General features: G+C 43.1%; 7 protein-coding genes and 1 long non-coding RNA gene across 22 annotated transcripts; 5 read left to right on the top strand and 3 right to left on the bottom strand.

Moving 5' to 3' along the window:
- The first annotated feature begins 19,945 nt into the window (after window positions 1-19,945).
- Window positions 19,946-98,660, top strand: DHX33 (DEAH-box helicase 33). 5 transcript variants are annotated; one of them, XM_056556383.1, is made up of 13 exons: window positions 19,946-20,313; window positions 22,805-22,945; window positions 68,621-68,781; window positions 78,486-78,713; window positions 81,231-81,401; window positions 81,525-81,710; window positions 82,357-82,468; window positions 85,607-85,766; window positions 90,383-90,471; window positions 91,189-91,316; window positions 93,010-93,213; window positions 94,030-94,116; window positions 96,920-98,660. In XM_056556383.1, the coding sequence occupies exons 4-13, from the start codon at window positions 78,555-78,557 to the stop codon at window positions 97,226-97,228; spliced, it is 1,605 nt and encodes a 534-aa protein (XP_056412358.1). In that variant the 5' UTR covers window positions 19,946-20,313; window positions 22,805-22,945; window positions 68,621-68,781; window positions 78,486-78,554; the 3' UTR covers window positions 97,229-98,660. The 5 variants fall into 5 exon arrangements, with proteins under 5 accessions (XP_056412358.1, XP_056412361.1, XP_056412360.1 ...); XM_056556386.1 differs by having other exon boundaries at window positions 78,464-78,713; XM_056556385.1 differs by having other exon boundaries at window positions 22,789-22,945.
- Window positions 98,661-112,852: 14,192 nt separating this feature from the next.
- C1QBP (complement C1q binding protein) lies at window positions 112,853-123,555 on the top strand. The gene is made up of 6 exons (XM_056560538.1): window positions 112,853-113,155; window positions 113,748-113,898; window positions 117,610-117,697; window positions 122,019-122,114; window positions 122,411-122,536; window positions 123,186-123,555. Exons 1-6 carry the CDS (start codon window positions 112,936-112,938, stop codon window positions 123,330-123,332), a joined length of 828 nt encoding a protein of 275 aa, XP_056416513.1. The 5' UTR covers window positions 112,853-112,935; the 3' UTR covers window positions 123,333-123,555.
- Window positions 123,556-148,263: 24,708 nt separating this feature from the next.
- On the bottom strand, window positions 148,264-159,438 carry RPAIN (RPA interacting protein). 2 transcript variants are annotated; one of them, XM_056556379.1, is made up of 7 exons: window positions 159,280-159,438; window positions 159,020-159,208; window positions 156,400-156,472; window positions 153,517-153,628; window positions 153,379-153,442; window positions 149,773-149,913; window positions 148,264-148,400 (listed from the first exon to the last, which is right to left on the bottom strand). In XM_056556379.1, the coding sequence occupies exons 1-7, from the start codon at window positions 159,349-159,351 to the stop codon at window positions 148,371-148,373; spliced, it is 681 nt and encodes a 226-aa protein (XP_056412354.1). In that variant the 5' UTR covers window positions 159,352-159,438; the 3' UTR covers window positions 148,264-148,370. The 2 variants fall into 2 exon arrangements, with proteins under 2 accessions (XP_056412354.1, XP_056412355.1); XM_056556380.1 differs by having other exon boundaries at window positions 156,400-156,454.
- On the top strand, window positions 159,303-231,426 carry NUP88 (nucleoporin 88). 4 transcript variants are annotated; one of them, XM_056556378.1, is made up of 17 exons: window positions 159,303-159,439; window positions 176,584-176,753; window positions 178,799-178,924; window positions 180,514-180,603; window positions 181,224-181,394; window positions 181,494-181,680; window positions 195,635-195,785; window positions 201,203-201,301; window positions 212,313-212,403; window positions 214,026-214,130; window positions 214,250-214,408; window positions 216,419-216,544; window positions 216,628-216,693; window positions 220,325-220,405; window positions 220,855-220,981; window positions 227,388-227,506; window positions 230,126-231,426. In XM_056556378.1, the coding sequence occupies exons 2-17, from the start codon at window positions 176,680-176,682 to the stop codon at window positions 230,187-230,189; spliced, it is 1,836 nt and encodes a 611-aa protein (XP_056412353.1). In that variant the 5' UTR covers window positions 159,303-159,439; window positions 176,584-176,679; the 3' UTR covers window positions 230,190-231,426. The 4 variants fall into 4 exon arrangements, with proteins under 4 accessions (XP_056412353.1, XP_056412352.1, XP_056412351.1 ...); XM_056556377.1 differs by having other exon boundaries at window positions 159,325-159,460; XM_056556376.1 differs by lacking the exon at window positions 159,303-159,439 and adding an exon at window positions 174,203-174,788 and having other exon boundaries at window positions 181,497-181,680.
- A 19,553-nt stretch (window positions 231,427-250,979) lies between these two features.
- RABEP1 (rabaptin, RAB GTPase binding effector protein 1) lies at window positions 250,980-353,751 on the bottom strand. The gene is made up of 18 exons (XM_056556366.1): window positions 353,580-353,751; window positions 318,911-319,039; window positions 315,439-315,621; window positions 311,382-311,542; window positions 307,385-307,504; window positions 306,344-306,479; window positions 300,121-300,299; window positions 298,307-298,423; window positions 296,921-297,385; window positions 291,036-291,140; window positions 290,270-290,386; window positions 284,861-284,959; window positions 282,962-283,102; window positions 278,559-278,748; window positions 267,474-267,529; window positions 266,968-267,066; window positions 260,516-260,632; window positions 250,980-256,022 (listed from the first exon to the last, which is right to left on the bottom strand). Exons 1-18 carry the CDS (start codon window positions 353,611-353,613, stop codon window positions 255,921-255,923), a joined length of 2,550 nt encoding a protein of 849 aa, XP_056412341.1. The 5' UTR covers window positions 353,614-353,751; the 3' UTR covers window positions 250,980-255,920.
- LOC130355759 (uncharacterized) lies at window positions 308,988-311,525 on the top strand. Its single transcript, XR_008888651.1, has 3 exons — window positions 308,988-309,103; window positions 310,554-310,707; window positions 311,403-311,525. It is a non-coding gene; the product is annotated as an uncharacterized LOC130355759 (long non-coding RNA).
- Window positions 353,752-353,834: 83 nt separating the features above from the next.
- Window positions 353,835-500,484, top strand: LOC130355757 (uncharacterized). 7 transcript variants are annotated; one of them, XM_056556369.1, is made up of 10 exons: window positions 353,835-353,959; window positions 406,177-406,256; window positions 423,038-423,070; window positions 477,228-477,357; window positions 482,227-482,305; window positions 489,876-489,943; window positions 491,144-491,206; window positions 496,807-496,926; window positions 498,831-498,956; window positions 500,023-500,484. In XM_056556369.1, the coding sequence occupies exons 4-10, from the start codon at window positions 477,240-477,242 to the stop codon at window positions 500,094-500,096; spliced, it is 648 nt and encodes a 215-aa protein (XP_056412344.1). In that variant the 5' UTR covers window positions 353,835-353,959; window positions 406,177-406,256; window positions 423,038-423,070; window positions 477,228-477,239; the 3' UTR covers window positions 500,097-500,484. The 7 variants fall into 7 exon arrangements, with proteins under 7 accessions (XP_056412344.1, XP_056412346.1, XP_056412345.1 ...); XM_056556371.1 differs by lacking the exon at window positions 423,038-423,070; XM_056556368.1 differs by lacking the exons at window positions 353,835-353,959; window positions 406,177-406,256; window positions 423,038-423,070 and adding exons at window positions 453,753-453,813; window positions 453,857-453,908.
- On the bottom strand, window positions 379,230-401,420 carry LOC130357424 (tigger transposable element-derived protein 1-like). The gene is made up of 6 exons (XM_056560116.1): window positions 401,165-401,420; window positions 381,276-381,440; window positions 380,772-381,015; window positions 379,550-380,635; window positions 379,400-379,472; window positions 379,230-379,315 (listed from the first exon to the last, which is right to left on the bottom strand). Exons 1-5 carry the CDS (start codon window positions 401,418-401,420, stop codon window positions 379,403-379,405), a joined length of 1,821 nt encoding a protein of 606 aa, XP_056416091.1. The 3' UTR covers window positions 379,230-379,315; window positions 379,400-379,402.
- Window positions 500,485-516,431: the final 15,947 nt, after the last annotated feature.

Genomic DNA, 516,431 nt, shown 5'->3' with positions numbered 1-516,431 from the left:
GACCAACAAACTACAGCTGCCCGCAGGACCTTCCTGGTGATGGCATCAAAAGTCTTGCATTTAGCTTTAGTTAGTGCCCGACTAGGGAGGAGGGTATGACGACCAGGTTGTGTAAGGTGGGGAGGCATGAGCATCAGTCTCTATAAAAGAAGGCGTATGGAAAGCAGTCTCTGTGAGAGATGGAGCCATGAACGACAGTCTATGTGAAACTGGGCACGGTGAGTAGTCTGACAGAGATGGTTATGAGTATTAGGAGATGAACATGAGGCGCAATACCTGTAAGGCTGGGTTCACACTACGATTTGTAGTGGTCGACCACGTTTTTGCCTGCGGTCGGGAAACCGCATACGGACGAAAAAGCAGCTGACCGTAGGCTGCGGTTCACTCCGGTCGGCTCATAGACATGCATTAAATACGGTTCTTCTATACAGCTGAGTGCAGGCGCTGCGATTAAGCACCGCCCCCCCTCCTCCCAGCCGTATACGGGGACCGTAGTTACAAATTGTAGTGTGAACCCAGCCTAAGAGAGGGGGCTGTATTCTCAGTATACTAATTTTGGACAGTAACTGTATTATGGTGATATGTATGGTGATAATATAATCCTTGTATACTGGTATTATTGGTAATACTGGTCTCAGTATATTGGATTTGGTCAGTAATAATATGATGGAAATATCCTTATTATTTGATAACTGTAAGACTATATTTTTGAGGTCTTGACATAGAAAATTGTCTTAGCTATGTTAACATTACATATACATTTTTCAGGGTTTTTTTTTGGACTTTGCATTAAAAAAAAGTTTTACTTTCTACCTGTGAGATCTTTGCATGTATAGGTTCTGTGAGGGTGATAGGAGTGTGGTTGCAGCAATCACTCCCCTATCACTTTCAAATCTCAAAATATATATATATATATATATATATATATATATATATATATATATATATATAGGCTACAATAGTATGTACAGGTTGTGTGAGGGTGATAAGAGTGTGGTAGTAGCAATCGCGCTCCTTTTTTTTTTTTTTTTGCAGAGAAGCGTGCACAAAGATATGGTCTGTTCTAAGACCTTCTCCAAAAGGAGAGAGGCTCCCCAACACACCTAACTCTTTTCTCTGGTCCAGAAGGCACCTGCAATGGTCTGGGTTCAATGTCCCTTTTCGCCAAAGCTACTAAGGGACCACAAGTGCTTCTGGCTTCATCCTAGGCGTTAACCTCTGTATCAGCAATCACACTCTTATCGCTCTCAGGCATCCTGTACATGCTGAGCCATAAGGATGATAGGAGTATGATTGCTGCAACCACACGGTACAGTTGCCTGCTAGTATTAGTGAGAATATGAAAGGAGGAAGCTGAGTGCGTGAATAAGGCCATGGTTTGGGGGTGTAGCTGGAGTGATGGGGATTAGACCCAGGTGTTTAGGAGACCTAGCAATGCTCTTGACAATAACTAATACAGATGAAGCCAGCCCTTAAATGTTAAAGCCAGGAAGAGCTGCTAGAAGCAATAAATCACCTTACACATAGTGGGCAGAAGCTTCTACACAGTCCTGTACAGTACACACATTGGCCCAAATTTATCAAACTGTGTGAGAAAAAGTGGAGTGATTTCCCCACAACAACCAATCACAGCTCAGTTTTCACTTTACCAGAGCTTGTTAGCTGAGCTGTGATTGGTTGATGTGGAAAAATCTCTCCGCTTTTTCTCTCACACATTTTGATAAATCTGAGTCAATGGGGGAGATTTATCAAAGGACTGTTTTTTTCTGTCTAAATTTGTCGCACAGAAAGTCACAGTCTAAATATGTGCGACTTTTCTGCGACTTTTGCTCTAGAGGATTTTTAGAACATGATGTATGCTAGTCTATTTTAGACTGAAATGCATTGAAAAATGCATTGGTGCTGAATTTATCAAAAGCGACTTTTCAGCGACAAGTCGCATCGGCTGAAAGTACGCCGAAATGTCAGACCATGTTGGAGCAGGTTTAAATACAGTCTAAAACATAGATCATGAAGTCTGTGCACAGAATTTATCAAGAGCTGTGCGCCATTTGATAAATTAGGCACACAATAGCATAGCCTAACCCTCTGTAGTTTGGTCTATATTGATGCGGGACATAGACAGCTTTGATAAATATCCCCCATTGTGTCAGAGATACAATATGGAGCCACTCTCACCTGGAGTCCAAAAGAGCAGCTAGTCCTGGCACAGGTAAAGAGCAGTACAGTACCGCACAATCCTGGAGAGGGGCCATACTAGACAGCCAATCAGTGGACGAGCTTCAATAATTACCTGTGAAATACCCACTCATATTGGTCTGATCTTTCTGCCATTCACACTAGCCACCAATCCAGCCTCTTTCTGGCCATGTATGTTGAGGAAAAGACAATACAAGTTGCAGTGGTTCAGAAAAGACTTGTATGTTGAATATATTGTAACCTGAGGCCATTGTAATTTGTGGGATAACTGTATAACTTTCAACTGACAGAGGCAGCTCGAGGGGTCCTCTCAGCCACCTAATTCACTCCGCTAAGTGAGTGGTAATGCCTACAATGTACACCACTCAATCACTCTTGTGACCACCTGTATTATGCAGGCAGCCAGAAGAGGTTAAGCGTCCTTCCTTTGCGCTCTGGGACTTTAGTGACAGTATCGTTCCCGTAACAAAGACCGGAGGGCAAGACAGAAGAAAGGTCACACTGGTGACAAGGCGGGAGCCAGGTGCATTTATTTATTTTTTTAACTCTACCTCTAATACCACTACCTAAAGGGGTCTGCTATTACTACCAATACCATCTAATGTGGGCTGCTATTACTACCTAAAGGGAGCTGCTACCAGTGTTGAGCAGCATAGGCCATATTCCAATTTGCGATATTTCGCGAATATATGGACGAATATTCGTCATATATTCGCATATTCGTAATATTCGCATTTTATTTTCGCATATGCGTAAATTCGCATATGCAAAAATTTGCATAAACGAAAATTCGTATATGCGAAAATTATCATATGCAAATTTTCACATATGTGAAAATTCGTACGCCAGTCTCACACAGTAGTATTAGAGCCTTCTTTACATGACACAAGCTGGAAGCAGAGAGGGATGATCACTGTGATGTGTACTGTAAAAAAAACAAAACAAATATTCGTCATTGAAAATATATAGTGCTATATTCGCGAATATGCGATATTCGTGAATAAAATTTGCATTGCGAATATTCGCGAGCAACACTAGCTGCTACTACTATTACCTAAAAGGGACTACTACCAAGAGAGGACTGCTACTACCAAATAAAGGGGGCTGCTGCTATTACTACCTAATGGATGCTGCCACTACTATTACCTAAAGGGAGCTGCTGCTGTTACTACCTAAAGGATGCTGCTACTATTATTACCTAAAGGGAGCTGATGCTTTTACTACCTAAAAGAAGCTGCTGCTACTACTACCTTAAAGGAGCTGGTTCTAGGGGGTAGGGGTCCAACTTCTGGGACTCTCCTAGAACTCCGGAACTGCAGATGGCACGCGCTTCATTACGTTTTTTTATGGGTGCGCCGATAAGACCTAAGTACAGCACTCGAGTATAATCGGTACTTCAATAAAAATGAATCCTGCACGTGCAATCTACCGGTATACCACACACGATCCTCACTGACAGCGGTCGGACCCCCGCAAGCTACTTATCCTGTGGATAGGGGATAAGTTAGTTTTGGCTGAAGTTCTCCTTTAAGTGTGCAGATCTGTATGAGTGCTCACCTAGAGGAAGAAGGTTGTAAGTTACATCAAAGTAATGTGCTGGGTTTGGGGTCTGGTGTTGCAGGGGTTAAAAGGCTGTACTAGTGTGAGATAAGGGGAGGGGAAACAAAGATGGTTCTGGCACAGTGAAGAGTTCATATGCTGCAAGTGGGGTTCTGAATTTAAAGGAAGTCTACCAACAGTTTGAGCAAAATTGCCTAGTATTGCTGATTAGAGGATATTATAGGACATTACCTTTATCTTGATGTGCTACATCGCTGTCCAGGAAAACCTTTTATGTTATTCAATATGCAAATTAGTTTTTAGTACACTGACTGTATCTCTAGGAGCACCATTATACCTGTCCAGACCCTACTGGATTGGTATAGGGGTGTTTCAACAGATACATGCCACCTGTGCACCAAAGCGGAATGCAGCATGTCAAGATACTAAAGGTATCCGCATTTATTAACTGTAAAAGCCGGCGGCACATGCGCCTATACTGCCCTCTCAGCCGACTCTTGTATACATCGCTCATACCGCCGGGAGACGAGAGCTCTAATTGGTGAAAATCTGTTCCCCAATCAGAGCTTCAGTGTCCCGGTGGCGGCGATTATGAATTATGAGAGATGTTTACAGGAGCCAGCAGCTAGCGCAGTGTAGCCGCATGTGCCGCCGACGGCTTCTTAACTTGAAAAATGCGGAACGCAGCGGGTCTCTGGAGAATCACCTACTGCGATCTGCATCTCAGCCCCTGGACTATAACTCCCATCATGGATGGAGTCTGTCCATGATGGGAGTAGCAGTCTTGTGCAAGTGCCACAACTACTCCCATTATGGGACAGACTTTTTACCATAGAGCACTTTCTACTGTAGAATCAAATGTATTAACTGCGTGTTTTTTTTATGCAAAAAAAATGCGCAAATGCACTTTTCTTGCTCAAATATACACCACCTCGGAGGACACGTACCAAAGTGTTCTAAAGCATCTGAGAATTATATTATCTATTTTGGGACAGTTAGGACTACTACTCCCATCATGGACAGACTCTTCCCAAGGGGGGAGTTGTATTCCAGGGGCTGAGGTGCAGATCGCAGCGGGTCATTCTCCAGAGACCCGCTGAGATCTGCATTTATTAACTGCAAAAGCCGGCAGAACATGCGGCTCCACTGCGCTGGCCGCCGTCTCCTGTATACACCGCTCATAATTCATAATCCCCGCCACCGGGAGACAGGAGCTCTGATTGGTGAATAGCTTTTCACCAATCAGAGCTCCTGTCTCCTGGGCGGGGATCATGAAATGTGATACAGTATACAGGAGCCAGTGGGCAGCACAGTGTAGTCGCATGTTCTGCCGGCTTTTACAGTTAATAAATTCAGATTGCAGCGGGTCTCTGGAGAATGACCCGATGCGATCTGCACCTCAGCCCCTGGACTACAACTCCCATCATGGGCAGAGTCTGTCCATGATGGGAGTAGTAGTCCTAACTGTCCCAATATAGTTAATATAATTCTCAGATGCTTTAGAACACTTTAGTATGTGTCCTCCGAGGTGGTGTCTATTTGTGCAAGAAAAGTGCATTTGCGCATTTTTTTTGCGTTGAAAGAAAAACACGCAGTTAGTAAATTCAATTCTACAGTAGAAAGTGCTTTGTGGTAAACTTAACTGTAGACATGGCTATGAAGAATTCTATCAGATTTTGCGCAAAAAAATTGCAAAAAAACTCTTGCGCAAATTTTTGCGTAAAAAAAATTGACAAAAAAAAAAAGCTCTATATACAATGATAAATTCCCCCAATGTGTGTATGTGTATGGGTATGTTCCAGCATCACTTCCAAATGGCTAAAGATTAACATGAAACTTGGCACACATGTTACTTATATGTCAATAACAAACATAGGATAGGTAATTTAACCCTTACTCACCCCCATTTGCCAGCATCTGAGTTTTTGTTTAGGGGTACTCCGGCGCTTAGACATCTTATCCCCTATCCAAAGGATAGGGGATAAGATGCCTGATCGCGGGGGTCCCACCGCGGTGACCCCACGTCATATCGGGTCGGTCCCGGCATGTATCTGATGCCGGGACCTGGGGCTAATAGCGCGCGGCAGTGATCGCGGTGCCGCGCGCTATTAACCCTTTAGACGCGGCGTTCAAAGTTGAATGCCGCATCTAAACCGAAAGTGAAAGCTGCCCGGCTGCTCAGCGGGGCTGATCGGGACTACTGCAGTGAAAATGCGGTGTCCCGATCAGCTGGGACAGGAGCGGAGGTCCTCTTACTTGCCTCCGGTGTGTCCCCTCGGCGATTGATTTCTCCAAGCCTGAGATGCAGGCTTGAGCAATCGACCACCGATAACTCTGATCATTGCAAAGCTATGGCTTTGCAGTGAACAGTGCTGGCAATCAGTGTGTGTGCAGTGTTATAGGTCCCTATGGGAGCTATAGCACTGCAAAAAAAAAGTTAATAAATGTGATTTAACCCTTTCCTTAATAAAAGTTCAAATCACCCCCCTTTTCCCATAAAAAAAAACACCATGTAAATAAAAATAAATATAAACATATGTGGTATCGCCGCGTGCGTAAATGTCCAAACTATAAAAACATATCATTAATTATACCGCACGGTCAATGGCGTACGCGCAAAAAAATTCCAAAGTCCAAAATAACGTATTTTTGGTTGCTTTTTATATCATGAAAAAATGAATAAAAGGCGATCAAAAAGTCTGATCAATACAAAAATGGTACCTCTAAAAACTTCAGATCACGGCGCTAAAAATTAGCCCTCATACCGCCCCATATGCAGAAAAATAAAAAAGTTATAGGGGTCAGAAGATGACAATTTTAAACATACATTTTTCTGCATGTAGTTATGATTTTTTACAGAAGTACGACAAAATCAGACCTATATAAGTAGGGTATCGTTTTAATCGTATGGACCTACAGAATAAAGATAATGTGTAATTTTTACCGAAAAATGTACTGTGTAGAAACGGAAGCCCCCAAAATTTACAAAAGGGCTTTTTTCTTCAATTTTGTCGCACAATGATTTTTTTTTCCGTTTTGCCATAGATTTTTGGGTAAAATGACTGATGTCACTGCAAAGTAGAATTGGTGGCGCAAAAAATAAGCCATCATATGGATTTTTAGGTGCAAAATTGAAAGGGTTATGATTTTTAAAAGGTGAGGAGGAAAAAACGAAAGTGCAAAAACGAAAAAACCTGTGGTCCTTAAGGGGTTAAAATCAGTCCCCGGAGCATGTTTGCTCCGGTTCTGATTACCGGCGACCACAGGGCCGGCGGCGTGTGATGTCACACCCCCTCCAATAGGTTTGCATTGAGGGGCAGAGTGTGACATCACACGATGCCGGCCCTGTGGTCGCCGGTAATCAGACCAGGAGCGATCATGCTCCGGGGACTGATTTTAACTGGGGTGCTGCGTGCAAGATCACGGGGGTCCCCAGCGGCGGGACCCCCGCGATCAGGCATCTTATCCCCTATCCTTTGGATAGGGGATAAGATGTCTAAGTGCAGAAGTACCCCTTTAACCCCTTAAGGACCGAGCCCTTTTTCACCTTAAGGACCGGAGCGTTTTTTGCAATTCTGACCACTGTCACTTTGAACATTAATAACTCTGGAATGCTTTTAGTTATCATTCTGATTCCGAGATTGTTTTTTCGTGACATATTCTACTTTAACTTAGTGGTAAAATTTTATGGTAACTTGCATCCTTTCTTGGTGAAAAATCACCAAATTTGATGAAAAAAAATGAAAATTTAGCATTTTTCTAACTTTGAAGCTCTCTGCTTGTAAGGAAAATGGATATTCAAAATATTTTTTTTTTGGGTTCACATATACAATATGTCTACTTTATGTTTGCATCATAAAATTTATGAGTTTTTACTTTTGGAAGACACCAGAGGGCTTCAAAGTTCAGCAGCAATTTTGAAATTTTTCACAAAATTTTCAAACTCGCTATTTTTCATGGACCAGTTCACGTTTGAAGTGGATTTGAAGGGTCTTCATATTAGAAATGCCCCAATAACCCTTTAGGTGTTTCACAGGAATAGCAGCAAAGTGAAGGAGAAAATTCAAAATCTTCATTTTTTACACTCGCATGTTCTTGTAGACCCAATTTTTGAATTTTTGCAAGGGGTAAAAAGGAGAAAATTTTTACTTGTATTTGAAACCCAATTTCTCTCGAGAAAGCACATACCTCATATGTCTATGTTAATTGTTCAGCGGGCGCAGTAGAGGGCTCAGAAGGGAAGGAGCGTCAAATGGTTTTTGGGGGGCATGTCACCTTTAGGAAGCCCCTATGGTGCCAGGACAGCAAAAAAACACACATGGCATACCATTTTGGAAACTAGACTCCTCAGGGATCGTAACAAGGGGTAAAGTGAGCCTTAATACCCCACAGGTGTTTCACGACTTTTGCATATGTAAAAAAAATTATTTTTTTTTACCTAAAATGCTTGGTTTTCCAAAAATTTTACATTTTTAAAAAGTGTAATAGCAGAAAATACCCCCCAAAATTTGAAACCCAATTTCTCCCGATTCAGAAAACACCCCATATGGGGGTGAAAATTGCTCTGCTGGCGCACTACAGGTCTCAGAAGAGAAGGAGTCACATTTGGCTTTTTGAAAGCAAATTTTGCTCTGGGGGCATGCCGCATTTAGGAAGCCCCTATGGTGCCAGAACAGCAAAAAAAAAACACATGGCATACCATTTTGGAAACTAGACCCCTCGGGGAAAGTAACAAGGGGTAATGTAAACCTTAATACCCTACAGGTGATTCACGACTTTTGCATATGTAAAAACATTTTTTTTTTTTTTACCTAATATGCTTGGTTTCCCAAAATTTTTACATTTTTAAAAAGGGTAATAGCAGGAAATACCCCCAAAATTTGAAGCCCAATTTCTCCCGATTCAGAAAACACCCCATATGGGGGTGAAAAGTGCTATGCTGGCGCACTACAGGTCTCAGAAGAGAAGGAGTCACATTTGGCTTTTTGAAAGCAAATTTTGCTCTGGGGGCATGCCGCATTTAGGAAGCCCCTATGGTGCCAGAACAGCAAAAAAAAAACACATGGCATACCATTTTGGAAACTAGACCCCTCGGGGAACGTAACAAGGGGTAATGTGAACCTTAATACCCTACAGGTGTTTCACGACTTTTGCATATGTGAACATTTTTTATTTTTTTTTACCTAAAATGCTTGGTTTCCCAAAATTTTTACATTTTTAAAAAGGGTAATAGCAGAAAACACCCCCCAAAATTTGAAGCCCAATTTCTCCCGATTCAGAAAACACTCCATATGGGGGTGAAAAGTGCTCTGCTGGCGCACTACAGGTCTCAGAAGAGAAGGAGTCACGTTTGACTTTTTGAAAGCAAATTTTGCTCTGGGGGCATGCCGCATTTAGGAAGCCCCTATGGTGCCAGGACAGCAAAAAAAAAAAAACATGGCATACCATTTTGGAAACTAGACCCCTCGGGGAATGTAACAAGGGGTTAAGTGAACCTTAATACCCCACAGGTGTTTCATGACTTTTGTATATGTAAAAAAAAATTATTATTTTTTACCTAAAATGCTTGTTTTCCCAAAAATTTTACATTTTTAAAAAGGGTAATAGCAGAAAATACCCCACAAAATTTGAAGCCCAATTTCTCCCGAGTACGGCGATACCCCATATGTGGCCCTAAACTGTTGCCTTGAAATACGACAGGGCTCCAAAGTGAGAGCGCCATGCGCATTTGAGGCCTAAATTAGGGATTGCATAGGGGTGGACATAGGGGTATTCTACGCCAGTGATTCCCAAACAGGGTGCCTCCAGCTGTTGTAAAACTCCCAGCATGCCTGGACAGTCAACGGCTGTCCGACAATACTGGGAGTTGTTGTTTTGCAACAGCTGGAGGCTCCGTTTTGGAAACCGTGGAGTACCAGACGTTTTTCATTTTTATTGGGGAGGGGGGCTGTGTAGGGGTATGTGTATATGTAGTGTTTTTTACTTTTTATTTTATTTTTTTGTGGTAGTGTAGTGTAGTGTTTTTAGGGTACAGTCGCACGGGCGGGGGTTCACAGTAGTTTCTCGCTGGCAGTTTGAGCTGTTGCAGAAAATTTGCTGCAGGTCAAACTTGCAGCCCGATACTTACTGTAAGCCTCTGCCCATGTGAGTGTACCCTGTACATTCACATTGGGGGGGAACATCCAGCTGTTGCAAAACTACAACTCCCAGCATGTACGGTCTATCAGTGCATGCTGGGAGTTGTAGTTTTGCAACCGATGGAGGCTCCGTTTTGGAAACAGTGACGTACCAGACATTTTTCATTTTTATTGGGGAGGGGGGCTGTGTAGGGGTATGTGTATATGTAGTGTTTTTTACTTTTTATTTTATTGTGTGTTAGTGTAGTGTAGTGTTTTTAGGGTACAGTCACACGGGCGGGGGGTTCACAGTAGTTTCTCGCTGGCAGTTTGAGCTGCGACAGAAAATTTGCCGCAGCTCAAACTTGCAGCCGGATACTTACTGTAATCCTCCGCCCATGTGAGTGTACCCTGTACGTTCACATTGGGGGGGGGGGGAGAAACATCCAGCTGTTGCAAAACTACAACTCCAAGCATGTACGGTCTATCAGTGCATGCTGGGAGTTGTAGTTTTGCAACAGCTGGAGACACACAGGTTGTGAAACACCGAGTTTGGTAACAAACTCAGTGTTTTGCAACCAGTGTGCCTTCAGCTGTTGCAAAAGCTACAACCCCCAGCATGTACGGACAGCGGAAGGGCATGCTGGGTCTTGTAGTTATGCAACAGCCGGAGGCATACTACATTGGCTGGGGATGCTGGGGATTGTAGTTATGCAACAGCTGGAGACACACTGGTTTACTACTTAACTCAGTGTGCCTTCAGCTGTTGCAAAACTACAACTCTCAGCAGTCACCGACAGCCAACGGGCATGCTGGGAGTTGTAGTTATGCAACCACCAGATGCACCACTACAACTCCCAGCATGCACTTTAGCTGATTGTGCAAGCTGGGAGTTGTAGTTACACAACAGCTGAAGGTACACTTTTACATAGAAAGAATGTGCCTTCAGCTGTTGCAAAACTACAAGTCCCAGCATGCCCATAAGGGCATGCTGGGAGTTGTGGTGGCCTGCCTCCTGCTGTTGCATAACTACAGCTCCCAGCATGCCCTTGTTGCATGCTGGGAGCTGTTGCTAAGCAACAGCAGGAGGCTGTCACTCACCTCCAACGATCCAGCCGCACAGGTCAGTCCCTCGTCGTCTCCGCCGCCGCCGCTGCTCCTGGGGCCCCGATCCCAACAGGGATGCCGGGGATCGGGGTCCCCAGCACCGGGGGTCGTCTTCCCGCACCCGCTCACGTCCTCCGGAAGAGGGGCGGAGCGGGTTGCGGGAGTGACACCCGCAGCAGGCGCCCTGATTGGTCGGCCGGTAATCCGGCCGACGAATCAGGGCGATCGTGAGGTGGCACCAGTGCCACCTCACCCCTGCTGGCTGTTCGGGGCCATCTCTGACGGCCCCGATCAGCCAGTAATTCCGGGTCATCGGGTCACTGGAGACCCGATTGACCCGGAATCTGCCGCAGATCGCTGGACTGAATTGTCCAGCGATCTGCGGCAATCGCCGACATGGGGGGGACATAATGACCCCCCTGGGCGATATGCCGGGATGCCTGCTGAACGATTTCAGCAGGCATCCGGCTCCGGCTCCCCTCCGGCTAGCGGTGGGGGCCGGAAATGCTCAGGGCGTATCCATACGCCCTCGGTCCTTAAGGACTTGGAAACGGGGGCGTATGGATACGCCCTATGTCCTTAAGGGGTTAAAGGGGTACTCCCGTGGAAACCTTTTTTTTTTTTTTTTTAAATCAACTGGTGCCAGAAAGTTAAACAGATTTGTAAACGACTTCTATTAAAAAATCTTAATCCTTCCAGTACTTTTTAGGAGCTGTATACTACAGAAGAAATGCTTTTCTTTTTGGATTTCTCTGATGTCATGACCACAGTGCTCTCTGCTGACCATTTTTGGAACTGTCCAGAACAGGAGAAAATCCCCATAGCAAACATCCTGCTCTGGACAGTTCCTAAAATGGACAGCAGAGGTCAGCAGAGAGCACTGTGGTCGTGACATAAGAGAAATCCAAATAGAAAAGCATTTCCTCTGTAGTATACAGCCCATAAAATGTATTGGAAGGATTAAGATTTTTTAATAGAAGTAATTTACAAATCTGTTTAACTTTCTGGCATCAGTTGATAAAAAAAAAAAAAAACAGTTTTCCACAGGAGTACCCCTTTAAAGTCCCATACAAGTCCACGGGAAATATATGTTACTCCATAACTACCAAACAGCTGGAGATATCTCAATAATACTTGGTCACGTTACTTAGATGTCCACTTAAAATATATAATAGTTAATTTAACCCTTAACTACTCCCATTTGTAAGGGTCAGGGTTTTTGTTTAACCCCTTAAGGACCCAGACAATTTTCACTGTAGGACACGGCCATTTTTTGCACATCTGACCACTTTCACTTTAAGCATTAATAACTCTAGGATGCTTTTACCTTTCATTCTGATTTCGAGAGAGTTTTTTCGTGACATATTCTACTTTATGTTAGTGGTAAAATTTTGTCGATACTTGCATAATTTCTTGGTGAAAAATTCCCAAATTTGATGAAGAAATTGAAAATTTAGCATTTTGAAGCTCTCTGCTTACAAGGAAAATGAATATTCCAAATAAATTATATATTGATTCACATTATTATTGGTCCTGCCCAGCCTAAAATATGTCAGTCTGTTATCGCCTAGGCACAGGAGTGCCATATTTGATGCTCTGGGCCTTTTGATACCAGCTCTTCTCAGCACCCCTGGGGCGATGGGTACCAGGGTAATATTTGGAGGTCAGCACTAGCTGTTTTTGGGGCTAACCCAGGGCTAAGCCTTGGGTTAGTAATGGATTCCATCTACAAGACAGCTTCCACTACTAAGCCTGAAAATTTAATTGTAAAAAACACATAAAAAAAAATCCTATTCATCGTCGTATTCCTCCGCAATAACGTATCTGAAATGAGAAGAAAAGAAAAACATGAAAAATGGGTTAGTACATTTTGGCACTCTCCCTTGGGAAGAGCACCCTTAATGCAGTGTGTTCCTAAACAGTAAGCAAAACGCATAATGAGAACAGAGCCAAACTTACCACCCTGGCTTCCCGCCTGGTCCATGTAGCTCTGACCCTTAATTACATCATAATTAGGGGATAAGTACACTGACCGGGCCAGAGAAGAAGCCGAGGGTGGTAAGTGGACATCTGCCTACTTTATCCTGTATATACAGTCATCTATATATGACTTAAAAGGGGTTATCCAGGAAAAACTTTTTTTTTATATATCAACTGGCTCCAGAAAGTTAAACAGATTTGTAAATTACTTCTATTAAAAAATCTTAATGCTTTCAGTACTTATGAGCTGCTGAAGTTGAGTTGTCCTTTTCGGTCTAAGTGCTCTCTGATGACACGTGTCTCGGGAGCAGTCCAGAGTAGAAGCAAATTCCCATAGCAAACCTATTCTGCTCTGTGCAGTTCCTGAGACAAGCAGAGATGTCAGCATAGAGCACTGTTTCCAGACATATAAGAACAACTCAACTTCAGTAGCTGATAATTATTGGATGGATTAAGATTTTTTAATAGAAGTAAATTACAAATCTGTTTAACTTTCTGGAGCCAGTTGATCTTAAAAAAAAAGTTTTTTTCTGGAATACCCCTTTAATATTCAGGATAGTGCACAAAGAATTAACCCTGCACTGCTCAGCAGAAGCAGGTGTTAACTCTTTCCTTGTAGGGTGCCTGTATAGTATACATGGGTACCCTATGCACCCCTGTACTACTATACAGCCAGTGGAGATATGTAGTGATGCTATACACACTGTATATGTATATGCTATACATCATTCCTTGCCTCCTTATACTTTGCAGGCCTGGCCCCCTGCATCTGACCCTTTGTACCCTAAGGCTTAGTTTCTACTTGGTTTTTTGTCCTGCCTTTTTTTGGTTTGCAATTTCCTACGTCTGGCGTTTTTTCTAGCGTTTTTGTTTTTTTACCCCCCCCCCCCCCCCAAAAATAAAAAATAAGAAAAAGATGCAGTAGGATGGGAAAAAAAAATATTTAATGACATTTCTATTTTTTATAACTAAATTTTAGTTAATTTTTAATAAAGTGTGTGTGTTTCACTTTTTTTTTTCTCTTTTTTGAAATTTAGGTAATACTACTACTCCCAGCAAGGAACAGACAGTTCCATGATGGGAGTAGTAGTACCTGTACTAATAGACATATCTCCCAATTCGATCGTCCATAATATAGCAGAGATGCGGAGCGGCTCTATACAGCGCTTGCATCTCTGCTCTGGCCGGCCAGTGATGTGAATTGAACATCACTCATTCATATTTTCCGCCCAGAGTGGGGATTGGCCGCATGGTTGCAGCCAATCACAGTTCTCAGAGGGAAATATGAATGAGTGATGTTCTATGCACATCACTGGCCGTAGTATAGTGCAGAGATTTGAGCACTGTATAGAGCCGCTCCACATCTCTGCAATAGATAGGACTATCCAGGGGCGTACCTAGAGCATTTGGCATCCGGGGTGGACCCTTTGTTTGGCACCCCCCCCCCCCACACACACACACACACACACACACATGCACCCCCCCTTAATTACACCCCCTCCCTCCCCTCCCCCCAGGAGCGGACTGACAACACTCGGGGCCCCCAGACCAAAAAAAGGCAAGGGCCCCTGCTAGGCTCTGCAGCTCGTCAATCTTCTGCCATGCTCCTATTCCACCCAAATCCCACACACAATAAACTAAAATTTATATATATAAGAGACACTTTAATGTAGGTAAATTTCCATGACCAATAATACTGGTATACACGGAGTAAATATATACCACCACTCAATAACTGGATAATACCGCCATACTGTACTGAATAAAACCACTATATACAGACCAGTATACTATAAAGGATCTGTATACAATATAAGTGATTATATACAGGAACATATGGCAGTAGATATCAGCTGTACACAGGATGTATATACCATATAAGTGATTACAGTTACATTTTGGGACTCACAATTACGTCTTTTCTGATCAGCGGCGTCCTCTTTCCTTTTCTGTCCGGATAAGACCGCCATGTAGATCTCTTAACATCTGCAGGAAAAACATGTCAGACTCTGCATATATTCAGTGCCCTCCTCTACACAATCTTCCCATCTATGGGCCCACAAACTGTAATAATGCCCTCCTTGGTGTCCTGCATAGTAAAAGGGCAGGTAGGTAGGTAGCCAGGTAACCCCCTCTTTTCCATAGGTATATGCAGAGTTACACCCCCCCTCTTTCCCATAGGCATATGCAGAGCTAAACCCCCCACCCCCTCTTCCCCATAGGTATATGCAGAGCTAAACCCCCAACCACCTCTTCTCCATAGGTATATGCAGAGCTACACCCCCCCTCTTTCCCATAGGTATATCTAGGGCTGGGCGGTATACCGGTTCATAACGAATACCAAATTTTTTGGGCTGCACGATATGAATTTTCCCCCATACCGCAATACCGGTTGGGCCCCTCCCCCTCGGGAATGTATTATCAGCCTAGCACAGCGCTGTCCCCACATCGGGGAACTAATCCTATGTTACCCGCCAGCACTGTTCTGCTCTCCCCAATTAATGATCAGCCCAGCTGGGTACTACTCACATATGTCAAGCACTGCCCTCCTCCTCTTTGTTGGGGGCCACTGGGCGCTGGAACTCTATACTGTACGCCAGTTGTACTCCAACCTGCAGACCTCCAGATGTTGCAAAACTACAACTCCCAGCATTCCCGGACAGCCGGCGATGGAACTCTCTGTACACCAGTGGTCTCCAACCTGCGGACCTCCAGTTGTTGCAAAACTACAACTCCCAGCATGCCCGGACAGCCGTTGGCTGTCCGGGCATGCTGGGAGTTGTAGTTTTGCAACAGCTGGAGGTCCGCAGGTTTGAGACCACTGCTGTACGCTGTATACCTATGCCCGGGCTGCAAAAGATACAGAAAATGAACTTAACTCACCCACGTCGGCCGCACGCTGGGGATGGGAACGCCGGACAGCCGTCAGCCTATCACCTACCAGAGCGATGCCCCGCCCTGGCCAGTGATAGGCTGAGCCCACTGTCATATATGAAGCCGGCTTCTTACATGACAGTGGGCTCAGCCTATCACTGGCAGGGGCGGGGCATTGCTCTGGCCGGTGATAGGCTGACGGCTGTCCGGTGTTCCCGTCCCCAGCGTGCGGCCGACGTGGGTGAGTTAAGTTTATTTTCTGTATCTTTTGCAGGGCGGGCATAGGTATACAGCGTACAGCAGTGGTCTCAAACCTGCGGACCTCCAGCTGTTGCAAAACTACAACTCCCAGCATTCCCGGACAGCCAACAGCTGTCCGGGCATGCTGGGAGTTGTAGTTTTGCAACAACTGGAGGTCCGCAGGTTGGAGACCACTGGTGTACAGAGACTTCCATTGCCGGCTGTCCGGGAATGCTGGGAGTTGTAGTTTTGCAACAACTGGAGGTTCGCAGGTTGGAGACCACTGGCGTACAGTGAGTTCCATCGCCGGCAGCCCCCAACAAAGAGGAGGAGGGCAGTGCTTGACATATGTGAGTAGTACCCCGCTGGGCTGATCATTAATTGGGGGGAGCAGAACAGCGCTGGCGGGTGACATGATTTTGGGGGGGGAATACCGTTATATACCGTGGAACCGCCATAAGTTAAAAAATACCGTGATACACATATATGGTCATACGGCCAAGCCCTAGGTATATGCAGAGCACCCCCCTCTCCCCCCCTTCCCTATAGGTATATGCAGAGCACCCCCCTTCCCTGTAGGTAAATGCAGAGCACCCCCCTCTCCCCCCTTCCCTATAGGTATATGCAGAGAACCCCCCTTCCCTATAGGTATATGCAGAGCACCCCTCCTTCCCTATAGGTAAATGCAGAGCACCCCCCTCTCCCCTATAGGTAAATGCAGAGCACCCCCCCTCCCCCTTCCCTTTAAGTAAATGCAGAGCACCCCCCCTTCCCTATAGGTAAATGCAGAGCACCCCCTCTCCCCCCTTCCCTATAGGTAAATGCAGAGCACCCCCCTCTCCCCCCCTTCCCTATAGGTAAATGCAGAGCACCCCCCTCTCCCCCCCTTCCATATAGGTAAATGCAGAGCACCCCCCCCCCTTCCCTGTAGGTATATGCAGAGAAAAAAAATGGATGCTCACCTGATATCCCACGCAGCAATCTCCTCAGCTGCAGGGCCCGCGTCTTCTCCCCTCCACAGTACAGGCGCTGATGAGTGACGTCACCGGCGCCTGTACTGCATGCTGCGTGGTGGCGGAGGTCACGTCTTCTCTGTGTAGCTTCAGATGCGGCTCGACCTCCTATCCCATTCTCATATCCCGTCCTCATAGCCCGACCACATATCCCATCCCCATATCCCGACCTCATATTCGGTCCCCATATCCTGCCCTCATTTCATGACCTCATATCCCGTCCTCACATCCCGTCCTCATCTCTCGTCCTCATATCCCGCCCACATAAATTGATCCCTGTTTAAAAATTTATAAACATTTTGGTATAAAAAAGATACATTTTGTTAAATACAATTTTTCCATCACTACTGTATCTTTTTTTATTATTATTTTTAATGGTACCCTACGAAATTTTATTAAAAAAGGTATCTCCATCACTTTTTTTGGATCGCTAAAGACCAAAAGAGAATAAAAACCGTCTGAAAAACGGCAAAGTTAAAACCCACATGGCATTTTTCTTGGTGTTTTTTTTTTACTCCCATAGACTTCAATGGGAGAAAACGCCAGTGACTCAACATGCTGTGATTTAGCAAAACTGCCAAGGAGCTGAAAAATGCCAAAAAAGAGTGAAAGAACGCCAAAAGGATTAAAAAAAACGCCAAACTGAAAAATGCCAAGTGGAAAAAGAATTTAGCAATTTCTCATTGATTTACAGCTAGCATCTGGCCACATCGATTTTTGGATGAAAAAACGCCATGCGGCAGAATTAGCGTTTTTCTTGGCGTTTTTTTTTTAAAAAGTTGAAACTTAGCCTGAAGGCAGTGAAAAAACTGCCATAGGGTCCAAAAAGGACTGTTTCCACACACTAGCAAAATCTTCTAAAAAAAAAAAAAATGAAGAAAAACTGCCAAAACCCAGTAAAATGCTGTGGCAGTTTTTTGGGCGTTTTTGCTGGTGGGAAAAAAAAACTACCAAACGGCTGGAGATATTTCGATAATACTTGGTCACATGTTACTTATATGTCCACTTAACATATAGGATAGTTAATTTAACCCCTAACTACCCCCATTGGTGAGGGTCGAGGTTTTTGTTTAAAGGGTTAAATTACCTATCCTATGTTTGTTGTTGACATATAAGTAACATGTGTGCCAAGTTTCATGTTAATATCTTTAGCGGTTTGGACGTGATGCTGGAACATACACACATACACACACACACACTATATATATATACTAGCTGAGTACCCGGCGTTGCCTGGCTTTTCCTTCCTAATCCTTGTTGGGGAGGAAAATAAACAAAGGAGGAAGCTTTTGACCTCCTATCCCGTCCTCATTTCCCGACCTCCTAACCCAACCTCCTATCCCGTCCTCCTATCCCGTCCTCCTATCCCGTCCTACTTTCCCGTCCTCATATCTCAACCTCCTTTCCCGTCCTCTAATCTCGACCTCCTTTCCCGTCCTCCTTTCCCGTCCCCCTATCCTGTCCTCCTATCCCGTCCTCCTAACCCGTCCATCTATCCCGTCCTCCTATCCCGTCCTCCTTTCCTGTCCTCCTATCCCGTTCTCCTATCCCGTCCTCCTTTCCCATCCTCATATCTTGACCTACTTTCTCGTCCTCCTTTCCCGTCCTCATATCTTGACCTACTTTCCCGTCCTCCTTTCCCGTTCTCCTTTCCCATCCTCCTTTCCCGTCCTCCTTTCCCGTCCTCTTATCCCGTCCTCCTATCCCTTCCATCTATCCCGTCCTCCTATCCCGACCTCCTATCCTGTCCTCCTATCCCGACCTCCTATCACGACCTCCTATGCCGTCCTCCTATCCAGACCTCCTATCCCGTCCTCCTATCACGACCTCCTATTCCGTCCTCCTATCTCGAACTCCTATCCCATCCTCCTATCTTGACCTCCTATCCTGACCTCCTATCCCGACCTCCTATCCCGTCCTCCTATCCCGTCCCCCTATCCCGTCCTCCTATCCCGTCCTCCTATCCCAACCTCATATCCCGACCTCTTATCCCTACCTCCTATCCCTTCCTCCTATCGCATCCTCCTATCCCGACCTCCTATCCCGTCCTCCTATCGCGTCCTCCTATCCCGTCCTCCTATGTCGACCTCCTATCCAGACCCATAATATGTGTACCAGTTATTGAAATATCTCCAAGTGTACGGAAGTTATGTGGGAACATACATTTCCCATTGATTTGCATGGGACTTTAAACAAAAACCCCGACCCTCACAAATGGGGGTAGTTAAGGGTTAAATTAACTATTACTATATTTTAAGTGGACATATAAGTAACATGTGACCAAATATTATCAAAATATCTCCAGACGTTTGGAAGTTATGCTGTTACATGTATTTCCCATTGACTTGTATGGGACTTTAAACATAAACCACATAAACCCCGCCCCTGGCAAATGGGGGTGAGTAAGGATTAAATTACCTTTCCTAAGTTTGTTGTTGACATATAAGTAACATGTGTGCCAAGTTTCATGTTAATATCTTTAGCCGTTTGGACGTGATGCTGGAACATACACACATACATACACACACACGTTGAGTTTTATATATATATATAGATTTTATGTATATAGATTAAGGCAGGCAGAATAGAAGTGTTGTGTAGAAGAAAATAGGGGAAAAATGCAAAAATCACCCTTTATCTTAGAAATAGTGAAATATATGTATATATATATATATATATATATGTGTGTGTGTGTGTGTGTGTGTGTGTGTGTGTGTGTGTGTGTGTGTGTTTACATTTCCTCCTTTGCTTATAGAACTGTGAGACAAGGTTGGTGACATCACACATGTGACATCACAGGGGATCATCTATATCTTTGCCTTTCTTATAATCAGGCAGCAAAGAAGACAAGACATTTCAAGGATCAGAGGGAGGATGGCCAGGAGCAGCCAAATACAACCAACAAACCAAAAAGATTGGTTCTTAGCATACCTTCAAAATGCCTAGGACGGGATAAAGAAAACATTAAGCAAAGAGAAGTTGAAAGGGGTAATCCAGGATGAGAAAATCAGAGCTGATTTTTTCTGAAAACTGCACCACCTCTGTCCTAATGTTGTGTGTGATATAGCTGCTCAGTTCTTCAAAAGTGAAAGGAGAAAACTTGTAATACTACATACAACACGAGGACAGGTATGGTGCTGGTTTTGGAAACAAATAGCTCTGTTTTCTATTCCCTTTTAACAAACTCCTAGGATCCAGCAACATTCATCTGATGGACGGCAAAGGTAGGACACTACATGTTTTTCTATACATTTCTCACTATTAACACCAGATTCATGTAACTAACACAATCATTTCAATGGCCTCAGTGCTGAACTTCTAGACACACAGGGGATATTTATCAAAACCTATGTACAGGAAGAGTATCATCTTTCATCCTTTAGAGATTTTTGGGGAGATTTATCAAAATCTGTGCAAAGGAAATGTTGACCAGTTGCCAATAGCAACCAATCAGATTGCTTTTTTTTTTTCTCATTTTGCAGAGGCCTTGTTGAAAATGAAATAAGCTGAATGGTTGCTATGGGCAACTGGGCAACTTTTCCTCTGCACAGGTTTTGATAAATCTCCCTCGTTATCTTTTAGAGGCCTTTTGAAAAATGAAAGACGCTATTTGATTGGTTGCTATGGGCAACTCCACCACTCAGGCTGCACAGATTTTGATAAATCTCCCCCTCTGAGTCTCTAGGCCCCTCCAGCTGACCTCTATATATTGGTTTAATCAAAGAGAACATTTCATTTAAATTCCATGTTAGGAGAGCCAACTATTGCCACGATGTCCTTATCAGTAAAGGATTCCTATCACCTCTCCCCCTAACGTTATATCAGTTATTTTACCTCACATTACAATAAAAGCATTACCATAGAATTCAGGTGCTTAGGAATAGGCGTGCGCAGCCTATTGCATTAGGGTGTGCACCCTAAAGCACAAACTCCTGCCACATGCGTATATATATATATATATATATATATATATATATATATATATATATATACACACACACACACACACACAAATACACTCTTGCTTGCATGCACACATACATAAACAGACCTGCACAATTTGCTCATGATCTCTATGGGGAAGATTTATCAAAACCTGTCCAAGGGAAAAGTTGACCAGTTGCCCATAGCAACCAATCAGCTTGCTTCTTTCATTTTTAACAAGGCCTCTGCAAAATGAAAGAAGTGATCTGATTGGTTGCTATGGGCAACTGGGCAACTTTGCCTTTGCACAGGTTTTGATAAATCTCCCCCTATGTGAATTGCACACCACGTTTTCACTCTACGGGTGCGGATCCAGCGGGGGGAGGGGAAAACCATGCGCTCCCGTACCCCAGCCGGACCGACGCCCTAATCCATTGACTTTAATGAGCCGTTTTGAGGTCCGGTCAGAAAACCGGATACGGGTAAAAAATGAGCCGACTGGAGTAAAACGGTGACTCTGGTCGGCTCATTAAAGTCAATGGATTAGGGCGTCGGTCCGGCTGGGGTACGGGAGCGCACGATTTTCCCCTCCTCCTGCCGGATCCGGTACCCGTAGAGTGAAAATGTGGTGTGCATGCACCCTCAGTAAACCAGCCCAGCTCAGGTGCTCTGTGTGAACAATATGTAGTATCATGCAAGTTTAAAACAATAAATCAGAACAATCTGTATTTGAATCTAAACTATCACTAGGTAGCCCCTTTATGTGACACAGATGGGTCTGACTGAGGCTGCAGGAATGAGTAAAAGAAATAAAAATGCAGCATGAGGGAAGAAGAAATAAACTCTTAGTGTACATGGCTGAAGAAAAAAAATCTGAAAAATATATATAAAATAAATAAACAATGGCTGTTATTAAAGCTGTTAAACTAAAACATTAGGGTGACTAACTAACTAGAGAATCCATAGAAAGATGGTAGTGCTAGCGTACACTATCATAATAATAATAATAATTATATAACCAATAAATAACACAATTTATTACAAATTGATGATTTAAAAATGAAAAAAATCACCTCTAGTAGATATTGGGTGTCGTAAGCCTTTCTGGGAGAGTGGGATACCTAGAGTAATGCCAGGATCATCCCAGGCCAACACTTTCCAGGTGAGGTCCCCCACAGTGGAAAGAAGGGGCGATCCCAGAAAAGATGCAGAGTGTGTTTCAGGAAGGGGATTCGGATAATCCGGGCCTCTGCATAGGCTGCTTCAGGGAGTATCACACTTCCATGGAGCCCTAAATTTTCCCTTTTCAGTATAATTTTCCATAATTTGACCAATGTACGAAGTCCAGAGTACATTCCAAAATTTAACCCCCATAAATCACTAAATTGCCAAAAAAAAAACCTGGAAAAAAAAAAAACTGAAAAGACCTCTGGGGGTGTTTTTTCAAAAATGGGTCATAGGTCACTGAGTCACTATCATCGGGGACTTTTTTTATGTTGCCTCAAATGCGCAGCGCTCTCTCTCCACCTGAGCGGGTGTGCATTTGAGGCAACAGGTTAGGGACGGCCACACACATCACATTCCCAGAATGATGATTCAGAGCATAGGGTTTGGGGTGGGCATATTTTTTTTAGTTTTGGCTATGCTCTGGGTCATCATTCTGGGAACATATCCTATTTTATTATGTTTTATAATTTTCTGGCCCACTGTACCCCATATTACGGGCCTCTGTACCCCACCTGTCTACCCCAGTTACGGCCCATTGTCCCCCATAGTGTTCCCCTATTTTAGGGCTCAGTGCTCACCCCATTAACGCTCCTTGAGGGGGGGTCCCACATCCTGGCTCCATATCAAGCTCAAGGTCCCTGACTGCGCTCCCACTCAAGCAAGATCTGCTGTGCACCCGCCAAGCCAAAATCATCAAAAAATAAGGTATGTCCTTACTCCAAAGAAATGTATTTACAAATTGTGGGGGGTCTTTTCTGCTATTAACCCTTGTAAAAATGTGAAATTTGGGGGGAAACACACATTTTAGTGAAATTATTTTTTTTTTTTACATATGCAAAAGTCGTGAAACCCCTGTGGGGTATTAAGGCTCACTTTATTCCTTGTTACGTTCCTCAAGGGGTCTAGTTTCCAAAATGGTATGCCATGTGTTTTTTTTTTTGCTGTCCTGGCACCATAGGGGCTTCCTATATGCGACATGCCCCCGAGCAAAATTTGCTCTCAAAAAGCCAAATATGACTCCTTCTCTACTGAGCATTGTAGTTTGCCCACAGTGCGCTTTAGGTCAACTTATGGGGTACCTCCATACTCAGAAGAGATGGGGTTACAAATTTTGGGGGGTCTTTTCTGCTATTAACCCTTGCAAAAATGTGAAATTTGGGGGGAAAACACACATTTTAGTGAAAAATAAATACATTTTTTTTTTACATATGCAAAAGTCGTGAAACCCCTGTGGGGTATTAAGGCTCACTTTATTCCTTGTTACGTTCCTCAAGGGGTCTAGTTTCCAAAATGGTATGCCATGTGTATTTTTTTTTTTTTTTTTTTTTGCTGTCCTGGCACCAAAGGAGCTTACTAAATGCGACATGCCCCCCGAGCAAAATTTGCTCTCAAAAAGCCAAATATGACTCCTTCTCTTCTGAGCATTGTAGTTCGCCCTCAGTGCGCTTCAGGTCAACTAATGGGGTACCTCCATACTCAGAAGAGATGGGGTTACAAATTTTGGGGAGTCTTTTCTGCTATTAACCCTTGCAAATATGTGAAATTTGGGGGGGAAACAAATTTTAGTGAAAAATGTTTTTTTTACATATGCAAAAGTTGTGAAACACCTGTGGGGTATTAAGGCTCACTTAATTCCTTGTTACGTTCCTCAAGGGGTCTAGTTTCCAAAATGGTATGGCATGTGTTTTTTTTTGCTGTTCTGGCACCATAGGGGCTTCCTAAATGCAACATGCCCCCCAAAACATACTCTCCAAAATCCCCTTGTCTCTCCTTCGCTTCTGAGCCCTCTACTGCGCCCGCCGAACACTTTACATAGACATATGAGGTATGTGCTTACTCGAGAGAAATTGGTCTACAAATATAAGTATACATTTCTCCTTTTACCCCTTGTAAAAATTCAAAAATTGGGTTTACAAGAACATGCGAGTGTAAATAATGAAGATTGTGAATTTTCTCCTTCACTTTGCTGCTATTCCTGTGAAATACCTAAAGGGTTAAAATGCTGACTGAATGTCATTTTGAATACTTTTTTGGGGGGGGGGGGGTGCAGTTTTTATAATGGGGTCATTTGTGGGATATTTCTAATATGAAGACCCTTCAAATCCACTTCAAACCTGAACTGGTCCCTGAAAAATAGTGAGTTTGAAAATTTTGTGAAAAATTGGAAAATTGCTGCTGAACTTTGAAGCCCTCTGGTGTCTTCCAAAAGTAAAAACACGTCAATTTGATGATGCAAACATAAAGTAGACATATTGGAAATATGAATTTTAAAAAATTATTGGGAATATCCATTTTCCTTACAAGCAATGGACGTACTCCTACGCCCCCGTTTCCGAGTCCTTAAGGACCGAGGACGTAGGAGTACGTCCTGTCCATTCCCAGCCCCCCGCCGCTAGCCCCGCCGAAATCGTTCAGCAGGCATCGCGGCATATCGCCCAGGGGGGTCATTATGCCCCCCCATGTCGGCGATGGCCGCAGATCGCTGGACAATTCAGTCCAGCGATCTGCGGCGATTCCGGGTCAATCGGGTCTCCAGTTACCCGGTGACCCGGAATTACTGGCTGATCAGGGCCATCAGAGACGGCCCCGAACAGCCATAGCCAGCAGGGGTGAGGTGGCACTGGTGCCACCTCACGATCGCCCTGATTCGTCGGCCGATTTACCCTCCTTTTTACCCCTTGCAAAAATTGGGTCTACAAGAACATGCGAGTGTAAAAAATGAAGATTTTGAATTTTCTCCTTCACTTTGCTGCTATTCCTGTGAAACACCTATAGGGCTAATACACTTACTGAATGTCATTTTGAATACTTTGGGGGGTGTAGTTTTTATAATGGGGTCTTTTATGGGGTATTTCTAATATGAAGACCCTTCAAAGCCACTTCAAAACTTAACTGGTCCCTGAAAAATAGTGAGTTTGAAAATTTTTGAAAATTGCTGCTGAACTTTGAAGCCCTCTGGTGTCTTCAAAAAGTAAAAACTCATACATTTTATGATGCAAACATAAAGTAAACATATTGTATATGTGAACCAAAATTTTTTTTATTTTGAATATCCATTTTCCTTACAAGCAGAGAGCTTCAAAGTTAGAAAAATGCAAAATTTTCATTTTTTTCATCAAATTTGGCAATTTTTCACCAAGAAAGGATGCAAGTTACCATAAAATTTTACCACTAAGTTAAAGTAGAATATGTCACGAAAAAACAATCTCGGAATCAGAATGATAACTAAAAGCATTCCAGAGTTATTAATGTTTAAAGTGACAGTGGTCAGATTTGCAAAAAACGCTGGTCCTTAAGTTGTAAAATGGCCTGGTCCTTAACCTCGATGGATATGCCCTGCATTCCGAGTCCTTAACCTCTTCAGGACCCATGACGTATGCATATGTCTTCACACCCTGGGTCTTAAGGACCCATGACGTATGCATACGTCATGTCTTTTCCTGGTCTCCGCCGCTCACCCGGCAGAGATCGGAAGCGGATCCCTGCTGAAATCCTTCAGCAGGGATCCAGGGCAAACGCCGAGGGGGGCCATGTATGCCCCCCATGTCGGCGATCGCCACAAATCGCAAGGGAAATCGCCCTTGCGATCTGTGGCGATACCAGGCTGATCGGGTCTCTGGGACCCGACCGCCCGGTAATTTCGCATGATCCCGGCTGTCACAGACAACCAGGACCATGCTGAAGACTAGGAGCGAGGTGGCAAACCTGCAACCTCCTCCTATTCCCTGCGATCTGTCGGTTAGTTAACCGACCAATCGCAGGAGGGGGGGCGGTTACTTCCTCCCGTCCTGCCCGGCCCCTTGAAGTCCGGAGAGGACGGGAGGAAGACCGGAGAATGCGGCGGGGGAGTGCTGGGGACCGGCCCCGGTACTTACCTCATCCCTGAAGACCCGGATCCCGGCGTGGAAGATGGCGGTGGCGGCGACAGGTGAGTAGATCTTCAGCCGCGGTCGGGCCCTTTACAGCAATGCATGTCGCCGTAAAGCGACATGCATTGCTGTATTGGGACCCTATATACTACAACTCCCAGCATGCCCAGACAGCCCTTGGCATCTGGGCATGCTGGGAGTTGCAGTTTTGCAACATCTGGAGGTCCACAGTTTGGAGACCACTGTGCCCTTCCAGATGTTGCAAAACTACACATCCTCAGCATGCCCTTACTGTCCAGGCATGCTGGGAGTTGTAGTTCTGTAACATCTGGCCCTTCAGATGTTGCAGAACTACAACTCCCAGCATGCCTGGACAGTTTTGGCATACTGGGAGTTGTAGTTTTGCAACATCTGGAAGGGCACAGATTGGGAACCACTGTATTAGTGGTCTGCAAACTGTAGTCCTCCAGATGTTGCAAACTACAACTCCAAGCATGCTGGGAGTTGTAGTTTGGCAACATCTGTCTCTAAAGATGTTGCCGAACTACTACTCCCAGCATGCCTGAGAATGTTTGGGAGTTGTGGTTTTGCAACAACAGGAGGCACACTGGTTGGGAAACATTGTCTGTTTCCTAACTCAGTGTTTCCCAACCCGTGTGCCTCCAGCTGTTGCAAAACTATAACTACCAGCATGCACTGATAGACTGTGCATGCTGGGAGTTGTAGTTTTGCAACAGCTGGAGGTCCCCCCCTTGTGAATGTACAGGGTACATTCACATGGGCAGGGGGCTTACAGTGAGTATCAGGCTGCAGTTTGCGATGAAGCTAATTTTGCGCGGCAGCTCAAACTCGCAGCGGGAAAATCGCTGTAACCCCCAATGCAAATCCCTAATTCAGGCCTCAAATGCGCATGGCGCTCTCACTTTGGAGCCCTGTCGTATTTCAAAGCAACAGTTTAGGGTCACATATGGGGTATCGCCGTACTCGGGAGAAATTGCCTTACAAATTTTGGGGGGCTTTTTCTCCTTTCACCCCTTATGAAAAGGTGAAATTGTGGTCTACACCAGCATGTTAGTGTAAAAAAATGAATTTTTTACACTAACATGCTGGTGTTGTCCTATACTTTTCATTTTGACAAGAGGTAAAAGGGAAAAAAGCCCCCCACAATTAGTAATGCAATTTCTCCCGACTACGGAGATACCCCATATGTGGGCGCAAAGTGCTCTGGGGGCACACAACAAGGTTCAGAAGGGAGAGTGCACCATGTACATTTGAGGTGATTTGCACAGGGGTGGCTGATTGTTACAGCGGTTTTGACAAACGCAAAAAAAAAAAAAAAACACGTGACCCCATTTCGGAAACTACACCCCTCATGGAATGTAATGAGGGGTGCAGTGAGAATTTACACCCCACTGGTGTCTGACAGATCTTTGGAACAGTGGGCTGCGCAAATAAAAAATTTTGTACACCCCACTGTTCCAAATATCTGACAGACACCAGTGGGGGGTAAATGCTCACTGTACCCCTTGTTACGTTTCTCAAGGGGTCTAGTTTCCAAAATGGTATGCCATGTGGGTGTTATTTTGCTGTCCTGGCACCATAGGGGCTTCCTAAATGCGACATGCCCCCCGAGCAAAATTTGCTCTCAAAAAGCCAAATATGACTCCTTCTCTTCTGAGCATTGTAGTTCGCCCGTAGTGCGCTTCAGGTCAACTTATGGGGTACCTCCATACTCGGAAGAGATGGGGTTACAAATTTGGGGGGTATTTTCTGCTATTAACCCTTGCAAAAATGTGAAATTTGGGGGGGAAACACACATTTTAGTGAAAATTTTTAATTTTTTTTTACGTATGCAAAAGTTGTGAAACCCCTGTGGGGTATTAAGGCTCACTTTAATCCTTGTTACGTTCCTCAAGGGGTCTAGTTTCCAAAATGGTATGGCATGTGGGTATTTTTTGTTGTCCTGGCACCATAGGGGCTTCCTAAATGCGACATGCCCACGACCAAAATTTGCTCTCAAAAAGCCAAATATGACTCCTTCTCTTCTGAGCATTGTAGTTCGCCCATAGTGCATTTCATGTCAACTTATGGGGTACCTCCATACTCAGAAGAGATGGGGTTACAAATTTTGGGGGCTATTTTCTGCTATTAACCCTTGCAAAAATTTGAAATTTGGGGGGAAGCACACATTTTATAGAAATTTTTTTAAATTTTTTTTACATATGCAAAAGTCGTGAAACACTTGTGGGGAATTAAGGGCTCACTTTATTCCTTGTTACGTTCCTCAAGGGGTCTAGTTTCCAAAATGGTGTGCCATGTGTTTTTTTTTTGCTTTTCTGGCACCATAGGGGCTTCCTAAATGCAACATGCCCCCCAAAAACCATTTCAGAAAAATGTACGCTCCAAAATCACCTTGTCGCTCCTTCCCTTCTGAGCCCTCTACTGCGCCCGCCGAACACTTTACATAGACATATGAGGTATGTGCTTAGTCGAGAGAAATTGGGCTACAAATAGAAGTATACATTTTCTCCTTTTACCCCTTGTAAAAATTCAAAAATTGGGTCTACTTTGCTGCTATTCCTGTGAAACACGTAAAGGGTTAAAATGCTGTCTGAATGTCATTTTGAATATTTTGGGGGGTGCAGTTTTTATAATGGGGTCATTTGTGGGGTATTTCTAAGATGAAGACCCTTCAAATCCACTTCAAACCTGAACTGGTCCCTGAAAAATTGTGATTTTGGAAATTTTGTGAAAAATTGGAAAATTGCTGCTGAACTTTGAAGCCCTCTGGTGTCTTCCAAAAGTAAAAACTCGTCAATTTTATGATGCAAACATAAAGTAGACATATTGTATATGTGAATAAAATAAAATAATATTTGGAATATCCATTTTCATTACAAGCAGAGAGCTTCAAAGTTAGAAAAATGCAAAATTTTCAAATTTTTCATCAAATTTTGGGATTTTTCACCAAGAAAGGATGCAAGTTACCAAAAATTTTTACCACTAAGTTAAAGTAGAATATGTCACGAAAAAACAATCTTGGAATCAGAATGATAACTAAAAGCATTCCAAAGTTATTAATGTTTAAAGTGACAGTGGTCAGATGTGCAAAAAATGGCTGGGTCCTAAGGTGTAAAATGGCTGGGTCCTTAAGGGGTTAAGGACGCAGGGCGTATCCATACGCCCGTGGGAATTCCGGTCCCCACCGCTAGCCGGTTGGGGACCAGAGCCGGATGCCTGCTGAAATCGTTCAGCAGGCATCCCGGCATATCGCCCAGGGGGGTCATTATGCCCCCCCATGTCGGCGATGGCCGCAGATCGCTGGACAATTCAATCCAGCGATCTGCGGCGATTCCGGGTCAATCGGGTCTCCAGTGACCCGGTGACCCGGAATTACTGGCTGTTCGGGGCCGTCTCTGACGGCCCTGAACAGCCGGAGCCTGCAGGGGTGAGGTGGCACTGGTGCCACCTCACGATCGCCCTGATTCGTCGGCCGGATTACCGGCCGACCAATCAGGGCGCCTGCTGCGGGTGTCACTCCCACACCCGCTTCGCCCCTCTTCCGGAGGGCGTGAGCGGGTAGACGACCCCGGGTGCTGGGGACCCCGATCCCCGGCGTCCATGTTGGGATCGGGGCCCCAGGAGCGACGGCGGCGAGGGACTTTCCTGCGATGGAGCAGCAGCAGGAGGTGAGTTACAGCCTCCTGCTGTTGCTTAGCAACAGCTCCCAGCATGCAAAAAGGGCATGCTGGGAGCTGTAGTTATGCAACAGCAGGAGGCAGACCACCACAACTCCCAGCATTCCCTTATGGGCATGCTGGGACTTATGGTTTTGCAACAGCTGGAGGCACATTTTTTCTATGGAAAAGTGTACCTTCAGCTGTTGTATAACTACAACTCCCAGCTTGCACAAACAGCTAAAGTGCATGCTGGGAGTTGTAGTGGTGCATCTGCTGGTTGCATAACTACAACTCCCAGCATGCCCGTTGGCTGTCGGTGACTGCTGAGAGTTGTAGTTTTGCAACAGCTGAAGGCACACTGGTTGTGAAACTTAGAGTTTTTTTTTTTTACCTAACTCAGTGTTTCACGACCGGTGTGCCTCCAGCTGTTGCAAACTACAACTCCCAGCAGTCACCTTACACCATGCACCGTACATGCTGGGAGTTGTAGTTTTGCAACAGCTGGAGGCATACTGGTTTTGAAACACTGAGTAAGGTCACAAACTCAGTGATACATAACCAGTGTGCCTACAGCTGTTGCAAAACTAAAACTCTCAGCATGTACAGTCTATCAGCGCATGCTGGGAGTTGTAGTTTTGCAACAGCTGGATGTCCCCCCCAATGTGAATGTACAGGGTACACTCACATGGGCAGAGGCTTACAGTAAGTATCGGGCTGCAAGTTTGACCTGCAGCAAATTTTCTGCAACAGCTCAAACTGCCAGCGAGAAACTACTGTGAACCCCCGCCCGTGCGACTGTACCCTAAAAACACTACACTACACTACCACAAAAAATAAAATAAAAAGTAAAAAACACTACATATACACATACCCTTACACAGCCCCCCTCCCCTCCCCAATAAAAATGAAAAACGTCTGGTACGCCACGGTTTCCAAAACGGAGCCTCCAGCTGTTGCAAAACAACAACTCCCAGTATTGTCGGACAGCCGTTGACTGTCCAGGCATGCTGGGAGTTTTACAACAGCTGGAGGCACCCTGTTTGGGAATCACTGGCGTAGAATACCCCTATGTCCACCCCTATGCAATCCCTAATTTAGGCCTCAAATGCGCATGGCGCTCTCACTTTGGAGCCCTGTCACTTTGGAGCCCTGTCTCCTCCTCGGGAGAAATTGTGTTACAAATTTTGGGGGGTATTTTCTGCTTTTACCCTTTTTAAAAATGTAAAGTTTTTGGGAAAAGAAGCATTTTAGGTAAAAATTTTTTTTTTTTTTTACATATGCAATAGTCGTGAAACGCCTGTGGGGTATTAAGGTTCACTTAACCCCTTGTTACATTCCCCGAGGGCTCTAGTTTCCAAAATGGTATGCCATGTGGTTTTTTTTTGCGGTCCTGGCACCATAGTGGCTTCCTAAATGCGGCATGCCCCCAGAGCAAAATTTGCTTTCAAAAAGCCAAATGTGACTCCTTCTCTTCTGAGACCTGTAGTGCGCCAACAGAGCACTTTTCACCACCATATGGGGTGTTTTCTGAATCGAGAGAAATTGGGCTTCAAATTTTGGGGGGTATTTTCTGCTTTTACCCTTTTTAAAAATTTAAAGTTTTTGGGAAAAGAAGCATTTTAGGTAAAATTTTTGATTTTTTTTTACATATGCAATAGTCGTGAAACGCCTGTGGGGTATTAAGGTTCACTTAACCCCTTGTTACATTGCCCGAGGGCTCTAGTTTCCAAAATGGTATGCCATGTGGGTTTTTTTTGCGGTCCTGGCACCATAGGGGCTTCCTAAATGCGGCATGCCCCCAGAGCAAAATTTGCTTTCAAAAAGCCAAATGTGACTCCTTCTCTTCTGAGACCTGTAGTGAGCCAACAGAGCACTTTTCACCACCATATGGGGTGTTTTCTGAATCGGGAGAAATTGGGCTTCAAATTTTGGGGGGTATTTTCTGCTTTAACCCTTTGTATAAATGTAAATTTTTTGGGAAACCAAGCATTTTAGGTACATTTTTTATTTTTTTTTTACATATGCAAAAGTCGTGAAACACCTGTAGGGTATTAAGGTTCACTTTACCCCTTGTTACGTTCCCCGAGGGGTCTAGTTTCCAAAATGGTATGCCATGTGTTTTTTCTTTTGCTGTCCTGGCACCATAGGGGCTTCCTAAATGCGGCATGCCCCCAGAGCAAAATTTCCTTCAAAAAAGCCAAATGTGACTCCTTCTCTTCTGAGACCTGTAGTGCGCCAGCAGAGCACTTTTCACCCCCATATGGGGTGTTTTCTGAATCGGGAGAAATTGGGCTTCAAATTTTGGGGGGTATTTTCTGCTATTACCCTTTTTAAAAATGTAAAACTTTAGGGAAACCAAGCATTTTAGGTAAATTTTTTTTTTTTTTTTACATATGCAAAAGTCGTGAATCACCTGTGGGGTATTAAGGTTCACATTACCCCTTGTTACGTTCCCCGAGGGGTCTAGTTTCCAAAATGGTATGCCATGTGTTTTTTTTTGCTGTTCTGGCACCATAGGGGCTTCCTAAAGGTGACATGCCCCCCAAAAACCATTTGACGCTCCTTCCCTTCTGAGCCCTCTACTGCGCCCGCCGAACAATTAACATAGACATATGAGGTATGTGCTTACTCGAGAGAAATTGGGTTTCAAATACAAGTAAAAATCCTTTTTACCCCTTGCAAAAATTCAAAAATTGGGTCTACAAGAACATGCGAGTGTAAAAAATAAAGATTGTGAATTTTCTCCTTCACTTTGCTGCTATTCCTGTGAAACCCGTAAAGGGTTAAAACACTTACTAAATGTCATTTTGAATACTTTCGGGGGTGCAGTTTTTATAATGGTGTCTTTAAGGGGTATTTCTAATATTAAGACCCTTCAAATCCACTTCAAACCTGAACTGGTCCCTGAAAAAAAGAGAGTTTCAAAATTTTGTGAAAAATTGGAAAATTGCTGCGGAACTTTGAAGCCCTCTGGTGTCTTCCAAAAGTAAAAACTCATCAATTTTATGATGCAAACATAAAGTAGACATATTGTATATGTGAATAAAAAAAAAATTATTTGGAATATCCATTTTCCTTACAAGCAGAGAGCTTCAAAGTTAGAAAAATGCAAAATTTTCAAATTTTTCATCAAATTTTGGGATTTTTCACCAAGAAAGGATGCACGTTACCAAAATTTTTTACCACTAAGTTAAAGTAGAATATGTCACGAAAAAAAAGTCTCGGAATCAGAATGATAACTAAAAGCATTCCAGAGTTATTAATGTTTAAAGTGACAGTGGTCAGATTTGCAAAAAATGGCCGAGTCCTTAAGGTGAAAAAGGGCTCAGTCGTTAAGGGGTTAAAGGGGTACTCCGGTGAAAAACTTTTTTTTTTTCCAATCAACTGGTGTCAGAAAGTTAAACAGATTTGTAAATTACTTCTATTAAAAAATATTAATCCTTCCTGTACTTATTAGCTGCTGAATACTACAGTGGAAATTCTTTTTCGTTTGAAACACAGAGCTGTCTGCTGACATCACGAGCACAGTGCTCTCTGCCGACATCTCTGTCCATTTTAGGAATTGTCCAGAGTAAAAGGAAATCCCCATAGCAAACATATGCTGTTCTGGACAGTTCCTAAAATAGACAGAGATGTCAGCAGAGAGCACTGTGCTCATGATGTCAGCAGACAGCTCTGTGTTTCAAAAAGAAAAGAATTTCCGCTGTAGTATTCAGCAGCTAATAACTACTGGAAGGATTAAGATTTTTTAATAGAAGTAATTTACAAATCTGTTTAACTTTCTGGCACCAGTTGATTTAAATAAAAAAAAGTTTTTCACCGGAGTACCCCTTTAAGGACCAGGCCAATTTTATTTTTGCATTTTAGTTTTTTCCTTTTCGCCTTCTAAAATCCATAACTCTTTTATATTTCCATCTACAGACCCATAAAAGGGCTTGTTTTTTGCGTGACCAATTGTACTTTGTAAAGAAACCTCTCATTTTACCATAAAATGTACGGCAAACCCCAAAAAATATTTTTTTAGGGAGGAAATTTAAGTCAAAACCACAGTTTTGCACATTTTGAAGATTTCGTTTACACACTGTACCGTGTAATTTACAGTAAAAATGACATGTGTTTTGTATTCTTTGGGTCTATACGATTAAAATGATACCCATGGCTATATACTATATTTTTGTACCAGTAAAATTGCTCTATTTTGACCAACTATAACTTTTTCATTTTTCCGTATATATGGTGGTATGAGGGCTAATTTTTTGCACTATCATCTGTACTTTTTATCGATACCCCATTTGCATATATAAAACTTTTAGATAATTTTTTTGAGAATAAAATGTGACAAAAAAGCTGCATTTTTGGACTTTTTTTTTTTTTTACGTTCACACTGTTCACCGTACGGGATCATTACCATTATATTTTGGTTATTTGGACTTTTACGCACGCGGTGATACAAAATATGTTTATGAAAAAAAACATTTTATATGCTTTTTGGGGGTAAAATGGGAAACACTGACAATTTTCATTTTAATTGGGGGAAGAGATTCTTTTTACACTTTTCATGTCCCCATAGGAAACTATCTATAGCAATCATTTAATTGCTAATGCTGTTCAGTGCTATGCATAGGACATAACACTGATCAGTATTATCGGCTATCTTCTGCTCTGGTCTGCTCAATCTCAGATCAGAGCAGGAGGCGCTGGGACACAGACTTAGGCAGGTGAGGGGACCTCTGTCAACCATTACAGATGACCGGATCACCGTGGCAGCGCTGCTTGCGATCTGATCATCTATCTTAAAATGTGCATTGCCGCAGATGCATATAAGGGGTTAATGGTGGACATCTGTGCGATCATGGATGTCGGCCATTACCGGCGGGTCCCCTGAGGCAGGTGAAGGGACCTTGCCGGAACCTGCCATGTATGGCGCGAGCACCGCTCCGATGCTCGCAGTCATAAACAGGACATAAATGTATGTCCTGGTGCGCGAACGTCCATGGTCGTTAAGGGGTTAAGAGTAAATAAAGGTTGAATGTCTTCCATGTCTATTTATTAAGAAGTGCCTTTACATAAAGGCATCCTCTGGGATACTCTACTGACAATTCAACCTCCATTGTTCTCTTAAGGTAGTTTAAATATTTAGCCACATCAGACATGCATGCATGTAGGATGGTTTGAATTGGGAAAATAGGTGAAGGACGACAAATATGTGAAAGGATGGCAGCATATGGCAACTTCACTTTTTTTCAAAGCATAAGAGGAGCTTATAATTATTAAATTATTATTGGAGATGAACAGGCAGGATGAGGAGAATGTAGGCCTGTATTTTGAAATTAAAAACTCAAATTAGTTTTTGGGTTCAAAATGTGTAATTTTACATTATGCTGCTACCCTTTTATAATCCATAATTTTTGGGCCAGGTAGTCCGATAATTTGATGACATGAGAACAGTATAAGTGTAAGATGGTTTGGGAAAATAGGTGTAGAAGGACAAATGGATAAAAGAATGGCAGCATATGGCAACTCTACTGTTTGCTTTTTTCAAAGCAAGTGAGGAGCGTATAATTGTTAAAAAAGGCTTTTTTTGGAGATAGACTAGCAGGGTGAAGGGGAGAAGGTAGGCCTGTATTTTGAACTTAAAAACTCAATTGGGTTTTTGGGTTTAAAATGAGAAAGTTTCCCTTATGCTGCTACTCTTTTATAATCCCTAATTTTTGGTCCAGGCAGTCTTATAACTTGGCAACATGAGAACAGTATGAGTGTACCATGGTTTTGGAAAATACGTGTAGATGGACGAATGGATGAAAGGATTGCAGCATATAGCAACTTTACTGTTTTCTTTTTTCAAAGCAAGAAAGGCTATTTTTGGAGATAAACAGGCAGGCTGAAGGGAAGGAGGTAGGCCTATATTTTGAACTTAAAAACTCAAATGGGTTTTTGGGTTCAAGATGTGTAATTTTCCATTATTCTGCTACCCTTTTATAATCCATAATTTTAGGGCCAATTAGTCTGATAACTTGGTGACATGAGAACAGTATGATTGCAGGATGTTTGGGGACATAAGTGTAGCAGGATGAATGGATGAAAGGATGGCAGCATTAGAAAACTGTACTGTTTGCATTTTTCAAAGCAAAGGAGGAGTAGAAAATTGGTTAAAAGGCCAATTTTGGAGATGACAGGAAGGCTTCAGGAGAGGAAGAGGCCTGCATTTTGAACCTCAAAACCTTCATCGGTTTTTGGGTTCAAAATGTGTAATTTTTTTCTTATGCTGCTACCATTTTATGATACATAATCTTTGGTCCGGGTAGTCCAATAACTTGGCGACATGAAAACAGTATGTGTGCAGGATGTTTGGGAAAATAGGTGTGGAAGGACAAATGGATGAAAGGATGGCAGCATATGGCAACCTTACTGTATGCTTTTTTACAAAGCAAAAGAGGAACGTATAGTTGTTAAAAAAAAAGGCTTTTTTTGGAGATGGACAGGCAGGCTTCAGGAGAGGAAGAGGCCTGCATTTTGAACCCGAAAACCCTCATGGGTTTTTGGGTTCAAAATGTGTAACAGTATGAGTCCATGATGGTTTGGGAAAATAGGTGTAGAAGGACAAATCGATGAAAGGATGGTAGCATATGGCAACTTTATTTTTTGCAGGAGGAAGGCCTGTATTTTGAACTCATAAACTCAAATGGGACATTGGGTTCAAAACGTGTTATTTTCCCTTATGCTGCTACCTTTTTATAAACCATATTTTTGGGGCCAGGTAGTCTGATAATTTGGCAAAATGAGGACAGTATGAGTGCATGATGGTTTGGGAAAATTGGTGTACAAGGACAAATGGATGAAATGATGGTAGCATATGGCAACTTTGCTGTTTGATTTTTTCACTGCAAGGGAGGAGCGTATAATTATTAAAAAGGTTATTTTTGGAGATGGACAGGCAGGCTGAAGGGGAGGAGGTAGGCCTTATTTTGAACTTAAAATCTGAAAAGGGGTTTTGAGGAGGTAGGCCTGAATTTTGAATTAAAAAACTCAATTGGGTTATTGGGTTCAAAATGTATAATTTTCCCTTATTCTGCTACCCTTTTATAAACCATATTTCTTGGGCCAGGTAATATGATATTTTGGCCATGTGAGAACAGTATGAGTGTTTGATGGTTTGGGAAGATATGTGCAGAAGAAAAAATGAATGAAAGCATGGCAGCATATGGCAACTTTACTGTTTTCTTTTTATCAATACAAAAGAGGAGCGTATAATTGTTAAAAAGTATATTTTTGGAGATGGACAGGCAGGCTGAAGGGGAGGAGGTAGGCCTATATTTTGAACTTAAAAACTAAAATGGGTTTTTGGGTTTAAAATGTGTTATTTTCCCTTATGCTGCTACCCTTTTATGATCCATAATTTTTGGGCCAGGCAGTCCGATAACTTGGCGACATTAGAAAAGTAAAAGTGTATGATGGATTGGGAAAATAGATGTGGAAGGACAAATGGATGAAAGGATAGCAGCATACGGCAACCTTACAGGTTTGCTTTTTTAAACGCAAATGAGGAGCATATAATTGTTAAAAAGGCTATTTTTGGAGATGGACAGGCAGGCTGAAGGGGAGGAGGTAGGCCTGCATTTTGAACTTAAAAACTCAAATGGGTTTTTGTGTTCAAAAGGTGTAATTTTCCCTTATGCTGCTACCCTTTTATAATCCATAATTTGTATGCCAGGTAGTCTGTTAATTTGGCGATGTTATAACAGTAGGAGTGTATGATGGGTTTGGGAAAATAGGTGTAGAAGGACAAATGGATGAAAAGATGGCAGAATATGGCAACTTTACTGTTTGTTTTTTTCAATGCAAAAGAGGAGTGTATAATTGTTAAAAAGGCTCTTTTTGGAGATGGACAGGCAGGCTGAAGGGGAGGAGGTAGGCCTGTATTTTGAAATTAAAAAATCAAATGGGTTTTTGGGTTCAAAATGTGTAATTTTCCCTTATGCTGCCACCCTTTTATAATCCATAATTTTTGGGCCAGGTAGTCCGATAACTTGGCGATATTAGAAAAGTAACAGTGTATGATGGATTGGGAAAATAGATGTGGAAGGACAAATGGATGAAAGGATAGCAACATATGAAAATCATACAGGTTTTAAACGCAAATGAGGATCGTATAATTGTTAAAAAGCTATTTTTGGAGATGGACAGGCAGGCTGAAGGGGAGGAGGTAGGCCTTAATTTTGAACTTAAAAACTCAAATGGGTTTTTGGGTTCAAAATTCGTAATTTTCCCTTATGCTGCTATCCTTTTATAATCCATAATTTTTGGGCCAAGTAGTCCCATAACTTGGCGACGTGAGAACAGAATGGGTGTATGATGGTTTGGGAACATAGGTATAGAGGGACTAATGGATTAAAGCAGGGCAGCATATGGCAACTTTACTGTTTTCTTTTTTTTATGTAATGGAGGAGCTTATAATTGTTAAAAAGTATATTTTTGGAGATGGACAGGCAGGCTGAAGGGGAGGAGGTAGGCCTGAATTTTTAACTTAAAAACTCAATGGGTTTTTGGGTTCAAAATGTGTAATTGTCCCTTATGCTGCTACCCTTTTATAATCCATAATTTTTGGGCCAGGTAGTCCGATAGCTTGACGACATTAGAACAGTAAGTGTGTAAGATTGATTGGGAAAGTAGGTGTGGAAGGACAAATGGATGAAAGGATAGCAGCATATGGCAGCCTTACTGTTTGTTTATTTCAATGCAAAAGAGGAGCGTATAATTGTTAAAAAGGCTATTTTTGGAGATGGACAGGCAGGCTGAAGGGGAGGAGGTAGGCCTGAATTTTGAACTTAAAAACTCAAATGGGTTTTTGGGTTCAAAATGTGTAATTTTCCCTTATGCTACTACCCTTTTATAATCCATAATTTTAATGCCAGGTAGTCTGATAACTTGGCGATGTTAGAACAATTTGAGTGTATGATGGTTTGGGAAAATAGGTGTAGAAGGACAAATGGATAAAAGGATCGCAGAATATGGCAACTTTACTGTTTGCTTTTTTCAATGCAAAAGAGGAGCGTATAATTGTTAAAATGGCCCTTTTTGGAGATGGACAGGCAGGCTGAAGGGGAGGAGGTAGGCCTGAATTTTGAACTTAAAAACTCAAATGGGTTTTGGGTTCAAAATGTGTAATTTTCCCTTATGCTGCTACCCTTTTATAATCCATACTTTTTGGGCCAGGTAGTCCGATAGCTTGCCGACATTAGAACATTAAGAGTATAAGATAAATTGGGAAAATAGGTTTTGAAGGACAAATGGATGAAAGGATAGCAGCATATGGCAGCCTTACTGTTTGCTTTTTTCAACACAAAAGAGGAGCGTATAATTGTTAAAAAGGCTATTTTTGGAGATGGACAGGCAGGCTGAAGGGGAGGAGGTAGGCCTTAATTTTGAACTTAAAATCTGAAAAGGGGTTTTGGGTTCAAAATGTGTAATTTTCCCTTATGCTGCTACCCTTTTATAATCCATAATTTTTGGGCCAAGTAGTCCCATAACTTGGCGACGTGAGAACAGTATGGGTGTATGATGGTTTGGGAACATAGTTATAGAGGAACAAATGGATTAAAGCAGGACAGCATATGGCAACTTTACTGCTTTCTTTTTTTCAATGCAAAGGAGGAGCGTATAATTGTTAAAAAGTATATTTTTGGAGATGGACAGGCAGGCTGAAGGGGAGGAAGTAGGCCTCAATTTTTAACTTAAAAGCTCAATGGGTTTTTGGGTTCAAAATGTGTAATTGTCCCTTATGCTGCTACCCTTTTATAATCCATAATTTTTGGGCCAGGAAGTCCGATAGCTTGACGACATTAGAACAGTAAGTGTGTAAGATTGATTGGGAAAATAGGTGTGGAAGGGCAAATGGATGAAAGGATAGCAGCATATGGCAGCCTTACTGTTTGCTTTTTTCAATGCAAAAGAGGAGCGTATAAATGTTAAAAAGGCTATTTTTGGAGATGGACAGGCAGGCTGAAGGGGAGGAGGTAGGCCTAATTTTGAACTTAACAACTCAAATGGGTTTTTGGGTTCAAAATGTGTAATTTTCCCTTATGCTGCTACCCTTTTATAATCCATTATTTTTATCACAGGTAGTCTGACAACTTGGCCATGTTAGAACAGTATGAGTGTATGATGGTTTGGGAAAATAGATGTGGAAGGACAAATGGATGAAAGGATAGCAACATATGAAAATCATACAGGTTTTAAACGCAAATGAGGATCGTATAATTGTTAAAAAGCTATTTTTGGAGATGGACAGGCAGGCTGAAGGGGAGGAGGTAGGCCTTAATTTTGAACTTAAAAACTCAAATGGGTTTTTGGGTTTAAAATTCGTAATTTTCCCTTATGCTGCTATCCTTTTATAATCCATAATTTTTGGGCCAAGTAGTCCCATAACTTGGCGACGTGAGAACAGTATGGGTGTATGATGGTTTGGGAACATAGGTATAGAGGGACTAATGGATTAAAGCAGGGCAGCATATGGCAACTTTACTGTTTTCTTTTTTTTATGTAATGGAGGAGCTTATAATTGTTAAAAAGTATATTTTTGGAGATGGACAGGCAGGCTGAAGGGGAGGAGGTAGGCCTGAATTTTTAACTTAAAAACTCAATGGGTTTTTGGGTTCAAAATGTGTAATTGTCCCTTATGCTGCTACCTTTTTATAATCCATAATTTTTGGGCCAGGAAGTCCGATAGCTTGACGACATTAGAACAGTAAGTGTGTAAGATTGATTGGGAAAATAGGTGTGGAAGGGCAAATGGATGAAAGGATAGCAGCATATGGCAGCCTTACTGTTTGCTTTTGTCAATGCAAAAGAGGAGCGTATAATTGTTAAAAAGGCTATTTTTGGAGATGGACAGGCAGGCTGAAGGGGAGGAGGTAGGCCTAATTTTGAACTTAACAACTCAAATGGGTTTTTGGGTTCAAAATGTGTAATTTTCCCTTATGCTGCTACCCTTTTATAATCCATTATTTTTATCACAGGTAGTCTGACAACTTGGCCATGTTAGAACAGTATGAGTGTTTGATGGTTTGGGAAAATAGGTGTAGAAGGACAAATGGATGAAAGGATGGCAGCATGTGGCAACTTTACAGGTTTTTTTTTCAATGCAAAGGAGGAGTGTATAATTGTAAAAAGTAATTTTTTTGGAGAAGGACAGGCAGGCTGAAGGGAAGAAGGTAGGCCTATATTTTGAACTTAACTACTCAAATGGGTTTTTGTGTTCAAAATGTGCAATTTTCCCTTATGCTGCTACCCTTTTATAATCCATAATTTTTGGGCCAGGCAGTCCGATAACTTGGCCATGTTAGAACAGTATGAGTGCATGATGGATTGAGAAAAAAGATGTGGAAGGACAAATGGATGAAAGGATAGCAGCATATGGCAATCTTACAGGAGGAGCATATAATTGTTAAAAAGGCTCATTTTGGAGATGGACAGGCAGGCTGAAGGGGAGGAGGTAGGCCTGAATTTTGAATTAAAAAACTCAATTGGGTTTTTGGGTTCAAAATGTATAATTTTCCCTTATTCTGCTACCCTTTTATAAACCATATTTCTTGGGCCAGGTAGTCTGATATCTTGGCGATGTGAGAACAGTATGAGTGTTTGATGGTTTGGGAAGATATGTGCAGAAGAAAAAATAGATGAAAGCATGGCAGCATATGGCAACTTTACTGTTTTCTTTTTTGCAATGCAAAAGAGGAGCGTATAATTGTTAAAAAGTATATTTTTGGAGATGGACAGGCAGGCTGAAGGGGAGAAGGTAGGCCTGTATTTTGAACTTAAAAACTAAAATGGGTTTTTTAGTTCAAAATGTGTTATTTTCCCTTATGTTGCTACCCTTTTATGATCCATAATTTTTGGGCCAGACAGTCCGATAACTTGGCGACATTAGAAAAGTAAAAGTGTATGATGGATTGGGAAAATAGATGTGGAAGGACAAATGGATGAAAGGATAGCAGCATACGGCAACCTTACAGGTTTGCTTTTTTTAAATGCGAATGAGGAGCGTATAATTGCTAAAAAGGCTATTTTGGAGATGGACAGGCAGGCTGAAGGGGAGGAGGTAGGCCTATATTTTGAACTTAAAAACTCAAATGGGTTTTTGGGTTCAAAATGTGTAATTTTCCCTTATGCTGCTACCCTTTTATAATCCATAATGTTTATGCGAGGTAGTCTGATAACTTGGCCATGTTAGAACAGTATGAGTGTATGATGGTTTGGGAAAATAGGTGTAGAAGGACAAATGGATGAAAGGATGGCAGTATGTGGCAACTTTACAGTTTTTTTTCAATGCAAAGGAGTAGTGTATAATTGTTCAAAAGTAAATTTTTGGAGATGGACAGGCAGGCTGAAGGGGAGGAGGTAGGCCTGTATATTCAACTTAAAAACTCAAATGGGTTTTTGTGCTCAAAAGGTGTAATTTTCCCTTATGCTGCTACCCTTTTATAATCCATAATTTTTATGCCAGGTAGTCTGTTAATTTGGCGATGTTATAACAGTATGAGTGTATGATGGTTTGGGAAAATAGGTGTAGAAGGACAAATGGATGAAAGGATGGCAGAATATTGCAACTTTACTGTATGTTTTTGTCAATGCAAAAGAGGAGCATATAATTGTTACAAGGGCTCATTTTGGAGATAGGCAGGCTGAAGGGGAGGAGGTAGGCCTGAATTTTGAATTAAAAAACTCAATTGGGTTTTTGGGTTCAAAATGTATAATTTTCCCTTATTCTGCTACCCTTTTATAAACCATATTTCTTGGGCCAGGTAGTCTGATATCTTGGCGATGTGAGAACAGTATGAGTGTTTGATGGTTTGGGAAGATATGTGCAGAAGAAAAAATGGATGAAAGCATGGCAGCATATGGCAACTTTACTGTTTTCTTTTTTTCAATGCAAAAGAGGAGCGTATAATTGATAAAAAGTATATTTTTGGAGATGGACAGGCAGGCTGAAGGGGAGGAGGTAGGCCTATATTTTGAACTTAAAAACTCAAATGGGTTTTTCGGTTCAAAATGTGTAATTTTCCCTTATGCTGCTACCCTTTTATAATCCATAATTTTTATGCCAGGTAGTCTGATAACTTGGCCATGCTAGAACAGTCTGAGTGTATGATGGTTTGGGAAAATAGGTGTAGAAGGACAAATGGATGAAAGGATGGCAGCATGTGGCAACTTTACAGTTTTTTTTTCAATGCAAAGGAGTAGTGTATAATTGTTCAAAAGTAAATTTTTGGAGATGGACAGGCAGGCTGAACGGGAGGAGGTAGGCCTAAATTTTGAATTAAAAAACTCAATTGGGTTTTTGGGTTCAAAATGTATAATTTTCCCTTATTCTGCTACCCTTTTATAAACCATATTTCTTGGGCCAGGTAGTCTGATATCTTGGCGATGTGAGAACAGTATGAGTGTTTGATGGTTTGGGAAGATATGTGCAGAAGAAAAAATGGATGAAAGCATGGCAGCATACGGCAACCCTACAGGTTTGCTTTTTTTTAAACGCAAATGAGGAGCGTATAATTGTTAAAAAGGCTATTTTTGGAGATGGACAGGCAGGCTGAAGGGGAGGAGGTAGGCCTATATTTTGAACTTAAAAACTCAAATGGGTTTTTCGGTTCAAAATGTGTAATTTTCCCTTATGCTGCTACCCTTTTATAATCCATAATTTTTATGCCAGGTAGTCTGATAACATGGTCATGTTAGAACAGTATGAGTGTATGATGGTTTGGGAAAATAGGTGTAGAAGGACAAATGGATGAAAGGATGGCAGTATGTGGCAACTTTACAGTTTTTTTTCAATGCAAAGGAGTAGCGTATAATTGTTCAAAAGTAATTTTTTGGAGATGGACAGGCAGGCTGAAGGGGAGGAGGTAGGCCTGTATATTCAACTTAAAAACTCAAATGGGTTTTTGTGCTCAAAAGGTGTAATTTTCCCTTATGCTGCTACCCTTTTATAATCGATAATTTTTATGCCAGGTAGTCTGTTAATTTGGCGATGTTATAACAGTATGAGTGTATGATGGTTTGGGAAAATAGGTGTAGAAGGACAAATGGATGAAAGGATGGCAGAATATTGCAACTTTACTGTATGTTTTTGTCAATGCAAAAGAGGAGCATATAATTGTTACAAAGGCTCATTTTGGAGATGGACAGGCAGGCTGAAGGGGAGGAGGTAGGCCTGAATTTTGAATTAAAAAACTCAATTGGGTTTTTGGGTTCAAAATGTATAATTTTCCCTTATTCTGCTACCCTTTTATAAACCATATTTCTTGGGCCAGGTAGTCTGATATCTTGGCGATGTGAGAACAGTATGAGTGTTTGATGGTTTGGGAAGATATGTGCAGAAGAAAAAATGAATGAAAGCATGGCAGCATATGGCAACTTTACTGTTTTCTTTTTTTCAATGCAAAAGAGGAGCGTATAATTGTTAAAAAGTATATTTTTGGAGATGGACAGGCAGGCTGAAGGGGAGGAGGTAGACCTATATTTTGAACTTAAAAACTAAAATGGGTTTTTGGGTTCAAAATGTGTTATTTTCCCTTATGCTGCTACCCTTTTATGATACATAATTTTTGGGCCAGGCAGTCCGATAACTTGGCGACATTAGAAAAGTAAAAGTGTATGATGGATTGGGAAAATAGATGTGGAAGGACAAATGGATGAAAGGATAGCAGCATACGGCAACCCTACAGGTTTGCTTTTTTTAAACGCAAATGAGGAGCATAAAATTGTTAAAAAGGCTATTTTTGGAGATGGACAGGCAGGCTGAAGGGGAGGAGGTAGGCCTGAATTTTGAACTTAAAAACTCAAATGGGTTTTTGGGTTCAAAATGTGTAATTTTCCCTTATGCTACTACCCTTTTATAATCCATAATTTTAATGCCAGGTAGTTTGATAACTTGGCGATGTTAGAACAATTTGAGTGTATGATGATTTGGGAAAATAGGTGTAGAAGAACAAATGGATAAAAGGATCGCAGAATATGGCAACTTTACTGTTTGCTTTTTTCAATGCAAAAGAGGAGTGTATAATTGTTAAAATGGCTATTTTTGGAGATGGACAGGCAGGCTGAAGGGGAGGAGGTAGGCCTGAATTTTGAACTTAAAAACTCAAATGGGTTTTGGGTTCAAAATGTGTAATTTTCCCATATGCTGCTACCCTTTTATAATCCATAATTTTTATGCCAGGTAGTCTGATAACTTGGTCATGTTAGAACAATTTGAGTGTATGATGGTTTGGGAAAATAGGTGTAGAACGACAAATGGATGAAAGGATGGCAGAACATGGCAACTTTACTGTATGTTTTTTTCAATGCAATAGAGGAGCATATAATTGTTAAAAAGTCTCATTTTGGAGATGGACAGGCAGGCTGAAGGGGAGGAGGTAGGCCTGAATTTTGAATTAAAAAACTCAATTGGGTTTTTGGGTTCAAAATGTATAATTTTCCCTTATTCTGCTACCCTTTTATAAACCATATTTCTTGGGCCAGGTAGTCTGATATCTTGGCGATGTGAGAACAGTATGAGTGTTTGATGGTTTGGGAAGATATGTGCAGAAGAAAAAATGGATGAAAGCATGGCAGCATATGGCAACTTTACTGTTTTCTTTTTTTCAATGCAAAAGAGGAGCGTATAATTGATAAAAAGGCTATTTTTGGAGATGGACAGGCAGGCTGAAGGGGAGGAGGTAGGCCTATATTTTGAACTTAAAAACTCAAATGGGTTTTTCGGTTCAAAATGTGTAATTTTCCCTTATGCTGCTACCCTTTTATAATCCATAATTTTTATGCCAGGTAGTCTGATAACTTGATCATGTTAGAACAGTAAGAGTGCATGATGGTTTGGGAAAATAGGTGTAGAAGGACAAATGGATGAAAGGATGGCAGTATGTGGCAACTTTACAGTTTTTTTTCAATGCAAAGGAGTAGTGTATAATTGTTCAAAAGTAAATTTTTGGAGATGGACAGGCAGGCTGAAGGGAAGGAGGTAGGCCTGTATATTCAACTTAAAAACTCAAATGGGTTTTTGTGCTCAAAAGGTGTAATTTTCCCTTATGCTGCTACCCTTTTATAATCCATAATTTTTATGCCAGGTAGTCTGTTAATTTGGCGATGTTATAACAGTATGAGTGTATGATGGTTTGGGAAAATAGGTGTAGAAGGACAAATGGATGAAAGGATGGCAGAATATGGCAACTTTACTGTATGTTTTTGTCAATGCAAAAGAGGAGCATATAATTGTTACAAAGGCTCATTTTGGAGATGGACAGGCAGGCTGAAGGGGAGGAGGTAGGCCTGAATTTTGAATTAAAAAAACTCAATTGGGTTTTTGGGTTCAAAATGTATAATTTTCCCTTATTCTGCTACCCTTTTATAAACCATATTTCTTGGGCCAGGTAGTATGATATCTTGGCCATGTGAGAACAGTATGAGTGTTTGATGGTTTGGGAAGATATGTGCAGAAGAAAAAATGAATGAAAGCATGGCAGCATATGGCAACTTTACTGTTTTCTTTTTTTCAATACAAAAGAGGAGCGTATAATTGTTAAAAAGTATATTTTTGGAGATGGACAGGCAGGCTGAAGGGGAGGAGGTAGGCCTGTATTTTGAACTTAAAAACTAAAATGGGTTTTTGGGTTCAAAATGTGTTATTTTCCCTTATGCTGCTACCCTTTTATGATCCATAATTTTTGGGCCAGGCAGTCCGATAACTTGGCGACATTAGAAAAGTAAAAGTGTATGATGGATTGGGAAAATAGATGTGGAAGGACAAATGGATGAAAGGATAGCAGCATACGGCAACCTTACAGGTTTGCTTTTTTAAACGCAAATGAGGAGCGTATAATTGTTAAAAAGGCTATTTTTGGAGATGGACAGGCAGGCTAAAGGGGAGGAGGTAGGCCTGCATTTTGAACTTAAAAACTCAAATGGGTTTTTGTGTTCAAAAGGTGTAATTTTCCCTTATGCTGCTACCCTTTTATAATCCATAATTTGTATGCCAGGTAGTCTGTTAATTTGGCGATGTTATAACAGTAGGAGTGTATGATGGGTTTGGGAAAATAGGTGTAGAAGGACAAATGGATGAAAAGATGGCAGAATATGGCAACTTTACTGTTTGTTTTTTTCAATGCAAAAGAGGAGTATATAATTGTTAAAAAGGCTCTTTTTGGATATGGACAGGCAGGCTGAAGGGGAGGAGGTAGGCCTATATTTTGAACTTAAAAACTCAAATGGGTTCTTGGGTTCAAAATGTGTAATTTTCCCTTATGCTGCCACCCTTTTATAATTCATAATTTTTGGGCCAGGTAGTCCGATAACTTGGCGACATTACAAAAGTAAGAGTGTATGATGGATTGGGAAAATAGATGTGGAAGGACAAATGGATGAAAGGATAGCAACATATGGCAACCATACAGGTTTTAAACGCAAATGAGGATCGTATAATTGTTAAAAAGGCTATTTTTGGAGATGGACAGGCAGGCTGAAGGGGAGGAGGTAGGCCTGAATTTTGAACTTAAAAACTCAAATGGGTTTTTGGGTTCAAAATGTGTAATTTTCCCTTATGCGACTACCCTTTTATAATCCATAATTTTAATGCCAGGTAGTCTGATAACTTGGCGATGTTAGAACAATTTGAGTGTATGATGGTTTGGGAAAATAGTTGTAGAAGGACAAATGGATAAAAGGATCGCAGAATATGGCAACTTTACTGTATGCTTTTTTCAATGCAAAAGAGGAGTGTATAATTGTTAAAATGGCCCTTTTTGGAGATGGACAGGCAGGCTGAAGGGGAGGAGGTAGGCCTGAATTTTGAACTTAAAAACTCAAATGGGTTTTGGGTTCAAAATGTGTAATTTTCCCATATGCTGCTACCCTTTTATAATCCATAATTTTTATGCCAGGTAGTCTGATAACTTGGTCATGTTAGAACAATTTGAGTGTATCATGGTTTGGGAAAATAAGTGTAGAACGACAAATGGATGAAAGGATGGCAGAACATGGCAACTTTACTGTATGTTTTTTTCAATGCAATAGAGGAGCATATAATTGTTAAAAAGGCTCATTTTGGAGATGGACAGGCAGGCTGAAGTGGAGGAGGTAGGCCTGAATTTTGAATTATAAAACTCAATTGGGTTTTTAGGTTCAAAATGTATAATTTTCCCTTATTCTGCTACCCTTTTATAAACCATATTTCTTGGGCCAGGTAGTCTGATATCTTGGCGATGTGAGAACAGTATGAGTGTTTGATGGTTTGGGAAGATATGTGCAGAAGAAAAAATGGATGAAAGCATGGCAGCATATGGCAACTTTACTGTTTTCTTTTTTTCAATGCAAAAAAGGAGTGTATAATTGTTAAAAAGTATATTTTTGGAGATGGACAGGCAGGCTGAAGGGGAGGAGGTAGGCCTATATTTTGAACTTAAAAACTCAAATGGGTTTTTCGGTTCAAAATGTGTAATTTTCCCTTATGCTGCTACCCTTTTATAATCCATAATTTTTATGCCAGGTAGTCTGATAACTTGGCCATGTTAGAACAGTATGAGTGTATGATGGTTTGGGAAAATAGGTGTAGAAGGACAAATGGATGAAAGGATGGCAGTATGTGGCAACTTTACAGTTTTTTTTCAATGCAAAGGAGTAGTGTATAATTATTCAAAAGTAAATTTTTGGAGATGGACAGGCAGGCTGAAGGGGAGGAGGTAGGCCTGTATTTTGAACTTAAAAACTCAAATGGGTTTTTGTGTTCAAAATGTGTCATTTTCCCTTATGCTGCTACCTTTTTATAATCCATAATTGTTATGCCAGGTAGTCTGTTAATTTGGCGATGTTATAACAGTATGAGTGTATGATGGTTTGGGAAAATAGGTGTAGAAGGACAAATTGATGAAAGGATGGCAGAATATGGCAACTTTACTGTATGTTTTTTACAATGCAAAAGAGGAGCATATAATTGTTACAAAGGCTCATTTTGGAGATGGACAGGCAGGCTGAAGGGGAGGAGGTAGGCCTGAATTTTGAATTAAAAAACTCAATTGGGTTTTTGGGTTCAAAATGTATAATTTTCCCTTATTCTGCTACCCTTTTATAAACCATATTTCTTGGGCCAGGTAGTCTGATATCTTGGCGATGTGAGAACAGTATGAGTGTTTGATGGTTTGGGAAGATATGTGCAGAAGAAAAAATGGATGAAAGCATGGCAGCATATGGCAACTTTACTGTTTTCTTTTTTTCAATGCAAAAGAGGAGCGTATAATTGATAAAAAGTATATTTTTGGAGATGGACAGGCAGGCTGAAGGGGAGGAGGTAGGCCTATATTTTGAACTTAAAAACTCAAATGGGTTTTTTGGTTCAAAATGTGTAATTTTCCCTTATGCTGCTACCCTTTTATAATCCATAATTTTTATGCCAGGTAGTCTGATAACTTGGCCATGCTAGAACAGTCTGAGTGTATGATGGTTTGGGAAAATAGGTGTAGAAGGACAAATGGATGAAAGGATGGCAGCATGTGGCAACTTTACAGTTTTTTTTTCAATGCAAAGGAGTAGTGTATAATTGTTCAAAAGTAAATTTTTGGAGATGGACAGGCAGGCTGAACGGGAGGAGGTAGGCCTGAATTTTGAATTAAAAAACTCAATTGGGTTTTTGGGTTCAAAATGTATAATTTTCCCTTATTCTGCTACCCTTTTATAAACCATATTTCTTGGGCCAGGTAGTCTGATATCTTGGCGATGTGAGAACAGTATGAGTGTTTGATGGTTTGGGAAGATATGTGCAGAAGAAAAAATGGATGAAAGCATGGCAGCATACGGCAACCCTACAGGTTTGCTTTTTTTTAAACGCAAATGAGGAGCGTATAATTGTTAAAAAGGCTATTTTTGGAGATGGACAGGCAGGCTGAAGGGGAGGAGGTAGGCCTATATTTTGAACTTAAAAACTCAAATGGGTTTTTCGGTTCAAAATGTGTAATTTTCCCTTATGCTGCTACCCTTTTATAATCCATAATTTTTATGCCAGGTAGTCTGATAACATGGTCATGTTAGAACAGTATGAGTGTATGATGGTTTGGGAAAATAGGTGTAGAAGGACAAATGGATGAAAGGATGGCAGTATGTGGCAACTTTACAGTTTTTTTTCAATGCAAAGGAGTAGCGTATAATTGTTCAAAAGTAATTTTTTGGAGATGGACAGGCAGGCTGAAGGGGAGGAGGTAGGCCTGTATATTCAACTTAAAAACTCAAATGGGTTTTTGTGCTCAAAAGGTGTAATTTTCCCTTATGCTGCTACCCTTTTATAATCCATAATTTTTATGCCAGGTAGTCTGTTAATTTGGCGATGTTATAACAGTATGAGTGTATGATGGTTTGGGAAAATAGGTGTAGAAGGACAAATGGATGAAAGGATGGAAGAATATTGCAACTTTACTGTATGTTTTTGTCAATGCAAAAGAGGAGCATATAATTGTTACAAAGGCTCATTTTGGAGATGGACAGGCAGGCTGAAGGGGAGGAGGTAGGCCTGAATTTTGAATTAAAAAACTCAATTGGGTTTTTGGGTTCAAAATGTATAATTTTCCCTTATTCTGCTACCCTTTTATAAACCATATTTCTTGGGCCAGGTAGTCTGATATCTTGGCGATGTGAGAACAGTATGAGTGTTTGATGGTTTGGGAAGATATGTGCAGAAGAAAAAATGAATGAAAGCATGGCAGCATATGGCAACTTTACTGTTTTCTTTTTTTCAATACAAAAGAGGAGCGTATAATTGTTAAAAAGTATATTTTTGGAGATGGACAGGCAGGCTGAAGGGGAGGAGGTAGGCCTGTATTTTGAACTTAAAAACTAAAATGGGTTTTTGGGTTCAAAATGTGTTATTTTCCCTTATGCTGCTACCCTTTTATGATCCATAATTTTTGGGCCAGGCAGTCCGATAACTTGGCGACATTAGAAAAGTAAAAGTGTATGATGGATTGGGAAAATAGATGTGGAAGGACAAATGGATGAAAGGATAGCAGCATACGGCAACCTTACAGGTTTGCTTTTTTAAACGCAAATGAGGAGCGTATAATTGTTAAAAAGGCTATTTTTGGAGATGGACAGGCAGGCTGAAGGGGAGGAGGTAGGCCTGCATTTTGAACTTAAAAACTCAAATGGGTTTTTGTGTTCAAAAGGTGTAATTTTCCCTTATGCTGCTACCCTTTTATAATCCATAATTTGTATGCCAGGTAGTCTGTTAATTTGGCGATGTTATAACAGTAGGAGTGTATGATGGGTTTGGGAAAATAGGTGTAGAAGGACAAATGGATGAAAAGATGGCAGAATATGGCAACTTTACTGTTTGTTTTTTTCAATGCAAAAGAGGAGCATATAATTGTTAAAAAGGCTCTTTTTGGATATGGACAGGCAGGCTGAAGGGGAGGAGGTAGGCCTATATTTTGAACTTAAAAACTCAAATGGGTTTTTGGGTTCAAAATGTGTAATTTTCCCTTATGCTGCCACCCTTTTATAATCCATAATTTTTGGGCCAGGTAGTCCGATAACTTGGCGACATTACAAAAGTAAGAGTGTATGATGGATTGGGAAAATAGATGTGGAAGGACAAATGGATGAAAGGATAGCAACATATGGCAACCATACAGGTTTTAAACGCAAATGAGGATCGTATAATTGTTAAAAAGGCTATTTTTGGAGATGGACAGGCAGGCTGAAGGGGAGGAGGTAGGCCTGAATTTTGAACTTAAAAACTCAAATGGGTTTTTGGGTTCAAAATGTGTAATTTTCCCTTATGCTACTACCCTTTTATAATCCATAATTTTAATGCCAGGTAGTCTGATAACTTGGCGATGTTAGAACAATTTGAGTGTATGATGGTTTGGGAAAATAGTTGTAGAAGGACAAATGGATAAAAGGATCGCAGAATATGGCAACTTTACTGTATGCTTTTTTCAATGCAAAAGAGGAGTGTATAATTGTTAAAATGGCCCTTTTTGGAGATGGACAGGCAGGCTGAAGGGGAGGAGGTAGGCCTGAATTTTGAACTTAAAAACTCAAATGGGTTTTGGGTTCAAAATGTGTAATTTTCCCATATGCTGCTACCCTTTTATAATCCATAATTTTTATGCCAGGTAGTCTGATAACTTGGTCATGTTAGAACAATTTGAGTGTATCATGGTTTGGGAAAATAAGTGTAGAACGACAAATGGATGAAAGGATGGCAGAACATGGCAACTTTACTGTATGTTTTTTTCAATGCAATAGAGGAGCATATAATTGTTAAAAAGGCTCATTTTGGAGATGGACAGGCAGGCTGAAGTGGAGGAGGTAGGCCTGAATTTTGAATTATAAAACTCAATTGGGTTTTTAGGTTCAAAATGTATAATTTTCCCTTATTCTGCTACCCTTTTATAAACCATATTTCTTGGGCCAGGTAGTCTGATATCTTGGCGATGTGAGAACAGTATGAGTGTTTGATGGTTTGGGAAGATATGTGCAGAAGAAAAAATGGATGAAAGCATGGCAGCATATGGCAACTTTACTGTTTTCTTTTTTTCAATGCAAAAGAGGAGCAGCGTATAATTGTTAAAAAGTATATTTTTGGAGATGGACAGCCAGGCTGAAGGGGAGGAGGTAGGCCTATATTTTGAACTTAAAAACTCAAATGGGTTTTTCGGTTCAAAATGTGTAATTTTCCCTTATGCTGCTACCCTTTTATAATCCATAATTTTTATGCCAGGTAGTCTGATAACTTGGCCATGTTAGAACAGTATGAGTGTATGATGGTTTGGGGAAATAGGTGTAGAAGGACAAATGGATGAAAGGATGGCAGTATGTGGCAACTTTACAGTTTTTTTTCAATGCAAAGGAGTAGTGTATAATTGTTCAAAAGTAAATTTTTGGAGATGGACAGGCAGGCTGAAGGGGAGGAGGTAGGCCTGTATTTTGAACTTAAAAACTCAAATGGGTTTTTGTGTTCAAAATGTGTCATTTTCCCTTATGCTGCTACCTTTTTATAATCCATAATTGTTATCCCAGGTAGTCTGTTAATTTGGCGATGTTATAACAGTATGAGTGTATGATGGTTTGGGAAAATAGGTGTAGAAGGACAAATTGATGAAAGGATGGCAGAATATGGCAACTTTACTGTATGTTTTTTACAATGTAAAAGAGGAGCATATAATTGTTACAAAGGCTCATTTTGGAGATGGACAGGCAGGCTGAAGGGGAGGAGGTAGGCCTGAATTTTGAATTAAAAAACTCAATTGGGTTTTTGGGTTCAAAATGTATAATTTTCCCTTATTCTGCTACCCTTTTATAAACCATATTTCTTGGGCCAGGTAGTCTGATATCTTGGCGATGTGAGAACAGTATGAGTGTTTGATGGTTTGGGAAGATATGTGCAGAAGAAAAAATGGATGAAAGCATGGCAGCATATGGCAACTTTACTGTTTTCTTTTTTTCATTGCAAAAGAGGAGCGTATAATTGTTAAAAATTATATTTTTGGAGATTGACAGGCAGGCTGAAGGGGAGGAGGTAGGCCTATATTTTGAACTTAAAAACTCAAATGGGTTTTTCGGTTCAAAATATGTAATTTTCCCTTATGCTGCTACCCTTTTATAATCCATAATTTTTATGCCAGATAGTCTGATAACTTGGTCATGTTAGAACAGTATGAGTGTATGATGGTTTGGGAAAATAGGTGTAGAAGGACAAATGGATGAAAAGATGGCAGAATATGGCAACTTTACTGTTTGTTTTTTTCAATGCAAAAGAGGAGTGAATAATTGTTAAAAAGGCTCTTTTTGGAGATGGACAGGCAGGCTGAAGGGGAGGAGGTAGGCCTGTATTTTGAAATTAAAAAATCAAATGGGTTTTTGGGTTCAAAATGTGTAATTTTCCCTTATGCTGCCACCCTTTTATAATCCATAATTTTTGGGCCAGGTAGTCCGATAACTTGGCGACATTAGAAAAATAAGAGTGTATGATGGATTGGGAAAATAGATGTGGAAGGACAAATGGATGAAACGATAGCAACATATGAAAATCATACAGGTTTTTAACGCAAATGAGGATCGTATAATTGTTAAAAAGCTATTTTTGGAGATGGACAGGCAGGCTGAAGGGGAGGAGGTAGGCCTTAATTTTGAACTTAAAAACTCAAATGGGTTTTTGGGTTCAAAATTCGTAATTTTCCCTTATGCTGCTATCCTTTTATAATCCATAATTTTTGGGCCAAGTAGTCCCATAACTTGGCGACGTGAGAACAGTATGGGTGTATGATGGTTTGGGAACATAGGTATAGAGGGACAAATGGATTAAAGCAGGGCAGCATATGGCAACTTTACTGTTTTCTTTTTTTTATGTAATGGAGGAGCTTATAATTGTTAAAAAGTATATTTTTGGAGATGGACAGGCAGGCTGAAGGGGAGGAGGTAGGCCTGAATTTTTAACTTAATAACTCAATGGGTTTTTGGGTTCAAAATGTGTAATTGTCCCTTATGCTGCTACCCTTTTATAATCCATAATTTTTGGGCCAGGTAGTCCGATAGCTTGACGACATTAGAACAGTAAGTGTGTAAGATTGATTGGGAAAGTAGGTGTGGAAGGACAAATGGATGAAAGGATAGCAGCATATGGCAGCCTTACTGTTTGTTTTTTTCAATGCAAAAGAGGAGCGTATAATTGTTAAAAAGGCTATTTTTGGAGATGGACAGGCAGGCTGAAGGGGAGGAGGTAGGCCTGAATTTTGAACTTAAAAACTCAAATGGGTTTTTGGGTTCAAAATGTGTAATTTTCCCTTATGCTGCTACCCTTTTATAATCCATAATTTTTGGGCCAGGCAGTCCGATAAATTGGCGACATTAGAAAAGTAAAAGTGTATGATGGATTGGAAAAATAGGTGTAGAAGGACAAATGGATGAAAGGATGGCAGAATATTGCAACTTTACTGTATGTTTTTTTCAATGCAAAAGAGGAGCATATAATTGTTAAAAAGGCTCATTTTGGAGATGGACAGGCAGGCTGAAGGGGAGGAGGTAGGCCTGAATTTTGAATTAAAAAACTCAATTGGGTTTTTGGGTTCAAAATGTATAATTTTCCCTTATTCTGCTACCCTTTTATAAACCATATTTCTTGGGCCAGGTAGTCTGATATCTTGGCGATGTGAGAACAGTATGAATGTTTGATGGTTTGGGAAGATATGTACAGAAGAAAAAATGGATGAAAGCATGGCAGCATATGGCAACTTTACTGTTTTCTTTTTTTCAATGCAAAAGAGGAGCAGCGTATAATTGTTAAAAAGTATATTTTTGGAGATGGACAGGCAGGCTGAAGGGGAGGAGGTAGGCCTGTATTTTGAACTTAAAAACTAAAATGTGTTTTTGGGTTCAAAATGTGTAATTTTCCCTTATGCTGCTACCCTTTTATAATCCATAATTTTTGGGCCAGGCAGTCCGATAACTTGGCGACATTAGAAAAGTAAAAGTGTATGATGGATTGGGAAAATAGATGTGGAAGGACAAATGGATGAAAGGAAAGCAGCATACGGCAACCTTACAGGTTTGCTTTTTTTAAACGCAAATGAGGAGCGTATAATTGTTAAAAAGGTTATTTTTGGAGATGGACAGGCAGGCTGAAGGGGAGGAAGTAGGCCTCAATTTTTAACTTAAAAGCTCAATGGGTTTTTGGGTTCAAAATGTGTAATTGTCCCTTATGCTGCTACCCTTTCATAATCCATAATTTTTGGGCCAGGTAGTCCGATAGCTTGACGACATTAGAACAGTAAGTGTGTAAGATTGATTGGGAAAATAGGTGTGGAAGGACAAATGGATGAAAGGATAGCAGCATATGGCAGCCTTACTGTTTGCTTTTTTCAATGCAAAAGAGGAGCGTATAAATGTTTAAAAGGCTATTTTTGGAGATGGACAGGCAGGCTGAAGGGGAGGAGGTAGGCCTGAATTTTGAACTTAAAAACTCAAATGGGTTTTTGGGTTCAAAATGTGTAATTTTCCCTTATGCTGCTACCCTTTTATAATCCATAATTTTTGGGCCAGGCAGTCCGATAAATTGGCGACATTAGAAAAGTAAAAGTGTATGATGGATTGGAAAAATAGGTGTAGAAGGACAAATGGATGAAAGGATGGCAGAATATGGCAACTTTACTGTATGTTTTTTTCAATGCAAAAGAGGAGCATATAATTGTTACAAAGGCTCATTTTGGAGATGGACAGGCAGGCTGAAGGGGAGGAGGTAGGCCTGAATTTTGAATTAAAAAACTCAATTGGGTTTTTGGGTTCAAAATTTATAATTTTCCCTTATTCTGCTACCCTTTTATAAACCATATTTCTTGGGCCAGGTAGTCTGATATCTTGGCAATGTGAGAACAGTATGAGTGTTTGATGGTTTGGGAAAAAATGGATGAAAGCATGGCAGCATATGGCAACTTTACTGTTTTCTTTTTTTCAATGCAAAAGAGGAGCGTATAATTGTTAAAAAGTATATTTTTGGAGATGGACAGGCAGGCTGAAGGGGAGGAGGTAGACCTATATTTTGAACTTAAAAATTAAAATGTTTTTTTGGGTTCAAAATGTGTTATTTTCCCTTATGCTGCTACCCTTTTATGATCCATAATTTTTGGGCCAGGCAGTCCGATAACTTGGCGACATTAGAAAAGTAAAAGTGTATGATGGATTGGGAAAATAGATGTGGAAGGACAAATGGATGAAAGGATAGCAGCATACGGCAACCCTACAGGTTTGCTTTTTTTAAACGCAAATGAGGAGCGTATAATTGTTAAAAAGTATATTTTTGGAGATGGACAGGCAGGCTGAAGGGGAGGAGGTAGGCCTGAATTTTTAACTTAAAAGCTCAATGAATTTTTGGGTTCAAAATTTGTAATTGTCCCTTATGCTGCTACCCTTCTATAATCCATTATTTTTGGGCCAGGTAGTCCGATAGCTTGACGACATTAGAACAGTAAGTGTGTAAGATTGATTGGGAAAATAGGTGTGGAACGACAAATGGATGAAAGGATAGCAGCATATGGCAGCCTTACTGTTTGCTTTTTTCAATGCAAAACAGGAGCGTATAATTGTTAAAAAGGCTATTTTTGGAGATGGACAGGCAGGCTGAAGGGGAGGAGGTAGGCCTGAATTTTGAACTTAAAAATTCAAATGGGTTTTTGGGTTCAAAATGTGTAATTTTCCCTTATGCTGCTACCCTTTTATAATCCATAATTTTTATCCCAGGTAGTCTGACAACTTGGCCATGTTAGAACAGTATGAGTGTATGATGGTTTGGGAAAATAGGTGTAGAAGGACAAATGGATGAAAGGATGGCAGCATGTGGCAACTTTACATTTTTTTTTTCAATGCAAAGGAGGAGTGTATAATTGTTAAAAAGTAAATTTTTGGAGATGGACAGGCAGGCTGAAGGGGAGGAGGTAGGCCTATATTTTGAACTTAAAAACTCAAATGGGTTTTTGTGTTCAAAATGTGCAATTTTCCCTTATGCTACTACCCTTTTATAATCCATAATTTTTGGGCCAGGCAGTCCGATAACTTGGCGACATTAGAAAAGTAAAAGTGTATGATGGATTGGGAAAATAAATGTGGAAGAACAAATGGATGAAAGGATAGCAGCATATGGCAACCTTACAGGTTTGCTTTTTTTAAACGCAAATTAGGAGCGTATAATTGTTAAAAAGGCTATTTTTGGAGACGGACAGGCAGGCTGAAGGGGAGGAGGTAGGCCTGTATTTTGAACTTAAAAACTCAAATGGGTTTTTGGGTTCAAAATGTGTAATTTTCCCTTATGCTGCTACCCTTTTATAATCCATAATTTTTATGCCAGGTAGTCTGATAACTTGGCCATGTTAGAACAGTATGAGTGTATGATGGTTTGGGAAAATAGGTGTAGAAGGACAAATGGATGGAAGGATGGCAGAATATGGCAACTTTACTGTATGTTTTTTTCAATGCAAAAGAGGAGCATCTAATTGTTAAAAAGGCTCATTTTGGAGATAGACAGGCAGGATGAAGGGGAGGAGGTAGGCCTGAATTTTGAATTAAAAAACTCAATTGGGTTTTTGGGTTCAAAATGTATAATTTTCCCTTATTCCGCTACCCTTTTATAAACCATATTTCTTGGGCCAGGTAGTCTGATATCTTGGCGATGTGAAAACAGTATGAGTGTTTGATGGTTTGGAAAGATATGTGCAGAAGAAAAAATGGATGAAAGCATGGCAGCATATGGCAACTTTACTGTTTTCTTTTTTTCAATGCAAAAGAGGAGCGTATAATTGTTAAAAAGTATATTTTTGGAGATTGACAGGCAGGCTGAAGGGGAGGAGGTAGGTCTGTATTTTGAACTTAAAAACGAAAATGGGTTTTTGGGTTCAAAATGTGTTATTTTCCCTTATGCTGTTACCCTTTTATGATCCATAATTTTTGGGCCAGGTAGTCCAATAACTTGGCGACACTAGAAAAGTAAGAGTGTATGATGGATTGGGAAAATAGATGTGGAAGGACAAATGGATGAAAGGATAGCAACATATGGCAACCATACAGGTTTTAAACGCAAATGCGCGGATCGTATAATTGTTAAAAAGGCTATTTTTGGAGATGGACAGGCAGGCTGAAGGGGAGGAGGTAGGCCTGTATTTTGAAATTAAAAACTCAAATGAGTTTTTGGGTTCAAAATGTGTAATTTATCCTAATGCTGCTATCCTTTTATAATCCATAATTTTTGGGCCAGGTAGTTCGATAGCTTGACGACATTAGAACAGTAAGTGTGTAAGATTGATTGGGAAAATAGGTGTGGAAGGACAAATGGATGAAAGGACAAATGGATGAAAGGATAGCAGCATATGGCAGCCTTACAGGTAGTCAGATAGCTTGGCGACATTAGAACATTAAGAGTATAAGATAAATTGGGAAAATAGGTTTTGAAGGACAAATGGATGAAAGGATAGCAGCATATGGCAGCCTTACTGTTTTCTTTTTTCAACACAAAAGAGGAGCGTGTAATTGTTAAAAAGGCTATTTTTGGAGATGGACAGGCAGGCTGAAGGGGAGGAGGCAGGCCTGTATTTTGAACTTAAAAACTCAAATGGGTTTTTGGGTTCAAAATGTGTCATTTTCCCTTATGCTGCCACCCTTTTATAATCCATAATTTTTGGGCCAGGTAGTTCGATAACTTGGTGACATAAAAAAAGTATGGGTGTATGATGGTTTGGGAACATAGGTATAGAGGGACAAACTGATTAAAGCAGGGCAGCATATGGCAACTTTACTGTTTTCTTTTTTTCAATGCAAAGGAGGAGCGTATGATTGTTAAAAAGTATATTTTTGGAAGAGGACAGGCAGGCTGAAGGGGTGGAGGCAGGCCTGTATTTTGAACTTAAAAACTAAAATGGGTTTTTGGGTACAAAATGTGTTATTTTCCCTTATGCTGATTCCCTTTTAAGATCCATAATTTTTGGGCCAGGCAGTCCGATAACTTGGCGACATTAGAAAAGTAAAAGTGTATGATGGATTGGGAAAATAGATGTGGAAGGACAAATGGATGAAAGAATAGCAGCATATGGCAACCTTACAGGTTTGCTTTTTTTAAACGCAAATGAGGAGCGTATAATTGTTAAAAAGGCTCTTTTTGGAGATGGACAGGCAGGCTGAAGGGGAGGAGGTAGGCCTGCATTTTGAACTTAAAAACTAAAATGGGTTTTTGGGTTCAAAATGTGTAATTTTTCCCTTTTGCTGCTATCCTTTTATAATCCATAATTTTTATGCCAGGTAGTCTGATAACTTGGCCATGTTAGAACAGTATGAGTGTATGATGGTTTGGGAAAATAGGTGTAGAAGGACAAATGGATGAAAGGATGGCAGCATGTGGCAACTTTACAGGTATTTTTTTTTAATGCAAAGGAGTAGTGTATAATTGTTCAAAAGTAAATTTTTGGAGATGGACAGGCAGGCTGAAGGGGAGGAGGTAGGCCTGTACATTCAACTTAACTACTCAAATGGGTTTTTGTGTTCAAAATGTGCAATTTTCCCTTATGCTGCTACCCTTTTATAATCCATAATTTTTATGCCAGGTAGTCTGTTAATTTGGCGATGTTATAACAGTATGAGTGTATGATGGTTTGGGAAAATAGGTGTAGAAGGACAAATGGAGGAAAAGATGGCAGAATATGGCAACTTTACTGTTTGTTTTTTTCAATGCAAAAGAGGAGCATATAATTGTTAAAAAGGCTCTTTTTGGAGATGGACAGGCAGGCTGAAGGGGTGGAGGTAGGCCTGTATTTTGAACTTAAAAACTAAAATGGGTTTTTGGGTACAAAATGTGTTATTTTCCCTTATGCTGCTACCCTTTTAAGATCCATAATTTTTGGGCCAGGCAGTCCGATAACTTGGCGACATTAGAAAAGTAAAAGTGTATGATGGATTGGGAAAATAGATGTGTAAGGACAAATGGATGAAAGAATAGCAGCATATGGCAACCTTACAGGTTTGCTTTTTTTAAACGCAAATGAGGAGCGTATAATTGTTAAAATGGCTATTTTTGGAGATGGACAGGCAGGCTGAAGGGGAGGAGGTAGGCCTGTATTTTGAACTTAAAAACTCAAATGGGTTTTTGGGTTCAAAATGTGTAATTTTTCCCTTATGCTGCTACCCTTTTATAATCCATAATTTTTATGCCAGGTAGTCTGATAACTTGGCCATGTTAGAACAGTATGAGTGTATGATGGTTTGGGAAAATAGGTGTAGAAGGACAAATGGATGAAAGGATGGCAGCATGTGGCAATTTTACAGGTTTTTTTTTTCAATGCAAAGGAGTAGTGTATAATTGTTCAAAAGTAAATTTTTGGAGATGGACAGGCAGGCTGAAGGGGAGGAGGTAGGCCTGTATATTCAACTTAACTACTCAAATGGGTTTTTGTGTTAAATGTGCAATTTTCCCTTATGCTGCTACCCTTTTATAATCCATAATTTTTATGCCAGGTAGTCTGTTAATTTGGCGATGTTATAACAGTATGAGTGTATGATGGTTTGGGAAAATAGGTGTAGAAGGACAAATGGAGGAAAAGATGGCAGAATATGGCAACTTTACTGTTTGTTTTTTTCAATGCAAAAGAGGAGCATATAATTGTTAAAAAGGCTCTTTTTGGAGATGGACAGGCAGGCTGAAGGGGTGGAGGTAGGCCTGTATTTTGAAATTAAAAACTCAAATGAGTTTTTGGGTTCAAAATGTGTAATTTACCCTTATGCTGCTATCCTTGTATGTTCCATAATATTTGGGCCAGGTAGTCCGATAACTTGGCGACATTAGAACAGTAAGCGTTTATGATGGAGTGGGAAAATAGATGTGGAAGGACAAATGGATGAAAGGATAGCAGCATATGGCAACCATACGAGTTTTAAACGCAAATGAGGATCGTATAATTGTTAAAAAGGCTATTTTTGGAGATGGACGGGCAGGATGAAGGGGAGGAGGTAGGCCTGCATTTTGAACTTAAAAACTCAAATGGGTTTTTGGGTTCAAAATGTGTAATTTTCCCTTATGCTGCTACCCTTTTATAATCCATAATTTTTGGGCCAAGTAGTCCCATAACTTGGCGACGTGAGAACAATATGAGTGTATGATGGTTTGGGAACATAGGTATAGAGGGACAAATGGTTGAAAGCATGGCAGCATATGGCAATTATACTATTTTCTTTTTTTCAATGCAAAGGAGGAGCGTATAACTGTTAAAAAGTATATTTTTGGAGATGGACAGGCAGGCTGAAGGGGAGGAGGTAGGCCTGTATTTTGAACTTAAAAACTCAAATGGGTTTTTGGGTTCAAAATGTGTCATTTTCCCTTATGCTGCCACCCTTTTATAATCCATAATTTTTGCGCCAGGTAGTCTGATAACTTGGCGACATTAGAAAAGTAAGAGTGTATGATGGATTGGGAAAATAGATGTGGAAGGACAAATGGATGAAAGGATAGCAACATATGGCAACCATACAGGTTTTAAACGCAAATGAGGATCGTATAATTGTTAAAAAGGCTATTTTTGGAGATGGACAGGCAGGCTGAAGGGAAGGAGGTAGGCCTGCATTTTGAACTCCCAGCATGCTCAGATGGCAAGGGCTGTCTGGGCATGCTGGGAGTTGTAGTATACAGGGTCCCAATACAGCAATGCATGTCGCTTTACAGCGACGTGCATTGCTGTAAAGGGCCCGACCGCGGCTGAAGAGGAACTCACCTGTCGCCGCCGCCGTCTTCATCGCCGGGATCCGGGTCTTCAGGGATGAGGTAAGTACCGGGGCCGGGCCCCAGCACTCCCCCGTCCCCCGCCGTGTCCTCCGGTCTTCCAGGCGCTGGGCAGGGCAGGAGGAAGTAACCGCCGGATCGCAGGGGATAGGAGGAGGTGGCAGGCTTGCCACCTCGCTCCTTGCCTCCAGCATGGTCCTGGCTGTATGTGACAACCAGGATCATGCAAAATTACCGGGAGGTCGGGTCCCAGAGACCCGATCAGCCTGTTATCACCGCAGATCCCAGGGGCCCCCCTCGGCGTTTGCCCTGAATGCCTGCTGAAGCATTTCAGCAGGCATCCGCTTCCGATCTTTGCCCGGCGAGCGGCAGGGACCGGAATATGCCAGGACGTCACAGGACGTCTGGGTCCTTAAGGGGTTAGGGTGAAAAAGGGCTGCGTCCTTAAGGGGTTAAGGTGCTCTATGTAAGTTTAAGGGGAAAAAGAATGTATTTTTTACATCCGTGACATGTCACTTTTTTACACAGTTATAGAAAATATGCCCTTTTTTTTTACATACTATGTGCACACACACTACTTTCCCATAGACATAAAGCACATTTATGTTAAAAATACAGACACAATCTTTGTGCAGTTTTGCGAATGCATTATTCCCAATGAAATATGCCTAAAATACACTCTAGCCTAATGTTTATATAGTATAGATTTTCTGTTACGCACCCAGTTATGATTAACATTAGGCCCCTCGGCAAGTCATACCGCAGCAAAGTCCTGACTCGTCTGGCGATAGGCTGAGCGGCACTGTAAGAACGCTTCAAGACACACAATTCTTCACTACACCGGCAGCCAAGGCCGAAAACGTTGCACTGCCGCTCAGCCTATCGCCGGCCAAGTCGGGACTTCGCTGCTGCCAGTGATTGGCTGAGCTGCTGCCAGTGATTGGCTGAGTGCAGTATGACTCGCCGACCACCGGCAACCAAGAAAAGGATCGCGGCGGAGGCCGGAGAAGGTTACCAGAGGCACCGGGGAAGCGAAGGAAGGTATGTACCTGTTTATTTTTTTTTACTGCCGGCAGTATGGACGATAATTTTCCTATTTCGGAGTTCTCCTTTAACCCCTTAAGGACCCATGACGTATGCATACATCATCACACCCTGGTTCTTAAGGACCCATGACGTATGCATACGTCATGGTCTTTTCCTGGTCTCCGCCGCTCACCCGGCGGAGATCGGAAGCGGATCCCTGCTGAAATCCTTCAGCAGGGATCCAGGGCAAACGCCGAGGGGGACCATGTAGGCCCCCCATGTCGGCGATCGCCGCAAATCGCAAGGGAAATCGCCCTTGCGATCTGCGGCGATACCGGGCTGATCGAGGAACAGGTTCATCTAAACAAGAAATGAAAAAGAGACAAAAGACATAAAAAATGATGGCAAATAATTTATATTTTTGCAACTTGACAAATGCAGCTCATTAGTTGTTTAACACATCCTGCTGACTATCAGTGACGTTACAAACACAGGTTATAAGTACGACCAACATCGCATCCCCGCTCAGTTGCCCGCTACCTCTTGATAACGCTGCGTCGTAGCGAAACATGTTGAGGGGGGCAGAGTGGATATTTTAATTATGACAGCGCTGCTGCTCCTATGCATTAACCCTGTATGACCTGCAGGCATACAGGATAGTCCATTCACAAACAAGAAGCATAAAACTAGCAGAGAAGTCTGCATTGAGAATCTAATATTTAAAAGAGAAAATGGAGCAAACAGCGCTGTTTGATTTTAATATAAAAGTGTGTAGTAACTAATAAAGCTTATGGGATTTTTAACTCACAATTAAGTAGTATATGGGAAATTAGGGTTCTTTTGGATTCCCAAAAGGGAATCTATTGGAAATAAGCAAACAAAATTAACCCTCCATATACTTGTCTATACCAGGTATGGTGACCGGGCTGATCAGGTCTCTGGGACCCGACCGCCGAGAATTTTGCATGATCCCGGTTGTCACAGACAGCCAGGACCATGCTAAAGTATAGGAGCAAGGTGGCAAGCCTGCCACCTCCTCCTATGCCCTGCGACCAATCGCGGGGGGGGGGGGGGGGGGGGGCGGTTACTTCCTCTGGAAATCCGGAGAGGACGGGAGGAAGACCGGGGGACGCAGCGGGGGACGGGGGATTTCCCGAAGACCCGGATCCCGGCGATGAAGACGGCGGCGGCGACATGTGAGTGGATCTTCAGCCGCGGTCGGGCCCTTTACAGCAATGCACGTCGCCGTAAAGCGACATGCATTGCTGTATTGGGACCCTGTATACTACAACTCCCAGCATGCCCAGACAGCCCTTGGCATCTGAGCATGCTGGGAGTTGCAGTTTTGCAACATCTGGAGGTCCTCAGTTTGGAGACCACTGTGCCCTTCCAGATGTTGCAAAACTACACATCCTCAGCATGCCCTTACTGTCCAGGCATGCTGGGAGTTGTAGTTCTGTAACATCTGGCCCTTCAGATGTTGCAGAACTACAACTCCCAGCATGCCTGGACAGTTTTGGCATACTGGGAGTTGCAGTTTTGCAACATCTGGAAGGGCACAGATTGGGAACCACTGTATTAGTGGTCTCCAAACTGTAGTCCTCCAGATGTTGTAAACTACAACTCCAAGCATGCTGGGAGTTGTAGTTTGGCAACATCTGGCTCTAAAGATGTTGCCGAACTACTACTTCCAGCATGCCTGAGAATGCTTGGGAGTAGTGGTTTTGCAACAACTGGAGGCACACTGGTTGGGAAACATTGTCTGTTTCCTAACCCATTGTTTCTCAACCCGTGTGCCTCCAGCTGTTGCAAAACTATAACTACCAGTATGCACTGATAGACTGTGCATGCTGGGAGTTGTAGTTTTGCAACAGCTAGAGGTTCCCCCCCTGTGAATGTACAGGGTACAATCACATGGGCAGGGGGCTTACAGTAAGTATCAGGCTGCAAGTTTGCGATGCAGCAAATTTTGCGCGGCAGCTCAAACTCGCAGCGGGAAACTCGCTGTAATCCCCCGCCTGTGTGACTGTACCCTAAAAACACTACACTACACTAAACTAACACAAAATGAAATAAAAAGTAAAAAACACTACATATACACATACCCCTACACAGCCCCCCTCCCCAATAAAAATGAAAAACGTCTGGTACGCCACTGTTTTCAAAATGGAGCCTCCAGCTGTTGCAAAGCAACAACTCCCAGTATTGCCGGACAGCCGTTGACTGTCCTAGCATGCTGGGAGTTTTGCAACAGCTGGAGGCACCCTGTTTGGGAATCACTGGCGTAGAATACCCCTATGTCCACCCCTATGCAAATCCCTAATTCAGGCCTCAAATGCGCATGGCGCTCTCTCACTTTGGAGCCCTGTCGTATTTCAGGGCAACAGTTTTGGGACACATATGGGGTATCGCTGTACTCGGGAGAAATTGCCTTACAAATTTTGGGGGGCTTTTTCTCCTTTCACCCCTTATGAAAAGGTGAAGTTGGGGTCTACACCAGCATGTTAGTGTAAAAAAAATAATTTTTTTACACTAACATGCTGGTGTTGCCCTATACTTTTCATTTTGACAAGAGGTAAAAGGGAAAAAAGCCCCCCAAAATTTGTAATTTCTCCCGACTACGGAGATACCCCATATGTGGGCGCAAAGTGCTGTGGGTGCGCACAATAATGCTCAGAAGGGAGAGTGCGCCATGTACATTTGAGGTGATTTGCACAGGGGTGGCTGATTGTTACAGCGGTTTTGACAAACGCAAAAAAAAAAAAAACCATGTGACCCCATTTCGGAAACTACACCCCTCACGGAATGTAATGAGGGGAGCAGTGAGAATTTACACCCCACTGGTGTCTGACAGATCTTTGGAACAGTGGGCTGTGCAAATTAAAAATTTTGTACAGCCCACTGTTCCAAAGATCTGACAGACACCAGTGTGGGGTAAATGCTCACTGTACCCCTTGTTACGTTCCTCAAGGGGTCTAGTTTCCAAAATGGTATGCCACATGGGGGTTATTTTGCTTTTCTGGCACCATAGGGGCTTCCTAAATGCGACATGCCCCCCGAGCAAAATTTTGGGGGGTATTTTCTGCTATTAACCCTTGCAAAAATGTGAAATTTGGGGGGGGAAACACAAATTTTAGTGAATTTTTTTTTTTTTTTTACGTATGCAAAAGTCGTGAAACCCCTGTGGGTTATTAAGGCTCACTTTATTCCTTGTTACGTTCCTCAAGGGGTCTAGTTTCCAAAATGGTATGGCATGTGGGTATTTTTTGCTGTCCTGGCACCATAGGGGCTTCCTAAATGCGACATGCCCCAGAGCAAAATCTGCTCTCAAAAAGCCAAATATGACTCCTTCTCTTCTGAGCATTGTAGTTTGCCCGTAGTGCACTTCAGGTCAACTTATGGGGTACCTCCATACTCAGAAGAGATGGGGTTACCAATTTTGGGGGGTATTTTCTGCTATTAACCCTTGCAAAAATTTGAAATTTAGGGGGAAACACACATTTGATTGAAATTTTTTTACATATGCAAAAGTCGTGAAACACCTGTGGGGTATTAAGGCTCACTTTATTCCTTGTTACGTTCCTCAAGGGGTCTAGTTTCCAAAATGGTATGCCATGTGTTTTTTTTTCCTGTTCTGGCACCATAGGGGCTTCCTAAATGCAACATGCCCCCCAAAAACCAGTTCAGAAAAACGTACTCTCCAAAATCCCCTTGTCGCTCCTTCCATTCTGAGCCCTCTACTGCGCCCGCCGAACAATTTACATAGACATATGAGGTATGTGCTTACTCGAGAGAAATTGGTCTACAAATATAAGTATACATTTTCTCCTTTTACCCCTTGAAAAATTCAAAAATTGGGTCTACAAGAACATGCGAGTGTAAAAAATGAAGATTGTTAATTTTCTCCTTCACTTTGCTGCTATTCCTGTGAAACACCTAAAGGGTTAAAATGCTTACTGAATGTCATTTTGAATACTTTGTGGGGTGCAGTTTTTATAATGGGGTCACTTGTGGGGTATTTCTAAGATGAAGACCCTTCAAATCCACTTCAAACCTGAACTGGTCCCTGAAAAATTGTGATTTTGGAAATTTTGTGAAAAATTGGAAAATTGCTGCTGAACTTTGAAGCCCTCTGGTGTCTTCCAAAAGTAAAAACATGTCAACTTTATGATGCAAACATAAAGTAGACATATTGTCTATGTGAATAAAAAATTTTGGGGGGGAATTTCCATTTTCCTCACAGAGAGAGCTTCAAAGTTAGAAAAATGCTAAATTTTAAAATTTTTCATCAAATTTTGGGATTTTTCACCAAGAAAGGATGCAAGTTACCACAAAATTTAACCACTAAGTTAAAGTAGAATATGTCACGAAAAAACAATCTCGGAATCATAATGATAACTAAAAGCATTCCAGAGTTATTAATGTTTAAAGTGACAGTGGTCAGATGTGCAAAAAAATGGCCGGGTCCTAAGGTGTAAAATGGCTGGGTCCTTAAGGGGTTAATCTAAAATGCCCAGGCCTATTTTTGGTCCCAGTCCGGCCCTGACTCCAGATATGCCCTTATCCATGGCATCTTGGTAACAGTGAAGACTATTTTCCGTACAGACTGTATGTCGCAGTGATACATTCCTCTCCAGTACAGTGGCCGGGCACTCTCTTTAGCGCTCTAGCTTCCCTTGCCCTCTGAAGTTATGCAGTGAGCCTGATAGCGTGAGGAGCAGTGCGCCCTCTATGGCCCTCCTCTGGGACTGCAGGTTTAGTCGGCGGAAACACGTGTGGAGGTGATCGGCAGCTCGGTATGATCTCCCCCGGCTGTCTTTGCACTTCCCGGTGGCACAGAGTAGGCAGCGGCTGTACCCGCATATGATACTATGTCTCAGGACTCCTATCACCCGCCGGCCAAGAAGTTCAAGCCGGGCTCCCATCATTCCAACCATAAGTGGAGAGGAGCCATGCAACCCGGGCCCAGGAAACAGCCGGTGCCCATGGAGCAGCAGCGACGTAGTCTGCCCATCTACCAAGCCCGGGCACAGCTGATAGGGCAGCTCCGGCAGCTGGATAGCGCTGTCATCATCGGTGAGTGGGCCGGGGCCTTGTTTACAGGCCTGTACTGCAGTGTGCTCCTGGGTGTCCTCATGTATGATAGTGGGCTACAGCACTGATCTGTATATCACCTACAAACTGCATGAACAGCCTGCCTGCAGTTGGCTCTGCATTGGATGTGCTATGGCTGTGTATGAGCAATGCTTATAGGACTGTAGACCTCCAGCTGTTGTGAAACTACAACTCCCAGCATGCCCGGACAGCCTTTGGCTGTCCGGGCATGCTAGGAGTTGTAGTTTTGCAACAGCTGCAGGTCCACAGTTTGCGGAGCACTGTTATACACTCCTGCACCAGCCTGCTCCCTATGTCTGTTTAGCTTTATTACAATTGGACATCCCGTATACATCCGTATATGCTTGTGTATATGCCATGCATCTGTATAATGTATAGTAAATGTTCTGCATCTTTATTTTTGTTACAGGTGAAACTGGTTCCGGCAAGACAACCCAGATTCCACAGTACCTGTATGAATCCAGCATAGGGCGCCAGGGCATCATTGGCGTGACCCAGCCACGCAGAGTAGCTGCTATATCTCTGGCAACAAGAGTATCGGAAGAGAGAAAGACGGAGCTCAGTAAACTGGTAGGCAACGTTGCTTGTAGAGATGAGCGAACTTACAGTAAATTCGATTCGTCACAAACTTCTCGGCTCGGCAGTTGATGACTTTATCCTGCATAAATTAGTTCAGCTTTCAGGTGCTCCGGTGGGCTGGAAAAGGTGGATACAGTTCTAGGAGAATCTTTCCTAGGACTGTATCCACCTTTTCCAGCCCACCGGAGCACCCGAAAGCTTAACTAATTTATGCAGGATAAGTCATCAACTGCCGAGCCGAGAAGTTCGTGACGAATCAAATTTACTGTAAGTTTGCTCATCTCTAGTTGCTTGCATTACATATGGCAGGTAATTGGGACTGGAGTGCCAGGTATTTTATGTGAGAGTGCTGTCTTTAAAGGGGTACTCCGGTGGGAAATATATTTTTTTAAATCAACTGGTGCAAAAAAGTTTAAACAGATTTGTAAATGGCTTCTATTAAAAAATCTTTACCCTTCCAGTACTTTTTAGCGGCTGTACAGTGCTTTACCCTTCCAGTACTTTTTTGTCTTGTCCACAGTGCTCTCTGCTGACACCTCTGTCCGTGTCAGGAACTGTCCAGAGCAGCATAGGTTTGCTATGGGGATTTTCTCCTGCTCTGAACAGTTCCTGATACGGGCATCAGGTGTCAGCAGAGAGCACTGTGGACAAGACAAAAAAGAAGTTTAAAAAGAAAAGAATTTCCTCTGTAGCATACAGCTGCTAAAAAGTACTGGAAGGATAAAGATGTTTTAATAGAAGTAATTTACAAATCTGTTCAACTTGCTGGCACCAGTTGATTAAAAAAAAAAAAAATTTTCCACTGGAGTACCCCATTAACCCCTTAACGACGAGCGCCGTAAATTTACGTCCTGGTGACATGGTACTTAACGACGCAGGACGTATATTTACGTCCTGCGCCGGCTCCCGCGATATGAAGCGGGATCGCGCCGCGATCCCGCATCATATCGCGTCGGTCCCGGCGCCCATCAACGGCCGGGACCCGAGGCTAATACCACACATCGCCGATCGCGGCTAGGTGCGGTATTAACCCTTTAGAAGCGGCGGTCAAAGCTGACCGCCGCTTCTAAAGTGAAAGTGACCCGGCTGTTCGGGACCGCCGCGGCGTCCCAAACAGCTTGCAGGACATTGGGAGGGCCCTTACATGCCTCCTCGGTGTCCGATCGGCGAATGACTGCTCCGTGCCTGAGATCCAGGCAGGAGCAGTCAAGCGCCGATAATGCTGATCACAGGCGTGTTAATACACGCCTGTGATCAGGATGAGAGATCAGTGTGTGCAGTGTTATAGGTCCCTATGGGACCTATAGCACTGCAAAAAAAAAGTTTAAAAAAAAGTGTTGATAAAGGTCATTTAACCCCTTCCCTAATAAAAGTTTGAATCACCCCCCTTTTCCCATAAAAAAAATAAGTGTAAAAAAAATAAATAAATAAACATATGTGGTATCGCCGCATGCGTAAATTTCCGAACTATAAAAATATATCATTAATTAAACCATATGGTCAATGGCGTACGCGCAAAAAAATTCCAAAGTCAAAAAAAGCACATTTTTGGTCACTTTTTATACCATTAAAAAATGAATAAAAAGTGATCAAAAAGTCCAATCAAAACAAAAATCATACCGATAAAAACTTCAGATCACGGCGCAAAAAATGAGTCCTCATGCCGCCCTGTACGTGGAAAAATATAAAAGTTATAGGGGTCAGAAGATGACATTTTTAAACGTATAAATTTTCCTGCATGTAGTTATGATTTTTTCCAGAAGTGCGACAAAATCAAACCTATATAAGTAGGGTATCATTTTAACCGTATGGACCTACAGAATAATGATAAGGTGTAATTTTTACCAAAATATGCACTGCGTAGAAACGGAAGCCCCCAAAAGTTACAAAATGGCGTTTTTTCTTCGATTTTGTCGCACAATGATTTTTTTTTTCCGTTTCGCCGTGCATTTTTGGGTAAAATGACTGTCACTGCAAAGTAGAATTGGCGTCGCAAAAAATAAGCCATAATATGGATTTTTAGGTGGAAAATTGAAAGGGTTATGATTTTTAAAAGGTATGGAGGAAATAACAAAAGTGCAAAAACTGAAAAACCCTGAGTCCTTAAGGGGTTAACGCACCAGGACGTACATTTATGTCTTAAGCATAACCGTGGGCATCGGAGCGATGCCCGGATCATGCGCGACAGGTCCCGGCTGTTGATCGCAGCCAGGGACCCGCCGATGTCCGCCATTAACCCCTCAGATGCTTTGATCATTACAGATCACGGCATCTGCAGCATCGCGGTCACTTAATTGGATGATCGGATCACCCGCAGCGCTGCCGCAGCGATCCGATCATCCAGCACGGCAGCCGGAGGTCCCCTCACCTGGCTCCGCTGTCTTCTGGGAGTCTTCTGCTCTGATCTGCCTTCCCGCAGACCAGAGCAGAAGATGACCGATAACCCTGATCAGTGCTATGTCCTATACATAGCACTGAACAGGATTAGCAATCAAATGATTGCTATAAATAGTCCCCTATGGGGACTATTAAAGTGTAAAAATAAAAGTAAAAATAAAAAGGGAAAAAACCCCTCCCCCAATAAAAACGTAAATTGCCCCATTTTCCCTATTTAACCCCCAAAAAGTGTTAAAAAATATTTTATATACATATTTGGTATCGCCGCGTGCGTGAATTTCTGAACTATTAAAATAAAATGTTAATGATACTGTACGGTGAACGTAAAAAAAAAGTCCAAAAGAGCTGCTTTTTTATAACATTTTCTTCCAAAAATATTTTATAAAAAATGTATTAAAAGTTTTTTATAAGCAAATATGGTATCAATAAAAAGTACACATCACGGCGCAAAAAATTAGCCCTCATACCGCCGCTTATACGGAAAAATTAAAAAGTTATAGGTCTTCAAAATAGGGGGATCTTAAACGTACTAATTTGGTTAAAAAGTTTGTGATTTTTTTTAAGCGCAACAGTAATAGAAAAGTATGTTATCACGGGTATCATTTTAATCATATTGACCCAAAGAATAAAGAACACATGTCACTTTTACCGTAAATTGTACGGCGTGAAAACGAAACCTTCCAAAATTAGCAAAATTGCGGTTTTCTTTTTAATTTCCCCACACAAATAGTATTTTTTTGGTTGCGCCATACATTTTATGGTAAAGTGAGTGATGGCATTACAACGGACAACTGGTCCTGCAAAAAACAAGCCCTCATACTAGTCTGTGGATGAAAATATAAAATAGTTATGATTTTTTGAAGGCGAGGAGGAAAAAATGAAAACGTAAAAATCAAATTTTCTGCGTCCTTAAGGCCCAAATGGGCTGCGTCCTTAAGGGGTTAAGGTACTACATATGGCAGTTTATTGTCAGAAAGGGAAGTCTGATCATAACTTTGTAAGGCTAGGTTCACACCACGTTTTGGCAATACAGTTCCCGTATACTTTTTCAATTTAAAAACAGTATGCATTGACTCTTCATTGAAAACCGTATATCAAAAGATGCATTCAGTTGTGTCTGTTTTGCATCCTGTATGGTTTTGTCAACCAAAACCATAGCCTACCACGATTCTTTTGTTCTGGGTAAAAAAAGTATTGAAACATGTGGTTTTTTAAAACATGGGAGTCAATGGGAACCGTACAGAACCGTATGAAGGAGGGGGGGGGGGGGATGATGTATTTCCCACCCTAGGCTTATACTCGAGTCAATAGGTTTTCCTGTTTTTTTGGGGTGAAATTAAGGTGCCTCGGCTTATATTCGGAACGGCTAATACTCAAGTATATACGGTATGTTTAAAAATGTCCTCTTCTGACCCTTACTAACTTTTTTATTTTTCCGTATATGTGGGATGTGTGAGGGATAATTTTTTTTTTTTGCACCATGGCCTGTAGTTTTTATCGGTACCATTTATGTTTTGGTGGGACTTTTTGATAGCTTTTTATAATTTATTTTTTAAGGTATACAAAGTGACCAAAAATATGCAATTTTGGACTTTGATATATATATTTTTTTGTATACACCATTGACTGTGCGGTATAATTAACAGGCTCAATCAAATGAAGACCATGGCAGCAATGGAAACAGAGGTAAACCATCCGGCTACCTCCGTAGTGGATCGCCCCCCTCGCAATCGCACTGCGGGGGGGGGGGGGGGCGATCCACCCCACTGGACCACCATGGAGTCTTTTAAGGTCCCTAGGCGATCTAAAGGGTTAGTAGTCGGCCGCGGCGATCGCCACATGTCGGCTATTAACCCCGGCCCCCCAGCTACAGAAAACAGCTGGGGGTAGGTCGGTATGGAACAGGCTCGAGTCAGGAGCGCGCGCCATACAGTGGTTGCCTTCTCCTTAGACGAAAACTGGTTAAATGGCTATCCGGCGGATGCTGAAGCTGTTAGCGCTGCCGGATAGCCGTTTTAGCAATGGCCCCAACACACAGTCGCATCGTATGTTGATGCTGCCTCCAACATACGATGGCCTCTGAGAGGCGGCCATCGTATGTTGAAAATATCGTATGTCGGGTTCCACTGTACAATATCCTAAGAATATTTGATGCGCAGGATTTGATGATGCAGATTTTATTCTGCAGAGGTCAATTTAAACTAAATGCCAAAACACAGCTTCACATCATGCACGTCAAATTTGCACTGTGTGAATAGACCCTAAGGGTAGGGTCACACGTAGTGCATTCACATCATATATCACATTGTGGGAAATCCTTTGTAAATTTTTAAGCTGTTAATTCTGCCATGAGCAGACACACAGAGTTATACATAAATATGTCTATTTGTCTCAGCAACCAATGGTACTTCATTTTGAGAAGCGAAAGTTAAGCCGTATTTGGTTGCTATGTGTCTGAGACGAAAAAACAAACAAACCATTTTTGGCTAGACAGATTGTCAAACCTAGGCCATTATACATAGTATGCATGTTCTTCAACAAGACCAGCCCCATAGAAGGACACTTTTTGCTACAATTTTGGGTGGTCTTCTCAAAAAGGTTTCACTGTAGTTAACTTTTTTTGTCAAACTTTTGCTTCTTCTTAGTGCAACAAGAGTAGAAATGGCTTTAAAATAGTAGACTATAGTTCCCATCATGCATTGGAACATCTACTAGTTGCCCTATGTTATTACTGTTCTCCTCCCCCGTATTCACTATTGGTAAACCGTAAATCTCCACACTGTTGTGCAGGTGATATTGTGGTCCCTCATATGCGTTCCTAATCCCACCATCTGCTGTTTTATAGACAAACATCTCGTACTCCTGTCATGAGACGCCAAGGTTTGTGGTGACGCCAAATTTGTATATACGGTGGGGCAAAAAAGTATTTAGTCAGCCACCAATTGTGCAAGTTCTCCCACTTAAAAAGATGAGGCCTGTAATTTTTATCATAGGTCTACCTCAACTATGAGAGACATAATAATAAATAAAAAAAATCCATAAAATCACAGTCTGATTTTTTTTTTTTTTTTTTTTTATTTGCAAATTATGGTGGAATAATAACCAAGAAAATTACACAGAGACATAAAATAGTGAAAAGTATATATAGTCTTTATTATTAGTGACTGGATTTAAAAACTGAATTTTAAAAGGAACAACAGTGGACAGACTACTAAGGCGTCTGGATGAGGGACTGAAGCAAAACTGGGCTACAGAACATCAATAAGAAATGGGAGATACTGAAGTGACCCCCATCCGGGTGTATATACACATAAAAAGGTATAGGCTGTACAAAAACATACTAGCAATTATATACCAACATATGTAAACATATACACTCAGAACAAATATATAGATGTTAATCCCGTATTGCACAATGCCCTGAGAGAAAAAGAATGACCGCAAAACAAAACAAGATAAAGCATGCAATTATGAGAGTGGTAAATGGGTGAAGGAGTAAAGAGTCCCAGGAACCGGGATTGTACCATACACAAATGTTCAGCAATCACCAAGGTCCTGGAAAATGTGACTCAAATGTCCATCACCCATCTCACATCATAGGGGCATACAACGGACATCTTACCCTAATGCAGAACGCCACCCCAACAATGTTGTTTCGCAACAAGCTTCCTCAGGGAATGTATGCTGTATGTCCCTATGATGTGAGATGGGTGATTGACATTTGAGTCACATTTTCCAGGACCATGGTGATTGCTGAACATTTGAGTATGGTACAATCCCGGTTCCTGGGACTCTTTACTCCTTCACCCATTTACCGCTCTCATAATTGCATACTTTATCTTGTTTTGTTTTGCGGTCATTCTTTTTCTCTCAGGGCATTGTGAAATACGGGATTACCATCTATATATTTGTTCTGAGTGTATATGTTTACATATGTTGGTATATAATTGCTAGTATGTTTTTGTACAGCCTATACCTTTTTACGTGTATATGCAACCGGATGAGGGTCACTTCAGTATCTTCCATTTCTTATTGATGTTCTGTAGCCCAGTTTTGCTTCAGTCCCTCATCCAGACGCCTTAGTAGTCTGTCCACTGTCGTTCCTTTTAAAATTCTGTTTTTAAATCCAGTCACTAATAATAAAGACTATATATACTTTTTCACTATTTTATGTCTCTGTCTAATTTTCTTGGTTATTATTTGTATTCCTCTGTGTACCAGAGACAAGGTTGGACCATAGGTCAGTATTTTGTGCCCCTCTCTTTTGGTTATTATAAATTATGGTGGAAGTATAAAAAGTATTTGGTCGACAACAAAAGTTCATCTCAATACTTTGTTATATACCCTTTGTTGGCAATGACAGAGGTCAAACGTTTTCTGTAAGTCTTCACAAGGTTTTCACACACTGTTGCCAGAATTTTGGCCTATTCCTCCATGCAGATCTCCTCTAAAGCAGTGATGTTTTGGGGATGTCGCCAGGCAGCACGGGTTTTCAACTCCCTCCAAAGGTTTTCTATGGGGTTAAGATTTGGAAACTGGCTAGGCCACTCCAGAAGCTTGAAATGCTTCTTACGAAGCCACTCCTTCATTGCCTTGGAGGTGTGTGTTTGGGATCATTGTCATGCTGAAAGGCCCAGCCATGTTTCATCTTCAATGTCCTTGCAGACGGAAGGAGGTTTTCACTCAAAATCTCACGATACATTGCCCTATTCATTCTTTTACACAGATCAGTCGTCCTGGTCCCTTAGCAGAAAAATGGCCCCAAAGAATATTTCCACCCCATACTTCACAGTAGGTATGGTGTTCTTTGGATGCAACTCAGCATTCTTTCTCCTCCAAACACGACACGTTGAGTTTTTACCAAAAAGTTCTACTTTGGTTTCATCTGACCATATGACATTCTCCCAATAATCTTCTGGTTCATCCAAATGCTCTCTATCAAACTTCAGACAGGCCCGTACATGTGCTGGTTTAAGCACGGGGACACGTCTGGCACTGCATGATTTGAGTCCCTGGCAGCGTAGTGTGTTACTAATGTAGCCTTTGTTACTTTGGTCCCAGCTCTCTGCAGGTCATTCACTAGGTCCCCCGGTGTGGTGTTGGATTTTTGCTCACTGTTATTGTGACCATTTTGACACCACGAGGTGACATCTTGGGGGGGGGGGGAGATTATCAGTGGTTTGTATGTCTTCCATTTTCCAATAAATGCCCCCACAGTTGATTTCTTCACACCAAGCTGCTTGCCTATTGCAGATTCAGTCTTCCCAGCCTGGTGCAGGTCTACAATTTTGTTTCTGGTGTCCTTCGACAGCTCTTTGGTCTTGGCCATAGTGGAGTTTGGCGTGTGACTGTTTGAGGTTGTGGACAGGTGTCTTTTTTTTTTACTCATAACAAGTTCAAACAGGTGGCAATAATACAGGTAACGGGTGGAGGACAGAGGAGACTCCTAAAGAAGAAGTTACAGGTCTGTGAGGGCCAGAAATCTTGCTTGTTTGTAGGTGACCAAATACTTATTTTCCACCATAATTAGCAAATAAATTCCTTAAAAATCAGACAATGGGATTGATTTTTATGGATTATTTTTCTCATTATGTCTCTCATAGTTGAGGTATACCTATGATGAAAATTACAGGCCCCTCTCTTCTTTTTAAGTGGGAGAACTTGCTCAATTGGTGGCTGACTAAATACTTTTTTGCCCCACTGTAAGCTAAGGTTGAATATTGAACAGTCACTATGTGGGGGATACTGGGCTGGTAGTGATTTTGTTCATGATGGCAGGAGGGTGGTGGTGGTGTGAATCTGTGGTGATGATGATGGTTGTAGTACTGTGTGAACTTCACTTACCAATGAAGCAGTCATCTGTATCAGGTACTCGGAAATAAATCCTCAAATGCCAAGACTTTGGATACCTGTTTAAACTTTACTAAACTGGTTTTAGATCCGTAACATATAGTAGACAATTCACTTGGGACAAGCTTTAAATAAAAATTGCAGCGAGGCAGATGAACTTGATGGATAGCCACTGTTGCTGACCATTTTGGGACTTTTAGTACGCTTGTTACTTTACTTTAGATTTGATTTATACTGAAGCTGACTGAAGATTTAGGGTAGGGACACACACATTGCATCTGCAGTGTTTTTGATGCTGTGGATGCGCAGCAGGTGGTCACAGACCGACGGCAGAGCGTTCTCCCTGTAGCTCTGTGTGTCCGCTCATAGAGTTAAATTTCCCACCAGCAGTCATGAGCTGACACACGGCTACCAGGCCACATCAGGAAGCTCACCCTGCAGTCACTCTGTAACTGCCGTCAGCGCATCCGCAGCGTCAAATACGCTGCAGATGCGCTGTGTGTGACCCTACACTCATTTTGACTTGACTGACTAATGGTTACTGGGAACTTCAGACTCTAGACTTGGCTCTATCTGGCGGGGTTTAAATTTAAGTGTGCCCTTGAGTCGTGATACTATCTTGGCTGCAGGATCAGACAGAGAGGACTTAAACTTGGTCTGGATCAGCAATGGAGTTTTTTGGGGCCTATCCTCATTTAAGGTATGAGAACAGGGGTGGAGTTTTTATCAAATCTCGTTGTGGACTGCTTTTGAGATTTATAAAAACCTTATGCAGAGGGAAATTTGCCCAGTTGCAAAGGCAATTAATCAGATTGCTTCTTTTATTTGCTGAGGCAAGAAGATTGGTTGCTATGAGCAAATTTTTCCTATGCACAGGTTTTTCCCCCATGGTGTTTTTTGGCGTCTTAGCACCAAAGTTATCATTTTGGCACACGTCCATTGATAACTTTTTTACGTACAATACATATTTTTATTTTAATCATAACTACATTAGGACTCCGATCTATAATAGAAACAGGCACCTAAACAGAGTTCAAGTAACGAAGGTGTTACTGCTCTGCAAAACAACACTCCTATAACTCCTAGTTCTGACACTAAGCATGCTCGACCAGAATTTTAAAGCTGAACTACAGGTTGTAATAATTGAGAAATTATGTGGGAAAGTACAGAAAATACTTACTTGCTATATATTTAGGATTTTTACTTTGTATTGTTTACTTTTAAATTGTCAAGTTTTGTATACCAGAATTCCCCTTTTTAAAGTAGCTGTACAATTGGAGTCTTATTTTAAAGCTGGGGCTGTAGACAGACTCCTGCCGGATCTGTCAGATTTTGTGCCCCCTTGCCACTTTGGTATTTTGTTGAATGACAGCCATATCAGTCAGATATATTCTACAGTTTTTTTTTTCTTTTGCTCTCTGTTTAGATCCTTGTGCTTGTATTGGCAGGTGGGCTACACTGTACGTTTTGAAGATGTCACATCAGAAGAGACTAAAATAAAGTTTCTCACTGATGGTATGCTGCTTCGTGAAGCAATTGGAGACCCGCTTCTGCGCAGGTACAGTGTGGTCATTCTGGATGAGGCTCATGAGAGGACAGTTCACACTGATGTACTTTTTGGAGTTGTTAAAACGGCACAAAAGAAGAGAAAGGAGCTTGGAAAGCTTCCATTAAAGGTAATAACACTTTCTTATTTTTAAGTTAAAGAGGTACTCTGCTGCTCAGCATTTGGAGCAAGTTGTTCCAAACGCTGGAGCAGGTGCCGGGAGCTCATGACATCATAGCCCCACCCCCTCTTGACATCATGCCCCCGCCCCTCATTGCAAGTCTATGGAAGGGGGTGTGATGGCTCCCATAGACTTGCATTGAGGGGGCAGGGCTATGATATCACGAGCTCCCAACTCCAGTGTTCGGAACAGTTTGTTCCAAACCCTGAGCAGTGGAGTACCCTTTTAATAAGTTAATTCTTCTATATTATGGTTATTTTGTTTTTTTTTACTTGTAATATATATCACACTTCTGACATTAAAGGGGTACTCCAGGTGGAAATCTTCATATTTTTTATTTTTATTTTTTTATGAACTGGTGCCAGAAAGTTAAGCAGATTTGTAAATTACTTCTATTTAAAAATCTTAATCCTTCCACTACTTATTAGCAACTGCATGCTACAGAGGAAATTCTTTTCTTTTTGAATTTCTTTTTTGTCTTGTCCACAGTGCTCTCTGCTGACACCTCTGTCAGGGACTGTCCAGAGCCAGATAGGTTTGCTATGGGGATTTTCTCCTGCTCTGAATAGTTCCTGATACAGGCATCAGTTGTCAGCAGAGAGCACTGTGGACAAGACAAAAAAGATATTCAAAAAGAATAGAATTTCCTCTGTAGCATACAGCTGCTAATAAGTACTGGAAGGACATAGGACGTATGCATATGTCCCAGCACCCGACACGTTTGCGCGCTGGGACGTATGCATATGTCCTAGCAATCTCCGGCACTGCCGTGAGCTGCGCAGGAGATCGACGGCAGGAACTGGCTGTCAATCACAGTCCCAGCAGCATTAACCCTATAGATGCCTTGATCAATCCTGATCACGCATCTATGGTGTTGACAGGGGGAGCGCGCTGCCCCTGTTCACCAATGGCGGCGCCGCGGTACGATCCCGGGTTGCCGTTGGTTGCTATGGCAGCAGGAGGTCAGATCATGACCTCCTGTCTGCCTGCTACAGAAGCCTGTGAGATCCAGCCACAGGCTGGATCACACAGGCTGTACAGTATGCAGCTGATCGGGTCATACTGTGCTGCAGTACAAATGTATTGCAGCATAGTATAAACTGTAAAAAAATAAAATAAAAAGTTCTTCAATAAAAGTATGAAGTGTAAAATAGAAAAAAAAAAGCCCCTTTCCCAATAAAAACCCTGTATTGTCACCAACAAAGTTCAAAAACACAAATCATATACATAATAGGTATTGCCAAGTCCGGAATGATGTGTACTATAAAACTATAATGTAAATTATCCCGCAGGGTGAACGCCGTAAAAAAAAAAAAAAACACTAAATTTGCCAATTTTGGTAATAGCAGAATTAAAAAGATCAAAAAGTAGCACATATCGCAAAAATTATACCAATAAAAAGTACAGCTCATCCCACAAAAAGTAAGCCCTTAGTCAATGGCGTCGGACGAAAAATATAAGAGTTATGGCTGTTGGAAAATGAATGGCAAAAAATGAGTTTTGCTCAGAAAAAGAACATAGTCGTACTGACCCATAATCGTACTGACCCACAGAATAAATAGAACATCACTTTTACTGCAAAGTGTACACCTTAAAAAAAAAAAAAGTAAAACGCCAGAAATTTTTGCTTTTCACAATATTTTTGAGTTTTTCACAAAAGTTGCTGCATGTGTCAAAAAAAGGCATCACTTATATAAAGTACAATATGTAAAAAAAAAGAGCCTGGTCAGTAAGCTAAAAAATGGGTCCGTCCTTAAGGGGTTAAGGACCAATTGGATAACACATTACCAAACATTGAAAGTTCTCAATAGAAAACTGAAGCTGACTGCATCCCTAGGCTTAAAAAACAAATGCTGGCCACAGCCTTAACAAAGCAATCTCCTAAGACTCTCAAGAGTCCATAGAATGATTAGCTGCAGAGTTATCCACCTCCCCTGACTCACACTTCCTGTCTATCTGCTGTGAGCAGATTGTGTAATGTGTTGTATGGGAAGCATATTAGAGCTGACAGGGAGAAAATGAGACAGACTGAAAATGCATCTTGTATGATACTCTATTGTGTGAGTTAATGGGACAGCAGATCTATGATACTGATCTATCACTTTCTGCACCTAGATAGGACTCATAGCAAGTGCAATGATAAGACTTAGTCCCCTCTGTCACTATAAAGGCACCATAGAAAATGTAGGCTGCATTAGGGGAGCCATATCATAGGAGAAATAAGGCTGGGTCCACACGAACGGATCTCCGGCTGGAATTCAGGCTAAAGATGCCGCAGGCATCCAGTGCAGCAGAAAAAATAATTAAGAAATGCATTGACATGTATGAGGACTCCTGTCAGGACTGGCTGCCCTCGGGATCTCCAGCCAGAATTTCGTCTGGCGAGCCGTTCGTGTGAACCTGGCCATAGAATTAATATGGCAGACAACTCATCTAAACCTTATGAATTCCCCTCTCTCCTGACAGGTCATTATCATGTCAGCTACAATGGATGTGGACTTGTTCTCTCAATATTTTAATGGAGCTCCTGTCCTGTACTTGGAAGGCAGACAGCATCCTATCCAGGTTTTCTATACAAAACAACCTCAAAGTGATTATCTTCAAGCTGCACTGGTTACAGTTTTCCAGATCCATCAGGTATTGTGCGGAAGCAAAGTCCGTTTAATTCTCTATCTGCAAAAATCCTCTTATGATGCTAGAATTTTATATACGGTATATATATATAAATTATATATATATTTTATTTTATTTTTTATGAAGGAGGCCCCAGTGTCTCACGATATATTAGTGTTCCTGACTGGTCAGGAAGAAATTGAAGCAATGACAAAAACATGCAGAGACATAGCAAAGCACCTCCCAGATGGTTGTCCCCAGATGACGGTGATGCCACTTTATGCCTCTCTACCACATTCACAACAGCTCCGTGTATTCCAAAATGCCCCAAAGGTAAGTTTAAAAAAAAAAAATAATAATTTACACCAATGTCACCAGTGCTTGAGTTAAAAGCAGATCTTTGGCAGCACAGCTGGAGCATGACATTCTTACGTTTAGCACATACATGTGCAAATAATGCACATGTTTTGCTGATGACATCACAATAATGGCATCTGTTTGTTGTTTATGGGAAAAATTGAGTCCCATAATGTAGGTGTACAGTAAGATATGTCACCCGTAAGGTCCTTTGAAAAAAAATATCCATATACCAGATGGTATGTGTTTTGTTACTGTTTACCGTTCTATGCAATAGCTTAATCTAGTACACTACACAATACCTTTTTTTGCAGTGCACTGAAGAATACCAGCCCCGCAGAGGTCCGTGGACACTTTGTGGCCCTAATTAGGTTAACCTAATAGACATCAGGCTTTGAATGGATGTCTGTAAAAGTTCCCAATGTCCTTGTGCTAAGCAGAAGCCATTATTTTGATTTGAGAAGGGGCCGAGTCTGTAATAAGAAAACTCTGTACAACCTAATTTAAGTAACCAGGTTGTTACAGATCTGCTTCAAAGTGTGATCAGCTATATTACTTTTTTCATTTAACTTTATCTAGATTGTCCTGAGAACAGCAGAAGAATAATTTGTTTATTTTTCAGGATCATCGCAAGGTTATTCTGTCAACCAATATTGCTGAGACTTCTATTACCATAACAGGCATCAAATATGTAATAGATACCGGCATGGTGAAAGCAAAGAAGTACAACCCTGGTATGTTTGCTTGTAAAAGTAGAATGCTGACGTGTGTGCTTTAGAACCTTTGTTTTTTTATTTTTAGTGTTTCTGACAAATATCTGCAGCTTTTTCTACTCTCAGTTTTATAGCAGACTTAATGTGCATTTATATAATCTACCGTATATACTCGAGTATAAGCCGACCCGAATATAAACCGAGGCCCCTAATTTCACCCCAAAAACCCAGGAAAAGTTATTGACTCGACTATAAGCCTAGGGTGGGAAATACATCATCACCCCCCCCCCCCCCCCTTCATCATCACCGCCTGTCAATTCCTTCAGCCATCGCCTGTCCGGGCATGCTGGGAGTTGTAATTTCGAAACCTCTGGAGGTCCTCAGGTTGAAGACCACTGCAGCCTTCGTCATCATCCAGACCCCCCCCCTTTTAGTTTTCTACTCACCTCCCCTCAGTGGGAAGGAAGGGTGAGCTGGTCCAGGCCATCTATGCTGCAGGGACTGTCCAGTGGGGAGGGTTAGTCGTTCGGGGGGGGGGGGGGGGGGCCCTCTTCTCCGGGCCTGCCCTAGACTAGTGACGTTGCCTTGACGACGACGCACAGGGACGTTCATGCTCAGGGAGGCTACGCATGAATGTCCCTGTGCGTCAACGTCAAGGCAACGTCACTAGTCCGGGGCAGGCGGGAGCGCGGAGAAGAGGGCCCCCCCCCCCCGGTGAAAATGGACAGCCCGGAACGACTAACCCTCCCCACCAGACAGTCCCTGCAGCATAGATGGCCCGGACCAGCTCACCCTTCCTTCCCATCGAGGGGAGGTGAGTCGAAAACTAAAGGGGGGGTCTGAATGATGATGAAGGCCGGAGTGGTCTTCAACCTGCGGACTTCCAGAGGTTTCAAAACTACAACTCCCAGCATGCCCGGACAGCCTATGTCCGGGCATGCTGGGAGTTGTAGTTTTGCAACATCTGGAGGTCCGCAGATGGAAGACCACTGAGAAGGGATTGACAGGCGGAGTGTTGATTTGAGTATAAGCCGAGGGGGGCGTTTTCAGCACGAAAAATCGTGCTGAAAAACTCGGCTTATACTTGAGTATATACGGTAAATGTTCTCCTGTGGTACATGTACTGACTACATTGGGGCACTTTTTATGTAATTTCTTTACATTTACAGTACTTAGCTTAATAGTATTGTGAAACAATGGTTTAGATTACTTAGTTTTCACTTTACTTTTTTTTTCCCCTCAATATTTAAACTTTTTGTATTGTAATTGTGAAGATAAAAGGCAGAAATGCCAAGCATAAATTGTCCATGATCACACAGATCAGTTGTTAATGGAAACAGTTATATTCATTAAAAAGTATAAATTTTTGTATATACTTTAACCACTTAGGGACTCAGGGCGTACCTGTATGCCCTGAGTCCACTGCCGTTCTATAACGCAGGGCCACGGCGTTAACCCGGCCTCTAACAACGTCCGTGTACCGTAGCTAATAGCGCGTGGCACTGATCTCGGTGCTGCGCGTTTTTAACCCTTTAGACACGGCATTCAAAGTTGATCGCCGCGTCTAAAGTGAAAGTAAATCCCGGCTAGTTCAGTCGTGACCACCGCGGCGAGATCGCAGCATCCCGAACAGCTGGAACACACAAGAAGGGTCCTTACCTTCCTCCTGCGTGCCCAATCGCCGAATGACTGCTTGAGAGATCCTGAGATCCAGCCATGAGCAGTCAAGCAGCAGAATCATTGATCAGTGTTATCCTATGACATAACAAAGATCGATGTAAAAGATCAGTGTGTGTAGTGTTATAGCCACTAGAGGGGGCTATAACATTGCAAAAAAAAAAGTGAAAAAAAAAAGTTAATAAATATCATTTAACCTGTTCCCTAATAAAAGTTTGTAAGCCCCTTCCCTTTTTCCATAAAAAAAAAACTGTGTAAATAAAAATAAATGTGGTATCGCCACTTGAGGAAATGTCCGAATTATAAAAATATATTGTTAATTAAACCGCACGGTCAATGGCGTACGTGCAAAAAATTTCCAAACTCCAACATAGCGTATTTTTGGTCACTTTTTATTTCGTGAGAAAATGAATAAAAAGCAATCAAAAAGTCCGATCAATACAAAAATGGTACCACTAAAAATTTCAGATCAGGGCGCAAAAAATAGCTCTCATACTGCCCTGTACGCGGAAAAATAAAAAGTTATAGGGGTCAGAATATGACAATTTTAAACGTATTAATTTTCGTGAATGTGGTTATGATTTTTTTCCAGAAGTACGACAAAATCAAACCTATATAAGTAGGGTATCATTTTAATCGTATGGTCCTACAGAATAAAGAGGTTTCATTTTTACCGAAAAATGTACTGCGTAAAAACAGAAGCCCCCAAAAATTACAAAATTGCCTTTTTTGTTCAATTTTGTCGCACAATGATTTTTATTTTTTCGTTTCAACATAGATTTTTGGGTAAAATGACTGATGTCATTACAAAGTAGAATTGGTGGCGCAAAAAATAAGCCATCATATGGATTTTCAGGTGCAAAATTGAAAGAGTTATGATTTTTTTTAAGTTAAGGAGGAATAAAAGAGTGTAAAAATGGAGAAACCCTGAGTCCTTAAAGGAGTACTCCAGAATAGGAAAATTGTACTCCATATTGCCAGCAGTAAAAATAATAGAGGTACATACCTTCCTTCGTGCCTCCGGTAACCCATTCCGGTCTCCGAAGTCCCGACTCGGCCGGCGATAGGCTGAGCGGCAGTGTGACGTTTTCCTCCCTGGCACCTGCTGCCAGGGCCGAAAATGTCACGCTGCCGTTCAGCCTATCGCCGGCCGAGTCGGGACTTTGCTGCGGCCGGTGATTGGCTGAGCGCAGTATGACTCGCCGACAACCAGGAAGAGGATCGCGGCGGAGACCGTAGCGGGTTACCGGAGGCACCTGGGAAGCGAAGGAAGGTATGTACCTCTTTATTTTTTTCCTGCTGGCAGTATGGAATACTATTTTCCTGTTCTGGAGTACTCCTTTTAAGGGGTTAATATCTATTTTTTTTTTTTTATATAAAAGCAGTACATGCCAAAACCTCTCCTCCTTATCCTGTATATTGGAGATGAGTGTTCTTTAGCTGTTATTTTCTAACCTCAGTGCACTGTGTTCATTCCCATAGACAGTGGACTTGAGGTCCTAGCAGTGCAGCGTGTATCCAAGGCCCAGGCCTGGCAAAGAACTGGAAGAGCAGGTAGAGAAGATAGCGGCATATGCTACAGGCTTTACACAGAGGATGAGTTTGAGAAGCTTGAGAAAATGACTGTACCAGAGATTCAGAGGTAAGCTGTAGAAGCCTCAAAACTGTGTGTGAAAATACTGGTGTAAATATTTATTTATTGTAGAGCTGATAATGATATATAGTGATTAAAATGAACACTTCTAGAACATTTTCTCATGGTTGTAATGTTAAGTGGCATAATTAATATTCATACTATGAAACTGTGAGGCTCGCTGATGTAGAATTGTAACCTTAAAGGAGTACTCTATTGCTGACTATTCCTCCTCCGTTGTGCCTGGGCTGAAAAAAAAAAGATGAAAATAAACTTTCACTCACCTTCCTGCATTACCCCGGAGCGCTGCTTCAGCTGATCGGTCCTCCGGTCCAGTCTTCTACCTTCTTCCTGTGCACAGATCGTCACACGGCGCTCAGCCTATCACCAGGCGAGGCGGGACATGCTGAGGCCGGTGATAGCCTGAGAGCCATGTGATGATCTGTGCACAGGCAGAAGACTGGACCGGAGGACCGATCAGCTGTAGCAGCGTTCCAGGGGAACGCAGGAAGGTGAGTAAAAGTTTTTTTTTTTTTTTTTTTTTCAGCCCGGGCACAACGGAGTAGGAATAGTCTGCACTAGAGTACTCCTTTAAAGGAGATCTGCAGCGGTATGTAACTTGTCCCCTTATCCTCCAGATAGGGGATAAGTGTTTGATTGCGGGGGGTCCGATCACTGGGACCCCCCGCGATCTCAGTACGGGACCCTGGATCTGCCACATCTCTCCCAGTGCAGCAGGCGTTTCGGCTGCAGCATGACGCCGCAGCCGACACACCCCCCTCCATGTATCTCTATGGGAGTGGCGGAGATGCTGTGTTCGTGCTTCCCCCCCCCCCTCTCCCATAGAGCTGAATGGAGGGAGCGTGTCAGTGAGGTCGGTGACACAAGCACTAACCATGCAGAGCCACGGCACTCCCAGTATATGAGATTACAGGGGGTCCTAGTGATTGGACGCCCCGTGGTCAAACACTGCCAAAATAAGCAGCCGTATATAACTTATCCCCTATCCGCAGGATAAGGGATAAGTTATAGAACTGCTGCGTGTTTTGGTGCAGATTATCTCCTTGAAGTTAATGGGTGGGAAAAGCAACTTTTAATTTTATACCCAAAAAATGGCCATATCCCCTTTTCATAAGTAATTTTTTTTTTTTTTTTTAAGAACTACAACTTTTAACCCCTTCCCGACCTATGACATACCTGTACGTCATGGGTGGCAAGGTGTTCCCGACCCATGACATACAGGTACGTCATGGACATTACTGCCGCTACTCGCGGCATCCCGCAGCGCCCGGAAAGATGGTGGCTATCACTGATAGCCAGCCATCTTACCGTGCGACCACGGGGGGTTTCGTCCCCCACCCCCCCCAGCGATCGCTGCTATCAGCTGGTCAAATCTGACTAGCTGATAGCAGCGTTTCGCTATGAAAATACTTAGCAGCGCGGTGTGTAAGTCCCGATCACGGGGATCGGGACACACACCGCTCTGCTAAGTGTCCCTGTCCCGTCCCCCGGCGTCACTTACCCGTCGGAGCGGTGTCCCGAGCGGTCCCGGCGTCCTCCGTGCGGTCCCGACGTCCTCGGTGCGGTCCTGGCTGCGCTGCGTCCCGGAGGTGAGTTTCCGGCAGCAGTGCGGCATCTTCATTGGCAGCAGTGAGATCGCCGTAAAGCGATCTCACTGCTGCCTCTGAGAGTTTCAAAACTGCAACTCCCAGCATGCCCAGACAGCCTTTGGCTTTCTGGGCATGCTGGGAGTTGTAGTTTTGCAACATCTGGAGGTCCACAGTTTGGAGACCACTGTATAATGGTCTCCAATCTGTGCTCTTCCAGATGTTGCAAAACTACAAATCTCAGCATGCTCAGTCTGTCCAGGCATGCTGGGAGTTGTAGTTCTCTAACATCTGGAAGAGCACAGATTGGAGACCATTATACAGTGGTCTCCAAACTGTGGACCTCCAGATGTTGCAAAACTACAACTCCCAGCATGCCCAGACTGCCCAGGCATGCTGGAAGTTGTAGTTCAGCAACATCTGATCCTTCAGATATTGCCGAACTACAACTTCCAGCATGCCTTGGCAGTCTGGGCATGCTGGGAGTTGTAGTTTTGCAACATCTGGAGGCACACTAGTTGGGAAACATTGTCCGTTTCCTACCTCAGTGCCTCCAGCTGTTGCAATTGTTGCAAAACTATAACTCCCAGCATGCACTGACAGACCATGCATGCTGGGAGTTGTAGTTTTGCAACAGCTGGAGGCACACTGGTTTGGAAACACTAAGTTTGGTTGCAAAACACTTGAAAGTTTATTACATAACTTAGTGTTTCCAAACCAGTGTTCCTCCAGCTGTTGCAAAACTACAACTCCCAGCATGCACGGACAGCCAAAGGGCATGCTCGGAGTTTGCAACAGCTGGATGTTTGCCCCCTCCCCCCAATGTGAATGTACAGGGTACACTCACATGGGCGGAGGTTTACAGTGAGTGCTGCAAGTTTGAGATGGCGCAAATTTTGCGCTGCAGCTCAAACTTCCAGCGGCAAACTTGCTGTGAACCTCTGCCCATGTGACTGTACCCTAAAAACACTACACTACACTAACACTAACCTAAAATAAAAAGTAAAAAACACTACATATACACATACCCCTACACAGCCCCCCTCCCCCCAAAAAATGAAAAATGTCTGGTACGCTACTGTTTCCAAAACGGAGCCTCCAGCTGTTGCAAAATAATAACTCCCAGTATTGCCGGACAGCCATTGACTGTCCAGGCATGCTGGGAGTTTTGTAACAGCTGGAGGCACCCTGTTTGGGAATCACTGGCGTAGAATACCCCTATGTCCACCCCTATGCAAATCCCTAATTCAGGCCTCAAATGCGCATGGCGCTCTCTCACTTTGGAGCCCTGTCGTATTTCAGGGCAACAGTTTTGGGACACATATGGGGTATCGCCGTACTCGGGAGAAATTGCCTTACAAATTTTGGGGGGCTTTTTCTTCTTTAACCCCTTATGAAAAGGTGAAGTTGGGGTCTACACCAGCATGTTAGTGTAAAAAAATAAATTTTTTACACTGACATGCTGGTGTTGCCCTATACTTTTCATTTTCACAAGAGGTAAAAGGGAAAAAAGACCCTCTAAATTTGTAACGCAATTTCTCCTGAGTACGGAGATACCCCATATGTGGGCGCAAAGTGCTCTGGGGGCGCACAACAAGGCCCAGAAGGGAGAGTGCACCATGTACATTTGAGGCGATTTGCACAGGGGTGGCTGATTGTTACAGCAGTTCTGACAAACGCAAAACAATAAATATCCATATGTGACCCCATTTTGGAAACTACACCCCTCACGGAATGTAATAAGGGGTGCAGTGAGCATTTACACCCCACTGGTGTATGACAGATTTTTGGAACAGTGGTCTGTGAAAATGAAAAATAAAATTTTTGATTTGCACAGTCCACCGTTTCAAATATCTGTCAAACGCCAGTGGGGTGTAAATGCTCACTGCACCCCTTATTACATTCCATGAGGGGTATAGTTTCCAAAATGGGGTCCACTGTTCTGGCACCATAGGGGCTTCCTAAATGGGACATGCCCCCCAAAAACCCTTTCAGAAAAACTCACTCTCCAAAATCCCATTGTCGCTCCTTCCCTTCTGAGCCCTCTACTGCGCCCACCGAACATTTTACATACGCATATGAGGTATTTCCTTACTCGAGAGAAATTGAGTTACAAATTTTAGGGTGATTTCTCTCCTTTTACCCCTTGTAAAAATTAAAAAATTGGGTCTACAAGAAAATGCGAGTGTAAAAAATGAAGATTTAGAATTTTCTCCTTCACTTTGCTGCTATTCCTGTGAAACACCTAAAGGGTTAAAACACTTACTGAATGTCATTTTGAATACTTTGGGGGGTGCAGTTTTTATAATGGGGTCATTTATGGGGTATTTCTAATATGAAGATCCTTAAAATCCACTTCCAACCTGAACTGGGCCCTGAAAAATTAAGATTTTGAAAATCTTGAGAAAAATTGGAAAATTGCTGCGGAACTTTGAAGCCCTCTGATGTCTTCCAAAAGTAAAAACTTGTCAATTTTTTTATGCAAACACAAAGTAGACATATTGTATATGTGAATCAATATGTAATTTATTTGGAATATCCATTTTCCTTTCAAGCAGAGACTTTCAAAGTTAGAAAAATGCTAAATTTTCAAAATTTTCATGAAATTTTTAGATTTTTTACCAAGAAAGGATACAAATATCAGTGAAATTTTACCGATAAAATAAAGTAGAATATGTCACGAAAAAACAATCTCGGAATAAGAATGATAAGTAAAAGCATTCCAAAGTTATTAATGTTTAAAGTGACAGTGGTCAGATTTTCAAAAAATGCCCAGGTCATGAAGGTGAAAATGGGCTGGGTCATGAAGGGGTTAAAGGAAGCCTTTCCTGCCACAGGAACTGTTCATTAATAATAAAGCCATTAACAATTTTTGGGGGGGTTTTAGCCAAATTGGTATGAAAAGATGAGGTTATGTTATCACTGCTCAATATTCATCTGATATGTTATCTAGCAATTTAAAACCTGTTTTAAAATGAAAATGATAGAAAAAAACATGTTTTTGAATCTTTTATGCAGATGCAATTTGGCCAGTGTGGTGTTGCAGCTTCTTGTCTTGAGAGTTCCTAACATCCTCACCTTTGATTTTGTATCGAAACCTTCACCAGGTATGTTCATATACTTTTCTTTAAGTGTTAATCTGATAAGAACAAGTATATTCTAAATTTGCAGCATATTTGCACCTGTCACTGCATCACTCTATAATAATACATCACTGTAACAGTTACCGCACCAAGCCATACGATTGCAGGCTTAGGAGCTGTGGCTGCGGCATCTGCAGGGGGTGTCAGCTCTAATGACAAGGTTCTGAGTTAAAGGGGTTTTCCTATCTTGTAAAGTTATCCCCTATCCTATGAATAGCTGTCTAACCACAGGGGTCCGATCACAGGGGCTCTGCTGAGTTGCTGGGACTGTCTTACTTTCGTTTTAGATGCCACTATCAGCTTTGATCACGGCACCTAAGGGGTTAATGCTGGGCATCACCACAATCGGTGATGTCCGGCATCAGTCACAGGTCCTGGCAGCTGATAGCTGCCGAGACCACCCTAAAATTTTTCCACACTAGGCCACATTTGTAAGGGGTTTTCCTGAATTTTAGTATTGCCACGTGATTAGGCTATGAACATTTTTTCAGTGGGTCATCTGACTCCCAGAACTCCTGCCAGTCCTTAGAGGTGCATGGGTCATATCTGTTTTAGTATTCTATATAACATGCTCCATTGCATGCCATATTCCAAAATAAATATGTTAAGGGGTTTTGCCTATACAAATACATATACATGTATTAGAAGTCAAATATTTATGATGCAACCTTATTTTCTCAGATTCCATACAGTCTGCCACTGAGCAGTTGGATCTTCTTGGTGCAGTGGAAAGAAAGGAGGATCAAATCATTCTCACACCATTAGGAAAGAAAATGGCTGCTTTTCCTTTAGAGCCTAAGTTTTCCAAGGTAACTATTCTTTTCTGCAGCCACTACTAGTGGGACTTAAGCACTAACTACATACTGAGCTAGATTATAGTACAGTATGCACTTAGCTGCCATTAGAGATGAGCGAACTTACAGTAAATTCGATTCGTCACAAACTTCTCGGCTCGACAGTTGATGACTTTTCTTGCATAAATTAGTTCAGCTTTCAGGTGCTCCCGTGGGCTGGAAAAGGTGGATACAGTCCTAGGAGACTCTTTCCTAGGACTGTATCCACCTTTTCCAGCCCACCGGAGCACCTGAAGGCTGAACTAATTTATGCAGGATAAGTCATCAACTGCCGAGCCGAGAAGTTTGTGACGAATCGAATTTACTGTAAGTTCGCTCATCTCTAACTGCCATGTTTCTTCCAGTCAGAACTGCAGTTTCTGGACTCTATACAGTAAGTAAGCACAGAATTTTGAATGTAAAAGTATAATAAACACAAAGATTCACTTTAACCAAGCATTATAGGACATATTTTTTCAGCCTATATGATCTATTGCACTTAAGACCCACATGCATCTGGTCTGAACACAACTTGGTGTCACTAATGCCAGACAAATGTTTTGATGCAGGAATAAGTGTCCTGTCAGAATGAACTTTGCTCCTTCTGTCAGAAACAGTTTGTTGTTAATACCATAGGTATAAGCAGAAAAACATATACAGATAGTTAACCTAGAAGACTTGCTTGTGGGAGTCTTGCTTCCGCGCTGCTGGTATAACTGAATTCTGCTACCCACTGTCTGACACTTTCAGGTTTGGTGAGGTGATATCACACGCCCACTCATCCAATCAGATTTTAAAGGGAACCAATCATCAGATTTTACCCTATATAACGCTTGGCAAAATGTTATATAGGGTAAAATCTTTATTTTCACCATTCCCGGGGGATGCTCCTACCCCCAGGGATGGTGAAGATATGAAGTTATAAACTAGTCGCCGCCGCCGCCGTAAGTAGTCACCTGGGCGGGGAGCTCTTCTCCCATACTCCCGTTCTTCTGCCGGGAGCGACGCCCCCCTCCGCTTGATTGATGGGCCGCGTCATCGCTCTGCTCCGTCTGTTCAGTGAACGATGACGCGTCCCATCAATCAAGCGGAGGGGGCGTCGCTCCCGGCCGAAGAACGGGAGTAGATGAGAAGAGCTCCCCGCCCAGGTGACTACTTACGGCGGCGGCGGTGACTAGTTTATAACTTCATATCTTCACCATCCCTGGGGGCAGGAGCGTCCCCCGGGAATGGTGAAAATAAAGATTTTACCCTATATAACGCTTTACCAAGCGTTATATAGGGTAAAAAACTGATGATTGGTTCCCTTTTTTAGCTGGACTACCCATTAACGATTATGGTTACATTTGTGGTCTGTATTTTGAAGATCTTTGTATAATTTTCTTACACATATTGGGGGAGATTTATCAAAACCTGTGCAGAGGAAGAGTTGGGCAGTTGCTCATAGCAACCAATCAGATTGCTTCTTTCATTTTCCACAGGCCTCTTTAGAGGCCTGTGGAAAATGAAAGAAGCAATCTGATTGGTTGCTATGGGCAACTGCACCACTCTTCCTCTGCACAGGTTTTGATAAATCTCCCCCATTGAGCATATGCATTTCATACATATTTGTCTACTTGCTAAAAGCAAAAAAAGAAAACCCTTTTTACACTTTTCTTTTTCCTTGCAGACTATCCTTATTTCCCCCAAATTTCACTGTACAGAGGAGATCCTGACTATTGTGGCACTGTTGTCTGTAGACAGTGTTCTTCACAATCCACCTGCCAAACGTGATGAAGTGCAAGCAGCACGCAAGAAGTTCATTTCTAGTGAGGGAGATCAGATCACCTTACTCAACATCTACCGAGCATTTAAAAACCTGGGTAAAAATAAGGCAAGTTCCACTTCTCCTCCTCCAATATTACATCTGTCAAAACATTTTAAATGTCTTTTATTCTCTTAGGGCAGAGAATATAGTATTTGTTTGTCAGATAAGGTCACGAAAAAATCACTCTGTGAATACACCAATCTAATGTTTAGAAATGTAAAACTTTGTTCACACAACACATTTATGGATATAACATTTAAAACATCCTTTTACTAATTGAAGGGGTATCATCTTAAATGTTTGATATATTCAGAACATTTCAGACCCTCCCCTATGGGAAGAAGAAGCTCGCATGATCCCTGTTGGCTCATTTCAGTGGACACTTTCCCCTTAGAAATGAATGACCATAGCACTCATTGCTGGGGTTTACAGGAACTGAATCACAGAAATTCTGCATTTACTGAAGAACCGAAACTGTGACCGACCGTATCTTATTCCATAGATCAGTGAGACTGTGTGAGAGTAGGGCCTGCCAGAACACAATTTTGCCTGCTGAGCATATCCTTTTTTTAGTACACTCTATATTATTTAATTGCTTATTTGAGAGCAGTACTGCTTAGTCTTATGTAATATGTCATAAACACTGTGCTGCAGTCAGTTCTCAGGTCTTCCAGATTTATGTCAGTTTACACTGGCAAAACTGAAACAAAAACGAAGACTGGAACAGACCTAAAAATGTGGTCAGGAGTACAGTTATTGCACACATATAAATGGTTGTGCTGAAATGTGACCTGGAGTGATAGATAAACATTAAAAAATAAATATATATATATATATATATATATATATATATATATATATAATTGCCTTGTTCTTTTGCAGGAGTGGTGCAGAGAAAATTTTATTAATGGTAGAAATATGATGCTGGTTTCAGAGGTTCGTGCTCAGCTCAGAGACATTTGTATAAAGGTATGGTTTTGCTCTTATTTCTTTTGCAACATTTCTTACAGCACCTCTCTTACCAGACAAATACTGTATACAGGTGTGACCCATAAATGGTTTAACGAGTGGATGTTAAGGTCTCGCCTTATACAAAATTTGAAACTAGAGTTGGGGGGGGGGGGGGGGGTCTGTATTGTACTTCAAACTGGATGCCAGGCACATTCAGGAGGAGCATTGTCTGGAGAGCTACTATCAGCAAATCTGCAATATTGATGAAAGTCCTGATGATTCTGGTTGGCTAAGAGGAACAAGAACTATTCAGTATACCTCACCCTGGTACTTCTGGAACCTGTACAGTGGGAGCTCTAGTCACCCACAAGTTTAATCCTTGATGACCTTCTTAAAAAAAATCCTGTTCTGTAACCCTTAAAGGGGTACTCCGCCCAAAGGATAGGGGATAAGATGTCAGATCGCCAGGGACCCCGGGGATCGCCGCTGCGGCACCCCGCCATCATTACTGAACAGAGCAAGTTCACTCTGTGCGTAATGACGGGCGATACAGGGGCTGGAGCAGCATGACGTCATGGCTCCGCTCCTCATGACATGACTGCCACGCCCCCTCCCATAGACTTGTATTGATGGGGGCGGGCCGTGACGCCAAGAGGGGCGGAGCCGTGACGTAACGATGCTCCGGCCTCTGTATTGCCCGTCATTACGTGCAGAGCGATCTCGCTCTGCGCAGTAATGATAGCGGGGTGCTGCAGCAGCGATCCCCGGGGTCCCCAGCAGTGAGACCCCGGCGATCTGACATCTTATCCCCCATCTTATCCCCCATCTTATTTTATTTATTTATATACTATTTCTTTCACCTAATTCTCTAGGTTTTAATTTTACTTAATTTTATTTTATTTGATTCACCTTTTTTCACTTATTCTTCCTATACTTGGGTACCGGATATTTTGCCATACCAACATGGGTAATGTGAATATTGATATAGCATCCTTCATTTATATGTGAAAATGTGCGCCATTTTTAGTAAATATATTTCTTACTTTAAAGATTTAAAGATTGCTTACATGTGCGGTAAATAATAAAATGATTTGTCTTAGATATGGAGTGTTAGTTAGATGACATTACTGGCCCTGGGTGTACACATGCGCAGAGAGACATTATTATTCTTCTAAGTATAAGCAAGGCTTATCCATAGAATGTTGGATAGATCTGGTGCGCAAGCGCAGTTGATTTGGACAACTTTGGCATTATTGTGCATTGAAACAACATGGTCGACGCCACTGCGCATGCGCTTAAACATAACATAGCCGACTGGTGTGTGGCATGAGCCACGTGCTGGTTTGATGTTAGATCTAGTAATCGGCGTGGAACATGAGTAGCTCATCTCCATGACGACACATTTTTTACACACTTGTGCGTCCGCGCAAAATGGTGGGCACACGGTGTCCCGGAACTAGATGCCGGCGTTGTATTCAGGCTTACAGGTAGATAACAATGCATGATACCGGAAGCACATGAGTGATACTGGAGAACGAATGATGGGTCCACAACGTGTCTGTCACATCTGCTGGCACTGAGGTAATTAGGAATAATTACAGTGTATGTATTATAAGAGGCATGAGACTAGCTATAAGCCATGTGCCCCTGAGGAAGTCACCCTTCATGACAGAACACGTGGGGACCTATTTCTGGGGGGGACACCCGCTCCTGTACCTACTATCTGATGTATCACTAATGGTTTTTCTCCCTTGTGATCAGATTGGTTAACACCATTACTACATTGTGATTCTATATTATTTAGTGATGATTATTATTATCATCAGCTTTTTTTGCACAGATACGATTATATGAATTGAAATTGTTTGCAATTTTATATTATTCTGTTTACTACTCTGTTTACCAACTATTGCTGCTAGGACTTGTGCATTATATATATTGTTACTTGTTTACCTGCATTGTGGTACACTGTAATTAGGGAGTGCTTGTGTTATCATTACTTAGGGATTGCGGGTGTCCCTTGGGGGGGATTCTCCAGGTGACTGGGGGTCCTCCTCCTTGGCGTTGGGAGACCATGTACTTACTGGCTCCCACATTTTAATTTTTTAAATCTTGATACATACACGCTTTTAGTTTTTTCATGTGATTTAATGAAAGTATATATTTTATCATTGTTGTGCGCCTTCTTTTGCTCTTGCTTTTTCTCTTTTGGTATCCGCCCCCCTCATGATGTCTCGCCCAGCCCCCTAAATGCAAGTCGTGTCACAACCCCTCCCAGACTTGCATTGAGGTGGCGGGGTGTGAGGGGCGGGCTATGACTTCACTAGCTGCCGGCTCCAGCGTTCGGAATATTTTTTTTTTTTTTTTTTTTTAACACAAGCTGTGTTGAGGCTTTTTGCAATGCTGCAACTTCATCACAGTCCTTTTTTTCCCCCTGTGATATACATAAAATGTTAGGCCCCCATTATTCACTTCATGTTTATGGCTACCACCATCAGTACACCTAAGACTACTGTAAGAAGAAAAAAATGTTACTTTGTTTTATGCATTGATCCGATTATTTTGATACCTATTTTTTTTATTTTGTTCTAAAAAATTTGCTTAATAAAAAATTTATGTACAAAGATATTTTTCTGTTTCAGCATTCTGTTATCCAGAATTGTTTTATTATTATTATTATTTTTTACTGTGGGATAGGTTAAAAACACAGCAAATTTTACATAATGGTATGATAAGGAGGCACTTTAACCCCTTCCTGCAGATGAAGGTGTTCTGCCTTGTTGCACAGTTTCAATCTAATATCTATTTGTTTTTATTACAGATGTCAATGCCAATAGAGTCATCAAGGACAGATACACGGAATATCCGCCAGTGCTTAGCTCATGGCTTGTTCATGAATGCAGCAGAGCTGCAACCCGATGGAACATACACCACTGTTGAGACGCACCAACCTGTGTCTATACACCCCTCATCCATTCTTTTTCACTGCAAGCCAGCCTGTGTTATTTACAATGAACTTCTTCATACTTCTAAGTGCTATATGAGAGACTTGTGTGTTGTGGATGCTGACTGGCTGTTTGAGGCAGCGCCAGAATATTTCAGGAGGAAATTAAAATCTGCAAAGAACTGAGAGGCAACTAAAGTGTTTTATTGAATGCTAAATAGGATTTTGCTACTATGGTCTATCACTATTTAAAGTAATAGCCAAATAGTTAATTCTAACTGATGGGAATCCTCTGTTAGGAATCCTTATATCTTTGCCAGAGTGAAGAACAGCTACAAAGAGTAGGGGGACCAGTCCTGCATTACACAGACAGCCTATTGATTTCTCACAGATAACTGATTGGTGTGGGTCCCAGCAAGGGTTTCTGGGTGATCAGCGCACTGTGTAGGGACCCTTAAAACAAGGATTGCCCAAAGCAGAGAACTCCTTTCATTCTGTACCTAGTTTTATAGGACCTGAACACCTTTTAAGTTGGGCAATTGTGCTATAAAAATGTTTTATATTGTAATTTTAAAAGATTATCTGTTATTTTAGTGTTCTGTTTATGCTTGCCGGACAAACCTTCCATAGATTATAAAAATACTCCTTCCATGTTTCAGAGCTATACAGCTAAGGCCCCTTTCACACTATAAAATTAACCTGTTTTAAAGATCCGTTCAATGTTCTGTTATAAAAACCCTTAAAAACGGCCCTTAAACTGCCGTTACAAAATCCCATTATAGTGTATGGAATTTTTACATTATCCGTTTTAACCCGTTGTAGCCCGTTAGTAATAACGGACGTTATTTTGTGATGGGAGGCACTATTTCTTCCGTTCTTTCTCCCGTCACAAAATAACATTCGTTATTAATAACGGGTTAAAATGGATAATGTAAAAATCCCATACACTATAATGGGATTTTGTAACGGCCGATTTTAAGGGTTTTTATAACGGAACATTAAACGTATTTTTAAAATGGATTAATTTTAAATTGTGAAAGGGGCCTAAGCCTAATATTTGGACATTTTACTTTAAACCTAAATCTAATCTAATGAGGAATAACTCTGAAATATTTCACCCAATTTTTTTTAGCCCATTTACGGCCCTTAAAGGGGTACTCGATTTGCAAAAAATTGTTTTCCACAGAACTAGCTCCAGAATGTTACAGATTTTTAAAGGACTTCTATTAAAAATATTAACCATTCCAGTACTTATCAGCTGCTGTATGCTTCACAGGAAGTTTAGTTGTTCTTTTCTGTCTGACCACAGTGCTCTCTGCTGACACCTCTGTCTGTGTAAGGAACTGTCCAGAGTAGGAGCACTGTGGTCAGACTGAAAAGAACTACTCAACTTCCTGCGGAGCATACAGCAGCTGATAAGTACTGGAAGGGTTAAGATTTTTTAGTAGAAGTAATTTACAAATATGTTTAACTTTCTGGAGCCAGTTAATATGAAAAAAAATAGTTTTCCACCGGAGTAACCCTTTAAATCTAAAGTTCTGCCAGTCCTTATTTTCAATCTTCATTGCTGGATGACTAGCGATAAATCCAGTAACAGATTATCTATAAATATACACAATAATAAACTCTGCTGCACTGGAGCCTGGGGAGATGCATTTTTCTCCCACAATGCAAACAGAAGTGTGTTTGATCTTTAGACACTAAACAACCAGGGGGTAGAATTCTATATGGGGCAGGATGTATCTAGAAGTCAATATGTAAAGTAGATCATTTATTAATTATTGTACTGGGAGATGCTCTGAAATATCATTTATAGGTGAAGCTGCACTTTAAACTGGTTGTCCCCTGAATCAACATTGGTGGTATTTACTTGGGAATGACACAAACATCTGATCAGTGGAGTCTGAGTGATGTAACCACTATTGTAAAATATCTGCTACTTCATCTCCCAGGCAGCCACATTTTGTCTGTTTATATGAAACCTTTATTCATTAATCTTTATCTAATGTGATTTATGATAAAGGGGTTGTCCAGTGAAAAATATGGCCTATCCACAGCATAGGGGAAACATATCTGATCCAGGGGTGGTGGGGTGTCTGACCGCTGGGATCCCTCATGAACAGGGCCGGTAGACAGCATGCATTCTGTTCACTTGTATGCAAGTGCTGAAGATACCAAAGTACAGCACTCTGGCATCTCCGGTGCTCACATACAAATTAACGGAGTTGAGTGCTTTCTCTGAAAGCCAGGGTGTCATTTTGGAGATCATAGTGGGTGCCTGGATTGGGGGTAAGATATATTTCACTGAACAACCTTTTTAATAACACATTAGGAGACATTACTTTTTCTAATTTGTTAATATTTAGCAGTTTTTAGCCAGTAGCTATGCCATCTACCCATGTGACGTAACTCGACGGCAATATAAACTTTTTTTAGATTGTATACTGTAAATATTTTGATGTTGGATATGTTTATTATAAAAATGTCTTATATATAAAGAAACTGTCCATGAAAACAGATACTTTGCTATGTCTAGTGTGGGGCCTGTTGTGGATGATGCATGACTTTTCAGTCTTCTTGCAGTCTCTAAATCGCCCCTCAAGCCATGGCATAGAGTAGATTTTTCAAGCATTCCTTTAAAGATCTCCAGTGTAGAAGCTGAAGCCACATGTTAGGCAGAATTAGAGGACTTAAAATTGCCTGAATCTCCACTTAACCTCCTTTTCCTATAGGCTTTTGACCTATATTATACTATTTACCTATGATACTGCTAGAAAAGCTAGATTAGAATACTGCATGTTAGCAGGTATTGCTGTTACTTCATGCCAATAGCCTATACAAACTGCAGATTAATGTGAAGTCAGTGCTGCATGGTATGCTGCAGTAGAAAATATTTATTGAAAAATAGTGATTAGGCAATACTTCATAGCATGTGTTTCATGTAATCCACATAGAGATAGTATAACTTCTTATCACTTCATTGTCTACCAGGTTTAAAGTCCCAACGTGTAAGACTCTAAAGCCGACATAGCAGAAGCAGGTATACTGCCATTCTTTTAAATTTAAACACACTTTTACTACTGGGGCAACACAAAAGATTATTTATAAGAAGTGTTTGTAAAGTGAGAATGTGTGCCTTTTAATGACTAAGCTGATCATTTTAACAAATGCGCTCAGGGATGTGTACCACAAACCTCTCTGGGGTCTAATCTACATAGGAGTCTTATTCGTAGGTTTCCATTCTTGTCGGTAGAGAGGTAGACGTTTGTGCCAGGTGCTGGAACAAGTTGCTTCTTAATATCAGCTGTTGAACTCTCACTGACTTGACTTATGATGTGTGATAGACATTATTAGCTGGAAAACCCCTTTAACATTATGTGGTATTTTAATGGTTTGTATTAAAAGGGTTTTCTGGGCAGGGTGTTTTTTTTTTTTTTAGATGCTTCCAGAAACAGTGAAAATAAAAAAGAAAGCTTACTTACCTGCCCCTATCCTCTGCAGTTGTGACAATGCCCAGTCTCCACTTCTTCCTTGCTTCTCCTAAAAGAAAATCCTGCTTTACTGGTCACTAAAACTTCACAGTAACTAAGTTGAAGCAACGGGGACCAGGCTCTGTCTATTTGGTGGCAGCAGGGTATCATGGCAGGTGAGCATGTCACCTTTACTATTTTCACTGTACTAGGGGCATTTAAAAAAAAAAATAATCTCCTGCTAAGAAAACCCCTTTAAAGGGGAACTCCACTGGAAAACTTTTTGGTGCCAGAAAGTTGAACAGATTTGTAAATTACTTATATTAAAAAAATCTTAATCCTTCCAGTACTTATCAGCTGCTATTATGATCCACAGGAAGTTCTTTTCTTTTTGAATTCTGCCTGACCAGAGTGCTCTCTGCTGACACCTCTGCCCATTTTAGGAACTGTCCAGAGCAGGATAGGTTTTCTATGGGGATTTGCTCCTACTCTGGACAGTTCCTAAAATGGACAGAGGTGTCAGCAGAGAGCACTGTGGTCAGACAGAAAGGAAATTCAAAAAGAAAAGAACTTCCTCTGTAGTATACAGCCGCTAATAATTACTGGAAGGATTAAGATTTTTTAATTGAAGTAATTTACAAATCTGTTTAAATGGGCACTGTCAGATACAAAAACTTTTGATATGTTGTAAAGCATGAAATACCAATAGATTTTGCAATTGCTTTCATACTGAAAAAGCCAGTTAAACAAGTCAAAATAAATAAAGGTGCTAGACACAAATTAGATGTCCATGGTCAGGATTAGGTTCTGAGTGATATATTAAGAATTTTTTTTTTCCAGTGGAGTACCCCTTTAAGGATTATGTGAAGTTTATTAAAGTTAGGTATTGATGATTTTGTAGTATTAATGAATGCATTTTTAGTAGATTGATGCTGCAAAAGAACTGTTTCTGTTGTTTTCATTGTGTTTTATTGGAATTAGGGCCCGTCCACACTGCTGAATTTCCACCGGAAAATTCTGCTGATTAATTCCATTAGCAGAAAAGTCCCTTTGTTTTTAGTGGGATTCTGCTGCACCGTTCACACTGTGGACTTTCAAGATTCCAGGCCTGCCAAAAGAATGAATATGTACATTCCCTTGGCAAAATTCCCATTGATGGTGATAGTGCAGGTCTGCGCAATCCTACTGCTGATGGATTTTGGCAGCACCCACTGCAGGCAGAATCTCAGTTCCCAATATCTTAGGGCAGAAAATCAGCAGTGTGGATGGGCTCTAACTGCATTATAGATTTTTGTATAACATTAATTTAATTTGTACAATTTTGTATACAAATACAGTTGCAAGAATATGAACCGTTCAGAATAACATACATTTCACATTTTATTAGTAATCAATTTAAGTTAAATAATATCACAAGGCCTTTGAGTGCACTGAGAAAAAACCATCCACAGTGTAAGGAGAATTTAAAGGGGTACTCTGACCCTAGACATCTTATCCTCTATTCAGAGGATAAGATATCTGATCACAGGGGTCAGGCCTCTGGGACCCCCGTGCAGGCACTTGGCATTCTGAACATGATGTGGTTCTCAGGTTGTGTGTGGTATTGCAGCTTAGTTCCATTGAGGTGAATGAAGCCAAGTTATATTACCACACACGTGAGGACAAGGTAGTCTCAGACATACCAGAGAGAGGCCGCAATGGCGTTTGGACAACAGAGGTTTCCTCTATGATGTTCTTCAAAGAACACAATACTTGCTTGGTGTTTTTTCTAAAAGTGGACACATGAACAAAGGTTTTAGTGTGTATTTTCCTATTACCGTTTGGTTCTTTCTTCAGGATTGCCTGTAGTTCTCTTGGAGTGAAATGTATAGGTTTTTGGATACTAAGGTCTTTAGTAATGCTTTTGTAACCTTTTTCAGCTTTGAGGCATGGTTCACACTAACCAATCATTTTAGAGTACATCTGCTGAGAAGACTCCAGGAGTATGAGGAATATCCGCGGCAGCTAAACCTGCAGTGGAAGCGCACACCTTCAATTTTTTTCTTTCTAATGCTGGGTTTAAATGGCACATTACTGGCCAAAGTGTGCACTGACCAATGGTTGCAATGTGTGCCCTGTTTTTTATGGAAACGTGTGCAGCAGTTCATACTGTGGTGGCACTTTATTTTTATTTTTTTTTTAATAGCATATTTCAAATGAACCAGAATAAGTAATGTTACTTATTCCAAATGTAATCATCTGGAAAGCATGTTGGAAATTCATTGAATGGACACTTAATCTGTAACCATCAGCAGTGATTTCAAATGTTGATGTAATGCTTAGAATTTAAGCACCGCATTTCACATTTTTTTTGTTATATGAAAAACTACCATGTGAACATACCATAACTAAAGTCTACTTACTCTCTAACTGTACTGAAGGTATGTTAAAAGAAAATGCCCTGTGCAACTGTTTGTTTTATTAGTTTAGTTTGTCACAATTATAGACAAATACAATTAGACCATATTTTATTAGTAATCAATATAGATATCCAAGTACTTTCAAAGGGTTCATTTACTTTTCTTGCAACTATATAGGTTGACGCTTGTTATGGCACACTGCAAATGTACTAGATGCTACGTACCAAACATGAATTCTGTACAGTTCTAATATATAGTTCTAATATAATTGGACTACAACAGACTAAAAGCACAATTTAATTGATTTTGATTGTAATTTGTTTAAAAAAAAAAAACAAACAGCATATTTGTGTAGGTACATTGTTTTGTGCTTAACCTAGGGAGTATTTCACCTAAATAAACTGGTAAACAATTTTCTTTCCTTGTTACATTGTTTTCAGCACCACCTTTAACAGTAATGTATACGACAGAAAGTATATGACAGAAAATAAAGCAAGCTATAGAGGAGAAACTAAGCAAACTTTTTACTTTGTACCACAACAAGTTGAAAATGAATGCTTTTTAAGTGTCTGTAAAGGGGTACTCTGGTGAAAAACAAGTTTTCACATCAACTGGTGCCAGAAAGTTAAACAGATTTGTAAATTACTTTTAACAAATCTTAATCCTTTCAGTACTTATCAGCTACTGTATGCTCCAGAAGAAGTTGGATTGTTCTTTTCTGTCTGAACACAAGTGCTCTCTGCTGACACCTCTGATCGTGTCAGGAACTATCCAGAGTATAAGCAAATCCCCATAGCAAACCTCTCCTGTTCTGGACAGTTCCTGACATAGACTGATGTGTCAGCAGAGAGCACTGTGGTCAGACAGAAAAGAACAATCCAACTTCCTCTGTAGTATATGGCAACTGATAATTATTGGAAGTAATTTACAAATCTGTTTAACTTTCTGGAACCAATTGATTTGCAAAAACTTGTTTTCCACCGGAGTACCCCTTTAAAAAGATTCTGTCATGCTCATACTACAGAATATAAAATAAATAGCCTGTACTTACCTCCAGTGCTCTCGCAGTGCTTCTGGTATCCTCCTCCTTAGATAAAGTGTGACAGTTGGGCCCAGAGTGATGTTGGGGCTAAGTGTGTCATAGTGCCGCTCTGCCAATCACTGCCCATAGTGATGTCCCATCTCACACCAGGCATCATGCTTTCTCTCAGAAGGAGGTCCGCAGCAGGACACAAGAGTACTGGTTTATTTTTTATATACACACTGTAGAATGGGCATTGTTTTGAGGAGGAACACAAAAAAAAAAATCCTCCTACCAGATAACCCATTTAATGACTGCACTATGTTTAACCGATACCTTAACTTTATTTTGTGATTATTACAGTGCTATCCAATTTTTATATAGTTTTTGTTTTACTTTTACACCATGTTTTTTTTATTTTACCCTATAACAGTTCAACTGTGCTATCTACAGGACTGTGGGAGGGCTTTTTGTCCATTGATCTGTATTTTTTTTATTTGTGCACTTTTTTTTGATCACTTTATATTTTATGTTTTTTTAGGGATGAGAGCTGATTTTTGGTAACCAGCAAAATATGATAAAGCAACAAGATTTATGGCCTATCCTAACCTGATACTAGCCTGATGACCCCTCAATCACCAACCTTCAGTAAATAGTTGGGTGTTAAACCTTACCCAGCTCTGGTGCAGGCAGTACCAGGGTAATAAAAGGTGGATAAGTGGTGGCTAACACCAAGCTCTGCCCTAGTAATGAATGCTGTCAATCATCAAGGAATTCGTAATAATGTTAAAAAAAAAAAAAAACACCAAGCACTTAAATATATATATTTTTTATTTTAAATGAAATCATCCCACATCCCTCATTGACCAATTTTATTAAAAAGAAAAAAAATCTGCCAATCATCAAGGTAGTCCACCAAATCTGATGCAATGTTCCCACAATCATGCATTTTCTTAATGTGAAAACAGCTCAACACTCACTCCCCTTTTCAGCCTTTTTTGACCCTCAGGTGACCGAACGGGATCCTCACGTACATGGACACTTAGTTGAAAGGAATTATTCCTCAGTAATATGGTTCCCAAATTGTTTATTTGTTCTTAAACCCTTTTATAAGTTGGTGACACTGTTATATATCATCTTTGATCATAAATGCGTTGAGCACAGACTCTGCTTTTATACAGTTCATGGATGCTAAATGATTTATTCTAAAAGTGTTCATTTCATGATGTACTTTAAAACCACTGTATTTACTGTCAAAGAATCTAATATAATGGAAAGTTAAGTGTAGATGATGATACACATATTGATCAGTTTTCAATTCATGAGACTACTGCTAGGTGTGTGCTACTCTACCTATCAGCTGTTGCTAGGTGGCTGTCTGCCGAGGAGAAAAACAGAGTTTGCAAGAATCTGACCTGCAAAGTACTTTTCTCTCGGTAAAGGACAGCCACCGAGCAACAGCGCCCATCCCGTCATCTCAATGTTTTATCCATTTATGTAAGGTAGGTATAACCAGCAGAAATTTATGTAGGTGGTATTACATTACTTACCGCAGACACAGGTCTACAAACCTTAAATCCTGGAACTACAAGTGTTAAAAAAATAAATATTTTTTCTAAATGCATTTTTGGTATTTTCCTATAGCTAATTCTAAGGATACAAAATCTGTATGCTATGATGTTACAATGGCTACACTAGTTTTGTCCTTTTTCATCACACAACTCTAACATCTCTAGTAAATGGAAAAGTCTGACTTCCAAAAAATGGGAATTTTGTCTTTTGTGAGGCAGCTTGGAAACAGCATTTCATTTAATACTCCTTCTGGCTTGTTATTCAGCAAAAAGTCACCTACCCTAAAACAGAAATTTACATTGTATGTTCACACTGCGGATTCCGTCAGGCGGCCGCCACCGAAAATACTTAGTCACCATTGACAGCTTTGCAGTACTCACAGAATTCTGTGCAAAGAATATACATTTTCTTTGCGCAGAACAATTTCAGCGGCAGAATTGTGCATTCACACTGATGGTAATGTTCACGGCGTGGAATTCTACTTGGGGAATTTTGCAGTGTGAACGTACCCATATAATGTCAGGTTACTACGGAGTATTAGGTGGTGAGCACAGCCAGTCTTCCTATGGGTAGGTGATGGGTTATCTGTTTTTTATGAACTGCAATAGGGAACTAGTAGGTCTTTTCATATGGGTGTATACAATATGCATGTATTTAAAAAAAAAAATTTTTAAAAATACATATAAATGTGCTATGTTCATCCATTTTTCATCCATATTAAGTTTTTTTTATGTGATATATATTTTAGCTACAGTATATTGCATCAGTTTTTCAAAATGTAGTTCTACTTCCTGGCTAGAAGACAGCCCAGAAATGTTTATGAAATACACTTATTCACCACTTTGTTTTTATTTACAGTGTGTATGTGTGTGTGTGTATATATATATATATATATATATATATATATATATATCTCTCCTCACCCCCCCAGGAAGAGACCGTATTTTCTGAGGTAAATGCTGTTGAAGTCAGCCTTAAAATACACAGTTGGCACCGAAATTAATATCCAAGTGGACACTCAAAATTGTTACACTTAAAATGACGCTTTTTTTTCTGTGGGTCAATACGATTACAACAATTCCTAATTTATATAGGTTTTGTTTTACTGCTTTAACCCCTTAAGGACTGAGCCCTTTTTTGCAATTCTGACCACTAGAGATGAGCGAAGTTACAGTGATTTGATTTGTCACCAACCTCACGGCTCAGCAGTTGCTGACTTTAGCCTGCATAAATGAGTTCAGCTTTCTGGTGGGCTGGAGACTCTCTCCTAGGACAGTATCCACCTTTTCCAACCCACCGGAGCACCTGAAAGCTGAACTAATTTATGCAGGCTAAAGTCAGCAAACGCTGAGCCGAGAAGTTCCAGACGAATCGAATTACTGTAACTTGGCTCATCTCTACTGACCACTGTCACTTTATGCGTTAATAACGCATTTGCTTTTACCGTTTATTCTGATTCCGAGAGTTTTTTCGTGACATATTCTACTTTAACATAGTGGTAAATTTTCGTCGTTACTTGCGTCCTTTTTTGGTGAAAAATCCCAAATAGTCATGAAAATGAATGCATTTTTCTAACGTTAAAGCTCCCTGCTTGTAAGGAAAAAGGAAATTCCAAATAAATGATATATTGATTCACAAATACAATATGTCTACTTTATGTTTGCATCATAAAGTTGCCATGTTTTTACTTTTGGAAGACACCAGAGGGCTTCAAAGTTCAGCAGCAATTTTCCAATTTTTCACAAAAATGTCAAAATCGGAAATATTCAGGGACCAGTTCAGTTTTGAAGTGGATTTGAGGGTCTTTCATGTTATAGAAATATCCCATAAATTACCCCATTATAAAAACTGCACCGCTCAAAGTATTCAAAATGACATTCAGAAAGTTTGTTAACCCTAAAAGGAGAGAAATCCCCCCCCCCCCCCAAAAAAAAAAATTTGTGACCCCATTTCTCTCAAGCAAGGAAATACCTCATATGTGGATGTAAAGTGCTACGTGGGTGCACTGGAATGTTCAGAAGTGAAGGAGCGACAATGGAATTTTGGAGAGTGAATTTTGCTGAATTGGTTTTTGGGGGGCATGTCACATTTAGGAAGCCCCTATGGTGCCAGAACAGAAAAAAAAAAAAAGCCACATGGAACACTATTTTGGAAACTGCACCCCTCAAGGAACATAACAAGGGGTACAGTGAGCCCACCCCACAGGTGTTTGACGACTTTTCGTTAGTCGGATGTGTAAATGGAAGAATAAAAACAATTCACTAAAATGCTGTTTTTTTCCCCCAAATTTTACATTTTTACAAGGGGTAATAGGAGAAAATGCCCCCCCCCCCCAAAAAAAAAAATGTGTAACCCCATTTCTTCTCAGTATGGAAATACCCCATGTGTGGACGCCAAGTGCTCTGCTGCCACACTACAATGCTCAGAAGAGTAGGCGCACCATTGGGCTTTTGGAGAGAGAATTTGTTTGGAATGGAAGTCGGGGGCCATGAGAATTTACAAAGCCCCCCGTGGTGCCAGAACAGTGGACCCCCCCACATGTGACCCCATTTTGGAACCTACACCCCTCACAGAATTTAATAAGGGGTGTAGTGAGCATGTACACCCCACTGGCGTTTGACAGATCTTTGGAACAGTGGGCTGTACAAATGAAATATTTTTCATTTTCACGGGCCACTGTTCCAAAAATCTGTCAGACACCTGTGTGGCGTAAATGCTCACTGTACCCCTTATTACATTACATGAGGGGTGTAGTTTCCAAAATGAGTTCAAAAGTGTGTGTGGGGGGGTCCATTGTTCTGGCACTATGGGGGCTTTGTAAACACACATGGCCTTCAATTCCGGACAAATTTTCTATCCAAAAGCATTGTAGTTCGCCCGCAGAGCACTTTACATCCACATATGTGCTATGTTCTTAACCAGATTAAATGGGCTTTTTTTTTCCCTATTTTCCCTTGAAAATGAAATATTTAGGGTATACCTGCATTTTAGTAAAAAAAAAAAAATTCTAATTTTCCCATCCAACTTTAATGAAAATTCCTCAAACACCTGTGGGGTGTTAAGGCTCACTATACCCCTTGTTACGTTCGGTGAGGGGTGTAGTTTCCAAAATGGGGTCACAAGTGGGTATTTTTTTTGCGTTTGTCAGAACCGCTGTAAAATCACCAATTCAGGCCCCAAATGTACATAGTGCGCTCTCACTTCTGAGCCTTGTTGCAAACCTCCAGCTATTGCAAAAGTACAACTCCCAGCATGTACCATGGCGAGGCGAGACAGCCGTTTGCTGTTCGTGCATGCTGGGAGTTGTAGTTTTGCAAGATTTAGAGGGCCATGGTTTAGAAACCACCGCACAGTGATCCCCAAACTGTGGCCCTCCAGATGTTGCAAAACTACAAATCCCAGCATGCCCAGACAGCAAACTGCTGTGTGGGCATACTGGGAGTTGTAGTTTTGCAAGATCTAGAGGGCTACAGTTTAGAGTCCACTGTATAGTGGTCTCAAACCGTAGCCCTCCAGATGTTGCTAGGCAACTCACCGGCTTCCGTAGTCTGCAGCAGGGAGCCAGCCGCAGGTCATTGCCGCCCGCTGCCGCCACCGATGGTAAGTACCTCCGGCGCCGGTCACAGTCACTTCCCCCATTCTGCCCAGACTACTGTGGGTGGGCAGAACGGAGGAACCGAACTTTAACCCCCCCCCCCCCCATTTGCTATTGGTCGGTTCGCTTCTGACCGACCAAGATCAGGGACATAAGGGCTGCCACCTCAATCCTATCCCTTCAGGGGGATCGGGGGTGTCTTGGACAGCCCCGATCCCCCTTATTTTCCGGGTCACCAGAGACCCGTTTGACCCGGAATCGCCGCAGCTTTGCCGAGATCACCGACATGAGGGGGTCTCATGACCCTGCTCGGCGATGTGCTGGGATGCCTGGTCCGGTCCCTACCGGCTAGCGACGGGGACCGAAATTCCCACAGGAGTACCCATACGCCCTCAGTCCTTAAGGACTCTAAAACGGGGGCGTATGGATACGCCCTCAGTCCTTAAAGGAGATCTGTAGTGCTCTAAACTTTATCCCCTATACGAAGGATAGGGGATAAGTTATAGATCGCGGGGGGTCCGACTACTGGGGCCCCCCACGATCTCCTGTACGGGGCTGCGGGAATGTACAGGAAAGGGGGTGTTCCGTCCCTGCATGACGCGGCAGCCGACACGCTCCTCCTAGAATCCCATAGCGATACATGGAGGGGCGTGCCATGTGGGGACGGGACACCCCCTTTTCTGTACATTGCTGCGGCCCCGTACAAGAGATCGCGGGGGATCCCAGCGCTCGGACTCCCCGCGATCTATAACTTATCCCCTATCCTTTGGATAGGGGATAAAGTTTAGAGCACTACAGATCTCAATTAAGGGGTTAAATAAAGTAAACATTAGCTTTTTTGTAACAAAATGAGTAGACTTGACTAGAATAGCATTGATCAGTGTTATCAGCGCTTTGCTTCTTCAGCCTGTTTCTGCAGAGAGAGGATAGGACGTGCAGTCTGATCAGGACCCTGCAATCGAGGTCTTTAACTTTGATTGCGGCATCAATTTTGCCGATGTCCGATAGTAGTGGTAAGTCCCAGCAAACACGCTTAAGGGTCCATTCACATGGCAGAATTTCCTCATGCGGAATTCCGCACAGATTCTGCCTCAAATTAAAGCCCAATAGACTTCAATGGTATTGCGCACTCCCATTCACACTTAAAAATTTCAGCATGCGGATTCTGCACCAATTCCGTACAAAATCCACACAAGCCAGAAACTACTCAAATGAACGCAGAAGCAGAATTAGTGCAGATGTGAGGAAATTCTGCCGTGTGAATAGACCCTTACACCCGGACTGCAACTAGGTTGTACATAAACGACTTGTGTCATCTAAGCAGTTAAGCAGTGTCTGCAGGTGCACATGTTTGGGGGGGGGGGGGGGGGGGGGGGGTTTGACCGGAGTCCTTGATTTGTACTTCCAGCATAAACCTAGGACGGACGTCACATACACGGGGTCTTGTGGTAAAAAGATATATACCACACAGTATATGTTTTTTTTTGCTCAATGGAATAGCATGGATGTCCACTGAACACAGTGTAAAACTAGCCTTGGAGGCCAACTCTAGCATTGTTGATGTAATATGTCAGTATTTCAGGAGGTTACCAACACCCTTGTATGAAACCTAAGTGGTACACTGCCCAGAAAGCAGCCAAATCCCATCATTTACATAAAAGGAGTCAGATTGTTCATGACTGACTTATCTATAATACTGAGAAGGCGCCTACTGAATGGTAACAAGCAGAGCTTTAAAGGGATATTCCAGGAATTCTTTTTATATGTAATTCTGCAGATCCTGCACTTGTGATCCGTTGCTAAGGGCGATCCCCAGCATAAAAATGCATACAATGGGGGATGCCTGCAGCAGACCACAAGTGCTACAATGGCATCCTACACCCGATGACAAGTGTGGATGTGTAACATATAGAATAATGCATAAATTTAGTTGCACTACTGTGGTAGATGTAGACAGTAACATATGACTAACCCTCAAAATGATGTCAGGCCAAGGTTTCTCAAGTGGCACGTGACCTAACACTAAACCTACCTGTGCCGTATGGGCAATACCAGGGGCCTGTGGGCAATTACAGCAGCATTAGCTCCGACTCACAGCCTCCTCCCAGTTAACTCCAGTGTGACCAAGCACACATACAGTGTGCTCCCCCAGCATAAAGACACAACTGCATTTGGGGTTGAGCCTTTCCTGCCATTTGAAACCACGTTTTTTTTTTCTTGTTGTTCAAATCTTATATTTGGAGGTGTATAAACTCCAAATCTAATGCACCTTAATCACTATTATAGGCAGCATTTTGGTGCACTTGTGAGAACGGCAACATATCAGCCAATTTGGGTTGAGCTCATCTCCTTTAAGCACACATACAGTGGGAGGAAGGCTAACTCCAGAAAAAAAAAATTGTCCCCCATACTGCCGGCAGTAAAAAAAAAATAAGATATACATACCTTCCTCTGCTCCTCCGGTAACCGTCTCCGATCTCCGCTGTGATCCTCTTCCTGGTTGCCAGTGGACGGAGAATCATACTGCGCTCAGCCCATCACCGGCCACAGTGAAGTCCAGACTTGGCCAGCGATAGGCTGAGCAGCAATGTGAGAACGCTTCAGGACACAAAATTCTTCACTACACTGGCACCTGCTGCCAGGGCCAAAAACATCACACTGCCGCTCAGCCTATCGCCAGCCGAGTCGGGACTTCACTGCAGATGGTGATTGGCTGAGTGCAGTATGACTCGCCGACCACCAGCAACCAGGAAGAGGATCGCGGTGGAGACCGGAGACGGTTACTGAAGGCAGGTATGTACATCTTTATTTTTTTACTGCCGGCAGTATGGGGGACAATTTTTATATTCTGGATTTCTCCTTTAATCACACTGGAGTGAACTGGGAGCAGGCTGTGAATCGCTCCTAATGCTGCTGTAATTGCCCACACGGCACAGGTAGGTTTAGTGTTAGGTCCCGTGTCACTTGAGGAACTTTGGCATTGGTGTGCGGGCTTATGTCCTTCATATAAGGCTAATGTCTCAATTCTAACATCATTTTGAGGGTTACTCATATGTCACTGTCTACATCTACCACAGTAGTGCACCTAAATTTATATATTATTCTACATGGCAGGAAAGTTTTGGTTTTTTTTTGTCTGGGGGATGACGGAGTTTCGGTTGAGGGAGTTTCAGCTGATGCTTGAAGGTGATTGGTCTGAGGGCGGAGGCGGAAGGCGTCTCACCTGACGGAGTTACAGCTGATGACTGACTGTGTCCTAAGATGGACACCGTAAGATGAATCATGAAGGTTACTATAAATGTAATCTTCATGACAGAATGGTATGTTGCTCTTTGTAGAGATGAAAATGACAGCAGCTCCGAAAGCCATTGTTTCCCAACCAGGATGCCTCCAGCTGATGCAAAACTACAACTCCCAGCATGGCTTGCTAAAAGTTTCCCAGTTTCTCCAGCTGTTTCAAAACTTCAACTCCCAGCATGGCTGGAGAGCCAAAGGCTGTCCAGGCATGCTGGGAGTTGTAGTTTTGCATCAGTTGGAGGGACCCTGGTTAGGAAACACTGCCCTAGGATCTCAGACAGAACTTGCTGGGTGTTGCTCTACACTCAGGGCTCTTGGCAATACTCACACGGATAACATTCCGCCCTCTATTCCAGTATGCCGCTAAACTAGGACCCTCCCATTTATGAAGCTAGTCACGTGACTAGAGCTGGGCTCTGTCTCCCATAGGCTAAGACAGTGTTTCTCGTCATTTCCGGTGATGCGCTTCCTTCTACAGAGGTGAAAGGTCGGGGGTGTCACAGTGTCCTCTTCTTCCACACGTGGGTCGTAGTTGCACCATGTTCTCCTCTCTATCCCGCTCCTTGCTTACAGCCGCGGCCAGGGTGGTGGTCGTTCGGCCGTTGCCACTACTCAGCGCCCAGGGGGGTCCTGGCAGAGCCCTCACCCGGTCACTATGGTTGCACGGCGGGGCCAGCAATACTCTCAGGCCGACCTTTCTGAACCCTCACAGGGGTTTCCCGGCTGTGTCCTGTGGATGCGGGGGGCTTCACACTGAAGGTAAACTGACAGTCACATGTAGATCTGTCTTGGTGGAGCTGATTCTGCTGTAATACAGAATCCTTTATGGTACATTGAGCTTGAGTCAGATCGTGTAGTTGTTACTAGATCTAAATAGATGCCCAATATACTAAAATAGATTTTTTTTATTATTATTCTTGTTTCCCAATAATATTGGTTATATGTTATCTGAGCTCTGATCGCCCAGATCCTTCTTATTCTATAGAAACAGCATCATATTGTGTCAGTTCATTAGGTAGGAATCATGATGACTTGCTGAAGTTTCTCAACCAGTGTGTCTCCAGCTGTTAAAAAATAAAATAAAAATAGAATATATATACAAATACAATTCCCAGCATGCCCAGACAGTTTTTTGCTGTCCAGGCATGCTGGGAGTTGTAGTCTTGCAAAAGCTGGAGGCACCCTGGTTGGAAACTCTGCTCTAGGTCCATGTATGATGTAAGCTTGTGAAATGCTGCATTTAACTTGTAGAGTCCTATAGCGCTACAACACTGCAGTCAAGTAAGACTTCTTGAAATCTGAATGCTTCCATCTTGACTGCACATGTTCACACTGTACGTTTGCTTACCAGGTGACAAAGCATTTGCAGAGTTCCTGAAAGATGAAATCAAAGAAGAGAAGAAAATCCAGAAACATAAGAGCCTCCCCAAAATGTCTGGTGGATGGGAATTAGAAGTGAACGGCACAGAAGCTAAACTGACCCGAAAAGTTTCTGGAGAAAAGTGAGTGGTCACTAACCCAGATTTATCAATCTGCTAGAACAACCAATCACAACTCGGCATTCATATCGTAAGGAGCTTCGGTAAAATGAAAGCGGAGCTGTTATTGGTTGTTTTGGGCAAAACCAGACAGTTTAGGTATGAGGCAGATTTGCCCGGATGTATCAGTGTTATTACAGTACAGTACCGTTATATTCATGAAGAAATAGTCAAAGCTTAAAAAATTTGTAAGGGATTTAAATGTTTGTGGGTAACCTGACTGCCCCCTGGTGTATGATTCCAGTTATTTTTGATCTGATATTGGGTTTATGTCTAATTAATTATCTGTTTTACTTAGTTTACAAAATATGGTTTGACGACAGGTACTCTAACTCAGATTATATTTCTTAACACCCCTTCTGCTCTTAATGTTTTCCGAGCTTTAAAAAGCTCTGTATCTTGCCTTTCCCCTTGCTCACATTGTATGAGCTTCCGGCAAGAGAAAGTGGGCGTTCCCCAGCAGGCACGATGTTATGGATACCTGGGAGAGCTGTGCCTCGCCATGCCCTGCACCCACTTCCTGAGTTTGGACTTCTGCAAGTCCGGGAAGCGACCATACTAACTGTTTGACTTGTGCAGGGAACAGAACAGAGCCACCTAGTGGACATTTTTCAATCACCATAAAAACCTAAAAAGGTTGAGAATTTCAACAGAAAGTAAATGGCAAAGTGCCTTATAATTACATAAAGAGCAATATGTTAAAAGTTTAGTTTGGCGACAGGTACACTTTTTTTTTTTTTTTTTTTTTTTTATTTATTTTTTTTTTTTTTTAAGCCCAAGTACTCTTGTTCCTCAGTTGATTGAGTTTCCTATGTGTGAAAAGATTAAATGTGCTACCACTTAAAAGGGCATTTCAACCCCAGAATTTTTTTTAAGTGAGACTGGGTGCTATAAAAATGCTTAGCATTCTTACCTGACTGATCTCGTTGCTGCTATTCCAGCGGCTTCTGATCCCCACTGTTCACAACTTCTTCTTGGGGCTTTTGGCTTTACAACTTCTTCTTGGGGCTTTTGTTTCATTCATATGGGAACTACTTGTTCAGCCAGCCAACCAGTCAGTGGCTCAGGCAGATCACCACTCCAGTTTCTGCAGGGATGACATGTCACAGGAACCAGTAAGTAGTGGGGACAGTTAATAAAGGCCGTTTTGCAAAGCCTAAATATGGATGTGACTACATCACCTGGACCTATCACAGGTCCTATAAACTAAAAAGATCAGTATAGGGCTTAGTACAGTGGTCTCCAAACTGTGGACCTGTCTGCATGCTGGGAGTTGTAGTTATGCAACATCTGAAGGTCCACAGTTTGAAGACCACTGGCTTAGTAGAACTGCTGGATATCAGTGTTGGAAGGCTCTGTTTTCAGGTAGATGTAATTGGCTGCTTGCAAGTTATGTTTGAAAGAGGACTGACCTTGCATGAAGGTCTTTAAAAAAAAAAAAAAAAAAAAAAAAAAGCAGGGCTGTTATGTTTTTTAAATAGACCCCATTTATTTCTTATTAATAATGTAAACAGGTACACAGAAAAGTCTTAACCTGTTAAGGACCAAGGATGTACCTGTACGTCCTGGGTCCTTTCCCTTTCTTTAACGTGGGGCCACACGTCATAGTGGGTCGGGGCTGGCCTCTAACAACGGCCGGGACCCATGGCTAATAGCACACGGCACTGGTCGAAGTGCTGCATGCTATTAACCCTTTAGATGCGGCTTTCAAAGTTGATTGCCACGTCTAAAGTGAAAATAAACTACTGGCGGTTAGCTCAGGGGGCTGTTCGGGACCGCTGAACAGCTGTAGGACACGAGGAGGGTCCCCTTACCTGCCTCCTGGTGTCCGATCGCGGAATGACTGCTCAGTGCCTGAGATCCAGGCATGAGCAGTCAAGCGGCAGAATCATCGATCAATGGTTTTCTATCAGAAACCACTGATCAATGTAAAAGATCAGTGTGTGCAGTGTTATAGCCCCCTTATGGGAGCTATAACACTGCAAAAAAAAAGTGTGAAAAAAGTTAATAAAGATCATTTAACCCCTTCCCTAATAATAAGTTTGAATCACCCCCTTTTCCCATTTAAAAAAAAAAGTGTAAATAAACATGTCCGAATTATAAAAAATATATCGTTAATTAAACCGCACAGCAAAAAAAATTCCAAAGTCCAAAATAGCTTATTTTTGGTCACTTTTTATATCATGAAAAAATGAATAAAAAGCAATCAAAAAGAATGATCAATACAAAAATGGTACTGCTAAAAACTTCAGATCACGGCGCAAAAAATTAGCCCTCATACTGCTCCATATGCGAAAAAATAGTTATAGGGATCAGAATATGACCATTTTAAACTTATAAATTTTCTTGCATGTAGTTATTTTTCCAGAAATACGACAAAATCAAACCTATGGAAGGGGGTATCATTTTTAATCGTATGGACCTACAGAATAAAGATAAGGTGTCATTTTTCACCCAAAAATTTACTGCGTAGAAACGGAAGCCCCCAAAATGTACAAAACTAGTTTTTTTTCTTCAATTTTGTCACACAATGAGTTTTTTGTTTTTTTTTTCGTTGTAGATTTTTGGGTAAAATGACTGATGTGACTGCAAAGTAGAATTGGTGGTGCAAAAAATAAGCCTGGATTTAGGTGCAAAATTGAAAGTTATGATTTTTTTTTTTTTAAAGGTAAGGAGGGAAAAAAGTGCAAAAAAACGGAAAAACCCCTGGTCCTTAAAGAGATACTCCGCCCCCCTAGACATCTTATCCCCTATCCAAAGGATAGGGATAAGATGTCAGATCGCCGGGGTCCCACTGCTGTGGGCCCCCGGGATCTAGGCTTCTACACCCACCTGTTCGGCTTCCACCTCACACCGGCAACGCTGGAGGCTTCGGATCCCGACCACAATGGCGGATGAGCATGATGTCACGACTCCGCCCCGTGTGACATCATGCCCCGCCCCCTCAATGCAAGTCTATGGGAGGGGGAATGACGGACCTCCCATAGACTTGCATTGAGGGGGGTGGGGCGTGATATCACACGGGCCGGAGTCGTGACGTCACGCTCGTCTGCCATTGTGGTCGGGATCCGAAGCCTCCAGCATTGCCAGTGTGAGGTGGAAGCTGGTGGGTGCTGCTGCCGAGATACCGGGGGTCCCCAGAAGCGATCTGACAACTATCCTTTGGATAGGGGATAAGATGTCTAGGGGTGCGGAGTACCCCTTTAAGGGGTTAAGTAAGCTCTGAGTTGATAACTCTGGTTATTTGAAAAGTTTAAGTTTGACTTACACGAACACTCAACAACTTTACACGCAGGTGTAGCGCGTGCCCAAAGATTGCTATTTCTGCTACTGAAACCACAGTAATAGTGACCGAGTAATGTGTGGAAAGTGCAACATGAAGATGCATTTAACCAAATGTAAATGTAACACATCAGTCGGTACTAGGTGAGAACAAGTCTGCAGGCTGTGTCATTTTAGCTGAAATTAGATTATGGCTGTATACGTGTTATACATTACTGTAGACTCTACATAGTTATTTTGTGTATATAACCTGCTGAATTTTCATTATGCATGTTAAGCCATTAAAGACAGAATAAAGAAAAAATTATAATTTTTTAATACCCCTTTCAACAGGTTGTGTCTTTCTTAAATAATTTGAAGGCATCAATACTTTATTTTTTATTTTTTTTTAAGGATCACAGTTACGTTCAATACAAACAACAGCATTCCACCAACCTTTGATGAGGAACCACAAGAGGGACAGAAAGGGGGTGAAGAGGAGGTATAGTGCTATGACTGATTGCAGTCTCTCCTGTTAAAGTTTTGTATACTTCTCCCATTAACAGATTGTGTGTTTTTTTTACTTTAAAAATATGAATATGCTCTGCATTTGCCACCTACATATCTTGGTTTGTCCACATTGCTTTATCATTCCTTTCGTTAACTTCAGTAAATTTAGGACCACTGATTCTATCTGTAGACCTGGATGATTCCTTGTTTTTAACCTTCATGGTTTACTTTGAATCACAGCAGTTAAAGAGGTTATCCAGGAAAAAACTTTTTTTCATATATGAACTGGCTCCAGAGAGTTAAACAGATTTGTAAATTACTTCTATAAAAAAAATCTTAATCCTTTCAGTACTTATGAGCTTCTGAAGTTAAGGTTGTTCTTTTCTAAGTGCTCTCTGACACCTGTCTCGGGAACCAACCAGTTTAGAAGCAAATCCACGTAGCAAACCTCTTCTAAACTGGGCGGTTCCCGAGACGTGTCATCAGGGAGCACTTAGACAGAAAAGAACAACCTTAACTTCAGAAGCTCATAAGTACTAAAAGGATTAAGATTTTTTAATAGAAGTAATTTACAAATCTGTTTAACTTTCTAGAGCTAGTTGATATATATAAAAAAAAATTTTTCCTGGATAACCCCTTTAAAAACCAAGCTGTGGTATCTTGGTCCTTCTTAGAGAAGAATAATGTGAAGAGTTACTGGAAACAACTAGCCCAAAGATAGTCCGAGCTTTCTTATTTATAGTATCTTAAAAAACAAACCTTAGGCTATAAAAGATTGGATTAAAAAATGATTCAAACTGTCCAAGTTAGGGGATGCTTATCTGACAGGCCCTTCCCTGCATCCCAGTCACCTCCTCCCCTTTAGGATACATTTTTAATGATATGCATTTGGTACCTTATTTAGATTTTTTTTGTTGGTCTTCACAGACCTATTTTGATGTGCCCAAACCTTTAGGTGGTGTTTCTATTTTAGTAAATTTTTTTTAAGAGGTTTAATGTTAGATTTTAGTCAGTCATTTTGTAAAGGTCCAAGGCACAGGATGGATGAAGCACAAGTACTTCACATAATGTAGGAGTACATTCTTTTGGAGCCTAGTGTCCTAGATAAAACCGAACTGTGATACTAATTGTCAGGGAGGTGGTCTTCCTGGCTGCTTCCTGCTCTCTATTTGTGCATAGGGAGGCATCTATTTGTTAATCCCAGTGGAGAAGCAGTCTGGACCCAACCTAGCTGTTATGTAAACTTCTTTGAAACCATTTTATCTTGCTATTTTCTTTAGGACTTAAAGGGGGTGGAAAACGTATTTTTTTTTTTTTTTTTTTTCAACTGATGCCAGAAAGTTAAACATAGTTACATAGTTAGTATGGTCGAAAAAAGACATACGTCCATCAAGTCCAACCAGGGAATTGAAGGGAAGGGTGTAAGGGGATAAGGGAAAGGGATGTAGTTTTATAATTCTGCATAAGCATTAATGTTATTTTGTTCCAGAAATGTATCTAATCCTGTTTTAAAGCTGTTAATTGTTCCTGCTGTGACCAGTTCCTGAGGTAGACTGTTTGATAAATTCACAGTTCTTATGGTAAAGAAGGTGTGTCGCCCCTTTAGACTAAACCTTTTCTTCTCCAGACGGAGGGAGTGCCCCCTCGTCCTTTGGGGGGGGGTTTAACCTGGAACAGTTTTTCTCTCCATATTTTTTGTATGGGCCATTTATATACTTATATACGTTTATCATATCCCCCCTTAAACGTCTCTTCTCAAGACTAAACAATTGTAACTCCTTTAATCGCTCCTCATAGCTAAGATGTTCCATTCCCCATATTAGTTTAGTCGCGTGTCTCTGCACCCTTTCCAGCTCCACAGTGTCCCTTTTATGGACTGGTGACCAAAACTGAACAGCATATTCCAGGTGAGGCCGTACCAATGCTTTATAAAGGGGGAGTATTATGTCCCTGTCCCTTGAGTCCATGCCTCTTTTGATACATGACAATATCCTGCCGGCTTTGGAAGCAGTAGCCTGACATTGCATGCTATTCTGTAGTCTGTGATCTACAAGTACACCCAGATCCTTCTCTACCAGTGACTCTGCCAGTTTAATCCCCCCTAAGACATACGACGCATGCAGGTTATTAGTACCCAGATGCATAACTTTACATTTATCCACATTGAACCTCATTTGCCAAGTGGATGCCCAGACACTTAGTCTATCCAAGTCATCTTGTAACCTATACACATCCTCTATAGACTGTACCGTGCTACAAAGCTTGGTGTCATCTGCAAAGATAGAAACTGAGCTGTTAATGCCATCCTCTATATCATTGATAAATAAATTAAACAGCGGTCCCAGTACAGAACCTTGGGGTACACCACTAATAACCGGGGACCAATCAGAGTACGAATCATTGACGAAAGCGATCTGTAAATTACTTCTATTAAAACATCTTAATCCTTCCACTACTTATTAGCGGCTGTATACTTCAGAGGAAGTTCTTTTCTTTTTGGCTTTCTTTTGTCTGTCCACAGTGCTCTATGCTGACACCTCTGTCCATGTCAGGAACTGTCCAGAACAGGAGAAAATCTCCATAGCAAACATGTGCTGCTCTGGACAGTTCCTAAAATGGACAGTGGTGTCAGCAGAGAGCTTTGTGGTTGTGACAGAAAAGAAATCCAAAAAGAATAGAATAGAATATCTATCTAATGTAATATACACTGCTCAAAAAAAAAAATAAAGGGAACATTTAAACACAATGTAACTCAAAGTCACACTTCTGTGAAATCACACTGTCCACTCAGGAAATAACACTGATTAACAATCAATTTCACATGCTGTTGTGCAAATGGAACAGACAACAGGTAAAAATTATAGGCAATTAGCAAGACACCCCCAATAAAGGAGTGATTACCACAGACCACTTCTCAGTTCCTATGCTTCCTGGCTGATGTTTTGATCACTTTTGAATGCTGGCAGTGATTTCACTCTAGTGGTAGCATGCAACAGAGTCTATATCCCACACAAGTGGCTCAGGTAGTGCAGCTCATCCAGGATGGCACATCAATGCGAGCTGTGGCAAGGTTTGCTGTGTCTGTCAGCATAATGTTTAGAGCATGGAGGCGCTACCAGGAGACAGGTTAGTACATCAGGAGACGTGGAGGAGGCCGTAGGAGGGCAACAACCCAGCAGCAGGACCGCTACCTCCGCCTTTGTGCAAGGAGGAGCAGTGCCAGAGCCCTGCAAAATGACCTCCAGCAGGCCACAAATGTGCAAGTGTCCAAACAGTCAGAAACAGACTGCATGAGGCCCGACATCCACAGGTGGGGGTTGTGCTTACAGCCCAACACCATGCAGGACGTTTGGCATTTGAGACCAGCAAGATTGGCAAATTCACCACTGGCGCCCTGTGCTCTTCACAGATGAAAGCAGGTTCACACTGAGCACATGTGACAGTCTGGAGATGCTGTGGAGAACATTCTGCTGCCTGCAGCATCCTCTAGCATGACCGGTTTGGCGGTGGGTCCGTAATGGTGTGGGGTGGCATTTCTTTTGTGGGTCCGCACAGCCATCCATATGCTTGCCAGAGGTAGCCTGACTTCCATTAGATACTGAGATGAGATCCTCGCACCCCTTGTGAGACCATATGCTGGTGCGGTTGACCCTGGGTTCCTATTAATGCAAGACAATGATGGACCTCATGTGGCTGGAGTGTGTCAGCAGTTCCTGCAAGAGGAAGGCATTGATCCCATGGACTGGCCTGCCCGTTCCCCAGAACTGAATCCATTTGAGCACATTTGGGACATCATGCCTCGCTCCATCCATCAACGCCACGTTGCACCGCAGACTGTCCAGGAGTTGGCGGATGCTTTAGTCCAGGTCTGGGAGGAGATCCCTCAGGTACCATCCGCCACCTCATCAGGAGCATGCCCAGGCGTTGTAGGGAGGTCATACGGGCACATGGGGGCCACACACACTACTGAGCCTCATTTTGACTTGTTTTAAGGACATTACATCAAAGTTGGATCAGACTGTAGTGTGGTTTTCCACTTTGCTTTTGAGTGTGACTCCATATCCAGACCTCCATGGGTTGATACATTTGATTCCCATTGATAATTTTTGAGTGATTTTGTTGTCAGCACATTCAACTATGTAAAGACTAAAGTATTTCATACGATTAGTTCATTCATTTAGATCTAGGATGTGTTATCTTAGTGTTCCCTTTATTTTTTTGAGCAGTGTACATACATAGAACACATATTTAAGCTGTTTATTAATGTTTAACAATGGGTTCATTAACATCTATATTTTTTTTTTATTCTGCAGCCTGAACTTGTTTCCACTCCTAACTTTGTTGTCGAGATCACAAAACTAGATAGCAATCAGACATTGGTGCTGGACTGTCACTATCCCGAAGATGAGGTAATATGCAGGTTCATAATAAGTGGTTGACATTAGCCCAAGTATCAGCCAACTATAAGAATATACTGATTTGCAGCATCTGGTTAAAAAAAAAAAAAATTGTCGACTAAAATATACTTACTGTCTTTTTGTCAAAGCAAACTCCTGAGGCACTGAAATGATGTGGCTTGCTATGCTACACTGTTTACCCTACTCCCATTAACCATTATGGGGCTTCATAAACTATGTGAAACAGCTACTTTGACTATTTTCAGCACCCCAACTACCTTTCTCTTCTTAATGTGTTTTAATAAAAGGTTGGACATGGTGAAGAAGAAGAAGAAAGTGACATCTTCACTATTCGAGAAGTTAGCTTCCAGCCCTCTGGAGATACAGACTGGAAAGAGAACAGCTACACACTGAGCACAGATTCTCTTGACTGGGTTGGTACACCATCATTTTTAGAGATTGTGGGGGAAAATTTTCAAGCGTGGTATAGATGGGGGGGGATTCTCCACCTTTTTAATTTGTGTGTGTGTGTGTGTGTGTGTGTGTGTGTGTGTGTGCCAAATTAAGTGGTCGCATGGTATGTGATAAATATGGCACTAGTGCACATTTTTGGGACGTTATACTTCAGTACATCACTATGTAAGATTCCTCCTCTGCAACTTTCTGAGACTTTTTCACCTATGATACAGAAAAAAAGGAACTTTTTTTTTTTTTTTTTTTTTTTTTAAATGGCAGGCAGTTTTGTAAGCCAGGTCTGGGCAGGTGTAATGGTATTGTGACCAACCTTTTGTGCAACAGACATTTCTGCAACTTTTCTACACCCAAAAAAGCTGTAAATCTGTAGATAAATTATCCCCCCCTCTCACTTGAATCACAACTGAATGAGTAGCGCCCCAATTTCCTTTGTGTTGTCCTCCAACTGCATGGTACTGATAAGTTGTATGTATCTAGATAAACAGCAGAATCACATCCACTGTTACATGACTACTCAATTAGAAGTAAAGGACTAACTTTTTGTTCTAACTTATCTCAACTGAGTAACATGCGCTAAGTTTTAATTTTTTTTATTATATTTCTTTCAAGGCTTTGTATGATCATCTGATGGATTTCCTGACTGACCGTGGAATAGACAACACTTTTGCTGATGAGTTAATAGAACTCAGCACTGCTTTGGAACATCAAGAATATATCAGATTCCTTGAAAATCTCACTAGCTTTGTAAAGTGTTAGGTGAAGTGTCATAGGCTTATCTCCATCTTTTATTATGAATGCCACATTGTATTGCTTCTGTGCCATCCACATAATAGCACTTACTTTTGTGTTTATGCGGTAAAGGATGAGGCAGGAGTGGCTTTAATATCGATACCTTTCCATACAAGTAACATTTAAGAATACTATTTGTTAATGTTATTTAATTTTGTAAATGGCCTTGGACTCTATAATTCTATAAATTTTTCCAGCCAGACAAGGAGGGCAGGCTTGAGGTTTTTTACTTTGGGAAGAGAAGATCAGTAATACTACACCTAAACTGAATGTATTAGAGCAGTGTTTCCCAAGCACAGTCCTCAAGTAACCCCCAACAGGTCATGATTTGAGGATATCCCATACAGAGAACACTTGTGGGGATTCCTGATGCACTAACCATAATATCAGACTGTGCTTGGAAAACCCTTTTAGTTGTTGAAAGTGAGTGTAGTTAACACTTCAAGTCATACTGGACCAGCCTTTCAATTCTGTATTTTGTTTTGTACAAACCTCATTAAAAAAAAAAAAAAAAAAAAACGATTTTCCACCTTGGCTTATTTTTGAAGTGTGTTGTTGAAACTTTGTATAGGTGGTAGATGCTGCTGAGATGAGGAAAGTGTATAAAATGCTTAAAGAACTGTATAGTCCTGTAATTCTTTACATAGTGGCTAGTGTGGTAATATTGCAAATTTCATATAAATTTGTGAGAAACTTTTGAATAACATTTGCAACATGCATAAGGCTTTAAGTCACATGAGTTAAAGCTTGTTTGCATGTATATATAGTTTTGGGGCATTCTTATCAGATCTGCTTAACCCCTTTAAAGGGGTATTCCGGGCAAAAACCTTTTATACCCTATCTAAAGGATAGGGGATAAGATATCTGATTGCGGGGGGCGCCGACGCAGGGACCCCCGCGATCTCCCTGCAGCACCCACATTCTATGTGAGAGTTGCGTCTCCAGTTTCGGCAATCGCGCCCCTTCCATAGACTTGAATGGAGGGGGTGTGGCATGACGTCACAGGCCCCCCGCGATCAGACATCCCCCTATTCTATCCTTTTGGATAAAGGATAAAATGGTTTTTGCCTGGAATACCCTTTTAACCCCTTCACGACGAGCAACGTACATGTACGGCGCCGCGAAGTGTCACTTGGCGTGTGGCGACGTACATGTACGTCGCGGGGTTTCGGGAGCGCTGCGTCACCGGTAGCGGTGATCGGGCCAGGATGACTGCTGTTATCTAACAGCAGGCATCCCGGCACATCGCCCCCTTGACTGCGATGCGCGCAAATCGCAGGTCAATTCAGACCTGCGATCTGCGCGATTCCGGGTCATACGGCTCACTGGTGACCCGGAAAATAAGAGGGATCGGGGGTGTCCGAGACACCCTCGATCTCCCTAAAGGGATAGGAGTTTGGTGGCAGGGGTGCCACCCCTCCTATCCCTGCTATTGGTCGGCCGAGCGACCGACCGGTAGCAGACCGGGGGAGGGGGGGTTAAAGTTCGGTTCCCCCGCTTTGCCCACCTATCGGTGTCCGGGCAAAATGGGGGAACCATCCAGGGAAGGTCGGCGCCGAAGGTCCCTACCTGGATCCCGGATCCCCGTTCGCGATCCTCCCCCACGTGCGGCGGCAGCAATACTTCAGGGTCCTCCTAGGTGAGTTGTTGCCTAGCAACATCCGGAGGGCCACAGTTTACAGTGGTCTCTAAACCGTGGCCCTCCAGATGTTGCAAAACTACAACTCCCAGCATGCCCAGACAGCTGTTTGCTGTGTAGGCATGCTGGGACTTGTAGTTTTGCAATATTTAGAGGGGTTCAGGTTGTAGATCACTAAGTGGTCTCAAACTCTACCCATCCAGATGTTGCAAAACTACAACTCTCAGCATGCCCAGACAGCAGTTTGCTGTCTGGGCATGCTGCGAGTTGTAGTTTTGCAACATCTGGAGGGCCACAGTTTTGAGACCACTGGACAGTGATTTACAACTTGAACCCCTCTAAATCTTGCAAAACTACAACTCCGAGCATTCAGGAACAGCATAAGGCTGTCTTGCAATGCTGGGAGTTGTACTTGCGTGCCTCCAGCCATTGCATAACTACATCTCCCAGCATGCCCTTCCGCAATCAGTACATGCTGGGAGTTGTAGTTTTGCAACAGCTGGAGGCACACTGGTTGGAAAATACTGAGTTAGGTCATAGAACCTAACTCAAGGTTTTCCAGCCAGTGTGCCTCCAGCTGTTGCAAAACTACAACTCCCAGCATGCATGGTCTGTCAGTGCATGCTGGGAGTTGTAGTTTTGACCCCCCTCCCGTGTGAATGTACAGGCTACATTCACACTGGCGGCAGATTACAGTGAGTTCCCCGCTACAAATTTGAGCTGCAGGAAATTTTTCGCCGCAGCTCAAACTCCTAGCGGGAAACTCAGTGTAATCTGCCGCCAGTTTGAATGTAACCTAAAAACACTACACTAACATAAAATAAAGAGTAAAACACTACATATACACACGTACACTGCCCCCCCCTACCACCCCCCCTTCCCCAATAAAAAAGAAAAATGTATTGTATGGCAGTGTTTCTAAGATGGAGCCTCCAGCTGTTGCAAAACAAAAACTCCCAGCATTTCTGGACAGCAATTCACTGTCCAAGCATGCTGGGAGTTTAGCAACAGCTGGAGGCACCCTGTTTGGGAATCACTGGTTTAGAATACCCCTATGTCCACCCCTATGCAAGTCCCTAATTCAGGCCTCAAATGCGCATGGCGCTCTCACTTTGGAGCCCTGTCGTATTTCAAGGCAACATAATAGGGTCACATATGGGGTATCGCCGTACTCGGGAGAAATTGCCTAACAAATTTTGGGGGGCTTTTTCTCCTTTTACCCCTTATGAAAAGGAACAGTTGGGGTCTATACCAGCATGTTAGTGCAAAAAAATAATTTTTACACTAACATGCTGGTGTTGCCCTATACTTTTAATTTTCACAAGAGGTAAAAGGGAAAAACGCCCCCCAAAATTTGTAACGCAATTTCTCCCGAGTACGGAGATACCCCATATGTGGGCGCAAAGTGCTCTGAGGGCGCACAACAAGGCCCAGAAGGGAGAGTGCACCATATACATTTGAGGTGATTTGCACAGGGGTGGCTGATTGTTACAGCGGTTCTGACAAACGGAAAAAAAAAAAACACACCCACATGTGACCCCATTTTGGAAACTACACCCCTCACGGAATGTAATAAGGGGTGCAGTGAGAATTTACACCCCACAGGTGTCTGACGGATCTTTGGAACAGTGGTCCGTGAAAATGAAAAATTTTGCACAGCCCACTGTTCCAAAGATCTGTCAGATACCAGTGGGGGGTAAATGCTCACTGCACCCCTTATTACATTCCGTGAGGGGTGTAGTTTCCAAAATGGGGTCACATGTGGGTGTGTTTTTTTTTTTTCGTTTGTCAGAACCGCTGTAACAATCAGCCACCCCTGTGCCATGTGGGGGTTATTTTGCTGTTCTGGCACCATAGGGGCTTCCTAAATGCGACATGCCCCCCGAGCAAAATTTGCTCTCAAAAAGCCAAATATGACACCTTCTCTTCTGAGCATTGTAATTCGCCCGCAGTGCACTTCAGGTCCACTTATGGGGTACCTCCATACTCAGAAGAGATGGGGTTACAAATTTTGGGGGGTCTTTTCTGCTATTAACCCTTTAAAAAATGTGAAATTTGGGGGAAAACCAACATTTTAGGGAGAATTTTTTTTTTTTTTTTTTTACATATGCAAAAGTCGTGAAACACCTGTGGGGTATTAAGGCTCACTTTATTCCTTGTTATGTTCCTCAAGGGGTCTAGTTTCCAAAATGGTATGCCATGTGTTTTTTTTTTTTTTTTTTTTGCTGTTCTGGCACCATAGGGGCTTCCTAAATGCGACATGCCCCTCAAAAACCATTTCAGAAAAACGTACTCTCTAAAATCCCCTTGTCGCTCCTTCCCTTCTGAGCCCTCTACTGCGCCCGCCGAACACTTTCATGGACATATGAGGTATGTCCTTACTCGAGAGAAATTGGGCTACAAATAGAAGTATACATTTTCTCCTTTTACCCCTTGTAAAAATTCAAAAATTGGGTCTACAAGAACATGCGAGTGTAAAAAAAATGAAGATTTTGATTTTTCTCCTTCACTTTGCTGCTTTTTCTGTGAAACACCTAAAGGGTTAAAACATTTACTGAATGTCATTTTGAATACTTTTGGGGGTGTAGTTTTTATAATGGGGTCATTTATGGGGTATTTCTAATATGAAGACCCTTCAAATCCACTTCAAACCTGAACTGGTCCCTGAAAAATTGCGAGTTTGAAAATTTTGTGAAAAATTGGAAAATTGCTGCTGAACTTTGAAGCCCTCTGGTGTCTTCCAAAAGTAAAAACTCATCAATTTTATGATGCAAACATAAAGTAGACATATTGTATATGTGAATCCCCCCAAAAAATTATTTGGAATATCCATTTTCCTTACAAGCAGAGAGCTTCAAAGTTAGAAAAATGCTAAATTTTTTCATCAAATTTTGGGATTTTTCACCAAGAAAGGATGCAAGTTACCACAAAAATTTACCACTATGTTAAAGTAGAATATGTCACGAAAAAACAATCTCGGAATCAGAATAACTAAAAGCATTCCAGAGTTATTAATGTTTAAAGTGACAAAGGTCAGATTTGCAAAAAAGGGCTTCGTCCTAGAGGTGAAAATGGGCTCCGTCCTTAAGGGGTTAAGGACTGAGCCCTTTTTTGCAATTCTGACCACTTTCAATTAATGCATTAAAAACTCGGATGCTTTTACCGATTATTCAGAGTTTTTTTCGTGACATATTCTACTTTAAACATAGTGGTACATTTTTGTTGTTACTTGCATTCTTTCTTTGTGAAAATTTAGCATTTTTCTAACTTTGAAACTCTTCTTGAAAGGAAAATGCATATTCCAAATGTTATATTGATTCACATATACAATATGTCTACTTTATGTTGGCATAAGAAAGTTGACATGTTTTTACTTTTTGAAGACATTAGAGGGCTTCAAAGTATAGCAGCAATATTCAAAATTTTCACGAAAATTTCTAAGTCTCAATTTTTCAGGGACCAGTTAAGTTTGAAGTAGCTGTGAGGGGCCTGTGAGACATACCCCATTATAGAAACTACACCTCTCAAAGTATTCAAATGACATTCAGAAAGTTTAACCTTTTAGGTGTTAAACAAGAATATCAGCAAAGTGGAGGAGAAAAATCTAAATCTGCATTTTTTTACATGAACATGTTCTTGTAGCCCTATTTTTTTTTTTAAAGTGGTATTAGGTAAGAAAGGCCCCCAAAACTTGTAGCCCAATTTCTCTTGAGCATGGAAATACCTCATATGTTGACATTAAGTGCTCTGTGCGCTCACAACATGGCTCAAGAGGGAAAGAGCAATTATGAGATTTTTGAAAAATGTTTTTGCTGTGATTGTGTTTTGGGGGCCATGTTGCGTTTAGGAAGCTCCCATGGTGCCAGAACAGCAAAATAACCCCCACATGGCATACTATTTTGGAAACTACACCCCTCAAGGAACGTAACAAGGTGTATAGTGAGCCTAACACCTCACAGGTGTTTGACTACTTTGCGTTGAAGTTGGACGTGAAAATGGAAAATGTGACTTTTTTTTTAACACTAAAATGATGGCGTTACCCCAAATTTTCTTCCTTACAAGGGGTAATAGGAAAAAACAGACCCCAAAATTTGAAGCCCAATTTCTCCTGATTAACCCCTTAAAGACACAGGGTTTTTCGGTTTTTGCACTTTCGTTTTTTCCTCCTCCCCTTTTAAAAATCACAACCCTTTCAATTTTGCACCTAAAAATCCATATGATGGCTTATTTTTTGCGACACCAATTCTACTTTGCAGTGACATCAGTCATTTTACCCAAAAATCTACAGCGAAACGGAAAAAAAAAATCATTGTGCGATGAAATTGAAGAAAAAACGCCATTTTGTAACTTTTGGGGGCTTCCGTTTATATGCAGTACATTTTTCAGTGAAAATGACAGATTATCTTTATTCTGTAGGTCCATATGCTTAAAATGATACCCTACTTATATAGGTTTGATTTTGTCGCACTTCTGGAAAAAAACATAACTACATGCACAGAAATTTATACTTTTAAAATTGTCATCTTCTGACCCCTATAACTTTTTTATTCTGCGTCCCGAGCGGTATGACGGCTCATTTTTTGCGCCGTGATCTGACATTTTTAGCGGTACCATTTTTGTTTTGATCAATTTTTATTCACTTATTTCATGATATAAAAAGCAACCAAAAATACGTTATTTTGGACTTTGGAATTTTTTTGCGCATACGCCATTGACGTGCGGTTTAATTATATATTTTTTATAGTTCAGACATTTACGCACGCGGCGATACCACATATCTTTATGTACATGGTGTTTTTTTTTTTTTATGGGAAAAATTTGAACTTTTATTAAGGAAAGGGTTAAATCACCTTTATTAACTTTTTTACACTTTTTTTTTATTTTATTTTTTGCAGTGTTATAGCTCCCATAGGGTGCTATAACATTGCATACACCGATTGCCAGCACTGTTCACTGCAAAGCCATAGCTTTGCAGTGATCAGTGTTATCGGCATTCGATTGCTCATGTCTGCATCTCAGGCTTTGAGCAATCAATCGCCGAAGGGACATGCCGGAGGAAGGTAAGAGGACCTCCGCCCGTGTCCCAGCTGATCGGGACACCGCACTTTCACTGCGGTGGTCCCGATCAGCCCCATGTGATGCTTCGTTCACACGGAAGTATAAAGAAGATGGATCGGAGGACCGATCAGCTGTAGTGGCGCTCTGCGGGAACCCAGTGAGGTGAGTGATGGTATATTTTCATGTTTTTTTATTTTTTTGCAGCAGGAAGGAGCAGGAATACTCTGCACCAGAGTACTCCTTTAATACTAAATTGCTGGTATTAATCTGAAATGTTTTAAGGTTCACAAATAGTAGTAAGAGGAAAAAAGCTCCCTAAAATTTGTAGCCCAATTTCTCCAGAATAAGGATATACGCCATATATGGCGGTAAAGCACAATGGGAGTGCAAAACTTAGGAGTGAGTCTGCGCTGATGAGACTTGAGGCCTAAAGTGGTGCTTTGCACTGCAATGGTTTAGGTTCTGACATGAAAATCTAAAAAAAAAAAAAAAAAAACAGCAAGTGACCACACTTTTGAAACTACACCCCTCAAGGAAGGTAACAAGGGGTAGGTACAGTGAGTACTTACACCTCACAGGTTCTTTTGAACAGTGAGCCGTAAATTGAAAAATTAGATTTTTTTTTTTTTTACACAAAAATGCTGGGGTTGCAAGTGTCACATTGTGATCGTGTCCTTCTGAATCCCCCTCCTGTGACACACACTGCATTTTTTCTGGGATAATCCCTTCTTTCCATTGTGGGCCTCGAACCGGGGATGTGGAATGGCCATACTGTAGAGCAGGGTCTGGTAGAGGATGTCCTCCACGCCAGTATTGCCTGACACTGTTTTTTTTTTTTTTTTTAACTAGACCCATATGCAGCACGAGGCCCCAAAATGTCCTCATTTCGGCTGCATTGACTGGGTTTGCAGCGACAAACTGTTGTTGGGCGTACAAGTTTGTCTGGTCAACCATCAGATTGATTTTTTTTTTTTTTTTTTAAGAGACTACTAAATCACAGGAATCATAGGCTCGTGGTCCGCTGGCTGGGTCCAGACAAGTTTGCCGATACGGGGCACCAGTAAACTTGGCTATGGGGCTTGACTCATACTAGCATGGGGCACAGGGTCAGGAGCAGAGGAGGTTTGCAGCATCTCTGCCGCCTTGTTGGCTCATCAGCGGAAGATGATGCGGAGGATGAGGAAATAAGAAGGTGGGGTCTTCCTCGTCCTCTGTGGCGCTTTCAGAGTCGGAGGCAAGTAAGACATATGCCTGCTCTGCTGAAAACGCCCTGCGGGCCATTTCCCTACTCTAATTGGGGGGTGAAGTGTATATATATATATATATGTGGGGGGGGGACTTTATTGGTGTGTGTAGTGCGAGACTTCCTACCCTAACCTAACTTGCCCTAAGAACAAAAATATAAAACTAAGGAAAAATAATACCAAAACCCTGCACCAAAAAAAAGCGCTTGGTGGCGGCAGGGGGCGCAGAAGTCGGGGGGGGGGGGGGGGCTGGCCACTCCGCCCATAACAGTGGCTGGTGGCACGTACACAGACTTACATCCCCCCCTCCCCCCCAAAAAAAAAAAAAATTAAAACCCGGGGGGGAAAAGCATCCGCCTGAACCCCCCCCAAAAAAAAAAACGCTGATCAGTGATAAATCACTGACAGCACAGGCCTGCTACTGGTGGCACGGACCGCCTATAAATGCAAAATATAAAAAGCTTTAATCCCCGAAAAAGCGCCTTCACCTCCTCCCAGCATTAAAATTTAATGCCTTGTGCTTTATTATTCCTCATCCCCCCCCCCCGCCATTATCCCTCTCCCCGTCCATCTTAATCTCTTGCACCATTTCCCCCCCCCTCCATCTTAATCCCCTTTGTGCTTTTATTCCCCCCTCCCTCTGATCCCCTTTTGCCATATCTGATAATAATGGCACAAGGGGATTAAGAGGGAGGGGGGAAATGGAAAAAGGGGATCAGAGGGAGGGGGGGAATAATGACACAAGGGGATTAATATGGAGGGGGGGTTTGATTATTCCCCCTCCATTGTAATCCCTTTGTGCCATTATTCCCCTTTCCCTCTGATGCTCTTTTGCCATTCCCCCCCCCCCCCCTCTAACTTAATCCCCTTGTGCCATTATTATCCAATATGGCAAAAGGGGATCAGAGGAAGGGGAATAGTACAAGGGGATTAATATGGAGGGGGGGAAATAGCGCAAGAGGATCAGAGGGAGGGAGGAATAATGGCACAAGAGATTAAGATGGAGGGGGGGGGGTTGATTACCCCCCCCCCCTCCCCTCCATCTTAATCCCCTTGTGCTATTATTCCTCCTCCATCTTAATCCTTTTGTGCCACTATCCCCCCCCCTCCATTTTAATCCCCTTGTGCCACTACCCCCGCCCACACACACCCCCTCTTAATCCCCTTCTGCTATTATTCCCCCCTCCCTCTGATCCCCTTTTGCCATATTTCATAATAATGGCACACAGGGATTAAGAGGGAGGGGGAATAATAGCACAAGGGGATTAAGAGGGAGGGGGAAACAATAGCACAAGGGGGGTTAAGATGGGGGGTGGAATGCATTAGTATAAAGGTAAGAACAAACCTTTTGTCCGTGGGTACTTGCGGACGTACTTTTCAGCCTTTTGGGGGGGGGTTGGGTACAGTCGCCACAAAGGTTGAGAACCACTGATCTACATTATATCTACAGCTTTTGTTAACAGGTACACTTTAGTGTCTCAAACATTAAAATTAAATTTGTCCAAGGGTGAGATTGCACTACTACGAAAGGCATCAATAGAACCTAAAGGGTATAATCATCTGACATGGCATATTGACAGTATAGGCTGTTCTAACACTTCTATTAGAGGCAAATGCATGGCCACCTCACCTTTCTGGACTTGTAAATATAGAATCAAGAGACACCCATTGCCCTAAAATAACACATGTATCATTTACTTATGGCATTTCCTATGCATATTACAGAAATATCTCAAATGGGAATAGTCTTTTAAAAGATAATAAGGATGCACTGTACTAGACCAGATAGGGGTACTACCCCAGTAGGGGTACCCAAAAGGGGTACTCCCGTGGAAAACTTTTTTTTAAATTTTTTTTAAGTCAACTGGTGCCAGAAAGTTAAACAGATTTGTAAATCACTTCTATTAAAAAATCTTAATCCTTTCAGTCCTCTTTATGGGCTGTATACTAAAGAGAAATCCAAAAAGAAATGCATTTCCTGTGATGTCCTGACCACAGTGCTCTCTGCTGACCTTTGCTGTCCATTTTAGGAACTGTCCAGAGAAGCATATGTTTGCTATGGGGATTTTCTTCTTCTCTGGGCAGTACCTAAAATGGACAGCAGAGGTCAGCAGAGAGCACTGTGGTCAGGACATCACAGGAAATGCATTTCTTTTTGGATTTCTCTTTAGTATACAGCCCCTAAAAAGTACTGGAAGGATTAAGATTTTTTAATAGAAGTGATTTACAAATCTGTTTAACTTTCTGGCACCAGTTGATTAAAAAAAAAAAAGTTTTCCACGGGAGTACCCCTTTAAGTAGGCAGTGGATGATAATAGGAATCTGAGTGAATACCATTATTAAAGTAGTATAGTGAAAATTGTCTTCCTGTTGTGCCTGGGCTGCAAAAAAGTAGATTTTTTTTTTAATGCTTACCGTAAAATCTCTCTTGGAGGATCCATTGGAGGACACAGAGACCGTGGGTATGTCTTGCTGACACTAGGCATACAAAAGAAAGTCTACCCCTCCTGGCAGGATATACCCTGGCTACTGACTCTGAGCTAATCAGTTTAGTCCCAAAGCAGTAGGAGAGGACCGACAGAAAAAGAAAACCAGCAGGTGTTTGAGGGAACCAGACAAAAAGAACTGAACACAACCCCTCGGACCGAAAACCGAACCATAACCACAAACAAATGGGTGGGTGCTGTGTCCCCCAATGAATCCTCAGAAAGAGATTTTATGGTAAGCATAAAAAAAAAAAAAATGTACCAAAGCAGTCCCCGGAGGGTAAAAATACCCAAAATAGAATCAGGTAGAAGACTGAGCCACCTCCGCCTTCAACACCTTGCGACCCAAACCGGCAGACGCATAAGTGTGCACTTGGTAGAACTTGGTGAAAGTATGGGAGGACGACCAGGTGGCCGCCTTGCAGACTTGTAAGGCCGAAGCCCTATGGCGTAGCGCCCAAGAAGCCTAAACGGAACTCGTGGAGTGCGTAGTGACCTGAAAAGGTGGGACCTTCCCTTTATGCCGGTACGATTCTGAGATGGCGGAACGGATCCACCGCAAGATGGTCGCCTTGGAAGCTGGAAGACCCTTGCGATGACCTTCCGGAATCACAAAGAAGGAGTCACCCTGCCGGAAAGAAGAGGTGACAGAAAGATAGATCCAGACAGCTCAAACCACATCCAGACAATGGAGGGAATGCTCCTTAGAGTTGGATTGGGCCAGACAAAATGAAGAGAGAAGGATCTCCTCAATCATTTGAAAGGAGGAAACCACCTTGGGCAAGGAGGAGGGAGGTGGCCGAAAGACAACCTAATCCACATGAAGGACCAAGAATGGAGAGCGACAAGAGCAGCCAGCTGCTCTGAGACCCTCATTATGGAGGTAATGGCAAAGAGGAATGCAACCTTCCAAGAAAGAACGCTAAGAGAAGCGTCCCGGAGAGGTTCGAACGGAGCCTCCCTCAAGGCGGCAAGCACCAGGTTAAGGTCCCAAGGAGGGGTGGGAGACCGGTATGGCAGAGCTGCATGGGCCACGTCCTGCAGAAAAGTGCGGACATGAGGGTTGGAAACTAACTGCTGCTGAAAGAATAGAGCAGACACTTGACCCTTAAGAGAGCTGAGCGCCAAGCGCTGATCCAGACCGAATTGCAAGAAAGCAAGGAGGCGCAGAAAGGAAAAGACAACCGGGGAGACGGACTGAGAGTCACACAACAGGAAAGAAGCCTGCCAAGTGGGGTGGTGAATCCCAGCGGAGGAAAGCTTCCCAATTCTCCACACCTGGAATGTGGATCGCGGAGAGAACAGGAACCAGAGTCTCGGCCCAGAGCAGAATCTTGGAGACCTCCACCATCGCAGAGCGACTGCGCATGCTGCCCTTGGGATTGATATATGCCACTGCCGTGGCGTTGTCTGATTGGACTCGAACAGGACGACCCTGTAGGAGAATCTCCCAGTGGAAGAGGCAGAGAAAGATTGCACGGAGCTCCAGGAGATTGATGTGAGGAGACCAGCGACCCTGGACCGTTAGGTCTCGAAACACACCTCCCCACACACCTCCCCAACCCAGTAGACTTGCATCGGTCATGACAACCTGCCAGTGGAGGGGAAGAAAAGACCACCCCTGGAGAAGGAGGGCGATAACAGAACTGGGCGAAAAGGACCGCCTCCATGGCTGCCAGTATCCGGCCCAGCACCTCCATGCAAAAGCTAATCTGGATAAGAGAGGGGCGGCGTATGAGGACACCCTCCTGCAAGGTGTGCCACTTGTCCAACGGAAGATGAACACAGGCAGCTGCAGTGTCGAAAAGGAGACCCAGGAAGACAATGGACTGGGAGGGAGAAAGATAGGACTTTTCCCGGTTGATCACCCAACCGAAGGCAGACCGAGTCTGTAGAGTGATATGAAGACTCTACGTTTTGGGACCTGGACGGAGCTTTGATCAAAAGATCGTCCAGGTAAGGGAGGACCGAGATCCCCTGTGCCCAAAGGATGACAATCACCGCTGCCATGATCTTGGTGAAAACCCTGGGAGCTGTAGCTAGGCCAAAAGGAAGAGCCACGAACTGAAAATGACCTGCAGGGACAGCAAAGCGGAGGAAACTGATTGGCGGGGAAAATGGTGGATATTCACTGAGGAAAGAAACTCCTCCTGATCCATGGACGCTGCCACGGAGCGGAGGGACTCAATGTGAAAATGAAGTAGCTGCAAGTGGCGGTTGAGTAGCTTAAAGGGGTAGTCCGGTGAAAACTTTTTTTCTTTTAAATCAACTGGTGGCAGAAAGTTAAACATATATGTAAATTACTTCTATCAAAAAATCTTAATCCTTCCTGTACTTATTAGCTGCTGAATACTACAGAGGAAATTATTTTCTTTTTGGAATGCTCTCTGATGACATCACGAGCACAGTTCTCTCTGATGACGTTATTATAATAATAATAACGCTTTATTTATTGTTGTCCTTAGGGGGATTTGAATCCAAGTCCCCAGCACCCCAGTATGCTAAGCTGCCCTTAGCATACATCTGCTATGCATGGTTGCTAAAATGGACAGAGATGTCAGCAGAGAGCACTGTGCTCGTGATGTCATCAGTGTTCCAAAAAGAAAGGAATTTCCTCTGTACCATTCAGCAGCTAATATGTACTGGAAGGATTAAGATTTTTTAATAGAAGTAATTTACAAATATGTTTAACTTTCTGCCACCAGTTGATTTAAAAGAAAAAAGGTTTTCACCGGAGTACCCCTTTAAGGTCCAGGATGGGGCGGACAGAGCCCCCTTTCTTGGGGACAACAGAGATTTGAGTAGAACCCCGAAAAATGCTCCCCTGGAGGAACTGGCACAATAACTCCTTGAGTGAAGAGTGTACTTAAAGCAACCAGAAAGGCTGCCACCAAAGAAGGGGAACGAGGAGGGCGGGATTGGATGAAACGATCCTGGGTAAAGGAAGCAAATTCTATCCGGTAACAGTATCCTGGACCCAGGCATCCTGAACTTGCGCCAGCCAAAAGTCCCGGAAAAGAGACAGACTGCCACCCACCTGAGAAGATTCTGGCAAAACCGCCAGAATGGTTGTCTGGCTTCCAGGAAGGACGCGTCTTGAAAGAAGGGGTTTGCCGAGAGTGGAAGGGTGCCTGCTTGGGAGGGCGACCCGAAGCAAAGGACCGAAAGCAGTCTTCTGGCGGGGATCGGAGCGTCGAGGTTTGTTCTGCGGCAGCAGAGAACGTTTCGGAAATAATTTCATCTAGGCATTTCCCAAAGAGCCGGAGAAAGACAACTCTGTTAGAGATTTATTTGAAGCAGCATCTGCATCCCACGCCTTCAGCCACAGGGAGCGACGAATCGTAACCAAGTAACCTGAGGCATAGGCCGTGCATCAGGCTGACTCCAAAGCCACCAAAAAGAAGAAGTCCCCAGCCTGAGAGTTGACGAGCGAGGTCTGACAAGTCTTCCTGAGGGGCGCCTGACAGGATGCCCTACTGTAGCTCAGAAGCCCAAACCGAAACTGCCTTGGACACCCAAGTGGAAGTGAAGGTGGGTAGCAAGGACAAACCTGATGCTTCAAAGTTCTCTTGTCTGCCAGATCCTTAAAGGGGTTGTGCGCTGCCTTGCAGTTCAGAGCTCCGCTCACAGCATCCGGAAGTTCATTACTCTGAACGCTGTGCGCGTTTTTCCGTGTTCGCAGCCGCCTGGTGTGAGGTCACACCCGGCCCCCTCGTGACGTCTCGCCTGCCCCCTCAACGAAAGTCTATGGGAAGGGGAGTAATGAACTTCCGGATGCTGTGAGCGGAGCCTGGGCCTGAGGAAGCGGGCGGCAGCAGAGGAGAACCTGCACCCTGAGCAGGAAGAGAAGAGGGAGGTGTCAGCTTCACTAGATGGCGCCCAATTGGAGGGAGAGGACGAGGCCCTCAGACGCGCTCCCCGCCGGCCAATAAGTTTTTGCACGCGCACCAAGGGGTCACTGATTATCCTATCAGCACATGCAAAAACTTATTGGCCGGCGGGGAGCGCCGCCAGCACAGCGGGTGGGGCTAATTCGCGGAACAGGACGCAGCCGGGCCTCAATTATTGCCCCCGCTGCTGCCGCCATGCACGCACGGAGGCAAATGTGAAAGTAAAAAAGGACCGGTGGCGCGGTTGCAGCCCAGAAGATTGGGACCAGGGTCGGCGTGCCGGAGCACTTAGGTGGAGGACCGGGCTGCCTGTAACACTGACGCCCGAATGAGATGCGTCAGAAAAGTAAGCGGCGCTGGGAGGGGGAATAGGGGATAGAGCTGCCCCAGTAATCCCGACAATCCCGGGGGCTGAGAATTCCAGCAGCCACAGTCATGTCCCAGAAAATAATAAAAGATATGGAAACCCACCACTTGGTGTCACAAGGAGAGGAGCCCGGGAAAAGACAGGGGAAAAAAGGGAAAGGAAGAAGGAAAGAAGGGGGGGAACATACTCACATTAACCCATAAATACTCACCTAGGACATCTTCAGCCAGCTATGGTCACCTGTGTCATATCAGGCTAAAACAGCGGGACAAGCAGGGAAGTTAGGGGGAACCGGACTCAAGGTGCAACCCCAAGCGCTGGCTGTTGGTGGGAAGGGGTTAATGGTGCATACTCTATGCCCCATTCCCCTTAGCCGCATATGGGGGAACAGGTAGCGCTATGCTCCTGAACCCCAACCTAAAAATAATAATAAAAAAAAAGGAGAAAGAAATCTACACAGTCGATAGCTAAAAAATAAGAGAGAAGAAGACCAGGTCTGGAGAACTCCAGACCTGTGTCTGCCTCTTACTGTCACTAAGCTAAACCTGATTAACTCAGAGTCAGTAGGCGGGGTATATCCTGCCAGGAGGGGCCAACTTTCTTTTTGTATGCCTAGTGTCAACAAGATATACCCACGGTTTCTGTGTCCCCCCAATGGAGACGACAGAGAAAAAAAAAAAAAAAAAAAAACATTAACTCCCCTTCCTCAGTTCCGTGGCTATAGCTTTTCAATCCTCTGGTCCGGTCTCCTTTCTTCTGTGGGCACGGATCGTCACACTACAGGCAGCAATGTCCCGCCTTGGCCGGTGATAGGCTGAGCGCAGTGTCATGTAAGGAGCCTGGGCCCTGCTTTCTCCCTGCAACGATGTGGAAGATGACCAGACCGAAGAGCTGTACCGGCAGAACGGAGGAAGGCAACTTAAGGGTTTTGTTTTGTTTTTTTTAACAGCTAGGGCACAACAGGATGAAAATTTTCTATACTACTCCTTTAAGCCTGCACTTGAGTGTAACACCAGTTTTGATTGGAGTACACAAGATACTTGCACATGGCAGTTTGCAGACTTTAGGGCAAGTTGCTTAAAATACAGGGATTAGACAATAACTGAATAGGTTTTTTTTTTTATATAAATAAAAAGGTGAAACACATTGGAGTACACATGAATAATACCAGTTGTCTGTTTTATTCTACTTCTACGCTACACAACATTGAAAATGCAACAAAAGGAGGAGTAGTTGAGGTATTATGGAAATGGTGACAGATGGTGTTATATGCAAATATTCAAAACATTAATTTATGCAGTATTCCACACAAAAATACATGTGTTTACACATCTCGGCAGTCTGTCAATGAAGTTTTTGGTTGTCTGAGGAATGTTCTGCCATTCTGAATGCACTTGGGCACACAAGTTGAGATCTGCCACTTCCAGTTCTTTGCAATTGCCAAACAATGATGTCTCAGCTGTGCTTGATAATAGGCAAGTCTGGATACACTGCAGCCTATGGTAGCAGTGTTAGGCTGCTCAAAGTAGCACAAGCAACCTGGCATTGCCATGTTCACTGATTCTGTTCCTCGGTGATGCCTCATGTCACCACATGATGTAGTCACTGTATTGACTTTAATTTATACATTTTCACATGTAGAGGTATTTTACACTGGATTACATTATCGCCACAGCACTTCACATGAGCTACACTTAGACATTGGTCTAGTATGGCCATATGTGTACAGTTGGTGGTCACTGTTCCTAGTGCATGACCAGGGGGTCCTTTCCCCACCTAGACTCTGGTGGTCTTAAGTTTTGTGCAATTTCAGTGTCAATTGAGTTAGGCCATGTAGTTATTTCATGTGTGGTCTTAATCTAAAATACATGTAAACCATGTATAATATCCAGTTAAGGACCCAGGGCGTACAGGTACGCCTTGACGCCCTGGCACTTAAGGACCCAGCAGGCACCCCACGCAAATGCCCGGGGGGGGGGGGTCATCAGACACTCGATTCCCCCACCATGTCGGGGATCACCGCAAATCGCCGGTTAATTCACACCCGCGATTTGCGGCGATTCCGGGTCATACGGGTCTCCGGTGACCCGGAAAATAAGGGGGATCGGGGTTGTCCAAGACATCCACGATCCCCCTGAAGGGATAGGAGTGAGGTGGCAGGGGTGCCACCCCTCCTATTGGTCGTTCACAAGCGACAACCAATAGCAGATCAGGGGCTGGGTGGCTTAACTTTCGGTTTCCCCGTAGGCCAGGCAGAACGGGAAAACCAACCAGGACCGGCGCCAAAGTCCACTTACACATCGGCGGCGGCAGCGGGCGGCGATGATCGGCGGCAGAAGATGACGGCGATGCGGCTCCCTGGATCCTATGGAAGCCACTGAGTTGCCTAGCAACATCAGGAGGGTTACAGTTTGAGACCACTATACAGTGGTCTCTAAACTGTAGCCCTCCAGATGTTGCAAAACTACAACTCCCAGCATGCCCAGACTGCTGTTTGTGCCGTTTGGTCATGCTGAGATTTGTAGTTTTGCAACAGCTGGAGGGCCACAGTTTGGAGATCACTGTGCAGTGGTCTCTAAACTGTAGCCCTCCATATGTTGCAAAACTGCAAATCCCAGCATATCCAAACAGCTGTCTCGGCATGCTGGGAGTTGAATGTGGCGTAACTCCATGTGTTGCATAACTACGTCTCCCAGCATGCCCTTCGGCGATCAGTACATGCTGGGAGTTGTAGTTTTGCAACAGCTGGAGGAACACTGGTTGGAAAATACTGAGTTAGGTAACAGAACCTAACTGAAGGTTTTCCAACCAGTGTGCCTCCAGCTGTTGCAAAACTACAACTCCCAGCATGCCCAGACTGCTGTTTGTGCCGTTTGGTCATGCTGAGATTTGTAGTTTTGCAACAGCTGGAGGGCCACAGTTTGGAGATCACTGTGCAGTGGTCTCTAAACTGTAGCCCTCCATATGTTGCAAAACTGCAAATCCCAGCATATCCAAACAGCTGTCTCGGCATGCTGGGAGTTGAATGTGGCGTAACTCCATGTGTTGCATAACTACGTCTCCCAGCATGCCCTTCGGCGATCAGTACATGCTGGGAGTTGTAGTTTTGCAACAGCTGGAGGAACACTGGTTGGAAAATACTGAGTTAGGTAACAGAACCTAACTGAAGGTTTTCCAACCAGTGTGCCTCCAGCTGTTGCAAAACTACAACTCCCAGCATGCACAGTCTGTCAGTACATGCTGGGAGTTGTAGTTTTGAAACAACTGGAGATTTGTACAGGGTACATTCACTCGGGCGAGTTTACAGTAAGTTTCCTGCTTGAAGTTTGAGCGAAAACTCCTACCAGTAAACTCACCGTAACCCGCCAGTGCGAATGTACCCTAAAAACACTACACAACATTTACACCCCCTTACACTGTCCCCCCCCCCCAATAAAAATGAAAAACGTATTGTATGGCAGTGTTTCCAAAACGGAGCCTCCAGCTGTTGCAAAACAACAACTCACAGCATTTCCGGACAGCCACTGACTGTCCACGCATGCTGGGAGTTTAGCAACAGCTGGAGGCACCCTGTTTGGGAATCACTGGCGTAGAATACCCCTATGTCCACCCCTATGCATTCCCTAATTTAGTCCTCAAATGCACATGGTGCTCTCTCACTTCAGAGCCCTGTCGTATTTCAAGGAAACAGTTCAGGGCCACATATGGGGTATTTCCGTACTCGGGAGAAATTGCACTACAAGTTTTGGGGGGCTTTTTCTCCTTTTACCCCTTATGAAAATGAAAAGTTGGGGGCTACACCAGCCTGTTACTGTAAAAAAATAAACATTTTTACACTAACATGCTGGTGTTGCCCCATACTTTTTATTTTCACAAGCTTTAAAAGGAAAAAAAAGACACCCAAAATTTGTAACTCAATTTATCCTGAGTACGGAAATACCCCATATGTGGGCGTAAAATGCTCTGCGGGTGCACAACAAGGCTCATAACTGAGAGCGCACTAGGTACATTTGAGGCCTAAATTGGTGATTTGCATAGGGGTGGCTGATTTTACAGCGGTTCTGACATAAACGCAAAAGAATAAATACCCACGTGACCCCATTTTGGAGACTACACCCTCACGGTAGGTAACAAGGGGTATAGTGAGCCTTAACACCCCACAGGTGTTTAATGAAAATTCTTCAAAGTTGGATGGAAAAAAAAAAAAAAAAAACATTTTTCACTAAAATGCTGGTGTTACCCTAAATTTTTCATTTTCACAAGGGAAAATAGGAAAAAAGCCCCCCAAAATTTGTAACCTCATTTCTTCTGAGTAAGTACATACCCCATATATGGATATAAAGTGCTCTGCGGGCGAACTACAATACTCAGAAGAAGAGGAGCACCATTGGGCTTTTGAAGAGAAAATTTGTCAGGAATTGAAGGCCACATTTGTTTACAAAGCCCCCATAGTGCCAGAACAATGGAGCCCCCCCCAAATGTGACCCCATTTTGGAAACTACACCCCTCAGGTAATGTAATAAGGGGTACAGTGAGCATTTACGCCCCACAGGTGTCAGACAGATTTTTGGAACAGTGGTCCGTGAAAATGAAAAATGTAATTTTTAATTTGCACAGCCCACTGTTCCAAAGATCTGTCAATGGGGTGTAAATACTCACTCCACCCCTCATTAAATTCTGTGAGGGGTGTAGTTTCCAAAATGGGGTCACATGTGGGGGGGGCACAATGGGGGCTTTGTAAACACGCGTGGCCTTCAATTCCGGGCAAAATTTATCTTCAAAAGCCCAATGGCGCTCCTCCTCTTCTGAGTATATTAGTTCACCCGCAGAGCGGGGGTCCACTGTTCTGGCAGCACGGGGGACTTTGTAAACGCATATGGCCCCTGACTTCCATTTCAAACAATTTTTCTCTTCTTAGCATTGTAGTGCGCCAGCAGAGCACTTGACATCCACACATGGGGTATTTTCATACTCAGAAGAAATGGGGTTACAAATTTTCTCCTATTACCCCTTGTAAAAATGTAAAATTTTGGGAAAAAACAGCATTTTAGTGAAAATTTTTTGTTATTCATTTACACATCCAACTTTAACAAAAAGTTGTAAAGCACCTGTGAGGTGTTAAGGCTCACTGTACCCCTGGTTACGTTCCTTGAGGGGTGTAGTTTCCAAAATAGTATGCCATGTATTTTTTTTTTTTGCTGTTCTGGCAACATAAGGGCTTCCTAAATGCGACATACCCCCCAAAAACCATTTCAGCAAAAGTTGCTTTCCAAAAGCCAAATGTGACTCCTCTTCTTCTGAGCATTGTAGTGCACCAGCAGAGCACTTGACGTCCACACATGGGGTATTTCCATACTCAGAAGAGTGGTTGTTACAAATTTTGGGGGGCATTTTCTCCTATTACCTCTTGTAAAAATTTAAAATTTGGGGGAAAACTAGCATTTTAGTGAAAAAAAAAAAATAATTTACACATCCAAATTTAACGAAAGGTCGTCAAACACCTGTGGGGTGTTAAGGCTCACTGTACCCCTTGTTACATTCCTTGAGGGGTGTAGTTTCCAAAACAGTATGCCATTTGTTTTTTTTTTTTTTGTTTTTTTGCTGTTCTAGCACCACAGGGGCTTCTTAAAATGTGACATGCCCCCCAAAAACCATTTCAGAAAAACTCACTCTCCAAAATCCCACTGTTGGTCCTTTCCTTCTGAGCCCTCTAGTGCACCCGCTGAACACTTGACATACACATGAGGTATTTCCTTACTCGAGAGAAATTGGGTTACACATTTTAGGATATTTCTCTCCTTGTACTCCTTGTAAAAATTAAAAAATTGGGTCTACAAGAACATCTACAAGATTTCAAATTTTCTCCTTCAATTTGCTGCTATTCATGTGAAACACCTAAAGGGTTAACAAACCTTTTGAATGTCACTTTGAATACTTTGAGGGGTGAAGTTTTTATAATGGGGTATTTCTAATATGAAGACCCTTCAAATCCACTTCAAAACTGAACTGGTCCCTGAAAAATTTGAAGCCCTCTGATGTCTTCCAAAAGTAAAAACATGTCAACTTCATGATGCATACATAAAGTAGACATATTGTACATGTGAATCAATATATCATTTGGAATATTGATTTTCCTTATAAGCAGAGAGCTTCAAAAGTAAAAAAAAAAATAAAATAAATAAATAAATTGCAAAATGTAAAATTTGTTTCATCAAATTTTGGAATTTTTCACCAAAAAATGATGCAAGTATTGACAAAATTTTACCCCTAACATAAAGTAGAATATGTCACGAAATGTCATGTCTCGGAATCAGAATGAAAGGTAAAAGCATCCCAGAGTTATTAATGCTTAAAGTGACAGTGGTCAGATGTACAAAAAATGGCCGGGTCCTACACTGAAAATTGGCTGGGTCCTTAAGGGGTTAAACTGTTGAACAACAACATACCTTGGAAAGGGAGGTGATGACAATTCGATCCGGAGGCCCTGGGTTATTATCTCTACTACCTAGGGATTAGAAATCAGTGACTCCCAAACTGGGGCAAAATGAGAAAGCTTTGCCCCTACTGGCCTGGTGTCACTGTTTAGGGTTGGAAGAGGACTGACCAGGGTTAGAGATTTCTTCCCCTACCCACCTTCCTGTATGACCAAAGTCCTGTGTTCCCTTTACCTCCTCTGGAAGACTGGTCTGGCAGACAAAAGACGAAAAGGAGATTTATTTTTTTAGGTTGAACCTTATCTACAGACAATCCTTTTTTTCTTGTCTGCTGCTTTTTCTAATAGAGTCCAGATCTGGACCAAATAAAAATTTACCATGGAAAGGAAGGGAGCAGCGTTTACTTTTAGATGTCATGTCTCCCGACCAAGATCTTAGCCATAGTACACACCTAGTGGTATTGGACAAAACAGCAGTACGAGAGGCAAGTTTAAACAGATTCAGCAGAGGCAGACAAAAAATTCAAAGGTCATTTTAAGAGGAGGAAAAGATTCCAAAATCTGGTCTTTAGGGGGTGTCAGACTGAAGATGGAATTCAAGTTGATCTAACCAGACTCCTAGAGTTCTGGCCTCACAAGTAGAGGCTATACTGGGTCTTAAAAGAAAAAAACTGGGAGGCTGCTTCATCTTTAACAAACTCTCTGCCTTTCTCATTTTCGGAAATTTTAGTTGTGTAGCATCCTCAAAAGGCAGAGATGTACGTTTTTCTACTTTAGTAACTGAGACGTCAACTAAAAAAAAAAAAAAAAATGGTATCCCAGGTGCTAGAGTCTGAGTCATTAAAAGGGGTATTGCTTTTTCATTCTTTTAGGAATAAAAGCACTCTACTGGTTTTCCCATTCATCCATAATTTTATGTAAATTAGCATGAACAGGGAAAGTACAAGACTTCCCGTCTCCTAGGCCTTCGTAAAAGCTTATCCTGGATAGATTTAGTCTCCTGAACTTCTTCCAGATTTAAGGTAGTACAGATAGACTTTTATTTAATTCTGGTGATATTGAATCATTATTAAACATTTCAGAGAAGAATTTCTCTTCATGAGGTTTTTCTATGTATTCCCCTTCCTCCAATTCTGGGGTTACACTTCAGAATCCGAAAGAGTTAGTCTTCTTTACAGCTGAGACATTAAGAATAGTAGATGCCAGAGGGGTAGCAGGTTGGGTAAATAAAGCTAAAGCTGTGTATATCTGAATGGATCATGGTTTTAATTTCTTGCATAAGGTTGGGGGAATTATCCTTAACCACAGATGCAATACATGCTTTACACAAAAGGTTTAGAAGCAGATTCAGGAACCACTGTAGCACACACATTTAGGTTTTGATTTTTGTTTTGGTTTAAAGGGGTTCTCCGGTGCTTAGACATCTTATCCCCTATCCAAAGGATAGGGGATAGATGCCTGATCTCGGGAGTCCCGCCACTGCACCCCGTTTGTAGTCAGTCCCCGTTGCGTGTTTGCTCCGGGTCTGATTACAGGTGACCACAGGGCCGGTGGCATGTGATGTCATGCTCCGCCCCTCAATACAAGCCTATGGGAAGGGGCGTGACAGCTATCACACCCCCTCCCATAGGCTTGCATTGAGGGGCGGAGCGTGACATCACACAAGGGCGGAGGAGTTTAGTCACACGCCGCCGGCCCTGTGGTCGCCGGTAATCAGACCCGGAGCGAACACGCTCCGGGGACTGATTACAAATGGGGTGCCGCGTGCAAGATCACGGGAGTCCCCAGCGACAGGACTCCCATGATCAGGCATCTTATCCCCTATCCTTTGAATAGGTGAAAAGATATGTAAGCACCGGAGAACCCCTTTAACCACACAACCTGCAGAATCCTTGTCTCCCTGAAAATACAAGGAAGAGAAGGATAAAACAGCAAGCAAGAGAAGATAGGACAGGGGGAACCCATGGGCCCTCAGTCCTCATGGGTCCAGGGACCACTGGATTATCTGGAAACTTTGCAGGTGAGCTCATGATTCAGCCTGAGAAAAACCAATGCAGAGCAGCTTCCACCTAGGAGAGGGGCTCTTTATAGGAAAAGGCTGGTCTCCAGATTCAAATTCACTGCCCAAAAGCTGTTGGCAGAGATGTCAGATGCCAGTCTTCTGGACACTAATCTCCTTGCTGGAAGTGATATCACTAGGAAGTTCTTGTGTGTGGCTGTAAAGCCAGCATTCCCGTTACAGCATCTTCTGTACTTCTGGAGCAGACCGAATAGTTGGAGAGAAAAGTTAAAAGGGGTGTGCTGCCTAAGCACCCTGAGTCTGCTAGGCCTTGGTAAGGACTTTGTGCAGGAGACACCTCTCAGCTCCTTTCCTGACAGGGAAAAACACTGGTGTGGAGAAGGGGTGGGTCATATAACCTCAGCATTTTTCTGTCCCAATCAGGAGTTACTCAGCCCCCTGTTGTAGAGACAGGGGGGGCAATACACAAAACAAAAAGCCCAAAATAGTGTATGCCATTGACCATGCGGTCTAACAGATTTTTTTTTATAGGTTGGACATTTATGCATTCAGTGATACCATGTTTCTATTTACATGTTTTTTTTTTAAATGGGAAAGGAGGGTGGAGAGATGATTCAAGCTTTTATTAGGGAAGGTGTTAAATCACATTACTTTTGCAATGTTCTATGGGGCTATAACATGCACTGCATTGATTTCCAGCATTGGTTAGTGGCAGTTGATTGCTCAGGCCTGGATCTCAGGCTTGGAGCAATCAATTGCCGGTTGGATGCAGGTAACAGACCCTCCACTTGCATCCTAGCTAGAGATGAGTGAACTTCCAGGAATTCAATTAGTCACGAACTTCCTGGCTCGGCAGTTGATGACTAGCCTGCATAAATTAGTTCTGCTTTCAGCTGCTTCGATGGATACAGTCCACCTGAAAGCTGAACTCATTTATGCAGGCTAAAGTCATCAACTGCCGAGCCAAGAAGTTTGTGATGAATCGAATTACTGGAAGTTCACTCATCTCTAGTCCTAGCTGATCAGGACACTGCGGTGGTCCCTGATCAGCACGACTGAGCTGCCGGGAATGTTTCACATTTTAGATGCATCAACCAACTTTGATCACTGTGTCTAAAAGGGGTTAATACCGGACATCACTGCAATTGGTGATGTCAGGTATTAACCCTGGGTCCTGGCTACCGTTAGCCGCCAGGACTGCCCCGATATGACCCCGTGTTATATTGTGGGAGCAGGATGTACAGGTATGCCCTGTGTCCAAGGAAGTACTCTGTTGGAAACATCTTATCCCTTATCCAAAGGATAGGTGATAAGATGTTTGTGGGGGTCCTGACAATTAGGACCCCTGCGATCTCTGGGCCAGCAGCAGCATCCGGAACATGGAAGCTTGCAGCTTCTGTGTTTGACATCAAGCCACCTCCATTCATGTCTAGTGTGGGGGTGGGGAATGCTGTCCAAACAAAATGCATGATGTTTTAAGGATAGATGAGTTAAGTTCCAAAGGATAACTCATTTTCATCCAAGTCTCTGCTCAGTCTAGGTTTAAGTAGGTGGTCTGTGATTTACAGTCCAAGTCAGACCACCCATACAACTAGTCAGCCTAGAATGAGCTGAAACCTGAAAATGGCATGTTAGCCTGGAACTTTACATAGTAATCCCTAAACCCAATATAGACAAATTTAGAAGGGGACAAACAAATTGTATATGGCTGTAGGGATGGATATGCTTCAGCATGGCTAATTTTTTCAGTGTCTTCTAGAAATGCATTAGTTACAATAAAATGACAAAGTTAAAGTTTATTAATAAATATAAAATATACAAGTTTATACAAAAAAAAAAGAGAAACATGAACAGCACACAAGACCATTTCAAATTATTATTGCCATGGCATCACATACCTATTGGAGAAAAAAAAAAAAAAGTTTTACTGCTTTTTGTAAGTGACAAAAATTTCATAGAGCTCTGGCTTGTAATTTTTTTTTTCTCTCTTCACTACCACAACATGACCAAGATTTGTTTTTATAAAGCATTCATTAGGTACATAAAGACAGACTAGACATTTTCACAATATACTTTCTCAGCAACCTATCCCACTGCTCAGCCAAAGATACATTCTCTGACACAGTAATGATGATTCTTAAAGGGGTACTCCAGTGGTCAACGTTTGTTTGACTTACCCCATTTGTTTCATTTCTATTCTTGTTGTTTAGGCAAGTCTATTTCTGTTTTGTATTTATCCCACTTTGTTTTTCTATCTTTGCTTCTATTTCCTGTTTCTTGCTATGCTGAAAACTACAAATCCTAGCATGCCACATGCCTTGCTGGTTTGGGGCAGCTCTTTTGTTCTGCCCTTTACCCACCCTACTATTTTCCCAGGACATCCCCCTTATACACAGCACACTAATATAATCAGCCCTGGTTGGGATACACTGGCATACACACAGGACTATAACTCCCAGCATGTGTCATTCAGGAGTCTTCAGTTTGTAGTTCACCACACCTCTATAGAGGGCATACACTAGTGTTTCCCAACTAGGGTGCCTCCAGGAGTTGCAAAACTACTACTACCAGCATGCCTGGACAGCCACAAGCTGTCTAGGCATGCTGGGAGTTGCAGTTTTGATACAGCTGAAGACACCCTGGTTGGGAAACAATGCACTTTGGGAAATCCTGGCCTAGCCTATTCAGTATATTACAATCCGTGTGCCTCCAGCTGTTGCAAAACTACAACTCCCAGCATGCCCAAAGTCTGTCTAGGCATGCTGGGAGTTGTAGTTTTGCAACAGGTGGAGGCACACTGGTTTGTAAACACTAGCATATACACACAACGGACTACAAATCCCAGCATGTGCCATTCAGGAGTTCTCCCTTCCAACACACACCATCCCCAGTCAGATTTATTACCCTGCAGTCTATACATCCCCAGCCTGTGCACTTTGTGATCCTCCCCTTCAGATAACACTGTCTTTCAGTGCAGACCTGTGTCCTCAGAAGACAGAGCAGGGGGAGGGGAGATTAGGAGCTGTGCATGTCCTCTCCCCCTGCTCTGGTTTCTTTCTCTCGTGCACACCTGCGACCACCTGGAGGGGGAGATGAGGTGGTGTGGCTTCCTGGCACGAGAAAAAAATAAATAAATAAAAAACACACTACACTAATACATGTCAATTGCAAAAACATGAACATTAAAAGATGCAATATAGCCAAAAATCTTAACCACTGGAAAACCCCTTTAAGTTTGGATTTACATAAGCAGTATGACTTTTTACTTACACAGCAACTCATGAACAAACTGGACATTCCTTCTGCACCAAAGCCGACTGAAAACACTGGTTGCTCACTGCAGCAGCCGCCATGGGCAGACAGATTTCCTTCCAACAATGCTTGTAACTTCTCAGTGTTCATGCCCTGAGACTGAAGTAATAACAGTAAAGTAAGTGGCTTTTGGAGAGGAAAAATAAATAAATAAATGGAAGAGTTATAAGGAGAACTCCAGCAACTGTTTATTTTGCCATTATACCCAGGCTGCTGAAACTAATATAACTAGAGATGAGCGAACTTACAGTAAGTTAGATTAGTCACAAACTTCTCTACTCGGCAGTTGATGACTTTTCCTGCATAAATTAGTTCAGCTTTCAGGTGCTCCTGTGGGCTGGAAAAGGTTGATACAGTCCTAGGAGACTCTCCCCTAGGACTGTATCCACCTTTTCCAGACCATCGGAGCACCGGAAAGCTGAACTAATTTATGTAGGATAAGCCATCAACTGCCGAGCAGTTTGTGACTAATCGAATTTACTGTAAGTTCGCTCATCTCTAATAATAACCCTTAACTTACCTTCTGCTGCTTCCCCAGAATCTGCTGGAATTGTTCCTGTCCCCTGATGTCTTGCATTGCTCAGCTATTCACTGGCTGCAGCAGTGACCCACCTCGACCACTGATGGGCTAAGCTGCAGTGTGATGCTGCTCAACAGCCCAAAAAAGAGCAAAGGCATTTCCTGTGGAGTAATGTAGTTTGTAGAGGTATAGGATATTGGGGGATTCAATGCCGCTTACCAAAAAGCGTTGCACACCAACATAAACAGTGGTAAAGGTGTGTAGTTAGACAGGGGTCTGTCTGCAGCCTTCCTGGATTTGTGTACAATAGAGCGAAAGCTTCGTTTTGGCAACATCCAACAGGTTTAATTAATGCAGCGCGTTTTGCTGCGCCTGTGCAGCGAAACGCATTGCATTATTGTTAAACCTGTTGGACGTTACCTTCCTTCTGCGAGTCCTGTTCAGTGCCATGGATCCTGGCAAAATGAAGCTTTGTCTCTATATCATCAACAGCCAAGGCAGAACACTGCTGCAGCTGGCAACTAGCCGAGTTCAGTCAGGTGTGTCAGGCACCAAAAACAGCAAGAAGACTGAGGAGCAGCAGCAGGTGGTTTACTTTGGAGTCACCAACCATTTGGCCAGCGTTTCCCAACCAGGGTGCCTCCAGGTGTTACAAAACTACATCTCCCAGAATGCCTGGACAGCCAAAGGCTGTCCAGGCATGCTGGGAGTTGTAGTTTTGCAACATCTAAAGGCACCCTGGTTGGGAGACACTGCATAGGCACAGTAACAATGTTTTTGCTACAGTTTTCTATAGAAAGACATGGTTAACCCACACTAAACCCATACACATTGCAACCACTGGAACCCCTGTTCAGAACACATCTCTCCTTGCACACAGGGCAGCAGTAATCAGAACAGGAATCTTCAGAAGTCAGAGATTAACATCCATTCTTGCTTCCCACAAAAATGCTTTTAGCTTTACAATAGTGTCCCTGCTCATGTAGGGTGTCACTAAATGGCTTTGTACAGGTCAACCAACAGCAATGGTTGCATATGTCTACTGCCTTGTCAGTTCTCGCCTCACAATTGGACAAAATATTAAACACATGCGCTTATCTAAGATTAACAAAAAATAAACTCACTCAGAAGCCACTACAGTATGAGAGGGACCAGGTAATTTTCACCCCTGGACACATGCTCCACACTGCCACTAAATGTGACTTCCTTGCATCTAATGAACACATGCTCACTCCCCACTAACTTTCCCTATGGACTGGTCTGACCCTGTTAAATACCATGGCAATCAAGATATTAACACTTTACATGTAATACTTTGGGATTACTTTGTAGCTCTGTATATGCTAATAGCTATATTACTTTTAGAGCTACTTTCACCTTTGACATGTTTACATGCCTTTGTACTTTATATTTATATGCATCATCTTCAATACTAGGTCTGTGTTTGGGAGTACTTTAGCAGTTAATCATTGCTGCATGCATCCATGGGGTTACCATTACCTGGTCACCTCATATTGCAGTGACTTTAAGACAAAGTCTTACATTTGTCTTTTCTGCTTTTGGTGTTCTATATATGTCCAATAAAGAGTTTTTTTAAATACTTATTTACTTCTCATGAGCATCCATGTAGAGCCTGTTTTCTGGTTTCATAGTATGTTTTATTTTTGATAAACATTAAAACACTGACAGCATCTGCCAGGATTCATTGGTTTCAGTGTGATTTACTATCACTAGATAGCACCTCTGGCAGATTGTAGCTGAGCCCACTTGCTTCTTTATATAGTTGTGTGGTGTCAAGCTAATGGTCAGGTGTTATGACTATCTGCCGTGTCTAGTACTGGCTTTAAATGGGTACTGTCAGATTCAAACACTTTATACGTTGTACGTCTTGGTAAAACATTAATATACTTCGTAAGAAAATGTCATTTCCTTTTTATAGAAATCATGGCTTATAAAATGGCTGTCCAAGCTAAAGCACAGGCATGGATAAGGTCCAATAAATGAGGATTGGCTAGCACTGTCTGATCGGACAGGAGAGCACCAAGGAGTGCTAGCTCACCCTCACTTACTGGACTTTGCCCATGCTTTAGCTTGGACAAAGCCACGATTTCTATAAATAGAACATTTCTTAATTATATTAGAAAGGTAAATTTTTTGCCAAGATGATCGTAAGTTTTTGTATCTGACAGTGCCCATTTCATCATGGCTATACCTGACTTACTAGCACCAAGATTCTATTGGTATATTTAACAGGAATTAACAGTAAATTACTAGAAGTAAATTTGGAGAACCTGTCACCCGACATGTTAAAAAAAAATTTCCATGAAAATTCTATTTTCTGCAGCTAATATGAACACTTAGGGGTACTCTGCCCCTAGACATCTTATACCCCATCCAAAAGGATCAGGGATAAGATGTCTGACCGCAGGTTCTGTCACTGGGAACACCATGCTCTCCCCTTCAGCACCCCCAGCCATCTCGTGCATGGAGTGATCTTTACCCTGTACCTGATGACTGGTGATGAAGGGGCCAGATGATTATGACATCACACCCCACACCCTCAATGCAAATCTATAGGAGGGGGCGCCACATCCCCTCCCATGTACTTTCATTAAGGGGGCAGGGTGTGATGTCTGTCATCCTGCCCCTGCATTGCCAGTTAGGCAAGGAGTGAAGTTCACTCCATGCACCAGATGGCAGGGAGTGCTGCAGGAGAGATTGCAGGGTTCTCATGGGGATAGGATGTCTAGGGGTGGAGTACCCCTATAAGCTCTGATAAATGAAAGCCAAACTGATTGTTTTGGTTTCAAGTCTGGGTCTATGTGAACATAGCACTAGACTCATCTTTACAATGTCAGTATGTAGGAAGAGCCCCCACTGGTTACACCCAGATGCTAATCTAGTCAAACATCTAGGAAGAACAAGCAGTAGAAGTTTAAAGACAAGTTGTGTTCTATAAAGTAAAAATTCTGGGTCACTCCTTAGTAAGAGACATCTTGGGAGATCCGACAGTTAATCTTGAGTAAAAGGAATGGGAAACTTACTTTACAGTTGACGTATACTCCACACTGACACATGACAAAGCAACTTGTTACAGTTAGATTATTCCTGAAAGATGAATAGTTAAAATAAGAGGTGGCCAGATTAACTAATGCCTTTCTTCCCTTCTTCAGGAGGCCTACCTGTGACAGACAGGGCACACAACTTTATTTCCACTATGCAATCCAACTACAGAATCTAGACAGTCATTTTCAAACTGAATGACGCTTTCAATTTCTTCCACCATTGCTCGCTCTGCAAAAAAATAATTGGGATTTCAGATTTTATTTCTATATAGGGGAAAATAGAGTGGAAAACAATGCACGACTAATGCAGTCTGCAAATGAGCAAACATCCATGTAGTTATTATAGTGTCAGTCCTGTGATGTGCTTTCCAGGGGGAGTTTTCAGCTTAGAACTCTTACTTATAGGGCCCCTGTCACACTACAAGACTCCATAGGGAATTTCTACAAGGATATTCCACTTGCAGAAGCCTCAGCTTGATCACAGTGGGAATTCTGACACTGTTCACATGTCTTGTAGTGTAACTTTTACAAGGACTTGGATTCCACCAGAGGATTGAACATGTTCAAGGTGCCAATGTCTGTGGCAGATGGATTCCTCATTGAATTTTCTCTGCATAAATGGACGCCTCAGGCTATGTTCAGAGAGCAGAATTGCAGAATTTTGGTGGACCACTGTTCTCACAAAACCACAAAAACACAATTAGGGGCCATCTATATTCCTTTACACCAACGACCATTTTACAGCACTTTGGGTACCAGTTGTAAGGCAAGCTGGTATCCTGTATAGAGGATCTGTGCAGGCTCACTCCTGACTGATAGCCAATCAGGGACTGATGCACTGAAGAGCAGAGGCCAGACACCTCCCTCATCTATGTTCACTGCTTCCCTAATCATGTAACCTGTATATTGAAGGAAAAGCAGCAGCATGAAGGCAGTTCTTAGCCATGTATGCAAGCATAATGTGTGATGCAGCAAGCTCTTAGCAGACTATGTATGTTAGTGTTTGTGAAAAACTGTTAGAACAACTGCTTTGCCATTCATCAGTCTGATAAAGCTGTATGACATGGTAGGAAATCTATGAATAAGAAACTTCACTAAACCTTTGAACTAATTTGGGAAGATCTATTTTTTTTAAAATATATTTTACCCCGTCCTTAGCTCACCATAGTGTCTGAATACTGCAGGCAAACTACAGTAATCCTCTTTGTAACAAGTACAGCAAGAAAAATGAGGAAGGGGTTATATGGCAACCTGCAGTTATGTAAAGATGAGTCATAAAGTGAGGGCAATAGACGAGCACGAGAGAATATAAAAACCAAATCAAGTGCGAAAAAAAAAAAGGGTATTTGTGTGAGAAATATAGGTGCTAGACAAATTATATGAACATGCCAGGATTAGGTTCTGAGTACTCTTTTCTGGGATTAGACAGGTACTCTTTAACCCCTTAACGACGCAGGACGTATATTTACGTCCTGCGCCGGCTCCCGCGATATGAAGCGGGATCGCGCCGCGATCCCGCATCATATCGCGTCGGTCCCGGCGCTAATCAACGGCCGGGACCCGCGGCTAATACCACACATCGCCGATCGCGGCGATGTGCGGTATTAACCCTTTAGAAGCGGCGGTCAAAGCTGACCGCCGCTTCTAAAGTGAAACTGAAAGTATCCCGGCTGCTCAGTCGGGCTGTTCGGGACCGCCGCGGTGAAATCGCGGCGTCCCAAACAGCTGATCGGACACCGGGAGGGCTCTTACCTGCCTCCTCAGTGTCCGATCGACGAATGACTGCTCCGTGCCTGAGATCCAGGCAGGAGCAGTCAAGCGCCGATAATTCTGATCACAGGCGTGTTAATACACGCCTGTGATCAGGATGAGATATCAGTGTGTGCAGTGTCATAGGTCCCTATGGGACCTATAACACTGCAAACAAAAAGTAAAAAATAAGTGTTAAAGGTCATTTAACCCCTTCCCTAATAAAAGTTTGAATCACCCCCCTTTTCCCATAAAAAAAATAAAACAGTGTAAAAAAAAAAACAAACATGTGGTATCACAGCGTGCGTAAATGTCCGAACTATAAAAATATATATCATTAATTAAGCCGTACGGTCAATGGCGTACGCGCAAAAAAATTCCAAAGTCCAAAAAAGCGTATTTTGGTCACTTTTTATAACATCAAAAAATTAATTAAAAAAGTGATCAAAAACTCCGATCAAAACAAAAAATCATACCTATAAAAACTTCAGATCACGGAGCAAAAAAGGAGTCCTCATACCGCCCCGTACGTGGAAAAATAAAAAAGTTATAGGGGTCAGAAGATGACATTTTTAAACATAAATTTTCCTGCATGTAGTTATGATTTTTTCCAGAAGTGCGACAAAATTAAACCTATATAAGTAGGGGATCATTTCAACCGTATGGACCTACAGAATAATGATAAGGTGTAATTTTTACCAAAATATGCACTGCGTAGAAATGGAAGCACCCAAAAGTTACAAAATGGCGTTTTTTTTTCGATTTTGTCGCACAATGATTTTTTTTTTCCGTTTAGTCGTGCTTTTTTGGGTAAAATGACTAATGTCACTCCAAAGTAGAATTGGCGACGCAAAAAATAAGCCATAATATGAATTTTTTGGTGGAAAATTGAAAGGGTTATGATTTTTAAAAGGTAAGGAGGAAAAAACGAAAGTACAAAAACGGAAAACCCTGAGTCCTTAAGGGGTTAAAAGGTTTATACAACAGTCTCTAGGGAACAAGGCACATATCTAAACAGACCAGGAATTAAAATATATATAAAAAAAAAGTATAACAAAACCTAATTCCCTCTACAAACCGCTCCACCCATCTGCAGGAGGTTGATAGTGGTATTACAACACAGCACCATAAACTCCAATGGAACTGAGCAGTGCCACACATACCAAGGACAGGTGTAATGCTGTTTTTGAAGAAACCAGCTGTTTCTAATCCTTGATAACCCATTTAACTGTTGCTATGACTCAAACTTACCTTCTAGGAGCAGCTCTTGTTTGATTTCCTCTAGAGTAACTAGCTCATCAGGGTCCTGTAACAAGCCAAAAGTCTGCAAGTAGCAATAGATGAGGTACAGATTAGGATGTAATATCTGCATAAAGATGTGTGACTTTTCAAACCTAACCTATTTAATATGGCATTCTGATTGTGGAGAGAGCCAAAAATAAGTAAGGCAGTTACAGCGTGTCATAGCATAGGCCGCAGGACAGGGAAAAACTCTGGCTTCTACATTTTAAATGTCAATTCACACACAGTATCCTGGGCATATTTGATGTGCAGGATTGACACGGTGTTAAGTCATTTAGTTTACATTGAACTCTGCAGCTTCAAATCCTGCACAGGATACTGTATGTGCAAATAGAGACCCAAAAGATAAAAGTAAACATTTATTCCAAGCATTTCAGATGAAATAATGAAACTTAACCATTTAGGCTTCTTTCACACTGAACATTCATCAGTTATTAAAGGGGTTCTCCACTGCTCTGCCTTCCGGAGCTCCGCTCGCAGCGTCCGGAAGTTTATTTCTCCGAACGCTGTGTGCGGGCTTCTGTGGTCAAGGCCGCCCCTCGTGACATCATGCCTGCCCCCTCAACAAAAGTCTATAGGAAGGGGGGCGTGACAGCCCCCCCACAGAGCATTAAGCTATAACCCCCACCAGCGCATTTATAAATATATCCCCGCCAGTGCATTAATGAAAATGTATACCCCCTGCCAGTGCAAGTAACCCCTTAAAGGGTTCCTCTCATCAAATAAACTTTTGATATATTTTAGATTAATGAATGTTGAATAACTTTCCAATAGCATGTTAATGAAAAATATGCTTCTTTCTATTGTATTTTTCCCGATCAGTCCTGTCAGCAAGCATTTCTGACTCATGCTGGAGTCCTAAACACTCAGAGCTGCCAGCCTGCTTTGTTCACAGCCAAACAGGCTGTGAACAAAGCAGGCTGGCAGCTCTGAGTGTTCTCCTTTGTGAACAAAGCAGACTGGCAGCTCTTTGTGTTTAGGACTCCAGCATGAGTCTGAAATGCTTGCTGCCAGGACTGGTAGGGAGACCCCTAGTGGTCATTTCTTCAAAGTGGAAAATTAAATAGAAAGAAGCATATTTTTTAATAACATGCAATTGTAAAGTTATTCTGCATACATTAATCTATAATATATCAAAAGTTTTTTTGATGAGAGGTACCCTTTAATAACTTCAGATCGCATTGGGTCTCAGAAGTGAAACCCCGTGCAGTCAATCCCTCAGCCCCTGTACTACAACCCCCATCATGGAACAGACTGTTCCATGATGGGGGTAGTAGTACGAACACTAATGTAGCCTCCCCAGCTGTCTGCACTCACAGCGCTAGGGAATTACTACTCCCATCATGGAAACAAGTCTTGCACTGCAGGAGTCTGCTGATGTCACCTCTTCTGAGCATGCTCAGAAGTAACGATTATAAAACCAGGTGCAAACGCATGACATAAAGGCTCATTCGTTTGCCATAGACTTTAATGTTAAATATAACGGCCGTTAATTTACCAGTTTGTGACTGAAGAAAAATGAGTGCATGTGCCGTTATTTCTTCCGTCACAACTAACGTCCATTATTCATGATGGGCCATAACGGATAATTTAAAAAAATCCCATAGACCTGAACAGGATTTTGTAACGGACATTTAACATCTGTTAATGCTTTTCCAATGGATGTTTTACACAGATGAATTTTATAGCGTGAAAGGAGCCTTAAAGGGGTAGTCCAGTGGTGAAAAACGTATCCCCTATCCTAAGGATAGGGGATAAGTTTGAGATCGCAGGGGGTCCGACCGCTGGGGCCCCCTGCGATCTCTCTGTACGGGGGCCAGGCTCTCCGGCCAGATAGCAGGGGGCGACCCCTGCACGAAGCGGCGGCTGACACGCCCCCTCAATACATCGCTATGGCAGAGCTGGAGATTGCTGAAGGCAGCACTCCGGCTCTGCCATAGAGTTGTATTGAGGGGGTGTGTCGGCCTCCGCTTAGTCCTTAGGATAGGGGATAAGTTGTTCACCACTTGCTCACTACTGAACTACTCCTTTAATCTAACGTGCTTGTAGCAATGCATCCTATAGGGCAGTGGTCTCCAACCTACGGACCTCCAGATGTTGCAAAAACTACAACTCCCAGCATGCTTCCCTCCAGATGTTGCAAAACTACAACTCCCAACATGCCTGGACAGCCTTTGGCTGTCCAGGCATGCTGGGAGTTGTAGTTTTGCTACATCTGGAGGGAAGCATGTTGAGGACCACTGCTATAAGGTTATAAAAATTAAACCACGTAGATATGTATCATCTAGTTACCAGTGCTCACTTGGCCAGATATCTACGAGGGCCTGGCAGCAGTGTGCACTAGACAACAGGTAAATAGAGGATCAGCTGGAAGCCCCAGGGATCCAGACAAATCTGTCATATAGGACTGTATTCCTTACTAAGGCCACCGCAGGATTAAAGGGCTATTGAAGCAGGCTGTCATATACTGCCCACCACATATACCATGTATGGATGGGTATTATACCCTGCCAGGGCTGATTAGAAAGCTGTAGAGCCCGAACACCCCTGCTCCTATCTGTCCCGGTACCTGAGACAAGGAATCCTTTCTCCACAGTGATGGCAGACTGCTGCTGTGCATCTGCATGGCCTTCCATTCCTCCTCCATGACCTCCTGCACCAGGAACGAGCCTCCAACCCCCGCACCGAGCCGCTCTCCAACCTGGCGGAACTTATCCAGCAGCCGGGAGCGGTTACCCTTCAGCCTCTCCACGCATCTCTAGGGGCAGAAGCGCGATTGTTAGGAGTGGACACAGTGTATGGGGGGCACAAACCAGGCGGGCTTCTTACCTTCCTGTACGTTTCCTTCCATGGAGGAGTCGTTCCCTTGTACAGGGTGCGGTGCCTCATAGCCGCCTCCATCTTTACACTTCCCAGCCCGGGCAGCAATGACTTAGGATAGCGCTGATGAGCGCCATTTAAATACCCGCCCCATGTGACGACAGCTGCGGTGAGCCCGCAATGCACGCCGGTACTTGTAGTTCCTTGCAGTCACACGTGACTACCTAGCCGCTGTAGATTTTTAGCGCTTGAAAAGTTATGTTTTGCGGAAAGGTTTTGGGGTCTTTTTTTTGTCTCTGATTTCGCGGGGGAATTTATCATGGTAGAGGTGTTTGGGCACCTCATTTTTCCATGTGTGTGTTCTGGCTTTCCGTGGCCACGTGCCTAGGCAGACCGCTTTGCGCCAACATAATGCGCCCAAAATGAGTAAAATGCTAGCCACTGCAAAAGTCAAAACAGAAAATGTTCTAAACGACAGCACTTTCAGAACTGCTCGACAAAAAAGTTGTTAGACATTTGAGCAAAAAAATGCATGCGCCAAACACCTTAGACAAAAATAGAAGAAAAAAACAACACCTCCACATAGCATGATAAATTCCCCCCTTTTTGTGCTAATGTGTGCGACTTTCTGGGTACAGCAATTCCGAAAGTGCTCTCCTTCAGACTAAATTTCTACTTGTTTTTTTTGTCCTGCATTTTTTGGTTTGAGAAAAAAAAAAAAACAAGAAAAAACGCTAAAGTTAAAACCCACATATCGTTATATTGGCATTTTTTCACTCCCATAGACTTCTATGGGAGAAAACCGCCACGATTTTGAGAAAAAACATGCTGCGATTTTGGAAAACCGCCAAGGAGCTGAAAAACGCCAAAAAAAGAGTGAAAAAATGCCAAAAAGGATTTAAAAAAACGCCAAAGTGAAAAACACCAAGTGGAATAAGAATTTAGCAATTTCTTGCAATTTGGTTTACAGCTAACATCTGGCCACAGCGTTTTTTGGCCGAAAAAACGCCATGAGGCAGAATTGGTGTTTTTCTTGGTGTTTTTCCCCCAAAAAGCAAAAAAAACAAGTAGAAACTTAGCCTCAGAGCAGGAGTTGAGTGGAGAAAGAATTGCAGCTTGCGGTATTTATCTGCTTAAAGGAGAACTACGGGATGGAAAAATGTATCCCCTATCCGCGATCTCCCGTACGGGGCCCCGGCTCTCTGGTTAGAGAGGGCGTGTTGACCACCGCACGAAGCAGCGGCCGACACGCCCCGTCCATACACTGCTATGGGAGAGCCGGAAATTGCCGAAGCCAGCGCTTCGGCTCTCCCATAGCAGTAAATGGAGGGTGCGTGTCAGCCATCGCCTCGTGGGGTGGTCGACACGCGCTCTCTATGCAGAGAGCTGCGGCCCCGTACGGGAGATCGTGGGGGGCCCCAGTGGTCGGACCCCCCACGTTCTGAAACTTATCCCCTATCCTTAGGCTAGGGGATAAAATTTTCAATCCCGAAGTTCTCCTTTAAGTCCCATAGTTTTAACAGACTTATTTAGGCTAGAGTTACATATAGGCGGCGTTCAGCTCCGGCAAAAGTGGCTGAAAAATGCCACAACTAATGCCATTTTCTGCAGCACCAGAGGGGACACATATATGTAAAGGAAGCCTTAGCCAGCGGAGCTCCTCTTAATGGATCACACAGCTATTTTCTGTGGATTTAAAAACACAGGCTCCTGCACTAGGTGACTCCATTTGGCCATCTAGAGAGAGGGAGGAAGGCGCCTCATGTGCGGGATCAGCAGATCTTGTTAGTGGGGGTAGGGGACGGTAATTCCCAAGCCGCTTACCAAAGTTGGTTGTGCGCCCACACACAAGGTAAAATGCAGAAGAAATGTAGAAGAAGGTCCACTGCAGCCCTCCTGGGTAGAGGTAAAATCAAAACCGAATGACCATGGATTCAGGAGTTTGTCTGGCGCAGAGAGGAACCATCAGGCAGCCAAGTAAAATCAATGGATTTATTAAATGCAACGCGTTTCGCTGCGCATGCGCAGCTTCATCAGGCAATGTATGCGCATGCGCAGCGAAACGCGTTGCATTTAATAAATCCATTGATTTTACTTGGCTGCCTGATGGTTCCTCTCTGCGCCAGACAAACTCCTGAATCCATGGTCATTCCATTTGGCCATAGAAGTCAATGGGGTCCACTGCTCCTGACAGGGTCTTTTAGGAGGGTCCAGTAGCCCTTATTAGGGCAGCAATCTTGCTTTGATAGGCAGGGTGTCCTAGAGCATTAGGGATCTGTAGGTTTTTTTTATTTGTATTATATTTCCTCTAGTTTATTTTTTTGCATTTTGTTGACTCACAGAATACTAAGGTGATATTTTGTGTGCAGTAACAATAATTTATTTTATGTATACCATTAAAGGTTAGGTTTTAGACAGTGATTTATTTTTTATTTGTCAACCAATGAACTAGAGCCTGCCACTTTAAGATGGAATCCCACTGTCCGATCAGACATGCAGAAGTGCTGGGACTTGTAGTTACACAACAGCTGGAGACCACTGATCTAGAGCATGTCACTTTATAATGATATCCCACTATCAGATCAGACATGCCAGAGGTGCTGGGACTTGTAGTTACACAACAGCTGGAGACCACTGATCTAGAGCATGTCACTTTATAATGATATCCCACTATCAGATCAGACATGCCAGAGGTGCTGGGACTTGTAGTTACATGACAGCTGGAGACAAATGATCTAGAGCAGTCATGGCGAACCTATGGGGCACAGGTGGCACGCCAAGCCATCAGTCCATTCGGGACATCCCTGTGCCCCGAAAGATCTTTTCGGGACACAAGGATGCCCCGGTTACCTTTCTGCAGCCCCGCGTTAACTTTAAAAACGCAGGGGCCGCCTGGAGGTAGCGCACGCAGGGACGTCACTGACGTCACATGCGTGCGCCCATAGCAACAGCAGAACGGAACGGAGCAGCAAGGAGGACGCGCGCGCATGGTAAGTTACCTTTATGTTGTACGTCATCTTCAGTGTTCCTACCACCACTCCAGGAGCGGTGGTCGGAACACTGAAGTGGGGCAGTAAACAGGCAAACAGCCTCCAGCCATACACTGTATATGGCTGAAGGCTGTATGTCTGTGGGGGAACTATACTGCACCTAATGTGGGGAACTATATTGCACTTAATGTGGGGGAACTATACTGCACCTAATGTGGGGGAGCTATACTGCACCTAATGTGGGGAACTATACTGCACTTAATGTGGGGGAACTATACTGCACCTAATGTGGGGGAGCTATACTGCACCTAATGTGGGGAACTATACTGCACTTAATGTGGGGGAACTATACTGCACCTAATGTGAGGGAGCTATACTGCACCTAATGTGGGGGAACTATACTGCACCTAATGTGGGGAACTATACTGCCTAATGTGGGGGAACTATACTGCACCTAATGTGGGGGAACTATACTGCACCTAATGTGGGGAACTATACTGTACCTAATGTGGGGGAACTATCCTGCATCTAATGTGGTGGAACTATACTGCACCTAATGTGGGGGAACTATACTGCACCTAATGTGGGGGAACTGTACTGCACCTAATGTGGGGGAACTGTACTGCACCTAATGTGGGGGAACTATACAGCACCTAATGTGGGGGAACTATACTGCACCTAATGTGGGGAACTATGCTGCACCTAATGTGGGGGAACTATACTGCACCTAATGTGGGAGGAATTACAACCTAATGTGGGGGAACTATACAGCACCTAATGTGGGGAACTATACTGCACCTAATGTGGGGAACTATGCTGCACCTAATGTGGGGGAACTATACTGCACCTAATGTGGGGAACTATACTGCACTTAATGTGGGGGAACTATACTGCACCTAATGTGGGGGAACTATACTGCACCTAATGTGGGAGAACTATACTGCACTTGATGTGGGGGAACTATACTGCACCTAATGTGGGGGAACTATACTGCACCTAATGTGGGGGAACTATACTGCACCTAATGTGGGGGAACTGTACTGCACCTAATGTGGGGGAACTATACTGCACCTAATGTGGGGGAACTATAAGGACCTAATGTAGGGGAACTATACTGCACCTAATGTGGGGGAACTATACTGCACCTAATGTGGGGAACTATACTGCACCTGTGGGGGAACCATACTGCACCTAATGTGGGGGAACTATATTGCACCTAATGTGGGGGAACTGTGCTGCCAATCTAATGTGGGGGAACTATACTGCACCTAATGTGGGGGAACTATTCTGCACCTAATGTGGGGAACTATACTCCACCTAATGTGGGGAACTATACTGCACCTAATGTGGGGAACTATACTCCACCTAATGTGGGGAACTATACTGCACCTAATGTGGGGAACTATACTCCACCTAATGTGAGGAACTATACTGCACCCAATGTGGGGAACTATACTGCACCTAATGTGGGGGAACTGTGCTGCCAACCTAATGTGGGGGAACTATAAACTATCAATAAAAAAAAGTTTGGATCATTGAACTCTGTTGTGTTCTTTTAAAACAAAATATGTTAATTAGTTCTGGCAACTGTATGAATTGTTTTTTCTAAACGTAAACCTCAGTATTCTGATTTCATTGCTGTACTGACACTTTGAGGGAAAAAAAAGTTGGCGTGCATTACGGTTTGGGCACTCAGGCTCAAAAAGGTTCACCATCACTGGTCTAGAGCATATCACTTTATAATCAGATCAGACATGCAGAGGTGCTGGGACTCGTAGTTACATAACAGCTAGAGACCAATGATCTAGAGAATGTCACTTTATAATGATATGCCACTATCAGATCAGACATGCAGAGGTGCTGGGACTTGTAGTTACATAACAGCTAGAGACCAATGATCTAGAGAATGTCACTTTATAATGATATCCCACTATCAGATCAGACATGCAGAGGTGCTGGGACTTGTGGTTACATAACAGCTAGAGACCAATGATCTAGAGCATGTCACTTTATAATGATATGCCACTATCAGATCAGACATGCAGAGGTGCTGGGACTTGTAGTTACATAACAGCTAGAGACCAATGATCTAGAGAATGTCACTTTATAATGATATCCCACTATCAGATCAGACATGCAGAGGTGCTGGGACTTGTGGTTACATAACAGCTAGAGACCAATGATCTAGAGCATGTCACTTTATAATGATATGCCACTATCAGATCAGACATGCAGAGGTGCTGGGACTTGTAGTTACATAACAGCTAGAGACCAATGATCTAGAGAATGTCACTTTATAATGATATCCCACTATCAGATCAGACATGCAGAGGTGCTGGGACTTATAGTTACATAACAGCTAGAGACCAATGATCTAGAGAATGTCACTTTATAATGATATCCCACTATCAGATCAGACATGCAGAGGTGCTGGGACTTATAGTTACATAACAGCTAGAGACCAATGATCTAGAGAATGTCACTTTATAATGATATGCCACTATCAGATCAGACATGCAGAGGTGCTGGGACTTGTAGTTACATAACAGCTAGAGACCAATGATCTAGAGAATGTCACTTTATAATGATATCCCACTATCAGATCAGACATGCAGAGGTGCTGGGACTTATAGTTACATAACAGCTAGAGACCAATGATCTAGAGAATGTCACTTTATAATGATATGCCACTATCAGATCAGACATGCAGAGGTGCTGGGACTTATAGTTACATAACAGCTAGAGACCAATGATCTAGAGAATGTCACTTTATAATGATATCCCACTATCAGATCAGACATGCAGAGGTGCTGGGACTTATAGTTACATAACAGCTAGAGACCAATGATCTAGAGAATGTCACTTTATAATGATATGCCACTATCAGATCAGACATGCAGAGGTGCTGGGACTTGTAGTTACATAACAGCTAGAGACCAATGATCTAGAGAATGTCACTTTATAATGATATCCCACTATCAGATCAGACATGCAGAGGTGCTGGGACTTGTGGTTACATAACAGCTAGAGACCAATGATCTAGAGCATGTCACTTTATAATGATATGCCACTATCAGATCAGACATGCAGAGGTGCTGGGACTTATAGTTACATAACAGCTAGAGACCAATGATCTAGAGAATGTCACTTTATAATGATATGCCACTATCAGATCAGACATGCAGAGGTGCTGGGACTTGTAGTTACATAACAGCTAGAGACCAATGATCTAGAGAATGTCACTTTATAATGATATCCCACTATCAGATCAGACATGCAGAGGTGCTGGGACTTGTGGTTACATAACAGCTAGAGACCAATGATCTAGAGCATGTCACTTTATAATGATATGCCACTATCAGATCAGACATGCAGAGGTGCTGGGACTTGTAGTTACATAACAGCTAGAGACCAATGATCTAGAGAATGTCACTTTATAATGATATCCCACTATCAGATCAGACATGCAGAGGTGCTGGGACTTATAGTTACATAACAGCTAGAGACCAATGATCTAGAGAATGTCACTTTATAATGATATCCCACTATCAGATCAGACATGCAGAGGTGCTGGGACTTATAGTTACATAACAGCTAGAGACCAATGATCTAGAGAATGTCACTTTATAATGATATGCCACTATCAGATCAGACATGCAGAGGTGCTGGGACTTGTAGTTACATAACAGCTAGAGACCAATGATCTAGAGAATGTCACTTTATAATGATATCCCACTATCAGATCAGACATGCAGAGGTGCTGGGACTTATAGTTACATAACAGCTAGAGACCAATGATCTAGAGAATGTCACTTTATAATGATATCCCACTATCAGATCAGACATGCAGAGGTGCTGGGACTTATAGTTACATAACAGCTAGAGACCAATGATCTAGAGAATGTCACTTTATAATGATATGCCACTATCAGATCAGACATGCAGAGGTGCTGGGACTTGTAGTTACATAACAGCTAGAGACCAATGATCTAGAGAATGTCACTTTATAATGATATCCCACTATCAGATCAGACATGCAGAGGTGCTGGGACTTGTGGTTACATAACAGCTAGAGACCAATGATCTAGAGCATGTCACTTTATAATGATATGCCACTATCAGATCAGACATGCAGAGGTGCTGGGACTTGTAGTTACATAACAGCTAGAGACCAATGATCTAGAGAATGTCACTTTATAATGATATGCCACTATCAGATCAGACATGCAGAGGTGCTGGGACTTGTAGTTACATAACAGCTAGAGACCAATGATCTAGAGAATGTCACTTTATAATGATATCCCACTATCAGATCAGACATGCAGAGGTGCTGGGACTTGTGGTTACATAACAGCTAGAGACCAATGATCTAGAGCATGTCACTTTATAATGATATGCCACTATCAGATCAGACATGCAGAGGTGCTGGGACTTATAGTTACATAACAGCTAGAGACCAATGATCTAGAGCATGTCACTTTATAATGATATGCCACTATCAGATCAGACATGCGGAGGTGCTGGGACTTATAGTTACATAACAGCTAGAGACCAATGATCTAGAGAATGTCACTTTATAATGATATGCCACTATCAGATCAGACATGCAGAGGTGCTGGGACTTGTAGTTACATAACAGCTAGAGACCAATGATCTAGAGAATGTCACTTTATAATGATATCCCACTATCAGATCAGACATGCAGAGGTGCTGGGACTTGTGGTTACATAACAGCTAGAGACCAATGATCTAGAGCATGTCACTTTATAATGATATGCCACTATCAGATCAGACATGCAGAGGTGCTGGGACTTGTAGTTACATAACAGCTAGAGACCAATGATCTAGAGAATGTCACTTTATAATGATATCCCACTATCAGATCAGACATGCAGAGGTGCTGGGACTTATAGTTACATAACAGCTAGAGACCAATGATCTAGAGAATGTCACTTTATAATGATATCCCACTATCAGATCAGACATGCAGAGGTGCTGGGACTTATAGTTACATAACAGCTAGAGACCAATGATCTAGAGAATGTCACTTTATAATGATATGCCACTATCAGATCAGACATGCAGAGGTGCTGGGACTTGTAGTTACATAACAGCTAGAGACCAATGATCTAGAGAATGTCACTTTATAATGATATCCCACTATCAGATCAGACATGCAGAGGTGCTGGGACTTGTGGTTACATAACAGCTAGAGACCAATGATCTAGAGCATGTCACTTTATAATGATATGCCACTATCAGATCAGACATGCAGAGGTGCTGGGACTTATAGTTACATAACAGCTAGAGACCAATGATCTAGAGAATGTCACTTTATAATGATATGCCACTATCAGATCAGACATGCAGAGGTGCTGGGACTTGTAGTTACATAACAGCTAGAGACCAATGATCTAGAGAATGTCACTTTATAATGATATCCCACTATCAGATCAGACATGCAGAGGTGCTGGGACTTGTGGTTACATAACAGCTAGAGACCAATGATCTAGAGCATGTCACTTTATAATGATATGCCACTATCAGATCAGACATGCAGAGGTGCTGGGACTTGTAGTTACATAACAGCTAGAGACCAATGATCTAGAGAATGTCACTTTATAATGATATGCCACTATCAGATCAGACATGCAGAGGTGCTGGGACTTATAGTTACATAACAGCTAGAGACCAATGATCTAGAGAATGTCACTTTATAATGATATGCCACTATCAGATCAGACATGCAGAGGTGCTGGGACTTGTAGTTACATAACAGCTAGAGACCAATGATCTAGAGAATGTCACTTTATAATGATATCCCACTATCAGATCAGACATGCAGAGGTGCTGGGACTTGTGGTTACATAACAGCTAGAGACCAATGATCTAGAGCATGTCACTTTATAATGATATGCCACTATCAGATCAGACATGCAGAGGTGCTGGGACTTATAGTTACATAACAGCTAGAGACCAATGATCTAGAGAATGTCACTTTATAATGATATCCCACTATCAGATCAGACATGCAGAGGTGCTGGGACTTGTGGTTACATAACAGCTAGAGACCAATGATCTAGAGCATGTCACTTTATAATGATATGCCACTATCAGATCAGACATGCAGAGGTGCTGGGACTTGTAGTTACATAACAGCTAGAGACCAATGATCTAGAGAATGTCACTTTATAATGATATGCCACTATCAGATCAGACATGCAGAGGTGCTGGGACTTATAGTTACATAACAGCTAGAGACCAATGATCTAGAGAATGTCACTTTATAATGATATGCCACTATCAGATCAGACATGCAGAGGTGCTGGGACTTGTAGTTACATAACAGCTAGAGACCAATGATCTAGAGAATGTCACTTTATAATGATATGCCACTATCAGATCAGACATGCAGAGGTGCTGGGACTTGTAGTTACATAACAGCTAGAGACCAATGATCTAGAGAATGTCACTTTATAATGATATCCCACTATCAGATCAGACATGCAGAGGTGCTGGGACTTGTGGTTACATAACAGCTAGAGACCAATGATCTAGAGCATGTCACTTTATAATGATATGCCACTATCAGATCAGACATGCAGAGGTGCTGGGACTTATAGTTACATAACAGCTAGAGACCAATGATCTAGAGAATGTCACTTTATAATGATATGCCACTATCAGATCAGACATGCAGAGGTGCTGGGACTTGTAGTTACATAACAGCTAGAGACCAATGATCTAGAGAATGTCACTTTATAATGATATCCCACTATCAGATCAGACATGCAGAGGTGCTGGGACTTGTGGTTACATAACAGCTAGAGACCAATGATCTAGAGCATGTCACTTTATAATGATATGCCACTATCAGATCAGACATGCAGAGGTGCTGGGACTTGTAGTTACATAACAGCTAGAGACCAATGATCTAGAGAATGTCACTTTATAATGATATCCCACTATCAGATCAGACATGCAGAGGTGCTGGGACTTGTAGTTACATAACAGCTAGAGACCAATGATCTAGAGAATGTCACTTTATAATGATATGCCACTATCAGATCAGACATGCAGAGGTGCTGGGACTTATAGTTACATAACAGCTAGAGACCAATGATCTAGAGAATGTCACTTTATAATGATATGCCACTATCAGATCAGACATGCAGAGGTGCTGGGACTTGTAGTTACATAACAGCTAGAGACCAATGATCTAGAGAATGTCACTTTATAATGATATCCCACTATCAGATCAGACATGCAGAGGTGCTGGGACTTGTGGTTACATAACAGCTAGAGACCAATGATCTAGAGCATGTCACTTTATAATGATATGCCACTATCAGATCAGACATGCAGAGGTGCTGGGACTTGTAGTTACATAACAGCTAGAGACCAATGATCTAGAGAATGTCACTTTATAATGATATCCCACTATCAGATCAGACATGCAGAGGTGCTGGGACTTGTAGTTACATAACAGCTAGAGACCAATGATCTAGAGAATGTCACTTTATAATGATATGCCACTATCAGATCAGACATGCAGAGGTGCTGGGACTTATAGTTACATAACAGCTAGAGACCAATGATCTAGAGAATGTCACTTTATAATGATATGCCACTATCAGATCAGACATGCAGAGGTGCTGGGACTTGTAGTTACATAACAGCTAGAGACCAATGATCTAGAGAATGTCACTTTATAATGATATCCCACTATCAGATCAGACATGCAGAGGTGCTGGGACTTATAGTTACATAACAGCTAGAGACCAATGATCTAGAGAATGTCACTTTATAATGATATGCCACTATCAGATCAGACATGCAGAGGTGCTGGGACTTATAGTTACATAACAGCTAGAGACCAATGATCTAGAGAATGTCACTTTATAATGATATCCCACTATCAGATCAGACATGCAGAGGTGCTGGGACTTGTGGTTACATAACAGCTAGAGACCAATGATCTAGAGCATGTCACTTTATAATGATATGCCACTATCAGATCAGACATGCAGAGGTGCTGGGACTTGTAGTTACATAACAGCTAGAGACCAATGATCTAGAGAATGTCACTTTATAATGATATCCCACTATCAGATCAGACATGCAGAGGTGCTGGGACTTGTAGTTACATAACAGCTAGAGACCAATGATCTAGAGAATGTCACTTTATAATGATATGCCACTATCAGATCAGACATGCAGAGGTGCTGGGACTTATAGTTACATAACAGCTAGAGACCAATGATCTAGAGAATGTCACTTTATAATGATATGCCACTATCAGATCAGACATGCAGAGGTGCTGGGACTTGTAGTTACATAACAGCTAGAGACCAATGATCTAGAGAATGTCACTTTATAATGATATCCCACTATCAGATCAGACATGCAGAGGTGCTGGGACTTGTGGTTACATAACAGCTAGAGACCAATGATCTAGAGCATGTCACTTTATAATGATATGCCACTATCAGATCAGACATGCAGAGGTGCTGGGACTTGTAGTTACATAACAGCTAGAGACCAATGATCTAGAGAATGTCACTTTATAATGATATCCCACTATCAGATCAGACATGCAGAGGTGCTGGGACTTGTAGTTACATAACAGCTAGAGACCAATGATCTAGAGAATGTCACTTTATAATGATATGCCACTATCAGATCAGACATGCAGAGGTGCTGGGACTTATAGTTACATAACAGCTAGAGACCAATGATCTAGAGAATGTCACTTTATAATGATATGCCACTATCAGATCAGACATGCAGAGGTGCTGGGACTTGTAGTTACATAACAGCTAGAGACCAATGATCTAGAGAATGTCACTTTATAATGATATCCCACTATCAGATCAGACATGCAGAGGTGCTGGGACTTATAGTTACATAACAGCTAGAGACCAATGATCTAGAGAATGTCACTTTATAATGATATGCCACTATCAGATCAGACATGCAGAGGTGCTGGGACTTATAGTTACATAACAGCTAGAGACCAATGATCTAGAGAATGTCACTTTATAATGATATGCCACTATCAGATCAGACATGCAGAGGTGCTGGGACTTGTAGTTACATAACAGCTAGAGACCAATGATCTAGAGAATGTCACTTTATAATGATATCCCACTATCAGATCAGACATGCAGAGGTGCTGGGACTTGTAGTTACATAACAGCTAGAGACCAATGATCTAGAGAATGTCACTTTATAATGATATGCCACTATCAGATCAGACATGCAGAGGTGCTGGGACTTATAGTTACATAACAGCTAGAGACCAATGATCTAGAGAATGTCACTTTATAATGATATGCCACTATCAGATCAGACATGCAGAGGTGCTGGGACTTGTAGTTACATAACAGCTAGAGACCAATGATCTAGAGAATGTCACTTTATAATGATATGCCACTATCAGATCAGACATGCAGAGGTGCTGGGACTTGTGGTTACATAACAGCTAGAGACCAATGATCTAGAGAATGTCACTTTATAATGATATCCCACTATCAGATCAGACATGCAGAGGTGCTGGGACTTATAGTTACATAACAGCTAGAGACCAATGATCTAGAGAATGTCACTTTATAATGATATGCCACTATCAGATCAGACATGCAGAGGTGCTGGGACTTATAGTTACATAACAGCTAGAGACCAATGATCTAGAGAATGTCACTTTATAATGATATCCCACTATCAAATCAGACATGCAGAGGTGCTGGGACTTGTAGTTACATAACAGCTAGAGACCAATGATCTAGAGCATGTCACTTTATAATGATATGCCACTATCAGATCAGACATGCAGAGGTGCTGGGACTTGTGGTTACATAACAGCTAGAGACCAATGATCTAGAGCATGTCACTTTATAATGATATGCCACTATCAGATCAGACATGCAGAGGTGCTGGGACTTGTAGTTACATAACAGCTAGAGACCAATGATCTAGAGAATGTCACTTTATAATGATATCCCACTATCAGATCAGACATGCAGAGGTGCTGGGACTTGTGGTTACATAACAGCTAGAGACCAATGATCTAGAGCATGTCACTTTATAATGATATGCCACTATCAGATCAGACATGCAGAGGTGCTGGGACTTGTAGTTACATAACAGCTAGAGACCAATGATCTAGAGAATGTCACTTTATAATGATATCCCACTATCAGATCAGACATGCAGAGGTGCTGGGACTTGTAGTTACATAACAGCTAGAGACCAATGATCTAGAGAATGTCACTTTATAATGATATGCCACTATCAGATCAGACATGCAGAGGTGCTGGGACTTATAGTTACATAACAGCTAGAGACCAATGATCTAGAGAATGTCACTTTATAATGATATGCCACTATCAGATCAGACATGCAGAGGTGCTGGGACTTGTAGTTACATAACAGCTAGAGACCAATGATCTAGAGAATGTCACTTTATAATGATATCCCACTATCAGATCAGACATGCAGAGGTGCTGGGACTTGTGGTTACATAACAGCTAGAGACCAATGATCTAGAGCATGTCACTTTATAATGATATGCCACTATCAGATCAGACATGCAGAGGTGCTGGGACTTGTAGTTACATAACAGCTAGAGACCAATGATCTAGAGAATGTCACTTTATAATGATATCCCACTATCAGATCAGACATGCAGAGGTGCTGGGACTTGTAGTTACATAACAGCTAGAGACCAATGATCTAGAGAATGTCACTTTATAATGATATGCCACTATCAGATCAGACATGCAGAGGTGCTGGGACTTATAGTTACATAACAGCTAGAGACCAATGATCTAGAGAATGTCACTTTATAATGATATGCCACTATCAGATCAGACATGCAGAGGTGCTGGGACTTGTAGTTACATAACAGCTAGAGACCAATGATCTAGAGAATGTCACTTTATAATGATATCCCACTATCAGATCAGACATGCAGAGGTGCTGGGACTTATAGTTACATAACAGCTAGAGACCAATGATCTAGAGAATGTCACTTTATAATGATATGCCACTATCAGATCAGACATGCAGAGGTGCTGGGACTTGTAGTTACATAACAGCTAGAGACCAATGATCTAGAGAATGTCACTTTATAATGATATCCCACTATCAGATCAGACATGCAGAGGTGCTGGGACTTGTAGTTACATAACAGCTAGAGACCAATGATCTAGAGAATGTCACTTTATAATGATATGCCACTATCAGATCAGACATGCAGAGGTGCTGGGACTTATAGTTACATAACAGCTAGAGACCAATGATCTAGAGAATGTCACTTTATAATGATATGCCACTATCAGATCAGACATGCAGAGGTGCTGGGACTTGTAGTTACATAACAGCTAGAGACCAATGATCTAGAGAATGTCACTTTATAATGATATGCCACTATCAGATCAGACATGCAGAGGTGCTGGGACTTATAGTTACATAACAGCTAGAGACCAATGATCTAGAGAATGTCACTTTATAATGATATGCCACTATCAGATCAGACATGCAGAGGTGCTGGGACTTATAGTTACATAACAGCTAGAGACCAATGATCTAGAGAATGTCACTTTATAATGATATCCCACTATCAAATCAGACATGCAGAGGTGCTGGGACTTGTAGTTACATAACAGGGAGAACAATGATCTAGATTCTAGAGCATGTCACTTAATGATGAGATCCCACTGTCAGATTAGACATACATGCAGGGCTCAAGTCCTGCAGGAACGCATGGGAACTGAGTTCCTGCAAATTTTCCACAGCAGGAACACCGTTCCCATTAGCTGGCGCCCTTGAGCAGATATCTTGGGTGAGTTCCCACACTTTTTTTCCCAGGACTTGACCCCTGCATACAGGGATGCTGGGAGATGTAGTTTCGGGACAGCTGGAGGGCTATAGTTTACATATCAGGCGGGTCTTCAGCTTGTAGATCACCAGCCATGGAACTCCCACTGCCACCAGAGAGACTTTTAAGGCATTCTGTGTAGTTGCAGTCTCACAGATACGGGACAGTGTGGTGATTTCGGGACAGTGTGGAGCGCTCTGGCTGCTGTGGGCGGCAATCTTTAGGCGCGCTTTACAATACGGAGATGGTGAAGGCAGTTCTCCAGTACCAGGAGATGCACACCCCGCCATGTGCGGCAGTGAGAAGGGGGCGGCAGCTCTGATCCTCCCTCACGTCCAGCTCCTATCACAGGCCGCCGTCCTTCACAAGTGACGTCAGAGCCATAGGCGGTGAGATTTCCGAACCCACACCGGCTCCTGGGTAACATGGCGGCGGTGGGTAGAAGCGGAGACGGATGGCAAAACGCGCTGAGTGAACACTCGCTTTTCACGCAGCTGCGGCCACAGGCTGCTATCAGGAATGCGGCACAGCTGAAGAACCTACTGTGCTATGTGGACGGTGACCTGCTGGTCTGGAACCAGGAGGACTGCGCCTTTCACACCATCAGACTCCGCAGCCTGAACGCGGGCAGCCCTGGCTGTGAGCAGGTGAGAGTTCAGACATTGCCAAATACTCCATAGCTGCGGCTACCTGACCCCGACCTGATCGAGCGATATGATCGGATGATATAGCACAGTATACTACAGACTGGGGCATAACCTCAGACCCACGAGCTGCCAGTGCCCATGAGACAGGCCCAGAGATGGGTTGTCTGAGGTGCCCCCTATATAAGTTATGAAGCATGAAATATTGATATACTTTTGGTGACAATTCACACAAGACCTCTGCTGCTTGTTGTTCCATTGGAACCTTCACTGTTTACATCTAGAGCCTGGGTTTCCAAACTGGCATGCTGGGAGTTGTAGTTCTTCACCAGCGTGGCATGCTGGGAGTTGTTGTTTTTTCACCAGCGTGGCATGCTGGGAGTTGTAGTTTTTTCACCAGCGTGGCATGCTGGGAGTTGTAGTTCTTCACCAGCGTGGCATGCTGGGAGTTGTAGTTTTTTCACCAGCCTGGCATGCTGGGAGTTGTAGTTTTTTCACCAGCGTGGCATGCCGGGAGTTGTAGTTTTTTCACCAGCGTGGCATGCCGGGAGTTGTAGTTTTTTCACCAGCGTGGCATGCCGGGAGTTGTAGTTTTTTCACCAGCCTGGCATGCCGGGAGTTGTAGTTTTTTCACCAGCCTGGCATGCCGGGAGTTGTAGTTTTTTCACCAGCCTGGCATGCCGGGAGTTGTAGTTTTTTCACCAGCCTGGCATGCCGGGAGTTGTAGTTTTTTCACCAGCCTGGCATGCCGGGAGTTGTAGTTTTTTCACCAGCCTGGCATGCCGGGAGTTGTAGTTTTTTCACCAGCCTGGCATGCCGGGAGTTGTATTTTTTTTTTCACCAGCCTGGCATGCCGGGAGTTGTATTTTTTTTTTCACCAGCCTGGCATGCCGGGAGTTGTATTTTTTTTTTCACCAGCCTGGCATGCCGGGAGTTGTATTTTTTTTTTCACCAGCCTGGCATGCCGGGAGTTGTATTTTTTTTTTCACCAGCCTGGCATGCCGGGAGTTGTATTTTTTTTTTCACCAGCCTGGCATGCCGGGAGTTGTATTTTTTTTTTCACCAGCGTGGCATGCCGGGAGTTGTATTTTTTTTTTCACCAGCGTGGCATGCCGGGAGTTGTAGTTTTTTTTTTCCACCACCGTGGCATGCTGGGAGTTGTAGTTTTGCAATATTTGAGCTCCACAGTTCAGAGAACACACATCTATTGGCTGAATTTCAACATGTCTGATCCTTCTTTCCCCAAAAATCATCTGTCAGAGAGTCAGGAGGCTTTTATAGAAATTAGACAGTGCGTGGATTCAATTGTCCTCGGAACACTCGCTCAGCCAACAACTGTTACTCCTAACCCCGTTATACACTCCATTATTATTGGGGTTCAATGGGAGGTGCTACATGCGCTTTGTGTGACCCCCTGAGCCACTGGTTGGGAAGCATTGTTTTAAGGCCTTGAAATGTTGTACCTGTAATTGTTATCATTTTATAATTTTACTGCAGTGAAGGACAATGTATCCCCTATAACAAGAATAGGGGATAAGTGTCTGATCGTAGGGCATCCAGCTGCTGGGACCCCCAATGATCTCCTGAGCAGCTCTCTGGCGCACCTCTATTGATCTCCATAGGAGAGCCTGAGATACCCGAAGGCAGTACTTGTATCTCCAGCTCTCCCATAAAGATGAATGGAAGGCGTGTGCGGGAGGATAAAGCGTCCTTCACTACTTACCATTATTTACTTTTCTACTGTTGAAAACCTTTACAGATGGTGAAGTGGCATTGATATGTCTTATTTCTTCTTCAGAAGCTGCTCTGTATCAACGCCCCGTTGTTTGATGTGACTGAGGTCCTGCTGAACCCTACGCAGGAGCATATTGCTTTGATTGGTAACAAAGGCTTGATGGTCCTGGATGTCCCTAAGCGCTGGGGCAAAAACTCTGAGTTTGAAGGAGGTGAAAAGACTGTGAATTGCAGGTATTTTTGATTATTCTTATGTTTATTTGATGATATACAAATTCTTTTCGAGGAATATATATATATATATTTTAATGGGTATCAACTACGTCTACAGTTGTGGCCAAGAGTGTTGATGCTGGAGCAAATGAACCCAAAATTTCAGAGTTTTTTTTTTTACCAAGCAATTTTTTGCTTATTCCAAAGCACATTTCTGGAATCTGCTCACGTAATTTCTTTAAGTTAAAAAAAATTGATATAAAAGCCATGAGTTTGGAAAGAATGATAAACCTCCTTCTTAGTGATCACCTTTGCCTTGTGACATGGTCTCGATCATGCTGCAAAGGGCACTGTTGATCCCCAAATTTGTGAGTGAGCCCAATCTCTTGGATGAAGGGCAAACCCACGCATGAATGGTCTCAGAATGTTGGCATGACACAGGACCCATAGTAGTGCTCACCTTTTCTTCTCCAGACATTTTCCAACCGTCATAAGAGAAGACCTTTTACCCCAGTCCTGGTGTTGAGCTGATCCCGTAGCTGAATCCTTTTCATAATAACCTTCAAATTATGGCCTAATATGGCAACATTTGAGCTAGTGCTGGGCGATATGACCAAAAATGAGTATCACGGTATTTCACAGTATTTTATTTTTTTTACATTGAGACTTGCATTGAGGTGGCGTATCGGAACTAAATGGGCTTTTGGAACTAATTGATCTGAACACTGGGGCAGTGGAGTACCCTTTTAAATAGATGTAACGAACAACCCTACAGCCTCCAGCTGTTGCAAAACTGCAACTCCTAGCATGTTGGACTATATAGTAGTGTATAGTATAGGTCAGTGTTTCCCAACTAGGGGTGCCTCCAGCTGTTGCAAAACTACTACTCCCAGCATGCCCGGACAGCCGTTGGCTGTCCGAGCATGCTGGGAGTTGTAGTTTTGCAACAGCTGGAGAGCCTCAACAGCTGGAGGGCCTACTGTAGGTATAGTATATTATACAGACCCCTGTCCATCCCAGAACCCTGATTCACCTTCCCAGTTGCTGCAGGGACCGTCCGGGGAGGGTGGTCCGGGCCATCCTTCCTGTAGTGTCCGGCGGCATTCCGGGTGGAGGGTGAACCGGTCCGGGCTGTTCTTCTTCTCCGAGGGTGCTCTTCTCCACTCCGGGCAGGCTCCAGCCTAGTACGCTGCATAGAAGCCGCTACGCCATGACATCAGGTGCGTCGCTGCGCACGGATGTCACTGAGCAGCGGCGTGTATGCAGCGTTACTAGGCCGGAGCCTGCCCGGAGTGGAGAAGAGGACCCCGGAGAAGAACAGTCCGGACCGGTTCACCCTCCACCCGGAATGCCGCCGGACACTACAGGAAGGATGGATGGCCTGGACCACCCCCATTACGGGTAAGTTTAATTTTTTTTATTGACTCGGAGGGTGGGGGAGGGGCCCGACCGGTATAGTGGTATGGGCAAAAATCCATACCGTGGGAGAAAAAAAAAAACTATCCGGTTCATACCGATATACCGCCCAGCACATATTTGAGCAAAAGTTCACTTTAACCTCCATACTTTTCCCAAAAAATTCTTGTATTTTACAACAGCCCAGGTCTTGGCACTTGCTGGTATCTAAACAGCCTCCAAGAACGTTTTCTCCCAATGATCTAGGAGGAATTTGGCAATAAACAATGCTTTTTCCAGCATGATGGAGCACCATGTCACAAGGACAAAGTGATAACTAAATGGCTCAATGAATAAAACATTGACGTATTGAGCCTATGGCCAGAAAACTCCCCAGATCTCAATCACATTGAGAACCTGTGGTCAATTCTCAAAAGTAGGTGAACAAACAAATACATAGAAATTGTGATAAACTCCAAGCACTGATTAGGTAAAAATGGGTTCTCATCATTCAGGATGTCCAGCATGTCAGGGGCAATTAGAAACGTTTTGAAAGTGTTCCAATAAACACTGTAAATATTGATTCTTTGTATAAATTTGATGCATTTGTCAATACAGATTTAACATTTATGCATTATTATTAATAAGCCATTGTTTTCTTTTCTGTGTAGAACTATCCCAATTGCTGAGAGAATTTTCACTAGCTCCACTTCCCTGATTCTGAAGCATGCGGCATGGTACCCTAGTGAGACACAAGAACCTCGTCTGATTTTACTAACATCTGATAATACCATAAGGTAAAATAATGTATTGTATCTTGCTTGCCTTTGTTAGAAATCCTTGACTTTTATACATTTTAATACGTTCTTAAAATCATACCTGTGTCAGAGATATTTACTCTGCCTGGGCTTACCCACTATTAGTGAAATAATAGGGTTGGTTTTACACAAGCAAAGACTAAAACCAAAATATGAACATAGCCTGTTGAAGTATACACGTCCATCGGCATCAACAGTGTATAAAGCTGGCTCAGGACTTGAGCCCGCTCCATACCTGCTGGCACCTGGCTTTGATCTCTGCTGGCTATTTTAATGGTCTACCTCTGGGCAATTCTCTGTCTCATGGTGTCAACACTAACAAGATGGCAAAGTAATAACGTTGCCTACTTCCCCCCCCCCCCCCCCCTGTTTTGCACACGGCTACAAGGGGAGAGGTGTGAGGTTTACAGGTTGCTTTGCTTCACTTTTTACAGTTAGTTTTCTTGCCAAAAGTAGGAAATTCATGAAAAATGTTATCAGCTGGAATTAATGTAAATTAGGTTTAACCCCTTATCAACGAAGGGCGTATATTTACGTCCTCCGCCGGCTCCCGCTATATGCCGCAGGGGCCCTTACCTGCCTCCTTGGTATCCAATCGGTGAATGACTGCTCCGTGCCTGAGATCCAAGGCAGGAGCAGTCAAGCGCTGATAACACTGAACACAGGCGTGTTAATACACGCCAGTGATCTGTGTAAAAGATGTGTGTGCAGTGTTAGGTCCCTATGGGAGCTATAACACTGTAAAAAAAAAAAGTGTTAATAAAGATCATTTAACCCCTTCCCTAATAAAAGTTTGAATCACCCCCCTTTTCCCATAAAAAAAACAAACTATGTAAATAAATATAAACGTCGTATGTCCGAACTATAAAAATATATTGTTAATTAAACCTCACGGTCAATGGCGTACACGTAAAAAAAATTCCAAAGTCCAAAAAAGCGTATTTTTGGTCACTCTTTATACCATTAAAAAATGAATAAAAAGTGATCAAAAAGTCCGATCAAAACAAAAATGGTACCGCTAAAAACCTCAGGTCACAGCGCAAAAAAGGAGTCCTCAAACCGCCCTGTATGTGGAAAAATAAAAAAGTTATAGAGCTCAGAAGATGACATTTTTAAACGTATAAATTTTCCTGCATGTAGTTATGATTTTTTCCAGAAGTACGGCAATATCAAACCTATATAAGTAGGATATCATTTTAACCGTATGGGCCTACAGAATAATAATTTTTACCGAAATATGCACTGCGTAGAAATGGAAGCCCCCAAAAGTTACAAAATGGTGTTTTTTCTTTGGTTTTGTCACACAAGGATTTTTTTTCCTTTTCGCCGTGCATTTTTGGGTAAAATGACTAATGTCACTGCAAAGTAGAATTGGTGACGCAAAATCTAAGCCATAATATGGATTTTTAGGTGGAAAATTGAAAGGGTTATGATTTTTCAAAGGTAAGGAGGAAAAAACGAAAATGCAAAAACTGAAAAACCCTGCGTACTTAAGGGGTTTAAAAAATACAAAAACATTCAAAGGATGACACAGTCCCTTTTGAGGAACCTTTTACTTTATTTTACAGAATATACAAGCTTCATGATCATTTCTCTCCGGAAAAAGTTATCCCACTGTCCAATGCAGATGAGGAGACATCAGTTCAACCTCAGAATAGGTATATACCTTTTGCCTTATGCTGTATAATAACAAGTGGTATTTTTCTCTAGGATATGTGTGTATTAAAATCTTTGGATATCTTTTTTTTTTTCTGTTTAGTGTTTAAAGGGGTACTCTGCTTTTAAAACGTATTATTATTTTTTTTATATAAACGGATTCCAGAGTCAAACATATTTGTAAATTACTTTTATTAAAAAATCTTATTTCTTCGGGTAATATCAGCTGCTGTATGCTCCACAGGAAGTTCTTTTCTTTTTGAATTTCCTTTGTGTCTGACCCCAGTGCTCTCTGCTGACACCTCTGTCCATTTTAGGAACTGTCCAGAGTAGGAGCAAATCCCCATAGCAAACCTGTCCTGCTCTGGACAGTTCCTAAAATACAGAGGTGTCAGCAGAGAGCACTGGGGTCAGACAGAAAGGAAATTCAAAAAGAATAGAACTTCCTTTGGATCATACAGCAGCTCATAAGTACTGGAAGAATAAAGATTTTATATAGAGGTAATTTACAAATCTGTTTAACTTTCTGGCACCAGTTGATTTAAAAAATGTTTTCCAGCGGAGTACCCCTTTTACAAGCAGTGATGTTTGGCTAACAGATCTGTTTACTTTCTTCTTACAGGCGCTCTTACAAAGCTTCCCTTGGTGAGATTGCTGTTGCATTTGATTTTGGCCCATTAACTTCTGTATCGAGGGGTGTCGGTCTGTACAGTAAACAAAACGCTGCATATCCTCTGTACATACTTTATGAGAATGGAGAGACCTTCCTTATATACATTGATTTACAAGGGAGGTGAGATGCATTGAAATCTACAGTATAGAGGCATATCAAGAGAGTATATGGAAAGTTGTCATCTTGCCTCATTCTTACAGCCTGTTTTTCTATTTGCAGTAGCAGCCATGTTGGCAGGCTGCTAGGCCCTCTTCCTATGCACCCTGCTGCAGAGGATAACTATGGATATGATGCTTGCTCAGTGCTTTGCTTGTCCTGTGTCCCAAACATCCTTGTAATTGCAACCGAATCTGGACTCCTATATCACTGTGTGGTATTGGAAGGAGAAGATGATGATGAACAGACCGTAAGTAAAAGATCTGTTTTTGACAGCTTGTATTGTATAATTATTATTATTATTATTATTTTTTTTATATCCTCGTTGTAAAAAGCTATCACTTATAAACATGTAACTGACATTATGACATGGTTCTGATCAACAGCCATAAGCTTAAAAATGTTAAGTCCTTTCATACCGGTCTACAGCAGAAGTCACTGATGATAAACTCCTCGTGACTGCAGAGGCAGAATGTTATTTTAATTCTATGGTTCTATGATGAAATAGCAAATGCTCTTGACAACCGTAGAGAGTACAACAAAAATAATTAGGTTGCATACACAGCATCTGTAAACAAGTATTTATTTTTTTTTATTTAGAAAAAATACATACAGCATACACCAAGATTTCAACCTGTAGTAGACTCTGCTACAACATGGGTTTAAACGCACACATTCTGCATGCATTTTTGAAGGGAAAAAAAACTGTTTTAGAGCCTACTGATCATGGTTTCGAGTGGTAGGTTATGTTTAAAACTCCTGGGGAACCTGGTAACTAGAAACTTGCATGGGAATTCCAGACATATATTTCCTGATCACTTTGTCTGTCGGGCAAATGTGGGATTTCCTCATAGCTGCCGAATATTCATCTATGGACTGTTGGTTTTCCCTATTGTTTGTTTTGGTAAATCTTTGGGGGTCTCATGTGTAATTCCACTTTTTCAGCCACTTCTTATTAGGAGACACAAGAACCATGGGTATAGGCGGCTGTGTGGGGTACAGTGTAGCATACATCAATCACTAGGGTGGGTTCCGCAGCAAGTTTGCCATGTCCGAGTCATCCTGACCTGGACGGAGCAACACGTACCAGCTGTGTCAGTGGCGTTGTGGAAAACCGGGTCATGTGCGCACCAACTCCGGTGAGTGGCCTCTGCATGCCAACATCTGGTCATTTTCTTCATTGACGTTCTGTGACAGCTTCCAGGTCATCCCAGGGCTCTTTCTGCCACGTGATTTTCCAGTCTTTGTTCAAACTCTTAAGGACACAGGGCGTACCTATACGCCCTGCGCCCGGTCCTGATCTATAACGCATGGTCATAGCGGGTCTGTCCTGGTGGCTAATGAAAGCTGGAACCCTTTAGATGCGGCGATCAAAGTTGATCACTGCATCTAAAGTTGAAAAAATTGCCATCCCAGCAGCACAGTTGGGCTGATCTGGGAACAAAGGTCCCCTAACTGCTTCCTTGGCGTGAAATTGGTGATTGACTTCTCCATGCCTGAGATCCAGACAGGAGAATTCAAGCCTTGATAACACTGATCATCCGCATGTAGTTCTATGCCGATGATCAGTTAAAATTGTGACATTGTGACAGTTACTAACTTCTTTGACTTTTAGTTCTACTGCATGTACCGTAGTTTATGAATCATAAGCATATATTAGTTAATATCTTTATATATTTGATATTCCTTGTGTTACTATTCAACTCATTTATGTTTATTAATCATAACCAGTAAATCTGCATATTGTATAATACCTGTTTTTTTTTTTTAGAATATTGCAAAACTACCTTCCTAGCATTACTTACATCAAAGAACTTTAAATCTGAGAAATAGTGGGCTTAAATGTGAATTGCTTTGTTTTTATATTTTTCTTGCAATTCATGAGGTCATAATTTTTATAATTTTTGACCATATTTCATAATTGATATTTGAGTTAGGGCTGCACCATATGGGAAAAATTTGCGACTATGGAGGTAAATATTGCAATTTTGATATGAGATTGCGATATAATAAACAAATGGTGAAATGTCCAATCCCTCTATTTCATAAAGCCAACTCACCCAATTGACTGAACATAAAATAGAGGGGATTGGATATGAAATGGGGAGAAATTAGCTTAATTCCTCCTCCACATTTCATGTGCCTGGCCTGGTATAGTGAAGTCCGCGTACTCTCCGGGCCTGGTATAGTGAAGTCCGCATACTCTCCGGTGGCGTTTTGTTGCTCTATTGTGCTGCGCAGCCACAGGGAAGGGAACACTGGGAGTTTGTGTATTCCCTTAAGGACTGGGAGTTATTTATTTTATTTATTTTTTCCCTAGGATTTAAAATTGTCCTCTTCTGACCCCTATATCTCTCTTATTTTTCCATATACCGGGCTGTATGAGGCTCATTTATCCCGCTGTGATCCATTTTTTTTTCTTTCTATCGGTACCATTATTATTTTGACTTTTTGGTCACTTTTTAATAAATGTCCATTTTATTTCTTCTGGTATATGAAGTGACCAAAAATCTGCAATCCTGTTTGTGTTTTTTTTTTTTTTTCTTTAACTTTTACGCCACTGACGTGATTTTATTTAGTTATATTTTAATAGTTCTGACATTTACGCACGTGGCAATACCACGTATGATTGGTTGTTTTTGTTTACATAAATTTATTTCAAAATGGGGGGGGAAGGGGGCGATTGAAACTTACTAGGGGAGGGGCTTATTAATATTTAATACCTTTTTTTTTTTTTCTCACAATTTTGTTATTCCCCATAGGGCAGTGTTTTCCAAACAGTGTGTCTCCAGTTGTTGTAGTTTTGCAACAGCTGGAGGCATACTGCCATGGGGACTATTAGATGCAATCTTGTGATTGCAGACACTGAACAATGTTGTGCCATAGGAGCCCATAGCACAGCATTGATCATTGTTATCGGTGCTCCATTACTACTGGCTGATGATGCTGCCAGCATTATTCGAGCGCTGATCGGACGAGCCGGAGGCAGGTAGGGAACCTCCCCCCCATCATCTCAGCTGATTGGGACCCCGTGGGTGTCCCGATCAGCTCCACTGAGCTACCGGCACTTTGGACGCCTCGATCAACTTAGATGATAGCGTCTAAACGGTTAAAGCCAGACATCACCCGGATCAGTGATGTCCTGCATTAGCCAGTATGAAGCGAGTTCCGCTCCTTAGCTCGCTTCATTTACCTGCTGCACGGCTGCGCCGTTTATTTATGCCGGCCGTGGTGAGGGTAACCTCCTCACCTGATGCACGCCGACAATCACAGGAGGGAAGTGCAGTCACATGGACTGCTGGGCCAATCCTTGCTGCCAATGAAGGTAGGGGAGCGCAGTGAGGTGCTTCTGCTGCCATCACCAGAGGTCCTGCTGTCGGGCCGCTGTCACCGGAGGCGATGTGGCTGGGGAGCAGGTAAATCACACTTTTTTAGCAACGGCCAAATTGAGATCTCAATTGACAAAAATCGCTATACGATTGCCGTTGCGATATATCGTGCAGGCCTAATTTGAGTTGATGTCCTGTTAAAATCTTCGATAATAAAGTCAGCTATGCAAAGAAATCCGTTGTTTGTCCACCAGGAAAATGCCAAGAACACCATTCCTGGAGGGAAGTTTGGATTTCAGATCATCTGAGCAACCAGGGTGTATGCCGACGGTAAAGAAAATCGATTCCTAAGGCCGTCCCATAGTAGCAAGGATTGTGACAGTGTACGGTGGGGAGCAAAAGTTTGGGCACCCCAGGTAAAAATTAGTATTAATGTGCATAAAGAAGCCAAGGAAAGATATAAAAATCTCCAAAAGGCATCAAATTACAGATTAGACATTCTTATGTCAACAAAAGTTTAGATTTTATTTCCATGATTTACACTTTCAAAATAACAGAAAACAAAAAAGTATCACAGCTTTTAAATGCTTTTTGTAGCCAGCCAAGAGTCTTCCAATTCTTGTTTGAGGTATCTTTGCCCATTCTTCCTTACAAAAGTCTTCCAGTTCTTTGAGATTTCTGGGCTATCTGTCACTCACTGCTCTTTTAAGGTCTATCCATAGATTTTCAATCAGGTTGAGGTCAGGAGATTGTGAAGGTCATGGCAAAACCTTCAGTTTACGCCTCTTGATGTAATCCACTAGGGGTGCGAATCGCCAAGAATTTGGCGATTCGATTCGAATCGCGATACCAGTGTGGCGATTCGATATATCGCGATACCGTCAAGGTAACGATAGATCGCAATATATATACCGATTCGGTCTAAAAAAACAATGTCTTTTACACTTTTATTAAAACTTTATTTAATTTTTTTTTATACACTTTATTAGTCTTTTAGGAATCATTAGATTCCTCAGACAGATGAATAGAGTTCTATTGAACTCCATTTATCTGCGATGCATTGATAGAGCCTTGTCCAGCCAGGATCTATCAATGGCAGAGCCACGGAGAGCAGGGAAGCAGAGGTAAGCCCTCCGCTACCTCCACAGTGGATCGCCCGCCCGCGATCGCGCAGCGGGGGGGGCAGGGGCGGGGCGATCTAGCCCACCAGGGAGCATACACATGTCCCTTTAGGCGCCGCTGTCAGCTTTGACAGCGGCGATCTAAAGGGTTAATAGCCAGCCGCGACGATCGCCGCATGCTGGCTATTAGCGGCGGCCCCCGGCTACTGAGAACAGCCGGGGGCTGCAGAGTATGGAGTGGGCACGAGTCGGAGCCCGCTCCATACACCCAGAGCGCCGCCGCCGCGTCAGATCCGGCTGACAAAATGTGGAACTTGTATCTCCTGATGCCCGGGACATGCTGTTCCGGGGATCAGGAGATACAAATTCCACATCACTAAAAGAATCGATTCAAAAATATTTTGAATCTATTCAGTATCGGCAAGTGAAAAATCGCGATAATCGCGGGAATCTATTTTTTATTTTTTTCTTGCATCCCTATAATCCACCGTGGATTTCGAGGTGTCTTTAGGATCATTATCCATTTGTAGAAGCCATCCTCTTTTTAACGTCAGCTTTTTCACAGATGGTTAGCATCCAAAATTTGCTGAAATGTTATTGAATCCATTTTTCCTTCTACTCGTGAGATGTTCCCTGTGCCTCTGGCTGCAATACAACCCCAAAGCATGATTGATCCACCCCCCCATGCTTAACAGTTGGACAGAGGTTATTTTCATTAAATCCTGTTCCCCTTCTTCTCCAAACGTACCTTTGCTCATTCTGGCCAAAAAGTTCAATTTTAACCTCATCGGTCCACAGAACTTGTTTCCAAAATGCATCAGGCTTGTCTATATGTTCATTTGCAAAGTTCAAACGCTGATTTTTGTGAAGAGGTTTTCTTCTGATGACTCTTCCATGAAGACCATATTTGTACAAGTATCTCTTAATAGTGGAATAGTGTGTCTGCCAGATCTTTCTGGAGGGATTGTGCAGTCAATCGTGGGTTTTGAATTGTTATTCTCACAATCCTGTGAGCTGTTCTGTCTGCTATTTTTCTTGGTCTTCCAGATCTTGCTTTAAAGGGGTATTCTGGGAATTATTTGACTATGCTACAGGGGCTGTAAAGTTAGTGTAGTTCATAACAGTGTCTTTACCTGTGTGTAACGGTTTTCTAACAATTCTTATGTGATTGTCACCCCAATATTTATTTATTGTTAACGGCATACAAAATGACTGCTGTCTTGGATTTTTCCCAGCTTGCAATGTGGTTGAGACCTGACTCACTAGTCAGCTGATGACAGGGAGCCTGTCTGCTTCAATGGGTGGAGGGATCAATCTGCAACTAATGCAACAGCTGTAGACACCTACAGAAACCACAGGTCTGCAGCTCATTTATGTTTCAATAGGTGGGGTAGCTGATGTGTGGGAAGGAGGAAAATGGTGTCATGGGATTTGTAGGCAAACAAGAAAACTGAAAACAGGAAATACAAGTTCACAGAAAGCTAGCCACAGTATTCTAGTAATCTCACAGCATAGCCATTTAGCCCAAGACAAGCGCAGATCCTTCCTAAGCATGTCCATTACGGTCCGCCAGGTACGTACTAAAATCACCTTATGCTGGATAACCCCTTTAACATCCACTGTTCCTGATGACTGCCATTTCTTAATTACATTCCGAACAGAGGATATTGACATCTGAAAATGTTTTGCTATCTTCTTATAGCCTTCTCCAGCTTTGTGAGCGTCAACTATTTTCAGTTTCCGCTTTCTAGACAACTGCTTAGAAGAACCCATGGTGCTGGTTGTTGGAGCAAGGTCAGATGAGTCTGGGCATTTAAAACCTTTGAGATTGACATCATCTGGTCTTCCTAGATGATGATTGAGAACAATCCATGACACTGGCAGGTCTCCGCTTTGCAAAGGGGGCAGTGCATGCTATAAATTCTGCAGGGTGCCCAAACTTTGCAGACACCATTTTTTTGTTTTCTAACTTTTGTTGACATATTATAAGAATGTCTAATCTTTAATTTGATGCATTTTGGAGATTTTTCCATCTTTCCTTGGCTTCTTTATGCACAATAATACAAACTTTTACCTGGGGTGCACAAACTTTTGATCCGGACTGTATAGGATCAGTGATCTATGTCTAGACGCAATCCACTGGATTAGTGTCACAGGCACGTAGGGACCACCAAAGCTTTAAGAACAACCCACTGGGAAACACTTTTCATTCATATGTACCACATTCTATTGAGCAGTTAGGCATTCCCAAGCCTCCTTCAAAACAAGCGTCATAGAGTGCATTGCTGCCAATACGTCTACCCCACTTGCCCCCAACAAACCTCAGAAGGCCCCTGTGCAAGTGTACTAAAGCTAGGGTTTGAATCTACAAAGGGTAGGGAGCGAAATGCATAGTATAGGCGAGACAGGATGTTGATGTTTGGGCAATCCTATCCAAGATAATTTAAGACCAGATTAGGTGCTCAGGTCCTCCCTTATTGATATGAATAGCGTGGGATTATTTATTAGCTGAATATAAAGACACAGTGGTGGTCAATATTATCCCAATGTAGGGCAATTTATCTTTTCTTGGTCGGCTTCATTGGGGGGGGACAGAGACCATGGGTATATCTTGCTGCCACTAGGAGGTTGACACTAGGCAATACAAAAAAGAAAGTCTGCCCCACCTGGCAGGATATATCCCGCTTACTAATCAGTTTTATCTTAGTGTCAGTAGGTGTAAAAAGGAGAACTCCAGACCTGGTCTTTTTTATTGCCTTATAGTTAGGGGCGTTTGTTAGGTTTTTCTATCCTTTATCTTTTCTTGTTTTTAGGTGGGGGGTTCAAGAACATGGCACTACCGGTTCCCCCATATGCAGCTAAAGGGGACAGGGCTTAAGGTATCCTTTGTTAACCCCTTCCAGCCAACGGACAGCTCCTGGTTTTGCACCTCGAGTCCGGATCCTCCTCTGGTCCCTGCTCGTCCTGCTGCTGCAGCCCGACATGATGCAGGTGACAAATAGCTGTCTGAAGACATCCACAAGATGAGTATTTTCATGACAGGGTGAGTATCAAACCCCCTCACTTCCCCCTCCTTGTGGTTCTCCTCTCTCTCCCCCCCCCCCCCCCCCCCGCCTACCCTCCTATACAGCTGGCGCATGTTGCCCCCTGGGGGACACCTACCCTTTTATTCATTTTCTGGGGCAGGGGTGTTTGTACTGTTGACGGGGGGGCTCCTTTCTTCAGTACAGAATCCCTTACTGGCACAGAGAAGGGCTACAGTGTTTTCTTCCCTTACCGGCCACATGTTCAATCTGGCGGTCCTCTGCCTGACACAATCTCCGCAGATGCGCCGATCGCAGTCCCTGCCGGCGGGGTTGCGGCCACAATTATCACTCGCCTGCTATTACTCCCATACATGCATGTTCAGTCGGTTGGTACAATGCCTGACACCATGTCCGCAGCGCAGATTACAGTCACTGTTGGCGGGGCCGCGGTCGCGCGGCCGGCAGTTTTACTTTCACTTTCGTTTTCGCCCGCTATCGGGAAGGCCGGCACAGTTGTGGCAGGGGAAAGTTAATTGAGGCTGCGGCCCGCTTCAGGACTTGGCTACACCTGCTACGGGACATAGATCTGCATGCTCCCCGTGTAATGGGTGCATTTACTCGCCGGCCTATTGTAGCTTGTGCCCGCACCAGGTGTCACTGCTTATCCAATCAGCAGGGTGCATACGCTTTGGGGGTCATGCTTGGGGTGCCTCCTCCTCCACCAATTAGAAGCTCTTTTTTTTTTATTTTTTATTTTTTTTTATTTGTATGTTGTTTTATACATAAAAATGTTCAATAAAAATTTCTGATTAAAAAAAAGCCTTCTGGGTGCTTGAGGGCACCCCCTCCTCAGCTGGACCTTTCTTTCATCTCTTCCTGCTCTGCGTGCCGGCTCCTCTCCGCTGCAGCTTGCCTTTCAGCTCCAGCCACGGGACTCAGGACCTGGGTGAGAGAGCTCCATTTCTTTGCTGACTGTGTCCGCTCTCTAGGGAGTCATGTTCAGTCTCTCCTGACCCCCCACTCACAGTGCTCACAAGCGACCTAAAGTACTCTCCTCTGGCTCTTCTACAGAATCGTGTACTCGGGATGGGCCTCCTTCCTGTAGGTTTTGCTCACCTGGACCGCCACTGCTTCAGAGGCAGCTCCCCTGGTGGCCGTACCAGGTCTCTGACCCACTGTTTCAGATCCACTTCACCTCAGTCCAAATCTACCTCCGCACGCTCCCTATCTCCAGCGGAACTAGCTGAAGAGGGGACAGATTTCATCTTGGATCAGTCTAACGTGTCCGACATGGTGGACAGCCTAGTGTCAGCCATCAGGGACACTTTGCATCTTGAGGACCCAGGAACTTTGGAACCTGACCCAGAAGTTTCTTTACGCCGCTCTCCACTATCCCACAAGGTTTTCAGTCCTCACGCTAAATTTGTCTCCTTACTGAGTGCGGCTTGGAAGCATCCTGACAAACTTTTTCAGGGGACCAAGAAGATTCAAACACAGTTTCCATTTTCACAAGATTTGATATACAATTGGACAACACTGCCTACTGTGGATCCTCCGGTCTCCCGTCTGTTGAAGTCTACTAACTTACCCCTTGCGGACGCAGTGTCCTTTTAAGGATCTGGCGGACAAGAAAATTGAAAATATGGCAAAATTCGCCTTGCTCCCTTCCTTTGCTTCCGCCTGGGTGGCCAAAGCGGTTCTGATTTGGGCGTCCCACCTCCGCCAGTACATCTTGTCAGGTGCCCCTCCAGAGAACTTGTCGGATATCGCTCGGCAGCTCTCCCACGCAGGGGATTATCTCTGTTTGGCGGCTCTGGAGTCCGTCCGCTATGCGGCTTTTACTACTGGTTACCTGGTGGCCATTCGTCACTCCATGTGGCTGAAGACGTGGGATGCCAACGCCGCTTCAAAGAAATCCCTCCATGGATTTGCCCTTCTCTGGTACCCGGCTCTTCGGGAAGCACCTGGATGAGATCATATCTGAGGCTACTGAGGCAAAAGCGATCTGCTGCCGCAGAACAAGCCATGCCATGCCAATCCATGCCGGAAGTAGACTTCCTTTTGGGCCTTTGCCTCGGGGCGTTCATCCAAGCAGTCGACCTCCCAATCGCGCAGGGCTCCCTCTTTCAAGGCACGTCCTTCCTGTAAATCAGGTGGCCGTTCTGGTGGTTTCCCGGCAAAGTCTGGTAACCGAAAGCCTAGCTCTTCCTGAAGGGATGCCCCCACCCGTGTCGTCTTCTCCGGTGGGAGGTCGTCTGTCTCTGTTCCGGGACGTTTGGCTGGCTCAGGTACATGAGTCCTGGGTTCGGGATGTCCTTTCCAGGGGTTACTTGATAGTTTGCTTCTTTTCCCCAGGATCATTTTCTTACGATCCCACCCTCCTTGTTCCCCTTCTCTGGCGGCGGCCTTGCAGGTTGCTCTGTATACCCTTCTTGCCAAGGGAGTGATTGTTCCAGTTCCTACCGAGGAGCATTTTTCGGGGTTCTACTCAAATATTTTCGTTGTTCCCAAGAAAGGGGGCTCTGTCCGCCTTATTCTGGATCTAAAGCTGCTCAACCGTCACTTGCTCCTGCGACAATTCCGCATGGAGTCCCTCCGGTCAGTTGTAGCATCCATGGATTAGGGGGAGGTTCTTTACTTCGTGGATATCTGAGACGCTCATCTTCACATTCCCAGATCATCGGCGGTTCCTCCGCTTCGCCGTCCCTGCGGGCCATTTTCAGTTTGTGGCTCTTCCTTTTGGTCTGGCCATGGCCCCCAGGATTTTCACCAAAGTTATGGCTGCGGTGATTGCCATGCTTCGTGCTTGTGGGATTTCGATCCTCCCGTACCTTGACGATCTTTTGATCAGAGCTCCGTCCCGGTCCCTAAACTTGGAGAATCTTCCTCTCACGATTCAGGCTGCCCACATTCGGCTGGGTGATCAACTGGGAGAAGTCCAACCTGTCTCCCACTTGGTCTCTAATCTCCCTGTGTCTCCGCTTCCACACAGCGGCTTCCCGGATTCTTTTTCCGCTAGGCAAACGTTGCTCCCTCTTGGCATGTGTCTGTCTTTTGACAACACCCTTGTCCTGTTCCCATCCTTTTCTGCATGGGTGGTGGCGACCATGGAGGCAGTACCTTGGTCACTGGTCTCCTCCGGAAGCTTGCCTCTCAGTCAATATCAACATCAATAGCCAGAATGGAACACCCAGTCTGTCTGTCTGATTCAGGTCTCCAAGATTCTGCTCTTTGCTGAGTCTTGGGTTCCCTCAATCCCTGCGTTCCACATTCCGGGAGTGGAGAATTGGGAAGTGGACTTTCTCAGTTGCTCCTCCGCCAATCCAGGGGAGTGGTCTCTCCATTCGGAGGTGTTTGCGCAGATCTGCGCCCTTTGGGGAACCCCAGATGTGGACCTCTTTGCGTTGCGCTGCAACAGACAAGTTCCTTGCTTTGTTGCAAAGTCTCGAGACCCTCTGGCTGTGGACGCACTTGCGATCCCTTGGTCGTCCTTCCACCTCCCTTACCTCTTTCCTCCTCTCCCGCCCAGGGTCCTGAGGAAACTCAAGGCAGAGAACGTTCCCGCCATTCTGGTGGCTCCGGACTGGCCCAGACTCGCATGCTACCCCGATGTATTTTGGCTAGTCACCGACGTACCTCTGCGTCTTCAGTTCGTCCCAACCTGCTCTTCCAGGGTCCACTTTGCCACCCCAATTTGCTGCCGCTGGTGGTTGAAACCGTGGTTCTGAGAGCTCGGGGATTTTCTACCAGGGTGATTCGCTTCATGCTACGGGCTCGCAAGCCGCCTTCCGCTTGGATTTATTACTGCACTTGGCGGGCCTACTTCCGGTGGTGTGAGGCACAGTCCGTTTCTCCAGTTCTTTTTCCCTTTCCACGCCGTCTGGCCTTTTTGCAGTCGGGTCTGGATCAGCGCTTGGTGCTTAGTTCTCTTAAAGGTCAAGTATAGTCTCTTTCCATTCTTCTTCACCACCCTTTGGCTTCTAATTCCCATGTCCGTACCTTTCTGCAGGGCGTGACCCATGCTGCTCCCCCGTACAGGTCCCCCACCCTGCCTTGGGACCTCAATCTTGTGCTCTGCGCTTTGCGGAAGGCTCCGTTCGAACCTCTTCAGGACGCTTCTCTTTGTGTCCTTTCTCGAAAGGTTGCCTTCCTTATTGCAATTACGTCAATTAGAAGGGTGTCTGAGCTGGCGGCGCTTTCCTGACGTTCCCCCTTCTTGGTCCCTCACCCGGACAAGGTTGTCTTTCGGCCGCCTCCCTCCTTTTTTTTTTTTTTTACCTAAGGGCGTTTCTTCTTTTCACCTGAATGAGATCGTTCCTTTCGTTTTGTCCAACCCCATCCAATTCTTAAGAGCGTTCACTCCATTGTCTGGACGTTGTTCGGGCCATCCGGATTTATCTTTCGGTCACCTCCTCTTTCCAGGGTGACTTTCTTCGTGATTCCGGAGGGTCCTCCCAAGGGGCGTCCGGCCTCCAAGTTGACCATCTCGTGGTGGATCCGTTCGGCCATCTCTGAGTCTTACCGTTGTAAGGGGAAGGTTCCACCTTTTCGTGTCACTGCGCATTCTGCTCGTTCCGTTGGGGCATCCTGGGTGCTCCACAATAGGGCTTCGGCCCTGCAAGTCTGTAAGGTGGCCACCTGGTTGTCCTTACACACCTTTACTAAATTCTACCAGGTGCACACCTTTGCATCTGCTGATGAGAGTTTGGGCCGCAAGGTTTTGCAGGCGGCAGTGGCTCAGCCTTCTTCCTGGTTTCTGGCTATGGTTTTTTCCCCATTCCGGGGACTGCTTTGGTATGTCCCACGGTCTCTGTGTCCCTCAATGGAGCCGGCCGAGAAAAGTAATTTTTTTTTTTTTTTTTTTAATTATAATGCTTACCGTAAAATCCCTCTCTGAGGATCCATTGGGAGACACAGCACCTACCCATTTGTTTTTGTTGCCATGGTTCTGTTTTTTGTCCGGAGGGTTGTTTCGGTTGTTTTTTGTCTGGTTTCCCTCGGACAACTGTTAGTTTTCTTTCTCAGTCGGTCCTCTCCTACTGCTTTGGGACTAAACTGATTAGCTCAGAGTTAGTAGGTGGGGCCGACTTTCTTTTTTGTGTTGCCTAATGTCAGCGTACTAGTCGCAGCAAGTTATTCCACCCCACCCCGGTCTGTGTCCCTCAATTGATCCTCAGAGAGAGATTTTACGGTAAGCATAAAAAAAATCTACTTTCCTTTGGCTGAAATCAAAACTCTGTTCAAGAAGCTTAATCGGTCTATCCGGACTCTTTTCAATTTAACTTCCCTTCCATGACGTACTTGTATGTCATAGGTCGGGAAGGGGTTTTTCCCGACCCATGACGTACATGTACATCATGTATTATATTGGCCGCCACTAAAAGTGCAGTGCTGCGCCCGGTAAGATGGTGGCTATCACTGATAGCCAGACATCTTGCCTCGGGAGACACACTGCTCTGCTAGGAGACCCCAGTGTCCCCCTTCTCCCGGTGTCCCTTCCCCCGGTGTCCCTTACCTGTCCGGAGCTGCCGGCGCTGTGCCCGACGGCATGCTTTACTTTCACTTTCATTTTCGTACAACAGCTCCCCCTAGTGTCCAAAACTTGGTAATGCATACTGCAAGTTTTGGGCACTAGACACTATGGGGAGCTATTGTAGAGAAGTAAAAAAATATATATATACACACACGTGTGTGTGTGTGTGTGTGTGTGTATGTATATGTGTGTATATATATATATATATATATATATATATATATATATATATATATATATATATATATATATATATATATATATATATATATATATATAATGTGTGTATATGTGTGTATGTATATATATATATATGTATATATATATATATTTAGGGATCGACCGATTATCGGTATTGCGCGGTGACGGTGATAGGACTCAGGACCCCTGGACAGGCAGGGGGAGAGAAGCGGGTGGCGGCGGCGGTGGTCTATGGCACCGCAAAAGCCGCTGCAGTTCATTGATTTAAAGCGCCCGCTTTAAATCAATGATCTGCAGCGGTGTCGCGGGGGGATAAATAGCCGATAACTTATACCGGAATATTGGTATCGGCCCTAAAAAATCGATATCGGTCGATCCCTAAAATATATATAATTTTTATTTTATTTTTCATATTTTACACACATATTCAAAATGTTATTGTTCCCAAAAAATTTTTTTTTATTTTGAACTTTTGTAGGAAATTTGAAAAAAATGCTCATAATAATATAAGCCTTCTAATATCGTAAAAAAGTTAAGGAATGTTTAACAAATGATGCCAGCATAAAGTAGACATGTTGTGGATGTGAACTGATAACTAAATTTTTTTTTTTTTGGCATGACCATTTCTCTTACAAGTAGAGAGTTTCAAACATAGAGAAATGAATTTTTTTTTACATTTTTCACAATATTTTAGAGTTTTTCTCAAAAATCGCTTCATGTATCAACAAAAATTTACCACTAACAAAGTACAATATGACTCGAAAAAACTATCTCTGAATCACTTTGCCTGGTAAAAGCAGTTCAAAGTTATTGCCACATGTACAAGAGTCACATGTCAGATTTGAAAAAAACTGACTGGGTCATGAAGGCCAAAACTAGCTGGGTCATGAAGGGGTTAAATAGAGACCTCTTTTGGGACAAGATACAAGGCTTCTTGCGTTACATTGCTCTATGACTCTCCTCTAAACTTAGTCATTGTATTTTATTTCTGTAGTCTGACAAGTCTTGGAACACCAGCTCTGACCTGATCCCGTCCCTCTATGTTTTTGAGTGTGTTGAGCTTGAACTAGCTCTAAAACTGTCCACAGAGGAAGAGGAAGAATCCATTGAGACGGACTTCTCATGTCCCATTAAGCTACACAGAGGTAATTTCCTATTTATAAATACATACAGTTTTAGGAGATGCTCTATGGTCTTGAAGGTCTCTGCAAGTAAAAGGCCACAGGTCTGCATAGAATTATACCTACCATTACTATTGACACGACCATTTGTTTGGTGTTATGTTTGCATATGTCTAGCTGAAAAAAGTGTATCCTATCAGGATTTGCTTCTATTCTTAGGAAGACTTAAAAAATTGGAAACCAGGTTGGTTGGGCTAACATCATGGAGATGGACCCCAAACCTTACATGGGTCTTAGGCCCCTTTCACACTATATAATTTCTCCGTTTTCGAAGTTACGTCAGAAAATCGGCAGTTGCAAAATCCTTTACAGCCGTTAGAAAATCCCGTTATAGTCTATGGGATTTTTCTAATAGCAGTTTTAACCCGTTATAGCCAGTTATTAATAGCGGCCGTTATTTTGTGACAGAAGATAACGGGAGAAATAGTTCATGATCTATTTCTCCCGTTACTATCTTCCTTCACAAAATAACGGCCGCTATTAATAACTGGCTATAAAGGGTTAAAACTGCTATTAGAAAAATCCCATAGACTATAACGGGATTTTCTAACTGCCGTATAGGATTTTGTAACTGCCATTTTACTGCCGATTTTCTGACGAAACTTTGAAAACTGAGTAATTATGTAGTGTGGAAGGGGCCTTATGTGTATGCCTGTTACAGTAAACATATAGGGGTCTGTGCATATTTCTGCATGCAAGCATATTGGGGGACATTTATCAATGTTTGCTTATGTATTCCTTTTTTTTATATTTTTTTCTTACAATTTTTTTTGCTTAGGTGCGACGTATTTATCAACTGCTTTCAGCCTGTTGATAAATTTCTTTCACTTAAGCAATTATAATTATTATTTTTTTTTTTTTTTGCTTTGGTAGTGGCTTTTTCTGCTCCATGTCTGAGCTGGAGTAAATTTAGTAGGTTTTTTTCATGCAATGCGACTTTTTTGCGACTGTCGCACTTCATAAATTTCTGACCACTGCAAGTCAATTTAATTTTTCTACAAAAAAAAAGCCGGGAAAGAAAATTTGCTTTTCTCGCTCTCTGTAAAAAAAAAGTCACACAAAAAATCGCGCAGGCGCTACTGCGACTATTATGCGACAAACTTAGCAGAAAAAACATGACTAAAGACGTTGATAAATGCCCCCCATTGTGCTTACGCAAAGAAGATTGGCAGCATGTTGTTAGTAATGCATTGTAAAGGGAAACTGACAGCCTGTTCACCCGCACTAAACCCAATAAACTGGGTTTATAGTGCAGGTGAACAGGATTAAAATGAGGTGCCGCTTACAGAAATCCATTCAGTAGTTCAGAAAATATTGTCCACCCTAGTGACGTGAGAGCCTGCTCTGCACAATAGCAGACTGCTCACATGACTGCACGCTCTCACGTCACTAGGACGTGAGTGCATATTCATGAATATTTAAATAAGTGTGCATTGCCCTGCATATAGGAGGAGGCTGGGAAGCATGACCAGCCTCCTTTTTGTGCAGCAATCCTGCTCTGCATTTATGCTACGGGGGACATTATCTTCTGAACAACTGGACAGATTTCTGTAAGTGTCCCCTCATTCTACTTCTGATCACCAGCACCATAATCCATATTGAGTTTAGTGCAGGTGAACAGGCTGTCAGCTTTTCTTTTTAAAGAGGGCTTGTCAGCATGATTTTTGGATATGAGGTAAGGACAAGGTGGTATAGGGCTTTTGCACCTGACTCTGTACATACCTCTCATTAGTTATATGACCCCTCCATAGTAACACAGTAACATAGTTCATAAGGTTGAAAAAAAGACCAGAGTCCATAGAATTCAACCTATATCCCTAATGAGTCCCTACTGAGCCAGAGGAAGGCAAAAAAACCTCATACTAGAGGTAACAATTCCTTTCCGACTCCAATTAGGCAGTCAGAATAAATCCCTGGATCAAGTTTCTGTCCCTATAGATCTAGTATCCATAACCTTTAATGTAATTACTCTCCAAAAATGCATCCAGGCCCCTTTTGAACTCTTTTACAGAGTTCACCATGACCACCTTCCCCACGAGAGAGTTCCATAGTCTCACTGCTCTTACAGTAAAGACCCCCGTCTGTGCTGGTGTAGAAACCTTCTTTCCTCTAAACAAAGAGGATGCCCCCTTGATATAGATTCATTCCTGTGTATAAATAGTTCATGGGAGAGATCACTGTACTGCCCCCTGATATATTTATACATAGTTATAAGGTCGCCCCTAAGCCTTCTTTTTTCTAAACTAAATAACCCTAATTCTGATAATCTATCTGGGTACTGTAGTCCTCCCATTCCCCGTATTACTCTGGTTGCCTATTTTTGAACCCTCTCCAGCTCCACTATATCTTTCTTGTACACTGATGCCCAGTACTGTGTGGTCAGACCATTGTGGCAATAAAATTTACACACATTTTAAGTCTCTTGACTAGAGATGAGTGACGTTACAGTGATTCGATTCTCGGCTCGGCAGTTGATGACTTTATCCTGCATAAATGAGTTCAGCTTTCAGGTGCTCCGGTGGGCTAGAAAAGGTGGATACAGTCCTCGGAGACTCTCTCCTAGGACTGTATCCACCTTTTCCAGCCCACCGGAGCACCTGAAAGCTGAACTCATTTATGCAGGCTAAAGTCAGCAACTGCCAAGCTGAGAATCACTGTAACTTCGCTCATCTCTACTCTTGACTTAAAGGGGGCAAACCATTTCAAGAATTGATGTCAATTCGTTGTGTCTTTTACATTTCTTATTGAGGTCAGTGTGTTTTGGAGCCAATGGGGGAGATTTATCATACAATATAGATGTTATTTTCCGTCTATCATTGGCGCTGCGATGACCCAGTCATGTATTCTTAACGACTTTTGTGCGACTTTTGAAGTAGACGCAAAGCACCATTACATAGCAAAAATGCAGATGCCGACAAAAATTGGTCATGAATCTATCTTCCTTGTAATCTGCGTTGTTTCTTCACCTGTGTGACTTGGCGGCTGACTTGAAAAGATACTTGCAAAAGCAATGTTGTGTCGGTACCAGTCACCTTCCTAAAAACTGTCCAGCTAAATTTTTCTGAACCCCTGAAGGTCAGCATTCTTAGCCCTTCTCAGTTCTGATCGCGGTCAGGGTTTTTGATTAGGTATTGATCCGGGTCATGATTATTAATGGTTGTTTATGACCTAATATTTATGGTTAGGGCTAGGGTAAAGGTTTATTATGGCAAAGGGTACTGAATATGTTTTTATTACGATTTATGTTTAGATGTTAGCTTTATTTCTGGAATTATGGTTCCAAGTTATGATTATGAAAAGGTATTTTGCTTCTGTTTAAAGCAGGGGGATCCAGCTGTAAAGCAGCATCACATTCCATTACAAGCCCATACACCCCACTGGACCACATCGCATTCCATTGATCCACCAAACTGTACCACCAGGGATGTTTTAAATATTCCTTTAGACAGCACTGTCCTTTTCGACAGCGGCAATCTAAAGGGGCAATAGCCGCCCGCGGCAATCGCCGCAGGTCAGCTATTAACAGCGGCCCCCAGCTACAGGAATCAGCTGGGGGCCCATGGTATGTCGCGGACTCGAGTCACGGTCCCGCAACATATAACGCTTGCCATGTCAGGACGAGCCGGCTCGTCCTTAAACTGCAACCGGAAAATTATGGACCTGCAAGGCCAAACCCATTAGATAATTTAAGGTAAATCTGAATCTAGCATGTTTAATAGCTGGGTCAACATATAACAAATCCCACATTAAGTATTCTACAGCGATCAACTACTCTTACGTGCCCTAATGTGCCAGATTAAATTACCTCATCCACTATTATTTGTTTCACGTTCGGAAAAATATTTCTTCTTGGGGCCGCATTTACGTGATGTCTGGAGGCCCTCAGATGTTTCACTGGGCTCCACAGTCACTTTAGTGTCCGTAATCCCCTCTGTGATTGCTTCATTTTCCAATGATTGAAGCACATCGCAGGCTGCCTAAGTGGAGGGTCGAGCATTTTTTCTGGATGTGTAGGGAGCGGTCATGTCTCACTCACGGCAGGACTGACTGACCCAACCCGCAAAAGTTTTGAGGTAAACCATGGTAGAGTCCAGCAATCTGCAGAAAGGTCTAAACAAGAGTGTAGGCTAGAGCTTTTCCCGCCTGTGCAAAGCGGAGGGGAATTCATTATCTACAGTACGCACTTATGATAAATTTCACGCTGCAAAGGAAATAATTAGACGTAAAAAAGAGTAGGGCACACTTTGAATGATAAACATCCCCCAATATCTTTAAAAATATATATCTATGTTTAAAAAGATGTGCACTTTAGGCTCATTGGTTATTGGAGCCCAGCACAGTTCGGCCTCTTCACCAGTAAACCACTCCCCTCTGTGTGCTGGTCATCTCCCCTATCCTACTGATTAATAGCCACTGGGCTGTACTGGAATCCCTGCCACCCTTCTGTAATCTGGCAGCCGAGGGGAACGCCCAGCAGGATCTGAAGTCTATTTTGCATAACTTTAAACTCTGTTTCGGCACTGGAGGGGTCAATTAACTGAGATATATGTATGGTTTCAGGGTCAAAAGCCCTATACAGCCATGCCCTTAAATTATACCCTAAAAAATCTGCTGACCTGCAAAATTTGCCTCTATGGGACAAAAAAAAAAATCATAAATAACTTCACGTATTTGGTTTCTTTTTATTTTCATATTTTTGGAGAGTAAAATGTCAGACCATTGTGGCAATAAAATTTACACACATTTTAAGTCTTGTTGACTTAAAGGAAAACTGTCAGATATTTTCTCACACACTATCCACAGTACTGGTGGATAGTGCGGGAGACGCTGATTAAAACGAGCCCTACCTTTCCCGGATCCCCCCGGCCGTTCTCCCGCAATTGTAGTTTTATTCTATGTGTATATCTTGCTGTAACTGGCACGGGCGGGGTTTCTGCACTGACGTCCGTGTCGCTTATGAATATTAATCCCCCCCCTCCCTCCAGTTCTCCCTCTCTTCGCTGCTCCTAACTGGCAGTGCAGAAGCCCCGCCCATGCCAGTTACAGCAAGATATACACACAGAATAAAACTACAATTGCAGGCGAACGGCCGGGCGGATCCAGGTAAGGAAGGGCTCATTTTAATCAGCATCTCCTGCACTATCCACCAGTACTGTGGACAGTGCGGCGGGAGAAAATATCTGACAGTTTTCCTTTTAAAGAGGGCAAACCATATCAAGAATTGATGTCAATTCTTTGTGTATTTTTCATTTGTTATTGAGGTCAATGTGTTGTAGAGTTCACGTAGAATACATGGCAAAATCCACATGGAATCCACTTTGAAATCTCAATTCAATCATGCTCTGAAACTGTTAAATTACTGATCTCTCTTTTAATCCTAGACTCGGTGTGTCAATCAAGATATCATTGCACTCATGTGGCTGGCATTCACAGTGTAGGCCTGACCTGGTTCAGCAGGCTGGAAAAGTTTCTTAGTGCAGGTATAAATTTCTATATATTTTTTTCCTTTTGTGTGACTGTCTTTTTAACTGCTAAAATAACCCCTTAACAACCTATGACATAAGTTTCCACCATAGCTACTTGTTTTGACGTACTGTGACAAATTAACGTCATGCATTTGGTACAGTTGTATAAAGCGAGCTCAAGAGCTGTACTCATTTTATAGATGGTGATTGATGGCTGCTATTAGTTCCTTAAATGCAGCAATTAATAGCAATTGGAGCCTTTAATAAGTACATTGATAGGAGCAATACCAATCAGCACTCCCGCAACATAGTCATGCCGTAAATGTTGGTACCCCTGCACAGGATTGCAGTAACACACGTTTTGCTATACACATGTTTATTCCCTTTGTGTGTATTGGATCTAAACCAAAAAAAAGGAGGAAGAAAAGCAAATTGGACATAATGTCACACCAAACGCCAAAATGGGCTGTACAAAATGATTGCCACCCTTTCAAAATTGTGGATTAATAAGATTGTTTCAATCATGTGATGCTCCTTTTATGCTCACCTGGGGCAAGTAACAGGTGTGGGCAATATAAAAAGCACAACTGAAAGCAGATAAAGAGAAGTTCACTTAGTCTTCATATTGTGTGTCTGTGTGTGCCACACTAAACATGGACAACAGAAAGAGGAGAAGAGAACTGTCTGAGGACTTAAGAACCAAAATTGTGGAAAAATATCAACAATCTAAAGGTTACAAGTCCATCTCCAGAGATCTAGATTTGCCTTTGTCCACAGTGTGCAACATTATCAAGAAGTTTGTAACCCATGGCACTCTAGCTAATCTCCCTTGACTGAAGAGAAAACTTGATGAAAGGTGTCAATGCAGGGTAGTTCGGATGGTGGAAAAGCAGCCCCAAACAAGTTACAAAGATATTCAAGCTGTCCTGCTGGCTCAGGAAGCATCATTGTCAGCGTGAACTGTCGACATTTAAATGAAAGGAAACACTATGGCAGGAGACCCAGGAGGACCCCACTGCTGACACAGACATAAAAAAGCAAGACTACATTTTGCCAAAATGAACTTGAGTAAGCCAAAATCCTTCTGGGAAAACGTCTTGTGGACAGATGAGACCAAGATAGAGCTTTTTGGTAAAGCACATCATTCTACTGTTTACCAAAAACGGAATGAGGCCTACAAAGAAAAGAACACAGTACCTACAGTGCAATATGGTGGAGATTAAATGATGTTTTGGGGTTGTTTTGCTGCCTCTGGCACTGGGTGCCTTGAATGTGTGCAATACATCATGAAATCTGAGGATTACCAACGGATTTTGGGTCGCACTGGACATCCCAGAGTCAGAAAGCTGGGTTTGCTTCCGAGATCTTGGGTCTTCCAGCAGGACAATGACCCCAAACATACGTCAAAAAGCACCCAGAAATGGATTGCAACAAAGCGCTGGAGAGTTCTAAAGTGGCCAGCAATGAATCCAGATTTAAATCCCATTGAACACCTGTGGAGAGATCTTAAAATAGCTTTTGGGAAATGCTGCCCTTCCAATAAGAGACCTGGAGCAGTTTACAAAGGAAGAGAGGTCCAACTTTCTGGCTGAGAGGTGTAAGAAGCTTATTGATGGTTATAGGAAGGGACTTATTTCCGTTATTTTTTTTTCCAAAGGGTGTACAACCAAATATTTAAGGGTGCCAATAATTTTGTCCTGCCCATTTTTGGAGTTTGGTGTGACATTATGTCAAATTTGCTTTTTTTTCCCCTCCCTTTTTTGGTTTAGTTCCAATACACATAAAGGAAATACAAGTGTATAGCAAAACATGTTACTGCAATCCTTTTCTCTGAGAAATACTTCATTTGCTTGAAAGATTTCAGGGGTACCAACATTTACGGCCATGACTGTATTATGATACCGAGCAGCTACTCTGGCAGCCTGAGGCCTTCTTATGGCCTCTGTGCCTACCATGATGAGATCTGCTGATAAAACCTGCCTCAGGCTGTACCATCAAAGCACTGATCTGAGTAATGGTATGCATCTAATGATTGCTGATAATAGTCCTTTATGGGGCTTAAAGGAGATGTCTGGCGCAGACTTTTTTTCTATTCCGTCCTGCCTGGGCTGCAAAAAAAGACAAAACACTTATCTCACTATGTTGCCCCGGAGCTCCGCAACGGCTGGTCGTTCGGCCGGGCTGTTTACTCCCTACTTCCTTTAGCCCGGTACGTCACACGGCGCTTCAGCCTATCACCGGCCGAGGCGGGACATCGCTGCGGCCGGTGATAGGCTGAAGCGCTCTGTGGCGTACCGGGCTAAAGGAAGTAGGAAGCAGACAGCCCGGCCGACTGATCAGCTGTTGCAGAGCTCTGGGGCAACATATGGAGGTAAGTGGAAGTTTGTTTTCTTTTTTTGCAGCCCGGGCAGGACGGAATAGAAAAAGTCTGCGTCGGACATGTCCTTTTAAAGTGTAAATATACTGTTCAAAAAAATAAAGGGAACACTAAGATAACCCTAGATCTGAATGAATGAACTAATCGTATGAAATACTTTACATAGTTGAATGTGCTGACAACAAAATTACGCACAAATTATCAATGGAAATCAAATTTATCAACCCATGGAGGTCTGGATATGGAGTCACACTCAAAATCAAAGTGGAAAACCACACTACAGGCTGATCCAACTTTGATGTAATATCCTTAAAACAAGTCAAAATGGGGCGTGGCCTGCATGGGGATGGCCTGAGCAGACGTGTGTCTTCTGAGCTCCCGCTCACCTGTCTAATTTATCCTGAAATTCAACCCCTGACCCACAGTGACACATACCAGACGGCGAGTCTGAGCTCCGGTGACTGTGGTGGTGGGGCTTGCTTCTCTGTTTTGGTGCGGGCAGCGGTGAGCAGAACCCTGGTGAGGCCGGATGGTGGTGGAGTGAGTGAAGGCGGGGGGGGGGGGGGGGGTGGGTGGCGAGGGGTGGTCAGTCGGCCTCTGGGTGAGACCGCAGGAGCTGCGCTGCTGTGCGGTGCCTCGTGGTGTTCCGCACCTCCTGGAGTCCCAGGTTGCTCCTTAGCTGCTGTACTGAGGGCCCGCCATTACTGGCCTTCGTGGGCGGGGCCTGGCCCTGGGCTGAGTCTCCGAGGCAACTCCCGCTGTCCCTAAGCTGCTGAGACTGTTTGGCTGCTGCACTGAAGATAAGCACTCTGCATATTGTACACCCTCCCCTGTAATCTTCATCTGGCCCCTGGGACTGTAGAATTCCCTATTCCATCTGGGCTTGCTGGGACTTATAGTAGGTGAAGATCCCAGTGCGGGAGGTCTCCTCTTCTAAAGCTCTTTCAACAACCCCCCCCCCCCCCCCCCCTGTGCTGGACTTTGCTGACATTACTTCTGGCTGGACTTGCTGTGACTTGTGGGGCTGGAGTGCTTGTGGAGTGCTCTGCTAAGTTCTGTCACTCACCTACTACTGAAGCTCTAATACTGTGTATCTTTATGCTATCTTAACCGGAGGCGTCCACCCTGTGTGCTACGTGTGGTGTTCTTCTCTTCTGGTACCCTTCTTTGCTCATACTTGCCTGGATAAGTGACTGTGTGCTACCATGGGAGGCCCAAGGGGCAAATCCAACTGGAATAAGTCGGGGGTTTCTAAATTGTTAATCTCCTGCGGCAGTTTTGAGGCATAGTTGACAGAGCTGACAACTTTGAAAATAGTCTACGGCACAACAATGTTAGGCTGGTGGGCCTTCCGGAAAAGGCGGAGCGCGCCGATCATGCGGCGTTCCTCAAATCCTGGCTGGAAGATCTTGCCTGCGGATACAGTCTCTCTCCTTCCTTCTCTGTGGAGAGGGCCCATAGGGTCCCTGCTAGACATCCTGATCCTGGTGGGCTCCCCTGACCATTCCTGGCAAATATTCTTCACTTTAAAGACAGACGCTATCCTGAGGACGGTGAGGATTAAGGGCGAGGTGCTCTTCGGGGACAGCATAGTCTCCTTCTACCCGGACTTCTCCATGGAATTAAGAAAACGGCGTACCCAATTTACGTATGTCCGAGCCAAACTTCACTCCAAAGGATATCGGTATGCTATGCTGTACCCGGAGGGTGGTGGATGGACGTACAACTAAATTCTTCACTTCATCTGATGAAGCGATGCAATGGGTGGAAGCTGCCCCTAGGGCTGCTCAGCTGCCAGACTGATGACCCTGCTGGACTGCCTACTTACTTCTTAGTTAGAGGTGTAGGCTTGGAGTAGTAGCTGGCAAGGTACGAGATTACCCTAGGGTTTCCCTGGCTAGTGGGTCAAGGGGTTGTTGACCTCAGTTACTGGGTAGGTGGGAGGTGGTGGTTGGTAGACTGTACGTAGCTTTTGCACTCTGTGATGTGGTGTCTTTTTTGTCTGTCCTTGTCAGGTTGTATGTGGCGTGCCTGGGAGCTCCCCTAGTTAAACAGTTTCTGTATGGCGTGATGGGCTATGTTTGTGCTTCTCGCCGGCTTCATGATGGGGTCCCTTAAGGTACTTAGTTGGAACATCCGTGGCCTTAATTCCAAGTTTAAGAGAGCACTGTGCCTAGATTTTCTAAAGAGACACTCCCCACGTATCATTTGTTTGCAGGAAACTCACCTGACGGGTCAAAAAGTGTTGGCCCTTAAGAGGGCCTGGGTTGTGAAGGGATATCATTCTTCTTATTCGTCCCTTGCTAGAGGGGGTCTCAGTCCTGGTGTCTAAATCCTTGCCTTTTAATAGTCTCCCAGGTTTCCTGTGACCACTTCGGTAGGTATGTGATCTTACATTGTGCGTTGTCTTCCTTCTGCTTCACTTTGGTCTCTCTGTATGTGCCTCCTCCCTTTTCATATGGCCTTATTGTATTCACTTACGGGTAAACTGACTTCCTTCCCTACTGGCCCTGTTCTTTTTCTAGGAGACTTAAATGTTGTTCCTGATCCCCGACTCGATCGCACCAGTGCTGCGGACCCTAGCTCATATCTGCTTTGGCTTCTTGGCATCTGTGACTGGGCCTTACTGACCTCTGGAGGTGGAAGTATCCGGATGACTCTTTCTTCTCCTTTTATTCCTCGGTGCACAAGTCCTTTTCCCGCATTGATCTTGCCTTTGCTTTAGCTGACCTATTGCCAGGGGTGAGTCAAGTGTGTTATACAAATAGAGGGATCTCAGATCATTCTGCCTTAATATCTTCTTATCCCTAGGTCTCAGTCCCTCCTCCCACCTGTGGAGAATGCGTCCTGGGTGGCTTCAGGTGGAGGAAGTTTCCTCTGCCTTGGAGGTTGCTCATTGTGACTACTGGGCTCATAATGCCTCCCATCCGGATGCTCTGATCCAGTGGGATGCTTTTAAAACGACTGTTCGGGAAGCATTTATTGTAGGGGTAGCGGGTAGGAGTGCGGAATTGGGAGCCTGGGAACAAGCGCTACGATCAGAGATAGGAGTCCTTGAGGAAGTGGTGGTGAGGGATCCTACTCTGGAGACGGAAAGGGAGTGGGCTAAGGCAAGGCACAAGGGTCTCTCTTGATTATACAGAAGGATCAGGTACATTTGAAATTGGCGGCAAGGGAAGTGTCCATTTTTGTATTTGGGGACAAGAATGGTAAGCTGTTGGCTTACTTATCTAGGGAGAGTTGTCTTGTAGCTTCCATACCCTGTATACGTACACAGGATGGGTCCTTTAGCTCTGACCCGATGGTAATTAATGAGGTATTTCACTCCTTATATAGTTCCCTATACTCTTCCTCTTCCGGGGTGGCCCCTGAGACTATACTATCCTTCCTGAGGAGACTGCTCCTTACCCCATTGACCACACTTCAGTCTTCTGGTCTTGAGACCCCATTGATGACTGAGGAGATGTCACGGGTTATAAAAGATTTGCCCTCTGGGACAACTCTGGGGCTTGAATAGGTACAGGGTAAATGAAGAGAAATTGATTCCTGTATTGCTTAAACTGTATGCTACGGCCTTGGAGTCTGGGGCTTTGCCTGACTCTATGAGAGAGGCCCTATTTGTAGTACTTCCACAGCCTGAAAAGGATCAGACTTTGCTGGACTCTTATCCTCCCATTTCCCTTCTCAATATTGATATAAAATTTTGGCAAAGGTACTGGCAAACAGGCTTAAGGGGGTCATTTCTTTAGTGCTTCACCCTGATCAGACTGGGTTTATGCCAGGGAAGGCTACTGATATTAGTGTGAAAAGACTACAGCTTAACATCTCCACAGCGGAGGATGACGTTTCCCATGGCTATGTAGTTAGCCTTGATGTCTATAAGGCCTTTGATGCCTGATGGGTGTCCTCCGCTTTGGACCTGTTTTTAGGTCGTGGGTCCATTTGCTGCATGATACACCTAGGGCCCGATTATGCACCAATTCGGAGATTTCAAGCTCCTTCCTGCTTGGCAGGGGCACTCGGCAAGGGTGCCCTTTATCTCCCTTTCCCTTTTGCTTCTCCTAATATGCAAAACTATTTTCTAGCTTCACAGCTGGGTACGCAGCCTGGTGGATAGACCCGGACCTTTCTAATGCCTTCACAGCTTTGGCAGGGGCTTTCATGGGTTCCTATGAGACACTGACAAATACATTGTACAGGTATGCTCCCTCTTCATCCTTGCCAGCTCCTATTGAGACGGTGGCTGCGGTCTGGTCGGTGGTTTCTGGGTGCTTTCCTCAGCCGTTGGTGTCTCCTAGAGCACCTCTGTGGGGTAATCCTCATTTGGAACACCTGCGGGAGTTGGGGGCGGCCGGATTTTGGAGCTCCCAGGGACTCTAATTCTCAATGCACTTGTTTGGGGATGACGTTTTCATGTCCCTCAGGGTGCCCACTTCAGGTATCTTCGGTTGCAACATGCGGTCTCTACACAGTTTGGTTCACTAGAAGTTACCCCTATGTTTACAGATTTAGAACTTCTCCACTGAACTACCAACCTGGCTAGGCCTCTCACTCAGAGTTTGCTCTAGCACAGCTGAAGTGGGTTGAGGATGTTCCTAGTCTTTCTGTAGACATGTGGAAGGAAGTGGTTAAGACTTATTATCCTACGCTGGTTAGTGCACGAGATATGCTCATTCAATCCAGGTTTGTCCTCACTTTGTATTATACTCCCGTTAGACTACACCGTATGGGGGTCTTGGGGTTGTTGTGTTTGTTTTAGGTGCGGGAGTAAGAGAGGCACTTTTTTGCATGCGGTATGGACTTGCTCTTGTGTTGTGCCCTTTTGGAGAGAGGTGATGACATTCTTGTCAGACCACCTGGAACTCCCCTTTGTTTTGACACCAGAAGTCTGTTTGTTGGGAGTTATTAATGGTTTGGTGATGGGCTCTTTTATAGGCGCATATTGATCCGGTTTCTACTGTTCTGTGCACGCAAAGTTGTAGTGATGGCCTGGAAGGACATGTCCTTCCCTCCTCTGTCCCGGTAGATAGCCTTAGTGAATAAATATGTTCCCCCTATACCATGCCCTCTTGCGCATTCGCAATTATGCGTGCAGCACTTGTGAAAACCCGCTGTTGAGATTATAAAGACCAAATAAAAGAAAAATGCTCACAGTCAACCATTCAAATAATTCCATTAGGAACTATGGAATAAATATACATAGAAATATACATAGAAAAAATATAAACTGTGGAACCTATGTAAACCAGACAATCACGAACAAGTATATACAGTATCAAATACATACATCAAAACTATACAAGAGGATACACAAGATACACAAATCTGAAAATGTATCCATTCACATTTTATTCCATTTTGCTAAGTTTTTAAATTTCTTCTTTTCTTTCTATCTTTTTCTAACGTCTCTAGTTACTAGGGATGTAAGAAAAAATCGATTCTCGCGATAATCGCGATTTTTTCATTTGCCGATACAGAATCGATTCAAAATATTTTTGAATCGATTCTTTTAGGGATGTGGAATTTTTATCTGCGGACGCCCGGAACAGCATGTCATGTCCCGGGCATCAGGAGATAAAAGTTCCACATTTGTGGAGCCGGGCAGGCCGGATTTGACACGGCTATGGAGCGGGCTCCGACTCGTGCCCGCTCCGTACTATGCGACCCCCGGCTGATTTCAGTAGCCGGGGGCCGCCGCTAATAGCTCCGGTACAGGTGTTCGGTCCCCGGGCTGTATTCTTCTTACTTCCTGTTAGTCCGGCACGTCACATGGAGCTTCAGCCTATCACCAGCCGCAGCGATGTCCCGCCTCCGCTTGTGATAGGCTGAAGCTCCATGTGACGTGCCGGACTAACAGGAAGTAAGAAGAATACAGCCGGGGACCGAACACCTGTACCGGAGCTCCGCGGGCTCGTTGGCAGGTAAGATAAAGTGCGTTTTATTTTATTTTGCAGCCCGGACGGGATAACATGAGAAAAGTGAGCACCGGACTACTAGATCGCCGCTGTCAAAGCTGACAGCGGCGTCTATTGGGATCTATGAATGCTCCCAGGTGGGCGATATATCGGGATATATCGCGATGTATCGTCACCTAGACGGTATCGCGATATATCGGGATATATCGAATCGCCACACTGGTATCGCGATTCGAATCGAATCGCCAAATTCTTGGCGATTCACACCCCTACTAGTTACACGTCATTGATATGTGCTTCCTGTGGAAAAGCGCCATTCACATTGAGCGGCCTGTCAATCCGGATTAACATGCGTGCCTTTTTTGTTTTTAAATAGTGGATATGTCACCTATGTTTGTTAAAGCCATTGTCCATTGAAAAAGGATGTGCCCTCCCGAAACACGTCTGATATCTGCTTAATAAAAGAACCTACTGCACAATACTATAACTGTATTTTCATTCATCACTGCGCCCTGAACCCCCGGTATTTTACCTATAGCGTTGATATCCCTGCATCTACCATGCCTTGTATGTAAGTCGGAGATGCCTACAAATATTAGTATGTTGTTGGATGTTTCTACTGATCCCCCAGTTTGTGGGGTCTCCTGGCCTTAGGATGGTTCCGTGGATAACTGGTAAACTCCCAGGATATGTTTTGGTGTGTGTGTGTGTTGAATGGGTTTTGTCTCTGGTGTGGTGGTTCGGTGTTGATGTTCTCTGTGGGGATACTACTCACTCTAGTACTTAGAGGTCTATGATTCTAGACCACGGTCTATTCCTCTGGATTCTTTATATACCCTGTCTTATTATCCGTTTGTCAATTTTGGTACGGGTGGGGAGGGTCCTCCCAGGGCTGTTCAATTGTATGTTGTTAATTTTATTGAAATTAATAAAAATATATAAATTTTAAAAAACAAAACAAGTCAAAATGAAGCTCATTAGTGTGCGTGGCCTCCACGTGCCGTATGACCTCCCATATAATGCCTGGGCATGCTCTTGGTGAGGCGGCTGATGGTCTCCTGAGGGATGTCCTCCCAGACCTGGACTAAAGCATCTGCTAACTCCTGGACAGTCTGTGGTGCAACGTGGCGTTGTTGGATGGAGCGAGATATGATGTCCTAGATGTGCTCAATCTGGTTCAGGTGTGGGGAACAGTTGGCCAGTCCAAAGCATCAATGCCTTAATCTTGTAGGAACTGCTGAGACACTCCAGCCACATGAGGTCTAGCATTCTCTTGCATTAGGAGGAACCCAGGGCCAACCGCACCAGCATATGGTCTCACAAGGTGTCTGAGGATCTCATCTCAGTACCTAATGGCAGTCAGGCTACCTCTGGCAAGCACATGGAGGGCTGTGAGGCCCCCAAAGAAATGCCTCCCCCCCCCCACACCATTACTGACCCACCGCCAAACCGGTCATGCTGGAGGATGTTGCAGGCAGAACGTTCTCCATGGTGTCTCCAGACTCTGTCATGTCTGTCACATGTGCTCAGTGTGAACCTGCTTTCATCTGTGAAGAGCACTGGGCGTCACTGGCGAATTAGCCAATCTTGGTGTTCTCTGGCAAATGCCAAACGTCCTGCACGGTGTTGGGCTGTAAGAACAACCACCACCTGTGGACGTCGGGCCCTCATACCACCCTCATGGAGTCTGTTTCTGACTGTTTGAGTGGACACATGCACATTTGTGGCATGCTGGAGGTGATTTTGGCAGTGCTCCTCCTTGCACAAAGGGGGAGGTAGCGGTCCTGCTGCCGGGTTGTTGCCCTCCTATGGCCTCCTCCACATCTCCTGATGTACTGACCTTTCTCCTGGTAGTGCCTCCATGATCTGGACACTACGCTGACAGACACAGCAAACCTTCTTGCCACAGCTCACATTGATGTGCCATCTTGGATGAGCTGCACTACCTGAGCCACTTGTGTGTGTTGTAGACTCAGTCTCATGCTACCACTAGAGTGAAAGCACCACCAGCATTCAAAAGTGACCAAAACATCAGCCAGAAAGCATAGGAACTGAAGTGTTCTGTGGCCACCACCTACAGAACCACTCCTTTATTGGGGATTTCTTGCTAATTGCCTATAATTTTCACCAGTTGTCTGTTCCATTTGCATAACAGCATGTGAAATTGATTGTCAATCAGTGTTGCTTCCTGAGTGGACAGTGTGATTTCACAGAAGTGTGATTGACGTGGAGTTACATTGTGGTGTTTGTGTTCCCTTTATTTTTTTGAGCAGTGTAATGAAGTTTTTCTCAGCCATTTCATTGGGGGACAAAGACCATGGAAATAGGCTGTTGCCACTATGAGGCGCTGACATAGGAAATAGGAATTTATTCCTTCTGAGCAGGATAAACTAGCTGGCACTGAGCTAATCTGCTTCTAGCTTAGTGTCTGTAGAAGGCACCCATTCTGATCCCGGCCGGCAATGTTACAACAGGCAACCCTGTCTGTCTGCTCCTGTGGACTGACTCAGCTCAGCTGCACTGCCTCCTGCAGTATGGCACCCAAGTTTCTTTGCTCCTTCCCTTGCCTGGCTCTCAGTTCCACTACTTAAAGCACCAAGGGACTGACCTCGCTCCCCTTTTCCCCCCTCAACCACCTGTTCAGAAGCGAGAAGCAAAGAGGAAAAAAAAGACCCTCCCCTATTATAGTCTCAATTGCTTGAAGTTTTGATAAGTGTTCTAAATGTGTTTCCAGGTGAAGAGGATAAAGACAGTCTGCAAGAATTGGCTGCAGAGCAGAAATGCCTTGTAGAGCATATTTTATGTACTAAGCCCCTACCTTGCAGGTAAGTGTGCTCACATGTTTTGTTTATGTTCTTTTAGTTATGCCTAAAAGGGCTTCAGGGGGTTTATAAAATATTAAAAAAAAATATAGTGCCAGCTTTCAAATGGTGTAATAAAGGCTTATAGTGTCGTAATATCCTGCCACTCCATCTATACTGGTCTGTTTACCTTGTCTTGAGCATGTGACCATTACTGTTTACTGAGTTCATGTACCATAATTACTGTGATCTGCAGGCAATGACTGGCTATTCACATGATTTAGATGGTTAGACCATGTCACAGCTTCAAAGAATGTAAAGATGGCCTTTGATCTTTTTTTTTTTTTTTTTTTTTTTTTTTTTTAAAGATATGGGCATGTATGGATAGCTTAGCGGTGCTGATAACAACATACTTTTTTTATTTTATTTAATATTGATGGTCCACCTGTTCCAGAGATAAAGAGCTTGATATCCCCTCTGACATTCTTGATATTCTGTTAGATGAGCGGGACGGCATTATATGGTTTGAGCAGTACTTCCTGTGGTGGTGGTGACACGTTTTATACTTAAAGGGGTACTCAACTTTATTTATTTTTTAAATCGACTGGTGCCGGAAAGTTTAAACAAATTTGTAACTTACTTCTATTTAAAAATCTTAATCCTTCCAGTACTTATCAGCTGCTGTATGTTCCACAGGAAGTTTTTTATTTCCTTTCTGTCTGACCACAGTGCTCTCTGCTGACACATCTGTCCATTTTAGGAACTGTCCATAGTAGAAGAAAATCCCCATAGCAAACCTCCTGCTCCAGACAGTTCCTAAAATGGACAGAGGTGTCAGCAGAGAGCACTGTGGTCATGCGGAAAGAAATTCCTGTGGAACATACAGCAGCTGAGAAGTACTGGGAGGATTAGGATTTTTAAATAGAAGCAAGTTAAAACCTGTTTAACTTTCTGGCACCAGTTGATTAAAAAAAAATAAAATAAAGTTTTCCAGGGGAGTACCCCTTTAATGCCAGGGCATGAATTCAGCTTAGACAGCAGGATCTTGTGAGGTGAGAGTTCCTGTTTCCTGTTTGAATGCTGGCCGCAGCTGAGTACATGCCCTGGGCCATTTAAGTATGCACTGTGGCTGGTTGTCCACCTGTATATTCCCTGTTAATGCCGCCAGACTTGATTGATAGATCTCTCTATATTTGGGCCTATCAACAAAGGCTGACAGGGTGGGGAGAATTCACCGGGGATCACCCCCTAACAAGTCCATACTCATTTTATTATTAACGCCTCCTTCACTTAGAATTGTGCTTTTTGTTTATCATCCATTCTTAAAATTATTTTGACCATGGTGTTTGTTCCCCCCCTTCCCCCCTATGAGTCCTTTATGCCAAGAAAGTGGACCTGAAAAATGCCACATAAATGTCAGTAGCCTATTTTTATGCATTGGTGTTTCAGCAGATTTGTTGGCTGCAGCATTAAATAAATATTAAATGCATAACCAAAAAAACTGATAAAATGCTGCAAATACATGTGCATATTTTCCAGAAAATGTCCTCTTTAAAACCTCCTTTAAAGGGCATATATGTGCTGTATACAACTTTCAAAATCATAATTTTTACAAAATAAGTCCTTGATTATTTTTCTTGTCCTAGGCTTCCCGCACCCATTCAAGGATTTTGGATTGTTTCAGACCTTTCACTTGGGACCACTATGATATGCCTTACTAGTGGCTATGAATGCATTACAAGACAATTACTGTATGTATACGTGATATTTTAAAATAAATAGAATATCTGTCTCCCCACTTTAATTACATGTTGTGGTATTTGTCTTTTTATTTATTTGTCTCAGGTTTTTTTTTTGTTTGTTTTTTCAGAACGACTATCCGGCCACCATCTCCACCACTTCTTTGCTCCCAGGTTGATGGCCACATTACAGAGCCTGTCCCACATGTCTTGGAAGATGTAAAAGGCCCTTTTGAAAGTCACATAAGGAATATTCTTATTCGGACCTCTGCAAATCCTTTGCTTCTAAAGTAAGAAAATATTGGATGGGTTCTTTTTTTCATAGTTAGTGTGAACAGGGCTGCCAGGTGGGTAAACGTGACAGTGTTTTTTTTTTTTTTTTTTTTTTCTTTGTGCAATAACAAAAATATAAAATATTGATCACCCATTAAAAATATCATATAAAAGATTTAGAGAAGAATAAAAACATACATGGGACATACAAATCATGAGGGAATTAAGTATAGGGTATAAAATAAAAATTAATTTGGAATGGTCTATATAACATGCGTGTCATAAATATACCTGCAGACCCTGTAAGTAGTAAAAGAGCAAAGAGTCCCAGCTATAACAGAAAGGACAAATTTATCCCAGTAATGAAAAGCCCAAGGAAGGAAATACAGTTGCACACAATACAAGAAAAAAAGTAAAGCAAACAGGACTTGTATAATCAGGAAAATAGTATAGTAAATAAAATACAACCCACTCCACAAGACCCCTCACATGTGTTTCGCTAACCACCTTATCCAAGGGATCTTTGTTTTTTAGCAGATTTTGTACATTTTTAAAATTTTAGTTATGGTTTATTAGTATAAGTACATATATAATCTAAAAGAAAGTCATCCACGCTTTTAACCCCTTAAGGACCGGGTGTTTTTCGGTTTTTGCTCTTTCGTTTTTTTCCTCCTTACTTTAAAAAAATCATAACTCTTAAAATTTTGCACCTAAAAATCTGTATTATGGCTTATTTTTTGCGCCACCAATTCTACTTTGTATTGATATCAGTAATTTTACCCAAAAGTCTACGTCGAAACGGGAAAAAAATCACACTGCAACAAAATTGAAAAAATACAGCCATTTTGTAACTTTTGGGGGCTTCCGTTTCTACGTAGTACATTTTTCGGTAAAAATGGCACCTTATCATTATTCTCTAGGTTCATACAGTTAAAATGATACCCTACTTGTATAGGTTTGATTTAGTATTACTTCAGAAAAAAATCATAACTACATGCAGGAAAATGTATACATTTAAATTGTCATCTTCTGACCCCTATAACTCTATTTTTCCGTGTTCAGGGGGCTATGAGGGTTAATTTTTTGCGCCGTGATCTGAAGTTTTTGTCGGTACCATTTTTGCATCTGACTTTTTGATCGCTTTTTATTAATCTTTTCATGATATAAAACGTGACCAAAAATACGCTATTTTGGACTTTGGAATTTTTTTGCGCGTATGCCATTGACCGTGCAGTTTAATTAGCGGTATATTTTTTTTAAATCGGACATTTGCACACGCGGCGATACCACATATGTTTATTTTTGTTTTTATTTACACAGTTTTTTTTTTTTTTTTATTATTGGAAATGCCGGGTGATTCAAACTTTTATTAGGGGAAGGGATAATTCAAAAGGTTAATGATTTTTTTTTACACTTTTCCTTTGCAATATTATAGCCCCCATAGGGGGCTATAACATTGCATTTACTGATCTTTAACAATGTTCAATGCATCTCCATATGGATTCATTGATCAGGGTTTTCGGCGATTGATTGCTCAAGCCTGGATCTCAGGCTTGAAGCATTCAGTCGGCGATCGGAGTGCAGGATGGAAGGTAAGAGACCTTCTTCCAGTAGTACAGCTGTTCGGGCGATCCCGAACAGCTCCCTGAGCTAACCGGCACTTTTTACTTTCATTTTTAGCCACGTGGCTCAGCTTTGAGCGTGCGGCTTAAGGGTTAATAGCGCACGGCACTGCGATCAGTGCCGCACTCTATTGGAGGTGGGTCTCGGCTTCATTATGACGCCGGGCCCGCCGTGATATGATGCGGGGTCACTGTGGGACCCCGCGTTATATCACGGGAGCGGGACCAAGGACGTACTCATACGTCCTTGGTCCTTATGGGGTTAAAATACACACATGAAAATGACTTTTCTGAGCAAAGTGGTTGTTAACCGCAGTGAACATATCCCTAGGTATCTGCAAATTCTTTGGTTTTCTGTAATTTTAAATTATTGTAATGGATATATATATATATTTTTTTTTAAAGTTCATCTAGTAAAGATTCTTCTCCTCCACCCGAGGAATGTCTTCAGCTGTTAAGTCGAGCAACCCAAGTTTTCCGTGAAGAGTACATCTTGAAGCAGGATATGGCCAGAGAGGAGATTCAAAGAAGGTAATATGTTCTGTTGGATTCTGAAACTTCTCATCTGGGAGGTTCTTGCTTTGACTGGTCGTTTTTTTTGTTTTTTCCCATAGAGTAAAATTGCTGGTTGCTCAAAAAGAAAAGCAGCTAAAAGACCTGCGATACTGTAATGAAGAAAGGTGAGCAAATCTATAGACGTTTGTGCCACTGGAAATTGGAGGAAACTAAACTGCTCCATCTTTTTGGATTTTCTAAAGGCAAAGCACTGCTGCTAATTCTACCCTTGGGGTAGGGTCACACGTAATCACTAGAGCTCTAATGACTGGCGTCTACGAATCTGCAGTGTGAAATATGCTGTGGATGCGCTACGTGTGACCCTACCCTTAGGGTGTATTCACAAGTACAGTATCCTGCTTTTTTGATGCACAGGATTTGAAGCTGCAGATTTGATGCAGTGTTCAGTCATTAAACTCTGCAGCATTAAATCTGCAAATAAAGAGGTTTTCCCACGAACGGTCATCTCCCCGCTGTTTGTAGCTACCAGTTGGCAAGCCAAAAAATGGATGAAAATAAGCCCATGGCTAGATAGGTCTGATTGTCATGTTTCTGGACATACTTTTTCATCTCTCTTCCTTTCCAGTGACTAAATATAAGCCTTTTTTGTTAATAATTAACATAGGTCCTATGGGACCTATAACACTGCAAAAAAAAAGTAAAAAAAAAGTGTTAATAAAGGTCATTTAACCCCTTCCCTAATAAAAGTTTGAATCACCCCCCTTTTCCCATAAAAAATAAAAGTGTAAAAAAAAAAAAATAAACATATGTGGTATCGCCGCGTGCGTAAATGTCCGAACTTTAAAAATATATCATTAATTAAACCGCACGGTCAATGGCCTACGCGCAAAAAAAATTCCGAAGTCCAAAAAAGCGTATTTTGGTCACTTTTTATACCATTTAAAAAATGAATAAAAACTGATCAAAAAGTCCGTTCAAACCAAAACACATACCGATAAAAACTTCAGATCACGGCGCAAAAAATGAGTCCTCATACCGCCCTGTACGTGGAAAAATAAAAAAGTTATAGGGGTCAGAAGATGACATTTTTAAACATATAAATTTTCCTGCATGTAGTTATGATTTTTTCCAGAAGTGCAACAAAATCAAACCTATATAAGTAGGGTACCATTTTAACCGTATGGACCTACAGAATAATAAGGTGTAATTTTTACCGAAATATGCACTGCGTAGAAACGGAAGCCCCCAAAAGTAAAATGACTAATGTCACTGCAAAGTAGAATTGGCGACGCAAAAAATAAGCCATAATATGGATTTTTAGGTGGAAAATTGAAAGGGTTATGATTTTTAAAAGGTAAGGAGGAAAAAACGAAAGTGCAAAAACAGAAAAACCCTGAGTCCTTAATGGGTTAACCTCTTCCCTAATAAAAGTTTGAATCACCCCCCTTTTCCCATTTAAAAAAAAAAAAAAAAAAAAAAAAAAAATGTGGTATTGCCTCGTGCGGAAATGTCGGAATTATAAAAAATATATCATTAATTAAACTGCACGGTCAATGGCGTACGCACAAAAAAATTCAAAAGTCCAAAATAGCATACTTTTGGTCACTTTTTATATTATGAAATAATGAAATGATTAAAATGTCCGATCAATACAAAAATGGAATGGCTAAATACTTCAGATCACAGCGCAAAAAATTAGCCCTCATACCGCCCCATACGCGAAAAAATTAAGTTATAGGGGTCAGGAGATGACTATTTTAAACGTATACATTTTCCTGCATGTAGTAATGATTTTTTCCAGAAGTACGACAAAATCAAACCTATACAAATAGGATATCATTTTAATCGTATGGACCTACAGAATAAAGATAATTTTTACCGAAATATGCACTGCGTAGAAACGGAAGCCCCCAAAAGTTACAAAATTGTGTTTTTTTTCTTTAATTTTGTCGCACAATTATTTTTTTCCCCCCGTTTCATCGTAGATTTTTGGGTAAAATGACTGATGTCATTACAAAGTAGAATTGGTGGCGCAAAAAATAAGCCATCATGTGGGTTTTTTGGTGCAAAATTGAAAGTTATGATTTTTTTTTTTAAAGGTAAGGAGGAAAAAAATAAATAAAACTAAACCCTGGTCCTTAAGGGGTTAAAGGGGTATTCCAGGCCAAAACTTTTTTATATATATCAACTGGCTCCGGAAAGTTAAACAGATTTGTAAATTACTTCTATTAAAAAATCTTAATCCTTCCATTAGTTATTAGCTTCTGAAATTGAGTTGTTTTCTGTCTAACTGCTCTCTGATGACTCGCGTCCCGGGAGCTGTGCAGTTCCTATGGGGATATTCTCCCATCATGCACAGCTCCCGGGACGTGACATCATCATTGAGCAGTTAGACAGAAAACTTCAGAAGCTAATAACTATTGGAAGGATTAAGATTAAGTAATTTACAAATCTGTTTAACTTTCCGGCGCCTATGTATGTGTGTGTGTGTGTGTGTGTGTGTGTGTGTGTATATATATGTATATGTATGTGTGTGTATATATATATATATATATATATGTGTGTGTGTGTATATATATATATATATATATATATATATATATATATATATATATATATATATTAATATATATATATATTATATGGTTTTGCCTGGAATACCCCTTTAACATTATATTTGAATAGCTCGGACATTTTCGCACGCGGCGATACCAAGGTTTTTTTTTTTTTTACACACTTAAATAGTCCCCATAGGGGACTATTTATAGCAATCACTTGAGTGCTAATACTGTTCAGTGCTATGCATAGGGCATAGCACTGATCAGTATTATCGGTCATCTTCTGCTCTGGTCTGCTCGATCTCAGACCAGAGCAGAAGACCCCAGGAAATGGCTGGAGGCAGGTGAGGGGACCTCCGGCCGCCATTACAGTGCTCGCGGTCATGTTCATGACATAAATGTATGTCATGGTGTGTTAAGTACCACAGCATCATAACGTACATTTACGTCCGATGTCGTTAAGGGGTTAATAACCTGGTAGTCACAGAAAACTGCTGCGGCGATGTCCTGTTATGATGACACATGTTGTTCTTTAGCTCTGATCTAAGAAAATAAACAAACAAACAGAAAAACTGTGCATGCTTTTCCTGGGATTTCGGTAAATTTTCACTAGTGGTGTGAAGTTTTGGTTATTTACTTTCAGTGGGTGACGAGAAAACTATTAAAAATATCCACAAGAAAAAGTATTATAAATCGGCGCTGATATAGCAATGAATATCCACAACGCTATACAGACAAGCTGTTGCTGGGCATGATTAGTTTGGAGACTGGGATAATGGGAGGTGCTCACGTCGGAATAAAGTGTTCTGACAATAATAGCCTATAAAGAAAGGTATGGAGCACTCACTCGGTGCTTGATCCCTGGCTGGCTGGTAACTGTGAAAGAGTCCTCTTCTCTTTGCAGGGGAGATGGTAGGTGGTTCGGGGGGAGCTCAGACGCCGGTCTTAGTCATAAAAATACTTCCATATCTTTTATGCGAAAACACCATAATTATAATTATGCGAAAACACCACAATATTCCCTTTGGACTGTCGGTCCCATAGTATTGAATTAAGTGGTGGCCATACAAGTACATACAAGAGGCACTCTGGGGACCCCTGTTGATCACTGGTGTTCCAGCAGTCTAAACTCCAGGGATCACACCTGTTAGTGCGTCCACTGCTTTAGGTACTGCACTGAATGTATAAGAAGAACTGTAAATTGGCTATGGAGATCCATGCCTTTTTTATTTTACAGAAAAAGCCTCCACGAAATGGCTGAACGTCTTGCTGAGAAATATGAGGAGGCAAAAGAGAAACAAGATGATCTCATGAGCAGGTTAGCTTGCTATTCTTTTCACAAGGTCTTAGCGTTCAATATGGATATTCATAACTTATTTTACTTTCTGTATAGCGTAAAATATACTCTCATGAATAGACTGCTAGAACTAGTATATAATGTAGTTGAGTAGTATCATCGGAGGACTATGAGATTGACCACTGAGGCCACCATTGTAACAAAGAATTGGGAAAGGGGTAGTAGAAGGAAACGAATTATGGGAACCTCCACTGTATTAAAAAGACCATTCAAGCAGTTGCAGATTCTCTCATTTAGAAAGAAAATTTGAATCTCATGTCATGTACAACTGCTTTGTTTGAAATTTTCCTCATTAAATTGCCTGTGTAACAGACTTTTGTTGATTGTGGTGGTGGGAATAATTTAGTTGAAGATTATTGCAATTTGCCGATTGTCATCTAAACAATCCTCTCATGCTCCTATTTTAAAAGGTTAAAGGCTGTGCTGCACAGCTTCAATGCTAGACATCCTGTTTTGACAGACAGTGAACGAGATATGAAGAAAGAGCTACTTACAATGCATGAACAAATACATCATCTGGATAATGCAATAAAACAGGTAAAAGGGAATGTTGCATGACATATAAAGAAGGCTAAAAAAAGCTGATTTCATTAGTAATAGTTTAAAGGGGTTATCCAGTTTTAGAAAAACTGCAAATTTCTTCATAACACTGCACCACTTTTGTTTGCAGGTTGTGTGAGGTTTTATTGAAGTGAATGAAGCGGAGTTGTTATACCACACACAACCAGTGGACTGGTGTGGTACATTTCTCTATCGGCTCCATTGGGGGACACAGACCGTGGGTGTATGCTGCTGTCTCTAGGAGGTGTGACACTATGGTAATAAAAAAAAGTCTGCTCCTCCCAGCAGGATATACCCGCCTTCAGGCCCTGAGCTAATCAGATTAAGCTTAGTGTCTGAAGGAGGTGGACACGGTCTGGAATTCTCCAGACCAGGTCTTCTGATTTTTTATTCTAGTATAGGGACGTATTAGTCTTTTTTTATTCCTTTTTCTTTTCTGTTTTCAGGTGGGGACTCAGGGACTCCGGTTCCCTGTTTCCCCATTGCGAGTAAGGGGGCACAGACATTGCTTATATGCGCTGTTCACCCCCCCCCTCGCCAACGGTCAGCGCCTGGGTTGGTACCTCATGGATCCGGGTCCCCCTATTTCCCTGCTCGCCTCACTCGCGCATAGCAGCCAGGCGTGATGCAGGTAACTAAGCTGACTGATGACTTCACTGAAGGCTCCATTAGGTAAGTTCTTCTGACTGAAGTACGTACCCCCCCCCCCCCCCCTTTTTTCCTCAGGTGCGGACTTGCAACTTATGGAGACCCCCTGTTTTGGCCCACCTTTTAAGGTTATGAGGCTGGCTTACTGGGGATGGACTTTTATTCTGGACCTTTATTCTGGGGGAGCAGTGTCATCTGAGGGGGCATATACTCTGTTTTTCACTGGTGTGTGTGTTTACTGTGTCTAGACCGCAGCGCCTTATATGCGGCTGACAGCCGCGGCGCTGGTTCGAGCCGGGCGCTCTCTGCGTTGGCTTACTTTCGCTTTCTCCGGCAGTCTCTGCCGGCGTATTGGCCGCCCGCTCTGTTCCCCCGAGCGCATATGTGGTTGACGTGCGCTCGGGACAAGGAGCGGGCGCCATTACAGCTTCTTCTTGGCCTGTTCTTAGATCCACCAACAGGGCTGTCGGTGCTCTTCTGAGGCGCGAAATAGCCTCCAATCAGCGCCGTGGGGGCGATTTTCAGTCAGAAGGGGGCCAATTAGTTAGTGCCTCTGCTTCAGGCACGCCCTCCTCTGCTATTGGCTGGCCTGTTTCCTCACACTAGCTGCTTGGAGCCGTTCTCCTCACTGCAGCTGCCAGGGGACACAGACTAGGGTGACAAAGTTCCTGTCTTTTTTCTTATAATGTCCGTACCCAGAGCTGTTCCTTCCTCTAAACAGAAACCTGGAACCTCAGTGACTTATTTTGTCTGTAAGCACTGTAGTACCAAAATGCCTGGCTCTACCGAGCCCACTTGCCCTGCCTGCTCCCCCAGACCCCCTGATGCCCTTTCGGTTCCGGTGGGTTCAGGCGCTCCACCAGCCTGGGTTTCTTCCCTGACAGTATATGGCTGACTTGACCCAAGTCTCCCGTTCGGTGGCTGAGGCCTCCCGGAAGTGGCGTCCGCCTTGAAGGGGTCTTCCCTGCGCAGGGCCTCTGAGAGGTCCCGCTCCCCGTCTCCACATATTTTACGCTCGCACAAACGTACTAGGGGTGCCTCGTCTGACTCTTCCATTGAGTCTTCAGATAGACATGAGCGTTCCCCTCGTGGGTCCCACCCCCCTGTCATCTGGGCACAAACATCGCTCCTCCAGAGGACATTCTCGGAGTCTCCGCTCTGCCACGCCAGAGCCGCGTACCCGGTCAGGGTCGCCCCCCTCCAGGACTGCCTCTACTCGTTCACATTCTCCTGGTGAACTGGTGGACGAGGCTTCCGAGCCAGCATCGGACTCAGAGGACCGCTCGGACTCAATTGAAACGGTGAACTCATTGGTGACAGCCATAAGAGACACCTTTCAATTAGAGGACCCAGGATCTTCGGATGTCACTCCAGGAGTATCCTTTCATCGTGCTAAGCCAGCACCTCAAAGGTTCAGCTCACACTGACTTTGATGACATTCTGGACTCTGCATGGAAACATCCAGACAAGAGGTTCCCGGGAATCAAGAAGATTCAAGAAAGTTATCCATTTGACAAGGACTTTGTCACTAAGCTGGTTTCCCCTCTCTCAGTGGATCCACCAATCTCCCGGATCTCTAAGGCGACTACACTGCCTCTGGTAGATGCCGCTGCCTTCAAGGATCCCACGGACAAGAAGGTAGAATCCTTAGCGAAGTTTGCCTCTGAAACAGCTGGCTCTTCTCTTCCCATCTTCGCCTCGACATGGGTGTCCAAGGCTCTGTCGGAGTGGTGTCAAAAGCTCCATCAGGATATCGTATCGGGATCCCCCAGAAGATCTATCTGCTCTGGCTCTCCAATGCTCTAAAGCTGGGGACTTCGTGTGCGCAGCTTCCATGCAGTCAGCCCGTTGTTCTGCCTTTGCTGTGGGTTACCTAGTGGCTCTCCGCCGCTCTATGTGGCTTAAGGCTTGGAATGCGGATGCCGCTTCCAAAAGGTCTCTCACTGAGCTTCCTTTTACGGGTGGCCGTCTTTTTGGCAAACGCCTTGATGAGATTATCTCTGAGGCAACGGGAGGTAAGAGTTCCTTGTTACCTCAAAATAAGCCTCGCCCTACTTCCCAAAGGAAGTCCTTTTCCTTTCGGACCTCTGGCTCCAGCAAAGGGTCCGGGCAGGCGCCCTCGCGGGACAAGAAGGCTTCCTGATTACGGGCACGCCCGTCATGGAAATCTGACTCCAACCGGTCCGGCCGTTTTGCGCCCAAATCAGGCAACCGCAAACCCACTTCTACTTTTTCGAGACATCTGGACCTCACACATTCAGGACTCGCTTTTTTCGATCCCGGGCCCCCGGTCTCCTCCTTTGGCGAAGCGCTTTCGAGCGGCTCTCCAGTCTCTGCTTCTCCAGGGGGTTATCGTTCCCGCTCCTCCAGGGGAACGGTTTCGGGGCTTCTATTCCAATCTTTTTGTGGTTCCCAAGAAGGACGGTTCGGTGCGACCAATCCTAGACCTCAAGCGTCTCAACCGTCATCTTCTTGTCCGCCACTTCCGAATGGAATCTCTCCGTTTAGTGGTGGCATCCCTGGAACAAGGAGTTTCTTTCATCTGTGGACATCAAGGATGCCTACCTCCATATGCCAACATTTCCAGGCCATCATCGGTACCTCCGCTTTGCGGTTCCGGAGGGGCTTTTTCAATTCGTAGCCCTCCCCTTTGGTCTAGCCACGGCTCCTCGGGTCTTTACAAAGATCCTTGCGCCAGTCATGGGCCTGTTACGGTCGAGGGGAATCTTGGTGATACCCTACCTGGATGACCTCATCAAAACTCCAATCAGAGCCGAGAATCTGGACGTCACTCTCCACACTCTGGAACGCCTTGGATGGATGGTCAATCGGGACAAGTCAGTCCTCCATCCTACCCAGTCTCTAACCTTCCTGGAACTTCGTTTTGACATGGCCTCTGCCCGAATTTGTCTCCCGCCGGACAAACGTCTGGCGCTTCTGTCGGGGGTCCGCTCCCTTCGGACCCAGGTCTCAGTCCCTATCCACACTTGTATGGAAGTCCTGGGTCGGATGGTGGCAACTATGGAGGCCGTACCCTTTGCCCAGTTTCATTACTGCCCCCTTCAACTGGCGATTCTCTCTCGATGGAACAGGTCTCCTCTGTCCCTCGATCGTCAGATTGTTCTCCCTCGCAGGGTCCGTCAGTCTCTGCTCTGGTGGCTCCGCTCCCCCCTTCTTCTCCAAGGGCGGTCATTTCTTCCCCTTCATTGGCAGGTAGTTACCACGGATGCCAGCCTGTCGGGCTGGGGCGGCGTGTTCAGGGATTGGACGCTTCAGGGACTCTGGTCTCCCCGAGAGACCCTTCTTCCGATTAAACATATTAGAATTACGGGCGATTTCTTCTTCTTTGTCTTCTTCATTGGGAGTCCCGTCCTGTCCACTTCCAGTCGGACAACGCCACGGCCGTGGTGTACATAAATCAACAGGGCGGCACTTGCAGCTCGGCAGCCATGGCTGAGGTGACCAAGTTTCTCACCTGGGCGGAAAGCAAGGTTCCGGCCATTTTGGCGATTCACATTCCGGGAGTGCTCAACTGGGAAGCGGACTTCCTCAGTCGGTCCTCACCCGACCCCGGGAGTGGTCTCTACATCCAGAGGTCTTCGCGCAACTCTGCCACCTCTGGGGCATTCCAGACGTGGACCCTCAGGCTGTGGACGCCCTAGTGATTCCTTGGGCGGGGTTTGCCCTACCCTATCTTTTCCCTCACCTTCCGCTCCTTCCCAGGGTGCTGAGGAAGCTCAAAGCAGAGGACGTCCCCGCCATTCTGGTAGCTCCAGATTGGCCCCGAAGGCCGTGGTACACCGACGTAGTCAGGCTCCTGGACGACGCTCCACTGCGCCTTCCGCTCCGTCCGGACCTGCTCTCTCAGGGCCCTCTTTGCCACCCCAATTTACAGTCGTTGCATTTGAAGGCGTGGCAGTTGAGACCGCGGTTTTGAAGGCCCGCGGGTTCTCTTCCCAAGTCATTCACGCCATGCTCAGGGCTCGTAAGCCCTCCTCCGCAAGAATTTACCACCGTACTTGCCGGTCTTATTTTTGTTGGTATGAAGCTCAGGACTTCTCCCCGGTAACCTTCTCGGTTCCCAGTCTTCTCTCCTTTTTTGCAGTCGGGGTTGGAACTGGGGTTGTCTCTCAGTTCACTCAAAGGTCAGGTTTCGGCCCTTGCTGTTTTTTTCCAGCGGCCCCAGGCTTCTAATTCTCATGTCCGGACCTTCCTTCAAGGAGTGGCGCACGCTGTTCCTCCTTATTGGTCACCCTCTGCCCCTTGGGACTTGAATTTGGTTCTGAGTGTCCTCCAGGGTGCACCCTTTGAGCCCCTTAGAGAGGTGTCTCTCCGCCTCCTTTCTTAGAAAGTGGCGTTTCTCGTTGCTATCACCTCCATCCGGAGGGTGTCTGAATTGGCAGCTCTTTCCTGGCGTTTTCCATTTCTGGTCATCCACCAGGACAAGGTTGTTTTCCGGCCAGATCCTTCCTTTTTGCCTAAGGTGGTTTCGGCCTTTCATCTCAATGAGGACATTGTCCTCCCGTCTTTTTGTCCTGCTCCTTCTTATCCTAAGGAGTGCTTACTACACAAGCTGGATGTAGTTCGAGCTGTTCGGTCTTATCTCTCCATCAATTCTTCGTTTCGTCAGTGTGATTCCTTTTTCGTCCTTACGGAAGGTCGTCGCACGGGACAACCTGCTTCCAAGGCCACCATTTCTCGGTGGAGTCGGAAGCCTATCGCTTCCATTTCGGAAGCCTATAGCTGCAAGGGGAAGATTCCTCCTTTCAGGCTTGTGGCTATTTCTACCCGTTCTGTTGGGGTATCCTGGGCTCTCCAGAATAGAGCCTCGGCCTCGCAGATTTGCAAGGCGGCTACCTGGTAGTCTTTGCACATTTTTTCTCGAGGTTTTACCGAGTCCATACTTTCGCATCGGCTGATGCTAGTCTGGGTCATAAAGTGTTGCAGGCGGCAGTAGATCGGCCGTATGCCTGACTGTTTATCTGCCCACCCAAGGGACGGCTTTGGTACGTCCCACGGTCTGTGTCCCCCAATGGAGCCAATAGAGAAAAGGAGATTTTTGTTTACTTACCGCAAAATCTCTTTCTTGGAGGATCCATTGGGGGGTGGGGGGGGGCGACGACCGCTCCCGCCCTTTTTGGGATTACCTTTGGTTCTCTGTCCGAGGGTGTGTTCAGTTATGTTTTTTTCTTCTGGTTCTCGGACAGTTTTGGGTTTTTCTTTGACCTGTTGGTCTCCTCCTATTGCTCTGGAACTTAAACTGATTAGCTCAGTGGCCTGAAGGTGGGTTTATCCTGCTGGGAGGAGCCGACTCTTTTTTATCACACCTTGTTTTGTCACACCTCCTAAAGACAGCAGCATACACCCACGGTCTGTGTCCCCCAATGGATCCTCCGAAAAAGAGATTTTACGGTAAGTAAACAAAAATCTCCTTTTTGGAAGGATTTGACAGTTTTTTTTCTGTTGCTGGATAACACCTTTTGAAATATATATAATTTGTTTTATAAATTTAAATGAGCAGCATAAAAATACACTTAATGTGAGTTATGCTGTGTTTCCCCCATTGGAATCAAAGGGATTTGTGGGCTAATTTGCCTTGAACTTGTGTGTTATATATGGGTGTTCCAAGCTGATATACATGTATACAAATGCTGTGGGATCATAGCTGTGAGGGGCCCTGGAATCGAAGTTACCGTCCAGCTGCATGGTTTTTATTTATTTTCCTTGTACACAGGTCAAATTGAAAATGGATTATCAAGAGCGTAAAATGGAAAAAGTAAAAAGTCCAAGAAAATCCAATCTGACTCTCAGTGACTACCAGCGGAAGAATATCCTTGCTGTGTTGAAAGAACAGTAAGTATTAGAGAACAGGGACAGTCAGAAGCTGTAGGATTAACAAACCTGAGTTCTGTTGTAGAGCAGTTATGTTTGCTCCAAATGAACTCTCCATATGGCAAATTTTTAATTTGTTTGGAGTGACAGGGGCTTGCATGTAGGACTGTGAATAACTGTGATCCATGTTTTTTCAATCAAAAAATACATTTATTTGCTAACTATGGCAGTTAAAGTGTAGCTGTTATTTTAAATGGGCACTTTCAGATATAAAAACATTTGATATGTGGTAAAGCATGCAAAACCAATAGGTTTTCTAATTGCTTTCATAATTTTTTTTTTCAGTATTTTATACTGAAAAAGCCAGTCAAAATACTCCCTCCTGGGATACATACCAGCATGGTTGTGTCCACTTGTCATCACCTATGTCATGGACGCACTTCATGATTGACAGTTCTGCAGATCTAAAGCTGCTGTGATCGGCTTCCTCACGGTCTGTGTTTACTTCAGGCTCCTCATGTGAGGAGAAGGGGGGGGGGGAGGGGCGGGAGTACACAGATGATGAATGAAGATGGGGACTGAAGATGGGGACTGAAGATGGGGACTGAAGGGAGGATTTTTTTGTTTAAAAATGAAGTGTCCCAGCATGCATATATGTGTGTGTGAGGTTATGTATGTGTGTAAATCTGTGTTTTCTAGGTAATGTGCATGTGTATGAATAAATTAAGTCAGTGTGTGTGTGTGTGTGTATCTTATACAGGGGGACTACAATCATATGCCTCCAACTGTTGCAAAACTACAACTACAACTCCCAGCATGCCAGCACAGCCAAATGATGTGTTGGCATGCTGGGAGCTGTAGTTTTGCAAAAGCTTAGTGTGTGTGTGTGTGTGTGTGTGTTAGTGTGTGTGTGTTAGTGTGTGTGTGTTAGTGTGTGTGTGTGTGTGTGTGTGTGTGTGTGTGTGTTAGTGTGTTAGTGTGTGTGTGTTAGTGTGTGTGTGTTAGTGTGTTAGCAAAAAAACCAGAAAGGATAGGGTTTCAGATGCTCACTCCTGAGACCAGTGACTGAGGGAGGAGGAGGAGTGGTTATCACCTGAGGAGAAGAAAGGTACCTGCCCCCCTGCTTCTGGTCGACAGCATTATGGTAATTCAGAAATAAAGCTTTCTGAGAAATAGGTCATAGACACATAAAAATATGTACATGATCAGGATGAGATACTGAGCAACATATAACATTTTTTTTTTTTTTTTTTTTTTTGGGGTGATCTGACAGGTACGCTTTAAGAAATTTTTTAGGCTACATTGTTTTGCATGCACATGGGGGGCACTATTTCTGCCCATTGTATAACTTTATGGCATTTTCACCAAATGTCTGCTCTTCGGGCTCCATTTTTAATTTTCACTTGTCCCTGAGCTATATAAGCTCCAATATGAAAGCTTCCATACACTACACTCTCACACACACACACACACACACACACACACACACACACACACACACACAGAGAAGGAGGTCTTGCTCCTCTTTGTCTGCATACACTAATATTTGCTTAAAAGGCATTCTAAAGCACTAGTGAACAAGCTCTGGGGTGAGGTCTCTTTGCTGTCACTCGGCAGCTTCTGCTATCGCTCTGCAGCTCCTCTAGTGACCCTGCTGCCATCCCATTATCCTCCTGCAGATCTGAAATGCCAGCTAGAATTGAGTGAATGGGTAGTATTTACAGTTCAGCAAAATTTAGTACATAAAGTGCTTGTTGTTTTTAAAACACATGAATTGTTTGGTTAAAAGGCTTGGCTGGAGAAAAACAAAATTTGCTCCAGGACTTTGGGTGGTGTAATAATATTGAACATGCTCCTTTACTCCTAGTATCCCACAGCTGATGCCTATAGTTCACCACTGGTCTCCATTTCCTCCAGTTTCTGTCATCCTAACACCACAGGACTGGCCTTCAAAGTCAGTGACTGAGGCACTGATACCACTTCAGCTTGTCGGCAGCTTACAGTGCAGAAGGGAGATGGGATTACATTCAAGTGACAGTTCTGTGTAGATATTAATATCACAAAAGAAAGCTGTCCAGAAATGTATGGGTGGTGAGATGAGAGGGAAGCCTTGATTTTACCATTCTTTCACAGTGTGGATCTTTTGGAGGAGGCAGACAGGCTTACAGATTGAAGGTACCCAGTCCAGATGCCCTTCCTCTCTTCTGCATCTTAAACCCACCCCCACTTCCTGTATTTGAACTTGGCGTGTCTTATCTTTCCTGCAAACCCTTAAAAGGGATACTCCAGTGGAAAACAAATGTTTTCAAATCAACTGGTGCCAGAAAGTTAAAGATTTGTAAATTACTTCTATTTAAAAATCTTTAGCCTTCCAATGCTTATTAACAGCTATATACTCTTTGCCACCTTTGTCCATGTCAGGAACTGTCTAGAGTAGAAGCAGATCACAAATGAATACAGAAGTGGCAGATTTGTTGCATACAACATAATGCAGGTGTTATATACAAAGTTACTCAAATTGAGTGTATATGTGCAAACTAGAAAAATAGTGCTCATAGGCAAACTTATCCTTTTAACAATTTATCTTCTTGTCCCACTGCTATACTTACTGTTGTATGTTTTTCTTTTCTTCAACTATAGGTCTGAACATATTCAAAAAATGGTGAAACACATAAACGATGTCCGAAGTCACGTGAGCTTTTAACGCCAAAATGTCCATACACCATATTTAAACCTAAAGCGTACCTTTATTCAAAGAGTGGAAGTAGGAGAATATATGGACTGCAATGTTGTGGATTTCTGGATTCCATTATTGTACATACCATGCTTAAATTTATTGAATTGTCTCCATTTTAACACATCTGTTTCTGGTGACAGGACTTTGTACAAAAAAAAAGTTGCTATGTATTTTTTTTTTTCCCCAAGCTTTTCTAATACAGAACTTTAAACATTTTTTGGCTAAACTAAACAATAATGTGTCTATTTCATACGTTTTACCGTGTGCGCAGTGCAGACCTATTCTACTAAGGTCCTGTCTGTACAGTTTATGTTCTGTTACACTACTACTATAAGCAATTGTTACAATTAGGTCTTGTGCTAATATTGTATGAAACTTTTAAAGTGCGCATTTCATCATTTTTAATTATTTATAGTGTCTGCAAAATGGGAGCATAGCCTTTGTCTGCATTTACACACTCTAATATGGATACAACCCTTGCCCGAACATGGGTCATATTAGATCTCTTTGTTGCTTTAGGGCCATTAGAGCCGTGCTTTGGCCTGACAGGTTTTGGCTAAAAATGCTAACCAAAATACTGTGTGTGAACCCAGCCTAAATGTATTTTACATCATTCAAGGAAAAAGTAACAACCTTGATGGAAGTGGACTTACCACTACTCCCTATTAGTATGATTTACCACTACTCCCTATTAGTATGATTTACCACTACTCCCTATTAGTATGATTTACCACTACTCCCTATTAGTTCAACCGCTATCATCACAATCTAGTGGAGTGCTTTTTAAACAGTGTGTCTCCAGCTGTTGTGAAACTACATCTCCCAGCATGCCCAGACAATAGCATTGCTGCTGACACTTATGGTAATTTTGATGTATTAAAGTAGTTGGGAAGCATCATTGCGAATCTGTCCTCCACTAAATTGCCATGATTGATAAAAAAAATTTGCAAGCTTTAAGCTAGGTTCATACTGTGTTTTAGCAGCCAGTCAGAAGTATCCATCTGTATACTGTAACGGGATGCCGATGTCTACCGGATGCTAATAGAGAGCAGCAGAGGGGACACCATTCATTTCAGTGGCCTGAACAGAGTCACCTAGTGACCCCATTTGGGACGTATACAATATTTTAAGTGAACTGAAAAGCATCATCTTCTGCATTGTTCAGTCTGCTTAAACTAGCGCATATGTCCTGGAGTCACTAGGGGGGAGAGTTATCAAAAACTGTGTAGAGGAAAAGTTGCCCAGTTGCCCATAACAACCAATCAGATTGCTTCTTTCATTTTGCAGAGGCCTTTTTAAAAATTAACAAAGCAATCTGGTTGCTATGGGCAACTGGGCAACTTTTCCTCTGGACAGGTTTTGATCAATCTCCCCCTAGGTGTCTTTTCGGGCCACTAAAATGGATGGCTTTCTGTAACAGCAATTCGTTTTTTGGAAGGATGCTGGCAGTCATACCTCTGAGAAACTGCTTAAACACAGTATGGACCTAGTCTAGTTCAGACTGCTTTATTGTGGAATCTGTGTTATGGCAGCATATCCCAGCCTGACAGTGTCTACAACATCAATCAGTATGCTGTCTTTATGAGGGCTGGAACTGGATTCACAACTACGGTTTTTGTTTTGTATATATATATATATTTTTTTTTCATAAATAACATTTCTCCCAAGCCAAACAGAGTAGTTACAGGTGGGTCCTGTTATCTGCCTTGCACTTTATAATATATATTACCTTTCCTGTAATTCTGCCTGTGGTAAGATAACTGCTGATTACAATGTTTGCAATATAGGGGAAAAGTAACAGTAAATGCAAAGATGCTCATTAGAGATGAGCAAACTTACAGTAAATTCGATTCATCACGAACTTCTCGGCTCGGCAGTTGATGACTTTTCCTGCATAAATGAGTTCAGCTTTCAGGTGCTCCCGTGGGCTGGAAAAGGTGGATACAGTCCTAGAAGACTCTTTCCTAGGACTGTGTCCACCTTTTCCAGTCCACCGGAAAGCTGAACTCAATTATGCAGGAAAAGTCCTCAACTGCCGAGCTGAGAATTTCTTGACGAATCGAATTTACTGTAAGTTCGCTCATCTCTAATGCTCATACACCATAAAATTGGCTGAACCTGCTGCTGCAATATAGGTGTCGGCTAGCATCACGCCCAGTTAAGTGTGACTGTCAATGGGTTGGTAGGTAGGTTTCCCACTGAAGTATCTTGCCCTTCCCCTTGTGGGTAGGAACCACAGACAACACAACTAACCCTCCAATCCACCCACCCCCCCTAAACACACACACACACACACACACACACACACACACACATATACACACACACACACACACACACACATATATACAGTAGTAGCTTGCCTGCTGAATGTCACATTCATATAGATATAGGGGGAGCAGTACCTGAAGCTGAGCAGGATGCTGTGGTTCTCGCCATACACATTATTATGCTGACGGAACATGTGCCTTCATACTGGGGATGATCCAGAGGCCCGAGCTGCCCTACACCGCCTAGAGAAAGGAGTCGCAGCAGCATCATCATTCATTTTTTTTAAATTGTTTTAACGCATGGGGAGGCAGTAAACAAAACCCCCTTTTACACTCAGTGGGCCAGCCACCACTATGCAGCTTGATAAGCATTCCAGCAACATTCTTCTACAATATGAATCCTGCCTTGTTCTTACGGTAACCCTTTAAGGACCAAGCCCTTTTTGGCCTCAAGGACCGGGCCAATTTTTGTTTTTGCACTTTTGCTTTTTCCTCCTCCCCTTCTAAAATTCATAACACTTAAAATTTTGCACCTACAGACCCATATAAGGACTCGTTTTTTGCATCACCAATTGTACTTTGTGATGACTTCATTTATTTTATAACAAAATCAATGGTGAAACCAAAATATTATTTGTGGAGTGAAATTGAAAAAAAAAACATTTTGTAACTTTCGGTAAGAATGGTACCTTATCTTTATTCTGTAGGTACATACGGTTACAAGGATACACAATTTATGTAGGTTTTATTTTACTACGTAAAAAAAAAAAAAAAACTACATGCACCAAAATTAGTATGCTTTAAAGGAGTAGTCCAGTGGTGAACAACTTATCCCCTATCCTAAGGATAGGGGATAAGTTTGAGATCGCGGGGGGTCCGACCGCTGGGGCCCCCTGCGATCTCCTGTACAGAGCCCTGACAGCCCATGGGAAGGGGGCGTGTCGACCTCCGCACGAAGCAGCGGCCGACACGCCCCCTCAATACAACTCTCTGGCAGAGCCGAAGAGCTGCCTTCGGCAATCTCTGGCTCTGCCATAGAGATGTATTGAGGGGGCGTGTCGGCTGCCGCTTCGTGTGGAGGTCGACACCCGCTATCTGGCCGGAGAGCCTGCCCCCGTACGGAGAGATCGCAGGGGGCCCCAGCGGTCGGACCTCCCGCGATCTCAAACTTATCCCCTATCCTTAGGATAGGGGATAAGTTTCACCACTGGACTACCCCTTTAAAATTGTCCTTTTTTCTGCATACTGGGCTACATGAGGGCTCCATTTTTGCACCATGATCTTTAGTTTTTTGTTTTGATTGCACTTTTGTGATTGCTTTTTATTTTTTATGGTATATGAAGTGACCACAAAAATGCGTGTTCTTTTTAACGTGTACACCATCGACCGTGCGGTTTAACTAATCTTATATTTTAATAGTTCGGACATGTCTGCACTTGGTCGGTACTAAATATGATTGTTTTTTATTACATTTTATAAAAAAAAAAAAAAAAAATTGGAAAAGAGGGGCGATTCAAACTTTTATTAGTGAAGAGGTTAATTCACTTTTATTAACTTTTGATTGCGGCATCTAAAGGGTTATTGACGAGCATCAGCCTGATCGTCAGTGTGTACCATTAACCATGGGTCCAGGCTGCCAATAGAACTGGGCCCCTTTGGGCATGAAGTGTGTTCAGCTCGTGAGCACACCTCAAACCCCGGTAACGGGACCAGGGTGTACAGGTATGCCCTTGGTCTTTAAACCCCTTTCCGACCCATGACATACATGTACGTGATGGGTTGGGTGAGCGGACATGACACAGGCCGGGTCTGCGTCCTAACCAGGAGATTACTGCTGCGATCAGCAGCTGACATCTGACGGAGATCGCTACGATGTCTGTCATTTAACTGGTTAAATACTGTAATCTATACAGATTACAGCATTTAAACATTAAATGACACTATTCCCGCAATTACATATGGGTTGCTAGGGAAGCTTGAGGCCTTACCTTGTCCTCTGAGTCCTCCCTGGCTCTGTGATTGCTTAAGCCCTTAAGGACGCAGTCTTTTTTTTTTTTGCAAATCTGACCACTGTCACTAAGCATCAATAACTCTGGGATGCTTTTACTTTTCATTCTGATTCCGAGATTGTTTTGTCGTGACATATTCTGCTTCATGTTAGTGGTAAATTTTCGTCTATACTTGCATCATTTCTTCGTGAAAGTCCAAAATTTGATGAAAAATTTAGCATTTTTTTTTACTTTGAAACTCTCTGCTTATAAAGGGAAATGGATATTCCAAATTAATGATATATTGATTCACATATACAATATGTCTACTTTTATATTTTCATCATAAAGTTGACATGTTTTTACTTTTGGAAGACATCAGAGGGCGTCAAAGTTAAGCAGCAATTTTCCAATTATTCAAAACATTTTCAAAATCGGAATTTTTCAGGGACCAGTTCAGTTTTGAAGTGGATTTGAAGGGCCTTCATATTAGAAATACCCCACAAATGACCCCATTATAAGGTGTTTCACAGGAATAGCAGCAGAGTGAAGGAGAAAATTCAAAATCTTCATTTTTTTACATTCAGATGTTCTCGTAGATCCAGTTTTTTAATTTTTTTTTTTCAAGGGTTAGTAGAGAAATCTTCCTAAAATGTGTAACCCAATTTCTCTCGAGTAAGGAAATACCTCCATATGTGTATGTCAAGTGCTCTGTGGGTGCACTAGAGGGCTCAGAAGGGAAGGAGTGACAGTGGGATTTGGGAGAGTGAGTTTTTCTGAAATGGTTTTTGGGGGGCATGTCACATTTAGGAAGCCCCTATGGTGCCAAAACAGCAAAAAAATAAAAAAATAAAAATAAAACACATGGCATACTATTTTGGAAACTACACCCCTCAAGAAAGGTAACAAGGGGAACAGTGAGCCTTAACACCCCACAGGTGTGTGATGACTTTTCGGTGTTGGATGTGTAAATTATTATTTATTTTTTTTCACAAAAATTCTGGTTTTCCCCCAAATTTTTAATTTTTACAAGGGGTAATAGGAGAACATGTCTCCCAAAATTTGTAACCCCGTGTTAGGACGTAAAATGCTCTGCGGACGACCTACAATGCTCTAAAGAGGAGTCACATTTGGCTTTTGGAAAGCAAATTTTGCTGAAATGGTTTTGGGGGGCATGTCGCATTTGGGAAGCCCCTATGGTGCCAGAACAGCGCATAAAAGGAACCCCTCAAGGAACGTAACAAGGGGAACAGTGAGTCTTAACACCCCACAGGTATTTGACGACTTTTCATTAAAGTCGGATGTGTAAAATGAAGGAAAAATTTTTTTTTCACTAAAATGCTGTTTTTTCGCCAAATTTAACATTTTTACAAGGGGTAATAGTAGAAAATGCCCCCCAAAATGTGTAACCCCATTTCTTCTGAGTACGGAAATACCTCAAGTGCTCTGCTGGCACACTGCAATGCTCAGAAGAGGAGCGCCACTGGGCTTTTGGAGAGAGAATTTGGTTGGAATAGAAGTCGGGGGCCATGTGCGTTTACAAAAGAACCCCGTGGTGCCAGAACAGTGGACCCCCCCACATGTGACCCATTTAGAAAACTACACCCCTCACAGAATTTAATAAGGGGTGCAGTGAGCATTTACACCCCACTGGCATTTGGCAGGTCTTTGGAACAGTGGGCTGAGCAAATGAAGAATTACATTTTTTCATTTTCACAGACCACTATTCCAGAAATCAGTCAGACACCTGTGGGGCGTAAATGCTCACTGTACCCCTTATTACATTACGTCCATTGTTCTGGCACTATGGGGGCTTTGTAAACACACGTTGCCTTCAATTCCGGACAAATTTTCTCTCTAAAAGCCCAATGGCACTCCTTCTCTTCTGAGCATTCTAGTTCGCCCGCAGAGCACTTAACATCCACATATGGGATATGTTCTTACTCAGAGGAAATGGGGTTACAAATTTTGGGGGGCTTTTTTTTCCCCTATTTTCCCATGCGAAAGGGAAAAATGTAGGGTAACACCAGCATTTTATTTAAAAAAATTTTTTTTTCATTTTCCCATCAAACTTTAACTAAAATTTGCATACACCTGTGGGGTGTTAAGGCTCACTATACCCCTGCATACTCCGCTAGGAGTTTGCGCTGCGGGAAAACTTGCCGCAGCTCAAACTTGAAGCAGGAAACTCACTGTAAACCTGCCCGTGTGAGTGTACCCTGTACATTCACATGGGAGGCGGGGGGCCAAACATCCAGCTGTTGCAAAACTACAACTCCCCCCCCCCCCCCCCCCCCCGACAGACTGTGCATGCTGGGTGTTGTAGTTTTGCAACAGCTGGAGGCACACTGGTTGGAAAACCTTCAGTTAGGTTCTTTTACCTAACTCAGTATGTTCCTACCAGTGTGCTTCCAGCTGTTGCAAAACTCCCAGCATGTACTGATCATCTAAGGGCATGCTGGGAGATTTAGTTATGCAACAGCTGGAGATATGGAACTACAACTCCTAGTGTGGCGAGACAGCCGTTTGCTGTTCGTGCATGCTGGGAGTTGTAGTTTTGCAAGATCTGACTGGCCACAGTTTAGAAACCACCGCACAGTGATCTCCAAACTGTAGCCCTCCAGCTGTTGCAAAACTACATATCCAGGCATACCCACACCGCAGTTTGCTGTCTGGGCATGCTGGGATTTGTAGTTTTGCAACATCTGGAGGGCTACAGTTGAGAGACCACTGTATAGTGTTCTCCAAACTGTAGCCCTCCAGATGTTGCTAGGCAACTCACCGGTTTCCGTAGGATCGCTGCACCAACTCACCTGCTAAGGGACCTCCACTGCCGCTGGTCACAGGAACGTTTCCCCGTTTGGCCCGGATAACTGTCGGTGGGCAGAACAGAACTTTAAACCCCCCACCCTTCCCCCGATCTGCTATTGGTAGGTCGCTTCTGACCCGCCAATAGCAGGGATAGGAGTGATGGCCCGTATGACCCGGAATCGACTAAGATCGACGGTCTGAATTGACTGTCGGGGGGAGGTTTCAGGACCCCCCCTGGGCTATATGCCGGGACGTGGCGATCCTGGAACACCGCCATAAATGTACGGCGCTCTGTGCTAAGATGCGCACACTAAACCCAATACACCGGGTTATAGTGTGGGTGAACAGGAGACCGGTGCAGGGTTTCTGACCTATATTTGTACTTGAAGTTTGGCGCCCAGTGCTTCTGAAGTTCGGCTACTTCCAGCGCTGAATTGCAGCTGGAGTCAGGCCCGCGGGCTGGATTTGAATATTCATTGGCGCTGGTCAGGTGAGCGATTTTGCCTACCGTGCGCTCATGTGACCAGCGCTGATGCATATTCAAATGCAGCCAGCAGGCCCGCCTCCAGCGCGCAATTTGGCGCTGGTGACGTCACGCCCCGCTCCCTCAATGCAAGTCTATGGTAAAGGGGCGTGACGAGGGGGGGGGGCAGGTGTGAACACAGAAGCCCGTTCACCAAAAGATCACCGAAGTGATCCACTAATTCCCTATATTTCCCATATATTTGTTAAAAGGTATAATCTTTATTAATTTCAAAACACCAACAAAAAAGGAGTTAAAATTTGCAGTGTCTCTCTCCTCCTGTATTATTGATTATCTGTGCCAGCCAGGCATCACCTATTATCTACCTGTGTGTACCTGCAGTGTACACACAGTTAGTGGAGGAGTCTGCACTGTATATTAAAAAAACCTATCCTATGCCCCCCTCGACATGTTTCGCCGCAAGACGCGGCTTTGTCAAGAGGCTTAAGGGCACTGAATGAAAAAGCGCCAAAACAGGGGTTAAATAACCTCCTATTGTGACATCATGGTGGGGTGATATTTACTTCTGATTGGTGGGACGCCATCCCATCCAATCATCCTCTATTTAATTTGATGGACATTTCCATGCACCTATTGCTGCTCTCATAGCTCAACCAATCCGCATGGTTGTTTATTGGTTGCCTCGGTAATGCATCACATGATTACTGCGTCATGATCTCAGAGCCGATGTTCACATCCGCCTCCTGCGCTATGACCCCTGCGCGAGCTCTTGTACCAGCGCCGATATTCATATCCGCTTCCTGCGCCGTGACCCCTGCGCGAGCTCTTACACCAGCGAGCGTACCTTGCTGTCGGAGCTGCGCAGTTCTATATGTGCGGGGACTTAGTCTCCACGGGCATTTCCAAATAGATATAATAGTCACTATGTAATTTCATATGCGCCAGAATTTTTTCTATATAAGGGCTGCAGATTACATCATGCAGCCCTTATATAGAAAAAATTCTGGCGCATATGAAATTACATAGTGACTGACTATTATATCTATTTGGAAATGCCCCTGGAGACTAAGTCCCCGCGCATATAGAACTGCGCAGCTCCGACAGCAAGGTACGCTCGCTGGTGTAAGAGCTCGCGCAGGGGTCACGGCGCAGGAAGCGGATATGAATATCGGCGCTGGTACAAGAGCTCGCGCAGGGGTCATAGCGCAGGAGGCGGATGTGAACATCGGCTCTGAGATCATGACGCAGTAATCATGTGATGCATTACCGAGGCAACCAATAAACAACCATGCGGATTGGTTGAGCTATGAGAGCAGCAATAGGTGCATGGAAATGTCCATCAAATTAAATAGAGGATGATTGGATGGGATGGCGTCCCACCAATCAGAAGTGAATATCACCCCACCATGATGTCACAATAGGAGGTTATTTAACCCCTGTTTTGGCGCTTTTTCATTCAGTGCCCTTAAGCCTCTTGACAAAGCCGCGTCTTGCGGCGAAACATGTCGAGGGGGGCATAGGATAGGTTTTTTAATATACAGTGCAGACTCCTCCACTAACCGTGTGTACACTGCAGGTACACACAGGTAGATAATAGGTGATGCCTGGCTGGCACAGATAATCAATAATACAGGAGGAGAGAGACACTGCAAATTTTAACTCCTTTTTTGTTGGTGTTTTGAAATTAATAAAGATTATACCTTTTAACAAATATATGGGAAATATAGGGAATTAGTGGATCACTTCGGTGATCTTTTGGTGAATTGGTTTAAATAACCCTCCATATATTGGTCCGCAGTTGGATCATATATCAATAGGGGTTAACTCCCCCATTATTGGACCTGACCATATACGGTACAAAAAGGGAAGTTTCCCATATTATGGCAGGGTTTCTCTCAAACAAGCTGAATCCTGAATTATTTATGACTGAAGCTCAGCATGTTTTCTCCTCTAATGAATTGCCTCTAAATCAGGTGGATATAAATACAGCATTTCGCAATTTACAGAGAATATATAAGAAATATTTGCGCTCCTGGTGGGAAGTAGCAAGTCTAGAGACTTATCTTCAACAAGGCTTGGTATATAGAGGACTACGAATTAATATAGTCCCTAATTCGCACCAGGAAGACCCTGATTTTATTACTGGGTGGCAAAAAGTACTCACTGAGAACTCATTACGTATGATAGATTATCTACTATCCTATGAGAAAAAAGCCTTTAACTCAGTGAGTATCTTATTAGAGACCAAACTAGAGGAGATACAGACCTTCAAAAGTAATCCTGATTTTACTAACTGGGAACAACGATTACAAAGGAACATTCAGAATTTACAATCGGAAATTAAAGAAAAGAAACATAAGAAGTATATACGGGACAAAAAGGATTTTGAGTCCGGACAAATATATACTAAAAAACCCGTGGATACCTCTTATAATAAATATACTGATATCTCCGAATCTGATTATTCCGAATCAGACGATCAGTCCAAAATTAACACACCAAAATATCAGTTCAATCAACAGATCAAAAACAAATATCACAAAAAAAAGACCTCCTTACAATAAAAAGACTGGATATAGAGTATCTAAAAATCCTAATCAACATCAGGGATTTAATAATCATAACTACCAGTACCCTCAATCACAAGCACAGGGTATCACCCAGTATCAGACACAACAAGGTGGTATAGTGACAAACCCCCATACAGCTAATAATAATTTATCGAATCCTATTAGCTTCCCTCAACAACAATGGGGAGGAAGTACAGTTCACCCCCAACAGACAGGACCAATACAAATGGGTGCTCCTCAACAAGGAGGTCCCATACAAACAGAAATGCCTCCCAATATGCCGATACCAGCAATAAATCGAAATGGAGAGGGATCCGCCTCCATTACATCTTATTCGTCTGCCTTGCAGTTTACACCTTTGATACAGCCATCTATAACAACTACGGCAGCACAAATTATGTCAGGAGGCCAGAATTCAAACATATCCCCCCTTTTTTTAGGGGAAGGCGTCCAGTTGAGGGACAGGGACAAATGGGCATATCCGTCCAACAAGAAAAACTAGATGAGGAGAAGAAGGATGAAATGCAGATATGCAATTTTTCATCGTATATCCTCACTAAGGATCAGATTAAGCTGTTGAAAAAGGGACTATCCTATACACCTACACCACATTTTGATTCCTTCTAATGGATTAAGGATATTAATCTGTTCGCAAGGAAACTTGCTCTGCACAAAGTGCACAAATCACGTGATAGTGACATAGAGGCAAGGTTGGATAATCAAGTGGTGAGTGATCTTTATGAACTACTAGAGGAAGGTGAAAGTGGTATAAGGAGACCCACTCCACCTTTTTCGGATTTAAAACCTAGATGTCGAACAACACCTAATTTTACACAATTTGATAATATTAACATCTTTGTACAGATGGTTAGTACCAAATTGGAAGAGTTGAGACCTAGGAAGAGGGGAAACCAAAATCTTACCTGTGAGGAGAATCAAGCATTGCGTGATCTGGAAGAAAATCAGGACATAATCATTAAGCCCTCCGATAAGGGGGGGAATATAGTGATTATGAATAAAGATGATTACCTGGATATGGTCCGACGACTAATCCGGGATGAAACAACATATCGACGTCTTGAATCCAACCCCACTGAGAGATTCCTGAATGAACTGAGAGTGATACTTACGGAGGCAAAAAATAATGGATTGATCACTGAAGATGAATTTAGGTATATGCTGAATTTGAAGCCTACTATAGCAACAATGTATGCATTACCTAAGATACATAAAAGAAAAATACCTATCCCAGGACGTCCAATTGTATCGGGAAATGAAAATCTCACGGAGGGAATTAGCCAATATGTGAACCAGATGTTAACCCCATTTGTCCAAGCCTTACCGTCTTATGTTAGGGATACAGGGGACGCTGTATCTAGATTGCAGGAAATCTCTTTTCCACCAAATATATATGTGGCGAGTCTCGATGTCGAGGCATTGTATACTAACATAAAACATGAATTGGGCCTAAAGGCGGTTGAATACTTTCTGAACACGAGAGGAACACAATTTATTGAGCACAATCAATTTATTTTGTCACTTCTTCACTTTTTACTTATACACAATTATTTTATTTTTGATGGTAACTTTTATTTACAACACAAAGGCACAGCCATGGGCACGGCATGTGCACCTAATTTTGCAAATCTTTTTTTAGGGTGGTGGGAAGACACTATTGTATTCACAGACACCCATCTCCAGTATACCTCGCACATTTTATTTTGGGCACGATTTATTATTTTGGGACGGCACAGAAGCACTATTTCAGCAATTTGTCACCACACTTAATAACAATACAATAGGGATGTTTTTTACTTCAGAAATTCACCAGACCACCATCAACTTTCTTGACCTACAGATTTCTCTGCAGCCCAATGGCAGCGTCCAAACGTGCATATATAGGAAACCTACGTCTACCAATAGCTTTCTTGAGTGGGGCAGTCATCATCCTGCCCCCCTCAAGAGAGGCATCCCCGTGGGACAATACCTGCGTGCCAAGAGAAACAGCTCCACAGATGAAGCATTCCTACGGGAATGCAGGACTTTATACAACAGATTTATCAGTAGGGGGTATCCTAAGAAGGTTCTTCATAGAGCTTTCGCTAGGGCTCGTGACACCCCAAGACAGGAGCTACTGAAAAGTAAACAGACAACGGGAACAATAACTAAGACGGTACGATGTATTGGCACTTTTGACGAAAATAGTCGTCAGGTAATGAATATTCTTCGTCAATTCTGGCCTATTCTACAGGCAGACAATGATCTGAGAGATGTCATCTCCCCTTTTCCTTCGATCACATATAGGAGAGGGAAAAACATCAGAGAACATCTGGTTCACAGCCTCTATACTGAAAAAACTGAAAGAACATGGCTCAAGTCTACAATAAAAGGGTCTCATCCCTGTGGAAAGTGTACCTTTTGTGGATTCCTGCCTAGGATGAAAGAATTTGTTAATCCAACTGATAACAAGAAATATGTTATTAGGGATTTTATCAACTGCCAGACTTCTGGAGTAATATATATTGCCCAGTGCGGATGTGGTAAGCTATATGTGGGCAAAACCACACAGCAACTGAGAAGACGGATATCTCAACATCTCAGCACTATCCGCACCGGGACTGATACCCCACTGGCGAGACATGTTAGAAATTTTCATAGAGGGGATATACAAACCCTTAAATTTTGGGGACTAATTAAGATGACATTGGGCCCCAGAAGAGGTAACTTAGATAAGAAATTACTCCGTGAAGAAGCAAGATGGATACAGCGACTCAAAAGCCTGAGCCCTAATGGACTCAATGAGGGATTTACCTTCTCAGCATTCATTTAGAATAGCTGCCATAATGTATAAACATCGTGTACAATTATCAACACAATTATTAAACACCCTGCCGAAGTGACATCAGGGAGGGAATTGTAGATGGACTAACCATGATGGACCAATATGCTGCCTTTTAATTATCACTAAATAATTAACTACTCCTATGGTGATAATAATATACAATATAGAATAATATAGAATATCATATAGAGCAATAATGTATTTTATTGGATCTTATCCCTATTTAACATGGAGCACTATGGAAGACCAAGTATGTGCGCAGATTACATCATGCAGCCCTTATATAGAAAAAATTCTGGCGCATATGAAATTACATAGTGACTGACTATTATATCTATTTGGAAATGCCCCTGGAGACTAAGTCCCCGCGCATATAGAACTGCGCAGCTCCGACAGCAAGGTACGCTCGCTGGTGTAAGAGCTCGCACAGGGGTCACGGCGCAGGAAGTGGATATGAATATCGGCGCTGGTACAAGAGCTCGCGCAGGGGTCATAGCGCAGGAGGCGGATGTGAACATCGGCTCTGAGATCATGACGCAGTAATCATGTGATGCATTACCGAGGCAACCAATAAACAACCATGCGGATTGGTTGAGCTATGAGAGCAGCAATAGGTGCATGGAAATGTCCATCAAATTAAATAGAGGATGATTGGATGGGATGGCGTCCCACCAATCAGAAGTGAATATCACCCCACCATGATGTCACAATAGGAGGTTATTTAACCCCTGTTTTGGCGCTTTTTCATTCAGTGCCCTTAAGCCTCTTGACAATGCCGCGTCTTGCGGCGAAACATGTCGAGGGGGGCATAGGATAGGTTTTTTAATATACAGTGCAGACTCCTCCACTAACCGTGTGTACACTGCAGGTACACACAGGTAGATAATAGGTGATGCCTGGCTGGCACAGATAATCAATAATACAGGAGGAGAGATACACTGCAAATTTTAACTCCTTTTTTGTTGGTGTTTTGAAATTAATAAAGATTATACCTTTTAACAAATATATGGGAAATATAGGGAATTAGTGGATCACTTCGGTGATCTTTTGGTGAATTGGTTTAAATAACCCTCCATATATTGGTCCGCAGTTGGATCATAACACAGAAGCCCGCACACGTTTGGAACGCAATGTTCCGGACACTGGGGAGCGGAGTAACCCTTTAACCTCCTGAGCGGTAATCCCGAGCGTGACTTGGGGTTAATTTTCCCAGCCAGGATCGGTAACCCCGAGTCACGCTCGGGGTAGAATTGCAGAGTTCCCGGCCGGGCTGCACGATATATCGCAAAAGCAATGCGATATAGCGATGCGGCCCCCCGGGAAAACATGCGATTATCTGCTCTGGTCGGCTCCTGTTACGGGGGCTGGCCAGAGCAGGTAAAGAAAAATACTAAAAGTCAGTGTTTCCCTACCAGGGGGCCTCCAGCTGTTGCAAAACTACAACTCTCAGCATGCCCAAACAGCCAAAGGCTGTCCGGGCATGCTGGGAGTAGTAGTTTCACAACAGCTGGAGGCCCCCTGGTAGAAAAACACTGAGCTAAGTGTAAAAGGAAGAAGTAGTAAAATAAAAAAAAAACTTTTGCTCACCTAGTCCCGGTCCCTGCAGATGCCGTTCCCCTCCGTGCGGTCCGGGTGTCCTCTCTTCACTATTCATCTTCTAGGACTTTTCACTTTTCAGCCAATCACAGGCCGCAGTGGTGTAAAGCCTGTGATTGGCTGAAGGGGAAAGGGCTTGTTCTGCAGGAAATACACTAGGTTTGAAATCTGCTCGGCAATCCTAGTGTATTTGCTGCAGGACAAGGTGACAAGTGGGAGGGAAGAATGTGACAGGGGGGGAATGTGACGGGGGGGATGTGACAGGGGGGGAGGGGAATGTGACATGAAGGGGGGACGTGACAAGGGGGGGATGTGACAGGGTGAGGGGAATGTAACATGAAGGGGGAGAATGGGACAAGGGGGGGGAATGTGACAAGGGGGGGAAGAATGTGACAAGGAGGGGGGAGAATGTGACAAGGAGGGGGGAGAATGTGACAAGGAGGGGGGAGAATGTGACAAGGAGGGGGGAGAATGTGACGGGGGACGTGACAAGGGAGAGGGGAATGTGACGGGGGAGATGTGAAATGGGCGGAGGGAGATGTGAAATTCAGTTAAAAAAAATTGTACCGCTTTTGGTACACATTTCCAGACAGAATCATACCGCCAGGGAGGTTAAGGCTGCCTTTGGCAGCCCTTAGCAATTGAGCACAGATTTATTTATGGATCAATGTAATGCAATAGCATTACAATGATCTAGGTAAGCCATCTTATGATAGGCCCCTATGGGTACCAAAAATATAAAATAAAAATAAAAATCACCCTCCCCCCCCATCTTTTTCAAATTTTTTATTTATTTAAATAAAACCCTTTACAAACAAGAAAAAACACATTTGGTATTTCTCTTGTCTGAACTTTTAAATTATTTTTTTTGATCCTGCACGGTGAATGGCCTAAATGCCAAAAAAAATATCCAAATGCCAAAAATTCCAAACGTAATAAAAAGGGATTAAAAGGCCAGAACTACACAAGTGGGACCGTTAAAAACTACAGCTCATTGCGCAGAAAAAAAAAAGCGCCTAACAGCTCTGTAGCTGGAAATTTTTTTAAAAAAAAGTTATAGGGTTGAGAACATGGTAATGTTCTTTTTTTTTTTTCCTCCTAGTTTTCAATTTTTCTTTTTTTTTTTTTTCTACCATAAAACTAAGCAAAAATTATTCAAGTTTGGTATCATTGGAATTTTACTGACCCTTAGAATAAAGATAGCATGTCAGATTTACCATATTTTGAACTCCCTAAAAAATTGTTCTACTAAATTGTGCAATTCCATATTTTTTTTAAAATCTAATATTTTTCTGGCTTCATAATACATTGTATGATACACTTTTTTTTTTATCAGTGGAAAGTAAAACTCGTCACATAGAAAAATACTGCAGGGTCATGAAGGGGTTAAGTACCTTAATGGGTAAATAGGCTTATTTTTCAGATGAGCGTTGTTTTTTAGAGAATGATACAATTCTGACTACCAGCAACTGTAGCTATATATATATATATATATATATATATATATATATATATATATATATATATCTAGCTATATATATATATATATATATAATTATAATATAATTTGGTACCTTTTTTTTTTTTTTTGTCTTCTGTTACCTCCTACATTCTGGTGCACATTCCTTTTCACTGAAAAGCAAGGGGCTTTTCTTTCTGCTAGCATGATGTTTGCCAACACACCATGGGAGTAGCTCTTGCCCTCCTCCTCAGTGCGAGAGAGCGCACTGCTCGTCATGCATGCACATCCTGGATTTTGTCTTGGCTGCTGAGACACAGATGACCCGGATGCTGGAGGCATCTTCCCTTACATCCTAATCAGCTATACAGCTGGGGTATTTTGCCACCGTGGACTGGTTAGGACCGGTGGAAATGTTATTGACACCAAGAAACCTTAATAAATCAAAAGACCCTCCCACCTATCCAATAAAGAAGGGCATCACCCTCAGTCTCATGCGTTTTTTTTATTTTTATGCCTACCCTCTTCCCGACAGGTTGGACTGGGCGATTCTGCAGGGGGACTGATTTTTCGCCCCTGCTTGTTTCCTGACACTGTGCCATTATTATTTTTTTGGGTTTTGGGACAACTTTGTCCCAAAACACTCTGGCCCGGGTTTTAGGGTCGGAGAGAGACTTTATTTTAATATTCTTCTTCTCTGTGGAGGCTATCAAAGCAGTCACCACGATTTTTCTTATTTTTTTTTACTTTGTTTTTGTAAATTTTATTACAGTACCTTCTGCTTCTAACTCTGCTCTGGAGGCCATTTAAACCCTGGGTTGGCAGGTGTTCGGTTTCCTAGAGCGGTAGTTCTGTAGATCCTTCTCAGTACTGCTTTCTTCTTAGAGTCTGCCTATTTTGTTTTGCCGTATTCTTCACTTTCCCTTCTCTAGGTTCTAGCCTATTTTGGCTTTACGTGCTCTGCCCCTGATATTGCCTGCTTGCTATGAAGTGCTCAAGGCCAGCTTCTCCTCCCAGAGCTATGGAGGTTACTGGTAAAGTAACTCGGGAGGAATTGAAATCCTTGTTGTCTGAGGAAGAGGATGGATATCAATATTTTTTTACCTCCTGAGAAGGCCCAGTGGCTGCTAAAGTCCATCAGGTCGGGGGACCATGATTTTCACACGCGTGAAGCCTTACCTTCCGCCTCCAGGGGGCTTGGGCCTTTCCCCCTGTCAATAATGAAGACGGAGTGAAAAAAAAAAACTGAAAAAGGTTCTGTCTTGACCAAAAGATTAAAGAGTATGTTTCCGGTCCATAAGGACCGGGTGTCCCCCTGGGGGCCAGGTTTCAGCAGATCAAGTCTAACCTAGACCGTGGGATCCCTCATAACGATATCCTGGCTTTCTGTAAGACTGACAGTTTAGCAGTTGATTTTTTGTGTAACGCTGTTCCCCAGCAACTTAAGCTCGCTGCCAAAACTATGGAATTATCATCCGCAAGCAGACGCCCTCTTTGGCTCAAGCTTTGGATGGCGGACACATCTTCAAAGCACAACCCTGTGCCATGTCTTAGGAACCTGGCAAACTCTTTGGAGCAAAACTCGACCGCATTATGGAGGGGTTGTCTGATTATATATATATATATATATATATATATATAAATAATTAAAAAAAATGTATAGAAGAGACAGCACTGGACTTCTCAGCTTGTGCAGGTGATCATCCAGGAATGCCAACCCGGAGAAGCATACAAAACTAGAAGAAGATACAGCACCAAAAAGCTGGAGACTCAAATCTTGATGGAGTGTGACTTTATTTGCTCCCCAAAATGCAACGTTTCGGCAACAAACTGACTGAAAATGCTTGAAAAATGCATTTTGTTTCCGAAACATTGCATTTTGGGGAGCGAATAAAGTCACACTCCATCAAGATTTGAGTCTCCGGCTTTTTGGTGCTGTATCTACTTCTTGTTGTTTATTATATATTATACATACAGTTGAAAGCAGAAGTTTACATACTCTATATGAAAAGACACACATGCCTGTTTTTCTCACATGAAATCAGAATAAACCTTACTCGTTCTAGGTCAATTAGGATTACCAAATATATTTATATTTGCCAAATGCCAGAATGAGAGAATTTTTGAAGGCATTTTTTACTACTTTCTGCTAAGTGAAAAGTTCACATACATTTCATTAGTATTTGGTAGCATTGCCCTTAAAGGGGTACTCCGGTGCTTACAAATCTTATCCCCTATCCAAAGGATAGGGGATAAGATGCCGGATCGCGGGAGTCCCACAGCTGGGGACCCCCGTGATCATGCACATGACACCCCGTTTGTAATCAGTCCCCGGAGCGTGTTCGCTCCGGGGTCTGATTACGGTCGACCGCAGGGCCGACGGCGTGTGATGTCACGCTCTGCCCCTCAATGCAAGCCTACAGGAGGGGGCGTGATAGCCCTGTAGGCTTGCATTGAGGGGCGGAGCGTGACGTCACACGCCGTCGGCCCTGCGGTCGACCGTAATCAGACCTGGAGCGAACACGCTCCGGGGACTGATTACAAACGGGGTGCCGCGTGCATGATCACGGGCGTCCCCAGCTGCGGGACTCCCACGATCAGGCATCTTATCCCCTATCCTTTGGATAGGGGATAAGATGTGTAAGCACCGGAGTACCCCTTTAAACTGTATGACTTGGGTAAATCGTTTTGGATATCCTTCCACAAACTTTCCACACTAGTGGTAGGAATTTTGGCCCATTCATCCTGACAGAACTGGTGTAACTGAGCCAAGTTTGTAGGTCGCCTTACTTGCACCTGCCTTTTCAGCTTTGCCCATAAATTTTCAATAGGATTGAGATCAGGGCTTTGTGGTGGCCACTCCAAAACATTGACTTTGTTATCCTTAAAGGGGTACTCCGGCCCTGAGACATCTTATCCCCTATCCAAAGGATAGGGGATAAGATGTCTCACCGGTGGGGACCCTCGCGTCACACCCCCTCCCATAGACTTGCATAGCGAGGAGTGGGGGTGACATCACACGGGGGCGGAGTTGTGATGTCACGATACTCTGGCCCCGTGGTCCCCACCCAGCTCACAAGTGGTCCCCACCCAGCTATTTGTGAGCTGGCACCGCAGCGTGCAGCTCAAACAGGTGGGTGGCGAATACAAGACTGCTGGGGTCCTCAGCGGTGGGACCCCCGCGTTGAGACATCTTATCCCCTATCCTTTGGATAAGATGTCTCAGGGCTTGAGTACCCCTTTAAGCCACTTTGCAACCAGTTTGGCAGTATGTTTTGGTTCATTGTCCATTTGGAAGACCCATTTCCACCCAAGCTTTAACTTCCTGGCTAATATCTTGAGCTGTTGCTTTAGTATTGCTACATAATCTTTTCTCATGATGCCATCTATTTTGTGAATTGCACCAGTCCCTCCTGCAGCAAAACAACCCCACAACATGATGCTGCCACCCCCGTGTTTCACAGTTGGGATGGTGTTCTTAGGCTTCCAAGCTTCTCCCTTTTTCCTCCAAATGTAACAATGGTCATTATGGCCAAACAGTTCACTTTTTTTTGTTAGACCACAGGACATGTCTCCAAAAATGTAGGTTCTTGTTCCTCTGTGCATTTTCAAACATTAATCTGGCTTTTATATGTTTCTTTTGGAGTAATGGCTTCTTCCTAGCAGAGTGGCCTTTCAGCCCATGTTGATACAGTACTTGTTTCACTGTGAATAATGACACAATCTTACCAGCTTACGCCAGCATCTTCACAAGGTCTTTTGCTTTTGTTCTTGGGTTGATATGCACGTCAGACCAAAGCACGTTCATGTCTGAGACACAGAACCCGTCTTCTTTCTGTATGTATAATTGTTTGTACAGATGAACAAGGCACCTGCAGGTATCTGGAAACTGCACCCAAGGATGATACAAACTTATGCAAGTTCACAATTCTCTTCCTGCTCTCTTGGCTGATTTCTATAAACTTTCCCATGATGTTACACACAGAAGCAGTGTGTTTCTGGTGTGCATTAAAATACATCCACGGGTGTGTATCTACTTCAGATGTTGCCAATCAGAAGCTTCCAAAGACATGACATCATCATGGCTGTCCCAAAGTAGTAGAAATGCCTTAAAAAATGATCTCTCAATATTCTGACATTTGGCAACTATAAATAATTTTGGTAATCCTAATTGACCAAAAATGGGTAAGGTTTATTCTGATTTCATGTCAGATAGTGAGAAAAACAGGCATATGTGTCTTTTTATATAGTGTATGTAAACTTATGGATTCAAAGGATAGGGGATAAGATGTCTGATCTCGGGGGTCCCGCAGTATTGCATGCGGCACCCACCTGTTTTTGTGCAGAAGCGCTGGTGGGTCTGAGTCGCGACTACGGGAACGGAAGTCTGTGACGTCAGGACTCCGCCCCCGTGTGATGTCCCATAGACTACCCTCCCATAGACTTGCATTGAGGGGACGGGCGTGACGTCACGGACTTCCGTTCCCGTAGTCGCTTCCACACAAAAAACAGGTGGGTACCACATGCAATTCTGCGGGGGATCCCAGCGGCGGGACCCCCAAGATCAGACATCTTATCCCCTATCCTTTGGATAGGGGATAAGATGTCTAGGGTGGGAGTACCCCTTTAAGTCTTATGGGACTCTGCCGGGTAATAAAAAAAACTGTCCGCTATTGGGAGGTGTCCACTAAGGGAGATCTTACTGTACATATTAAAATGAAAACAACAAACAATGAGACTCTTCAGCAGCTTTTTAATTGTCAACACTTTTCATTACAGGATACATCTGTAGCATATGTTACACAGGGTTATAGAAAAAAAAAATCCTGTTAACAACAGAACTCTGCAGGAGACATTAAAGACTTGAGGTGAGAGCTCAGACTATAGTACAGTCCTTTCCAGGCTGTTACACAAAACTGCATATAGTACACCCTGATCAGTCAAGTAGTATTTTACATGAAATGTTCTGGTAACTAGTGAGATTACGTTTGCATTGAATAAATTAAACAGAAAATCATGTGCCGCTACTGGAAACTGCACCTGACATCTGCATTACAAGAACCATGCATTCTAAGAGTGGTGAGCTGTAGTATACCGGAAAGATAGATACAACTTAATAAGAGCTGCCTCCAAGTAAAGGAAACAGTTCATCTTCATATTGTAGCAGTAGGTGACACCATTAATGAACATACTATCTTTAGGCATGGGTTAACCTGTTTGTTCTACAGACATATTGCTGTATTTTTCCTCATGGATAGAAAGGAGGTGGGAATAAATGAATATCTGGACGTGGTTATCTTACTGCTATAGACATGAATTCTAGGTACTAAGGGGAAGATTTATTGAAACTTGTATAGAGGAAAAGTTGCCCAGTTACCCAAAGCAACCAATTAGATGGCTTCTTTGATTTTTAAAAGAACCTCTCAAAAATGAAACAAGTTATCTGGTTGGTTAGGCAAATGGTAAATTTTCCTCTGCACAGGTTTTGATGAATCTCCCCCTAAGTGTTTTGTTACCAGTATACATGTGGAATGTTTACCAGAGCAGTATACAAGAAATGTCAAAGGACAAGCAATTAAAACACATGCACAGCAATGTTCTCTATTCCAAGAGGTCTGTGAGCTAAAGCGTTTAATGTCCTTTCTTTATTCTTATACAAAATCAGAAATGAATTCCAGTAGAGAGGAGAGGGGTATTTTCAAGTCCCCCTGCTGGTCTTCATGCCTGTTTTTGGCATAAACATGAGGACACTTCACATTCAAGGACATGTACATGAGCCCTTAGTGACAAACATATGTCAGCCCTTTGCAGTCTTTTTTATTTATTTTTTTTCAGTTCACCAAAACATCACTTGTACTGCCAAGCTGCAAGAAGTGCAGTATAAATATTTTTTAAAGGGGTAATCCAGGTCTAAAACTGAGTCCATCCTCACATTAGGCCATTAATATTAGGCTATGTGCACATACTGTTTTAGGGTACGTTCCCACACGGCGTATTTTGCTGCGTATTTGGTGCTGCGTATTTTCCTACCCATTGACTTCAACAGAGAAAATAAAATACGTAGCAGCAAATACGCTGTGTGGGAATGTACCCTTAAGGTTAATTATAAACCCAAAGAGCAGTTTGTTTGGGTTTTTTAGGCATAAATGGATTTCTAGCCTGTTTTGGACCATTTTTTTTCCAGCCCACAGGGAACTAAGGGATCTTTGTTATTTCTTGAGATGTTTATACATTTTTTTTGCCAGAAAAAAAAAAAACTGTCAACAAAGCCTTAGGATTGATGGAGGTCTGAATCTCACCGCCCCAGCAAAACAGCTGTTTGAAGATGCCACAGTGCTCCAACAAGCTCTACAGTCTCTTCATTGCTTACATGTACTAGACTATGCTGTACTATTTGCAGTGGCTGAGCTAAATATTGCAGCATGGCCCCATTCAAGAGAAAGGTAGCAAGATCATAGCAGTGAAGAGTACAACGCTAAAAGTAGATTGGGTATTACAATGTATTTGCAAACAGTGAGGAGACTTGAGTGCCAAGGCTAATGTTAAATGGGTACTCCAGTGGAAAACTTTTTTTTAAAATCAACTGACGCCAGAAAGTTAAACAGAGCAGGAACAATTCCCCATAACAAACCTATCCTACTCTGTACAGTTCCTGACATGGACAGATGTGTCAGCTAAGAGCACTGTGGACAGACCGGAAAGAAAAGGGGGGAGATTTATCAAAATCTGTGCAAAGGAAAAGTTGCCTAGTTGCCCATAGCAACCAATCAGATCGCTTCTTTCATTTTCCACAGGCCCTTTTGAAAATGAAAGAAGCGATCTGATTGGTTGCTATGGGCAACTGGGCAACTTTTACTCTGCACAGGTTTTGATAAATCTCCCCCAAGAACTTTCTCTGTATTATACAGCAGCTGATAAGTACTGGAAAGAGTAAGAATTTTAAATAGAAGTACCCCTTTAAGGGCCTAAATTACCCCAGACATACTTATGGGTAGTTACTTTTATTTTCTAGTGTTGGCTGCCTCAGGTTCTGTTGTTAGCCCAGGTTTAGACAGGATTTATTTGGCATTTTTAACACCTTTGTAAGTGGATGTGGGTTTTAAGTGGTATTTTTTCTCAACTATGACTTTTTGTATTATTGTTTTTTTCAGGCATTTTGGAAGTTATATTTAAAGAGGACGTTAAGGGTGACATTTTTTCATAAATGCCCTCAGGTGCTGTCAACCCCCTCCCCCCAAAACCCATACCTGCCCTGCTTCAGAGCCACTGCTGTATTGACATCATATTCAGTCCCCAGTGCTCTCAACATTATCCTGCTTTTGTGTGGCCCTGACCCTGCAGGAACTGGCTAAGACCGGTCACCCCTGCAGTTAATGATCAGCTGTCCAGTCTGTTTCTGTATTTCCTGGATGTCACTGGAAGCAGGGAGCGGTAGTTGCACGGGCGAGAATGGGTTATTATTTTGGCAGCATCTGGGGGAGGGGGGGGGGGAATAAATAAAATATATATTTTCTGTGTGTGAATCTGAACTTGCACTAATGAGGTGACTGCATCAATTAGGGTCTGAGGTAATCCGAAATTCACCTCATACTTATCATAGCCTAAACCAGCTGCTTTTCCCCTCGCCCTTGTGGGGATTACCTACTATGTATAAGCTCATGTCCACCACGTGGTCAGTGAATAGGAAGCGGAGACCGTGATTAACTACAAGAGACAAAACCACCAGCGAGAAAAAATATCAGACAACTGGCACATATATGCTAGGGAACAGGAGATCCCCTTAAAAACTGAAAGGGCCAGTAGCATGAAGTAAATTTAAATTCCGAATGGGAAGTAGCAAGAAGTTTACAGACTGCACTGCATTTGCTGACAAAGTTATGTTGGATCTATGACGTGTGCTACAGACATTCTATTCCTACATTGATTTTAGCATGCAGACTGGGCTGTAAGGGATCATTTGATCAAGTAAACGTGTCCACACAATTGGTGAGCCTTTTAGGCAATCCCTCTCAGCCATTGAAAAAGAGATGTGCTGCCTTGTATTCAAACTTTTCTTTAGACCCCCTCCCTGATTGGTCAATATAGCAGTCATTATAGTAGTGATATAAGGGCACCCTATTATAGATGCCTAATATGAAAAAAAGTTCTATCTAGTAATAGAGCCTCCATCTCTTGCTTAGCATCATTCTTCTCAGAACCAATTTTGAGGTTTTGTCCATTGCTTGAGTAGCAATGTCCGGAATGTACTAAATCATTTGTCATTTATAAATATAGATTTGTAAACAGTTACTGAAAGTTCAAACTAGTGGGTCACAAAAAAATATATAACTTGATTTTAAGGATTGCTGTACAATCATGTAAAACAATATAACGTGAAACCGTTAAAAGCAGCTACCAAAAAAAAAAAGTGAAGCAGGTGGCAAAGTCAATGACTGATAATCTGTCACCATGGAGAGCACTTTAAATTAGGACATAGACTAGAGTAACAAGTAATAGCACTCTCTGTATGTAAACAGTGTTTTGGGGTAGAGCTTTCTGTAACACCCCTAATTTAATAGGTCTGCATTGGTGGCAGATTCTTTCTTGCTGCAGAATAATTTTTTGCAGCTTGTGGCTTCAGTGTTTATCTAAAAAGGAACCGTACAGTATCCATCAATGATGAGGGAGAACTGAAATGAACCCTTTCTACAGACAAATGCAAAAGTATGCCATGAGCATTTACTATATATGTTGTACAAAACATGACATGCAACAGACATTGTTACTGCTGTACACATTAAACTGGCAGTGCATGCTGCAATATACAGAATTAAAATTGGTTTTATGTCTATTTACTGCACAACAGATCACACCACTACTCATTTTGCTGTGAGTCCGTTAAAAAGAAATCAGCATATTGCAATGGTATTGTTAACATTCTTCACATGTGACTGCTTAGTTTTCACTGCAGATGCATCAAGAACAGCAAAAACTGAATCCTAATCCCGTCCTCCAGCCAAAGAGGAATGAGTGCTATTATACCATTATATGTACACAGATTCTGGAACTGGATCAATAATTAAGTCAGGCTGTGTCTGCACCATAATAACCTTGCCCCCATCTAGTCTCTTTCATACCGTAGCGATAACTAGATTTATATTCAGCAGGTTGATTCCAAAATTGCCATTAGGAAAGTAAAACAGTTCCATTACAGAAGATCATTCACATCTAAAAAGTGTTCAAAATACAAGGACTGAATTATAATGTGCACAATAAACCTGCCAAAAAAAAAAAAGAGGGGCTCCGAGCACTGCCACTATACTTGTGATAATTGGACGGGATAAACAGAAGGATGCATGTGGAGACCATCAAAAAGCCCTTCATATCCTGAACTAAGGATCCTACTTTGCTTTTGTTACCCAAAAATAAAATGATAGACAAAACTCACAGAATTTTATTATTGGAGATACAGCACTGTTTAGTCAGAGAAAGCAACAAGTTTTATTAGTGTTCCTCATGAAAAGACTTTCATGACGCCTGCCTGCACAATGATTTATTCCCTTATACAGTGCTCTTATTCACATACAGCCATGTCCTCTGATCTGGTTAAGAGTTAAATAATAATTAATTGTTACTATAAAGATGAGTTTTGGAAAAAAAAACTCAGTTGCAACCATAGAACTTTGTGCCACCGCAATGTCATGTCTCAGGAAGCTGGTTAATGTCAGTCAGTTTAGTATCATTCAGGATAGCTCGGATTGCCTCTAGTGACTCAGTCTGCCTAATACGTTCCAACTGCACCTAAGAAAAACAACAGACAGACATTTGTAATAGAAATAAAACAGCTTTAAATTACCATAACATTAGTACAATGCATTGTTTTATAATACCAATATACCATACTTTCAGTTTTGTGCTGGGTTCAAAAAATTATCTAGGGTAAACATCAGCATCAACACCATTGCCAGGCCTAGGGATGTCCCGATACTGGTATCGGTACCGATACTAGACATTTGCACGAATACATGTACTCGTGCAAAGGTCCCCGATACTTAAAAATTTTATTTGGTGACAGGTACTCTTTAATATAGTGTTCCTTGTGTAATTAGCAGACACTTTCCCATTCACTTGCTTTAACAATTATTAACATAAATATGTTTAAAATGGCAGGAGTCCAAACTCAGGAAGGGTTTCTCTGCACTGAGCTTGATTGACAGCTGCACAGAACCTCGTTGAAAGCTGCAAAGAGCCTCATTGAAAGTTGTTGTACAGAGCCTCACTGAAAGATGCACAGAGCCTGAGGTCTTCTATTCTTCACAGCACTGCAACCATGTGAGGGCAGAAATGGTTCCCCAGCAGGCTTCAGTGATGTCATGCCTGCTGGGAAGCGCCCACTTTCTCCTGCTGGGAAATTGTACTATGTGAGCAAGAATTAATGTATGATACAGAGCTTTTTAAAGCTCTGATTTTTTTTTTTTTTAAGAATGGGAGGAGTGTCAGTAGTAGTTAGGGAACATAGCCTAAAGGTCCAAGGAGATGGGGTAAGTATTTAAGGTATACCTCCAATGGAAGCCGTCTGGGCCTGAAGCCTTCCCCCTCACCATATCTTTCACAGCTTCATCAATTTTCTCAGCCATAATGTCACCATCAAGGAGTTCCCTACTCTTAACCGATAGAGTGGGAAACCGTATCTTGTCCAAATACGCCTCCAACTCTGCCGAGGTATTAGGTGACTTGGGAGCCATATAAATTCCTATAGAACTGGGAAAACCGGGCAGCAATGTCATCAGTGGATATCAAAATATCACCTCGGGTGTGAGTGAGAAACTTGCCAGATTGGTTTCCATTCTCGAAGTAGAATTGATTGGAAAAGAATATCTTCCTGTGCATTTTCTCAAGTATATACATATATGCATATACAGTCTACTTATAGCAAGCCACGCCTCCCTATTGGCGTCCGTGGGGTCAAGCACATACCTGGCATCTAAGTCAGAGCATCTGTCAGCTAGTTCTTCTTCCTTAATGGAGGACTTCCATTTTATCAAAGCAATAGTGGATTTAAGGCACCCCCTCATGTAGGCTTTCAGGGTATCCCATAACACTCGGGAGTGGTCAAACCCCTCGTGATCTAGTGTAAACTTAGCTTTACATAGTTTGGTCTGAAAAGGGTTTTGGAATACACACACACTAAAAAGGGGTCTTCTGGCATGTTAAACTGGATGTATAGTGAAAGTATTCTGCACAAAATAAAAGTCATTGATATACATGAATGCAATACTTAAAGGGTAGCTCCCACCATCCTATATTTTTTTTTTTTGCTAGCCCGTTACCAACCCCCCCGCTACGGCACTAGCCGGTTCCCGCGCCCCGCACACCCTGTTCCCTCATTTCACTTGCAGTTGCTGCAGAGTCCGGCAGCGGGCGTGCAGGGACAGCGGCGGCAACGAGGCGGCGGCGATGTGCGGGAGGAGTGGCCTCTCAGCCAGTGGCCGGGGAGCCAATGCGCTCACTCCCGCCTGTCTGATTGACAGGCAGGGAGCGAGTGCAGCCTAACTGAAAAAGGACTGATTGCCACTCCAAAATCAGTCCTTTTTCAGTGGCCGGTTTTTAAATGTAAATTAAACCTTTTTAATGAAAAAAAAAATAATAAAAGTATATTAGAGATATGTTGTAGTACATAAGTACTACAACATATCAAAAAATTAAGTTGGTGACAGTGTCCATTTAAAGGAAAACTGTCACATGTTTGCTCCCGCACTAACCACAGGTACTGATGGATAGTGCAGGAGACGCTGATTGCTATGATCCCTACCTTGTCCGGATCCGCCGGCCATTCGCCCACAATCTTCGTCTTATTATTTCTGGAAACATGGCTGTAACTGGCATGGACAGGGTTTCTGTAGCTTAACTTGCACTGATGTCAGCGCTGTCCATCTGCAGCACCGCCCACTTATGAATATTCACCCCCCTCCCTCCAGCTCTCCCTCTCTTCGCCGCTCCTAACTGGATTTCACTGCGCATGTCAGGAAGCGGCGCATGCACAGTGAAGACCACTTTGGAGCGGCGATGAGAGGGAGAGCTGGAGGAAGGGGGATGAATATTGATAAGCGGGCGGCGCTGCGGACGGGTGGCGCTGACGTCAGTGCAAGTTAAGCTACAGAAACCCCGCCCGTGCCAGTTACAGCCATATTTCCAGATATAATAAAACTAAGATTGCGGGTGAACGGCCGGCGGATCCGGCCCAGGTAAGGATCATAGGAATCAGCGTCTCCCGCACTATCCATCAGTACCTGTGGTTAGTGCGGGAGCAAACATGTGACAGTTTTCCTTTAAGTAACTGTGCTCAGTTGCTCAGTTCTTCTCACACAGAACAAATATACAAAGACTGTAGTATACAGCTGCTACACTGCATAAAGTTTATGTATGAGGGAGTCTGGCTGAATATTCACTGGCCAGATTGCTATACAGTCTGTAACACTAAATTTACTTGGCAGGAGGGGAGGATAGTATTTACTATAAAAACACTGTATGCTGTGTGAGGAGTTTAAAGAGTACCTGTCACCAAACTAAACATTTAATATATTGGATTATATTGTAATTATAAGACACTTTGCTATTTACTTGCTGTTATAATTCTCAATCTTTATATGTTTTTATGGTGATTGAAAAAAACGGTCACTAGGTGGCTCTGTTCGGTTCCCTTCCACAAGTTAAACAGTTTGGTCTCCTCCCAGCCTGCCAGGAGACCAAACTCAGGAAGTGTGTGTGGGGCATGGTGAGGCACAGCTCTCGCAGGCTTCAGTGACGTCACGCCTGCAGGGGAACACCCAGTTTCTCCTGCTGAAAGCTCAAACAATGTGAGCAAGGGGAAGGTATGATACAGGGCTTTTTAAAGCTCGGAATTTTATTTTAAGGGCAGGAGGGGTGTTAGGAGCAGTTAGCGAATATAATCGGAGTTAGTTTAGAAAATATGATTTGATGACCGATACTCTTTAAGAGTAGGTAACTTGATCATTATGAAAAATAGATTCTCTTGATGCCTCACACTATGCATCACAAAAATGAGCATCTGCCCTAATGACTGCTGGGAAAAGAAGTTCAAAGCAAATCATGTGACTACCAGATGCTCCACCCACCACAAGAATTTTCATATGAAAAGGGTAGGGGATAAAAAGAAAGGCAGAGACAAGGAAATAAGGTCATGTCTGCATTATTTTTAAGAGACAGACATTTAATTTCATTTTATCTGACAAAATTATTTAGTTTGCTATCCAAAGTGGATCATGGTAAAATCTGGTAACTCACTAGGCTCTTTATGGCACATTCTTGCTTTCATCAATTATCGGTATCGGCAATTACCTTGCCGATAAGCCGATAATGCCCCGTACCGCGACCGCCACCCCCGACCCGTCGCACCCCCCACCGTGATGCTGGGCGGTATACCGGTATGGATTTTTGCCCATACCGCTATACCGGTCGGGCCCCTCCCCCACCCTCCGAGTCAATAAAAAAATGTAACTTACCCGTAATGGGGGTGGTTCGGGCCATCCATCCTTCCTTCCTGTAGTGTCCGGGGGCGTTCCAGGTGAAGAGTGAACCGGTCCGGGCTGTCCTTCTTCTCCGGCGGTCATCTTCTCCACTCCGGGCAGGCTCCGGCCTAGTACACTGCATAGACGCCGCTGCACCGTGACGTCAGGTGCGTCGCTGCGCACGGGCGTCACTGCGCAGCGGCGTCTATGCAGCGTACCACCCAGACAGGTAGGGAGAGAGAAGCGGGTGGCGGCGGCGGCGGCCTATGGCCCCGCAAAAGCCACTGCAGATCAATGATTTAAAGCGCCCGCTTTAAATCAATGATCTGCAGCGGTGTCGCAGGGGTTTAAATAGCCGATAACTTATACCGGAATATCGGTATAAGTTATCGGCTATCGGCCCTAACCTGCACCGATTATCGGTATCGGCCCTAAAAAAACGATATCGGTCGATCCCTACCGTGTAGTCCCGTGAGTGTCAGCGGAGGGACACATGAGTATAACTTTCTATACTGTACTGTATTACTATTGCACTGATCCCCCAACATACGATGGATTCAAGTAACGATGGTTCATTTGGAACGAATTAACATTGTATGTTGAGGGATCACTGTAAAAGGTAAATAATTTAAGTTGTACCCCTTCCCCTTTTTTCCCTTTCAGTATCCTTCCTTACATTTTGAAAATAAAAACTTTAATTATAAAAAAGAAAGATTAAAAATGAAGCTATGCATAAAGACGCCTATAACACCCATGTGTTTTTACCTGCAGAGTTTGCGACAACTTTACAAAGTCTCTTTGCACTTGCTCACTAACATCCAGCTCTGTTTGTAGCCGCTGTGCTTTGTTCTTCTCTTCAAAGTGCAACTGTTCAAGGCTGGTCTAAACGCATAAGGAATAAGGATTGTCACAAGTCAGTCAGCAGAAACAAATGTCATGAATTAAAACTACAAGCAGAGTAACCTTCACTTATTAATATGCTAAGAAGTACTAAAAGGAGTAGGATCAATCAAAAGAAACATCAGATTATTGTGGGTCTGGTTCCTTAACCCCTTAAGGACCCAGCCCATTTTCACCTTAAAGGGGTACTCCGCCCCTAGACATCTTATCCCCTATCCAAAGGATAGGGGATAAGATGTCTGATCGCCGGGGTCCTGCTGCTGGGGACCCCGGGGATCGCTGCTGCAGCACCCCGCTATCATTGCTGCACGAGATCGCTCTGCACGTAATGACAGGCAATACAGGGGCCGGAGCATCGTTACGTCACGGCTCCGCCCCTCGTGACGTCACGACACGCCCCCGTCAATACAAGTCTATGGGAGGGAGCGTGGCGGTCGTCACGCCCCCTGCCATAGACTTGCATTAAGGGGACGGGCCGTGATGTCATGAGGGGCGGAGCCATGACGTCACGCTGCTCCGGCCCCGGTATAGCCCGTCATTAAGCACAGAGCGAACTCTCTCTGTGCAGTAATGAAGGCGGGGTGCCGCAGCGGCGATCCCCGGGGTCCCCAGCATCGGGACTGCGGCGATCTGACATCTTATCCCCTATCCTTTGGATAGGGGATAAGATGCCAGGGGCGGAGTACCCCTTTAAGGAACCGGGCATTTTTTGAACATCTGACCACTGTCACTAAGTATTAATAACTCTGGAATGCTTTTACTTTTCATTCTGATTCCAAGATAGTTTTTTCGTGACATATTCTACTTTATGTTAGAAGTAAATTTACGTCGATACTTGCATCATTTCTTGGTGGAAAATTCCAAAATTTGATGAAAAATTCCAAAATTTGATGAAAAATTTGCAAATTTTGCATTTTTTTTTTTTTACTTTGAAGCTCTCTGCTTGTAAGGAAACTAGACATACCAAATAAATTATATATTGATTCACATATACAATATGTCTACTTTATGTTTCCATCATAAAGTTGACATGTTTTTACTTTTGGAAGACATCAGGGGGCTTCAAATTTCAGCAGCAATTTTCCAATTTTTCTCAAAATCAGAATTTTTCAGGGACTAGTTCAGTTTTGAAGTGGATTTGAAGGGCCTTCATATTAGAAATACCCCGCAAATGACCCAATTATAAAAATTGCACCTCTCAAAGTATTCAAAATGACATTCAGTAAGTGTGTTAACCCATTAGGTGTTTCACAGGAATAGCAGCAATGTGAAGCAAAAAATTCAAAATCTTTTTTAAAAAATTTACACTGGCATGTGCTTGTAGACCCAGTTTTTGAATTTTTACAAGGGGTAAAATTTGTAACCCAATTTGTCTCAAGTAAGGAAATATCTCATATGTGTATGTCAAGTGCTCTGTGGGTGCACTAGAGGGCTCAGAAGGGAAGGAGCAACAATGGGATTTTGGAGAGTGAATTCTTAAATGGTTTTTGGGGGGCATGTCACATTTAGGAAGCCCCTTGGTGCCAGAACAGCAAGAACCCCCCCCCATATGGCATACTATTTTGGAAACAACACCCCTCAAGGAATGTAACAAGGGGTACAGATGTTTTTAACAACTTTTTGTTAAAGTCGGTTGTGTAAATGAAAATATATATTTTTTTTTACTAAAATGCAGTTTTTCCCCAAATTTTACATTTTTACAAGGGGTAGTAAGAGAAAATGCCCCCCAAAATTTGTAATACCATTTCTTCTGAGTATGGAAATACCCCATGTGTGGACATCAAGTGCTCTGCTGGCGCACTACAATGCTCAGAAGAGAAGGAACTTTTGGAGAGAGAATTTGGTTGCAATAGAAGTCGTTTACAAAGCCCCCCCCATGTGCCAGAACAGTGGACCCCCCCCCCCCCACACACACACACACGTGACCCCATTTTGGAAACTACACCCCTCACAGAATTTAAAAGGGGTGCAGTGAGCATTTACACCCCACTTGTGTTTGACAGATCTTTGGAACAGTGGGCTGTGCAAATGAAATTTTGGGGGGGCTTTTTCCCCCCCCTATTTTCCCTTGTGAAAATGAAAAATTTAGGGTAACATCAGCATTTTAGTTTAACTTTTTATTTTCCCATCCAAATTTAACGAAAATTTCCCTTGTTACGTTCCGTGAGGGGTGTAGTTTCCAAAATTGGGTCACACGTGGGTATTCATTTTTTTGCGTTTATGTCAGAACCGCTGTAAAATCAGCCAATGTGCAAATCACCAATTTAGGCCTCAAATGTTTATAGTGCACTCTCACTCCTGAGCCTTGTTGTGCGTCCGCAGAGCATTTTATGCCCACATATGGGGTATTTCCGTACTCGGGAGAAATTGTGTTACAAATTTTGGGGGTCCTTTTTCCTTTTACCTCTTGTAAAAATAAAAAGTATGGGCCAACCCCAGCATGTTAGTGTAAAAACCCCAACTTTTCCTTTTCATAAGGGGTAAAAGGAGAAAAAGTCCCCCAAAATTTGTAACACAATTGCTTCAGAGTATGGAGATACCCCATACGTGAACCTAAACTGTTTCCTTTAAATACGACAGGACTCTGAAGTGAGAGAGCGCCATGCGCATTTGAGGACTAAATTAGGGATTGCATAGGGGTGGACATAGGGGTATTCTACGCCAGTGATTCCCAAACAGGTGCCTCCAGCTGTTGCTAAACTCCCAGCATGCCTGGACAGTCAGTGGCTGTCCGGAAATGCTGGGAGTTGTTTAGCAACAGCTAGAGGCTCTGTACAATACGTTTTTCATTTCTATTTGGGGGGGGGGGGGGGCAGTGTAATGGTGTGTATTTGTAGTGTTTTACCCTTTATTATGTGTTAGTGTAGTGTAGTGTAGTGTTTTTAGGGTACATTCGCACTGGCAGAGGTTTACGGTGAGTTTTCCGGTAGGAGTTTGCACTGCGGTGGAAAATTTGCCGCAGCTCAAACTTGAAGCAGGAAACTCACTGTAAAACCGCCTGTGTGACTGTACCCTGTACATTCACATGGGGGGGGGGGGGGGGGATGATTGCAGTAACACATGTTTTGCTATACACGTTTATTCCCTTTGTGTGTATTGAAACTAAACCAAAAAAGGGAGGAAAAAAAGCTAATTGGACATAATGTCACACCAAACTCCAAAAATGGGCTGGACAAAATTATTGGCACCCTTAACTTAATATTTGGTTGCCCACCCTTTGGAAAAAAATAACTGAAATCAGTCAATTCCTATAAACATCAATATGGCTTCTTTCACACTACAAAATTACTCCGTTTTAAAGATCCGTACGAAGTCTGAAAATCAGATGAAAACGGCAGTTACAAAATCCTATACGGCCGTTAGAAAATCCCATTATAGTCTATGGGATTTTTCTAATAGCCGTTTTAACCTGTTATAGCCCGTGATTAATAATGGCCGTTATGCACTATTTCTCCCGTTACTATTTTCTGTCACAAAATAACGTCCGTTATTAATAACGGGCTATAACGGGTTAAAACAGCTATTAGAAAAATCCCATAGACTATAAATGGGATTTTCTAATGGCCGTATAGGATTTTGTAAATGCTGTTTTACAGCCGATTTTCAGACGGAACTCCGTACAGATCTTTAAAAGGGAGTAATTTTGTAGTGTGAAAGGGGCCTAAGCTTCTTACACCTCTCAGCCGGAAGATGCAAACTGCTCCAGGTCTCTCTTATTGGAAGGGTGCCTTTTCCCAACAGCAATTTTAAGATCTCTCCAAAGGTGTTCAATGGGATTCAGATCTGGACTCATTGCTGGCCACTTCAGAACCCTCCAGCGCTTTGTTGCCATCCATTTCTGGGTGCTTTTTGACATATGTTTGGGGTCATTGTCCTGCTAGAAGACCCAAGATCTCGGACGCAAACCCAGCTTTCTGACACTGGGCTGTACAGTGTGACCCAAAATCCGTTGGTAATCCTCACATTCAAGGCACCCAGTGCCAGAGGCAGCAAAACAACCCCAAAACATCATTGAACTTCCGCCATATGTCACTGTAGGTACTGTGTTCTTTTTTTTGTAGGCTTCATTCTGTTTTCGATAAACAGTAGAATAATGTGCATTACCAAAAAGCTATATCTTGGTCTCATCTGTCCACAAAACGTTTTCCCAGAAGGATTTTGGCTTACTCAAGTTCATTTTGGCAAAACGTAATCTTGCTTTTATATGTCTCTGTGTCAGCAGTGGGGTCCTTCTGGGTCTCCTACCATAGAATTTCAGTTAAATGTTGATGGATAGTTTGCGCTGACACTGATGCTCCCTGAGCCCTTCAGGACAGCTTGAATAGCTTTGGAACTTTTTTGAGGCTGCTTATCCACCATCCGGACTATCCTGCATTTACACCTTTCATCAATGTTTCTCTTCCGTCCATGCCCAGGGAGATTCGCTACAGTGCCATGGGTTGCAAACTTCTTGTTAATGTTTCGGACTGTGGAAAAAGGCAAATCTAGATTTCTGGAGATTGAGATTGTTGATATTTTTCCACAATTTTGGTTCTCAAGTCCTCAGGCAGTTCTCTTCTCCTCTTTCTGTTGTCCATGCTTAGTGTGGCACACACAGACACACAATGCAAAGACTAAGTGAACTTCTCTCCTTTTTATCTACTTTCAGGTGTGATTTTTATATTGCCCACACCTGTTACTTGCCCCAGGTGAGTTTAAAAGGAGCATCACATGCTTGAAACAATGTTATTCTTCCACAATTTTGAAAAGGTGCCAATAATTTTGTCCACCTCTTTTTTGGAGTTTGGTGTGACATTATGTCCAATTAGCTTTTTTTCCCTCCCTTTTTTGGTTTAGTTCCAATACACACAAAGGGAATAAACATGTGTATAGCAAAATGTGTTACTGTAATCCTTTTCTGTGAGAAATACTTAATTTTCTTGAAATATTTCGGGGGTGCCAACATTCACGGCCATGACTGTAGGTTTGATTTTGTTTTACTTTTAAAAAATTATAACTTTCTGTACGAAAATGAATGCATTTAAAATTGTTCTCTTCTGACACCTATAACTTTTTTATTTTTCTGTATAAGGGGATGCATTTTTGAGCCATGATCTGTAGTTTTTTAATATTTTTGTTTTCATGGCACTTTTTGATCTCTTTTTATACTCCTTTTTTTAAGTCACCAAAAATACACTATTTTGGTATTATTTTTTTTTTTTAACGTATACGCTATTGACCGTGCTGTTTAATTAATGTTATATTTTATAGTTTGGACATTTACCCACACGGCAATACCACATATGTTTAATTACTTGGTTGGGAAGGGGTTAATTCACTTATTTTTTTTTGGTTACAAATTTTTTCTTCCTCATAGGGGTACATGTACTGCGTCCTTAAGGGGTTAATATATGACAATCAGAATGAGTCACACTTATTGGCTCTACCCTCTTGTTAATAAATGGGACTCCCAAGTAGGGTATAGGAGATAAAGACATAGGGTGGAATTGGATTAATGTTTTTGCACAGAATTTTTTTTTTTTGCAAATGTTGCTATATCTGTTTTGCACAGAAATGTGTGCTTTTTTCACTTTGAGGCTGGGTTCACACTACGTTTTTGCCATACTGTTTTCAATCCGTTTTTCTAAAGAAAACCGTATGGCAAAAAAAACGGATGGAACGGTATGGAAAAAAAGTAAACCGTATGCGTTTTTAAACAGTATACTGTTTTTAAAAGTGCATACAGTTCCGTCAGTTTTTATAGAAAAAAAAAAACATACGTTTTTGACCACGGTTTTGACTCCGGTTTAAAAACCGTACTGCAACCGCATATGTTTTTTTTAACATGGACGTCAGTGGGAAACGCACATGTATACGGTTCCATACGGGAAAAACGTATACGTTTTTACTTTGCACATGCGCATTTGAATCCTAAAGTCTCCACCCAAGACCCCTCCCATTAAAAATGGACAAAATTTTCAAAAACTTATGTTTTTTGTTTTTTTTTAATAAAAACTGATGGAACTGTATGCACTTTTAAAAACAGTATACTGTTTAAAAACACATACGGTTTACTTTTTTCCATATTCACACTACGTTTTGCCATACTGAAAACAGTATGGCAAAACGTAGTGTGAACCCAGCCTTACACTGCTCCTGCCACGTAAGAAAAAGTGGATAGAACTTAGCAGATGGGATAGGATTTACCAAAGGTCATAAGATTTACAAAAATTTATGCCAGAAATTGTGTAAATAACAGAGGAAATCTATGTCAACTTATAGCTGGCATAAGCTGTATAGTATCCAAATTTACTAAAAGGCCTGTGCTTAACATTTACCTTGCTTGCGGTCTCCTTTCTAAGCTGCTCCTCTAAATAGGTCTTCAGTTCTTGAATATCTTGGAGTTCTTTTGTTTTTTGCTGCAATGCCGACTCCAGCTATGGGACAGATAGAATTCAAAGTAATTCTATTATAATGTCATTACAGATCAGAAATGAATTTACTTCAAGATTCAGAAATTACATCTCCCAGAATTCTTTGTCTGCACATGACTACACTGTCTCTCCATTCTGAATATATGCACGCTTAGTTTAGCAGAGTGTGCATGTAAGGGTCAGGAAAGATAGCTTGTTTGCCCACAGCTGTCTGAAATGTATAGCCAGCTTAACCCTATATGAGGTCAAAGATGTAACAAAGTGATATATTTACAAAAAAAGTCTTCAAGAAACATATCCATTAACAAAGTTACAGAACAAGAAAGCCCACACATGAAAATGGCCAGGGGTGTTTCCTTAACAATTCATAGCACAGACATTGCAACAACAATATACATTAAGAAGTATACCTGCTCTTTTTCCACTTTTATCCTGTCCAACTCAACTTTTAAACTTGATATAGATGCTGTAAAAGAGGAAGCAAAGCATAAAAGCATTGCAAAAAATTTGCCTTACAAAAACGTACCATATGATAATACACAATACAAAAAGATGGCACAAAAACTAAATGAAGGAAACATAATGATAACCACACATGCTGTTTAAACATACGTTAGTTCTGAATATTGCCAACATTGTAAAACTGCTAAATCTCATTAAGTCTACTGACAGCTTATTTAAAATGGTCACTGAAACCAAAAGGAATTACCACCGCCTACCCGACCAATTGTCATTAGACTTGCTGAGCATTTTGGCAGAGTCCAGGGACTACCATGCAGCCATCTTGGCTGAGATCTTGATGTTCAGCACACTAACATTCAACATGCTTGCTAGGCAGGAGAGTAAGGAAGATGCCACTTGTTAGTAAATGGCATCTGAGAAGCCATCTTATCACTTAGAAGCTCTAAGGAGTGAAACATGTTAGGGGGGCTAAGTGTGTTGTTGTTTTAAGTCACAGATCACCAGATGATATGTTGCTGTACTGCAGATGGCAACATTTTGTATTCAGATAGTGAATGTCTAATGTATATGGGGTGTTTCCACAATATCCAGCTACAGGTTAGCCATAAATAGACAGTCCACAGATATTACATAAAGTACTTTCTATGGTAACTTGTGTATACGTTTCCAAATCATTCTTCAAGTTTTTTTTAAATGGGTTAGGGATTTAAAGAAAAGGCCCATTGGTCCTTGTGTAGCATTGTAAACATTGGCACAACATTTGCTTAGTGCCAGTCCTGTGGAACAATCCCTGTCATAATAAAAATCTTTAATGCTGACCGCACTTTCTGCCATACGGTCTTTATGACTTATTCTGTTTTTATCTTGCATTGAGACCATGCTTAACAACTTGTGCCTCTGCCACTGTCATGCCTTGTTATTGTTTCTTGTTTATTGAAAATTAATAAAGTTCCAAATGTTAAATAAAATCTTTAAATATAAGGAAAAGGGTCTATCACAGTACTTAGTTCCTGCAGAACTCGGAGATCGATGCAATTTGGGCCAGGTGATTTGTGTGTTTTGATGTTTAAGGTGACGACACATTTCTTATTGGGATAAATAGGTAACATAACATAGTTCATAAACATGAAAAAATACAAATGTCCATCATGTATAACCTATATCCCTAATGTGTTAATCCAGAGGAAGGAAAAAAAACCTGAGGCTCTGTCCCTTTTTTTAATCATTTTTTTAAATTAAATTTTAAAAACACAAAATAGAAACACAACCGCCCTCTCCCATAACCAATTCACTCCCATCCTAGTTTTATTTATCCTCAGCACTCCATGTACACTGTCTTTCCTCTTCTATATTGTAGTTGCCCCCTCCACAGCTGCACCCTCCCCATTTAGGTGCAGCCTATCACCTCCATATTCTCCTGATGCCATTCTGGTGAGGTATGTGGTACAGGTAGTATTTAAGAAAATACTACCTTATAGGTCATTGCCTTATGCTTACTGCCTAAGTGCCTGACATTGTTATTCACTTGCCTCTTACTTTGCCAAGTTGGTTGATAAGGGGGTCCAATGACCTACTTGGGCTGTGCCAGATCAGGAATAGGCTCCCTGGCAGATTTCACAAGATGTTCAACTGCATTTTTAAACATGGAGCACATTTTATATTAGGGGATTAGAACAAACTAAAACACAGTTATCTATAGAGACAGATGAACTGTTTATTGTGGCAATGAAGGGAGATTATTTTTCAAACATATACATTTCAATCACATAAAAGACAAGATATGTAGACAATGGAAATGAGGACAACAGAATACATAACAAGACATTCCTTTGTCTCTAGGACTTCCATGAGCCTAGCAGAGTTATTTGCTTACATAAATATGAATAAAAAACAAATAACCCATACCTTCTAAGATGTCTTTAACATGATAGGTAAAGGAGAAAAGAAGAGAACATAAAATATAAAATCAGAACAAAATAAAACAATAGCATTAAAAAGTAAAAGTTTTACCCCGGACCTCATACCCGCACCGTACCGAGCACACGGAGGGTTTCTTACCTGCCCACCCAGCTGACAGAGGTTCCGCAGCACACAGGAGGAGCAGAGATCCGGACTTTCCTGCAACAGCAGCTGCAGAGACTGCAATCTCCAGCTGAGCCCGCGGAGAAAGTTCCTGTGCACCCGTTCGCACCATTCAGTTATATAGCAGTGCAGCTGCAGTGGCCCGCAGCAGCACTCAAGCCTAAAAGCAGTCCCGGGACCTATAAGGGGCTACCACCCTGCCATGACCTGCTACAGCCACGCTACAGAGAAGACCAGGCAGTTTCTTCCCCAACCTGTGTTACGTGCCCTGCCTGCACACAGCACCATAACTGCTCCAGTGCAGCGCAGGGGGGATTACTGTACCTTATATAAGCAGTGAGGACCCAGGATCCTTCCACTATACCTCCCCCTGGTTAAAGTGTGCCCTCTGCCTCTCCTGCCTTCTCTTGCATGGACCGCTACCTAAGTAAAGGGGCCACACGTGTGGGGTCCCCAACAGTGGCACCTCCCTATATAACTGCACAGATGCGTGCTACTGTATTTGACCCAGCGACCTCCAAGGGCACACTGCCCAAACATGTTACCATGGACGTTGCCAACAGCCAGCCGCTGTTCACCCCTGAATAGGGGGCACAGGCGCCTCCTGTACCCCTGTAACTCCCCCCCCCCCCCCTTGGTGGGGGCCTCGGAGGTCTCCTTTTCCTGTCCCATGGATCTCCAGACATTGGCGGCAACCTTGGTTGCTGATTACGCCTACTATACAGTTAAAGGGGGTATTCCAGGAATTTTTTTATTTGACTATGCTACAGGGGCTGTTAAGTTAGTGTAGTTCTTAATATCTTACTATAGTGTCTGTACCTGTGTGTGACGGTTTTCTCACAATTCTTCTGTGATTTTCACTCCAATATTTATTTTAAACAGCATACAAAATGACTGTTTGGGATTTTTTCCCAGCTTGCAATGCGGCCGACACCTGACTCACTAGTCAGCTGATGACAGGGAGCCTGTCTGCTTTAATGGGCGAAGTGATCGCTTGGTGGGAGAGAGATCAACTGCAACTAATGCAACAGCTGTAAGCACCCTAATTGAAAACCACAGGTCTTTTGTTTCAATGGGTAGGGTGGCTGATGTGTGGGAGGGAGGAAAATGGAATTGTGGGATTTGTAGTCAAAAAAAGAAAAGTCAAAGAGGAAATACAAGTTCACAAAAAGCTAACCACAGTGTTGAGGTAATCTCACAACATAGCCATTTAGCCCCAAGACAAGCGCAGATCCTTCCTAAGCAATGGGTTTACCATTTATAGGGGGTTTCAGCTGCTGTAGTATTTTCATGCAGTCATTTATTACTATGTTTTTAATATCTTGGGAGAGGGTGCTGTTTTATACCTAGAAGGATTACTGTCATCTGCTGTTGAGTATAATGACCCTTTACGGTTCTGCTGCTAAACTGTTGCACTGTTCTTGTGTACAATTTAACCTAATGTTGTTACTCAGTTTCTGCTTTCTTTTCTTCAACGATGCGATTGCAGATTTAATTTACAAGCCACACAGCATAGCTCTCATGTCCCTCTATATCACTGGTCTATATCAAACATGTCAGGTGGGGACCGGCTGCTTTTCCTTTGCCAACAGTCTAACAGCGACTCTCACAGGGTCCCTTTCACACCTTTTGCTGTCCTGCTCTTGTTATTGTATGTTTCCCTCTGACAGCCCCCTCTTTTTTTTTTTTTTTTAATCTCTGTTACTGCACTAAACCTTGGCTTGTTGGACATGCCTTGTAGGGGGTTCGGGGTGGGAGTTCTGGCTACCCACATGCCTGAAAAAAGTCCATCACCCAATTCACGACCGCCCTTATTCTATTCTAAGGATCGGTCTATCTATGGGTTTTTCTGTTCCTGTTCTATTTTTAGTTACCTGTGTTGGCTTTTATGTTTTGGTCTTTCTTTCTCCTGCCCCCCCAACAGCTCTCTCATGGTCTATGGTCCTCTTTTGTTCGAGTCCTCTCGGAATGACCTCCTATTTTTTCTTTCCATATTCTTCTTATACCAATTCCACCCCCTCCTTCTTGATGTATTTTAGGTCTACCCCTTGTCTGGTCTGCTCCTTTGCTCCTCCTCCCCTTGGAGGGTTTTTCTTTCAAAAAGTGTAAGATTGTGATGTGGAATATTAAGGGCCTGCGCTCTCCACAGAAGCGCATGAAAATTCAGCGTTTCTTGAAACTCCTGCGTCCGGACATAGTTCTCCTCCAGGAGACTCATCTAACTGAACAGGATTTTCAGAGAATGCAGAAGTTGTGGGTGGGTGGGTAAGGTAATGGGTAGTCCAGCAATAGAAGGCAAATCTGGAGTGTTAACATTAATTAGCAAGTCCGTCCCTCACCACATACTCTTACATGACAGAGATGATGAAGGGCGCTTCTCACATCTGCAACTAGTTCATAATGGTACCACGTACCACATTTATAATGTCTATGCTCCTAATGGTGATAATTCTTCCTTTTTCCACTCTTTAGCAGCCATGGTTAACAGCACTAACGGACCACTCACCATCCTGGGAGGGGACTTGAACACAGAAGTTGACCCACTAGTGGATCGTAGACGATCAGTTCACACCTCTACAGCTCTCCGGCCGATTGATAGTTCTCTCCCCTTTTTAGACACAGACAGGGCTGATTGACTCTTGGCGTCACTTACACCCGGATGGTTGTGAGTACACGCACTTCTCAAACATACATGGCTCGTGGTGGATATAAGGGATCTGGTCATTTCAGATCATGCACCGGTGACTATGGAGCTCCTGCCATCATACCCCCCAAGAGTTCTGATTTCTTGTGGCAGTCTCAGTATTATCTAACGAAAGATGAATCTTTCCTGAGCCTTCTCAAGGGGTGGTGGCTGGAATTCCAGACGGACAATGCATCCCATGTATACAATCCCTCCCTTTACTGGGAAACAGCAAAAGTTGAGTTTCAGGGTAAGATTATGTGTTATAGCAACACAGTTAAACGGAAAACCTTGGAGGGTTATGCTGAGGCGAGTGCAACTTCAGCGGAGGCGTATTCCTATTTCCAAGAGTCTCGCACCGCAGAACACAAACATATGGCAGGAAGTCTTCGTATGAACTCTGGTTAGATAGGAAAGAGAGGGTCTATCGGTCTCACTTCGAGGCTGATCTCTTTAGACAGGGTAATAAAGCGGGACGCGCGAATAGCTAAAGGATCCCACACGCCAGCACACGTTCTAGCTTTGCATGATCCCGCAGGAAACATGACGCACGGACCACATTCCATTAACGATGTCTTGGGCTCCTATTATGCTGCTCTTTATTCCTCTCCTACTGATTAGGGAACAAGGTTCTTGGAGGGATTATCATTACCGTCCCTATCTGATGAACAGAGTCAGGAACTCAATGCAGATGTAACTTCGGAGAAAGTAGCAAATTGTATATGCTCGCTGGCGAACAGAAAGGCACCAGGACCTGATGGCCATCATGGCGAATTCTACAAGCCCCTTATAGATCAGATGGGACCCCCCTTAATGGCATATTTTAACGAAGTATTACACACAGGCATATTATCACCAACTGCAAAATTGGCTTACATAAAAGTACCTATCGCCCCATCTCTTTGATCAACCAAGATGTGAAGTTGCTTACCAAGATACTGGCTGATTGCCTGGACAGGTTTTTACCCTCTCTTGTTGGTGACCATCAGGTGGGATTCTTGAAAACCTGCTCGGCAGTCACGAATATTAGAAAGGTACTGGTAGTCCCAGCCAGCCACCCAAGTCCTGTCAAAATTTGGGATTGTGGGATGGTTTAGCTCCTTCATAGACGGCCTTTATGATGATCTTACAGCTAGGGTGCATACACCTGGAATCCTGTCCACCCCCTTACATTAGCGAAAGACACACGCCAGGGTTGTCCCTTATCACCCTTACTGTTCGATCTGGCGATTGAGCCTTTGGCCCGTTATTTGATCACTTCGGATGTCTAAGGGGGCATAACTGTGGGCACCCATGAGGTCAAATTATCCATGTTTGCCGAATACGTGCTTCTTTACCTCAGTAATCCCAGAGAGGCTGTCCCTAAAATTCTTACCTTCTTATCCTATGTGGGGAGTTTCCCAGGTTATAGAGTTAATGCAGCCAAGAGTATGCTTTTACCTTTGGGGGTGACTTCTCCGGGACGGCTTCCTGATGCGAATGCGCAAGTTGCCTATTCCTTTATTACTTATTTAGGCACCCGCATAGGATGAACTCCTGATTTATTCACTCAACTATACACCGATTTTTCGGTGCATATTGGCTGAACTAATGCACTGGGAGAATTTACCACTCTACCAATTTTTTGGATAGATGCCATCTTATCAAAATTATTAGTTTCCCTTGGTTGCTATATCCTCTGCAAACACTCCCGCTCCAACGCTCTGATGTCAGACGCCTCAACACGCTTCCTGTGGCAAGGCAAACGCCCGCACATAGCTCTGCAAAAACTCATGCTTAGTAAAGTGGAGGGAGGGGTAAATTTCCCAAATGTTAGGGGCTATAATCTGGCATATATTTTTTGTCACACTCTAGATATGCTACATGACTCCAATTACTTTTCCAACCTAGTGGCGAAGAAGGCATTGGCGGCCCCTTGGTCCTTGCCGGCCTTACTATACACTTCATATGCTAAGCTTCCAGACAGGATCAAGGGATCAGCGCTCCTACGTGATACAGTAGTGGCTTGGAAGGCGGTGCAGAAGGTCCTTTCTTTTATCCAAACAAATGACTCTGCTCGACCCTCCGGAATTCCCACAGAGTAGATCCTCCCCTTGGCTGTGACTGTGGGTTTCTAAAGGGGTAGTGACGGTGGGACGACTGCTCCATAGCGATGACCATAGGTGGCTCACACCGGCAGAGATGCTTAAATGGGCACTGTCGAACTTTTTTTTTTTTTTTTTTTAATATGTTGTATACTTATGTACTACAACATATCTCTAATATACATCAATTATTTTTTTTGTGTTTAAAATATTGTATTTTCCATTTGAAATCCGGCCACTAGGGGTCTCTCCTAGTGGCCGGCTGCAGCCTGCTGTGACATCACTGCTGAATTTGGACCGATCCCGGCTTGGCAATCGGTCTGAATTCAGTCAGCCTGCCTGTCAGACAGGCGGGAGCAAGTGCTGTGAACGCCGGGGCTGCGCGCATTGGCTCACTGACCTCACGCGCCGCCCGACCCCGCCATGTACGGTCTGGAGGCAGCGCGCGCACAGAATATCAGTGCCACGCTGATGCTCCAGGACTGTATATGTCCTTTTGGGGTAAGTCTGATCTGAGGTCTTATCTGAGGTCTCGGCAGAGAATTTTGCATGGCTGGTCTGGCGAAGCTCCTATACTCCTCCTCCCTGGATAGCACATGCGGTGAAAAACTGGGAGGAGGAGACCCCGAAGCAGCCTGCCGTACGATTGGCCACTCATCTTACCTAGTCTGAGCACTGCACAGACTAGGTAAGGGCGGAAGCCGGCACCCAGCAGGCTTCAGTGACGTTGTGCCTGCTGGGGAAAGTCTGCTTCCTGCTCAGGCAGAGTGAGCAGCGTTACGGACCTGAAAAATTCAATTTAGAAGGTAGGAAAAATGTTTTTGAAGGCAGGGAGGGTGTTAGGGAGAGATAAGCAATAGGTAGGGACAGAAAAGAAAATGGTGGGAGCTACTCTAACAGGTTTGAGCTTCCCTGGTCACACGCTCTGTATGCCAATCAGGTCCTCGCATTCTGCTCCTCTAGATTACGTGACCTGTCGAGGGAAGCCATGGTCCACATTTAGGACGATGTTATAGTTAGTGAGCCACAGAGAAGTTCAATATCCAACTTATATGCAGTCTTCCGTAACAGTTTTCTAAAACTTGATCCCAAACGTGTGTTCCATACATGGAAGCGGTGGACTGGAGACCCTGACATTACTGACATAATTCTACATGGGTGGACAGCTGTTTGGAAAAATGTTATCAATGAGCGGTGGAGGGAAACTTCTTTCGAGGTAGCCCACGCAGCTTTATATAGTTTTAACATATTGCCCTCTCCTTCCTTCCCGGATAGGTTAATTCACTGCCCAAAGTGCAAGACACCGCTCACTAACATGCATCATGGGGTCTGGGAGTGCCCTCACACAGTTTACTACAGGCACCTCATACAGTCATACATATAGGACCATTGGAAAACGTGGGTCCCGTTTACACCACAATCCTTATTAATTCACCAATTGCGCCCACTGGAGGGAGAAGTGGAGGAGGAGAGGTTCCCGCGGTTTATTCATGAAATCCTTTTAGTGGCACTACGTTGCCTTTTCGCCAAATGGTTGGATCCCATCACTCCAGATTTGCCAATGCTGAGAGTCCAATTGAAATACTTCTTAGAGATTGATCGATTAGATGCCAAACACCACCCTGAATCAGGCACCAAACGCTTTTTTTCTGAATTGAAATCCTTTATTGTTACTCACTATGACTCTCAGGGGATTGCTGAAATTGTACGACCATTCAGATACACCACTTGGTATAGTGTGGAACCCCTGAAAGGTTCCCTAGGTGTTTTGCACTTACCGGATACTTAAAGGGGTACTCCACCCCTAGGCATCTTATCCCCTATCCAAAGGATAGGGGATAAGATGTCTGATCGCGGGGGTCCGGCTGCTGGGGACCCCCGGGATCTCGGCTGCGGCACCCTGCTGTCATTACTGCACAGAGCAAACTCGCTCTGTGCGTAATGATGGTCGCTACAGGGGCAAGAGCATCGTCACGTCACGGCCCGCCCCTTAATGCAAGTCTATGGAAGGTGGCGTGACAGCCGCCACACCCCCTCCCACAGACTTGTATTGCAGGGGGCGGACCGTGATGTCACGAGGGGGCAGAGCTGTCACGATGCTCCGGCCCCTGTATTGCCCGTCATTACGCACAGAGCGAGTTTGCTCTGTGCAGTAATGACAGCGAGGTGCTGCAGCCGAGATCCCGGGGGTCCCCAGTGGCGGGACCCCGTGATCAGACATCTTATCCCATATGCTTTGGATAGGGGATAAGATGTCTAGGGGCGGAGTACCCCTTTAATATAGCCCACGTATTCTTCGTCGAACACGATTGTTCCTCTTTTAGATCCCCTGGAACCGACAGCGGCTCCCTGTGTGCGGGTGGGGGGTGTGGGGCTTAGCGTTCGGTATTAATTTACCTTATATGGGGCCTAGATGGCACTATTATATCTCCTACTCTTCGTTGGCCATGTGCAGGTTTCTCTGACTGCTTATTTTGAGGCGATCACGGACATCAACTTTTCGAGCACCGCCTCTTGCTCTACGTGGTTGATAAGTGACTGCTTTCTTATTGGGGAGGGAGGGGGTTGTTTTTGTTATGATACAGTATTGGGCCCATTGACTGTTGCGGAGGAGATGTTTTTTTGCACTATTTGCATGGTAATTGTACTTTTGTCCTCACGAATCTAGCCTTTTTGTATTGTATTACCTTATTTTTTGTTTATTGCTAAATGTTTAATAAAAATAGATTTAACAAAAATAAATAAAAGTAAAGCTTTTTTTTTTTTTAATACATTATAGCTATGAAAATGTCTGTAAAAGGTGCTTACATCTGTTAGGAATGACCATATGTTTCCATCAGGTCCCTGCTGAATCCATATACTCCCCTATCCCCTGCAGGAAGCTGTTCATACTACCCTCTACAATTCATATTCTGTCAGTATATTGTTGAGTATCCTTCTCTGGTCTTAGTTTCCCAACAGTCTGTGACCGGAACTTCCTTAGTTTGAATAATGTGCAACTTTGTTAAGTCCATGATACTGTTACTGGGTTATGCGGATATGTCCGCTCTTTAGCGCTCTGATTTGTTATTTTGTTCAGAAGGTCTCTTGCCCTATTGTACAGGACCAAATGTTTCCCTTTATGCAACAATTTTAGAGCTTTACTGCTAAGATATATTATATTGGTTCCTTGGTTACTGGTTATTGTCAGCAATTCTCTACCTATATGTGGAATATTTGCTATGTTTTAAAAAAACATTTTACTAAATAAAATAAGAGGACATGCGTTTTAAGTGTACAGCGCTGCAGCACCATACATTTACAGTGCGGCTATGAAGAGAGCGCTAAAGCTGCCCTTGCTTCATAGTGGGGACTCACAGATAATAATCATGCTGATGTCCATCATTAGCCCTACAGATGCTATGATCAATGTCGATCAGGGTATCTATTGTGAAAATGGATCTACAGGTGGGTTTAGGTGGGCTCAGCAGACCCTATCAGTTGCAGAGGTTTTATGAGTGCAAATGGCCACCCGAGGTCTCTTACTGAACAGTACATTAAAAACCAATGACTGCATATAATAGTTCCCTATGAGGACTTAAAAAGTGCAAAATAAACATAATAAAAAAGTTGTAAACAAATATATAAACATCTGCCCGAATAAAAATACAAATCACCCTCCCATTAAAAAAAACAAAACATATTTGGTTTCACCACGCATGGAAATGTCCGAACTATTAAAATATGTTTATGATCCTGCATGGTAAACGCAAAAAAATACTAAATCAGAACTGCTGATTTTTTAAAATAAAAAAATGATTAAAAAGAGATAAAAAAAAAAGTTATCAAAACAAAAAATAACACTGATAAAAACTACAATTTCCTTTATACAGCCTTGTATACAGAGAAATAAAGTTATAGGTGTCGGAATAGAACAAATCTTAAATTTTTTTTTTCTTTACAAAAAAGTAAGTAGTACAACAGTAGACAGGCATGTAACCATATATATTGTTGTAATTATATTGTGTAACTAGTCCGTATGCAATTTATCGATTGTATTAGAGTGGGTGAAATCCACATAAATGTTTGTATAATTTCTTGCATCCCTAATGCCTTTTGGTTAGTTCTAAAACTTTTTTTTTTTTTTGCATCACTATTGTAATAAAAAAAAATTGAGTCTTGGAAAAGCACACTGAATTGGTTACCTATTTCCTCTTTACAGTTTTCTATTTCAATTTGAAGTGTTTCTTCTATGTTTTCCTTCTGACATTGTTCAGCTTGAATTTGCTCTTTTAAAAAGAGTATTTCTGCTTTCAGCTTTTCTTCAAGGTGGTCTGATGCTGTATGGACACTAATAATATCTTCACGGTATTTCAAAACTAGTTCATGCAACTCCTAAAAAATAAAAAATTGAACAGTACTGTGAAACAAAAATAAGAAAAAAGTTCAAAAACAATATATTTTTTTCATCTATAAACATAGTAAGCATAAAATGTTAGTTTAATGCTGGCATGATCTGCTTTACAAAAAAGTGGATTATAAGACAACCAGCATGACTAAGGAACATAAAACAGGCTCTAGCTTAGGATAGTACAAAAATAGGAACACAAATGTACAAATAACCTTTTATATACAATAAATGCAACCAGCCATCTTTTCATGCTACTTAATCAAAAAGCATCATGAAACAGGCGCACTAACGCTTACAATGCGCTATGATTTACCTGAAACACTACATTTTTGAGAAAACATAGTTGTAAACATGAGCTGGGAACTTGGTATAAAGTCAGGGAGGCAACTCTTCCTGAAGCCAATTCCTACTGCCTTACTAGGCCTGAATGACCACTTTCTTCCCTATACAAACATCAGTCATCTACCCAGTCCCCAGCTCATCTAAATATCTACAATTTCTCTGAAACCTTGTAGTGTTTAAGAGTAAATCATAGTACATTGTTGATGCCTATAACAGGATGCTCACAGATTGGGCAGCGTCAAACAGCTGACAGAATACTATATATATATATTTATTTATATATATATATATATATATATATATATATATATATATATATATATATATATATGCTATAAAATAGTGCTCATAGCTATTATCCTTCAGAAAGAAAGGTTGCAGGCATCTTATACTTCTAGGAGATTGAAAGATGGAAAAGTCATGCTACAGCTATCAAAGAACCAATAGAAGATATCCAGCTTCACAGCAAACTGTTAAAATGTTCAAGCTTTATTGTGAACCATTAAAAAAAACATGATACATGATCAAAACAACCGCACCGACTCGTTTCGGACTTACAATAAGACCTTAATCATGGCAAGTTATAGACAGAACTGTGCTGGTTTATATAGTGTACCTGAATATGACGTGGTATCAGGAACCTCCCATCCACACGGGCCGGCGTGTGATGGCAGATCCGGTGGATGTCAGGGGAACAAGACTTAAAAGGTATGTGTGAGGTTACACCGAAAACCTGTACTGGATGTGCTATATAGATGCATGTTCAGTGTTCATCACAGCACGTGAAGAAACCCAAAGTGTGAACATAGGTATATGTTCACCAAAAAGCAAATGAAGAAACGCAGAAATTGAACACACATTTAAATGCAGTCTTAATCACAATCGCAGGCTTCAAAAAAGTGGTTTAAGTCACAAATATAGACTTTAAAATTGTGTAACAAATACTGTAGATGAAGAATAATGGTATAAACTTAACCCCATTAGACAAACTACTATACGTAATTCTGCATCTAACGCATAATCAGCAAAGAGGATTTATGTAACCCAACACTGGCACAATACTTGTGCCACATAGAACCAATGAGAGCACCACAAATAGCAGATAATGTGGGGATCAATTGATATAGTTATAATGACATGCTTATGTAGGATGTATAAAAGCGGTTACATGTGATTGAACATAACTTATAATTCAATAAATAAATATATACGGGCGCACCAAAAAGTTAAGATATTGTCATACCAGTACCGACCCTTCCGCAGAGGAATTATGCCTGTCTGGAGCTATGTGCAATATTCTATTTATGCTTTTATCAGTATTTTACTACAAAACATTTTTTAACACCACATAATAAATTTGACAATATTTTAACTCTTTTTGGTGCGCCAGTATATATAGAGAATATAAATGTGGGATATACAATTAGATGACATAAATCCTCGGCATTGGGTTATTCCATCAGTGCCAAAAGTAGATAGAGAGTATCAAATCATGGTTGTCCCTTAATGACAATGTAAAGTTTGATATAATTAATATATGTACATGAGGTCATTACGGTAATTTAAACCTTTAGGGACACATGAATCTAGGGATATAATCCAATAGGCCTCTCTGGACTGTACCATCTGTGTCCAGTCACTGCCTCTGGTGGGTTGATGAACTTTTTCAATGCCGCAGACCATTATGTCTGAACAATCCCCTTCATGTATCTCCCGGATGTGTTTACTGAGTCCCGAAGACGTGCGGGCACTACTGAGGTGCGTTGGTATGGCTGCTCTTAAGTGTTCTGCTATGCAAGTTTTTAATTTTCTGATGGTACAGCCCACGTATTGAAGTTGGCATTTACGACATGTTGCTGAATATATCATATGATGAGAGTTGCAATTTATAAAAGTTTTGATAGGAAAAGTGGAATGATTGGCTGTAGAAGTGAAACTACGAGCATTATTAACCAATTTGCACATAGGGCAGCGGGATTGATTGCATTTATGAAAACCTTTGGAGGATAACCAAGTTCCAGACTTGATGGTATCTTTAAATTCGCTAGGGGATAGCCGATTCCTAAGGGATTGCCCTCTCCTAGCAACAAATCTGATCCCCGTTTGAAGAATTTTTGCCGGAATAGAATCTTGGTACAGTACTGGTAGATGTTGTTGGATTACGTTACAGATATCCTTGAATTGTGGTTAATATGGGGTAGAGAAAGTACAGTAATTTTTTTGAGAATTTTTAGGTTGAATAATGGGATTTGAATTGTGTTCTTTTCTTTCCCTTTTCTTCTCCACAATGACTTCTCCACAGGGCTTTGTGGTGCGGTATACAGGTGTATAGCGCAGAAACATCGCATGATAACCATGTAAAATTTTCTTTCGTGGCGATAGACTGAACAGCATTCAGCAATGATTTTGTATCCTTAATGTATCCCATAGTTCAGGTTACTAACGGTTGGAGTAAGTGATCTAACCAGGATCCTATCTTTTCAAGTAGAGAGTCAATTCTTGCAACAATGGGACGAACAGGAGGCGGAAACTGATTTCTATGGATTTTAGGGAACCCATGAAAAATGGGGCATCTGGGGAATTGAGGTAACAGGTAGTCATGTTGTGTTTGATTTATGACTCCTAGTTGTAATCCTTCATCCAGAAGCTGTTTTAATTCCAGTGTGACTTGTTTCATGGGATTTGATGTGAGGGCTTTGTAAGTGGCTGTGTCATTCAATTGTGATAAGATGGACTTTTCATAATTTTTTTTTGTCAAGCACCACTATGGCCCCACCTTTATCCGCTTGTCTTATTTCAATGGTTTCATTTTTTGTAAGATCATATAAGGCTTGTCGTTGTGCTTTAGTTCGGTTGTGTTTAGATATAAAGGTAGAATTCATAAAATTTTGGAGATCTTTTTCAACTCGCAATTGAAATAGGTCCATGGCGTCACATCTCGAGTTTATGGGATAGTAAGTGGGATTTGGTGTGGAAAAATTATCCATCGCATGGTTTCGTTCATTTTCAGTGTTGCACTCCATTGTATTATCCTGCAAATCCATGAGATCTAAAAGTGTGGTAAGATCTTGGAATGAAGCATGAAGAGGAAGAGTGTTTAGTGCTATGTCGTTAAGTGGTGCTATTTGGCACAAGTATTGTGCCAGTGTTGGGTTACATAAATCCTCTTTGCTGATTATGCGTTAGATGCAGAATTACGTATAGTAGTTTGTCTAATGTGGTTAAGTTTATACCATTATTCTTCATCTACAGTATTTGTTACACATTTTTTAAAGTTTATATTTGTGACTTAAGCCACTTTTTTTAAGCCTGCGATTGTGATTAAGACTTAAATGTATGTTCACTCTTTGTACTTCTTCATTTGCTTTTTGGTGAACATATACCTATGTTCACACTTTGGGTTTCTTCACATGCTTTGATGAACAGTGAACATGCATCTAAATAGCACATCCAGTACAGGTTTTCGGTGTAACCTTGCACATACCTTGAAGTCTTGTTCACCTGACATCCACCGGATCTGCAATCACATGCCGGCCCGCGTGGATGGCAGGTTCCTGATACCACGTCATATTCAGGTACACTATATAAACCAGCACAGTTCTGTCTATAACTTGCCATGATTAAGGACTTATTGTAAGTCCGAAACATGTTGGCGCGGTGGTTTTTACCATGTATCACCATGTTTTTTAATGGATCACTTCTCCGAGCTCAAGCGCTTCTTAAACCCGGCATCTCCCTATATGAACATTACTGGGCTAATGTGGTGAGTGAGCTGAGTGGCTCTTTTTTCTTGTCTCATTTACAGCTATCAAAGATCTGCAAGCGACAGCACTTAAAAATAAAAACTCAAAACACCTCAATGGTATCAGGAAGGATGAAGTTTTCTGCTTGCTGAAGTGACACATGCAGTCCATGCTTCCCTTGAAGACTTTCATTGTCCTTCTGTAACCTAGTCAACTCTTCAGAAACCTGCTCCCGCGACTGCATAAGAACGGCCTAAAAATAAAAGAAATCATGATCCATTTCTGTGTAATACAGTGTAACTTTTAAAGGTATTCTGCAAGTTAGATCGGAGGGTAAGATTGCTGGGTGTCTAACCTCTGGGACCCCCTGTGATCTCAAGAACATGGCCCAGTCTCTGTTTTGAATTAAGCAGTTAGTGGCGCACACACACTATCGCTCCATTCATTGGCTATGAAGCTGCTGGAGATAGCAGAGTAAGGCCCTAGGCTATCTCTAGAAGCCTCATACACAATGAATAAAGTGTTGACATGCATGAACTACTCATTGCTCTTTTCAAAACACAGCCTTCAGCCCAGTTGTTGGGATTATAGGGAGTACCAACGGTCAGACGCCTCCTGAGCTGACACTTTATACTGTGGATAGAGCTGTAACTAGAAATATGCCTTTAACCCCTTAAGGACCGGAGGTTTTTCCGTTTTTGCATTTTCGTTTTTTGCTCCTTGCCTTTAAAAAATCATAACTCTTTCAAATTTACACCTAAAAATCCATATGATGGCTTATTTTTTGCGCCACCAATTCTACTTTGTAATGACATCAGTCATTTTGCCCAAAAATCTATGGTGAAGCGGGAAAAAAAATCATTGTGCGACAAAATTGAAAAAAAAACGCTGTTTTGTAACTTTTGGGGGCTTCCGTTTCTACGTAGTACATTTTTCGGTACAAATGACACCTGATATGTATTCTGTAGGTCCATACGATTAAAATGATACCCTACTTATATAGGTTTGATTTTGTCGGACTTCTGTAAAAAATCATAACTACATGCAGGAAAATTAATACGTTTAAAATTGTCATCTTCTGACCCCTATAACTTTTTTATTTTTTCGTGTATGGGGCGGCATGAGGGCTCATTTTTTGCGCCGTGATCTGAAGTTTTTAACGGTACCATTTTTGCATTGATAGGACTTATTGATCACTTTTTATTCATTTTTAAATGATATAAAAAGTGACCAAAAATGCACTATTTTGGACTTTGGAATTTTTTTGCGCGCACGCCATTGACCGAGCGGTTTAATTAATGATATATTTTTATAATTTGGACATTTCCGCACGCGGTGATACCACATATGTTTATTTTTATTTTTATTTACACTGTGTTTTTTTTTTTATTGGAAAAGGGGGGTGATTCAAACTTTTAATAGGGGAGGAGTTAAATGATCTTTATTCACTTTTTTTTTTCACTTTTTTTTTGCAGTGTTATAGGTCCCATAGGGACCTATAACACTGCACACACTGATCTTCTATGTTGATCACTGGTTTCTCATAAGAAACCAGTGATCAACGATTCTGCCGGATGACTGCTCATGCCTGGATCTCAGGCACTGAGCAGTCATTCGGCGATCGGACAGCGAGGAGGCAGGAAGGGGCCCTCCCGCTGTCCTGTCAGCTGTTCGGGATGCCGCGATTAGCCGCGGCTATCCCGAACAGCCCGACTGAGCTAGCCGGGAACTTTCACTTTCACTTTTAGCCGCGCGGCTCAGCTTTGAGCGCGCGGCTAAAGGGTTAATAGCGCGCGGCGCCGCGATCGGCGCTGCGCGCTATTAGAGGCGGGTCCCGGCTTCACTATGACGCCGGGCCCGCCATGATATGACGCGGGGTTACTGTGTAACCCCGCGTTATATCGGAAGAGCAGGACCAAGGACGTACCGGTACGTCCTTGGTCCTTAAGGGGTTAAGTTCAATAATTTATTGTAATATTGCAGTTCATCAATTTTCATTTAATGGAATTACCATTTGCTCTTCAACACTTCTCTTTGCCAAAGAGAACGCTTGCTGCAAGTCTGTAAGCAAGGTTTCTGAATCCTGAGCTCTCTGTGTAAGGATGGATATCTAAAGAAAACAATGGAAATAGAATTAGACTAAGTAGAAAATACACATTGCCTTTTCTAAAGTGAAATTCAGATTTTACCTTGACTAGAAATATATAAAATAAAATATAAGAGACATTATAGTGACTATTACAAGTTGTAGCAGAAAGGTAAAGAAAATTGTCCTAGATGGGTCCTGTGTTATCTGCCTCCTGCTGTATAATAAGGAGATTTTTGTTTACTTACCGTAAAATCTCTTTCTCGGAGGATCCATTGGGGGACACAGACCGTGGGTGTATGCTGCTGTCTCTAGGAGGTGTGACACTATGGTAGTAAAAAAAAGTTGGCTCCTCCCAGCAGGATATACCCGCCTTCAGGCCCTGCGCTAATCAGTTTTAGTTCCAAAGCAATAGGAGGAGACCAACAGGTCACGAAAAAATCCAAACTGTCCGAGAACCAGAAGGAAAAAAAACATAACCGAACACATCCTCGGACAGAGAACCAAAGGAAACCCCAAAAAGGGTGGTAGCTGTGTCCCCCAATGGATCCTCCGAGAAACATTTTACGGTAAAAATCTCCTTTTCTCTATCGGCTATATTGGGGGACACAGACCGTGGGACGTACCAAAGCCGTCCTTTGGGTGGGCAGATAAGCAGTCAGGCAGACAGACGATCCACTGCCGCCTGCTACACTTTACGACCCAGACTAGCATCAGCCGATGCGAAGGTATGAACTCGGTAGAACCTCGAGAAAGTGTGCAAAGACGACCAAGGTAGCCAAGGATGCAAATCTGCGAGGCCGAGCCCAGGACGCCCCAACAGAACGGGTAGAATGAGCCACAACCCTGAAAGGAGGAATCTTCCCCTTACAGCGATAGGCTTCCGAAAAGGCGGACCGAATCCACCGAGAAATGGTGGCCTTGGAAGCAGGTTGTCCCTTACGACGACCTTCTGTAAGGACGAAAAAGGAATCACACTGACGAAACGAAGATGTGATGGAGAGATAAGACCGAACAGCCCGAACTACATCCAGCTTGTGTAGTAAGCGCTCCTTAGGATGAGAAGGAGCAGGACAAAAAGACGGGAGGGCGATGTCCTCATTGAGATGAAAGGCCGAAACCACCTTAGGCAAAAAGGAAGGATCTGGCCGGAAAACAACCTTGTCCTGGTGGATCACCAGAAACGGAGAACGGCAGGAGAGAGCTGACAAATCAGATACCCTCCGGATGGAGGTGATCGCAACAAGAAACGCCACTTTCCAAGAAAGGAGGCGGAGAAATGACCGCCCTTGGAGAAGAAGGAAGGAGTGGAGCCACCAGAGCAGAGACTGACGGTCCCTGCGAGGGAGAACAATCTGACGATCGAGGGACAGTGGAGACCTGTCCTATCGAGAGAGAATCACCAGTTGAAGGTAATGAAACTGGGCAAAGGGTACGGCCTACATAGTTGCCACCATCCGACCCAGGACTTCCATACAAGTGCGGATGGGGACTGAGACCTGGGTCCGAAGGGAGCAGACCCCCAATAGAAGCGCCAGACGTTTGTCCGGCGGGAGGCAAATTCGGGCAGAGGCCGCGTTTAGAGACTGGGTAGGACAGAGGACTGACTTGTCCCGGTTGACCATCCACCCGAAGCGATCCAAAGTGTGGAGAGTGACGTCCACATTCTCCAGAGTCTGGGCTCTGGTTGGAGCCTTGATGAGAAGGTCGTCCAGGTAGGATATCACCGAGACTCCCCTCGACCGTAACAGGCCCATCACTGGCGCAAGGATCTTGGTAAAGACCCGAGGAGCAGTGGCCAGACCAAAGGGGAGGGCTACGAATTGAAAATGCTCCTCCGGAACCGCAAAGCGGAGGTGCCGATGATGGCCCTGAAATATTGGCACATGGAGGTAGGCATCCTTGATGTCCACCGATGAAAGAAACTCCCCGTGTTCCAGGGACGCCACCACTAAACGGAGAGATTCCATTCGGAAGTGGCGGATAAGAAGATGACGGTTGAGACGCTTGTGGTCTAGGATTGGTCACACAGAACCGTCCTTCTTGGGAACCACAAAAAGATTGGAATAGAAACCCCAAAACCATTCCCCTGGAGGAACGGGAATGATAACCCCCTGGAGAAGCAGAGACTGGAGAGCCTCTCGAAATTGCTTTGCCAGAGAAGGAGACCGGGGGGCCCGGGATCGAAAAAAGCGATCCCTCGGAAGGGAGGCAAATTCGATTCGGTAACCGTTGGACACCACGTCCCTGACCCAAGAGTCCTGAATGTGTGAAGTCCAGATGTCTCAAAAAAGTAAGAGACGACTTCCCACCTGAGAAGAAAACGCAGGTGGGGGCCTCACTTCATGCAGAAGTGGGTTTGCGGTTGCCTGATTTGGGCGCAAAACGGCCGGACCGGTTGGAGTCCGACTTCCAAGACGGGCGTGCCTGAAACGAGGGAGCCTTCTTGTCCCGCAAAGGCGCCTGCCCGGACCCTTTCCTGGAGCCAAAGGTCCGAAAGGACCGAAAGGAAAAGGACTTCCTTTGGGAAGTAGGGCAAGCCTTATTTTGCGGCAACAAGGAACTCTTACCTCCCGTTGCCTCAGAGATAATCTCATCAAGGCGCTTGCCAAAAAGACGGCCACCCGTAAAAGGAAGCTTAGTGAGAGACCTTTTGGAAGCGGCATCCGCATTCCAAGCTTTAAGCCACATAGAGCGGCTGAGAGTCGCTAGGTGACCCACAGCAAAGGCAGAACAACGGGCTGACTGCATGGAAGCTGTGCACAGGAAGTCCCCAGCTTTAGAGCATTGGAGAGCCAGAGCAGATAGATCCTCTGGGGGGGATCCCGCTAAGATACCCTGATGGAGCTTTTGGCACCACTCCGACAGGGCCTTGGACACCCATGTCGAGACAAAGATGGGAAGAAGAGAAGAGCCAGCTGCTTCAGAGGCAAACTTTGCTAAGGATTCTACCTTCTACCTTAGTGACAAAGTCCTTGTCAAATCGATAACGTTCTTGAATCGTCTTGATTCCCGGGAACCTCTTGTCTGGATGTTTCCATGCAGATTCCAGAATGGCGTCAAAGTCAGCTTGAGAGCTTAGCACGATGAAAGGATACTCCTGGAGTGACATCCGAAGATCCTGGGTCCTCTAAGTGAAAGGTGTCTCTTATGGCTGTCACCAATGAGTTCACCAATTGAGTCAGATGCCGGCTCAGAAGCCTCGTCCGCCAGTTCACCAGGAGAATGTGAACGAGTAGAGGAAGTCCTGGAGGGGGGGCGACCCTGACCGGGTACGCGGCTCTGGCGTGGCAGAGCGGCGACTTTGAGAATGTCCTCTGGAGGAGCAACGTTTGTTGTGCCCAGATGACGGGGGGGGGGGGGGGCAAACGCCCACGTCTATCTGAAGACTCAATGGAAGAGTCAAACGAGGCACCCCTAGTACGTTTGTGAGAGCGTGAAGTATGTGGAGACGCGGAGCGGGCCCTCTCAGAGGCCCAGCGCAGGGAGGACACCACTTCCCTTGAGGCCTCAGCCACCGAACGGGAGACTTGGGTCAAGTCAGCCATATACTGGGTCAGGGAAGAAACCCAGGCTGGTGGAGAGGCTGAATCCACCAGAACCGAAAGGGCATCAGGGGGTACCAGGGGGTCTGGGGGAGCAGTGGAGCAGGCAGGGTAAGTGGGCTCGGTAGAGCCAGGCCTCTTGGTATTACAGTGCTTACAGAAAATATAAGTCACTGACATTCCAGGTTTCTGTTTAGAGGGAGGAACAGCTCTGGGTACGGACATAATGAGAAAAGAGACAGGAACTGCCTCACCCTAGTCTGTGTCCCCTGGCAGCTGCAGTGCAGCTAGAGTGTAAGAAACAGGCCCGCCAATAGTAGAGAGGGGCATGCCTGAAGCAGAGGCACTAACTAATTGGCCCCTTCTAACTGAAAATTGCACCCATGGCGCTGATTGGAGGCTACTTCGCGCCTCTGAAGAGCTCCGACAGCCCTGTGGGCGGAGCTATAGACAGGCTGAGAAGAAGCTGTAATGGCGCTTACTCCTTGTCCCGAGCGCACATGTCAGCCGCATATGCGCTCGGGGGAATAGAGCGGGCGGCCAATACGCCGGCAGAGACTGCCGGAGAAAGTGAAAGTAAGCCGGCGCAGAGAGCGGCCGGCCCGTACCAGCACCGCGGCTGTCAGCCGCATATAAGGCGCTGCGGTCGTAGCCACAAGTGACCACACACACAGTGAAGTACACAATGTAAAACATAGAGTACATGCCCCCTAAGATGCCACTGCTCCCCCAGAATAAAAGTCCAGCCCCTGTATAAGCCAGACCCATAACCTGAAAAGGTGGGACAAAAAACAGGGGGTCTCCATAAGTTGCAAGTCCGCACCTAAGGAGAAAAAAGGGGGAAAATACTTACCTCAGTCAGAAGAACTTACCTAATGGAGTCTTCAGTGAAGTCTTCAGTCAGCTTTAGTTACCTGCATCACGCCTGGCTGCTATGCGCGAGCGAAACGAGCAGGAAAATAGGGGGACCCGGACCCATGAGGTACAAACCCAGGCGCTGACCGTTGGCGAGGGGGGGGGGGGGGGGTGAACAGCGCATATACGCAATGTCTGTGTCCCCTTACTCGCAATGGGGAAACAGGGAACCGGAGTCCCCGAGTCCCCACCAGAAAACAGGAAAGAAAAAGGAACAAAAAACTAACACGTCCCTATACTAGGAAAACAAAAAAATCAGAAGACCTGGTCTTGAGAATTCCAGACCATGTCCACCTCCTTCAGACACTAAGCTTAAACTGATTAACTCATGGCCTGAAGGCGGGTATATTCTGCTGGGAGGAGACGACTTTTTTTATTACCATAGTGTCACACCTCCTAGAGACAGCAGCATACACCCACGGTCTGTGTCCCCCAATGGAGCCGATAGAGAAAGAGGTTTTACCTTTCACTATAATCCTGCATGTACTATAATAAGGCGATTGCTAAGTAATCTCTACAGGTAGTGTCAGCTTATTATGAGGTTTAGTGGTCAGCATAAGAAAAACTTTTTTTTCGTAATATAAATAATGACATGAAAAACTAGAAACACTAAACTAGAAAACTAATGACATGAAAAACTAGAGACATGAACCATTGATTCAAAGGGGTACTTCGCTGCTAAGCGTTTGGAACAAACTGTTCCGAATGCTGGAGCAGGGAGCTTGTGACATCATAGCCATGCCACCTTATGATGTCACACCCCGCCCCCTCAACGCAAGTCTATGGGAGGGGGCGTGACAGCTATAGCGTGACAGCTATGGCTATGACGTCACAAGCTCCAGCATTCAGGGCAGTCTTCTTTTCTCCCACTTACTTGATTAGTTGTTTCTTCTGTATTCTGTTTCATGTAGTCCTCAAGTTCCTGTTTATCCTTCAAGGTTTTCTCAAACTGCTCATTTGCTTGTCTCAGCATCAGTTGGAGCTTTTTTACCTGACAAAAATTGTAACTACAGGTTAAAGACTCCAAACACTGATTTATCAACTTCCATTATGTAGTTTGGGACAGTAAAAATTAAACTAATCTTCTGTTAAATGAAAACCACTAAAGGCCATCCAATACACAAATGCCACTTAACAAATTTGGGGAGCTTCAAACATTTCCAAAAACTATTTGTTTTTGTTTTTTTATGCAGTTTTTTGTTGAACTGTTTTAGTTCATGTGTATTTTGCTGCATGTTTCTGTGGTGTTTTTACAGTTACAAGTTAATTGATTATTTATTCAACAATTCAATGAACTATCTTAAAGAAAGAAAAAAAACACTACTAAAATACTAAAAAATAATGCGAAACACATTTTAGACATGCGTTTTAAACCTATGAAGGTCCAGGGGAAAAAAATGCCACAGATTAGGGAAAAAAGCTCCATCTACAGCATGCTACATTTAAAAACAAAGAAAAATGACACCAGTAAAAGGCGTAAATAATAGGAGAGATCTGGATTTCTAAGGCTGCCACAGCAGTGCCTGTTTTATTGAGAGTCGAATGCCTCTAAATAAATCAGATATTGCAGACAAGGGCAAGATTGTAAATCTCACCCCTCTAATTTTCAGAACTTGGGCTGCGAGTGCACATAAACTTACTTGATCCCTAGTTTCTGCCTCCTGTGTCTGGATCCCTTGCAGCTGCTTTTCATAGTTAGAACACATATCGCAGCGTCTCCCCAGCTTGTTACCTGCTGTTTGCACCTGAAACACATTGCAGAAGACTTGATATGTAAAAATGGCAAAATTTGAATTGCTGAATTGAGATCCACAACAGCAAAGCTTTCATTCATCGCTCCTGTAAGTAAACACATTTGGGGGGGAATTTATCAATGCCAATATTGACACCAATTAATAGAAGTTTACCTATTAATAGAAGTTAGTCAAAATAGTGATATATCATTATATGGAATGCAGGATTGCCTATATCCTGACAGATGCAAAATGTACTAAATGACCACACTACTCCAACTGTAGACTGATAAGAAGAATAATAAGTAGTTTTGTTGGAATATATATTAAATTAAGTATTTTTTTAAATCTAGGATCGTGAATGTGGTGGAACAGTTGTATACAATGATTCCAGGCATCAGAAGTCAGTCTCTTTTAATTCATAAGCCCAGAGTATTTCAGTCAATGAATCAAATGTCACACTATCTTTTCCCCACAATGTCTAGCTTCGTCTGCTCCATTATATGCTATCAACATGACCAATCTGCTGCTTTTAACCTTTCGTTGGCAAGGGTTTTTGGACACTTCACTTGTGACTTATAACGTGAACAATTCAATTGCAAAACAAACAAATCTTTGAGGGGGTAAAGAAAATACACTATAAGCCGGTTGCATACGCGTGCACAGACAAACTAATAAGTTGTTAAAGCACCTTTTGATTTTATTATAGCAATCTGTCTTTTTGGGTTTGAGTCTACCAGCATGGCACATCTTGACGTGGCAATATTTGTCCACTCTTCCTTGCGAAGGGGCTCCAATTATGTCAGATTGCGAGGACATCTCCTGTGCACAGTAGGGATCAACTGATTATCGGTTTGGCTGATATTATCGGCCGATATTCAGGATTTTGGACATTATCGTATCGGCAATTACCTTGCCGATAATGCATGGCCCCCCCACCCTGCCCAGAGAAAGCTGCTGCCCCGTTGCCTTCCCCATCCCCAGTTTTATAATTACCTGTTCCCGGGGCCCGGGCTACTTCTGGCTCCTGCGACATCCTGTGGCGTCCTGCGCGCTGCGCAGCGCAATGACGAGTGGCGTCCTCGTCGCGACGTCACCGTCAGTGCGCACAGTGACAGCTCAGGATGCCGCCAGAGCCAGAAGTAGCCCGGGCCCCGGGAACAGGTAATTATAAAACCGGGGATGGGGGAGGCAATGGAGCAGCGGCGGTGGTGGTTGGACTAGGGAGGACCCCAGGACAGGCAGGGGGAGAGAAGCGGGCGGCCGCGGCGGTCTCTGGCCCCGCAAAAGCCGCTGCAGTTCATTGATTTAAAGCGCCCGCTTTAAATCATTGATCTGCATCGGCTTCTGCGGGGCTGGGTGGGGGGAAATAGCCGCTAACTTGTACCGGAATATCGGTATAAGTTATCAGCCTGAAAGGTAACAGATTATCGGTATCGGCCCTAAAAATCGATATTGGTCGATCCCTAGTGCGCAGCCCTCCTTAGATCGCCACACAAATGTTTATTGGATCAAGGAGTGGGCTCTGGCTGGGCCATTCCAAAACGTATATCTTCTGGTGAAGCCATGCTTTTGTGGATTTGGATGTGTGCTTTAGGTCATAGTCGTGCTGAAAGGTGAACTACCTCTTCATCATTCAATCAGACGCTTGTGGCTTTTTGTGCCAAAACTGCCTGGTTATTGGAACTGTTCATAAGTCCCCCCACCCTGACTAAGGCCCTGGTTACAGCTGAAAAAAAAAGCAGCCTCAAAGCATAATGCTGTCACCACCATACTTCTTTGAGTGATGTTCTTTGAGTGATATGTTGTGTTGTTTTTAAGCCAAACATGAAGTTATGGCCTAAAAGTTTAACCTTGGTTTCATCAGACCATAAAACGTTTTCCCATGTGCTTTTAGGGGACTTGATGTATGTATTTTAAAAACAGCCAATCTTGGATATTATTCTTTGTAAGAAAAGTCTTTGTTCGGTTCGCCCTACCCCATTAGCCCATTCATATGAAGAATAGGGGAAATTGCTGTCACATGTAGAACACAGCCAGTACTTTCCAGGAATTCCTGCAGTTCCTTTAAAGGAAAACTGTCAGCATGTTCACCACACTAAACCCAATACACGGGGGTCACTTATTTTCGTCAACTGGCTGCCGAGATATATGCTTCTACTGTTCCAGTATTTCTAAAATGAATAGCACAGTGAAGGCGTCTCTCCGTCGGCTGGCCGCCTCTCTCTCCTGAAGTAAAGCCTATCCCTCCACTTTGCATATTCATTAGCTTCAACTCCACGTTCTAGTGACGTGGAGTCACAGCTCACGTGATCGCAGCTCTCTGTCTGAAAATATAGCGGCGCATGAGCTCTTCAGACAGAGCGCTGCAATCACGTAAGCGGTGACTCCACGTCACTAGGACTTGGAGTTGAAGCTAATGAATGCGGAGGGGCGGGCTTAGGAGCTTTACTCCGGGAGAGGTGGCCAGCCGGTGGGGGAGACGCCTTCACTGCGCTATTCATTTTAGAAATCCCGGAACCTTAGAAGCATATTTCTCGGCAGCCAGTTGACAAAAATAAGTAAGTGACCCCTCATTTGAATCCTGTTCACCCTCACTATAACCCAGTGAATTGGGTTTAGTGTGGGTGAACAGGCTGACAGTTTTTCTCTAAAAGGGTTGTTCGAAGGAAAACTTTTTTCCTGTAATGTCCCCCAGCATGTCTAAAAAAATCATATTACCTTCCTCCGCTCGCTCGTAGCCTTCAATATCAGTAAATCCCGTATCTGGATGGTCTCCGCTGACCTTCTGCTTCAGGCAGCAGGCAAGAGCTGAAGATGTGATGCTACAGTGTAGCTTAGCAAACCACTGGCCACAGCGATGTCCCTAGTGGCACTGTCAGCTTCCCCGGCTACAAACCCTACGCTCTGCAGCTTCAGGGAAACCAGTGCCACTGCCCACAGATAGAGTGCCCTGATACAAGAGTTATGAGGTAGCAGAGGAACGTAAGTTAATGTTTTTATTAGGCAGGCTGGGCACATTATAGGAAAAGGTTTTCCACATGACAACCCCATTAATTTCGCAGTAGGCCTCTTGGAAGGCGTCTCTAACCAGTTTAAATGATGGCAGGTGTGACTTCTATTTAACATGAGTTTGAAAGTGATTGGTTAATTCTGAACACAGTCACATCCCCAGTTATAAGTGGGCTTGCATACTTATGGAACCAGGTAATTGGTTTCTTTGTTTTTCTTTTCCCCCTCAAGTTAAAGATAAAAAACGTTGTTACATTCAAGAACCTGGCATCGTAAAAGTGAGTGCATAATTTTTTTTAGACTTTTAATAGCCACTGCACCTTCATTCAGAGAACTGGAGAGATCAAAGGGAAGCTGAAAGAAGCATCATGAGCGCACCAACCTGCTTATACAGGTTAATAATGTTGGTCATGTTGATTCCAACTATGGAAACCAAATCCATTGTGTCGTTCCAAAATTATGAACAAAACTCTTAATATGTAAGAGATTCTTGGTGCATTTAGGCTGTCCCAGCCCTTTGGTGCACCCTTCTGTCCGTCTGTCTGCACTGGTCCTTTGATATATCCCCCTTAATACTTATTTATTTTCCTCTTTTCAGCACATAAAGAGGGGTGTATCACAGAGCCAGTGCAGACAGGGAGAACAGTGAACCAAAAAGCTGGGGAATGCTTCAAAATTACCAAGAAGCTCATTTGAATATAAGTTTGTTCTTAAAACGCACATCCAAGCAGAGAGAGATTTACACACAAAAACATAGCAAAAAAGGATATCCCAGTATGAAAAGAAAATTGTTATAGGTCATGGAGCAAAATAACTTTGATCACACAACAGAAAATCTCATCCAATTTGCGCTATCAAAATAATTTGTACAGAATTTTATAACTTTATTACGGTTAAAATGTGGATGTAGGAAACACAGAAAACTGCACAGAAGTCACATGCAGGTCAAAGTTTCATGTGAATTCCATAGAGGTCAACGGTTGCAAAGTGACATGCAGCTGGGGACCAAAAATCCATCAAGAATGGATTATTTTGTGCAGTTGTGCAATGTCAGATGTTGCACAACAACATCATTCACTAACAACATGTGCACAATGTTTGTGTTGCATGACTAAAGTCAGCATGTAGCCCCAGCATAACAGGAACAAAAGTCCTGCCAGGCAACATGATCACTAGATTATTTATGCATGCCCTTACTTGCAAAATTGATGGCAACCTGTGTACACAGGTACACAAGCAGCCAAACAATAAATTATTTCTTTTTTTTTTTCCCCTTTACTTTAATATTTATTAGGATTTTCATATAAACAAAGAACACAGTAGAGCCAAACAAGGCAAATAAACACCAAATCCAGCAAGAACAAAATAGCCATCACACAGAATGACCAAAAAAAAAAAAGGGGAAATCATCATAAGAAAGGTATACAAACCCCCATCTGGCAAAAATGGTGGAGCAAAAACATTAAGTCCAAGCAAACATCAGGGGAGAAAACTAATTAAACAATAGTTAATTAGAAACGTCAAAATATTTGGGGGGGGGGGGGGGACAGGAGGGAGGAACACAGAGACAAATAAGAGGACAATAAAAAGAAAAAACATAAAAGAAACAGGGTCACGGAGGCTGTCTATGAGTGAATCGGTCCCACGGATCCCACATGGACAGAAACAAGGGAATAGTGTTATTCAAGGAGGCAATGAGATAGTCGAGGGAGCAAATCTCCGAGATAGGCAATGAGATATTCGAGGGAGCAATAAGATATAAGTCTTTCGAAGGAGACAAAGTCTGTTTCCAATGTTTGGCGATAAGGGTCTTGGCCGCAAGAACTACGTGCAAGAAAAGCTTAAACGGCTTTTTCGATAGGACCCTGGTAGACAGGTGCAGGAGGAAGACCATGGGGTCTAACGGGACTAAAACACCTAAGACTGAGTGAACTAACTTCTGCACCCAAAAGGGAACATATGTCCCCGGCAGAAAAAGGGTTAAATATAATTTTTGTTAGAAGGACATTCTACAAGCAGGTTCCTGTCTGTGCTAAAATTCAGACAGAAATTCCAAATAATTAAATAGAATTATGCAGCCTTTAAGAATAAAAAATAAATCTAGGGTTACTTTGCTTCTAAAGATGAGATAATCACCAGTGATCACAATATTTCCACCAAAGGGGAGAGCATTTTCCTACAGTAGGAAAACACTTGCAAACAGCTCAACATCTCAGCTTCTGCTCTCTCCCCCACCCTATTCACATGTATTAAATTTACTATCCCTGGTATTATCTACAGAATAAATACACTTCACAAAGTGCCAGCATATATCAAACTTATTTAACATGTCATTTCAGAAGACACTGCATACGTCAGATCTTTGTCAGGAGAGGTCTTTTTTGAGAGTCCAAGAGCTACATAATCCACCAATTTGCAGCACTACACAGAGCAGTATGGCCCTTTTAGTCTCTGTCAGCTTTGTTTGGGAAAGATGCAAGTAGCTCACGGACTGCAGTATGGATATGGCTCATCTGTTTAGTAAACAGAAGAGCCAAAAAGACACAGAGCTCTGAATCAGAACCAAAGATCTTTTGCTTTAGCTATTGACAAAGGTAACACGGCAAAAGTCGCAATGGACATCTTCTGAAATGCTTCTATGACCCGTATGAATTTTTTTTCATAACTAGAATTACACTTTATATTAAACAATTAGATGGGCAGATTAATGTCTTTTTATATTTGTAAATATATAACAATACACGTTAATTATACATAATATACAGCAATAAAAATGTTACCTCTTTCTGCAGTAAGTTCCACTCTGTCTCACTGACCAGACGATAACCAGAAGGTGGCACATACGCACTCTCCATTATCTGAGTAACACTTGAAAGAAGCGAAGCAGTTTCCTCCTGCTCAGGAGTCATAGCTTTGATTGCTTTCTCCTGATCTTTGGTTAACATGAATCCACTTGGCATGTGCAAAGATCCAAGGGAAGAAGTGTCAAAATTCTCAGACACAGAATCAGCTCCCACTAGGGGGCCAAAATCAGATTCATCAAGATTCCCAGCTGATTTGGCTTTGTTATTATAGCCCAAAGTTTTTGCCTGCAATGGCCCAGATGTACCTAAACTGTCTGTAGACTGTGCTCTCCGAAGTCCATCTTTAAATAAGTCCTCTTGTTTACTAAAACCTTCTTCTTCATGCAATGCCAAGTCAGCATCTAAGGAATGAATTGAGCCATGAGAACTGTTTAAGAGACCCTACAAAAAAAAAAAAAAATACATACTTTGTTTATTCCAGGGAATCATCACTACATTACTATGTCTATTTTTAGCTAAAAAGTGCAGAATAAGCTAATATTAAGTAATACTGTGGAGGCACTTCTGTGTGCCCATTGCATACATCTAGTAGTGGATGTGCCACTCTTGGGCTGTCTGCCATCTTAATTTCTTCTTCCCCTCTTATATGGTTTCCATAATGCAGCCTACATTTACCCCAATGTCTCTTTGTAGAGGAGGCATTGTAATGGGCAGCACACATAAGTCCTACACACAGGGGAGACTGACATTCTGTATACACAGGAGAGTATATATGGGACTGATAGAATGGGGGTTGCATTACACAACTGCCTATACTGGACAATTTGAAATGCATGGATACAACTGAGCTGGGATAAAACAAATGACCCTGCTAGAACATTGCTGATCAGTTGTCATCATATGAGAGAAACAAAAAAAAAAAAAGCCAGGGTGCTTCCTTAATGCAAATGTCATCTTTTCAACACCACCTACATATGAAATTGCATATAAAAAAATGCGTAAGTATGTAAACACATTGCTTTGCATGTTCTGGATCAACATAGTAGCGTGAGACCACTGTTTTTCATCTCTACGAAATAAGGCTGTTTGGGGGATGAGGTGTACAGAGGGGTTATAAATACTACATGACACATTACATAGGAAGGGCATATCTAGAGTTGTGAAAATAAGACTACAGACTGGCAGTTCCTTAAAAATATTCTAAGAACCTAGATGCATTGCTTTTTTTTTTTTTTTTTTATAAATCCATCATAAAATGGCAAACAACAAAGTACGCCAAGATATATATAAGCAGCCTATTGTGCAGAGATAATATTTACTGTAATATAATAAAAAGATGGATTGAAGGAAAATAAGAATAACCTCTTGGCTATGGAGGTTTGGAAGCATTTCATTATGAGTTACTGTTCCAATCACTTTTGTTTCTTCTTCCTCTTTTTGCGTTTCTTTTCGGTTACGATTTCTTTGCTCGTCTTCCTCCTGAAAACAAAGACAATATAATTATTCAGCCTGTAGAAGGCTACTTAATATCAAACATGTGTAAATAATGAAAAGGTGTTGTGTGCAGCTATTACAGTTATGGGAAACAACAGAAAAAGTCCCACAGTGGAGAGTAAGGGGTTTTCAATAAAAGGGGACTGGTGTTTAACCCCTTAACGACCATGGATGTGTATACTCGTTCAATGTTCGTTAACTGGGTATGACGCGGGCTCCCGACGCGAGCCCACATCATACCGGTCGGCCCCAAGCTGATTCCTGTAGCTAAGGGTTGGCGTTAATAGCCAACATGCAGTGATCGCCGCGGGCGGCTATTAACCCTTTAGATTGTCGCTGTCAAAGCACTGTGGAGGTAGCCTGAGGGCTTACCTCTCCTTTCACGGCGGCTCCTGCGCTCTGAATGATAAAGCCAGGCTTTATCAATCGAGTGCAGAGCACACAGATCAACGTGGTTTTCCGAAACCACATTGATCTGTATGACGAATCAAATGATTCCTCCTAAATGTCCCCTAATGGGACTAAAAGTGTACAAAAAAAAAAAGGTAAAATTTTTTTTAAAACACACACATTAACCCCTTCCTTTTTAAAAGTTTAAATCACCCCCTTTTCCCAAATTCCATATAAAAAATATATAAACATAATAAAAATAAACATATGTGGTATGGCCGCGTGCGTAAATGTCCGAACTATAAAAATATATTGTATATTAAACCGCACGGTCAAAGGCGTATGCGCAAAAAAATTCAAGTCCAAAATAGCGTATTTTTGGTCACTTTTTATACCATAAAAAAAGGAATAAAAAGCAATCAAAAAAGTTAGATCAAAACAAAAATGGTAGTGATTAAAACTTCAGATCATGGCGCAAAAAAATAGCTCTCATACCACCCTGTACGTGTAAAAATAAAATAAAAAAAGTTATAGGGGTCAGAAGAGGACAATTTTAAATGTATTAATTTTCGTACATGCAGTCATGATTTTTTCCCAAAATACGAGAAAATCAAACCTATATAAGTAGGGTATTATTTTAATCGTATGGACCTACAGAATAAAGATAAAGTGTAACTTTTACCAAAAAATTTACTGCGTAGAAACGGAAGCCGGTGAATAAAACCGGTGACAGTTTCCCTTTAAGAGATTACTGAATTCGTCCTCAATAAAAATTATAGTCTATGTACACAGGGAAAAGTGGCTGTAAAACAGATGTGTATACATGACCCAGAACAGGTAGTGTCCCATATGGACAACCTCTGTCCGTATGGTTTATTCTAAAGACAGAAAATAAGAGGCTGGAGAGAACTCAACCACTCAACAAAAGGTGATCATTGGTCTCCATGAACCGTAACTGGGGAATGAATGCCATACTATAAGATATACTCCTGCAGCGTCAAGTTGTAATACCCCAACACAACCTGGGGACAGACATGGAGCTGTTTTTGAAAGAAATTAGCTCTTTCCCCCCCTATTCCTGGATAACCCCTTTAACTATGAAGTTGAAATGGTCTCTGGTTATGTTAACATTTTTGGTATAGGTAAGTGCTGAAAGGCTTTAAAATGTTACAAAAAGACAAAAATAACTGGAATCCATCACCAATTAAAGTGTGCTGCTTAAAAACAGTACCAAAAAGCATCCACACAGTACACACATTGATAAATTCCCCTTATTGAATATGTGCACCAACCTGGTCTTTCTTTTTCCTCTCTTCAACTTGTCGAAGTTGCTCTGTTGTCAGAACAGCCTCCATACGTTTCATGTCTTGCATCATCAAACGCTGGGACTCTAGGAACTGATCATTAGCTTTCTGCCATGTGTGCTTCAGCTGATTGTGCTGCTGCCTCTCCTGCTCCAGGAGATGACATACTATTCACAGAAATAAGATAGGCCATTCAATCTTCCAAGATTTTTTTCATACAAAATATTTATATTATTGCATTGTTTAACTTAATAGTTACAATATAGCATTTTTTGCAGGAAACCGTAAATTACAGATCATGTAATCCTCAGTTATTGGAAATCTTAAAGAATATAGATTCTTTATAATACTTAAAATACAATGTTGCTTTATCATACAGTTTCCTTATTATATTATTAAAGTTATCGAAACAAAAACCTACACTCAATGTTGCAACAGACTACATGTAGGATATAAAATCTTAACCGCACACATTATATGTCGTGTAAATGGTAAACATGCTACACGTATGCCAGGGTAAAACAAAAAGCCCCCTAGTTTAGTCATAAGAATATAAGGATCCCTCTGGGAAAAGGTGCGTTTAAAACGTAGCTTTTACTACCACAGGTTAAAATTACACCACGATTAATTTAGTGGATACCAAAATATAGAATTAAACATGTATACAAAAGAAAAAACAAAACAAATATACAGTCCACCTATGAAATGGTAGCTGCAAGTGGCCTGCTTTCAACGGCCAAAAGCAAAACATTTATAGGGGTCAACCGTATGTGTATCACGCATACATTCACCAATCGCATGGATAAACATAACATGCATTAGTTAGACATAAATCCCACTCCCAACGCATTTCTGCAAGATAAAGTACACACAACTCCTGCTTCCTCAGGGGAAACACTAAGGGACCTGTGTCAAAATGGTACAGTTTTTATAATCATGTCCGCATACACCAGAAGTTGATAGAATCCAAGAATGTACCTCTGGTCTAATACAGATTACTAGACCCCTAAATAACATATGGTAATAATAGCAATAGGGTCACCATGTCGTCTCCCATGTAATGTATACATTAAATTGCTGGGGTTGGCTGTAAACATGACCCTCGGGAGCCCTAGGTGTCGATGCTACAGTTAAGAGAACAGTGTTCGGACGCTGCAGTTGCAGCATTCCCGCTGTGTTGCCGAGACGGCATGGGAAGCGTTGACACCTAGGGCTCCCGGGGGTCATGTTTACAGCCACTTAAACCCCAGCAATTAAACATATACATTACATGGGAGACGACATGGTGACGCTATTGCTATTATTACCATATGTTATTTAGGGGTCTATTAACCGGTTCAGGACGCAGGGCGTATGCATTCGCCCTGCATCCCGAGTCCTTAAGGACTGAGGGCGTATGGATACGCCCGTGGGATTCCGGTCCCCGCTGCTAGCCAGTTGGAGACCTGATCGGCATGCCTGCTGAAATCATTCAATAGGCACCCCGGCACATCGCCCAGGGGGGTCCTGAGACCCCCCCATGTCGGCGATCGGAGAAAATCGCATGTCAATTCAGACATGCGATTTTCTACAATTCAGGGCTGATCGGGTCTCTGGTGACCTGATCACCCGGAAAATAGGGATGATCGGAGTTGTCAGAGACAGCCCCGATCAGCCTAAGGGATAGGAGTGAGGTCGCAGTGCTGCAATCTCCTCCTATCCCCTGCCATTAGTCAGAATTGAGTTCTCACCAATGGCAGCGCAGGACAGGGGGTTGCCAGGGAAACCCCCCGTTCTGCCCAGCGGAGATCACGGCTCAGGTAGAGAATCGGCGGTGGGGGGGGAGAAATGAAAGTGAAAGTAATGTGATCTTTACTGTGGCAACCACTAGGAAGGCCGGACTGCAACTCCCAGCATGCCCAGATAGCCAAAGGCTGTCTGGGCATTCTGGGAGTTGTAGTTTTGCAACATCTGGAGGGTCACAGTTTGGTGACCACTGTTACAGTGGTGCCCAAACGGTAGCCCTCCAGACGTTTCTGTAACATCTGTCCCTTCAGATTTTGCAATTTTCATAACATTTTTGAAAATTGATGCTCTACTTTAAAGCCCTCTAATTTTTTCAAAAAGTAAAAATATGTCCATTTTATGATGCCAACATAAAGTGGACATATTGTATTTGTGAATAAAAATAAAATTTGGAATATCCATTTTCCTTACAAGCAGAGAGCTTCAAAGTTAGAAAAATGCTAAATTTTCATGAAATTTGGGGATTTTTCACCAAGAAAGGATGCAAGTAACGCCGAAAATTTACCACCAAAATAAAGAATAATGTGTCACGAAATCTCAGAATCTCAGAATCAGAAAATTCGGTGAAAGCGTTTTAGAGTTATTAACGCTTAAAGTGACGGTGGTCAGAATTGCGAAAAAGGGCTCAGTCCTTAAGGTGAAAAGGGGCTCAGTCCTTAAGGGGTTAATCTATATTAGACCAGAGGTGCATTCTGGGATTCTATCAACTTCTGGTGTATGTGGACATAATTATAAAAACTGTACCATTTTGACACAGGTCCCTTACTGTTTTACCCTGAGGAAGCAGGCGTTGTCTATACGCTTGCAGAAATGCGTTGGGAGTGGGATTTATGTCTAACTAATGCATGTTGTGTATGCGATTGGTGAATGTATGCATGATACACATACAGTCATGGCCGTAAAAGTGGGCACCCCTCAAATTTTTCATGAAAATTAAGCATTTCTCACAGAAAAGGATTGCATTAACAAATGTTTTGCTATACACATGTTTATTCCCTTTGTGTGTATTGGAACTAAGCCAAATAAGGGAGGAAAAAAAGCAAATTGGACATAATGTCACACCAAACTCCAAAAATGGGCTGGACAACATTATTGGCACCCTTAACTTAATATTTGGTTGCACACCCTTTGGAAAAAATAACTGAAATCAGTCGCTTCCTATAACCATCAATAAGCTTCTTACACCTCTCAGCCGGTATGTTGGACCACTCTTCCTTTGCAAACTGCTCCTGGAAGGGTTCCTTTTCCCAAGAGCAATTTCTCCACAGGTGTTCAATGGGATTTAGATCTGGACTCATTGCTGGCCACTTCAGAACTCTCCAGCACTTTGTTGCCATCCATTTCTGGGTGCATTTTGACGTATGTTTGGGGTCATTGTCCTGCTGGAAGACCCAAGATCTCGGACGCAAACCCAGCTTTCTAACACTGGGCTGTACAGTGCGACCCAAAATCCATTGGTAATCCTGAGATTTCATGGCGCCTTGCACACATTCAAGGCACCCAGTGCCAGAGGTAGCAAAACAAACCCAAAACATCATTAAACCTCCTCCATATTTCACTGTAGGTACTGTGTTCTTTTCTTTGTAGGCCTCATTCCATTTACCAAAAAGCTCTATCTTGGTCTCATCTGTCCACAAAACATTTTTTCAGAAGGATTTTGGCTTACTCAAGTTCATTTTGGCAAAATTTAGTCTTGTTTTTTTATGTCTTTGTGTCAGCAGTGAGGTCCTCCTGGGTCTCCTGCCATAGTATTTGATTTCATTTAAATGTCTACGGATAGTTTGCACTGACACTGATACTCCCTGAGCCTGCAGGACAGCTTGAATATCTTTGGAACATGTTTGGGGCTGCTTATCCACCATGCAGACTATCCTGCATTGACACCTTTCATCAATTTTTCTCTTCTGTCCACGCCCAGGGAGATTAGCTACGGTGCCATGGGTTGCAAACTTCTTGATAATGTTGCGCACTGTGGGCAAAGGCAAATCTAGATTTATGGAGATGGACCTATAACCTTGAGATTGTTGATATTTTTCCACAATTTTGGTTCTCAAGTCCTCAGACAGTTCTCTTCTCCTCGTTCTGTTGTCCATGCTTAGTGTGGCACACACAGACACACAATGCAAAGACTAAGTGAACTTCTGTCCTTTTTATCTGCTTTCAGGTGTGATTTTTATATTGCCCACACCTTTTACTTGCCCAAGGCGAGTTTAAAGGAGCATCACATGCTTGAAACAATCTTATTTTTCCACAATTTTGAAAGGGTGGCAATAATTTTGTCCAGCCCATTTTTTGAGTTTGGTGTGACATTATGTCCAATTTGAACCCAAGATTACATACTTTTCTGTTGCTGTAATGCTTTAAAAACAAAAACAAAACCTTTTCTTTATAATTTTTTTTATTTACAAAAAAGTATGTTTAAATTGCCCTAATTTGACCACCTATAACATACTAATTTATTCGTATACAGGGATGTATGAGGGCTCATTTTTTGCGTCGTGATCTGTAGTTTTCATCAGTACCACGATTGTTTATATGTGATATAATATAAATTTTTTTTATTACTATAATGTGACAAAAAAAGCAGCAATTTTTTACTTTTTCTCTTTACGTTTACGCCGTTCACTGTACAGGATCATTATCATTATATTTTGAATGTACGCACGCTCAGCGATACTAAATATGTGTTTGCTTATTTTTTTACGCTTTTTGGGGTTAAAATGGGAAAAAGGAACTATTTACATTTTTCTAATTTTTAAATGTCCCCATAGGGGACTATTTATAGCAATCATTTGATTGCTAATGTTGTTCAGTGTTATTCATAGAGCATAGCACTGATCAGTGTTATGGGCGATTGTCTGCTCTGGTCTGCTCGATCTAAGACCAGGTGAGGAGACTTCCATCGCCACTATGGATGATCAGATCCCTGCGGCAGCGCCCCGGGCGATCCGATGATCCATTTTAACACCAGCATCGCTGTAGATGTCGTGATCTGTATTGATCACAACATCTGAGGGGTTAATGGCGGACATCAGCGCGATCACTGATTTCCGCCATTACCGGCGGATCCCTGGTTGCTGATAGCAGACGAGACCTGCCACGCATGTATAGGACCGTTCCGGTGCTCGCGCCATGTACAGGACGTCCATTTACATCCTGTGTCGTTAAGGGGTTAATTTAGACAGATACATACTATTGCCTTGATGCTATATACAACTTTTAATATCAGGGCAGCAAACATTAGTCTAGGGAATGCACATTAAAAACCCCAAGTGTATACTAACCCCCTAAGCATCAGATCCCACAAAAAAGATAATAAAAATACCTCTTTTTATAAGCTCACAGTATTAGAAATTCTCTCAGGGGAAGGGGGCGTGTACCTCCTTTGTGGTGGAGGGAGGTGATGGGTGTGTGTTCATGCAACCTTGTCCATGACTCATTGACAAGCTGATGCTGCTGCAAGACTGGTTAGTGTCCCAAAAGGTATGGGACCTTCAGGGAGAGTTTGTTTGTTTGTTTTTATAAAAAAATAGAACTTTGCAAAAATGTACTTATCCCCTATCCACAGCATAAGTAACTGATGGCGGGGAGTCCTACCGCTGGGACCCCAAGCAATCTCTGGGACGGGACCCGGCGCTGAGTGAGGATCGCGTGCTGCAGACAGTGCGTGCTCCATTCATTTCTATGAGAGCGCCGAATAGCCCCGAGTACAGCACTTGAGGATCATCGGCCCTTCCATTGAAATGAATAGAGCGCATGCAGTATACCGGTAGACAACACACGCTCCTCACTAAGAAAGCAGGGAACCTGTCACCGTGATCAACTACTTATCCCCTATCCTGGGAATTGGGAACAAGTTAACTTTTGCTGGAGTTCTCCTTTAAATTTTCCCAAAAATTTTAAACCATCATATTACAAAAGGTCTTTCATTTTTATCAGTAACAACATATAATGTTTTTGGATCTGACAGTGGGTAGGGTCACACATAACGGATCCGTAGGGTATTTTATGCTGCGAATCCACCAGTGACCCAACCCATAGTGTGCCTCCAGCTGTTGCCCCTGCCCACTGGCCTGCACACAGCAGCAATCTGCCGCTTGGAGATGCCACACAGGGGCCTACGAGTCGCCGCGTACATGCGAATTGTACTCCGACATCGCGGCTGCCCTGCAAGTGCACAGGTCCCTGTGTGGCTGCTCAAAGCGGTGGATTGCTGCTGTGAGCAGGCCAGGGGGTGGGGCAAGGGGGTGGCAACAGCTGGAGGCACACTCTGGGTTGGGTCAAAGGTGGATCCACAGCGTAAAATATGCTGCGGATCCGTTACGTGTGACCCTACCCTTAAAGAGTAACCAACTTTTTGTACTCCAAAAGGAACCAATGACACCAGAAGAGAAAACAAAAAGGTGGAAACAGTTATAGTGCATACCTTCGTGTAACTCTTTCCGCAATTTCTCAGCATCCTCTTGTAGGACAGATTTCTGAGTGTTAAGAACAGCTACATACATTTCTAAGTCTGTCCGGCAGGACTTTTCGGTTTCAAGGTAATGATTTAGTTCCTTCATCTAATAAATAGGAAAAATAAAAACATCAAGTTCCTTTACACACAGGGTTAAGTGATTAGCGTGTTAAGTGATTATGTTTGCAACAAAGTCTGCGTAGAAAGTCAAACAAAAACAAAAAGTATTAAGAAAATGTAATATGGCTAAACAGAGCATGAACCTTACCTAAACAGTTCAGACTGACATTAAAGATACAGTAAGTGAGCATGCTTGAGGATAGGCAAGAGTAAAATAAGATGCCAATCATGTAATATTTGCAGCTCTACTATGAGCTACTGTTTGAAGCACAATGTACCCCTTAATAGTTTATCCTCAAATTAAAGGAGTATTCTGGGATATCGCTTTGGCGACTGATTGGTTGAGGCGGTGTCGGACGTCACATCCCCAAACTCAGAAGCACTAAAAATCAGGAACTGGAGCTCCATGATGCTGTCGGTTGCATAGGAGCGAGGAATGCATGCATGTGTTCTTTTTATTTCATCGCACCCTCCTTGAGCATATATATTTTACACACTATGTTACTAGGGCCCACAAAATTTTTTTAAAAGCCCATACTTCAGATCTTCCATTTTTCTACTCCTGTGAACCAATGGTTCTGTCTGGCAAAGACAGGACATCGCTGGGGCCACCAAATTAAACTACCCTGGCGATAACAACTGATCATCTGCAACTAGGCCCACAGTGATCGGCTCATTGCTGGGGCAGCAGCCTTTACAGAAGGAGCTGTCTCCCTTTAGAAAACCATTTATCTGCATGAATATAGCATTGATACTGCTATAAATTGGGTACCAATAGTTTTATTTTTGGCTTTTACTAGGATTGTTTCCTTCTTCCTTACATTCTTTTCACAAGCATTTGCATGCTAAGGAAATCATACAACTTAAAGATACCGAAGACAGCTGTGATACCTTGGATGCCTCAAGCTCATTTATCTTCTCCTCTGCCTCCAAAAGCTTCTCCTTTAATGCACCAATCTCCTTTTCCATGGGCATCACTACGGATCGCAGCTTTTCAGCATCTTCTTGAGCCTGTTCAAGAACATTGTGTAAAGAGTTACATTTCTATTTGGAAGTCATTGTTTTGTCTATATTAGTTATGCACTTGTTGTTCATGATCTTCATTTATTTCTATTTTTTTTTTTTTTTTTTTAATGAACTGGTGCAAGAAAGTTAAACAGATTTGTAAATTACTTCTATTTAAAAATCTTATTCTTATTACTTATTAGCTGCTGTATACTACAGGTTAAGTTATTTTCTTTTTGAATTTCCTTTCTGTCTGTCCACAGTGCTCTCTGCTGACACCTCTATCCATGTCAGGAACTGTCCAAAGCAGGAGCAAATCCCCATAGAAAGCATCTCCTGCTCTGGACAGTTCCTGAACTGGACAGAGGTGTCAGCAGAGAGCACTGTGGTCAGACAAAATAAATAAAAAAATAAATAAATAAATAAACTTCCTTTGTAGTATACAGCAGCGAAGGATTAAGATTTTTAAATAGAAGTAATTTACAAATCTGTTTAACTTTCTGGCACCAGTTGATTAAAAAAAAAAAAATTTTCACCAGAGTACCCCTTTAACCACCTCCCTGGCGGTATGATTATGTCAGGAATTTTGTACCAAATGCGGTACCATTTTTTTGCATGGAAATTTGGTGTTATGTATTGTAGGCCTGCAATTCTTAGTAATTACTTACTTAAACCTGACCAAAGAAGACTCTAGTAGACCTCTCAGATGTGATAAAGTTCAAAACATAAAATCATGAATTATAATCTAATAAATAATATAATTTTATTCAATAATGTAATAAATAATGAAATTTGTCAAACAAAGAAAATTCAGTAAACATCCTGGGTGTGGTAAATTATGAAACATCGGACTGCACATAGACCGACGTCACAATCAGGGCAATGGAACCTGGTTTCCTTTCGGATTTTTTTCCATTGCCATCTCACTTTGAGCAGCAAACTACGCACATCCTTGTAGGTGCTGCCTTTTTTGCGGTTGGCGGGATGTAATCCATAATGTGACGACCAGTCAGGCGTTCTGGGTTGACAACGTCCAGATCTGTTCACGGCCACTGATGGCGTTTGGTAGTTCACAAAAATCCGCTCCGCCACCTTCCAGATAAAGTCAGAATGAACAAGAGGCTTGTCACTCTTTCCTCTGTGCAGTATATAGGCATTCCAGAGGCATTGTTCCAGGAGATGCCTGAAGATTTTTTAAATATTTTTTGTTGTTGTTTCCGCATAGCCGGATAAAATGTCATCGCCTGATCGTCTCTATCGACTCCTCCCATGGTGTTGTTGTAGTCAATCACAAGTTGTGGCTTCATGACATCTTTCCCACTTCTTGTGTGGACCATGGCAGTGGAGGTGTTATGCACTGTACTCATGCACACGTGTTTTTTGTCACGCCAACGCATTGCCATCATTTTTCCTTTCTGCCAGGCAACCATTTCTCCTGTTTTCAGTTTTTTCTTGGCAAACATAGATGGCAGGTCACGTCGGTTGGCCCTAACGGTTCCATATCCATCAGTCTTGTGTTTTAGCAGAAACTCGTACAGCTCAGGCAATGTGTAAAAGTTGTCCGTTGTCACACAATACCCCTAATTCAGCAATGGCTCAAGCAGTGTAAGGACTGATGACGTTGCCATCCCATAGCCGCTGTACCTGGGGTTGAATTGTGTTCCTTTACCGATGTATATGACGGAATTCCATATAGCCAGTGGCAGACTCGCAGAGCATATAGGATTTTATTCCAAACCGTGCTCTCTTGGATGCGATGTATTGAATCCAGCTGAGGCGTCCCTTGTAAGCCATCAGACTTTCATCAATGCTGATGTCTCTATCTGGCACGTAGGCCTGCTGAAAATTTTTTATGATCATTTGGTATACTTCCCAGATCTTCTTGAGTTTTGGTGCTGGATGTGTGGCTTCCTCAAATTCCTCGTTGTTGGTGAAGTGCAAATTCTTCATTATGAGGGAAAATCGGTACTCGGACATGATGGTGCCAAAAAATGGGGTTGCCAGCAATTTATTGGTAGTCCAGTACCATTTCTGCAGGGGTTTCCCCACCACCCCCTGAAAAAGTATTAGCCCCAGAAACTTCCAGATGTCCTCTTTAGTCACCGGTTCACATTTTCTGTTCCTGGAAAACTTGCTATGCAAAGTAGCGGATTGCTGCTCGTTGTAGCGATTTGTCTCCGTGACAATCTTTTCAATGATGTCATCTGTGAGAAATAATTTTAGGTACGCCAAAGGATCATTGTGCTCAACGTCTACCTTCATCCCAGGTGATCCAGTAAACGGAAATCTTGGCGGCGGTACCTCATCCATACCGCAATCAATAGGGCACCAAGTGCGCACATCACTGAGCTCGGGTGCAGAATCGTCGGTGTCGCCACTTCTCTGGTCAGTGTCAAGAGTCTGATGATGAAACTTGCCACAAATCGCTATCGATGTCGCTCAATTCTGCGAGGGGCTCTATGTCGCTGCCGCTGTCACTCATCTGATCCAAACCCACTTTGGAGATGCTAAAGTGACGCTTTGATGCCATGGTAAAAAATTTCTTTTATGGGCAGAAATTACAGCAAAAAGGGCAGGCAGGGCAGTGTAGGATGATCAAATGTCAAATCTGAGGTGATGCAGTGTCAAATCTGAGGTGATACAGTGTAATCTGACAGGATTTCACTGTATCACCTGACTTTATGTGTGTGTCACTTTTATACTTTGATACATTTGTATTTCCCGCCCAGTTCTGCCCCCATGAGCCGCTGCGGCTCACAGAGACGGAACCAGGAAGTCAGATGGAGGCATCCACCGGGGCTCTCACCGGCGATAACAGCGGGGATATTGCTGGATCGCCAGGAGAAGGTAAGGAGACGCCGCTGCCAGCTCCGTAATCTACCCCGAGCGTGACTCGGGGTTACTGCTTCTGGCAGCGAAAATTAACCCTGAGTCACGCTCGGGAATACCGCTAGCATGGTTAAGTTTTAATACAATAAAAACTAAGGCCCTTATATATGATATATGTAAATGTATTTAGGTATATGTAAAAGAAGATTAATTAGTTTTTCTGCAGACATTCCACATTTGTCTTGGTGAAATGGATTTAGCTGGTTTCCATACTGTACAGTGAAAAAACAGTTAATGGTTGTGAAATCCTACAAGACCAGCATCAGACTGGTTTATATAACAAATGTTCAGGGAACAAAGCAGAACATAGCCAAAAAAAGGTATATACAGTCAAACACATTATCATTAAACAGTTTTATGTCAGGCTAACTGTATGCAAGACATGATAATGTGGGTGGATATTAAAGCAATTTTAGGCTATGTAACATTGGGGGGAAAGGGGAAATAAAAAGCGACTAACAGCAAAAGTTGTTTGCCTTACCACTGCAACCAATCACAACTTATCTTTCATATCTTAACAAGCTCTGGTAAAATGAAAGTGGGAAAGCAAACATCTTTTGCTGTTAGTCACTTTTTATTTACACCCCCCCCCCCCCCCCCCCCCCATGTATTCCGTATTCATTCTTGTCCCACAATGTTGTGTCCAGATTCTGTACAATCCAATAGCCACAATTCATATACATGCTTAAGGCATAACTGCAATCACACTCTGGTGGAAAGATATCTATTTATCTCTCCCAAAACTTTGTAGCCCGAGTCTACAGTGATCAGGATACCAAATTGCCTGAAGTCCCATTCAAGTCTATGGGACTTCAGGCAAATCATAATCTGATCGCTGTAGTCTCAGGTTACAAAGATGTGGGAGATTTAAACAAATATCCTGCCACCAGAGTGTGATTGCAGTTATGGCTTTAAAGAATAAAGCATATTATAATAAACTTAATGTTCCATACAGACAAGCAATTAAATAAAGTGGACCAAAAATTTTCCATACCTTTTTCATATCATTTTCAAGGTTTTCCTCTTGCTGACCTTCAGAAAGTCGCCTTCTAAGCTCTGCAATCTCCCGTTCTACAGACTCCCTGTACTGGCCCCACTGCCCTCGCTCCTGCTCCAATCTCCGATGAAACTGAAGTTCATATTCTCGCAGGGTGTCTAACAGCAATATTTAAAATACACAATAAAGCAGGATACAACTGACTGAGATGAAATTATAAAAACTAAAACTTCATGGAATCTACCAGGATGATGTTTCATATGTTGTGCCCCACATATAATACATTATTTTTAGAATCATTTGGAAGAGTGCATTATCTAACACAACTTTTATTAACTTAGTTAAATGTCCCCAAGCTAATATTAAATCCAATAACCAAGAAACAGTTCTCCCGATCATATTTACCTCAACAGCTGCGTGACAAATCAAGTACACATCGCATTTATGAAAGTTTTGGTTTTTTGAGTTTTTTGTTTTTTTTTCTTTTTTAAATCAACTGGTGCCAGAAAGGTAAACAGATTTGTAAATTACTTCTATTAAAAAATCTTAATCCTTCCTGTACTTATTAGCTGCTGAATACTACAGCGGAAATTCTTTTCTTTCTGAAACACAGAAATGTCTGCTGATATCACAAGCACAGTGCTCTCTGCTGACATCTTTGTCCATTTTAAATACTGTCCAGAGTAGGAGAAAATCCCCATAGCAAACATATGCTGCTCTGGACAGTTCCACAGGGAAAATCAGATAATTACTCACTACTCTAAGTGAGGTCGATGTATTAGCCCTTGGAGAGAACTTAACATATGTTTATTTTGAAACTCAACCAAGACATAGATATTTTAAAATATAACTTTTACTTTTTTTTTGTAAAAAAGACAACTTCTACAGTGACAATTACAAAACATTAAAATTACAAATCCTCAGCAATTTTCTATTCCGATACTTATTGTAAGGAGAAAACTTGATATAAGCCTATTGGCTTGTTATAGCGAGGGAAGGAGGGAACAGGTGACTGCCCTAAAAAAAAAAAAAAAAAAAAAAAAAAAAAAAAAGAGATTTTTGTTTACTTACCGTAAAATCTCTATCTCGAAGGATCCATTGGGGGACACAGACCGTGGGTGTATGCTGCTGTCTCTAGGAGGTAATGGTCACTATGGTAATAAAAAAAAGTCAGCTTATCTGTCAGGGGGGGGGGGGGGGGGAACAGATAAGGTAGGGCAAACCCCGCCCAAGGAATCACTAGGGCGTCCACGGCCAGAGCCTGAGGGTCCCGGGACTTGGACACAAAAGGAAGGATCTTCAGATTGTGCCGGACGCGAAGAGGTCCACGTCCAGAATGCCCCAGAGGTCGCAGAGCTGCGCAAAGACCTCCAGATGTAGAGACCACTCGCCAGGGTCGGGTGAGGACCGACTGAGGAAGTCCGCTTCCCAGTTGAGCACTCTCGGAATGTGAATCGCCGAAAAGGCCGGAACCTTGCTCTCTGCCCAGGTGAGAATCTTGGTCACCTCGGCCATGGCTGCCGAGCTGCGAGTGCTGCCCTGTCGATTTATGTACACCACGGCCGTGGCGTTGTCCAACTGAACGCGGACAGGACGGGGCTGAAGACGGGACTCCCAATGAAGAAGACAAAGAAGAATCACCCGTAATTTCAATATGTTTATCAGAAGAAGGGTCTCCTGGGGAGATCAGAGTCTCTGAACCATCCAATCCCTGAACACGCCGCCCCAGCCTGACAGGCTGGCATCCGTTGTAACAACCTGCTAGTGCAGGGGAAGAAACGACCGCCATTGGAGAAGAAGGGGGGAGCGGAGCCACCAGAGCAGAGACTGATGGACCCTGCGAGGGAGAACAATCTGACGATCGAGGGACAGAGGAGACCTGTTCCATCGAGGGAGAATCGCCAGTTGAAGGGGGCGGTAATGAAACTGGGCAAAGGGTACGGCCTCCATAGTTGCCACCATCCGACCCAGGACTTCCATACAGTGCGGATGGAGACTGATACCTGGGTCCGAAGGGAGCGGACCCCCGACCGGAGCGCCAGACGTTTGTCCGGCGGAAGACAAATTCGACAGAGGCCGTGTCGAATCGAAGTCCCAGGAAGGTTAGAGACTGGGTAGGACGGAGGACTGACTTGTCCCGGTTGCCCATCCACCTGAAGCGAATCAGAGTGCGCAGAGTGATGTCCAGATTCTCCAGAGTCTGGGCTCTGGTTGGAGCCTTGATTAGAAGGTCATCCAGATAGGGTATCACCGAGATTCCCCTCAACCTTAACAGGCCCATCACTGGGGCAAAGATCTTGTAAAGACCAGAGGAGCCGAGACTAGACCGAAGGGGAGGGCTACAAATTGAAAGTGCCCCTCCGGAACCGCAAAGCGGAGGTACCGATGATGGGCCGGAAATTGGCACATGGAGGTAGGCATCCTTGATGTCCACCGATGAAAGGAACTCCCCTTGTTCCAGGGACACCACCACCGAACGGAGAGATTCCATTCGGAAGTGGCGGATGAGAAGGTGACGGTTGAGACGCTTGAGGTCTAGGATTGGTCGCACAGAACCGTCCTTCTTGGGGACCACAAAAAAGATTTGAATAGAAACCCTGAAACCATTCCCCCCCTGGAGGAACGGGGACGATAACCCCCTGGAGAAGCAGAGACTGGAGAGCCGCTCAAAATTGCTTCGCCAGGAGGAGGAGACCGGGGGGCCCAGGATCGAAAAAAAGCGGTCCCTCGGAAGGGAGGCAAATTCGATCTGGTAACCGTTGGACACCACGTCCCTGACCCAAGAGTCCTGAATGTGTGAGGTCCAGATGTCTCAAAAAAAGCAAGAGACGACCTCCCACCCGAGAAGAAACCGCGGGTGGGGGCCTCACTTCATGCAGAAGTGGGTTTGCGGTTGCCCGATTTGGGCGCAAAACGGCCGGACCGGTTGGAGTCCGACTTCCAAGACGGTCAAAAACGGTCACCGTCACAATGTCAGATCAGTCACCAATGTTCCTGGAAGAATAGATGTAGTGTGGGAGTCTATTGTACATATACAGATAACTGTACAAAATATATAATACAATATTGACAATGTAATCTGAATGTAATCAAAGAACCAACACTTTAAGATAATGAGATTAACACATATCCTGATTGAGGAATATGTCATTCTGATGGCAACCTTATATAGTGAAAGCCCAATGGCTAGGAGATATGCAATCAAGGATGAAGATTGTTCAGGGACTACTGTATAGGTGACTACCCCACCAAAAGAAGTCTTCAAAAAGTCAATGGATGTACACGACATATGACAAAATTTTGGACTATGATGCAATGGAGATGCCTCCTAGAGGACCCTGATAGCTGGAGAGCCAAAAGAAGGTTTGTGCCAATGTAATTAAATAGAAATTGCAGGCAGGGGCAGGCAGGGATAGTGCGGGTAGATGCTGGTGACCGGCTCCATGACAGTTCCTAAAATGGACAGAGATGTCAGCAGAGAGCACTGTGTTCGTGATGTCAGCAGAGAGCACTGTGCTCTTGATGTACGCAGAGAACACTGTTCCAAGAAGAAAAGAATTTCCTCTGTAGTATTCAGCAGCTAATAAGTACTGGAAGGATTGAGATTTCTTTAATAGAAGTAATTTACAAATCTGTTTTACTTTCTGGCACCAGTTGATAAAAAATAAATAGGTTTCCACCAGAGTACCCTTTTAACATTACATCAATGAAAACAAAAAGAAAAATGTGAAAGTTCAGTAAAAAAAAAAAGTGCCAGTGATACGGTGTAAGTGCAAAGTTGTGTTTAACTGGATATAAGTGTCTGCTATGAGATTGGGATCCTGAAACAAACAGCAAACAAACATGGTCTTGACATAAACAGATGATAATATGCTTCTAATCCAGGAGGCAAGTTTCACTAATGTTTTGACACTTCAATGGGTTCTTTGTGCAAAACATTATCCATAGCCATTAACAAATAGGAAGCCACAGGTGTCCGGACTAAAAACTACCTGAAGTTCCAGAGTCAATGCTTGGGGCCTCTGGTTTAAGTTATGAGCCAAAAGTACCGTACCTTTCATGATTGCCTGGAGAGAAGCCACCTCTTCCTGCCATTGTTTTTTCACCTCATCAATGGCTTCTTGCTTAGTGTTCTCGGACACTGTAGCTATAGCTTTGATGTTCTCCATCTCTCCTTGTGCTTGGGATAGCTGGAGTTTCAATTGTGCTATCTCATCTTGTGAAGCTTGAACAATAGCTAGAAATCAACATGAGTTACAACTTCAGTGTTAAATGAAAATCTAATACAAGTACACTAGATTCTAAGGTTCTTCTTGGCTCACATTTATCCTTTCATAGGCACACTCATTTTTTTTTTTGTAATTTTTAACATCTTACGGTAGTAAAAATTCAATTGTTTTCTTCTTTTTGAAATGTGTATGGAATTATACTAGACTTTGCATGCAATTTTTAAGTAGTTTGCTGTGAATAAACCTAAGAGGCCTCTGGAAAATAACTTTATTTTGTTACTGTAAACCTAGCTCCCACAATTCTCTACTCTATGGTGAGGCTAGAGTTACATATATCCGGTGTACGGCTCCAGCGAAACTGGGTGAAAATTGCCACAACCGATGCACCAACTGATGCCAGAAGTGCATCAGATGGCATCAGTTGTGCATCATCCGGCATCCATTGTTTGTGATTGCCGGATGGGGCAATGCAAGGTGTGTTCCCCTGTCTGTGCTGTTCCTGCGAGTCCAATCATCTGGCACCTAAACTGAGATGCCGGTGATTGTGAACAGTCCTATTCAAATGAATGGGATCAGTTCTGGCTTCATCCTGAATTATTTTGAATTATATGCAAAGATATGTATACAACAAGAAGTGTTTAAAATATCAATGGCAAGAACTAAATAAAAAAGCCATAAAGCATATTACAGCCCTCTGAAAGGGACTATTTTATATATATATTTTTTATTATTTAATAAATTGGATTGAAAGTTTTTCAAAATACTTTTAGACACAAATAACCAACCAACTAAATAGTTCCTCCTCCTCAACCTCCCCACCCCCGTAACCAATGATCCAAACACAGAGCATGTCGAGCATAATCAAAACAAAGCATCAAAGAAAATTTAACATAATATTTATATTTTTAGCTTTAGAAAATACACACCGAAAACTATAGGGTACTTACAAGTAAAGACTGTATACAAATTGGACTTGGCAGACAATAAATAAGACTATTAGTCATGATATCACTCCATGTTGAGTAGAAATGAAAACACAACAAATGTAAAACATTAACACCTCTAAATGTTATTTAATATAAAAAAAATTGATAAATAAAAGGAGATTTATGGTTTAGAGACCAATTTTTAAAGTAATGAAAACTGCTTAAATGCTTAAAGAGTACCTGTCATCAACTGAACTTTCCCTGATCCCCCTCCCCATCTGTCCCTTACTCTAACTATGCCTATCCCTGTGTTTATTGAGGTTTAAAACGCTGTGGAAATACCTTTTTTTATCCCTCTTCATTAGCTCAGGAGCACTGTCTTTCTGAGGGGTGAAAGGAGGCATGTCCCGGCAGGCATGATGTCACATAAAGCCTGGCCGGGACTCTGCTTCTGCCAGTCTTCCTGTATGCTGCTTTCCCTCTGCAGCAGTGTTTCCCAACCAGGGTACCTCCCGCTGTTGCAAAACTACAACTCCCAGCATGCCCAGACAGCTGTCCGGGCATGCTGGGAGTTGTAGTTTTGCAACAGCTGGAGGCACCCTGGTTGGAAAACACTGCTCTGCAGTGTGCATACAGACTAAGTACAGGGGAGGGACAGCAGCCTCTGTCTCTCTCTCTCCTGTGTCTCTCTGCACTAAAAAGTCAATGCTGAGAACCAGGGGCGGTGGGAGCAATTACAGAGGCAGTAATTAAGATGAATGTCGGGGGGGGCACAGAGCAGAGAGTGCAGTGAGATAATACAATGTATAAGATAACGTGGGGTGAGGGGCAGGGAGAACACAGAGCAGGGGGGAGGGGGAGGTGACTGGCCTCTGTTATATGAGAGGCATGTGCAGGCTTGTAGCTCACAGTGCTGCTCCAGGCTGGGAGCGAGTCCTGAGCTGAGAGTACTGAACTTCCTGTGGAAGGACCAGTGCCCTTTCAGCATTAGTCCTAAAAGCTGTACACTTACTATGAAAAGCATAGAAAGCTGCCTGCAGAACAGGCATAGAAGAGAGAACCCTAGTGGCCAAAAGTATAAAATGAAAAACATGGTATAAATATTAATATTTTTAATGAAGATATATTACGATATGTCTTCATTAATGATTATGAACAACATAATTAAAAGTTTTTGTTGATGACAGGTACTCTTTACTCTCCCAAATAGCATGGCAAAATAATGAAAACGTTTCTGCCACATTCTCCCAAAGATTACAGCCAATTGCTGGTTATCCCAGTAGTGAAAAGGTGGCTACTCAATGAAAAGTTCATCACTATAATGGGAGGATAGAATGAGGGTAGAGTGTCGTCCACAAAAGCCAACCATGTTTTCTACGATTTTGTAAAAATAACAGCACAAAACAAGGTCTGGCTACATCTGGCACATGAAGAATAGGCTACCTCATGCTGATCGTCATCATGCTCAAAATGCGTAAGCACGTTTGTTGTTTATTATTAATGCCTCGTGATTGAAAATTTTTATGTGGACGAAATAAAGAAACTTGTTTTTATCCTGTTTTGCTGAACATCACTTCTAGGTTGCACACAGAACATGTTATACAATTTATTTATTTTTTTACTATAATATTGCTCTGGTAGTGGTCTGCTTTATAATTTTTTCTTAAAGGGGTATTTGAGGTTTATACATCTTATCCCCTATCCAAAGCATAGGGGATAAGATGTATGATCGCAGAGGTCACCCCCTTGATCTCGGTGCAGACCCCCGCATTCTGTACCGGGTGCTGCTTCTGAGACGGGGATGTGATGTCACGGTCATGCCCCCACTGCTGTCACACCCCCTCCCATAGACATGAATGGAGGGGGTGTGGTGTGACATGACTAGGGGGGGCGTGACCGTGACGTCATGTTCTTGTCTCGGAAGCAGCACCCAGCACAGAATGCCGGGGGCTGCACAGAGATCGCGGGGTTCCCAACGGCAGGACCTTTGCAATCATCTTATCCCCCATGCTTTGGATAGGGGGATAAGATGTATGAACCCCGGAATACCCCTTTAAAGACTTACAGTCAAAACATACATATAAGACTAATATATGTACTCCCAAAAGGCACCTGCCTTTGTAAAGCCATCATTCAAGAAAGAGGAATGCAGGAGGTGGAGGCTGGATAGGGTTAGCAGCATTAGCTCTTCCGCTAGAAAAACGACTACATATTTTTTTATTTTTCTAAACCTAATGAAGACAGTAAATGTCACTGTCTTTGTAAATATCACCACTGTTGTCCACAACGGAATATGAAAAGGGGGGGGGGGGGGCGGGGCCGGATTGACAGTCCTAAGACACATACAAATTCCCAATTACATCATGCTTACCCTCCTTAGCAAGATACAGCTCTTTAAATTTTGCTCTCTTCTGATTAAATTCTTGCTCTAGTTGGGTCTTGATCTGAAGATATTCTGAATTCATCCTCTCCAGTTCCTCCACCCGTTTCTGCAGTGCAGCTGATAAATAAGACAGATCACATGTTAATTTCAATATATTATAATCACAAAGGACAATACATATTCCCTACAGTCATACACTACAGACAATTTCCTTTCAGAACAAAAGGTTTGTGTATGTTGAAATCTGTCCTCAGGTCCTCCTAAGGGCCAAGTAACATTGATTTTTGGGGCCTTGGCTGGGGTTGGGTTAAAAAGTCCTTACTTCGCCCCCCTTAAAATATGTTGGTGCTTAAGATCTAAAAATACCGTAACTGGACCACACTAGCCTTACAATTAGTATAACAAGTTTTATATATCAAAAATTAGATATAGCAAGTTTTATATATCAATATATTTTGTATAGCAAATATACTTATAATTAGTATATCAAGTTTTATATATCAAAAATTTTAATACATAAAATAAGATACAAACACTATCTAGTTATGTAGTCACATGGCCCTTTGTGACACACTGACAGTGATAATAAAATAAATGCATAAATGAAGAATCAATGAACACATTAACTGCTGCCTCCAAAATAGCTGATTGTGTCAAGGCAGTCTGTGACTTCTAGTCCTCCCATATAAATATACAGTCCTGCCTATAAATCAAATCGACTGTAGTATATGGATCCCCTGCTGGACAAAGCTGGTATTAATAATATATGATCCAACGTTCCTGTGTGATATCAGTTCTATACAGATATTAATAAATGGACAATATTGCTGTTGGTGATACAATGTTCCAGTAGTTGATAGCTGGCTATGGTATGTATGCCCATAATTTGACATAAGTAATATGCCGCTCCGCTGCCAGATAGATGAACATTTAGCTATGGTTTTATATAATAAACAGTCTTACCGGTTCCTCCGTATAAATCGATCGGTATAACAGTTTGATTTATAGGCAGGACTCTATATTTATATGGGAGGACTATAAGTCCCAGACTACCTTGAAGCATTGATTCATTTATGTATTTAATTTATTGTTGCTGTCAGTGTGTCACAAGGGCCCTGTGACTATAAAACTAGATAGTGTTTGTATCTTATTTTATGTACTATAATTTTTGATATATAAACTTGTTATACTAATTATAAGGCTAGTGTCATCCAGTTCTTTTTAGATCTTAAGCACCAAGATATTTTTATTTATTGATATTACAACTTGCCTAACATTCATTTTAGTGAAACTGAGCTGTAATATCGCACACAACCTGAGGACAGGCTTCCCTATTTTTCACTTTGGGTATAGGTGTTGGGTTGGTTTGCCCGATATTATCAGTGGTCTCCAGTGATAGTTGAGCCTTCTCATTTTGTTTGTAAATTGTAATATCACACACACAACCTGAGGACAAGTGTGGTGCTGTTTTGGGAAGAAATTAACTCTTTTTTCTAATCCCAGATAACCCTGGGGTACTCCGGTGGAAAAACATATATATTTTTTTTTTTTTAAATCAACTGGTGCCAGAAAGTTAAACATATTTGTAAATTACTTCTATTAAAAAATCTGTATTTCTGTATTTATTAGCTGCTGAATACTACAGAAGAAATTATTTTCTTTTTGGAATGCTCTCTGATGTCATAACGAATACACTGCTCTCTGCTGACCTTACTATAATAATAATAATAAGTCTTTATTTATTGTTGTCCTTAGTGGGATTTGAACCCAAGGCCCCAGCACTGCAAGGCAGCAGTGCTAACCACTAAGCCACCATGCTGCCCTTAGCATACATCTGCTATGCACGGTTGCTAAAATGGACAGAGATGTCAGCAGAGAGCACTGTGGTCATGATGTCATCAGTGTTTCAAAAAGAAAGGAATTTCCTCAGTAGCATTCAGCAGCTAATAAGTACTGGAAGGATTAAGATTTTTTTAATAGAAGTAATTTACAAATATGTTTAACTTTCTGGCACCAGTTGATTTAAAAAAGAAAAAAAATAGTTTTTCCACCGGAGTACCCCTTTAAGAAACCTTTTCCAGAATCTCATCTAACACAGGACCAAACGCTGACATGCCTCCAAAATGGATGGAACAGAGTTTTGATTTAGTCGTATTTTAAGTTGATCTTAACCTCATTCTGACTCTGTGGAGACACCAGAAAGGAACTCCATTGCCAGCGTCAACATAGGCCAGATGATCTTCCTGTGGAGTTTTGTTTGCAATACGATCCTCCAGTTGAGATTTATATACAAATTACATTTGAGATATACATATATCTTTACAAACATACAATATGTATGAGCCCTATGTATTGCCACTCTAGTCACAGTGATTTTAGGTTTTAACAAAACTGCAAAGTTTTCCAAAGGCGGCCCATCTATTTTCCAGTCCCTAGGCTCCCTTAGATAGGATACGTCTTCAAAAGGGAGAAAGGGTTTATTCACCACTTTTGCAACATTAACACCCACTTAACACATTTCTAGAGGTCTGTCTCCTGTTCATCAAAGGGAAGCCTATTTTTGATCCCTCTTGGTACCACCAATCTTCTTTCAGGATCCTTCCATTGATCCAGGATTATGTTTTTGACATTCTTATGCATTGCAAAAACTCTTCTCATTTTCATGGATGAAAAGAAAAGTGGATGATCAACCATACGGATAGCACACAGTTTTACTGCATCTTCTTTAACCCCTTCATGACCCGGGTTTTTTCCTTTTTTGCACTTTCGTTTTTCCCTCCTTACCTTTAAAATCATAACTCTTTCAATTTTGCACCTAAAAATCCATACGATGGCTTATTTTTGCACCACCAATTCTACTTTGTAATGACATCATTTTACCCAAAAAAATCTACAGCTAAACGGAAAAAAAAAATCATTGTGCGAAAAAATTGAAGAAAAAACACAATTTTGTAAATTTTGGGCGCTTCTGTTTCTACGCAGTACATTTTTCAGTGAAAAGGACACCTTATCTTTATTCAGTAGGTTCATACGATTAAAATGATACCCTACTTATATAGGTTTGATTTTGTCGTATACTTCCGGAAAAAATCATAACTACATGCAGGAAAATGTATCATTTAAAATTGTCATTTTCCGACAGCTATAACTTTTTTATTTTTCTGCGTACCGGACGGTATGAGGGCTAATTTTTTGTGCTGTGATCTAAAGTTTTTAGCGGTATTGATCAGACTTTTTGATCGCTTTTTATAAATTTTTTCATTATATAAAAAGTGACCAAAAATACGCTATTCTGGACTTTGGAATTTTTTGTGCGTACACCATTAACCGTGCGGTTTAATTAATTATAGATTTTCGCACGCGGCGATACCACATATGTTTATTTTTATTTACATTTTTTTTTTTTACCTGTTCAGGACGTGGGGCGTATGCACACGCCCATGGGAATTCTGGTCCCGCCGCTAGCCGGTTGGGGACCGGACCGGGATTCCTGCTGAAATCATTCAGCAGGCATCCCGGCACATCAGGACCCCCCCCCCCCCCCATGTCGGCGGTCGCAGAAAATCGCATGTCAATTCAGACATGCGATTTACTGCTATTCCGGGCTGATTGGGTCTCTGGTGACCCAATCGCCTGGAAAATAGGGATGATCAGAGCTATCAGTGACAGCCCCGATCATCCTGAGGGATAGGAGCGAGGTCGCAGTGCTGCGATCTCCTCCTATCCCCTGCCATTGGTCAGAAATGAATTCTCAGCGCACGACAGGGGGTTGCGCACGGCAGCGCACGACAGGGGGTTGCCATGGAAACCCCCCCGCTCTGCCCACCCCTGGATGTCGGGCAGAACGGGGGGAGAAGATGGAGGCCGGTACCTGGAGGAGAACATGCGTGGGGACCGGCGATCATGGGTGGCATCAGCGGAGATCACAGCGCAGGTAGGGAAGCGATGGTGGGGGGGGGGGTCAAAGGAAGGGGGCAGTAAAGTGATCTTTACTGCTGCCCTTCTAGTGGTTTGCAAACTGCAACTCCAAGCATGCCCAGACAGCCAAAGGCTGTCTGGGCATGCTGGGAGTTGTAGTTTTGCAACATCTGGAGGGTCACAGTTTGGAGACCACTATTACAGTGGTGCCCAAACGGTAGCCCTCCAGATGTTGCCAAACTACAACTCTCAGCATGCCTAGACTGCCCAGGCATGCTGGGAGTTGTAGTTCTGTAACATCTGTCTCTTCTGATTTTGCAATTTTCATGAAAATTTTTTAAATTGCTGCTCTACTTTGAAGCCCTCAAATGTTTTCAAAAAGTAAAAATATGTATTTTATGATGCCAATATAAAGTAGACATTGTATTTGTGAATCAATATAACATTTATTTGGAATATCAATTTTCCTTACAAGCAGAGAGTTTCAACGTTAGAAAAATGCAAAATTTTCTAAATTTTCATGACATTTTGGAATTTTTCACCAAAAAAGGATGCAAGTAACGACAAAATTTTACCACTAAAATAAAGTAGAATATGTCATGAAAAAACAATCTCAGAATCAGAATAATCGATAAAAGCATCTTAGTGTAATAACATAAAATGACGGTGGTCAGAATTGCGAAAAAGGGCTGCGTCCTTAAGGGGTTAAATGGGAAAAAGGGGTTAAATGACCTTCTTTAACTTTTTTTTTTTCACTTTTTTTTTGCAATGTTGTAGCTCCCATAGGGGCTATAACACTGCACACACTGATCTTTTACATTGAGCATTGTTATCCCATAGGAGAACATTGCTCAATGATTCAGCCACTTGACTGCTCATGTCTGGATCTCAGGCAATGAGCAGTCATTCGGCGATCGGACACCAGGAGGCAGGTAAGGGGACCCTCCTCGTGTCTTACAGCTGTTCATGATGCCACGATTTCATCGCAGCGATCCCGAACAGCCCCCTGAGATAATCGGCATTTATTATCTTTCACTTTAGACGCGGTGATCAACTTTGAACGCCGAGTCTAAAGGGTTAATAGCGCGCAGCACAGTGATCAGTGCCGCACGCTATTAGCCAAGCGTCCCGGCCTAGCTAGGTGCCGGGCCCGACCCAGATAACTATCTGGAAAAGTTCTAAATCTGCTGCTGACATATCCATGCTCAGATGGGTATGGACCCCATTCAATCCACTTTTGTCTTTGAGCCAAGAGTCAAATACAGTCGCTAGGTGACTCCAATTGGGTCACTGGATTATACAGGTTTCATGCTTATCCTAGCACGGATATGTCCACATTGAATTTTATGCTTCTTCCGACAGATCCGTTCTGTGGCATTGCTGGTGGCTGTGTGTATGTAGCGAGAGGCTTAAACTAACCCTTTACAAGCAGCTGTGTCCTTGTCCTTCAGCTAAACTGAATAAAAGACAGACCGAGAACTAATATTCTGTATTAAGTTAAGATTCCCGTGGAGAGGTGAAAGCAAAGTTTTGACTGATATGCAATTGCTGTCAATTGGGATACAGGTTTGTGATTTGATAAAAGCAACTTACACACAAAATAGGTAAATCAAAAATCCCATTATATTGTATATACTAGTAACTCAACAACAGTTAAACAGGTGAATTGATTTGCTCATGCCAAGACCATACTGGATGTGAACTCAAGGCTCCACTGCCATTCAGATGTCATACATAACTAGTGCCTCCCAATTCCTGCAAAAATGTAACTAACTGAAAGTTACCTGTTAGGCTAGGTTCACACTGTGGAATTTCTGGGCAGAATTTCTGCCGGAGATCGAGCTGACGGCACTAGGACCGAGCGGACTACATTGCCATCCCCATAGATGGCAATGCATTTCTGAGCAGATCTCCCAAAAGATCTACCCAGAAATGCATTGCAGTCTATGGGGGGCAGCAATGCAGTCTGCTTGGTCCTAGCGCTGCCTGCTCGATCTCTGGCAGAAATTCTGCCCAGAAATTCTGCAGTGTGAACCTAGCCTAAGGGTAAGTTCACGTGGCAGAATTCCACCGAAATATTCCACTGCAGCAGAGTCCCGTTGATTTCAATGGCATTTTGCTGCACTGTCCACACAGTGAAATTTCCGCGCCAGATGTTTCTGCTGCGGAAATCCCAATTCCGGCATGACGAAATGTCTATTCTTTTTGCGGATTTCTATGAGACTGCACATTTCCGAGCAGACCTAGCACCCGCCTGATCGGGCAAATGTGCAGAATGTCCACCCGTGTTCTCTGGGTGGACATCCTGCACATTTTAAACCATTTAAACATGGCCTAATACTGAAGGGAAGCATTGGATTTGTTAACGAAATGTATTTCAAAAAGTCTGCCTGAAGAAACCTTATCACCACTTATCCAGACCCACCTTCAGTCTCACCATTCATTATACAAACTAGCCTTTTTTCTTTTTCCTAGAGAACCAACCCCAAGACCACTTTTCAACGCAAGTTTAAGTGGTCATCATATAGAGGTGCCACTGTAATTTCATTTACTTTTATTTTTGTTTTTCTCAGAACCAAAAGGTCCTGTTTAAGGGATGAGATTATTGTTAAAAAAAAAAACTGGATGGTGAAATAAAAGGCAACAGGATGCCTTTCCTGTAGCATCCTGTTGCCATAAACTTGCATTGTATAAAAACTGATCCATCCGGATTCTGTTGTTCAATAGAACAGAAAAATTTGATACACTCCATTTACCCTGTTGTAAAAATGCAGAGGATAAGGGACACTTTTATTAGTAGCAGAAGCTCTAACAAGAAAAATTTATTGTAAATGTATGTTTGAAATAAATAAAATAAAAACAGGCATTAAAACAAAATAGGCAAACATTACATAAATAGGTCCTAACATTGAATTACTGAAACCAGAATATCCATTTAATAACCTATGTGTATGCTTCTCCTATAGTAAATACTAAACTGTAATAAATCAGTGACTGATGGAGTGTGGTTAGTTGTATTTGCTGCTAAGGCCTTGTTCACATCAGCATTCAAGCTCAGTTTGCTGAATCCATCAAAATAACGGGACTTGAGCAGAAAAAGATAAGCTGCAGATCAGTTATTCAAGTCAAGGTAATCGGTTGGTGTCTGATGTGCAATGACCATTCAGCTTAGCTTTTTCTGTGTTTTTGAGAGTTAAGAAGGTACTGTTGGATAGCTGGTAGGGTATAAAAGAAAACTGTATCTTTGCTGGAGCTGATGAAAATTGCCAAAATTACCGTTTTATTTCTCAGCCAAGTGTCAAGGAGGCAGGACGAGCTGTGGAGGTGTGCCAGGCTGTGGCACTTGAGCAGCTCCTCCTTGACACTTAGCTAAATTTGGCAGCTGGTATCAGCTCCAGGAAAGCTTCAGTTTGCTTCTATCCCTTAAAGAGTAGCTCCCACCAAGTACTATATAATCTAATATGTCCCTACCTAGTAGTAATCTAGCCCTAACCCCCTACCTGGCTTCAAACATTTTTTAATCGCTTTAATAGAGCAGATTTAGTGCTTCTAAATCTGCTTTATAAAGCAGGGCAGGAAGCAGCACTTCCCAACAGGCGCAACGTCACTGATGCCTTGCTGGGCGCTTGCTTCCGTCCTCACATCGTCTATGCATGAGTGTTATTTTTCTAATAGGGTGCCTCCAGCTGTTTCCCAACTACAACTCCCAGCATGCCATGATTGCTATTAGCTGTCAGGCCATGCTGATAATTGTAGTTGTGAAACAGCTGGAGGCACCCTATTGTCTAATGTCATAGTGTCACAAGAATGCCTCCCGTGAGCGCTACCATCAACGCTAGCGGGGTCCCTCTGCCCACTAGCGGTGTCACATGTGCCCCCCGCGAGCGCTACCATCACCGCTAGCGGGGTCCCTGTTCCTACTAGCGGTGTCACAAGAATGCCGAGCGCGGCTCTGTTCCCCGTCCCCGTCAGCTCGGGGCAGGCGGGCCGTGCGTGAGGCCAGTGGAGCTGGCCAATGCACGCAGCCCCAGCTATCAGCTATTCTCCTTATTCTTTTATTTTATTTATTATTCCATATATTTGGTTCTATGTATGATTTGCTATTTTTATCGAATAAACAAGTAACCCTACAACCCAGGTTGCTTGTTTGACTGCAATATACCCTCAAGGCACCACAGATATCATCCGCTTTTTTCCCCCTGGAAACTGCTGGAGCAGCTTCCCTTTGGGAACACACTTTGTTCCTTAACTCTAAACCAGACAGAATCATGAGATGTTGTCTTGAAGGGAGCAGGCTGCTCTCACTGAGGAGACAGACTGGATCTGAAGATGTCGTTTTTCTCACACAGAGATGAGCGAAGTTACAGTAATTTGATTCGTCTCGGTTCAACGGTTGCCGGCTTTAGCCTGCATAAATTAGTTCAGCTTTCAGGTGCTCCGGTGGGCTGGAAAAGGTGGAGACTCTCCTAGGACTGTATCCACCTTTTCCAGCCCACCGTTCAATTTTCCTTTACACAGGTTTTGATGAATCTCAACTTATGTAGGTTTTGTTTTATTTTAATACTAAAAAAAGAAAACAAAATTTTTTTGGTACGAAAATTAGTATGCTTCACCCCTTAACGACAATTGACGTAAATGTACGTCATGATGTGGTGGAACTTCCCACACAATGATGTACATTTACTTCATGGACATGACCACGCCAGGAACCCGCCGGTAATGGAGCACATCAACGATCACGCTGATGTGTGCCATTAACCCCGCAGTTGCCATGACCAATACGCGCAGCACTTACATTGGATGGTCTGATCACCCGCAGCGCTGCCGCGGGGGATCTGATCATCCAGAACGGCAGACGAAGGTCCCCTCACCTGCCTCTGCCGACTTCCTCGGGTCTTCTGCTCTGGTCCTAGTTTGAGCAGACCAGAGCAGAAGATAGCCGATAATACTGATCAGTGGTATGCCATATGCATAGCACTGAACAGTATAAGCAATCAAATGATTGCTATAAATAGTCCCCTATGGAGACTATTAAAGTGTAAAAAAAATTAAAAGTAAAAAAAAAATGTGAAAAATCCCCTCCAATAAAATGTCAATTGTCCCTTTTCCCCATTTTACCCCCAGAAAGTGTAAAAAAAAATAAAAATTATAAACCTATTTGGTATCGCCATGTGCGTAAATGTCTGAACTATCAAAATATATTGTTATTGATCCCATACATGAACGTCGTTTTTTGTCACATAAAAAAAAAAATTAAAAGTTTCACATATGCAACTGAGGTATCAATAAAAGGTACTGATCACAGCGCATAAAATTAGCCCTTATACCGCCGTTTATACGAAAAATATGAAAAAAGTTATAGGCCTTCAAAATACAGAGATTTTAAACGCACAAATTTGGTTAAAAAGTTAGAGTTTTTTTTTTAAGTGGTACAATAATATAAAAGTATGTCATCATGGGTTATCATTTTAATCGTATTGACCCACAGAAAAAAAGAACACGTCGATTGTACCGTAAAGTGTACAGCGTGAAAACAAAACCTTCCAAAATTTGCGGTTTTCTTTTCCTTCATACAAGGATATACTGGCTAATGTCTCAATTATAACATCAGTGTTGAGGGATAGCCAATATCATTGTTTACATCTACCACAGTAGTGCACCTAAATTCCTGTATTATTCTAATTGTTACACATTCACACCGTCTATCTGGTGTAGGATCTTATTGTGGCACTTGTAGTCTGCTGCAGGCATCCTCCTTTGTATTTTTATGCTGGGGATTGCCCCTAGCAACAGACCACAAGGGCAGGATCTGCTCCCCCAGTATAAATGCACAACTGCATTTGGGGTTGAGCACCTCCAGACATTTGAGACCACATCTTTGTTGTTGTTTAAACTTTATACTTTGAGGTGTGTAAACTCCATATGTAATGCGCCTTGAACATCTTCCAGGCAGCATTAAGGTGCAGCTGTGAGGCCATGCACCTATATCAGCCAACTTATACAATGGGAGGAGGGAGGCAGAGTACGTGTGCTCAGCCACACTGGAGGGTATCTGGGAGGAGGCTGTGAGTCGGCCTAATACTGCCGTAATTGCCCACTGGCCCCTGGTTTTGCTTATCATGCACAGGTAGGTTTAGTGTTCGATCCCGTGCCACTTGAGAAACCTTTGCGTTGGTGTGCGGGCTCAGGTATGTCATTCATAGAAGGATTTACTGGCTAATGTCTAAATTTTAACATCAGTATTGACGGATAGCCAATGGCATTGTTTACATCTACCACAGTAGTGCACCACAATTCTTGTATTTTTCTTTTCAATTTCCCCACTTAATTTTTTTTCTGGTCATACATTTTATGGTAAAATGAGTGATGTCATTACAAAGTAAAATTGGTCACGCAAAAAAACTACCGTATTTATCGGCGTATAACACGCACTTTTTAGGCAAAATTTTTTAGCCTAAAGTCTATGTGCGTGTTATATGCCGATACACCCCCAGGAAAGGCAGGGGGAGAGAGGCCGTCGCTGCCCACTTCTCTCCCTCTGCCTTTCCTGGGGTCTAGAGCCCTGCTGCCTGCCCTTCTCTCCCCCTAGCTATCGGCGCCGCTGCCCGTTCTGTCCCCCTGACTATCGGTGCCGGCGCCCCATTGCCGGCGCCGATAGCCAGGGGGAGAGAAGCGCCGCCGACAGCCAGGGGGAGAGAAGGGGCAGCGGCACCCATTGCCGGCGCCGCTGCCTCCCCCCATCCCCGGTGGCATAATTACCTGGGTCGGGTCCGCGCTGCTGCAGGCCTCCGGCGTGCGTCCCCTGCGTCGTTGCTATGCACGGCACGGCGCACTGACGTCATGCGCCGCGCCGTGCAGCACATAGCAACGACGCAAGGGAAGCACGCCGGAGGCCTGCAGCAGCGCGGACCCGACCCAGGTAATTATGCCACCGGGGATGGGGGGAGGCAACGGGGCAGCGGCGCCAGCAATGGGTGCCGCTGCCCCTTCTCTCCCCCTGGCTGTCGGCAGCGCTTCTCTCCCCCTGGCTATCGGCGCCGGCAATGGGGCGCCAGCACCGATAGTCAGGGGGACAGAACGGGCAGCGGCGCCGATAGCTGGGGGGAGAGAAGGGCAGGCAGCAGGGCTCTAGACCCCAGGAAAGGCAGGGGGAGAGAAGCGGGCAGCAACGGCCTCTCTCCCCCTGCCTTTCCTGGGGGTATACACGCGCACACACGCACCCTCATTTTACCATGGATATTTGGGTGAAAAACTTTTTTTACCCAAATATCCTTGGTAAAATGAGGGTGCGTGTTATAGGCCGGTGCGTGGTATACCCCGATAAATACAGTAAATATAAAAGAGTTATGATTTTTAGAAGGTGAGGAGGAAAAAACGAAAATGCAAAAATAAAATTGGGCTGGTCCTTAAGGACAAAATGGGCTTGGTCCTTAAGGGGTTAAAATTGTCCTCTTCTGACCCCTGCAACTCTTATTTTTCCATTTATGGGGCTGTATCAGGGCTCACTTTTTGTGCCATGATCTGTATTTTTTATTGGTACTGATGTTTGTATTGATGTTTTGTTTTGATAAGACTTTTTAATCACTTTTTATTCATTTTTTCTGGGATATAAAGTGACCAAAATTACACATTCTGGACTTTGGTATCTTTTTGGTATGTTTACACCATTAACCGTGCAGTTTAATTAATATTATATTTTAATAGTTTAGATATTTACACACGTGGCAATGCCACATCTTTATTTTTGTCTACATTATTTTAATTAAAAGATGGGAAAAGGGGGTGATTTAAACTTATTAGGGAAGGGGCTCATTCACATTTATTAACTTTAAAAAAAAATATTTAGTCCTTAAAAGGGTACTCCCGTGGAAATTATTATTATTATTTTTTTTTTTAAATCAACTGGTGCCAGAAAGTTAAACAGATGAAAATGAATCTTTCCAGTACTTTTTAGGGTCTGTATACTACAGAGGAAATGGTTTTCTTTTTGGAACACAGAGCTCTCTGCTGACATCATGACCACAGTGTTCTCTGCTGATTTTGGACTTTGGAATTTTTTTGCACGTACGCCATTGACCGTGCGGTTTAATTAATTATATATTTTTATAGTTCGGATATTTATGCACGCGGCGATACCACATATGTTTATATTTATTTTTATTTACATGTTTGTTTGTTTTTTATGGGAAAAGGGGGGTGATTTGGACTTTTATTACGGGAAGGGTTAAATCACATTCATTAACTTTTTTTTTTTTTTTTTTTTTTTTACACTTTTTTTTTGCAGTGTTATAGCTCCCATAGGGAAAAAGCCATAGCTTTGCATTGATCAGTGTTATCGGCGGTCGATTGCTCAAGCCTGCATCTCAGGCTTGGAGAAATCAATCGCCGAACGGACGCGCAGGAGGAAGGTAAGAGGACCTCCGCTTGTGTCCTAGTTGATCGGAACACCACATTTTGACTGTGGTGGTCCCGATCAGCCCCACTTAGCAGCCGGGATTGCTACAGGTGCATGCACTATTTCTCCCCTTACTATCTTCCGTCACCAAATATCGGCCGTTAATAACGGGCTATAAACGGGTTAAAAAGGATAATGTAAAAATCCCATAGACTATAATGGGATTTTCTAACGGCCGTGTAGGATTTTGTAACTGCCGTTTTACAGCCAATTTTCAGACGGAACTTCGAACAGATCTTTAGAACGGAGTAATTTTGTAGTGTGAAAGAAGCCTTAAGGTACTAACATCTATCCAATGATGTCTGCAACTATTAGCAACAAATACAACTCACGTATTCTCTTTTACTCATTAGTGACTGTCAAAGCCTTTTTATGGCAGTCACTAACAGGTCCTATTCCTGATTATACTCCTTTTTACAGTGGGGCAGGAATAGCCCAATATAGGTATCCTGGGAGCTTGGCTCTCCCGTGTCTAATGAACCCATGGCATTTAACCCCTTAACGACGCAGGACGTATATTTACGTCCTGCGCCAGCTCCCGCGATATGAAGCGGGATCGCGCCGCGATCCTGCATCATATCGCGTCGGTCCCGGCGCTCATCAACGGCCGGGATCCGCGGCTAATACCACACATCGCCGATCGCGGCGATGTGCGGTATTAACCCTTCAGAAGCGGCGGTCAAAGCTGACCGCCGCTTCTAAAGTGAAACTGAAAGTGACCCGGCTGCTCAGTCGGGCTGTTCGGGACCGCCGCGGTGAAATCGCGGCGTCCCGAACAGCTGACCGGACACCGGGAGGGCCCTTGCCTACTTCCTCGGTGTCCGATCGACGAATGACTGCTCAGTGCCTGAGATCCAGGCAGGAGCAGTCAAGTGCCGATAATGCTGATCACAGGCGTGTTAATACACGACAGTGATCAGCATAGGAGATCAGTGTGTGCAGTGTTATAGGTCCCTATGGGACCTATAACACTGCAAAAAAAATGTTAAAAAAAGTGTTAATAAAGGTAATTTAACCCCTTCCCTAATAAAAGTTTGAATCACCCCCCTTTTCCCATAAAAAAAAGAAAAGTGTAAAAAAATAAAAAAATAAATAAACAATGAATTTTTTTTCCGTTTCGCTGTGCATTTTTGGGTAAAATGACTTATGTCACTGCAAAGTAGAATTGGCGACGCAAAAAATAAGCCATAATATGGATTTTTAGGTGGAAAATTGAAAGGGTAATGATTTTTAAAAGGTAAGGAGGAAAAAACGAAAGTGCAAAAATGGAAAAACCCTGAGTCCTTAAGGGGTTATCCAGGAAAAAACTTTTTTTTTTTATACATCAACTGGCTCCAGAGAGTTAAACAGATTCGTAAATTACTTCTATTAAAAAAATCTTAATCCTTTCAGCACTTATGAGCTTCTGAAGTCAAAGATGTTCTTTTCTGTCTAAGCGCTCTCTGATGACACCTGTTTCGGGAAACACCCAGTTTAGAAGAGGTTTGCTATGGGGATTTGCTTCAAAACTGGTCGTTTCCCGAGACAGGTGTCATCAGAGAGCACTTAGACAGAAAAGAACAACCTTAACTTCAGAAGCTCTTAAGTACTGAAAGGATTAAGATTTTTTAATAGAAGTAATTTACAAATCTGTTTAACTCTCTGGAGCCAGTTGATATATATAAAAAAGTTTTTGCCTGGAATACCCCTTTAAGGGATTTTAGACAGAGGGAACTTTTCTGGCAGCTAGGGATCTAATGAAAGCCATAAGGTCTGCCATGAGTGTACACCTATCAATATATAATAAACTAGGATGCATTTCAGTGTTACTCAGAGAGACAAAATACAACGCACTCTTATATTAGGGCAGTGTAATATATAAGCAATAGAAAGATCACACGTCAAGGTTCCCAAATGTGTTGAAGACTTAGGGTGCGTTCACACGCTAGTAGCTAGCAGCGAGTTTCCCGCTGCGAGTTACGCTACCATTGAGTTAAATGGGTCCGTGGACAGTCCGCAAATCTGTCACAATTGCGGACTGTCTGTGGACCCATTCAAATCAATGGTAGTGTAATTCGCAGCAGGTTTCCCACAGCGTGAAACCCGCTGCTAGTAATAGCGTGTGAACGCACTCTAAAAATAAAAAGGTAAAGGTTATATCCATGCTTTTCTAGGTGTGCCAGATAGTTATTCCACTACTGCAGTAGTGTGGTATCACCTTGAGGAGGGATTGGAAGCTGGTTTCATTCTCTATGTATGATTGCTGTAGTCTGAGTTTAAAGGAGTAGTCCAGTGGTGACTCAGTGGTAAACAACTTATCCCCTATCTTAAGGATAGGGGATAAGTTGCAGATCGCGGGGGGTCCGACCGCTGGGGCCCTCTGCGAACTCCTGTACGGAGCCCCGAGAGCCCGCGGGAAGGGGGCACGAAGCGGCGGCCGACACGCCCCCTCAATACAACTCTATGGCAGAGCCGAAGCGCTGCCTTCGGCAATCTCCGGCTCTGCCATTGAGATGTATTGAGGGGGCGTGTCGACCGCCGCTTCGTGCGGGGGTCGACACCCGCTATCTGGCCGGAGAGCCGGGGCCCTGTACAGAGAGATCGCAGGGGGCCCCAGCGGTCGGACCCCCCGCGATCTCAAACTTATCCCCTATCCTTAGGATAGGGGATAAGTTTTTCACCACTGGACTACCCCTTTAAGTGTACCTGTCATTTGCAAAACATTTTTTGAAAATGTAGATAACATATGTATAGTGTAATATACATTGGTTAAAATTTTGTATATTTTTGGGTGAAATAACGCTGTCTTGTTCCTGCATCTATTCCCTGTGTGTATCTGTGCAGAGACAAAATACAGGAAGTGTGGGTGGGACAAGCAGGGCTTTGTGTAGCGAGGCTCTGTCACATGCTCCCGGCTCACACAGCAAGCTGAAAGACAAGCCAGGAGCCTGCACAGAGCCCTGCTTGTCCGACTCACACTTCCTTTGTTTGGTCTCTGCATAGAGACAGGAAGGCAATAGTAAGTATGTTATAATCTGCATAATAGATCAGCAGGCTGACTGACAAGCCCCGAATAGCTTTATTTTAGAACTTTGTTTTCTTGGTGGAGACACACTTACCCTATCAGAAACTCTCTTCCACTTTTTTTCTGCCTTTAAAGGAGTTCTCCAACTGAAATCTTTTATCCCCCGCTGTGCCCAGGCTGTAAAACTATACATAATAAACTTTCACTTACCTGCCTACGATCCCCCGTTGTTCCGATATCGCCATCACGGTCTCTTCCACTTCCTGCGGGTTGGTGACTTCGCCTATCAACGGCCGCAATGGGACATTGCTGCGGCAACTGATAGGCTGAGCGCAGAGTGAAGTCACCGACCTGCAGTAGGTGGAATAGACCAGGACAGGAGAACGGGATGGCGATATCGGAACAACGGGTGATCGTAGGCAGGTAAGTGAAAGGTTATCATGTATAGTTTTACAGCCCGGGCACAGCGGGGGTTAAAAGTTTTAGCTTCGAGAACTCCTTTAATATTGAAACATCCTCTTTCAATATGAAAAAAATACTTTGCTTTTCCCATTCCCACTTGAAATACTTCAAGAAGTTACCCAGGAATAGAAATACAGAGCTTATTTCTTCCAAAACAACACCATGCCTGTCCTCAACTTGTGTGTGGTATTACAACTTTGTTGCATTTACTTCATTGGAACTCAGCTGCAATATCACACACCTTTATGTTTTAAGAAAAAACAAAAACATGTGTTTTTAAAAGAAACCGGAATTTATTATTATCTTTTTTTTTAACCCTGGATAACCCCTTTTAATGTGTATAGAGGTGGTCAGTCATGGGTCAGCCAGCTTCCTATGACCTACAGGATGACATTATCATCTCCCAGATCCCCTCATGCTAGCTCGCAGACCCCTCCTTACCCAGGTCTGTACACTGCTACTATTTCTATAGGATAAGGACATATAGTAGTTATACACCTCCCAGACCCCCACCCAAAGAATGTCCATGCAGTGCCACAGAGATCATGTCGCTGCATGTGCAGTAAGCTGGCTGTCAGTGACAGCCAGGATCTCCAGACAGAAAACAGCGATGGTTTATTACTTTCCCTGCCTTCACGATCACTGTCTATGCACCACTAGAGGAGTACCATGTATACAGCTCGGCAGGAAGCAATATGGCTTCCTGCTTCCCGGTTTGGTGAACACATGATCACTGGGTATCTGCAGAGGCTGTTAAGTGTCAGCAGAATCAGATAAGCTCTGTAGAGAGCGGCAGTCACATTTCCCTTGTAACTTGGGCTGATGCATTGGGTTTAAGGGAACTTTATGGCAGGGCTTGACAAATTTGTATTTTAATCTAGTCAGGAATTTTTTAAACGATCAGTGCAATCTGAATGGAAAACTGCCTTATTTACACACTATAAAGCAATATAAAGCATGTCTTAGTAATCCAACATTCTAGAGGCAGGTAAGCCATAGCTCTGTGACTAGGTCGAATTATCTTTGCAACAGACGGAGGTCCACAGGTTGGATATCACGGCTAAAAGAGAGCAGTTAACCAGTCAACCAGCTTTCCCAGGACCTGACAGTAGAAGATGATGTACCATTATTGGTTGTATGGTACCATATGCAGTGATACACCTAATGGGCACATTTGCCTGGGATAGATGCCCAGGGCAGCCTCGCTTTGGCATTCTAGTCCTCCTCTGCAGCAGAAGATTTTTCCTCTTCTTGCTTCAGTCCGGGCTTACTCGGCTTGTCAAGCAGTAAGAGGTGGGTGGAGGTGCTGGCTGTGGGGTGTTGGTTGGGTCAGGCCGGATGGGAGGGGCACAGGCTGCAGTTTATCGCTAGCGGAAAGCTGGTTGGGTCAGGCTGGGTGGGGCAGGTCACAGGCTGCAATTGGCTGCTAGCAGGGAGCTCCATTCAGCTTGGGTAGTGTAGCCCATAGTGTGCCAGAGGCTCCTTACACCCTGCCCAGGGCCAGTCACACAGTTTGGCCGATTTTCTTGGCAGGATGCAGATTATGGCTGCCCAAAGAGGACTGACAAAATTCTAGGCACCATAATAAAATTCTTAGTCACCATAGCTGGGATTTGTGGAGCCCTGCTTTAACATGTACCTGTTATTAGAAAAATCTTTTTATATAATGTAAAAATAACATTATATGTATATTTATAATATAAAACATGTGTATATATTTGTCCCTGCAGCTATTGGCGGTGTGTCTCCGTAAAGAGACCAAATACAGGAAGTGTGAGTAGACAAGCAGGGCCCTGTGCACTGAGCAGACAAGCAGGGCCCTGTGCACTGAGCAGACAAGCAGGGCCCTGTGCACTGAGCAGACAAGCAGGGCCCTGTGCACGGAGCAGACAAGCAGGGCCCTGTGCACTGAGCAGACAAGCAGGGCCCTGTGCACTGAGCAGACAAGCAGGGCCCTGTGCACTGAGAAGACAAGCAGGGTTCCGTGGTCGCCGGTAATCAGACCCGGAGCGAACACGCTCCAGGGACTGATTACAAACGGGGTGCCGGGTGCAAGATCCCGGGGGTCCCCAGCGGCGGGACTCCCGAGATCAGGCATCTTATCCCCTATCCATTGGATAGGGGATAAGATGTGTAAGCACCGGAGTACCCCTTTAATAAAAAAAAATAAAAGTAGACCGTTCTTTCCTTTGTGTTTTACATTTTTTAACTGATAAAAAATTATTTAAAAATAAAGGCTAAAAAAATATATTTAACTTTATAGCTTTAAAATCCACATGTGCTAAAATAAAAACAAATAAGGTGTCTGGTCAGGAGGGGGGAGGGGTAACCAGCCAGGCCTGGAAACTTAAAATAAATAGCTGGTAAATAAAACAATGTTACCTTTTTATTTAGGAAACAGCTGCATCTCTGACTATTGTCGCTACTTTCACTGCTCCTCCTGTGCTCAGATTTACCTTGGTTTATCAATACCAACCTGGCAAAGAACTGGGGCAAGAATGACACCAAGCTGTCAGGCCAGCACTATGATATCAGGAAGAAATGTACACACTATCTAGTCACAGCTATAGCAATCTTCACAATTATAATTAGGAGACAAAATGTACAGTATATCATACTGTGCCATCAACAATTACGTGCTACAGACAAGGAAATATACACGTGTGAGCCGAATACAGCATGCCAACGAGTTTACAACATATGTCATTATCCTCTGACGGTACATAACACGTGGGCATGAAAATTATTCACACTAGCCTACCAAGCAGTGCAAAAATACACAGGCTAGGTAGAAGCCAACCTACTGTTAGAAGAAAGCACATTATATATATATATATATATATATATATATATATATATATATATAGGTCACTGCATTACTCTCTGTTAAGCCAGTCTCACATGAGCATATTTTGGGGGCAGTTTCCTATGATGCGGTCATTCAGCTAATAGAAAGCCCTGTGCTGCTCTTGTATGAAGCTGGTCTCAAAAGGGGTTCTTTGCAGCACATCCACATTTTTTTTTTACATAAACAATAATGTTTCAGTATTTAACTTAGTGGGTTCCCTGCATAGTGGTGAAGGATTGGTCAGATGGGGGGTACCTTTATTTTTCTGTGAGCCTTAGCACATTTAAAAAAAAAAAAAATCTAAAATTGTGGCACTTGACCACTCCTTTAACCCCTTAAGGACCCACGGTGTATGGGTACGCCCTGGCTTCCTGGTAGTTAAGGACCCAGGACGTACCTGTACGACCGTGGGAATTCCGGTCCCATGTGCTGGGCGGGGACCGGACCGGGATGCCTGCTGAAATCATTCAGCAATCATCCTTTGCAAGTGCCCAGGGGGGTCCTGAGATCAGCAAACCCCCCCCCCCCCCCCATGTCGGCGATCGCCGCAAATCGTCTGTCAATTCAGACCGGCGATTTGCGGCCATTCCGGGTCAATTGGGTCTCTGGTGACCCAGAAAAAAAAGGGTGAATGGGGCTGTCCGAGACAGCCCCAATCACTCTTACCCAGCAGGAGGGAGGTGGCACGGGTGCCAACTCACGATCACGTGACTGATCGGTCGGAACAACCGATCAATCACTGTCCTGGTGGGCGGAGACCGAGGCCGGTGGGGGTCTCCTACCTTTCCCTGGTCCGGCAGGGGTGCCCTCAGGAGTGGCGTGGCGGTCCCGGTGGCAGGAGCGGTGGCGGCAGCAGGAGCGATGGACCCGGCAGCAGGATACAGGAGGTGAGGCCTGTTCACCTCCTGCTGTTGCTTAGCAACAACTCAGCATGCACAGTCAAAGGAAATGCTGAGAGTTATAGTTTTGCAACAGCTGGAGTTCCAACTACAACTCCCAGCATGCCCTTTGGTAGTCTGTGCATACTGGGGGTTGTAGTTATGCAACAGCTGGAGGCACATTTTTTCTATGAAAAAGTGTGCATCCAGCTGTTGCATAACTACAACTACCAGCATGCACAGACTGCCAAAGGGCATGCTGGGAGTTGTAGCAGTGTGCCTCCAGCTGTTGCAAAATTACAACACTCAGCATGCCCTTAGACTGTCAATGCATGCTGAATGTTGCAGTTTTGCAACAGCTGGAGACACATTGGTTGTGAAACAAAGTTTGTGTCCTCAGTGTTTCGCAACCAGTGTGCCTCCAGCTGTGTCAAAAATACAACTCCCAGCATGCACTGAGAGACTGTACATACTGGGAGTTCTAGTTTTGCAACAGCTGGAGGCACACTGGTTGCAAAACACTGAGTTAAGTAACAAACTCTCAGTGTTGCGCAACCAATGTGCCTCCAGCTGTTGCTTGCATAACTACAACTCCCAGCATGTATGGACTCAGTGTTGGAGGTTTGCCGCACCCCCCCCCCCCCCCATGTGAATGTACACGGGAGAGGGTTCACATTTAAGTTTTCTTCTGCAAGTTTGAGATGCAGCAAATTTTCCACCGCAGCTCAAACTCCCAGCGAGAAACTCACTGTAAACCCGACCATGTGAATGTACCCTAAAAACACTACACTACACTATAAAAAGTAAAATACTACATATACCCCTACATAGCCCCCTCCCAGTCCCCAATTTAAAAAAGAAAAAAAAAACGTCTTGTAGGGCACGGTTTCCAAAACGGAGCCTCCAGCTGTTGAAAAACAACAACTCCCAATATTGCAGGGCAGCCACTGACTGTCAAGGCATGCTGGGAGTTTTGCAACAGCTGGAGACACCCTGTTTGGGAAACAATGCTGTAGGGTATTTTGGTGGCAGATGCAAATCCTCGAAATAGGCCTCAAATGCGCATGGCGCTCTCTGTCTTTGGAGCCCTGTCGTATTTCAAGAAAACAGTTTAGGATGGAGTATGGAGTATTTCCGTACTCGGGAGAAATGATGTTACAAATTTTGCCCCATATTTTTAATTTTCACAAGCAGTAAAAGGAAAAAAAAAGACCCCCAAAATTTGTAACGCAATACCCCATATTTGGGTGTAAAGCCTGGGTTCTCAACCTGGGGTACGCGTACCCCTAGGGGTACGCGAAAGTGCTGTCAAATACCGGCCATGCATTGGCCAGTATTTGACAGTGCATAGCGGAGAACGGCCGTGGCAGATCACTATACAGTAGCCGTGGCCGAAGCTACGGCTGCGGCTACTGTGAGTGAGCTGCGTGGTTGCCGGGGAGACGTGTGACCTCCCCTGACGTTGTGCGTACTTGCCGCACAGCGCAGGAGATGTCACACGTCAGTGCGGCCCTGCTGAACGGGCGCGCTGCATCCAAGGGCAGGCCACAGGGGACCGCAGGATGCCAGGTAAAGAATAAAAACAAAAAGTTGAACACAACTGTATGGCACGGAGGAGGACTATATGGGACGGAGGGGGGATATATGGGACGGAGGGGGGATTGTATGGGATGGAGCACAAGGCATTAAGATGGAGGGGGAAGAGGGATAATGGCGGAGGGGGGATGGGGAGTAATAAAGCACAAGGCATTAAAATGTAATGCCTTGTGCTTTATTTCTCCCCATCCCCCCTCCGCCATAATCCCCTTGCGCTGTTTCCCCTTGCTATGATTCCTTTTGCCATATCGGATAATAATGGCACAAGGGGATTAATATGGAGGGGGGAAAATGGCAAAAGGGGGATCAGAGGGAGGGGGGAATAATGACAAAAGGGGATTAAGATGGAGGGAGGGATAATCAACCCCCCCCCCCCTCCCCACCATATTAATCCCCTTGTGCCATTATTATTCGATATGGCAGAAGGGGATCAGAGGAAGGGGGAATAATAGCGCAAGGGGATAAAGATGGAGGGGGAATAATGTCACAAGGGGATTAATATGGAGGGAGAGGGTTGATTATCCCCCCCCCCCCTCCATCTTAATCCCATTGTGTTATTATTCCTCCTCCATCTTAATCCCCTTGTCCCATTATTCCCCTCCATCTTAATCCCCTTGTCCCATTATTCCCCCTCCATCTTAATCCCCTTGTCCCATTACTCCCCCTCCATCTTTATCCCCTTGTCCCATTATTCCCCCTCCATCTTTATCCCCTTGTGTTATTATTCGCCCCTCCCTCTAATCCCCTTTTGCCATATTGGATAATAATGGCACAAGGGGATTAAGATGGAGGAGGGAATAATAGCACAAGGGGATCAGAGGGAGGGGGAATAATAGCATAAAGGGATTAAGATGGATGGGGAATAATAGTACAAGGGGATTTAGATGGAGGGGGAATAATGGGACAAGGGGATTAAGATGGAGGAGGAATAATTATACATGGGGATAAAGATGGAGGGGGAATAATGGGACAAGGGGATAAAGATGGAGGGGGGAATAATAACACAAGGGGATAAAGATGGAGGGGGAATAATGATACATGGGGATAAAGATGGAGGAGGAATAATAACACAAGGGGATAGAGATGGAGGAGGAATAATAACACAAGGGGATAGAGATGGAGGAGGAATAATAACACAAGGGGATAGAGATGGAGGAGGAATAATAACACAAGGGGATAAAGATGGAGGAGGAATAATAACACAAGGGGATAGAGATGGAGGAGGAATAATAACACAAGGGGATAAAGATGGAGGGGGAATAATAACACACGGGGATAAAGATGGAGGGGGAATAATAACACAAGGGGATAAAGATGGAGGAGGAATAATAACACAAGGGGATAAAGATGGAGGGGGAATAATAACACAAGGGGATAAAGATGGAGGGGGAATAATAACACAAGGGGATAAAGATGGAGGAGGAATAATAACACAAGGGGATAAAGATGGAGGAGGAATAATAACACAAGGGGATAAAGATGGAGGAGGAATAATAACACAAGGGGATAAAGATGGAGGAGGAATAATAACACAAGGGATAAAGATGGAGGGGGGATATTGGCACAAGGGGATTAAGATTGAGGAGGGAATAATGGGACAAGGGGATAAAGATGGAGGGGGAATAATAACACAAGGAGATAAAGATGGAGGAGGAATAATAACACAAGGGGATAGAGATGGAGGAGAAATAATAACACAAGGGGATAAAGATGGAGGAGGAATAATAACACAAGGGGATAAAGATGGAGGAGGAATAATAACACAAGGGGATAAAGATGGAGGAGGAATAATAACACAAGGGGATAAAGATGGAGGAGGAATAATAACACAAGGGATAAAGATGGAGTGGGGAATATTGGCACAAAGGGATTAAGATGGAGGGGGGATGCATTAGCATAAAGGTAAGAACACGCCTTTTGTCCGCGGGTACCCCTCACACGCAAGTTCCGCGCGAGGGGGTACCCGCGGACATACTTTCAGCCTTCGGGGGTACAGTCGCCAAAAAGGTTGAGAAGCACTGGTGTAAAGTAATCTGCGGGTGTTTCCATACTCAGAAAAAATGGGGTTACAAATTTTGGAAGGCTTTTTCTCCTATTACCCCTTATGAAAATGAAAAATTTGGGGTAATATCAGCATTTTAGTGAAAAAAAAAAATCAGATTTTTCATTTTCACGTCCAAACACCTGTGGGGTGTTAAGGCTCACTGTACCCTTTGTTACGTTCCTTGAGGGGTGTAGTTTCCAAAATAGTATGCCATGTGTTTGTTTGTTTTTACTGTTCCGGCATCATAGGGGCTTCCTAAATGTGACATGCCCCCCAAAAACCATTTCAGAACAAGCCTGTGTAAAAAATTAAGATTTTGAATTTTCTACTTCAATTTGCTGCTATTCCTGTGAAACACCTAAAGGGTTACATTTTCAAAATGAAATTTTGTATACTGTGAGGCTAAGTTTCTACTTTTTTTTTTAAATGCCAAGAAAAACGCCAATTCTGCCGCATGGCTGTTTTTTTTCGGCCAAAAAATGCTGCGGCCAGATGTTAGCTGTAAATCAATGAGAAATCGCTAAATTCTTTTTCCACTTGGCGTTTTTCAGTTTGGCTTTTTTTTTTTTTTTTTTTTTTATCCTTTTGGAGTTTTTTCACTCTTTTTTGGCGTTTTTCAGTTCCTTGGCGGTTTTGCAAAATCGCAGCATGTTGAGTCACTGGCATTTTTTTCCCTGAAACTGTGGCGTTTTTCTCCCATAGAAGACACCACTCTAAGTGATGCTCTATTCACATCACTGGCCGGAGTACAGAGCAGAGATGCGAGCGCTGTATAGAGCCGCTCCGCATCTCTGCTATATTATGGACGATCGCATCGCGATATGTCTATTAGTACAGGTACTACTACTTCCATCATGGAAAAATTGCAGAAAAAACGCCAGACGCAGGAAATTGCACTGGCGTTTTTTCAGGTGTTTTTTCAGCTTTTTAAAAAACCAAAAACGCAGGAAAAAAAAACAAGTAGAAACTTAGCCTGAGGGGTGCAGTTTTATAATGGGGTAATTTGCGGGGTATTTCTAATAAGAAGGCCCTCAAAATCCACTTCAAAACTCAACTGGTCACTGAATAATTTCGATTTTGAAAATTATGTGAAAAATTGGAAAATTGCTGCTGAACTTTGAAGCCCTCTGATGTCTTCCAAAAGTAAAAACATGTCAATTTTATGATGCAAACATAAAGTAGACATATTGTATATGTGAATCAATATACAATTTGGAATATCCATTTTCCTTACAAGCAGAGAGCTTCAAAGTTAAAAAAAAAAATGCAAAACTTTCAATTTTTTCATAAAACTTTTGAATTTTTCACCAAGAAATGATGCAGGTATCTACAAAATTTTACAACCAACATAAAGTAGAATATGTCACGAAAAAAAACTATCTCGGAATCAGAATGAAAGGTAAAAGCATCCCAGAGTTATTAATGCTTAAAATGACAGTAGTCAGATGTGCAAAAAAATGGCCAGGTCCTTAAGGGGTTAAAATGGGTTAAAAGGGTTACCTCATCTTCAAAAGGTTATTCTCAACATCAAAACTTATCCCCTATCCAGAGTGTAGGGAATAATAATAATGAGTCTATTTTTTTTATATTGCTGCAATAAACTTCTTTATCCAAGTGCTGGATCCAAGACTCTTTTTTATTTATTAATAATAATATTTATTTATATTGTGCCAAACTATTCCATAGCACTTTGCAATTATGAGGGCACAAATAAAGACAAGTATCAGACCCTAGAATATTACACACTTAACATTCAAACAAAAGGAGTGAGGATCCTGCCCACAAGAGCTTACAATCAATGAGGAATAGGGATAAAAGTCGGAAAGAGCTTTAGGCTATGTTCACACGGCAATGGCGGCACAGAAAATTTCCGTGTAGACATTGCCAGGACAGTGGAGCACCAGCATCTGCTGCGAAAATTCCACGGAGTGCACAGTGCAGCAGAATCCCATTGATATAATTTAGGATGGACTGAAGAGAGGAGAGTGTAGAGAAGGGAAGGCCTATTAGTAAAAAGTTATAATAATCAAGGTGAGAAATATTCAAAGCAAAAGTAAGATTTTTAGCTGCTTCAAAAGTGACAGAAGATCTGATTCTGGAGATAATTTTGAGGTACAGGGGACAAGAGTGTGAAAGACTAAATATAGGGGATGAAAGACAGATCAGAGTCTAGCATGACAGAGAGCGGTGCTTGGGCCCAGGAGTTATGGTAGTATAACGCACACTGAGATGGGATGGTCAGGTTTAGGTAGATTAGTCAACGGAGGAAATACAAGAAAATCAGTTTTAGGGTGCGTTCACGTGATGTTTCCGCTCCAAGTTTGAAAGTGGTGTGACCTCCGTGAGCTGTCCGCAGCAAGATTTCAGCAGCGGAATCTTCGCTGTTGGAAATCTGCTACATATTTTTTGTAGCAGAGATTACAGAGGGCCTCCCACAGAGAGCCTTTTCCTTTCAATCTTGCAGCGGGAAACCCGCTGCGAGTTTGAAAGTAAATCCTCACCTGAACACACCCTTAGAAAGATTTCCTTTCAGCCTTTAGATCAGTGTGGGCCGACCACTGGGAATTTCCCCAATCCAGAAAGCAGAGGTCATTTGTCCCCTGAATGAGCTTTATCATTTTCAAAAGTCCCATAGAGAATGAATGGAGCACTGGCCATGCAAGCTGCTGCTCCATTCATTCAGAGGACAACTGGATTGAAGAGAGAGACCAAGCAGCTCGGACCTCCAATGAACAGTTTGTTATCCCATATCCTGTGGATAAGCAATAACTGCTGATGTTGGGAATACCCCTCTTAGAACTGATGGCCCCCCTTTAAGAATTAAAGCCTTTTGTAAAAGAATAGACTAGCAATATAAGGTCAGCAGGGGGTGTCTGGAAAGGTTTGAAAGGGCTGCAGACTCTTCAATGTTTACATCAGCTGGTATTTGCAATTGTGTAGTATTAATAGTAGTCGTGCAAGGTAATGCAGTGTCATCCAATTTACTTAAACGGGAGAAAGCAGAGAGGTGTTGTATACGGCGGGAACTATCCCTTCCACACACCATACTATTACAAAGTGGTGCAAAGTGGGGCTAAAAGAAGAAAGGAAAGATTTACATTGACATTTACACATATCAGATCTGATGCAGAAGTTTCACTGACCCATTCGCATGAAAGGGATCTAGAGAAACCAAAGCACCTGATATTGAAATAACATCAGAACAGATTTTAAAAAGAAATTTCTGCCTTGTAAACATGACCTTAAAGTACTCCAGTGGTCAACGGTTTTTCCGTTTTTGACTTACCCTATTTGTTTCATTTCTATTCTTGTTGTTTAGCCTACTCTATTTCCGTTCTTTGTTGTCTTTTTATCCCCCACTTTGTTTTCCCATCTTTGCTTCTATTTCCTGTTTCTTGCTGTGCTGAAAACTACAAATCCCAGCATGCCACATGCCTTGCTGGTTTGGGGCGGCTCCTTTTTTTTGTTGCGCCCTTTACCCACCCTACTATTTTCCCGGGTCAGCCCCCTTATACACAGCACACTAATATAATCATCCTTGGTTGGGATACACTGGCATACACACACAAAAGGGACTACAACTCCCAGCATGTGTCATTCAGGAGTCTTCAGTTTGTAGTATAACACCAGCATGCTGCCTCTAGTCTCCTGGGGGTTGTAGTTCCCCACACCTCTATAGGGCATACACCAGTGTTTCCCATCCAGGGTGCCTCCAGGTGTTGCAAAAGGCATGTTGGGAGTTGTAGTTTTGATACTGAATAGGCTAGGCCAATGTTTTGCAATCAGTGTGCCTCCAGCTGTTGCAAAACTACAACTCCCAGCATGCCCAAAGGCTGTCAGGGAATGCTGGGAGTTGTAGTTTTACAACAGCTGGAGGCACACTGGTTTGGAAACACTGGTGTAACATGATGTGTATGCTGAATAGGCTATGACAGTGTTTCCCAACCAGTGTGCCTCCAGCTGTTGCAAAACTACAACTCCCAGCATGTCCAAAGTCTGTCCAGGCATGCTGGGAGTTGTAGTTTTGATACAGCTGGAGGAAGACTGTTTGTTAACACTAGCATACACACACATAACAGGGACTACAACTCCCAGCATGTGTCATTCAGGAGTCCCCCTCCCTTCACACATGGAAATCATCCCCAGTCGAAGATTTATTCCCCTGCAGTCTATACATCCCCAGCCCGTGCACCTTCTTATCATCCCCTTCACATACATCTTCTCTGTCTTCTTTCAGTGCAGACCTGCGTCCTGACAAGACAAAGCAGGGGGAGGGGAGATGAGGAGCTGTGTAGGAGCTTCTTGCTCTCATGCACACCTGTGACCACCTGGAGGGGGAGATGAGGGGGCGTGGCCTATCTCTGTCATGCAGTTTTGAAAGAACAGAGAAAAAAAAAAAAAAAACATGACATCTTGTCCACAGCCTAATCCTAACCTGTGGACAACAGTCAGAGATCCAACACAGAACTACAGAACTTCCTGGCCCACAAACAGGTAAGAAAAAAAAGACTCATGCTACACATACATTTAATACATGTCAATTGCAAAAAACAAACATTAAAAGAAGATGCAATATAGCCAAAAATCTTAACCACCGGATTACCCCTTTAAGCTGGATCACATGCACATTTGCTGGCTTCCTATCACAGAACAGCCACAAAAATACCATATTGCCCCAGGTTCACAAGGTACATTTGTTGGAAATATGGTGAATAGCAAACAATGCCAGGTTGAATCTACCACAGTTCACAAACGTTTGTCTGCCCCAGACAAAGCCGCTGTGTATACAACATGCACTTTGGGCGAGGTGGGTTCCCCCTCCAGACTCTTAAAGTGTACCTGACAAATGCAGTGAAGTAATTGGATTTGGTTGATGGTTGGGGAATGAAGCGTTCACTGTACCAGCTTATGGCTAGGATTCCACTTGGTTTTGTTTCCAGCATTTTTTTTCACTGAAAAGGATGCAGTAGGGATGGGGAAAAATGTATTTAAGGAAATATTTTTTTTTTTTTTTTTTTATAATTAACTTTTAACAAATTTTTTATAAAGTGTGTATGTGTGTTTCACTATTTTTTTACCATTTAATTTTTTATTTTTTGAGTAGTACCACTACTCCCAGCATGGAACAGACTGTTCCATGATTGGAGTAGTAGTACCTGTACTAACAGACATATCGCCCCAGATGTCAGTCCTGACACCAGATGCGATCATCCATAATATAGCAGAGATGTGGAGCGGCTCTATACAGCGCTCGCATCTCTGCACTATACTCCAGCCAGTGATCTGAATATTTTCCACCCAGAGTGGGGATTAACCGGATGGTTGCAGCCAATCACAGCTCTCAGTGGGAAATATGAATGAGTGATGTTCTATTCATATCACTGGCAGTATAGTGCAGACATGCAGAGCACAGGAGAAAGCCGCTCTGCATCTCTGCAATAGAAAGGACAATCACAGCAGATATCAGGAGCGACAGCCACTGTGATCTGTCCTTAACTGCAGGTACTACTACTCCCAACATGGAGCACACTCTGCTCCATGCTGGGAGCTGTAGTACCTGCATTAATAGACTGATCACAGCGGCTGTCAATCCTGACACCCGCTATGATCCTCCTGTATAATGTATAGATGCGGGCAGCCGCTCTTCTATGTTCCCCTGCACTGATTTATATATACACCTATTCATATTTCTCACAGAGAGTTGTGATTGGCTGCAACCATCGAGCCAATCACAACTCTCTGTGGGAAATATGAATAGGTGTATATATACGTCAGTGCAGGGGACCATAGAAGAGCGGCCGGCCGCATCTATAAATTATACAGAAGGATCGCAATGGAACCCGGGGCGATATGTCAATTATTACAGGTACTACTACTCACATCATGGAACAGTGTGTGTTCCATGCTGGGAGTAGTAGTAGTACCACCTAAAAAATAAAGAAAAAAAAGTGAAAAACTCACATACACTACATTTTTTTAGGTCCATGCCCGCCCACCAAAAAATTGTTCCCCATTTTAAAAATTAAAATAAATTTTGTTATAAAAAAAGAGAAATTTCGTTAAATAAATTTTTTTCCATCACCACTGTATCTTTTTTAATGGTAACCTACGAAATTTTATAAAAAAAAAAAAAAAAAAAAAAAGTGTATCTCCATCACTTTTTTGGATCGCTAAAGTCCAAAAGAGAATAAAAACCGCCTGAAAATGCCAAAGTTAAAACCCACATGGCATGACTTCTAAGGGAGAAAATTTTCAGGGAAAAAAACGCCATAGGCTCAACATGCTGCAATTTTGCGAAACCGCCAAGGAGATGAAAAACGCCCCAAAAAAGATAAAAAGGCCAAACTGAAAATGCCACGTGGAAAAAGAATTTTGCGATTTCTCGTTTACAGCTAACATCTGGCCGCAGGGTTTTTTGGCCAAGAAAAAACGCCATGCGGCAGAATTGGCATTTTTCTTGGTGTTTTTCCCAACAAAAAAAAACAAGTGGAATTCCAGCCTATAACTGGCGGTAGCAGTGGGTCTAAGGACCAACACCTGGTGCGAACTAAACTTTTGATAAGTCTCGACTATAACGTTTTAAAAGGAAATCGGTCGTCCTGTTCAACTATACTAAACCCAATACACTGGGTTATATTGTGGGTGAACAGGAGTCCAATGCGGGGTCTCTGACTAATATACATACCTTCTGTTTGGCACCTGGTCCATCTGAAGATCCTCTTCTATCTTCGCTGAATTGCGCTGTAGAGGCGGGCCCACCGGCTGAATTTGAATACTCATGGTTGCTGGTCACAAGAGTGCTCAGTAGGCACAAGCGCTCACGTGACCAGCGACCATGAGTATTCAAATTCAGCCGGTGGGCCCGCCTCTACAGCGCAATTCAGCGAAGATAGAAGAGGATCTTCAGAGGGACCTGGTGCCAGACAGAAGGTATGTATATTAGTCAGAGACCCCGAATCGGACTCCTGTTCCCCCGGGCCAAATGGCTCTTATCTGCAGACACACTCTATGTTTCTAATACTATGTGACATAGTACTATGAGTTACTAATATAAGATTGATTATCTTCTACCCCCTTTTTTTCAACCCATCCAGCCAAGTTTGTGTGTTTGCTCTTTACAGGTAACCCTGTAAATAATTTACTTTGGACCCATTTCCTTTCTGTATGCGTTTTTAAAAATGTTAGTCTTTATTTTTTAAATTCAATAAAGTACTATTGTGTAGTTTATCTCCTTAACGACGAATGACTGCTCGTGTCTGAGATCCAGGCAGGAGCAGTCGAGCAGTGATAACACTGATAAATGCCATGCTATTGTATGGCAGTGATCAGTGTAGGAAATCGGTGTGTGCAATGTTATTGTCGCCTATAAGGGCTATAACATTGCAAAGAAAAATAAACAAGGGTTAATAAATGTGATTTAACCCCTTCCCTAATAAAAAATCTGAATCACCCCCCTGTCCCCATAAAAAAAATAAACTATGTAAATAAATATAAATATAAACATATGTGGTATCGCCACATTAATTAAACTGCACGGTCAATGGCGTACACGTAAAAAAATTCCAAAGTCCAAAATAGCGTATTTTTGGTCACTTTTTATACCATAAAAAATTTATAAAAAGCAATCATACTGATACATCCTCATATGCGGAAAAATATTAAAGTTATAGGGGGTCAGAAGGACATTTTTAAACGTATTAAATTTCGTGTATGTAGTTAATATTTTTTCCAGAAGTACGACAAAATCAAACCTATATAAGTAGGGTATCAATTTAATCGTATGGACATACAGAATAAAGATAAGGTGCAATTTTTACCGAAAAATGTACTGTGTAGAAACGGAAACCACCAAAATGTACAAAATGGATTTTGGTTTTCAATGTTGTCGCACAATGATTTTTGTTTTAGTTTTGCCGTAGATTTTTGGGTAAAATGACTGTCATTACAAAGAAGAATTGGTGGCACAAAAAATAAGCCATCATATGGATTTTTAGATGGAAAATTGAAAGGGTTATGATTTTTAAAAGGTAAGAAGAAAAAACGAAAGTGCAAAAACTGAAAAATGCTGAGATACATGCTCTTTGACTTTTTAGGGATTTTCTTATTTGCCACAAAGTTGTGTCACCAAAATCTTCATAAATCTGCAGCACTTTAAAAACCTCTGCCTTTTATAGCCACAGTGGGTATAAATATAGGGACGCAAAATGCTATCAGCTGTAAAATCTACTGGTAAGTGACTAGTCACATTGGAGAAATGGATCCTATAGTTAGTGACTATCCTTGTTACTCTTACCTTATAGCAGTGATGTCCAAACTTTGGCCCTCCAGATGTTGCAAAACTACAACTCCCAGCATGCCTGGATAGCCGTGTGCTGTCTGGGCATGCTGGGATTTGTAGTTTTGCAACATCTGAAGGGCTACGGTTTGGGAATCACTGCCTTATAGCATAGACATGAATGGAGGGGGTGTGGAGTGACGTCACGAGGGGTGTTTATAATGCTGGGTGCTGCACTGAGACTGCTGGGGGTGTTTGTCAGTGTCAAGGGATGGAGTACCCCTTCAATTCTTTGGGCGGAATTCTTCTGGACAAATACTACTAATAAGACGTATGAATGGAGCGCAAATTAAAAAAAAAACTTTACAAAACACAAAATACCCTAATTTTACCATACACTAAACTATTATTGAAATTTCTAATTTGAATGTTCATGGAATCTTCGAACTAATAAAAAATAAAGTGGTGTATGTCTTATTGTGTTAATAGTTTTATGATATAAATGGCATAAATTCTGCTGGACTGCAAAGCTGTCTGTGAAACGGTGCATGTCTGCGCAGTCCCACCGCCAAGGTGCTGGTGAGGCCCGCTGTAAGTGGACATTCAGCCAACAGAAATCGTCGGAGGTCAGACCGCGCAGATATGTGTCAATGTGTCAATATGGCAATGCAGTCTGGCGGAATTTCGCCCGAAGAATTACATTCCGTCCATTCCCAAGGCTGAATTCTGCTGTGGACATTTTGCAGTATACATAGAGCAGCAGAATCCCATTAAAAACAATGGTCGCGGTGTGAACGAGCCCTTAGAGTCGTTCAAACTACAGAATTTCAGGTGGACTCAGCCTTGCAGCACAGTCCCAATGACTACAATGGGATTCCACACAACTTCCGTTTTCTTTCGGAATCCAAATCTTTGTCGGAACATGCTGAAATCTACTCAAAAGACACAACTAAACCATTGCAGAGCAATATCCTGTAGAAGAAACAATTGATTATCATGACATAAAATGATCCAGGACTGGAGCCAAAGCGCAGAGTGTATATTCCTCATGCTGCCAATGTTTGTAAGGCTGCATTCACACCACGTTTTTGCAATACAGTTCCCGTATCAGGCTTTTGAGGAAAAACTGATTCCTCAAAACCTGACTAAACGGTATCAAAATGTGTGTACAAATTTTAACCCGTGTACAGTTAAAAACCGTATACGGTTTGAAAAATGACATCCGGTTGCATCCGTTTTTTAAGAAAAAAACTTACACGTTTTTAACTTTTCACTGCATTTTGAATAAAGTTTTACTTGTTTGATTGAAATTCCACGGTTTTGGGTACAGGAAAAAAACCTGACAAAACCGTACAGGATGCAAAACGGACACAACCTGATGCATCTTTTGGCATACAGTTTTCAATGGAGAGTCAATGCTTACGGTTTCCAATACGGTTCCGTACGGTTTTCACATAGAAAACGTATACGGGAACTGTATTGCAAAAACATGGTGTGAATGCAGCCTTAGTCTGGCTCCCCGCTCCAGTGGTTAAGTGGCACAGTAAACAACCTGCCTCTGCTGTCCTATGTATTCATGATGATTTCTTTCTCCGGCGCGGAGGGAATGCCCAGGCTGGTGGTGTCGCAACCAAGTGAGCACCTGTAGATCGTGTCACTACAAGAGATCAGATAGGAAATCGTGATCTCCAAAACATGTTCTAAGCTTCTTGGATTGTGCTACCACTTGTCCACTCTCTACCGGACAGGAATATTAGCCCAAGAATATTGTAAACAGCACCCACATAGGACGGCACAGGCAGGTAAATCACCTGTGCCACTTACCCTCTGTCTGCTTTCTATACAGGCATCTATTGAGCTGCATTGTGGTAACAGGCATGGACAGGAAAAGACTACTAATAATCCTGCAATATACTTCTGAAGGGACATCAGCAAAAACAAATCCTTGGGGGAGCGATTTTTATGGTACACGGACATGGAGGCATTGTGTGCATCCTATAGACCAGTGGTCTCCAACCTGCGGACCTCCAGATGTTGCAAAACTACAACTCCCAGCATGCCCGGACAGCCGTTGGCTGTCCGGGCATGCTGGGAGTTGTAGTTTTGCAACATCTGGAGGTCCGCAGGTTGGAGACCACTGCTATAGACTGATGTGGCTCACCAGTCTGTGCATTACATATTTTATAAATAAAGCTTCCTTGGCAGCAATGCACACTCATGTTGGGAGAGTATACATGATTCACACATAGGTCATACAGTCCGATGTATAGCAGCTAGAGATGAGCGAACTTACAGTAAATTCGATTCGTCACGAACTTCTCGGCTCGGCAGTTGATGACTTTTCCTGCGTAAATTAGTTCAGCCTTCAGGTGCTCCGGTGGGCTGGAAAAGGTGGATACATTCCTAAGAGAGTCTCCTAGGACTGTATCCACCTTTTCCAGCCCACCGGAGCACCGGAAAGCTGAACTAATTTACGCAGGAAAAGTCATCAACTGCCGAGCCGAGAAGTTCGTGACGAATCGAATTTACTGTAAGTTCGCTCATCTCTAATTGTGTGCATCCTATAGACCAGTGGTCTCCAACCTGCGGACCTCCAGATGTTGCAAAACTACAACTCCCAGCATGCCCGGACAGCCAACGGCTGTCCGGGCATGCTGGGAGTTGTAGTTTTGCAACATCTGGAGGTCCGCAGGTTGGAGACCACTGCTATAGACTGATGTGGCTCACCAGTCTGTGCGTTACATATTTATAAATAAAGCTTCCTTGGCAGCAATGCACACTCACGTTGGGAGAGTATACATGATTCACACATAGGTCATACAGTCCGATGTATAGCAGCCAGTAATATCCACCTTTTAATAATTCCCTCTGGAGACATATATACAGTATACAGATTGGAACACTTGTGTATTGATAGACTTTAGTGAGAACACGTAGCGAGCCCTTTAAGCAGAAATAGTCCATTCCACAGTAAATAGTGTGCAGGGCACAATCCCACCACACAGGCAGCAGTAAGCTCCCCACCCAGCCTTTTCAGCAGCGTCACACTCAATGTGACATGTGTCTGCTCCCAGCCGGTCCAGGGCTCCCACCTCCAGCCGCCTCCCCCACTACCTGGCCCGGAGTCTGCTCTCCTCACCAGCACAGCTCAGGACACACAGGCAGAGACACACTCACCGTCCGTGGGGGTAACGTGCCCCGGTTCCGCCATCCCAACCACCAAGCCGGTCACTCTCAGTGTCGGGAAACGTTTACTTCACAGCTCGGCCTGGGCATCCTCCAGAACCGCGTCATCCTGACAGCGCGACAGCCGGCGCGCTGACGTCACTGGACGTGACGTTCTCAGATCTCGGCGCTCCTGGGTGACCATGTTTCTGTCTGGCAGCGGCTGCTGCCTCTAGAATGGTACAGTTCGTGCTAGGTCATCCCTACGGCAGCTCCAGTCTACACAGTACTTGCAGGGAGCTTCTACCGGGAACCAGTCCATTCCAGTCACCTGTCAGATACAATGGAAGTCCATCTGAGGGAAATGCCTAGAATGGAGCTGCTGTATACAAGTAATTCCAAAACTCAATGGCGGAGATTTATCAAAACGTGACCAGAGGAAAAGTTGCGGAGTTGCCCATAGCAACCAATCAGATTGCTTCTTTCCTTTTTAACAAGGCCTCTGAAAAAAATTAAAGAAGCGATCTAATTGGTTACTATGGCCAACATGGCAACTTTTCTCTTTAGACAGGTTTTGATAAATCTCCCCAGTCGTTTATATGGAGTAATTTTGACCTTAGAGTGGTACTCCGCCCCTAAGTATCTTATCCCCTATCCAAAGGATACATCCAAGATGCCACGGGCAGAGTACCCCCTTAAAGGGGTACTGCGGCGCTTAGACATCTTATCCCCTATCCAAAGGATAGGGGATAAGATGCCTGATCGCGGGAGTCCCCGTTAAAATCAGTCCCTGGAGCGTGTTCGCTCCGGGTCTGATTACTATCGATCCCGGGGCTGGAGTGTTGTGACGTCAAGACTCTGCCCTGTGTGATGTCACGTTCCGCCCCCTCAATGCAAGCCTATGGGAGGGGGCGTGACAGCTGTATACAGCATAACACAGCATATACAGCTGTGTGCAGCATAAAATACGCTGTGGATCTGCTCATCTGAGCGTACCCTTACAAACCCTCTCCTCATGTAATATCATTACTACTGGGATGACACACTGTAACAAACCCTCTCCTCATGTAATATCATTACTACTGGGATGACACACTGTAACAAACCCTCTCCTAATGTAATATCATTACTACTGGAATGCCACACTGTAACAAACCCTCTCCTCATGTAATATCATTACTACTGGGATGACACACTGTAACAAACCCTCTCCTCATGTAATATCATTACTACTGGGATGACACTAACAAACACTCTCCTCATGTAATATCATTACTACTGGGATGACACACTGTAACAAACCCTCTCCTCATGTAATATCATTACTACTGGTATGACACACTGTAACAAACCCTCTCCTCATGTAATATAATTACTACTGAGATGACACACTGTAACAAACCCTCTCCTCATGTAATCTCCTTACTGCTTTGGTTACACACTGTAACAAACCTCCTCCTCATGTAATCTCCTTACTGCTTGGGTGACACACTGTAACAAACCCCCTCCTCATGTACAGGGCCAGTTTTAGACTAAGTGTGGCCCTGGGCTAAAATTTAAAATGGGGCCCCAGATTGCGTGACCAAAGATCCCTATGTTGCGCGCCCTGAATTGTGCTGCATCTCGGCAAAGAAAAACGCCAATTCTGCCGCATGGCGTTTTTTTGGTCAAAAAACGCTGCGGCCAGATGTTAGCTGTAAGTCAATGAGAAATCGCAAATTTCGAATTCCACTTTGCGTTTTTTCACTTTGGCGTTTTTTTAATCCTTTTGGCGTTTTTTCACTTTTTCTGCTTTCTTTTCCGCTCTTTGGCGTATTGAAAAAAACGCTATCGTTCCCTCAAACCGGCGTTTTTTGTCAAAATCGTGGCGTTTTGCTCCAATAGAAGTCTATGGGTGTGAGAAAACGCCAAGAAAAACGCTATGTGTATTTTAACTTTGGCGTTTTTGCAGGCGTTTTTTTTATCTTTTTTGGACTTTAGCGATCCAAAAAAGTGATGTAGATAGCTGTTTTTAATAAAATTTCGTAGGGTACCATTAAAAATTTTTTTTCAAAAATATACAGTAGTGAAGGAAAAAATTGTATCTAACAAAATGTATATTATTGAAAAAAAAAACTATTACTTTTTAAACAGGGATCAATTTATGTGTGCAGGGAAATAAAATTTAGCCGAAAATTATAAAAATGTATTGTGTGTGTGTTTTTCACTTTTTTGCTTTATTTTTTACATTTTTTTTAGTTAGTACTACTACTCCCAGCATGGAACACACTGTTCCATGATGGGAGTAGTTCTACCTGTACTAATAGACAGATCGCCCGCTGCGATCTTTCTGTATAATATATAGATGCGGTGGCCGCTCTTCTATGGTCCCCTGCCCTGACGTATATTTACACTTATTCATATTTCCCACAGAGCTGTGATTGGCCAGATGGTTCCAGCCAATCACAGCTCTCTGTGAGAAATAGGAACATGTGTATATATACGGCCGTGCAGGGGACCATAGGAGAGAGGCCGCTGCATCTATACATTATACAGGAGGATCACAACGGGTGTCAGGAGTGATACCCGCTGTGATCTTTCCATAACTGCAGGTAATACTACTCCCAACATGGAGCACAATCTGCCTCATGCTGGGAGCTGTAGTACCTGCATTAATAGACAGATCGAAGCGGGTGTCAGAAGTTAGACTCGCTGCGATCTGTCTATTAATACAGGTACTACAGCTCCCAGCATGGAGCAGAGTGTGCTCCATGTTGGGAGTAGTAGTGCCTGCTTAAGGACACATCACAGTGGATATCACTACTGACACCCGATGTGATCGTCCTGTCTATAGCAGAGATGGAGCGACTGTATACATCGCTCACATCCCTGCTCTGCACTATACTCCGGGCCGGCCACTCATTCATTCATCTTTTCCTCAGAGCTGTGATTGGCTGAAACCATCCAGCCAATCACAGCTCTGGGTGGGAAATATGAATTTCTGTTGACATCAGTGGCCGGAGTATAGTGCAGAGAGGAGAGCGATGTATAGACCCGCTCGCTTCTCTGCTATATTATGGACGATATATGTCTATAGTACAGGTACTATCACTCCCAGCATGGAACAGTCTGTTCCATGCTGGGAGTAGTAGTACTACATAAAAAATGTTAAAAATTTATTTTTAAAAAAAGTGAAACACACACTTTATTAAAAAATTATAAAAATCGGGTTATAAAATATATACATTGCATTTAATAAAAAAAAAATCACTGCTGCATCCTTTTTTTTTTTTTGGTACCCAAGAAATTTTGGGTACCAAAAAAAAAACCGCCAAGGTGCAATTTCCATGAAAAAAACGCCGGAAAAAACACCAGAAAAAACGCAAGAAAAAACGCATGATGACGTCACTTGCACTGGCGATTTTTCAGGCGTTTTTTTAATCCCTAAAACGCAGTGCAAAAAACCAAGTGGAGACTTAGCCTAAATGAGATTGCGCTGCAAACCCCAGATGGTTGTGACTACAACATGAGAAACATAATAATTCCATCCAGGATGAATTTGTGGCTGCGGTTGTTTGGAGGTCGCAACGTGACCCCATTTAGTGCAAATCAGCTTAGCTCCCCCCTTTGCAAGAACGAAGTGCACAGATAGCTGTGGAGCAACAGCAACTTGTAATAACACAGAGAGAAATCCAGCACAAAACGGCATCATAAAATGTATAATGTATAGTCACAGGAAGCCATACATTTTATGATGCCATTTTAAGGGTTTAATAAACCACCTAAAGAGCAAGAACTGATATGTGCTGGATTTCTCTACCTGTGTCTACATTTACATACATTAGCTGAGATTCAGCACCATTCAGGGAGAACAACATGACGATCTTTGACTGTGCAAACCATTTTTGCCATGTAGCCCTAAACTAATACTGTCACCTTGTTCTTTATACAGTAATAGTCACCGCACACAGATAAACAGTGATCTTCTCAATGTTGCCTATCAGTAATAGTGCCCACATATACTATAAGGCTAAGTTCACACAACGGAATGTCCACACGGAGAATCTCTGCAGGGCATAATATGGCGGTGCTAGGACCGCACAGGAATCCGTCATCTCATAGATAGCTACACACAACATGTTCATTCTTTGTGTGGACACAGAAAATGGAACTGCACAGAATTTCCTCCATGTGCATGGAGCAGCAGAATCCTGTTGAATTCAACAGGACACTGCTGCAGCAGAATTTCCTTGCGGGATTCCAATGCGGAATCCGGCACGGAAATTCCGATGTGTGAACATGGTCTAACAGTGATCTTCTCAGTGCTGCCTGTCAGTAATAGCGCTCACATATACTATAACAGTGATCTTCTCAGTGCTGCCTGTCAGTAATAGTGCTCACAGATACTATAACAGTGATCTTCTCAGTGCTGCCTGTCAGTAATAGCGCTCACATATACTATAACAGTGATCTTCTCAGTGCGGCCTGTCAGTAATAGCATCCACATATACTATAACAGTGATCTTCTCAGTGCTGCCTGTCAGTAATAGCGCTCACATATACTATAACAGTGATCTTCGCAGTGCTGCCTGTCAGTAATAGCGCTCACATATACTATAACAGTGATCTTCTCAGTGCTGCCTGTCAGTAATAGCGCTCACATATACTATAACAGTGATCTCAGTGCTGCCTGTCAGTAATAGCGCTCACATATACTATAACAGTGATCTTCTCAGTGCTGCCTGTCAGAAATAGTGCTCATAGATACTATAACAGTGATCTTCTCAGTGCTGCCTGTCAGTAATAGTCACCACATGTACTATAACAGTGATCTTCTCAGTGTTGCCTGTCAGTAATAGCGCTCACATATACTATAACAGTGATCTTCTCAGTGCTGCCTGTCAGTAATATCGCTCACATATACTATAACAGTGATCTTCTCAGTGCTGCCTGTCAGTAATAGCGCTCACATATACTATAACAGTGATCTTCTCAGTGCTGCCTGTCAGAAATAGTGCTCACAGATACTATAACAGTGATCTTCTCAGTGCTGCCTGTCAGTAATAGCGCTCACATATACTATAACAGTGATCTTCTCAGTGCGGCCTGTCAGTAATAGCACCCACATATACTATAACAGTGATCTTCTCAGTGCTGCCTGTCAGTAATAGCGCTCACATATACTATAACAGTGATCTTCTCAGTGCTGCCTGTCAGTAATAGTGCTCACAGATACTATAACAGTGATCTTCTCAGTGCGGCCTGTCAGTAATAGCGCTCCCATATACTATAACAGTGATCTTCTCAGTGCTGCCTGTCAGTAATAGCGCTCACATATACTATAACAGTCATCTTCTCAGTGCTGCCTGTCAGTAATAGTGCTCACATATACTATAACAGTGATCTTCTCAGTGCAGCCTGTCAGTAATAGTGCTCACATATACTATAACAGTGATCTTCTCAGTGCTGCCTGTCAGTAATAGCGCTCACATATACTATAACAGTGATCTTCTCAGTGCTGCTGTCAGTAATAGTGCCTACATATACTATAACGATGATGTTCTCAGTGCTGCCTGTCCAGGGATGGTTTAAGGGGGGGGGGGGGGGGGGCAACCTGGGCAATTGCCCAGGGCCCCCATGAACTCTAGAGGAACATTAATGCATTATGCCACGATTTGCGCAAATTCAAGGTAAAATATGCAAATTGCTTCAGAGAGCCCACAGAGCAGAATAGACACTCACACTGTATGGTAAAGGACCTTCCTGAGGATGTCATCGCAAGTCTCTATGGGACTTATAAACATTGCTGATCGCTGCACATGTATGGAGACCCCATAGAGAATGAATTGAGTGACATGGGGTCATGTGCTGTTGCTCCAATCACCCAGTGGTTCCAGTGGTCGGATCATACCGATTAGATTTTTCTGATTTTTACACTGTCCGCTAGGTATGCTGTAGACATGGTAATGGGGCAGCAGCAAGCACAGCATTAGTGAAGCAGGATTGCAGTGTAAAGGATGGGGGTTGTGTTACTATAGAGTTTTGGGTAGACTCGAGAAGTAAGGGGCCACAGATGTCTTGGTATAGTCTTCAGTCATCAGTAGACATCATCATATTTGCCTGGGCTGGATGTAAATGAGAACATATACAATCAGAGAAGACGCCCCCTGTGGTCACTGGATTTAATAGTCCTGTGTGCTGTGACTGCTTCTGATCAGGTGAGAGCTGCTCTAACATGGCCACAATACAGGAGTGTTTTAGGGTCTGATTTATGTTAATGGTTAAAACGCAACTGTCGCATAAAAATCAGTCAATAACCATCAGCACAGCCTATGAGCTGATCACTGGTATACTACAGCCTACGAGCTGATCACTGGTATATTGCAGCCTACAAGCTGATCACTGGTATAATGCAGCCTACGAGCTGATCACTGGTATACTGCAGCCTACGAGACGAGCTGATCACTGGTATACTGCAGCCTACGAGCTGATCACTGGTATCCTGCGGCCTACAAGCTGATCACTGGTATAATGCAGCCTACGAGCTGATCACTGGTATACTGCAGCCTACGAGACGAGCTGATCACTGGTATACTGCAGCCTACGAGCTGATCACTGGTATACTACAGCCTACGAGCTGATCACTGGTATACTGCAGCCTACGAGCTGATCACTGGTATCCTGCGGCCTACAAGCTGATCACTGGTATAATGCAGCCTACGAGCTGATCACTGGTATATTGCAGCCTACGAGACGAGCTGATCACTGGTATACTGCAGCCTACGAGCTGATCACTGGTATACTACAGCCTACGAGACGATCTGATCACTGGTATACTGCGGCCTACGAGCTGATCACTGGTATACTGCAGCCTACCAGACGAGCTGATCACTGGTATGTTGCAGCCTACGAGCTGATCACTGGCATACTGCAGCCTACGAGCTGATCACTGGTATACTACAGCCCTGGGCTGCCAAGCCTCTCTTCTCTGGCATCACCGCACTGCACCAGCCTGACTGGCACGCAGCTCTATTTCTTTCTCAGTCAGTGAGCGGTCCCGGGGCAGTGCTGTGATGTCGGAAAAGAGATTGCAGATCCCTGACTACGCCTCTCTGACTTTTGGCATCTGTAGATAAATGTTATTTTTACAGAATAGAAGACAAGGAGTGCCAAAACAAATGTATGGCTGCAGTATACCAGTGATCGGCTTGTGCTGTGCTGACAGGTTATTGACCTATTTTTATGTGACATTTGCACTTTAAACAAAAAGTATTCACTATGGGGGAGATTTATGAAAGCCTAAATAGAGGATGCTATTCTCAATTTAAAAAGGCCTCTGATCGGTTGCTATGGGCAACTCCTCCACTGATCTGCACAGGTTTTCATAAATCTTCCCCTATATATCTTTGATTTGGACCCTATAATGCATTTGTGTTATGGCCTTCAGCTGATATGCAGCACAATGATCTTTGGTCATGGGCCCCATTTTTGTTTTTGCCCAGGGCCACACTTAGTCCAAAACCGGCCCTGTGCCTGTCATTAACAGTTCCCACATATACTATAACGGTGATCTTCTCAGTGCTGCCTGTCAGTAATAGCGCCCACATATACTATAACAGTGATCTTCTCAGTGCTGCCGATCAGTAATAACGCCCACATATACTATAACAGTGATCTTCTCAGTGCTACTTATCAGTAATAGTGCTCACATATACTATAACAATGATCTCCTTAGTGCTGTCTATCAGTAATAGTACCAACATATACTATAACAGTGATCTTCTCAGTGCTATCAGTAATAGCGCCCACATATACTATAACAGTGATCTACTCAGTGCTGCCTGTCAGTAATGGCGCTCACATATACTATAACAGTGATCTTCTCAGTGCTATCAGTAATAGCGCCCACATATACTATAACAGTGATCTTCTCAGTGCTGCCTGTCAGTAATAGTGCTCACATATACTATAACAGTGATCTTCTCAGTGCTATCAGTAATAGCACCCACATATACTATAACAGTGATCTTCTCAGTGCTACTTATCAGTAATAGTGCCCACATATACTATAACAATGATCTCCTTAGTGCTGTCTATTAGTAATAGTACCAACATATACTATAACAGTGATCTTCTCAGTTCTATCAGTAATAGCGCCCACATATACTATAACAGTGATCTACTCAGTGCTGCCTGTCAGTAATAGCAAATCAAAATCTCAAATAGCTAAAAATATCTTTCTTTATTACAAATAGCTTGTTACAGAATACAGTATATATAAATCCCCATAAAAACAGTAATTCACATCAATACAAAAAGTGCGATATTTATAGGGACAATCCCCAATAGTACATCCTAACCCGACGCGTTTCCCCGTAACTGGGTAATTTACAGTAACATACGGTTCATCAGGGGTAAAAAGATGGTTGTGGTTGCTTCAAAGCACAAACTTATATGTGAGCAGCATATAGAACATATAAACAGCAAATGAGGCAAATACATGAAAAAACATTATTAGACTCTGAGATAATCAAATGGTCTGTTCAGGTTTTGGAGCTGCAGATTGCAGTGATGCATCCTCAGACCTTCATTATTGTCTCAATACAGTCACAGTAGTCAAGGTATGTTCCTCTCTATAGCTGCTCTCAAAGATATATAGAGTGTACTCAGAATATATCCTCCAGGGATGCCACTACAGTCATGTAGATACATAAAGATACAGCCATCCAATTGATACAAATTCAGCGGTATATGTTATCAACCAGCCGCACTCAGTTAGCAAAATCCTCCATATCTATTCCCGCTGCTAGTCGTAACCTAGGCTTAATACAGCAACCATTTAAGCACATGACCACCGCTCCTGATGCCAAGGGATGTGGTCAATACTATAACAGTGATCTTCTCAGTGCTATCAGTAATAGCGCCCACATATACTATAACAGTGATCTTCTCAGTGCTACTTATCAGTAATAGTGCCCACATATACTATAACAATGATCTCCTTAGTGCTGTCTATCAGTAATAGTACCAACATATACTATAACAGTGATCTTCTCAGTGCTATCAGTAATAGCGCCCACATATATACTATAACAGTGATCTACTCAGTGCTGCCTGTCAGTAATAGCACCCACATATACTATAACAGTGATCTTCTCAGTGCTATCAGTAATAGCGCCCACATATACTATACCAGTGATCTACTCAGTGCTACCTGTCAGTAATAGCACCCACATATACTATAACAGTAATCTTCTCAGTGCTATCAGTAATAGTGCCCACATATACTATAACAGTGATCTTCTCAGTGCTATCAGTAATAGTGCCCACATATACTATAACAGTGATCTTCTCAGTGCTGCCTGTCAGTAATAGCGCTCACATATACTATAACAGTGATCTTCTCAGTGCTATCAGTAATAGTGCCCACATATACTATAACAGTGATCTTCTCAGTGCTGCCTGTCAGTAATAGCGCTCACATATACTATAACAGTGATCTACTCAGTGATGCCTGTCAGTAATAGCACCCACATATACTATAACAGTGATCTTCTCAGTGCTATCAGTAATAGCGCCCACATATACTATAACAGTGATCTTCTCAGTGCTATCAGTAATAGTGCCCACATATACTATAACAGTGATCTTCTCAGTGCTGCCTGTCAGTAATAGCGCTCACATATACTATAACAGTGATCTTCTCAGTGCTATCAGTAATAGCGCCCACATATACTATAACAGTGATCTTCTCAGTGCTATCAGTAATAGCGCCCACATATACTATAACAGTGATCTCCTCAGTGCTGCCTGTCAGTAATAGCACCCACATGTACTATAACAGTGATCTTCTCAGTGCTATCAGTAATAGCACCCACATATACTATAACAGTGATCTTCTCAGTGCTACTTATCAGTAATAGTGCCCACATATACTATAACAATGATCTCCTTAGTGCTGTCTATCAGTAATAGTACCAACATATACTATAACAGTGATCTTCTCAGTGCTATCAGTAATAGCGCCCACATATACTATAACAGTGATCTACTCAGTGCTGCCTGTCAGTAATAGCACCCACATATACTATAACAGTGATGTTCTCAGTGCTACTTATCAGTAATAGTGCCCACATATACTATAACAATGATCTCCTTAGTGCTGTCTATCAGTAATAGTACCAACATATACTATAACAGTGATCTTCTCAGTGCTATCAGTAATAGCGCCCACATATACTATAACAGTGATCTACTCAGTGCTGCCTGTCAGTAATAGCACCCACATATACTATAACAGTGATCTTCTCAGTGCTATCAGTAATAGCGCCCACATATACTATACCAGTGATCTACTCAGTGCTGCCTGTCAGTAATAGCACCCACATATACTATAACAGTAATCTTCTCAGTGCTATCAGTAATAGCGCCCACATATACTATAACAGTGATCTTCTCAGTGCTATCAGTAATAGTGCCCACATATACTATAACAGTGATCTTCTCAGTGCTGCCTGTCAGTAATAGCGCTCACATATACTATAACAGTGATCTTCTCAGTGCTATCAGTAATAGCGCCCACATATACTATAACAGTGATCTTCTCAGTGCTATCAGTAATAGCGCCCACATATACTATAACAGTGATCTTCTCAGTGCTACTTATCAGTAATAGTGCCCACATATACTATAACAATGATCTCCTTAGTGCTGTCTATCAGTAATAGTGCCCACATATACTATAACAGTCATCTTCTCAGTGCTATCAGTAATAGCGCCCACATATACTATAACAGTGATCTACTCAGTGCTGCCTTTCAGTAATAGCAAATCAAAATCTCAAATAGCTAAAAATATCTTTCTTTATTACAAATAGCTTGTTACAGAATACAGTATATATAAATCCCCATAAAAACAGTAATTCACATCAATACACAAAGTGCGATATTTATAGGGACAATCCCCAATAGTACATCCTAACCCGACGCGTTTCCCCGTAACTGGGTAATTTACAGTAACATACGGTTCATCAGGGGTAAAAAGATGGTTGTGGTTGCTTTAAAGCACAAACTTATATGTGAGCAGCATATAGAACATATAAACAACAAATGAGGCAAATACATGAAAAAACATTATTAGACTCTGAGATAATCAAATGGTCTGTTCAGGTTTTGGAGCTGCAGATTGCAGTGATGCATCCTCAGACCTTCATTATTGTCTCAATACAGTCACAGTAGTCAAGGTATGTTCCTCTCTATAGCTGCTCTCAAAGATATATAGAGTGTACTCAGAATATATCCTCCAGGGATGCCACTACAGTCATGTAGATACATAAAGATACAGCCATCCAATTGATACAAATTCAGCGGTATATGTTATCAACCAGCCGCACTCAGTTAGCAAAATCCTCCATATCTATTCCCGCTGCTAGTCGTAACCTAGGCTTAATACAGCAACCATTTAAGCACATGACCACCGCTCCTGATGCCGAGGGATGTGGTCAATACTATAACAGTGATCTTCTCAGTGCTATCAGTAATAGCGCCCACATATACTATAACAGTGATCTTCTCAGTGCTACTTATCAGTAATAGTGCCCACATATACTATAACAGTGATCTCCTTAGTGCTGTCTATCAGTAATAGTACCAACATATACTATAACAGTGATCTTCTCAGTGCTATCAGTAATAGCGCCCACATATACTATAACAGTGATCTACTCAGTGCTGCCTGTCAGTAATAGCACCCACATATACTATAACAGTGATCTTCTCAGTGCTATCAGTAATAGCGCCCACATATACTATACCAGTGATCTACTCAGTGCTACCTGTCAGTAATAGCACCCACATATACTATAACAGTAATCTTCTCAGTGCTATCAGTAATAGCGCCCACATATACCATAACAGTGATCTTCTCAGTGCTATCAGTAATAGTGCCCACATATACTATAACAGTGATCTTCTCAGTGCTGCCTGTCAGTAATAGCGCTCACATATACTATAACAGTGATCTTCTCAGTGCTATCAGTAATAGTGCCCACATATACTATAACAGTGATCTTCTCAGTGCTGCCTGTCAGTAATAGCGCTCACATATACTATAACAGTGATCTTCTCAGTGCTATCAGTAATAGCGCCCACATATACTATAACAGTGATCTTCTCAGTGCTATCAGTAATAGCGCCCACATATACTATAACAGTGATCTTCTCAGTGCTATCAGTAATAGTGCCCACATATACTATAACAGTGATCTTCTCAGTGCTGCCTGTCAGTAATAGCGCTCACATATACTATAACAGTGATCTTCTCAGTGCTATCAGTAATAGCGCCCACATATACTATAACAGTGATCTTCTCAGTGCTATCAGTAATAGCGCCCACATATACTATAACAGTGATCTCCTCAGTGCTGCCTGTCAGTAATAGCACCCACATATACTATAACAGTGATCTTCTCAGTGCTATCAGTAATAGCGCCCACATATACTATAACAGTGATCTTCTCAGTGCTATCAGTAATAGTGCCCACATATACTATAACAGTGATCTTCTCAGTGCTGCCTGTCAGTAATAGCGCTCACATATACTATAACAGTGATCTTCTCAGTGCTATCAGTAATAGCGCCCACATATACTATAACAGTGATCTTCTCAGTGCTACTTATCAGTAATAGTGCCCACATATACTATAACAATGATCTCCTTAGTGCTGTCTATCAGTAATAGTACCAACATATACTATAACAGTGATCTCAGTGCTATCAGTAATAGCGCCCACATATACTATAACAGTGATTTACTCAGTGCTGCCTGTCAGTAATAGCACCCACATATACTATAACAGTGATCTTCTCAGTGCTATCAGTAATAGCGCCCACATATACTATAACAGTGATCTTCTCAGTGCTATCAGTAATAGTGCCCACATATACTATAACAGTGATCTTCTCAGTGCTGCCTGTTAGTAATAGCGCTCACATATACTATAACAGTGATCTTCTCAGTGCTATTAGTAATAGTGCCACAAATAATTTAACAGTGAACTTCTCAGTGCTGCCTGTCGGTAATAGCACCCACATATACTATAACAGTGATCTTCTCAGTGCTGCCTGTCAGTAATAGCGCTCACATATACTATAACAGTGATCTTCTCAGTGCTATCAGTAATAGCGCCCACATATACTATAACAGTGATCTTCTCAGTGCTGCCTGTCAGTAATAGCGCTCACATATACTATAACAGTGATCTTCTCAGTGCTATCAGTAATAGCGCCCACATATACTATAACAGTGATCTCCTCAGTGCTGCCTGTCAGTAATAGCACCCACATATACTATAACAGTGATCTTCTCAGTGCTATCAGTAATAGCGCCCACATATACTATAACAGTGATCTCCTCAGTGCTGCCTGTCAGTAATAGCACCCACATATACTATAACAGTGATCTTCTCAGTGCTGCCTGTCAGTAATAGTGCTCACAGATACTATAACAGTGATCTTCTCAGTGCTATCAGTAATAGCGCCCACATATACTATAACAGTGATATTCTCAGTGCTATCAGTAATAGCGCCCACATATACTATAATAGTGATCTCCTCAGTGCTGCCTGTCAGTAATAGCACCCACATATACTATAACAGTGATCTTCTCAGTGCTGCCTGTCAGTAATAGTGCTCACAGATACTATAACAGTGATCTTCTCAGTGCTATCAGTAATAGCGCCCACATATACTATAACAGTGATCTTCTCAGTGCTATCAGTAATAGCGCCCACATATACTATAACAGTGATCTCCTCAGTGCGGCCTGTCAGTAATAGCGCCCACATATACTATAACAGTGATCTTCTCAGTGCTATTAGTAATAGTGCCACAAATAATTTAACAGTGAACTTCTCAGTGCTGCCTGTCGGTAATAGCACCCACATATACTATAACAGTGATCTTCTCAGTGCTGCCTGTCAGTAATAGCGCTCACATATACTATAACAGTGATCTTCTCAGTGCTATCAGTAATAGCGCCCACATATACTATAACAGTGATCTTCTCAGTGCTGCCTGTCAGTAATAGCGCTCACATATACTATAACAGTGATCTTCTCAGTGCTGCCTGTCAGTAATAGCGCTCACATATACTATAACAGTGATCTTCTCAGTGCTATCAGTAATAGCGGCCACATATACTATAACAGTGATCTTCTCAGTGCTATCAGTAATAGCGCCCACATATACTATAACAGTGATCTCCTCAGTGCTGCCTGTCAGTAATAGCACCCACATATATTATAACAGTGATCTTCTCAGTGCTGCCTGTCAGTAATAGTGCTCACAGATACTATAACAGTGATCTTCTCAGTGCTATCAGTAATAGCGCCCACATATACTATAACAGTGATATTCTCAGTGCTATCAGTAATAGCGCCCACATATACTATAACAGTGATCTCCTCAGTGCTGCCTGTCAGTAATAGCACCCACATATACTATAACAGTGATCTTCTCAGTGCTGCCTGTCAGTAATAGTGCTCACAGATACTATAACAGTGATCTTCTCAGTGCTATCAGTAATAGCGCCCACATATACTATAACAGTGATCTTCTCAGTGCTATCAGTAATAGCGCCCACATATACTATAACAGTGATCTCCTCAGTGCGGCCTGTCAGTAATAGCGCCCACATATACTATAACAGTGATCTTCTCAGTGCTATTAGTAATAGTGCCACAAATAATTTAACAGTGAACTTCTCAGTGCTGCCTGTTGGTAATAGCACCCACATATACTATAACAGTGATCTTCTCAGTGCTGCCTTTCAGAAAAGTGCTCATTTTATTCGTTCCACAGTAACAGTTTTCCTCATAATGCCCCGCACTGTAATAATGCCCCTTTTGTGCCCCTTATTGTGTAATAATGCCCACCTTCATGCTCCTTACTGTACTAAAGATCACGGCGCAATAAAATTATCTCTTATGCAGCCCTGAATATGGAAAAGTTAGAGGTTATAGGGGTCAGATTTTAAACAAACCTATTTTGTTAAAAAGTCTGAGTTTTTGAAAAGCAGTAGAATAATAGAAATGCATATAATATGGGGTTCATTTTCATCGTATTGACCTACAGAATAAAGAGAACCTGTCAGTTTTACCATAAAGTGCACAGCATGAAAACTAAAATATTCCAAAATTTGCAAAATTGACGTTTTCTTTTCAATTTCCCCACACAATATTTTTTTGTTGCGCCATACATTTTATGGTAGAATGAAAGGTGTTGTATAAAAATACAATTGTTGCTACAAAAAAAAAAAAAACACTCTCCATATGGGTCTGTGGATGGACAAATATAAGAGTTGTGGCAAAAATTAAAATTAGCTGTGTCCTAGAGGGGTTAAAATCTTAAATCACCCCCCACAATATCAGTTACATGATCAGCACTGGTTAGGCAGTGATATATGTGCTGGAATTGAATAGTTATCCCCCCCCCCCCCCCCCCCCCATTGCACAGAGCCCATACACAAAGCACAGACTTACTATAGATCTTCCAAGACCTGTGATGACATCATCAGGAGTCCTAGCCTATAGGAGTCATCGCAGGTCCTAGCAGGTCCATTGTAAGTCTGTTAGAGCTCTCTATGGGCCCTCTGCAGCCCGGACAGCTTTAAGGGTATAATCACACTACTGTATTTTGCCGCAATTTGCGCAAATTACAGCAAAATGCAGTATTGTATCCTAAAGCTTTTCAGGGCCCCCTTTTGGATGGGGGCCCTGGGCATCTGCGCAGGTTGCCCCCCCCCCCCAACACCGAAGGGTATATAAAAAGAAAAAAAAGGAGGGCAGCGCCTAGTATAATCCTGCGAGTGTACAGGGGAAAGGGTGAGCGGCTGTCTTGAAGACTCTCACCTATTGCATGCAGGTATCAGGCACCTAAACCCTGGCGACGGGGTGGTCTTTAAGGATGGCAGGCCAATGGAGCTTGACCGGAGACTCAGGCAGGAGGTCCGGTAAAATGATGAACAGAGAGGCAAAAAAAGGAAGGCTCCAAACAAGGGCGCTATCCCATATAGTATACGGTGGATAAAATCCCTAATAATTAAAATAAAATAAAGAAAAGGGATGACTCAATGGACTAGCAGAACTTATACTTTATTTTAAAGAAAGTAGTCTGCATGTACATCCATAGGCAAGATGCGTTTCGGGTACAGTATTACCCTTTATCAATTGCAGATGTATCAATTGCAGATACCGTATTTTTCGCCGTATAAGACACACTTTTTCTTCCCCAAAACGGGGCGGAAAGTTGGTGCGTCTTATACGGCAAATACACACCTCGGGTCGGTCCCTGCAGCCATCAATGGCCGGGACCCGCGGCTAATACAGGATATCACAGATCGCGGTGATGCCATGTATTAACCCTTCAGACGTGGCGATAAAAGCTGACCGCCGCATCTAAAGCGAAAGTCGGGCTGTTGGGGACCGCCGCTGTAAAATCACGGCGTCCCAAACAGCTTACGGGACACCGGGAGGGACCTTACCTGCCTCCTCGGTGTCTGCTCCGTGCCGGGATCCCCTGCACGGTGGCGCTCTCCTTCGACGTTATCACGTCGTTGCGCACCCCGTCCCCTCCTCCAATAGGAGCGGGTTGCGTAGCAACGTGATGACGGCGACGGAGAGCGAGGTTCTCGAGAAAGAAGACGTCCGGAGCGTCAGGGACACCCCGGGGATGCAGCGACAGCGATGGAGGGCGACATCCAGGGCAACGGTGACGGGTCTGGAGCGGTGGGTACACATGAGTATTACCTCCTATCCAGTGGTCTTCAACCTGCAGACCTCCAGACGTTGCAAAACTACAACTCCCAGCATTCCCGGAGTTGTAGTTTTGCAACATCTGGAGGTCCGCAGGTTGAAGATCACTGTTGGGTGCAGAATCTTTTTTTTTTCTAGATTTTGCACCTTTAAAATTGGGTGCGTCTTATATGCCAGTGCGTCCTATACGGTGAAAAATACGGTACATCTGCAATTGATAAAGGATAATTCTGTACCCGAAACGCATCTTGCCTATGGATTTACATGCAGACTACTTTCTTTAAAATAAAGTATAAGTTCTGCTAGTCCATTGAGTCATCCCTTTTCTTTATTTTATTTTAATTATTTGGAATTTTATCCACCGTATACTATATGGGATAACGCCCTTGTTTGGAGCCTTCCTTTTTTTGCCTCTCTGTCCCCCCTAACACCGGCCCTGCTCATGTAATCTCCTTACTGCTTGGGTGACACACTCTAACAAACCCCCTCCTCATGTAATCTCCTTACTGCTTGGGTGACACACTGTAACAAACCTCCTCCTCATGTAATCTTCTTATGCTTTGGTGACACAGAGGTGCAGTCATCTGCTCTTTCAACTACCATCCTGAATGGCCGAGCTCCGCCTGGTCACATGATGGCAACATCATCACATGCCCTTTTACCCACAGGCCCTACAGCATTCAGTAAGTAATTTTTTTATAATATTGTTCCCACTGCAGTGTTCCTTGCGGGGTGTAGTTTCTTTCCAAAATGGGTCACATGTGTTTTTTTTTTTTTTTGCATTTATGTCAGAACCGCTAAAACTATCAGCCACCCCTGTGCAAATCACCAATTTAGGCCTCAAATGTACATGGTGCACTCTCACTCCTGAGCCCTGTTGTGCGCCCGCAGAGCACTTTATGTCCACATATGGGGTATTTCCGTACTCAGGAGAAATTGAGTTATAAATTTGGGGGATCTTTTTTCCCTTTTACCTCTTGTGAAACTGAGTAGTCACCAAAGCAATAAGGATATTACATGGGGAGGAGGTTTGTTACAGTGTGTCACCCCAGAAGTAATGATATTACATGAGTAGAGGGTTTGTTACAGTGTGTCACCCCAGTAGGAAGGTGATTACATGAGGAGGGGGTTTGTTACAGTGTGTCACCCCAGTAGTAAGGTGATTACACAAGGAGGTGGTTTGTTACAGTGTGTCACCCCAGTAGTAATGAGATTACACGAGGAGGAGGTTTGTTACAGTGTGTTACCCCAGTAGTAATGATATTACATGAGGAGAGGGTTTGTTATAGTGTGTCACCCCAGTAGGAAGGTGATTACATGATGAGAGGGTTTGTTACAGTGTGTTACCCCAGTAGTAATGAGATTACATGAGGAGGAGGTTTGTTACAGTGTGTTACCCCAGTAGTAAGGTGATTACATGATGAGAGGGTTTGTTACAGTGTGTTACCCCAGTAGTAATGAGATTACATGAGGAGGAGGTTTGTTACAGTGTGTTACCCCAGTAGTAATGATATTACAGGAGGAGAGGGTTTGTTACAGTGTGTCACTCCAGTAGTAAGGAGATTACATGAGGAGAGGTTTGTTACAGTGTGTCATCCCATTAGTAATGAGATTACATGAGGTGGAGGCTGTCACACCCCCTCCATAGGCTATGCTCCGTCCCTGTGATCGCCAGTAATTAGACCCGGAGCGAGCACGCTCCGGGGGCTGATTCTAATGGGGTGCGGCGTGAAAGATTACAGGGGTCCCTAGCGGCGGGACCCCCGCGATCAGGCCTCTTATCCCCTATCCTTTGGATAGGGGATAAGATGTCTTAGTGCCGGAGTACCCCTTTAATACTATCAGGATGAATAGAGGAGGAATTGGGGGCATTTTTCTATACCAATAGTATTTTATATATCTAGTATATGCATATGTATGATTATACCCTATGGTATTTATTGTCTTTATACTGTTATTATTATTGTCTTTATACTGTTATATACCTTTAAATGTTGTTACCAAGTCATGTAACTAGGGAAGGTGTCAGTGACCAGGTGACTTGTTTGGTGACCTATAGAACCCCCCAAAAACACTCCCATATAAACCCAGGGAGGAGCTAGCTAGTCAGTCTAATCTTTGCTGAGCAACAGTCAAGACCTGAGAGTGTCTGGTGTCCTGAGGAGACCCAAGACCTAGCCACGCAGCCACGCTTCCACCAACCAAGTGGCCCACAGGTGAATGTCAAAGACTGGTAAGCTACACAAGGGGTGAAGTCTAGTCAGTCCTAGTCAAGTCAGTCAAATCTGTCTAAATTCAGCGTGGGTCTGCAGCATTCTATCCAAGTCCACTACAAGTCCCAGCGAGCCCGCAAGTCTCTAAAGTCACTAGTCACCTCCTTGGGCCTAACTGAGCTGTAAAGACTATTCCATCTGTCTACCTCAGTAAAGCTGCCATTGTTCCGTAATTTGGCGTTGGATCCAGCGGCCATACCTCGGGTGGTGATGAGGTTAACCACGCCCTGGCATCACGAATACAAGGGGTTAATGCCATCTGCCCCTAGGGTAATAACATCTGCCCTCATCCCATCGTCACCACATATATATATATATATATATATATATATATATATATATATCACGGCATTGTGTATGGCCACAAAAGATGTAAGGGGTGATGAATGGCATCGCCTCTTAACTCCTTCTTCGCTGACTTGACAGAAAGCTTACATTGTATTCCCAGCTCAGGAGCCTTCTGCTGTTAAACTGAAAATCCCTTTTATAGCAGGGACTCTTGTCAGGGCTCCTATATAGTGAACAGCGGTGCACTGTACACCACTGTTTAGTGTACAGGCTGCGGAGTTAACAGCATTACTATTGAACTGCTTACACTCCATATTCTGGGCGCTCTGCAACAAACCCATGGAGTGCAGAACCCATCATATTTGCTTAAAATGAAAGTCTATGGGGGAGATTTATCAAAACCTGTGTAGCGGAAAATTGGAGCAGTTGCCAATAGCAACCAATCAGATTGCTTCTTTCACTTTTCAGAGGCCTATATAAAATTGAAAGAAGCAACCTGATTGGTTGCTATGGGCAACTGCACCACTCTTCCTCTACACATGTTTTGATAAAACTCCCCCTATATATTGTACACTACAGTAGAAAGAAGATGGAAGACGGCACTCCAATGATGTGGTGTCCAAAAAGCATAAAGTATTATAGGCCCATTAATATAGGAGGTGATGTGACGTTTTGACCTGACAATAAGGTCTTTCCCAAGCATCACCTTGTATATTGATGGGCCTATAAAACCACATCATTGGAATGCTGTCTTCCATCTTCTTTCTACTTGTTACATAGCCTTGGTCAAGCTTGAGGAATGGCACCCACCGACTTGAAAGTCCCTAACATTGTGCGCTATTCCATACAGTCTTTCTTTATATTGTACATTACAGTGATATTTAACCCCTTGGGGACCGAGCCCATTTTGACCCTAAGGACCAGAGCATTTTTTGCAATTCTGACCACTGTCACTTTAAGCACTAATAACTCTGGGATGCTTGTACTTATGAATTTGATTCAGAGACTGTTTTTTCGTTACATATTCTACTTTATGTTGGTGGAAAATTGTTGTCAATACTTGCATCATTTCTTGGTGAAAGATTCCAAAATTTCATGAAAAATTTGAAAATTTAGCATTTTTATAAGCTTTCTGCTTGTAAGGAAAATAGACATACCAAATATATTATATATTGATTCACACATACAATATGTCTACTTTATGTTTGCATCGTAAAGTTGAAACGTTTTTACTTTATGAAGACATCAGTAGGCTTCAAAGTTCAGCAGCAATTTTTCAAGTAAGTTTCAAAATCTGAATTTTCCAGGGACCAGTTCAGTTTTGTTCAGTTTTGAAGTGAATTTGAGGGTCTTTATGTTAGAAATACCCCATAATGGACCCCATTATGAAAACTGCACCCCTCAACGTATTCAGAATGACATTCAGAAAGTTTGTTAACCCTTTAGGTGTTTCACAGGAATAGCAGCAAAGTGGAGGCAATAATTCAAAATCTTCATTTTTCACACTAACATGTTCTTGTAGACCCATATTTTTTTTTTACAAGGAGTAAAAGGAGAAAAAGCCCCCCAAAATATGTAACCCAATTTATCTTGAGTAATTGAGTAATATGTGGATGTAAAGTGCTCTGTGGATGCACTAGAGGGCTCAGAAGGGAAGGAGCGACAATAAGATTTTGGAGAGCGGATTTTGCTGAAATGGTTTTTGGGGGGTATGTCGCATTTAGGAAGCCCCTATGGTGCCAGAACAGCTAAAAACACCCCACATGGTATACTATTTTGGAAACTTCACCCTTCAAGGAACGTAACAAGTGGTACAGTGAGCCTTAACACCCCACAGGTGTTTGACGAATTTTCAATAAAGTTGGATGTGAAAATGAAAAAAAAAATGTTTTCACTAAAATGCTGATGTTACCCCAAATTTTTCTTTTTCACAAGGGGTAATAAGTGAAAATGTCCCCCAAAATTTGAAACACCATTTCTCTCGAGGAAGGAAATACCTTGTAAAGTGATCTGCGGGTGCACTAGAGGGCTCAAAAGGGAAGGAGCGACATTGGGCTTTTGGAAAGCGAATTTTGCTGAGCATGTCTCATTTAGGAAGCCCCCATGGTGCCAGAACAGCGAAAAACACCCCACATGGCAACTATTTTGTAAACCAAACCCCTCAAGGAATGTAACAAGGGGTACAGTGAGCATTTACACCCCACTGGCGTTTGACAGATCTTTGTAACAGTGGGTTGTACAAATGAAAAATTACATTCTTCATTTTCACGGACCACTGTTTCAAAAATCTGTCAGTCACCTGTGGGGTGTTAAGGCTCACTATACCCCTTGTTACATTTCATGAGGGGTTTAGTTTTCTAAAATGTGGTCACATGTGGGTATTTATTTTGCGTATGTCAGAACCGCTGTAACCAGCAGCCACCCCAGTTTAGGCCTCAAATGTACATGGCGCTCTCTCACTCCTGAACCTTGTTGTGTGCCCGCAAAGCATTTTACGTCCACATATGGGGTATTTCCCTACTTGGGAGAAATTGTGTTACAAATTTTGGGGGTCTTTATTTCCTTTTACCTCTTATGAAAATGAAAAGAATGGGGCAACACCAGCATGTTAGAGTAAAAAAAAAATTTTTTACACTAACATGCTGGTGTAGACCCCAACTTTACCTTTTCGTAAGGGTTAAAAGGAGAAAAAGCCCCCCAAAATTTGTAGCGCAATTTCTCTTGAGTACGGAGATACCCCATATGTGGCCCTAAACTTTTGCCTTGAAATACGACAGGGCTCTGAAGTGAGAGAGTACCATGCGCATTTGAGGCCTAAATTAGGGATTTACATAGGGGTGTACCCGGATGCAAGCGTTACACTTGCCTCCTCCACCAAAAATACTGTACATCAGTTTCCCCCAAACAGGGAGCCTCCAGCTGTTCCAAAACTTCCAACATGCCTGGACAGTCAAAGGCTGTTCGGCAACACTGGGAGTTGTTATTTTGCAACAGCTGGAGGCTCCATTTTGGAAACACTGACATACAAGACGTTTTTAAGGGACATTCACACGGGCGGAGGATTACAGTGAGTTTCCCGCTGCAGCGGAAAATTTGCCGCATCTCGTACTTGAAGCAGGAAACTTGCTGTAAACCCCCGCCCATGTGAATACACCCTGTACATTCACTTGGGGGGGGGGGGGGGGGAATGATGGGCAAAACTACAACTCTCAGCATGCACTGACAGACCATGCATGCTGGGAGTTGTAATTATGCAACAGCTAGAGGCACATTGGTCGGGATTGGGAAACATTGAGCAAGGTAACAGACTACCGCAGTGTTTCAGCACCACTGACTGTTTCCTAACTCAGTGTTTCCCAACCCATGTGCCTCCAGCTATTGCAAAACTAAAACTCCTAGCATGCATGGTCTGGCAGTGCATGCTGGGAGTTATAGTTTTGCAATAGCAGGAGGCACACAGGTTGGGAAACACTGAGTTAAGAAACAGACAATGTTTCCCAACCAGTGCGCCTCCAGCCGAAGGGCATGTTGGGAGTTGTAGTTATGCAACAACTGGAGGAGAACAGTTTGGAGACCACTGTATAGTGGTCTCCAAACTGTAGCCCTCCAGATGTTGCAAGACTTCAATTCTAAGCATGCCCAGACTGCCCAGGCATGCTGGGAGTTGTAGTTCGGCAACATCTGAAGGTCCAGATGTTGCAGAACTAAAACTCCCAGCATGCCTGGACAGTCTTGGCATGCTTTGAATTGACATCTGGAGCGCTACAGTTTAGACACCACTGTATAGTGGTCTCCAAACAGTGCCTTTCCAGATGTTGCAAAACTACAACTCCCAGCATGTTGAGACTGCCCAAGCATGCTGGGAGTTGTAGTTCGGCAGCATCTGAAGGGCCAGATGTTACAGAAATACAACTCCCAGCATGCCTGGACAGTCTGGGCATGCTGAGAGTTGTAGTTTTGCAACATCTGGAAGGACAGTGGTCTCCAAACGGTGGCCCTCCAGATGTTGCAAAACTACAACTCCCAGCATGCCCAGACAGCCAAAGGCTTTTTTCCAGTTGAGCCACTGGCGATTTTTTTAGTCAAAATCATTGCGTTTTTTCTCTCATAGAAGTCTATGGGAGTGAAAAAACGCCAAAAAGAAAACGATATATGGGTTTTAACTTTGACGTTTTTTGCAGGCGGTTTTTATTCTTTTTTGGACTTTAGCGATCCAAAAAAGTGATGAAGATACCTTTTTTAATAACATTTTGTAGGGTACCATTTAAAAAAAAAAAAAAGATACAGTAGTGAAGGAAAAAATTGGATCTAACGAAATGTATCTTTTCTTATAACAACATTTTTATTAATTTTTAAAACAGGGATCAATTTACGTGGGCGGGCTGGGACCTAAAAATTTAGCCGACAATAATAAAAATGTAGTGTGTGTGTATGTTTTTCACTTTTTGTCTTAATTTTTTTACATTTTTTTAGGTAGTACTACTACTCCCAGCATGAAACACACTGTTCCATGGTGGGAGTAGTAGTATCTGTACTAATTGACAGATCGCCCGTTGCGATCCTTCTGTATATTTTATAGATGCTGACGGCCGCTCTTCTATGGTTCCCTGCACTGCCGTATATATACACCTATTCATATTTCCCACAGATAGTAGTGATTGGCTGCAACCATCCGGCCAATCACCACTCTGGGCGGAAAATCTGCGAGCGCTGTATAGAGCCGCTCCGCATCTCTGCTATATTATGGACGATCGCATATATGGTGATATGTCTATTAGTACAGGTACTACTACTCCCATCATGGAACAGTCTGTTCCATGCTGGGAGTAGTACTACCTAAAAAATTTAAAAAAAAGTGAAACACACACTTTATAAATAATTTTGTTAACTACATTTTTTTCCATCACTACTGCATCCTTTTTAATTATTTTTTTTGGTACCCAACAAATTTTGGGTACCAAAAAAAAACCTGGCAAGGTGCAATTTCCACACAAATGAAAAAACGCCAGAAAAAACACCAGACGCAGGAAATTGCACTGGCGTTTGTTCAGGCGTTTTTTCTTGCGTTTTTTTCTAACCAAAAAAACGCAGGACAAAAAAACAAGTAGAAACTTAGCCTTAAAGGGGTACTCCGCCCCTAGACATCTTATCCCCTATCCAAAGGATAGGGGATAAGATGTTAGATAGCTGTGGTCCCGCTGCTGGGGACCCCCGGGATTGCCGTTGCGGCACCCCGCTGTCATTACTGCACAGAGCGAGTTCACTCTGTGCGTAATGACTGGCGATACAGGGGACGGAGCAACGTGACGTCATGGCTCCGTCCCTCGTGACATGACGGCCCGCTCTCTTAATACAAGTCTATGGCAGGGGCGTGATGACCGCCACGCCCCCTCCCATAGACTCGTATTGAGGGGGCGGGCCGTGATGTCACAAGGGGTGGAGCCGTGACGTAACGATGCTCCGGCCCCTGTACTGCCCGTCATTACGTGCAGAGCGAACTCACTCTGTGCAGTAATGATAGCGGGGTGCCGCAGCGGCAATCCCGGGGGTCCCCAGCAGCGGGACCCCGGTGATTTGACATCTTATCCCCTATTCTTTGGATAGGGGATAAGATGTCTAGGGCCGGAGTACCCCTTTAAGGACTTCAGGATTTTTCATTTTCCGTCTTTTGTTTTTTTCTCATCACACATTTTATCACAAAATCTATGGCAAAATAAAAAATATATATATTTGTGTGGCAAAATTGAAAACAAAACACCATTTTGCATATTTTGGGGGGCTTCTGTTTCTACAGAGTGTACTTTTCAGTAAAAATTACACACATATATATATATATATATATATATATATATATATATATATATATACAGTGGTCCCTCAACATATGATGGTAATTGGTTCCGAGAGGACCATCATATGTTGAAACCGTCATATGTTGAGTACATATGTCTATGGAAAACTGGTAATTGGTTCCTAAGTCCATGAAATTTCAACCCAAAGTAGGTAAAAATAACCAAATAAAGTACAGATAAACCATGTCCTTACAGTTTAATCACATTTTAGAAGGATACAACTTGGAAATGGTACAACTGTAAGCTGGTGCAACTGGAAACCGGTAAACTGGTCAACTTCTGTAAGGATGGAAGAGTCTGTTCTTGTCCTTCTGGTGCTGCTAAAACAAAAAATCCAAAGTAAGAAACCATGAAGAAAGAAGAAAAATAAGCAGCAACTAAACCATGTTCACTTACTTTTTAAAGAAGCTGGATAGTCACATCTGGAAGGATGGAAGCATCATCAGGCATGGTTCCGGTCCTTTGTAGGAGGCAACTGGGAACGGGTAAACTGCAAACTGGTCAACTTCTGGAAGGATGGAAGAGTCTGTTCCTGTCCTTCTGGTGCTGCTGAAACAAAAAATCAAATCCAAAGTAAGAAACCATGAAGAAAGAAGAAAAATAAGCAGCAACTAAACCATGTTCACTAACTTTTTATAGAAGCTGGATAGTCACATCTGGAAGGATGGAAGCATCATCAGGGTTGGTTCCGGTCCTTCTGGTGCTGCTGGAAAAAAATCCAAAGTCAAAAAACATGAAGGAAGAAGAAAAATAAGCAGCAAATAAACCATGTTCACTTACTTAGAAGCAGAGTCAGGATCCTTCCGTGGCCTTTTGAAAAAGAAGTCCAATGTGGTTTGTCTCTGCTGTTTTTTCTTCAGGTTTTTAAAGTAGCTCAGCACTTTATCCTCATAGTCACAGGTTTTAAGCTCAGTAAGAGCAATGTCTGGTTGTTTTCGGACAACACTCTTTACAACTTCCCAGGAAGAAAACAGATCCTTTAGTTCTTGAACTGTGACAACATGGTCATCCTCACAATGATCCTCTTCTCCACTGACATGCTCTGTTGAATTTTCAAGTTCAATTAGCTCTTCTGTAGTCAGTTCCACCTCATGATCTTGGATCATTTCCTCCACATCATCTTCATCCACTTCCAGACCCATAGCCTGCCCCAGAGTGACAATTTCCGTCTCAATGGAATCTTCTTGTGCTACAGAAACATCTGCCTTATGCACAACAGAAGGCCACAAAGGTTTCCAAGCAGAATTAAGCACACGAATGGAAACGTCATTCCAAGCACTCACAATGAGCCTAACACAGTCCAAGATGGTGAATTGTGTTTTCCAAAATTCTTTGATTGTCAGATTTTTGTCTGCTTCAGTTGCGTCAGAGCATTTTGTAAACATCTTCTTGGTGTATAACTTCTTAAAATTTGAGATGACCTGTTGGTCCATGGGTTGAAGAAGAGGTGTGGTGTTTGGAGGAAGAAATTTTACAGTAATAAAGCTAAACTGAGCCTCTAATGATTCTGCCAGTGCTGGGTCATGGCCAGGAGCATTATCTAACAGCAGTATTGCTTTTAGAGGCAGTCTGTTTCTCTCCAGGTATGCCTTAACTGAAGGACAAAAAACTTCTATTGCCCATTCATTGAAAACATGTCTGGTCACCCAGGCCTTTTTGTTACAGCGCCAAAACACTCCTAGATTGGCCTTGATGATTTTCTTCTGTTTGAAGACTCTAGGTGTGTCTGAATGATAAACCAACATTGGTTTCAACTTAAAATCTCCTGATGCATTTGCACCCACCAAAAGGGTTAGTCGATCTTTCATAGGCTTATGTCCATGCTGGTGATAAATGTTCGCTTTGGCATTTTCTTCCAGAACAGACCTGTTTCATCACAATTGAAAACTTGTTGTGGAAGGTAGCCTTCATCCTCCATGAGACGCTGAAATTCCATCTTAAAAGAATCAGCTGCTTCGTGATTTGCACTAGCTGCCTCTCCATGTCGTATGACACTCTTCACCTCACACCTTTGCTTGAAACATTCAAACCAACCTTTGCTCGCTCTAAATGTTTCAGCTCTTCAAAAATGCATTTTGCACGTTCACAGATAAAGTGTCCAGGAACAGTGTCCCCTCTCATTTGCTTTTCCTTAATCCACAAATACAACAGCCTCTCCATCTCAACAATAAGATCTCTGCCCTTGCACACTATGGTTGACTGATCCGTGATTTTAATCACGTCTAGGCTTTTAACAATTGTAGAAACTGTTGATTGTGAGAAACCATACTCTTGAACTAACTGGCTTATCTTCATACCACTCTTATATTTTTGGATGATTTCCTTCTTTGTTTTAAGAGAAATATTTTTTTTATTTTTTTATTGGAGGCATATTCTCTGGCTATGAACACTACCCCTGTGTGTTGTGGTACTGTTGAATAAACAAAAAAAAATATGATCTGTAGATCCCTAATGCAGAGGTACAGGAAAACAGCATGATATGTTTTGCATGGTTTATATACTGTACCTGAACTGTTGAAGTGCACGTAGAGGACTGGACTGCACGTAGAGGACTGGACTGCACGTAGAGGACTGGACTGCACGTAGAGGACTGGACTGCACGTAGAGGACTGGACTGCACGTAGAGGACTGGACTGCACGAAGAGGAATGGACTGCATGAAGAGGAATCAACTGCAAGGGGAAAAAAAAGTGTTTTGTACAGGGTGCATCCAGCTGTTGCAAATCCACAGTTCCCAGCATGCCAGGATAGCCTCTAGTTTTACAACAGCTGGATGCACCATGGTTGGTAAACAGTGAGGTTAGCCAGGGATGCATAGTATGTAGCCAGGGTTTTAGGTAGTCAGGAGTTTATGCCAGGCCTGGGGTGCTGGGCTTTGTGCCCAGGCCTGAGGTGAGGGGGATTTGTGCCCTGGCCTGGGGTGGGGGAGATTTGTGCCCAGGCCTGGGGTGGGGGAGATTTGTGCCCAGGCCTGGGGTGGGGGAGATTTGTGCCCAGGCCTGGGGTGGGGGAGATTTGTGCCCAGGCCTGGGGTGGGGGAAATTTGTGCCCAGGCCTGAGGTGGGGGAGATTTGTGCCCAGGCCTGGGGTGGGGGGGATTTGTGCCCAGGCCTGGGGTGGGGGGCTTTGTGCCCAGGCCTGGGGTGGGGGAGATTTGTGCCCAGGCCTGGGGGGGATTTGTGCCCAGGACTGGGGTGGGGGGATTTGTACCCAGGCCTGGGGGGCTTTTTGCCCAGGCCTGGGGGTCTTTTGCCCAGGCCTGGGGGTCCTTTGCCCAGGCCTGGGGGTCATTTGCCCAGGCCTTGGGGGCCTTGTGCCCAGGCCTGAGGGTCTTTTGCTCAGGCCTGGGGGTCTTTTGCCCAGGCCTGGGGGTCTTTTGCCCAGGCCTGGGGGTCCTTTGACCCGGCCTGGGGGTCCTTTGCCCAGGCCTGGGTATCCTTTGCCCAGGCCTGGGGGTCCTTTGTCCAGGCCTGGGGCTCCTTTGCCCAATCCTGGGGGTCCTTTGCCCAGGCCTGGGGGGCCTTGTGCTGTTATGTCCTGGGGAGAGGGGTTATCGCTGCCGCTGCCATTAGGTGAGGGGTTAAGTTAACCCCTCACCCCATGGCAGCGGTAGCGTTAACCCCTCACCCCGCGGCAGCATTAACACTGCCACGGGGTGAGGGGTTAACGACTCCGCCACGTGAGTGAGCTACTCACCAGCTCCTCACGTCTTCTCCTCACGGGCGGCACTCCTCAAATGGCGGCGAAGACGCAGGCTGGCGATGTCACTGTCATCGTCACATGACTGCGGATTCGCCAATCAGAAGCAAGAGGAGGACTCTGGCGCAACGGCAACCCGCACAACGGCACCCTGCACCGGTAAGTACTGTAAAATCATAGTGATGGCCCCGCAAAAAGTATCGTATGTCGATACTTACTTCTACATACGATGGCCTCTGAGAGGCCATCGTATGTCGAAAAAAACGTATGTCGGGGCCATCGTAACTCGAGGGACCACTGTACACACACATTGTGGCATTGAGGCAGGTTTGAGGGAAATGAAAGCGTGTTTTTCCCAGTCCTTTATCCTTGCTGAGCTAGCAGAGATGCTCATCAGGTGCCTAATTAATGAAGCCAGCAGAAATGTGGGAAGTCTAGATATAAGGAAAGGAAACAGAATAGTCTGAGCTCTCCCCAGAAGACAGCAAGGTGGCTGTTAAGGGGTAGGCAGGGGTCCTTGTGTGGAGCACACAGCCAGGGCTGTAAGTGACACCCACAACAGTGAAGTGGACAAGACAAGGAGTCTTAGCACACACAGCTGCAAATGCTGTGTGAGAACAGTGAGTAAAAGGTTGCAGGAAACATATGTTTTAACTGGCAGGGAAAAGCCCTCCAGTTGCTGGGTTGTTTAGTTAGTGACTGGATGGTCTAGGATTTTGTTTGTTCCTGTGTTATGTTTTTATTTATCCTGCAACCTGTCTAATAAAGCTGGCAAGGAGCCAGACTTGCATAAAGAACTGTTGTTTGCCTGCCGAATTAAGCAGAAATGTGTCCTGTGGCTGTGTCGAGGGCGATCCCAGAGCTATCCCCAGGATGAAATCCTTACAATATATATCCAGGTATTTGGGGTGAAATTAGGGGCCTCGGCTTATATTCGGGTCAGCTTTTACTCTAGTATATGAGGTAATTTAAAAATATATAAATTTTTGTACATAAATGAGTATGCTTAAAGGGGTATTCCAGAATTTTTTTTATTTGACTATGCTACAGGGGCTGTTAAGTTAGTGTAGTTCATTGTCACGATGCCGGCTGGCAGGAGGTGGATCCTCTGTGCCAGAGAGGGATTGGCGTGGACCGTGCTAGTGGACCGGTTCTAAGTCACTACTGGTTTTCACCAGAGCCCGCCGCAAAGCGGGATGGTCTTGCTGCGGCGGTAGTGACCAGGTCGTATCCACTAGCAACGGCTCAACCTCTCTGACTGCTGAAGATAGGCGCGGTACAAGGGAGTAGACAGAAGCAAGGTCGGACGTAGCAGAAGGTCGGGGCAGGCAGCAAGGATCGTAGTCAGGGGCAACGGCAGGAGGTCTGGAACACAGGCTAGGAACACACAAGGAAACGCTTTCACTGGCACAATGGCAACAAGATCCGGCGAGGGAGTGCAGGGGAAGTGAGGTATACATAGGGAGTGCACAGGTGAACACACTAATTAGAACCACTTGCGCCAATCAGCGGCGCAGTGGCCCTTTAAATCGCAGAGACCCGGCGCGCGCGCGCCCTAGGGAGCGGGGCCGCGCGCGCCGGGACAGGACCGACGGAGAGCGAGTCAGGTACGGGAGCCGGGGTGCGCATCGCGAGCGGGCGCCACCCGCATCGCGAATCGCATCACGGCTGGAGGCGGTATCGCAGCGCACCGGGTCAGTGGATCTGACCGGAGCGTTGCAGTAGCGAGAGTGTAGCGAGAGTGTAGCGAGCGCTCCGGGGAGGAGCGGGGACCCGGAGCGCTCGGCGTAACAGTACCCCCCCCCTTGGGTCTCCCCCTCTTCTTAGAGCCTGAGAACCTGAGGAGCAGACTTTTGTCTAGGATATTGTCCTCAGGTTCCCAGGATCTCTCTTCAGGACCACAACCCTCCCAATCGATCAAAAAAAAAGTTTTCCCTCTGACCTTCTTGGAGGCCAGTATCTCCTTTACGGAGAAGATGTCCGAGGAGCCGGAAACAGGAGTGGGAGAAACAAGTTTGGGAGAGAAACGGTTGATGATGAGTGGTTTAAGAAGAGAAACGTGAAAGGCATTAGGAATACGAAGAGAAGGAGGAAGAAGAAGTTTGTAAGAGACAGGATTAATCTGGCACAAAATTTTGAAAGGACCAAGATAGCGTGGTCCCAATTTGTAGCTAGAGACACGGAAGCGGACATATTTAGCGGAGAGCCATACCTTGTCTCCAGGAGAAAAAATGGGGGGAGCTCTTCTTTTCTTATCAGCAAACTTCTTCATGCGTGATGAAGCCTGTAAGAGAGAATTTTGGGTCTCTTTCCATATGGTGAAAAGATCACGAGATATTTCATCCACAGCGGGCAAACCAGAGGGCAAGGGAGTAGGGAGGGGGGGAAGAGGGTGACGGCCGTACACCACGAAAAATGGGGATTTGGAGGAAGATTCAGAGACTCTGAAGTTGTACGAGAATTCGGCCCATGGTAGAAGATCTGCCCAGTCATCCTGGCGGGAGGAAACAAAATGCCGTAAATAATCACCCAGGACCTGGTTAATTCTTTCTACTTGCCCATTGGATTGAGGATGATAGGCAGAAGAAAAGTTTAATTTAATCTTGAGTTGTTTACAGAGAGCCCTCCAGAATTTTGACACGAATTGGACGCCTCTATCCGAGACGATCTGCGTGGGCAACCCGTGAAGACGAAAAATGTGTACAAAAAATTGTTTTGCCAACTGAGGCGCTGAAGGAAGACCAGGAAGAGGGATGAAATGTGCCATCTTGGAGAATCGATCAACGACCACCCAAACAACAGTGTTGCCACGGGATGGGGGTAAGTCTGTAATAAAGTCCATACCAATCAGAGACCAAGGCTGTTCGGGGACAGGCAGAGGATGAAGAAGACCAGCGGGCTTCTGGCGAGGAGTCTTATCCCGGGCGCAGACAGTGCAGGCTCGCACAAAATCCACAACATCCGTCTCCAGAGTCGGCCACCAATAGAAACGAGAGATGAGTTGCACGGATTTCTTGATGCCCGCATGACCTGCGAGATGGGAGGAGTGACCCCATTTGAGGATTCCGAGGCGTTGGCGTGGAGAGACGAAGGTCTTCCCTGGAGGAGTTTGCCTGATGGAGGCTGGAGAAGTGGAGATCAGGCAGTCAGGAGGAATGATGTGTTGCGGAGAGAGCTCTACTTCCGAGGCATCCGAGGAACGAGAGAGAGCATCGGCCCTAATGTTCTTATCGGCAGGCCGAAAGTGAATTTCAAAATTAAATCGCGCAAAGAACAGAGACCACCTGGCCTGGCGAGGATTCAGCCGTTGGGCAGACTGGAGATAGGAGAGGTTCTTGTGATCGGTGTAAATAATAACTGGAAATCTTGATCCCTCCAGCAGATGCCTCCATTCCTCAAGTGCTAATTTAATGGCTAGTAGCTCTCGATCCCCGATGGAGTAGTTCCTCTCCGCCGGAGAGAAGGTCCTAGAAAAAAAACCACAAGTAACAGCATGCCCGGAAGAATTTTTTTGTAGAAGGACCGCTCCAGCTCCTACTGAGGAGGCATCAACCTCCAATAGGAAGGGTTTAGATGGGTCAGGTCTGGAGAGCACGGGAGCCGAAGAAAAGGCAGACTTGAGCTGTTTAAAGGCGTCTTCCGCTTGAGGAGGCCATGACTTAGGATTGGCATTCTTTTTGGTTAAAGCCACGATAGGAGCCACAATGGTAGAAAAATGTGGAATAAATTGTCTGTAATAATTGGCGAACCCCAAAAAACGTTGGATAGCACGGAGTCCGGAGGGGCGTGGCCAATCTAAGACGGCAGAGAGTTTGTCTGGATCCATTTGTAGTCCCTGGCCAGAGACCAAGTATCCTAGGAAAGGAAGAGATTGACATTCAAACAGACATTTCTCCATTTTGGCATAAAGTTGATTGTCACGAAGTCTCTGAAGGACCATGCGGACATGCTGGCGGTGTTCTTCTAGGTTGGCAGAAAAAATCAGGATATCGTCCAGATACACAACAACACAGGAATATAAGAGATCACGAAAAATTTCATTAACAAAGTCTTGGAAGACGGCAGGGGCGTTGCACAGGCCAAAGGGCATGACCAGATACTCAAAGTGTCCATCTCTAGTGTTAAATGCCGTTTTCCATTCATCCCCCTCTCTGATGCGGATGAGATTATAAGCACCTCTTAAGTCCAGTTTGGTAAAGATGTGGGCACCTTGGAGGCGATCAAAGAGTTCAGAGATGAGAGGTAGGGGGTAGCGGTTCTTTACCGTGATTTTATTAAGACCGCGGTAGTCAATGCAAGGACATAGGGAGCCATCTTTTTTGGACACAAAGAAAAATCCGGCTCCGGCAGGAGAGGAGGATTTGCGGATAAAGCCCTTTTTTAAATTTTCCTGGATGTACTCAGACATAGCAAGAGTCTCTGGGGCAGAGAGAGGATAAATTCTGCCCCGGGGTGGAGTAGTGCCCGGGAGGAGGTCAATAGGACAGTCATAAGGCCTGTGAGGAGGTAGAGTCTCAGCTTGTTTTTTGCAAAAAACATCCGCAAAGTCCATATAGGCCTTAGGGAGACCGGTTACAGGGGGAACCACAGGGTCACGGCAAGGAGAACTGGGAACCGGTTTAAGGCAGTCCTTGAAACAAGAGGGACCCCAACTCTTGATCTCCCCAGTGGACCAATCCAGGGTTGGGGAATGGTGTTGAAGCCAGGGTAGTCCAAGGAGAATTTCGGAAGTGCAATTGGAGAGGACCAAAAACTCAATTTTCTCGTGATGAGGTCCGATGCACATTAGGAGGGGCTCCGTGCGGAAACGTATGGTACAGTCCAATCTTTCATTGTTAACACAATTGATGTAGAGGGGTCTGGCGAGACTGGTCACCGGGATGTTGAACCTGTTGATGAGAGAGGCCAAAATAAAATTTCCTGCAGATCCGGAATCCAAGAAGGCCATAGTAGAGAAGGAGAAGGTAGAGGCAGATATCCGCACAGGCACAGTAAGACGTGGAGAAGCTGAGTTGACATCAAGGACTGTCTCACCTTTGTGCGGAGTCAGCGTACGTCTTTCCAGGCGGGGAGGACAGATAGGACAATCCTTCAGGAAGTGTTCGGTACCGGCACAGTACAGGCAGAGATTCTCCATGCGGCGTCGTGTCCTCTCTTGAGGTGTCAGGCGAGACCGGTCGACCTGCATAGCCTCCACGGCGGGAGGCACAGGAACGGATTGCAGGGGACCAGAGGAGAGAGGAGCCGGGGAGAAAAAACGCCTCGTGCGAACAAAGTCCATATCCTGGCGGAGCTCCTGACGCCTTTCGGAAAAACGCATGTCAATGCGAGTGGCTAGATGAATGAGTTCATGTAGGTTAGCAGGGATTTCTCGTGCGGCCAGAACATCTTTAATGTTGCTGGATAGGCCTTTTTTAAAGGTCGCGCAGAGGGCCTCATTATTCCAGGATAGTTCAGAAGCAAGAGTACGGAATTGTACGGCGTACTCGCCAACGGAAGAATTACCCTGGACCAGGTTCAACAGGGCAGTCTCAGCAGAAGAGGCTCGGGCAGGTTCCTCAAAGACACTTCGAATTTCCGAGAAGAAGGAGTGTACAGAGGCAGTGACGGGGTCATTGCGGTCCCAGAGCGGTGTGGCCCATGACAGAGCTTTTCCAGATAGAAGGCTGACTACGAAAGCCACCTTAGACCTTTCAGTAGGAAACTGGTCCGACATCATCTCCAAGTGCAGGGAACATTGAGAAAGAAAGCCACGGCAAAATTTAGAGTCCCCATCAAATTTATCCGGCAAGGATAGTCGTAGGCCTGAAGCGGCCACTCGCTGCGGAGGAGGTGCAGGAGCTGGCGGAGGAGATGATTGCTGAAGCTGTGGTAGTAGCTGCTGTAGCATCACGGTCAGTTGAGACAGCTGGTGGCCTTGTTGCGCTATCTGTTGTGACTGCTGGGCGACCACCGTGGTGAGGTCGGCGACAACTGGCAGAGGAACTTCAGCGGGATCCATGGCCGGATCTACTGTCACGATGCCGGCTGGCAGGAGGTGGATCCTCTGTGCCAGAGAGGGATTGGCGTGGACCGTGCTAGTGGACCGGTTCTAAGTCACTACTGGTTTTCACCAGAGCCCGCCGCAAAGCGGGATGGTCTTGCTGCGGCGGTAGTGACCAGGTCGTATCCACTAGCAACGGCTCAACCTCTCTGACTGCTGAAGATAGGCGCGGTACAAGGGAGTAGACAGAAGCAAGGTCGGACGTAGCAGAAGGTCGGGGCAGGCAGCAAGGATCGTAGTCAGGGGCAACGGCAGGAGGTCTGGAACACAGGCTAGGAACACACAAGGAAACGCTTTCACTGGCACAATGGCAACAAGATCCGGCGAGGGAGTACAGGGGAAGTGAGGTATACATAGGGAGTGCACAGGTGAACACACTAATTAGAACCACTTGCGCCAATCAGCGGCGCAGTGGCCCTTTAAATCGCAGAGACCCGGCGCGCGCGCGCCCTAGGGAGCGAGGCCGCGCGTGCCGGGACAGGACCGACGGAGAGCGAGTCAGGTACGGGAGCCGGGGTGCGCATCGCGAGCGGGCGCCACCCGCATCGCGAATCGCATCCCGGCTGGAGGCGGTATCGCAGCGCACCGGGTCAGTGGATCTGACCGGAGCGCTGCAGTAGCGAGAGTGTAGCGAGCGCTCCGGGGAGGAGCGGGGACCCGGAGCGCTCGGCGTAACATTCATAATTTTGTGTTTGTACCTGTGTGTGATAGTCTCACAATTCTTATGGGATTTTTACCCCAATATTTGTTTAAAACAGCATACAAAATTACTGTTGTCTCAGATTTTTCCCAGGTTGCAATGTGGCCGAGACCTGACATCACTAGTCAGCTGATGACAGGGAGCCTGTCTGCTTCAATGGGTGGAGTGATCGCTTGGTGGGAAAAAGATCAATCTGCAACTAATTATATTTTTGCAACAGCTGTAGGCACCCTTATTGAAAAACACAGGTCTTTTGAATGGATGCAGCTCATTTATGTTTCAATGGGTGGAGTAGCTGATGGGTGGGAAGGAGGAAAATGGAATTATGGGATTTGTAGACAAAGAAGGGAACTCAAACAGGAAATACCAATTCACAAAAAGCAAGCCACAGTGTTATGGTAATCTCACAACATAGCCATTTAGCCCCAAGACAAGTGCAAATCCTTCTTAAGCATGTCCATTACTATCTGGAAGGTACATGCTAAAATCACCTTATGGTGGATAACCCCTTTAATTGGGCACTGCGAAATACAAAAACTTTTTATATGTTGTACATCTTGGCAAAACATTAAAGTGTATCTGTCGTCATCAAAAACTTTTTATATAATGTAGATAATACCATTACATGTATATTTGTAATATACATTGGTTAAATTTTTTTTATATTTTTGTCCCTGCATTTATTGCATGTTTGTCTCTATGAGGAATACAGGAAGTGAGGTTGGACAAGCAGGGCTCTGTGCACTAAGAAAAAGCAGGACAGTGTTCACTGAGGTTGTATAACATGCACCTGGCTCATACATCAGGATGATTGACAAGCCAGGAGTCTGCACAGATCCCCGCTTGTCCTTCCCTCACTTCCTGTTTTTGGACTCATCATAAAGACACACACAGACAATAGCTACAGGGACAGCATTTTTTCACCCAAAAATATACACAATTTTTTACCATTTTACCGTGTGCTGGCGGGGAGTATGGTGCAGGGCAGATGTTGTTACCCTAGGGGCAGATGGCAATAACCCCTTGTATTCATGACGCCAAGGCGGTGGTTTAGCCTATAACCACATGAAGGTATGCCGCTGGATTCTGGGCTAGGCATGGGGGCAATAAAGACTCCAACGTTACAGACAACGGTAGCTTTACTGAGGGTAGACAGTTGGTAAAGTCTATACAGTTCAGCCAGGGCCCAAGGAGATGACCAGTAACGCCAAGACCTTAAGGGCTTGCTGGAACTTGTAGTAGGACTGGACAATTTGGTGCAGACCATGCTGGATTGACAGATGACAGGGACTGACTTGACACATAAAGCTGTGACTTTAGCTTACTTGACTTGATGGTGGCTGCAGGACTTGACTTTGAGGTCTCCAACACTCTGGACACACACTAGGCACGACTGCACTGGACCTCAGCTTAGCAGAAGAGCAGAGCTCAAAGAGATTGAGCTAGCTCCTCCCAGGGCTTATATGGGGGAGACTAAGGCTGGGTCCACACTACGTTTTGTCCCATACGGGAGCGCATACGGCAGGGGGGAGCTAAAAGCTCGCGCTCCCGTATGTTACCGTATGCGCTCCCGTATGTCATTCATTTCAATGAGCCGACCTGAGTGAAACGTTCGGTCCGGTCGGCTCATTTTTGCGCTGTATGCGCTTTTACAACCGGACCTAAAACTGTGGTCAACCACGGTTTTAGGTCCGGTTGTAAAAGCGCATACGGCGCAAAAATGAGCCGACCGGACCAAACGTTTCACTCCGGTCGGCTCATTGAAATGAATGACATACGGGAGCGCATACGGTCACATACGGGAGCGCAAGCTTTTAGCTCCCCCCTTCCGTATGCGCTCCCGTATGGGACAAAACGTAGTGTGGACCCAGCCTAACAGGGAGCCCATAGGTCACTCTTGGGGTCACCTGGTCACTGATACCTCCTGGTATCCTGGACAATGATACCTCCTGGTATCCTGGACAATCACATGACATCACACATAACTCTTAAACATTAAATTTTATAACACTTTACACGGTTAAACTTATTTTATTATGGGGAAACTGAAGGAGGCTGCCTGACAGGACAGCAGGAGCACAGGGTAACACCTCCTGTACTGAGAGACCACAAATGTATATTACAAATATACATATAATGGTATTATCTACATTATATAAAAAGTTTTGTTGAGGACAGGTACACTTTAACCTTTCTAATATACTTCATAAGAAAATGTTCTTTCCTTTTTATAGAAATCATGGCTTTTAAAAGCATGGCTTTGTCCAAGCTGAAGCACAGGCATGGACAATGACCAGTGAGGGTGGGCTAGCATTCCTCTGTGCTCTCCCCTGTCTGATAGTACTCTTCTGTGCTCTCTTCTGTCCGATAGTACTCCTCTGTGCTCTCTCCTGTCTGATAGGACTCATCTGTGCTCTCTCGTCTGAAAGTACACCTCTGTGCTCTCTCCTGTCTGATAGCACTTCTCTGTGCTCTCTCCTGTCTGATGGCACTACTCTGTGCTCTCTTCTGTCTGATAGAACTCCTCTGTGCTCCCTCCTGTCTGATAGCACTCCTCTGTGCTCTCTCCTGTCTGATAGCACTCCTCTGTGCTCTCTCCTGTCTGATAGCACTCCTCTGTGCTCTCTCCTGTCTGACAGCACTCCTCTGTGCTCTCTCCTGTCTGATAGCACTCCTCTGTGCTCTCTCCTGTCTGACAGCACTCCTCTGTGCTCTCTCCTGTCTGATAGCACTCCTCTGTATTCTCTCCTGTCTGATAGTACTCCTCTGTGTTCATTATTCCGTATATGGGACTATATGAGGGCTAATGTTTTTTTTGCGCTTTGATCTGTATTTTTTATTGTTACTTTTTTATGAGACTTTTAAATTTCTTTTTATACATTTTTTCCTTGTATATCAAGTGACCAAAAATACGCAATTCTGGACTTTGGAATGTTTTTTAGGTTTACGCCATTAACCATGCAGATTGTAACTGTAACAGCCGCGCTCCGGCCAGACACACTGGCCGTGAGCGCGCTGTCATGTCTCTTTTGCCGGCGGGGCTGGGATCCGCATCCTGCCTCACTGTGTTCCTGTCCTCGCACCTTCTAGGGTGCGCACGTGCCAGAGCTCTGTTTCTTAAAGGGCCAGTGCCCAATTAATTAAAGTGATTACACCTGTCCCCTGGTCCATATGTTCCTGCTCCTCCCTTGCATCCCTGCTGGATCTTTGGTTGTTTACGCCATAGTGTAGTCCTGTGTCTCGCTACTGTGTACCTGTTCCCTGTTTCCCTACCTAACCCTGACCTTCTGCCATCTGCCACGTCCTGCCAGTATCCTTCTGTGCCATGCCACCCCCCAGCTACCTGTGCGGACGAGTCATGCCGGGGGGTAGCGACCTGGGTGCCGCCTGCCGCAGCAAGACCATCCTGCTTTGCGGCGGGCTCTGACACCTTAGACTCCGCTCCCTGGCACAGCTCACGTCTACATCCACACAGGCCCAGAGGATCCACCACCTGCCGTACACCTGCCATGATTCCTAACAGTAAGATCCGGCCTGTCCTAACAGTAAGATCCAGCCATGAATTACGCTGGGGCGCTTTTGTCAGATTTTTCAGGTCTTTACAATCCGGCCTTGGATTCTGGGAAGTACCTCTGCCAGAAGTTGGTCCCACTGTTGTGGTCCGTCAAGCACAACGACTGAAGTTACTTACAGCGATGATGCAACAGCTTTTGGCCTTGCAACAGAAGCAGGTACCACAATCTGGCCCACTACCAGTTCCTGCAGTGTCTCCTGGTTCTCAGCTATGCCTGTCTGTATCTTATCTGGAGTCCCAACATCCTTCCTTGCTACCAACTTTGCCTCTTTCCGAAGCGGTCTTGGATGTGGACCATTTGCCCTGTCTAGCTCCTGCAGTGTCTTCTGAGCATCCTTCCTTGTTACCAATACGGGAATCTCATCCCTCATACACTCTAAACTTGTAAGTCGATTCGGATGTACTCTCACAAAGTTTGTAGATCTTCACACCATACCGCGCCCGCTTCGAGGGAATATACTGGCGGAATATGAGTCTCCCCTTAAAACTGATAAGAGACTCATCTAACGAGAGCTCCCTGAGCGGTACGTAGGCCTCCAAAAAATTTGGGGGTGGACATGCCTCAGTATCAGAGTAATGGACGTATTTCCGAATGGCCTCGAACCGCTTCCGCGTCATGACCATACTGTAAAGTGGGGTCTGGTAGAACATGTCCCCACTCCAGTACTGTCTGACACTGGTCTTTTTGACCAGGCCCATATACAGCACGAGGACCCAAAATGTCCTCATTTCTGCTGCATCAATGGCGTACCATTCATTGGACTTGGCCAAAAAAGAATCTGGGTGGTGGGCGATGAACTGCTGGGTGTACAGATTCGTCTGCTACACCATTGGATTGACAAAGCTGTTACTGAGAAAATAACTGAAATAGTCAATTCCAGTGAATCCAGCCGTGTCAATGTGGATTCCTGAGTCGCGCTCTAACTCCGGAATCTGTGGCTGATAACCCTCTGGGGGTCTCCAGACAGGTTCACCTTAAGGGGGCTCCGGTACACTTGTCTGGGGGATCGGACTCCTAGTACGAGCGGCATGGCCACTCATACTAGTGCCGGCCACTGGGCCACTTTCATGGGGGGGTGTGGCCTCGCCTGGCGGCGTCTCCGCCGCCGTACAGGGGACTCATCATCAGTACTAGATCATGAGGAGGACGAGGAAGAACACAGGATTGCAGGATCTTCCTCGTCCTCACTGACAGATTCGGAGTCGGAGCCATCGCCTTTTTTTCTACAGTGGTGGGGGGAGTGTTCATGTGTGGGGGGGGGGTATGTAGTGTGTGCTTGATGTTAACTTTATCTATAACGGTGTGTGATAAAAAATCACACACCGTTATAGGGGGGAAAATAAAGAGCTGCGGACCCCCCCAAAAATGGAGGCAAATCGCAGCACCCTGAACCCCTAATAGGGCCCGGGTCACGCTAAAAATAACTGCGGCGGACCCTTGGGGACCCATTAGGGGGTCTGGGGAATTTTTTTTTTTTTACTTTTACTTTTTTTACTCCTACCTTTTCTGTATTCTGTCCCTGTTCTAAGGGGGATCTTCTTCTGTGAGGGGCTCCGATCACGGCAGAGGGGTCCCTGGCTCCTTCTTGCAGCTCTGCTTCTGCCCGCTGAATGAACTCAGTGAGCCAGCAGAGCGGCGAGAAGAGGTCATTAACCCCTCCCCTGCCGGCTGCTATTGGCCGATCGTCCGGCCAATAGCAGCGATCCTGGGGAGGAGGTGACGAAATCGCCACCTCCCCATAGATACAGGAGGTGATTGGGGGTGTATCCTACATGTATCCCTGTATCTCCGGGTCAGCGCATCACCGGAATCGCAGCAAATCGCAGCTGTGAATGAACCCCCTGGGCATTTGCGCGGGGTGCCTGTTGATCAATATCAGCAGTCACCCCAGTCTGGTCCCGCGATGGGGACCAAAATTCCCACGGACGTACATGTACGTCATGGGTCCTTAACTACCAGGGTCCCATGACATACCGGTACGACATGGGTCCTTAACAGGTGAAGGACCAAGCATATTTTTGTTTTTGCATTCTTGTTTTTTCCTCCTACACTCCTAGAAATGATAACGCTTTCAATTTTGCACCTACAGACCCATATAAGGGCTTGTTTTTACACCACCAATTATAATTTGTAATGACATCAATTATTTAATATGAAAATCTATTGCAAAACCAAAAAATTTATACTTGTGTGGTGAAATTAAAAATAAAAACACCATATTGTAACTTTTGGGGGCTTTCGTTTCTACAGAGTACAATTTTCTGTAAAAATGACACCATCGCCCTCATTTACTATTGCAAAGCCGACATGTTTTGTCAGGTTGTGCGCCTGACTCACACTTCATTTTGCTATGAAAACACAAAAATGGGCGTGGCCACCAGGAAAAGGGGTGTGTTCCCGACACAAAAACCAACATATTTACTAAGGTTTCCACAGAAAATGTGGTGGATTTCAGCTGAGGAAAAGCCAACAGATCAGAGCCTGTGTAAAAAAAAGCAAAGTGTAGGGAAAGTGGAAAATGTAGGGAAACCTTAGTAAATACCGTGGAAAATAAATTGTAGGGATTTAAAACCTACAAAGAAACCTACACAACACTCTTAGTAAATAAGGGCCCATATCGTTATTCTGTTGGTCTCATACGGTTACAAGGTTACCTAATTTATGTAGGTTTTGTTTTACTTTACTACTTTAAAAAAAATCATAACTACGTGCATCAGAATTTGTATATTTAAATTTGTCATCTTCTGACTCCTATAACCTTTTTATTTTTCCACACACGGTGCTATGTGAGAGCTAATTTTTTGCGCCATGCGCTGTAGTTTTTATTGGTACCATTTTTGTTTTGATGGCTTTTTATTAGTTTTCTATGGTATATGAAGAGACCAAAAATGCACAATTTTGGCCTTTTTACTTTTTTTACGTGTATGCCATCGACTGTGTGGTTAGCTAAGCTTAACCCCTTAACGAAAAGTGCTGTAAATGTACGTCCTGGTGAGGTGGTACTTAACGCACCAGGATGTACATTTACATCCTAAACATAACCGCGAGCATTGGAACGATGCCCGGATCATGCGTGGCAGGTCCCGGCTGCTGATCGCAGCCAGGGACCCGCCCGTAATGGCGGGAATCCGCGATCCCGCGGATGTCCGCCATTAACCCCTCAGATGCCGTGATCAATGCAGATCACGGTATCTGCAGCATCGTGGTAACTAAAATGAATGATCCGTTCATGAATGATCCAGCGCTGCCGCGGTGATCCGATCATCCAGCACGGCAGACAGAGGTCCCCTCACCTGGCTCCGCTGCCTTCACGGCGTCTTCTGCTCTGATCTGCCTTCCCGCAGACCAGAGCAGAAGATGACCGATAATGCTGATCAGTGCTGTGTCCTATACATAGCACTGAACAGTATTAGCAATCGAGTGATTGCTATAAATAGTCCCCTATGGGGACTATTAAAGTGTAAAAATAAAAGTAAAAAAATAAAGTAAAAAAATGTGAAAAACCCCCTTCCCCAATAAAAACGTAAATTGTCCCATTTTCCCTATTTCACCCCCAAAAAGTGTTAAAAAAAATATTTTATATACATATTTGGTATCGCCGCGTGCGTAAATATCTTAACTATTAAAATAAAATGTTAATGATACTGTACGGTGAACGGCGTGAACGTAAAAATAAAAAAAAGTCCAAAATAGATGCTTTTTTATTACATCTTATTCCCAAAAAATTTTATAAAAAATTGATTAAAAGTTCTATATAAGCAAATATGATATCAATAAAAAGTACAGATGATGGCGCAAAAAATGAGCCCTCATACCGCTGCTTATACGGAAAAATGAAAAAGTTATAAATCTTCAAAATAGGGGGATTTTAAACGTAGTAATTTGGCTAAGAAGTTTGCGATTTTTTTTAAGCGCAACAGTAATAGAAAAGTATGTTATCATGGTATCATTTTAATCGTATTGACCCAAAGAATAAAGAACACATGTCATTTTTACCGAAAATTGTACGGCGTGAAAACAAAACCTTCCAAAATTAGCAAAATTGCGGTTTTCTTTTTAATTTCACCACACAAATAGTATTTTTTTGGTTGTGCCATACATTTAATGGTAAAGTGAGTGATGGCATTACAACGGACAACTGGTTGCGCAAAAAACAAGCCCTCATACTAGTCTGTGGATGAAAATATGTTATGATTTTTTGAAGGCGAGGAGGAAAATATTAAAACTTAAAAATTAAGTTGTCTGCGTCCTTAAGGCCCAAATGGGCTGCGTTCTTAAGGGGTTAAAGGGTTAAAAACCTTTTTTCTTTTAAATCAACTGGTGGCAGAAAGTTAAACATATTTGTAAATTACTTCTATTAAAAAATCTTAATCCTTCCTGTACTTATTAGCTGCTGAATACTACAGAGGAAATTCTTTTCTTTTTGGAATGCTCTCTGATGACATCACGAGCACAGTTCTCTCTGCTGACGTTATTATAATAACACTTTATTTATTGTTGTCCTTAGTGGGATTTGAACCCAAGTCCCCAGCACTGCAAGGCAGCAGTGCTAACCACTGAGCCACCATGCTGACCTTAGCATGCATCTGCTATGCATCTGCTATGCATGGTTGCTAAAATGGACAGAGATGTCAGCAGAGAGCACTGTGCTCGTGATGTCATCAGTGTTCCAAAAAGAAAGGAATTTCCTCTGTAGCCTTCAGCAGCTTATAAGTACTGGAAGGATTAAGATTTTTTAATAGAAGTAATTTACAAATATGTTTATCTTTCTGCCACCAGTTGATTTAAAAGAAAAAAGGTTTTCACCGGAGTACCCCTTTAATTTAATAGTTTGGACATTTATACACGCGGCTGTACCACATATGATAATTTTTTTATTACATAATTTTTTTATGAGAAAAGGGGGGTGATTTAAACTTTTATTAGGGAAGGGGTTAATTCACCTTTATTAATTTTTTTTTTTACCCCCACAGGGGGCTATAACATGCAATCTTTTGATTGCTTACACTGATCAATGCTATGCCATAGCATAGCATTGATCAGTGTTCTCAGTGCTCTGCTGCTCCAGCCTGCTGAGCAGTTTTGGAGCAGTAGATCGCCGAACGGAGGACGAGGAGGCAGGTAAGGACCCTCCCGTCATCTAGTCAGCTGACCAGGACATTGTGATTTTGTCGCGATAGTCCCGATCAGCTCCGCTGTAGCTGTAGACATGTAGACGTGTATGACATTTATAGTTACAGGAACAGTGGAGTACGCTGAGCTAAAGCTTTTTCATATCCCTCATACACTTCTTTGGGAGTTATAAAACAGGAAAGAATGTCAAGTTCCACCTCCTCCTTTTTTAAAGGCTGGCTCACCAAGAGAGACGGGTTTACGGGGGAAGCTGGTGTTCGGAGATTGGTGCTGATCCCAGAGGTGGGACCAATGTCTATCAGACGTGTGTGGCATACCCCATGTATGTACCATAAATGTCTGAGTTGGCAGTACCCCTTTATAATATGCAGCAAAAATATGTAGCAGTACATATGAATGTGAATGTACCCTTAGGGCTCATTCACATGAGCGGATTTCCTTTCAAACTCGCAGTGTGTTTCCCGCTGTGAGTTTTAAAGAGAACATTATTAACATTTGACCGCTAAGCGGTCACTAAGACCCTAAATTTCCCACCCAATTTAAAACTTAACGTTTAATGAGCCGAGATTAAAATAACCTCACACATATTGATCCATGGTGCATTGATTGGCATGACACTGCATGCTATAGAAGTGAATTGAAAAATTAGACTGTGGCTGCAGTCCACAGTCTATAGTGTGAGACAATTAAAAATCTAACACATTGCCCGCCCGCCCGACGTTTCGCCACAGGCTGTGGCTTTATCAAGGGCTAAGAGGCAAATGGCGTGCAAACAAGCCTTGCAGGGGTTTAAATAACCTCCTGTCTCTAACGTCATTAGAACATGTCACTTCCTGTATTAACATGACATCTCATTGGTTACAATCATATGCAGACTCATGATTGACCGCTTCCTGGCCAATGAATTTTTAGACCAGGATGCATCTTGCTATATTCGTTTGATTGACAGCATCCTTGACCAACCAGCTGAGAACAATCAAGCTTCTGAACTCCTCATTGGTGCCGGAAGCTGTATACGTATGTGCGCCATCGGTCCTGCGCTAACTAATAGCTTCCCGAACCTCCGATATGGGCGCATGCGCAGTACGGATGCGCAGAAAAACGTGCGCGAATACTTAGTCATATACAGGCACTGCTGGAAGCTGCGCGACAGACATATGCGCCGGCACTTAGCCGATTTTTGGCATATGATTCACTCATGGCTATTGTGATAGGGCTGTAATACACAATATAACCACTATTGTGAACAACGACTGCGTAGCAAGTGATAGGTTAATTCGAGAACACTAATAAGTTACTATCTGGCAATATAAGACGGCCAACCTAGCAACGTAAGTATAAGATCAGAACAAGGAAATATTAATCGATAGAGGGAGGAGCAATTACTCATCTGTTCTGCATAGATGTAGTCATAATTAATTCATATCTCAACGGAAGTTAATCATAAATATAATTAATACAGGCTTATAACGGCTCTTCTATATAGTAACAATTGTAATAAGTGATTCCTGTCCTACAAGAAGGCTGCAAAAGTGAAGCCTTCATTCAGTCCATTTGGACTTTGGGATTTTAATCTCCAAATCCAACGGGCTTCTTCTTGAAGCAGTCTGGTGTTAAGATTGCCACGTCTCGGACCTAGTTTACACTGGGTAATGCCACAGAAACGTAATTCAAAGGGAGCATCATTGTGTACAGTCCTCATATGCCTAGCAATTGGCGTATCTTGGTAGGTGTTAATAGTACTCATATGTTTTGAGATACGCCTACGCAATTGTTGAACTGTCTTTCCTACATAGATTTTAGGACAATTGCAAGTGGCTAGGTACACTACCCCCGTCGTTTGACAGGTGATGAAGTCCCTAATTTGATATTTCCGATTATCAATCGGATTAGAGAATTCTTTTGTACGTGGCATAAATTTGCAAAAATTGCACCGTCCACATGGATGTGATCCTTGAATTGAAGATTTCAACCAACTGGATGCAGACTCCTCTGCATAAAAACTCCTAACTATTTGATTTTGAATATTGGGTCCTCTACGATAGGTTATAGAGGGGTGAGTAGAGATCACCTCCCTAAGGTCATTATCCACCTGTAATATAGGCCAATATTTCCTAAGTATATTCATGATTTTTTGATTGTGTTGATCAAAAGTTCCGATACACCTAATGATCTTTTGGCCACTATTGTCTTTAGCCAATTTGTGATCACGTAATAATTCAGATCTTGGAGTAGCCCTGGCTCTGGCGAAGGCCTTGTGAAGGACTTTCTTAGGGTAACCTCTATTGGTGAAGCGTCTATACAGGAGATCACATTCTTCTTGAAATTTAAGAGGGTCAGAGCAATTCCTTTTGGCTCGTAGATATTGACTGATAGGGATGCCTTTCTTCAATGGTACGGGATGATAACTCTTCCAATTGAGAAAACTATTGGTTGACGTAGGTTTACGATATATAGAAGTGTGAATGTGACCAAGTGAATCAATAGTGATAGTGAGGTCAAGAAAATGAAGAAATTTATCATGAATTTCAGAAGTAAAGTGCATATTAATATGATTAGTGTTAAGTGCTTGAACGAAGGATTGAAATAGTTGTGTGGTGCTGTCCCAAAAAATCAATATATCATCTATATAACGACCCCAAAATAAAATGTGAGAGTTAAATTCTTGAAAAGTGTCAGAGAAAACGTGAGTGTCTTCCCACCACCCTAAGAATAAATTAGAATAATTCGGTGCACAAGGAGTGCCCATAGCAGTGCCCTTCAACTGAAAATAAAAGTGCCTATCAAAAAGGAAAAAATTGTGAGTAAGTAGAAAACGTAATAAGGTCAAAACAAATTTGTTGTGTGCTGTGTACTGAAGACCTTTAGTCGTTAGGAAATGTTGTACAGCATGAAGTCCCTGTTCATGTTGGATGTTTGTATAGAGAGATTCCACATCCAAACTAGCTATAAGGGTACCTGGAGGGAATGTGATCTCCTGTAATTTCTTCACAGTGTCCTTGGTATCCTTAATAAAGGACGGAAGAGAGGAAACAAAAGGGGCCAAGAACTGATCTACATAGTGACTGATATTTTGTGTAATATTGTCACACCCTGAAACAATAGGTCTGCCAGGGATAGGGGAACTCCGTTTGTGCACCTTAGGAAGGGCGTAGAAAGTGGCTATTGTTGGCGATGGATTAAAGAGATATTTAAATTCTTCTTCTGTTATCAATTGGTCTATTCTTGCCTCTTGTAAAATTGTACGTAAATTCTGGTTAAACTCCTGAAGTGGGTTATGGTCAAGTTTACGATAAGTATCTTTATCATTCAACAGTCTCATCACCATAGCCTTATAGTAACTTTTATCCATCAGGACGATGTTTCCTCCTTTATCAGAAGGTTTGCAAACAATCTCATTATTATGTTGTATTTCATCAAGTGCTCGGATTTCTTCCGTAGATAAGTTAGATGGAATATGGGGAGTCCTTGACCTTAGGGAACTGATCTCGTGTGTAACCATCTTAACAAAAGTATCGATATTAGATACCCTGCACAAATTTCACAAAAACCTTGCTACCAATCCTGCTGTGAACAGACAACAAGATCAGCAAGTTGTTACTATGCTAGAACAGCTAGAAGAAGAAAGTGAGACAGGAATTGTCTCAGTTGAAGCTCCCTTCTCTAATCTTAAACCTAAGTCAAGCTTTACACCATCCTTGTCACAATACTCTAATATCGATACTTTTGTTAAGATGGTTACACACGAGATCAGTTCCCTAAGGTCAAGGACTCCCCATATTCCATCTAACTTATCTACGGAAGAAATCCGAGCACTTGATGAAATACAACATAATAATGAGATTGTTTGCAAACCTTCTGATAAAGGAGGAAACATCGTCCTGATGGATAAAAGTTACTATAAGGCTATGGTGATGAGACTGTTGAATGATAAAGATACTTATCGTAAACTTGACCATAACCCACTTCAGGAGTTTAACCAGAATTTACGTACAATTTTACAAGAGGCAAGAATAGACCAATTGATAACAGAAGAAGAATTTAAATATCTCTTTAATCCATCGCCAACAATAGCCACTTTCTACGCCCTTCCTAAGGTGCACAAACGGAGTTCCCCTATCCCTGGCAGACCTATTGTTTCAGGGTGTGACAATATTACACAAAATATCAGTCACTATGTAGATCAGTTCTTGGCCCCTTTTGTTTCCTCTCTTCCGTCCTTTATTAAGGATACCAAGGACACTGTGAAGAAATTACAGGAGATCACATTCCCTCCAGGTACCCTTATAGCTAGTTTGGATGTGGAATCTCTTTATACAAACATCCAACATGAACAGGGACTTCATGCTGTACAACATTTCCTAACGACTAAAGGTCTTCAGTACACAGCACACAACAAATTTGTTTTGACCTTATTACGTTTTCTACTTACTCACAATTTTTTCCTTTTTGATAGGCACTTTTATTTTCAGTTGAAGGGCACTGCTATGGGCACTCCTTGTGCACCGAATTATTCTAATTTATTCTTAGGGTGGTGGGAAGACACTCACGTTTTCTCTGACACTTTTCAAGAATTTAACTCTCACATTTTATTTTGGGGTCGTTATATAGATGATATATTGATTTTTTGGGACAGCACCACACAACTATTTCAATCCTTCGTTCAAGCACTTAACACTAATCATATTAATATGCACTTTACTTCTGAAATTCATGATAAATTTCTTCATTTTCTTGACCTCACTATCACTATTGATTCACTTGGTCACATTCACACTTCTATATATCGTAAACCTACGTCAACCAATAGTTTTCTCAATTGGAAGAGTTATCATCCCGTACCATTGAAGAAAGGCATCCCTATCAGTCAATATCTACGAGCCAAAAGGAATTGCTCTGACCCTCTTAAATTTCAAGAAGAATGTGATCTCCTGTATAGACGCTTCACCAATAGAGGTTACCCTAAGAAAGTCCTTCACAAGGCCTTCGCCAGAGCCAGGGCTACTCCAAGATCTGAATTATTACGTGATCACAAATTGGCTAAAGACAATAGTGGCCAAAAGATCATTAGGTGTATCGGAACTTTTGATCAACACAATCAAAAAATCATGAATATACTTAGGAAATATTGGCCTATATTACAGGTGGATAATGACCTTAGGGAGGTGATCTCTACTCACCCCTCTATAACCTATCGTAGAGGACCCAATATTCAAAATCAAATAGTTAGGAGTTTTTATGCAGAGGAGTCTGCATCCAGTTGGTTGAAATCTTCAATTCAAGGATCACATCCATGTGGACGGTGCAATTTTTGCAAATTTATGCCACGTACAAAAGAATTCTCTAATCCGATTGATAATCGGAAATATCAAATTAGGGACTTCATCACCTGTCAAACGACGGGGGTAGTGTACCTAGCCACTTGCAATTGTCCTAAAATCTATGTAGGAAAGACAGTTCAACAATTGCGTAGGCGTATCTCAAAACATATGAGTACTATTAACACCTACCAAGATACGCCAATTGCTAGGCATATGAGGACTGTACACAATGATGCTCCCTTTGAATTACGTTTCTGTGGCATTACCCAGTGTAAACTAGGTCCGAGACGTGGCAATCTTAACACCAGACTGCTTCAAGAAGAAGCCCGTTGGATTTGGAGATTAAAATCCCAAAGTCCAAATGGACTGAATGAAGGCTTCACTTTTGCAGCCTTCTTGTAGGACAGGAATCACTTATTACAATTGTTACTATATAGAAGAGCCGTTATAAGCCTGTATTAATTATATTTATGATTAACTTCCGTTGAGATATGAATTAATTATGACTACATCTATGCAGAACAGATGAGTAATTGCTCCTCCCTCTATCGATTAATATTTCCTTGTTCTGATCTTATACTTACGTTGCTAGGTTGGCCGTCTTATATTGCCAGATAGTAACTTATTAGTGTTCTCGAATTAACCTATCACTTGCTACGCAGTCGTTGTTCACAATAGTGGTTATATTGTGTATTACAGCCCTATCACAATAGCCATGAGTGAATCATATGCCAAAAATCGGCTAAGTGCCGGCGCATATGTCTGTCGCGCAGCTTCCAGCAGTGCCTGTATATGACTAAGTATTCGCGCACGTTTTTCTGCGCATCCGTACTGCGCATGCGCCCATATCGGAGGTTCGGGAAGCTATTAGTTAGCGCAGGACCGATGGCGCACATACGTATACAGCTTCCGGCACCAATGAGGAGTTCAGAAGCTTGATTGTTCTCAGCTGGTTGGTCAAGGATGCTGTCAATCAAACGAATATAGCAAGATGCATCCTGGTCTAAAAATTCATTGGCCAGGAAGCGGTCAATCATGAGTCTGCATATGATTGTAACCAATGAGATGTCATGTTAATACAGGAAGTGACATGTTCTAATGACGTTAGAGACAGGAGGTTATTTAAACCCCTGCAAGGCTTGTTTGCACGCCATTTGCCTCTTAGCCCTTGATAAAGCCACAGCCTGTGGCGAAACGTCGGGCGGGCGGGCAATGTGTTAGATTTTTAATTGTCTCACACTATAGACTGTGGACTGCAGCCACAGTCTAATTTTTCAATTCACTTCTATAGCATGCAGTGTCATGCCAATCAATGCACCATGGATCAATATGTGTGAGGTTATTTTAATCTCGGCTCATTAAACGTTAAGTTTTAAATTGGGTGGGAAATTTAGGGTCTTAGTGACCGCTTAGCGGTCAAATGTTAATAATATTGGATTTACCCTCCACTCATAGGTCCCTCCTATTGCATTTTTTAAAGAGAACAGACTCTCCACAGCCTTACCGCAGCAGATTTTCAGCAGCGGATTTACTAATTACCATACATGAAATGCTGAAATGTTTTTATTAAGCATGTATTTTATTGGCAAATAGAACATTTTGAGTTGTAGACAGCAGGGGGCAGTAAAGCACTGAAATAGAGCTGACAAAAGCAGGATAGCATAACATGGTTTTCCATATTCGTCTTCAGGCAACACAGAAAGGGTTAATAGTTCCTTCTGTCCATCCTAGGACCGCCCACCTAGCAAACAATTAAGAGAATAAACAAGTCCCAGGCCAGGCCTGGCTATAACCATCCATCAGAACCCCATCCACTTTGTGTTTTTTTTCTGTCCTCCAGTTCTGGGACAGGTGCCAGGGCTATACCTTCTAATGGCCACAAACTAATCTGTCTTTTTTCCTTCCTATTCTCTTAGATGGGGCCACTGGTGAAGCCCTGGCCCCCTGAGCGCAGTCTCGTTGAACCTGCGGGTCTGCCAGACTTGGGGGTCCTGGCTCGTGGGACCTCTCTGCATGGCCATGACATGTCTGGCTTAAATGCAGTCCAGAATCGGCTATTGCAGGGTTACTATTCATCCCTCCAACCCCCCCCCGCTGCTGGTGCTGTGTAGCCTGGCTAGGCCGTGCCCCTGGAGAGCTGACCTGTTTAAGGTTGAAAATACACACTGCACACCTTGTTAATTTTAGGACACGTACATGCTGGCGTACCAACTAAATTTTAAAATGATGTTGTGTTAAAATAGAATAAGGCACAAAATAATTGTGCAAGAATTTTTACAGGCTACGTAAATAACCCATATGTGGCACAAAAATTTTTCCTTATAAAAATACAGCTTCAAGCACATTTTGTGGTGGGTAACGTACCGAGCCGTTTTTTTGTGGCTTCACTATTGTTTATGTGCCTGTTGGTGCTGCGCTGTCTTTCTTCCTGACGTAAACTCCGGCCTCAGCGCAGCGACGCAAGACTCCGCCCACCAACCTCACAAAATGCGGGCTCAAAATTAAACAAAAAAGCCTCCAGAGTACGGATATTCATGGTGCGACATAGTATGTTTTTAATATTTATTTATTTCTAAGGAGGGTGGATGGGTTGCTGCGGGATAGAGTACAGCTATTTAGCGCCAGGCAGGCCAGTCAGGGTGTCACCCGATGCGGTTCTCCCCCCCCCCCCCCCTCTCCCCGTCACTCTCCAGCAACGCTACTGGTAATAAAGGGTAGATAAAGAACTTCGGCTATTAACATAAGGGAAAACTTTTCTGCTTTAAAAAATGCTTTTGTAATCGGGTTTCCCGGGTTTTGCTTACATGCGATTTATTTATCAAGGTTGTGTGACTATTTGATAAAAAGGTTGCATGTAAGCAAAAGTAAGTTAAAAAATAAATTGTCATATAAAAGCCATACGTTTGAAAAGAATGATAAATCTTCTATGTTTTTCAGATGTCCAGCTGCTCCCTGGTGGAGCCTGCTCTATATATGAGCTGCTCCCAGGTATGAGCGGGGCCCAGAGGAGCCTGTCAGTAAGTGATGCTGTATGCTCACATTATACTGTATATTGATATATAACCCTGTCAGTAAGTGATGCTGTATGCTCACATTATACTGTATACTGATATATAACCCTGTCAGTAAATGATGCTGTATGCTCACATTATACTGTATACTGATATATAACCCTGTCAGTAAGTGATGCTGTATGCTCACATTATACTGTATACTGATATATAACCCTGTCAGTAAATTATGCTGTATGCTCACATTATACTGTATACTGATATATAATCCTTTCAGTAAGTGATGCTGTATGCTCACATTATACTGTATACTGATATATAAGCCTGTCAGTAAGTGATGCTGTATGCTCACATTATACTGTATACTGATATATAACCCTGTCAGTAAGTGATGCTGTATGCTCACATTATACTGTATACTGATATATAACCCTGTCAGTAAATGATGCTGTATGCTCACATTATACTGTATACTGATATATAACCCTGTCAGTAAGTGATGCTGTATGCTCACCTTGTACTGTATACTGATATATAAGCCTGTCAGTAAGTGATGCTGTATGCTCACATTATACTGTATACTGATATATAAGCCTGTCAGTAAGTGATGCTGTATGCTCACGTTATACTGTATACTGATATATAAGCCTGCCAGTAAGTGATGCTGTATACTCACGTTATACTGAGATATAACCCTGTCAGTAAGTGATGCTGTATGCTCACATTATACTGTATACTGATATATAACCCTGTCAGTAAGTGATGCTGTATGCTCACCTTGTACTGTATACTGATATATAAGCCTGTCAGTAAGTGATGCTGTATACTCACGTTATACTGTATACTGATATATAACCCTGTCAGTAAATGATGCTGTATGCTCACATTATACTGCATACTGATATATAACCCTGTCAGTAAGTGATGCTGTATGCTCACCTTGTACTGTATACTGATATATAAGCCTGTCAGTAAGTGATGCTGTATGCTCACATTATACTGTATACTGATATATAAGCCTGTCAGTAAGTGATGCTGTATGCTCACGTTATACTGTATACTGAGATATAACCCTGTCAGTAAGTGATGCTGTATGCTCACATTATACTGTATACTGATATATACCCCTGTCAGTAAGTGATGCTATATGCTCACATTATACTGTATACTGATATATAACCCTGTCAGTAAGTGATGCTGTATGCTCACCTTGTACTGTATACTGATATATAAGCCTGTTAGTAAGTGATGCTGTATGCTCACATTATACTGTATACTGATATATACCCCTGTCAGTAAGTGATGCTATATGCTCACATTATACTGTATACTGATATATAACCCTGTCAGTAAGTGATGCTGTATGCTCACCTTGTACTGTATACTGATATATAAGCCTGTTAGTAAGTGATGCTGTATGCTCACATTATACTGTTTACTGATATATAATCTCCTGTCAGTAGTGATGTTGTACTATATACTGATATGTTTTCTATACATTTCTATATAGTCTTGTCAGTAGTGATGTTGTACTCACTATATACTAAAATATTTTCTATACATTTCTATATAGGTTTGTCAGTAGTGATGTTGCACTCACTGTATACTGATATATATGATTTCTATACATTTTTATATAGGCTTGTCAGTAATGCTGTTGTACTCACTGTATACTGATATATGTTGTATATATACATTTCTATAGAGGCCTGTTATTAGTGAAGCTGTGTTCACTGTATACTGATGTTTTCTATATAGGCCTGTCAGTAACGATGTTGTACTCACTGTATATTGATTATGTTCTCTAAGCATTTCTATATAGGCCTGTTAGTAATGAAGCCATGCTGTTTGTTTACTGATGTATATTCTCTATACATTACTATATAGTCCTGTCAGTAGTGATGTTGTACTCACTGTACACTGCTGATATATGTTCTTTATACATTTTGTATATAACCGGTCAGTAGTGAAGCCCTAATCACTGTATACTGATATATGTTCTCTATACATTTCTATATAGGCCTGTCAGTAATGAAGCCCTGCTCACTGTATACTGATGTTTTCATGTACAATGCTTTGCTGACATTTTTTCTTTTGAGTAGACACAAGAGTGGACAAAGCCAGACAGGTACATGAGATGAATTCCAGGTTAAAGTCAGAGTCCAAACATTGGGAGAATCCAGGTAACACAGACTCTGCTGTTACTTAACTATGTAAAGTTTCTGGTGTCCTCAGATATCCAACTCTGCCACCGTGAGTAGTCCAGCTGAGCAGAGATGTTGAGGACAAGGTACCTGGAGAAGAATGGTCTCCCAAGTGTCATCACTCAGGTCTGTATCAGACGTCCTATGTGATTTCCCCTTAGATGTGCTTAGAATCTCATCTGAGAATCAGCCAGGTTGTCTGATGGGTCAGCAGCATGTGAAGATACTAGAGTTCCTCCAAGGAAAGGAAGAGCTCTGCCTTTTCACAAGCTGCCAAATGGAAACCATCTTAGTTCTGGTGCTCTAAAGGGCAAAACGTCTTCTCCAAGAGCAAGTGTTCTTAAAAAGGGCACAGGATAAAGGAACCAGGGAGATGACTCCCAAAGCAAATCAGAGTTTGATGTCAGAAGGACAACCATGGTTGGTGCAAGACTTTCTGGATTCCTTTCAGCCTGAGGAAGGGTTGCATGTATTATGGACACCTAACTACATGTGCCACAAGATAAATCCCCTAGGGGTTTCTGGGCCAATTTAAGTTCCACAAAACCTACTTGGGGAATGAATCTACTCAGGATAAACCCTGACTAGAAATCCCCCATAAAAAATAACTTTTAATTACGCTCATTAAAATAGTGTCCAAACTAATATGTTGCACATCTATTGCTTCTAATTAGCAGTGGTGTTTAAAATTATCAGTGCTGTATCCAGTGAAATCCTATAATATCATGAAAATGTCTGCCATGCAGACTAGTAGTTTATCGTTACTATCTAGTGTACCACGGTGCCTTGCTGCAGCTTGGGCACTCGGTGTACTAACTAGAAAAGGTCTCTGGTACAGTCTGTGATTAAAACATTAATCCTCTCTTCTAAACGTTTTCGCCATTCTGAATGGCTTTCTCAAAGAAATGAGGCATGTCAGACTCACGAGTTTAGCAGGTATTTATAGACTTACCAATTATCATAGCTGATTGTTCGGCGTTCTTCTCAGCCAATCACGCATCGTAGTATCTCTGATGTCACTCCCTTTCATGATGCCTCCCTAACCAATCAAATTGCGTCTTCAGCGCATGCCGTTAATCTTTTTATTTTCGGGCTGAAAATAAACTCTCTGCGCAAACTCAAGTTTCCGCGCAGGTCCGCAAACTTAGAGAAAAAGATGTGGATCTTTATGTTGTGCTTTGCGCATGACCGAGTAACTGCCATTATATTCGGACTTAGTTTATATTTCAGTCCTTCAACTGCGCATGTTTTTGAACTTAGATTAATTCCTAAGCTTTTCCATTTTCTGCGCATGGTTTTAGACTTTGTTTCATTCCAGACTAATTCATGGCATTGCGCATGTTTTAAGTCTTAGATTATTTTACAAGTCAGGATCTTTTTGCATATGTTTTTCAACTTAGATTCATTCCGGTCCTGTTCTTTTCCTTGCACATATTTCTATATATATTTTATCTTGGGCTAGTTCCAAATCACTTCTTTTTTGTATTTTGTATATAAAGTTGAATTTACTACTTGTCTCATTATATAGTAGGGCTATTAATTTCTTATTTACAATTATGTTCTTACTCCACACTGCCAGTAATAATTAATGACCTTCCTACTTCTTAGATAAATTTTATACAATCATTTTTTATATATGAATTAGTTTATTTATTTTTTAATTATTATTATTTATTATTCCATGATTATATCATACATTGTAATTTTATTATCAATAACCTCATTTTTCCGAGTTATGACCACTTAGCCCCTTGCTCAATACTATTAACAATACTTAATGACCTTCTTTCTTTTTATGGCCATGTGGCCATTATGGTACTTCTGGAGCCTCTGGATCATTAGTACCTTCCCTAAACACAGTGGCAATACCTGCACTTCCCTTACAGATGAATCAAGGGAATGGATTAAATGTAACTCAAATGAGAGTACCCTCTACACCCAGACCTATGAATATTGTTCCAACAACACAATCTCAAACAGTATGCCTTTTTTAGGGGGGATACAGATGGGATTAATGAATCCAATGACGGGGCTACCCCCTCGCCCTGTTTAGATCTGATTCCTGAGATGAGTGAGAATGATGACAGTGGCATTAATGATGACAGCATGCAAATTTTTAATTTATCGAGCCATTCTCTCACTGATGCAGAAAAGAGCTTACTGAAGAGAGGTTTATCCTTTACACCTACCCCACAGTTTCAGGAGTTTGATTGGATTAAAGATGTGAATCTTTTTGCAAGAAAGCTGGCATTGTTTAAATGGCATAATAGCCCTCATAGAGATGAGGAAAGACAATTTGTACAAGATTCAGCTACTGTCAACATCCTTCAATCCCTCTTGGATGAAGGTGAAGAAGAGGGTGAAATGAGGGTGGCTCCTCTTACTGATTTAAAACCACGATCAAAAATGTATCCATCTTTATTACAATATCCACAAATTTATACGTTTGTCAATTTGTTCACTAGTGATATACAGAAAATACGTCCCCAACACCACAAAATTAATAATAATTTAACTAAAGAAGTATCAAAAGCTCTAGATATACTGAGTAAAAATGAGACAATCACTATAAAACCATCCGATAAGGGAGGAAATATAGTGATATTAGACACAGATAAGTACTGCGAAATGGTGTATAATATACTGGATGATAGAGACACGTACAATATATTATCTAGTGACCCAACAAATAATTACCTACAAGAATTGAGATTATTGTTGTCCACTGCTCACTCTGAAGGCTTGATATCTGAAAGTGAAATGAAATACATATTAAACCCTAAACCCACCATTGCCACCATATACACATTACCAAAAATGCACAAGGGGACAAGTCCCCTAAAGGGGAGACCCATTGTTTCGGGGAACAATAATCTTACACAAGGAGCAAGTAACTATGTTGATAAAATATTGGCCCCCTTTGTACCTTCCCTATCATCCTACCTTAAAGACACTAAGGACACTGTATCAAAAATCAATGATTTAGAAGTCACAGACACTACACAATTGGTGAGTCTTGACGTGGAGAATTTATATAGTAATATCAAACACGAATTGGGCACAGAAGCTATCACTACTTATTTAGACACAAGAAGTAGACACTTTCATAAGCACAATTTCTTTGTCACCTAATTACTACTTTTCGTACTTATGCACAATTATTTTTTATTTTGTGGCACCTTTTACCACCAAGTAAAGGGAACTGCAATGGGCACAATTTGTGCACCTACGTATGCTAATTTATTTTTAGGGTGGTGGGAGAGCACTATTGTTTTTGGTGAAGAGTTTAATTTATTCACTAAGCCCATCTTATTTTGGGGTAGGTATATTGATGATGTTTTAATTTTTTGGGATGGATCACCTTCTTTGTTCTCTGAATTTGTAACCAAATTGAATAATAACAGGATAGGCATGAAATTTACCTCTGAGTTTGGAGGAAGAAAGTTAAACTTTCTAGGTATCACAATATATATAGACGGAAACAACAAAATTCAGACCAATATTTATCGCAAACCAACGGCGACCAATAATTTCCTACATTGGGAAAGCTGGCATCCAGCTTCCCTAAGAAGAAATATTCCAGTGAGCCAGTACCTCAGGGCACGTCGGAATTGCTCTGAGGAATCGAAATTCATGGTAGAGAACGAGAACTTAATGAAAAAATGTACCCAAAGAGGATACCCCTCTAAATACATGCGTCAGGCATTTAATAGAGCTAAAAAATCAAACCGTACAGAACTACTGGCTAGTAGACAAGATACACGGATGGAAACTGATGATAAGATCAGATGCATAGGGACGTATGATGGATATTCAGAAAAAGTTTATGAAGCCTTTAAGAAACATTGGCACGTTTTAACAATGGACCCTGAGATAAAGGACAAAGTTGGCCCAAGCCCTAGCCTCACTTATCGTAGAGGGAAAAATCTACGGGATCTACTTGTGCACAGTCACCAAAAAAATGATCTACAGAGACCTATATCATGGCTTCCCTCACAACCACAGGGATCATATCCCTGTGGACATTGCAGCAATTGTAAATACATACCGAAAATAAAAGATTTTGTTAATCCCATTGATAATAGAAAATATGAAATCTGGGATTTTGTAAACTGTAGCACAAAAAATGTTATATATATAGCACAATGCCCCTGTTTAAAGCTATATGTGGGGAAAACGATTCAGGAGTTCAGAAAGAGAGTGGGGAAACATATCAGTACGATCCGTACAGGAGCGAATACGCCAGTGACAAACCACATGCGTCGAATACATTCAGAAGATCCCCTTGCAATAAAATTCTGGGGATTAAGGAAGATAAAACTTAATGAAAGGAAAGGAGATGTGGACAAAATTCTGATCAGAGAAGAAACACGGTGGATATACAAATTAAAAAGTCGTAGTCCTAGAGGACTTAATGAAGACTTTTCCTTTTCAGCATTCCTAGATTGATTATAGAGATTTATGATTTAATATATGTATAATCAATGTACTAAGAGCAGTGGACACATATAAAAAGTCAGCAGCGAGGCATCTATTAACTATTATATATTAAAGAAAATATAACAAAATGAATATTATAATGGTAATCGTAATATCTATAAATACTCCCTATAAAAAATAAAAAATAGTAATAACATACCAATCAATTTATGGTTCAAGATTATCCATAAAATAAAAAATGCTTGTTTAATCAATGAATACACATTCAGTAGATGGAGTTCTTTACCTTGTAAGTATGGTGATAAGGGCTCTTCTACTGTGGGCTAAGTGATCATAAATCTGTAAATATGAGATTATTGACAATAAAATCACAAGGTATAATATAACTGTGGCACAATAAATAAAAATAAATAAACTAATTCATATATATGTAAAAAATGACCGTATAAAAATCCATCTAAAAAGAAAGAAGGTCATTAAGTATTGTTAATAGTATTGAGCAAGGGGCTAAGTGGTCATAACTCGGAAAAATGAGGTTATTGATAATAAAATTACAATGTATGATATAATCATGGAATAATAAATAATAATAATTAAAAAATAAATAAACTAATTCATATATAAAAAATGATTGTATAAAATTTATCTAAGAAGTAGGAAGGTCATTAATTATTACTGGCAGTGTGGAGTAAGAACATAATTGTAAATAAGAAATTAATAGCCCTACTATATAATGAGACAAGTAGTAAATTCAACTTTATATACAAAATACAAAAAAGAAGTGATTTGGAACTAGCCCAAGATAAAATATATATAGAAATATGTGCAAGGAAAAGAACAGGACCGGAATGAATCTAAGTTGAAAAACATGCGCAAAAAGATCCTGACTTGTAAAATAATCTAAGACTTAAAACATGCGCAATGCCATGAATTAGTCTGGAATGAGACAAAGTCTAAAATCATGCGCAGTAAATGGAAAAGCTTAGGAATTAATCTAAGTTCAAAAACATGCGCAGTTGAAGGACTGAAATATAAACTAAGTCCGAATATAATGGCAGTTACTCGGTCATGCGCAAAGCACAACATAAAGATCCACATCTTTTTCTCTAAGTTTGCGGACCTGCGCGGAAACTTGAGTTTGCGCAGAGAGTTTATTTTCAGCCCGAAAATAAAAAGATTAACGGCATGCGCTGAGGACGCAATTTGATTGGTTAAGGAGGCATCATGAAAGGGAGTGACATCAGAGATACTACGATGCGTGATTGGCTGAGAAGAACGCCGAACAATCAGCTATGATAATTGGTAAGTCTATAAATACCTGCTAAACTCGTGAGTCTGACATGCCTCATTTCTTTGAGAAAGCCATTCAGAATGGCGAAAACGTTTAGAAGAGAGGATTAATGTTTTAATCACAGACTGTACCAGAGACCTTTTCTAGTTAGTACACCGAGTGCCCAAGCTGCAGCACGGCACCGTGGTACACTAGATAGTAACGATAAACTACTAGTCTGCATGGCAGACATTTTCATGATATTATAGGATTTCACTGGATACAGCACTGATAATTTTAAACACCACTGCTAATTAGAAGCAATAGATGTGCAACATATTAGTTTGGACACTATTTTAATGAGCGTAATTAAAAGTTATTTTTTATGGGGGATTTCTAGTCAGGGTTTATCCTGAGGGGATTCATTCCCCAAGTAGGTTTTGTGGAACCTAACTACATGTGACTATACATCCGCAGAATATCAGAGTGGCTATCCGGTTTTGAAAAAGGAGTGCTTTACTATCTGAACCCTGCCATTAGTATATACTCCCAGGGTGGTAGAGCCTTTGTGGTAACGGCTGCTTTTCATCCTCAGGGGATCCATGTGGTACTGTACCCGGGCATCTGACTCCTGCTGGTTTTTCTCACTGAAGAAGCTAAGTCACATTTTACAAACAGCCTTAGGGATTTTCAGGAGGAAGTTCTGTCTGCCTGGACAGGAATCTCCATTCTTTTTCCCACCCTCTCAGGCTGTCAATGCGCACACGCAGTGCGCACTCCCAGATCGTGGCTGTCCAAAAGAAAATCTCCCAATAGGTTGCAGCTTTTGACCTATGGATGCGGTCCTGCTCACAACAGCTGCCTCTAAATCAGATTAAGGAGCTTACATGTTGGATCTTTGAGTCCAGAGGAGCTGGACATGGGAAGAATCTCAGATGTCAGCTAACCTGAGGGAAATAAAACCAGTGAACTTGGCTATTTTTGCTACTTTTTAGCCTGGTGACCAGTATCCCAGCGGTCACATAAAGGGAACTCTGAATGTCCAGGTGGATCAGCCAAGCAGAACTATTCTATGCTCAAGCAAAAGGGCCCTCACTGAAGTATACTTCTGCCAAGTAGTCAGCAAGTGAGGGCGACGTGATGGCTACCATAAAAAACAGAAAAGTTGCAAAATGTGCTTCTCTGAATTGCAGAGACCAACCAGACATCTTGGATGCACTGACAATAACGTAGAGAGGCCTCTACATCTATCTATTTTCCAGCCTCCAGTCACAGGAAAGATCCTGGACAAGCCAGACGTGATATATATTCTCTACCCGCCAAGACGGGTTTTGTTTTCCGTCCTGTTACAATTAAAGGAAACTTCCTCCCCAGCTGACTCAGAACAGGTCCTTCATCCACAGCCGGAGCGGTTGCCTTTGACTGTGTGGAGTTTGAGAAGGATAGATTCCATATGATGGGTTTATCGGAAGAGGTGATGTCTACTCGTCTTTCAGCCGAAAGAGAATCCTTAAAGGGGTACTCCGGTGCTAAGACATCTTATCCCCTATCAAAAGGATAGGGGTTAAGATGCCTGATCGCGGGGGTCCCGCCGCTGGGGACCCCCGTGATCTTCCACGCCGCGCCCCGTTAGAATCAGTCCCCGGAGCGTGCTCGCTCCGGGTCTGATTCCTAGCGATCACAGGGACGGAGCAAAGTGATGTCACGGCTCCGCCCCTGTGTGACGTTACGCTCCGCCCCCTCAATGCAAGCCTATGGAGGGGGCGTGACATCTGGACTGATTCTATCGGGGTGTGGCGTGGATATGGGATAAAATGTCTTAGCGCCGGAGTACCCCTTTAAATGTGCTCTACTCGATACTGTAGAGAAAGTTCACGTTCTGGAGGAGGGTCTAGAAGAGGTTTCATTTGCAGGCATATTGCATTTAATCCAAGATGGATTTAAGAAAAGCCTGTGAGCAAATACATTGAGGGTCCATGTCTCAATAAATTCACGAATCGCAGATTAGCGGTCATCCAGTCATCACTCGATTCTTAATAGCACTAAGGCAACTCAGACCAGTCATATGTCTTCCTTGGTGGTAGTGGGTAAGCCTCTGCAGTAGGTCGACCTTAAGTGATTGTCCTACAAGGTCTCTTTCCTGATTGGGATAACATTAGCAAACAGGTTGGGCTAAAATATAAGCTCTCTCCTCAAGAGATCCCTTTATAAGATTTGTACCAGAGGGAGTCCTGCTGAAGGTGTCATCTGAGGCGACATCATCAGGGAATTCTCTTGCTGAAGTTCTTGCTGGATCCACTAATGAGGAGGATGAGTTCTTCACCCTCTGGATGGGTATACAGCACTGACATGCTACCGCAATAGAACCAAGATGTTCCGGGTGGAAGAGAATCTGTTCGTACAGTTGCCGGTGTGATAAAGGGAAGAAAGGTGTCTAAAGCTACCTTGGTGAAATGGCTTAAGTCTACGATTCTGGACGCCTGTAAGATCGCAAGAGTTGAGCCACCGAATTCCATCAGAGCTCACTCTAGACAACTAAAACTGGGGTCCAGCCTCTGGCACAGCAGTGCTTAATGCTGTATTCAATTAAGTATCCCCCCCTTTATGTTGCTATTTAGCTCCCTTCTGTGCTGCCTGAAAACGAATATGGAAAGGGTAAACTTCCCATAGACTTTCGTTGAGGGGGTGGGCGTGGCATCACAAGGGTTTGGGCGTGATGTCACGAGGGGGCGGGCGTGACGTCACGAGGGGGCGGCCTCGAACACGGAAGCCCGCACACAGTGTTCGGAGTAATAAACTTCCGGACGTTGCGAGCAGGGCTCCGGAACCCTTTAAAGAGTTTTCTGGTTTCATATCAATACATTTTAATCATCATGTCAATTATATGTTACATAACTGAACAGTTCAGGGTACATATGTTATCCACTGAAAATTACAGGCCTCTCCCACTTAAAAATATGAGCGAGGCCTGTAATTTTCATCATAGGTATACCTCAACTATGAGAGACATAATAAGAAAAAAAATCCATAAAATCACATTGTCTTATTTTTTAAAGAATGTATTAGCAAATTATGGTGGGAAATAAGTATTTGGTCACCTACCAACAAGCAAGATTTCTGTCTCTCACAGACCTGTAACTTCTTCTTTAAGAGTCTCCTCTGTCCTCCACTCGTTGCCTGTATTAATGGCACCTGTTTGAGGTTGTGGACAGGTGTCTTTTATGCTGATAACAAGTTCAAACAGTCACACTCCAAACTCCACTATGTCCAAGACAAAAGAGCTGTCAAACGACACCAGAAACAAAATTGTAGACCTGCACCAGGCTTGGAAGACTGAATCTGCAATAGGCAAGCAGCTTGGTGTGAAGAAATCAACTGTGGGAGCAATTATTAGAAAATGGAAGACATACAAGACCACTGATAATCTCCCTCGATCTGGGGCTCCACCCCTAGGTGTAAAAATGATTACAAGAACAATGAGCAAAAAGATCCCAGATGCACATGGGGGGACCTAGTGAATGACCTGCAGAGAGCTGGGACCAAAGTAACCAAGGCTACCATCAGTAACACACTACGCCGCCAGGAATTCAAATCATGCAGTGCCAGACATGTCCCCCTGCTTAAGCCAGTAGATGTCCGGGCCCATCTGAAGTTTGCTATAGAGCATTTGGGTCATCCAGAAGAGTATTGGGAGAATATCATATGGTCAGATAAAAGCAAAGTAGAATTTTTTAGTAAAAATTTTTGTGTTTGGAGGAGAAAGAATGCTGAGTTGCATCCAATGAACACCATAATGGAAACATTATGCTTTGGGGCTGTTTTTCTGCTAAGGGACCAGGACGACTGATCCATGTAAAGGAAAGAATGAATGGGGCCATGTATCTTGAGATTTTGAGTAAAATACCATTCATCAGCAAGGGCATTGCAGATAAAATGTGGCTGGATCTTTCAGCATGACAATGATCCCAAACACACCGCCCGGGCAACAAAGGAGTGGCTTTGTGGGAAGCATTTCAAGGTCGTGGAGTGGCCTAGCCAGTCTCCAGATCTCCACCCCATAGAAAACCTTTGAAGGGAGTTGAAAGTCCCAGCCCCAAAACATCACTGCTCTAGAGGAGATCTGCATGGAGGAATGGGCCAAAAATACCAGCAACAGTGTGTGAAAACCTTGTGAAGACTTACAGAAACTGTTTAACCTCTGTCATTGCCAACAAAAGGGTATATAAAAAAGTATTGAGATGAACTTTTGTTATTTACCAAATACTAATTTTCCACCATAATTTGAAAATTAATTCTTTAATGTGACAATGTGATTTTATGGATTTTTTTCTCTCTCATTATGTCTCTCATAGTTGAGATATACCTATGATAAAATTACAGGCCTCTCATCTTTTTAAGTGGGAGAACTTGCACAATTGGTGGATGACTAAATAGGTTTTCTATGGGGATTTGCTCCTACTCTGGAAAGTTCCTAAATGGACAGAGGTGTCAGCAGAGAGCACTGTGATCAGACAGAAAGGAAATTCTAAAAGAAAAGAACTTCCTGTGGATCATATATACTGGAAGTAATACAATCTAATTACAAATCTAATTTACAAATCTGTTTAACTTTCTGGCACCAGTTGATTACAAAATAAATAAATAATGTTTTCCAGTGGAGTACCCCTTTAAGGTGTGAGTTCCAAATTACAGGCCTCTCATCTTTTTAAGTGGGAGAACTTGCACAATTGGTGGCTGACTAAATACTTTTTTGCCCCACTGTAAATCCTTAGTTTTGCTGATTAAATTTTTTTCTCCATGTTTGCCGCTATATAGTCGTGGAGAAACCTCAGCCAGAGAAACAAACAGTTTGATAGCTCAAAACAACATCTGATAGCATGACCGCTGAAGAGGAAGTGTCTGATAGCTTGGCTGCAGCTCCTAAAATGTGCAGTGTGTCTGCAGTTGCTTAAAGGGGTACTCCACTGGGAAAAAAATGTTTTAATCAACTGGTACCAAAAAAGTTAAACAGATCTGTAAATTACTTCAATTGAAAAAACGGAATCCTTTCAGTACTTATCAGCTACTATATGATCCACAGGAAGTTCTTATTTTTTGAATTTCCTTTCTGTCTGACCACAGTGCTCTCTACTGACACCTCTGTCCATGTCAGGTACTGTCCAGAGCAGGATAGGTTTTCTATGGGGATTTGTTCCTACTCTGGACAGTTCCTAAAATGGACAGAGGTGTCAGCAGAGAGCACTGTGGTCAGACAGAAAGGAAATTAAAAAAGAAAAGAACTTCCTGTGGATCATATAGCAGCTTATAAATTCTAGAAGGATTAAGATTTTTTTTTATAGAAGTAATTAACAAATCTGTTTAACTTTCTGGCACCAGTTGATAAAAAAAAATTAAGTTTTCCAGTGGAGTACCCCTTTATGGTGTGAGTTCCAAAGAGTTCAGTGCATCTGCAGGGTTAGCTGATTAGGGTCTGGGTTCTCAGGGGTGTGATTCAGTAGACCATTAAGGGTGCAATGCATATGCTGATAATTTTTTGGGGCTTAAAGGGCTAAGTATTTCTGCTGTAAGTTAGGCCTGTGGTGTGGGCTCCTGGGGTGTGGGCATTGTGTGTCTACGTCTGGTTACACACTGGGCCCTTAGGGATGCAGTACATCTGCTGCTGGCTACGCTGTAGGCCCTCGGTGGCATGGTGTGTATCCTGCTTGTTAGTCTGTGGGCCCTCAAGGATGTGGTTCATTTGCTGATTGTTAGGCTGTGGACTCTCAGAGGCTTATTTCCTTGGTTGTGAACCCTCCATGGTGCAGGGCTTCTGCTGCCAGTTAGGTTGTGAGCCTTCCTGTGGGCTCTCAGGGTTGTGGTGCATCTGCTGCTGGTTAGACAAAGAGCATTTAAGGCTGCAGTGCTTCTGCTGCTTGTTAGCCTGCGCGACTTCATGGGTGCGGTACATTTGCTGCTTGGTAAGCTGTGGTCTCTAAGAAGCCCAGTGAGTCTTCTGCCAATTAGGCTGCAGACCCTAAGGGACACAATGTTTTTACTGCTGGATAGGCTGTAAACCCTCGGAGATGTGGTTCATCTGTTGATAGGCTATAGGCTCAGGGAAACAATGTGTCAGCAGCCCATTAGAGGCATAGTGCTTCTGCTGATGTTTTAGGCTAAGGGCCCTCAGGAGGCGTGTTTCTTATGATGGCTGTGGGCCTTCAGGAAAGTGGTTCTTCTGTTGAAAATAGGCTGTTGGCCCACAGAGACACAGTGTATTTGCTTTTGGTAAGAATGTGGACACTCAGGGGCACCATGCTTCTGCTGCCAGTTAGGCTTTGGGCCCTCGGGGGCTGTGAGGCGTCTGCTACTCATTAGGCTGTGGGACCTCAGGACCACAATGCTTCTGCTGCTCTTTGTTAGACTTTGGGCGTTTTAGAGCACAGTACGCCTCCTGCCTGTTAGGCTGTTGGCCCCCGGGTGCCAGAAATTACACTCTGCTACAATGTAAAGTAGTGAGTGTACAGCCTGTATAACAGTGTTTAATGTTGTTGTCCACTCATTCTAACTCAACACACAGTCATTAATGTCTAAACCTTGGCAACAAAAGTGACTAGCTACTTTTGTTGGAAATGTCTAAATTGGGCACAATTAGCCATTTTTTTTCCTTGGTGTCATATGACTCATTAGTTTTACAAGGTCTTAGGTGTGAATTGTGAGCAGGTGTCTTGAATATGAAGTTTTCCAAGACACTGAACCTGCACTGAAGCATGGTGTACAAGACCATACAGTGGTTTCACAGGATGGTTTTGACTCAGAGCAGACCTCACCATGGTGGATCAAAGAAGTTGAGTGCACGTGACCAGTGTCAATCCAGAGATGTTTTAGAGGATGGAATTAACAGCTGTTTCTGTCTTTGCAGATGACACTAAGCTTTGTAGCATGGTACAGTCTATAGAAGACATGTATAAGTACAAGCTGACTTAGACAGACTGAGTGTCTGGTCAACCACTTGGCAAATGAGGTTCAATGTGGATAAACGTAAAGTTATGCATCTTTGTACCAAAAGACCTGCATGCAGCATATATCTGGTGGGGAGGTAAAACTGGGAGAGTCACTGGTAGAGAAGGATCTGGGTGTACTTGTAGATCACAGACTAAAGAACAGCATGCAATGTCAGGCAGCTGCTTCTAAGGCCTGCAGCATATAGTCATGTAACAAAAGAGGCATAGACTCAAGGGACAGGGACATAATACTACCCCTTTATAAAGCGTTAGTACGGCCTCACCTGGAATATGCTGTTTAGTTTTGCACATTGGTTCATAAAAGGGACGTTGTGGGGCTGGAAAGGGTAAAGAGACGCACAACTAAATAAAAAAGGGGCATGGAAGATCTTAGTTATAAGCAAAGATTAGAAGAATTACATGTGTTTAAAGGGGTACTCCGGTGGAAAACTTTTTTTTTTTTTTTAATCAATTGGTGCCAGAAAGTTAAACAGATTTGTAAATTATTGTATAGAATGGGTATGCAGCTCACTTGGATTGATGGAAAAGAATATATATACCCGTTTACTGGTGTTGCCTTCACCCAAAAAGACCAAAATATTAAATATGGAGATATAATTAATTATAAATTAATTAAGTACCAGCCCTCAAAGGTGTACATATGATAGAAATAGAATGGATCCTGTTAAATAATAGATAAGCAATTTATTCATATAAAAGAACTTAATAACATGGACTAATATAAGTCTCATAACGTCCTAGCAGGGCCCATGCATCGGGCGAAGGAGCTTATCAATAAAATATATATAGCATACAAATGTTTGTGCCAACTGTATATGGTGTTGGTCCAATGATATAGATCACTCACAAATATTGTGGTAACAGCTGGAGTTCATTAATATAGAAAGTGCGTTGGCAGCATAATGGAAATGTAAAGTTCATTAATAGAAATGATACATTGGTAGCGCAGTGGAAGTTCAAAGATGCAATGTTATATTGAATAGTTCCGTAATAATAGTATAGTCAGATGTTGCAAACATATGACACGGGATTGTTGGTGCCCGGCACCACTCACCTACCATACAGGTTGTAGAGATGTGTGAAGATTGGGCTGGCACGGAAGCGTCTGGCACAAAAGGTAGTGCCCATCTGTAGGATAAGGTCTCTGTACTCTGTGGCTGTCACGGGATTTTTGGACGTATAGAACAAAAGGACCTCAATAGGCGCTGCAGATTCCCACGAAGTAGACCAGAGATGTAGTAATAGTACAAGGCTCTGGGAGGTTTATTGTAATAAATAAAACAATAAAATACAGATTACGCGTTTCGGGGGAGCCACCCCCTTCTTCAGATCAGAGTATGTGCAGCAGGATGCAGACAGAGTTTAAATACATACAGAGTGGGTGCCAACCACTTAAGTAGGAGGAGCTAATCGAACATGCATCACATGGTACAATGTATAAAAGTATACAGATGAACACAAAAATCAAGAAAAAACAATTAATTACTTAATGCAGTGAAGGAAATGAAAATTCAGTGTGGTCCATCATATTACTGTCAAAAAAAAAAATATCAGAAACAATAGATTTGCTCCTAGATAAGAAATAACAACATCCGGACTGTTGAATGTAAACATCCGGGCTGAGCGACACACACCTTTTAACCTTACTGATATGGTATTATATTGTGCAGCCATGGTTTTTATTGTATTCCATGGTTTTAAAATAGTAATTTTTTTGTCATTATTTTTATATAAGCCATGGTTTTTATTGTGCAGCCTTGGTTTTAATGTATTCCATATTATATAGTATTTATATTTATACTTATTTTTATTATATACTTTATATATGCTATCATCCACTTATTTACATGAGCGTTCATTTTCTGCACCTAGATATCCCCCTGTCCCATCTCTTCTGGATGACAGGTATACTGTTTACTTTCTATACTCCTCTTGAACACGTGTATTGCCCATTACATGTGTTCCTGGTCTCCTTTAGCATACTTACCTTTAACCATATTGATTTATGTTATAGTCCGATCTGCACACATATACCAGAGCCTCATATTACCGTCTAATATCCTCTGACAGCACATAAACATTATGCCGATATCTCCGTATACTGTCTGGCTCCCTGTGGTCATGTGACGGCCGCTTCCTAGTGACGCATCCTTGACTACACGCTCATTGGTCTATATTTGTCACGTGACGGCCGCTCCATAGCGACGCGTCCGTGACAGCGCTGTATGCCCACGGACAACTGCACCAGCTCTCCGATGCTCAACGAAACACCGCTCCTGACAGCAGTCCGTTCCCTGCACGGTCCGGATGTTTACATCTTACTCCGGATGCTGTCGGGAGCGGTGTGTGTAGCTCAGCCCTGATGTATACATTCAACAGTCCGGATGTTGTTATTTCTTATCTAGGAGCAAATCTATTGTTTCTGATTTTTTTTTTTGACAGTAATATGATGGACAACACTGAATTTTCATTTCCTTCACTGCATTAAGTAATTAATTGTTTTTTCTTGATTTTTGTGTTCATCTGTATACTTTTATACATTGTACCATGTGATGCATGTTCGATTAGCTCCTCCCACTTAAGTGGTTGGCGCCCACTCTGTATGTATTTAAACCCTGTCTGCATCCTGCTGCACATACTCTGATCTGAAGAAGGGGGTGGCTCCCCCGAAACGCGTAATCTGTATGTCACGATGCCGGCTGGCAGGTAGTGGACCCTCTGTGCCAGAGAGGGATTGGCGTGGACCGTGCTAGTGGACCGGTTCTAAGCCACTACTGGTTTTCACCAGAGCCCGCCGCAAAGCGGGATGGTCTTGCTGCGGCGGTAGTGACCAGGTCGTATCCACTAGCAACGGCTCACCTCTCTGGCTGCTGAAGATAGGCGCGGTACAAGGGAGTAGGCAGAAGCAAGGTCGGACGTAGCAGAAGGTCGGGGCAGGCAGCAAGGATCGTAGTCAGGGGCAACGGCAGAAGGTCTGGAAACACAGGCAAGGAACACACAAGGAACGCTTTCACTGGCACTAAGGCAACAAGATCCGGCAAGGGAGTGCAAGGGAAGTGAGGTAATATAGGGAAGTGCACAGGTGAAAACCCTAATTGGAACCACTGCGCCAATCAGCGGCGCAGTGGCCCTTTAAATCGCAGAGACCCGGCGCGCGCGCGCCCTAGGGAGCGGGGCCGCGCGCGCCGGGACAGAACAGACGGGGAGCGAGTCAGGTAGGGGAGCCGGGGTGCGCATCGCGAGCGGGCGCTACCCGCATCGCGAATCGCATCCCGGCTGGCAGCAGGATCGCAGCGCCCCGGGTCAGAGGACGTGACCGGAGCGCTGCAGCGGAGGGAGTGAAGCGAGCGCTCCGGGGAGGAGCGGGGACCCGGAGCGCTCGGCGTAACAGTACCCCCCCCCTTGGGTCTCCCCCTCTTCTTGGAGCCTGAGAACCTGAGGAGCAGACTTTTGTCAAGGATGTTGTCCTCAGGTTCCCAGGATCTCTCTTCAGGACCACAACCCTCCCAGTCTACTAAAAAAAAAATTTTCCCTCTGACCTTTTTGGCAGCCAAAATTTCCTTGACCGAGAAGACGTCCGAGGAGCCGGAAACAGGAGTGGGAGGAACAGATTTGGGAGAAAAACGGTTGAGGATGAGTGGTTTGAGAAGAGAGACGTGAAAGGCATTAGGGATACGAAGAGAAGGAGGAAGAAGAAGTTTATAAGAGACAGGATTAATTTGACACAAAATTTTGAAAGGACCAAGATAGCGTGGTCCCAACTTGTAGCTAGGGACACGGAAGCGGACATATTTAGCGGAGAGCCATACCTTGTCTCCAGGGGAAAAAACGGGGGGAGCTCTTCTTTTCTTATCCGCGAACCTCTTCATGCGTGAAGAAGCCTGTAAGAGAGAATTTTGGGTCTCTCTCCATATAATGGAAAGGTCACGAGAAATTTCATCCACAGCGGGCAGACCAGAGGGCAAGGGGGTAGGGAGGGGGGGAAGAGGGTGACGGCCGTACACCACGAAAAATGGGGATTTGGAGGAAGATTCAGAGACCCTGAAGTTATACGAAAATTCGGCCCATGGAAGGAGATCTGCCCAGTCATCCTGGCGGGAGGAAACAAAATGTCGCAAATAATCACCCAGGATCTGGTTAATTCTTTCTACTTGTCCATTGGACTGGGGATGATATGCAGAGGAAAAATTTAATTTAATCTTGAGTTGTTTACAGAGAGCCCTCCAGAATTTAGACACGAATTGGACCCCTCTATCCGAGACAATCTGCGTAGGCAACCCGTGAAGACGAAAAATGTGTACAAAAAATTGTTTAGCCAACTGAGGCGCAGAAGGAAGACCAGGAAGAGGGATGAAATGTGCCATTTTGGAGAATCGATCAACGACCACCCAAATAACGGTGTTGCCACGGGAAGGGGGTAAATCAGTAATAAAATCCATACCAATCAGAGACCAAGGCTGTTCGGGGACAGGCAGAGGATGAAGAAAACCAGCGGGCTTCTGGCGAGGAGTCTTATCCCGGGCACAGATAGTGCAGGCTCGCACAAAGTCCCCAACATCCGTCTCCAGAGTCGGCCACCAATAGAAGCGGGAGATGAGTTGCACAGATTTCTTGATGCCCGCATGACCTGCGAGATGGGAGGAGTGACCCCATTTGAGGATTCCGAGGCGTTGGCGTGGAGAAACAAAGGTCTTTCCTGGAGGAGTCTGCCTGATGGAGGCAGGAGAAGTGGAGATCAGGCAGTCAGGTGGAATGATGTGTTGCGGAGGGAGATCAACTTCTGAGGCATCCGAGGAACGAGAGAGAGCATCGGCCCTAATGTTCTTATCGGCAGGACGAAAGTGAATCTCAAAATTAAATCGGGCAAAGAACAGAGACCACCGGGCCTGGCGAGGATTCAGCCGTTGGGCCGACTGGAGGTAGGAGAGGTTCTTGTGGTCGGTGTAGATAATAACAGGAAATCTTGATCCCTCCAGCAGATGCCTCCATTCCTCAAGTGCTAATTTAATGGCTAGAAGCTCTCGATCCCCGATGGAGTAGTTCCTCTCCGCTGGAGAGAAGGTCCTAGAGAAAAAACCACAAGTGACAGCATGCCCGGAAGGATTTTTTTGTAGAAGAACAGCTCCAGCTCCTACTGAGGAGGCATCAACCTCCAATAGGAAGGGTTTGGAAGGGTCAGGTCTGGAGAGCACGGGAGCCGAAGAAAAGGCAGACTTGAGTCGTTTAAAGGAGTCTTCTGCTTGAGGAGGCCAGGACTTGGGATCAGCATTTTTCTTGGTTAAAGCCACGATAGGAGCCACAATGGTAGAAAAATGTGGAATAAATTGCCTGTAATAATTGGCGAACCCCAAAAAGCGTTGAATAGCACGGAGTCCGGAGGGGCGTGGCCAATTTAAGACGGCAGAGAGTTTGTCTGGATCCATCTGTAGTCCCTGGCCAGAGACCAAATATCCTAGAAAAGGAAGAGATTGGCATTCAAACAGACATTTCTCAATTTTGGCATAGAGTTGGTTGTCACGAAGTCTCTGAAGAACCATACGGACATGCTGGCGGTGTTCTTCTAGATTGGCAGAAAAAATTAGGATATCGTCCAGATATACCACAACACAGGAGTATAACAGATCACGAAAAATTTCATTGACAAAGTCTTGGAAGACGGCAGGGGCATTGCACAGTCCAAAGGGCATGACCAGATACTCAAAGTGTCCATCTCTGGTGTTAAATGCCGTTTTCCACTCGTCCCCCTCTCTGATGCGGATGAGGTTATAGGCGCCTCTTAAGTCCAATTTAGTGAAGATGTGGGCACCTTGGAGGCGATCAAAGAGTTCAGAGATGAGGGGTAAGGGGTAGCGGTTCTTAACCGTGATTTTATTAAGACCGCGGTAGTCAATGCAAGGACGTAGGGAGCCATCTTTTTTGGACACAAAGAAAAATCCGGCTCCGGCAGGAGAGGAGGATTTACGGATAAAGCCCTTTTTTAGATTCTCCTGGACGTATTCGGACATGGCAAGAGTCTCTGGGGCAGAGAGAGGATAAATTCTGCCCCGGGGTGGAGTAGTACCCGGGAGGAGGTCGATAGGGCAATCATAAGGCCTGTGAGGAGGTAGAGTCTCAGCTTGTTTTTTGCAGAAAACATCCGCGAAGTCCATATAGGCCTTAGGGAGACCGGTTACTGGAGGAACCACAGAGTTACGGCAAGGGTTACTGGGAACCGGTTTTAGACAGTTCTTGGAACAAGAGGACCCCCAACTCTTGATCTCCCCAGTGGACCAATCCAGGGTTGGGGAATGAAGTTGAAGCCAGGGAAGTCCAAGGAGAATCTCCGAGGTGCAATTGGGGAGGACCAAAAGTTCAATCCTCTCATGATGAGATCCGATGCTCATAAGAAGGGGCTCCGTGCGGAAACGTATGGTACAGTCCAATCTTTCATTATTTACACAATTGATGTAGAGGGGTCTGGCGAGACTGGTCACTGGGATGTTGAACCTGTTGACGAGAGAGGCCAAAATAAAATTTCCTGCAGATCCAGAGTCCAAGAAGGCCACTGTAGAGAAGGAGAAGGCAGAGGCAGACATCCGCACAGGCACAGTAAGACGTGGAGAAGCAGAGTAGACATCAAGGACTGTCTCACCTTTGTGCGGAGTCAGCGTACGTCTTTCCAGGCGGGGAGGACGGATAGGACAATCCCTCAGGAAGTGTTCGGTACTAGCACAGTACAGGCAGAGGTTCTCCATACGGCGTCGTGTCCTCTCTTGAGGTGTCAGGCGAGACCGGTCGACCTGCATAGCCTCCACGGCGGGAGGCACAGGAACAGATTGCAGGGGACCAGAGGAGAGAGGAGCCGAGGAGACGAAACGCCTCGTGCGAACAGAGTCCATATCTTGGCGGAGTTCCTGACGCCTTTCAGAAAAACGCATGTCAATGCGAGTGGCTAGGTGAATAAGTTCATGTAGATTAGCAGGAGTTTCTCGTGCGGCCAGAACATCTTTAATGTTGCTGGATAGGCCTTTTTTGAAGGTCGCGCAGAGGGCCTCATTATTCCAGGACAATTCTGAAGCAAGTGTACGGAATTGTACGGCATACTCGCCAACGGAAGAATTACCCTGGACCAGGTTCAACAGGGCAGTCTCAGCAGAAGAGGCTCGGGCAGGTTCCTCAAAGACACTTCGGATTTCCGAGAAGAAGGAGTGTACAGAGGCAGTGACGGGGTCATTGCGGTCCCAGAGCGGTGTGGCCCATGACAGGGCTTTTCCGGACAGAAGACTGACTACGAAAGCCACCTTAGACCTTTCAGTGGGAAACAGGTCCGACATCATCTCCAGATGCAGGGAACATTGGGAAAGAAAGCCACGGCAAAACTTAGAGTCCCCATCAAATTTATCCGGCAAGGATAAGCGTATCCCAGGAGCGGCCACTCGCTGCGGAGGAGGTGCAGGAGCTGGCGGAGGAGATGACTGCTGAAGCTGTGGTAGCAACTGTTGTAGCATAACGGTCAGTTGAGACAGCTGTTGGCCTTGTTGCGCTATCTGTTGTGACTGCTGGGCGACCACCGTGGTGAGGTCGGCGACAACTGGCAGAGGAACTTCAGCGGGATCCATGGCCGGATCTACTGTCACGATGCCGGCTGGCAGGTAGTGGACCCTCTGTGCCAGAGAGGGATTGGCGTGGACCGTGCTAGTGGACCGGTTCTAAGCCACTACTGGTTTTCACCAGAGCCCGCCGCAAAGCGGGATGGTCTTGCTGCGGCGGTAGTGACCAGGTCGTATCCACTAGCAACGGCTCACCTCTCTGGCTGCTGAAGATAGGCGCGGTACAAGGGAGTAGGCAGAAGCAAGGTCGGACGTAGCAGAAGGTCGGGGCAGGCAGCAAGGATCGTAGTCAGGGGCAACGGCAGAAGGTCTGGAAACACAGGCAAGGAACACACAAGGAACGCTTTCACTGGCACTAAGGCAACAAGATCCGGCAAGGGAGTGCAAGGGAAGTGAGGTAATATAGGGAAGTGCACAGGTGAAAACCCTAATTGGAACCACTGCGCCAATCAGCGGCGCAGTGGCCCTTTAAATCGCAGAGACCCGGCGCGCGCGCGCCCTAGGGAGCGGGGCCGCGCGCGCCGGGACAGAACAGACGGGGAGCGAGTCAGGTAGGGGAGCCGGGGTGCGCATCGCGAGCGGGCGCTACCCGCATCGCGAATCGCATCCCGGCTGGCAGCAGGATCGCAGCGCCCCGGGTCAGAGGACGTGACCGGAGCGCTGCAGCGGAGGGAGTGAAGCGAGCGCTCCGGGGAGGAGCGGGGACCCGGAGCGCTCGGCGTAACACTGTATTTTATTGTTTTATTTATTATTTACTATTACTACATCTCTGGTCTGATTTACTTTGTGGGAATCTGCAGCGCCTATTGAAGTCCTTTTGTTCTATACGTCTAAGCTTCATCAGGATTGGTTGTTCTTCCTCCCCTGTGACCTCTGGCTTGGCAGCAGTCCTACCACCTCTGCAACTTCTGCAATCTCTGGTAAACCCATTGTGGGTTGATACGCAAGTTTTCCTTGCTCTCAGGTGAGCAGCCACTACCTAGGGGTGTGTCTTATCTGACCCCCTATATTTGAGTCGCTCACCCATACGGTATCACACGAGGTGCCCCCCTCTGGTCTCCCTTTTTTCTCTTTTACAGGCTACTCACTCTCTGGCCACCCGCAGTGGTGTGCCATTGTAGACCACAGGCGACGGTGATACCCTTCAGATTTTCTTAATACCATCTTTGACATCTTCATTACAACCATGGATTTCAAGACCTCAAGATTACACAAAAGAGCCCACCTGTTTAAGACTTTGGTTACCATGGATACTTTGGACTGCAATAAGGACAATACTATCCCCATGGTGGAAGGTACTAACACGGCTCTAGACTTTGATAAAATGAAGTCTCTTTTCTTTGAACTGGAGAAACTATTATTTGATGAGACACAACACCAACTTGATGGTGCCTTTATTGACATATAAAAGTCAGAAGACATCATCCCTAGGGGTTTAAGGTTACATCCTTTAGCCAGTTTCACTAACGATACTGACTTTTATAATGATTGGGAGAAGGCCCTTAAAATATGTTCTAACACTCTGCTGGATTTACTTTCCAAAAAACGTAGCACTTTAGTGTATTATATTTCTGATAGAATCGACATGTGTATTAACTCACTAGCTGAGTTCAGACATATGCCAGATTATAATAATTGGCTATCTACCCTTTCCAACAAGGTACATAAGTTAGAGAGAGATATAATCTCCAAGAAAATACATAAACTTTCCAGGGATCGATCAGATTATCATACTGGTAACATTAAATACTGGCTCAAATCCCCTACATTACAGAATTCTGATAATCAGGTACCTATTACTCCCAAACCCAGCAACCTAAGTACCACAAACATACACCCTTCTAAACATCACAAAAGGGCTCCACCCCAAAGACGTGCCTCACATAGACATACATTCCATAGAGACTCTAAATACAATAATGCCAATTCACATATAAACAGCCATTTCCAATCCTCCAGAACCTTTATTGCCTCCAAATCACACAACACTACACGTCCACCTGGTGGTCCCTCTAATACCAACATCTCTACTCACAATACTGTTCCAAATACTCTACCACCCATTGTCTCTCCGACAGTAAGACCACCCAGTGTTTCTCTGTCAAAGAAGCAGCATAGGAATACTCAACCATCCACACAGTTATCTGCTGTCGCTTCCTCAATTTCACCCAATACTGGCTCATTGTCTCTCCTTAGTTCAGTTCAGTCTAATGTTTCTACAGTGTCTTCTTTACCTTTTGTCATTTCTTCCAATCTACCATCCTCCAATTCTGTTTCCTCTGCTAAAACTCCATCCAATAGACATGAAATAGCACAGCCTATTAATACCAATCCACTTCTCACTTCTCGCTCTAGTAATGCTCATTCCCTATCCCCTTCTTCTCTGTCCCAAGATATTTCCACACAGGATCTACTAGACCTTATGGGCCAGATTAACAATCAACAGTCTACCCTACCGACTGGTAGATACCGTACTGATTCGGACATTACTTTAGGCGACTCTCTAACCACGGCTGTTAATACTCCTTCGAGACATATCTCCACGCACCAATTCTATACCCCCATCAGTACTACTCATAGTACAGATGACAGTATAACACACACTTCAGTTCTTTTAGATACTTCACTTACCAACAACACCACAGTTTTTTTAGGCCTACCAGCCATAACCAAGACTCCACCACTGATGGTAAATCAAGCGGATTTTCTTCCTCTGGAGCACGTCCACATTGCGCCCCCACTAGAGACAAAAAGGAAAAAACGCCAAAGAGGGGACGCAGAGGAGGATGTGCAATCAGGGAGAGAAAATAAGATAAAAGAATTAACAAGAAGAAAGACGTAAATACAGTCAAAATATTTAACCTCTCCACTTATGTCTTGGATGAGGTACAACAAAGGGTCCTTGAAAAAGAGCTCTCATTCTGCCCGACATCAAAATCTAATAATTTTGATTTATTCATGGACCTAAATAAATTTATACGTAAAATTATTATTAAGAGTTTTTTTTCCCTCAAGGAATTGGATGGTCTTCCTGCTGTCAATTCAGATGCCTGTCGGTACTCCGACATGGTACCCCCACCCATTCACACGGGACTTCGGCCCAAATCTGCCTTCTATCCATTGCATGCAAAAGGTCCTTTTGTCGATACATTTTCCACCCTAGTCCAAACAGACTTTGACAATCTGACTAAAAACAATCAGAAAAAATACTCTTCCAACTTATCATATGCTGAAAATAGAGCCATCAAATCCCTCTCTGATAATAAATCTATTACTATCCACCCAGCGGACAAGGGGGGCGGTATAGTCATACTGAATAGGGATGATTATATCCTAGAAGCACACAGACTTCTGTCAGATAACACCTATTACCGCCCCATATCCTATAACCCTACCAAACAATTTCATGAAGAATGAATCCAGTTAGTTGACTCTGGGGTCTCTCAGGATATCCTCTCCAAACCTGAGAGAGATTTCATACTCATTGATGAACCAGCCCTATCGTTATTTTATTTTATTACCTGCCCAAAATACACAAATAATATCACAAATCCCCCAGGTAGACCTATTATTTCAGGTATTAACTCTTTATCCTCCAATCTTGTACACTATATCGATCTACTCTTACAGCCATATGTGACCAACCTCAAATCCTACCTGAAAGATACGACAGAATTTATCAAATCTATCCTAGAAGTCCCATGGGCTGCAGACTATCTTTTAGTGACTATGGATATTTCATCCTTATATACGGTGATTGAACACCAAGCAGGAGTTAAAGCCGTTGCACATTTCATTTCCAACGATTCAAGCATGCCTGCAGCTCAGGTAGATTTTATTCTTCAGGGGTTGAATTTTATCTTAACACACAATTACTTTGAATTTTTAGGTCAACTATACATGCAACACACGGGGACCGCTATGGGGTCGAAAGTGGCCCCTAGCTTTGCTAATTTGTTTGTGGGTCTGTTCGAAGTGCAATTTGTGTACACTCATCCTCTTTTTCCAAATTGTATGTATTATCGAAGATATATCGATGATATACCGTATTTATCGGCTTATAAGACGCACTTTTTAGGCAAAAATTTTTAGCCTAAAGTCTGTGTGCGTGTTATACGCCGATACACCCCCAGGAAAGGCAGGGGGAGAGAGGCCGTCGCTGCCCGCTTCTCTCCCCCTGCCTTTCCTGGGGTCTAGAGCGCTGCTGTCGGCCCTTTTCACCCCCTGGTTATCGGCGCCGCTGCCCGTTCTGTCCCCCTGACTATCGGTGCCGGCGCCGATTGCCAGGGAGAGAGAAGCGGCGCCGACAGCCAGGGGGAGAGAAGGGGCAGCGGCACCCATTGCCGGTGCCGCTGCCCCGTTGCCTCCCCCCATCCCCGGTGGCATAATTACCTGAGTCCGGTCCGCGCTGCTCCAGGCCTCCGTCGTGCGTCCCCGGCGTCATTGCTATGCGCTGAACGGCGCGGCGCATGACGTCAGAGCGCCGTGCATAGCAACGACGCTGGGGACGCACGACGGAGGCCTGGAGCAGCGCGGACCGGACTCAGGTAATTATGCCACCGGGGATGGGGGGAGGCAACGGGGCAGCGGCGCCGGCAATGGGTGCCGCTGCCCCTTCTCTCCCCCTGGCTGTCGGTGCCGCTTCTCTCTCCCTGGCTGCCGGCACCGATAGTCAGGGGGACAGAACGGGCAGCGGCGCCGATAACCAGGGGGTGAAAAGGGCCGACAGCAGGGCTCTAGACCCCAGGAAAGGCAGGGGGAGAGAAGCGGGCAGCGACGGCCTCTCTCTCCCTGCCTTTCCTGGGGGTATATCGGGGTATACACGCGCACACACGCACCCTCATTTTTTCATGGATATTTGGGTAAAAAACTTTTTTTACCCAAATATCCTTGGTAAAATGAGGGTGCGTGTTATAGGCCGGTGCGTGGTATACCCCGATAAATACGGTATTTATCGTTTGGAAAGGAGACAGATTAAAGTTAGATGAGTTTCTGTCGCATCTAAATTCTAACGGCTGGTCATTACAATTCACACAGTCTGTCTATGACAATCATGCTGAGTTTTTAGATGTATTAGTCTCTCATGATGATGTTTCCATCTACACAAAAACCTATTTTAAGCCAGTTGACAGCAATAGCTATAGCAATAGCTGAATTTTGACAGTGGCCATTTAAAGAAATGGCTGGTTAATTTACCCTATGGGCAATTTAAAAGAATAAGAAGAAATTGCACAAGGGAAAGAGATTTTATCTCTGAGAGTAACATCTTAAAAACCAGATTTAAAGCCAAAGGTTACCCCCGTTCCCTCGTGCAATCCTCCTTTAATAGAGCCCTCTCTCTCGATCAAGCAGAATGCTTGCTCCCAAAATCAGACCCACTAGCTTCTAAAAATACTGATTGTTCCGCCAATTTTATAACCACCTATAACAGAGAGCATCAAGAGATTCGGAAGATCCTAACCAAACACTGGTCTATCTTACGTGCAGATCCCCATCTCAACAGTTTCCTTCCACCTAAACCTCCGATCACATTTCGGAGAGCCCGCACCTTACGCAATTTAATAGCCCCCAGTAAATTGAAACCACATACTACGTGTTCATCTAGTTTTCTTGATACCACAGGGAGTTTCCGCTGTGGCATATCACGCTGCAAGTGTTGTGCAGTCATCTCACATAGATGTAAAACCTTCACTTCTACTGCTACAGGGGAGACTTTCCCTATTAAATCCCTGCTTAATTGTGAATCGCAATATGTTATTTATCTTTTGCAATGTCCATGTGGCTTGCAGTACGTAGGGAGGATGATCAGATGCTTTAGAGAACGTCTCAACAAACACCAGAACAATACCATTCATGGTTTTCTTTTACACAGTGTCTCTCGACATTTGACTGAGAAACACAACAGTGATTTTAATTCTATCTGTGCCACCCCCATTGAACACATTACTAAGAGTGTGAATCAGAGATATAACTCATTAAGAAGGAGAGAAAACGTCTGGATCCATACCTTAGGCACTTTATCCCCAAGGGGACTTAATGACATGATTGAATGTAATTTATGATATTGGCATCTCATTTTATTCCACAAACTTGCAGTAAGTAATTATCCTCTGAAGTGTTAATCTTTTTTATCAATATTAATCTTTTATAGTTTATATTGCTATTTTTAATCTTACTGATATGGTATTATATTGTGCAGCGATGGTTTTTATTGTATTCCATGGTTTTAAAATAGTAAATTTTTTGTCATTATTTTTATATAAGCCATGGTTTTTATTGTGCAGCCTTGGTTTTAATGTATTCCATATTATATAGTATTTATATTTATACTTATTTTTATTATATACTTTATATATGCTATCATCCACTTATTTACATGAGCGTTCATTTTCTGCACCTAGATGTCCCCCTGTCCCATCTCTTCTGGATGACAAGTATACTGTTTACTTTCTATACTCCTCTTGAACACGTGTATTGCCCATTACATGTGTTCCTGGTCTCCTTTAGCATACTTACCTTTAACCATATTGATTTATGTTATAGTCCGATCTGCACACTTATACCACAGCCTCATATTATTGTCTAATATCCTCTGACAGCACATAAACATTATACCTACATTGGCATACAGGTAGGTATAGTTTCTAAGAGTGGTATAAGATGCTAGATGCGTTTTAAGGCCGCAGGCCTTTTCTTCAGTAGCGATATGATGTTGTTTGAATTCAAATGGTGCACCATATAAAGTCCCACTTTGATGATGTATTGGGTGATAAAGAAAATATGGTATGGAGTAATGGAATGATAATTCAAGCGCATTTGGCATGAAACGTGCGTTGGGGTAATTGCAGGTGGTGCGTGGCTCTGCATTGGTCATCTTTTGTGCCTTTGATGTTTGCTTATGTTCCATTTACTCCTTAGGGTATGTTCACACTGAGGAATTGGGGCGGAAATCACGCGGAAGATTTCCGCCCCAAAACACTGTTTTTTTCCGCTCAGAATTAGCAGCGATTTCGCGCAGAATAGGCGCGGAATTCCACGCGGAAATGCAGGTTTCATGCAGAGGAGGAGTATCAAGTATTTCTATTCATAATTTTTTTTTTTTTTCATGCGGAAATTCCGCGCGGATTCCTCGTAGAAATGCTTCTGACTGGAAAAAAAAATAACATTGATCTCTATGGGAGAACGACACTGATTCCGCCTGAAAGAAAGAACATGTTCTTCAGCATTCATATTTAGGGGGGGCACATGGGGGGCCAGTGACAAAAGTGGGGGGGGGGGGCAATTTTAAAACGTGTGTGTATGTATATATGTATATATATATATATATATATATATATCATAAATAAATACATATATATATATATATTTATATATATACACACACATACACACACACTGTGCAGAACATGTTTAATTAAAACATTTTACAATTTTTTATTTAAAATCTTCATACATTCTTGTTGCGCAATGATTTTTTTTTTTTTTTGCCGTTTTTGCTGTAGATTTTTGGGTAAAATGACTGATGTCACTACAAAGTAGAATTGGTGGCCCAAAAAATAAGCCATAATATGAATTTTTAGGTGCAAAATTGAAAGGGTTATGATTTTTAAAAGGTGAGGACAAAACAAAAGTGCAAAAACTGAAAAACGCTATGTCCTTAAGGCGTTAAAACTTTTGGACACTACCATCAACTTTGATAGCGGCATCTAAAGTGTTAATGTGGGACATCAGCCTGATGTCCGAGGGTTCTAGCTAATGATTTATACAACACAGTGGGAGCAGGCACTGTGCATACACATACGCCTTGCGTCCTTAGGGATCATTTACACGGGCGGATCCGCAGCATATTTTACGCTGCGGATCCCCCAACAATGAACCCTACAATGCTGCCTCCATCTGGGCCTGCTCAAAACAGCAATCCTCTGCTACGAGCAGACACGCTTTGATGTGTATATACATCGCGGCTGCTCTCAGCCTAGCTCAGAGAGCAGGAGGAGTGGCCATGATGTGTGCGAGTATACACATCAAAAGCATGTCTGCTCGTAGTGGCGGATTCCTGTTATGAGCAGGCACAGATAGAGGCAGCACTGTAGGCTCCATTGTCAGTGGATCTGCAGCGTAAAATACACTGTGGATCCACCCCTGAATGAGCCCTTAGGGTACGTTCAGATGTATAGGATCTGCTGTATATTTTCTTCAGCTGATTTTGCTACCTATTGAAGCTAATGGGTTGCAAAATCAGCTGCACAAAATATGCAGCAAAAATATGCAGCTGATCCTGTACATGTTATTTAATGGGGTTTAATGATAAACTAGCAGTGTGTTCACATGTTGTCCTTCCAGAGGGGTCACTTTCCCTCCTCCAGTGTCCACAGGTCACCAACAGGTCACATTACCAGAACAATTTATGAAAAAATCGCGCCAAAAATCGCGCGGTTTTTCCGTGATTCACAAAAAAATCAAGGTAAAACCGCGCAATTTTGCAGCGATTTTTCCCAAAAATTGTTCTGATAATGTGACCTGTGGACACTGAAGGAGGGAAAGTGACCCCACTGGACTGCTGCTATACAAATCACCCAGCCTTAGGATATACTGCTGATCAGGGGGGAGAGAAGGAGGACACGGGACATCACTCACCTCACATGAAGCTGCTCTGTGTTCCGGAGGCCTGTCAGCTCTCGGCCCCCGTCCTCTCCTGTGCTAGGGGCGGAGCCATCATCAGGTACCTTCATCCCTGCTCTGCCTGTCTCTGCTAATGATACGCAGACCAGGAGCAGCGCAGGGATATCCCCAGCAGCTGCAGCGGGCTCTTTACCCAGCCGGTCAGTCCGCCCCTGGCCCCGATACTAGTATCGGGAACAGGGGCGGATTCAGAGTCTAGTGTCGGGAGGGGCACTATTAGAGAATTTCGTTTTGGTGGACAGAAAATAAGGTGTTTCTTAAAGAACTTACAATGTTATTAACTGTATCCAGTATAATAATAAAATATACCAATTGCCACAGAATGGGAAAGCGCTAAAGAAGTTTTTACAATTTAAAACTACAGCTCCCAGTATGACGTAAGCAGTGGTGAGGTTATGCTGGGAGTTGTTGTTTCACCCATCATTACTGCAAAACTTACAAGTGACTACAGCTCTGATGGGACAGTCAGGACAATACACAATGATATCAGTGACTACAGGTGACGTCTTCTCTATAGTCTTTACTTATCTAATTCAGATGGTACATACCGCCGGGTCCAGCTAAATGTTCTCGCTGAAGAACTTGATGCCCAGACGGCTCCTAACTGTGTCAGCGGATTCTGATCCTCTATATGAAAACAAGTATTATTATAATACTGCCAAACACCATATCCTTTGAATATAATTCTGACACACTGTACCCTCCGAATATACTACAACTCACTTTACCCTTTGAATATAATACAGTCACACACTATACCCAATGAATATAATACAGCCACACATTGTACCCACTGAATAATACTGTCACAAATTGTACCCACTGAATATAATACTGCCACACATTGTACCCACTGAATACTGCCACACACTGTACCCCTGAATATAATATTGCCACACTGTTACGCCGAGCGCTCCGGGTCCCCGCTCCTCCCCGGAGCGCTCGCAGCGTTCTCTCATTCGCAGCGCCCCGGTCAGACCTGCTGACCGGGTGCGCTGCGATATTACTCCCAGCCGGGATGCGATTCGCGATGCGGGACACGCCCGCTCGCGATGCGCATCTCGGCTCCCGTACCTGACCCGTTCCCCGTCTGTGTTGTCCCCTTAGGGCGCGCGCACGCCGGGTCTCTGCCATTTAAAGGGCCGCTGCGCCACTGATTGGCGCAGCAGGCCTAATCAGTATTCTCACCTGTGCACTCCCTATTTATACCTCACTTCCCCTGCACTCCCTCGCCGGATCTTGTTGCCATTGTGCCAGTGAAAGCGTTTCCTTGTGTGTTCCTAGCCTGTGTTCCAGACCTCCTGCCGTTGCCCCTGACTACGATCCTTGCTGCCTGCCCTGACCTTCTGCTACGTCCGACCTTGCTCTTGTCTACTCCCTTGTACCGCGCCTATCTTCAGCAGTCAGAGAGGTTGAGCCGTTGCTGGTGGATACGACCTGGTTGCTACCGCCGCTGCAAGACCATCCCGCTTTGCGGCGGGCTCTGGTGAATACCAGTAGCAACTTAGAACCGGTCCACCAGCACGGTCCACGCCAATCCCTCTCTGGCACAGAGGATCCACCTCCAGCCAGCCGAATCGTGACAGTAGATCCGGCCATGGATCCCGCTGAAGTCCCACTGCCAGTTGTCGCCGACCTCACCACGGTGGTCGCCCAGCAGGCGCAACAAGGCCACCAGCTGTCTCAACTGACCGTGATGCTACAGCAGCTACTACCACAACTCCAGCAACAATCTCCTCCGCCAGCTCCTGCACCTTCTCCGCAGCGAGTGGCCGCTTCCGGCCTACGATTATCCTTGGCGGATAAATTTGATGGGGACTCTAAGTTTTGCCGTGGCTTTCTTTCGCAATGTTCCCTGCACTTGGAGATGATGTCGGACCAGTTTCCTACTGAAAGGTCTAAGGTGGCCTTCGTAGTCAGCCTTCTGTCTGGGAAAGCTCTGTCATGGGCCACACCGCTCTGGGACTGCAATGACCCCGTCACTGCCTCTGTACACTCCTTCTTCACGGAGATTCGAAGTGTCTTTGAGGAACCTGCCCGAGCCTCTTCTGCTGAGACTGCCCTGCTGAACCTGGTCCAGGGTAATTCTTCTGTTGGCGAGTATGCCATCCAATTCCGTACTCTTGCCTCCGAATTATCCTGGAATAATGAGGCCCTCTGCGCGACCTTTAAAAAAGGCCTATCCAGCAACATTAAAGATGTGCTGGCCGCACGAGAAATTCCTGCTAACCTGCATGAACTTATTCATCTGGCCACCCGCATTGACATACGTTTTTCCGAAAGGCGTCAGGAGCTCCGCCAGGATATGGACTTTGTTCGCACGAGGCTTTTTCTCTCCCCGGCTCCTCTCTCCTCTGGTCCTCTGCAATCCGTTCCTGTGCCTCCCGCCGTGGAGGCTATGCAAGTTGACCGGTCTCGCCATTTAAAGGGCCGCTGCGCCACTGATTGGCGCAGCAGGCCTAATCAGTATTCTCACCTGTGCACTCCCTATTTATACCTCACTTCCCCTGCACTCCCTCGCCGGATCTTGTTGCCATTGTGCCAGTGAAAGCGTTTCCTTGTGTGTTCCTAGCCTGTGTTCCAGACCTCCTGCCGTTGCCCCTGACTACGATCCTTGCTGCCTGCCCTGACCTTCTGCTACGTCCGACCTTGCTCTTGTCTACTCCCTTGTACCGCGCCTATCTTCAGCAGTCAGAGAGGTTGAGCCGTTGCTGGTGGATACGACCTGGTTGCTACCGCCGCTGCAAGACCATCCCGCTTTGCGGCGGGCTCTGGTGAATACCAGTAGCAACTTAGAACCGGTCCACCAGCACGGTCCACGCCAATCCCTCTCTGGCACAGAGGATCCACCTCCAGCCAGCCGAATCGTGACACACACACTGTACCCCTGAATATAATACTGCCACACACTGTACCCCTAATTATAATACTGCCACACACTGTACCCCTGAATATATTACTACCACACACTTTACCTCTGAATATAATACTGCCACACACTGTACCCCTGAATATAATACTGCCACACACTGTAACCTCATAATATAATACTACCAGACACTGCACGCTCTAACTATCCCTCTGAATACAATACCGTGATGTATTGTGGCTAATGAAAACCGTACTACCCCAGAAATTCCTAATACTCTGTGCCCCTCATATATAGTAATAATGCCCCATCCTGTGCCTGCACATATAACTATGACCTGTCCTGTTCCCCCTCATAATAATAATGCCCTCTGTCCTGTGCCCCTACCATATAATTTCCCCCTGTGCTGTGCCCCTCACTTATAATGCCCCTGCAATGTTCCCCTCACATATAATGCCCCCTGTCCTGCACCCGCAGGGGGCATTTTAAGTAAGGGGCACATAACAGGGGGCATAAGTGAGGGGAACATGACAGGGGGCATTAAATGTGAGGGGCACATGACAGGGGGGCATTAAATGTGAGGGGCACATGACAGGGGGACATTATACGTGAGGAGCCCCCCTGTCATGTGCCCCTCACTTATAATGCCCCCCTGTTTTGGGCTGCTAACATATAATGTGCTTCGACTTATAATGCCCCGTTATGTTCCCCTCACATATAATGCACTGTCCTGCACTCTCAGGGGGCATTTTAAGTAAGGGGTACATAAAAGGGGGCATTATAAATCAGAGCACATTATTTGTTAGAGGTACAAGACAGGGGGGCATTGTAAGTGAGGGGCACATAACGGGGCCCTGTCAGTCTGCCGGAAGTGGCCATTCCAATGTCCCCCGCAGGAAGCCGCGGCCAACAAATGGGATACATGGTGGGGGCATGTCGGCCTGCACTCCGTGCAGGGTTCAGCACACCCCATTACAGCAGACTGCAGGGGCCCTGTTCAGGAGATTGTAGGGGGTCCTAGCGCTCGGATGCCCCACAATTGTCAGGATTCGGCAGGCTGATGGTGGATCCTCTGTGTCAGAGAGGGATTGGCGTGGACTGTACCGGAGGACTGGTTCTAAGTTCCTACTGGTTTTCACCAGAGCCCGCCGCAAAGCGGGATGGTCTTGCTGCGGCGGTAGCAACCAGGTCGTGTCCACCGGAGAACGGGACAGGTGAGTATATTGGGATGCGACCCGCGGGCGGGCGTGTCCCGCTACGCGGATCGCACCCCCGCCGGCAGTGACAATGCAGTGCTCCCGGTCAGCGGGTCTGACCGGGGCGCTGCAGAGAGGAGAACGCCGCAAGCACTCCGGGGAGGAGCAGGGACCCGGAGCGCTCGGCGTAACAACAATCTATAACTTATCCTCTGTCTCGGCATCTAAATAGGCTGTAAATAAATGAAAAATAGATGCTGGCAGCAGTGGGATAGATATGAGAGAGAGATAGATGATAGATATGACATAGATAGATATGAGAGATAGATAGATATGAGAGATATATATGAGATAGTTAGATAGATAGATATGAGAGAGATAGATGATAGATATGAGATAGATATGATATAGATAGATATGAGATAGATAGATATGAGATAGATAGATATGAGATAGATAGATCAATATGAGATAGATACATATGAGATAGATAGATAGATATGAGAGATACATAGGAGATAGATAGACAGATAGATCAGTGTTCCCCAACCAGGGTGCCTCCAGCTGTTGTAAAATTACAGCTCCCAGTATGCCCACAAAGCCAAATACATGCTGGGAGTTGTAGTTTTACTACAGTTAGAGGCCTCTGCTGGGGAACACTGATAAGAGTCCCCCTTTACCTCTCACTGTCTCCTGACCCCCCCCCCTGCTCATCCCAAAGTTACTTACCATGAAGGGCAGCATCAGGGTGGGCAGGGGGGGGGGTCTGGAGGCATTGAGTGGGTGTCTGGGCCTGTGGTGGAGGTGCAGGAAACTCAGCCCGGTGCATTGCCGTGGAATGAGATTTGCCATAGAATGAGATGGTCCGCCTCCATCACATCCTATTGGCTCTCTCTTGTCACGTGACATATTTAAACGTCACGCATCGATGCGCACAGCAGTGTCAATTTGGCTATCACAGGGAGAGGATCTCCTCACCCTGTGATAGCTGAAGCTGTACGGAGCTCTCATGGCCTCTGTGGCCCGACAGAAGTTCACACATGTACGCAGCTCATACGGCTGCCTCATATACATTTACTGTTGATGCACAGCGCTATCGGGATCCCTATGCCCGATGGCGCTGTCATCAGGATCCCCAAGCCCGCAGCTGTACTCCCCGTCCCCCGCAGCTGTACTTCCCGTCCCCCGCATCTCTACTCCCCGTCCCCGCATCTCTACTCCCCGTCCCCCGCATCTCTACTCCCCGTCCCCCGCAGCTCTACTCCCCGTCCCCCGCAGCTCTACTCCCCGTCCCCCGCAGCTCTACTCCCCGTCCCCCGCAGCTCTACTCCCCGTCCCCCGCAGCTCTACTCCCCGTCCCTCCGTAGCTCTACTCCCCGTCCCGTTAACGCTCAGGGAGCGGGGAACAGAAAGTAGAGCATCGGGAGCAGGTTAAGTTATTCGCGTAGTGCTGCGCATGCGCAGTACTACTTAACCTGCGCCCGATGCTCTACTTTCTGTTCCCTGCTCCCTGAGCTTTAACGGGACGGGGAGTAGAGCTGCGGAGGACGGGGAGTAGAGCTGTGGGCGTGGGGCGCTCGCGGGGACGCACACTGATGACAGCGCCATCGGGTGTAGGAATCCCCATAGCGCTGTGGATCGCTCCCTGAGCGTTCACAGGGGACGGGGAGTAGAGCTGTGGGGGACGGGGAGTAGAGCTGCGGGGGACGGGGAGTAGAGATGCGGGGAGTAGAGCTGCGGGGGACGGGGAGTAGAGATGCGGGGACGGGGAGTAGAGATGCGGGGGACGGGGAGTAGAGATGCGGGGACGGGGAGTAGAGATGCGGGGGACGGGGAGTAGAGATGCGGGGACGGGGAGTAGAGATGCGGGGGGCGGGGAGTACAGCTGCGGGCGTGGGGATCCTGATGACAGCGCCATCGGGCATAGGGATCCCGATAGCGCTGTGCATCAACAGTAAATGTATATGAGGCAGCCGTATGAGCTGCGTACATGTGTGAACTTCTGTCGGGCCACAGAGGCCATGAGAGCTCCGTACAGCTTCAGCTATCACAGGGTGAGGAGATCCTCTCCCTGTGATAGCCAAACTGACACTACTGTGCGCATCGATGCGTGACGTTTAAATATGTCACGTGACAAGAGAGAGCCAATAGGATGTGATGGAGGCGGACCATCTCATTCTATGGCAAATCTCATTCCACGGCAATGCACCGGCCTGCAGGAAATACAGAGGAGTGAGAGGGGGAGGAGCTTATCTCTTCCCAGCCCATGCACAGTGTAATGCCTGCAGACTGAATGATGCTGAGACCGAAGCATCCTCAGTACTGACAGGCAGCCTGCAGAGGATGGTGTCCCCACGGTTCACATGCTGCAAATGCTGCAGGTGAGGGGACAGTGGAGCCGGGGCTGACAGCTCCCGCTCATCAATACTATAGTATCGGGAGGGGCAACAATATATTAATATATTAAATGGGCCCCCCCTGGATCCGCCACTGATCGGGACAGCCCTATTTATTTTAAATGGGGGGGGGGGGCACGGCCTGATCTAGGGGGGGGGGGGGGGCATTTAATATATTAATATCTTTTTTTAAACTGACCCTTTTTTGTCCAGTCAGACTTATTTCATCTAGAATTATCTAGACGGTACAGGAAATGTAAGCATGAACTCATATTTGTTGCTCTGGGTAACAAAACATCCTTGCCTCATAGGAAATTTTAATACATGAGGTCAATTGTCTAACTTGTTGCAAAATATAGCCTATTTAAGTAAAGAAAGAGGAACCCAGATAGTGAAACTGAAGAGTAAACTAGAAACTATAACATTGCATTCCTCTTGAATTCTTCGCTTAGAAATAATTAAAGGGGTATTCCACTGGAAAACATATATTTTTTTTAAATCAACTGGTGCCAGAAAGTTAAACAGATTTGTAAATTACTTCTATAAAAAAATCTTAATCCTTCCAGTACCTATCAGCTGCTGTTATGATCCAAAGTAAGTTCTTTTCTTTTTGAATTCTCTTTCTATCTGACCACAGTGCTCTCTGCTGACACCTCTGTCCATTTTAGGAACTGTCCAGAGCAGGAGAGGTTTTCTATGGGGATTTGCTCCTACTCTGGACAGTTCCTGACATAGACTGAGGTGTCAGCAGAGAGCACTGTGGTCAGACAGAAAAGAAATTCAAAAAAGAAAAGAACTTCCTGTGGATCATAACAGCAGCTGATAAGTACTGGAAGGATTAATATTTTTTTAATAGAAGTAATTTACAAATCTGTTTAACTTTCCGTTTTCCAGTGGAGTACCCCTTTAACATCTGTTTTGCCATTGACTTCAATGTATTTTACTCTGCACTATTCACACTGCGTAAATTCCGCTCGCAGAATTCTGTTCTGCTAGAAGAAAGAACATGTTCATTCTTATTGCGGAATACGTGAGCAGAAGTCCATTGAAGTCAATGGCAAAAAAAATTCCGCTTGAAAATGTTTTTGCACAGAATTTGTGCGGAATTCACGTGGAAAAAAAATAAATAAAAAAGGATATTCTAATTGGTAGTTGTAGTCCAGCCAAAAAAAAACAGTGTCCTCCTATATTTTACGCGCTGAATTTTTGTACAAATTTTGTGCAAATTTCATGTGAAAAAAACGTAAATTCTGCAGTGGAATTTTTACGCAAGGATTCCTCTCCAATTCCTCAGTGTGAACGCACCCTAAGCCTTAAAGGGGTACTCCGCTGAAAACATCTTATCCCCTATCCAAAGGATAGGAATAAGATGTCTAATCCCGGGGGTCCTGCTCTCCGCTTCTGCAGCTCTGTCATTCGGTGCATTGAGCTAACTCCGCTCCATGCCCGATGACTGGCGATGCCAGCCGCCACACCCCCTCCATTCACGTCTATGGGAGGACTAGCCATCATGCCCCCTCCCATAGACAAGAATGGAGGGGGCATGGCATGATGTCAAGAATGCGGAAGCTGCAAGCTTCCGTGTTCCGGCTGCTGCTGGCCCAGGAATCAGTGGAGTCCTTTGGAAAGGGGATAAGATGTTTTCAGTGGAGTACCCCTTTAAAAGGGGTATTCCTGGATTTTTTTTATTATTTGACTATGTTACAGGGTCTTTAACCCCTTAAAGGAAAACTGTCAGATATTTTCTCCCACACTATCCACAGTACTGGTGGATAGTGCGAGAGACGCTGATCCCTACCTTACCCGAATCTGTCCGGCCGTTCGCCCGCAATTGTGGTTTTATTCTATGTGTATATCTTGCTGTAACTGGCACGGGCGGGGCTTCTGCACTGACGTCAGCGCTGCTTATGAATATTCATCCCTCTAGTTAGGAGCGGCGAAGAGAGGGAGAACTGGAGGGGGGATGAATATTCATAATCGGCGCTGACGTCAGTGCAGAAGCCCCGCCCGTGCCAGTTACAGCAAGATATACACATAGAATAAAACCACAATTGCGGGCGAACGGCCTGGCGGATCCGGGTAAGGTAGGGTTTGTTTTAATCAGCGTCTCCCGCACTATCCACCAGTACTGACAGTTTTCCTTTAACCCCTTAAGGACCCGGGCTTTTTCCGTTTTTTCATTTTCAATTTTTCCTCCTTAACTTTAAAAAATCATAACTCTTAAAAATTTTCACCTAAAATTATATATAATGGCTTAATTTTTGCGTCACTAATTCTACTTTGTAATGACATTAGTCATTTTACCCAAAAATCTACGGTGAAATGGGTAAAAAAATCAATGTGCGACAAAATTGATGAAAAAACACTATTTTGTAAGTTTTGGGGGCTTCTATTTTTACGCAGTACATTTTTTGTCAAAAATGATACCTTATCTTTATTCTGTAGGTCCATACGGTTAAAATGATACCCTACTTGTATAGGTTTGAATTTGTATCACTTCCGAAAAAAATCATGAATACATGCAGTAAAATTAATACGTTTAAAATGGTCATCTTTTGACCCCTATAACTCTTTTATTTTTCTGTGTTCAGGGCGCTTTGAGGACTCATTTTTTGCGCCGTCATCTGAAGTTTTTAGCGGTACGATTTTTGTTCTGATCAGACTTTTTGATCACTTTTTATTCACTTTTTTGTGGTATAAAAAGTGATCAAAAATGCGCTATTTTGGACTTTGGAATTTTTTTGCGCGTACGCCATTGAACGAGCGGTTTAAAAAGCGGTATATTTTTATAATTTGGACATTTCCGCACGCGGCGATACCACATATGTTTATTTTTATTATTATTTACATAATGTTTTTTTTATTTTTGGAAATGCCGGGTGATTTAAACTTTTATTAGGGGAAGGGATAATTGAAAGGGTTAATGATTTTTTTACACTTTTCTTATGCAACATTATAGCTCCCATAAGGGGCTATAACATTGCATTAACTGATCTTTTACACTGATTGATCCATCTCCATAGGAATGGATCAATCAGTGTTTTCGGCGATTGAATGCTCAAGCCTGGATCTCAGGCTTGAAGCATTCATTCGGCGATCGGACAGCACAGGAGAAGGTAAGAAGACCTCCTCCTGTGCTACAGCTGTTCGGGATGCCGCGATTATACCGCGGTGATCCCGAACAGCTCCCTGAGCTAGCCGGGCACTTTTACTTTCATTTTTAGCCGCACGGCTCAGCTTTGAGCGCGCGGCTAAAGGGTTAATAGCGCGCGGCACAGCGATCAGTGCCGCGCGCTATTAGAGGCGGGTCCCGGCTTCACTATGACGCCGGGCCCGCTGCGATATGATGCGGGGTCACCGTGTGACCCCGCGTTATATCGCAGGACCGGGACCCATGACGTATGCATACGTCATGGGTCCTTAAGAGGTTAAGGACACAGGGTTTTCCCATTTTTGCATTTTCGTTGTTTCCTCATCACCTTCTAAAACTCATAGCTCTTTCAATTTTGCACCTACAGACCCATATGAGGGCTTATTTTTTTTTTTTGCCACCAATTGTACTTTTTAAATACATCAATCATTTCACCACAAAATTTACAGCAAAACCAATAAAATATTTGTGGGGCAAAATTGGGAAATAAAACAACGCAATTTTGTAACTTTTGGGGGATACCGATTTTATGCAGTACACTTTTCAGTAAGAATTACACCATATATTTATTCTGTAGTTCCATATGGTTACATGGATACCTAAATTATAGCTTGTATTTTATTTTACTACTTAAGAAAGTTTTTATAACTACATGCAACAAAATTAGTATGTGTAAAATTGTCATCTTCTGACCCCTATAATTTTTTTATTTTTCCGTATACGCGGATATATAGGATTCATTTTTTGCGCCGTGATCTGAAGTTTTTATCGGTACAATTTTCGTTTTGATAGGAGTTTTTGGTCAGTTTTTATACATTTTTATAGGGTATACAAATTGACCAAAAATACGCAAATTTGGACAGAATTTTTTTAAGTGTACGCAATTAAGCGTGCGGTTTAATTAACATTATATTTTTTATAGTTTGGACATTAATGCACGCGCCGATACCACATATGTTTATTTTTATTTACATTTTTTTTTATGGGAAAAGGGGACATTACCTCACCTGTCAGATGTTGGAAGGGAGCATACTTGTGCTTCAATGGGTTGGGCAACCGCTGGATGGGAGGAAGATCATTCTCCACAGGGCTGCGGGGAATTGTAGTTTCCAGCACAGCATGCACAGAAGGGAGCCTAGCTGTGTTGCAATGGGTGGGGTGACTGATGTGTTTGAGGGAGAAAAGTGACCTCACACTTACAAACAAGGGATCCTGGGACTTTTATTTGGAGGGAGGGAACTCCAATAGGAAATAGCCATTTCACAAAAAGAAAACAGCAGTGTTATGGTAGACTCATGACACATTCATTTAGCCCCAAGACAAGCACAGATACTTTCTAAGCATGTCCATTTCTGTCTGCCTGATAAGTACTTAAGTCACCTTAGATTGGATAACCCCTATAGGGGTTCAGTTAATTTTTGTTATTTAGGTGTTTTTTCTTCTTACCATCTTTCATCTTAGTTTTGTGATGTGGTGTCTGGTGAGGGTAATGTGCAAATTAACCTTTTTCGTGATGCCAGGGCACGGTTAACCTAAACACCGCCCGAGGTTGAGCCAGATTCCCCTGTGCCAGGCATGGATCAATAAATACTCTGATGCAAGGTTACAGATAACTGGTTTTACTGAGGCAGGATAGATGGTAAAATCCGTTACAGCTTAGATTGGTACAAAGGGAGGTGCAGGGTAAACCTTGGAAGCCTATTGCCGTGCTGGGACTTGTGGTTGTTTGGATTGTGCTGTATATGACTGACTTTCTGTATGGCAACCCACACTGACTTTAGTGGTGCAGACTGACTTGGATGGCTGACTTGGATGACTAACTTGGATCCCCGGGACTTAGTGCTTACCGCTAGGCTTTGACGTTCACCTGAGCGCAGGGGATGTGCCTTAGAAGATGTGTGGTCGCAGGATTAGACTTGTAGATTGAGGCCTCCTCAGAACACCTCACACTCTCTCTTCAGACTCCTTCCAGGCTGTACCTCAGCTTACACACTCCCTCCACTTCTCTCTCCTCCTTCTGAACCCTGAACTCCTACCCCCCTATATATGGGACAAATTTCGAGGATTCCCATTGGGGCTGACAGGTCACCTGATTCACTTTGCACACTCCCTTAAGAACAGGTTTTAGCAGGCCTAAAGCAACAGAAGTGCCAAACATAAACCATAGCATATCATGGCATTATGTTGAGTCCTAAGTAGTGTGGGCCCAAGACAGGCACTGAAGGCAACATCTGCCACACAAGATGGGCAGAATACTATATTCTGTACTGGGTCACCACAGTGAGACAAAGGATACTTTTTAACCCCTTCCCGACCCATGACATACATGTACGTCATGGGTCGGCTCCCATTCTATAAAACGTGTCATAGCGGGTCGGGCCCGGCACCTAGCAACGGCCGGGACTTGTGGCTAATAGCGCGCGGCACATCGATTATTAACCCTTTAGATGCGGCAATCAAAGTTGATCACCGCGTCTAAAGTGAAAGTTAATAAGTGCTGGTTAGCTCAGAGGGCTGTTCGGGATCGCCGCTGTGAAATCGCGGCATCCCGAACAGCTGTAGAACACGAGGAGGGTCCCCTTACCTGCCTCCTGGTGTCCGATCGCCGAATGACTGCTCAGTGCCTGAGATTCAGGCATGAGCAGTGAAGCCGCAGAATCATTGAGCAATGTTATCCTATGGGATAACAATGCTCAATGTAAAAGAACAGTGTGTGCAGTGTTATAGCCCCCTATGGGAGCTATAACATTGCAAAAAAATAAAAATAAAAAGTTAAAAAATAAGAATCACCCCCCTTTTCCCATAAAAAAACTGTGTAAATAAAAATAAGAATAAACTATATAAAATATATGTGGTATTGACGCATCCGGAAATGTCCAAATTATAAAAATATATCATTAATTAAACTGCACGGTCAATGGCGTATGCGCACAACAATTCCAAAGTCCAAAATAGCATATTTTTGGTCACTTTTTATATCATGAAAAAATTAATGAAAAGCGATCAAAAAGTTCAAAAAATGAGCCCTCATACCGCCCCGTACGCGGAAAAATTAAAAAGTTATAGGGTCAGAAGATGACAATTTTAAACATATAAATTTTCCAGCATGTAGTTATGATTTTTTCCAGACGTATGACAAAATCAAACCTATGTAAGTAGGGTATCATTTTAATCATATGGACCTACAGAATAAAGAGAAGGTGTAATTTTTACCGAAAAATTTACTGCGTAGAAACGGAAGCCCCCAAAAGTTACAAAATGTTTTTTTTTGTAACAGAGCTGGACGTGGATCCTCTAACCTGTTTGGCTGATGACACGGACTGTATCGGGGAGTGGAGTCTAAGGTGTCTTCACCAGAGCCCTCTGCAAGGCAGGATGGGCTTGCTGCGGCAGGCGACACCCAGGTCACTACCCCCGACACGGCTCGACCACACAGGTAGCTGGGCAAGGCGAGGAAAGATAAGGCAGTAGCGTAGTCAGACGTAGCAGAAGGTCAAGACAGGCGGCAAAGGTGCGAAGTCTGTAACGTAGCAGGAAAGTCTGGATACACGGATAAAGCAAACAGGCAATATAGAACGCTTAATCTCAGGCTAGGGGCACAGAAGATCCGGCAGGGAAGTGGGGGAGGTGCAGGAACTTTATAATGTAGTGACAGGTGTGACAGTAAATATGGGCGTACTGGCCCTTTAAATTTCAGAGCTCCAGCGCACGCACGCACCCTAGGAGACAGGGACGCGCTTGCCGGAGCTGAAACAAAGGGGAGAAGGCGGCAGCGGAGCATGATGAGTGACGGGCTGGCATTCTCATGCGGGTGCGTCCCACCATGCGAATCCCAGCCCCGCCGGCAGACAGGGACTCTGCGCTCATGGCCGGTGCATGCAGCCGGAGTGTGGAGTGTAACAGTACCCCCCCAACCCTTCTGTCTCCCCCTCTTTTTGCAGGAAAAGAACTTCTGGATTAGGTCACGGTCTAGAATATTATCTTGTGGCTCCCAAGACCTTTCCTCCGTTCCGAATCCTTCCCAATCTACAAGGAAGAAACATTTTCCTCTGATAAGTATGGATTCCAGAATGTCCTCAATAATAATAACTTCGGGGGTACCTGAAATGGGAATAGGAGAAATGTATTTTTTTATAGAAGCAGTTATGGATGACAGGTTTCAAGAGGGAGAAGTGAAAATTATTCGGGATCTGGAGAGAGGAAGGCAGATGCAGAGACTAAGCCACTGCATTTAGATGTTTCTTGACCTTGTAAGGACCCAAAGAACAAGGACCCAGTTTATAGCAGGGTACTTTGAAGCTGATATATATATATATATATATATATATCTATATATATATATATATATATATATATATATATGACAACCACACTCTGTCTCCAGGAGAGAATTCAGGAGGAGAACGCCATTTCTTGTCCGCTTGAGATTTCATACAGGTCATGGCATATAAGAGGGAGAGCCGAGTCTTCTTCCAGATGGAGGTCAAATTCTGTACTAGTTCATCTGCCATAGGGACACCGGAGGAAGAAGACAAGGGAAGGGGTGGACGTGGATGAAGTCCATAGACTACATGAAAAGGCGAAGTCCCAGCGGATTCGGAATCCCTATGGTTGTAAGAAAACTCAGCCCAGGGGAGTAAATTGGTCCATTCGTCCTGACGAGCTGAAACAAAATGGCAAAGGTAGTCCCCAGAGACTTGGTTCACCCTTTCGACTTGTCCATTAGATTGAGGGTGATAAGCCGAAGAAAAATGTAATTTGACTTGGAGACGTGAGCAGAGGGCCCTCCAGAATTTTGAGACAAATTGAACTCCCCGGTTGGATACAATATGGGTAGGCAGTCCATGTAAGTGGAAAATGTGGTGGAGAAAAAGTTTAGCACGCTGCGGTGCCGATGGTAATCATGGCAGGGGCACAAAATGAGACATTTTAGAGAATCGGTCTACTATAAACCAAATGACTGTATTGCCGCCAGAGGAAGGAAGGTCGGTAATAAAGCCCGTGGCAGTATTGGCCAAGGTCGCTCAGGAACTGGCAAAGGTTGCAGGTTGGAGCGAGGGGTCTTGTCCCGGGCACAGACCGAACAGGAACGGACAAAGTCAACGACGTCCTGTTTTAAAGTTGCCCACCAATACTGTCGGGATATGAGTTGTAAGGATTTACGGATACCGGCATAACCAGCCAACTATTAGGAATGACCCCATTTCAAGACTCAAAGTCTGAGACGGGGAGTTACGAAAGTCTTTCCAGGAGGCAGGTGCTGAAGAGTTGCTGGTGCTGCAGAAATTAGATGATTAGGAGGTATAATATGTTGAGGATGGGATTCTTGGTCGTGTATATCGGAGGATCTAGACAGAGCATCTGTTCTTCTCTGCTGGACGGAAGTGAATAAAAAAGTCAAATCTGGAGAGGAACTGAGACCAGTGAGCCTAACGAGGGTTGAGATGATGAGCAGTCTGTAGATGTATAAATAGTAATTGGGTGTACAGAGCCCTCCAAGAGATAACGCCATTCTTCCAAGGCCAACTTTATAGCCGCGATCTCGCGATCTCCTATGGTATAATTTCTCTCCGCAGAAGAGAAGGTCTTGGAGAAAAAAAACGCAAGTTACAGTTCTACCTTTGGAGGATTTTTTGTGTCAAAACTGCACCTGCACCTACTGAAGATGCATCCCTTTCCAGAATAAATGGCTTGCCTGGATCGGGTCTTGATAACATAGGAGCAGAAGCAAAGGTGGACTTTAATTGTTTGAAAGCTTCTTCAGCCTCAGGAGTCTAGACTTTAGGATTAGCAGTCTTCTTGGTAAGCGAAACAATGGGAGCTACTAGAGTTGAGTAGTGAGGAATGAATTGCCGATAGTAATTGGCAAAGCCGAGGAAGGGCTGAATCGCTTTCTGACCAGTAGGTTGTGCCCAGTCCAGTACTGCGGATAACTTGTTGTGATCCATTTGTAGACCTTGACTGGTAACAATGTAGCCCTGAAATGGGAGTCTTTTCAAAAGTACACTTCTCCAGAGATGATTTTCACGAAGACGCTGTAACACTTGACAGAGGTGAGAGCGATGAGACTTGGCGTATTTCCTCATGTCGCTCAGAGAAACGGATATCAATCCAAGTGTATAAGTTCATTCAGGCTAGATGGCAATTCCCGGGCAGCAAGGACATCCTTGATTTGACTTGATAATCCTCTCTTGAAGGTAGTGCAAAGAGCTTCATTATATCATGACAACTCCGATGCCAGAGTACGAAATTGTATGGCATACTCGCCCACAGAGGAGTTGCCCTGAGATAGACTCAGCAATGCTGACTCAGCGGAGGAAGCTTGGGCTGGTTCTTCGAAGACACCTCAAAATTTTGACAGGAATGCCTGGAGATTAGTAGTGAGAGCATCACTGCGATCCCAAAGCACTGAGTCACAAAACCACAACAGGACTTGGGATCCCCCTCATATTTCTCTGGAAGAGACAAGCGGAGTTGTAGATCCGGAGACAGCTGCAGGAGCGGGAGGCAAAACCGGAGCAGGAGGAGGCTGTGGCTGTGGCGGTTGTTGTTGTGCAGTGAGTAACTGCTGCCTCATGGCGGACAACTGGCTCAACTGCTGTACCTGCTGGGCCAACTGCTGTGACTGGAGTGCCACGATGGAAGCAAGATCCGGATTATCTGGCAGAGAAATCCCAGCAGGATCCATGGCCGGATATTGGACCAGCTGGACCTGGATCCTCTAACCTGTGTGGCTGATGACACGGACCGTATCGGGGAGCGGAGTCTATGGTGCCGCTGGTCTTCACCAGAGCCTGCCGCAAGGCAGGATGGGCTTGCTGCGGCCAGGTCGCTACCCCCGACACAGCTCGACCACACAGGTAGCTGGGCAAGGCGAGGTACCAAAGGATAAGGCAGTAGCGTAGTCAGACGTAGCAGAAGGTCAAGGCAGGCGGCAAAGGTGCGAAGTCTGTAACGTAGCGGGAAGGTCTGGATACACGGATAAGGCAAACAGGCGATATGGAACGCTTAATTTCAGGCTAGGGGCACTGAAAATCTGGCCTGGAAGTGGGGGAGGTGCAGGAACTTGTATAATGTAATGACAGGTGTGATAGTAATTATGGGCCTTAGGAGGCCCTAGGAGACAGGGAGGCACGTGCCGGAGCCGAGACACAGGGAAGGAGGCGGCAGCGGAGCATGGTGAGTGATGGTCTGGGATTCGCATGCGGGCACGTCTGCAGATTTGCTGCTGCAGAATTTGCTACCCTAATTGACTTCAATCGGTAGGAAAATCAGCTACAGATCTGCAGCAGAAAATACGCACTTGTGAACGGGCCCTTAGGCTAGGTTCAACACAGGTTTTTTTCTGGCGTTTTTTGGAAAACTGCCACTGCAGTTTTAAAAAACCAGTAGTGGATCCAGTAGGAAGAAGTACAAGTCCTTCTTTTACATTTCCTATTTCTTTGAATACACTTCTGGCTTTGACTCAAAAAACTATAGTGGCAGTTTTCCAAAAAACACCACAAAAAGGCCTGTGTGGAAACCTAGCCTTACAATTGTATAAATGTTAGTTTATTGAATAATAAAACATTAACTATTAATGTTAACTTTATTCTTTTTTTATTATTAAAGTGGTACAAAATTTTTATAGCTTTTGCTACATTATAGAAAAAAAAACTTAAAAAATGTGCTTTGCATCACCATATTCTGAAAGCTATTAAGTTTTTGGCCTGTGATGCTGTAGTTTTTGTTTATATAATGTTGGAATAGATATAAGTTTTTGAAAAATTTGTATTGCATGTTTTTGGGAAGTGATATTAACAAAATTCTGGCATTTGGTATTGTTTTGGCTAGTTCATGGCATTCACCATATTGGAGTAATATTGTATTTTAATTGTTCGGACATTTCTACATGTGATGATACTAATTATGTTTATTTATTTATTTGAACTTTAGATTTTTTTTGATAAAGGAAAAAAGGACAAAGCCCATTTTAACCTCATCCCCTTAAGGACCGAGGGTTTTTCCGTTTTTGCATTTTCGTTTTTTCCTCCTTGCATTTAAAAAATCATAACTCTTTCAATTTTGCACCTAAAAATCCATATGATGGCTTATTTTTTGTGCCACCAATTCTACTTTGTAATGACATCAGTCATTTTGCCCAAAAATCTACGGCAAAACAGAAAAAAAAATCATTGTGCGACAAAATTGAAAAAAAAAACACGCTGTTTTGTAACTTTTGGGGGCTTCCGTTTCTTCGTAGTACATTTTTCGGTAAAAATTACACCTTATCTTTATTCTGTAGGTCCATACGATTAAAATGATAACCTACTTATATAGGTTTGATTTTGTCGTACTTCTGGAAAAAATCATAACTACATGCAGGAAAATTTATACGTTTAAAATTGTCATCTTCTGACCCCTATAACTTTTTTATTTTTCCGTGTATGGGGCGGTATGAGGGCTAATTTTTTGCACCATGATCTGAAGTTTTTAGCGGTACCATTTTTGCATTCATAGGACTTATTTTATTCATTTTTTCATGATATAAAAAGTGACCAAAAATGCACTATTTTGGACTTTGGATTTTTTTTGCGCGTACGCCATTGACCGTGCAGTTTAATTAACAATATATTTTTATAATGCGGACATTTCCGCACGCGGCGATACCATATTTGTTTATTTTTATTTACTCTGTTTTTTTTTTTAGGGGGAAAAGGGGGGTGGGTGATTCACACTTATAATAGGGAAGGGGTTAAATGATCTTTATTCACTTTTTTTTTTTCCACTTTTTTTTTCCGGTGTTATAGCTTCTATAGGGACCTATAACACTGCACACACTGATCTATTACATTGATCACTGGTTTCTCATAGGAAACAAGTGATCGATGATTCTGCCGCTTGACTGCTCATGCCTGGATCTCAGGCACTGAGCAGTCATTGGGCGATCAGACAGCGAGGAGGCAGGTAGGGACCCTCCAGCTGTCCTGTAAGCTGTTCGGGATGCCGCAATTTCGCCGCGACTATCCCAAACAGCTCCCTGAGCTAACCGGCATGCTTTCACTTTCACTTTAGACACGGCGTTCAACTTTGAACGTCGCGTCTAAAGGGTTAATAGCGCGCGGCACCGCGATCAATGCCGCGCGCTATTAGCCACGGGTCCCTGCCCGACCCGTGGCCACGCGTTATAGATCGGGAGCGGACTCATGACGTACCGGTACGTCATGGGTCCTTAAGGAGTTACGGACCAGGCCAATTTTATTTTTACGTTTTCATTTTTTGCTCCTTGCCTTCTAAAATCCATAACTCTTTTATATTTCCATCTACAGGCCCATATATGGGCTTGGTTTCTCCGTGACCAATTGTACTTTGTAATGAAACCTCTCATTTTACCATAAAATGTATGGCGAACCCCCAAATTTTTTTTTAGGGAGGAAATTTAAATGAAAACCACAATTTTGCACATTTTGGAGGGTTTTGTTTTCACACTGTACACTTTACGGTAAAAATGACACGTTTTCTTTATTCTGTTGGTCAATAAGATTAAAATGATACCCATGGCTAGATACCTTTATATTTTTGTACTGCTTAAAAAAAATCTAAAACTTTTTGTACAAAACCAGTAATCTAAAATTGCCCTATTTTGACAACTTATAACTTTTTCATTTTTCCGTATATAGGGCGGTATGAGGGCTCATTTTTTGTGCCGTCATGTGTACTTTTTATCGATACCACATTTGCATATATAAAACTTTTAGATCATTTTTTATTAATTTTTTTTAAATAAAATGTGACAAAGAAGCTGCATTTTTGGACTTTTTTTATTTTTTACGTTTACGCCATTCACCGTACGGCATCATTAACATTATATTTTGATAGTTCGGACATTTACGCAAGTGGCGGTACCAAATATGTTTATTTAAAAAATTACGCTTTTTGGGGGTAAAATGGGAAAAATTTACAATTTAAATTTTTATTGGGGGAGAGGATTTTTCACAATTTTTTTTACTTTTTATTTTAACATTTTTCAACTTTTTTTTTTACACTTTTTATGTCCCCAGAAGGGACTATCTATAGCAATCATTTGATTGCCAATACTGTTCAGTGCTATGCATAGGACAGATCAGTATTATCGGTGATCTTCTGCTCTGGTCTGCTCGATCTCAGACCAGAGCAGAAGACCCCGGGAGACGGCCGGAGCCAGGTGAGGGGACCTCCGGTTGCCATGCTGGATGATCGGATCGCTGCGGCAGTGCTGCGGGCGATCCGATCATCCATTTAAAGTACCGCACTGCATTTAACTGCATTTGCATTAAAGTACCGCATTTAAAGTACCGCATCTGTATTTATCACGGCATCTGAGGAGTTAATGGCGGACATCCGTGCGATCATGGATGTCGGCCATTACGGGAACCTGACGCGAACACCGTTCCGATGCTCGCGGTCATACACAGGACGTAAATGTACGTCCTGGTACGCGAAGTACCGCCAAACCAGGACGTACATTTACATCTGTGGTCGTTAAGGGGTTAAAATGGAGCATATTTAAAATTTTCAAATAAATTTTTACTTTTTATTACAATTGTAGTCTTTTTAGAGGGTTTTCACATGTGATTGCTCGATCACAGTACAATGTACTGCTAGTGTGTCGAGGGTGCTGATAGAAACTGCTGCACATGCTTTTTACTGTTCCATCTAGGAGGATAATTGAAAACTTTGATTCTGATCATTAACAGCAAGTCTCAGCTGCTGATAGAAACCGACACCCATAAGGTATGGAACAGGATAAACGCCAAAGTTCCTCTGCACACATTCAACGTAACATAATGTTGATATTACCAAGGAAAGGCCATCTTAAATTAATATGGGCCTGTACGTTTCATTATTTCTTCTGGATCAGGACAGTAACAACTAAAATTCATCATGTCCGTTAGACCCAGTTCAAACTTTGCTGCTGGATACAATTTTTGCATACTGTTTTTTTTTTTTTTAAATAGAATTAGGGGTAGATCTATAAAAGATGAGAGGCAAAACAATTTAAATTATGCTCCTCCTTCCTATAGACTCCACTACAACTATTAGTTGAAAACACATAATAAAAAAAACCCCAGCAAACTGCATAAATAATTGTGCAGCCACAGGAAGTGAGTATGGCCAAAGACCAGGGGAAGAATTTTTTAAGACCAGCATCTCAGACTCTAGTCTTAAGAAAATTAAGGCTGTCTTAACATGTGCCAGATTTATTAGGAGGCACAAGCCTCTTAATAGGTTTTATGGATCCCACGCACACATACCATGCACCAGACTTAGAAATCTACACCATCTCCAGGCTGGAGTAGATTTCTGATAAAACTTGCACCAGTTGCTGCCATATATTAAGATAAATCTTCTGTGCAGCAGGAGGCCACACCCCTCATGACAAGCCATGCTCCCTTTCTCTTAAAGGGGTACTCTGCCCCTAGACATCTTATCCCCTATCCTAAGGATAGGGAATAAGATATCTGATCGCAGGGGATCCATCCGGTGTTCTGAACACTTATGGCGGCCATGTTCGTGATGTCATGCCACACCCCCTCCATTCATGTCTAAAAGAGGGGGCGTGATTTATGACCACAGCCATCACACCCCCTCCTATAGACATGAATGGAATGGAGGGCGCGTAGCGTGATGTAATGACAAACGTTGCCCAAAGCGTCTGGCCTGACCTGTGAGGGCTCCCAGCAGCCGGACCGCTTAGGATAGGTAATAAGATGTCTAGGGATGGAATACCCCTTTAAAGTGGCAGAATGGCAAAAAGTCACACAGTTTTTTTTTTTTTTGCAAAATAATGACTTTTGCAATAATGTTTTACTTTTATGTGCTAGAAGACTGGCATCCTTCCTTGATGAATTCCCCCTAAATATTTTCCTTCTCACAGTGTAAGGAAATCCTGTCAAATTTTTGGTGATCATTTGATTAATCACCCTAATGTCAGTATTGTGTTAGAGATGCAAAGAATTACAACGGGTATGCTTTTGCTTACACATGTTTTTTTACCCTGTGGATTCCAACATGAATTCCACAATGAAAAATCTCTTATTTGATTGTGGTGGCCCAGCATATCTGTACCAACTGTTATGCCCAACTTGGCTCAGGGAGCTGTAGCCTTATAAGGTTTGTCTGGAGTGCTTAGACCTATATTTCTATGTTTTCTTACAATGCAAATGTATAGTCTGTGTTTCTGTGTTAGAACATACATACACTGAGTCTTCGCAAGAATATAAGGGGTTACAAGTTTGCTAAACTGTACATGCATTACCTTTTGCAACATGTTAAGAGAAGTAGTACTGTATATAGTCACATGTCCAACTCATGCCAAATGGTTGTTCAGCTGCACCCGCTATCCTAGTGTAGGGGAGTGGATGTGCACCATAGGGGCCATACACGTGCACACATTTTGTGCCCTTTTCCAATCCCTGCCGGGTACCGCCTGTATAACCCTGCTCTACTTGTAATCTGGTGCCTAAGCAACAAAGTGGTTTTCTATGTCTGTCTGCCTTGTTCTTGGGTTCCTGACCTAGGCTTGTTTCCATACTTTGTCTATGCCTGATCCTCCTGTACTTTGCTGCCCTCCTGTGTGTAACCTGGACTGTCGACCAAGCCTCTGTTTTCTGAGCTAGCTAACACCACCTGGCTTCTTCTGAGCTACTAAGCTCTACTATAAACACAATCTCAGCTCTGCTACATCACACTCTGTTTGCTTTGCTTTTGCAATTAACATCGGCTCAGTCCTCCTGCCTTAATCCCCGATGCTTGACACCAGGGCATTCTGGCCTGTCTGGTCAGCTGCAACTTAACCGAGACCACTCAACTTCTGCCAACAGTTCTCCCTAATTTCTTTTCTCTGACTGCTACAATTTCTGCTTTAACCACCAAGGGAGTGGAAGCAAAGAAATGGGAGAAAACTTAAATGAGAGAGTTGCTTTGTGGTTTCTTTTCAAAACTCTTCTCCCCAGAGGAATAGAACTAAATCATTGGTGACCAAAAACTGTTTGCTGCTAAAATGATCCTAGAAGAGTGGAGATACCTCCTGGAGGGTAGCTGCATCTGGTGATAATCTACACAGACCACAAAAACCTAATTTACCTACAGTGCACACAGCATCTGAACCCTCAACAAGCTCGAAAGGCATTCTTCCTTGCATGATTTGATTTCCTACTACATTTCTGCCTAGCAGATAAGCTGATAACATTAAGCTGATGCTTTCTCTCGGTCCTTTGATCCAGAAGACCAGATCTAGGAACCTAAACACACTCTTGACCCTACTCGTCAGGTCTTGGTAGCCCCAGTACAGGTGAAAGACATTCCTCCAGGAAAGACCTATGTCCCTCCTGCCAAGAGAAAGAGAAATCTCACCCATGGACATTGTTGTAAGTATGCAGGTCACCCTGAAGTAGGTAAGACTCTAGATTCGTTCTCCCATCAATATTGGTGGAATACTCTACCTAAAGATGTCCGGGAGTTCGTGTCTACCTGCTTTAGGTCCAACCACTGCCCATTCCAGAAATGCCCTGGCAGCATATGACATAGACTTTGTCACTTACCTACTATCTTCTGCTGGATTGTGGTGGATCAATTTTTGAAGATGGCTCATTTTGTCCCACTTCTGGGATTTCCATCTGCTAACCACCTGGCCCATCTGTTCATAGAGCATATATTCTATTTCTACGGTCTTCTGCATATCGTCTTCAATTGAGGGGTGCAGTCCTTGTATGCAGCAAAAATCTGATATTAATGTGTCTACCAACCAAAAATCGAACATCTATTTGTAGACCTAGAAGCCGGCTTCTTACATGACAGTGCGCTCAACCTATCACCGACCGAGGCGGAACATTGCTGCAGCCGGTGATAGGCTGATGGCTCTCCGACGTTCCCGTCCCCAGGAAGCAGGTGAGGCCGGTACCGAAGGTGAGTTAAAGTTTATTTTGTTTATCTTTTGCAGCCCGGGCATAGGGATACAGCATACAGTACAGAGTTCCAGTGCCGGCTGCCCGCATGGGGACAGCGCAGCGCTGGGCTGATAATTAATTGGGAGGGGGGAGAAGCAGAACAGTGCCCACGGGTCACATGATTTGGGGGGGGGGGGGGGAATACCGCTATATAACGTGGAACCACCATAAGTTACAAAAATACAGTGAGACCCATTTTTGGTCATACTGCCCAGTTCTACTTACTTTACCTCTCCTCTGGCTGGCACTCCCGGTATATGCTACTATATCACTTAGCTTATTTTTAGGGAAGTGTCCCAGTGAGAGAGTTAATATCTATTCTTAGAAAGTGAGGCAGTTTACTTTAGGGATGTACAGTATTAACAGGGTAGGTTCCTGAGCAGGGCTGTCCTTATCAGGATGTTCACTTTGCCTACCGCAGGACGAGTGCAGGGGTATCTATCAGGGCAATAACAGGCTCCCTACCCCCCCCCCCCCCACACACACACACCCTGTTGTCCTTCCCGTCTCCCATCCCGAGTCACGGGGTTAGGGTGAGAGATAGTAAGATTGATACCTTACGGAAAACATAATGTTTATTTTCAATTTAGGTCACCATAGAGCTAACTAATTGTATTGAGTCTGTGGCGATATTTTTTGTGGCTCATTTTAGTGGTTTTGTGGCTTGTCTTTGTGCACTTATCACACAGGTGTGTTTGTACTGTGGTGTTATCCCTGTTGATTACAGGCGTTTTATATGGATACTGAATAAATGTTAAGTTTTAGGTCTACAAATAGATGTTTGTACAGTCCTCGTATTCCTTTGCCTGCTCCTGCGACCTTTGGAGATTAACCAAAGACCATCTGGAGACTAACCAAAGACTCTAGCTCTCTTGTGGTGTCCATATGAAGAAGAATGCAGACACCAGGTGAAGACCCCCTCCTTAGTTTTTTTCCTGGCAATAAGGTCTGGCTCAGCTCCCAGAACATCTGCATAAAAGTACCAAGTTTCAAGTTTGCTCCCTGCTTTCTTACAAACTCTGGACGTCTTCTGCTCTTCGGATACCTAACTCTTTACATGTATCGCTCCTGAATCTTCTGGTTTTAAGTTTCTACTCCAGATTACCTTCCACCACTGCTTCTGTTGCTGCAGTCGAGGAATCTGAATTCAAAGTGACCAAAATCCTACTTCAAAGTAGTCGGTGGCAAGAGGTACTTCTTGGCTGACTGGAAGAACTACAGTCCTGAGGAGCATTCCTGGAACCTGAAGAAAATATACATGCTCTGAATATACTAAAAACAAATTAACCAGCACATCAGAACCAAGAAGAGGGGGTGTGAGAGAGAGGTTGGTAGCCGCTAGCATGCAGTGCATCCTGTTGCTTCTCCTGGGAGAGACACAGGATTTGTGCACATCCTTGATTCCTGCCCTCCACCAATCTCTGCCAGGCACCATCTATATAGCCTTGCTCTATCCGTTATCTGATGTTTGAGCAACATTGTGGTTTTCTACAGCAAATGTTCCTGTCTGCATTGTTCCTGCATTCCTATGTTCCTGACCTAAGCCTGTTTCCTGACTTTGTCTCTGCCTGATCTTCCTGTACTTTGCTGAAGTACAAGTTCCACGCATTGGAGTGAGATAAAGGGTGAAAACCAGGGGAATACTTAGACTCCACTACCAAATTTAGCCCAAAGCCAAACTGGTAAATGGCAAAGTGAGTCCACACCAGTTGGGGCTTTACAGGGTAAAATCTAATCTCTTATAGGTTATCTGTTACTAGACCAGGGAACTGCACAGTAAGCCTTAGGTGTAGTAAGAGTGAGACATGCTACAGGTAGGCCACCATATTCCTAGTCATATTTACAGTCAAGTTAATCTGTCTAGCCATCGTCCTGCTGCAACGGTAAAGGTTTCTATAGAAAGGAGTAACAAGTTTAGTGTACCATTCAAAAAAAATATAGGGTTCTATTGCAACAGGAAACTAGGTGGTGCTTGCCTCAGGTCCTGGTCCAGCAGCATACTGCTAAGTTGGGGAATTCCTCCTAGATGCACCAAAGGAGTTGTGTCTCAGCAAGATCCAAGTAAGTGGAGAGAAATTCTGCACATTTACCATGATCCACTTCCATGAAGACCCTGGTCCATTTGCTCAGTTAAATAGAACACAAGCTTGTGCAACACAAAGACAGTCTACATCCTCAATGAACATTCCCAAGTCCAGGTACAGAGTATTGGAGTAGACATTCCCCAGAAAGTGAAGTAGGACCACAGGTGCAAAATAGCATGAAAGCAACAAATCTGCACAAATCTAAAGGGACACTGGCTAGTGACAAAATATTACTTCTCAAACCAAAGGTGTATTCTTAAGAACTGTACAAAAATTTCTGCAACATTTCAAAGTATTTGCATTGTACTAATCTGTTTGAGTTCAGTTTATAGTTGTTTTTCAAATCTTGTGTAAGGGGAACAGCTTCACTGAAAAAGGCGTGTGTTGGAATCTACAGAGGAATGCAGGGTTTCACAACTTAAGTTATGAGACAAAAATCAGGGACTACCACCCTCATCATCAGCCATCACTATCACTACTTAATCCCTGGGTAACCACTACATGCTTTTTCTGGCATTACAAACTTTTATGGGTACTCCAATTGTAAGATTTTGTCAAAATCATGCCCAGGCTGCCGCCATGAAAGCAAAAACTCTACTTACCTCCCATCGCTCACCAGGTGCCTCCGGTATCGCTGCTCTCTCCCCCAATGTGATCCTCTTACTGCTGCGAGGGTTGGCTAGTCAGACTGCAGCTCAGCTAACCCCTGCCCTTAGTGTATCCCACCTTGGCCAGTGATGGACTGAGAAAAATAATTTTTATCCCAGCAATCACCTATGTTGTTGCAAACTTCAAAGTGTTTGTTCACATGGCAGATAACAGGACACGCTTTGGTGTAACGCCTTCTTCAGCCTGTCCACTATACAGAGTGATCTACTGCTAGTTCTATGCATGAGGAGGTGCCAAGTGATTATGCTGACCAATTTGTATATCCCTGTTCATCTCTTACTACTCAAACACAAGTGCCCTGTGATACTCCTGAGCCTTGTTTTTCTACATATGTATCTATGGACTTGTGCACCCCACTTTATTGCTCTGGCGCTCTCCCACCGGCATCTGGCCTCATCACTTGGCCCCTCCTCGTGCTTATAACTAAGATTAGATTACTCCATATAGTAGACAAGCTGAGGATGGTTTTAAGCTAAAACTTGTCCTGTTATCTGCCTTGTGAATAAACACTTGCAACAACATGCACCACATCAACGCAAGCACCAGGGATTAGCTGAGCCGCAATGTGGCCAATTGGGCCCCAACACCAGGAAGAAGACCGATGCAGGTCACACTGCTGCTAAGCCAATTACTGGGCAAGGCAGAACACCGCTGTGGCCACCGATTAGCTGAGCTGCATTCTAATGTGTTGATCACCAACACTGGAAAGAAGCCATTTTTTTTTTTTTATTAAGTAGCCCTTTAATCATGAGATCATCACATGAACATATCTTAACAGATTAAGCAAAACCTCTAAATGTGCATACTTTTTACTGCGAATGGATTTGCTTTTGCAATGCAGTTATTGGCTGTGCAGTTTTTACAGACAAAATATTTTTTCAAAAAGTTATCAAAACTGTCTGAAAGAAATACGGTCTTTGTTACCCATAGCAACCAATCAAATCTCAACTGCTCTTTTAAAATGAATGCTGTGCTTTGTTTAGGGTAGTTTTGAGGCCTACTGTGTTTCACATTTGTGTACTATGGTAATTGGCATATAACTGGGGTGATAGAAAACATGATGTGGGATAATGGTTGTAGGATCTAATGTACTTTTTAATGGATCACTTAACCCCTTAAGGACGCAGGGAGCGTACAGGTATGCCCTGACGTCCTGGTACTTAAGGACTCAAGGCGTACCTGTATGCCCTGGTCTCGTTTAGCGCGTTTAAACCATTCTCACCAGTGGAGAACGGGTTAAACCCGGTGGGTCTTGGTTGCTACGGGCAACCAGGACCCACGGCTAATGATCGCGGCATCTAATACAAAAGTGAAAGAATCCCAGCAGTTCAGCGAAGCCGATCGGGGCTATCGCGACACAATCGCAATATTCCGATCAGCTTACCAGACAACAAGAGGTTACTCACCTGCCTCTCTGTCGTCCGATCGGCGACATACTACTCCATTCCTGCTCAGCAGGCAGGAGCAGCAGAGCACCGGTAACACTGATCAATGCTATGCTATGGCATAGCATTGATCAGTGTATTCAACCAGAAGATCACATGTTGTAGCCCCCTATGGGGGCTAAAAAAAAGTGTACAAATAAAAGTTAACAAAAGTTCATTAACCCCTCCCCTATTAAAAGTTTAAATCACCCCCCTTTCCCATTTTTTAAATAAAATAATGTAATAAAGAATAAAAATAATCATATGTGGTATCGCAGCATGCGTAAATGTCCAAACTATTAAAATATAAGGTTAGCTAACCCATATGGTCGATTCGCTTCATATACCATAAAAATATTAATAAGAAGCAATCAAAAAGTCCCATCAAAACAAAAATGGTACCAATAAGAATTACAGACCACGGTGCAAAAAAAATGAGCCCTCATATAGCCCTGTATGCGGAAAAATTTTCAAGTTATAGGGGTCAGAAGATGACAATTTTAAACATACAAATTTCGATGCATGTAGTTATATTTCTTTTAAGTAGTAAAATAAATAAAATCAACATAAATTGGGTATTGTTACGCCTAGCGCTCCGGGTCCCCGCTCCTCCCCGGAGCGCGTACGGCGTCTCTCTCTCCGCAGCGCCCCGGTCGGTCCCGCTGACCGGGAGCGCTGCCCTGTCATGGCCGTTGGGGATGCGATTCGCACAGCGGGACGCGCCCGCTCGCGAATCGCATCCCAGGTCACTTACCCGTTCCCGTCTCCTGCTGTCATGTGCTGGCGCGCGCGGCTCCGCTCTCTAGGGCGCGCGCGCGCCAGCTCCCTGAGATTTAAAGGGCCAGTGCACCAATGATTGGTGCCTGGCCCAATTAGCTTATTGTGTTCACCTGTGCACTTCCCTATATCTAGTCACTTCCCTTGCACTCCCTTGCCGGATCTTGTTGCCTTAGTGCCTAGTGAAAGCGTTCCCTAGTCTGTTCCTAGTCCGTGTTCCTGACCTCCTGCCGTTGCCCCTGACTACGATCCTTGCCGCCTGCCCCCGACCTTCTGCTACGTCCGACCTTGCTTCTGCCTACTCCATTGTACCGCGCCTATCTTCAGCATCTTCAGCAGCCAGAGAGGTAAGCCGTTGCTAGTGGATACGACCTGGTCACTACCGCCGCAGCAAGACCATCCCGCTTTGCGGCGGGCTCTGGTGAAAACCTGTAGTGGCTTAGAACCGGTCCACTAGCGCGGTCCTCGCCATCCCTCTCTGGCGCAGGGGATCCACTACCTGCCAGCCGGCATCGTGACAGTAGATCCGGCCATGGATCCCGCTGAAGTTCCTCTGTCAGTGGTCGCTGACCTCACCACGGTGGCCGCCCAGCAAGCCCGACTGATCGCCCTTCTAACCCGTCAGCTGTCGGAAATGTCCACCATTTCGCACCAACTTCAGTCGCAACTTCTCCAGCAATCTTCTCCTCCGCCAGCTCCTGCACCTCCTCCGCAGCGAGTGGCCACTCCTAGCCTCTGCCTGTCCTTGCCGGACAAATTTGATGGGGACTCTAAGTATTGCCGTGGCTTTCTTTCGCAATGTTCCCAGCACTTGGAGATGATGTCGGACCAGTTTCCTACTGAGAGGTCTATGGTGGCTTTCGTAGTCAGCCTTCTGTCTGGAAAAGCCCTGTCATGGGCCGCACCGCTCTGGGACCGCAATGACCCCGTCACTGCCTCTGTACACTCCTTCTTCTCGGAAATTCGAAGTGTCTTTGAGGAACCTGCCCGAGCTTCTTCAGCCGAGATTGCCCTGCTGAACCTGGCCCAGGGTGTTTCTTCCGTTGGCGAGTACGCCATTCAGTTCCGTGCTCTTGCTTACGAGTTGTCCTGGAATAGTGAGGTTCTCTGCGCGACCTTTAAAAAAGGCCTATCCAGCAACATTAAAGATGTTCTGGCCGCACGAGAGACTCCTGCTGACCTACATGAACTCATTCATCTTGCCACTCGCATTGACATGCGTTCTTCCGGATGGCGTCTGGAGCTTCGCCTGGATATGGACTTTGTTCGCACGAAGCGTTTTTTCTCCCCGGCTCCTCTCTCCTCTGGTCCTCTGCAATCTGTTCCTGTGCTTCCCGCCGCGGAGGCTATGCAAGTTGACCGGTCTCGCTTGACACCTCAAGAGAGGACACGATGCCGTATGGAGAACCTCTGCCTGTACTGTGCTAGTACCGAACACTTCCTAAGAGATTGTCCTATCCGTCCTCCCCGCCAGGAAAGACGTACGCTGACTCCGCACAAAGGTGAGACAGTCCTTGATGTCTACTCTGCTTCTCCACGTCTTACTGTGCCTGTGCGGATGTCTGCCTCTGCCTTCTCCTTCTCTACAGTGGCCTTCTTGGATTTCGGATCTGCAGGAAAATTTTTTTTGGCCTCTCTCATCAACAGGTTCTACGTTCCTGTGACCAGTCTCGCCAGACCCCTCTACATCTATTGTTTTTACAATAAAAGATTGGACTGTCTCGTTCGTTTCCACACAGAACCCCTCCTAATTTGCATCGGACCTCATCACGGAAAAATTGAATTTTTTTTCCTCAGGTTCTTTGGCCCCAAGAAGAGGGGGAGACCTAAGGGGGGGGTACTGTTACGCCTAGCGCTCCGGGTCCCCGCTCCTCCCCGGAGCGCGTACGGCGTCTCTCTCTCCGCAGCGCCCCGGTCGGTCCCGCTGACCGGGAGCGCTGCCCTGTCATGGCCGTTGGGGATGCGATTCGCACAGCGGGACGCGCCCGCTCGCGAATCGCATCCCAGGTCACTTACCCGTTCCCGTCTCCTGCTGTCATGTGCTGGCGCGCGCGGCTCCGCTCTCTAGGGCGCGCGCGCGCCAGCTCCCTGAGATTTAAAGGGCCAGTGCACCAATGATTGGTGCCTGGCCCAATTAGCTTATTGTGTTCACCTGTGCACTTCCCTATATCTAGTCACTTCCCTTGCACTCCCTTGCCGGATCTTGTTGCCTTAGTGCCTAGTGAAAGCGTTCCCTAGTCTGTTCCTAGTCCGTGTTCCTGACCTCCTGCCGTTGCCCCTGACTACGATCCTTGCCGCCTGCCCCCGACCTTCTGCTACGTCCGACCTTGCTTCTGCCTACTCCATTGTACCGCGCCTATCTTCAGCATCTTCAGCAGCCAGAGAGGTAAGCCGTTGCTAGTGGATACGACCTGGTCACTACCGCCGCAGCAAGACCATCCCGCTTTGCGGCGGGCTCTGGTGAAAACCTGTAGTGGCTTAGAACCGGTCCACTAGCGCGGTCCTCGCCATCCCTCTCTGGCGCAGGGGATCCACTACCTGCCAGCCGGCATCGTGACAGGTATACTTGTAACTGTATGGACCTACAGAATAAAGATAAGGTGTCATTTCTACTGAAAAGTGCACTGCATAAATACGGAATCCCTAAAAAGTAGCAAAATGTCTTTTTTTCCCTTTCACTGCACAAATATTTTTTTTTTTGCTTCGCCGCAGATTGTTATAAAATAACTAAAGTCATTACAAAGTACAATTGGTTACATAAAAACAAGCCCTTATATGCGTCTGTAGGTGCAAAATTGAACGCCTTATGATTTTTAGAAGGTGAGGAGGAAAAAAACGAAAGTGCAAAAACGTAAATTGTTTTGTGTCCTTAATGTGAAAATGGGCTGAGTCCTTAAGGGGTTAATTTTATCATATAATGTAACATTAAAAAAAATATTTGTGTTAAAATTTACCTAGAGGTATGCGCCAAAGGGAAAATCATGTAGGTAAACTATAAGAACCCTGACAACTGAGATTTTATAAGTGCAAGATAATGCAGACATATCGCATAAGCTGGCACTTCTCTTTCTTTTTTACAGATTAATAAAATAGATACAAATCTTCACATAATTCCATGTAGCTGGAACACTGGTTGACATGTTTCGGATCAGCTCATCCTTTGACAATACCTTCTGCTGCTCACCTGGTACTGTTGGAATCGCTCTCCTGTCCTCCGGTGCTGTCTTCTTCCTGCTTTTTGTGCCCAACATGTGACACTACGCTCACCTAATCGACAATGTACAATGCCGCCCGCTTCCCATGCTAATAACTCACGACTTGTTTAAAGGTGTTTTTAATGACAGTAACGCTTAAAAATTGGCCGCTATAGGCAAAAAAATAGTGTTAAATATTTTTTTTAATATATGCCCCATAGTTTACACTTCTCTCTGCTTCCTGACACAGCCTTGTTTGGAGATTTCACAGATTGGAAGTTAGTTTAAAACAGACATAACCTGGGGATTACACTGCAGGTATCGAACTGAAGATGAGGATCAGGAAACTTTCATTCTCTGCAACTCAGTATGGTTAGCGGCTGTTAGACACAAAGCAATCATGATCTCTAGATACCTTTACTCAAACAGACACAGTATAACTTTTTTAGGAAAATAATGTAATTCAGTCAGACAGTTGTAAGAATACAATAAAGAGGAAGTGGAAATAAAAGTTTCAAACATCATACGACATGAAGCACTGAAAAGCTTTATACTGAGCAGGAAACTGACCACAACTTCTTCCAAAACGTGAACTGCTATGGCTTAAAGTGAAATCCTCTTCCTGGAATGCGGGACAAGAAATATTTAATTTTCTGAGGTAAAGAGTATGTATTACTGGATGAAACAAGAATCAATAGAACTGCGTGGACTTACAACAGAAGACACATCTAAACAACTGTGTGGACAACGGCAGATAGTAAGTTTGATATTTTTTAAATAAGTAAAGGATTACTGCTCTTTATTTTGTATTCATCAGCTGTACTAATTTAGGATAGCATACATAGCATAATTATATTGGTAAATAAAAAAGAATTGAATGGGTGGGAAGATAGATACATCTTTAATATAATGTTATACTGTAATCAAATATTTTTATATATAAGTCATATACATGACTGCCTCACCTGGAATATGCTGTTCAGTTTTGGTCGCCTGTCCATAAAAGGGACACTGTGGAGCTGGAAAGGGTGCAGAGACGTGCGACTAAACTAATATGGGGCATGGAACTTTTTAGCTACGAGGAACGATTAAAGGAGTTCCAATTGTTTAGTCTTGAGAAGAGACGTTTAAGGGGGGATATGGTAAACGTATATAAGTATATAAATGGCCCATACAAAAAATATGGAGAAAAACTGTTCCAGGTTAAACCCCCCCAAAGGACGAGGGGGCACTCCCTCCGTCTGGAGAAGAAAAGGTTTAGTCTAAAGGGGCGACACGCCTTCTTTACCATAAGAACTGTGAACTTATGAAACAGTCTACCTCAGGAACTGGTCACAGCAGGAAAAATGAATAGCTTTAAAACAGGGTTAGATACATTCCTGGAACAAAATAACATCAATGCTTATGAAGAAATATAAAATCCCATCCCTTCCCCTTATCCCCTTACACCCTTCCCTTCAATTCCCTGGTTGAACTTGATGGACGTATGTCTTTTTTCAACCATACTATGTAACTATGTAACATTTCCGTTGTTAATTCAAAGAAGCAGAAAGTTTTTTAGTTACAGTATGTTTTTTCTATGTATAATTATTGCTGTTATATTTTATGTTTTATTCTTAAAGTTAGACATAATTTACAGTCATGTATGTTATATAAATGAGATATATAACATCTAACCCAGCATAGTAAATAAATAGATGTAATGGGTGAAAAGTCAGACATTTACTATTGATTTATGGCTTTTAAAAATGATGAGCAGGTAAGTTTTTTCAGCACTTAAACTTACCCGGTGCTGTTCCAGATCCACCTCAGTTCTCCATTTGGCATGGCCAGCAGTGTCTTTTATTGTCCTAATGATGGCCCTGTGTACTAAGCCCAGTCTAGGGGCTAGTTAGTTGGGAGTCACCATTTAGGAGTGGATGGGTTCGAGATTCATGTCTTTACTTTCCTGAAATACTGTGTGTGAACATAGCATTACATACAAATTGCGATTGATGTTTTTCCGAATTGGAAAAAAATTTACAGGGGTCCTTACATGGCAAAAACATTTTTTAACTGTTGTGTTTTATCCTTATTAATAGTTTTCTATTGAATATTCCTTGTTACACATTACAGAAAGAGCAGTTCATGTTTTGGAAGAAGTTGTGGTCAGTTTCCTACTCTTACAATAAAGCTTATCAGTGCTTAATTTTGTATGATATTATTTTTGACAATTCTATGCAATTTCCCACAGCAATAGTAAATTACAGGCACCATGCCAAGTGTCTGGCATATATTTGCAGCTATAAAATACCCTTTTTTAGATATGTTGTACTCACTTGCTTATCTTTTTAACCATTGCTTCTAGTAAAGCTCTTCCAATTGAAAGCAAACATATACTTAAGATAACCGTTTAGTTTGTCTTTTAACTAAACGTCACATGGAAGTTGTGGAATTCTCTGGCATTTCAGTGAAACAATAGTTTTAAAAGTTGTCAGACACTGGCTAATTAGTTAAATAGGATAATCCCCACAGCTGCTTCCTGCACCTTAAAGGAAGGCTCTGGTACTTAAGAACTTATTCTCTATCCACAGGATGACCGCTGGGACCCCCTGTGATCTTCTGCTTGGTGCCCGGCTCTTATTAAGCACCGAAACATGCCCCCTCCATGCATCTCTAAGGGAGAGCTTGGAGGTACAGCATTCATGTATCTCCGGCTCTCCCTTAGAGATGCATGGAGGGGGTGTGTTGACCACAACTCCGTGCGGTGGTTGACACAGTTCTTTGAAGCGATGGCCGCACTGTGCATGGGGAGAGTCAGGGCGCCAGGCAGGAAAGCTTGGGGGGTCCCAGCAGTCGACCCCCCCACAATCAGACACAGAGGGGGAGGTTTATCAAACTGTGTGAGAGGAAAAATAGTGATTTTCCCACAGCAACCAATCACAGCTCAGCTAACATACTGAGGTAAAGTGAAAGCTGAGCTGTGATTGGTTGCTGTGGAAAAATCACTCTATTTTTCTCACACAGTTTGATAAACCTCCCCCTATGTGTCTGATCGCGGGGGTCGACTGCTGGGACCCCCCAAGTTTTCCTGCATGGCGCCATGACTCTCCATGCACAGTGCAGCCATCGCTCCATAGAACTGTGTCAACCACCTCACGGAGTTGTGGTCAACACACCCCCTCCATGCATCTCTAAGGGAGAGCCGTAGATACATGAATGCTATACCTCCAAGCTCTCCCTTAGAGATACATGGAGGGGGCATGTTTCGGTGCTTTATTCGGTATCCTGTGGATTGGGGATAAAGTTGTAACGTATCAGAGTTCCTCTATAAGTGAGGCATCTACAGTGGGGCAAAAAGTATTTAGTCAGCCACCAATTGTGCGAGTTCTCCCACTTAAAAAGATGAGAGAGGCCTGTAAAAAATCCATAAAATCACATTGTCTGATATTTAAAGAATTTATTTTCAAATTATTGTGGAAAATAAGTATTTGGTCAATAACAAAAGTTTATCTCAATACTTTGTTCAATACCCCTTGTTGGCAATGACAGAGGTCAAACGTTTTCACTCACTGTTGCTGGTATTTTGGCCCATTCCTCCATGCAGATCTCCTATAGAGCAGTGATGTTTTGGGGCCGTTGCTAAGCAACACAGACTTTCAACTCCCTCCAAAGGTTTTTCATGGGGTTGAGATCTGGAGACTGGCTAGGCAACCCAGGACCTTGAAATGCTTCTTACAAAGCCACTCCTTCATTGCCCCGGTGGTGTGTTTGGCATCATTGTCATGCTGAAAGACCCAGCCATGTTTAATCATCAATGCCCTTGCTGATGGAACAAGGTTTTCACTCAAAATCTCACGATACATGGCCCCATACATTCTTTCCTTTACACGGATCAGTTGTCCTGGTCCCTTTGCTGAAAAACAGCCCCAAAGCATGATGTTTCCACCCCCATGCTTCACAGTAGGTATGGTGTTCTTTGGATGCAACTCAGTATTCTTTCTCCTCCAAACATGACAAGTTGAGTTTTTACCAAAAAGTTCTACTTTGGTTTTATCTGACCATATGACATTCTCCCAATCCTCTTCTGGATCATCCAAATGCTCTCTAAAAAACTTCAGACGGGCCCGGACACGTACTGGCTTAAGCATGGGGACACGTTTGGCACTGCATGATTTGAGTCCCTGGCCAGTGTAGTGTGTTACTGATGGTAGCCTTTGTTGCTTTGGTCCCAGCTCTCCGTAGGTCATTCACTAGGTTCCCCCGTGTGGTTCTGGGATTTTTGCTCACCGTTCTTGTGATCATTTTAGCACCACGGGGTGAGATCTTGCGGTGAGCCCCAGATCAAGGGAGATTATCAGTGGTTTTATATGTCTTCCATTTTTTAATAATTGCTCCCACAGTTGATTTTTTTCTCACCAAGCTGCTTGCCTATTGCAGATTCAGTCTTCCCAGCTTGGTGTAGGTCTACAATTTTGTTTCTGGTTTGGTTTGACAGCTCTTTGGTCTTGGCCATAGTGGAGTTTGGAGTGTGACTGTTTGAGGTTGTGGACAGGTGTCTTTTATACTGATAACAAGTTCAAACAGGTGCCATTAATACAGGCAACAAGTGGAGGACAGAGGAGACTCTTAAAGAAGAAGTTATAGGTCTGTGAGACCCAGAAATCTTGCTTGTTTGTAGGTGACCAAATACTTATTAGTTCGGACATTTACACACATGGCGATACCACATATGATTATTTTTATTCTTTATCACATTATTTTATTGAAAAAATGGGAAAAGGGGGGCGATTTAAACTTTTAATAGGGAAGGGGTTAATGAACTTTTATTAGCTTTTATTTTTACACTTTTGCCCCTACATGGGGCTACAACATGCAATCTTCTGATTGCATATACTGAAAGCATTGATCAGTGTTACCGGCGCTCTCCTGTTCCTGCCTGCTGAGCAGGCTTGGAGCAGTAGATCGCCGATCGGAAGATGGAGAGGCAGGTGAGGACCCTCTCGTCATCCAGTAAGATCCGTCCGGTAAGCTCCGCTGAGCTGCCAGGATTCTTTCCCTTTTGTTTTAAATGCCATGATCAAAGTTGATCTAAAGGGTTAATGCTGGGCATCGGCCTGATCAGTGACATCGGTAGCAACCGGGACCCACCAGGTTTAACCCGTTCTCCACTGGTGAGAACGGTTTAAACCCTGTAATCATGACCAGGGCGTACAAGTACGCCCTGAGTCCTTAAGCCCTTAAAGACCAAGGACGTAAATTTACGTCCTGGTGCTGTGGTACTTAGCGCACCAGGATGTATATTTATGTACTGTACATGAACGCGAGCATCGGAGCGATGCTCGGATCATGCGCGGCAGGTCCCATCTGCTGATCGCAGCCAGGGACCCGCCGGTAATGGGCGACATCCGCAATCGCGCAGATGTCTGCCATTAACCCCACAGATGCCGTGATCAACACAGATCACGGCATCTGCGGCAGTGTGATCAGAAATATGGATGATTGGATCACCCGCAGCGCTGCCTTGGCGATCCGATCATCCAGAACGGCGCACGGAGGTCCCCTCACCTGCTTCCGTCGCCTTCCACGGGTCTTCTGCTATGGTCTGAGATCGAGCAGACCAGAGCAGAAGATGTCCGATAACACTGATCAGTGCTATGCCCTTGAAGTTGCTTGAAGTTACTGTAACTTGTTACAGGAGACAGCTAATACTGCAAAATATCCACTTAAGCTTCCTTCCAAGCTTTTAACTAGACCTTTGGACCTCAGCTGCCAGATGCTTTCTACTGACGTTATCCTGGACTCAGCATAAAACAATGATCCTTCCTCCGAACAAACAGCGTTGATGCCTAAAGAAGCGGCTAGTCCACGAAACGCGTTGCACTGTGGGTAATAAACTTTACTCACCTTTTCCCTGGTCTCAGCGCCTGATTCATCCTGCTGTTAGTTCGGAGGAAGGATTGTTGTTTTATGCTGTTTCTAATTGCGTGGAGTGGCTGCAGGGACCACTAGCTTGATATACATAACCCCATGGTTGTACTTGGCCAATAGTACAACCACTTGCGGTAAGCACAGTAAACATATAGTGTTACCACTGTGCCGAGGGTATTACATCATGGAGCACATCCTGTCCTGTTATCTTTTTAGTTATCCTGGACTAGCGCTGTGTGACATGTCGACTCACTGGCTCCTATTGCCCACAGCTAGGAATTACCAACTCCTCCTGTGATGGGGACACCTGCAGAATGGCGGTGCTGCTGACTTTAAGATTTTCTTAGGCCTCCCTTGTATCCCAGCAGCAGTCCTCTCACTACCACTCCACACTGTTACCTCAGCTCCAACTAACTCCTCACTTACTAGAACCCTCCCTGACTAGACTATTTAAGGCAAAGGGCGGGGGTCCCATTGGGCATAATAATCGCATGACCTCCTCTGCATGTTCCCCAAAAGGCACATTAACACTTAATAAGATCAGCATAACACAGATACCAGAAATCATCATAAAACAGGACACACTGTAAAATAACAGCACTGAGAGCAGTGGGACCCAGAACAGGCATTTCGTGAAGCACCTAAGGCAGCATGTACCTGACTGGACCATATCCTGTACTGGGACACCTCACTCATATAAATGGGAAAGCTGATGGCTTATCTCCATAAACACACATCCCTGGCCAATAGATAGAGGGGAAAAACTGCTCCCAGATACCTCTCTCTATGAGTTCAAACAGAAACAGGTTTTGTTCAGACAGACTTAAGCTTTATAACATGATGGTCTTTCATCTGAATGACCACCATTTATGATTAAATTGAAATTCCTGGCAGAGTGGGGCAGGTGTACCAGGGATAGCCATATGGCCTGGAAGCAGACCCTGAAGCGACCTATTTTCTTAGGATCTGGCCTTAAAGGGTTACTCCGGCCCTAATACATCTTATACCCTACCCAAAGGATAGGGGATAAGATGCCTGATCGCGGGGGTTCCGCTGCTGGGGACCCCCGCAATCTGTCATAGCGCACCCACCTTTGTGAGCTCACCGCAGTGCTGGAGGCTCCGAGTGTGAAGCGTAACGAGTAAATGAGTATCGTGACATCACGATTCCGGCCCCGTGTGAGGTCATGCCCCGCCCCTCAATGAAAGTCTATGGGAGGGGGCGTGCCCTGGAAGTGGTTACCCCAGGCTGCCGGAATTCACTTGGGAGTAGTGACCCCACTTCAAAGATGGCACATAGCACGCTCTTTTCTCTTACTCTAATTGGGCACTCACTTCTAGCATTCCGACCTCCTGGCTGTTGATCAGCAGAGGAATTTTTATAGATCCGTCCGGATGTCCGGGCAGTGTTACACTGCGCTTATTTATTTATTCATTTATATATTTATTTTTTGTCACTGTTTCCATGTATGTGTTCTTTTTGTCACTAGCATTAGATGGGTGTGGTAGCCCATCTGGGTGTCCCCCCTGGACCGGTCCAGGGGAGGTGTGTGTGGCCATCAGGTTCCTCACCTCCCTGCTTATCCCAGGGTATCTCTGCTTTGGCAGGGATGCAAACTGGTTTTCATAGTTTCTTGGTGGACATCTGGGTTAACGCCTAGTTAGATGCCAGGAGCACTTTAGTAGCTTTACAAAAAGGGACATTGCACCTTGAACCAAGCAGGTGCCTTTTGGCCTGAATGCAAAGGCTTTGGTTTGTTAGGGAGCCTCTTTCCTTTTGGAGAAGGGCTTGCACTGGACCGTATCCTTGTGTACATTTGTTTAGTGTGAACACTTGCACTTTTTACTTGCACATAGGTGATTTCAGCACAATCCTCGCCTCTTGAAATGCCTTGCTGACACCGGAAAAATCTACAATTTACTAAAGTTGTGATCGACATTTAAAGGTTTTAATGAGTTTCTCTGGTGAGAAAACCCCTTCGCTGTACAGATTTTTGAGATAGATATACTGCTGCAGGCATTTTGCCTAGAAAAAAGAAGATAATCACTTACAGATCATACTGTTAAAACAGACTTTATACCAAATGCCTTTGTTAGAAATGAGTGTGTTGCGTAGAATGACTGACTCACTGTATCTGATTTCCTTTTCCAACAGGTGTGAAAACTAATGGAACAGCCATGGTACACGCAATATTTCTGGCTCCTGGTTTTTGGAGGCATTATCCTTGTCACAGGCATTATCAGCTTTGTAATGTTTTGTTTCTGTAGGACTCAGTTCTCAAGAAGTAAGTTAAAACTGTAGGTAAAAGCTGAAGACCCAGTAAGTTAAATTTACATCTTTCCCACCACAACTGTAATACTATGTTAAAAGGGTTATCCAGCAAAAAAATATATATATATAATTAAGCGATGTGCTCAGGCTGTCCCCTGCAGCCTCCAGTATGGCAGCCAGCCTGTTTCTGCCACGTGCACTTACTGGAGCTGCAAATATGTCATATTCTGCTCTACCAATCACTATCTGAGGCAGGACACTACTATGGCCAGTGATTCAGCAAAAGAATGATAAAGAATCCCCCTCTAGGCGCAAACTTCTCCAAGTGTTATCAGGCAATAGATGTTTCAAGGTAAAATTTTATTTTTTAAATTTAACCAATGAAGCGTTTCGGGTATACACCCTTCCTCAGATTGGTATAACTTGACAGTGTTCTGAGAGGCTATATATACACTCAAAAAGGACGCCAAAATTTGGCGGGTAAAATTAACATAAATTCCATCCAATTCACAAAATCATACAACATTAAAAGAATAGTATATATTAAGATTTCCGGGATGCAGATATATGAAAAAAGTAAAAAAATGAATCAATAAAAGTTGCAAAGAAACAACTGAATGGAAATGAATTTATCAAGATGATGTAGTCACAATATATGTAGTAAAACGAATGAATGGATGAGGATCGCTGCGGGTGATCTAATCATCAATTTTAATATGCGTATTGCCGCAGATGCCGTGATCTGTACTGATCACGGCATCTGAGGAGTAAATGGCGGACATCCACATAATTGCGGATGTCGGCCATTACCGACGTAAATGTACGTCCTGGTGCGCGAAGTACCGCCAAACCAGGACGTACATTTACGTCCATGGTCGTTAAGGGGTTAAACAATCGAAAAATATAGTATAGGACAATACGGCTTAAAGTAGGGTGCAAATAACAGGAGGAGAACCAAATACAATATGAAACAAAACACTAATCAATTATATCATGGAAAATTTACAAAACAGACTTTCTACTGTATTTGCTGTCTAACTAAACATTTTGGAAGACAATTTTGATCATTGGTCAAATATCTACGCAGCATTGAGTCGATTGTTGCATCTAGCTGAGTGCGGTAAAAGGTTGGGTGGGGTCTGGATCGCAGAGCTGGGATGAAGGTCCAGGAGTCCCTACTAATCATTTACACCCTGTTCCAAATTATAATGAAAATTCTATTTGTGTCACAAAGATTAAATATTTAGTTTTTCAGTGTAACTCATGGATGGCATTGTGTCTCAGGGCTCTTTTGATCACTGAAAACAATCTCAGACACCTATGATAATTAGATTGCCAGGTGAGCCCAATTTAAGGAAAAACTACTAAAGGTGGGTGTTTCACGTTATTAAGCAGAGCACCATTTTCAAGCAATATGGGAAAGAAAAATGATCTATCTGCTGCCGAAAAGAGTGAAATAGTTCAATGCCTTGGATGAGGTATGAAAACATGAGATATTTCATGAAGACTTAAGCATGATCATCGCACTATTAAGAGATTTGTGGCTAATTAAGAGTACAGATGGGTTCGGGCAGATAAAGGCACATTGAGGAAGATTTCTGCCAGATCCATGCATCAGATCAAGAGAGCAGCTGCTAAAATACCATTACATAGCCGCAAACAGATATTTGAAGCTGCTGATGCCTCTGAAGTCCCATGGACATCAAGGTCTAGAGTCCTCCAGAGTCTTGCAACTGTGCACAAACCTTCTATTCGGCCACCACTAACCAATGTTCACATGCAGAAACAGCTACTTGGGCAGAAAAATACATGAAGACTAATTTTCAAACAGTCCTGTTCACTGATGAGTGTCGTGCAACCCTGGATGGTCCAGATGGATGAAGTAGTGGATGGTTGGTGGACAACCACCCTGTTCCAACAAAGCTTCCACGTCAGCAAGGCGGTGGTGGAGTCATGTTTTGGGCTGGAATCATGGGAAGAGAGCTGGTCGGCCTCTTTAGGTTCCCTGAAGGTGTAAAGATGACCTCTGCAAAGTATGTGGGGTTTCTGACTGACCACTTTCTTCCCTGGTACAGAAGGAAGAACTATGCTTTCCACAATAAAACCATCTTCATGCATGACAATACACCATCTCATGCTGCAAAGAATCTGCATCAATGGCTGCTATGGGGATAAAAGGAGAAAAAGTCATAGTGTGGCCTTCATCCTCCCCTGACCTCAATCCTGTTGAGAACCTTTGAAGCATCCTCAATCTATAAGGGTGAGAGGCAGTTTACATCCAAGCAGAAGCTCTGAGAGGCTATTCTGACATCTTGCCAACAAATTCAAGTAGAAACTGTCCAAAAACTCACAAGTTCAATGGATGCAAGACTTGTGAAGCTTCTATCAAATAAGGGGTCCGATGTTAAAATGTAACGTGACCTGTTAAAATGTGTAAAAAGTTAAAATGTTGTTAAAAGTTTGATTGAAATAGCTTTTGATTTCAGTAAATATGCTGGAAACACAACAAATGACAATTTTCAGTTCTTTAATACCTATAAAGTGTTTTGAAACTTACTGTGCGTACTAATTTGGAACAGTGCACTGTAAGTTTATGTTAATAAAAATAAAAAATATTGCTATTATTAGGAGATTTGTTCAATAAAATTTGAATTGTACTCTTAATAGTTGATAACATGAGAATTGTGCTGACTGTTATTTACATGAATTATTTAGGTAAATGAGAAAAATATAATTTGCATAATAATTGAAACAGGGTGTAATCCAGAATAGACTTGACATCTCCTATGCAGACCTATATGACTCCATGGTTACAGATTACAAACCTTGTATGTATAGCAACTCTGCAGTGATGTGTTACTTCCTTCCACCTGCCCCATTTCCTGCTAAACCACAGATTACTATACATACAGTTTGCAGTCTCTATTGCCTCTGAATAAATCCTAACTATCCTGGTAAAACTTTAACTCACCAGGTTACCAGCTTATCTTGCCAAGGGATGTTAAGGCGACAACCAACAATACTAAATATTTGATTTTAAATTGATGTTACATGAGTTAGCTCAAAAAGAGAATGCAGTTTTATGTGTGTCTTCATAAAACAGATTCCAAGAATCATGGGTACCATGGCAAGATTACCTTGAAGGGGTACTTTCATCTCCTCGGCCCCCTCCAGGCTATTTTCTGTCATCATAGGTAGTTGGGTAGCCAAAAGAGGCTGAAACGGGAAGTTACACAATTTGTAGAACTCTCATTAACTTTAGTGGGAGTTGCTCAAACTGTGCAGTTCCCAGGGCTAAATAACCAGATTAAGTCAGTTTTTTTGCATGAGACTATGGCTGACCTTCATCATATGCTTTAGAGCTTTTCTTTTGTCTGCCTTTGGCGCTATTTTGGCACTCCCAGCTATTGTTGCGCCTTTTAGTGCGCCTTTTCATTTTAACGTTCTAGTCATCTTTGCAGTCCCGTACATTTTTTTTTGCCGATGCTGTTGACATTTATTTATTAACTGCACGTTCTGTTAAAAGGTGCAAACTTTGGCGCAATACCTTATTTAGAGCAGAAATCTTACACAATCTCTGAGGTGGCGTGTTTGAACCTCCATAATGTAAATTCTCATCTCTGTAGTACTGAGCGTCCATTCCTGATTGCTACACTAGGGCTGCACGATATATATTGCAATCCGCATCAAATCGCGATAATTGCGGATTGCGATATAGTGATTTCATACATCACATAATTTTGCCATTATTCATTCTGGAGAAGCCAGGCCGCAAAGCCGCCACTGCCCTTCCATTCATATATACCGCTGTTCGGGTCCTCTTCTTCTCTTCCTCTGCGCTCTGGCGCCTGATGACGTCACTCGTGCGCCGGAGTGCAGAGGGACGGTCCTGCCTCTTGTGTCCTGGCTTACTGTAGCCGCGGACACGAGTGATTGACAGGGTGAGGAGCAGCACATTTAACTGTAGATGCCTCATAAGAGGAATTTTCAGTTAAATGTGGGACATGTGGGGGCTGTTCCGGGATGGCGGGACATCACCCCAAAAGCAGGAAAGTCGCGCCGGATCCGGGACTGTTGGGAGGCATCTACTATAATTTCCGTCTCCCTTTCTAAGAAATTTAGATTTTTAGAACCTCGAATCTGCATTGGAGATGGATCTGTAATGTCATCATCATCAACTTCGTCATCAACATTCTCCTCACGAAGGAGTCAACCTCCATACTAGCAGTGTGAAGGTTGGCAGCGGAAGATGAAGGATTCGGCTCTGCCCTCCGTGCCCCAGACTATGCCATTAACTTTCGTTCTGCTTAATTAATATACAGACTTTGAAGAAAGTAGATGGAAAACAAGCGGAGACTAATTTTATGAAGAGAAAATGAAGTGAGGGGATTGCTACGCAAGCCGGGAATAAGGTGGTTTAAAGTTCAATATTCCCGCCAAAGTAGTTGTGCGCTATATGTAACAATGTTGCCGCGCCATACTAATAACCTTGGCGCATGGTGCGCAAATGTTACAGTGAATAAAAGGTGGAAGAAAAAGGGTACTGGACACTATACGTGATAAATGTCAGTCTAAGTTCTCATACAGTTGTTTTAGCCATTTTCTAAGGCTATGTTACCACAGTATTTTGGGCATTATTTGCAGTCTTATTTTTGTTTGTTTTTTTGTCCATTTTTCAGCCATTCATGGATCAAAAATGCAGCCCAAAATAATGTGTGTGAACATAGCCTTAGACTTACTTGTCACTACTCTGACACAGCTATGACTTTGCCATAAAAGTAAAAATTTAAACATTAGAAAAAAAATACACAAAGTAACTAAAGATGTTTCAAAGCCTACATGAATGTTTGAGACTACAGTTTCAACCTATCTTTTCTTCAAGGTCTAAAACTGCAAATAAAAAGGACTTCAAAAGAAGAGAAAACACAGACAAGAGTCCAAAATGTAGCAGTTATCTCAGAGTAAGTTACATTTATTAATCTAGCATAACCTTTTCCTACTTAATTTGGGTTATTTGGATAAAAATTAATGTTTCTGGGGCCCATAAAAATTAGGGGGGGGGGAAAAGGCCATACTTACCTACTCGCTGTCCCCTGCTGGCAGTGTTGCAGCTTCCTTTCTTCTCCTTCTGGTCCTGCAATGCTTCTGTCTTCTTTCTGCTTCCGAGACAAGCGCTCATTGCAAAAGCTGTTTCAAAAGTGGCATAGAGGCTTGTGAAAAGGACATAGTTTTGCCTTTGCAGAACTGGAGAAGGTGCAGGGGAGTGCGACTAAGGTAATTAGTGGTATGGCTGAATCAGAGTACCAAGACAGGTTATCAAGCTTGAGGTTATTTAGTTTTGATCACAATGTACAAATATATGAATGGGCAGTACAGAGATCTTTCTAGTGATATTTTTATACTAAGGACGGTAACCATGACAAGGGGGCATCCTCTACGTCTAGAGGAAAGAAGGTTTCACAATCGTCACATATGGGGAATCTTTACTGTAGGAGCAGTGAGACTATGGAACTCTCTGCCACATGATGTTGTGATGTCTGATGCAATCAACAAGTTCAAGAGGGGCCTGTATGTTTTATTGGAAATAATTACAAGTTATGGACACTAGATGTATCTGGATAGAACGTTGATCCAGAGATTTATTCTGATTGCCTTATTGAAGTCTGTAAGGAATGTTTCCTGTGTCATTGGGGAATTTTCATCAGTCTGATTGGGGGGGGTCCCTTCCTCTGGATCAGCACGGTAGGGTTTTTAGTTGAACTTGATGGACTCTTGTCTTTTTTTTAACCTTTCAAACTATGTAACTACATAAAAACTACAAAGCAGTTGATTTAACTAACCGTGTGAACCCTAAACAAATATAACATCTAGGCTATGTTCACCCTCAGTTTAGGAGTCTCATTTTGGTCAGTATTTTTAACAATATCAGGAGTGAGTCCAAAACACAGTAAAAAGGTGCAAATCTTACCATCTGGTTTTGTTAAAAATACTGGCCCTAATGAGGCTCAATAACCAGCTAAATACCTTAGTGGGAATATAGCCTTATAGTTAAATACCAGCATGCTCTACCACATACTGTACCCACTTTATTAGGACAACTCTTTTATAAGAATATATTTTAATGTTACTGTCTATGCATTCTATGCATTTTCCTAATATATTCCTAATATGGTGTAGTTTACTAATGGAAGAAATTGACTAAAATGTGGGCACAGCTAGTAAGCAACAGTTGAATCCAAAGCGTCAATGACTCAATGTTGTCATCTAATTATAGTAGACAAATATCCGTCTGTCCTCCGTGTGACCATCAATTTCACAATTGCTTCTTACATCTATGACTCAATCTCTGCAGAGCACATTGTATGTAGATTTTTGCCACTGTCATCCTAAACTAACATTTTTGAAGCACATACGTCCCTATTTATGTTTCCACATTTCACAGCATATACTTCCTTTCTTTTTGCTCTCATGACACATTTAAAGGAAATACCTACACCACACCTCCACATCTTGCAACACACAAATCAGTCATATTCCCAATCCACCAACCACCCCTCTTCATTTTATAATGAAGCCAGAAGCCACTACTCTGCTCATTTCATAGTGGCAATGCCAGGTTTCTACAGCTAAATTCCAACTGACGTGAACAGCAGGAGCATCAGATGCAGGCAGTTGTATGCCAAGAAACAATGATTAAAGGACATCTGCAGCGCTGGTACTTAAAAAAAAAAGTTTACCTCATCTGATAGCTCATTAACCCCTTGGGGACGGAGCCCATTATGACCCTAAGGACGGGAGCATTTTTTGCAAATCTGACACCTGTCACTTTAAGCATTAATAACTCTGAGATGCTTTTACTTATAAATTTGATTCCGAGATTGCTTTTTCGTGACATATTCTACTTTATGATAGTGGTAAATTTTCGTCGATACTTGCATCCTTTCTTGGTGAAAAATTAAAAAATTTCATGAAAAATATGAAAATTTTGCATTTTTCTAACTTTGAAGCTCTCTGCTTATAAGGAATATGGATATTCCAAATAAATTATATATTGATTCACATATACAATATGTCTACTTTATGTTTGCATCATAAAGTTGACATGTTTTTACTTTTAGAAAACATCAGAGGGCTTCAAAGTTCAGCAGCAATTTTTCGCTAAATTTTCAAAATCGGAATTTTTCAGGGACCAGTTCAGGTTTGAAGTGGATTTGAAGGGTCTTCTGGTTAAAAATACCCCATAAATGACCCCATTGTAAAAACTGCACCCGTCAAAGTATCCAAAATGACATTCAGTAAGTGTTTCACAGGAATAGCAGCAAAGTGAAGGAGAAAATTCTAAATCTTTTTTACACTCGCATGTTCTTGTAGACCCAGTTTTTGAATTTTTACAAGGGGTAAAAGGAAAAAAATCCTCTCAAAATTTGTAACCCAATTTCTCTCGAGTAAGAAAATACCTCATATGTGTATGTCAAGTGTTCGGCGGGTGCACTAGAGGGCTCAGAAGCGAAGGAGCAACAATGGGATTTAGGAGAGGGCATGGTTTTTGGGGGGCATGTCCCATTTAGGAAGCCCCTATGGTGCCAGGACAGCAGAACCCCCCCACATCGCACACTATTATGGAAACTACACCCCTCAAGGAACGTAACAAGGGGTACAGTGAGCCTTAACACCCCACAGGTGTTTGACAACTTTTTGTTAAAGTCGGATGTGTAAATGAAAAAAAAATTTTTTTTCACTAAAATGCTGTTTTTTCCCCCAAATTTTACTTTTTTACAAGGGGTAATAGGAGAAAATGACCCCCAAAATTTGTAACCCCATTTCTTCTGAGTATGGAAATACCCCATGTTTGGATGTCAAGTGCACTGCGAGCGAACTACAATGCTCAGAAGAGGAGCGCTATTGAGCTTTTAGAGAGATAATTTGTTTGGAATGGAAGTCGGGGGCCATGTGCATTTACAAAGCCCCCCGTGGTGCCAGAACAATGGACCCCCCCACATGTGACCCCATTTTGGAAAATACACCCCTCACGGAATCTAATAAGGGGTACAGTGAGCATTTACACCCTACTGGCGTTTGACAGATCTTTGGAACAGTGGGCTGTGCAAACAAAAAAATTTCATTTTTCATTTTCACTGACCACTGTTCCAAAAATCTGTAACACACTTGTGGGGCTTAAATGCTCACTGTACCCCTTATTACATTACGTGAGGGGTGTAGTTTCCAAAATGGGGTCACATGTGGGTATTAATTTTTTTGGGTTTATGTCAGAATCGCTGTAAAATCAGCCACCCCTGTGCAAATCACCAATTTAGGCCTCAAATGTACATAGTGCGCTCTCACTCCTGAGCCTTGTTATGCGCCCGCAGAGCATTTTATGCCTACATATGGGGTATCTCCGTACTCAGGAGAAATTGTGTTACAAAATGGGGGTCTTTTTTTCCTTTTACCTCTTGTGAAAATAAAAAGTAAAGGGCAACACTAGCATGTTAGTGTAAAAAATTTTTTTTTTTACACTAACAGGCTGGTGTAGACCCCAACTTTTCCTTTTCATAAGGGGTAAAAGGAGAAAAAGCCCCCCAAAATTTGTAGTGCAATATCTCTCGAGTACGGAAATACCACATGTGTGGCCCTAAACTGTTTCCTTGAAATACGACAGGGCTCCGAATTGAGAGAGCGCCATACGCATTTGAGGACTAAATTAGGGATTGCATAGGGGTGGACATAGGGGTATTCTACGCCAGTGATTCCCAAACAGGGTGCCTCCAGCTGTTGCTAAACTCCCAGCATGCCTGGACAGTCAGTGGCTGTCCGGAAATGCTGGGAGTTGTTGTTTTGCAACAGCTGGAGGCTCCGTTTTGGAAACACTGCCGTACAATACGTTTTTCATTTTTATTGGGGGGGGACAGTGTAAGGGGGTGTATATGTAGTGTTTTACTCTTTATTAGGTGTTAGTATAGTGTAGTGTTTTTAGGGTACATTCACACTGGCAGGTTACGGTGAGTTTCCCGCTAGGAATTTGAGCTGCGGCGAAAAATTTGCCGCAGCTCATACTTGAAGCAGGAAACTTACTGTAAATCCGCCGTGTGAATGTACCCTCCACCTGTTTCAAAACTACAACTCCCAGCATGTACTGACAGACCGTGCATGCTGGGAGTTGTAGTTTTGCAACAGCTGGAGGCACACTGGTTGGAAAACCCAATTAAATTTTTACTTTTTCGTTTCTTTCCTCCTTGCCTTCTAAAAATCATAACTCTTTTATATTTTCATCCACAGGTTAGTATTAGGGCTTTTTTTTTGCACGACCAGTTGTCCTTTGTAATGACATCACTCACTTTACCATAAAATGTAGGGCGCAACAAAAAAATTACTATTTGTGTGGGGAAATTGATGAGAAAACCGCAATTTAGCAAATTTTGGAAGGTTTTGTTTTCATGCTGTACACTTTATGGTAAAATACACCTGTTTTCTTTATTCTGTGGTTCAATATGATTAAAATTATACCCATGATTACATACTTTTCTATTATTACACCGCTTAAAAAAAAATCGAAAACTTTTTAACCAAATTAGTGAGTTAAAATTCCTCTATTTTGCTGACCTATAACTTTTTTACATTTTTGGGGGGTAAAATGGGGAAAAATTGACAATTAAAATTTTTATTGGGGGGGCGGATTTTTTAATATTTTTTTACTTAAATTTTTTACTTTTTTTACTTTTATTTTTACACTTTAATAGTTCCCATTGGGGACTATTGATAGCAATCATTCGATGCCCTATGCATAGCACTGAACAGTATTATCCATCATCTTCTGCTCTGGTCTGCTCGATCTCAGACCAGAGCAGAAGACCTGTGGAAGGCAGTGGAGGCAGGAAAGGGTACCTCCGTCTGCCGTTCTGGATGACCGGATCGCCGCGGCAGCGATGCGGGCGATCCGATCATCCATTTTAGTGACCGCTTGGCCGCAGATGCCGTGATCTGTATTGATCACGGCATCTGAGGGGTTAATGGCGGACATCCGTGCAATCGCTATCATCAACCGGGACCTGCCGCGCATGACCCGAGCATCGCTCCGATGCTCGTGGTTATGTATAGGACGTAAATGTACGTCCTGGTGCGTTAAGTACCACCTCACCAGGACATACAATTACGTCCTGTGTTGTCAAGGGGTTAATAGAAGTAATTTACAAATCTGTTTAACTTTCAGACACCAGTTAATTTGAAAACATTTGTTTTCTACTTATTTCCACCGAAGTTCCCCTTTAATCCACATTGCTCAAAAGGTTTTATCTCATGACATAGGGTCTATTCACATGGCAGAATTTCCGCATGCGAAATTCCACACAGATTCCGCATCTCAAATTAAAGGGGTATTCCAGGCAAAACCTTTTTTTTATATATATCAACTGGATCTGGAAAGTTAAACAGATTTGTAAATTACTTCAATTAAAAAATCTTAATCCTTCCAATAGTTATTAGCTTCTGTTATTAGCTTCTAACTGCTCAATGATGATGTCACGTGACGTGAGTCATCAGAGAGCAGTTAGACAGAAAAGAACAACTCAACTTCAGAAGCTAATAACTATTGGAAGGATTAAGATTTTTTAATAGAAGTAATTTACAAATCTGTTTAACTTTCTGGAGCCAGTTGATATATAAAAAAAAGTTTTGGCCTGGAATACCCCTTTAAAGCTCAATAGACTTCAGTGGGATTCCTCACTCCCATTCACACTTCTGAAGTTCTGCTGCCACTGGACACTACTATTTTACCCTGTTCTTGTGATTTTCTTCAAAAATTGTGTAACTATGCCATAGTCTAATTTTTACGGTGGTCATGAATTTATCATGTGCAATGCCCTAAATTTGTCACAAATCTACCAACCCACATCTGGCTTAAACAACTGGCTGTGGACAGCATTTATAATTTTGGCACAGCAAGGTAAAAAGGTTGCACAAAATGTAGCACAGAAGGAAGGAACCATACAAAGTGGTGTACTAAAGTGTAATCTAAAAAAAAAAAAATGTGTACTAGCACTATATTTATCACGTCATGGGCATGTACACATTACAACCAAACAAATTAACCCATTAACCCATTTTGACCTTGAGGACAGGAAATTTTAATTTCTGTATTTAGTTTTTTTCCCCTCGCCTTCAAAGAGCCATAACGCTTTGATTTTTTTTTTAGCTACAGACCCATGTGAGGGCTTGTTTTTTACGGCACCAATTTTTCTCTGTAATGAAATTTTATCATAAAATCTACTGTGCAACAAAAAAATTATTATTTATGGTAGGAAATTGATAATAAACCGGCAATTTTGCAACTTTTGGGGGTTCTGCGCAGTACACTTTATGGTAAACCTGACAAGTTGTTTTTATTCTGTGAGTCAATATGACTTAAATGATAAACATCTTTACATGCTTTTCCATTATTGTACTGCTTAAAAAAAAGACTCAAACTTTTTTTTGCAAAATGAGTATGTTTAAAATTGTCCTCTTCTGACCCCCATAACTTTTTTGTTTTTCCATATGAGGGATATGATGTGACCTTATTTTGTTCCTGCATATTTTCTTCTCATTGAAGTCAATGGGTACCAAAATACGCAGCTGTTTTTGCTACCCATTGACAAAACCGTGGCCCCATGCAGGAGATCACGAGGTCCCAGTGGTCGGACCCCCCCCCCCTGCGGATATGGGATAAGTTGTCTTTTGCTGCAGATTTCCTTTAAATTAACCGTAACCTACCCTGTTATGTGAATGATGGGGTTTTTGTTTCAAGTCCCATGCAAGTATATAGGACTTCCGGTACCATACTCCACAAGCTCCGCTTTGCATCTCCTGGTGAATGCATCTGTCCAGCTTGCAAGCCACACCCTCCATGCATGCCACACCCCATCTTGCTAAGCCATGCCTACCCTTTAAGCCACACCCCTTCCATTTTATACCCTTTTTGTGCATCGGCCTGGCTTGCAAATCACACCCACTCCAACAAAGTCACGTCTCCTTCTATTTTCAGTTCACAATATCTTCATCACAACTCCCGACCTGAGGATGGGATATAAGGACGAGATATGAGGACACAGATATATGCAGAGCTGTGTAGAGTTAGAGTCTATTTTGCTACCCTTGTAGTCAGGGTAGAGCACCATATAAGGCAAAGTGCTTATATTGCCTCATGGAGGTGGAGCCTTGCATTCATCTATGTATCTATGTATCGATTGATCTATCTATCGAAATTCAAGAACAAAGGTGGCTGCAAAAAAGCAGGTGGATTTATTTCATTTTCAAATAAAACATGTAACTTTTCAGCTGCCCATGTAGCCTATTTCATGCATGCTTGAAAAAGGTTGCATGGGCAGCTGCATGTTTCAGCCGCCTTTGTTCTTGAATCTGCATTTGGGCCTCTGACCAGGGCCATCTGGACTGCGAGCACTACCTTACTCCTGAAATTTGATGTGCTGATCTTCTCATTGCTTGCTGTATCTATCTATCTATCTATCTATCTAATGTTTAATTGTTATCTATTTTTAGTGACCTCTTTTATCATTCATCAGCTTCACCAACAATTATATTGCCAGAAGCAACCAACTATAAGCATGGTAAGTATATTGTCACATGAATTCCTTTTATGCCAAAAATGCCTCATGATTCATTTTAGTTTAAAAATCTGTACATAAAAAAGAAAAAGGTCGGAAGCATTGGGGGCATTTACCATTGTTGGAGTGTGGTGGGCTTTTTTTTACCCTGTTTCTACTGGTTTATATTTTGCGCTGTTGTACAAAATTTATCATACATGCTCAAGGCAAATGATAAATTTTGTTTATTAATATAACCTTCTTTTATTAGAATATTTTAACAGTACAGAATGAAACAGAAACAGTTACAGGGGTACTCCGCTGGAAAACATATATTTTTTTTTTAAATCAACTGGTGCCACAAAGTTAAACAGATTTGTAAATGACTTCTATTAAAAAAAATCTTAATACTTCCAGTACTTATCAGCTGCTATATGCTCCGCAGGAAGTTCTTTTCTTTTTGAATTTATTTTCTGTCTGACCTCAGAGCTCTCTGCTGACACCTCTGTCTGTATCAGGAACTGTCCAGAGCAGGATAGGTTTGCTATGAGGATTTGCTCCTACTCTGGACAGTTCCTAAAAAGGACAGAGGTGTCTGCGGAGAGCACTGTGGGCAGACAGAAAGGACATTCAAAAAGAAAAGAAAACTTCCTGTGGAGCATATAGCAGCTGATAAGTACTGGAAGGATTAAGACTTTTTTTTTAATAGAAGTAGTTTACAAATCTGTTTAACTTTCTGGAACCAGTTGATTTAAAAAAAATGTTTTCCAGCAGAGTACCCCTTTAAAGCAGCGTGAATATATATTAGTATGGAAATATTTCCAGACTACATCAAGAAAATAATGGTAATTTTTATTTAACTATAACAAGGCGCAGGCGCAGTAAGGTATAAGTAAAGTCTTTTATTTAAAACAATTTAATTTTAACATATAGGCAGGGGTTTTCTTCTCATAGCATAACACTTTATCCATTCAAATGTTACATGTGACAGTTCACATTCATCTGACATCTCGAGTTGAACACCAGACTATGAAACATGCCGCATGGGTGCTAGACAGGGGAACACATCTTGTTTCATTCCCCTGTTCGGCATGCACAATTAATGAACGCGGGATCCTAAACACCTGATGCACTTTTGTCATAGGAATGTTTCTCTGCATTTCCAGATACTGGAGACATCATACATGGATTGCAAATTCATGTAAATTCTGTTTGTGTCCTCAGATGCCACTGCTTTGTATGCTACCGTGAAAAAAGAGAAAGTAACTTTTCAGCAAAAAGGCATAAGTGAGTATTCTGTTATTATGATTACAGTAGAACATTTGCTAGTAACCTTAAAGGGTTACTCCGCTGCTAAACATCTTATCCCCTATCCAAAGGATAGGGGATCAGATGTCTGATTGTGGGGGTCCAGCCACTGGGACCCCCGCGATCTCCCGCAGCACCCAGGGTTCTAAACAAACGGCAAGTTTCGGCGGCAGTGGTCCATGTCTATGAGGGGCCGACACGCCCCCTCCCATAGACATGAATGGAGGTAGCATGGCCGTGATGTCGCAATCATGGCCACCCGCTCCAAGCGTTCTGAACAAAATGTTCATAACGCTGGGGGCATCTGAGTACCCCTTTAAAGGGGTACTCCACTGGAAAACAATTTTTTTATTTTTTTTATAAATTGGTGCCAGAAAGTTAAACAAATGTAACTTTTTTTTTACCCTGTTTCTACTGGTTTATATTTTGCGCTGTTGTACAAAATTTATCATACATGCTCAAGGCGGATGATAAATTTTGTTTATTAATATAACCTTCCTTTATTAGAATATTTTAACAGTACAGAATGAAACAAACAGTTAAAGGGGTACTCCTCTGGAAAAATTTTTTTTTTAAATCAACTGTTGCCACAAAGTTAAACAGATTTGTAAATTACTTCTATTTAAAAAAAAAACTTAATCCTTCCAGTACTTATCAGCTGCTATATGCTCCAAAGGAAGTTCTTTTCTTTTTGAATTTCCTTTCTGTCTGACCACAGTGCTCTCTGCTGACTCCTCTGTCCATTTTAGGAACTGTCCAGAGTAGGAGTAAATCCTCATAGCAAACCTATCCTGCTCTGGACAGTTCCTAAAATGGACAGAGGTGTCATCAAAGAGCACTATGGTCAGACAGAAAGGAAATTCAAAAAGAAAAGAACTTACTGTGGAGCATATAGCAGCTTATAAGTACTGGAAGGATTAAGATTTTTTAATAGAAGTAATTTACAAATCTGTTTAACTTTCTGGCACCAGTTAATAAAAAAAAAGTATCCAAGTGGAGCACCCCTTTTATCCCCTTAACGACGCAGGGCGTAAATGTACGTCCTGGTGAGCTGGTATTTTACGTCCTATGCATAACCGCGAGCATCACTCCGATGCTCGCGGCAGGTCCCGGCTGCTGATAGCAGCCAGGGACCCATCTGTAATGGTGGACATCCGCGATCGCGGATCAATACAGATCACGGCATCTGCAGCATTGCGATACTTGGAATGGATGAACGAATTGCCCGCAGCATTGCCGCTCATCCAGCAGCATTGCCGTTCATTGTCCGATCATCCAGCATGGCGGCCGGAGGTCCCCTTCACTTTGCTCCGGCCGTTTCCCGGGGTCTTCTGCTCTGGTCTGAGGTCGAGCAGACCAGAGCAGAAGATGACCGATAATACTGATCAATGCTATGTCCTATGCATAGCACTGAACAGTATTAGCAATCGAATTATTGCCATAAATAGTCCCCTATGGGGACTATTAAAGTGTAAAAATAAAAGTAAAAAAAGAAAAATATAAAAGTAAAAAAAATGTGAAAACCCCCCTCCCCCAATAAAAACGTAAATTGTCCCATTTTCCCTATTTCACCCCCAAAAAGTGTAAAAAAATATATTTTATATACATATTTGATATCGCCGCGTGCGTAAATATCCCAACTATTAAAATAAAATGTTAATGATGCCTTACGGTGAACGGCGTGAACGTTAAAAAAAAAAGTCCAAAATAGCTGCTTTTTTTTATAACATTTTATTCTCAAAAAAAATTATTAAAAAAGTATTAAAAGTTTTATATAAGCAAATATGGTATCAATAAAAAGTACAGATCATGGCGCAAAAAATTAGCCTTCATACCGCCGCTTTCACGGAAAAATGAAAAAGTTATAGGTCTTCAAATTAGGGGGATTTTAAACGTACTATTTTGGTTAAACAGTTTGCGATTTTTTTTAAGTGCAACAGTAATAGAAAAGTATATTATGATGGGTATCATTTTAATCGTATTGACCCAAAGAAAAAAGAACACATGTCATTTTTACTGTAAATTGTACGGAGTGAAAACGAAACCTTCCAAAATTTGCAAAATTGCGGTTTTCTTTTTAATTTCCCCACACAAATAATATTTTTTTGGTTGCGCCATACATTTTATGGAAAAGTCAGTGATGGCATTACAATGGACAACTGGTCGCGCAAAAAACAAGCCCTCATACTAGTCTGTAGAGGAAAATATAAAAGAGTTATGATTTTTTTAAGGCGAGGAGGAAAAAACAAAAACGTAAAAATAAAATTGAGGCCCAAATGGGCTGAGTCCTTAAGGGGTTAAGGACCACGGGTTTTCTCATTTTTGTACTTTCATTTTTCCCTCCTCACCTTATAAAAATCATAGCACTTTCAATTTTCCACCTACAGACACATATGAGGGCTTGTTTTGTGCACCACCAATTTTACATTGTAATTCCATCAATCCTTTCACCACAAAATCTACAGCAAAACCAGAAAAAAAATTATTTGTGGGACAAAATTGAAAAAAAAAAACAACTGCCATTTTGTAACTTTTGGGGGCTTCCGATTCTACGCAGTGCACTTTTTAGGTAAAACTGACACCTTATCTGTATTCTGTAGGTCCATATGGTCGCAAGGATACCTAATTTATATAAGTTTTATTTTATTTTACTACTTTAAAAAAATTATAACTATTTGCACCAAAATTAGTTTGTTTAAAATTGTCATCTTCTGACCCCTATAATTTTTTTCTTTTTGCGCATATGGGGATGTATGAGGGCTCCTTTTTTGCTCTGTGATCTGAAGTTTTATTGGTACAATTTTTGATGGGACTTTTTGATCATTTTTTATTATTATTTTAGGGTATACAAAATGACCAAAAATACGCAATTTTGTATAAGCCATTGACCATACGGTTTAATTAACATTATATTTTTATAGTTCGGCGATACCACATATGCTTATTTTTATTATGTTTACATATTTTTTATTTTGGAAAAGGGGGGGGGATGATTTAAACTTTTAGTATGGAAGCGGCTAATTCCCATTTATTACCTTTTTTTAAAACTTTTTTCTACACCATTTTTTTGTCCCCATAGGGGACCATTACATGCAATCTTCTGATTGCATACACTGTTCAATGCTATGCCATAGCGCAGCATTGATCAGTGTTATTGGCGCTCTGCTGCTCCAGTCTGTTGAGCAGGTATGGAGCAGCAGATCACCGATTAGACAGCGAGGAAGCAGGTAGGGACCTCCCTCTGTCCTCTCAGCAGTCCCGAACAGTCAGACTGAGCTGCCGGGAACAGTTTACTTAAATTTTTTTCAACTTTGATTGACATTTTAAGGGGTTAATGCCGACGAACAACAAACTCCAGCGATCAGTGATGTCCGGCACTAGAGATGGGTCCTGGCCGTTGATGGCCGCTGGGACCACCCCGCTATGACGCAGGGTCAGCCAGTGATGGTCACGATTAGTTTAACAAACTCTACATAAATCAATTACCGTATTTATCGGCGTATAACACGCACTTTTTAGGCTAAAATTTTTAGCCTAAAGTCTATGTGCGTGTTATACGCCGATAAGCCGCTGCAGTTCAATTATTTAAAGCGGGCGCTTTAAATCAATGAATTGCAGCGGCTTTGCAGGTGCGGAGACAGCCAGCGCTGCCGGCTTCTCTGCCCCTGCCTGCCCTGGGGTCTAGAGCCCTGCTGCCGGCCCTTCTCTCCCCCTGGCTATCGGTGTCGGCGCCCCATTGCCGGGTCCGCGCTGCTTCAGGCCTCAGGTGTGCGTCCCCTGCGTCGTTGCTATGCGCTGCACGGCTCGGCGCATGACGTCAGTGCGCCGCGCCGTGCAGTGTATAGCAACGACGCAGGGGACGCACACCGGAGGCCTGAAGCAGCGCGGACCCGACCCCGGCAACAGGTAATTATGCAACTGGGGATGGGGGGAGGCAACGAGGCAGCGGCGCCGGCAATGGGTGCCGCTGCCCCTTCTCTCCCCCTGGCTGTCGGCGCCGCTTCTCTCCCCCTGGCTATCGGCGCCGCCAATGGGGCGCCGGCACCGATAGTCAGGGGGACAGAACGGGCAGCGGCGCCGATAGCCAGGGGGAGAGAAGGGCCGTTAGCAGGGCTCTAGACCCCAGGAAAGGCAAGGGGAGAGAAGCGGGCAGCGACGGCCTCTCTCCCCCTGCCTTTCCTGGGGGTGTATCGGGGTATACACGCGCACACACGCACCCTCATTTTACCATGGATATTTGGGTAAAAAACTTTTTTTACCCAAATATCCTTGGTAAAATGAGGGTGCGTGTTATAGGCTGGTGCGTGGTATACCCCGATAAATACGGTATACTAGCCAATGTAATAAGCATTGTAATTAATATTAGAGGGAAATTATATTAGAGGAAAATGCTTCTATCTGCTCTTTACAAGCTCCTGTGGTTTCACGGGATAGTGTTAGTGGAAGCTTCTCCTGGGCCAGACACGTGGGAGTAGATGATTACACCGACATCAGGTTACGGATAACTGTCCTTACTGAGCTGGGTGCAGATGGTTATACACATACAGCTGGCTTTAGGTCAGAAAGTGCAGCGTAACCCCTTGGGAGCCCTGTTGCCTTGCTGAAACTTGTGGTGCTTACACCAAACAGAAGCCTTCTCCGCAGGGGCATGAACTTCCAACGTGCGAGTAATCCTTGCAGGATGACCAGTTGATTTGAACTAGGCCTCTCCTCAGAGCACACGACACACACACCTGTACCACACTGTAGCTCAGCTTACTCTGTTCTCAACAACTCCACCCCCCACTACACTATAGAGGGGAGACTTTGGGGGTTCCCATTGGCAGGCAGGGTCACATGATGTTCACTGCTCTCATTTAAGGGTACAGTAACAGAGAAAACATATATAAATATAACGATAATATAATTGATTTAGAAAAATATATTACTTTTAAATAGAATATAAGTTTAACCATATTTAGTATAACAGCAACACCTTGTGCTGCCAAGCTGCCTGAAGCAGTCCAAAGCCACAGGACAGCTACTGGTGCACCACACCTCCCCTCCCATTTAATTTAAATTCACCTTTGTTTAGAGGACTAACTAGCAGCTCACTAAGAGATTACATGTCTTTGGAAAAGGAAGGGGCGAAGAGTGATATGGGAGGAGAAGTAAGTTCATGGAGATGAGCAGACAGAGAGATGCAGATGAAGGTAAAAAAAAAAAAAGCTAAATGTAAGAAGTATTAGAACTCACCCCAGTGTAGACTGTTCACTACTGTTCTATAATGCCCTTTATGATGCTGCTCCTTTCTAGGGTGTGTATGGAGACAAGGGAGAGCAGGATCCCCTCTTCTGTGTGTGAAGTGTATGGGAGACATCGGGGCAAGGCTACACTCACTAACCTAATGACAATTGAATATTAGAGATTTAGCCTGCAGAATTGTAAACTGTTGAAAAATGCAATACAGAAGTTATAGTACTGGTAGAAATAGTGCTACTCCTCATGTACACATACATGACAGGTGCTCCTGAAAAGTTACCTGAATTGACAGATATGCTTTAACATTAATCTTAATATGTGTTTCTTTTTTTCCACAGATTCTGAATATAATGGCCACAAATACCATTTACAAGTACCCAACAAAAATTACAAATATTCCTCTGCATCCTATGACTCTGTTTTACACAGTGCAGACTTTGATTACATAAATACAGAAAGTGAGTTGTACAGATATGATCACTGTAATAATTGATGCTTATTAAGCTGGCATATCGTTTTAAGTAAATATTAAAAGTCCAGTAGCACCCTTTCATTTGTGTTGTATAGTTGTCACCTCTCCAGCAATGAGCGCTTTGAAATACCCTGGAAGTGACACAGATCCATAAGCCCATGCCCACCTAATACCCTTCATTATAAAACAGATGAGTAGGCGCAGAGTCATCATAGCTCATAGATAGAAAAACCACATATGCAAAACAGACAAATATCCAAGTACAACAAAAATAGATATACAATATAAATCTGAAATCTGGATCCAGTAAGCCTCTTTATTGCAAAAGTACGGATCTCTGTCTCTACCCCTAGTTATTCTAGACACCACCTTTATGCCATGAAAAGAATAAGAATGCCTTATTGACATGGTGTACATCTATAAAGTTACTTGCAGCTTCTGATATGTTAGTACCTTTTCTTTTAATGTCATAGACATGCTCCTTTGATACTACTCACATTTCTAAGCTGTACTGCAATCATAAATGATGTAACAGCATGAGCAGAATATGCTGTAAACCACATATTCTCTGTTGCAATTAAAGGGGTACTCTGGCGCTAAGACATCTTATCCCCTATCCAGCTGTCACGCCCCCTCCCATAGGCTTGCATTGAGGGGGCTGAGCGTGATGTCACACAGGGGCGGGGCTGTGACATCACAATGCCCCGGCCACCGTGATCGCCAGTAATCAGACCCGGAGCGAACATGCTCCGGGAACTGATTCTAACGGGGTGCTGCGTGCAAGATCACGGGGGTCCCCAGCGGCGGGACCCCCACGATCAGGCATCTTATCCCTATCCTTTGGAGCACCCCTTTAATAAATCTTTTTTGGACAGTAACATTGTTTTCAGCATTTTGAAAAACAGCACATCTGGCTCTGCCTATCACATATCAGATCTGTAAGTGCTATAAGATCAGTGCTTCTAGTGACAGAGACTGAGGCAAACAAATAAAATCCCTCTTGCATATTACTAAGCGCTGTTAAAAAACAGCTCAGGCAAGAAAAAGAAAAGAATTGCAATCAGAAAATAGAAACAGATTAGAAAAAACAACATATACAGTGATCCCTCAACTTACAATGGCCTCAACATACAATAGTTTCAACATACAATGGTCTTTTCTGGACCATTGTAACATACAATGCTAATGGAATCTGTGAAACGTGTCAATGGCTAGAAGAACTGACCAATCAGAATGGATATTTCACTGGTAAAACCCGTGTATTCCTAAAGTGCATGCAGTGACTGGTGTCTGGTAGCGCCCCCTACAGTACAGGGAGGTGTTACATGTTCTGTACTCGTTACCTGTGCCTGGGTTAGCTGCTCCTTTGGACATCAAGTGAGGGTGGCTCCTTTTTCCTTTTTTTAGGACATTGCGTGTTCTTTACAGGACCCTGAAGAAGCTTCTGTCCTCTACATAGACCAGTGTTTCCCAAAGAGGGTGCCTCCAGCTGTGGCAAAACTGGCATGCTGGGAGTTGTAGTTTTGCCACAGCTGGAGGCACCCTGGTTGGGAAACACTTAACTAGACAGTGATTTACAGCTCCCGGCAGCTCTTTCTTACTTTTATATGTAAGGACTTGCTTTATCTATATTAGTTATCTAATTATTTTTCTTTAATCCTCACTTTTTCCAATTTTTGGATGACATTTTGGTGGCTTCAGAACCAATTACCAGGTTTCCATAGAGTAATGGTCTCAACATATGATGGTTTCAACATACAATGGTCCTCCCAGAACCATTTAATATTGTAACTTGAGGGACCACTGAATCTGTTTCTTATCAGGATAAAAAAAAACTAGGTGACACATTCTCTTTAAAATCTATCTTTATATTTATTTTTGTTTTCACAGATTCTAAAAATAAAGGTTACAAATCTGATTTACGTGTACCCGACAAACATGACAGATATTCTTATGCATCTTATGATTCCGTTGGTCTCAGCACAGACATGAATTATATAAACACAGATACAGAAAGTGAGTTCAATTATATCTGTAATGACTTATTTTTGTCAAGTTGGCATGTCTTCTTTTAAAGGGGCTTTTAGTATAGACAACACTATACCACAAGGATGAGTGTCCAAGGATGCTGCTATGGCCACTATTTTAGATCCCCAACTCCTCACTGACTCCTCCGCGTTCTTTATATTTGTAGTCAGTGATTGGTTGGCTTTGTCAGTAGACTATTCATTGGTCATTTTTGTACATTTCATCAGCAGAGATTTTGACTCCATGGTAATGGTGCCTAGTTGCATATAATCCTTCCCCTCCCCTTTCTCCAACCATGGGTTTGTGGTCATCTTTATTACATTCCCATTTTTTTTGCTCATTATGACAACCAGGTGCATTAGATTTGTACCTCATTTGTAATATACTGAAGATCCTGGACAGCACTTCCAAATCGGCATTCCCTAAAAAAGCAAAAGGGGTGAAACGTACGTTGGGGTCTCAGGAGAAGGCCATAGCAGCTTGAACACTCATCCCTGTATTGTCTATACTTTTTTTCTCTCTGTGTGCAATATACTTGACATGTTATTAGAATTTTAGCTGTTTAAATAAAATATACAGTAAAACTTTATTGAAAAGACCACCCAAAATTGCATTGTAATGTAGTCTTCTGTGGGATGGTCTTCTCAGAGAAAACGTCCACAATTCATTAGTGTATAGTAGACTGAAAATTGTGCTTTTCTCCAAGAGGTGGTCTTTTGAAGAGGTTTCACTGTATGTTTATCAATATAGTACAAACTATATGCATTTAGCATTCATTTTCTTGTGGAATGTGAGTATTGTTTATAACTCAATGAATTGATTCACTTTACTACTGTCATTGTTAAAAAAAACATGTATTAATTAATATTTTGGTGTTATATACACCTTTTGGGGGGCTAAATGATGGTCTTATAGGAGTTCCTCATTAGAAACAGCATTATTACCTTTGTGCTCTGGAAGCTGCAGGTGTGATTACTCTATGGAGCACTATAGGCTGACGCTTCATGTGTATGTTTACTTTTTATGTGATCTACAAATAATTTTTTATTTACAGATTATACTAAAGACTGGGAATATGTAGAAGTGCTTGCGGATGAAAATGATTACGACGATGTGGAAATAATCTGACCCTGTTAATATTTTTTTTATTTCCAACCGAAATGAACCTTTACAGTTCTGCTGATCTTTTAACCAACTTTTCTTTTACCATTGACTTCTATGATACATTTTAGATATGAAATGTGCACTTTATAGTGCCCTAAAACAGGTTCTCAATATTATAGATCCTATAATGACCAACTGAATTTCTTACTTTCCCTATCTAGGATATCTGGAAGGGAAAAAAAAGGATGCATGGGGGATAAATGATAGTTATGTAATCCTGATTACATTTTTTTTATTTATGCTGTTGTAAAATTGTGCTCAAAAGTTTGCATACCCTGGCAGAAATTTTGAATTCTGGAACCGATTTAAAAAATATGACTGATCATGCAAAAATAAAAAAATAAAAAACTTAAAAGGGCACTGTCATCAACTTTTTTTTTTAATATGTTGTAGTACATATGTACTACAACATATCTTGAATATAGTTTCATAATTTTTTTTAAAATTAAAATGTTTAAAGTAACGTTTGAAAACCGGCCACTAGGGGTCTCCCTCCTAGTGGCCGGTTGTAGGCTGGCGTGACGTCATGCCTGAATTCGGACTGATGCCCGCCGGGCATCGGTCCTAATTCATTCAGCCTGCGCTCGCTCCCTGCCTGTCAATCAGACAGGCAGGGAGCGAGCGCATTGGCTCCCTTGCCTCAGACGCCGGCCACTCCTCCCGCACCACGCTGCTGATGCTGCTGGACTCTGCAGTTTGTACGTATGGGGATCAGGGTTTCAACACGGGGGTTGCGGGGAGAGCGGGGCTTGGGGTTTCAACACGGGGGTTGTGGGGATCGGGGTTTCAACACAGGGGTTGCGGGGAGAGCGGGGCTTGGGGTTTCAACACGCTGGGGTGGCTTAGCGCTGAAGGGAACGGGGTAGCGAAGCGCTGCGCCCATGTCCCTAACTTATTGTTTTCAACACAGGGTGCCTCCAGCTGTTTCCCCACTACAACTCTCAGCATGCCCTGACAGCCAATAGATGTCAGGGAAAGCTGGGAGTTGTAGTGGTGAAAATGCTGGAGGCACCCTGTATAGTGAACTAAGGGTGGAAGTGTCAGCCCCAGCAGGCATCAGTGACGTCTGCCTGCTGGGAAAGTCTGCCTGGTAGTGAGCACACTACCAGGCAGACAAAAAGACCTTTTTTAATATAGTAAAAAAAAAAATGAAAAGCAGGGAGGGGGTTAGAGAGAGATGGGAAATAGGCAGGGACAGAAAAAAAATGTATAGGATGGTGGGAGCTACCCTTTAAGGATATGATATTTATTTATATGGAGCCATTTATTATCACATAGTTTCTTGGCTCCTTTTTAAATCATAATGATAAATCACCCAAATGGCCCTGATCAAAAGTTTACATACCCTTGAATGTTTGGCTTTACAGACAAACAAGGTGACACACACAGGTTAAAATGACAATTAAAGGGGTGCTCCGGGGAAGGTAAGAAAAATAAAAATGCCCCAAAGCCACCACAATACCTGTTCTGTGTCCCCTGTAGTTATCCATGTGATTTTGCCAGCTCCTGTGGCCCCTGTTGTCCCCTAAATATTATTTTTCCTTGCTAGCGGCCCAGACTACAACTCCCAGCAGTCAATACAGCTCTGTGTAATGGCTGCCAGCCAATTGTTCTTACTATGTGTGTGCATGCTTTGTTGTTGTAACTGTACATGTCTTTTCTTTCAAACTATCCTTCCCCCAGCAATAAATCATGCTGTTCTCTGAATTTAACTATGAGAGAGAGAATGGCGTTAAGATCATTGAAGGAAAACAAAGAGATTATAATAAAGAAGGCAGATAAGGGGGGGGGGGGATAGTGATTTTATCAAAGGATTATTATTTGGAAGAAACTCAGAGAATTATAGGTGAAGAAAAATATTATAGAAAATTGAAAGAAGATCCAGCTGAGGTTTTTAAAAACCAAATAGAAGGATTGATCTTAAAAGGTTCTAAAAAAGGAGTTCTGAGTAAATCAGAAAAGAGATTATATGAATCCAGCTACACCATACTTTTATTTTTTACCATAGTTAAAGAAAAATTTGGAGTGACCCCCAGGAAGGCCAATTGTGGCAGGAGTGAATTCCCTGACTAGTAGGGTGGGAGAATATGTAGACCGAATACTTCAGAATGATGTGGTATCTTTACCCTTGTATCTACGAGAATCTGGTCAGCGACTATCTTTAATAGAAAATAGAAAATCGGAATTTGTTATTTATTTAATTACTATGGATGTTGTTTCATTATATTCCAACATTCCCCAGGACAAAGGAATCAGAACAGTGGTGGATTAAAAAACAAAATTATATTTTAATGCCAGATAGTCAAAAAGAGTTTAAAGTGGAGTGTTTAGAGTTTATACTGAATCATAATAATTTTGTTTTTAATGGTCAGTTTTACCTTCAACATCACAGCACCGCGATAGGTGTGAAATGTGCACCGGTATTCGCAAATCTATATATGGGTATGTTTGAGAGTTGTTTTATTGAAGAGAGTGTTTTTAAGTCACATATTAAGTTTTTTAAACATTATATAGATGACATTATTATAATATAGGAAGGTAGCTTAGATTTATTTTAGGAATTTTAACAGGGATTAATCAAAACGAGTGGGGGTTACAATTTACTGAAACTGTGAGTAAAGAAAGTATCTCTATTTTTTAGATTTGGAATTATATATTAAGAACATTTATATACAAAACAATGTTTTTAACCAATTGATGCTAACAGATACCTAAACTATGCAAGTGAACACAAAAAAGTTGGAAGATAAATATGCTGTTCGGGCAACTAACTAGGATTAAAAGAAATTGTTCAGAACTCAAAGAATACGAAGTACAGGCAAAAATTATAGAAAAAAGATTTTAAGAAATACATTATCCTAGAATGGTAATACAGGGTGCGAGAAAGAAGGCAGATGGACTAAATAGAGAAGAACAGATAAAAATCCAGAGCAAATGTAAGGAAGAAAAAAAGTATAAGAAAAATAGAGAGTAGTGAGAATTTTGGAACAGCTTTTATTACACGGTATTCCAGAAATAACAAAGAAGTGGAGAGCATAATTTACAAAGTACTGGTCCATTTTAGGGAACGACCCATATTTAAAAGAAGTCATTGGTGAAAATAGCAAGAAGCAGAAATGTACTGTATTTACCATAGGGCAAAAACTATAGCCCAACAAATTGCACCTTCCTATCCTTGTGTAAACAAAAATGTAACTAAAAATAATAACATTCATAAAAATGCAGAAAAGGGATAATACAAGTACAAAAAAAAAAAAGTGCAGTACTTTCAAATATACTGGAACAAAAAGTATTGTTAGCTCTGCCACAGGTGAAAAGATGGATTTAAAATCCAGAATGGATTGCGGAAGTAGCTATGTAGTATATGTTTTGGAGTGTTCGTGCGGCATTCAGTAGTGTTTCTAGGCACTTTGTGCAGTACCACAAAGGAAACCCGGACTTGTTCAGAGTAACACCTGTTGAACAGGTTAAAAATAAGAAGGTTTACTACATTATGCAGAAGGGAAAGTTTTTATATTTTTAAGCTTAATACCTTAGTTTATGGTTCTAAAGAAGCAATTGAAAGGGTATGAATTTTAAGGTTTTTTTATTTTTCACTTTTTTTTCGCCATGAGCTGGATGAATGTAGTTTTCGGTCTATCAGGAGCAATATTGTTTATAGAGTACATAGATGTTAAAGGGGTATTCCAGGCAAAAACTTTTTTTATATATATATCAACTGGTTCCGGAAAGTTAAACAGATTTGTAAATTACTTCTATTAAAAAATCTTAATCCTTCCAATAGTTATTAGCTTCTGAAGTTTTCTGTCTAACTGCTCAATGATGATGTCACGTCCCGGGAGCTGTGCATGATGGGAGAATATCCCCATAGGAACTGCACAGCTCCCAGGATGTGACATCATCATTGAGCAGTTAGACAGAAAACAACAACTCAACTTCAGAAGCTAATAACTATTGGAAGGATTAAGATTTTTTAATAGAAGTAATTTACAAATCTGTTTCTTTCCGGAGCCAGTTGATATATAAAAAAAAGTTTTGGCCTGGAATACCCCTTTAATGTGTTATAATCCCTGAGGAAGGGCTATGTCCCGCAATGCATCAGATTTGTATACCTAAATTGTGTATTAAAGTGTTATTATGTATTAGACGGGAGCATTGGGTCTGAATTAATAAGGAGAATTCCTAGTGAAGCGGTGAAAACAAAGGAAATTAATAAGGAGAAGTCCCAGTGAAGCGGTGAAAACAAAGGAAGGAGGAGGCTAAGACACCGGGAGATTCTGACAAGCATGCCGATTTGAGAAGAGTGGTGATTTAAATCACTCCCGTCAGTGAAGTAAGGGTGCTTTTGGTTCAAATAAGTTTCTGAATGTATACTGAATAGAAAGTCTGCGCTCCAGTTTTGCTTTTTCAAGTTGCTTTATTCTATAATCAGGGATGAAGAATTTGACCCGAGAAGATGGTAGCAGATTAAAGTCAATATTCACACTTGGATGCAATTTTGGATTAGTGAGTGGTCAGCCTCTGGAGACCCTCACAGAGTGCAAGTTTAGAGTCTCTTAAAAATTGTATTTAGAGATGAGCAAACTTTTAAAAAATTCGATTCAGCCGATTTGCCGAATTTTTTGAAAAATATTTCTGGCCTACAGAGAGCCTCAATAGAGGTGTAGAACACTTTTCTTTGTTCTAACACGCATATGGAGTGTGCTGGGGTAGTGAAATAATACTGTTATTCAAAATGACATGCAGATTACAGGCATCGCTTTTAGAATCACTGCCGCAGAGCGGCACAATGACAGAGCCTGGAGGTGGCATCAGTATGAGGAGACCGTATAGTGGCTGAATGACACACTGTGGAGGTGTTGGCAGCATGAGGAGACCATACTGTGGCTAAATAACACAGTGTGGAGGTGTTGGCAGCATGAGGAGACCATATAGTGGCTGAATGACATAGCTTGGATGTGGCTGAAGCATGAGGAGACTATATAGTGGCTAAATGACACCGCATGGAGCTGTTGGCAGCATGAGGAGACCATATAGTGGCTGAATGACACACTGTGGAGGTGTTGGCAGCATGAGGAGACCATATAGTGGCTGAATGACACAGCTTCGAGTTGGCAGCAGCATGAGTAGAAACTAGGGCTTCACAATCCCTATGAAATTTAAATTGAAGATTTAGGGTAGCTAGTGCTACCATAAAAATGTTTTAGGCCCAGCAGCATCAGTAAACCATATATTGGCTGAATGGCACAGTCTGGAATTGGCTGAAGCATGAGGAGACCATATAGTGTCTGAATGGCACAGCCTGGAGTTGGAAGAAGCATGAGGAGACCATTGAAATTTAAGATTTTTTAATAGAAATTCAAGATTTTTAAATAGAAATGTAAGATTTTTAAATAGAAATTTAAGATTTTTTTATTGAAATTGAGGATTTATAAATTGAAATGTTAACTCCCAAGTTTTAGTGTCCCGGGTCCCGGCATGTGGGTACAAAGGACCAAATCTAACAAGGAGACACATGGCAGCACAATGACAGAGCCTGGAGGTGGCATCAGTATGAGGAAACCATATTGTGGCTGAATGGCACAGCCTGGAGTTGGCTAAAGCATGGGGAGACCATATAGAGTCTGAATGGCACAGCATGCAGCTGTTGGCAGCATGAGGAGACCATATAGTGGCTGAATGACACAGCTTCGAGTTGGCAGCAGCATGAGTAGACACTAGGCCTTCACAATCCCTAAGATTAAAATACAATTTTTTTTATTTCAAGTGAAGATTTACTGTAGCTAGTGCTACCATAAAACATTTTTAGGCCCAGCAGCATCAGTAAACCATATATTGGCTGAATGACACAGCCTGGAGTTGGCTGAAGCATCAGGAAACCATATAGTATCTGAATGACACAGCCTGGAGTTGGCAGCAGCATGAGAAGACACTAGGGCTTCACAATCCCTAAGATTAAAAGGTGAATTTTGAAATTTAAATGGAAGATTTAGGGTAGCTAGTGCTACCATAAATTTTTTTTTAGGCCCAGGCCCAGCAGCATCAGTATACCATATATTGCCTGAATGGCAAAGCCTGGAATTGGCTGAAGCATGAGGAGACCATATAGTGTCTGAATGGCTCAGCCTGGAGTTGGAAGAAGCATGAGGAGACCATTGAAATTTAAGATTTTTGAATTTTGTCATATCGGGTCGGTCCCAGCGGCCATCAATGGCCGGGACCCGCGGCTAATACAGGACATCACTGATCGCAGTGATGCCCTGTATTAACCCTTCAGACGCGGCAATCAAAGTTGACCGCCGCGTCTGAAATGAAAGTGAAAGTATCCCGAACAGCTTACATGACACCGGGAGGATCCCTACCTTCCTCCTCGGTGTCCGATCAGCGAATTACTGCTCCATGCCTGAGATCCAGGCAGGAGGAGTCAAGTGCCGATAACACTGATCAATGGTATGTTAATACATGCCAGTGATCAGTGTAAAAGATAAGTGTGTGCAGCGTTATAGCCCTCTATGGGAGCCATAACACTGCAAAAAAGTGAAAAAAAAAAGTGTTAATAAATGTGATTTAACCCCTTCCCTAATAAAAGCTTGAATCACCCCCCCCCTTTTCCCATAAAAAAAACTGTGTAAATAAAAAATAAAAATAAACATGTGGTATAGCCGCGTGCGTAATTGTCCGAACTATAAAAATAAATTTTTAATTAAACCGCACGGTCAATGGCGTACACATAAAAAAATTCCAAAGTCCAAAATAGCATATTTTTGGTAACTTTTTCATACCATTAAATCATACCGATAAAAACTTCAGATCACAGTGCAAAAAATGAGTCCTCAAACCGCCCCGTATGCAGAAAAAAAAAAAGTTATAGGGGTCAGAAGAGGACATTTTTAAACATATAAATTTTCCTGCATATAGTTAAGATTTTTTCCAGAAGTATGACAAAATCAAACCTATATAAGTAGGGTATCATTTTAACCATATGGACCTACAAAATAAAGATAAGGTGTAATTTTTTACCGAAAAATGCACTGCGTAGAAACGGAAGCCCCCAAAAGTTACAAAATGGCGTTTTTTCTTCAATTTTGTCACACAATTATTTTTTTTCCCATTTCACCGTGGACTTTTGGGTAAAATTACTAATGTCACTACAAAGTAAAATTGGAAGCGCAAAAAATAAGCCATAATATGGATTTTTAGGTGGAAAATTGAAAGGGTTGTGATTTTTTAAAGGTAAGGAGGAAAAAACGAAAATGCAAAAACTGAAAAATGCTGAGTCCTTAAAGGGTTAAGCATGAGGAGACCACATAGTGGCTGAATGACATAGCCTGGAGTTGGCTGAAGCATGAGAAGAGACCATATATGTTACGCCGAGCGCTCCGGGTCCCCGCTCCTCCCCGGAGCGCTCGCTTCACTCCCCCCGCTGCAGCGCTCCGGTCACGTCCTCTGACCCGGGGCGCTGCGATTCCGCTGCCAGCCGGGATGCGATTCGCGATGCGGGTAGCGCCCGCTCGCGATGCGCACCCCGGCTCCCCTACCTGACTCGCTCTCCGTCTGTTCTGTCCCGGCGCGCGCGGCCCCGCTCCCTAGGGCGCGCGCGCGCCGGGTCTCTGCGATTTAAAGGGCCACTGCGCCGCTGATTGGCGCAGTGGTTCCAATTAGTGTGTTCACCTGTGCACTTCCCTATATCACCTCACTTCCCCTGCACTCCCTTGCCGGATCTTGTTGCCATTGTGCCAGTGAAAGCGTTCCTTGTGTGTTCCTAGCCTGTGTTCCAGACCTTCTGCCGTTGCCCCTGACTACGATCCTTGCTGCCTGCCCCGACCTTCTGCTACGTCCGACCTTGCTTCTGCCTACTCCCTTGTACCGCGCCTATCTTCAGCAGCCAGAGAGGTGAGCCGTTGCTAGTGGATACGACCTGGTCACTACCGCCGCAGCAAGACCATCCCGCTTTGCGGCGGGCTCTGGTGAAAACCAGTAGTGGCTTAGAACCGATCCACTAGCACGGTCCACGCCAATCCCTCTCTGGCACAGAGGATCCACTACCTGCCAGCCGGCATCGTGACAGTAGATCCGGCCATGGATCCCGCTGAAGTTCCTCTGCCAGTTGTCGCTGACCTCACCACGGTGGTCGCCCAGCAGTCACAACAGATAGCGCAACAAGGCCAACAGCTGTCTCAACTGACCGTTATGCTACAACAGTTACTACCACAGCTTCAGCAGTCATCTCCTCCGCCAGCTCCTGCACCTCCTCCGCAGCGAGTGGCCGCTCCTGGGATACGCTTATCCTTGCCGGATAAATTTGATGGGGACTCTAAGTTTTGCCGTGGCTTTCTTTCCCAATGTTCCCTGCATCTGGAGATGATGTCGGACCTGTTTCCCACTGAAAGGTCTAAGGTGGCTTTCGTAGTCAGCCTTCTGTCCGGAAAAGCCCTGTCATGGGCCACACCGCTCTGGGACCGCAATGACCCCGTCACTGCCTCTGTACACTCCTTCTTCTCGGAAATCCGAAGTGTCTTTGAGGAACCTGCCCGAGCCTCTTCTGCTGAGACTGCCCTGTTGAACCTGGTCCAGGGTAATTCTTCCGTTGGCGAGTATGCCGTACAATTCCGTACTCTTGCTTCAGAATTGTCCTGGAATAATGAGGCCCTCTGCACGACCTTCAAAAAAGGCCTATCCAGCAACATTAAAGATGTTCTGGCCGCACGAGAAATTCCTGCTAATCTACATGAACTTATTCACCTAGCCACTCGCATTGACATGCGTTTTTCCGAAAGGCGTCAGGAACTCCGCCAAGATATGGACTCTGTTCGCACGAGGCGTTTCTTCTCCTCGGCTCCTCTCTCCTCTGGTTCCCTGCAATCTGTTCCTGTGCCTCCCGCCGTGGAGGCTATGCAGGTCGACCGGTCTCGCCTGACACCTCAAGAGAGGACACGACGCCGTATGGAGAACCTCTGCCTGTACTGTGCTAGTACCGAACACTTCCTGAGGGATTGTCCTATCCGTCCTCCCCGCCTGGAAAGACGTACGCTGACTCCGCACAAAGGTGAGACAGTCCTTGATGTCTACTCTGCTTCTCCACGTCTTACTGTGCCTGTGCGGATGTCTGCCTCTGCCTTCTCCTTCTCTACAGTGGCCTTCTTGGACTCTGGATCTGCAGGAAATTTTATTTTGGCCTCTCTCGTCAACAGGTTCAACATCCCCGTGACCAGTCTCGCCAGACCCCTCTACATCAATTGTGTAAATAATGAAAGATTGGACTGTACCATACGTTTCCGCACGGAGCCCCTTCTTATGAGCATCGGATCTCATCATGAGAGGATTGAACTTTTGGTCCTCCCCAATTGCACCTCGGAAATTCTCCTTGGACTTCCCTGGCTTCAACTTCATTCCCCAACCCTGGATTGGTCCACTGGGGAGATCAAGAGTTGGGGGTCCTCTTGTTCCAAGAACTGTCTAAAACCGGTTCCCAGTAACCCTTGCCGTAACTCTGTGGTTCCTCCAGTAACCGGTCTCCCTAAGGCCTATATGGACTTCGCGGATGTTTTCTGCAAAAAACAAGCTGAGACTCTACCTCCTCACAGGCCTTATGATTGCCCTATCGACCTCCTCCCGGGCACTACTCCACCCCGGGGTAGAATTTATCCTCTCTCTGCCCCAGAGACTCTTGCCATGTCCGAATACGTCCAGGAGAATCTTAAAAAGGGCTTTATCCGTAAATCCTCCTCTCCTGCCGGAGCCGGATTTTTCTTTGTGTCCAAAAAAGATGGCTCCCTACGTCCTTGCATTGACTACCGCGGTCTTAATAAAATCACGGTTAAGAACCGCTACCCCTTACCCCTCATCTCTGAACTCTTTGATCGCCTCCAAGGTGCCCACATCTTTACTAAATTGGACTTAAGAGGCGCCTATAACCTCATCCGCATCAGAGAGGGGGACGAGTGGAAAACGGCATTTAACACCAGAGATGGACACTTTGAGTATCTGGTCATGCCCTTTGGCCTGTGCAACGCCCCTGCCGTCTTCCAAGACTTTGTCAATGAAATTTTTCGTGATCTGTTATACTCTTGTGTTGTTGTATATCTGGACGATATCCTAATTTTTTCTGCCAATCTAGAAGAACACCGCCAGCATGTCCGTATGGTTCTTCAGAGACTTCGTGACAACCAACTCTATGCCAAAATTGAGAAATGTCTGTTTGAATGCCAATCTCTTCCTTTTCTAGGATATTTGGTCTCTGGCCAGGGACTACAGATGGATCCAGACAAACTTTCTGCCGTCTTAGATTGGCCACGCCCCTCCGGACTCCGTGCTATCCAACGCTTTTTGGGGTTCGCCAATTATTACAGGCAATTTATTCCACATTTTTCTACCATTGTGGCTCCTATCGTGGCTTTAACCAAAAAAAATGCTGATCCCAAGTCCTGGCCTCCTCAAGCAGAAGACGCCTTTAAACGACTCAAGTCTGCCTTTTCTTCGGCTCCCGTCCTCTCCAGACCTGACCCTTCCAAACCCTTCCTATTGGAGGTTGATGCCTCCTCAGTGGGAGCTGGAGCTGTTCTTCTACAGAAAAATTCTTCCGGGCATGCTGTCACTTGTGGTTTTTTCTCTAGGACCTTCTCTCCAGCGGAGAGGAACTACTCCATCGGGGATCGAGAGCTTCTAGCCATTAAATTAGCACTTGAGGAATGGAGGCATCTGTTGGAGGGATCAAGTTCTCCTGTTATTATCTACACCGACCACAAGAACCTCTCCTACCTCCAGTCTGCCCAACGGCTGAATCCTCGCCAGGCCCGGTGGTCTCTGTTCTTTGCCCGATTTAATTTTGAGATTCACTTTCGTCCTGCCGATAAGAACATTAGGGCCGATGCTCTCTCTCGTTCCTCGGATGCCTCAGAAGTTGAACTCTCTCCGCAACACATCATTCCACCTGACTGCCTGATCTCCACTTCTCCTGCCTCCATCAGGCAGACTCCTCCAGGAAAGACCTTTGTTTCTCCTCGCCAACGCCTCGGAATCCTCAAATGGGGTCACTCCTCCCATCTCGCAGGTCATGCGGGTATCAAGAAATCTGTGCAACTCATCTCCCGCTTCTATTGGTGGCCGACTCTGGAGACGGATGTTGTGGACTTTGTGCGAGCCTGCACTATCTGTGCCCGGGATAAGACTCCTCGCCAGAAGCCCGCTGGTTTTCTTCATCCTCTGCCTGTCCCCGAACAGCCTTGGTCTCTGATTGGTATGGATTTTATTACTGATTTACCCCCTTCCCGTGGCAACACTGTTATTTGGGTGGTCGTTGATCGATTCTCCAAAATGGCACATTTCATCCCTCTTCCTGGTCTTCCTTCTGCGCCTCAGTTGGCTAAACAATTTTTTGTACACATTTTTCGTCTTCACGGGTTGCCTACGCAGATTGTCTCGGATAGAGGCGTCCAATTCGTGTCTAAATTCTGGAGGGCTCTCTGTAAACAACTCAAGATTAAATTAAATTTTTCTTCTGCATATCATCCCCAGTCCAATGGACAAGTAGAAAGAATTAACCAGATCTTGGGTGATTATTTGCGACATTTTGTTTCCTCCCGCCAGGATGACTGGGCAGATCTCCTCCCATGGGCCGAATTCTCGTATAACTTCAGGGTCTCTGAGTCTTCCTCCAAATCCCCATTTTTCGTGGTGTACGGCCGTCACCCTCTTCCCCCCCTCCCTACTCCCTTGCCCTCTGGTCTGCCCGCTGTGGATGAAATTTCTCGTGACCTTTCCATCATATGGAGAGAGACCCAAAATTCTCTCTTACAGGCTTCATCACGCATGAAGAAGTTCGCGGATAAGAAAAGAAGAGCCCCTCCCGTTTTTTCCCCTGGAGACAAGGTATGGCTCTCCGCTAAATATGTCCGCTTCCGTGTCCCTAGCTACAAGTTGGGACCACGCTATCTTGGTCCTTTCAAAATTTTGTGTCAAATTAATCCTGTCTCTTATAAACTTCTTCTTCCTCCTTCTCTTCGTATCCCTAATGCCTTTCACGTCTCTCTTCTCAAACCACTCATCCTCAACCGTTTTTCTCCCAAATCTGTTCCTCCCACTCCTGTTTCCGGCTCCTCGGACATCTTCTCGGTCAAAGAAATCTTAGCTGCCAAAAAGGTCAGAGGGAAAAATTTTTTTTTAGTGGACTGGGAGGGTTGTGGTCCTGAAGAGAGATCCTGGGAACCTGAGGACAACATCCTAGACAAAAGTCTGCTCCTCAGGTTCTCAGGCTCTAAGAAGAGGGGGAGACCCAAGGGGGGGGGTACTGTTACGCCGAGCGCTCCGGGTCCCCGCTCCTCCCCGGAGCGCTCGCTTCACTCCCCCCGCTGCAGCGCTCCGGTCACGTCCTCTGACCCGGGGCGCTGCGATTCCGCTGCCAGCCGGGATGCGATTCGCGATGCGGGTAGCGCCCGCTCGCGATGCGCACCCCGGCTCCCCTACCTGACTCGCTCTCCGTCTGTTCTGTCCCGGCGCGCGCGGCCCCGCTCCCTAGGGCGCGCGCGCGCCGGGTCTCTGCGATTTAAAGGGCCACTGCGCCGCTGATTGGCGCAGTGGTTCCAATTAGTGTGTTCACCTGTGCACTTCCCTATATCACCTCACTTCCCCTGCACTCCCTTGCCGGATCTTGTTGCCATTGTGCCAGTGAAAGCGTTCCTTGTGTGTTCCTAGCCTGTGTTCCAGACCTTCTGCCGTTGCCCCTGACTACGATCCTTGCTGCCTGCCCCGACCTTCTGCTACGTCCGACCTTGCTTCTGCCTACTCCCTTGTACCGCGCCTATCTTCAGCAGCCAGAGAGGTGAGCCGTTGCTAGTGGATACGACCTGGTCACTACCGCCGCAGCAAGACCATCCCGCTTTGCGGCGGGCTCTGGTGAAAACCAGTAGTGGCTTAGAACCGATCCACTAGCACGGTCCACGCCAATCCCTCTCTGGCACAGAGGATCCACTACCTGCCAGCCGGCATCGTGACAATATAGTGGCTGAATAAGACATCCTGGAGGTGGCAGCAGCAGTATCAGGAGTCCTGAAAGTGACCTGGTGACAGAGTGGTGCGGTGGGAGGCAATAGCAGTATCCAGTGACGAAGGTGGGTGAAAAAAGGTCTGATGCGGAGGAATGTTTGTAATTGCGGAACAGCGCCTTAAATCTGTTTGGCACTATCCATATTTGGGAAGTGTTGGTGTAGCAGCATGGTCAATCCACTCTCATGCATCAGGCATTGGTGGTTGGAAATCCTGGCTGATCCATGCCTGATTCATCTTCACAAAGGTCAGTCTCTCCACATTTTTCGTGGACAGACGAGTTCTCCTTGGGGTGACTATGGCCCCCGCCGCACTAAAGACCCGCTCTGATGGCACATTACTGGCCAGGCAGGGCAGCTTTTCCAGGGCAAACTCTGCTAGTTGTGGCCATAAATCAAGTTTGGCTGCCCAGAATTCCAGCGGATCTTCAATGTGTGTTGGCATGGGCATGTCAAGGTATGCCACCACCTGCTGGTTCAGGTCCTGCTCCAGGTGTACCTGCTGCTGATGAGTTGCTTCACTATGCGGGTGAAGAAAGGTACTCATCAACGACTGTAAACTTAAGGTGCTGCTGATGGAGCTGGTACTGCTCCTGCCACTCCGGGGCCCCCCCAATTCAGATCTGCGAGAGGATGGACGATGGTGCCGATAGGCAAACTGACTACATAGGGAGGACAAAGTGACCTACTACAGAGGCATCCTCTCAGTGGGTGTAAAAAAAAGGCCCCTATTTTGTGGCGGTAGTGAGGGTCCAATAAGGTGGAGATCCAGAAGTCATCCCGCTGCCGAATGGTGACAATTCGGCTGTCACTACGCAAGCAAGTGAGCATGCATCGTGCCATTTGTGCAAGTGATTCGGAGGGACTCCCTGCCTCTATCTCCACTGCATACTGCCATGGTGTGTCTGGGTCCGCTGTCTCGCCTTCCACATAACCCTCTAGCTCCTCTCGCTGCTCCTGCTCCTCCTCTCCTGTCTGATTACTAGAAAAACCGCCCATTTGATGAAACCTAAACTGTGCTCCACTGTGCCCCTCCCCTCCTCCTTCTCCTCCTCCAGTTCTGCCCTCACATGGCTCATGTGGCCGTGAGATGTAGGTGCCACGTCTCCAGTGCCCTGACCAGCCATCAGTGTTGTAAGAAATTAAGCAGTGGAATGACGTCCCATGCCTCTGCCTTCCCTAAGATTAAAAGGTGAATTTTGAAATTTAAATGGAAGATTTAGGGTAGCTAGTGCTACCATAAATTTTTTTTTAGGCCCAGGCCCAGCAGCATCAGTATACCATATATTGCCTGAATGGCACAGCCTGGAATTGGCTGAAGCATGAGGAGACCATATAGTGTCTGAATGGCTCAGCCTGGAGTTGGAAGAAGCATGAGGAGACCATTGAAATTTAAGATTTTAGAATTTTGTCATATCGGGTCGGTCCCAGCGGCCATCAATGGCCGGGACCCGCGGCTAATACAGGACATCACCGATCGCAGTGATGCCCTGTATTAACCCTTCAGACGCGGCAATCAAAGTTGACCGCCGCGTCTGAAATGAAAGTGAAAGTATCCCGAACAGCTTACATGACACCGGGAGGATCCCTACCTTCCTCCTCGGTGTCCGATCAGCGAATTACTGCTCCATGCCTGAGATCCAGGCAGGAGGAGTCAAGTGCCGATAACACTGATCAATGGTATGTTAATACATGCCAGTGATCAGTGTAAAAGATAAGTGTGTGCAGCGTTATAGCCCTCTATGGGAGCCATAACACTGCAAAAAAGTGGAAAAAAAAAAGTGTTAATAAATGTGATTTAACCCCTTCCCTAATAAAAGTTTGAATCACCCCCCTTTTCCCATAAAAAAAACTGTGTAAATAAAAAATAAAAATAAACATGTGGTATAGCCGCGTGCGTAATTGTCCGAACTATAAAAATATATTTTTAATTAAACCGCACGGTCAATGGCGTACACATAAAAAAATTCCAAAGTCCAAAATAGCATATTTTTGGTAACTTTTTCATACCATTAAATCATACCGATAAAAACTTCAGATCACAGTGCAAAAAATGAGTCCTCAAACCGCCCCGTATGCAGAAAAAAAAAAAAAGTTATAGGGGTCAGAAGAGGACATTTTTAAACATATAAATTTTCCTGCATATAGTTAAGATTTTTTCCAGAAGTATGACAAAATCAAACCTATATAAGTAGGGTATCATTTTAACCATATGGACCTACAAAATAAAGATAAGGTGTAATTTTTTACCGAAAAATGCACTGCGTAGAAACGGAAGCCCCCAAAAGTTACAAAATGGCGTTTTTTCTTCAATTTTGTCACACAATTATTTTTTTTCCCATTTCACCGTGGACTTTTGGGTAAAATTACTAATGTCACTACAAAGTAAAATTGGAAGCGCAAAAAATAAGCCATAATATGGATTTTTAGGTGGAAAATTGAAAGGGTTGTGATTTTTAAAAGGTAAGGAGGAAAAAACGAAAATGCAAAAACTGAAAAATGCTGAGTCCTTAAGGGGTTAGGCATGAGGAGACCACATAGTGGCTGAATGACATAGCCTGGAGTTGGCTGAAGCATGAGAAGAGACCATATAGTGGCTGAATAAGACATCCTGGAGGTGGCAGCAGCAGTATCAGGAGTCCTGAAAGTGACCTGGTGACAGAGTGGTGCGGTGGGAGGCAATAGCAGTATCCAGTGACGAAGGTGGGTGAAAAAAGGTCTGATGCGGAGGAATGTTTGTAATTGGGGAACAGCGCCTTAAATCTGTTTGGCACTATCCATATTTGGGAAGTGTTGGTGTAGCAGCATGGTCAATCCACTCTCATGCATCAGGCATTGGTGGTTGGAAATCCTGGCTGATCCATGCCTGATTCATCTTCACAAAGGTCAGTCTCTCCACATTTTTCGTGGACAGACGAGTTCTCCTTGGGGTGACTATGGCCCCCCGCCGCACTAAAGACCCGCTCTGATGGCACATTACTGGCCAAGCAGGGCAGCTTTTCCAGGGCAAACTCTGCTAGTTGTGGCCATAAATCAAGTTTGGCTGCCCAGAATTCCAGCGGATCTTCAATGTGTGTTGGCATGGGCATGTCAAGGTATGCCACCACCTGCTGGTTCAGGTCCTGCTCCAGGTGTACCTGCTGCTGATGAGTTGCTTCACTATGCGGGTGAAGAAAGGTACTCATCAACGACTGTAAACTTAAGGTGCTGCTGATGGAGCTGGTACTGCTCCTGCCACTCCGGGGCCCCCCCAATTCAG

The sequence above is a fragment of the Hyla sarda genome, chromosome 2, assembly GCF_029499605.1.
Source record: "Hyla sarda isolate aHylSar1 chromosome 2, aHylSar1.hap1, whole genome shotgun sequence".
Taxonomy (NCBI): Eukaryota; Metazoa; Chordata; class Amphibia; order Anura; family Hylidae; genus Hyla; species Hyla sarda.
The sequence above is the reverse complement of the archived record's forward strand: the minus strand, read 5'-3'. Positions and strand labels throughout refer to the sequence as shown.

Excerpts from the sequence above, each read along its gene's own strand:
- DHX33 (XM_056556381.1), top strand. The coding sequence starts at position 67,968 with ATGTCTCAGGACTCCTATCACCCGCCGGCCAAGAAGTTCAAGCCGGGC. Across the intron at positions 81,711-82,356 it reads TATTCCAAAATGCCCCAAAG|GATCATCGCAAGGTTATTCT; the intron begins GTAAGTTTAAAA and ends TTTATTTTTCAG. Across the intron at positions 91,317-93,009 it reads TAGAGCCTAAGTTTTCCAAG|ACTATCCTTATTTCCCCCAA; the intron begins GTAACTATTCTT and ends TTTTCCTTGCAG.
- C1QBP (XM_056560538.1), top strand. The coding sequence starts at position 112,936 with ATGTTCTCCTCTCTATCCCGCTCCTTGCTTACAGCCGCGGCCAGGGTG. Across the intron at positions 117,698-122,018 it reads AGAAAGGGGGTGAAGAGGAG|CCTGAACTTGTTTCCACTCC; the intron begins GTATAGTGCTAT and ends TTTATTCTGCAG. Across the intron at positions 122,115-122,410 it reads GTCACTATCCCGAAGATGAG|GTTGGACATGGTGAAGAAGA; the intron begins GTAATATGCAGG and ends TTTTAATAAAAG.
- RPAIN (XM_056556379.1), bottom strand. The coding sequence starts at position 159,351 with ATGGAGGCGGCTATGAGGCACCGCACCCTGTACAAGGGAACGACTCCT. Across the intron at positions 156,473-159,019 it reads GAAAGGATTCCTTGTCTCAG|ACTTTTGGCTTGTTACAGGA; the intron begins GTACCGGGACAG and ends TGCTACTTGCAG. Across the intron at positions 153,443-153,516 it reads GTGTGCCCTGTCTGTCACAG|GAATAATCTAACTGTAACAA; the intron begins GTAGGCCTCCTG and ends TTCATCTTTCAG.
- NUP88 (XM_056556375.1), top strand. The coding sequence starts at position 174,567 with ATGGCGGCGGTGGGTAGAAGCGGAGACGGATGGCAAAACGCGCTGAGT. Across the intron at positions 214,131-214,249 it reads TGCATTACAAGACAATTACT|AACGACTATCCGGCCACCAT; the intron begins GTATGTATACGT and ends TTGTTTTTTCAG. Across the intron at positions 216,545-216,627 it reads AGAGAGGAGATTCAAAGAAG|AGTAAAATTGCTGGTTGCTC; the intron begins GTAATATGTTCT and ends TTTTTCCCATAG.
- RABEP1 (XM_056556366.1), bottom strand. The coding sequence starts at position 353,613 with ATGGCGGAACCGGGGCACGTTACCCCCACGGACG. Across the intron at positions 307,505-311,381 it reads TTGAAAATGATATGAAAAAG|GCTCAAGAAGATGCTGAAAA; the intron begins GTATGGAAAATT and ends GTTCTTGAACAG. Across the intron at positions 267,530-278,558 it reads AAACTGTAAAGAGGAAATAG|CATCTATATCAAGTTTAAAA; the intron begins GTAACCAATTCA and ends CCTCTTTTACAG.
- LOC130357424 (XM_056560116.1), bottom strand. The coding sequence starts at position 401,420 with ATGGTTACACACGAGATCAGTTCCCTAAGGTCAAGGACTCCCCATATT. Across the intron at positions 381,441-401,164 it reads GGAGTTTAACCAGAATTTAC|TTGATTCCTCTTCATGCAGT; the intron begins GTACAATTTTAC and ends TTCCCCTTGCAG. Across the intron at positions 379,473-379,549 it reads GATCCTGACTCTGCTTCTAA|CACCAGAAGGACCGGAACCA; the intron begins GTAAGTGAACAT and ends TTTTTCCAGCAG.
- LOC130355757 (XM_056556371.1), top strand. The coding sequence starts at position 477,240 with ATGGAACAGCCATGGTACACGCAATATTTCTGGCTCCTGGTTTTTGGA. Across the intron at positions 491,207-496,806 it reads TTTTCAGCAAAAAGGCATAA|ATTCTGAATATAATGGCCAC; the intron begins GTGAGTATTCTG and ends TTTTTTCCACAG. Across the intron at positions 496,927-498,830 it reads TGATTACATAAATACAGAAA|ATTCTAAAAATAAAGGTTAC; the intron begins GTGAGTTGTACA and ends TTGTTTTCACAG.